General features: G+C 44.3%; 12 protein-coding genes, 1 long non-coding RNA gene and 2 pseudogenes across 19 annotated transcripts; 14 read left to right on the forward strand and 1 right to left on the reverse strand.

The window, feature by feature from the left end:
* The first annotated feature begins 41,054 nt into the window (after nucleotides 1-41,054).
* Nucleotides 41,055-343,138, forward strand: LOC115656387 (protocadherin alpha-C2-like). 7 transcript variants are annotated; one of them, XM_030573037.1, is made up of 5 exons: nucleotides 247,371-249,946; nucleotides 259,998-260,056; nucleotides 262,085-262,173; nucleotides 341,204-341,305; nucleotides 341,744-343,138. In XM_030573037.1, exons 1-5 carry the CDS (start codon nucleotides 247,433-247,435, stop codon nucleotides 341,812-341,814), a joined length of 2,835 nt encoding a protein of 944 aa, XP_030428897.1. In that variant the 5' UTR covers nucleotides 247,371-247,432; the 3' UTR covers nucleotides 341,815-343,138. The 7 variants fall into 7 exon arrangements, with proteins under 7 accessions (XP_030428900.1, XP_030428901.1, XP_030428898.1 ...); XM_030573040.1 differs by lacking the exon at nucleotides 247,371-249,946 and adding an exon at nucleotides 41,055-43,427 and having other exon boundaries at nucleotides 341,204-343,138; XM_030573041.1 differs by lacking the exon at nucleotides 247,371-249,946 and adding an exon at nucleotides 106,515-109,028 and having other exon boundaries at nucleotides 341,204-343,138.
* Nucleotides 51,227-53,691, forward strand: LOC115655726 (protocadherin alpha-6-like). The gene is given in 2 exon segments (XM_030571461.1): nucleotides 51,227-53,591; nucleotides 53,593-53,691. Coding segments are annotated over 2 exon segments (2,340 nt in total). The 5' UTR covers nucleotides 51,227-51,350.
* On the forward strand, nucleotides 64,092-66,503 carry LOC115656086 (protocadherin alpha-13-like). The gene is given in 2 exon segments (XM_030572381.1): nucleotides 64,092-66,388; nucleotides 66,390-66,503. Coding segments are annotated over 2 exon segments (2,352 nt in total). The 5' UTR covers nucleotides 64,092-64,150.
* On the forward strand, nucleotides 73,449-75,894 carry LOC115656087 (annotated as a pseudogene).
* Nucleotides 89,190-91,261, forward strand: LOC115656388 (protocadherin alpha-13-like). The gene is given in 4 exon segments (XM_030573043.1): nucleotides 89,190-89,415; nucleotides 89,418-89,682; nucleotides 89,684-89,931; nucleotides 89,934-91,261. Coding segments are annotated over 4 exon segments (2,067 nt in total).
* Nucleotides 98,644-101,132, forward strand: LOC115656088 (protocadherin alpha-8-like). Its single transcript, XM_030572382.1, is given in 2 exon segments — nucleotides 98,644-101,008; nucleotides 101,010-101,132. Coding segments are annotated over 2 exon segments (2,373 nt in total). The 5' UTR covers nucleotides 98,644-98,758.
* On the forward strand, nucleotides 114,363-119,541 carry LOC115656089 (protocadherin alpha-8-like). The gene is given in 3 exon segments (XM_030572383.1): nucleotides 114,363-116,693; nucleotides 116,695-116,810; nucleotides 119,307-119,541. Coding segments are annotated over 3 exon segments (2,589 nt in total). The 5' UTR covers nucleotides 114,363-114,455.
* Nucleotides 147,978-150,450, forward strand: LOC115656091 (protocadherin alpha-6-like). Its single transcript, XM_030572384.1, is given in 2 exon segments — nucleotides 147,978-150,317; nucleotides 150,319-150,450. Coding segments are annotated over 2 exon segments (2,370 nt in total). The 5' UTR covers nucleotides 147,978-148,079.
* Nucleotides 156,828-211,367, forward strand: LOC115656093 (protocadherin alpha-3-like). Its single transcript, XM_030572387.1, is given in 2 exon segments — nucleotides 156,828-159,284; nucleotides 211,272-211,367. Coding segments are annotated over 2 exon segments (2,472 nt in total). The 5' UTR covers nucleotides 156,828-156,908.
* Nucleotides 343,139-425,545: 82,407 nt separating the features above from the next.
* LOC115656164 lies at nucleotides 425,546-431,937 on the forward strand (annotated as a pseudogene).
* A 9,329-nt stretch (nucleotides 431,938-441,266) lies between these two features.
* Nucleotides 441,267-454,723, reverse strand: LOC115656703. Its single transcript, XR_004001739.1, has 3 exons — nucleotides 454,711-454,723; nucleotides 451,918-451,924; nucleotides 441,267-441,354 (listed from the first exon to the last, which is right to left on the reverse strand). It is a non-coding gene; the product is annotated as an uncharacterized LOC115656703 (long non-coding RNA).
* A 2,055-nt stretch (nucleotides 454,724-456,778) lies between these two features.
* On the forward strand, nucleotides 456,779-468,300 carry LOC115656165 (protocadherin beta-16-like). Its single transcript, XM_030572538.1, has 5 exons — nucleotides 456,779-457,048; nucleotides 462,164-462,451; nucleotides 462,605-464,503; nucleotides 464,637-464,688; nucleotides 467,996-468,300. The coding sequence occupies exons 1-5, from the start codon at nucleotides 456,779-456,781 to the stop codon at nucleotides 468,298-468,300; spliced, it is 2,814 nt and encodes a 937-aa protein (XP_030428398.1).
* Nucleotides 468,301-468,998: 698 nt separating this feature from the next.
* On the forward strand, nucleotides 468,999-532,563 carry LOC115655811 (protocadherin beta-16-like). Its single transcript, XM_030571693.1, is given in 4 exon segments — nucleotides 468,999-469,286; nucleotides 469,289-470,480; nucleotides 470,482-471,391; nucleotides 532,511-532,563. Coding segments are annotated over 3 exon segments (2,112 nt in total). The 5' UTR covers nucleotides 468,999-469,114; the 3' UTR covers nucleotides 471,230-471,391; nucleotides 532,511-532,563.
* On the forward strand, nucleotides 484,631-486,674 carry LOC115655812 (protocadherin beta-1-like). The gene is given in 2 exon segments (XM_030571694.1): nucleotides 484,631-486,483; nucleotides 486,485-486,674. Coding segments are annotated over 2 exon segments (1,761 nt in total). The 5' UTR covers nucleotides 484,631-484,825; the 3' UTR covers nucleotides 486,588-486,674.
* LOC115655810 (protocadherin beta-16-like) lies at nucleotides 497,187-533,553 on the forward strand. The gene is made up of 2 exons (XM_030571691.1): nucleotides 497,187-499,802; nucleotides 532,511-533,553. The coding sequence occupies exons 1-2, from the start codon at nucleotides 497,328-497,330 to the stop codon at nucleotides 532,628-532,630; spliced, it is 2,595 nt and encodes an 864-aa protein (XP_030427551.1). The 5' UTR covers nucleotides 497,187-497,327; the 3' UTR covers nucleotides 532,631-533,553.
* The last annotated feature ends 16,296 nt before the right edge of the window (nucleotides 533,554-549,849 follow it).

The raw sequence follows: 549,849 nt of genomic DNA on the forward strand, positions 1-549,849 counted from the left end.
TTCCCCACCTGTAAAATTAAGGTAATGCTCTTTGAGATTGCTGTGAAGGTTAATTAGTGTCAATATAAGGGCTAAGTAGTTATCTTATTATTTTCCACTGGAAAAAAATCCATCTTTTAGGCCACTGGTCTTGATTAAAGGTTAGATTTATTGAGAGGATCTTCATTTATAGCTAACTCACTAACTCTAACTTGCTTAACTCACAAGTGTCATATTTCCATGAAGCTGTAATTGGTGACTTTGACTGGATAGGAAACAAATCAAGAAACATTTTAAAGGGGCTTTGTCTCTTCAAAAAAAATGGGAGTTGATCTCTTTTAAAAAGTGGCAATTGTACAAACTGTCTTTCAGAAAAGAGTCTTTCATCTCACTAAATAATATCCTGGAACCTTTTGAAATCAGATGGGAGGTACTGGGAAAAAAGAAGAAGAAGAACCCACAGCAGCATCAAAGCCACAAACAGGAAGGAAGGAAATATATGCACGTTTCCTTCTCTTTAATACTTTTACAGGTATCTTCTGCGTCATTTGGAACTCTCTGATTTCCAGTCAGAATTACCCTAACTCCCTTACCCTTTCCTCATTAATTATATTCCTCAGATATTATAATGTAATTGTTTATATGGGCTGCACAAAATAATGCTAGACTTTAATTTAATACAGTGACCAATACTGAAGCACTCCAGATGGAGTTTAACAACTGCCACATAGATGTAATCGTTTTATTTTCTGCCTCTAATTAATATGTTATTTGCCTTTTACTGCAGCTGTGCACTGGCCAGTGATTTGTCTGCAATGATGCTTTTGTTGGTTACCAGATCAGTGTGATGCTGCATGATTGTTCTATTTAGTATAAAATCATTTGACTGATTCTTTGCTCATAGAGGGCCAGATTGCAGATCACTTACTTATCCAGGTGAGCAGTTACTTACACCACCAGTCTCATTGAGGCCTGTGAATCATCAAGGAAGTTTGTGAGTCTGACAAACTAATTATCAAGGAGTTCACAGTCTGGGAGCATATAGCTTACATTTTTTCAACACGGTTTTATTTGCCTTCTGTTGCCAAATCCTTTGAACAGAAACATCCTTTGTGATCATATCACAGCACTTTAAAATATGATGCTGGCTGAATTGAGGGGTTGTGCTCCTATAATCTCTGAACATAGCAAAAATACAACATATGTTTGTTTACATAAACATGATAAGAAGAAAAGAAAACAAAACAAAACATATCAAATACAAATTCAAAAGAAAAAAATACATTTAATGGGGTGTGTGATATCTCTATATGGCGTTATTTCTGATAATGACCACTTCATGACATCTGTGAATGTTCTAAAACCATTATTAGATATCGGATATTGATATTGTCTGTCTTTGGTCTGCAAGTATGCCGTCACTGATTAGTTTCTAAATGGATTGAAATAGCCTACACATTACATATCAGCATGGAATTATTGTTACATGTTTGGCTTAAATGCATAGTCATAAAGAAATCTGCATGGAATTTCATCTGGCTATAGATACAGATTTATTTGATGAGAATTTGGCACTTTCTTGAGAGCGTGACATTCAATGCATTTTTTTTTTCAGAACATAACCCTTATGACAATTGGGAAAATTAGAGAGATAATAATATCTTTGAAAATGTTCTCTAAAAACATCTGCTCAATGTGCAGTGACATTTTAAAAAAGCTAACAGAATGTTAGGAATGATTAGGCATGAGATAGATAATAAGACACAAAATACCTTAATGTCACTATATAAATCCATGATATGCCCACCCCATGAATACTGCATGATGTTCTGGTTGCCCCGTTTCAAAAAAGCTATATTAGAATTGGAAAAGGTATAGAAAATGATTAGGCATATGGAGCAGCTTCTGTATGAGGAGAGAGTAAAAAGACTGTGACTGTTCATCTTAGAAAAGAGACTACTAAGTGGGAATATGATGGACTATAAAATCATGAATGGTGTGGAGAAAGTGAATAAGGAAGTGTTATTTACCCCTTCACATAACACAAATGTGACATTGGCAGACCAGGTGTCAGCTCATGGCAAGGTGCCTCAACTGAATACTGACAAATGCATAGCTGGATTCAGTTTGGCTCACCTGTGTGTTATAGTGTGAAAACAGGTATTAGAATTATAATAATGTGTTTAGTGTTTAGACTTTATTGAATGCTTTTAATTTGCTGCATGCATTAATCTCACTTATAATATCTGTATCCCATATTATAAGATAGTATTTGAGTGTTTGCATTGTAAGCCTCCGTGTAAATTACCAGTCAGGAGAGAGACATTAACAAGTGTAAAGTGCTGACCTCCAACAGAAGGTGTTATGTCCTGACCCTCAAGGAAGGCCCAGTAACACCAGGTGGATTAGAAGGAACCTTAAAGAAGACAAAAGACTTCCTTGTTTACTTTTCCCCTCCTCCTCCGAACCCCCATGAAGATGAGTATTGCAAATGAATTCCCCCATCAGCTGAGTTTGCATCTTAAAGAGGGGGTGTAGGAGGGTGTGGGTAAGGGAATAAAAAGCCCTTGTAAATAACTCTAATTTCTGTTTCCAATATAATAATTCTTTAAATGGTTTATTAGAGGATTGGCTACATGTGTTGTCTTTGGTGTGAGATCTAAAAGTGCAGTTGACTTGGTGTAAGTGACTGGTCCTTTGGGACCAGGAGTAACTTGAATATTGCTCGTTTCAGAGTAACAGCCGTGTTAGTCTGTATCCGCAAAAAGAACAGGAGTACTTGTGACACCTTAGAGACTAACAAATTTATTTGAGCATAAGCGTTCGTGGGCTACAGCTCGCTTCATCAGATGCATAGAATAGAACATATAGTAAGACATATATATACATACAGAGAACATGAAAAGGTGGAAGTAGCCATACCAACTGTAAGAGACTAATTAATTAAAATGAGATATTATCAGCAGGAGAAAAAAAGTTTGTAGTGAAAATCAAGACGGCCCATTTTAGATAGTTGACAAGAAGGTGTGAGGATACTTAACATGGGGAAATAGATTGAATATGTGTAATGACCCAGTCACTCTCAGTCTCTATTCAAACCCAAGTTAATGGTATATAGTTGCTGTGATCTTTGGTGTAAGGGACCATCTATCACAAAGATAAGCTTACCTAGTTGGCAAGACAAATCTTAGCATACCTGGGTGGCGAGACGGATGGGGATTGTCTGTGACTCCATGTTAAGGCTGTTATAGTGCCTGAACATAAGAAAATCTTCACACAATTCACAGTCAACATGTGGAAAACATTTCCAGGAGATGTTGTGAAGGCCAAAAGTATAACTGGTTTCAAAAAAGAATTAGATAAGTTCACAGAGAATAGATCTGTCAATGGCTATGAGCCAAGATAGCCAGCAACGCAACCCCATGCTCCAGGTGTCCCTAAACATCTGACTGCCAGAAGCTGGGACTGGATGACAGGGGATGGCTCACCTGATAATTGCCCTGTTCTTTTCATTCCCTCTGAAGCATCTGGCCCTGACCACCGTCAGAAGACAGGATACTGGATGAAGTGGACCATAAATGTGACACAGCATGGCCATTCTTATGTTCTTGTCCTAAAGGAACATGTATTTTGCAGAAAAAGCCTTTAAAGTAGATTGCAAATTCTTAATTCTTTATTTTCTTTATTAACAAAAGTCTAAAGAACATGCACTTACAGCAACATCGCTTTTGAAATATTTACAGGGGCTAAAACTCAGGACCAAATTGCACATTGCTGGGAGGAGTTCCCAATATGATTCACCAATAAACAATGCCGATCAAAGAATTTTGAAATCCAATTTTTTTCAACAAAGGAGGGACAAATTGAAAACTTTGTCTCTTTGACCAGCTGCAAATGCAGGTGAGCTCCAGCAAGATTTCTCATTTGAAGGCAGGAAGAAATAAATGCAGCTTCTTCTTTAACTGTTACTCCCAGTGTCCCAACCAGTGAATCTAAATACACAGAAAAGAATCTGCTCAACCAACTGCTAACTAGGTCCAAGCCAGTGGTGAACGCTAGGGCGCTCTGTTGACATGGATCATTTTTAATTCATCACTAAAGGAGAGTCAACCAGCATCAATCCTCAAACATGTGGTGATCCCTCCAGCTCTTGCTCAAGAAACCATCTCTTAACATTCATGCTCTTGACAACTATTGCCATAACATTCTTTTCTGGGACTTACTATTGAGAAGGCGATGATGGGCCATGTCCAGTACCATAGAACATCCTCTAAATCTTCAGACACCAGAAAGTCAGATTTCAATCCTAAATGTGTGTGGAAATGTAATTATTTTCAGGTGTTCTTCTAACACTGATAGGCCCTTACACTGCTTTTTGTACTCTAGGGCATGAGGTACTCTTGACTGTGGAAACTGGCAGGGATGGAAGTAATCATTTTAAATTGGTTTCACATATTCCTTATGGAGAGAGACTGGAGGCTGATGGTGGGTGATTGCTCCTTAAATTCCAACAGAACCAAAGAAATAACACTTCGTGAAATAGAAGAGTCCAAGAGAGATCTAAGGAATAAATGACTGTGACATTCTGTATCTTCAGGGAACACCCAGCAACCCAATGTCTATCTTTATAATATGATTGTGCGGTATCTAATGCAAAGTCTGTCATGTCAGGTGTCTTCAGAAGGCTCATGATGTACTGAGCATTGTTGTAATGGTAATGTTATAATAATCATTGTTATAGTAATGTATAGTAATGTTATAGGTTGTAATATCATGTATATAGTTATGAGGCTGAACCCTAACCCTAACCCCTCCAACGCATCATCAGGGATCTACAACCGATCCTGGACAATGATCCCTCACTTTCACAGACCTTAGATGGCAGGCCAGTCGTTGCCCACAGACAACCCGCCAACCTGAAACATATTCTCACCAGTAACTACACACCGCACCACATTAACTCTAACTCAGGAACCAATCCATGCAACAAACCTCGATGCCAACTCTTCCCACATATCTACACCAGTGACACCATCACAGGACCTAACCAGATCAGCCACACCATCACAGGTTCATTCACCTGGACATCCACCAATGTAATATATGCCATCATATGCCAGCAATGCCTCTCTGCTATGTACATCAGCCAAACTGGACAGTCCCTATGTAAAAGGATAAAGGGACACAAATCAGATATTAGGTATGGCAATATACAAAAACCTGTAGGAGAACACTTCAATCTCCCTGGACACACAACAGCAGATTTAAAGGTAGCCATCCTGCAGCAAAAAAATTTCAGGACCAGACTTCAAAGAGAAACGGCTGAGCTTCAGTTCATCTGCAAATTTGACACCATCAGCTCAGGATTAAACAAAGACTGTGAATGGCTAGCCAACTACAAAAGCAGTTTCTCCTCCCTTGGTGTTCACACCTCAACTGCTAGAAGAGGGCCTCATCCTCCCTAATTGAACTAACCTCGTTATCTCCAGCCTGATTCTTGCTTGCATATATATACCTGCCTCTGGAAATTCCCACTACATGCATCCAACGAAGTGGGTATTCACCCATGAAAACTCATGCTCCAATACGTCTGTTAGTCTATAAGGTGACACAGGACTCTTTGCTGCTTTTACAGATCCAGACTAACACGGCTACCCCTCTGATATCTGAACAGAGGGAGTGGTATCATAAAGATACTTGTAAACACCCATCTGTGATAAAATTTTTTGGTATTAATGTTAAGTTTGGGGGATAAGATTTTTGACACGGATGTTAAACCTTACGATAATGCTACTTTTCAATTAATATCCATAAACAGGTTTAAAGCTTATCACAACCGAGAAACCATAAAAAATTGGTTTGCTGTGTGTGAATGGGCAAACTGAGGTACCCCACCTCATGGCCTTAATGGCTGGATGCCAAAAGAACTATAACACAAACTGCCTTTGTGATAGTCAGTGACTAACCCTCCTGCAGTAAACTAAGGGGGGAGGTATAACGTGCTCTCGGGGGAACATCCAGCACCCCCATGTTCATCCTTATAATATGATTGTGTTGCAAGGGGCAACAGTTGGGGTTCGTTTGCCCGGTGTGCATATCCCCAATGACCACACCAGAGTGGAGAAGCAAGTCTCTTTTATTTGAATTCAAATAAGGCACAGGGAGATATTAATCTCAAATCCTGCACACCCCATTATCTTTTGCCATGTCTTATATACCCTACTTGTTTACAAAGATGTTCACAGGTGCTACAATTGATCATTTACAATTCATTTACTACCGGATCCTTTAATTACCTACATCCTCTTCCCACAATACAGACCCCTTTAATTAATTACATATTATACCATAAACAAAAGAACAAAAGAAAATGATAAATGATTACATGTACTCATGCTAGCTTCAAAGGAACATATTGATTAATCTAAGGGGCAATTCAAAGGCGATAGCAGGCCTGAGAATGTAAACTTTTAACCCCACGCCATATTGCCAGTTACTTGGGGCCTGCCTCCCCCCCCCAACAATCCCTCCTTTGAGAATACTCAAAGGCCTTCCGTTGAGTTTTCTCATATTCATTACTTAGAACAAGGTTGAAAGGTAGGCCACCTGATGTTGGCAGCGAGACTGCCCTAAGGGGGTACATTTCTGTTGGCTGACGGAGGGCAGAAAGACAACTTTTATAGCAAGGCAATCCTATCTGAAGACCACAGCAAAAGAGCAAACCAATTGCTACCACCACTAGCAGGGTGGTAAAAATGCTTTTAAGCCACCCAAACCAATTAGCAAAACCCCAAGAACCCCACCAATCATTGTCACTATTTTGCATTATGTGAGTGACAATGTCACGCAACTTAGCCAGTCTATTCTCAATACTTTGGCTGTGATCAGAAAGGTTAAAGCAACAGAGACCCTTAATTTCCTCATAGCCATGATTATGTCTTAAGAGGAGGTAGTCTATTGCAGCATGATTTTGGAGCACCCCTTCTTGGACCCCTGTGAGTTCCGAGGCCAAGTCAGAGATTAAAATGGAAGTTAGGTTAATGGACTTGGCGAGGGCACAGGCTACTTTAGCAAGCTGGAGCTCTGCATCTAAGGCCAGGCCTGGGACTCCAACCAATGAAGTAGCAAGGGCTATGGCCTGAGATTTAGACACCAGAGTTACCTTAGAATCACATGTTTCGTCCAGAGGCAGGCCACGCCGAGCCCTCTGGGCTCGGGTAGGTCCAGGTGTTTCTAAAACTAGAGCATCATAGCCACCCCCACAAAACAAGTAGTAAATACAGATCCTAAAGTGTAACCACTCCCTACACAAAAGTGGGAAGAATTAGAGGCTGTGACAGCTAAAAGGGCCCACCAGTTATTTTCCAGGAAGCGGAAGGATAAAGAGGCCAGCTGTCCAGAAACAGTAAACACCCATACAAGTATTAAAACCATGGCCAAATTAGAGTTATTTGCATTTAAATAATAACTTGAATCCCAAATCTTCCGATGCTTTGGTTCCGGTAGGCTGAACCGTCCACTGCTCGGGGTCTGGATTCTGCGGTGGAGGTACAGCTTTTAGTCGGGAGTAGGGAATCCAGCTTTTGTGTCCCTCTACTTTAGCTGCCGTGTGGGACACCAGTAAGACGAGATAGGGTCCTTTCCACTTTTCCTGGAGGGGTTTGTCCTTCCAGGTACGGACGAGGACGAAGTCACCAGGCTGTAGGAAATGGACAGGTGCATCCAAAGGGAGTGGCTGAGAGTCCCTCACGTACCTGTGAAGGGAACATAAAACAGCAGACAGAGAACACATATACTGAGACAAATATCCACACCCAACCTCCCATTCCCCTAGCAGGATCGGGGTACCATTCATAGGCCATGCCCTTCCAAACATAATCTTGAAGGGGCTCAGACCAGTTCTACCCTTAGGAAGAGCCCGAATGCGGAGTAAAACCAAAGGTAGGGCATCAGGCCACTTTAAAGACGCTTCCTGACATATTTTGGCTAGGTGCCTTTTGAGAGTCTGATTAGTGTGTTCTACCACTCCACTGGCCTGTGGCCTCCAAGGGGTGTGAAGTTTCCAGTTGAGCTGGAGGATATTCGAGACATTCTGGACAATTTTTGAGGTGAAGTGTGTTCCCTGGTCAGAATCCATCCATCGAGGCAGGCCAAATCTAGGAAAAATTTCTTTAACAAGTTTACTGTGATCCTCCTTTTGATGAGCCTTGCAGTGCATTACTGCTACCTTTTAGGGGAGTTGTATGGCTTCCAAAAGCCGAAGAATCTGTAACCCGTGCGTGACCGGAGAGCCCTGAGCCGTCAGTAATCCCCTTTATTTCCACAGACCTGCGTGGGCATGCAGCACACCAAAAGCATATTTAGAGTCCGTAAAGATATTAACTCTTTTTCCTTTTGACAATTTAAGTGCACGAGTTAAAGCCACTATTTCAGCTAGCTGGGCTCAGGTCCCGGGGGGCAGGCTTTTTGCCTCCACAGTTTCATGGAGAGACACAACAGCATAGCCCACCCTTCTAAGTCCATTTACAACAGTGCTACTGCCATCCGTGTACCATTCATAGTCTGCGTTAGGGAGAGGTTGATCTTTTAAATCCTGACGGCTGGAATACTAGGCATCTATAACTTCCAAACAGTCATGTTCTTGGCCCTCTGTTTCTGGCAGCAGGGTGGCCGGGTTAAGGGAGGGGCAAGCCTGCAGGGTAACTTCGGGATTCTCTAAGAGCTTAGCCTGATACCGGGCTACCCGAGCTTGGGTGAGCCAGAGACCCCCCTTTGTGTCCAGTAAGGTTTGAACCATATGAGGAGTATAGACTTGCACAGCTCCCCCCAAAATCAGTTTTTCTGCTTCCTCTAACACCAGCTGTAGCTGCAACTGCCCGTAAGCATGCCGGCCACCCCTTAGCAACCTGATCCAATTGTTTGGAGAAATAAGCCACTGGACATTTCCAAGAGCCCAATAACTGTGTAAGGAGTCCCAGGGCCACCCCTTTTCTTTCATGTACATACAATTGAAAGGGCTTAGAAAGATGGGGCAGACCCATGGCTGGGGCTTCCATCAATTTTCTTTTTATTAAGGTAAAGGCATTATTTGCCTCTGTTGTCCAGTAAAATGGTTCCTGATCGGTCCCTTTAACACATTCATACAGTGGCTTAGCTAGTAGTCCAAAATCTGGAATCAATATGCGGTAAAATCCTGCCATTCCCAGGAATGCTCTAAGCTGCTTGCGATTCCGGGGAGTAGAGACTTGACAGATAGCCTCAAGCCTTTCCCTTGAGAGCTGGCGTTCCCCTTGTCTGATCTGGAAGCCTAAGTAACGTACTTCACGGAGGGCAATTTGGGCTTTATTTCTTGACACGCAATACCCCCGCAGCCCGAGAAAGTTTAAAAGACTTACGGTTGCCTGGAGACATACTTCTAGTCCCACTGCTGCTATTAATAAATCATCAACGTACTGCAGGAGAAGGACTTTGTTCTCATTTTCCCATTCTTCCAAGTCCCGAGATAAAGCTTGGCCGAAGAGAGTGGGGGAGTTCTTAAATCCTTGTGCCAGCACCGTCCAACACAGTTGCCTTTTATTCCTGTTTGCATCTTCCCATTCGAAGAAGAAAATTTCCTGGTACTGGGGGTCCACCGGAATCGTGAAGAAGGCATCCTTTAAATCAAGAACTGAGAAACATGAATACTGTCCCCCCACAGAGGCTAGCAGCAGGTGGGGAATGGACAGAGAAAAGCGATTGCAGCAGTAGTGAGGTCTCAGCCTGTGCTTTAGCTAAAACCTAGTCCCGCTCCACCTCAGAGAGGAGAGTTCATAAAAGTACCTGGCAGTCATCCCAGTCAGGTTTATGACTAACCAGACAGCCTTCAAATACTGAGATAAATTGGGAGGGGTTGGTTGAGAATTTCCCTGCCTGCGCTTTAAAAGCCGCTAGATCCACAGGATTAAAAGGAACATGGGAATACACCTGCATAGTGGTTGCCTCCTGCCATATGTCACGGAGTGTGGGGGAGTCCGGCCCTGCACCCCTCTTCCTGGGACCCACAGTGACTCTTAGCCAGCCAGTAAAACAGAAGGTTTATTGGACAACAGGAACACCGGTTACAGCAGAGCTTGCAGGCACAGTCAGGACCCCTCCCTCGAGTCCTTCTGGGCTTTCAGGGTGCTTGGATCCTAGCTAGGATACCCTGAATTCCACCCACACAGCCCCAACCCAAACTCAAACTGCTTCCCTCCTGCCACTCCCTTCCTTTGTTCCCCTTCCCGGGCAAAGGTGTTGACTTTTCCCCTCCCTTACCTAGCTCAGGTTACAGGCCCTGGCATCGTCCATCCCCTAAAGTCCTCCCCTGCTCTCCCACTCCCCACACAGACAGTCCCTACTGCATCACACCATACCCATAGCATTGCGAGTAATTCGGGTTTAAGTAATCAAAGGGTACAAACCTGTGGAGGGCTCAATTGGTGGGGCTGAGGGGACTTTGTCACCATACAGTGGGGGTGCTGTGGCCGAATGTGACCCCGCTCCTGCTATTACAGTGGATAATGAGTTTGGAACATTTTCACAACTCTTTCCTAAGCCTGCAGGAACCAAATTACACTGTTTCAAGATATCTGTTCTGTTCCATAACGACATAAATATCTGACCATACATATGCTCATTCCATTTACCAGTTCGCTGACAAAATAAAAGAAGTTGGAGGATCGTATTATAATTAATCAAACCCTCCGGTGCCCACCGTTCCTGGTCCTCCAGCTGGTACTGAGGCCAGTCTATAGTACAATATCTTTTTAGTTTACCTTTAGTTAGTGGATCCATTCCAAAGATTTTCCAGTTACCCAGAATGAAACCAGAATGCATTCTAAAGGCGTGCACGCTACCTTATCCTTTGACTGTCCCTGTCCCATTGCTTACGGGGAGACCCTGGGCATCCGCAGGTCCTAACAGGTGACAGATTAAACCCTTTAACTTATATCCTACCTTATCCCCGAGATCGGTTCCTCACCGTCGCTCGGGACCAAAGCTTCTCCACCTTTTGGGGCGTTGCACCATTGTGCCTCCTGGGGTCAACCATACCAGACTTCGCCGAGGCCCCCGGTGAAAGCACCGGTGTGCGCTGGGCATCAGCAACCGTCTCAATCCGTTGGCCACTGGAGAGGGTCAGGTCAAGGCTAATTTTCAGCCTCGGACCTCCTGGCTGGCTCGCCAAAGCTGTTGCAGGGGGCAACAGCTGGGGTTCGTTTGCCTGGTGTGCGTATCCCCAATGACCACACCAGAGTGGAGAAGCATGTCTCTTTTATTTGAATTCAAATAAGGCACAGGGAGATATTAATCTCAAATCCTGCACACCCCATTATCTTTTGCCATGTCTTATATACCCTACTTGTTTACAAAGATGTTCACAGGTGCTACAATCGATCATTCACAATTCATTTACTACCGGATCCTTTAATTACCTACATCCTCTTCCCACAATACAGACCCCTATAATTAATTACATCTTATACCATAAACAAAAGAAAATGATAAATGATTACATGTACTCATGCTAGCTTCAAAGGAACATATTGATTAATCTAAGGGGCAATTTGAAGGCGACAGCAGGCCTGAGAATGTAAACTTTTAACCCCACGCCATATTGCCAGTTACTTGGGGCCTGGCCCCCCCCCCACAATTGTGTGGTATCTAATACAAAGTTTGTCATGTCGGGTGTCTTCGGAAGGCTCATGATGTACTGAGCATTGTTGTTATAGTAATGTTATAGTAATCCTTGTTATAGTAATGTTATAGGTTGTAATTTCATGTATAAGTTATGAGGCTGAAAATGTGTCCCCATGGCTTAAAGCAGGCCTGCACAACATGCAGCCTGGGGGCTGCACCTGGCCTGCGTGGGCTCACTGTGTGGCCCGTGGGGGGTGAGTAGGCAAGCAGTGGGTGAGGGATGGGGGGCTGAGGAGGTGAGCAGATGGACAGTGTCAGAGGATGAATACGTGGGGAGGGAGCTGAGGAGGCAAGCAGGCGGGCAGTGATGGGGGGTGAGTAAGCTAGCTGGGGGACTGAGAAGGTGAACAGGTGGGCAGTGGGGGGGAGGTGATCCGGTTGCAGGGAAGGAGGTGGCTGAGGAGGCGAGCAGTGGCTGGGGGTGAGTAGGCGAGCAGGGGAAGGCGGGCTGAGGAGGCGAGCAGGTGGGCAGTAGGGGAGGGCAGGTGAACCGGCTGCTGAGGAGGCAGATGAGGAGGCGAGCAGGTGGGCAGTGGCTGAGGATGAGTAGGTGAGCGGGGAGCAGGCTGAGGAGGCGAGCGGACAGGCAGTGGCAGGGGGAAGGTGAGCAGGCAGGCAGTGGCGGGGGGGCAGGTGAGCCAGCGGCAGGGGAGGGGAGCTGAGGAGGCAAGTGGTGAGTCGGTGGCTGACCTGTTCTACTGATCTGGTCTGGCTCCCATCCCCTCTCCAAGGGTTGCAGCTGTCAGGAGGTGCTGCCTTCCATGTCTTCCTCATTCACACCTCATTCATTCAACAGGGCAATTGATTACAAAGTGGGGGGAAGATCTTATTCTACTTCTAGCAAAAAGATAGTTTGCTTTTACCTTAATTATACTACCTTAGGGTCCCGCTATAACATATTACCAAGGTTCAATACCGCTGTTTCAGTGGGGCAGCGCTAGAGAAGGTGCTGGAGGGGTGTTTTGGCAGAGCTGGGGGGGTTGTTTCCTCAGGCTGGGTGGTGCTGGGGGGAGGTTGTGTTTCAGGGGGGCTGGGTGGCGCTGGGGGGCAGGGTTTGGCGGCACTGGGGGTGGTGGTTCAGCAGGGCTGAGGGGGTTTTGGCCCTTGGCTGTTTTCTTTGAAGTAATATGGCCCTTGCTGCTTCATGAGTTGTGCAGGCCTGGTTTAAAGCAAGCCCAGGCAAAAACTCTCCAGAAGCAGGTCAGTTCACACCCCATCAGGGCATGTATGGAACAAAATCAGCCCAGCCTCACAGGAACAAAGGACACTGGCCTAAGCAACAACAAAGGATCTGTTGGACTCTTGAATGAGTCACACCCCTTCCTTTGATCAGTTTGGAACTGCGATGAGGTAATGCTCACCTGACTCTGAAGGGGGAGGGGCCAAAGCCAAGAGGGAAGACAGGACATGATAAAAGGGAGAGATGTTTGCCATGCTCTTCTGCTCTCTTCCGCCTCCATCTAGAGACATCACCACCAAGCAACTGAAGCGCTGATCAAAGAGGAGAGCCTGGCTGAAGGGCAACCAGCCAGCCTGTGGTAAAAAGCATTTATGTTTGTAAGGGCACTGAAAGTGTTAAGATCAGCTTAGAATGAGTTTTGCTTTTATTTCATTTGACCAAATCTGACTTTGTTATACTTTGACTTATAATCACTTAAAAATCTTTTTTTGTAGCTAATAAATTTGTTTGTTTATTCTATCTGAAGCAGTGCATTTGGTTTGAAGCATATCAGAGATTCTCCTGGGGATAACAAGCCTGATGCATATCAATTTCTTTGTTAAATTGATGAACTCATTTAAGCTTGCAGTGTTGAGCGGGCATAATTGGGCACTGCAAGGCGGAGGTTGTCTCTGGGACCGGAGATATTGGCTAGTGTCATTCGGTTACACAAGCCAAGAAGCAGCTTACATGCCAGAGGCTGTGCATGAACAGCCCAGAAGGGGGAGTTCTCACAGCAGAGCAGGGTAAGGCTGGCTCCCAGAGTCAAGGATTGGAGTGACCTAGCAGATCACACCAGGGGAACATCACAGTGGAAATGGCTAGTGTCATTTGGTTGCACAATCCAAGAAGCAGCTTACATGCTAGAGACTGTGCGTGAATAGCCCAGGACTAAGGGTAAGGCTGGCTCCCACAGTCAAGGATTGGAGTGACCTAGCAGATCACTGGTCCAGATAATACCAAGGGAACCTCACAATGATACAAACTAAAGGGTCCTAAATTCAGGACAAATTATTGTAATAGAAATTGACAGAGAAAAATAGGGATCTACAAGGTGTAGTAACCCAGTGGATAATCCACAGCAAGAAATATATACCCAGGGATTGCCACACCCTTGAGAGTGCATCATGAATTTACATTTAATACACAGGGAGGTGTTCCTGAGGAAATTTCACATACAAAAACCTGGCTTGTTGCAATCGGTCAGAATCAGTGAATGAGAGGCTATTCATTGTGGCAACTCGACAGTATAGTTATTTTTTTTGGTGTGTGCGATGCCTGGCACAATGGAGTCCTGTTCTCAGATGGCTTACGTGTAAATAAATAAATAAATACTGATGATAGGGTTAAGATATGGCACATGATATGGTTACTAAATCTGGACTCACAAAACCATTTTGATATGGGGAGAGATTTGCATTAAAACCCTTTTATTGTCCTTTTTATTATGCAAAAATACAATAACACAATATGATGTGTGTGATGGGGTGGACTGGGCCCAGAGGCCCTCTGTTGGAAGATTCAGGGTCCTGCCACGCTCTGTCCCAGAAAGGAGCAGAAGAGAAGTCCTCCAAGTGGCCTAGAGTGGTTGCAGGGAAGCAGCCAATGAGGGTGGCCATACGGAGTAGCCAATCAGGCCCCAGCAAACTCACATAAAAGCACCTTCAGGGCTAGAGTCAGTCAGTTGCTGCCTAGAGCTGGAGGAGTGAGAGCTGTGTTCTGGGCTGGTTGAAGGAGCAGCAAGACTAGAGGAGTAGGACTAGGGACAGAGCAGTTGCTGGTAGGGACTGGGGGAGCAAGGAAGGTGCTCCTGACTGGCTGCTGGGACTGAGTAAGGACTGAGCCCAGGGAAGGCTGCAGAACACAGTGTCTCCAAAGAGTAAACCCTTGAGGTATGGCCCCATACCAGGGCTAGGCCTAGTTAAAGGCTGAGCCCAGGGAGGGCTACAGAGATACCAACAGAAGGGTAGTGGGATAGGCACCTAGTGGACTGTATATCCTGGAAGGGGTCTGTTCTGTTTCAAATACAGATGGTGTGTGTGACTTGGCTGGAAGGCTGAGTATCTGAAAACCCACCTGAGAAACCACCAACAGGGGTCATCAGAAATTGAGAGAATTTAGGTACATGCATTTCATCAGGGGGCACTCACGAGAGGTTCCACCTCATTAATTTAATGTCACCCAATTTAATTGTGGCCAATTATATAAGCATTTTTATAGACAAATTTAATTTTTCTGCCCTTAGTTAGGTGAGGATAAAACCATTGGCCTAAAAGAAAGCTGTGTGCATGCATCTGAGTGCAGTATTTGGTCCACACAGTACGAATGTTTGTTACAATGTCCATTTCAAGTTATACTCATAAAATAGATAGAAGGAAAGACAATAGAATGGTTCACAGCACATCTGCCATTCTGGGGAGGAAGACTGACATGGTGAGATCAAATAAACATTATTTATAACAGATTCATAGAGTCTAAGGCAAGAAGGGGCCACAGTGATAATCTAGTCTGACTTCCTATGTAACACAGGCCAGAGAAATTCCCCAGATTATTTCCTAGAATAGATCTTTTAGAAAACATCTGATCTTGATTTAAAAAAGGTCAGTGATGGAGAATTCACCACAACCATTGGTAAATTATTCCAGTGAACAATTACTCTCACCATTAAAAAATTATTCCATGTTTAGTTTGAATTTGACTAGCTTAAACTTCAAGCCATTGGATCATGTTATACCTTTCTCTGCTATATTGAAGAGCCCATTATTAAATATTTATTTTCCATGTAGGTGCTTACAGATTGCAATCAATTCATCCCTTAACCTTCTCATTATTAAGCTAAATAGATTGAGCTCTTTGAGTCTATCATGATGAGGCATGTTTTCTAATTCTTTAATCATTCGTCTGGTACTTCTCTGAACCCTGTCCAATTTGTCAACATCCTTCTTGAGTTGCAGGCACCAGAACCAGACATGGTATTTCAGGAGCAGTCACACCAGTGCAAAATGCAAAAGTAAAATAACCACTCTATTCCTACTTGAAATTCTCGTGTTTATGCACCCAAAATCACATTAGCTTTATTGGCCACAATGTCACACTAAGAGATCATGTTTAGCTGATTATTCAGCACAACTCCAAAATCTTTTTGAAAGTCACTGAGTCCCATTATAGAGTCACTCATCCTGTAAAGTACATTCTTTGTTTCCAGGTCAGGTGCATATGTAAAGCTGCCTGTAGTGACTCAAGAGTGAGAGTATTTGGGACAGACTGTTAGGAGCAAGGGCATAAATGCCAAACTGGTTGTGAGTTCTAGACTTAGATTTCACCACCCAATTATCAAGTGTGGACTCCTCTGGCACTATGATACAGAGGATTTTCCAGCTGCTCTCTGTGCTGAAAACACTGTTCAGCATTAGGCGCTGTCCAGCATCAATATTGCTGATCTGTCACCCCTACCAGGTAGGGAGAGAGGAGATTTGGGTTTATGTAAGTTAAAGGAATTGGAGTGGTGACAGTGAAACATAATGTTAAGGTGCATAGAAGTATGTAATTTTTTGGTAATTATAAGGATTTTAATAGTTAATAAAGACAGTTTTAACTGGTCACGGCTAGGGAGAACAAAATGATGGTCACAGGAAGCCAAAGCTGTGAAAAACAAAATGGCAATTTAGCCAATCTCAAGCAGATGGAGTGGGGTGAAATAAAGATCATTCCAATATCTGAAGGGAGGGATCAGTTAGGTAGAACATAGGTCTTCAAATAGGTCATCTCTAAAGGTGCAGGTTTTCAATTAGGTCCACATTCCAAAGAGCTTGAAGCAGATTAGTGGGTTAGAATCATATGTGAAAGAACCAATTAGAATAGATCAAAATCAGTACATAAGGCAGAGCCCTGACAGGCTTTAGTCAGTGTGAGTGGAAGGTACAGTGTGGATAAGCGGCCAAGGACTCATCAGGAGAAGATCAGAATAAGAAGAAAGGCAGAAGCACAAGCAAAAGTCCAGGAGGTGAATGGAGTCTCAGAAGGCAGAAGCAAAAAGGCAAAGCAGTGGAGCATCAATTGACAAATAGGAGGACCAAACGAGAAGGGACAGAAAGAAGACAGCAGAGAAAGTAAGCATGATGATTTTAGTGGAAGAATCCAGTTGAAGTGTGTATGTGTATGCCTGAGTTAATAAAGCTGGATATCTGTGTGTGTATGTGTGTTCATTGTTTTCAATGCCTTGCTGTCAGCATTCTGCATGTGACTGGCCATTGAATGAAGAATATAACCACTTAAACTGTTTAATTGTATAATATCATACATAGTATTGGATACTCGAATATGCATATGTGTTACTAGAATTTATTTGTATTCTAATATATGCCTGTTATGCTAAAAAGTTTTACGGGTTTTTTTTTGGTACATGCATTAGACTTATTGTATTAGGGAATATTATGTGTTAAATAAAGTTAAACGAGAGTTAGTTACATGATTAAAGCTGGTAAACAAATACACAAATGAGTTACAATCTTAAGTTTCAAAAAGCAATAGAAGCTTCTATAATCAGCAAGCTCTCTATGTCCTTTAGGGCTATCGCAGGCTAAGCAGGTGCAGATTTCTTGCTTATGCCTAGATTCATAGATTCATAGACTCATGGCAGGACCAAATACTGTCTAGACCTCCCTGATAGACATTTATCTAAGACATTTACCTAAAAACACTGCTGTCAGATCACTAAAAAAGGTACAAGTACAATGCATTAAGAATGGCCTTTTTAAAACACAGGGTTAAAATATTCACATACAACATATATTTGGTGGTGGTGGCTACAGCCATGGGATAAATTGCAAAGCCACATGGTAAACAGCACAAGTGTAGTTCTGTGATTTATCATTTATCTTTGACTGCCTCACTTCACCTTGCCTAGTAATCCATCTTTCCCACAGGACCACTTCTAATATTCCAAATGTCTGAGCAGCTCTAAACAGATGCTTGAAAAAAAATCCAACTTCCATATAAATATATCCTTCTTTCCTCCCCAAACATAGAGCTTTTCATCCGAGCTCGCACTGAAGAAGACCAAGAGGGGCAATATTCAGTCACTGACCAGTGGCAGGTTTAAATGTTCCTATTTCCTAGCCCTGCAGGATAGAAATCAGAGCTTTATAACAGTGAAAGGGGTGACTCCCAGCTTTTGGTGAGACCCAACCCATTCTGATACTCCATTCACCTCCTGGACTTAGCCACAGAAGTTACTAACTTAGCTTTGCAGTCTGTGAGATTTAAAAAGAAAAGTCACCATATATTTAAAAAAAAACCTCAAAAACATTTCTAAAGTAGATTTTCTCTAAGTACATGTGGCATATACAGCATACATGATGTGCAGTGTGGAATCAAGGAATTATGGCTCTTGCTTGGGATGACCTATATAATTGATTGGTGACTTTTCTCTCTTGGATATTTTGGCCAATTAAAATTCATGAGATAAATCTTTTACACCACACCACACTATAATGTTGTAACAGTGCCTTAGGGGGTCACAACTGAAAATGCCAAACTTAGGACAAACTGCTGAGAAACAGGGCAAACACAACCTAAAACTGGTGATTAATCCCCCATAGGATATAGCAAACCAGTAACAAAAGTAAACTTCTGTTTCACCACAGTGGGTAACAAGAAGTCATAAAAGCAGTTTCCTTGGGCATCCCTTGTATTATGACCAAAACACTGGATTTAAAGGTGAGTGGTTCTTTACAATAACCAGTCTCATCAAATAAAAGATTCTTCTGATCCCAAAGGACCAGCCACACACTCGGTCAATATATAACCTAGATCTTACCCAAAACTCATGCTGATACCAATCCTTTAGTTTCTAAAATCTAAAGGTTTATTCATAAAAAGAAAGAAAGGTGAGAATTAAAATTGGTTAAAAGAATCAAATACTGTAGTGAGGTGGGGTGGCCTCCAAAGGACCTGGAGTGGGAGGGCTGCACTGAGCTGTGGTGGGTGGAACCAGGGGCTAATTGCCCCTCCCCCAGGAAGTGGGAGGGAGGGGCAGGAAGAATAAAAGGCAGCCCAGGAAGCTCAGGAAGGAGGCAACCACTGGAGAGACTCGACGCCTCCTGTGGCCTCCGAATCTGGGAAGCAGTGGAGAGTGCCGAGGGAGCAGAGGACTGGCCTGGGCCACCAGGGTCACTAGCTGATTCAGACCTGGAAGAAGCACACAACTGGCCCAGACTGCCCAGTCCGTTGTTGGACCTGACCCCAGAGAGAGAAGATAACTGGCCTGGACCATCAACAGACCACACCCCCAAAGACTTATTCGTGGTCCCAGAAGCTGCCGTCAACCTCAACCCCTCCTTATGGCAACAGGTACTCAAAGGAGGGGAGTGTGGAAGTGGCCCAGGGGTAGCAGACCCCTGTCTGGCCATAACGCTGACAGAGGGTGAGTCAGTGTGTTGCTGCGTGGATCCCCGCTGACCCAGTGACAAAGCACTTTGTCACTGCTAGGGCCCTGGGCCAGGATGGAGTGGAGTGGGTGGGCCTGCATCCCCCCTGCCATCCCAACATGGGTGTGGCAGTCTCCCCTTCCCCAGGCCAGACTCTTTGCTGCCCTGCCTTGATCCAGGGCCTGGGCTAATTGACTGTTCATTTGCCGCTCAGCCTGCACACAGGCCTGAGCCTCAGACTCTTTGCTACACCGCCTTGATCCAAGGCCTGGGCTAATTGACTGTTTCCCGCCCAGCCTGAGCACAGGCCTGGGCCCCAGCTGCCAGCAGAGACCGCTTCGTTCCCCACGGCAACTGACACATCCGACAAAGTGGGTATTCACCCATGAAAGCTCATGCTCCAATATGTCTGTTAGTCTAGAAGGTTCCACAGGACTCTTTGCTGCTTTTATAGATCCAGACTAACACGGCTACCCCTCTGGTACTTGACGTATCAGTGACATAGTGAGACGAGATGGTCTACTGAGGACCTGGAGTGGGAGGGACCCTGCAATGAGCCACTACAATACATATAGTAATTGTAAAGTTCTTGGTTCAGACTTGTAGCAGTGATAGAATAAACTGCTGGCTTAAGTCAAGTCTCTGGCTGCTTCCAAATCATTGGAAGGTCCTCAGTCCATTGATTTGAATGCTCCTATTAGTATAGTCCAGAGGCTTGGGCAGGAAAGAGGCTGGAGCAGGATAGAGGCACAATGGAGGGGTTTCCAGGGACATTTATATCCTCTCTGCCATGTGGAGGGAAACCCATTGTTTCAAACAAAAACCTCAGCCCAGCTAGTAGAGAATCACAGGTGACCAGATAGTGTTTGGAGTCACATGGGCAAGTCACACGTTCATGCCCAATTTCGCTCAGTCACTTCAGGAAGCAATTACCTATATTCGAGATAGCACATTTGCGGGAAAGCCCACTCAGTGTAGATGGGTGTATCCCATGGTCCATTGTGAGTTAAGTGTCCTTTTGATGGGCCACTCAATTTGAATAGTCCGTCCAAGATGTGCTGGCTAACTACTTCATGAGTGTTACTGCAGGAGCAAGCATTTGAAATCTAGGTATAGGCCCAATGTTCATAACTTCAAATACAAAAGTGATACATGCCTACAGATAGCATAATCACAATCAGTGAATCATAACCTTTTCATAGATGTCTTACATGCCACATTTTATACAAGATTTGTTGCAAATATATAACAGTGGTTGCAACAATGATCTACATGGTCATATTTTAATCAGACAATGCCACACGTGTTCTATATATACATCTACAGTATTTGCAGCTATATAATATCTCTGCATGTATCTCAGAGCTACCACTTTAGGTATCTATCATTGCAGTGTAGCCTTGAGCATCAGTGTCCCTCAGTCCCTCCTAGTCTCTTCCTGTAACAAATAATTGTTTAGTTTTCAGTGGGCTGAAATACTTTGGTTTAATTCTGGTGGTTGTGTTTAATGTGCGGGTGCTGGGTAGTGCTGATGGCCTGTGATACACAGGGCCACCCAGAAGATTCAGGGGGTCTGGGGCAAAGAAGGGGAGCTGCGGCGCTTGTACTCACCCAGTGGTGGTCTGGATCTTTGGTGGTATTTCGGCGCTGGGGGGCCCTTCAGTCATTCCACATCTTCAGCAGCAGTGAAGGTCCCCCCACCGCTGAAATGCCGCTGAAGACTCGGAGCTACTGAAGGGCCCCCCGCCACCGAAATGCCACTGAAGACACAGACTGCCGCTGGGCGAGGGCTTGCAGGGCATTTTGGCAGTGGGGGGGCCCTTCAGTTGCTCTGCATCTTCCGCAGCACTGAAGGGCCCCCCACCACCGAAGACCTGGGCTGCCGCCAGGCCAGGGCTTGCAGGGCCCTTGCGGGGCCCCAGGGCAAATTGCCCCACTTGCCCCCACCCCAGGGAGCCCTAGTGATACACAGGAGGTCACACTAGAAGATCTGGTTGCCCCTTCTGGCTTTTGACTCTCTGATTCTTTGCTTTTGTAATATTGCTAGTAGATGGATGAAATTAAAACAAAATGCTAACATTGTTAATTTAACAAAAGTATTGCCTTTTTTTAAAATAGAAACAACATATTCGCTGTAGTAATCCATTTAAACGCAAGATGTCGCTGCTGTCCATCACTACCATATTAGCTTTTTCTACGCAGCATACTCTTCTAGTAAAGGCAAACGTTGAAGGGATTTTTCCTATCCTATGGGAATGGATCACAAAGGGAAAAACAAGGAAAAGACTCGATTTTAGCTCTTCAGAATTGATTTATATAAAAACCATTCAATTGAAATCTGAAATATTCTTGTTCTTCGGCAGAATATACTGAACAAGACTTTATTTGTGGAGAGGCTGACACTATGAAAGGGATAAATGAAAGAAGATGTCGGGTTCAGAAATAGCCCTTCTTTATACCCTATTCTGCTTTTATTCTACAATCTCTGGATGGGATGCTATTCGGTACTGTAGATGCTATTCGGTTCCCGAAGAATCAGAGCCTGGTACCTTTATAGGGAATATTGCCGATGATCTGGAGCTGCGTATCAAATATGCCCCCTTGCTGATGCGGATTGTGCGGGGAACCGAACGAAAACTTGTAGAGGTGAATTTGCAGAATGGGGCCCTAATTGTCAATGAGACGATGGACAGCGGAGACCTGTGTGGGAGAACAGGAAGCTGTCAGATGAAATTAGAGTTTGTCATTGAAAATCCTCTCTCCTACACTATTTTCGGCTGGAATTCCTGGTTACAAATGACAGCTCATGCAGATTTCCCCAGAGTGAGGTATCGCTCCTAGTAGCTGAGTCAGCAATGGCTGGCACTGTGTTCCCACCAGTCGGCTCTCGAGATCCGGATGTTGGCAATAATTCTTTTGCCTCTTACAAACTTACTAGAAGTGAGCATTTGCTTTAAAAGTATATACACGTCGTGAGTGGAATAAAATGCGAATGTTAGTGTTACAGAAGTCATTGCAGGGAGATCAAGAGCCGATTCAAAATGTTATTGTAAAAGCTAAAGACAAGGGGTTTTCCCCAAAGCTATGCCTGCATCAGTGTGCTGGATTCGAACGGTAACGGTCCAGTGCTGGTTAAAACAGCTTCACTGGCAGACTAGCGGAGGATGTGGTCAAAGACGTATTTGAATGGAAGAAAAGAGCACGCTTTTGGCACTAACACTGCATCTGAAGTGCAGAGAATATTTTCTATTGGTCGTGATACCGGGCAGATACGGGGGTAAGGTGGATTTTGAGACAAGGTGCAGAGGATGATGTGGAAGTGCAGGCGCGGGAGGGAAGTTAGTTACCATTGGCATCCCATTGCAGTTCGTGTAAAGGTTGTGAATGGCGATGACGATGTCCCAGCAGTGATGGTAAATTCCCTTTCTAACCCTATCGGGAAGACACTGCAGCTGGGAGGATGGTCTGTCTGCTCAGTGTCCTAGACCAGCACTTTGGAGACAAGGGGAAGATCAGCTGCCACATTCCTCAGTCAGAACGTGCCGTTTCAGCTGACAGCCCTGCTGAAAAAAACATCCTTCTCCTTGGTGACCAGCGGAGCTTTGCACAGAGACATGGCCACCGCGTACAAAGTCATTATAGCTGCCCAGGATTGCGGCTCCCCTCCTCTGTCTAGCAGGGAAACCCTCCGAGTGGGAATTTCGATGTAAATGACAACGCCCCGTGCTTCGAATCGGCCTCTTATACTGTCTGTGTGCCAGAGAATAACTCTGAGTCCGGGGCCTTCCATTTTCTCGGTGGCCGGAGTGGACCCTGACGGCTGAAAATGGCCGATTGTCCTATGCCATCTTGAGCGGCGAGGCGCAGGGGGCTCCTCTGTGGGCGCTGTTCCCCTCAGATCCGGGAGCTGGGATATTTACGCTCTGGGCACCTTGGACTTGGGGGGAGGAGAAAGAACTTCAGTGTCCATATCCAGGCGCAGGAGGCCGGGGTCACCTCCCTGAGGAGCACCGACTCTGTGGACAATTTCATTCTCGACCAGAATAATAATGCTCCTCGCTTGTTGCCCGCAGGAGCCGCGGGTATTGCGGGAAAGTACCCAGAGCTGCAGCTCCCCTGGCAGTTGGCTCACAGCCCAGATCGCCGTCAGAAACCCTCAGCCTATCACACGTAGCTCCTTCCAGCTGCTGCAGGCCACTGACCGCAGCCTGTTCCGGGTGAGGCTGCACGGTGGCACACACAAGCCTGAAGCGAAACTGATGGAGCAGCTTCCCGAGGCCTTCTCCTACATGACCATATGTCTGATATCCACCCTGGGATGCATTTCCTTTATTTTCTTCTTCAGATGGATAGACTCGATTTCTAGCCACTGCCGGAGTGCAGGGGACATGCCCAAGATTCCTTTTCTCTTGCGAGGGCTCTGGGAAAAGGGATGAGAATAGCTCCTTCTGTGGCATTTCTAAGGGCGTGGCTACACTTGTGAGTTACAGTGCATTAAAGAAGCCCCAGTGCACTAGCTCAGTGCCTGTCCACACTGGCAAGGCACGTAGAGCATTCTGACTCCACGGCTAGAGGGCTCCTGGTACTCCACCTCACAAGCAGAATAACTTTTGATGGGCCCCTGCTGGAGCGCCCCAGCATCAGTGTGTATGAGGTGCTGCATTACTGTGCTCTGATCAGCCTCGGGAAATGTCCCATAATCCCATAAGTCAAGTGGTCGCTCTTGTCATTTTTTTGGATATGCCCTTTGAAAGCTTTGTTTGACAACCAGCATACTTATCTGCTCCCAGACAAAGCAACCATTACTGTGGAATGCTGTGTGTGTGTGTGAGAGAGAGGCAGGGGGAGGGGGAGGTCTGCTGCTGTCTGAACTTACAAGACAGCATTTTGACATGCTCTCAGCCCCCCAAAAACCCACTCTCTCTCCCCCCACATACACAGAACACACTCCCTGACACATTCCACCCGCCCCATCCCATTTGAAAATCACATTGCAGCCACTTGCATGCTGGGATAGCTACCACAATGCACTGCTCTTTGTGGCCATTGCAAGAGCTGCTAATGTGGCCACGCCAGTGCGTTGTCAGCCGTCAGTGTGGACAGACTGCAGCCCTTTCCCTGCTGCACTCTACAAAGGCTGGTTTAACTCAAAAGTGCTCTGCAGACATGGCTATGCTTGCAGATATAAAGCGCTGTGAGTTCAACCCGCCTTCAGAAAGCCACATTTGCGTTATCCCACAGAGCACCTCTTCCCATTCTGGTGCTGTGGCTTGTGGGAAGGGACGGGGCATGTGGGGCATTCTAGGTATTGTCCCAACTCCCTGTGATGCTTCGGTTCGCATCCCAGCATTCCCTGTGCTTCTATCCACATTTGGCGCCATCTTTCAATGTTTTTTGTACTGGATGCTCTCTGTCTTCCCTTTCGGCCTCTGGGAATGGAACCCAAACTGCTGAGGAGTATGCTGACGAGTCTTGCCATCACATCACCTTTGGCAGTCGAGTTATTCCTTAGGATTCAAAGTGACAGTGAGGGCTCCGACGATGATATCAGCTCGTAACTCATATGACGTGAGTTTGCTTATGGCATTCATGGACATGCTCACTACCATGGAATGCCGCTTTTGGGTTCAGGAAACAAGCACTGAGTGGTTGAATCACACCATCATGCAAGTCTGGGAGGACGAGCAGTGGCTGCAGAACTTTCGGATGAGAAAAGCCACTTTCATGGGATTGTGTGAGGAGCTTGCCCCAACCCTGCGGCCCAAGGACAAGAGATTGAGTGGTGCCCTGATGGTGGAGAAACAGGTGGCTATTGCAATTTGGAAGCTGTCAACTCCAGACAACTACCGATCGGTTGCTAAGCAGTTTGGAGTGGAAAAGTCCACTACTGGAATTGTGTTGATGCAAGTTTGCAGGGCCATCAATTGCTTCCTGCTCAGAAGAACCATGACTCTGGGTAACATGCAGGACATTGTGGATGTCTTTGCACAAATGGGTTTCTCTAACTGCAGAGGGGCGATAGATGGCACGCATATTCCAATTCTGGCATCAGCCCACTTAGCCTCCGAGTACGTTAATCAGAAGGGGTATTTCTCTATGGTTCTCCCAACACTTGTTGATCACCGTGGGTGTTTCATTGACATTAACACAGGCTGGCCCAAAAAGGTGCATGACGCACACATCTTTCAGAACACTGACCTATTCAGGAAGCTGCAAGCTGGGACGTTTTTCCCAGACCAGAAGATTGGCATAGGGGAAGTCGAAATGCCCATTGTGATCCTTGGAACCCCGCTTACCCTTTAATGCCATGGCTCATGAAACCCTACACAGGGAGCCTTGATAGCAGCAAGGAATGGTTCAACAACAAGCTGAGCCCATGCAGAATTACTGTGGGGTGTGTTTTTGGCCTTTTAAAGGGCTGCTGGTGCTCTCTTTATAGGAAGCTGGACCTGACTGATAACAGCATACCCGCAATTATATCCACATGCTGTACCCTCCATAACATTTATGAAGGGAAGGGTGAACAATTCACTCAGGCATGGAACTCGGAGGTTCAACACCTGGAGGCCGAATTTGAACAGCCAGAGAACAGGGCTATTAGAGGGGCCCAGAACAGGAATGCAAGGATTAGGAATGCCTTGAGGGAGCAATTTTAGACTGAAAGCCACTAGCAGTGTCTAGTGCCCTGCACGAGAGTGAAGTGAAGTGATTCCAATGTTAGTAGGAATCTGTGTTTGCTACATTGACTTGCAGTGCCTGTTTCTTTCCTGGGCTAAGGTATCTTTTACTTTATGCAATAATAAAGAATGTTTTCAAAGCAAAAAATCCATGTATTGAAAATAAAATTCATTTATTGAAAAGAAACACAACTGCTTGGGAAACAGAAAGGGCAAGGGTGGGGAATGGTACAATCACAGCTTTGCATATGTCCTGTCTGGAGTGCTGTGCAATGAGTGCTGCACTTCAGGATGGCTATACTGCATGGTGATGCAGGTTGAGTGCAGTGGGTAAGGGTCATATTTTTCAGGGTTGGGTGGTGAAGCTACAGTTGTTGGAGGCAGCTGGTGACGGTAAGAACCCGGATGTTGGGGAAAGTGGGTTGGAGATGAAATGGGGGCACAAGGGAAAGAGTTTTGGGACAACGGCTGCAGGGGGTGGGGTGGGTGTGGTAGTGCTCTGTCTGCATGGGTTCAAGCGCCTGGATAGAGTCTGTTTTGCGCTCCATTATGCTTATCAGCCAACCCGTGCTTTGCTGCTGGAGCACCACGCGTTTGTGCTGGTGCTCCTCGCTCTGCTGGCAGATCTTCCTTTCTCTCTCCCTCCACTCCTGCACTTTTTGATTTTCATTACTTGAATGCTGCATTATTTCATGCAATGTCTTCCTTTCTTCTACATGGCCTCTTTCTGATTCTTTGGAGTCTTTCAGCTGGTGATAACATGGACAGCTGAGATCTCAAGGTGGCATCTGTAAAGGCAAAATGCAACACTTAACAGAGGCAGCATTGTTCACACCAGACAGAGCAATGATTTCCCCCATACTTAAGGGCAAGCACAGTCTACACAATAGCATAATTTGTCCATCCCAAAGTGAGTGCACTTAACCCACAGGAGCCCCAAAATGGTGAGTAAGCACAGGGTCAAGCATGACTGACTGTTTCACAGCTGTACTGTCCTCTGGGTTTCTGTGCTATGGGGAGAGCAAACAGCAGCAGGGGGGCCTTATACTGAACACCGTCCCCACATTTTCCACAGGAGTTCATCCTGGAAGATATCTCACTGTTAAGGGTGACCTGGAAAGCAAGGGAGGGTCTTCTCTGCAATGTGGCTTCCACCCTGACCCATATGCAGCTTTCCTGTGTGCAGCAATGGTCCCCCTGCCCCTCATGGCACAGTGGCACAGACAAGTTAATCTTCCTGGGACAAGGGCTACAGTGGCTCTCCTGAGAAACCTGTGCAAGTGCATTGCCCAGTTTCTGGATGAGACTTTTGAAGAGATCACTGAGGCCAATTACTGCGATGTGAGAGAGCACGTCAATACCTTATTCCGCATTTAGGGATGCATTCAGCCCTAATCCTCCTTTCCCCAAGATTCCGCTCCGAATAACTTCCTTCCCAAAATAAAAACCACTTACTGGGAATCTCCTCTAGTGTTTGTCCTTCCCCAAGCACTGGCTGCCATGACTGGTTACCTTCCTCCTGGCTTGAGAACAGCTCCTGGCTGCATGCATCTAGGGATTCTGGGGTGCCTTTGTCCGACTCAACACACTTGCTCCAGCTTTGCTCCTCCTCCTGCCTTGTTGAACTGGGCTCTGAAGTGTCCATGGTGGTACTTGGAATGGAGGTGGGGTTGCCCCCCAGTGTTGCATCCAACTCTTTGTAGAAACAGCAGGTCATGGGGGCAGCATCAGAGCAGTTGTCTGCCTCGTGGGCTTTGTGGTAGGCGTTCCACAGCTCCTTCACTTTAACTCTGCACTGCAGTGTGTCCTGGTCATGACCTCTTTCCATCATGTCCCTTGATATCTGCCTGAAGGTATCATAATTCCTGTGGCTGGACAGCTTCGTCCCACCAAATACTGATGAGGTCCAGCACCTCGCCATTGCTCCATACTGGGGACTGCCTGGCACATGGAGGCATGGTCACCTGGAAACATTCGCTGAGAGCACTCTACACCTGGCTGAGCAAACAGGAAGGGGATTTTCAAAATTCCCAGAGAATTTAAAGGGCGGGTCTGACAGTTGGTCACCTGAGGGCAGGGCAGTAGAGTTCAAAGTGATGACCAGAGTGGCTAGAAAAGGCATTGTGGGACACATCTGGAGGCCAACCAGAGCGCATTAACAGGACAAGTCATCCAAACTGGGGTGGTAGCGCTCCAGCAGGGGGTGCAGCAAACATTATTCCACTCGCCAATGCGGAATACCAGCAGTGCTGACTGGTGCTTTTGTTAGTGCTATGCGGTATCTTTTCCTTCCCATTGGCTTTCAGTTGTGGCGAGCAGCATAGTTCCATGTTGGCACTCAGTGTTCACTAGGAATGTAAGGACACTGGGGGAGACTGTGACAAATCATTTGGTGCATAGCCATCAGCTATGGCTCTGCCTCATCTGCTTTACCCTATCTTCTCATTGAAGCAGGATAATGCTGTTTCCATGTTGTGTTAACTAAGGCTTGAATCTGCATGAGAGTGAAGAATTGACATTTCCAAGATGAAAATGATAGTGGTGGGTTAATGGAATCATGTAAGGAAACTGAAGGGATTTTGCATGCATCTGCAATCGAAGGCAGCAGTGCCTCCCTTCTCTTATACGGTTCCAGGTATGACAAAACCTGAGGAGTCTGGTGGACCGCAGCGCCTTTCTCTCATGTCCAGTTGACCAAAAGATGGTGATTTTTCTCTCTCAGATATGAACCTCACCCCATTTACCCATGGGTTTATTATCGGGATTATGAGGCTCTGGATTTTTTTTTTCTGCAGAGTTGAACTGCTCATCTTCTGAGCGAGATGGGATGGTATTTGCACATGAACTCCATTCTTTCCACTGGCGACCACTTCTGGGTTCAATTCAAAATACATTTTAATGCCAGCCATAACCTGGAAGGAAGCCCAGTTATTTAAGAGCGGCGCCTTTCTTCAGCTCTGTAAGGGTAGCTGAGATGTGCTGTGGCTTCCACTGTCAGAGGCTGGAACTCTGCTTCCCAAAGACAGCAAGGTTATCCATGTCTCAGGTTTTTTAACTTTCTCTCCTTGACTGTGTTCTGTGCATGACAGCCCGAATTCAGGAAGCTTCCAATTACGAATGAGACGTTTTGTTCAGTCAGGTGTTTTGAGTAAAAAACTTTGCTTTCTCCTTTTGGTTTGTAGTTTCTTAACACAGATGGAATGAAGTTTAACCTTTTGTAGATAACTAGGCACTTTCAGTGTAGGCAAACATTTAATAAACATATAATAATGGTTTTATGCCATTTTTCTAATTTCTTTGTATACGATGACTAATGCGTAAGGAGACAAACTCCCAAATGTCGACGACTAACAATTAAATCCTAATGATTGATATCTAACTTTAAATATTTTATTTATCAGCCCATTTGCCAAAGTATATAAGATGTGTCATTAGCAATAGATTTGGAGACTAAGGTATTTACTAAAAGAAATTGGACTCTGTCGTAAGAGGACATATTATAACTGTGTCAAGAGCTAAATTTTTCCTTGTTTTTTATTACAGAACCTGATCCTATAACCACATCCTACAAGTGCAAAAGAATCTGTAGAAAATATGGGTTTGTGGCTTTTATGACATTCCCACATTTATCTCTCCACTTCAAATTTTGGAGCGTTTCCTATGGAAGGGATGTTTGATTTGATCTACACTTTCAATGCTTCTGTTCTGATAATTTGCATTTCTCTAATTACTAAAATTGTAATATCCAGTTTGTATCCAAATAATAATCAGAACAAGACTCTAATAAATCAGGTGTTTTCCAAATCAACTGTAAATGCACACAGGTTTCAGTGAAATTAATGTTAACCATTATTTTTATTCATGTTTTCCCCTTATCAGGTAGATCATATTTCTAGTTAAAGAGGATAACATTATACTAAGTGGGTTAGTTTAATTGTCTTTATATCCATGTATCAGAATGAATAAATAGCAACATACACGGATCATATACAATGTAAAATAACTTTTTAAGATGGGACTGGATGAACATATTTATGGATGTCTACCCAACTTCAGAACTGTGGATCTCCTTTCGAATCCCCCTTCTGCAGATGCTATCAGATGGTGCCTTTCATAAATAGTCAAAAGGAATTCATGAGATGTAGGGGCAGATCCCCAGGGAGGGTTCACTTGAGTGTAGGGTTGCTTGGTCCATTTTAACAGGAAACAAGATTGTGAGCACAGTTTCTTAAGCACAGTGGCTGCTATAAAATTCAGTTATCTGTTTTTGGGGTAAAGATGCAGCTCCCAAGACAGGAGCAAACATTCTGCTCAATGAAACCACAGGCCGGACTTTATTCTGGGCGTAATTACGTTTTCCATATTTACATATTACATAAAATTATATATTTTAGGATTTTATACAAACCTTCCGTATTATAGGCGTACATAAAAGCAGAAGTATTAAAGCTGTTGCACGTTTTATGAAGCATTTTCTTAATAGAGGGTTTGATGTTGCGATTCATTTAGAGCAATTTTTGGTTTAGACTCAAGATGTCGCTGTTGTCTACGGTTACGGACAAGGATAGCTGATGATTTTTCCCTTTCATAATGCAGTCAGCAAGGCAAATCACTAAAGACATCGCTCACCACACGAGTAAACAGACAAAGGTAAAACAAAGGTATTTTCAAAGGAATGTATTTATATATTTTAATTATTTCTTTATTTCATTGCACAACATAGTGAATCACGGAGAGGCAGGCAGAGACAAGAAATGATCTTACTGTCAAGCCTTTATGAAGCGGTTACTATGAAGAACAGAAGCACACTAAGATGTCGGACTCAAGGCTGGTATTTCAGAGCCCTATTTACTTCATTTTGGTTCTGTGTGTCTGTCGCTGGAGAAGGTCATTACTCAGGTTCTGAAGCTCTAGCCTGATGCCTTTTATAGAGAATATGGCAGAGGATCTGGAACTGGTTATCTGAAACCAGCCAGCTCTCAGGCTGCGGATTGCGTCAGAAAAAGAGAACATTTGTGGAGATGAAAATGCAGAATGGCAACCTGACCGTCATTGTGAAAATGGACAGAGCAGAGCTGCGTGGGCAGACAGTGAGTTGTGTGCTGAAATTTGAGATTATGGTTGAAAATTTTGCAGTGTAGTATGTGGAACTAGAAATCCTGGATGATTTCCCCACGTGGCTGAATCTGTTTTAGTGGGCAGTGTATTTCCTATAGTAGGATTCAAGATCCTGATATCAGTACTGATTCTTTGGCCACATATGAGATTAGAGCAAGTTCACACTTTGCTTTGAAAGTAGAGAATCGTGGAGAACGTAATAAAGTGCCAATTTTAATAATGGAAGAGCCATTGGACAGAGAAAAAGGATCGACTCAGAATCTAACAACAGCAGCTAAATACAACGGGGCTCCCCAGAGATCTGGCACCATCCATCGAATATCATTGTGCGGGATTCTAACAATAACGCCCCTGCATTTGATGAAATTATCTACACTGTCTGCCTAATGGAGAATGTGGACAAAGGCATCCTGGTTATTGACTGAATGTCACCGATTTAGAAGGAAATGGAAAGTTAGAGGACATTTTTGGCAGCAACACTCCAATCAACGTTCAGAAAATGTTTTCTGTCGATCCTGATAACGGGGAGTTAGGGGTGCAAGGTGAAGTGAATTGTGAACAATATAATGTGGGAGTGCAGGCGCGGGAGGGAAGTCAGTTAGCTTTGCACAGTTCTTGTAAAGGTTGTGAATGGCAATGACAATGTCCCAGCAGGGACGGTAAACTCCCTTTCTAATTCTATCGGGAAAGGCACTCCAGCTGGGATGGTCGCTCTGCTCAGTGTCATGGGCCAGGACTCCGGGGGCAATGGGAAGATCAGCTGCCACGTTCTTCAGAAAGTATCGTTTCATCTGATGGCCCTGCTGATAAAACATCCTTCTCCTTGGTGACAATGCGCTTTGGACAGAGAGGCAGCCGCCTACAACATCACTATAGTCACCTGTGATTGCAGCTCCCCTTCCCTATCTAGCAGGGGAACCCTTCGAGTGACAATTTCCTATGTAAGTTACAACGCCACCTGCTTCGAAGTAGCCTCTTACACCACTGGTTCTCAGCCTGGGGTACCTGTACCTCTGGGGATACACAGAGATCTTCTAGGGGGCACATCAACTCATCTAGATATTTGCCTAGTTTTACGACAGGTTACATAAAAAGCACTAGCAAAATCAGTACAAACTAAAATTTCATACAGACAAAATGAGGAAGTAAAGACTTTTTCAGTAAGAGTGTGCTGTGACCCTTTTGTATTTTTATATCTCTTTTCCTAAGCAAGTAATTTTTAAGTGAGATTAAACTTGGGGGTACACAAGACAAATCAGACTTCTGAAAGGGGTATAGTAGTCTGGAAAGGTTGAGAACCACTCTCTTACACTGTCTGTGTGTTGGAGAATAACTCTCTGGGCTTCTGGATTTTCTGGGTGGCCATTGTGGACCCAGAGATAAAGACACCAGTGAAAGTTGCTTTATATTATCAATGACTTTTTCTTGGAGCAGCTAATCCTGGAACCCACAAGGGGAGAGGTAGTTCTTGTTTAGTCCTAAATGGAGCTCTCTAAGACTTGAATATAGCTGAACTGCACGGTAACAGCGACCATAATATAATTAAATTTAACATCTTTGTGTGTGTGCTGGAAGGGGGAAGGCAGCAAAGATGCCCACCACAGAAGCCCATCACAGTAGCATTTAATTTCAGAAAGGGGAACTACACAAAAATGAGGAAGCTAGCTAAATGGAAATGAAAAGGAACAGTCATAAAAGTGAAATGCCTGCAAGCTGCATGGGAACTTATTAAATAAACCATAATATAGGATCATTAAATATAGACCCCAAATTAAAAACCGTAGTAAGAGGACCAAAAAAGCAGGGCCAATCAGAGGTGGGCCAGGAGGGCTATTTTCCCTGGTCCTCAAGCTCAAAGGGGGCCTCAAATTTAAACACTTGTTAATTTTTTTGGCATTTGATAAATTTTGCAACTTGGTTTTTTGTGCCTCCCTATTGGATCAAAATGTGACACACTCTCTCAGCTTGGAGCTGCAAATTTAAGCATATAAGAGATGTGATTCGGTAAAAGACTTTTTTTTGTTAACTGATATAGATTTTGTCATATTAAAGAGTTTAAAATGTTCATAAATATTAATTAAAATATATCGGTTCTGATGGCACAAGATTAGACCATGATGAATGTGTCCTCTCAGATCAGCTGATTATATAAACCAACCGCTACGTTGGATCAAGTGCATGTTGAAAGGTAGAGAATTGTTACATTTTAGTGTCTTTATAGTTTTACATCTAGTTGACTAAGGAATTATTTATGTGTGAGATTTCCTCATTATTATCTTCATAGGGTAGCTAAAAGAGGTGACTGGCTGGCTGGATGATCCATAGCTTGGTAGCTTGGCCATCATCATAGGCTTTTGTAGTCTATAGGCCCAGATTCAAGATGAAAATTTGTGAGGACAATCTTGTACAGAGAGTTTCATGAGAATACATGTTTGAAATTTTTGGCATTATCCCGCTGTCTGTATCTGTGTCTCTGTTCACTATATATATGTCATCTCTTTGTCTTCAGTTCAGCCTATTATAGTATATCTTACGTGCTTGAGTTTTGATTCACGTAAGGATGTCTGACTATTTCATTTTGTGTTCTTAATTAGTATTTCTTCATTTAAAGTCTTTTCAGCATCTGTGTACCATTCAGCATTTGTGTACATGTTTACAGCAGAATATTTCAAGTGTGGATAGGCTACATATTTACTTTGGAACATTTCAGGTGTAAATGAATTGAAGAAAGGTATATTTTGTTTGATAATTTCATGAGAAAAACAGGAAAAGAAATTGCTGATTGAGGTACTAGCAATTCTAGGAGGCTTTACATTAGATTTTCAAGTCTGCATTGGTCAAGCCTACGGCAATGGATCTCATATGGCTGGGAAGTACAAAGGTGTACAAGTAGTTCTGCTTGAGCATAATTCAGACTGTATTTTCTCCAGCTGTGGAAACCACACACTATATCTTGTAAGTGTTGACTGTGCTGAATCATGCAAGGAGGCAATTACTTACTTTGGAACTGTTCAGCAAATATACAAACTCTTCAGTAGCAGTCCGCAAATGTGGGAAATTCTGAAGAAATATCTTCTTGTTTCACTGCATGGGGTGTCCAAAACTAGATGGTCTGCATAGATTGATGGTGTTCAACCAATTGCACAGCATTTGAATTCAGTGAGAAACGCTTTACATGAGCTTGAATCTCTCAGTCTAACTGCACAGGCTCGTATGGAACTTCAGTCTATTCAGAAGCACATGTCCACATTTGAATGCATTCTGGTGTTATCTTTGTGGATGAAGCTACTTACAGTGATCCACCAAACTAATCTGGTAATTGAAGCATGCAGTGCTAGACTTGGTGTTGAGAGGGATAACACTGAAAGTCTTATCAATCACATTCAACAGATTTGTGAACAAAGGGATGCGATCCTGACTGAGTCCAAATTAGTAGCACAGAATATTGGCATTTTATCTGAGTTCTCCACCAATCGCACTTATCTACTGAATCTGATGCAGAGCAGCATTCTAGGGCCAATGTGTTCCTTGTCATCATTGACTCTATTCAATCAGGTCTTATACATTGATTTGAGTCACTACGACTAATTTGTACCCTTTTGGGGTTTCTTTGGCAGTTCAACAGACTGAGTAATGAAGATCTACTTTCTGCAGCTGAACAATTTCAGCAACAGTACAACAAAGAAATCTCAAAAGATATCAATCTCAAAAGATATCAGTGACAAGATCTTCTTCCTCAAATGAATATATTCCATGGACTTTAAATTGGATTGCAAGCCAAAGGAATTGCTTCAAGAAATACTCAAACTTGGACTCTCTGGGGTGTTTCCTAATATTGCAATTGCATTGTGTATTTTTGTCAATTTGCCTGCATTAGTGGCTTAAGGTGAATGCACCTTCAATGTGTTGAAGCAGGTAAAGAACTATCTCTGTTGAACTATGGAACAAGAGCATTTGCATGGGCTTAATATCAACTGTGACATTGCACAAAAGCTAGCTTTTTCCTCAATAAGTAATGCATTTGCACAGAAGAAGGCTAGAAAAAATTTGTTAAATAAAAAAATTCAAATTATGTCTCACTCTTTTTTTTGGTGCCTTATTTTGTTTTCATGTGTCGTCATTTTTTATTTTTATTCTGGCTATGGGCCTCAAAAGCTGGAAGTGGCCCCGGGCCTCTCTGGACCTCTGAGAGGGCCTACAAAAAAGTTCCCCCATGGATAAATACCAAAGTAAAAAGTGATTAGAGGCAAAAGACATCCTGCAAAATTGGAAGTTAAATCCTGCCAAGGAAATACAAAGGAGCGAAAACTCTGACAAGTGACAAGTATAATTAGGCAGGCCAAAAAAGAATTTGAAGAGTATTGAGCAAAACTAACAGAAAACTTAAAAAAAAGTAAACTAGAAGCAGGAAGTACATCAGTGGCGCCATTAGGCAATGGGATGCTAAAGGAGCACTCAAGGAAGACAAGGCAATTGTGGAGAAGCTAAATTAATTCCTTGACTCAGTCTTCACTGCAGCAGATGTGAGGGACATTCGCACACCAGAAACATTATTTTTACATGACAATCTGAGGAATGGTCCCAGACTGAGATGTCAGTAGAGGAGTTTTTGGAACAAATTGATAAATTAAACAATAATAAGTTACCAGAACCAGATGGTATTCACCCAAGAGTTCTGAGGGAACTCAGATATGAAATTGCATAACTATTAATTGTGGTATGTAACCTATCACTTAAATCAACATCTGTTCCAGATGACTGGAGGACACAAATTGTTAAAAAGGCTTCAGAGTTAATCCTGGCAATTATAGACTAACTTTAGTACCAGGAAAATTGATTGAAACTATAGTAAAGAACAGAATTATCAGGCACATAGATGAACCTGGAGACTCTCATTAATAACCAAACTTCCATACAAATGGACTTCACTAAAATAAGACAGGAGATCTACATTACTCACTTCACCTCTCTACAAAGGAAAAAAGGACTGCAAGCTGTCTAACTCCTACCTGCCTCATGGGGCCACAACCGTGGTACCCCCAACCCACCCAGCAATATCGTCAATCTATCCAACTATACACTCAGCCCAGAAGAAAAGTCTGTCCTATCTCGGGGACACTCTTTCTGCCCTGCCACCCCCACCAACATGATATAGTTCTGCAGCGATCTGGAAGCCTACTTTCGCCGTCTCAGACTCAAAGAATACTTTCAGGACAACACTGAACAGCATACTGATACACAGGTACCCTCCCACCAACAGCACAAGAAGAAGAACTCCACATAGACTCCTCCTGAGGGTCGAAATGACAGTCTGGACCTCTACACTGAATGCTTCCACCGACGTGCACAGGCAGAAATTGTGGAAAAACAACATCGCTTGCTTCATAACCTAAGTCGTGCAGAATGCAATGCCATCCACAGCCTCAGAAACCACCCAGGCATTATCATCAAAGAGACTGATAAAGGAGGTGCTGTTGTCATCATGAACAGATCTGACTACCAAAAGGAGGCCGCCAGACAACTCTCCAACACCAAATTCTACAGACCACTTCCCTCAGATCCCACTGAGGAATACACTAAGAAACTGCAACCTCTACTCAGGACACTCCCTACACTAACACCGGAACAAATCAACATACCCTTAGAGCCCCAACCAGGGTTATTCTATCTACTACCCAAGATCCACAAACCTGGAAATCCTGGACACCCCATCATCTTGGGCATTCACACTCTCACTGAAGGACTGTCTGGATATGTGGACTCCCTGCTCAGACCCTATGCCACCAGCACTCCCAGCTATCTCTGTGACACTACTGATTTCCTGTGGAAACTACAATGCATTGGTGACCTTCCAGAAAACACCATCCTAGCCACCATGGATGTAGAGGCTCTCTACACGAACATCCCACACACAGATGGAATACAAGCTGTCAGGAACAGTATCCCTGATGATGCCACAGCACAACTGGCTGCTGAGCTCTGTGCCTTTATCTTCACACACAACTATTTCAAATTTGATGACAATATATATCTCCAGATCAGTGGCACCGCTATGGGCACCCGCATGGCCCCACAATATGCCAATATTTTTATGGACGACCTGGAAGAACGCTTCCTCAGCTCTCGTCCACTCACACCCCTTCTCTACCTATGCTACATTGATGACATCTTCATCATCTGGACCCATGGGAAGGAGATTCTTGAAAAATTCCACCACGATTTCAACAGCTTCCAGCCCACCATCAACTTCAGCCTGGACCAATCTACACGGGAGGTCCACTTCCTAGACACCACGGTGCAAATAAGTGATGGTCACATTAACACCACCCTATACCGAAAACCTACCGACCGCTATGCCTACCTTCATGCCTCCAGCTTCCATCCTGAGCACATCACATGATCCATTGTCTACAGCCAGGCACTGAGGTACAACCGCATCTACTCTAACCCCTCAGATAGAGACCAACACCTACAAAATCTCCACCAAGCATTCTCAAAACTACAATACCCGCACGAGGAAATAAGGAAACAGATCAGCAGAGCCAGATGTGTACCCAGAAGCCTTCTACTGCAAGACAAACCCAAGAAAAAAACCAACAGGACTCCACTGGCCATCACATACAGTCCCCAGCTAAAACCTCTCCAACGCATCATCAGGGATCTACAACCCATGCTGGACAATGATCCCACACTTTCACAGGCCTTGGGTGGCAGGCCAGTCCTCGCCCACAGGCAACCTGCCAACCTGAAACATATTCTTACCAGTAACTGCACACTGCACCATAGTAACTCTAGCTCAGGAACCAATCCATGCAAGAAACCTCGATGCCAACTCTGCCCACATATCTACACCAGCGACACCATCACAGGACCTAACCAGATCAGCCACACCATCACTGGTTCATTCACCTGCATGTCCACCAATGTAATATACGCCATCATATGCCAGCAATGCCCCTCTGCTATGTACATTGGCCAAACTGGACAGTCGCTACGGAAAAGGATAAACGGTCACAAATCAGGTATTAGGAATGGAAATATACAAAAACCTGTAGGAGAACACTTCAACCTCCCTGGCCACACTATAGCAGACCTTAAGGTGGCCATCCTGCAGCAAAAAAACTTCAGGACCAGACTTCAAAGAGAAACTGCTGAGCTTCAGTTCATCTGCAAATTTGACACCATCAGCTCAGGATTAAACAAAGACTGTGAATGGCTTGCCAATTTCAAAACCAGGTTCTCCTCCCTTGGTTTTCACACCTCAACTGCTAGAACAGGGCCTCATCCTCCCTGATTGAACTACCTCATTATCTCTAGCTTGCCTGCATATATATACCTACTCCTGGAAATTTCCACTACATGCATCTGAAGAAGTGGGTATTCATCCACGAAAGCTCATGCTCCAAAACATCTGTTAGTCTATAAGGTGCCACAGGATTCTTTGCTGCTTTTACAGATCCAGACTAACACGGCTACCCCTCTGATAGATGAACCCGCTTTGTTGGGGGAAGAATCAACATGGCTCTAGTAAAAAGAAAATCATACCTCATCAATCTATTAGAATGCTTCTTTTGGTAGGGGGAGAAGTCAACAACCATGTGGGCAAGGGTGATCCAGTGGAAATAGTGTACTTGAACTGTCAGAAATCCTTTGACAAGATCCTTCCCCAAAGGTTCTTGAGCAAAGTAAGCAGTCTGTGGAATAAGAAGGAAGGATCTCTCATGGATCAATAACAGGTTAAAAGACAAGAAACAAGGGGTAGGAATAAATGGTCAGTTTTCAGAATGGAGAGAGGTAAATAGCGGTATCCCCCAGGGGTCTGCACTGGAATCTGGTGTTCAACTATTCATAAATGATCTGGAAAAGGAAGTGAGGTGGCAAAATTTGCAGATGATACACAATTACTCAAGATAGTTAATTGCAAAGTAAAATGCAAATAATTAGAAAGGGATCTCAGGAAACTGGATGACCAGGCAATAAAATGGCAGATGAAATTCAGTGTTGATAAGTGCAAGTAATGCATATTGGAAAACATAATTCCAACTATACATACAAAACAATGGGATCTAAAGTAGCTGTTACAACTCAAGAAAGAGATCTTGGAATCATTGTGGCTAGTTCTCTGAAAACCTCCACTCAATGTGCAGTGGCAGTCTAAAAAGCTAACAGAATGCTAGGAACCATTAGGGAAAGGATAGATAATAACACAGAAAATATCACAGTGGCACTATATACATCTATGGTACACCCAAACCTTGAATATTGCATGCAATTCTGGTCACCCCATCTCAAGAAAGATCTAGTCGAATTGGGGAAGATACAGCAAAGGGCAACAAAAATGATTAATGGTATGGAACATCTTCCATATGAGGAAAGATTAAAAAGACTGTGACTGGTCACCTTGGAAAAGAGAAGACTGAAGGGGAATATGATAGAGGTCTATAAAATTGAGGATGGCATGGAGAAAGTGAAAAAGGAAGTGTTATTTACTCCTTCACAACACACACAAAAAACCCAGGAGTCACCTAATTAAATTATTCTGCAGCAGATTTAAAACAAACAAAAGGAAGTCCTTCTAAATGCAAGGCACAGTGAACCTGTGGAATTCGTTTCCAGTGGATGTTGTGAAGGCCAAAATTATAATAAAGTTCCTAAATGAATTAGATAAGTTTATGGAGGATAAATCCACCAGTGACTATTAGCCAAGATGTTGTAAGGATGTAACCCCATGCTCTGAGTGTCCCAAGCTTCTGATTGCCAGAAGCTGGAAGTAGGTGGGTAAATAATACATCTTAAATTTATTATTTATCTTACCATAGCTTAATGTAGCATGATATGTCAGTGTGCAGAACGATGTGTGTGTATGTGCGTAAGTTTTTATGAATGTAGTATTACATGAATTTTACAGTAACTGGTTTTTATTGTATGTATACTATTACTTATAAGAAAAGGAGGCTAGCTGCAGTCAAGTTCTATGTACTGAATAGGCAGGACAACTTTCAGCGTTAGATACGTACTTGAATTAGTTACACTTCTCAGCTATCTCGTTCCGTGTGGGAACAGGAACAAGTCTGATATAATATATACAGTGAAACAGCCAAGATATTCTATCACAGATTGGACTCAGAGTCTAGGTATATGCAGTTGTTATAATTACGAGATGTTGGCAATAGAGTGGAGATGAAAGTATAAGTGAGCCTCAGACGCATGGCCTGATTGAAAGCAGCCAAAGGTGAACTTTAAATTAAAGAGTAAAATTTAGGTTAGGATTTTCATATGAGCGTTAGCTCCCTAAATCCCATTGCAAGACAATGAAAGTTAGGCACCAAACTCTCACCAAAATTCCAGCTTCCATCTTCAAAAGGCTCGTTTGTCACATCAGCTCTTGCTCTCCCTGCCCAGTGAAGTGGCAGGTGTTTTGGTTACAAACAACAGTTTAACGGTTTGATTAATGTTCAAAGGCTTACACTGATATTGTGTCAGGTCACTTCTATAACTAAATATAACCTGCCTTCCCCGTAGAACTTTTGTTGTCGTTAGTGATGAAGAAAATGCATTTCGCTTTAATTTTCAGAGCCCATGATGTATCTGTCAAGTTTTTACCTTTTAATTCCAACTCCCCCCCCCAAAGGCATAAAAAGAAATAAATGGAAGAACACAATTGTGAAGCAGAGAAGCTGTTTTCTGTATGAGGAAAAAATGTAATGCACACGATCAGCCACATTATGTCGCTGTCCACCTAAAAAGAAATTGTAAGGCAAAAAAATCAAAACCACTCCTCTTTTTACTGAATACGCAGTCAATCAGGGGTTCAAGAGGACCGCAAACATCGTGGCATTGGAATTAAAATACCAATTTCCAGAGGCTTTCACATTTTTGTATGAATTGGCTGTATATTCGAAGAAATCGGCGTCCGCGATGGCCCTTCTCTGCCGAGACTCCCTGGTAACCAGGCAGCTGCTGCGGCTGGTTCTGTTGCACGCGGCCTGGGAGGTGAGCAGCGGCCAGGTCCGTTATTCCGTGCCGGAGGAATCCAAACACGGCACCTTTGTGGGCCGCCTGGCCCAGGACCTGGGGCTGGAGGTGGTGGAGCTGGTGTCTCGGATGTTCCGGATGGTCTCCAGCGGCAGGAGAGACTATTTTGAGGTAAATTTGCAGAACGGCGTTTTGTTTGTGAATTCGCCACTAGACAGGGAAGAGCTGTGCGGCCAGAGCCCCCTGTGCGCCATTGACCTGGAGATGATAGTGGACAAACCCCTGAGGATATTTCACGTGGAAGTGGAGATACAGGATATAAATGACAATGCCCCTGTGTTCCCCGTAAATGAATTAAACTTGTTTATATCAGAATCAAGACTGCCGGGTTCGCGTTTCCCACTAGAAGGCGCTTCAGATGCAGATATTGGTACAAACTCTCTGCTAACCTATAAACTCAGCTCTAATGAATATTTTACTTTAGATGTACAAGTGAGAAATGACCATAATAAATTAGCAGAGCTTGGGTTAAAGACAGCTCTGGACAGAGAGGAAACCCCTGAGCATATTTTATTACTCACGGCCACTGATGGGGGCAAACCGCAGCTCACCGGCACAGTTCAGCTGGTGATCACGGTGCTGGATGCCAATGATAACGCGCCTGTATTTAATCAGTCAGTTTATGAGGTAACTGTGTTAGAAAATACAGCTAAGGGGACATTAGTCATCAAACTTAACGCCACCGATTTGGATGAAGGGACTAACAAGAACATTTCATATTCGTTTGGTAATTTTGTGCCTCCCATTGTAAGAGCGGCGTTTAACCTAAATTCACATACCGGTGAAATCAGGGTGAAAGGAGACCTAGATTACGAGCACGTTGAGTTATATGAAATTCGAATTGAAGCTCAAGATAAAGGTCACCAGCCAATGACGGGACAGTGCAGTGTTTTACTACATGTTTTAGACGTGAACGATAACGCCCCTGAGCTGGTCGTGACTTCCCTTTCCCTGCCGGTGCCGGAGGACGCTCCCCCGGGGACAGTGGTGGCTCTTATTAGCGTCTCTGACCGAGACTCGGGAGACAACGGCAAAGTCACCTGCTCCATCCCCCCGGACCTGCCCTTTCGGCTCGTCTCCACCTTTAAGAATTATCACTCGCTGGTGCTGGCGGAGGCCGTGGATCGGGAGCGAGTGTCTGAATATAAGATCGTGGTGACAGCCAGAGACGAGGGGGCCCCGTCTCTCTCGGCCAGCAGCAGCATTTTGGTGGCGATCTCGGATGTGAACGATAACGCCCCAGCTTTCCCTCAGGCCGTTTACACGGTGTTTGTGAGGGAAAACAACCCGCCCGGGGCCCATCTCTTGACCGTGTCGGCCTCGGACCCGGACCTGCGGGAAAACGCCTTTGTGAGCTACTCGGTGGTGGAGCGAAGTGTGGGAGAGCAGCCCCTGTCCAGCTACATCTCGGTGCACTCGGAGAGCGGGCACATCTATGCCCTGCAGCCCTTGGACTACGAGGAGCTGCAAGTGCTGCAGTTCCAGGTGAGCGCGAGGGACGCCGGGTTGCCGTCGCTGTGCGGGAACGTGACTGTGCAGCTCTTTGTCCTGGATGCAAATGACAACGCGCCCGCAGTGTCCCCGGCTGGCTCGGTCCGCGGCTCGCCAGGGCCCGAGCTGGTTCTGCTCTCGGCCGGCGCAGGGCACGTGGTGGGCAAGATCCGAGCGGTGGATGCGGATTCCGGCTACAACGCGTGGCTTCGCTACGAAGTGCAGGAGCCCGGGGCTGCGGGGCCTTTCCGGGTGGGTGTGTACAGCGGGGAGATCAGCACGACGCGGGCCTTGGAGGAGGCGGACGGGCCCAGCCAGAGACTCGTGATCCTGGTGAAGGACCATGGGGAGCCGGCACTGTCCGCCACAGCCACTGTCAGCCTGTCCCTGGTGGAGAGTCCCCAGGCTGTGAAATGGGACTCGAGGCCAAGGGGCGGGAGCGAAGTGCCCTTGGTTGACATGAACGTGTCTTTAATGATCGCCATTTGCTCGGTGTCCGGGCTGTTTGTGCTGGTGATTGTCGTGTACGTTGGCCTGAGATGTCACCCGGGCCCGGCAGTGATGTGCGAGCCTGGGAAAGCCACCGTGGTGTGCGCGAGTGAAGTGGGGAGTTGGGCCTATTCCCAACGCCAGAGCCGGAACTTGTGTGTAGGGGAAGGCACCGCCAAGAATGACCTCATGGTTTTCAGTCCCAACTTTCCGCACTCTTGGGAAAATGGAGAGGCAGGGAAGGGGCAGATTCTCACACCAAATGAGTCTGGTCAGGTGAGTTTCACGAATTTGTTCTATATTTTTCTGTGAATTAAAAAAAAGTTAATTCCTTAATGTATTGAAGAAATTAAACTAAGCTGTATTGCTTTATAAGCCATTTTTTCGCTCCACTAGATTTAGAAGGACAGTTTCAACATTATTGATGAGAATGATAATTTTTTCTGAGTATGAAATGATAGTAATAATATATATAGTGGACGAGAGTAGTTCTTCTTCTCTCTTCCGAAGGTGACCAGTTAGAAATACTTCTGAGGAAGGTTCAGGGATCTCCATAATGGGCAATTATGGGGAAACCTGGCCTATAAGTGAAGCTGGGCACATAGATGTTGGTTTATGTTATGAAACATTAGGTTTTTATAACGTTTAGTGGTATTTTATTCTTTCTAACTAATTGGAATTTAAATTATATAGAGACACCTTTCATCTTTGATTGTTTCTCAAGAAACTGTTGGTTTCTTCAGTGTCCAGAGGCAGTGAGTTCCACAAGTCGATAATGTATGGCATAAAATGTGCTTTATTTATCAATTTTAAACTGGTTCTCTCCTCAGTTTCATTGAATGTTCTCTTGTTCTTGTTTTATGATAAGTGGTAACCAGAATTTTTCACTGATATTTGTTTGCAATAATTCATTATATTGTATGGTTCTTTCATGTCCCCTGTCACTCATCTCCTCTCTCACAGTCCTAATTGTTTCAATATCACCTATTTTTGATTCCACCTCGCTCGATTAATTTATTTAATTGAATTGATTCAGTGAAATTTGAATGGAGAAAGGTAAATAGCTGAAATATTTTTGGTGAGAACAATGCCCTAAGTTGTTTTTCTGATGAATTATTATGTATATTTTAACTTTAAACGTGAGTAGATGTTGTATCAGTTACTGCTAGTCACAATTGATAGGAAATGTGAAATGTTGACACAGTTACTGAAAAATCATATCGAGCTGTAGAGATTCGTGGTTGACATTACATCTTCAAAGAAGCAGTAGTAATGATAAGATTATTGATCTGAAATTATCTTCCCATTGCATAATATAAGTAGCTCAATAATTTTCTACTTCTACATAAACTTCAAACTGTGCAAGATGTTTAGAGTGCTGGACAATTTCAGCACAGAAACGCCAAGGGAAGAAACAGCTTTAAATTACAGTTTCTTTTCTTGTTTGGAGCTGGTAATAGGAGATGCAAACAAAGCAAATGTGAGCCAAGCATTGGCTGACTTTCAAACAATATTGACTTTTAAAATATGTTGCTATAAAAATAAGTAATTATTTCTTGTGGTGTAATTTATTTCAGAAAGAAGATTAATATTGTGACATTATATTTGAAGGAATTCAAATGATTCAGAAATTAGGATTATGCTCCCAAAATTTCCACTTGTTTCCATTGGTAATCAGTATATACTGGTCATAATAATACTCCTGATCTTATTCTTATTTATTCCTGAGATCAATGGAGTGTTATGAAGTGAAAAAAACATGGAATGCGAGAGAAAAAATTGTCTGAATATTAATTTGCTGGAGAGGTGCAAGTGGCTGTAATATGAAGATCTGAAAATGTAATTATATTTATAAGTATAGAAAGTCATTTAAAAACTTTACGGGATTTTGGTGCTGAAAAGAGAGAATGGAAAGTTTTAGGAAAGAAAACTGTGATTTTATAAATTAAAGGGAAATTGTACTCTTATTCCTTCCATTCAGGGTAGGTACTAAAAACTGACCCTAGATGAGAGAACATTCATATTTAAGTTTATATAGATTGTGTCGAAGAATGTATTATATTAAAAAGTACAAACCTGAGGCGTTCAGGCCATGAGGCAACAGTACTAGATTTGGGTCAGGCATGCTTTTTAAAAAATGTTCCTAAATGAAAAGGGATTTTTTCTTTTAAATCAATAGAAAACAAACACTTTTGGAAGGGCTTTTCTACAGTCACTGACTATAACTCTGGTTTGAAGAATCTGCTAAATTAAAAAGTATCCCAAATCCTTCTTTTTTACTTCCAGACAGTGTCTGAATTGCTGAACTGATATACTTTTGTTAAGAAAACTCCTGTTTGTGAATAATTTCTGAAAATTATGTCGTGACAAATGGCATTTTTCTGGTAATATTTTAATGTGTTTCAGTTCCCTTCTGTAGTTAGCATTGTTACCCAGTGGATACAAAGGAACTTAGAACAGAGTAGGAGACATGAGATTGTGTGTCTCCTAGCTGTATGGGGTGGAATGAATGGTCATGAAAGAACTGGTTGAAACTGACCAAGATAAACAGAGGCTCCAGAAAGACCATGAGACCTCTTCCCCCACCCCCTGCGCAAGAACAGAAAAATTGACATCTAACAGCAGGAAACCTTGTTAGACAGAACATGTGAATTCAGCTGGAGAAGAAAGAAGAAAGGTATCAAGTGACTGGAATAAGGGCTGCCCTTTGGAGGGACACACAGCTCTTATCTGAGACTGAGGATCAGGGAGAGAGCAGGAGCCAGCTTGCACTGCTGGGCCAGGTTGGACTATGTCTTAATCTTTGCCGCTCTTTGCAACCCAAGGACTTCCATATGCTGTGTGCCAAGTGACTAATACATTATTACCTTGTTTTGAAATGTCTGCCTGCTGTTGCTGAAAATAGTCACTGAAAGCCTTTTGCCCTGAAGATGGACAGTGCAAGCCTTCCATCAGAGTCTGTCTTGCCTACAGAGAGGCACAGTGATCACTGGTGTGTGAAGGCTCAGTCTTGGAGTTTTGGAGGCCATGGGCCTGCTCCCGAGGAACTGTGTGAGCCCTTGGGGTTTGGCATATTAAAAGAGTCACTGTTGAGGGACTGGTTATTGCTGGGGCATAAACCAGACCCTGTGGATCCATGACAGATGTCACTGTCCTTTTAGGTGTCAATCTTCTCTTCAGCCTCCGGAATGACATTACATCCATTATTTAATATGGCTATCTAACAATATATTTTCAGATTGGATAATCTTGTTAACATTCTTCAGAATAAATTGAAATAGTTTAATAATTTATCTGGAGGTATTTAAAGGTTCACAAAAATAACTCTGATCAAAATTCAGAAAGAAGGTATTAGAGATTTTTACAGACAATAAGTATAATTTAAAAAATTGTTGGATAAATGATTCATGTGAACAGCAGTTCTCTACCCTAATCAAATGATATATAATTTATTCTAGATTATTGCTTCACTATGGAAGGAGTTAGTAATAGTTTTAAAATTAGTTTTACATAATGCTTCAATATTATCTGTAACTGGTGTTCCTGGGTATTTAATTTCCTCCCAAAGACCCAAAGATTTTAAATGCAGTATCCTCTTTTGGGAGAGTCCAATCAGCAGTATTTCTGTTTTATGTAGTTAATTTTGTTTCCTATAACATAGAAAATTAATCTAGAATGCAGACATCCTCAATGATAGATTATAGAGGCTGGAGTGTGAGTGTTCATGTCTAATGGTTAGAGTCAGTCACATGGAACCAGAACTGGGGTCAAAGTCAGATACCAAGCCAAAGGTCAGAGCTGGAGTCATGTGTAGAGCAGAGAAGCAGGGACCTGGAATGAGTCAGGAAAGGAGGAACAGAGAGGCGTCTTGGATAAAGATGACAGGAATCAGGAGCAGGCAGAAAGGCAGGGCTCAGGCAAGTAAGTAGGGTCCACAGTAGCAGCCTGCTAGGAATTAATCTAGTTCCTCAGACAACATCTGTGCCTCTTTCTGGTTTAGGTAGAGCATCCTAGACAATTGGTCAGCTGGATATCTCCCCCAGTAAGGAGTTTTGTGGATGGGGCCTTTGCAAGATAGAGCTTCACTGGCTCCCATCTCTACTGGGTCAGGTGAACTGCTGGGTGGTGGCCTTGGTGTGAGGACTGTGTAGGGACACCAGGGCCCAAGGACTGTGATGATCACATAGATTTACAAGACTGTGTTAAATAAAGCATAATGGCATCAGCTTAGAACAACACTTTCTGATGTATCCTGTTATAAAAGCAAATAATAGAGGAAACATTGGGTATGCCTGGGTACATTCTTCTTTCCAACTTTATAACATTAGTCACCGTAGATCAGAAATATACCACTGAAAATTAAGGGTGGATATAAATATTGTTATACATTGAACTAAGAAAAGCCACACAACCGGGCAAAAGCCTTTCTGAGCATTGCTTGACATTTTAAGGTCCAATGGTGACTTAGAAAGCTGCTCCAGTTACATGTACAAATTTATATGGATTGTACTTTATTTCATAATTATCTTTTCAATTCTAATAGCATATGTCAACTGTTCTACTATAGGCTCAAGAGAGTGGCTACTAACCTCAGTGCAGTGTTAGGAAATATGGCCACAAACCCCAAACTGGCTGTGAGTTCTATGCTCAGATTTAACCAACCAATTATCAAGTGTAAACTCCTCAGGCACTATAACAGCCTTAACATGGAGTCACAAACAGTCTGATCTGTTTTTCCACCCAGGGAAACATACCTATGGGATAGATGATTCTCAGGTTACTCCCAGTCCCAAAGGACCAGTCACTTACCTCAGGTCAATTGCATCTTAGATCACAAACCAAAGACAACACTTGTAGCCAATCATATAATAAACTATCGAAAGATTTATTATGTAGGAAAAGGAAACAAGAGAGTTGTTTACAAGATTAAAGCAGGTAAATATATATACACACAAATGAGTTCCAATCTTAAATTTCAAAAAAATAATAGAAGCTTTTATAATAAGCAAGCTCTGTATGTCCTGCAGGGCTAACCCGGGCTAAGCACTGGGGATCTTTTGCTCATCCTTTTCCCCTCAGAGTACAAGCAGCATAAAGATACAGTTCCTTCTTGTGAGGGTTTTTTATCCCTTCCCTCCTTCTGCTTCAAGTGCAAACTTGGCTGATTGGAATAATTCACTTGAACCTTTCCTCTTCATTGACAGGGAGGAGTAGGGAAAGAGAAGGGGGCATGGAAAGGCAGGATAGAGCAGAACAATCAAGAAAATGTTTTATTCTCGGATGTTCCATAAATAGTTGCATCTGGTGTCACATGGGCCTTTTGTCAGGTGGGACCCTTGCACACATTCTATTGGAGACTAGTACGTCATGCTCCTCTCCCTGTCTCCTGACATATACCAGTTTCGGAGGCTCACAGTATATAATGCTCAAATATTACCTTACAACATTGGATAGGACTGTTTAGTAAGATTAATTCCTGCAACAATTTACAAGCAGTCAATAAAGTCTAAACACTAAGCACATTATTATAATTATAATACCTATTTTAACAATACTAACACAAAGATGAACCAGACTGATTTCAGCTATGTTCTTGTCAGTATTCAAGTGAGGCATGGGGACCTTGGCATAAGCTGGCACCTCTGTTTGCCAGCATCATTGCATAGACAGAGCCATAATGTTAGTGACAATATTCATCAAAGAAGTGGGAGATAGATTATTAGATACAGATTCCTTTGCAGGCGGCAAGACACTGTAGCATTTATTGGTCTCTTTTTATTTTTGCAATTTTCAGTGGTAGGCAGGATCCAGTTAGCAGATTGGGGCTTCTGTTATCACCTGGCAACTTATTTTAATGTACATTTATATGACATTTTAAATCCCAGATGTCCCTCTTGGCTTATTCTTTCTTATCTTTCCTGTGAACATACTTGTGTGTTAAGTTTAATCAATGCTAATTCATTAATTGTTTATTTTTATTCTATTTAAACTCACTATTTTAGGATAACCGATTTTGGTAAAGGAATAAACTGCCTTTATTTCCAAGGTTTTAACATTCTTCTATATCTGACATGCTGACTTCTTGAGATCCTGGAGTTTTCTTCTGGTTGTGTCAGTAATTCCAGGAGGTGTGGCATCGTCTAATTTTTGAAATAAGGAAACATTGAAAAGTATCCAAAGCATTCAGAGTATAGAGAAAGCTTGTGTGCGATGCACTGTGCAAACAGTTCATTAATGATAGTTCTTGGCTCAGACAGCTTAAGCCATCTGAAAGACTTAGGCCTCTAAGAGTTAGAAATAATAATGTTTTTTCCCTTTGTGATTTTAAAAACAAGATCAAATGCTGTACTTTTACATTTGATGTGTGCACTGGTTTAGCGTGTATTTGGTAGACTCTGGCAAGATGAAGAACCTTTTCCCTATCCTGAAAATGTGAACAAGTTTCCTGTAATAGTTTTGGGCTGGTTGATTCTCTGGATCCTTTCAGATGAATGGCAGCTGAGGAGGTGACCTTAATAAAGATTTCATTGAAAAGGGAGCCCATAAACTGGAGCTTGTTATTGGCTCCTTCCATTTCTGGTAAACTAATTAAATGCCAAGTAGAGTTTCTAGCTCTGTTTTCTCTGAATCTTACTTGCTGATCTTTATTTTCACTCTGTGGCTTTGCTGTATTCAAGCTTTCCACCTCTTAATATGAAGTGAGCTCCCACTAGCCTTTCCTGAGAGGCCTTTCTGCCGTTTCATGTATTTCAGGATAGCTAGAAGTGCATCAACCTGTTCTGAAAGTTTCATGCTTCCATTGTGCAATGCATTAAGAATTTCCATTACTTTCTTAAACTAATTCGTGGCTGCTTGAGCTATTCGACTGCAATGTGTCTGTGTTGTGGAGAGCTCAGGTAGGGAGTGTGTGAGAGGATGCCCGCCATCAGGTGAATTCTGGTACTGGAGAAGATCCAATTTCAGGCCACTATGCTTTGTCGGCTGGTTTTAGTTTGGCATCTTCTAATCTAGAGGGAAAGTTCTGGAGGGCTTTTGAGTTGCTATTCTGGAGGCGTGGCATTGCTGGGGGAGCAGAGCTCTGGCTGTAGCAAGCTGTCACCATATAGAGTCACTTGATTTCTACCTAAAAATTTATATTTATAAACACAGCTAGAGATTTTGGCAAAATGTATATTATTTCCTTAATCTGCAAAATGAACAGCGGGCATGAAATAACGGATATTGGGATATTAATTCAGAATACAATCGTCTACAAAATAAAAACGACACCCATCTGGGCAAAAGGGAAAATTTCCCTTGTGTTTTCACATTCACTTCACTAACAATTACTGTCACAACACCTAACTTACATGTAGTTGTAGTTAGCAGGCCTATTATAGTTCATTGTGACTTGTTAGTTCCATTCTGTAGTCCAGTCATTGCCTGTAAAAGGGACTCACCAATGCATTTCGTAAAATAAGGTGGAAAGATTTCAAATGAAAGTATACTTTTTAAAAACACGAACAAGAATGATGAATTATTTTTCCTTGTATTGAGCACCTTAAAGGCTTTCCATCTTTCATTTTCTGCATTCAGATAGAGTATTAAAACCATATTATATATTGACAGCTGATACGGTGATTTCCTCTTTGCTAAAGAGAAAACAAGCATTAGCGATCATTAATTTAATTACTAACTTGGCTAACACTAATATTGGGGGCGGATACCAGACTACAAGAATTTCAACTCTGGGATGGCAAAGAAGTTAGACGTCTGTACTACAGCCCGCAGTATCGGCATTGCTCAGACTTTTAATGATTATTCCGTCGAGAATTAATTTCCGATGATAGAGCAACCCTAAAAAAAATAGACTAGAGCCAATAATGAAGTATAGTTGATCAAAAGTCCTTATACCATAATGAGGGGGCGGCGGAGGGAGGAACGATGATTAAATATAACGAAAAGAAATAGCTAGCAGCGGACTTCATATTTACATCACAAGATGTCGCTGTTGACTGAAAATGCGTTTTCATAGACAGGGGAAAATACAGCTCCTCCCACCGTACTCATAATAACATCCGCAGCAAGTCAGAGATTGGCCATCATTGCCTGATACGGCTCGAATTAAACCTTTGCAAAGACGTGGCAGGATATAGTAAATATTAATTTTCTGGCAAAAATTGGAATTTTATTTGTTAGCCTGCACTCTCCGCATTCGCAATGGCTCTTCTCCGGCGAGACTCCCTGGTAACCAGGCAGCTGCTGCGGCTGGTTCTGTTGCACACGGCCTGGGAGATGGGCAGCGGCCAGGTCCGTTATTCCGTGCCGGAGGAATCCAAACACGGCACCTTTGTGGGCCGCCTGGCCCAGGACCTGGGGCTGGAGGTGGCGGAGCTGATGTCTCGGATGTTCCGGATGGTCTCCAGCGGCAGGAGAGACTATTTTGAGGTAAATTTGCAGAGCGGCATTTTGTTTGTGAATTCGCGACTAGACAGGGAAGAGCTGTGCGGGCGGAACCCCCTGTGCGCCATTGACCTGGAGGTGATAGTGGACAAACCCCTGAAGATATTTCACGTGGAAGTGGAGATACAGGATATAAATGACAATGCTCCTGTGTTCCCTGTAAATGAGCAAAACCTGAGTATAGCAGAATCACTCACGCTTCCAGGTTCGCGTTTCCCGCTAGAGGGCGCGTCTGACGCAGATATTGGTACAAACTCGCGGCTAACCTATAAACTCAGCCCAAGTGAACATTTCACTATAAATGTGCAAACTAATGAAGAGCAAAGTAAATCTTTAGTCCTTGTTTTAAAGCAATCACTGGACAGAGAGGAAACCCCTGCGCATCATTTATTACTCACAGCCACTGACGGTGGCAAACCGGAGCTCGCTGGCACAGTTCAGCTGCTGATCACGGTACTGGATGTGAATGACAACGCGCCTTCTTTTAACCAGTCTAGTTATAAGGTTCGATTGTTAGAAAATGCAGCTAATGGAACAATGGTAATGAAAGTGAACGCAACCGACTTAGATGAGGGAATTAATAAGGATATTTTATATACACTTCGCGGTGTTACTCAACCCCATGTAAGTGCCACCTTTAGAATAGATTCAAATACTGGAGAGATCAGTGTAAATGGAGAACTGGATTTCGAAAACACTAAATTACACGAAGTTCGAGTAGAGGCCACTGACAAAGGTAATTTCCCATTATCCGGGCACTGCAATGTTTTCGTAGAAGTTTTAGACGTTAACGATAATGCCCCCGAGTTAATAATAACGTCTCACTCTCTGCCGGTGCCGGAGGACGCTCCCCCGGGGACAGTGGTGGCTCTTATTAGCGTCTCTGACAGAGACTCGGGAGACAACGGCAAAGTCACCTGCTCCATCCCACCGGACCTGCCCTTTCGGCTCGTCTCCACCTTTAAGAATTATCACTCGCTGGTGCTGGCGGAGGCCGTGGATCGGGAGCGAGTGTCTGAATATAAGATCGTGGTGACAGCCAGAGACGAAGGGGCCCCGTCTCTCTCGGCCAGCAGCAGCATTTTGGTGGCGATCTCGGATGTGAACGATAACGCCCCCGCTTTCCCTCAGCCAGTTTATACTGTGTTTGTGAAGGAAAACAACCCGCCCGGGGCCCATCTCTTGACCGTGTCTGCCTCGGACCCGGACCTGCGGGAAAACGCCTTTGTGAGCTACTCGGTGGTGGAGCGAAGTGTGGGAGAGCAGCCCCTGTCCAGCTACATCTCGGTGCACTCGGAGAGCGGGCACATCTATGCCCTGCAGCCCTTGGACTACGAGGAGCTGCAAGTGCTGCAGTTCCAGGTGAGCGCGAGGGACGCCGGGTTGCCGTCGCTGTGCGGGAACGTGACTGTGCAGCTCTTTGTCCTGGATTCAAATGACAACGCGCCCGCAGTGTCCCCGGCTGGCTCGGTCCGCGGCTCGCCAGGGCCCGAGCTGGTTCTGCTCTCGGCCGGCGCAGGGCACGTGGTGGGCAAGATCCAAGCGGTGGATGCAGATTCCGGCTACAACGCGTGGCTTCGCTACGAAGTGCAGGAGCCCGGGGCTGCGGGGCCTTTCCGGGTGGGTGTGTACAGCGGGGAGATCAGCACGACACGGGCCTTGGAGGAGGCGGACGGCCCCAGCCAGAGACTCGTGATCCTGGTGAAGGACCATGGGGAGCCGGCACTGTCCGCGACAGCCACTGTCAGCCTGTCCCTGGTGGAGAGTGCCCAGGCTGTGAAATGGGACTTGAGGCCAAGGGGCGGGAGCGAAGGGCCCTTGGTTGACATGAACGTGTCTTTAATGATCACCATTTGCTCGGTGTCCGGGCTGTTTGTGCTGGTGATTGTCGTGTACGTTGGCCTGAGATGCCACCCGGGTCCGGAAGTGATGTGCGGGGCTGGGAAAGCCACCGTGGTGTGCGCGAGCGAGGTGGGGAGTTGGTCCTATTCCCAGCGCCAGAGCCGGAACTTGTGTGTAGGGGAAGGCACCGCCAAGAATGATCTCATGGTTTTCAGCCCCAACTTCCCTAACTGTGCAGAGAAAAGTGGGACCGTGAAGGAACAGGAGCTAGCACCAAATTCATCTGGCCAGGTGAGTTTCATGAATCTGTTCTATTCTTATTACGTATTCAAATATTTTGAGATGTTAATGTGGGTTGACATGATTGTTTTCCATGAAAATATAATAGAAATTAATTAAACCTGATTGTATTGCTTTAGAAGAGATGTTTATGATGTTTATGAGGACAGTTTCTATATTTTAATTGCAGTGGTAGTTTATTTTTGGGAATAAAATGGTAGTGATATTTATGCTGTATCAGAACAATTGCCTTCTGTTTGGTATCTTGTTTCTGACGGTTACCAGTTAGGGATGCTTCTAAGGAGGGTTCAGGGATGTCCAAAATGGAGAATTATGGGATAACCTGACTACACTTGAAACTCAGTGTAGCTCCTGGCATTTAGCTGTTGGCTTATGTCCAGAAACATTAGGTTTGATGTCCCTTTTGTTGAATTTTATTATATCTAAAGTAACTGGCTTTAAATTATCTAGATGACATCTAATCCTTTTCTGTGTCCCAGTGAACTCCAGCTCTTGTAATGTGTCCTGGTAGAGAGTTCCATAGGTGGATAGATCATGGTGCAAAAATATGCTTCTTTTTTTAGTTTACAATTAGTTCCTCCTCAGCTTTATTGAATGCCCCCCTAATTCTTATATGAGAAGTGGGAAATGAGAGTATTTCACTGACCTTCCTCTGTATCATTCATTATGTTATGTGCTTTCATCATGTCCTTTCTCACTCATCTCCTCTCTAAACAGCTCGATCATATAAAACTGAATTGCCTGAGGCTTAAAGTAACACCATGATCTACTCCCCCACATGCTCCAGTGAGTGCCACTAACATTGCTCCGGGGCAGGACTGGAGCAGGAGGAAATCCTAGCAAACTATATTAGGATTAACAACGAGGAGTCCTTGTGGCACCTCAGAGACTAACAAATGTATGTGGACATAAGCTTTTGTGGGCCATAACCCACTTCATCAGGTGCATGAAGTGAAAAATACGGTAGGCAGCTATAAGTATACAGCACAAAAAGATGGGAGTTGCCTTACCAAGTGTGTGTGTGTGTGGGGGGGGGTCACTGCTAACGAGGCCAGTTCAATCAGGGTGGATGTGGACCATTTCCAATAGTTGACCAGAAGGTGTGAGTATCAACAGAGGGAAAATTACCATCCCAGCCACTATGGATGGAGAACAGACGTGGGCAAACTATGGCCCATGGGCCACACCCAGCCCACGGGACCATCCTTCCTGGCCACATAGCTCTCGGCTGGGGATCCTATCCCCCAGCCCCTCCCGCACTGTCCCCCCTCTCCCACAGCCACACCGCCATGCAGGCTGCGCTCTGGCCTGCCTCTCCCACTGGGCACTGTTGTGAGCGCAGCTGGCTCTGGCTGGGTGTCGTGGCTGAGAGCTCCTGCTGCTAGTAAGGGGGCGGGGATTGGGAGGGTTGGTTAAGGGAGTGGGAGGTCAGGGGGGGAAGTCAGGGAGGAGGGGGTGGTTGGATGGGACAGAGGTTTGGGGGGGTCAGTCAGGGGATGGGGAACAGGGAGAGTTGGGAGTCCCGGGGGGCCTGTCTGAGAGTGGGGATTTGGATAGGGATTGGGAGGGCAGTCAGGGGACAGGGAACAGGGGGGTTGGATAGGGGCAGAGGTCCCAGGAGGGGGTGGTCAGGGGACAAGGAGCAGGGGGGGTTGAATGGATTGGAGGGTTCTGAGGGGGGCAGTCAGGAGGCGGGAAGTGGGAGGGGGTGGATAATGGGCAGTCTTCCCTACCCCTTCATAGAGTTGTGCAACCCCGATGTGGCCCTCGGGCCAAAAATTTGTCCACCCTGATGTAGAATCTCTCTACACCAACATTCTGTTGTGTGGTGTGTAGTTGCTGGGTGAGTATTTGTTTCAGGTTGGGGGGTCATCTGTAAGTGAGGACTGGCCTGTATCCCAGCTAATGGGGTGAGGAACAGTATCCCAGCTAATGTCATGGCAGACATGGTGGCTGATCTTTGTGACTTTGTCCTCACCCACAACTATTTCAGATTTGGGGACAATTTATACCTTCAAGTCAGTGGCACTGCTATAGGTAACCACATGGCTCCACAGCATGCCAACATTTTTATGGTTGACTTAGAACAACGCTTCCTCAGCTCTCGTCCCCTAGTGCCCCTACTCTACTTGTGCTACATTGATGACATCTTCATCATCTGGACCCATGGGAAAGAGGCCCTTGAGGAATTCCACCAGGATTTCAACAATTTCTACCCCACCATCAACCTGAGCCTGGACCAGTCCACACAAGAGATCCACTTCTTAGACACTACAGTGCAAATAAGCAATGGTCACATAAACACCACGCTATATCAGAAACCTAATGACTGCTATACTTACTACATGCCTCCAGCTTTCATCCAGATTACATCACACAATCCATTGTTTACAGCCGGGCCCTAAGATACAACCACATTTGCTCCAATCCCTCAGACAGAGACAAACACCTACAGGATCTTCATCAAGCATTCTTAAAACTACAATACCCACCTGGGGAAGTGAAGAAACAGATTGACAGAGCCAGAATCGTACCCAGAAGTCACCTACTACAGGACAGGCCTAACAAAGAAGGTAAGAGAATGCCACTAGCCATGACCTACAGCCCCCAACTAAAACATCTCCAGCGCATCATCAAGGATCTACAACCTGTCCTGAAGGATGATCCCTCACTCTCACAGACCTTGGGATGCAGGCCAGTCCTCACTTACAGATGACCCCCCAACCTGAAACAAATACTCACCCAGCAACTACACACCACACAACAGAAGCATTAACTCAGGAACCAATTCCTGCAACAAACCCCGTTGCCAACTCCGTTCACCTATCTATTCAAGGGACACTGTCATAGGAACTAACCACATCAGTCACACCATCAGGGGCTCATTCACCTGCACTTCTACCAATGTGATATATGCCATCATGTGCCAGCAATGTCCCTCTGCCATGTACATTGGCCAAACTGGACAGTCTCTATGCAAAAGAATAAATGGACACAAATCAGATATCAAGAACTGTAACATTCAAAAACCAGTAGGAGAGCACTTCAATCTCCTTGGACACTCAATAACAGACTTAAAAGTGGCCATTCTTCAACAACAAACTTCAAAAACAGACTTAAACGAGAAACTGCAGAGCTGGAATTAATTTGAAAACTTGACACCATCAAATTAGGCCTGAATAAAGACTGGGAGCGGCTGGGTCACTACAAAAAGTAATTTTTCTTCTGTTGATCCTCACACCTTCTTGTCAACTGTTGGAAATGGGCCACATGCACCCTGATTGAATTGGCCTCTTTAGCACTACAAAAATTATTTTTTCCCTCTGTTGATATTCACCCCTTTTTGTCAACTGCTTGGAATGGGCTATATCCACCGTGATTGAATGGACCTCATTAGCACTGATACCCCCACTTTGTAAGGCAACTCCCATCTTTTCATGTGCTGTAGATTTATATCTGCCTACTGCATTTTTCATTCCATGCATCTGATGAAGTGGGTTATAGCCCACACAGGCTTATGCCCAAATGAATTTGTTAGTCTCTAAGGTGCCATAAGAACCCCTCATTGTTTTTGCTGATAGAGACTAACGTGGCTACCCTTCTGAAACCTATATTAGGATTGAGTCTTGAGAGGTAGTGACACATTTATCAAAAACACTCAGGTAAATGGCATAGATTGTAAGGGCTGGACTCTGGAGGGACCTAGCATCCCAATTCATTTTGGTCAAGGAAAGTTTGATAAGGGAGGATGACAGACTTCTGGTAAAAGTTTAATTGGCTCTGGCTGAATTCCCTATAACTGTACCATTGGCCAAGGTCTACCTTGAGTGCAAGAATTTTAAAGGAGATGTTGTTAATTTTGGAGATCTACTTCCCACTGACATTTTAATTTGTAATGATATTTTAGTCATGTCTGAGCAGATTAATATCATAATTGCAGTCAGAAGGAGTATGGCTTTGCCTTGCCTGGCTTGTCTTGGACAACAGGGAGGGCTTTGAGGGGCATGAAAATGCACTTTGTCAGCTGAAAGTAACAGATCGTCCCTGGAGGAGGGGTTTGGAGTCCCATAGTTTTGCCAGAGTCTGCTCTTAACATAAATGAGACTCACAAGGAATTTTTTGTGATCCTTCCCTGGACAAGGAGAGAGATAAGGCTCAGAATAATACCCCATCTCTGGAAGAAAAGGGCAGATTTTAACATAGTTGGTTTTCTCAGAAAAAAATTGTCAGGCAAAGGTCCAAATGTCATGTCTGTAGTTTTCAAACAGCTATGGGAGTTGTGTGGAGTGAGCCTTATAGAAGCCTTCCCATGTTATCTAGAAACCCATGGTCTGGTAGAAAGATTCAATGGAAAATTAAAATCTATCCTGATTAATGCCATCATCTAACTTGATCTATACTCGATACTCCATACTCCACAGCCCAGACAGAGAACCTACTTGATCTGTTGTGTGGGGGAGGATGCAAAGTTAATAAATACTTTGGATTTGACTCGAGGGCATAGGCAAATTCTCTTAGATGCTGGTGTTCCAGAAAAGTCAGCTTTCATAGTGGAATCTGGCCTGTGTGAGTTTAAAGTTATGGCTCTTTCATATTTGGATTGTTAAGGAGAGGGCTGAGAAGTACGAAACATACATTTCTGGGGGAAAGCCCAGGACCTGAAGTGTATTGGGATAACCCTGCTGTATAACCAAGACTGGTGAGAGCAAGGGTGTGACTGGCAGGCTGCAATTACACAAACACATCTAAGAGTGATCTGAATGCTGGTGGCTGGTTGTGAGGTGTCCAGGTGAAGGCTACAACAGCAAGACATCGCAAAGCAGCCCAGGTTACAGGGCAGGGGTGACACACGATATGACACACTTACTACTTCATTGTTAAACTCTGATTTAAGATTCTTTTTTTTAAAGAAAAATGCTGTATCTATGACATGCTGGCTTCTTGGGTTCCTGGACACTTTACCTCTAGTTGCAACAATTATGTGGGGAAATATGTGGCATCTTCTTGTGTTTAAAAGGAAGGAAATATTATCACTGTAAAGTACCCACAGCAATTCATGTTAGTAGAAAGCAAATCCATGTTGTGCACCGTGTAAGCATTTAATCAGTGATAGTCCCTGTGCCGAAGAGCATACTATCTGCAATACAGCATAGAGCGCAAAAGGCTTAAAGCCTCTAAAAGCTCAGAATCTGAAAGCTCTTTCTATTCATATTTTTGAAACAGAAATACATAACATTCTTTTAGATAGGGTTTCTGCACTGACATGCGAAATACCCGAGTTACTTACAGAGTGTGATAGACAACATTCCTTTCTTCAGATGAAGAATCTTTTCCCGATCCTGGAATTTTAAACATTTCATGATCACCGTGTTAGGCCTTTTTCCTGGAGTAATTTTAGTCTCCTGGCCTTTGGAGGGCCTTTAAGATCAATAACAGGTGGGAAGCCCTTAACAGAAAATAAATCTTAAACAGGGGAGCCCATAAGCTGCAGAGCATGTTACTGCTTCCCTTTTCTTCTGATAAACCCGTTAAATGCAGATTTGAAGTCCAGACTCTGTCTTCCACTCCACATCATCCACTTTGGTAAATACTTTTAATTAGTCATTCTGAATCTTGCCGATCTTTATGCCTCCTGCCAGTTTTCTATCCTCAAGTTCCTCTCCCCTTTAATTGAGCTTCAGCTTCCACCAGCCTTTCCTGTAAGACCTTGATATCGTTTAATGTCTTTAAGGGAAGCTGAAACAGCACCAACCTATTTTGAATGATTCAGGTGTTCCATTCGAATTACATTTTGGGTATTCTTTCATTCAGTTAATACGCCAGCCTGGATATCTCCTCCACGGAGCTCTGTGGGTGTGGCTATGGGAAGCCCACTGTGAAATAGATTCTGATTAGGAGCGAATAGCAATTGGAATCGATTCCATGGTTTCGTCGCCTGTGTTGACGAGACAGTGCTCTGGAGGGATGTGAGGGCATTTAGGTTTCTTTCTGGGAGGACGACGAGTGCTCAGGAGCAGAATTGTGGCTATACAGAGCTGTCAGAACCTGGGGTCACGTGACCACCACTTGGTTATTTGCATAGAAAAATAGAGAATTTATAAAATGTCGTATTGTATCAAGAAGCCTGTAAAAAGAACGCAGAGAATGAACTGACGCCAAGGGGAAATTTTATTCTGAAATATATCATCTTGCAAAATAAAATGAGCCCCAGAGATGCAAAGGGGAACTATTTCAATGTGTTTTCACATTCACTTCACAACAACTAACTTATATGTATTGAAATATAATGAGACAAGACTGGAATTAGCTCATCTATGGCCAGTGTAAAAGAAGCAGTGAGAGATAAAAGGCATCTTTTAAAATGTGGAAGTCAAATCCTAGTGAGGTAAATAGAAAGGAGAGTAAACACTGCCAAATTAAGTGTAAAAATGTAATAAATAATAAATAGGAGTTTGAAGAACAGCTAGCCAAAAACTCAAAAGGTAATAACAAAATGTTTTTAAGTGCAACAGAAGCAGAAAACCTGCTAAACAACCAGTGGGGTCCCTGGACGATCCAGATACAAAAGGAGCACTTAAAGATGATAAAGTCATTGCGGAGAAACTAAATGAATTCTTTGCTTCAGTCTTCACCACTGAGGAGGTTAGGGAGATTCCCAAACCTGAGCTGTCCTTTGTAGGTGACAAATCTGAGGAATTGTCACAGATTGAAATGTCATTAGAGGAGGTTTTGGAATTAATTGATAAGCTTAACACAACAGTAACAAGTCACTGGGACCAGATGGCATTCACCCAAGAGTTCTGAAAAAACTCAGATGTGAAATTGCAGAACTATTAACTAGGGTTTGTAACCCGTCCTTTAAATCAGCTTCTGTAACCAATGACTGGAAGATAGCTAATGTAATGCCAATATTTAAAAAGGGCTCTTGAGGTGATCCCGTCAATTACAGACCAGTAAGTCTAATGTCTGTACTGGGCAAATTAGTTGAAACAATAGTAAAGAACAAAATTCAGACACATAGAAGAACATAACTTGTTGGGCAAAAGTCAATATGGTTTATGTAAAGGGAAATCATGTCTTACTAATCTATTAGAGTTCTTTGAAGGGGTCAACAAACATATGGACAAGGGGGATTCAGTGGATATAGTGTACTTAGATTTCCAGACAGCTTTTGACAATGTCCCTCACCAAAGGCTCTTACATAAATTAAGTTGTCATAGAATAAGAGGGAAGATCCTTTCAGTGAATGAGAACTGGTTAAAAGACAGGGAACAAAGAGTAGGAGTAAATGGTAAATTTTCAAAATGGAGAGGGGTAACCAGTGGTGTTCCCCAAGGGTCAGTCCTAGGACCAATCCTAGTCAACTCATTCATAAATGATCTGGAGAAAGGGGTAAACAAAGTTTGCAGATGATACTAAAATGCTCAAGATAGTTAAGACCAAAGCAGACTGTGAAGAACTTCAAAAAGATCTCACAAAACTAAGTGATTGGGCAACAAAATGATAAATGAAATTTAATGTGGCTAAATGTAAAATAATGCACACTGGAAAAAATAACCCCAATTATACATATAATATGATGGAGGCTAATTTAGCTACAACTAATCAGGAAAGAGATCTTGGAGTCATCATCGATAGTTCTCTGAAGACAGTCCATGCAGTGTGCAATGTCAGTCAAAAAAGCAAACAGGATGATAGGAATAATTAAAAAAGGGATAGAGAATAAGATGGAGAATATCTTATTGCACTTACATAAATCCATGGTATGTCCACATCTTGAATATTGCATACAGATGTGGTCTCCTCATCTCAAAAAAGATATACAGGCATTAGAAAAGGTTCAGAGAAGGGCAACTAAAATGATTAGGGGGTTGGAGAGGGTCCCATATAAGGAGAGTTTAAAGAGGGTAGGATTTTTCAACTTGGAAGAGAGGAGACTAAGGGAGGATATGATAGAGGTATATAAAATCATGAGTGGTGTGGAGAAAGTGAAAAAGGAAAAGTTATTTACTTGTTCCCATAATATAAGAACTAGGGGCCACCAAATGAACTTAATGGGCAGCAGCATATATATTCATGTAACCCTTCTGCCCCTCTGAGTTGGCAGCAACAAGGGCCAGGTTCAGTATCCAGGGGTTCCATTTCAATAACCCAATGCCAAACCAGCTCGAGCCCCCACCCAGTGACCTGGGAAAATCTTACACACACCCCTAGGCACCTCAAAGAGGCAATGTTTCCCCTTTCGCAAGCATAGAGTCTCGGTGTAGCAGAAAAGGTTTAATTACACGAGATAAACAACAAACACTAAATTGGGAAAACACCTCAACTAGAGTTCATAGACCAAACCGTGAGCAAAGACCCACCCCAGGAAATTGGGCTGTGTCCTCTTTCCTGGGCTCTTGAGTCCAGCAACCCCCAAATCACCCACAGTCCCAAAAGTCCCACAGTCCAAAAGTCTCTGTCCTGGGTCAGTGCAGCCCCAAAGTTCAAGAGTCTATCTGCAGAGGTCCCTCCCCCCAGCCTGGGTAGAAAGGGGCACCTTACGTGGTCCGGGGCCAACTGCCCTGCCTCTCCGTGGGTTCTGCTCCCGCCTTCTCCACGAACTGCTCCACTTTACCAGCCGCTCCACTCTGCTCCTCCAGCCGTCCTCACAAACTGCTCCGCTCCACCAGCTGTTCTGCTCCACCAGCTGTCCTGTGAGCTGCTCCAGTTGTCCCTGCAAACTGCTCGGCTCCGCTCGCTCTGTGGGCCACTCCACTCGTCCCACAGCTACTCCACTCTGCCAGCCGCTCTGCTCCACCAGCTGTCCCGTGATCCGCTCCAGCCGTCCCCACAAACTGCTCCACTTCGCCAGCTGCTCTGTTCCACAGTATAGCTTCAGGCTCCCCCACTAGTTAGCACAGTACTCAGTGCTCTCAGCTCAGTAATTTCAGCTCTTTAGTGATTTCAGCTCATAGTAGGGGAGCCCCAGTGCTAGTGCACCATTAGCCCAAAGTGAGTTCCACTCAGTAACCTGTATCTAGATTCTTATGGGAATAAAAAATAAACTCTGACATTCCACAGTGGAGAGAGGAAGGGGTAGAACTGGTGCTTCTGGCTCCACAAGGAGACTGCACCACCGGGCACAAATACCTGTCCCCAGCCTCTCTCAATTCACTGGGTTTTGGAACCCATGTCCCTTGTCTAGCAAGTACCACCCAACTGAGGTTGAGTCATTTGTCACAAAGCAGTCCCACAGCTCGGCAGCCTGGGATGGGGTAGGCGTGCCTATGCAAATACACTTTCTGAAATTCTTTCCACCAGATGTCAGGGTAGAGCTTATCCTGACTCTGCTTACATCCATAATTGTTTGCATTGTTGCTGGAGCCGAGTTTGTCCTAGGATATGATAGAGAAAAGGTAGATGAGGTAATTAAATGTATTTTATTGGACCAACTTATGTTGGTGGAAAGGACACACTTTTAAGTTTCACAGAGCTCTTCTTTCTCCTGAAACCTGTGTGAACCCCTTATGCATAAGGATAAGTTCCACCGGGTATTTAGCTTGGGCAATCTGCTTATCTTCTCCAGATCTTAGGAAAAGCTCTGTGAATCCCGAAATCTTGACCTTTCCACCAACATAAGTTGATCCAATAAAAGATACTACCTCACCTATCTTGTCTCTGTTATATATTCATCACTACTTTATTCCAGTCTGCATTCCAATATATGTAAGATCCATATGCACCTGTTATAGAGACTCTCTGTTTGCCAAAGTGAAAACAAGTATGATATACAATTAAGTTAGACATTAAACTAAATATCACGAATATAATATTGTTTGCAGCGATCTTAACCACAGCAGTTTCAACAGTCACACCTCAACAAAACAGAATTTATGAAAGAAACTTCCAAGTATTAGACTTGTTCCAGATCTTTGACGATTGTCTGCTCTGAAGTTAAGGTCAGATGTCAAGAAAATCTTCAAAAACTTGTTCAAAATAGTTGATATTTACCAATAAAATCATAAACATAATTTAAGCGATTTCTTTCCTTCAGAAAAGTAAAGGGGGAACTATTTGGAAGATCAGTATATGAGGCCTCGGACAAATGATTAAACAGTGCCCATGAAAAGAGGAAAGTTAAGTTAAGAGTAATTAAATATAAGGAAAAAGAATAGCTAGTACCGGACTTTATATATTTATGTCACAAGGTGCCGCTGTTGACTAAAAATACGTTTTCATAAAAAGGGAAAAATACAGCTCCTCCCCCCCATCCCCATACTAAAAACTGCAGCAAATCAGATATTCACCAAGATTGCCTGACATTGTACTTGAATTAAACCTCTACATAGACGTGGCCGGATATATTAAAGCATACTTATTATCTGGCGTAACCTGGGATTTTATTGGATAAGCGACACCGCCCTGTGTCCGCGATGGCTTTTCTCCGGCGAGACTCCCTGGTAACCAGGCAGCTGCTGCGGCTGGTTCTGTTGCACACGGCCTGGGAGGTGGGCAGCGCCCAGGTCCGTTATTCCGTGCCGGAGGAATCCAAACACGGCACCTTTGTGGGCCGCCTGGCCCAGGACCTGGGGCTGGAGGCGGCGGAGCTGGTGTCTCGGATGTTCCGGATGGTCTCCAGCGGCAGGAGAGACTATTTTGAGGTAAATTTGCAGAACGGCGTTTTGTTTGTGAATTCGCGACTAGACAGGGAAGAGCTGTGCGGCCAGAGCCCCCTGTGCACCATTGACCTGGAGGTGATAGTGGACAAACCCCTGAGGATATTTCACGTGGAAGTGGAGATACAGGATATAAATGACAATGCTCCTGTGTTCCCTGAAAATAAAGAAAATCTGTTTATTTTAGAATCGAGATTACCCGACTCACGTTTCCCACTAGAGGGCGCTTCAGATGCAGATATTGGTACAAACTCTGTGCTAATTTATAAACTCAGCCCAAGTAAACATTTTACTGTAGACATGCGAACGAACGATGAAAAAAGTAAATCGTTAGTCCTTGTATTAAGGAAACCATTGGACAGAGAGGAAACCCCTGAGCACAGTTTATTACTCACTGCCACAGACGGGGGCAAACCAGAGCTCACCGGCACAGTTCAGCTGGTGGTCACGGTGCTAGATGTGAATGATAACGCGCCTGTATTTAATCAGTCACTTTATAAAGTCCAGTTACTAGAAAATGCTCCAAACGGATCACTAGTAATTAAACTCAACGCTACAGATTCGGATGAGGGAATAAATAATGATATTATATATTCAGTTCGCAGTGTCACTCCGATCACTGAAAGCTCCATGTTTAGCATAGATTCAAAGAGTGGTGAACTGAGAGTGAATGGAAAACTGGACTTCGAAGACGCTAGTTTACACGAGATTCAAATCGAGGCTACAGATAAAAATCCGCATCCCTTGGCTGGGCACTGCAATATTTTGGTGGAAGTGTTAGACGTGAACGATAACGCCCCTGAGCTGGCCGTGACTTCCCTTTCCCTGCCGGTTCCGGAGGACGCTCCCCCGGGGACAGTGGTGGCTCTCATTAGCGTCTCTGACCGGGACTCGGGAGACAACGGCAAAGTCACCTGCTCCATCCCCCCGAACCTGCCCTTTCGGCTCGTCTCCACCTTTAAGAATTATCACTCGCTGGTGCTGGCGGAGGCCGTGGATCGGGAGCGAGTGTCTGAATATAAGATCGTGGTGACAGCCAGAGACGAAGGGGCCCCGTCTCTCTCGGCCAGCAGCAGCATTTTGGTGGCGATCTCGGATGTGAACGATAACGCCCCCGCTTTCCCTCAGCCCGTTTACACGGTATTTGTGAAGGAAAACAACCCGCCCGGGGCCCATCTCTTGACCGTGTCTGCCTGGGACCCGGACCTGAGGGAAAACGCCTTTGTGAGCTACTCGGTGGTAGAGCGAAGTGTGGGAGAGCAGCCCCTGTCCAGCTACATCTCGGTGCACTCGGAGAGCGGGCACATCTATGCCCTGCAGCCCTTGGACTACGAGGAGCTGCAAGTGCTGCAGTTCCAGGTGAGCGCGAGGGACGCCGGGTTGCCGTCGCTGTGCGGGAACGGGACTGTGCAGCTCTTTGTCCTGGATGCAAATGACAACGCGCCCGCAGTGTCCCCGGCTGGCTCGGTCCGCGGCTCGCCAGGGCCCGAGCTAGTTCCGCTGTCGGCCGGCGCTGGGCACGTGGTGGGCAAGATCCGAGCGGTGGATGCGGATTCCGGCTACAACGCGTGGCTTCGCTACGAAGTGCAGGAGCCCAGGGCTGCGGGGCCTTTCCGGGTGGGTGTGTACAGCGGGGAGATCAGCACGACACGGGCCTTGGAGGAGGCGGACGGCCCCAGCCAGAGACTCGTGATCCTGGTGAAGGACCATGGGGAGCCGTCGCTGTCCGTGACAGCCACTGTCAGCCTGTCCCTGGTGGAGAGTCCCCAGGCTGTGAAATGGGACTCGAGGCCAAGGGGCGGGAGCGAAGGGCCCTTGGTTGACATGAACATGTCTTTAATAATCGCCATTTGCTCGGTGTCCGGGCTGTTTGTGCTGGTAATTGTCGTGTACGTTGGCCTGAGATGCCACCCGAGTCCGGAAGTGATGTGCGGGCCTGGGAAAGCCACTGTGGTGTGCGCGAGCGAAGTGGGGAGTTGGTCCTATTCCCAGCGCCAGAGCCGGAACTTGTGTGTAGGGGAAGGCACCGCCAAGAATGATCTCATGGTTTTCAGCCCCAACTTCCCTCCCTCTTCGAAGATTGAGGGGAACTGGACACGGGAGCAGTTAATCTGTGATGGACAGGTTAGTCTTGTAGTTCATTCACAAAAATATATGAGATATAAACGTTTTTACAGGATTTTTATATTAGCTACAGTTTTAGGATTTCATAATGGGGTCTAGGTGAAAATCATGATTTACGTAGAAATCGCGTTTAAGAAAATTTCCCAGACGGGCTATTGGAAAGCAGGTGAGCGGTAATTTGTTATGGGAACAGCTTTTTTATTAATAGTATGAATCGACGTAAACTCCTTAGCGGTTGCAAATTTAAGGATAAAGTTGTTCATTTAAAAAAATCATACTAGTATTTTAAAATAAATGGTGAACATCTTTTCCATTGGTGGAAATAGATATGATCATACTAGCACATGTTAGGCGACACGTATTTATGTTAGAGTCCAATTCCCTTTCACTAATTTCAATTTCTTCAGACCTATATATTTTAAAGAAATCTACCCTGGATTTTCTCTATGTATATTATGACTTTCAGCATTTGTGTGGTTGATAAGAAAGTCTGGTTGTTCCAGTGTGTTTCTTTTCTCAGTGATCCTATACTTCGCAGTAACCTATTTTGCAAATTTAGGTTTGCATGGTGTTCGTGAAAACATCCTCATATGTCCTTCGTGTGAATTTGTTTTTTTCTTAAAAAACTCTAAAAAACATTTGCATTTGAGCAAAATCTCACCCAGAAATGTTTTCATTGTTGATAATCCCAATGTCCCTCAAGCCACAGAAAAGAAGCATTAGTTTACACAAAATTACGTTGGAAAGGTGAGTCCGTACTTGCAGGGCCGGCTTTAGCAGGTGCAGGGCCCGATTCCGGGGGGGGGGCGAGGCTTGTGCTCGCCGGGCAGCGCTCCCAGTCTTCGCCAGCACTTCAGATTACCCGCCGGGAGAGGTGGGCAGCTGAGCTTGCTGCGCTCTGACCTGAGCTCCGGCCGGGGTTGCGGGGCCGCTGGGCTTGCTGCGCTCCGGCCTGGAGAGCGGGGCCGCGGGGCTTGCGGCGCTCCTGTCAGCGCTCTGGCCAGGGGCGCGGGAGTGAATTAAAAAAATTCAAAAGGGCCTAAGGCGGAGCCCCGATTCTAGGGAATCGGTCGAATGGGCCTAAAGCGGGCCCTGCTTACTTGGTATTTTTTAAAATCTGAAATTGAGACATTGTCTGTAACATGTCCTCATCTGTTGGGCATTTTAAGTGTCGCTTTTTCAGTAAGAAAAAATTAAGATGAGATTTTTAAAGTTCTTGTTTATTTCATGTAGTACTGATAGAAAGTGAAGAGACACAGTCAAATGAAAAAAAGTCCCATTCAGTTACATCACATGAAGGCAGATAACTAAAAAGTGACAAATTTTATAGGTGCTCATATGAAAATGCTAAAAGTCTAAATACTAATGTCATAAACAGATAGTTAGGGGTTAATGCCTCTTTTACCTGTAAAGGATTAAGAAGTTGCCTAGCCTAGCTGACACCTGACCAGAGGAACCAATGGGGGAACAAGATGTTTCCAAAGGAAGGAGGGAAGTTTTTCTTTAGAGTTTCAGTTTCAGCCCCAGTGAAAAAGATCAAGGAACCAGCCTCTTATCAGAGTAGAAAGTTTTAGAAAGGGATAAATAGTTTTATGTTTATTTTCTTTGTAACTTGTCTTGGTACCATTAGGGAATGATCAAAATTGGGTATTTGGGTAATTTTTTTGTGTAACTAAGTTTTGCCCAGGGGAACATCCTCTGTGTTTGGAATCTGTTGTCTGTGAGAGTAGCTGGTATGCTAATCTCTCCCAGAGGGTTTTCTTTTACCTTTCTTTTCTTTAATTAAAAGCCTTTTTCTTAATACCTGATTGATTTTTCCTTGTTTTTTAGATCCAAGGGAATTGGATCTGGATCCACCAGGAGTTGGTGGGAGAAAGGGAGGGGGATGGTTAATTTCTCCTTGTTTTAAGATCCAAGGGGTTTGGATCTGTGTTCACCAGGAAATTGGTGAAGTCCCTCAAGACTACCCAGGGAAAAAGGTAGTACTTGGGGGTGGTGGCAGCGATACCAGATCTAAGCTAGTAATTAAGCTTAGAAGTGTCCATGCAGGTCCCCACATCTGTACCCTAAAGTTCAGAGTGGGGAAGGAACCTTGACAATTAATATGGTGAATTTGATATCTTGAATTGGTATTAGATGAGGATACTTGGTGGAATGATGACAATCTCTGGAAACAGTAGTACTTGGATACAAATATATAGTAATGACAGAGTAGGTTGTGGCTCCTGTGGGAGTGGCACTGTATGTGAGAAAAGCACAGAGTCAAACAGAGTAAATATCTTAAACAATTCAACTGTGCAATAGAATCTCTATGGTTAGAAATCCCATGCTTAAATAAGATAATATAGTAGTAGGAATATACTACCAACCACTTGACAAGGATGGTGACAATGATTGTGAAATGCTTAAGGAGATTAGAGAGGCTATAAAAATAGAAAACTCAATAATAAGGGGGGATTTCAACTATCCTCATGTTGACTGGATATATATCACCTCAAGCCAGGCTGCAGAGATTAAGTTTCTAGATACCATTATAAGTGCTTCTTTAAGATGCTAGTCCTGGAACCCACAAGAGGAGAAAGAATTCTTGACAGTTCTAAGTGAAGCACAGGAGATGGTCCCACAGGTCATGTAGCTGAACCACTGGGTAATAGCTATCATAATAAAATTAAATTTAACATCCTTGTGTAAGGGGGAAAATACCAAAGAAACCCACCACATTAGCATTTAACTTCCAAAACGGGAACTAAACAAAAATAAGGAAGCCAGTTAAACAGAAATTAAAAGGAACAGCCAAAAGAGTGAAATGCCTGCAAACTGCATGAAAACATTGAAAAAATACCATAGTAGATGCTCAGACTAAATGAATACCCAAATTAAAAAACAAAGCAGGAGGAGCAAAAAATGCCAATATGACTAAACAACAGAGTAAAAAAGTCCATTTAGAGGCAAAAAGCTATCCTGTAAAAATTGGAAGTTAAATCCTACTACAGAAAATGGAAAAGAGCATACATTCTGCAAGTCAAGTGTTAAAGTATAATCAGGCAGGCCAAAAAAAGAATTTGAAAAGCAACTAGGAAAAGACATAAAAACCAAAAGCCAAAATTATTTTAAAATACACCAGAAGCAGGAAGCTGCCAAACAACCAGTGTGGCCACTGGGCAATTGAGGTGCTAAAGGAGCACTCAACTAAGAGGAGGCCCTTTAAGAGAAGCTAAATGAATTCTTTGCATTGGTCTTCATTGCAGAGACTGTGAGGGAGATTTTCACACTGAGCAACTCTCTTTATGTGACAAATCTGAGGAACTGTCCCAGATTGAGGTGTCTATAGAGGAGGTTTTGGAACAAATTGATACTTTAAACAGTAATAAGTCACCAGGGCTAGAGGATAGACTATTCACCCAAGAGGCCTGAAGAAACTCAGATATGAAATTGCAGAACTCCTAATATGGTATGTAACCTATCACGGAAATGAGCTTCTGTGCTAGATGATGAGGATAGCTAAGGTGACACCAATTATTTAGAAAGATTGCAGAGGTGACCATGGAAATTACAGGCTGGCAACCCTGGCTTCTGTACCAGGAAAATTGGTTGAAACTGTAATAAAGATCAATATTATCAGGTAGATTAACATTATATTTTGGGGAAGAGTCAATATGGAATTTGTAAAGGGAAATCATGCCTCACCAATCTACTAAAATTCTTTTAGATGATCAGTAGATAACAGTGTACTTGGACTTTCAGAAAGCCTTTGACAAGGTCCCTCACCAAAGGCTCTTAAGCAAAGTAAACTGTCATGGAATAAGAGGGAAGGTCCTCTCATGGTTCAGTTGCTGGTTAAAAGACAGGAAACAAGAGGCAGGAATGAATGGTCAGTTTCCAGAATGGAGAGAGGTAAATAGTGTTTTCCAGGGATCTGTACTGGGACCAGTTATTTTCAACATATTCATAAATGATCTGGAAAAAGGGGTAAACAGTGAGGTGGCAAAGTTTGCAGATAATACAAAATTACTCAAGATTGTGAAGTCAGAGCAGATTGTGAAGAGTTAAAAGGGATCTCCTAAAACTAGGTGACTGGGCAAAAAAACAGCAGATGAAATTCAATGCTGATAAATGCAAAGTAAATGATCATAAATTGTTTTGTAGGGATTAGGCATTAAACAATCTCATACTTTCTAAATAATCCTATATTCTTCCCTTTTACTGACTGATTTCACATTTTGCTTAACTATTCCAAATTATTAATCTTTCAAAATATTTTAAGAGAGGTAATAACCTTATGAGGGAGCAGAGCACATACAAGCACCACTAATCTTCATTTTCAGTATTTGATTTTGGTTTTGAGCATTTCTTTTGTCCTTCTCTCTGGAATTGCTTTGCACGTGTCTGAGATGTGTCTTGCCTAGAAAAACAAGAACCCCTGTCCAGGCAGAAGTTTTTTTTCTGTCGTAGAACATAGACAGGAAGATGATGGCCTCTCTCCCTCCATGTGCGTGTGAGCAGCCCAGCAATAGAGTATGGGCTTTGGATGAAGAGCTCTGCTCTGCTTCTAAATTTGTCTGTCATTCAGTTAGCTAATTTGCAGACCTTTAGTTAAATAAAGGGCAAAGTCGAATCTACAGATGAGAGATTTGTGGAGTGATTTCGAAGCACTGAGAAGAAGAAAGCTACTCTTCCAGAATCTACAGCCTCATTCCGTGCTTATACTGTTTTCGGCCTGGCAAGGGACAATATGTCGCTTTCCAAAATGAATGACATGAAGAAGACCCTTTGGAGACATCTGAGACTTACTGATGTTCTTGGTGGGTTAGAGTCTACTAATCTTTGTTCACTTTTTAGAAAATTAAACTGGATGATTACAGTTGTCTGATACTAGAGACTCCCATCCAGTGCTCGTGACTAAAAGACTTTCTAAAGGTGGGGAAGAGACCCTCATCTAAATCTGTGCATGTGCCGTACTAATAACTTGAATCTTGGTGTCATTTCATATCGTAGTTATTGCAGACGCTAGCGCACCTGTTGCTTTTCAAGATAACTAAAGTAGCTGTTTACCTACTTTACATGACAATTTTAGGTAAAATATGCAAAGACATTATTTAATCGAATGATTTGGGGAAAGCAGACAGAAAGGTGTTGTTTATTCCCCGATCAGCACTGAAGTTGAAGACAATTTCTAAACGTTCAAGTCTGTGGAAGAGACAGAAGATATTGCCGCAGCTGAAGAAGTGGAGAAGGGCCTTGACGCCGATTAATTTGCCCCTGCAGAGTCAGATATGAAATCGGAGTTTATGCAAATTAATATTTTAAATACAATATGTAAAAAGAATTGATTGTATACGAGAACCTATAATGTGTTTTGCATTATTGTGCTCTGTTTGTATGAATGCATCTACATCGAATGTTCTCAGAGGGGAGATCGTTATCTGCCAGGGATTTCTCCACAGCATTTATAATTAGATATAGTGCTGTGCACTTGCTCTTCTAAAAGCGGTTGTATATTGATAATACAAACTGACTGACGTGATTAATTTACATATTGCTACATCCCAGTCCAGCAGGTGAGTGATCCTTATGTAGAATCTGAAAGACAGTTTGGATCCCAGAGAATGAGTGTTGCTAAAAGAATGTAAATTCTTCTTCTTCTTCTTCTTCTTCTTCTTCTTCTTCTTCTTCTCTTCTTCTTCTTTCTTCTTCTTCTTCTTCTTCTTTCTTCTTCTTCTTCTTCTTCTTCGTAGCAGCAGCAAGAACAACAATAATAATAAATAGACTATTTAGATGGGGGAAAATTTTTAAAATATCAAGCATGTATTGGAAAAACCCAATAAGTTCTGAAAAATGAATTTCCTCACAGCGGGTGTTGATGCCAGTCAGAAATAAGAATTGTCATGATTCCCCCATGTATTTAAATAATAAAAATACAGAATAAATGGTGACTACTGAAGGATAATTAAGAGATACTAATTCAATTACAACCCATTATTTTTTGCCTCTTCTGCTTACTCTCAAACGCTGCACTTCGAATTATTATTCTTTATAGATGAGAAATTAGGGGGGCATTTTCCTGTGTGGAGACAAGCGGCAAGAAAATAGATTACAGCTCTGTGTGATCATAGAGATCGATGGATACTAAGAAATTGCACAGCGTTCAATAGTTAAATAGCTAAGTGTACTTCATCATATCAGCTTCTAAACCCGTCCCTGCAATCTCTTACTCACGTTACTTACTGATCCCAGTAACGCCACTGAGGTTTAGTAGGTACGAATCAGCTCCTAAGAATTAAAGATACAGGACTAAGTACTTAGAGTGTAGGCAGGGAATCGATGCTCGGTATCTGTATAGTAGAATGTAAATGTGCCGCGTACATACATGATAACGAAGATAAAATAACAGAAAAACAGACAGGTTATAAGATGATAAACCAAATTATGTATTTCATAAACCCTCCAGTTGTTTTGAAGGTCGCAGTTTTTTAAGGGGCTCATATTCTGAAGTCATCACAACAGAAAATAAACACTGAACATGATAAAGTCTCATACAATGAAAAGAAGCGTTATCGGCACACAGGGGCTACTAATGTTACCACTGAATATATAATAAAAACAATGTATTTCAATATACCCTAAGTTATCACAAATTAAAATACGCGTATTTCTATACAATTTAAAAACGTATTGTAAACATATTCTGGAAAAGGGACAAGAATAAGAACAATAAGAAAAATACAAGCATATGAAATAAAAATAATCATAACAATTATGTTGCATTTCTACATTTAATCACATCGGTGTTCGCTACAGACCCAAAAGGTCGTCAGTGAGAAAGAAATAGAAAGCCCCTCCGTGGTTTGTACTGCGAACCACATCAATATCAAAGGGCGGATCAAACCGGAAGCAGAGGGATTAGACGGAGCAGTTTGCAAAAACAAGGCTTAAAATATATTTTAAAATTATTTGCATTCGCCACGTCTTAGCCAGAGCATTTTGAAAGGAGTGTTTCTGCGATGGCTGTTTTCCGGCGAGACTCCCTGGTAACCAGGCAGCTGCTGCGGCTGGTTCTGTTGCACACGGCCTGGGAGGTGGGCAGCGCCCAGGTCCGTTATTCCGTGCCGGAGGAATCCAAACACGGCACTTTTGTGGGCCGCCTGGCCCAGGACCTGGGGCTGGAGGTGGCAGAGCTGGTGTCTCGGATGTTCCGGATGGTCTCCAGCGGCAGGAGAGACTATTTTGAGGTAAATTTGCGGAACGGTGTTTTGTTTGTGAATTCGCAACTAGACAGGGAAGAGCTGTGCGGCCAGAGCCCCCTGTGCGCCATTGACCTGGAGGTGATAGTGGACAAACCCCTGAGGATATTTCACGTGGATGTGGAGATACAGGATATAAATGACAATGCTCCTGTGTTCCCCGTAAATGAATTAAATCTGTTTATATCAGAATCAAGACTGCCGGGTTCATGTTTCCCACTAGACGGCGCTTCAGACGCAGATATTGGTAGAAGCTCTCAGCTAACCTATAAACTGAGCTCTAATGAATTTTTCACTCTAGATGTACAAAAGAAAAACGACAAAAGCAAATCTCCTGAGCTAGTGTTAAGGAAGTCACTTGACAGAGAGGAAATCCCTCTTCATAATTTATTACTCACGGCCACAGATTGGGGCAAACCGGAGCTCACCGGCACAGTTCAGCTGGTGATCACGGTACTGGATGTGAATGATAACGTGCCTGTCTTTAGTCAATCCGTGTATGAGGTCAGTTTAACGGAAAACACAACGGTTGGGGAGTTAGTCATCAAACTCAATGCCACCGATTTGGATGAGGGGATTAATAAGGATATTGCATATTCCTTTAATACTCTTATTGTTCCCGAAGTAAAAGACACGTTCAGAATAGATTCTCATACTGGAGAAATTAGAATCAAAGGAGAATTGGATTTTGAAGGTACTAAATTGTATGAAATTCAAGTCCGAGCTACAGATGAAGGTCACGCTCCAATGGTCGGACATTGCAAAATTTTGATAGAAGTTTTAGACGTGAACGATAACGCCCCTGAGCTGTCCGTGACTTCTCTTTCCCTGCCGGTGCCGGAGGACGCTCCCCCGGGGACAGTGGTGGCTCTTATTGGCGTCTCTGACCGGGACTCGGGAGACAACGGCAGAGTCACCTGCTCCATCCCCCCGGACCTGCCCTTTCGGCTCGTCTCCACCTTTAAGAATTATCACTCGCTGGTGCTGGCGGAGGCCGTGGATCGGGAGCGAGTGTCTGAATATAAGATCGTGGTGACAGCTAGAGACGAGGGGGCCCCGTCTCTCTCGGCCAGCAGCAGCATTTTGGTGGCTATCTCGGATGTGAACGATAACGCCCCCGCTTTCCCTCAGCCAGTTTACACGGTATTTGTGAAGGAAAACAACCCGCCCGGGGCCCATCTCTTGACCGTGTCGGCCTCGGACCCGGACCTGCGGGAAAACGCCTTTGTGAGCTACTCGGTGGTGGAGCGAAGTGTGGGAGAGCAGCCCCTGTCCAGCTACATCTCGGTGCACTCGGAGAGCGGGCACATCTATGCCCTGCAGCCCTTGGACTACGAGGAGCTGCAAGTGCTGCAGTTCCAGGTGAGCGCGAGGGACGCCGGGTTGCCGTCGCTGTGCGGGAACGTGACTGTGCAGCTCTTTGTCCTGGATGCAAATGACAACGCGCCCGCAGTGTCCCCGGCTGGCTCGGTCCGCGGCTCGCCAGGGCCCGAGCTGGTTCCGCTGTCGGCCGGGCAGGGCACGTGGTGGGCAAGATCCGAGCGATGGATGCGGATTCCGGCTACAACGCGTGGCTTCGCTACGAAGTGCAGGAGCCCGGGGCTGCGGGGCCTTTCCAGGTGGGTGTGTACAGCGGGGAGATCAGCACGACACGGGCCTTGGAGGAGGCGGACGGCCCCAGCCAGAGACTCGTGATCCTGGTGAAGGACCATGGGGAGCCGTCGCTGTCCGCAACAGCCACTGTCGGCCTGTCCCTGGTGGAGAGTCCCCAGGCTGTGAAATGGGACTCGAGGCCAAGGGGCGGGAGCGAAGGGCCCTTGGTTGACATGAACGTGTCTTTAATGATCGCCATTTGCTCGGTGTCCGGGCTGTTTGTGCTGGTGATTGTCGTGTACGTTGGCCTGAGATGCCGCCCGGGTCCGGAAGTGATGTGCGGGCCTGGGAAAGCCACTGTGGTGTGCGCGAGCGAAGTGGGGAGTTGGTCCTATTCCCAACGCCAGAGCCGGAACTTGTGTGTAGGGGAAGGCACCGCCAAGAATGATCTCATGGTTTTCAGCCCCAACTTCCCTAACTCCACGGCGAACGGGAAGAAAGAGATACAGCAGACACTTACACCGAATTCAAGTGGACAGGTGAGTTCCAGTAGGGGTTTATAGGGCTCTTAGTGTTATTTCTGGTATTTAAGAAATGCTAAAATAATGTATAATTGTTGACAAGAACAAATGATATTCTTGATTCATATATGGTTAATGGGTATATTTTATTGATGCCTAATCTAAAACTATATTCATCTTTTGGTAGAAGTTGTTGAGCTATTAGGAGTGGAGAGGTTTTTGATCATTATGAAAGTGACCTTTCTTTCTTTCTTTCTTTTCTTTCTTTCTTTCTTTTTCTTTCTTTCTTTCTTTCTTTCTTTCTTTTTTCTTCTTTCTTTCTTTCTTTCTTCTCAGTTCAGACCAGTAAGGCTGTGAGTTTCACCAGAGTGCAAGCTGAACTGCTGTGTCCCCTTAGCTCTCCAGATTGGGATGCCTTTTACACTACTTTATTGACAGAACAGCAACCCCTCTAGACCAGGGGTCCGCAACCTTTTGGAAGTGGTGTGTCGAATCGTCGTTTATTCACTCTAATTTAAGGTTTTGCGTGCCAGTAATACATTTTAACATTTTTGAAGATCTCTTTCTATAAGTATATAATATATAACTAAACTACTGTTGTAGGTAAAGTAAATAAGGTCTTAAATATTTTTAAGAAGCTTCATTTAAAATTAATTTAAAATGCAGAGCCCCCCGGACTGGTGGCCAGGACCTGGGCAGTGTGAGTGCCACTGAAAATCAGCTCATGTGCCGCCTTCGGCACGCATGCCATAGGTTGCCTACCCCTGCTCTAGACTGTGCTCTCTCACAGCCACTAGCATGTAAAGTCACTGAGAGCTGAATACATGAATGCTCTCCAACCATCTATGAGTCTATACAGGGTGACACCCGGAGATCCCTCAGTCCCAGCCTTATCCCTCAGAAATGTGTGTCTTGTACTGTTAAGTAGCCCACTGGACCATACCAGCTCATAATTAGTCCATCATTGTGACAATGGGTTATGAATATGCACCAATCCTGTTGACCCTTGTAAAGATTCCTCCAACAGTGGTTTAGATAAAACAGTAAAACAAGTTATTAACTAGAGAAATATAGATTTTAAGTGATTTACAAGTGAAAGGCATAGAAGTCAGAGTTGGTTACAAAAGAAATAAAAAAAAAATGGAAGCTAATTCCTAAATTTACCAAACCCTATGTTTAAAAACAAACAGGTTTCTCTCATCTCAGCTTTCAGCAGTCTATACTGGCTGGAAAACCTCCAGGTCAGGACCACTCCCCCAGTTCAATGATACACCATTGTCTTTCAAGCTATTTTTCTGCTCTGAATAGTGATGGGGGAGAGAAGAGATGAGGAAGTCACTGTCTCTTATTTTGTATCACCCTCCTCTTTTTGAGGACTACCCCTTGCTGGGATGTAGACAAAACAGTCCCTGTGTACCTGAAATTCGAAAAGTCTTTCAAATGAATTGTAAACTTCTTTGTTTAGGGTCTCCCCTGCTGGTGAATGGTTGCTTCAGCAGTTAATAGTTTTCTGTCACTTGTGATCAGAACTTGTTGTCTCTGAGGAGCTAGTCTGTGGGTGTTCCCCAGAATTAAAACATGTTTCAGTAACAAACATATGGCAAAATCTCCTAGCTCCATATACTATGTTGATAGACACATTTTAATATGACAATGATGTTCAGTAGATTATGAGTTTTCAAATGATGATACCTCACAAGGCATATTTATACAGAATATATCACAAACATATAAAATTGTGAATATGTGTTACAGCATATCACATGGGGTACAAGATGTCACACAGATATGTTAGTTTTAAAACACTTATTGTGATTTCAGTTATATAATTTGAATTAAAAGTTACAGATTTGTTGTGGTGCATTTTGTTTCCTAAATAAATCCATTAAATAAATAAATCCCTGAGATGTATTTAAAATATATTTATGTATATTTGTTCTATTGCAATTGCAAAAGTGTATTAGCTAAGTGGTTGTTTTCTGTAAGTAATCTTATCACTCTGGAACATGTAGGTTTTGATTTATATAGCATGTGGTGTAAGTTTTCTGCTCTGAAAGTCAATTTGTGTTGTTACTCAAGTCATTTATTACTGCTTCCTAATTTTCATAAAGCAAATTAAACTCAAAATCAAGAAACCACATTTTAAGCATTTTCTCTATAGATATTGTATTACATTGTATTTCATTGCTAATTTGTCAAGTCTAAAGTATTACAGCAAATTTTGCGCAATGAAAGAGTAATTTGTTTACTTCACTGAAAATGTGTGCAATATGTTTTTAGTAAGGTTTAAATTGGCAGAAGTCCTGGTGGCACTCTTTTAAGCTCTGCCCACAAAATGTGCTCCCCCAAGTGGGTCACCAAAATGAGATATTGATTGCTCACAGCAGATCTTGAAGAAAGTTTTAAAAGTTCTAGCCCTCCCATTGGCTCTTTTGGTCAGGTGCCACACTCCCTTCTCTTTACCTATGGGCTTTTTTTAACCCTTTACAGGTAAAGCAAGTAGAGAACAGCTGCTAACAGGGATTTCATAGCTAACTGGCTGGCTGGGTGTCCATAATGGGAGTAATTCCCCCTCTTTAAGGAAGAAGCACTGTATTTCAGTATTCTACAGTCAGTCATGTGGAAAATAATATATTCTTATATCCTATCTTGACATCTGTAGAGCTAAATTCTGAGGGTTACTAAAATGTCAATGTCAAAATTTGCAATCAGTTTGGAGGGTGTTTTCTGGTTTCCATTGAGGTACTGGTGACATGTTCATACTTACAATATGTCACCGTGAAAGATCAAGTGCCAGATTGTAACACTGACTTTTCGCTAGATAAGGAAAAGATGTATGTTGTTGCTGATGGGAGAACATGATGCACATACATTACATTTTTTGTAATTCAATGTAATTTAGCTTCCAAAGTTTTGTACTAATATTTCAGTTATTGGGGCAACATGGGAGTTTGGCAGAGAGAGAGATTTTTGAAGCACATTTTTAATGTCATAAAAATTTCACAGAATATTTACAATTGTTAAAGTTTGGAGTTTTGAGAAACTCTAATTGTCACTATGTTCTTTATCACCAGTTTTTCTCCATAAAGGTCACATTCTCATGAGGTTTTACTCTATTACTGTAGTGTCCTGGAGACAGTGCATACAGCATCGACATAAAGAGCAGTAATTGATAATTTTAGCCCAAGATATTCTTGACTAAAACTCTTCACTCTATGGACTTTATGCATGAGAAAGTGGCTACGACCTTACAATTAGAGAAATGAAAAGAAAGAGAACATTGAGGTGATGATCATGGAGAGTTTAGTTACTTTGTCCATTATCTTTTAGAAAGGTAAACAAAAGGTAAAACTGAATGACAGGCTAAACTGAGGATGGCTTTACTAAGTAGAGTATTTTAAATTAAATTAAATTGATTCAGGATATTTAATTTTGTTTATTTTCACTATAGTATTTAGGAAAGCTAGGAGATAAACAAGCTCTTGCTGCAAAAGAAATAAATGTTACACTATATGAACAAGGCTGTCATACAGAAAAAACCCTTCACTACAGATTCTTAAATTAAAATTCCACTATTTTCCCCTCAAAAACCTTGGACTAATAATGAAACCACCAATAACAATGCTCAATGGTTTGGGGAAGTTTATTTAACACATTCTGTAGTGCAGGAAATAACATGAAGGCTGGTAGAAAAAAACTCTGCTTTACACAATTTGTGTATATATTAATTGAACTGTAATAATTCCAGTTTCTAAACTTATGGCAAGGACAATGGGCATGGTTCAGCACAAAGCCAGTGAATGGATGGCTCTGTCTTCACTGCACTCAGTTTCTGGGGCTATCAACACTGTGAGAGCAAATAGTAGCTATGCCTAAAAATTGTTAGGGGAGAGAAATGTACAAAGCCGAAGCAGAGAGAGAATCAAGGCCTTTTGCACATGGGAATTCCATCCAAATCCATCTTCAAATTCTTCACCTTCACTTACATCTGACATACATGAGGATATATCAGTCAAAGAAGAGTCATTGGGAGAACCTCAGTTCATTGGTTAGAATGCTCACATAAGTATAGTCCATAGTCCAGAGGTTTGGGCAGGAAAGAGGAAAAATGGAGTAGTTTCCAGGGCCTTTTATAGCTTCTGCCATGTGGGGGGGATCCCGTTGTTCTCACTATGGGAAAGTACAGTAACAAGATGGTGATTGGAGTCACATGGACAAGTCACATGTCCATGCATTTTGCCTAATCATTGCAGGAAGCCATTACCTATATTTCAGACAGCACTGTTTGCAGGACAGTCCTTTCAGTGTAGATAGGCATCTCCCATGGTCCATTGTCAGTTAAGTGTTTCTTGATGAGCCATTTAATTTGAATAGTCTCTCCAAGATGTGCAGGCTAACCACTTTGTGAGCATTACCAAGGAGCAAACATTTTGAAATCCAATCCAGAGCCAATATTCATAACTTCAAATACAAAAATCATATATAGATACAGAAAGCGTAATCATAACCAGCAAATCATAACATTTCATAGACATCTTACATGCCACATTTGTACAGGATATGTTGCAAATATATATCAGTGTTTGCAACAATTATATAGTCATATTTAATCAGATAACATCACAATTATATTCTGAAAGTTTCAGTGATACTTTAACTAGGAGCTGGAAGGCAAGGATGATGAGAACAGATAATTTGAATGGAAGAGGAGAGGAGATTGAATATCTGGTGAATCTCTGACGAAAACTACAAGATTTCTCACTCACTTCCTTAGATGCTATCTCCAGTATCAGGACTCAGAGAGAGAATATTTATTAAAGCTAATGTTAAAAAAATTATATAATATAGGTTGGGAAAAGAGTGTCGTACATCTGGGTATAGTGTTTACAATTATCTACAAATGCAAAATTTTTTTTTAAGTCATATATATCGAGTACATAATCAGCAATAACCCAAATTTAGGTGAATAGACACATACACATAGACACATAGACTCTAGGACTGGAAGGGACCTTGAGAGGTCATCGAGTCCAGTCCCCTGCCCTCATGGCAGGACCAAATACTGTCTAGACCATCCCTAACAGACATTTATCTAACCGACTCTTAAATATCTCCAGAGAGGGAGATTCCACAACCTCCCTAGGCAATTTATTCCAGTGTTTAACTACCCTGACAGTTAGGAACTTTTTCCTAATGTCCAACCTAAATCTCCCTTGCTGCAGTTTAAGCCCATTGCTTCTTGTTCTATCATTGGAGGCTAAGGTGAACAAGTTTTCTCCCTCCTCCTGATGACACCCTTTTAGATACCTGAAAACTGCTATCAGGTCCCCTCTCAGTTTTCTCTTTTCCAAACTAAACAAACCCAGTTCCTTCAGCCTTCCTTCATAGGTCATGTTCTCAAGACCTTTAATCATTCTTGTTGCTCTTCTCTGGACCCTCTCCAATTTCTCCACATCTTTCTTGAAATGCGGTGCCCAGAACTGGACACAATACTCCAGTTGAGGCCTAACCAGCGCAGAGTAAAGCGGAGGAATGACTTCTCGTGTCTTGTTTACAACACACCTGTTAATGCATCCCAGAATCATGTTGCTTTTTTGCAACAGTATCACACTGTTGACTCATATTAAGCTTGTGGTCTACTATGACCCCTAGATCTCTTTCTGCCATACTCCTTCCTAGACAGTCTTTTCCCATTCTGTATGTGTGAAACTGATTGTTCCTTCCTAGGTGGAGCACTTTGCATTTATCTTTATTGAACTTCATCCTGTTACCTCAGACCATTTCTCCAATTTGTCCAGATCGTTTTGAATTTTGACCTGTCCTCCAAAGCAGTTGCAATCCCTCCCAGTTTGGTATCATCCGCAAACTTAATAAGCGCACTTCCTATGCCAACATCTAAATCGTTGATGAAGATATTGAACAGAACCAGTCCCAAAACAGACCCCTGCGGAACCCACTTGTTATACCTTTCCAGCAGGATTGGGAGCCATTAACAACTACTCTCTGAGTACGGTTATCCAGCCAGTTATGCACCCACCTTATAGTAGCCCCATCTAAATTGTACTTTCCTAGTTTATCTATAAGAATATCATGCAAGACCGTATCAAATGCCTTACTAAAGTCTAGGTATCACATCCACCGCTTCTCCTTATCCACAAGGCTCGTTATCCTATCAAAGAACGCTATCAGATTAGTTTGACACGATTTGTTCTTTACAAATCCATGCTGGCTATTCCCTATCACCTTACCACCTTCCAAGTATTTGCAGATGATTTCTTTGATTACCTGCTCCATTATCTTCCTGGCACAGAAGTTAAACTAACTGGTCTGTAGTTTCCTGGGTTGTTTTATTTCCCTTTTTATAGATGGGCACTATATTTGCCCCCTTCCAGTCATCTGGAATCTCCCCCGTCTCCATGATTTCCCAAAGATAATAGCTAGAGGCTCAGATACCTCTTCTATTAACTCTTGAGTATTCTAGGATGCATTTCATCAGGCCCTGGAGACTTGCAGGCATCTAACTTTTCTAAGTGATTTTTACTTGCTCTTTTTTATTTTCTCTTCTAAACCTACCCTCTTTCCGTAAGCATTCACTATACTAGACATTCCTTCAGACTTCTCAGTGAAGACTGAAACAAAGAAGACATTAAGCATCTCTGCCATTTCCAAGTCTCCCGTCACTGTTTCCCCCTCCTCATTGAGCAGTGGGCCTACCCTGTCCTTAGTCTTCCTCTTGCTTCTAATGTATTGATAAAAAGTCTTCTTGTTTCCCTTTATTCCCATAGCTAGTTTGAGTTCATTTTGTGCCTTTGCTTTTCTAATCTTGCCTCTGCATTCCTGTGTTATTTGCCTATATTCATCCTTCATGATCTGACCTAGTTTCCATTTTTTATATGACGCCTTTTTATTTTGTAGGTCACGCAAGATCTCGTGGTTAAGCCAAGGTGGTCTTTTGCCACATTTCCTATCTTTCCTAACCATTGGAATAACTTGCTTTTGGGCCCTTAATAGCGTCCCTTTGAAAAACTGCCAACTTTCCTCAGTTGTTTTTCCCCTCAGTCTTAATTCCCATGGGACCTTACCTATCAGCTCTCTGAGCTTACCAAAATCCACCTTCCTGAAATCCATTGTCTCTATTTTGCTGTACTCCCTTCTACCCTTCCTTAGAATTGCAAATTCTATGATTTCATGATAACTTTCACCCAAGCTTCCTTCTACTTTCAAATTCTCAACAAGTTCCTCCCTATTTGTTAAAATCAAGTCTAGAACAGCTTCCCCCCTAGTAGCTTTTTCAACTTTCTGAAATAAAAAGTTGTCTGCAATGCAGTCCAGGAACTTATTGGATAGTCTGTGCCCCGCAGTGTTATTTTCCCAACATATATCTGGATAGTTGAAGTCCCCCATCACCACCAAATCTTGGGCTTTGGATGATTTTGTTAGTTGTTTGAAAAAAGCCTCATCCACCTCTTCCACCTGATTAGGTGGCCTGTAGTAGACTCCCAGCACGACATCACCTGTGTTTTTACCCCTTTTAGCCTAACCCAGAGACTCTCCACACTTCCGTCTCCTATGTCCATCTCCACCTCAGTCCAAGTGTGTACATTTTAATATATAAGGCAACACCTCCTCCCTTTTTCCCCGTCTATCCTTCCTGAGCAAACTATACCCATCCACACCAACATTCCAGTCGTGTGTATTATCCCACCAAGTTTCAGTAATGCCAATAATGTCATAGTTGTATTTATTATTAGCACTTCCAGTTCTTCCTGCTTATTACCCATACTTCTTGCATTTGTATATAGGCATCTAAGATACTGGTTTGATCTTGCCTCCCAGCTTCGCCCTGACCCTCCTTCCTCTCTGCCATTATAGCCCGTGCTCCCTCCTGTTTCCAACCCATCTCCCAGGTCTTGTTCCCCACTTACCTGTGGGCTTTGCTCACCTGTCCCGTCGAACCTAGTTTAAAGCCCTCCTTACTAGATTAGCCAGTCTGTGCGCAAATAGGCCTTTCCCTCTTTGAAAGGTGAACGCCATCTGTTCCTAGGAGTCCTTCCTTGAATAGCATCCCGTGATCGAGGAAGCCAAAGCCCTCCTGGCGACACCATCTTCGCAGCCAGGCATTCACCTCCACGATGCATCTGTCTCTGCCCGGACCCCTACCTTCAACAGGAAGAATCGAAGAGAATACCACCTGCGCTCCAAACTCCTTAACCCGTACTCCAGAGCCCTGTAGTCACTCTTGATCTGCTCAGTGTCACACCTTGCAGTATCATTTGTGCCCATGGATAGCATAGGGTAGTAGTCAGAAGGCCGGATAATCCTCGACAATGCCTCTGTAACATCTCGGATACGGGCCCCTGGCAGGCAGCATACCTCCCATGAACGGTCAGGGCGACAGATGGGTGTCTCCGTCCCCCTCAGCAGAGAGTCTCCAACCACCACTACCCTACGTTTCTTATCAGTGGTGGCAGCAGACCTCCCAGCCTTAGGGGTACGAGGCTTCACCTCCTTAACTGTTGGGGATGATGCCTTCTCTCCTGTATCAAGAAGAGCAAAACGGTTATCTTTTACCACAACAGGAGGGTTTGCAGCAGCGGTGGAGCACTGCCTGCTGCTAGAAGTAACCAGCTGACTGTGTCCACCCTGAGCCTCCTCCTCCACTGGTGTGTCAGATACACCCTGAGGCATCTCCTCCTCCTCTGGTGTGTTGGTAGTCCTGTCAACTGGGACAGCGATGTCAGCTGTCTCCACATGGATACTGTCCAGGAATTGCTCATGGATATGGATATTCCTCAACCTAGCCACCTCCTCCTGTAGCTCTCCCACCTGCTGCCTGAGAGATTCCACCAGTAGGCACCTTTCACATTGGATGCCACCCCCAGCCTGGATATCAGTAAGTGGAAATTGCAAATTACAGTCTTTGCAAGCCCACACCAGAATCTGGGTAAAAACATCCATGCTTTGGTGCTCTGTCTGGCTACAGGCGCAGGTGGAGGAGACAGAAGCAGTGCTGGCACAGGTGTTGCGGGTCCTCCTCACCATTGTAAGCCTCCCTCTGTTAAACTCTCTCAAATTCCTGTCTACAGCTCCCTGTCCGCTCTGCTCTGCTGTAAACAGAATAGATTTAACAATACAGCTTAGATATTAGAATCCGAATATTTGGGTACATCATTTATGAAAAGCTGTACAGAAATTTTTGTGGAAAGCAAAATATCAATAAATGGAGACTGTCCCTCAGTAATTGAGAATTAGGATAGGTTGTCCATTTAGAGAAGAAAAAAAAAACAAAAAACAGTCCATCAGGAAAGTATTTGAGTTACTTTCAGGAATGCTCTTCTCATCGGCACTCCAGCTCATCCCTCCTGGTTTTAGGGTGACCAGATGAGAATTCCAAAATATCGGGACCCCGGAAAGGGAGCAACTTTTCAATTGTTACATTCACCCATCCGAGTCTTCAGCTGCACTTTGGAGGAGGATTCTTCAGTCCTGGACGGTCTTCGATGGCATTTCAGCGGAGGGTAATAAACCTTGCCACCAAAGAAGGAAGTTCCTACCGCCAAAATGCCACTGAAGACCATCAGTGACTGAAGGACCCTCCACCGAAGTGCCATCGAAGACTCAGATGGGTAAGTTTAACAATTGAAAAGGCGCTTCCCCTGCGGTGGTCCTTATATTTTGAAATATCACACAGACACATACAAATGAGAAAGACACAGGGTAAGTGTAACAATTGAAAAGGCACTCCCCCTGCCAGTCACTGCTGCCTAAGCAACAAAGGGAAAAAAATGCCTGAAACAAAATATTGGGACAAATGGCATCCCAGCCATACTTCGGCTGGGACGTGAAACAAATGGCTCGATATTGGGACAGTCCTGATTTTATCGGGACATCTGGTCACCCTACTTGGTTTTGCTGATATGTTCTATGTAGATGTCTCTTGATCACCTGATGGTGTCTGACACCATGAGTTGCCACATCAGCTGAGCGTAGCATTCATCGACACTACATTCTTTCAGCACTCGCTCATTACCAGGGTCCCATGCACCCAGGACTCCAATGATCAGTATGTGAGTTTGGACCTCATAGCCCCTAGCTCTCAGGGTGTTGACCAGAGAGGTATATTTCTCCAGCTTTTGAGCTTGGGCATCATGGAAAGCTGGGGTTCTGTCTTCAAAGGGCACTGTGATGTCCACCATGATGATCTTCTGCTGGTCTTCATTGGTGATGATGATGTCTGGTCACAGTTGGCTGTCAGTTCTGGGGATGCCGGAGGTTACGGCAACCTTCCCCACAGGTGGCAGGATGGCTCTGGCCAGGTGATCTTGGACGGCATTGTGTTGCAGCTGGCAAGCTCTCGAATGGGGCTTGCAGTTACACAGGATGTGGGATAGCATCTGGTTGGCATAGCCACACTTCTTGCATCGCTTGTCCCAATTCCCATGGCGGACAGCTCCATTCAATGGGACGCAGTTGAGTCGAGCCTGGTAGATGAATCTCCAGTTGGCAAATTAGGTGAAGCCGCCTCCAGGGAGGAAGTGGTTGCTGGCTTGCCACTTGCATTTCACTTCAAAGGCCTTGCCCTAGTCTGGCTTCCATTTCAGGTTTTCCAACATATTGGCAGTGAATGGCATCCTTCAGGGTCCTCTCAGCATGGCCCTTGGAGTGATGATGTGCACTCCATATTCTTCACCCGTGGCACCAGGACTCCCAGCTTCTAGCGTTCTCACAACATATCCAGTGGCAGCCAATATGCTGCTCCAGTTATTGCATAGCATTGCAGCATGAGTCCAGAGCAAAGCAAAGTCCCCCAAATCTGCCTTCCAGTGAGTTGCTTAGGTAAGTGGCTACATCTTGGTTGGAGGGGGGTCCAGGCAATTTGCTTCTTGATGGCATCCTGCTGAGCACTCTCCCGATGTTCCTCACCATGCCCTCTGGGCATGTCAGAAGGTGGAAGGTATTATCTTGGCAAGAAGTACCAAGCAAGTTGAAAAATGAATAAGACCACAAATCTCAGAAGAATCAGGATTCAGAGAGATAGGAAATCCCAGAGCCACCAATAATTAATGTAAGAATCCTTATGGGAGAATAAATATTAAAGGGATACTTGCTTGGCGATTCTGTGCTGGAAAGAACTATCCATCTCATATACCTAGAAATGTTAAGCCCTTCTGAGAAACACTTGCGATTGTCAATGGTTCCAAAAATTGCAAAGAGCCATTGCAGGCCATAGCCAGGAGGAGTACAAGTCACTCGAAGTATGATGTGAAAGATGACTTTAATCTTCCCAGGACGTAGGTCTGCAGCACAAACAGAATGAGACTTGTTGGGAAGCGTCTTGGAAAAGGAGGAAAAAGCAGCTACTATTTCAGGAAACCAGAGTCGTGCAGGGAGAAGAAAAACACTGTATGGGATTAAATATTGGTAACACTCACTAGGAGGAGGTGGGAGGATTTGGCGACACTGGAACTGTATATATTGAATCTATATATTGTATCAGGCTGGTAAACTATTCCTGGCTGATTCAGACTATGCTGCCAAACTCGCAATTAGGGACAGGATGACATTCAACAGCGATGTACATTGCCCATGCTACCTGGGCTGGAGCTTGACTGGAGGGGTGCACTCTGTTCACACTCTCCAAACAGTCCCAGAGTAGTTGGGCGTTTTGGTAACCAAATAAACAGTGAACAGTTAACAAGGTTTACATTTGAATCAGCATAATCTGACATCTATCTGTGCATTTACTCGGCTCTAAGCATCTGAATAACATTACATGAGACGAATGGAGGGTAGTTCGTACATATCTTAAGATCAAGTGCTGAAACACTATGCACAAACCCCAAGTAATAAGTTGACTTATGCAAAAGATTTAATATTGTTTTTTTTTGGGGGAATTATAATAGTCCCCCAACCCAGTAGCTTTGTAGGAGTATCTGTATAGCTACTCCACTGCCATGGCTACAGCCCGTGGACTTTGTTAGCTAGTGGAACCCCTGTGTGCCTCCGACATGTGGGTTTAGATGTGTGATTCTAAGCAGATGCTCTGGTCACAATAATAATAGTAATAGTAATAATAATAGAAAGAAGAAGGAAAGGTGGAGCCTAGGAGTTCCAGATGAGTTGGGGCTCCATTGAGCTGGCCCATTGTGCAAACACATAAAGACAATTCCAGCTTCCAAGAGTTTATAATTCAAATAGACAAGACAGTTAGTGCGTGGGAAGGGAAACTGGTACGGAAAGGCGAACGGATTTTCTCAAATCACATAGCAAGTCAGAGATAGATCCATGAAATAATCCAGGTCCCTAACTCCCAATCCAGTGCTCTGTCCGTTTGATTCCTCTACAGGACCCAGTATGACACCAAATTATTTCTTTCGAATCCAGCTGTGTGGCTGCTTCACACCCCTATGTAAGGGAACTAGAGAGGACAATTATTCTCCCATTTCTATGGATTGTGGATTGAAATTATGAGCTGCTTTTTGTAGATTTCTAACATTTAATTAGCCTTTGTAATTTTGCACTCTTAGTATGGCCATAAGGTGAACACTGCAGTCCCATTCCTCTGTGTTACAAAAGACAATACATTGAGGAAGACAGGAAAATGTGATCATAAACACTCTGCACTACGTAATAAATTACAACGTTGTAATTAACCTAAAGTAAATAAAAGTCGTATCCTACTTCCTTAAATTTAAATCGAAAAGAAAAGCATAAACCCAATTAGTATCTACAATTGAAAAAAGGAAGGAAGGAAGGAAATTTAATGAATGTTCAGATGTCGCTCATTTAACTGTGGATATTTTAAAATTTTTGCCATCTTCAAAGAAAATACTTTTTTGGAAGAAATTTGATGAGGGTCTCCGCAGGAGTACTGCAGTAGGACAATATTTCTCTCTCTCTGTCCCTCTCTCTCACACCTATTTAGTGTTTACATGTTTTAGTCACAGTATGTCGCTGTTGACTTCATAAAAAAAAGGAAAAACAAAGCTCCACCTTGCTTTGTATCCAGTCTCTCACAGCCTGAGATCTGGTGAATGATGCCGGAATCAAATGGAAGAACATACGTGTGAGAGTTTTCAAGAGATTTTCTTAATTTATGAACAAGAGAAGGAAGATATATTTTAAAAAACGGAAAATTTCCGTATGCCTCTTCTGACTGTGCTGTATTTTGCAGCAAACAACAGATTCAGCAGGCTTGCCTGACACCAGATTAAATCTGCACAAAGACGCTGCAGGATATTTAAGAATATTTATTTTCTGTTAAAGACGTAGGAATTTTATCTTTCAAACCGTCACCTACACCGCCCCGCGTCCGCGATGGCCCTTCTCCGGAGAGACTCCCTGGTAACCAGGCAGCTGCTGCGGCTGGTTCTGTTGCACACGGCCTGGGAGATGGACAGCGGCCAGGTCCGTTATTCCGTGCCGGAGGAATCCAAACACGGCACCTTTGTGGGCCGCCTGGCCCAGGACCTGCGGCTGGAGGTGGCGGAGCTGGTGTCTCGGATGTTCCGGATGGTCTCTAGCGGCAGGAGAGACTATTTTGAGGTAATTTGCAGAGCGGCGTTTTGTTTGTGAATTCGCGACTAGACAGGGAAGAGCTGTGCGGCCAGAGCCCCCTGTGCACCATTGACCTGGAGGTGATAGTGGACAAACCCCTGAGGATATTTCACGTGGAAGTGGAGATACAGGATATAAATGACAATGCTCCTGTGTTCCCTGAAAGTAAAGAAAATCTGTTTATTTTAGAATCGAGATTACCCGACTCACGTTTCCCACTAGAGGGCGCTTCAGACGCAGATATTGGTACAAACTGTGCTAATTTATAAACTCAGCCCAAGTAAACATTTTACTGTAGACATGCGAACGAACGATGAAAAAAGTAAATCGTTAGTCCTTGTATTAAGGAAACCACTGGACAGAGAGGAAACCCCTGAGCACAGTTTATTACTCACTGCCACAGACGGGGGCAAACCAGAGCTCACCGGCACAGTTCAGCTGGTGATCACGGTGCTAGATGTGAATGATAACGCGCCTGTATTTAATCAGTCACTTTATAAAGTCAGTTACTAGAAAATGCTTCAAACGGATCACTAGTAATTAAACTCAACGCTACAGATTCGGATGAGGGAATAAATAATGATATTATATATTCAGTTCGCAGTGTTACTCCGATCACTGAAAGCTCCATGTTTAGCATAGATTCAAAGAGTGGTGAACTGAGAGTGAATGGAAAACTGGACTTCGAAGACGCTAGTTTACACGAGATTCAAATCGAGGCTACAGATAAAAATCCATATCCCTTGGCTGGGCACTGCAATGTTTTGGTGGAAGTGTTAGACGTGAACGATAACGCTCCTGAGCTGGCCGTGACTTCCCTTTCCCTGCCGGTGCCGGAGGACGCTCCCCCGGGGACAGTGGTGGCTCTTAGCGTCTCTGACCGGGACTCGGGAGACAACGGCAAAGTCACCTGCTCCATCCCCCCGGACCTGCCCTTTCGGCTCGTCTCCACCTTTAAGAATTATCACTCGCTGGCGCTGGCGGAGGCCGTGGATCGGGAGCGAGTGTCTGAATATAAGATCGTGGTGACAGCTAGAGACGAGGGGGCCCCGTCTCTCTCGGCCAGTAGCAGCATTTTGGTGGCGATCTCGGATGTGAACGATAACGCACCCGCTTTCCCTCAGCCTGTTTACACGGTGTTTGTGAAGGAAAACAACCCGCCCGGGGCCCATCTCTTGACCGTGTCGGCCTCGGACCCGGACCTGAGGGAAAACGCCTTTGTGAGCTACTCGGTGGTGGAGCGAAGTGTGGGAGAGCAGCCCCTGTCCAGCTACATCTCGGTGCACTCGGAGAGCGGGCACATCTATGCCCTGCAGCCCTTGGACTACGAGGAGCTGCAAGTGCTGCAGTTCCAGGTGAGCGCGAGGGACGCCGGGTTGCCGTCGCTGTGCGGGAACGTGACTGTGCAGCTCTTTGTCCTGGATGCAAATGACAACGCGCCCGCAGTGTCCCCGGCTGGCTCCGTCCGCAGCTCGCCAGGGTCCTTGCTGGTTCCGCTGTCGGCCGGCGCAGGGCACGTGGTGGGCAAGATCCGAGCGGTGGATGCGGATTCCGGCTACAAGGCGTGGCTTCGCTACAAAGTGCAGGAGCCCAGGGCTGCGGGGCCTTTCCGCGTGGGTGTGTACAGCGGGGAGATCAGCACGACATGGGCCTTGGAGGAGGCGGACGGCCCCAGTCAGAGACTCGTGATCCTGGTGAAGGACCATGGGGAGCCGTCGCTGTCTGCGACAGCCACTGTCAGCCTGTCCCTGGTGGAGAGTCCCCAGGCTGTGAAATGGGACTCGAGGCCAAGGGGCGGGAGCGAAGGGCCCCTGGTTGACATGAACCTGTAAGGCTGCCATGAAAAAAGATGGAGAAAAGTTGTTCCCTTTTGGCACACAGGGCAAGATAAGAGGTAATATTTGAGTGGTTATATTGTGAGCTTCTGTGACTATGTAAATCACCAGACAGAAGAGAGACATTAATTGGTGTGATCTGCAACAGAAAGAGTTACTTTTTTCCCTACAGGAAAGGACCATTAACACTAGACAATCTATTGTGGGATGTTAAAGAGGACAAAAGACTTTGTTGTTCTGGGTCCCCCTCCCACCATGAAGCTGAATCATGCAAGTGGAATCCTCCCATCAGCTGAGTTTACAGCTCAGAATGCATGACAGGAGTGGGTAAAACCCCAAACAAAAGGAACTAGGTATCTCTATTCTGCTTGGACTCTGGGAAGCAAGTTTTCTAGGTATAAGCAATAGATCTCCAGCTGCTTAGCCTGGGTTAGCCATGAAGGACATAAAGATCTTGCTTATTGTAGACACTTCTATTAGCTTTTGAAATTTAAGATTGTAACCCATTTGTGTAATTATGTTTTTCTGCTTTAATCTGGTAAGTAACTCTCTAGTTTCCCTTTCCTATTTAATAAATCTTTATATAGTTTATTATAGGATTGGCTACAAGTGTTGTCTTTAGTGTGAGATCTGAGGTGCAATTGACTTGGTGTTTGATTGGTCCTTTAGGACTGGGAGTAACTTGAATATTTTTGTGATTGTTGGTGTAAGGGACGGTCTATTAAAAATGTGTGCCCACCATGGTGGTGAGATAGAGTGGAGTACCCAAAGGACTATCTGTGATTCCATGTTAAGACTGTTGTGGTGCCTGAGAAGTTCATATTGAATAATTGGTTGGTGAAATCGAAATATAGAATTCACAACCAATTTGGGGTTTGCACCCTGCTTCCTAACAGTCCGCCCAGAGGTTGGTACTCACACTCCTGAGTCAGTGCAGAAAGCATTATAATAACATCCTATGGAAATGAGTTCCACAGATTTATTATGCATTGTGCGAAGTATTTCCTTTTGTTTGTTTCAAATTCGCTGCCTATTAATTTCATTGGGTGAACCCTACTTCTTGTTTTATGTGAAGAGGTAAGTAACACTTCCCTATTCACTTTTTCCACACCATTCATGATGTTATAAACCTCTGTCATATCCCCCCTTAGTCATCTCTTTTCCAAACTGAACAGTCCCAGTCTTAATCTCTCCACCTATGGAAACTGTTTTATACCCCTTATCCTTTTTATTGCCCTTCTCTGCAACTTTTCCAAATATAATATATCTTTTTTTGAGATGTGGTGACCAGAACTTCACACAGTATTCAAACAGTGGGCATACCATGGATTTATAAAGTGGCATTATGCTATTTACTGTCTTATTATCGATCCCTTTCCTATTGGTTCCTAACATTGTGTTAGATTTTTTTGACTGCTGCTGCATGTTAAGTGGATGTTTTCAGAGAGCTATCCTCAATAACTGCAAGATCTCTTTCTTGAGTGGTAACAGCTAATTTAATGTATTTATAGTTGGGACTATTCTTCCCAATGTGCATTACTTTGCATTTATCAACACTGAATTTCATCTGCCATTTTGCTACCCAGTCACCCAGTTTGATGAGAACCCTTTCTAACTCTTCGCAGTCAACTTTGGGCTTACCTATCTTGAGTAATTTTAAATCATGCCAATTTTGCCCTCTCAGTGTTCACCTCCTTTTAAAAACCATTTATGAATATATTGAACATCAGAAGTCCCAGTAAAGATCGTCTCCCTGCCCCCACTATTTATTTGTGAAAACTGACCATTTATTCCTATCCTTTGTTTCCTATCTTTTAACCAGCTACTGATCCATGAGAGTGCCTTCCCTCTTATCCGATGTCTGCTTAGTTTGCTTAAGAGCCTTTGGTGAGGCAGCTTGTCAAAGACTTTCTGAAAATCCAAGTACACGATATCTACTGAGTCACTCTTGTCCTCTTGCTTCTTGACAGCATCAGATAATTCTAATAGCTTGGTGAACCATGGTTTCCCTTTACAAAAGCCATATTGACTCTTCCTCAACGTATCATGTCTACAGTGCTTAAGAAATAATGGGCTCAAGCAATTAGGTGCTGCTGGGGCTCAAGCAATTTTTTTACTTTCATAACAGATAAGGCAAGCCCAGAAGTGACTGGGCTATGAACTGCCAACCTTAGTGGTGCTGGGGCTCAGCCCTGGCAAACCCTAGCACAAATCAAGCACTGCATGTTCTGCTACGTGCATGATAACTTCGTTTTTTACTATACTTTCAGCCAATTTGCCTGGTAAAGATGGTATTTCAGCAGAACTGTACAAAGTACTATAGAGGTGTTTCACAACATCTTGAGCAGCATTTGGAAAGAAGACATACCACAAGACTTCAAAGATGCTATTATCATAGGCACTGACTCGGTGGGTGCTCCGAGCCTGGAGCACCTATGGAAAAAAATTGTAGGTGCTCATCACCCATTGGCAGCCCCACAGATCAGCATCCCCTCTTCCCCCGAGTGCCTCCCACCCGCTGGCTGCCCTGCCTATCAGCTCCTCCCTCTCCTTCCCAGCACCTCCCACCTGCCAGCGATCAGCTGCTCAGTGGAAGTTCAGGAGGCCTGGGGGCAGGGTGGGGACAGAAAGAGGTGGGGCAGGGGTAGATCCTGGGGGGCAGAGGTGGAGTGGGGGTGGGAAGAGGTGGGGCGGAGGTTTGGGGGGAAAGGGTGGAGTGGGGGCAGGGTCTGTGGCAGAGTGGGGGTTGAGCATCCCCCCCCCGAACTGAGGAAGTCAGAGCGTATGGCTATTATTGTATCACAGTTTAAAAACAAAGGCAGCAAAGCTGACTGCAGAAAATACAGAGGCATTTCTCTCCTCTGTACAGCAGGGAAAATACTAGCTTGTATTCTACTGCACAGACCCATTGCTAGTATATCTGAGAAGAATTTTCCAGAAGTGCAGTGTGGTTTCAGACCAAGTCCTAGTACCACAGACATAATTTTTGTCATAAGGCAGATCTAGGAAAATTTTTTAGAGCAGAACATGGACCTGTATGCAGTTTTCATCAACTTGACCAAAGCTTTTGATATGGTAAACAGAGAGGGTCTATGGGTTATTTTACCTGAACTGGATTGCCCAAGAAGGTTCATACAAATCATCCAGCTGTTCCATGACCACACCACAGTGCAAGTGCCCTCCATTTGTGATTCTTCTAATGCATTTGAAATCTTGAATGGAGTGAAGCAAGGCTGTGTACTTGCTCCAGTGCTGTTCTATTTGTTCTTTGCCTGTCTCCTCAGCCATGCCACAAGGAACTTGGATCAGGGAATATACATCCACCACGGACTCAGTGGCTCCCTCTTTGATCTTCAAAGACTCAGTACCAAGATCAAGATGCTGGGGAGACTTCTTGTTGAGGCACATTTTGCAGATAACTGTGCCTTGATGGCTCATAGACACAATGACCTTCATGTCATCAATAGGTTTTCTGAAGCATCCCAGCTATTTGGCCTCACCATCAGTCTCAGTAAGACAGAGGTATTGTTCCAACCAGAACCTCATTCCAGTGCCTCAGTGCCAGCCATCTTCATCCAAGGCATGCAGTTGAAAAATGAGGATCAGTAAAAGTATTTAGGCAACATTATCTCAAGTGATAGTTCCCTTGATAAAGAAATTGCTTCCAGCATCAGTAAAACCACCCAGGCCCTTTGCCAACTCCAAACAAAAGTCCTTCACCAACACAACATTCCTCTCTCCACCAAATTGAAAATCTACAGTGCAGTGGTTCTAATGTATCTCCTGTATGGATATGAGACATGTACTCTTTATAGATGGCACAGTAAACAGCTTGAGCAATTTCACATGAGCTCCCTCCACTCAAAAATGAGCATTCGCTGGCAGGACAGAGTGACCAATATTAAGGTCCTTGAGAGAGCAAACACAACCAACGTTCAGGAAATATTCAGAGCAGAACTTAGATGGACTGGAAATGTCATCAGAATGGAAGCCCACTGTCTCTGAAACAGATCTTGTGTGGGGAGCTGAGTCAGGGCAAAAGAAAGAAGGTTTTCCATATAAGTGCTTCAAAGATAACCTGAGGAGGAATCTCCAGTGGGCTGGCATCAGTTTCAAAGAACTCAAGCAAATGGCTCAGAACAGGACTCGCTGGCAATCTCTGACAAAATCAGCATGTAACAGGTTCAAGTGGGATTGACAAAATCATCTCCAAGCTGCACGTGAAAAGTGCCACAAAACTGCATCATCAAACCTCAGAGATTTGACTTCCCATGCCCTCAGTGTGGCTGACTCTGTGCATCATGGTAGGACTTCAGAGAAAATTGTGACAATATCATCATATTATTGTCAGTGATGGACTACCAACAATTTCGTTGAGCATTTCACAGTCACTGTCACCATTTTGATCACGTGGTTAGCAGTGTAGTCCTCCTGATATTCTTATTGTTCAAGTATGGAATTTCTATCAATAGAGATTCTATGGTATAGTTTGATTCATTTAAGATTTTTATTTTATTTGACTTTGCTTTTTTCACATATAGTGCCACTCCCCGACGCGTGTAACCTACTCTGCAATTCCTATGTATTTGGAATCTGGTGTTACCATGTCCCATTGATTATCCTCAGTCCACCAAGTTTCCCCAATGCCTATTATATCAATATCCTCATTTAATGTCAGGCACTCTAGTTCACCCATCTTAGTATTTATACTTCGGTCATTTGTATATAAAGCACTTGCACATTTTGTCAATATTCAGTTGCTTGCCTTCATGTGTTATATTTAAATAAGGGGGTCTTACATTTAACTGTTCCTCATTAACTCCTACCTTCCCTTTACCAACTTCTTTCCTATCCTCTTTTCTAGGATGTAGAGTTCCCCCTTTAATAAATTTATCCCCAAAGGATATTGCCACATGTGCTCCTCTGCACCTGTTGTTCCCCCCCCCCCCAGGCCTTAGGTTTAAAAAATCCTCTGCAACTTTTTTTTTTATACGCTAGCAATCTAGTTCAGTTTTGGTTTAGGTGGGGCCTATCCTTCGTGTACAGGCTCCTCTGTTCCCAAATGCTTTCCCGGTTCCCAATAAACCTAAAACACTCCTCCCTACACCATCCTCTCATCCAGGCATCGAGACTCTCATCCAGAAATTCTGCCTAATTCACCCTGCAAATGCTACATGAATTCCTACTTGAATTCTTTCAGTTGATAAAACCTCCTATTATTCATCTCCACCATGATATTGTACCCGCTAAAACTGATGTTATAACTATTTCCTGTGTTTCATATTTACTTTCTGAAATAGACTGTAAACTCTTTGGCACATCGCCAGTGCATTGAAATTGCCTGCAAGGCGCTATGTGCATGTATTGCACTCCACCACTACCACCAGTGCCATCCTCTTTCTAATCATTGCTACTAGTGCAACTGCTACTCCTCATTTTCATTATGAGGCAAAATATATCAGCCTGACTGATGACAAACAACTGCCAGTTGGATCGTAGCTCTGCATTGGCAGAGCACTGGACATTATTAGATAAAGTTTTAAGCCCCTTCACTGCACTTCCATAGGCGATACGTTTGGGCAACTGACAGAATAACTAGGCCCCTGATTTTGTTCTTCAAAGCTCTCAGTGAACTGGAATCAGAAAGGCCGCTTCTCCCTCTGTGACCATAACCTCCCGAGATGGCTGAGATCCTCTAGGACGATGAAATGCCTGATGTAAAGAGTAAGAATAGTGACAATGGGAAACAGAACCTTTGCTGGTTCATGAGCAGGGAACTCCCTTCCTGAAGAGCTGAGGATTGCAAGGGTCCTGGTCATATTCAGGACAAAATACAAGACCCAACTCTTTGACATAACCTTCCCATAACATACTCGCTGGCTCATACCAACGCACACACTTCCACTTGCAAGTGCTTACACAAACACAAAAGCGAAGCAATTCAAAGCTACTATTCTGCTTTCTCGTAGAAAGAGGAATAGAAATACGAGGAACGACAAGAATACAAAGAAAAGAGAAAAGTGAATTTGATCCTAGATATCCCTGGACAAGGAAGAGAAACAAAATATGAGCGCTGCCTGGGCTGTAATCCAATCACACATATCAGTTTTGTAAGGTGCTTAGATACCATGGCATTGAGTGTAGTATAAAATATAGATAAATATATTTCATCTACTTTTATTAAAATGATCTGTAGTTGGTACCAGCTGAACTTCTATTTAAAAGTGACTTCTTATTAGTAGGAAATACAAATTGATCTTTTCAAAAGGGAAATCTTAGTTGTTTCACAGTTCAGCTGTTCGTAACAAATTTTATTCTCCATTATAATTCTTGTTCCTTCTACTAAATGACAAATGCTGGACACTTGCTCAATAAATGATAAACAGTAACCCAGGAAACAATCGAAGAACATTTTATTTTCCATGGCATTTATCTTCGTGTGCCCCAAAGCATTTTACAGGGTTACCGTAAATTATACAACTACGGAGTTAAATAATAAATAATAGAAAAAAGAAAGACAAATTAAAAAGTAAAGAGAAAAATGTCATAGAGGAGATTTTAGAGCTGGAGAGTCATTGGGCAGACATCTATAAAAGACTTCCAAAACGATAGAGCTGGGGAGGTCAGACTGTGGACGGAATGCGAGGAAATAGAGCCTGAACCAAAGCTCATTAAAATTAGTGAAAGATGACCATTCATGTCAATGGTGTGTCACTGAGGTTTGAATCAGGCCCTAAAGGGGCAGGAGTGGGGAGGAGAGAAGGCAAGAGTTTCAGAGGACCCATGAGGTAGGATAGAGCAAGTCAGGGAGGGTTTCAAAAACGAAACAAAGTGTAGGGAACTCCTGTTTTCAAACGTCAGAACTCAAATCTCTTTGTGAAAAAAAGGCCAGAATCATTAGCAAAGTAATTTTTTCAAATGTTAACTGAGATGCTTGTGGCATTTTCCGTTTCTATCAATAAAAAGTGGACACTCTGAGTATTAGAGACGGAGGAAAAATATAAAATAGATATTATCATTTTACATTTATATCTGCTTTACAGATAAATATTTCAATATTTGTTTTATTTGGGGAAAGAAATTTCCTTCAGTCTATCACCGGTTATTACAGCATCATTCACTCAGATTTTCCTATGCACAGATGTAATAGGAGAATGATCAGAAATAAGATTATGTTAGATATAAGTAACATGAAAATATTTATTCTCGATGGATTAAATATAAATACGAAAAAATAATTTGTTGCTGTGACTCACGTGTACCACACTGTGGCGCTGTCTACTAAAAAACGCGTTATCCCAGAAAATGAAAACAGCTCCGCCCTGGGAGGAAGAAAACGCTGGCTGCCCCAGCCTCAGAATAACAAGATCATACCGGATGCGACAAGAGCGCATGGAATTCATACTGACAGTACTGCAGGGCAGCTCAAAATATTATATAGAACGGCTGGTAATTAGTTAATCAGATTTGAATCTGAAACATTCCGCTTCCGCGATGGCTCTTCTCGGGCGAGACTCCCTGGTGATCAGACAGCTGCTGCGGCTGGTTCTGTTGCACACGGCCTGGGAGGTGGGCAGCGCCCAAGTCCGTTATTCCGTGCCGGAGGAATCCAAACACGGCACCTTTGTGGGCCGCCTGGCCCAGGACCTGGGGCTGGAGGTGGCGGAGCTGGTGTCTCGGATGTTCCGGATGGTCTCCAGCGTCAGGAGAGACTATTTTGAGGTAAATTTGCAGAACGGCGTTTTGTTTGTGAATTCGCGACTAGACAGGGAAGAGCTGTGCGGCCAGAGCCCCCTGTGCGCCATTGACCTGGAGGTGATAGTGGACAAACCCCTGAGGATATTTCACGTGGAAGTGGAGATACGGGATGTAAACGACAATGCTCCTGTTTTTTCGGTAAATGACTTAAATATATTTATTGCAGAATCTAGATTACCGGGCTCTCGATTCCCGCTAGAGGGCGCATTTGACGCAGATATTGGTACAAACTCTCTGCTAACCTATAAACTCAGCCCAAATGAACATTACACTCTAGACTTGCAAACGAAAAATAATCAAATCACATCTGCCGATATAGTTTTAAAGAAAGCACTGGATAGAGAAGAAGCCTCTGTGCATCATATATTACTCACTGCCACTGATGGGGGTAAACCGGAGCTCACCGGCACAGTTCAGCTGATGATCACTGTCCTGGATGCCAATGATAATGCGCCTGTATTTAATAAGTCAGTCTACGAAATAAAATTATTGGAAAATACAGCTAATGGTGTATTAGTAATGACCCTCAACGCCACAGATTTGGATGAGGGAACTAATAAGGATATTTCCTATTCTTTCATTAGTCATCTTCCCCCTAATGGAAGAGACTTGTTCAGTATAAATTCAGATACTGGTGAGATCAGAGTTAAAGGAAAAATTGATTTTGAAGCACACAATATATATGAAATTCGAGTTGAGGCGAAGGATAAGGGGAATCCCCCACTGGCTGGACACTGCAAAATTGTGGTGGAAGTTTTAGACATGAACGACAACGCTCCAGAAATAACACTCTCTTCTCAATCTCTGCCGGTGCCGGAGGACGCTCCCCCGGGGACAGTGGTGGCGCTTATTAGCGTCTCTGACCGAGACTCGGGAGACAACGGCAAAGTCACCTGCTCCATCCCCCCGGACCTGCCCTTTCGGCTCGTCTCCACCTTTAAGAATTATCACTCGCTGGTGCTGGCGGAGGCCGTGGATCGGGAGCGAGTGTCTGAATATAAGATCGTGGTGACAGTCAGAGACGAAGGGGCCCCGTCTCGCTCGGCCAGCAGCAGCATTTTGGTGCCAATCTCGGATATGAACGATAACGCCCCCGCTTTCCCTCAGCCTGTTTACACGGTGTTTGTGAGGGAAAACAACCCGTCCGGGGCCCATCTCTTGACCGTGTCGGCCTCGGACCCGGACCTGAGGGAAAACGCCTTTGTGAGCTACTCGGTGGTGGAGCGAAGTGTGGGAGAGCAGCCCCTGTCCAGCTACATCTCGGTGCACTCGGAGAGCGGGCACATCTATGCCCTGCAGCCCTTGGACTACGAGGAGCTGCAAGTGCTGCAGTTCCAGGTGAGCGCGAGGGACGCCGGGTTGCCGTCGCTGTGCGGGAACGTGACTGTGCAGCTCTTTGTCCTGGATGCAAATGACAACGCGCCCGCAGTGTCCCCGGCTGGCTCGGTCCGCGGCTCGCCAGGGCCCTTGCTGGTTCCGCTGTCGGCCGGCGCAGGGCACGTGGTGGGCAAGATCCGAGCGGTGGATGCGGATTCCGGCTACAACGCGTGGCTTGGCTACGAATTGCAGGAGCCCGGGGCTGCGGGGCCTTTCCGGGTGGGTGTGTACAGCGGGGAGATCAGCACGACACGGGCCTTGGAGGAGGCGGACGGCCCCAGCCAGAGACTCGTGATCCTGGTGAAGGACCATGGGGAGCCGTCGCTGTCCGCGACAGCCACTGTCAGCCTGTCCCTGGTGGAGAGTCCCCAGGCTGTGAAATGGGACTCGAGGCCAAGGGGCGGGAGCGAAGGGCCCTTGGTTGACATGAACGTGTCTTTAATGATCGCCATTTGCTCGGTGTCCGGGCTGTTTGTGCTGGTGATTGTCGTGTACGTTGGCCTGAGATGCCACCCGCGTCCGGAAGTGGTGTGCGGGCCTGGGAAAGGCACCGTGGTGTGCGCGAGCGAAGTGGGGAGTTGGTCCTATTCCCAGCGCCAGAGTCGGAACTTGTGTATAGGGGAAGGCACCGCCAAGAATGATCTCATGGTTTTCAGCCCCAACTTCCCTCACTCTTTGGAAAATGGGGAGGAGAAACGGCAGGAGGTCAACCCAAATGATGCAGGACAGGTAAGTCTCTGGATGGAATTTTATGAGTAGTCTCAGAGAGAACTGTGATAGTATCTCTTCTGCTTTTTGTATAAATGATTATTTGAGATGGCTTTTAAAATAAAGATATTTGAAAGTAATCACTGATTTTTTAAGGACATATCTAACGGTTTCACAAGGAATGAATGATGCTCAGTAGTGATTTCTGTATTTTTGATGAGTGATTTGAAGCTTTGGTGAAATTTAAGGAGAGGGTTCAGTCCTGGATAGATTGTTTTTCGTAATGAAATTTAATATTTGAAAGATATTTTCTTTTTTAATGATACCCTTTAATTTTAATCAGTAAGTAAACCGGAGGTGGTTTTAGTTAAAGTCTGCAGAAAAATCACACTTTTTATTTCGCACTGATTTCGAGCTGACATAGATTTCAGCCTCTGTGTGGTTTGATTTTTAGGAACTGAAACCGTGCAACAGCAGCATATATTTAAATTTCTGAAAAATTAGCTCTGATTGTGAGTTGTTAGATCTGCTAGATTTTATTTATTTATTGTTTTTAACAGACTGTCACTTTCAAGGAGTGTTCCAGTTCGATTTTATTAATCTGAAAATAGATGCTTGATTTCCTTCTCCATCCCTTAATGAAAACATTGTTATTTTTACTTCAGTCCCTGACTTAATTTTAGTCTTAGTTAAAACGAAGAAATGGAGACACTGTAGCTCAGAAGGAAGATGAAAGCTCCTGTTAGGAATACAAACATTCACATTTTTTCTGTGTCCTACAGTCAATTGGAGGAAAACTAACATGTTCGCCATCTTCTATTTTCCCAATTTTGTAGCAAAATTCTCACAACGGGACAAGTATTCCTGTCAGTAATGAGAGTTTGGAATCAATGGTGGACGGTGTTTCTTTTTCTCAACACTGAGGCACTAGTGGTAAATGCAATCGTATAATATTGTATGGTGAAAAGTAGTTGTAAGAGTTAGGCCAAAGCATTGAATTTCAACTGTCCTCCTGAATACAATTGCTAAATATATATTCAGTGGAGTCTGGAGATGGTAGGATCTACCAAATGGACATTAGAACTTCTAAAGGTTTATGGGTTTAGATTTCAGAAATTTCAGCTACTGATGTAGTGGGAAGAAGTAGCTGTGAAGAGAAAGAGAGGACCTTATCTTGATTACACTAGTATAAATCCAATGTAATTAGGCATTCCAATGGCCCCATCCTTTACCTATAAGAAACAACGAGTTCCTATTGGCTTTATAAGGAATAACTCATATTCTGGGAAGCACAGTTGTATGAATCTAAGTATTGATTCATAAATATAACATTATGATGATTTTTCACCTTATTCTTTTGAAGCATAGGAACTGCCTTACTGGATCACACCAATGATTGTCACTGTAGCATACTAGTAGATGTCTTGAAGAAGATATAAAATTCCAGTGACAAACACTAGCATGCCTGCTGGAAGTTTCTTCTTAATCCAAGACAGTTGTTGGTTGCTTAGGTCTTGAAGGAGGAGGGTTATATACTTAATGCCGTTTTGTTATGTATAGTGCAAGAGAAGATATTTCAAAAATACTGAGTCCTGGTGATGAAGATAACAATAATGATTATTTGTAGCATAATCATATAAATGTAGGGCTGGAACTGGAAGGACCTCCAGAAGTCATCAAGTCCAGCCCCCTTTGCTGTGGTGAGCCAAGTGAACACATCCCTAACAGTTGTTTGTCCAACTTGTTTTTTAAAACTTCCAATTATGGGGATTTCACAACCTCCCTTTGAAGCCTGTTCCAGAGCTTAACTACTCTTATAGTTAGAAAGTTTTTCCTAATATGTAACCTGCTTCTTCCTCCCTTTGCATTAGGCCAGTAAACCCTCAAAGAAGGCAATTAGATTGGTTTGGCATGATTTGTTCTTTAAAAATCCATGCAGGCCATTCCTTAGAACCCTATTATCCTCCTGGTGCTTACAAATTCATTGTTTAATCATTTGCTCCAGTATCTTTCCAGGTATTGAAGTTAGGCTGACTCTTCTAAAATTTGCTCCTCTTCTTTGTTCCCCCTTTTAAAGATAGGTACTATGTTTGCCCTCCTTCAATCTTCTGGGAACTCACCTGTCCTCTACTTCTCAAAGATGATTGCTAATGGTTCCAAGATTGATTCAGCTAGTTCCTTAAGTACCCTAAGATGAATTTTATCAGGCCCTGCCCACTTGAATTATCTAAGGTATCTAAATATTCTTTAACCTGTTCTTTCCCCTACTTTGGCTTTCATTTCTCAAATTATTTTTTTGCGGTCAGTCTAATTTTAAACACTGACTTTTAGGGATTGATCTTTGAACTTGAGTCACTGATATCATGCTTGCCACCCAAGAAGGAGATTGCAAGTAAGCGGAGGTTTCATTTTAACTATAGAGTCCATGTATTACAGGAATGATCACCTTTTTTCTATTTGATAGTAAACAAGAAGTAAAATCGGATTATAGGAATGGATAGATATTAATCTGAATGTTCTCTTTCCCTTTTATTTTATCTTAGGTTATTCAACCGGTTTTCCCATCACTATAACATTTAGGTTATTTACAAAATACACAGTAATTACTGAAAACCAGAATAATGTTTCAGTGTAAGCAGAACAATCTAATATCGAAGGAAACAAAATAAATGTCGTCAGTGCAGATGCATCTACCAGAGAATCTATGTCATCTAAATTGCATTGTTTATTTCGCTGCAATGGTCTAGGAAAGCTCCATATAGAAAATTCTGTTTTACAGAAATAAATAAAGGCTAATAGAAATTAGCTCTAAATTAAATGATGGGGTTGTAAATGCATTGCAACAGAGCAGGCACAACTTCAAAGAGGAATTTGACTGAGAGCACCCAAGTTACTAGTGGAAGGAACACGCTTAGTTCTAGACTAATGCTCGTTTCTGGGTTTTTTCCACAACAGAAAATAGTAGCTGGGTTAAGCAGTGATTTACTTTTAGAATATGTACTAACTCAAAGCTAAACCAGAGAATAATGACTTTCTACCCCTGCCCCTCAGAATGGAGTCTTCTATACATGACAGCTTCTTCGACTTCGTAGAATTCCTTGCATACTATGGAAGATACTTTCCCTCTCATCTTGACACTCACAATCAGCTGTCAGTTAAACAACAGTTTGTGCAAACCCTTACCAAAGCCTAACGTATTCATGATATCCCCACACCAGCAATATTTGAGAGAAAATATCATTTTTAATGGTCGTGGGAATAGAAAAATAACCAAAACATGAGACTGAATGAGGATTTTCTCAAGGGTACCTCCTCAGAAGCTGTGTGCTGCACAGGGGGCGCTGATACAGAAGTAGTACTGAGGAAGTGGAAATCAGATCAGATCTCCAGCTGTTAGAGAAACTGGGATTCCCACAGCTAAGGACTCCTCTGGTCCTTTGAACGGAGGGGGCAATTCCCAAAGAAGAAAAGAGATGAGGGAAAGCGGTTCTTGTGAAGAAAAAAGTTGTGTGTGTGTCAGAAAATGGCCAGAGGGACTTGGAAGGGATTCTCATTGGAGCCTCTGCTGCTTTTAAGAACCACAAAGAAGCATTGCAGGAAGTAGTTAACTGTAAAAGTAACCACTGGTACTTTCTGATTTGGGGACGTGGGCAGAAGGAGATTCCAATCTTTCCATACTCTAGGACTAGGACACAAACAGGAAGGAATTAAGACATATTTAAAAAACAAACAAACAAAAAGCCGGTTTCCATACTACAAGTCATTCAGAGAGAGAGAGAAAAAACAAATTAAACAATTTTTAGACATCATTTTATTAACATATGTTTGGAAATGGTAAAAAAAAAGTTAATTAAGTTAATGGCCGCAGAACTTTGGAGGCTGAATTCAGGTAATATATTTACATAGGAACACACAAGCCACGGATATTATGGTGATATATATGCGATAAAATGCAGAACTATGTGATAAATAAATTTCTCTGTGACCACTTCAAATGTTTTCTGCGGACTCAGTCACGGCTGATGAAATTATTTTGTAAATTGTTGATGATAAAAATCCCTATACTACATCACACCATCACATACACATATGTCATTTGTTGAGAGAGATGACTGACTCAATAGAGATTCAGAATCTAGGTATCCGAATGTGAAAATAACCTTCTTTAATTGCACTATGTGTGGGATGAATGTGTATATTTTTTCTGTATAACTAATTTCCAGTTTGCATGCACTTCAGTATCTCTTGACGCGGTCACTAACAGAAAGTTAGAAATGGGAATGTTGCCTAAACATTTTGCAGAGCAACTTTTAAAAGCACAGAGTAAGAGAAAATAGATAAACCATCCAGAGGAGAAAACAGAAGAAAAGCAATATATGAGATATTAAAGCAGGTGACTACAGTTCAAACTACTTCTCCCTCCTCTCCTAGGGCCTCCTGCTGTTCATCTCACATGATTTATGTTGTGACTTTTGTTCTTTGCACAACAAAACTAGTAAGAACAAACCACAATGGCATAGTTAAAGCCCAAATAAAAGTGTGTACTAAATACATAAACATGCAACTCCTAACTACATACCATCTCTGACTGGTTTTTAGCAGTTTCTCAAAATATAGAACAAAATAAGCACCCCTACAGGGATCACAAACTATTTAAAGGGATAGCACCCTATTCATATCGATTATGACTTGTAACTGAAGAGATATTATATCATTCAGAGCCACAGTGAAACACTTGACCTGCCTACGGAGCTCCATAGTATTGCCTTCCTTAGAGAAACTCTGAGGCCATTTTTCCTGTCCCTTTCGTTGACCTCATTACTAAAGAAACCCTCTCTTCTACCTTTACATAAGTTGGATGGTTACACAAAGTTATGTATTATCTTTACATATATCTAGTGAGCTCACTGCAACTTGATAACGACAAGATTGTATTTTCTATGTTTTCTGAAAGTTAGTTTTACAAGATAGAAAACATATTCCAATGAAAATTGATTCCTTTCCTAGATGCATTTATTAAGAAATGGAAACTTCTTAATGGCATGTCACGTCCTCACATTATCACCTAAAATATCAAGTCAGTCAAGCAATCAATCACTCAACAAATCCCAGCTGTTTCTAGACACCCTTATTTTAAATAGCTATTTAAGATGTCTTCAGATATAAATATTTTACTTGAATATAATTTTCCATAATATCAGAAAAGATCAGCTTATGCAAGAACAGCATTTGAAGTAACCAGTGCCCATGGACAGAAAATAGAAATATTAACGAACTATGAAAATAGTATGATATTGCATGTATTACTTCAGTCACAAGGTGTCGCCGTCTACTTAAAAAGGTATTTCCTTAAACAGGGAAAAACACAGCGCCAGCCTGATTTAGAGCAGTCTGAATAAAGCTCAAGAAGATGGCGGAATAATACTGGAGGAAAACCGACTGGATTTAAAGTGTTAAACGATAATATTTGGCACACATTTAAAATATTTTTCTACGTTTGCGAGATATAAAGCAGTAACATTTTACAAAGAAGAAGCATCCTACGTCCGCGATGGCTGTTTTCCTGCGAGACTCCCTGGTAACCAGGCAGCTGCTGCGGCTGGTTCTGTTGCACACGGCCTGGGAGGTGGGCAGCGCCCAGGTCCGTTATTCCGTGCCGGAGGAATCCAAACACGGCACCTTTGTCGGCCGCCTGGCCCAGGACCTGGGGCTGGAGGTGGTGGAGCTGGTGTCTCGGATGTTCCGGATGGTCTCCAGCGGCAGGAGAGACTATTTTGAGGTAAATTTGCAGAGCGGCGTTTTGTTTGTGAATTCGCGACTAGACAGGGAAGAGCTGTGCGGCCAGAGCCCCCTGTGCGCCATTGACCTGGAGGTGATAGTGGACAAACCCCTGAGGATATTTCACGTGGAAGTGGAGATACAGGATATAAATGACAATGCTCCTGCTTTTTCCGTAAATGAAGATAATTTCATTATTGCAGAATCGAGACCGCCGGACTCACGTTTCCCACTAGAGGGCGCGTATGACGCAGATATTGGTACAAACTCTCTGCTAACCTATAAACTCAGCCCAAGTGAACATTTCACTCTAGATGTGCAAAGAAAAAATGATCAAAGTCAATCTTTAGTGCTTGTTTTAAAGAAAGCTCTGGATAGAGAGGAAATCCCTGAGCATCGTTTATTACTCACCGCCAGCGATGGGGGCAAACCGGAGTTGACGGGTTCAGTTCAGCTCGTGATCACCGTCATGGATGCCAATGATAACGCCCCTGTATTTGATAAGTCAGTTTATGAGGTGAGTTTATATGAAAATGCTCCGAATGGTACATTAGTTATGAAACTCAACGCCACAGATTTAGATGAGGGAATCAATAAAGACGTTTTTTATTCATTTAATAACCGGATGTCTACCAAAATAAAAGACATTTTTAGCCTAGATATTAACACTGGCGAAATAAGAGTGAAAGGAAATATGGATTTTGAATCTCAGAACACATATGAAATTCAAGTAGAAGCTGTTGACAAAGGACACTCACCGTTGGTGGGGCACAGCAAAGTTTTAGTGGAAGTGTTAGACGTGAACGATAACATCCCTGAGCTGGCCGTGACTTTCCTTTCCCTGCAGGTGCCGGAGGATGCTCCCCCGGGGACAGTGGTGGCGCTTATTAGCGTCTCTGACCGGGACTCGGGACGCAACGGCAAAGTCACCTGCTCCATCCCCCCGGACCTGCCCTTTCGGCTCGTCTCCACCTTTAAGAATTATCACTCGCTGGTGCTGGCGGAGGCCGTGGATCGGGAGCGAGTGTCTGAATATAAGATCGTGGTGACAGCTAGAGACGAAGGGGCCCCGTCTCTCTCGGCCAGCAGCAGCATTTTGGTGGCGATCTCGGATGTGAACGATAACGCCCCCGCTTTCCCTCAGCCCGTTTACACGGTATTTGTGAAGGAAAACAACCCACCCGGGGCCCATGTCTTGACCGTGTCGGCCTCGGACCCGGACCTGCGGGAAAACGCCTTTGTGAGCTACTCGGTGGTGGAACGAAGTGTGGGAGAGCAGCCCCTGTCCAGCTACATCTCGGTGCACTCAGAGAGCGGGCACATCTATGCCCTGCAGCCCTTGGACTACGAGGAGCTGCAAGTGCTGCAGTTCCAGGTGAGCGCGAGGGACGCCGGGTTGCCGTCGCTGTGCGGGAACGTGACTGTGCAGCTCTTTGTCCTGGATGCAAATGACAACGCGCCCGCAGTGTCCCCGGCTGGCTCGGTTCGCGGCTCGCCAGGGCCCGAGCTGGTTCCGCTGTCGGCCGGCGCAGGGCACGTGGTGGGCAAGATCCGAGCGGTGGATGCGGATTCCGGCTACAACGCGTGGCTTCGCTACGAAGTGCAGGAGCCCGGGGCTGCGGGGCCTTTCCGGGTGGGTGTGTACAGCGGGGAGATCAGCACTAGGCGGGCCTTGGAGGAGGCGGACGGCCCCAGCCTGAGACTCGTGATCCTGGTGAAGGACCATGGGGAGCCGTCGCTGTCCGCGACAGCCACTGTCATCCTGTCCCTGGTGGAGAGTCCCCAGGCTGTGAAATGGGACTCGAGGCCAAGGGGCGGGAGCGAAGGGCCCTTGGTTGACATGAACGTGTCTTTAATGATCGCCATTTGCTCGGTGTCCGGGGTGTTTGTGCTGGTGATTTTCGTGTACGTTGGCCTGAGATGGCACCAGGGTCCGGAAGTGATGTGCGGGCCTGGGAAAGCCACCGTGGTGTGCGCGAGCGAGGTGGGGAGTTGGTCCTATTCCCAGCGCCAGAGCCGGAGCTTGTGTGCAGGGGAAGGCACCGCCAAGAATGACCTTATGGTTTTCAACCCCAACTTCCCTCACTCTGCAGAGAACGGGAAGAAGATGGAATCCGAGTTCACACCAAATGAGAATGGAATGGTGAGTTTCTATTGTGGGATATGTATGCCTTGTTTATATTTTTCTATAATTATGTCTTATTATTTGGTGACATTTTCCCTTGGTATAGTTCTCTGAAGAGTGGATAGTTCTCTGAAGATGTCCACGCAGTGTGCAACGACAGTCAAAAAAGCAAACAGGATGTTAGGAATAATTAAAAAAGGGATAGAGAATAAGACGGAGAGTATCATATTGCCGGTATATAAATCCATGGTACACCCACATCTTGAATACTGCTTACAGATGTGGTTCCTCATCTCTAAAAAGATACACTGACATTAGAAAAGGTTCAGAGAAGGGCAACTAAAATGATTAGGGGTTTCCAACGGGTCCCATATGAGGAGAGATTAAAGAGGATAGGACTTCTCAACTTGGAAAAGAGGAGACTAAGGGAGGATATGATAGAGCTATATAAAATCATCAGTGGTGTAGAGAAAGTGAGTAAGGAAAAGTTATTTACTTTTCCCCATAATATGAGAACTAGGGGCCACCAAATGAATGTAATGGGCAGCAGGTTTAAAACAAATAAAAGGAAGTTCTTCACACAGCGCACAGTCAACCTGTGGAACTCCTTGCCTGAGGAGGTTGTGAGGGCTAGGACTGTAACAGGGTTTAAAAGAGAACTAGATAAATTCATGGTGGTTAAGCCCATTAATGGCTATTAGCCAGGATGGGTAAGGAATGACATCCCTAGCCTCTGTCAGAGGGTGGAGATGTTGGCAGAAGAGAGATCACTTGATCATTACCTGTTAGGTCCACTCCCTCTGGAACACCTGGCATTGGTCACAGTCAGCAGACAGGATACTGTGCTGGGTGGACCTTTGGTCTGACCCAGTATGGCCATTCTTATGTTCTTATGTAAAAAAGAACTAGATAAGTTCATGGAGCGTAGGTCCTTCAATGGCCATTAACCAGGGTTAGTGGGCAGGGATGCAAAAACATGCTCTGAAGTGTCCCTAGCCTCTGGTGCCAGAAGCTGGGAATGGGTGACAGGATGGATCACTTGATGATACCTGTTCTGTTCATTCCCTTTGAAGCACCTGACATTGGTCACTGTCGGAAGACAGGCTACTGGGCTGGATAGACCATTGGTCTGATCCATTATGCTATTCTTATACTCTTACGATATATGCTTGCATCTTTTTTGTTGAAATGAAAGGATGTCAAGTACTATTGAAATAGTAAATCTTAAAATGACTTTCTTTTACTGTTGTATACATGAAGGAGGAAATTGACTTGTGAAAATAATGGACCAAAGCACCAGGAGAAATTCTTTATCTAAGCCTTTTTCTGTAATTCCATACTTTTATATTTGTTTTCTTCATCAAGTTCAAGAAGTTCGTTATATAATTTTGAAATTGCATAATTGAAGACTAATGATCACTATCAACTTTTCAGTCTGTGGATGTCCTCTGTCTCCTGGAGTTTGAGATACAATAATTTAAGTATGCTCTGGTACCTCTTCCATACAGATAGTAATATGTCCAGGTCATATTTTTTCCTTTTAAGTGTCTCCCCTACTCATTGCAGGCTCACAACTGTATTGCCCTAAAAGGAGAAGTTTAGGATTGGCTCTCACTCTTGCTTATTCCAGTTTTTGGACATAAGGGAAGTTGCTGAATAGGAACTCATTTGAATATGTATTATCTGGTTTGGTAAGAAGAATATATTGTTCCATAGAGGTTAGTGAAAGTTTCCTGCAGGCAATCGTTATCCACTAGCTATTATTATCCCAATTGTTCTATGCTACAAGCTCTGTAGTTGTGCTCCTCAGTTCCACAAGATAAGGGGCTGCTACCATCTTTCTTGCATAATAATTTATATGATGGACCACTGCCCAAATAAAATGCAACATGGAGGACCGTGATTCTTCTAATACCTCGACAGGGATTTTTGTTCACAATTTTACCATAATGGCTGTACTAAACCACATTATTGTTAGCTTATTTTATTTGATTAAATTTTTCAACAGAAATATAATGTACGTTGTATAATGTTCCCAAATGGGGGATAGTAAGTATCCTAAGTAAAATACTTTATCAAGATTTTTTCACAGTGGAAGCTGATTTTTTCTTATATTTTTTATATAATTGATTCTAAAGCCCAACGCTTCTCTGAATTGGATGATTTTATTCATAACATGAAGCAGTGGGGTAAGGAGATCTAAAATCCTCATTAAAACGTCATCAGTCTGTAGTACAACTTTATTATTTAGGCCTCCTGTATTTATTCCAGCATTACAGTACATTTTATTACTTTGTTTTTGTTTGGAAACGGTTTCAAGACAGTTAAAAATAAGAGTGCTGGTAGGGACAGCCCTTTCTGGGTGAATCTTTGAAGGCCAATAAGTTCAGAGCAGCTATGACTAATTTGGAATCTGACGATTAGAGTTTTATAAAGGGATTCCATCTACCTCATAAGTTTTTCTCACATCAACCAGTATTCTTCTGAAGTAAATTCCATTCTACCTGATCAAAGGCTTCTCTGGATCAAAAGACAGCCATATGCCAAGTGCACTATTTGACTGACCCAAATGGATTACACCTGGAACTCTCCATAGGTTACCCACTACTTGGAAACATCTAATAAATGGTCTCTGGTTTCTATTAATTACTTATGCCACCAGAAGGTCTACTCTAGTGGCAAACACCTTGCCAAATTCCTTCATATCAGTATTTAGTAGGGAAATATGTCTATATGAGGCACAATCAATTTCATCTTTATCAGACTTCACAATCAATGAAGTATGGGCTTCTAACATACATTTTGGAATTTGCAAAGATTTGAAGAGTCTATTAAATAAAATGCTAAATCTGCTGCTGAATCTTTATGATATTGACTAGAGACCCCAGCAGGGCCTGGTTACATTATAAATGTCTTCTGCACTGACAGGTCTAGTTTAGCTTCTCAGTTGGTTCTTAGTCAAAGAAAGTAAATTAACAGTTGCAATATATTTTTAGCGGATTTTTATTTATCTAGATTTCACTTGTATAGAATAAGTGTGAAAATGCTCAAACATTTGGTATATTTCATTGTTTTATTGTTCAGACTTTACCACCTTCTATTTCAATAAAGTTTATCTTTCCTCTCACTTGCCTCAGTCTATAAGCTATAAGCTCACAGATGACTCTTTCCATTTAATACGTAAGAAAAGCTTTAAGTTGCCCTGTCTGTGTTGTCAAGGTTTTAGAAAACGTTTTGCCTCTGTTTATATATGTAATATATATATTACAATATTTTAATTCCTGGTAATAAGCAGTTTCTTTTAGGTTCCCCTTCTCTCGCTATTACAGTCAGTGTACCGCAACATACCGTTTTATATGTTTCTCATATGGTATTAAGACTTTCCTTTGTTCAATGGTACTGAGTCCCTCTGAAGGGAGATATGCATGCCTTGATATAGCAAAACATGTCAGCTCTTGTTTAACTTTAGACATAATATTTGTCCCATTGACTTCAATGAAACTACTCGGGTTTAAAGTTAAACAGGTGTTTAAGTGCATTGTTGGATGGGACTGTGTCCATGCTTTTGGCCTTCATTGCTATTGTGCTCAAGGAAGATGCCATCACTGGAGGTTGGCCTTGCCCTATAGTGGCCTAATTGAAAAAGGGGCATAAAGAAGACCTGATCAGTATGTGGCTAATACTGGTATGTGCTTTAGGGGGATAGAAAACAGGGAGTAATTTCTTACATATGGATTAATTTCTCTTCCTGAATCAATAATTCACATTTCCAAAGGTACTTCACATATTTGTAGGCCAGTCAAACTCATCTTCCCTTTAAATTATCTGATCTATTTATTTGTGGGTTAAATGTTAAATTCAGGTATCTAATATTTACCTTTTTAAAAACAAAGCTAAGCAGAGTGGGGAAGAACTTGTCAAAGAAAGATTTTTATCTTCTTCTGCTAGAATATACATTGAACATATGATAATCTCTTTGCCCACAAGGTCATACCTTATTGTTATGAATTGACAAAATTTGTCTTTTTTGACATATTTGGCCTCCCAGTGTAATGGTTTAGAAATCAGTCTAGCCACTCCCTCCATCCCTTTTGACAATACTGTAGACACACAATTCCTGCCTGAACCAAGAATAGTCTATTTCTTCTTTCACATTTCTAATGAGGTTATTGTAAAGACTCGTGAATGCATAGGTAGTCTTTATTTTTTGTAAGTATTCAAACCACAAAAATTTTAATTAAGGTGCTGAGATATTGGGAATCCTGTTAATATAAATCATGCTTTTTTCATATAACATTACCGCTTCTTGTCAAATGTAATATTATTGTCATTGCTACATTTTCGCGTTTCCTGCTAAATCACTTGTAAATTTACCATATTTATACCAAACACGTTTTAGTATTTTTGACTTCTTGATCTGTGAAGGCTGAAAGACTTTTTCTCTCTCCCTTTCCCCGCTTTGTTTCCTTCTTAGAGGATACATCTTTATGGTGGGAAGCGTCCTACTCATCCACATCAGCCACAGTCTACCAGTATCTTAGGGCAGATAGGTAGTGTCTTCTCTTTATGGCTTATCCTCCTGTATCATCTACATTCTCTTCATCACAGTATGTTCTATTTGGAAATTACCTGTTCTGGTTACAGGTCTCTGGGGTTAACACTGATTCCTTCACCATAGAAGAGTCATAGAGATGTGACCACTCAACATTTCACACATTTTAAAGACGTGGGAAATTTTTGTCTGATTTATTTACTGAGAGAAGATCACTACACTTCAATGTTTGCGAATGAATTTTTCCTGCTATTCGTAACAGAACACATATATCATAATAGAGTATCTTTTGCGGCAAATCATTTTGTAAAATAACAGTACATAAAATACAAAAATATTTTTCACACACTTGTCTTGCTAATAAATAACTGAATTTTAAAGAAAAAGACACAGACATTGAGGAAAATTATCAGAAATGAAAAATAATACATCGTAAGGGCCAGTAACTAGCAAAACTTCCACTGCTATCTAAGGGCGTAGATTCATACCATCGAATTACAGATCTATAATTTCCGATAATAATATAAGCTGTTTTAAATTTTAAATTAAAAAAACCACAATACTAAAAACCAATGGCGTCATCAGAATATTAAACCACCACGAAAAAAGTATATACATTACAAGGAAAATAGTGTTACAGCTATTTTAAAATAAACCTGTCATTGTTTACTTACACATTCACAGACACATGGTGTCGCTGTCCCCTAAAAATCCGTTTCAATAAGAAAAGAAACACATAGCTCCACCTTCAAGAAACGTCAGAAGGGCTCCCGGATGCGAGAGAAACTGATTAAATTAAACTGCTTTCAGAGGTACCGCATCCCCCTCGTTCACTGGACTCTGCTGTTCGCTCAGTTAAAAACTGATTTATAAATCCGCACCTCGTGTCTGCGATGGCTGTTTTCCGGCGAGACTCCCTGGTAACCAGGCAGCTGCTGCGGCTGGTTCTGTTGCACACGGCCTGGGAGGTGGGCAGCGGCCAGGTCCGTTATTCCGTGCCGGAGGAATCCAAACACGGCACCTTTGTGGGCCGCCTGGCCCAGGACCTGGGGCTGGAGGTGGCGGAGCTGGTGTCTCGGATGTTCCGGATGGTCTCCAGCGGCAGGAGAGACTATTTTGAGGTAAATTTGCAGAGCGGCGTTTTGTTTGTGAATTCGCGACTAGACAGGGAAGAGCTGTGCGGCCAGAGCCCGGTGTGCGCCATTGACCTGGAGATGATAGTGGACAAACCCCTGAGGATATTTCACGTGGAAGTGGAGATACAGGATATAAATGACAATGCTCCTGTTTTTTCGGTAAATGACTTTAATATATTTATTGCAGAATCTAGATTACCGGGCTCTCGATTCCCGCTAGAGGGCGCATTTGACGCAGATATTGGTACAAACTCTCTGCTAACCTATAAACTCAGCGCAAGCGAACATTTCACTCTAGATGTCACAACTAACGACGACCAAATTAAATCTGCAGAACTTGAGTTAAAGAAATCTCTGGACAGAGAGGAAACCCCTATATATCGTTTATTACTCACCGCCACTGATGGGGGCAAACCGGAGCTCAGCGGCACAGTTCAGCTCGTGATCACGGTGCTGGATGTGAATGATAACGCGCCTGTATTTAATCAGTCAGTTTATAAGGTCCAAATGCTAGAAGGTTCAGCTAATGGGACATTAGTCATCAAAGTTAACGCCAGAGACTTGGATGAAGGTATTTATAAGGATATTACATATTCCTTTAGCAGTCTTGTTCCTCCATATGTTAAGGACATGTTTAAAATACATGGAAATTCTGGTGAAATCAGGGTTAAAGGGAAAATGGATTTCGAATACATTAACTTGTACGAAATTCAAGTTTCGGCCAAGGATAAGGGGAATCCCCCACTGGCTGGACACTGCAAAGTCGTGGTGGAAGTTTTAGACATGAACGACAACGCTCCAGAAATAACAGTCTCTTCTCAATCTCTGCCGGTTCCGGAGGACGCTCCCCCAGGGACAGTGGTGGCGCTTATTAGCGTCTCTGACCGGGACTCGGGAGACAACGGCAAAGTCACCTGCTCCATCCCCCCGAACCTGCCCTTTCGGCTCGTCTCCACCTTTAAGAATTATCACTCGCTGGTGCTGGCGGAGGCCGTGGATCGGGAGCGAGTGTCTGAATATAAGATCGTGGTGACAGCTAGAGACGAGGGGGCCCCGTCTCTCTCGGCCAGCAGCAGCATTTTGGTGGCGATCTCGGATGTGAACGATAACACCCCCGCTTTCCCTCGGCCGGTTTACACGGTGTTTGTGAGGGAAAACAACGCGCCCGGGGCCCATCTCTTGACCGTGTCTGCCTGGGACCCGGACCTGAGGGAAAACGCCTTTGTGAGCTACTCGGTGGTGGAGCGAAGTGTGGGAGAGCAGCCCCTGTCCAGCTACATCTCGGTGCACTCGGAGAGCGGGCACATCTATGCCCTGCAGCCCTTGGACTACGAGGAGCTGCAAGTGCTGCAGTTCCAGGTGAGCGCGAGGGACGCCGGGTTGCCGTCGCTGTGCGGGAACGTGACTGTGCAGCTCTTTGTCCTGGATGCAAATGACAACGCGCCCGCAGTGTCCCCGGCTGGCTCGGTCCGCGGCTCGCCAGGGCCCGAGCTGGTTCCGCTGTCGGCCGGCGCAGGGCACGTGGTGGGCAAGATCCGAGCGGTGGATGCGGATTCCGGCTACAACGCGTGGCTTCGCTACGAAGTGCAGGAGCCCGGGGCTGCGGGGCCTTTCCAGGTGGGTGTGTACAGCGGGGAGATCAGCACTAGGCGGGCCTTGGAGGAGGCGGACGGCCCCAGCCAGAGACTCGTGATCCTGGTGAAGGACCATGGGGAGCCGTCGCTGTCCGCGACAGCCACTGTCAGCCTGTCCCTGGTGGAGAGTCCCCAGGCTGTGAAATGGGACTCAAGGCCAAGGGGCGGGAGCGAAGGGCCCTTGGTTGACATGAACGTGTCTTTAATGATCGCCATTTGCTCGGTATCCGGGGTGTTTGTGCTGGTGATTGTCGTATATGTTGGCCTGAGATGCCACCCGGGTCCGGAAGTGATGTGCGAGCCTGGGAAAGCCACCGTGGTGTGCGCGAGCGAAGTGGGGAGTTGGTCCTATTCCCAGCGCCAGAGCGGAAACTTGTGTGTAGGGGAAGGCACCGCCAAGAATGACCTTATGGTTTTCAGCCCCAACTTTCCTAACTCTGCAGAGAATGGTGAGCATGAGAAACTACAGGAAGCACAGGTGAGTCTGATGTAACTGTATGTGGAATGTTTCTTACGATATATCTAAAGAATTGTGGCTAGATTTCCATATGAAATTTGTTTGGTCTGTAGAATAACATGTCATTTACCATCTAATGAACAATTTCTTCATATAGTGGTTCTTCCTTTAGGGTATACTCTGGACAGCTGTATGCGTGAAAAACGCCTGCGACTGTTTTTCTTCGATATAGTCTGGCATCCATTTGCTGTGTTTCCGATTATTTGGTTACCAAGTGTAAAGGGCCTGTAGTTTTCGAGATACTGTTTGAATGCACATAGTCTACGTGTTTGTAAAATTCAAATCATGAGGCTTTAAATATTAGTTGAAAGAAATACTAAGCATGGAGATCATTTCTCTGCATACGTTTTTTAAGAGAAAGATATCCACTTTTTCTCATTGTACTCCAGTCTTCAAGAACATGGAGGCGCCCTAATATTTCCTGTGCTATGAAATAATGGGAGTGAGTAAATAAATGCTTTGTTTCTGTCAAGCTGTGTCTGCTTGGAAAGATGTAATTTAGTGCGGCAGGGTTAGCATCAAGGCATGAAGTTCCCTACCATGGAACCAGTTCAACATTGAAAAAATGGATACAAAGGGAGATACATTTAGTGTTGAAGTGTGCGGCAGACATTACTACAGGGTTATTGTAATGTGGAGTTATTTATGTGTATACTTTCAAGATTGTAGACAACATTTTATAACTAAACAATATTTTGTAATCAGAAGGATAAATCACATGCAGTATTTGGTCAAGTTTGATGCCCATCTGTTCCTTGGCCAATTAATATTTTAATAATTATTTGGTGGACCCCTCTTCTCTTAATAAAATGTTCCATCAAGATCAATATAGTCTCAGAGTATCCATTAGCAGAAATACGATGTCACTCTTTATCTGTGTCTTTAGCTAACGGTCTATCTCAGCCTTGAAAAAGCATTCCTTTTTCTTCTCACTGAGTCACTGGTGGCCCTTGCTACACCTGTTATTCACTGTTTTCCATTCTATCAGTCTTCCTTGTTATGTTTGCAGTAGGTGCATTTTTACATTTCCATATTACAATTCTACCACATTATCCGCATGTATTTATCAGCATTATCAGCATCTTTTCTTTTAGGGCTAGATTGTGACACTTTGAGACCTATCTTTCCCCGCAAGTAGTTCCATTTAGTTTAATGAGACTTGGCACCAAGGGCTAGTCAAAGTTTGTAAAGTTACCACAATCTAGCCCGTGTCAATGTAGCTGATATTGGCAATATAAATAACTGTTGTGAACGAAGAGCAACTGAAAACATTTTAATGGAAAATGTTATGGTGCTAATAAACTATCTGGGAGTTGGAAGCCAGTTTTAAATCTCTGGTTTTGCCATCATGAATTTAGAACTTGCCCATGATATCTCCAAATGTGGAGTGGAGCCCGCTTGCTTTACTCCGACTAGCATTTTCTTTGACTTCACTGAAAATAGGAATTGCTGCTAGACAAAAATGCCTGGAATTGTTGGAAAAGGGTCATTATAAGTAATATGACCCAGCAATTCAGATGAAAGTGCAAATGGAGAGGTGTATTACTAATCATGTTCCATTTTATCCGAACCGGCTTTTACTTTCTAACCCCAAACAATTAGAATTTCTTGTTCCAGGTTTTCTCTGTCAATGTCTTACAGACTGGCAGTGTGAAAAGAGAAACCTTTCACCATAGCCAATAAAGGAGAGATTTTACTAGGATCTAGTAGTACTGTCTTTTCCTCCAAAGTCGGAAAAATACTGATCGATTTAGTGCAATGTTTTAAAGATGTGGAGGGGAATGTAAATGTAATAAAATGCTGGGCTTCTCAGCTGTAGGGACATGCAAGGGAAAACACACTGTAGTATGTGTGTCCAGTGATATGGAAAATGGAAACACTGAAATGGAAGAGGGTTTCTGACTGAGTTTGTTTCCCTAGAGAATACATTGTGGGGAGAAGTGTAAGGGGTGCTGGTAGTACTGTTACAAGCTCCTTCCAGAAAATAAACTCTGTCCTTGTGAGTAGCCAGAATGAGGCGCCTCATAGGATATTTGTGGTCCTTGGTGATCCTTTGAGGTTGAGGATGATCTCTTTCACAGGCTTTATTCATTATGGGTCCTTTGCTGACTGAGAGTCTGATCCTTGAGCCGCATGTTCCTTGGCAGATGTTGAAGATGGTGTTGGAAGTCAAAGTTGGGACACAATTGCTGCATGACAGTTGTCTTTCCTTTCTTCTCTGGCATTTTTCTGTGATCAGGGCAAGGTGATTTTCCTCAAAAGTGGACATTCCTTCTCTGACAAGTCTTTGCCAGTTATTCCTATTCTGGGCTACTGTCTCCTAGTGTGTGGTGGCAATGCCACATCTCTCGATGTTTATCCTGAGAGTGTCTTTAAAGCATTTCTTTTGACCTCTCCATTTCCTTTCTTCTTTGGTGAGTTAGGTGTACCACAACTGATTTGGTAAGCGTACATCAGGCATGCACACACAGTGCCCGCTCCATCTCAGCTGGTGCTGGATGATCAGGGCCTCAACACTGAAGATGTTGTCCTCTGTGAGGATACTGACATTAGTGCAGTGATCCTCCCACTTTATGTTGAGGATCTTCCAAAGAAAGCGCTGGTACTGGTGTTCCAGGTTTTTCAGGTGTTTTCGGAAGGTGACCCAACTCTCACAGCCACAGAGAGAGTTGGGATTACCACTGCTCCATAAACTAAAAGTCAAGTACCTGTTCTGATGTCATGATTGTTAAACACCCAGCGAGACAGTCTGCCAAAGGCAAGGCTGGCACAGTGGATTCTGTGCTGAATATCAATGTCCATGTCTGCCATCTGTGAGAGATGGCTGCAAAGATAGGCAAAGTATTCTACATTTTCCAGTTCTTCTCTGTCAGCGTAGATCTTCCTTGCTGGGTCTTATGATTCACTGGGAGCTGGCTGGTGGAGAACTTTTGTTTTGCCAATGTTGACAGTTAGCCCTAGGCTTTTGTAAGCTTTAGAGAAGCAATTAAGGGATGTTTTTAGATCCTCTTTTGGGTGTGCAACTACAGCACAATCATCTGTGTACTGGAGTTCAGTTATTGTTGCCGATATTGCTTTAGTTCTGGTACAGAGACGAGAAAGGTTGAAGAGGTTGCTGTCAGTCTGATATTGGATGCCAATGCCCTGAGGTAGGTGGTCTTGGGTTAACATCTCTATAGAGGCTAAGAAAATAGAGAAAAGGATGGGTGTTTTATGCCAATTCAGATGACAAAGGGCTTAGAGGTAGAGCCACTGCACAGGATGGAGGCAGTTGTGGAGGAGTCTTACAATGATGATAAATTTGCTTGGGCAGACAAACGTTGACATGATTTTCCACAGAGCCTCATGGTTGACAGAGTCAAAGGCTTTGGTCAGATTGATAAAGGCCATGTACAGCTCCCGATGTTGTTCTTGACATTTTTCCTGGATCTGCCTGGCTGTGAAAATCATTTCACTGATGCTTTGTGATGGTTTTAAGCCAAATTGGGACTCTGGAAGTACTTCCTCTGCAAGAGGGAGCAAGATAGAGCAGACAATTCAATAAAAGTCTAGCAAGAACCTTCCCAGCAGTGGAGAGGAGGGCAATGCCTTGATAGTTGCCACAGTTGGCTCTGTCTCTCTTTTTGAAAATGGTGATGATGTTAGCATTACATAAGTCATCAGGGATTTCTTCTGTGTGCTATATTTTGAGGAGCAGCAAATGAAGTTCGTTAGTCAGTGTTTTTCCTGCCACTTTCAGTACTTCAACCTGGTATGCCGTCAGGACCTGGTGTTTTATTGTTCTTTATTTGCTTAATTGCTTTGCTGACCTCTTTAGGTGTTGGTGGGTTGTCATGAGTTTCCCAGATTGGGTGCTGAGGGATGGAGTCGATGGTGTCACCAGTCACACTTGATTTTAGATTTAGAATCTTTTGGTATTGTTTCTTCCAGCGCTCTTTGATGGATTCATTATCTTTAAGAATGGTACTACCATCTCAGGATCTCAGTGGTGTGAGGCCACATGAGCTTGGTCCGTACAGAGGCTTTGTCTCACAGAAAACCTTCTGCGTATCATGTATGTCAATGAATGCTTGGATTTATTTTGCTTTGTCCTTCCACCATTTGTATTTGGTTTCTCAGATCCTTCTTTGAACTTCAGCTTTGAGCTGATGGAGAGAGCTACGATTCTGGATTTTCTCGTCTGGTCCAAAAGGGCAGTTATCTCAATATTGTTGTCGTCAAACCAGTTCTGATGGCAGCAGGTAGCAAGGCCAATGGATTCCTCGCAAATCTCATGGATGGTCTGTTTTATGGCTTCCCAGGCTTCTGTGACATGTGTGTTGTCATTTCCAGGTGTGTATATGGTCAGTTTTTCACTGAGGAGTGCTTGGTGCACTGAGGATTGAAGTCTTTGGATGTTATATTGCCCTCTGTGTGATTTGTATTGCTTTCTATGTATTGGTGCAATCCTGATGGACACAACTGACTTCACCAGGTGGTGGTCAGTCCAGCAATCATTGGGTCCTCCACTGACATGGGTGATTTGAACAAATTATGCAGGTATTCAAAATAGGGATGTAAATATCATGTAAAAATTAACCATTTAAATTGTTAAAATCATATCATTTAAATGGTTAACTGATGTTGCTCCTACCAGCATGACACAGCCAGGATTGGGGCTGAGGTCAGCCGGCCAGCTGGTGCAGGACTGCTAGGGCTGGGGTTGGCTGGCCGGCTGGCACAGGGCAGCCAGGGCTGGGGTCACGCCAATGGGCTGGCATGGCCCAAGCTGGGGTCTCTCCAGCCGGGGCCAACTCCAGGCACCAGTGCAGGAAATGCTGGCTGGCCAATGGAAAGGGACAGCATGTCCGGGTGGCAGGTCCCTCAGTCCCTCTCGTAGGAAAGGACCGGCCACCGAATTGCTGCCGAAGAATCAAGTGGTGCAGTAAAGCAGCTACTGAAGTGCTTCCGATTGTGGCTTTTTTTTTTCTCTTTGCTGCTTGAGGTGGCAAAAAAGCTGGAGCCAGCCTTGCTTCCAGCTGAGGCTGAAGTCACTCTGGCTGGCATGGGGTGGCCAGGGTTGGGGCTGCTCCAGATGGTATGCAGGGGGTTAACGGTTAAGGTCAGTTAATGATAAGACTAACACTTACTGGTTAATCAGTTAACCATTTAACATTTTACATCTCTAATTCAAAACATGATTTCTGTGTTGCTTGGCTGCTCCATTAGGTTTCTCAAACTTTGTTCAACTTTCCTGAGTGGAGAAAAATAAATGATGGCATCTTCGAAAGGACAGCTACTTTGACATCAGAATGTAGGGTCTCACAGTGAATTGTGTAGATCTGTGATCCTCCTTCTCCTTTGTTTATGAAGAAGGAAACAATTATCAGTGTTGACATTTAAAGTATCGCCACTGGCCATCTGAGTTAACTCCCTCTGAGATTCCAGAGGCAGGTCACATCTCTTAGAGCTTTTTTTCCAAGTTCTTTGCAGACTCACCTCTGCATGAGTTACATTTGGTTCACATTAGTTCATGGTTGAGATTTGCTCCTCAGCCATAACAGTGGGTTTTTTATGATGATGATCAAATAAGAAAAAGATAGTAGACTGATATGGTACATGGGATAATACCGGTGTTAGTCCTAGTTTGACAGTTTTCTGTTACTCTCTGTGAGGCCTTGTCTACACTGGTGGTGGGGGGGGGATCGATCTAAGATACGCCACTTCAGCTATGAGAATAGCGTAGTTGAAGTCGACGTATCTTAGATCGACTTAGAATCACTTACTTCATGTCCTTACAGCACGGGATTGATGGCTGCTGCTCCCCCGTTGACTTTGTTTCTGCCTCCCACTGAGCTGGAGTTCAGCAGTTGATGGAAGAACGATCGGGGATTGATTTATCACGTCTACACTACATGTGATAAATCAATCCCGGATTGCTTCATCGCTACCCACCGATCCAGCTGGTAGTGTAGATGTACCCTTAGAGGAGACTGATGACAAAAGCTGCTGCACTAATGTGGGATTGGAATAATGAAAACATGAATGGGGAACTTTCCCAAAAGCATTTCTTTTCCCTAATGTTTAAGAAACTTGAATTTATACAATTACAGACATTCAGGATATACAAATTCTCACTAATATTAAATAAAGAGAATAACTGTATGTATAAAAATTGAGAATACTTTGATTATTACATTTAAATTTTAAATGATAAAGACAATGAGAGAGAAAATAAATTTATTGCAGCCATTTGGTAAAGACCAATGATGCCTATGATGGGAGAAAAAATAACAGTGGAAGCTCCTTTTGCAAAATAACCAAGAGATGAAAATAGACTCTAAGCAGGATAGAATTTATTTTTTTCCCCAAATTTTCTGAATGATCAAGGTGTATTAGACAACTAAAATGATAACTAGCTTGCTTTGACAGGTGTTTACAGGTTGTATTTTGGCTTATTTTTCTCACTTATGTAAAAATGTAACTACTAGTTCCAATAAGGAGAATTATAATTAAGTTCCACTATAAAACCCCAGCCATATCAACTGATCATTGACGTAAAAGTAAATTGGTGATATTGTTCCATTGAATTAATATAATTTATATTAACTTTTAACATCCTAGTTTAGTGTAACTGATTTGTTTTCTGTGACTGATTTGTGATCTCATTGTAGCATATAATACCGGGTATGTAGTGCACACTGTAATGTACTTTGTACATATATAACATCAGACATGAAGATTATGTCCTCATACAGTTTTTCCTCCAGTCATTTGGTCTTCTACCTCCCTTTAGTACTAAACCTCATGGTCCTGGCATAGGATGTGATATTTAACAGACTAAAGCTGGTGACAGTGTTATCAGCAAAAGTTACCTCAAATTAGAATACAATAAAGCAAGCCTCTTGTTCTGTTTTTAAATTTTGATCTGTGATCATATGAATTTAAGAGTTTCTTTCATGCAACCACTTGAATAATTTTATAATGAATCATAGACTATCAGGATTGGAAGGGACCTCAGGAGGTCATCTAGTCCAACTACTTGATCAAACCAGGGCTAATCCCCAGACAGATTTTTGCTCCCGCTCTCTAAGTGGCCCCCTCAAGGATTGAACTCATAACCCTTGGTATAGTAGACTAATGCTCAAACCATCACCCCTGTTGAGATTTCAGCCAGCAGTCTTATAATTGTTACTTTAGAGTAGAAGGAATCCAAGATTACTATTGACTGTTATAAACTACGGCTGTCGATTCATCACAGTTAACTCACATGATAAACTCAGAAAAATTAATCGTGATTTAAAAAATCACAATTAACTGCACTGTTAAACAATATAATATCAATTGAAATTTATTACATATTTTGGATGTTTTTCTACATTTTCAAATATATTGATTTAAATTACAACACAGAATACAAAGTAGAATGTGCTCACTTTGTATTATTATTTTTATTACAAATATTTGCACTGTAAAATGATAAACAAAAGAAAGAATATTTTTCAATTCACCTCATACAAGTACTGTAGTGCAATCTCTTTATTGTGAAAAATGTAACTTACAAATGTAGATTTTTTTGTTACATAACTGCACTCAAGACAAAACAATGTAAAGCTTTACAGCCTATAAGTCCACTCAGTCCTACTTCATGTTCAGCCAATCGCTAAGACAAACAAGTTTGTTTACTGCTGCCTGCTTCTTATTTACAATGTCACCTGAAAGTGAGAACAGGTGTTTGCATGGCACTTTTGTAGCCAGCATTGCAAGGTATTTATGTGCCAGATATGCTAAACATTTGTATGACCCTTCATGCTTTGGCCACCATTCCAGAGGACATGCTTCCATGCTGATGATGCTCATTTAAAAATAGTGCATTAATTAAATTTGTGACTGAACTCCTTGGAGGAAAATTGTATGTCTGCTATTCTGTTTTACCCGCATTCTGCCATATAGTTCATGTTATAGCAGTCTTGGATGATGACTCATCAGGTTTGTTTTAAGAACATTTTAACAGCAGATTTAACAAAATACAAAGAAGGTACCAATGTGAAATTTCTAAAAATAGCTACAGCACTCAACCTAAACTTTCAGAATATGAAATGCCTTCCAAAATCTGAGAGGGACAAGGTGTGGAACATGATTTCAGAAGTCTTAAAAGAGCAACACTTAGATGCAGAAACTACAGAACCAGAGCCAGCGTGCAGATGTTAATTTTACTCACACAGTGCAGAGCTAACTTCTATAGCATAACCTCCATTCAGCAAGGTACTTAAGCACATGCGTAATTTTACACAAATGAATACATTCATTAAGGTCAACATCAACTGGACATCTCACTTGGTGCACACGTGCCTTGCTGAGCATACGATAAACCCTGCTGTTCACCCGTCTTCCTAACAGAGGCAAACACTAATTTATTTCATCGCGGGCAAAACCAAAAACCAACGAACAAATCAGCCCCAAAAGAGAGCGACAGAGAGAAGACCAATACATGCAAATATCTACAATTGTGCAGTTTGCACTCCACACAAATTCAAATAATTAAAAAAATCTTATTGGTAACAGGAAAATTTCTCAGGCGTGAAAAAATGGTAAGTAAAACAGAAAAGTTCTGGGAGCGCAGTGAAAGTTTTGCACATATCGAATGACATACCACAAAAATATATCAACAACATATATCCACGCTGTAGGATAGTATATTTAATTTTACACTAAGATTTCTAACGTTAATTAAAAAGATGGAGGCTAGTATACCTGGGCCAGAAACGTACCTTAGTTAATCATGAAGATAACTATTCCCACACAATAAAACAATCCCCATTTTCACGAGGGAGTTGTTCAATTTTTAAATGAGAACAGCAGCATTTGGAAATACTAGAAATTTCAGATTAATTTTGAAATAAATAAAAAAAATTCCTGACTGTTAGAAAGGTACAACCACATTCAGACACATGGTGTCGCTGTGCACTAAAGAAACGATGTAACAGTAATTAAAATTGAACTCCTCCCTCCAGCGACGGAAAATTACGGTCATTCAGAGCCTGGTGTCTAGATTGAAACCTGTACGCGGATATTACAGTTTTTCCCCTCATCTACTTTAATATCTACGAAAGAAGAGAACTTAAAAGAAGGCAAACCGCGTCAGCTATGGCTGTTTTCCGGCGAGACTCCCTGGTAACCAGGCAGCTGCTGCGGCTGGTTCTGTTGCACACGGCCTGGGAGGTGGGCAGCGGCCAGGTCCGTTATTCCGTGCCGGAGGAATCCAAACACGGCACCTTTGTGGGCCGCCTGGCCCAGGACCTGGGGCTGGAGGTGGCGGAGCTGGTGTCTCGGATGTTCCGGATGGTCTCCAGCGGCAGGAGAGACTATTTTGAGGTAAATTTGCAGAGCGGCGTTTTGTTTGTTAATTCGCGACTAGACAGGGAAGAGCTGTGCGGGCGGAACCCCCTGTGCGCCATTGACCTGGAGGTGATAGTGGACAAACCCCTGAGGATATTTCACGTGGAAGTGGAGATACGGGATATAAATGACAATGCTCCTGTGTTCCCCGTAAATGAAAAAAATCTCTTTATTTTAGAATCCAGACGCCCAGGCTCGCGATTTCCACTAGAGGGCGCGTCTGACGCAGATATTGGTACAAACTCTCTGCTAACCTATAAACTCAGCCTAAATGACTATTTTGGTGTAGATTTGCAGAAAAATAACGAGCAAAGAAAATCGTTAGTCCTTCTGTTAAAGGAACCTCTGGATAGAGAGGAAACCTCTGAGCACAGTTTATTACTCACTGCTACTGATGGGGGCAAACCGGAGCTCACCGGCACAGTTCAGCTGGTGATCACGGTGCTGGATGCGAATGATAACGCGCCTGTATTTAATCAATCCGTCTATGAAGTGCGTTTGTTAGAAAATGCAGCTAATGGGACATTAATCATTAAACTCAGTGCAACCGATTTAGATGAGGGAATTAATAAAGACATTTCATATTCATTTAGCAATTCTGTTAATCGTAATTTAAGAAACATGTTTAGTCTAGATCCAAACACTGGTGAAGTAAGATTTAAAGGAGAATTAGACTTCGAAAATATCAGTTTATATGAACTACAAATCGAAGCAACTGATAAAAGTGCTTTCCCCTTGACTGGACATTGCACGCTGGTGGTGGAAGTTTTAGACGTGAACGATAACGCCCCTGAGCTGGCCGTGACTTCCCTTTCCCTGCCGGTGCCGGAGGACGCTCCCCCGGGGACAGTGGTGGCTCTTATTAGCGTCTCTGACCGAGACTCGGGAGACAACGGCAAAGTCACCTGCTCCATCCCCCCGAACCTGCCCTTTCGGCTCGTCTCCACCTTTAAGAATTATCACTCGCTTGTGCTGGCGGAGGCCGTGGATCGGGAGCGAGTGTCTGAATATAAGATCGTGGTGACAGCCAGAGACGAAGGGGCCCCGTCTCTCTCGGCCAGCAGCAGCATTTTGGTGGCGATCTCGGATGTGAACGATAACGCCCCCGCTTTCCCTCAGCCCGTTTACACGGTGTTTGTGAGGGAAAACAACGCGCCCGGGGCCCATCTCCTGACCGTGTCTGCCTGGGACCCGGACCTGAGGGAAAACGCCTTTGTGAGCTACTCGGTGGTGGAGCGAAGTGTGGGAGAGCAGCCCCTGTCCAGCTACATCTCGGTGCACTCGGAGAGCGGGCACATCTATGCCCTGCAGCCCTTGGACTACGAGGAGCTGCAAGTGCTGCAGTTCCAGGTGAGCGCGAGGGACGCCGGGTTGCCGTCGCTGTGCGGGAACGTGACTGTGCAGCTCTTTGTCCTGGATGCAAATGACAACGCGCCCGCAGTGTCCCCGGCTGGCTCGGTTCGCGGCTCGCCAGGGCCCGAGCTGGTTCCGCTGTCGGCCGGCGCAGGGCACGTGGTGGGCAAGATCCGAGCGGTGGATGCGGATTCCGGCTACAACGCGTGGCTTCGCTACGAAGTGCAGGAGCCCGGGGCTGCGGGGCCTTTCCGGGTGGGTGTGTACAGCGGGGAGATCAGCACGACGCGGGCCTTGGAGGAGGCGGACGGCCCTAGCCTGAGACTCGTGATCCTGGTGAAGGACCATGGGGAGCCGTCGCTGTCTGCGACAGCCACTGTCATCCTGTCCCTGGTGGAGAGTCCCCAGGCTGTGAAATGGGACTCGAGGCCAAGGGGCGGGAGCGAAGGGCCCTTGGTTGACATGAACGTGTCTTTAATGATCGCCATTTGCTCGGTGTCCGGGCTGTTTGTGCTGGTGATTGTCGTGTACGTTGGCCTGAGATGCCACCCGGGTCCGGAAGTGATGTGCGGGCCTGGGAAAGCCACCGTGGTGTGCGCGAGCGAAGTGGGGAGTTGGCCCTGTTCCCAGCGCCAGAGCCGGGACTTGTGTGTAGGAGAAGTCTCCGCGAAGAATGATCTCATGGTTTTCAACGCCAACTTCCCTCACTCTGCAGAGAACAAGGACAAAGAGAAACATCAGGCGATGAAGCCGAATCTCTGTGGAACGGTTAGTGAGGATATTCTGTTTTTTATGTCTGAAATTATCTAATCGTTTTCTAATTTAGGAGAGAATTTAAGGCTGTTTGAAAGTTTCTAAATATTTTACAAAAGGTCTATTAAAATTAAGACGTATTCGTGGCCAAATATTCCAAACGTTGCTGATTCCGGCAGGAGCAATGGCTCAGGGGAGTGTTATTCTGTGTGAATAGTGACTCTCTCCCCCTCACCCTCCATTTAATTTGAATTAATGTAAGAACCTGGAATGGCGATGAAAATGGTCCTGTTTATATTTTATATGGAGACCGCAGACGCATCCTGGACTCGGCGCTCCGCTCTTTCAAATGCAATTTCCAAACTGCAAGGCAGAAAATACTACATCACGATTGTTCATCTTCTGTAAACTCCCATTGATTTATATGGAACCAATTTCCCACAATTTTCACCAGCTTCACTCTCCTTTTATTTTGACCTTCTCAGTGATCAAACATTGAGTCGGTGTCAGCAATTTTCAGTGCTTAGTCAATACATTCTGTACGGCAATGATGACTATTTTGTAACGTATTCTTTTTCAGTGGTGACACAGAAAGAAAAATCAGATTACTTAGCATGTGTCTTTAACCTCAAGGGCACCTTTCTTCTCTTTGATTCCCTTATAGTAGCTATGCTGTCCTACTCGAGTTTTATCACTTTTCTCTTTTACCTATTGGATAGTATATTTTCCTTACAATGAAGTACAGGGATACCATCCGGGAAACGTTTTTTTAAATTATATTTGTTTCTTAATTATAGTTCCAGAGTCCTTTATTACACTGAATCACTTGAGGTTTCAGTGGAGCATGGTGAACAAAATCATTGAGTAATATTACCCTATATTCAAGGTGAAATAACTCGTCTTGTTCACAGGAAAAAAAGTACTAAAATAGATTAGTATTATCTGTTGGCACTACAAGCGGGTCACTAGAATCATAGGGCCTCTACTTATAGGTCCTAGATGTTTGATTAATAACAGCTAATGCCCCTCCTCCAGGTATCTCCCAACGATATTGTTCTATCAAGTGTGATATAGATTATCATTCCCTATAATATCCAGCTATTATCCCATGATAATGAACACTAACTAATCTTATGAAGAGAAGCATGTACTTTTTGAAGAAAGGTATCACCATTATTTACTCCAATGGAATGCTTTTTTGACATTTATTTCAGAGTGATTGAAGGGAGCCGATTGTTTTTATTATCTATTTCCCGCTGATTGTACATCCATATATCTGAGTCATTTCAGTTGTTGTTTTCCAGATTTTACTTCTTGTCTGATATTGGGTCAGGAAAAATTATCTGTCTTTGGTCATAGTTCTTTATAAATTTTATGGGTATATGCTGGTAAGAATAATTGTTGGCTTAACCCCCGTCCCCAGCAAAATATGGGACCATTTTTCTAACAAATTTTACAGAATTGAAAGTTGGATAAAATATAAATTAAAGTAATATAGAGTAAGATCACAGGAACATTGGGATTGCCAGACTGGATCAGACCAAAGGGATATTTAGTCCAGTATCCTGTCTCTGACAGTAGCGAGTAGTAGATGCTTCGGAGGAAGGTATGAGAACCCCACAACAGGCATATGTGGGATATTCTACCCCACTTTTAGGTATCATTCCGATCTCTAATAATTAGAGATTATCTTAAACCCTGAAGCAAATGGTTTAATAGCTCTCCCAGAAATGTTGTGGCATTATGATAATTGGCCATTCTTGATATCCATATAAATATTCAACCTCATTATGAATCTTGTTAAATTCTTGTCTCAAGGACTTTCTGTGGCGACAGGTTCCCCAGTTTAATTACATTTTGTGTGAAAAGGTATTTATTTGTATTGGTTTTGAATGTCCTACCTCTTAATTTAATTTAATATCCCCTTTTTCTTGTGTTATGAGACAGGGAGAACAGAGGTTCCTTTTCTAGACTATTTCTTATTTTATATCATCTCCTTTATAAGGTAAACAATCCCAATCTTTTCAATCTCTTTTAACATAAGACCTTGTCCAGGCCTTAACCATTCTCTTCACCCTTCTCTGAACGTCTTTCAGTTGTGCAATATATTTTTTTGAGATTAGGTGGCTAGTGCTACACACAGTATCCAAATGAGGCCACGCTATTGATTTATGTAAGGGCTTATAATATTTTCCATATTATTCTCTCTCCCATTCTTGGTGCATCCTAACATCTTGTTGACTTTTTGACGGCAGCTGATATTGAGCACAGGTTTTTATTAAGCTGTCTACAGTACCGCCCAAGTCCCTGTCTTGGGTTGATACAGTTCATTTAGAACTTTATAAGGTGTCGATGTAGTTTATTTCCCCCCCTCCAATATGCTTTCCTTTGCATTTGTTGACATTACATTTCATTTGCCATCTTATTGTCTATTCATCTAGCTTGTTGGGGTCTCTCTGAAGTTCCTGACCGTCTGCTTTGCTTCCGACTAACCTAAATAAGTTTGTGTCATCTACAGATTTTGATACCTGAATTTATTTCATTTCCTTCCAGGTAATTAAATATTAAACAACACAAAACCTACTTCAAAACCTTTAGGAACCCCTGTTAACTTTTGCCATGATGCAACTTGACCACCAACCTTTGGTTTCTGTCTCGTTGACAGTTTTTAAGCCAAGACAATACTTTGCCTGTCACCTCAACACTACTTAGCTTCCTGAGTTGCCTGCTTTGTCAAATGTCTTTTGTAAGTCTAAATAAATTGTGTCAGCTGGTTATTACTATTTTATTGACATATTCAAAGAATTCTAAAAGATTAGCCCGATTCGATATTCCACTGCAGACTCCATGCTGTTTAGACCCTGACATGATTATATCTGTGTTGTTGCCTGCCCTTTCAGGCAAGCAGATATGGGAAGCCAATAGCTTGCACGTGACACTATCAAGATGATGAAATATGCATATATAAAATAGTCTTCAAATGCAGGCTTCTTCACATAAGAGGAAACATATGGCTTTCTGGTCTTTTTCCACAGTGGAAAGAAATTATCAGGGGCCAGCAGCCCAAACTTAATTGCCTACAAGAGATGGTAGATGACTCAAGATTTTTCCAGTTGTGGAAAACCGTGTTGTTGTTCTTTAGTGTTTATGTAGGTAGTGGACATGTTCCTGCCTTCTGGCTATGGCATGGTGGAGCCTTCTTTTTTTTTCTGTTGGTCAATAATCTCCCTCTGGCAATGGATGAAGAGCGCGCGTCCATATGGATTATTTTAGCTGAGTATATAAACTGCGTTTGATATCGTTGAGAGTGAGGTTTTGTGGACCCTGGCAGGGTTGGATGGATTTGCTCTTGATTATTTACCTTTCTCTGTGAGATGGGCCAGAAGGTATATATTTTCTCATTTCTCATCTGACTAAGGGGTAGCTCATGTGGGGTTATTGCAGCGTTCTAATCTTTCCTCCCACCTGTTTAACTTTTAGGTGAAGGCGTTACAGGAAATAACGGAACATCTTGAGCTTTGATTACTTGGGAAAATCAGGAAACTTCAACTAATGCAAAATATGTTTCACCCAATTGTTAAGAGACGGTCCTGGCAGAGAGCCTACTACACTCCCTGCACCGTTGACTGTAGTAGTGTTCAGCTCCTGAATACAATTGAAGATATTCGTTCTAACCTTCAAATGCCAAATGGCCCGTGATTACCTCAGATATTGTCTGTCCCCTTCTCCTGATATGATGCCACATCAATTGAGATCAGCCTAGGATCTTGAACCAACAATATCCTGGTTTCAGTAGGAGACCTAGCAGGTCATTCATATATACATTTCACATATTAAGACATGTGGTCATAGCTGAGATATCTCAGAATTATTTTCCACTTCCAGCGAAGTTTATTATATCTTATGTTTCAAGCTACTAACATTTTGCCGTTATAAAAAAAAGGGGACATGGTTGTTAAATAGCAAGCGTTATCGGGTAATTATGAGTATGTGTCTTTGCGAATATGCGCGGGGTAAGCGTCATATATTTATGGTGCAATGGTTATTTAAAAAGCAATTAATCCGTTTCAGATTTGAATATAGAGACAATATATACCAAATTTACAAAATATTCGATGTATATAAAAATAGGACAAAATAGAAAGCGTTTATTTCAATAGCAGGCTAATGATAAAAGGAACTAATGGAAAATAGCCAGCGGTATAGTTAATGGGTTAGTAAAATCTAAGAAACATTTCTGAATCAAGAAAAATAGTTACTGAGATTTAGAAAAATTGAAAGGCATGATTTGCAATTGTACTTACACATTTAGTCACAAGGTGCCGCTGTCTCCTAAAGAGACATTCCAGAAAGAAAGAAAGACACAGCTCCTCCCCCAGAAGCCCTGAAAATCCTCCCTCTCAGCGCGTCAGGCGGGCTCCCGGACGTGTCAGGCTTGGATTAAATTAAACTGCTTTCAAAGCGCATCTTCCTCATTCACTGGAGTCTGCTGGTCCTTCGGTTAAATCGCTGATTCATAAACCGGCACCGCCCTGTGTCCGCGATGGCTTTTCTCCGGCGAGACTCCCTGGTAACCAGGCAGCTGCTGCGGCTGGTTCTGTTGCACACGGCCTGGGAGGTGGGCAGCGCCCAGGTCCGTTATTCCGTGCCGGAGGAATCCAAACACGGCACCTTTGTGGGCCGCCTGGCCCAGGACCTGGGGCTAGAGATGGCGGAGCTGGTGTCTCGGATGTTCCGGATGGTCTCCAGCGGCAGGAGAGACTATTTTGAGGTAAATTTGCAGAGCGGCGTTTTGTTTGTGAATTCGCGACTAGACAGGGAAGAGCTGTGCGGCCAGAGCCCCCTGTGCGCCATTGACCTGGAGGTGATAGTGGACAAACCCCTGAGGATATTTCACGTGGAAGTGGAGATACAGGATATAAATGACAATGCTCCTGTGTTCCCCGTAAATGAAAAATATCTCAGTATTGCTGAATCGAGACTGCCCGACTCGCGCTTCCCACTAGAGGGCGCGTCAGACGCAGATATTGGCACAAGCTCTCTGTTAACCTATAAACTCAGCCCAAGTGAACATTTCACACTCAATGTTAAATCAAATGATGCCAACAAGAAATCCTTATTGCTGGTGCTAAAGAAACCTCTGGATAGAGAGGAAACCCCTGTATATCGTTTATTACTCACGGCCACTGATGGGGGCAAACCGGAGCTCACCGGCACAGTTCAGCTGGTGATCACGGTGCTGGATGTGAATGATAACGCGCCTGTATTTAATCAGTCCGTTTATAAGACCCGATTGTTCGAAAATGCAGCTAACGGGACATTAGTCATTAAACTCAACGCCACAGATTTGGATGAAGGAAGTAATAAGGATGTTTCATATATTTGTAGCAGTTTCGTTCCTCCCACTGGAGGAGATATGTTTAGTGTAGATCCAAACACAGGAGAGGTCAGAGTCAAAAACCGTTTGGATTTCGAAGAAATTAATGTATATGACATTCAAGTTGAGGCAAAAGATAAAGGTAATCCACCATTGTCAGGACACTGCAACATTGAGTTAGAGGTTTTAGACGTGAACGATAACGCCCCTGAGCTGGCCGTGACTTCCCTTTCCCTGCCGGTGCCGGAGGACGCTCCCCCGGGGACAGTGGTGGCTCTTATTAGCGTCTCTGACCGAGACTCGGGAGACAACGGCAAAGTCACCTGCTCCATCCCCCCGAACCTGCCCTTTCGGCTCGTCTCCACCTTTAAGAATTATCACTCGCTGGTGCTGGCGGAGGCCGTGGATCGGGAGCGAGTGTCTGAATATAAGATCGTGGTGACAGCCAGAGACGAGGGGGCCCCGTCTCTCTCGGCCAGCAGCAGCATTTTGGTGGCGATCTCGGATGTGAACGATAACGCCCCTGCTTTCCCTCGGCCGGTTTACACGGTGTTTGTGAGGGAAAACAACCCGCCCGGGGCCCATCTCTTGACCGTGTCGGCCTCGGACCCGGACCTGCGGGAAAACGCCTTTGTGAGCTACTCGGTGGTGGAGCGAAGTGTGGGAGAGCAGCCCCTGTCCAGCTACATCTCGGTGCACTCGGAGAGCGGGCACATCTATGCCCTGCAGCCCTTGGACTACGAGGAGCTGCAAGTGCTGCAGTTCCAGGTGAGCGCGAGGGACGCCGGGTTGCCGTCGCTGTGCGGGAACGTGACTGTGCAGCTCTTTGTCCTGGATGCAAATGACAACGCTCCCGCAGTGTCCCCGGCTGGCTCGGTCCGCGGCTCGCCAGGGCCCGAGCTGGTTCCGCTGTCGGCCGGGGCAGGGCACGTGGTGGGCAAGATCCGAGCGGTGGATGCGGATTCCGGCTACAACGCGTGGCTTCGCTACGAAGTGCAGGAGCCCGGGGCTGCGGGGCCTTTCCGGGTGGGTGTGTACAGCGGGGAGATCAGCACGACGCGGGCCTTGGAGGAGGCGGACGGCCCCAGCCAGAGACTCGTGATCCTGGTGAAGGACCATGGGGAGCCGTCGCTGTCCGCGACAGCCACTGTCATCCTGTCCCTGGTGGAGAGTCCCCAGGCTGTGAAATGGGACTCGAGGCCAAGGGGCGGGAGCGAAGGGCCCTTGGTTGACATGAACGTGTCTTTAATGATCGCCATTTGCTCTGTGTCCGGGCTGTTTGTGCTGGTGATTGTCGTGTACGTTGGGCTGAGATGCCACCCGGGTCCGGAAGTGATGTGCGGGCCTGGGAAAGCCACCGTGGTGTGCGCGAGCGAAGTGGGGAGTTGGTCCTATTCCCAGCACCAGAGCCGGAACTTGTGTGTAGGGGAAGGCACCGCCAAGAATGATCTCATGATTTTCAGCCCCAACTTTCCTAACTCTACAGAGAATGAGGACAAAGAGAAACATCAGGAGATGACGCCGAATCTCCGTGCAACGGTTAGTGATGTCCTATTTTTTTTAGATCGATTACAACATCCTTTTATTATAGCAGATCTTTAAAGGCATTTTATTGATCAATCATCTCATTTTCATTTTGTGAAATAGGAACAATAGTAATAATTTCATACGAATCATCTTTTTATCGGTTTCTTCACATACTTTTAAATGGGTTTGTGTGTGTAATCCTTCTGCGAGGTGGAGCCAGCAGCAAGGAGGGCTGGGTTTAGTGTCTAGGGGTTCCTTTTCAACAATACAACACAGAACCAGCTGGAGCCCCTACCCAGTGACCTGGAACAATTACACACCACCCCCTGGCAGCCTGTAAGAGCCAATAGCTCCCTTCTCACAAGCACAGATTCTGAGTTTAGCAAAAACTTTTAATGATAGGAAGGAATTAACTCAGCATTAATTTGGGAAAACACCACAGCTAGGGTTCATAAACACAAACCATGAGGAAAAGACTCACCCCCAAGTAAGCTGGGCAGTGTCCTTTCCCCCTCAGGTTCTTAAGTCCAGAAGCCCCTCTAACATGCCTGTCCCTTCTCTGTACACCACTCATGCTGTCCTGGGCCACTGCAGCCCCAGAGTTCAGAGGTTCATCCACAGAGTTCACCTCCCACACTGTGTGGAAGTCAGGGCAGGGTAAGGAGGCACCCTACATGCTGCACTGCTCAGGCTCTTGCTCATCACCCCAATGGCTGATTGCCATGCCTTTGCAGGGCTCTGCCCTAGCCCTCTCCAGCAGCTTCTCTGCTGGCCGCTTGCCACACCTCTCTACCAGCCTCCCTGCTGGCTGCTTGCCACACCTCTCCACCAGCCACCCTGCTTGTCATGCCTCTCTGAGCCAGTTGCCCACTCATCAAGATGTTTTCAGGGCTGTCCCCCACTTAACACAGCTCTCAGTTATTGCAGCTTTTAGTGGGAGAGCCTCACTCCTGGTGCATACTGGGCAGTCTTTTGCAATAGAGACACTGTCCCAAAGTAGGTCTAATACTTAGACCTAGGTATCAGTGATTTCAGCTCTGTAGCCTGTAAGAAGAGTCCCAGTTGAGTCTAAAGTAGCTCTTTTGTTATATTATGGAGAAAGAAAGGATGAAATGGTATCTAGGATCCTGAAACAGGACTCGCACCCCCATCTACAAATACTTGTTCTCTCCTCACCTCTCCTCCCATTGGGCTTTAGAACCCATGTCCCCTGCCTTGCGAGTGCTGTCCAGTTGAGGGTGAGTCCCTCCATTGGGGTATGCCAGGTTCAGTTCTGCTGCCCTTTGTTCACACAACAAGGATAACAACCCTTTATTACTCCTGCCCTAATAACAAGGAGACTGGGGATCCAGCACCAGCCACAAGTGATCATTTGGGCAAACAGTCTCATCATGCTGAGCACCTAGGCAGGGTGGGTGTGTCCATGCAAATGAGATCAGCTTCTGAAGTCTTTTTCCGCAGCTCACTACTAGATGTCAGGGGGGAGCTCATCCAGACTCTGCTTACAGTTGCATACCCAGAAGGAAAATAATTGGGATAGAATTATTTTCTATGCATTAAAATCTTATGTTAAATAATATTGTTCTTGATGTACTTTGAGTTGTGCAGTTTTAGGGTTGTCCAAAAGAATTTTATCTAGAGATTTGCTTCTAATTGGTCGTTATCCTTATCGTTTATATTTCCTAATGGAAGGCTTGATTTCTACATATGAATTTTTATACTTCTTTGTTTGTAGAATGAAAACTGCAGAATTTATGTCCCCATTTGCGCTCTGCATTATTATAAAACCTTCTCTTGGAGTAAAACACTTTTATTTGCTTGGGGAATTATAATAACAATTGCTAGTTTATCTTTTGATTCTCATTAGTTATGACCATCGATAGCCCTACGCTTTACTTAAATAAATAACATTTTTAACTTAGATAACAAAATCTATCTGAAGATGCCGAACTACTTTAGAAAAATGTTAATTAAGATTCTGATTCCACTCCCGGAAATCAAGGGCTAACCTCTCATTGACTTCAGTGATGAAGCCTACCAAAAGCCCTGTGGGTTAGATAGGACTGTCCCCATTTGTAGGTGAGATATTCATATAGGGAAGTGAAATAAATTGCCCGTGGTCATACCAGAAGTGTGTGACTAAGGAGGGGATAGAAACCTGACCTCCTGCCTCCCACCCTTCCTCCTTAATCACAAAGGTGCCTATCCTACTCCCTTTAAAATCAGAGAAAAAACTTAACTTGTTTCCCCTGTGAACAGAATGGGCAAAAGACCATTGTGTCTTTGGGTCTCTTCTTGAAACTGGATTATTTTATTGGTCCGTTAATTTAATCTTTGTATGGGCATATAATACATTTTTTTCCTCAAAATGCAGCATGGAAATGGGTTTACAAGATGTGGAAATAATAATTATGTTCTTTTCTGAGCCCTAAAGTGTTCTGTTATATATTGTAACTAAAATAGTAGTTCACTGAAGCTCTGCCAGCCACAGAAATATCTAACTAAACACTCCTTTTAAAACTTAATTTAAAAATTACTAGTCTTTGCTGAGAAGAAATATCAATAGCATTTTTGTATTAAGAATGAAGTGTTATTCATACAAAATACTGGTTTGTAATAACTACTCTTCACTCAAGAAAGCCTCAAGAACTGTTGTTCACTCAAGGCACTCTCCTTCACATACGATGGATGCTTTTATCTTATTTTAAATATATTGTGCTATTAATAGTTGTAAAACAGACTGCCATCCCCTTGGAAGCAAAAATGTTAATCTACCCCGTCCTAGTAACAGAAACTAGTTAACTTAATGGAGAGGAGGAAGCATCTTGTCAAAAGTAGGTGTAAACATTGTGTACTGCCGTGGAATTTTTTTCTTGGATTTTGTTTCACTCTTGAACATCGATTTATATGAGAATTGTTATTAATCATAACTTTATGTAGGAAAGTATATTGTTACTTTTACCTTATTTTCTCTGATACTGCAAAAGTTGCTTGCAGATTCTAGTTTCCAAGTTTTAACTTTGTTTTCCAATATTGGATTATAGAATATAAGATAATTTAAAACTGTATTATTTCTCAGAAAATTACCTTACATTATAATTTTCCCGGTTCCCTTTTCTAACAAAAGACTGTGGACAATAAAAAATTGATTTAAAACAGTTGCAAAATTTAATAATTTTTATATTCAAGTTTAGAGAATTGCAAATTGGAAAAGAAAGAAAATAAATATTAAATAATAAGGAAGATTAAAGAAAATGTGTTTAGACATTGGTCACATGATAAAATAGGTCCCATTCCCCCCTTAAACAGTAAGGATGCCGGACAGGATGAGACTTGTCTCCATCTGACAACAACATGAACATGGAATGTGGGCATGCTGAAGAGGACACAGATAGAACTTTCCACTTTCCACACTAAAGAGGGGAGTTATTAGTTTCTCTAGGTGTTTCCTGCTTGAGATAGGAACTGTCAGCTGTGCATACTTTCCTCTCAATAGGAGGAGATAGGAGTTGGCCCTGGCATTTTCCGCTTTATGGAGCCATTTTGTTGTGATGTAGTCCTTAGGCATACAGAGGACATATCCCTGTATTTCTTGTGTGTCCAAAACTTCCAGTGATTTTAGCTGAGAGAGACAAGGGGGTGAGGTAGTATCTTCTATTGGACCAACTTCTGTTGGTGAAAGGGTAAGCTCTTGAGCTTCACAGAGCTCTTGTTCAGGTTTATGGAGCTCAGTCCAACAAAAGATTACCTCACCTACCTTGTCTTCTTCATATCCTGGGACCAGCACCACTACAACAACACTGCAGACAATGATTTCAATGGGAGTTGTAGGCATACCAGGACTGAAGTTCAATGCACTAAAATTTCACAACAGAACCCTCTGCCCCACATCAGCATGATAATAAAAGAGTTCTCTAGTGACATTATCAATGAAAACAGTGCCCTCAGGTGAAAATAGTTTCTTCAGTTGTGCAGCATGTGCCAGCGGTCTACTAGGTGATCTAATAACTTGTCTGGGGCTATGATTAATTGCTCTCATATCACTTGATTCCTCTCTTATCTTGATTGTTCAGCACAGGTCACCTTGGTATGACTCGTGGGACTTAGATACCATGATGATAGCTCTTTTAGAAACAGTACTATAGACAGATAGACAAAGAGATAGATTAAGAAAGTAAATGGCTAGAGTGAAGGCAGCAGAAATGGCAATCTCAGGTGGACAAACTATGATAAACAGTTTAAATTTTAGTCAGTGGCTGTTTCTGAAATAAGACAAGGCTTCTTCACTTGTATCAGAGCATCCTCAGTGTTCTGATCAGTGGAAGTGCTCGGGGAGGAGAACAGCCTGGTAAGTTCAGGCTAGCTTCATAGATATTATCAAGTGCTTTCAGACTAAGCTTGGCTTTTTAAGAGCAGAACCATTGCTGTAGAAAAGGTTGAGGGTGCAGCAATGGGTGGTTTCTTTCTTTCTTTCTTTCTTTCTTTCTTTCTTTCTTTCTTTCTTTCTTTCTTTCTTTCTTTCTTTCTTTCTTTCTTTCTCATTCAGAGTCACTTATTCAGGTTCTAGATATACTCAGAGAGCATTGGGTTACTCCTCTATGAACAGGGTCCTTGTTACTCTTAGTTGTTGGGGGATGAGTTCCATTATTGGTGGGTATTAAAATGTCTCCCTTAGGTAAGGTAGGATGCTAGCACCTTCTAGAAAGCAGTTGTTAGGCTTCTGGTCAGGATGCCATTGCTTGATGATGATAATCACATTTATTATTTGCATCTGCTAATTGCCCTTTTACTAATACATGGTATCATGACCATGGAGTGGTTCATGATCATAAATGCCAGCCTCAGGGGAGACTTTAAAAAACAGGGCAGACACCCCAAACTGGTTGTGTGTTCTATCACTATATTTCAGCAGTCCAGTAACATTCATTTTCACTTGAGGTGCATTATTAATATTTTATACTAAATGTAATGCTTAACTGCTAAAATAGATGCTTACAATTTTTTTATGAGAGGGTGTATCACCTCATGACATGGCTAGATATTTCCCATCACCTTGTACATGTTGGTTTAATTAGAACATCTTTATTACATATTGTCATTCTGACCTTATCTTTTAGAAGGATGTAACCGTGTCTTAGTGGGTCACAACTGAGAATGCGACATTCAGGACTATCAAGACTAATTCCCCACTCTGGCACTTTGAGTGCAGAAGGCCTGCAAGGACTCTAAAAATTAATACTGGCCACTCCAGGCTTGTATTAAACTCCCAAGGTTACAGCTTTTCTCTGATCTTGGATGGGTAGATGCTGCCACCACCCAAGTGCAAAACCCCTTTGATCACCCAGGAAGGCACACTTGGGAATTTCTTCCCGTGGGGTACCCTCAAGCCCTTTCACCCCCCCACCCCGGGGAAGAGCCGAGAAAGAAAAAAAATCAGCTGTTGCCACCATCTAATTAAACAACATGTACACCAACCTCTTAAGACACAAAAATCCGATTCTGTTCTCAAAAGGTAAATTATATTAATTAAAAAAGAGAAGAAAATACATCTGGGAACTTATGCTTTTTCAAGATGAAAAAAAAACCAACTGCAAGGATTAAGTATCAAAGATAGCTTTCCTGAGGTCCAGTTTAAAGGTTACAAGCAAAACAAAAGCACCTGGGGTTAGCACAGAGAAGTCCACAAGCCATAAAGAAATAAAACTAAATAAACCTAATTGCATCTTCCTAGACATTTCCAGACCTACTTACATACCTGGGGTTTCAAATGAGTAGTTTCTAGGTATGATACTGAGGATTTTTCATACCTGGCCCCAAGCTTCTTACAGCTTAACTGCTGTCCTGTCTGCCTCTCCCCGAGAGAATAATAATAGAGAGACAAAAGGGAGTCTTTGTTCAAATTTTAAAAAGTTCTAGCCTTCCCATTGGCTCTTTCGGCCAGGGGCCCACTCACTTCCTTTTACCAATGCATAGCAGAGAGACTTTTTAACCCTTTACAGGTAGAGCAATTAGAGAACAGCTACTAAGAGGTATTTCATAACTACTGACTTTCTGGGAGCTACCCCCTTCCCTTAATTTATCACAAGGACAAACTGCTGAAAAATAGGGCAGATACAGCCCAAGACTGATGGCTAATCTCCCATAGGATATATCAAACCAGCAACAAAAGTAAACTTCTGTTTCACCACACTGGCTAACAAGAAGTCAGAAAAGCAGTTTGCTTAAGCATTCCGGTCCTTGTATTACCACTGAAAACACTAAACTTATAGAGATGAGAGGCTCTTTAAAACCAATCTCTTCAAATAGAAAGTTCTTCTGATCCCAAAGGACCAGTCACACACCGAGGTCAATATATAACTTACATCTTACCCAAAAATCATGCTGATACCAATCCTTTAGTATCTAAAAGCTAAAGATTTATTCAAAAGAAAGAAAGAAAGAAAGGTGAGAGTTAAAATTGGGTAAAGGAATCAAATACATACAGTAATTGCAAAGTCCAGGCTTGTAGCAGTGATTGAATAAACTGCTGGATTAAATCAAGTCTCTGGTTGCTTCCAAATCATTGGAAGGTGCTCAGTCCATTGGTTAGAATGCTCCCATTAGTGTAGTCCAGAGGCTGAAGGAGGATAGAGGCTGGAGCAGGATAGAGGCAAAATGGAGGGGTTTCCAGAGCCATTTATATCCTCTGCCATGTGGCGGGAACCCTGTTGATTTGAACAAAAACCTCAGCACAGGTAGTGGAGAATCACGGGTGACCAGAGAGTGTTTGGAGTCACATGGGCAAGTCACATGTTCATGCCCAATTTTTCTCAGTCATTGCAGGAAGCCATTATCTATATTCTAGACAGCACGTTTACAGGACAATCCACTCAGTATAGATGGGCATCTCCCATGGTCCATTGTGAATTTAGTGTCCCTTTGATGGGCTGCTCATTTTGAATAGCCCCTCCAAGATGTGCTGGCTAGCTACTTCATGGATGTTACCCAGGAGCAAACATTTGAAATCCAGGTATACAGCCAATATTTATAACTTCAAATACAAAAATGACACATGCCTACAAATAGCATAATCAGAACCAGAAAATCATAACTTTTTAATAGACACCTCACTTGACAACCTTTGTACAAGATTTGTTGCAAATATATAACAGTGGTTGTAACAATGATCTATATGGTCCTATTTTAACCAGAGAATGTCACAAGGAGTCAGTGTGTTCCTGTTACTCATAGGGAATGTTTTTGTACCATTCTTGATATCAGGATGTTCTGGTACCACTTGATATGGGGATGTGTTTGCGTGAGTACTCTGTACCTAGCACTTCTTAGGAATGTATATTTCTGAAGTATAAGCCCTTTTCTTTCCTGACTCTGTGAGCAGGTCCTGCTTCTTGCTCACAGCTTGTCTTTGCTTTATATCAGTAAAGCTTCGATTACTATTTTAGCCTAGGACTCAGGAGTCATACCAGTCCTTTGATAGAAGATCTTATGTCTCAGGCTCTCTTTATACTACATAGTCTAAACACTAACACATCCTTACAAGTCTAACATCTATCTTGAAGAGTACTCACGTACAGGAGAACTGGTCTGGTTTCCAGCCATGAATTTGTCAGTGCTCAGTTGATGCCTACAGCCTTAGCAAGAGACAGCACCTGGTCTATCATTGTCAAACATGGAATACTCCTGGGGGAATTTTGTGCCACTGTGAATGTGCAGAATTCATATGTCCTGCAGAATTTTTTTCTCTGCAGAAAATACTCTTCTGCCCAAGAAGTGCTGCCATTCCACCTTTTACCCATCAGAGGCGGCTGTGGTGCAAAAACAGCATGAATGGTACCACAACGGCCTTTGGTGGACAAAAGCAGAACTGCAGTTCTTTTGGGGCAGAATGTATTTTCTGTGGGGAAAAAAAATTCTATCCCTGCATAGTGGCACAGAATTTCGCCAGGAGTAGAAGTTCATCACAGCACCCTGCCCGTGGAGCCAGGTTAGGACAGATAGAGGGGGCACATGGGGTTGCTGGGGTGTGAATGTCACACACTAGGATTCAGAATAGCTAGTGAGGGGACAGAGTGGGGTGCAGACTCAGGAGCTAGTGGTGTGACAGCATTGATCCAGCGGTTGAATGGGAGTGGGGGTGCAAGGCTACATGGGAACAGGGATGGGGAGCTTCAGGGACACATGGGGATGGGGGAGGAGGCTGCAGATACCCATGGGGGTGTGGGGACAGGGACAAATGTGCCTGGCTGTATGGGAGAGGCTTAGTGTCAGCCAGCATCTTCATGGGGGAGGCTCCCAAACGCCCTAAAAATCCTGCCCCCCCCAATATTCCATATTTCTCCCAGCTGCACGCAACAACCCTCCAGGTTCACTCCAGGCTCCTTTCCTTTCCCTCAGCTTCTCTGTTATCTCTGACTCCCCTAAGCCTTTGCACTGCTTCTGACAGGTCCAGGAGATACAGTTCTATATTGTAATTTAAATGGAATATGCATAGTAAGGAATCTATTTGTAAAAAAGAAATTATTAGAATCTTTTTTGTCTGTATTGTTACAGATATACTTGCTGACAGAAATTTTGAAATAAATTACCAAAATAGTTGAAATTGGCATGATTATATTGTGTTATTTTGATAAATAAAATATGCAGAATTTTAAAGTATTGTGCACAGAATTTTTAATGTTTTGGCACAGAATGTTTAATTTTTTGGCACAGAAATCCCCCAGGAGTAATGGAACTAGTTTTTCACTCAGAGTGTTATTCGACTGTGGAACTTGTTGCTACAGGATGTTGTTAAGGCCAAGAATTTAGCAAGACACAAAGACGGACTGGACTTCTAGTCAGCTAACAAAAATAATCAGAATAATAATAGTTAATGTTAAAAAGTTTTTGAAGGCATATAAAACCTCCAGCTTCAGGGTTTAAGACAATTTCTAAGGTTAGGGATTAAGATGAGAAATTTATGGAGGACAAAGCAACAAAGAGTCCTGGGGCACCTTATAGACTAACAGATGTATTGGAGCATAAGCTTTCGTGGGTGAATATCCACTTTGTCAGACGCAGTAACCCACGAAAGCTTATGCTCCAATACATCTGTTAGTCTATAAGGTGCCACAGGACTCTTTGTTGCTTTTTACAGATCCAGACTGCCCCTCTGATACATGGAGGACAAATTATCCCATCTTTTCCTATTGTCTGGTTTCTTTCACTTTTCTCTGAAGCATTTGTTATTGGCCCTGTTGGAGACAGGATGCTAGACAGGTCTGATCCAGAATTATATTTTTTGTGTTCCTGTGATCCAGCTCTTCTTGACCCCAATCAATATAGCTTTAGACTTGGATATGCTGAGGATACTGTACTTACCTTGTATATCAGTCCTCTCCTGCAATGGATGAAGATCAAGTGTCCATATTGATTATTTTTAGACAATTCTATCAGCTGCCTTTGAAAGTCTTTACAATAAGATTATTGACATGGCTGTTAACACTGGCCAGGTTGGAGAGAGAGTAGGATTTGATTGACTTAATTCCTTTTTCTGTGAAAGGATTTAGCGCTGGATGGTTTCTTATCAGCCCAAGAGGACTCGTGGATTACTATTCTTATCCCTCCTTTTCAATGTGTACATGAAGCTTTTAGGGAACATAGTGAGGCAGTTTCACCTGTGAAGGTCTTCAGATGGTTCAGTTGCTAGGAGTTATGATGCTTGGGTAACATACAGATTATTCTGGTTGGATTGGCAAAAATAATGGGAAGAAATGGCAGAAGTAGTGTCCTTTTTCTAAGACTAGAGTGTTGGATCATTTTTTGTTTCTGTGATTCATAGATCGTAGTTTCTATAGAATAGTTTAGTCCACAGTTTCTGTGGAATCTTCAGATGCTCCTAGAAATCTAGTTAGCAATGACTCAGAGTGGCTTTTGCCATTTATCCTTGGCCAGGAATTTGCATCCTTTTATTTTGGATGTGGTCTGTACCACAGTAATCCATGCTTTTATCATTTCCATATTGGATTCCTGCAATTCTTTCTACATTGGGTAACCTGCAAGACACCCAGAAACATCAGCTATTGCAGAACATAGTTGCCTGCTTGATGGTGCTTCTCACAGAGTGTGTATTATCCTCATTCTGCATTAATTGTATTAGTTTGCACTTTGCAGCTTAATTCTATGTGCAATTTAGGTTGTTGAATTTAGCCTAATAAGGTCTAAATATTTTATTTCTTAGGTATCTCAGGGACTGCCTCTTTCCTCGTACAATCAGAAGTGAAATCAGATTACCTGTCTGCTCCACTGAGATCAGTTGAGGCACCTGAACCCATAGGATCCTATTTAAAATTGGGAGGGGACTGGAAGCCAGATATTTTTAACCATGGGCCCCCTGAATCAGGTTGTGGTTGGCATTCGTGGAGCAGCTGCATATGGAATGCCACTTCTGGGCCCAAGAAACAAGCTCTGACTGGTGGGATTGCATCATAATGCAAATTTGGGACATTGAGCAGTGGCAGAACTTTTAGATGCACAAGGCCACATTCCTGGATCTGTGCACGGAGCTCACCCCAGCCCTCCAGCACATACACACCAAAGATGCCAGTGTCCGTATGCTGCTAGTCTGTGTACTGCAAAGGTGCCTGCTGAAGTTCTCACTGAGTGGCATGGGAAAGTGTCCTACCACAGAAGAAATAAGGCAGCCCTCCCTAGAAACTTTGGGCAGAGGATTGCAGAGCACCTCCATGAAAGTTTCATCAAGTTCTCTCAGGAGAGAGAGAGGGACATACCTGTGAACATAAACTAACTGCTCGATAGGTCCCCCCAGTCTTGCCTAACTTTGGATGGAAAAGCAGATAGCAGCCTTACTTCTTTTGGTTGTACCACTACCCCTTCTAGCAGAAGTATATTAATGAAAAGCCAAATGTTGTGTCCTGCTTCTTTGGGGGCGCCATCCATGTAATTGAAAATTCATCTACATACTTACCCAAGTTTCCTTCCCCTGCATCAAGTTAATCTGTGCTCAAATGGCTGAAATGGCTGTACTATGGTAGTGTCAAAAACAGGTCCTGGCATGCTGTGTAGCTGGATCCCCATGTTGCCTGTCCCTCATGCCCCTCCTCCTTTTACTTTTCCACCACCTTTTTCTCCTCACTGTACATGAGAGGCCTGTGACTCAGGCTTCTTGGAGGTATCCACGGTGCTGTGGTGTTGTCTCTGCTGAGTCTGGCATGCAGCTCTTTGTAAAAACAGCAGGTCTGCAACTTGGCATGAGATCAATTGTTGGCCTCCCCAACCTTCTGGTATGCCTGCCACAGCTCCTTGGCTTTCATGTGGCACCGCTGCTGAGCCCTGTCATAGACTTTTTCCTGCATCCCCTGATCAAGCTGCTCATAGATGTTAATGTTTCTATGGCTGGTTCAGAGTGTGACTGCACAGCCTTTTCTCCCCATTTTCCAGGTGATCCAATATCTCCTGTCTACTCCAGGCAGGAGTGCATCTGGTGCATGTTGCCGGTATGGTCAGCTGGGCAGTTGCACTCAGCAGTAGAGAGCTTGTAGGTGTGCTCACCAAGCTGGACAGTCAGGAAACAGAATTTCAAAAAATTTTCAGGGCTTTAAAGGGCAGGGGAGAGATTTCGGTCTCCATGACCACAGGCAGTGAAGTTCACAATGGTGATCAAAGCGTTCAGTGTCTGGAATTGTGGGACAGCTGCTGGAGGACTGTTAGGATCAACATAAGTAACATAGTGTCTACACATGCACTGCATTGACTTAAGTACATCATTCATGGCTCTGTGCTACAAGGGAGGTGGTGTTACTATGTCAGTGTAACAAGGTGTTTACAGTGGTGGGAGACCAACTTATGTGTAGTTGCATGCACAAATAGATAGATGTAAGCTGCCTTGCATTGACCTAACTTTGTAGTGCGGACCATGTCTTAGATTGGGAGTAGTGAATTTTGATTTGGACATTAGTTTCAGTTTGTGCAGATTTTATTCATTAATTTTGTTGAAATTAGAAAGCAAGCAAGCAAGTCCAAAACACACATATAAATTCTCACAGGTTTCACAAAACTATTGAAAAAGGTGGGAAAACTTAACCTTTTTATAGTTTTAATCAGTGAGGAATGGACAGTGTTGTCCTGGTATCTATCTTGTAAATATTAAGTCAAATTTCATAGTTAATATCTCACAGAACTATGATGCTGGTTAAAGATGGAGTGAATTTCTGACATCACCATTTACTAATAAATATTTTCCCCATGATAAATATGTGAGATTATGGAACTAGTAGAGGAGCTGTTGGAGTGAAATTGGGAGAAAAAATATTTATTTTAAATTGTGGCTTCAAAATTAAGTTTAACAGTTGATTTACTTATATGTCTGACTGGGAGGTAAGAAAATGTAAATATGATTATATGAATATTATAAAAAATTACACATTATACAATCAGTTGTCAGTCGTTCCCAAAACGATGAAAATATATTTTACTGCCTAATGCACTGATGTAAAATAAGTAAAAATTCCGTAAAGAAATTTTGTTAGCAGAGTAGTGAAAGATGAAAGTCCTGATTAAGTAGAAAGGACAATATATGGGGAAAAATCTTCGCTGTTGTATTTACACATTCTGTCACAAGGTGTCGCTGATGTCTAAAGAGACTTTTCAACAGGAAAGAAATATACAGCTCCTCCCTCAGAAGACTTGAAAACCCTGCCTGTCAACGTGTCAGGAGGGCTCTCCCGGATGTGAGAGGATTGGATTAAATAACCTGTTTTCAAAGGTACGTCATCCTCCTCATTAAGTGGACTCTGCAGTTCGCTCAGTTAAAAAACTGGTTTATAAACCCGCACCCCGTGTCCGCGATGGCTGTTTTCCGGCGAGACTCCCTGGTAACCAGGCAGCTGCTGCGGCTGGTTCTGTTGCACACGGCCTGGGAGGTGGGCAGCGGCCAGGTCCGTTATTCCGTGCCGGAGGAATCCAAACACGGCACCTTTGTGGGCCGCCTGGCCCAGGACCTGGGGCTGGAGGTGGTGGAGCTGGTGTCTCGGATGTTCCGGATGGTCTCCAGCGGCAGGAGAGACTATTTTGAGGTAAATTTGCAGAACGGCGTTTTGTTTGTGAATTCGCGACTAGACAGGGAAGAGCTGTGCGGCCAGAGCCCCCTGTGCGCCATTGACCTGGAGGTGATAGTGGACAAACCCCTGAGGATATTTCACGTGGAAGTGGAGATACAGGATATAAACGACAATGCTCCTGTTTTTTCGGTAAACGAACAAAACCTGAGTATAGCAGAATCGCTAACGCTTCCAGGTTCGCATTTCCCGCTAGAGGGCGCGTCTGACGCAGATATTGGTACAAACTCGCTGCTGACCTACAAGATCAGCTCAAGCGAACATTTCATTGTAGAAGAGAAAACGAAGGAGAAAAGCAAATCTTTAATGCTTGTGTTAAAGAAGCCTCTTGATAGGGAGAAAATCCCTGCGCATCATTTATTACTCACCGCTATTGATGGGGGCAAACCGGAGCTCACCGGCACAGTTCATCTGGTGATCACTGTGCTGGATGCCAATGACAATGCCCCTGTATTTAATCAATCTGTTTATCAAATCAGATTATTGGAAAATGCAGCTAATGGGACTTTAGTCATAAAACTCAACGCCACTGACATGGATGAAGGAATTAATAAGAATATTTCCTATTCGTTTACCAACCATGTTCCTCCAAAAATAAGAAAAGTTTTCAGCATAGAACAAAATAGTGGAGAAATCAGCGTTAAAGGAAATATAGATTTTGAAGATATTAATCTGTTTGAAATTCAAGTTGAGGCAAAGGATAAGGGGAATCCACCGTTAGTGGGACACTGCAAAGTTTTGATAGACGTTTTGGACGTGAATGATAACGCCCCGGAGCTGGCTGTGACTTCCCTTTCCCTGCCGGTGCCGGAGGATGCTCCTCCGGGGACAGTGGTGGCTCTTATTAGCGTCTCTGACCGGGACTCGGGAGACAACGGCAAAGTCACCTGCTCCATCCCCCCGAACCTGCCCTTTGGGCTTGTCTCCACCTTTAAGAATTATCACTCGCTGGTGCTGGCGGAGGCCGTGGATCGGGAGCGAGTGTCTGAATATAAGATCGTGGTGACAGCCAGAGACGAAGGGGCCCCGTCTCTCTTGGCCAGCAGCAGCATTTTGGTGGCGATCTCGGATGTGAACGATAACGCTCCCGCTTTCCCTCAGCCCGTTTACACGGTGTTTGTGAAGGAAAACAACCCGCCCGGGGCCCATCTCTTGACCGTGTCGGCCTCGGACCCGGACCTGCGGGAAAACGCCTTTGTGAGCTACTCGGTGGTGGAGCGAAGTGTGGGAGAGCAGCCCCTGTCCAGCTACATCTCGGTGCACTCGGAGAGCGGGCACATCTATGCCCTGCAGCCCTTGGACTACGAAGAGCTGCAAGTGCTGCAGTTCCAGGTGAGCGCGAGGGACGCCGGGTTGCCGTCGCTGTGCGGGAACGTGACTGTGCAGCTGTTTGTCCTGGATGCAAATGACAACGCGCCTGCAGTGTCCCTGGCTGGCTCGGTCCGCGGCTCGCCAGGGCCCGAGCTGGTTCCGCTGTCGGCCGGCGCAGGGCACGTGGTGGGCAAGATCCGAGCGGTGGATGCGGATTCCGGCTACAACGCGTGGCTCCGCTACGAAGTGCAGGAGCCCGGGGCTGCGGGGCCTTTCCGGGTGGGTGTGTACAGCGGGGAGATCAGCACGACACGGGCCTTGGAAGAGACGGACGGGCCCAGCCAGAGACTCGTGATCCTGGTGAAGGACCATGGGGAGCCGTCGCTGTCCGCGACAGCCACTGTCATCCTGTCCCTGGTGGAGAGTCCCCAGGCTGTGAAATGGGACTCGAGGCCAAGGGGCGGGAGCGAAGGGCCCTTGGTTGACATGAACGTGTCTTTAATGATCGCCATTTGCTCTGTGTCCGGGCTGTTTGTGCTGGTGATTGTCGTGTACGTTGGCCTGAGATGCCACCCGGGTCCGGAAGTGATGTGCGAGCCTGGGAAAGCCACGGTGGTGTCCTCGAGCGAGTTGGGGAGTTGGTCCTATTCCCAGCGCGAGAGCCGGAACTTGTGTGTAGGGGAAGGCACCGCCAAGAATGATCTCATGGTTTTCAGCCCCAACTTCCGTTACTGTACAGAGAACGGGGCAAAGGAGACACCCAATCTGTGCGGCACGGTTGGTTAAATAATATTTCTCGCCACAATACATTGTTTCCAGTGTCTCACTGAGGATTATTTTAAAGTAGTTAGTAGTGATTCTCCAATGAATTTATATTTTTGTAAAATGTGTGTTTGAATGACGAATTATGAATCTTTTTAGCGATCCAACTTTCCGTGTGTTGCTTTTGGGTGTGTACTTCGGATACTGTTTTTTAAACATAAGTGGCTTTTTTAGTAGCATTCGAATGAAATTCGAAACATGTCAGTTAGAATGGATTAAAGCCAAAGGATATAATATTATGCATGTAAATTTGCAATTGTATTGGCTATCGTTTGCCCTTTTTTTAGTAGCACCATCTGCGCTGTTAATTCCATGAGAAACACTATTTTTTTTATGAAGAAGAAATAAATAGCCATGATCTGGTGGTAGCATCCGTTTTCTTTGCCTGGAGAGTATTCCTCCAAGAATTACTTCCTTATAATTTTTGTTATTAGACATGGCTCTTTATATACTTCTTGACTGATAGTTTCCATTGATGATGAGGACACCGTGAAGAACAATACTTTGGAATGGTTTAATACGTTCCATCTGAAGAAGCCAAAACATCTTAAAGCATTAGGATGAGTTAAAATGTAACGCTTTATTCCGGCTTTATTCCCGCTTTATTCCCACTGAAAACCTATTATAATTGAATCTTAAAGCTTCAAAATTGGGTTGAAGTGGGAGATGACTGGTGAACAGTCTGGGTGCTGGCTCTGAATTACTCCTAACCATGCCACCACAACTTATATGCAATTATCCCCTTACTTCTGTGGGAAAACTGAGACCCAGAGCAGTGAAGTGAGGTGTCCAAGGATACAGAAACACAGTGTAGAATTCATGGCTGCCAGTCTTGCTTCTTGCCTAGAAAATCATTTTTCCTTTCCTTGGATCTCCTCTGAAATTTGGTGATTCCAATTTTCCTTTATCATTTTCTCTCCCGCTTATTACATGTTATTTGTTCTCTTTTAAATGCAGTTCAGAAGTGTTTACCAATTTTTTTTGACTTTTTATGCTGGTCTTTTTTAGATCATCAACCTAAAGCACTCTAGTATGAAATCTCTTTCAAGATTCCAGAGAATCTAGGGAAGCATCCAAATGAATGTAATGATATACCCATATTTTAAAATTTTCTGTTTCTAAAGTATTCTTTATGGCTTTCAGGATAAACCAGTAGATACATCTTAGTGAGAAATACCTGGGTGTACCTCTTATCAAAAAGGTATAGGATTTTATTTTAGGGCTATTGATTAATTGCAGTTAACTCATGCGATTAACTCAAAAAAATTAATCACACTGTTAAACAACAGAATACCAATTGAAATTTATTAAATATTTTGGATGTTTTTCTACATTTTCATATATATTATATTCTGTGTTGTAATTTAAATCAAAGTGTATATTATTTTTATTACAAATGTTTGCACTGTAAAAATGATAACCAAAACAAATAGTATTTTTCAATTCACCTCATACAAGTACTGAAGTGCAATCTTTGTTGTGAAAGTGCAACTTACAAATGTCGATTTTTTTGTTTCATAACTGCACTGAAAAACAAAACAATGTAAAACTTCAGAGCCTACAAGTCCACACAGTCCTACTTCTTGTTCAGCCAATTGTTAAGACAAAACGGGGTTGTTTACATTTACAGGAAACAATGCTTCCCTCTTCTTATTTATAATGTCACCCGAAAGTGAGAACAGGCATTTGCATGGCAGGTTTGTAGCTGGCATTGCAAGATATTTACATGCCAGATGTGCTAAACATTTGTATGCCCCTTTATGCTTCAGCCACCATTCCAGAGGACATGCTTTCATGCTGATGACGCCCATTAAAAATAATGCATTAATTAAATTTGTGACTGAACTCCTTGGGAGAGAATTGTATGTCCCCTCTTCTGATTTGCCTGCATTCTGCCATATATTTAATGGTATAGCAATCTTGGATGATGACCCAGCACATATAGTTCATTTTAAGAACACTTTCACTGCAGATTTGACAAAACTCAAAAAACATACCAATGTGAGATTTCTCAAGATAGTCACAGCACTCGACCCAAGATTTAAGAATCTGAAGTGCCTTCCAAAATCTGAGAGGGATGAGGTGTGGATCATGCTTTCAAAAGTCTTAAAAAAGCAACACTCTGATGTGGAAACTACAGAGTCTGCACCACCATAAAAGAAAATCTACCTTCTGCTGGTGGCATGTGACTCAGATGATGAAAATTAACATGCGTTGGTCTGCACTGCTTTGGGTTGTTATCAAGCAGAACCCATTATCAGCATGGACACATGTCTTCTGAAATGGTAGTTGAAGGCTGAGACATATGAATCTTTAGTGCATCTGGCATGTAAATATCTTGCGATTCTGGCTATAACAGTGCCATGTGAATGACTGTTCTCACTTTCAGGTGACATTGTAAAAAAGAAGAGAGTAGCATTAGTTCCTGAAAATGTAAACAAACCTGTTTGTCTGAGTGACTGGCTGAACAAGAAGTAGGACTGAGTGAACTAGCAGGCTCTAAAATTTTACATTGTTTTATTTTTGAATGCAGTTTTTTTGTATATAATTCTAAATCTATAAATTTAACTTTCACCATAAAGAGATTACACTACAGTACTTGTATTAGATTAATTGAAAAATACTATTTAAAATATTTCTTTTGGTTTTTTTTTACAGTGCAAGTACTTGTAATAAAAAAAATAAAGTGAGCCCTGTACACTTTGTAATCTGTGTTTTAATTGAAATCAATATATTTGAAAATGTAGAAAATACTCAAAAATATTTAAATAAATGGTATTCTATTATTGTTTAACAGTGCAATTAATCGCAATTAATTTTTAAAATCTCTTGACAGCCCTATTTTATGTTATTTATTATTTTATAATAGATCAATTTAGATTTTATAATAGATCAATTTTTGTTTACCAGTGTGTTTTTAGCTTTTACATTGATTTTATTACTTGGAAATTCTCCATTTCCTAATAATACACAAGTAAATAACTGAATGAGTGTGTGTCTTCGAGAATCTTACAAAATACCATTCATTATGATGAACTGCTTCTTTTGGATTTTATTTAAAAATGAACAATGGTTATTTAACTTCCTTTCTATGAGTCATTTCCAGCTTTTGGTTTTCAGATTCCATTTCGGTTTCTTTTTCAATAGCAATGGATTCTGGAACATGGAAAATAATGCAGTTTTACAACCTTTAAAAAAGAATTACAGTAACTTATTTTTATACCTTCATTTCTACAGAAAGTCAACAAGTAACTACTAAGAGTGAGAGATCCTGTGCTTAGAGAACTAAGAGTTGTTTTAGGAGGAAATAGTTACAGAATGCATCTCGTTTTGCCTAGTAAATTTAACAGAATTACAAAGTGGAAAAGATACTACATTAGAAAATAAATAAAAATAGTGAAGAGAACATCTTAATATATTTATCCTGTTATTTTTTCCCTTTGTATGCAGGGAACATTTTTTGGGTGGTGTGTAGCTAGCTAGCTGTGACTTCGAACAGTTTTTCGATACACAATATGACTGATTTAATTTGTGCCGTTAGTAAGCATGATATACATTGGAAGATAATCCTGTATTTCTGATAACTTTATTGGCATGTGACTGAAATAACAAAAAAAAAAAATGTACTGACATAGTGACTATATATACCCTAACTATCCGCCAGGAGGAGACAGACAGCTGTACAAACGTCTTCCATTTTCAAATATATTGATTTCAATTAAAACACAGAATACAAAGTGTACAGGGCTCACTTTATTTTTTTTATTACAAGTACTTGCACTGTAAAAAAAATCAAAATAAATATTTTAAATAGTATTTTTCAACTCATCTAATACAAGTACTGTAGTGTAATCTATCGTGGAAGTTAAATTTACAGATTTAGAATTATGTACAAAAAAACTGCATTCAAAAATAAAACAATGTAAAAGGAGGAGTTATCAATCTCCTCGGGTGTCTCCTGCTAGGAAGAGGAGTTGACCAGCTGACCTGTCTTTCCTGTCACCAAGAGTGGATGAAAGTTGGTGCCAATACCTTCAACATGGGAGAAGCCATTCTAATGTGCTGACTTATTTGAGCATTAAATAGGTCTGTTCCCGCCTTCTTTGTACATCCCAAGCTTCTAATAGACAAATGTAAAGCAAAACAAATCGCACATGGGTGCAGTAGATTATAGTGCATACAAAAATGCAAAAGGGAAAGAAATAGTCACTGTCTCAAATAATATCAATTTTAAAAAATGCTGTCATATAAAATAAGTTTATAGTATCGCCTTAGCCTTTGGTTCTAGTAACATAGCCCAAGACCAAAACTAGTCTTCTACTATTTTACTGATATTGCCTATAATTATTATTATATATATATACAGCAAAGTATTTACAAACACTGTAGTTAAGTTGCCTAAACATTTGCGTTCTCAATGGCCTTTTCCAGTTGCTTATAACCTGCTCTAACTTTTACCTTTTTAGTTTAAATTGCAGGTTTAGTCAAAGTAGAGAGCAAAAGATAGTTACAACGGATTGTTTTTACATAAAAACAGAGTAAAATCTGTTATTTTCCTTAAATATGTAACATTTCTGAAAACAGCTCTAGTGCCTAAATAAGTGGTTTGTAAAAACTTTAAAGTAGGGGGGCATATGTGGTTTTCAGTGATCTGTTGAAGTGGGTTTGAGATTTGCTGACTTTAAAAAGGATTGGGAAACATACTTTGACCGTATGCACTGGTTGCTGTTTTCTTTCTAATGATCTCCTGATGTTCCGTTCGCATTGTGTAAATGTGTGCATGTAACTGATACTTTCTGTTTTAGTATCCGGTATCACTTATGTTCTACTGGCTCCCGACGTGCATGTGTAAGAAAGTTAAGAAGAATTTAACATTTAATATTAAGTGTCTATGTAATGTGGTCTGCGAAAGTGTGGCCGATAAAGATAGGGCTGTAAAGGAGCCCTGCATAGTCCCACGTGAAATCTGAAGCTATGTAGTAATGAGGCTATAGCCATACCTCATTATGTACGTTCTAATCTATGTATTGTGTGATACAGGACTCCAGATAAGCCCTAGTTTTAGAGAGTGCACATATTGTACAGGCCAAGGCATTTCATTTCTGCCTAAAAACAGAATGGAAGTTATTTGTTTTTGTCAATTTTATTTTTGAAAAATGTAGGAAATTCCATTAAAACAATGTTGAAGAACACTAAGATTGCAAAAGAAAGCACTCAGAAATCGGGAAATGCCAACATTCAGGTTTCTAACACATCGATAACTGTGCTCATCTATGCATATGCATTAAAATGCGGTCTTTAATTAAATACTTCGATTGGTTTCTTCTGCAGTTTAAAAAGGTTGTAAAGTGAATGAGGAAGAAGTCCAGAAAAAAATCGCCTTCACTTTGTGTAGAATAATAATCTGCAGGTAAGGCAGAGAGTAACTGGCAAAACAATAAGAATAAAAATAAATATTAAACAGCTCCCATATTTACTGAGTGCCACGTTTCCTCTGCACTGATGTAAATAAACATTTAGGCACTTGTGGAAAACCAGCTCAAGGGCAATGCACAATTTAAGTAATTTAAGCCTTCAAAATAAAACTATGCTTCTATACACAGAATTTCACCTTGAATGACGTAATTAAAGAAGCCAGCCCAACCAACCAATCAACTAACGTTGTAATAAAATAATAATGGCAGAATCTACGTGAATATTCACAAGGGAGAAGAATTTGGTGTTTCCTGAGATTTGAACGCTTTCCTTTCAAACCTCCATGTTCTTTCAATATTTTGTGGTCTGTCCGAGTCGGAGATAACGGTAGCTACGTATCTCTTATAAGATAAATATAAGATATAGATATATTAAGATGTAGATGCGTGTGTGTCAGTGGAAGTGCATTAGAAGGTAGTGCAAGATCAAATGATGAAATCTTTAAAGATCTGAAAGGGAAACGATTAAAACACCTTTCTAAATGTAAGGAACCCCAGACTTCTTTTGGTGGTTCAGCTATAGAGGCAAGATTATAATATTTCTGTCTGTTGCCAAATATTATTTCCTATCATGAGCACGGAACAAAATAAAGTTCGAAGGGATCTCTTCCGTGATAACTTGGCGGGCGGAGGGAATGGGGGAGGAAGAGAAGATGAGAAAACCGTATGCTTGAACTCTCTGGATTAAAGAAGACTTACTTGGAAGTTATAAACTACGGAAAGGTCTGAAACACAAGGTGTCGCTGTCGGCTAAAAAGACACTTAAACAGGAGAAAACACACAACTCCTCCTTCAGAAGCTCTGAAAATCCAGCCTTTCAGCGCATCAGGCAGACTCCCGGATGTAACAACTGAATTTAATTAAACTGTTTTCAAACCTGCAACGCATCCTCCTCATTGCCTGGATTCTGCGCGTTCGCTCAGTGAAAACGCTGATTTCTAAGTAGTCCGCGATGGCTGTTTTCCGGCGAGACTCCCTGGTAACCAGGCAGCTGCTGCGGCTGGTTCTGTTGCACACGGCCTGGGAGGTGGGCAGCGGCCAGGTCCGTTATTCCGTGCCGGAGGAATCCAAACACGGCACCTTTGTCGGCCGCCTGGCCCAGGACCTGGGGCTGGAGGTGGTGGAGCTGGTGTCTCGGATGTTCCGGATGGTCTCCAGCGGCAGGAGAGACTATTTTGAGGTAAATTTGCAGAGCGGCGTTTTGTTTGTGAATTCGCGACTAGACAGGGAAGAGCTGTGCGGCCAGAGCCCCCTGTGCGCCATTGACCTGGAGGTGATAGTGGACAAACCCCTGAGGATATTTCACGTGGAAGTGGAGATACAGGATATAAACGACAATGCTCCTGTTTTTTCGGTAAACGAACAAAACCTGAGTATAGCAGAATCACTAACGCTTCCAGGTTCGCATTTCCCTCTAGAGGGCGCGTCTGACGCAGATGTTGGCACAAACTCTCTGCTAACCTATAAACTGAGTCCAAATGAATATTTCACTTTAGATTTGCAAAAGAACGACGAACACAGTGATGGTTTAGTCCTTGTATTAAAGAAATCCCTCGACAGAGAGGATACGCCTGTTCATTATTTCTTACTTACTGCTACCGATGGGGGCAAACCGGAGCTCACCGGCACAGTTCAGCTAGTGATCACGGTGCTGGATGTGAATGATAACGCGCCTGTATTTAATCAGTCCGTTTATAAGACCCGATTGTTCGAAAATGCAGCTGATGGGACATTAGTCACTAAACTCGACGCCACAGATTTGGATGACGGAATTAATAAGGATATTTCATACTCCTTCAGTAGTTTTGTTCCTCTAAGTGGAAGAGATGTCTTCACAATAGAATCGAATACGGGTGAGATCCGAATTAAAGGACAATTAGATTTCGAAAAAAATAAAGTATATGATCTCCAAATTCAGGCTGACGATAAAGGTAACCTTCCTTTGTCAGGACACTGCAAAGTTTTGATAGACATTTTGGACGTTAACGATAACGCCCCGGAGCTGGCTGTGACTTCCCTTTCCCTGCCGGTGCCGGAGCACGCTTCCCCGGGGACAGTGGTAGCTCTTATTAGCGTCTCTGATCGGGACTCGGGAGACAACGGGAAAGTCACCTGCTCCATCCCCCCGAACCTGCCCTTTCGGCTCGTCTCCACCTTTAAAAATTATCACTCGCTGGTGCTGGCGGAGGCCGTGGATCGGGAGCGAGTGTCTGAATATAAGATCGTGGTGACAGCTAGAGACGAAGGGGCCCCGTCTCTCTCGGCCAGCAGCAGCATTTTGGTGGCGATCTCGGATGTGAACGATAACGCTCCCGCTTTCCCTCAGCCCGTTTACACGGTATTTGTGAAGGAAAACAACCCACCCGGGGCCCATCTCTTGACCGTGTCGGCCTCGGACCCGGACCTGCGGGAAAACGCCTTTGTGAGCTACTCGGTGGTGGAGCGAAGTGTGGGAGAGCAGCCCCTGTCCAGCTACATCTCGGTGCACTCGGAGAGCGGGCACATCTATGCCCTGCAGCCCTTGGACTACGAGGAGCTGCAAGTGCTGCAGTTCCAGGTGAGCGCGAGGGACGCCAGGTTGCCGTCGCTGTGCGGGAACGTGACTGTGCAGCTCTTTGTCCTGGATGGAAATGACAACGCGCCCGCAGTGTCCCCGGCTGGCTCGGTCCGCGGCTCGCCAGGGCCCGAGCTGGTTCCGCTGTCGGCCAGCGCAGGGCACGTGGTGGGCAAGATCCGAGCGGTGGATGCGGATTCCGGCTACAACGCGTGGCTTCGCTACGAAGTGCAGGAGCCCGGGGCTGCGGGGCCTTTCCGGGTGGGTGTGTACAGCGGGGAGATCAGCACGACGCGGGCCTTGGAGGAGGCGGACGGGCCCAGCCAGAGACTCGTGATCCTGGTGAAGGACCATGGGGAGCCGGCACTGTCCGCCACAGCCACTGTCATCCTGTCCCTGGTGGAGAGTCCCCAGGCTGTGAAATGGGACTCGAGGCCAAGGGGCGGGAGCGAAGGGCCCTTGGTTGACATGAACGTGTCTTTAATGATCGCCATTTGCTCGATGTCCGGGGTGTTTGTGCTGGTGATTGTCGTGTAGGTTGGGCTGAGATGCCACCCGGGTCCGGAAGTGATGTGCGGGCCTGGGAAAGCCACCGTGGTGTGCGCGAGCGAGGTGGGGAGTTGGTCCTATTCCCAGCGCCAGAGCCGGAACTTGTGTGTAGGGCAAGGCACCGCCAAGAATGACCTCATGGTTTTCAGCCCTAACTTTCCTAACTCTGCAGAGAACGGGGAGAAGGAGAAACAGCAAGTGATGGCGTCCAATGTCTATGGAACGGTTAGTGAAATGTTGTTGCACCTCCAGAACACTTGTAACTTCTGTGTAACTGAACACAATTTTTCTAAATATGCTAGTCGTGTCTGGATGTGGATTTTGAAGTTCTGTATGGTATTTTTAATACTAAACTACTTGTATTTTCCCCATAAATATGGTGTGTATGTAGCGAAAGTCCTGGGTATGGAATTATTCCTTCTTGCTGAGTGGCTTTGAATAGGTAATGTTTGTAGTGATTTCAGTTTGTATTAACAGAGAATATAGCAATGCATTTTTAAACTTTATTTTATCTGGGAATTCTCTTTATATTTTTCAACTCCTTAACAGTGTTCCACTAGCTTATAGATGTTTCCCAGTAATATTTTAAGGGCACTTAGAACATGTGCCTTTGAAATAACAATATTCAGACTTCATCCACAGGTGTTAATAATGTTCACATTTCTGGAAACCCATGTTCGTGTTGGATATTTAATATGAATGTTTTGACCTTTCAATACAATATAAAAAGTTGCTTTTCTCATAAGATTCACAGTTGAGATAATGAAAAATATTGGTAGTGCAGCGGCTGTGATTTAGAATAATCTTTTCATATTTTTTGTTGGCGGGTGATATCAGTGCTTTAAACTTTGCCAGAAGCTGGGAATGGACAACAGGGATCACTTGATAATTTCCTGTTCTATTCATTTCCTCTGAAGCACCTGGCATTGGCCACTGTCGGAAGACAGGATGCTGGGCTACATGGACCTTTTGTCTTAATGAATGTGTCCGTTCTTATGTTCTTATTGCGGTATGATTAAATTCCTCTTTATGAAATATACAAATGTACAAGGGGTACAAAGAGAAGACTAGAATAGTATAGCTATTTTTATACAGTGTTATAAGCAATTTATATTTAAAATGTAGAATGAGCTCCACGGTTTACCCTGCTATCAGCAACGTCTCATTTTAATATTTGGGTCAAAATATCCTTACAATGGGGTCATACATTTTCTTTGCGTGGGAATAAATTCCTTCAAAAATTTATCAGGGAACGTCCGTCACTGATTGCTCTTGATATATCGATTGTGAGGCACTCTCAGTTCCATCCCTCATAACACTGATTGCTGATTATAATGATTGCAGTTATTATAGCAATTTCTGTAATAATACAACTATTAACTTCCCTAGTACCTTCCATCAAAGGATGTCAATGCATTTTAGAGAATTAGGGTGAATTTCATTCCAGTGCAAAGAGCCTTGACACTTAAATCCTGCTTTAAAGGTGAAACTCACGTCATGTGCAGAGGGCAAGCACAAAACCGATGTACCCTTAATTCCACTTAAGCACACAATATGTTTAAAAGATGCATGTGAGCTTGTGCTGGCCTTCTGCACTAAGATGAATTTCACTAGTTAATTAATTTAGCCTCTTAATACTCCTGTGAAGTATATGTAACTAACCCCGTTTATTGATGTGGCAAACGGGAACTCGAGCAGTGAAGTTACTTGTCCAAGACTGTGGAAAATCTGTGGTAGATCTAGGAAATATGAGTGCACACATGTCTGCATATCCAGTCTTGCTTTATCCATAAATTCATCCTTCATCTCCTTGGATTTCCTCCCAAACATGGGTGGTGTCAGTGGCCCTTTCTCATTTTCTCTCTCTCATTACATGGTATATGTTTCTTCGTTTTATAGTGCAGCACAGAAGTATTTTAAAGATAATGAGAATTTCTAATGTTTTTCTTTTTGAGCTACCATTTTATTATAGGGTAGTTCACACAATGTTCCAGTGAATTAATGTAAGTATCAGAATCCTGTAATTATAGTATTATATTCATCAACATTTTATTCCTAAAGTCATAATCCTTGGTGACAGGATACACTAACAGAAACATACTGGTTGTGCCAGTTACCTATATATTAGACATGTATAGGCCTTGCTTTTACTTCTTATGGATGATCTTAAACTGGATATATTTTTTCTTTTACTTTTGTATTATTACAATTGTAATTAATACAGCTGTAAAATTATTATAACTGTATTAGTACAGCTGTAAAACAGGTTTCCATCACCTGGAAGGTCTTTCCTTCCTGATAAGGGACAGCTAAGGTAACAAATATATGTGTCATTTGTCAAGAATAAGACTAAACACCATGGATGAAATCCTAGCTCCATTGAAGTCAATTGCTTTGACTTAAATGGAGCTGGGATTTCACACCATATATTATAAATTATTTCCTTTCTCCCACTTTGAACTGATTTGTTTAAGAATTGGAATTAATGTGATTAACACCATGGCTGGATTCTACTGCCTTTAATTTCTTTTCCTTTCCTTGAGTCACTTTCAGTTGTTTCTAGATTTCACATCTGCTTTCTTTTCCATAGAAATGGATGCTGGAATACTGAAAATAACCCAACTTTAAAAGAAAATTGCCTTACCTTATTTGTTTCCAGCCCCATTTCTGTGCAAATCAGCAAATAACCTCTAAGAGTGAGGTATCTTCTGCTTAAAACAATGAAAATTGTGGTTTAAAAATAACACAACAGAGTACTTTATCCTAGAATATTTAAAAGAATTGCAATGTGGATTTAAAAATTAAAATAAAAATAATTAAGTAAACATAGTAAAGAGAACATTTTGGCATGTTTGTTTGTTTATTTATTTATTTGTTGTTGGATGGAGGCAATAACTTTTTGATGGTTAAGAATGTGTGATTTCCGCTGTTCCATAGATGTTTTTGATTGGTGGTGTTCTACATTGGAGGGTTATAATCACAAGTGACAATGTTATTGAAATGCAGTATGGAAATGCAGAGAAATTGCCTCAAGTGGTGGCTAGATACCATCATTATCCCACTAGAAGAGGCAGACAGTTATCCATATTTCTTGAGAGAACTTATTAAGCTACACAGATACCTCCTTTTGGACCTGACCAGATGTACATGTGCTTTTCTGGCACCAAAAAGGGATAGAAATTGGCTCAAATACCTTTTGGTTGGAGAGTCATTTTAATGTGCTGAATTCCTTATGTACATAGGCCCCAACCAGCAAAACACTGAACTCTTGAGTAGATTCACTGACATGCATAAAGCTAACTGGGTTTTTAAGTGATTTGCTGGAGCAAAGCCTTAATGGGGTCTGCTCTTGCAGTCCTTCCATAATCCAAAAGTCTAATGATTTCATTTTTAGCAAAAGAGGACAAAGGAACCTAATACTTTTAGAATTAAGTGCAAACATTTCAATGCATTTTTAAAAAGAATAGTGGTGCTTTTTAAAAAAAAACAACCTATCAGTTAAAATGCCCTCAGAATGCCTTCGCCATACACCTTCTTCACCTGTTTTATACATATATCAATTATGGAGCTATGTTTACGTATAATAGATGGAATATGTAGCAACATCTATATATAAATTAACCTAAAATATTTGTTTCCATTCTCGAAGGCCTTTTCTGACTGCTTAGGTTTTCCCCAAACTTTCCTTCAGGGACTGAAATTCTGTAAGTTTGGTTTCAGCACATTTTCTTTTTTGAAAGATCAAAAATGGTTTAGCTATTTTTAAATAAAAAGAGAATGGAAAATATATTTTTCCATAATTCAGAAAACTTGTGACATTTTTTGAACAGCTGTAGTGTCTAAGCAGGAGGTGGTAGAAACTTAAATCTGACTAAGAGGTAAGCTTCAAGTATCAAGTATTTCTTTCAGTGGTCTGGCAAAAGTCTTCTTAGCTTTGATCAGTTAAAATCAGTTTAAAGTACACTGTGCACATGTGCAGTGTTTTAATGTGTTTTGTTTTGTTATATATAATTCTTTTAATGGTCTGTATTGGCACTGTGTATGTGGTCATGTATAGCTGAGTGGAAGTTCACTTTAATATAAAGATTCATTATGTTCCACTCGCTCTATGCATGCATATGTAAGAAAGTAGAGAGGAATTTCACATTTTACCTGTGGATGGTATGTGGAGTATGATCTGTGAAGTTGAACACTGAAGGAAACAAAGCTCTAAAGGAGCCTGTCTCATTCCATATGTCGTATGAAAGGTTTCAGCCATGTTTTATTATATCTATCTATTAATAGGATCTATTTATCTCCATCGAATGAGCCAGGGTTCCTTAGGAAACTTTGCGCTCATGGAGGCTGGGTTTCAGAGGAGCCCTTCCCTTATTGAGCTCAGGTATTTTGAAAGACACACCATTCTACTCCTGTCCAACAAATAGTTCCATATGATTGCATTTCTTTACTATATTATTTGTCTTTTAGAAACCTAAGGAATTCCACAGGAATTATAAGGTTGCCAAAGAATCCCTGAAAAGTCAGGAAATGTGGAAGTTAAGGGGTCCCACACATCTTTAGCTCTGAGCCATGTATGTAACCATTATAATATAAATTCTAGTTACATTATAACATAAAGTTTTTCTTCAGGCCATTGTCTCCTTCTTTGTGCAAGTTGGATGGAGAAAGAGGTAGGGTTGTGAAATGTATGAGGCAGAGGTTCAAAAAGTATCTGTCTTCCTCCTTGCACAGGATAGTCAATGAACTCTGAGGATATAAATAAATATTGAACAATTTGCTTCATTCACAACACATCAAATAACCAAAAACCAAATCCAGGTTGCTTGCATTATGAATGTTTCACTGCCCTTAAACGTTTTCCCTCATGTTTTTATTGATTGATAGATTGTGTGTGTGTGTGTGTGTGTGTGTGTGTGTGTGTGTGTGTGTGTGTGTGTGTGTGTGTGTGTGTGTGTGTGTGTGTGTGTGTGTGTGTGTGTGTGTGTGGTTCTAGCCCATGGACGCTTATGTCCAAATAAATGTGTTAGTCCCTCAAAGATGCCACAAGGACTTCACATTGTTTCTTATGGGTACACAGTGTCTCTGTAGACATGTAGAGATATAAAGTATATGAGCTTATTAAGTCACTAGAAAGAAATTTTATGACAGCATTTTAAAAGTAAAGAGTCAGGTTCTGAAATGCTATTCAAAGATTTAAAGGCAACAGTAGCTTACCACAGATACCTATTTTGGCCTAAAACCTTTACTGTGTTTCATAATATTATTTGGCTATAGGAACATATTATATCATATGCTAACCAGTCAATGCTTGACTCTCCCCTATAGCACGCTAATAAAAACGTGCAATGTTAGACCACAGGTCTGTGTTTTAAACATCACGACTATTTCCCAAGGTTAAGGTATCCCATATTTATTTTGCTCCTTCGGCTATATAGAGAAGATCAGGATATCTCCATATTCTACCAATTATTTCCAAACAAAGTACGTTAAGACTAGGGCTAATAGTATCTTTCAGATAGGTTGTAAAGAAAAAGAACTTCAGAAAACTGTAATGTTCTGTATATTTAAAGCTGGAAAGGTCTTAGACACAAGGTGCCGCTGTCGCCTAAAAAGGCTTTTTAACAGGAAAGAAACACACAGCTCCTCCCTCGTACTGAAAATCCCGCCTGTTACCGCGTCAAGCGGGCTCCCAGATGTGACAGGACTGGATTTAGGTGAAATTCCTTTGAGATCCCTCAGCAGGATATTTATACGGAATTAGGCGTTTCAAGTCACTGATTTATAAACTAGAACCGCCCCGCGATGGCTCTTCTCCGGCGAGACTCCCTGGTAACCAGGCAGCTGCTGCGGCTGGTTCTGTTGCACACGGCCTGGGAGGTGGGCAGCGGCCAGGTCCGTTATTCCGTGCCGGAGGAATCCAAACACGGCACCTTTGTGGGCCGCCTGGCCCAGGACCTGGGGCTGGAGGTGGCGGAGCTGGTGTCTCGGATGTTCCGGATGGTCTCCAGCGGCAGGAGAGACTATTTTGAGGTAAATTTGCGGAGCGGCGTTTTGTTTGTGAATTCGCGACTAGACAGGGAAGAGCTGTGCGGCCAGAGCCCGGTGTGCGCCATTGACCTGGAGGTGATAGTGGACAAACCCCTGAGGATATTTCACGTGGAAGTGGAGATACAGGATATAAATGACAATGCTCCTGTGTTTCCCGTAAATGAAGAACTGCGCATCTCAGAATCGAGACCGCCGGACTCACGTTTCCCGCTAGAGGGCGCTTCTGACGCAGATATTGGTACAAACTCTCTGCTAATCTATAAACTCAGCGCAAGTGAACATTTCACTCTAGATGTACAAAAGAACGACGAAGACACTGAGTTTTTAGTCCTTGTATTAAAAAAAACACTGGATAGAGAGGAAACCCCTGAGCATCGTTTATTACTCACTGCTACAGATGGGGGCAAACCGGAGCTCACCGGCACAGTTCAGCTGGTGATCACGGTGCTAGATGTGAATGATAACGCGCCTCTTTTTAATCAGTCCGTTTATAAGATCCGATTGTTCGAAAATGCAGCTAATGGGTCTTTAGTCATCAAACTCAACGCCACAGATTCGGATGATGGAATTAATAAAGATATTATATATTCGCTACGCGGCAGCGCGGCACACAGCGCAAGTGTGGTGTTTAGCCTACTTCCAGACACAGGAGAGATCAGAGTCAACGGAGAATTGGACTTCGAAGACACTAATTTATATGAAGTTCGAGTTCAGGCTTCGGATAGAGGTAATCCTCCAATGGTCGGACAATGCACTATTTTGGTGGAAATTTTAGACGTGAACGATAACGCCCCTGAGCTGGCCGTGACTTCCCTGTCCCTGCCGGTGCCGGAGGACGCTCCCCCGGGGACAGTGGTGGCTCTTATTAGTGTCTCTGACCGGGACTCAGGAGACAACGGGAAAGTCACCTGCTCCATCCCCCCGGACCTGCCCTTTCGGCTCGTCTCCACCTTTAAGAATTATCACTCGCTGGTGCTGGCGCAGGCAGTGGATCGGGAGCGAGTGTCTGAATATAAGATCGTGGTGACAGCCAGAGACGAGGGGGCCCCGTCTCTCTCGGCCAGCAGCAGCATTTTGGTGGCGATCTCGGATATGAACGATAACGCCCCTGCTTTCCCTCAGCCCGTTTACACGGTGTTTGTGAAGGAAAACAACCCACCCGGGGCCCATCTCTTGACCGTGTCGGCCTCGGACCCGGACCTGCGGGAAAACGCCTTTGTGAGCTACTCGGTGGTGGAGCGAAGTGTGGGAGAGCAGCCCCTGTCCAGCTACATCTCGGTGCACTCGGAGAGCGGGCACATCTATGCCCTGCAGCCCTTGGACTACGAGGAGCTGCAAGTGCTGCAGTTCCAGGTGAGCGCGAGGGACGCCGGGTTGCCGTCGCTGTGCGGGAACGTGACTGTGCAGCTCTTTGTCCTGGATGCAAATGACAACGCTCCCGCAGTGTCCCCGGCTGGCTCGGTCCGCGGCTCGTCAGGGCCCGAGCTAGTTCCGCTGTCGGCCGGCGCAGGGCACGTGGTGGGCAAGATCCGAGCGGTGGATGCGGATTCCGGCTACAACGCGTGGCTTCGCTACGAAGTGCAGGAGCCCGGGGCTGCGGGGCCTTTCCGGGTGGGTGTGTACAACGGGGAGATCAGCACGACGCGGGCCTTGGAGGAGGAGGACGGGCCCAGCCAGAGACTCGTGATCCTGGTGAAGGACCATGGGGAGCCGGCGCTGTCCGGGACAGCCACTGTCATCCTGTCCCTGGTGGAGAGTCCCCAGGCTGTGAAATGGGACTTGAGGCCAAGAGGAGGGAGCGAAGGGCCCTTGGTTGACACGAACGTGTCTTTAATGATCGCCATTTGCTCTGTGTCCGGACTGTTTGTGCTGGTGATTGTCGTGTACGTTGGCCTGAGATGCCACCCGGGTCCGGAAGTGATGTGCGGGCCTGGGAAAGCCACCATGGTGTGCGCAAGCGAAGTGGGGAGTTGGTCCTATTCCCAGCGCCAGAGCCGGAACTTGTGTGTAGGGAAAGGCACCGCCAAGGATGATCTCATGGTTTTCAGCCCCAATTTTCCTAACTCCTGGGAGAATGGAGAGGCAGGGAAGGGGCAAGTGCTTACACCAAATCCATCAGGAATGGTGAGTCATTGAAGTCAGTCCTGATCTATAAGGAAGGCTAATTCATTTATTTCCCAGTTGAATATGTTCTTATGCATTTCTTTAATTCTTTATACTAGGGAAAATACTAGAAAGTCAATGGCTACATTTATTCCTGGTATAAGATAAAGGGAATTACACCAAGCATGACTCACCCAATGAATTTTGCTACAGTTGGATATTATCCTTCATTTCAGCTGTTTATTATGTAATAGTCAAATCCATTATTTTTTTCTTTGTCAGGAGTTGGATACATATTTTGTGATGGAAAATGAGGATACCTATATGCTATTTGTGATTCCATGATTTAACAAATGTGACTAACTCAAGCTCTGCATGTTTCATTGGTAGAATGTAAATGCTCTTTTGGGGGTGGTTAAAATGCTGAAATTTGTGAATACAGTTGGAAGTATCAATACTTGACCAATGGGTTATCATTTGAACTGAGAGTAGTTTAAGCCCAGTGTCAAGGCTGATTCCCCACTCTGGCACTTTGAGTGCAGAAGGTGGGGACCCGCAAGGATTCTAAAAATTAATACTGGCCATTCCAGGTTAGTATTAAACTCTAAGGTTACAGCTTTTCTCTGACTGTGGAAGGGTAGCTGCTGCCACCACCCAAGTGCAAAAACCCTGTTGAGAACCCAGGAAAGAGCACTTGGGAATTTCTTCCTGTTGGGTACCTTTAAGCTCCCCGCCCACTCCAGGGAAGAGCTGGGAAAGAAAACAAAGGAAATCAGCTGTTGCCACCATCTAATTAAACAACATGTGCACAAACTCTTAGGACACAAAATCCAATCCTGGTCTTACAAAAGGTAAATTTGATTAAAAACAGAAAGAAAGAGAAATACTTTTGAAACTCAGGCTATTGCTAGATTAAAAAAAACACTTACAATAATTAAGCATAAAGAATAACCTTCCTGAGGTTCAATTTAAAGGTTACAAGCAAAACAAAAGCATTTGGGGTTAGCACAGAGGAGTCCACAAGCCTTAAAGAAATAAAAGGGATAAACCTAACTGCATCTTGCTAGACATTTCCTGATCTACTTACATATATGAGGTTGTAAACAAGTAGTTTCTAGGTATAATTCTGATGATTTTCTCATACCCATCCCCAAGCTTTTTACAGCATAGTCTGTGTCCCTTCCAGGCGCAACTGTAGGTATTTTGTGGCCCCAAGCACGGTAGGCAGGCTGCCTTCGGCGACTTGCCTGTGGGAGGTCCCTGGTCCCACGGATTCAGCGGCACACCTGCAGGAGGTCCGCCGAAGCCGCAGGACCAGTGGACCCTCCGCAAACATGCTGCTGAAGGCAACCTGCCTGCCACCTTTGCAGCGACTGGCAGAGCACCCCCCATGGCTTGCTGCCCCAGGCATGCGCTTGGCGTGCTGGTGCCTGGAGCCGCCCCTGGTCCCTTCTCTCTGGGAGAACAATATAGACAGACAAAAGGGGAGTCTTGTTTCAATTTTAAAAAGTTCTAGCCTTCCCATTGGCTCGTTTCACCAGATGTCCAGTCATTTCCTTTTACCTATGCAAGCAGTGACTTTTAACCCTTTACAAGTAAAGCAAGTAGAGAACAGCTACTAAGAAGGATTTAATCGCTGGCTGGGTTCATAAAAGGGAGGTATCCCATCCCCTTCATTTATCACACCCAGACTTAACTGTTGTCCTTCACAAAATGACTATGTTGACTTAAGGTTATTCAAGTATAGTTGCTATCAAACCGTTAACTGCAAAAAATCAGGGGAATCACCAGTTTAGACTATGGATACATCCACAGCAACAGCACAGTCACAAGTGTCTTCATTCCCAAACATAGTCATAACCCCGCAGCTCTACTACAAACTCACTTTCAGTTGTAGCATAGAACCACTCATAACACACACATCCGATTTCTCAGTCACACTTACACACAAAACCTTAGCTCTGATCTCAGGAAAATTAAAATCTCTTACTAATGGGAATTCCTGTAATGTGAACGTTTGTAATGTGTTATTTGTATATGAGATCAGCTCTAAATCAATGAGAGATTTTGGATGAAGAGTCTTTTATTATGTTTTAAATATTAAACATGTGTTGGCCAGGAGAGGTCAGAGACTATGCAGGGTTTGCGGAGGGAGACTTGGAATAGGGGAGGAATACAGCAGGGATTGGTTAGTGGGGAAGGAGTTGTTGGTCAGCGGAATATGGAGATACAGAACAGTGAGTTGCCAGTAGGGGAGGACAGTGAGTTGGTAGAAGGCATGGGGAGAACATGCCTTTTTGTGACATGGTGGGCAGAGGGCTTGGTTGTAGGGATCCTCTGAGCACTCCTCCCTATGTCACTAGCCCAGTTGGCTACCCCCATACCCCACTCAATCTCTCCGAGTTCCCTGTCCCATTCTACAGTTCAATATTTTTGTTATTTGTTTTTTAATGTTAAAAAAACTAAATGAACAAAATATTACAATTCAGAATGGGTAAGACTGGAGAAATGGAGCAGAGGGCTTAGAACTGGGGTCTGTGCTCGGCATTGAAATTAGGGAATTGGGCGAGGAACCTGTGGAGTGCCAGAGAGAGCCTTCTCTGGAGAACCACAGGTGGTTTGTCAGCAGCAGCACCTGCCTCTAGGCCAGGAGTTCTCAGATATCATTGCATCAACCCCCTCTGACAATAAAAATGACTACATGACCCAGGAGGGGGGAACGAAGCCTGAGCCCAACTGAGCCCCTCTGCCCCAGGTGGGGAAATGAAGGGGAGGGAGGGGAAGGCACTGATCCACAGGGCCTGCTGGCAGAAGGAGGGCGCTTTGGGAGGGGGAAGCTGATAGGGGGGCTGCCAGTTTGCACCCACTATTTTTTTCCCATGGGTGCTCCAGCCCCAGAGCACCCATGGAGTCAGAGCCTATGACTCCAGGTCAATTGCACTTTAGGTCTCATACCAAAGAGTACATTTGTAGCCAATCTTATAATACATCATCTAAACATTTATTATACAGGACAAGGACACGAGAGTTATTTAAAAGGTTACAGCAGGTAAACATACATACACACAGATGAGTTTTAAGCATAAGTTAAAAGTAGTGGAAGCTTCTAGAATAAGCAAGCTGTATACATTAGAATCTCAGTGTTACGGACACCTCGGGAATGGAGGTTGTCCATAACTCTGATCTGTTCATAACTCTGAACAAACCACAGTTCAGGCTCCAGATCTAGCAGCTGACACTCCAGGCCAGACTTCAACAGCAGCTGAGCTACCTACTCAGCACTGGCATGAGTTTGCAAGCGTGGCCCAGTTATACAATAGGGGATACAGATATTACAAGCGAGATTAATGCATGCAGCAATGTGTAAGCATTCAATAAAGTCTAAACACTAAGCACATTTTTATAATTTTAATACCTTTTTTTACAATACTAACAAATGGGTGGGCCAGACTGGTTCCAGCTCGGTAATTACTAGTGTTCCACTGAGGCCTGGGTCCTTGGCGTGAGTTGGCACCTGATCTGCCAGCATCACAGGGGCCATGGAGGAGAGAGGGGCCAAAAAGTAGGAGATAGTTGCAACCAAATTGTCAGAGAAGGGGAGCTTGCAGTTCTGCTCCAAAGACAGCTGCTGCCTCTAACCTGTGGTTGGTCAATGGGGGGCCCTGGTCTCAAAGCTGTGGGGAAGTCAGCCAGACTGGGACTCAGCTACTGAAGGTCAACAAGTGGCCTAGAGGCTGCATTATTGATGGGGAAGGGGAGGCAGGAATATAATGGCAGATAGGGTGAGTTGTTAGTAAGGGCTGTGCTTCAGGGTTTAAACCAATCTCTAACTATTGGAGACCAAGAGAAGAGCTATCTCACATCTGCCTATTCTTGAGTTTTTACACCTTATTTGAAAACATCTGGTACTCACCATTGTCAGAGAGAGGATACTGGTCTAGATGGACTTTGGATCTAATGAAATGTGGCAACACGTATGTTCTGAAATGTGTTCTAGTTGTGAAATACTTTTGAGTAATGTTTGGTGTGTATGAAGGGGGCTGTAATTGTTTAGTTAGAGAGAGACAAAAAGATGAGGTGATTTTACTGTTTCCATAGAAGAAACACTAAGTATCTGTAGCAAAAATATGATAGAAACTTCTGTTGTCCTCTGAGATTTAGTGGATTCAATTTGTATACTAAATTAAATTCTTAAAGTGAAAAACTGAGGAATTTAATTCTTGTCTTAACTGAAAATTTCAATACAACTAGAAATATGAGATCACAGTGAAGGTGGAACATGTAATTCAGAACATGAATGATTGGTCCAAAATGTGAAGTATTAACACAGGAGGGAAATGAGAAAGTGTCCCAGAGAGGAATCATTGAAAAATACTGAAGTGGAGTAATAAGTATCCATGCCCAAGAGATAAATTTTATAGGAGAAGGAGGAATGAGATCAAAACAAAAGAAAAAGCAATTAAATCAGAGTTAATGATAAGGGACAGGATAATAGACAGAAACCAAGACTAGCTGTCCAACCATGCTATTCAAAGACGCTATTAACAAAGATATCACCAGTTTTTTAATCACAGTTTTGAAAGAAACCGTGAAGTAAAGCAACTCAGGGTATTTAACAGCAGAAACCAGAGTGTACCTAGAAATGGTAATTTAACAGAAGCATCCAGAATACCGAGCACCCAGAAACATAATTATCAAGGAAGAACTGTTTCCTTGCACTTAACTTGCACTATCTAGTATAAGGTGACCAGATAGCAAGGGTGAAAAGTCAGGACAGGGAGTGGGGGGTAATAGGCACCCATATAAAAAAAAGCCCCAAATATCGGGACTGTCCCTATAAAATCGTGACATCTGGTCACCCTAGTCTAGTATCTGGCTGGCTGGCTGATTCATTGCTGTCATTCTTGATGTCTGAGGGCCTGATCCAAAGTCCTTTGAAATAAGTGGAAAGGTTAGACTATGGGCATGTCTACACTATGAAATTAGGTCAATTTTATAGTTGATCTTTAGTAACTGATTTTATACAGTCAATCGTGCATGTCCCCATTAAGCGCATTAGGTAGGTGGAGTGCGTCAATATTGTGACTAGCATCAACTCACAGAGTGGTGCACTGTGGGTAGCTGTCCCACAGTCCCCACTGCCCATTGGAATTCTGGATTAAGCCCCCAATGCCTGATGGGGCAAAAACATTGTTGCAAGTGATTTTGGGTATATGTCATCAGTCTCCCTTTCCTCCCTCCCTCCCTCCCTCTTAAAAGCAATGGCAAACAATCATTTCGTGCCTTTTTTCCTGGGTTATCCATGCAGATGCCATGCCATAGCAAGGGAAGCATGGAGCCTGCTCAGCTGCACACTGCTTTTGTGAGTGTTGCAAACACCTCGTGCCTTATCCTGCAGTATGTGCAGAGCCTAGCTAGGAACCGATAGCATGAGGAAGATTGTGGGGAAGACATGGACACAGATGTTTCTGAAAGCATGGGATGTGGCAATTGGGATATCATGGCGGCACTGGAGCATGTTGATACAGTGGAACACCGATTCTGGGCCTGGCAAATAAGCACAGGCTGGTGGGACTGCATAGTGTTGCAGGTATGGGATGATTCCCAGTGGCTGTGAAACTTTTGCATGCATAAGGCCACTTTCATGGAACTTTGTGAGTTGCTTTCCCCAACCCTGAAGTTCAGGAATACCAAGATAAGATCTGCCCTGACAATTGAGAAGTGAGTGGTGATAGCCCTGTGGAAGCTTGCAACTCCTGACTGCTACTGGTCAGTCGGGAATCAATTTGGAGTGGCCAAATCTACCATGGGGGCTGCTGTGATCCAAGTAGCCAAGGCAATCAATAACATTTTGCTAATAATGGTAGTGGGGGACGGATAGCTCAGTGGTTTGAGCAGTGGCCTGCTAAACCCAGGATTGTGAGTTCAATCCATGCAGGGGCCATTTAGGGAACTGGGGTAAAAATCTGTCTGGGGGTTAGTCCTGCTTTGAGCAGGGGATTGGACTAGATGACCTCCTGAGGTCCCTTCCAACCCTAATATTCTATGACTCTGGGAAATGTGCAGGTCATAGTAGATGGCTTTGCTGCAGTGAAGTTCCCTAACTGTGATGGGGCGATAGATGGAACACATATCCCTATCTTGGCACTGGACCACCTTGCCAAAGAGTACATAAGCCACAAAGAGTACTTCTCAATGGTGTTGCAAGCACTGGAGGATCATAAGGACTGTTTCACCAACATCAACGTGGGATGGTTGGGAAAGGTGCATGGTGCTCCTATCTTTCAGAATTCTGGGCTGTTCGGAAAGCTAGAAGAAGCAACTTTCTTCCCAGATCAGAAAATTACCCTTGGGGATGCTGAAATGCCAATAGTTATCCTTGGGGACCCAGCCTACCCCTTGCTTCTATGGCTCATGAAGCTGTACACAGGCGTCCTGGACAGCAATAAGGAGCAGTTCAACTATAGGCTGAGCAAATGCAGAATGGTGGTAGAATGTGCCTTTGGACGTTTAAAAGGGCACTGGTGCTGTTTGCTGAGTAGGTAAAACTGCAACGAAAGCAATATTCCCGTTGTTATTGCTGCTTGCTGTGCGCTCCATAATATCTGTTAGAGTAAGAGGGAGACATTTATGGCAGGGTGGGAGGTTGAGGCAGATCTCCTGGTGGCCAATTTTGAACAGCCAGACACCAAGGCAATTAGAAGAGCACACCGAGGCACGCTACGCATCAGAGAGGCTTTGAAAAACAGTTTCATGACTGACCAGGCTACGGTATGACAGTTGTGTGTGTTGTCCTTGATGGAAAGCTGCCCCCTTTGGTGAATGTATTTCCCTGTAAGCCAGTCCCCCTTCCCCATTTGACCACAGCTGGCACAGGAAATAAAGTTCCAATTGTTCTGAATCCATTCATTCTTTATTAAAAACAAACCTTGAGATCACTGACAACGCTTATTAGTAAAAGGAAGTGCTGGTTTACAAAGGGTTTGATAGTGGGGTGGGGTGGAGGAGGAGAGAAGGACAAGGCCACATTGCTTATTGTAGCCACACTACAAGTCAAAGCTGTTTGAATAACAGCCTTCTGTTGCTTGGGCAATCCCCTGGAATTGAGTGGCAGGGTGCACTGTATGCTTTCCTGGCCTCTGCCACCAAATACCTCCATGCATTCAGCTGTGCCCTATCAGTGTGGAAGGATGCATGAGTTCTGAAAACATGTCATTGGAAGTGCGTTTTTTTGCCTTCTAATCTGTGATAACCTCAGGGATGGAGTTGATGTGGAGCGCATAGAAGCATTTGCAACTGCAGTGGGGGAAAAGAGAGAGTAGACTTTTAAGAAAATACATTTTTGAGAACAAAAGGGAGATTCTTTGACAGTGAATCAAGCAATTCACAGCAGGCAGCACATGTGTTTTAGGTATAAGGTTGCATTTTACCTTTTATATTGAGCACTTGCCGGTATGGTGACACATCACACAGAATTTGGTTTGCAGGCATCCATGGTAAGTCAAAGGGTATGCGGGATTGTTGTCTTTCACATTCATACCATGTGGGAATGGTTTCCAACTGAAGCACCCTCCTTTCCTATAGCAACCAATGCTGGTTGTGTTTGCCATTTAAAAGGAGGGGCTGCAGTTTTGGAGTGGATGTGCAGGATACCCCACTCCCCATGCGGCTATTCTCCAGGATGATCCTGTTTAGCCAAGTGCAAACAGTCCAGCATGCCCGGGGTCTAATGTGTCAGGGATCACCAAACAGAGAGGTTTAATATTTCCTTACAAAACTTCCCCTGTTTCAACCAGGTGACCAAAATGCCACTGAAAGACAGAGTGGCACATGTGCAAGGCCACTGAAAGATGGAGCGGCGCACCGCTGAAATCATAGACGAGTGGAAAAGGTGCCACTTGGGGAATTCTGGTCTCAGGGGAGCAAGCGCTCCCCCTGCTCCTCCCCCAACTACGCTACTGATGGTCATCTGTTCTGTTGAGCTTGCCACGCTGACCAAACAGGAAATGAAATTCAAAAGTTCCTAGTGCTTTTCCTGTGTACCTGGCTAGTGCATCGGAGTTGAAAGTGCTGTCCAGAGTGGTCATGTTGGAGCACTCCGGGATAGCTCCTGGAGGCCAATACCGTCGAATTGCGTCTACACTACCTGAAATTTGACCCAGGAAGGTTGATTTTAGCACTGTTCCTCCTTGTCAGGGAGGAGTACAGCAGTCGATTTTAAGAGCCCTTTAGGTTGGCGGAACAGAGTTGGTTGTTAGGGGTCAGAATAGAGGGAGGAAAGACTTATGGAACTATGCAAACTCCTCCCCAAATCCAGACCCAAATTATTGCCCCACTCTGAGATATTCTAAGTCACATGTTTGATCTATTTAAATTTGTAATAATGTGAGGTATATAGTACACATTTTGAATAGGTTTTGCATTCATTTTTCTGACAACAAGCAACATCATCTGCTTTTTAAAAAGTAATAGTGTTGTAAAAATTTTTAAAATTGTGAGTCACATTCATGTATTCATCATAAGAAATTAAATAAGACAGCAGGTCTTATATGGTGATGCCAATACACAGGAAGGCAATGAACAAAGGGGGGCCATATTTAGTTCCATTTCATTAGAAACGTAGGAGAAAAAGCTTTTTCCTAATAGTGACTGCCATGTTTTGTAGGAAAAGAAAGTATATTTTAAAGCTTCTAAGAGGGAGTTACAAACTCTATAGAACTTCTTAAAGCAAGACAGTAGTCAACAATGAGTATCTAACTGGCACTGAAAGGCAGAGGAGTCAGATTCAGATGGTGTTTAGTGACACACTCTACCAGCGTTTCTTTGGGGACTCAGGTTGTGCAGAATTTAAGGTTTTGTTTTTAAAAAATGGTCTTGTCCTTAAGAATGTGAAGCACACCTTCCCAGTGTGAACCAGTGCAATTACTACATTTGTACAAGCACACAGAAACAATGCGAGTAAATTTATTGCTAGTTTCATTCCTCCGATGTCAAGCTGTATCATGGTTGAATAAAGTCAGTGGAGTTATTACATTGATGAATTTGGGCCAATATTAAAAAGATGGCATATTAGTCATTCATTTAAAGGGGTTGTTGAGTCTGAATCCTTGTTGATGATAATGAAAATGTGAACATAGATTACTACGTTGCTGGCAATAATTTGTCGGGATTTGGGGAGGAGTTTGCATAGTTCCATAAGTTTCTCCTCCCTCTACTCTGACCCCTAAAATGAACTGAGCAATGTAGAGAATATTTATTTCAGATATACAGTTTTAGAAAATATTTGTATGTATCTTTAAGAATTGACTAGCCTGTTTTCTGTTCTGAATTAACTGAGATCTTTTATTATTGACCTACTTTAATAGAATATGTTGAAAATACCCATACCTGTTTACTTAAAATGCTAACGTAACCTCCTTTGACAATGGAAAAAATTTTGTATACATCCATCCAAAGAAACAGTGATTAGATCATCAATCTATTACCACCTCCAGTTATTCTTTGTCCTTTGAGTGTTTAATTGTGCCAGTTGTTTTGTTAGGAAGGAATGACCCAAAGCTTGCTACTCAGAAATTAACATGTTATACACAGAATGCTGTACTTCCGGTTTTGGCAGGCAGGTACATATTTAATATAAAAGGCAATAGTGATGTTTAAATTTACTTCATGTGTTAGCATTTCTCTACAGGGCCGCCCAGAGGAGGAGGGGGGCAAGTGGGGCAATTTGTCCTAGCCCCGGGCCCTGCAGGGGCCCAGCGAGCCCTGGCTCGGCGGCGGTCCAGGTCTTCGGCAGCATTTTGGTGGCAGGGCCCTTCAGTGCTGCTGAAGACGTGGAGTGCCTGAAGGGCCCTCCACTGCCAAAATGCAGCTGAAGACCCGGACCGCCACCAGGTGAGTACAAGCACTGCAGCTCCCCCGCTTTGCCCCGGGTCCGTGCGGCTCTGTTTCTCTAGCTATTGTGTTTGAAAAATAGCACAAGATGAATAATCATTGTAGTTCAGGACCCAGGAACAGTAGTCACTGTACGACCAAAAATCAAACATTTTTGCAGCTGTAGTTGTATGTTGACTGAAAACAGTTGGTGCAGTCTTTCATCTGTGCAGTTATGGCTTTAGACAGTAGGTGGCGCTGTTAACCGGAAGATGTAAACAGGGAGGAAGACTATAATTTTTGAAGGTAGAACGGCGTTCAGAGCTTACTGCAGTGCTCTGTTGCAGTGACTCTGGCTCGGAGGGTATTTCCCAACCTCTGTACTGAAGTTGAGTGCTTCAGACACTAGGGATCGTGGAGCTGTCTGTTAGACTTGTGTTATGAAACTACAAAGGAGATGGGGCTTTGGCATTAAGTTCAGAAGAGACTTAGCTCCAAAGGGGAAATACACAGCTCCAGTAGGAAACCATTGAGTCTATTAATTATTTCACTTCTTAGCTGCCTCAGTCTGGGAGATGCTTGCATATAGGTTGCATACGGTGTGCCAGAAGACTCAGAAGCTGGATTCAATATAGTAGGCATCGCCAGAGATCTGGAACTGAATATTCCGCAAGTGGTATCCCACAGAGCACGGCTGGTGTCTGACTCACATAAGCATTTTTGTTCTCAATGTAAGCAATGGGCGTTTGCTGGTGAGTGACCGCTGGGATCGAGAGCAACTCTGTGAGTTGGAGAGCAGGGGTTATATTAACCTAAAGCTGGTGATAGAGACTCCCTTGGAACTGTATGGGGTAGACATAGAAATACTGGATAGAAATGTTCCTCTTAAATAATTAGTTTACACACCCTGAAGTTAGTGGCTGCGAGCTCTCTCGCTTCTTGCTAGGCAGGAGCCCTCGATCCTGATGTTGGTACCAATTCTATCAGCAGTTACAAGTTCAGCCTCAAAAGCATTTTGGGGTAGACATGCAGAGCTCCAGCCAGGGCCGGCGCCAAGCACCAGCTTAGCAAGCAGGTGCTTGGGGTGGCCACTCCGGAGTGGGGCGGCAGCATGGCTGGTGCAACCATTTAGGCAAACTAGGAGGCCGCCTAGGGTGCCTAGTGGTTGGGGGGCGCCTAAAAGTCCCCTCAGGCGAGGAGGTGGAGTGGAGGTGAGCTGGGTGGCGGTGTGTGCGGGGGGGGGGGCGCCTGGGGAGGGCTGCCCACAGTAATGGGGGGGTGCACAGGGGAACAGCTCCCCTCCCCAGCTTACCTCCACTCTGCCTCCTCCGCTGAGCACACAGCCCAGCTCTAAGTCTCCTCCAATCAGTGCCGCAAGCCTGGGTGAGGAGGAGAATTAGAGCAGCGCTGATGTGCTCAGTGGAGGAGGTGGAGCCGAGGTGAGCTGGGGTGGGCTACCCAGGTAGGGTTAGCTTCCGTGAGGGGAGGTCTCCCCAGGCAGGGTTAGCTGCTGTGGCGGGAGGGGAGAGAGGGGGAAGTCTCCCCAGGCAGGGTTAGCTGCCATGGTGGGAGGCGGGGAAGTCTCCCCAGGCGGGATTAGCTGCTGTGGAGGGACAGGGGGAGTCTCCCTGGGCGATGTTAGTTGCCGTGGGGAGATGAGGGGGTTAGCTGCTGCGGAGGGCTCCCCGGGTGGGGGGCTGAGTTAGCTGCCATGGGGGGGGTTAGCTGGGTGGGGGGGTGCAAGGTGGAAGTTTCGCCTAGGGCGCGAAACTTCCTTGCACCGGCCCTGGGTGGCAGGTTCAGGTATTCGGCAGCAATTTGGTGAAGGGTCCCTCACTCCCAGTCAGAGCAAAGGACCTCCCACTGAATTGCTGCAGATCGCATTTGCAATCATGGCTTTTGTATTTTTGGCTGCTTGGGGCAGCAAAACCCCTGGAACCGGCCCTGGCTGGGGTTAGAGCAGCCCCTTGATCGCGAGCAGCAGCCAGTGCACCCACAGGTTCTGACAGCTCTGGATGGTGGGAATCCCCCTCGTTCTGGGGACACCCACATCCAAGTTCATGTGATAGAGGCAATGATAAGGCACCTCAGTTTGAAGAGTCAGTGTACATGGAGCCCCAGGAGTCACAGGTGCTGCAATGTCACGACACTGATTTAGACAAAGGCACAAACAGGGACGTGACCTATTCCTCCTCCTGCAAAAGCTCCAGCAAAGCCAGATGGGTCTTCTCCTTGGATGCTCAGAGTGGCGAGATCACACTGAAGGCAGCAGCACATGAACTGTTTATGAACTGTACCAACAGGCCACAGGCAGCGGAACCTACGCGCTTTCCCATCCCGGACAAAGTCTGGAGGAGATCATTGTTGTCAGTAATAACGTGCGACAAGTGAAGGTGGTCACTATCACCGTCTTAGTCAGGTGGTCGGAAGTATATCCATACTGTTATATTCTTATTATTCAAGCATGGAATTACTATCCATAGAGATTCTATGGTATGGTTTGGTTAATTTAAGATTTTTATTTCATTTGACTTTATGCTTTCTTTCACATATAGTGCCACTCTCCCACCAGCATGATCTATTCTGTTCTTCTGATATATTTTGTACCCTGATATTACTATGTCCTATTGATTATCATCATTTACTTCTGAGGACATTCTGCACCAAAAAATTAAAAATTATGCATACAGTATTTTAAAATTCTGCAAAATTCTGCAAGTTTTATTTGTCAGTAAATAAAAGTAGAGGCTCCAGCATGGCAGTGGGGAGCACAAGCCACTGGCGGCATGAGGGTGGATGATCACCCTGCAGCCCCCCCACCCTCCACCCTGGAGACATGGACTTGGTGATGAGGCTGCACCTGACCCTGACACAGCACAAGGCCTAGGCCTGCCCCAGAAACACCCTCAGGCTCTGCCTCTCTGCACCAAGCACACCAGGTATGGGGCATGAGGCTTAACCAGGCAGGATCCAAGTGTGTGTGTGTTGGGGGGAGGGTTCAGTGTGGGGGGATCCAGGTGTGGTATGAGAGGATTCTGTGTGGGACAATCTGGGTGCAGGCAGCTCAGTGTGGGGTCTAGGTGTGGGTGGATCTGTATGCACAGAGGCTTGTTGGATGGGTTCCAGGTGCAGGGGCAATGGGACACTGCAGGGGCTTCCAGATGAAAGTGGTTGGGGCACAGCAGAGGGGTTTGGGTGTGGACATCTTAGTAGCAGGGGGATCTGGGTACTGTGGGAGTGGGGCTTGGTGGGGTGGGGGTCTGGGTGCAGCTAATTGGGAGTCAGTGGTGTGGGGGTCTGGATGTGGGGGCTCAGGATGGTGCAGGGGGTGGGGCTTGTCAGGATGGGAGTTTGAGTGCAAGGAGATCAATGGGGGTTCTGGGTGTACAGGATGAGACTTGGTGGGGGTGTCTGGGCATGGGAGGTCCAGATGCACAGGGGTTGGGTAGATGAGGGAGCAGCTTCCTGTACAGTTACTCCTCCCCCAGCAGCTGAGGAGCGATGCGGGCAGGAAGCAGGGGAGGATTCTGAGCTTCCTGAAGCTGGGGGCAGTTTCTGGGGGTGGGTCTGACAGAGCCCCAGCCACTCCTTTCAGGAAGTCCCATCCTTTCCTGTCTCCAGGACTAGCAGCTGACCCCAATTCAGGGTAAGAGCCACTGGCTGGGGTGCCTGAAACAATGTACCTGCACAGCTAGGGAGTGGTACATGACTGCTCTTGAAGTTTCCCTTTGTTTCGTTGTCAAAAAGTAATTTTTCTGTGGGGAAGCAAAGAAATCTGAGGAGGACGTTAATTCTGCGCATGCACAGTGATGCAGAATTCCCCCAGCAGTAATCATTCCACCAGGTTTCTGTGATGCCTATTATATCAATTCCTCATTTAATACGAGGAACTCAAATTCACCCATCTTATTATTCAGAGAATGAGTTGTTTGTTTTCCGGTGGGACAGCTGGTGCTAGCAGCCCTGGAAGTGCCCAAGGTATCAGTCTTTCAAATGGTAACATGTTATATCTAGAAAAATCTATTTTAAGTGTTTTTAGTTATATTTTAAATTTATCACTTGTATTTTTCCTTTCACACTGAGCCCCATAAAGTTGAAATCCTGGTACTAGGCCACATCATATATATGAAACTTGTATATAACTTTTTACATCTCAGCCTGAAGATATGTCTTTTTTAGGGCAAATGAGTTTAATGTTGGAGTGAGCCTGCCCTTGTCTAAACATAGAGTTAGATATGTTTCTTGTCTTAGAGTATGTCTACACTACGGGATTATTCCGATTTTACATAAACCGGTTTTGTAAAACAGATTGTATAAAGTCGAGTGCACGCGGCCACACTAAGCACATTAATTCGGCGGTGTGCGTCCATGTACCGAGGCTAGTGTCGATTTCCGGAGCATTGCACTGTGGGTAGCTATCCCATAGTTCCCGCAGTCTCCCCCGCCCATTGGAATTCTGGGTTGAGATCCCAATGCATGATGTTGCAAAAACAGTGTCTCAGGTGATTCTGGGTAAATGTCATCACTCATTCCTTCCTCCATGAAAGTAATGACAGACAATCATTTCGCGCCCTTTTTCCCTGGATTGCCCTGGCAGACGCCATAGCATGGCAACCATGGAGCCCGTTTTGCCTTTTGTCACTGTCACCGTATGTGTACTGGATGACGCTGACATAGGCAGTACTGCAGTGCTACTCAGCAGCATTCATTTGCCATTGCAAAGTAGCAGAGATGGTTACCAGCTGTTCTGTTGTGATGCAGTAGGTACTGTCTGTGTGGGGAGTGGGAGAGCAGGGGAGGACTTTAGGGGATGGACGATGCCAGAGCCTGTAACCTGAGCTAGGTAAGGGAGGGGAAAGGTCAACACCTTTGCCCGGGAAGGGGACAAAGGAAGGGAGTGGCAGGAGGGAAGCAGTTTGAGTTTGGGCTTGGGGCTGTGTGGGTGGAATTCAGGGTATCCTAACTAGGATCCAAGCACCCTGAAAGCCCAGAAGGTCTCGATGGAGGGGTCCTGACTGTGCCTGCAAGCTCTGCTGTAACCTGTGTTCCTGTTGTCCAATAAACCTTCTGTTTTACTGGCTGGCTGAGAGTCACTGTGGGTCCCAGGAAGAGGGGTGCAGGGCCGGACTCCCCCACACTCCGTGACAACTGGTGGCAGCGGCGGGAGATACTGCACCCCGTGGACGGCGCTTCCTGCAGTAAGTGACTGGGGAGCAGTAAAATGAAGGGGTGATCTGGGAGTGTGTGCCCAGTGAGAAGGACTTTGCAGTAACAGGGTCCCCCAGGGGATTGCAGCGAGTGGTCCCAGGGGCGGAGGAGTCTGCAGCTTGACCCTGGCAGAGAGGTGGTGACCTCAAGAAGGGCTGGTGCACTAGGGGTCCCCCTGGAAACCGTGGGGAGCGGGGAGCACCCCGGCCTGTGAGTGGCCAGCAGGAAGATGTATGCCAAGCGGCGCAAGTGTGACCTGCTGGAGCTGTGCAAGCAGAGGGGCTGCACCCAGGGAGGCTCAGGAAGGACCAGCTGATTGCCCAGCTGGAGCAGGGAGACCGCATGAATGAACGGAGCCCTGTCTCTGAGGGAAGCAGCCGGGCAGATGCAGCGCAGGCGCCAGTGTCTGTCCCCGCTGGGAGTGGTCAGCCGGCGGACGAGGGCTTCCCAAGACCCCCCCTTCCTAGGCCTGGGGGAAGGGCGAGGAGGAGCCCAGCGTATACCGAGGGCACCGTGACACCCCCGGCCAGCAGGGGATCTGCCCAGCGAAGCTCACTCCCCAGCAGGGGATCCTCCCGGCAACGCTCGGCATCCGTGGAGCGGACGCGGCTGGAATATGAAAGGGAGCTGAAACGGGAGGAATTCGAGTTAAAGAGGAAAGAGCTGGAGGAGAAGGCGAAACAGCGTGAACATATGCGGGAGGAGAAGGAGAAACAGCGTAAACATGAGGAGAACCAGCGTAAACATGAGGAGAACCAGCGCCAGCGTGAGTGGGAGGAGAAGGAGAACCAGCGTAAACATGAGCTGGAGCTGGCCCGGCTGGCGAGCAGTGGGGCCCTGGCTGCGGTGAGTGAGGGGGGACCCAAGCCTACAAAGAGCTTTGATAAGCACTTGCTGCCCCGGCGTAAGGAGGGGGAGGACATAGATACCTTCCTGACGGCCTTTGAGAATGCCTGCGAGCTGTACCGGGTTGACCCTGCAGACAGGATTGCAGTTCTCACCCCCTTACTGGACTCCACAGCCGTAGAGGTGTACAGCCGACTGAAAGGGGCGGAGGCAGGGGACTATGAACTGTTCAAACAGGCCCTGCTCCGCGAGTTTGGGCTGACTCCTGAGATGTACCGGAAAAAGTTCCGGAGCCAGCGTAAAACCCGTGAGGTCACATACCTACAACTGGTCAACCGGGCGCAGGGGTATGCCCGCAAGTGGACAGCTGGGGCCCAAACTAAAGAGGACCTGCTTGACCTATTCATACTGGAGCACCTGTACGAGCAGTGCCCGTCCGACTTGAGGCTGTGGTTGATGGACCAGAAGCCGGAGAACCCACAGCACGCAGGCCAGCTGGCCGACCAATTTGTGGACAGTCGGGCAGGAGATGGCAGGGAGGAGTCTCGAAGGAGCAAGCCTGCCTCAACGCAGAGAGAGAGTAATCATGGGACCTCCCAGCGGGGTCCTATGGAGAACCCCCCCAAAAGGGGAACATCCAGCAGCAGGTCCCTCCGACCCACTCAAGGGGACCCACGAGACATGGGCTGCTATCGCTGTGGCCAACGAGGTCACATACGGGCCCAGTGCCCCAAGCTCAGGGACAGACCAAGCAGACCCAACCCGCAGAGGGTGGACTGGGTAAAAACCCAATCGGAGGAGGAGCTACATTCCCAGGAAAGGGGGGCTGGCAACGTACCACCTGTGGATGCTCCAGGCTCCGGGTTTTTGGTTTACCGGGTGGGCGCGGGGCTGCCCCTCCGGAAGGAGTGCATTGTTTCCCTGGAGGTAGATGGGAGGAAGGTCACTGGGTACTGGGACACGGGCGCAGAAGTGACGCTGGCCCGACCCGAGGTAGTGGCCTCAGATCGGATGGTGCCTGACACCTACCTGACCCTGATGGGCGTGGGCGGGACCCCATTCAAGGTGCCCGTGGCAAGGGTACACCTGAAATGGGGGGCCAAGGAGGGCCCCAAGGATGTGGGGGTACACCGATATTTGCCCACTGACGTGTTAATGGGAGGGGACCTCGAGGACTGGCCTAGTAACACCCAGAGTGCCCTGGTCGTGACTCGTAGTCAGAGTCGGCAAAGGGCACTGCACCCCGACAACGGGGAAGATACTCGACCCGAGGTGCAGGACCCTAACCCAGGGAGCGGGGAATGCCCAGGGGCACAGTGCAGAGAGGCTGCGGCCTCAGACCCAGCCAGCAAGAAAGAGCCGGTCCCCATCCCTGTCCCAGCTGCTGAGTTCCAGGCCGAGTTGCAGAAAGATCCCTCCCTGCGGAAGCACCGGGACCGGGCTGACCTTAGTGCGGTACAGACCATGAGGAGAGGTTGCAAGGAGAGGTTCCTGTGGGAGAAAGGGTTCCTGTACCGAGAATGGGCTCCCCAAGGGGAAGTAGAGTCATGGGGGATCAGGAGGCAGCTGGTGGTTCCCCAGAAGTTTCATCACAAGCTGCTGTACCTGGCCCATGACATCCCTCTCGCAGGGCACCAGGGAATCCGACGCACCAGGCAGAGGCTGCTACAGAACTTTTACTGGCCGGGGGTCTTTACCCATGTCCGACAGTACTGTCTATCCTGTGACCCCTGCCAGAGGGTGGGGAAGGCCCGGGACAAGGGGAAAGCGGCTTTGAGGCCTTTACCCATCATAGAAGAACCTTTCCAGAAGGTGGCCATGGACATAGTGGGACCCCTCAGCAAGACGACCCGGTCAGGGAAGAAATACATCCTGGTGGTGGTGGATTTTGCCACTCGCTACCCCGAGGCGGTGGCCTTGTCCTCTATCGAAGCAGACACAGTGGCAGATGCGCTGCTGACAATTTTCAGCCGGGTGGGGTTCCCCAAGGAGGTCTTAACGGACCAGGGGTCCAACTTCATGTCGGCCCTGCTCCGGTCCTTATGGCAGAAATGTGGGGTCCATCACAACTGGGCCTCAGCGTATCACCCCCAGTCCCACGGGCTGGTAGAAAGGTTCAACGGGACGCTGAAGATGATGCTAAAAACATTTATGAACCAGCACCCGCAGGATTGGGACAAGTACTTACCTCACCTGCTGTTCGCGTACAGGGAGGTGCCCCAGGAATCCACCGGGTTTTCACCTTTCGAACTGTTGTATGGAAGGCGGGTAAGGGGGCCCCTAGACCTGATGAGGGACGAATGGGAGGGGAAGGCCTCTCCCGAGGGAGAGTCAGTGGTGGAGTATGTTCTGACCTTCCGGGAAAGACTGGCCGAGCTCATGGGCCTGGCCAGGGAGAATCTGGCCCGAGCCCAGAGGAGGCAGAAGGTCTGGTATGACCGCACGGCACGGGCCCGTGCCTTCGCCACCGGAGATCAGGTGATGGTTCTCATCCCCGTGAGGAGAAACAAACTCCAGGCCGCCTGCGAAGGGCCCTTCAAGGTTATCAAGCAACTGAATGAGGTAAACTATGTGGTGGAGCTGTCAAACCGGGCACATCACCGTCGGGTGTACCATGTGAACATGATGAAACCATACTATGACAGGGGGAATGTGGTGTTGGCCGTGTGTGGACATTGGGAGGGGCAGGGAGATGACCCCTTAGTAGATCTATTCCCTGGGACCAAAGCGGGTTCCCCCCTGGAGGCGATTCCCCTCTCTGATCAGCTGACCCCGGGCCAGCACGCTGAGATCAGGGGGGTGCTGCATCTATACCGACAGCTGTTTTCCAACCAGCCTGGATGCACTAATTTGATTGTCCACCGGGTGGAGACTGGGTCACATCCCCCTATAAGATGCCCCCCTTTTCGGGTCACTGGTAAAACTGCCCAGGATCTTGAAAGAGAGGTCAGGGACATGCTGGCTTTGGGGGTGATCCAGCCGTCTTCCAGCCCTTGGGCCTCGCCAGTGGTGCTGGTTCCCAAGAAGGATGGGTCAATCCGGTTCTGTGTGGACTATCGAAAGCTCAATGCCATCACCGTATCTGATGCCTACCCTATGCCCAGGCCTGACGAGCTCCTAGACAAACTGGGAGGTGCTCGGTACCTCACCACCATGGATCTTACCAAAGGCTACTGGCAAGTGCCGCTGGACACAGATGCCAGGCTGAAATCGGCCTTTATCACCCCTCTGGGGCTCTATGAGTTTCTGACCCTGCCCTTCGGCCTCAAGGGAGCACCGGCCACCTTCCAGTGCCTGGTGGATCAGCTACTGAGGGGGATGGAGAGTTTCGCCATGGCGTATATTGACGACATCTGCGTCTTCAGCCAGACCTGGGAGGACCACATGTCCCAGGTTAAACAAGTCCTGGACCGACTCCGAAAGGCTGGGTTAACAGTAAAGGCTGAGAAGTGCAAGGTGGGGATGGCTGAAGTATCTTACCTGGGCCATCGGGTGGGGAGCGGCTGCCTGAAGCCGGAACCAGCCAAGGTGGAGGTAATCAGAGACTGGCCTGCCCCCCAAACCAAAAAGCAGGTCCAGGCCTTTATTGGGATGGCGGAGTACTATCGAAGGTTAGTGCCCCAGTTTAGTGCCATAGCCGGCCCCATCACTGAACTGTGCAAAAAGGGGAAGCCAGACAAGGTGATCTGGACTGAGCAGTGCCAGGAGGCTTTCCGGGCGCTGAAGGAGGCTCTAGTTAGTGGCCCAGTTCTGGCAAACCCAGATTTTGACAAACCCTTTATGGTGTTCACCGATGCCTCAGACACGGGACTGGGGGCGGTGTTAATGCAAGAGGATGAAAAGGGGGAGAGACACCCCATCGTGTACTTGAGTAAGAAGCTGCTACCCCGGGAACAAAGCTACGCGGCCATTGAGAAGGAATGCCTGGCCATGGTATGGGCCCTTAAGAAGCTAGAGCCATATCTCTTTGGGCGACACTTCACCATGTACACTGACCACTCTCCCCTGACCTGGCTGCACCAGATGAAAGGAGCCAACGCCAAGCTCCTGAGGTGGAGCCTGCTCCTGCAGGACTATGACATGGACGTGGTCCATGTGAAGGGAAGTGCCAACCTGACAGCGGATGCGTTGTCCCGGAGAGGGGACCCTGAACTTCCCCAGGTCACTGGGCAGAGTGACCCCGCTCAGTTCAGTCTCGAAGGGGGGAGAGATGTGATGCAGTAGGTACTGTCTGTGTGGGGAGTGGGAGAGCAGGGGAGGACTTTAGGGGATGGACGATGCCAGAGCCTGTAACCTGAGCTAGGTAAGGGAGGGGAAAGGTCAACACCTTTGCCCGGGAAGGGGACAAAGGAAGGGAGTGGCAGGAGGGAAGCAGTTTGAGTTTGGGCTTGGGGCTGTGTGGGTGGAATTCAGGGTATCCTAGCTAGGATCCAAGCACCCTGAAAGCCCAGAAGGACTCAATGGAGGGGTCCTGACTGTGCCTGCAAGCTCTGCTGTAACCTGTGTTCCTGTTGTCCAATAAACCTTCTGTTTTACTGGCTGGCTGAGAGTCACTGTGGGTCCCAGGAAGAGGGGTGCAGGGCCGGACTCCCCCACACTCCGTGACATCTGTACCGTCTGCTGTCCCATTGTAAATTGGCGATGAGATGACGGTTATCAGTCATTCTGTACCATCTGCTGCTGTCATGGGTGCTCCTGGCTGGCCTTAGCTGAGGTTGGCCAGGGGCGCAAAGACAAAAATGGGAATGACTCCCCAAGTCAATCCCTCCTTTATGGTTTATCTAAAAATAGAGTCAGTCCTGCCTAGAATATGGGGCAAGTGTACTAGAGAACCAGTTTATCAGAGAACCAGAGAGCACAGCCGCTTCGTGTCAGATCCCGCAGAAATGATGAGCTGCATGTCATTCACCGGGGGTGCCCCTGCAACAACCCCACCCGTTGATTCCCTTCTCCCCCAACCTTTCTGGGCTACCGTGGCAGTGTCCCCCATTTGTGTGATGAACTAATAAAGAATGCAGGAATAAGAAACACTGACTTTTTAGTGAGATAAAATGAGGGGGAGGCAGCCTCCAGCTGCTATGATAGTCCACGCAGGACATTAAACGGTTGGGGGGGAGAGGAGCCCAGCATCCCGCTGCTATGATAGTCCAGGCAGTACAGAATCTTTTCTTTAGACATGAAAGGGGCGGGGGGGCTGATGGAACTCAGCCCCCAGTTGCTATGATGAGGACGGTTACCAGCCATTCTGTACCATCTACCGGGAATGACCGAGAGTCATTCCTATTTTTACCCAGGCGCCCCCGGCCGACCTCACCTGAGGCCAGCCAGGAGCACTCACGGGCTGATGATGACGATGGTTAGCAGTCATATTGTACCATCTACCACCAGGGAGGGGAGGGGAGAGGGTGCTGCTATTCGTTGCCGCAGCACCGCGTATACCAGCAGCATGCAGTAGACAGGGTGACATATAAAAAAGTCAAGAAACGATTTTTTTCCCATTTCTTTCATGGGGGGAGGGGGGTAAATTGACGACATATACCCTGAAACACCATGGACAATGTGTTTGACCCTATAGGCATTGGGAGTTCAGCCAAGAATGCAAATGCTTTTTGGAGACTGCGGGGACTGTGGGATAGCTGGAGTCCTCAGTACCCCCTTCCACCCTCCATGAGCATCCATTTGATTCTTTGGCTTTCCATTACGCTTGTCACACAGCACTGTGCTGTGGCCTCTGTCTATCATAGCCTGGAGATTTTTTCAAATGTTTTCTCATTTCGTGTTCTGTAACGAAGCTGTGATAGAACAGATTTGTCTCCCCATACAGCGATCAGATCCAGTATCTCCCATACGGCCCATGCTGGAGTTCTTTTTGGATTTGGGACTTCATCGCCACCCATGCTGATCAGAGCTCCACGCTGGGCAAACAGGAAATGAAATTCAAACGTTCGCGGGGCTTTTCCTGTTTACCTGGCCAGTGCATCTGAGTTCAGATTGCTGTCCAGAGCAATCACAATGGTGCACTGTGGGATACCATCTGGAGGCCAATACCGTCGATTTGCAGCCACACTAACCCTAATCCGATATGGTAATACTGATTTCAGCGCTACTGCTCTCGTCAGGGAGGAGTACAGAAACCGGTTTAAAGAGCCCTTTATATCGATATAAAGGGCCTCGTTGTGTGGACGGGTGCAGCGTTAAATCTGTTTAAAGCTGCTAAAATCAGTTTAAACACGTAGTGTAGACCAGGCCTTAGATAGCTATAGGCTGTCCATCTGTCTGACTGGCTATGCATTTTAGTGAACTGCTTCAAAATAGTATGTAGATGTTACAAACCCAGATTAAGAATAGCATAGAAAAGACAAATGAGGTCAAGACAAAACACAGCACAACAACTGGAGAGATGGAGGATTGTGGAGTTTTGTTAACTAAACAATGAAAGATTTATTGAAGAAATGGAGAGGAAGAGAGGGAAAAGAAGGTCTTTGGTGCACAAGTAATAGGAGACTGTTAAAAGCCTAATGGCAGCATGAATAGTGGTGCAAAGAGTGTGAGAGAGATCAGTAGGAAAGGCAATTTGTGAACTGTGCAGTGGAAAAATTGGGGATAAGGAAACAACATGGGGGAGATTATGTAGGGCTGGAAATAGGGATTAGGATCTTGAATTTTATTTACTATGAGGTAGGAAGATAATGAAGAGATGCAAGGACTGACATAGATGGAGAGCAGAAGATAATGTAAGCAGTAGCATTTTGAAGCAGAAATGCAAAGTCAGAGGTCCTCATGTTGAAGAGGAAAATGTTACATAAATCAAGGTGAAAAAATGCTAAGGCCTGAACAAGTGCTTTGCAAGTGGGAAGAGTGAGGGAAGGGAAGATATTGATGATATTAAATGGAAAGAAATTACAAGAATTAGCGAGGGGCTGGAAAGGGGAGGAGAAGAGGCGGAGACTAAAAAATTGCCTTGAAGTTCTGAGTCTGAACTGGTGGTTATTCTTTTATAAGATAAACCAAACCAGCCACAAAAGGAAACTCCTGTTTCACCACACTAGCTAACAAGAAAACATAAAGGCAGTTTCCTCAGGCATTCCAGTTCTTATATGACCACCAAAAACACTGGACTCAGAGATGGGTGGTTCTTTACAATCAGTCTCATCAAATAATAAGTTCTTCGAATCCCAAAGGACAAGCTACACACCCAGGTCAGTATACAACTTAGATCTTACCCAAAGATCATGCTGATCCCAATCCCTTAGTATATAAAATCTAAAGGATTGTTTATAAGAAAGAAAGAAAGAAAGAAAGAAAGAAAGAAAGAAAGGCAAGAGTTAAAATTAGTTACAGGAATCAATTTCATACAGCAATGGAAAACGTCTTGGTTCAGGCTTGTAGCAGTGACAGAATAAACTGCCAACTTAAGTCAAATTTATGGAGTACATCCACAGCTCGGATGGATCATTCAGTCCATTGTTCAGAGCTTCAGTTTAGAGCAAGGTTCCTCCAGAGATAAGAAGCAGGATTAAATACAAAATGAAGGTGTTTCCAGCAGGGCCGCCCAGAGGGGGGAGGGCAAGTGGGGCAATTTGCCCCAGGACCTGGGCCCCGCAGAGGCCCCCACGAGAGTTTTTCAGGGCACTGGAGCAGGGTCCTTCACTCACTCTGGGGGCCCCAGAAAACTGTCGTGGGGCCCAGGCCCCTGGAGCTTCTTCCGCTCCAGGTCTTTGGCGGTTATTCGGCAGTGGGGGGGTCCTTCTGCACTGGGACCCAGGACCAGTGCAACCATTTAGGCAACCTAGCTGGTCATCTAGGGTGCTAGGATTTGGGGGGCAGCATTTTCTTTCGCAGCGACTGCAGCGGCCGGATCTTCGGCTGCCCCGGTTGCTGCCAGCACTTAGGCGGAGGGAGATGGGGCAGGGGAGCGCAGGGAGGGCCGCCTGCAGCAAGTAAGGGGGGAGGAGGATGGCATGCAGGGGAATTCCCCGCCCCAGCTCACCCATGCCCCACCTCCTCCCCGAGCACGCTGTGGCTGCTTCACTTCTCCTGCCTCCCAGGCTTGCGGCGCCTAAGCTGATTGGCACCGCAAGCCTGAGAGGCGGGAGAAATGAAGCAGCGATGGTGTTCTTGGGGTGGAGACGGAGCAGGGGTGAGCTGGGGTGGGAGGGGTGCCTCAGGGCAGAGGGTGGGGGTGTGGAGCTGCCACAGGGGGGGCCTCAGGGCAGGGGCTCGGTGACAGGGGAGGGCGCAAGGTGGAAGTTTCACCTAGGACCCGAAACATCCTTGCACCAAGCCTGCCAGGACCTGCCGCCAAAGTGCCCCGAAGACTCATGGCAGGGGGTCCTTCCATCCCAGGACCCGCCGCCAAAGTTCCAAGTCTTCGGTGGTAATTCGGCAGCAGGGACCCCTGCCACAGGTCTTTGGGGCACTTTGGCGGCGGGTCCCAGAGTGGAAGGACCCTCCCACTGCCGAATTACCGCCGAAGCGGGGGCCCCTCACCGCTGAGGACCCCAGGCCCCCTGAATCCTCTGGGCGGCCCTGGTTTCCAGGGACTTTTATATCCTCTGCCATGCGGAGGGAAACCCATTGTTCTTACTATGGAAAATTACAGCAACAAGAAGCACTTTGGAGTCACATGGTCAAGTCACATGTCCATTCATTTCGCTTAGTCACATCAGGAAATTTCATTAAGTGTAGATAGGCATGTCCCATGGTCCATTGTCAGTTAAATGTTCTTTTGATGGGATACTCAATTTGAATAGTCCCTCCATGATGTGCTGGCTAATTTGAACTTCAGATATAGAGCCAATATTTATAACTTCAAATACAAAAATGATACATGGTTACAGAAAGTATAATCATAACCAGAAAACCATAACCTTTTCATACACATCTTACTCAACAAACTTTGTATAATATTTGCTGCAAATATGTAATGGTGGTTGCAACAATGATCTATATGGTCATATTTCGTTTAGATAACATCAGAGAAGGATAATGGGTTTGTCAGTTTTGTAGTTTGAGACAGTGACATGAAATCCAAGAAAATATATTTGACTGACTGCTGGATATGGAAAAAAACTGAATATGGAGAAGAGTTTGGTGTTAGAGGAGTAGTTCTCTGAATCATCCAGGGAATGCAATCACTTCACAGGGAAGATTTAGGGAATGATTCACCATTATTTTACTTCTATTTCATACTAAAGTAATTAATTTACTTCAATGTTGGAGTAACACAGCCCTTAATATTTTAAAAGTTGTTAAACACTTACAGTACTTCTGATTGTAATTTGAGGAAGATAAAGGAGAACAGGCCCTCCTCCCTAAAGTTGCCACCTTCTTGCCTCTTAAAAATAAAGAACCAGTTCGTTTTGAAGCATGAAAAGTTTTAGAATGAATTGCTCTTCTTCCAGAAATAGTTTAATTCACTTACTTCCTCATAGCTATAAATAAAGTATTTGTGAAGACACTCTGCATGTCTCTCTACAATATTAGAGAGACAAGGTGGGTGAGGTAATATCTTTTATTGGACCAACTTCTGTTGGTGAAAGAGACAAGCTTTCTGTCTTACACAGAGCTCTTCTTCAGGTCCTGAAAGCTGGAAAGCTTGTCTCTCTCTCCAAGAGTGTTGTACCAATTATATTAGGCTAGTAAAAACGAGCAGGATCTTATTAAAGGGGACAAGGCAAAGATGCCACATTTATTGTCAATACCATAATAAAATAAAAGATAACAGCAAACAATGTTGTTTGGCTACTTATTCCTATGATTACTTATATATATATATATATCCATTCACACAATCATTCATACAGGTTCTATATAGATATTATAGTTACCAGCCTAAAGTTGCTTGTGACAGAATACTGGCCAGGTATCCTGTACACAAGAGTGGAGCCGAGTCCGGATCAGGTGCACCTGATGCTCCTGGAGGCTGGCAGCAGAACCATAGACTCAAAGTCCTCAGTCTTTAGAGTCCAGTTTTATAGGGATTTTTCCCTATGTTAGTTTATGGGAGTTGCTTCATTCTGCTGTTGCTTGATCAATCAGCAGGTGGCTGGCTCCATTCTGTAGGTGCTTGGGGTGGATTCCAGTTCGCCCTCCGGGGGTCATCTGGTTGATCCCACTTGACACCTTCTTCGGCCCACACTGAATTTTTCAGGCTGGTAACTCCCTAACCATTCATTCATCATTTAAACTAGGCACTCATTCACATACACTCTTTATCTTTTGGGGTGTTAAACTAGGCACTCATTCAAATACACTTTTTAGCTTTAGATAAAAATGAATTTACAGAGGTGGGGGTCTCTATTTGTAGTAATTATACAGTTTTGCCTGAGGCATAGGGTCAATTGACGGCTTGTGCGCTGAGTCAATTACCCAATCTAGCAGTTTACAGAGTCAATTGACGGCTTGCGCTCTGAGTCAATTGACCAATCTAGCAGTTTACAGAGTCAATTGACGGCTTGCGCGCTGAGTCAATTGACCAATTTAGCTAAAAAGTTTCACTTAGGGAACAGGCACTTAGAGTCTATTGACATTTAACAAGTTTTATACAAAGTATCTCTTTGGCTTCACACAGACACAGCTATTCCTAACAATAAATCATTACAAATTTACTTCTAACATAAACCTTAAGTTATAAAGCATCACTTAACAATAAATCAATATATCGTTCCAATTTTACTTCTAACATAAACCTTAAGTTCTAAAGTATTAATTAACAATAAATCAATAAATCATTTCTCACATAAACCATGTTTAATATAAACCTTTAAATATCCCTACAAGAGAAGTTGGTCCTTGTCTCTCTAGTATCCTGGGACCAAAGTGGCTACAACAACCTCTGTAGAATATAGTAATTAGATGACTCCATTCTTGTTGGCGTCAGTGTTCAACTTCATGATTAGCAGTGCAGCCTGGAATATACACATTTGCATAACTCCATAAGATATTTTTATTTTCCTGAGGTACATTCTCTTTCAGAAAGTTACTAGCAATTTTTATATTAGTAAATTCAAAATAGCTAAAAGGGCAACAGAAACCAAAGTGATAAAATAGGGTGGCAGGGAGGTGTGCAAATGAAGACATTTAAAAATATAAAGAGAATGGGATGGAGGATTATCAGTAGAGTTAGACAGAGAAATAATAAAAATGAAGAACAAAACTTACTAATAAGTGGCAATATACAGAAACCACCTAAAGTAATATCAGGGGATTTTTCAAGCACAGTAAATGCAAGTAGAAGAATGATTTCAAATCAATTTTGGCCACTTTAAATTGGAAACAGAGAACTTAGGGAAGTGGTGCCTGAACTGTGGGGTGCACCCCCCAGGGTAGTGTGGAAGAACATTGAGTGGAGGGTGGGCAGGGCCTGAGGCAGCCCCAACAGGAGGTGGGGAGGGAGCACTATCCAGCCCCACTTTGCCCTCTGTTCTGCTCTGGCCTCACCCACTTCTGTGGCCCAGCCTCAGCCCTGGGCTCCTGGCCAAGCAGCAGCTCCAATCCTCTCCTGGCCCTGGCTGCGGCTGAAGCCCAGCCTTGGCCCATGGCCCCAACCATGGTTCCACCTCCTGCCCTGGTTCTGGCCCCAGATCTGCCCCTAGCCATGGCCCTGGCCTCAGCCCCTGGCTCCCAACCTGGCTGTGGCTCCAGTCTGAGCTCGATCCCTGGGCCCTACCATGGTCCCACTCTTAGCTGCAGTGGCCCCAGCCCTGACCATGGCCCTGTTCCCATCCCAGCTCCCGACCACAGCTGAGGGTTGGGAGTCTGGACAGGCAAGTGGGGGCATGCTGTCAAAAGTTTGGGGACCACTGACTTTGAGAAAGGAAAAAAGAAACAGAAGGGTTGTTAAACATTGCCATATGTAGGGCTGGAAGGAATTTGCCCCCAAATCTCATTGGCAGTGCCCTTGATTTTTTTTCATTTTGCTCTACAGTGTGTGGTTGTGGGTCACTTGCCAGGATTATCTGGGTATATCTCATTTAATTATTTCCCTAGTGTTGCAGGAGCCTTCAGCACTGGTGCACCTTAGTCCATTCTGTGCTTTGTCTGTTGCTCATAGTAGTCTAGTCTCCTGTGGGTCTCATTTACTTTGGTCTTATTTCCTTTGTTGGGTTTAGTGCGTCAGAAGTGATGGTGGCCTGTGACATACAGGAGGTCAGACTAGATGAACTTCTAGTGGTATTCTATATCTCTAAGTAAGCATTTCATGTCCATCTTTAGATCAGTGAGAAAGCAGGGATAATTTTTTGAAAAGGGAGATAGCACATCTGATATAAACAGCTATTAAAAGGTTGCTAAACTAAGGGCAGGGCTACACTACAGAATTACTGTTGTATAACTGCATGGCTCAGAGGTGTGAAAAATCCACACCCCTGTGCCTCCTAGTTATACCAACATAAGCGCAACTGTAAACAGTGCTATGTGGGCAGAGAGCTTCTCCCATCCACATAGCTACTGACTCTGATGGAGGTGGATTAACCCTCTGCTGGAGAGCTCTCTCCCCTCTCCTAGACTAGAGCATCTTAATTAAAACAGTACAGCACTGCAGCTACAGCAGCGTAGCTACATTGGTGCAGCTGTACTGGATGCAGAATTTTAAGTGTAAACCTGTTTTGGGTCAAAGTTGCACATATCCCTTAACGTTGAGGAAAGCCAGCAAGTAAATTAGTGATTTTTTTCAAAATCTAATGTACTTTCAATAATGTATTTAAGATAAGCAACCATAGCTCTTTACAGTATTTTATTAAATGCTTAGGACATTTGGTCAGGGCTGGGGACCCAACTCCTAAGTTCCCTTTTGATTCATTACAAGTGATTACCCCCCTCTCCATCTCAGCTATAGGTATGTTTAGGTTACTAATACACATCTTCACAAGGATCTTCTGAGGATTAATTATTTTATCTTTGCACATCATTTTGGGCTTATTGTAAGCCAAGTGAAATCAGTGAGAGTCTTTCCATTTACTTCAATGGGCTTTGAGTCAGGCCTTTTGAAATTATTGGGTGAAAGATCTTATAAGAAGTGCAAAGTATTAGTAAGAGGAAAGACAAACCAGGAACTGATTGAACAGTATTTTTTTTTCAGACATTGTTGGGAAATTCTTCAACACTTGGAAGTAGGCAAGTTTGGATACTGACTCAGGGTCGTGTGTTCTGGTGAGGATTAGATAGGAACACATCCCATTTACAGGAAACAAGCAATCAAGTTAAGTAGTGTGATCTGAATAAGTAAGTAATATATAAATTAAATTAAATAAAAAAATACAGCATACTGATCAGGAAACTGATTTGTGGATTCTTCTGGAAAAAGGTAAAAAATAAAATCTCTTATTCCCAGGTACAGAGGCATTGAAAAGGCTAACTATATATATATAGTAATACCAGTGCAACATATTGAAGAAAATATACAAGATATACAGTTTTACACCCAAACTCACTTAGTGTTTGTGTGTGAAATTAAAATATTTGTTACAGTTATTTTGTATGAAACATTTGTGATACATTGGTCATTATTGGATAAAAAAGAATATCATTGCCCTGGAGATGGTGTGGAAGAGAGTGAGGAAGCTGATATCAAATCTGAGATTGTTTATAACTTATAAGGCAGTATTAAGGATATATTCTAATTACAAAAGTACAGATATTAACATTGCAAATCAGATTTTCAAATGTATTAAAGGGATGGATAAAATCAAGAAAAGGTATTATTTTACACAGGTGACAGCAAGAGACAGATATATTTATTTTTTATATTGTACATAGGGAATTTTAGTGTAAATTAAGTGTCATATTGACAGCTCAGAGGACTTAAGTCTTCTTACCACAGATCAAGTAGACTATGGGAGCAATACATTAAGCCTCTGCACACTATCCAGCTGTGTTCTTTAACTGTGAAAGTGGAGAAAATTACCCTCGTAGAGGGGAGATCGGTCCCTCTCCTTTCAGACCTTGGCTTTTCTGCTGATACTGACAAATCGTGCTAGTGATGGGGAATTTATTTGTTTGTTTGAACACCTGTCAACTGCGAACTGGATTGGGAAGAGGAATGATTTCACACAAGCCTCTGAATAATCATCAGATGATACCAACTTTTTTTTTTTGGTTAGGTAATGAAAGGCGCATCGTCTTCAGAAACGTAGGGGTAGGAAATCAGAAAGTGGGGGAGGATTAAAATACAGTTTCAACAGGAAGGTATTTTAGGTTAGGCAAACTTTACTAGTTGCCAGAGATTTTTTTACTTTCTTCTTTGTTGACAGCGCTTCATTGCATTCCAGTAAATGTAGATTTATTGCGACACGTGGGCTCACGTTGAAAGCCGTCTCTGACTGTGGCACTGTTTATTTAATTTTTGTAAAGGCTGCTCTGTTTGGTTGGAATATTTTTTCTACTGTGCTGTGGAATTAGCTGCTATGTGTCTCGAAAGGGCATAGGTAAGAGTGCATCGAAAGAGTTAAAATTTGACTTTACAGCATATTTATCAACTCTTGCTTTTGATTGATTATTGTAATTAAAATCCTTGTGTGAAGGCAGCTAGAAATGCAAGAGAGAGTTAGATTGCCAGCCACTAAAGTTAGACGGTATAAATAGCTGTGAAAAGTGGATGTCCTCTGTACTGTTTAATAAATATCACTGGATGAAGGTCTTCTGAAATGAATATGCTATAAATTATGTTCCACCATCTTGCAAAGTAACACGAATAACGTAATATTCATTGTTTATTATAAGACAAATATTTAAAATGAAAATTGAACCTTGATTATATTTTTCCATTTGACAGTTCTGCATAACTATCTCATTATGTCTTATTCTAATCATATTCCTTTTATCTGATCAAGCAAAAAGGGTGATAAAAGCTAATCGTATTGCTGCAGTTTCCTTCATTTAGCTTTTATTCAGGAAATCTCAGGCCCACGTCTTTTTCTTTTAATGTGATTTTAGCCTGACTGGGTACCTGAGAAAGTGCCGCTACTAAATTATAGGATGCATTTCCCTCTTTAGAAGAAACATCAAAGAATGTAAGTTGTCTTTTGCATTTTTAAAGGCTGTGAGGTTTCACGGATGCAAACGGCTGAATCGATCGCTTCGATTAAATAAATGCTACACCAATATGTTCCAATAGGAGGCGCCTCTTCGACCCCTCTGTATCCGAGGGGAAGTTTCTCCTTCTACTGGCAGAGTTTGTGTGTGTCGCTGTCCGCTAATATGATGCAATAGTTCTCAGGGATCTGGCAGGCTGCTCTGCAGCTGCCACGCTCAGGGACATTCACACAAGAGTGTTGTCTCGTCCTGGGCTGTCTTTCACACTATAACCTATCTTTAATTTAATGGCCTTTTCAACGAGCCATTTACCCACCCAAATGCGGCAGTTCTGCCTGATTTCCCCTTGTTGCAGGTTTGCTGAGATATTGAGGGGCTGGCTTTCATGTGTTCCTGAAGCATTCGAGCTGCGATCCTTTTCAGGCAACTTTTCTAAGGATTTAGGGATTGCAGATTCTGGGACCCCCACGTCTCCAGCATGAGCCGGGGTGGTCACATCTGATTTCAGACACGGGGCATTATTTGTACCATAGACCAAGAAGCCGCGTGTGGCTCCAAACTAATCTGCTTTTTGCACCCGAAAGCGGTGATGGAAAATTCCCTAATGTGTCCATTCAAATCGAAGTGACCCAGATAAACAAGTCCCGATTTCCCACGCAGACAATTCAAGTCTATTACCGAGGTTGGTTGTGATTCCAGAGCTGCGTGTCCCTCTAGAGAGAACAGAGGACCCAACTGTTGGCAGCAATTCTCTGACAATCTAACGGACGTCCCCATTAAAACGAGTTCTGAATCTGAAGCCCCGAAGCGATGTCAAGTGCTTTCTCGTTTTAGGATTGGTAAAGCCTCGTAAAAGCAGCTAATATACCAGCTAAGCACCTTTGCAAAAGACAGAGGCTCTCTGATAACCTGGACTGTTACTGTCCTGGGTGCTGGTGACAACGCCTCGGTGTTCAGCTAGTGTGTGGATCGAGTTACTGTCGGGGCAGCGTTCCTGAAGGCATTTCACTAACATCGGCCACAGCAGTTGCCTTATGCCGGATCCCTTGGGGGAATGGCGTATTGCCGTTGCAGGAGCACGGGATTCAGCCACCCAGGTCTGAATCCGGCCAGTGCGCAGGTTAGGCTGAAATGCGCAAAAGTTTCTGACCGCCTGCAGCTTTATACAGTTTTCACATCCACTCTAACGGGACGGGTGTCAGCGAGGTCCGGGCATTGCAGTGTCCGTAAAGATAACTGAGGGAACTGACTCTCCCCAAATTGTCCTGGCCTATCTTTTCAGCCCAATGCCTACAAAGGAGCGCTCGGGAGAAGGGTGTATTTAATTGCTGTGTTGGACAAAGATTCAGGAATCAAGGAGAGAGTTTGCTGGCGGATTCCAGATGTCTTTGGGAGCAGAACGGTCGGCGAAGAACTGTCACTCTGTAGGTACAGATCTGGTTCTGGACCGTGAGACAATGTCCGAGTATTAGCATCACTGTTCAGGGACTGGCTGGGCGTCCCGCCAGTGCTAACAAAATCCTCCTTGGGAGTCTCTGTCTCTCTTGGACAATAGAGGCTCGGCTCTTTGCCTCGTCTGAAGTGTCCATTCGCTCCCAGAGTCGCCATTCTATGCTGAGCATCTTCAGGTTTCCCAAGTCCAAGTTAAAGCCCACAGCCACGGCCTGACCCTGCTCCGAAGCTCCATACATTTGGTCATTATTTGGTAGATCCGAATTACAACGCAGCAGTGATACTCCCTTCCTGGGAACGGGACACCTGGTAGCTCTGGACACGATGCTCACAGGAAGGTTACCTGCTGATTCGAACTGTGGCACTGAATGGACACTCAGCCATGTTTGAGACAGTTGTGATTTGTTACAGTCAACGGAGCCCAGTTCTGCGGCTCTTTCCTCTGACTCCAGAGCACCCAGGACGGCCAATGGCAATGGAGAACCAGCTCTCTCAGTCACGGTCACTATTGGCTTGTTCTTCCCTGACTCACGCCCTTCTGGATTTTAGTGAGGTGGCAAAAATTTAAGTAGGTGCCGCAGTCAGTCTCTGTTTATTCAGCAACATGGTTTCCATTCCCGAACTGGTTTTGTGTTTTTCAGTCCTACCTGCACCAAAGCGCCGCTCCCAGAAGAAAAATCTTGTACAGAAGAAGTGTCTTACTTAGGACTCCGGTGTCTGTAAAGACTTCGTTGGTTACCTTTCAACATATTATTTACCACCCGAATTCACGGTGGGAAGAAGAAGAGAAGTTTTCTTGGATGTCGGTGGCTTTATGACCTGTTTGGAATCCATTCTTCATAAATTGTATTTCTAACCTGGCAGAACTATAATGCAACGTTAACAGTAAATAGCACTTTCAATCCATTTTATGTTCCGGTTTATATCTAGAAAGGAAAAGAACTCAGTGAATGAAACTGAGGCAAGAGACTACATTAAATAGTGAACATCAGAGTTACAGTTAGGCTGAAATATTATTTTATCGTTAGCTTTTCTGTTGTGAAGACAGTTTAACTCTTAAGGAAGATAAATATTTTTGCTGAGGATCAGTTGAACATTTAATAGTGCTCTTTATTTGGACCAGTTCGATTACATTGCTGCTGTTTTCAATTAAAAGAGAGGATTGGTTTTAGGTTTCCAGCTTTAAGCAGCAGATTGTGACACCGTTCGTTACTCATGCTGGTGAGGCGTTACTCACTCGAGTAGTCCCATTAACTTTAGCAGAGCTACTGGTATGAGGAAGAGTTCACCAATGTGAGCAAGGAGTTCATAAGCTGAGTCCAATGGACTGATGTCAAAGTAGTCATAACCATGGGAGCTCTTCAAATCGTCCCTGCTAAACACCTGAAGACCGAGTCATTGGATCCAAAAGCCGCAGGTTTTCCATAACGTCAACTCTCAAAACAAAAACAAAATGTAAAAATATCACTGATGACATAATTAATGTCAGAAGTCCCGAGGAGCGAGGGTTTTTCCTTTAGCCTGGTGAGTTAAACTCACCAGCCCAATCGCATAAAGTATCGCAGAATTTCAGCTGTCCCCTTGCAGGAAAATAGTCTGCGAAAGCGATCCTAGTCTTGCTAAGGGTGATCTCCCTCATGCCCCACCTTGTATCCAGACCCTACTCTGTGTTCTTGCAACCCAATGTCTTTCTGGCTTTCCCACTGGACTAACAGACCAAGGAAAGCACGTGGGTGGTTAACTTCTTTATATGCTTTCCGAGTAATAAATAGTTTTTGTGCCACCCGCGAATCGGTTTTAATCACTCTCTCCCTTTATTTACAGAGTAAAATGCAAGGTCACTGAAATCTATAACACTTTTAATAAACATACAAGTTACTATGGGGGGATGGGATAGCTCGGTGGTTTGAGCATTGGCCTGTTAAACCCAGGGTTGTGAGGTCAATCCTTGAGGGGGGCCATTTAAGGATCTGGAGCAAAAATCTGTCAGGGATGGCGCTTGGTTCTGATGCAAGGGCAGGGGAATTCTTAATTTAATTTGGGGGAGAGGATAGTTCAGTGATTTGAACATTAGCCTGCTAAACCCAGAGTTGTGAATTCAATCCTTGAGGGGGGCAATTTAGGGATCTGGGGCAAAAATCTGTCTAGGGATTGGTCCTGCTTGAGCAGGGGGTGGACTAGATGACTTCTTAAGGTCCCTTCCAACCCTGATATTCTGATTCCATGGGGGCACCTACTCTCCTGCACATAACTCAGTTAAGTGAAGCAGATCTCAGTGAAAACAGCAGGAGTTGTGCAGCTAGAAATTCAGGGCCTGATCCTGTATCTGTTGAAGTCAATAGGAGCTTTGCCATTGATTTCGGTGGTCATAGGATCAGAATCTTAGTGCCATGATCATTCTTCTTTCTCCCGAATAATCCAAGTTGATTTCTATTAGTAAGTGAGCTCAGAAGCAAGCAAAAAGAGGGCGGGAAGGGATCATAATAAAACACTCCACTGAACTTAGTTGGGGACAAATATGACTTTTAAATTTTTCAAATGGCATTTTAAGAAGCGGAAGAATTTTGTGCTAAGCCAGGAGCTTGCTAGGGCAGTGATGAGCTCTGTTAAATGAGAGCTCTTACTTCCCTTTCACACGTCACTTCTACGCCCAGATTTACTAATAGCATGGCTTGGGCGTTTTCTCTTGCTAATGCTGGCTGTTATGTTGCAGATGTGTACGGAATCGGCAGGATCTCCGGCAGGGAGAATTTTCCGCGTCTTTTCTGTTTGTCATTCAAATATATCCCGCTTTCAAAAATAGTTCCAAAATGTTCTCTGAGGCCATTTAGAAGGATGCCATCTATTTATTCTGTAACATTTTAACACTTTTTCTTTAATCCAGTGATGTGGCGGAGACTGTTCTTTTACTAGCTGTCATGATAGCTGTTAGACCTCTAGGTGGCGCTGTCCACCAGTAAGGTACCCAAGTGTAATAGAAGATCTTTTCCATCCACAAAACCTGCTGCAATATAAAAGAGCTGGCAGTAGCTGGCTCAGCAGCAGATAACCTGGTGATGATTTCAGGGAGCATAAGGAAGAGCATATGCTCTTTTCCTACATTTTAGAAAACTGTTTTGTGGGGTGGATTTATTTGTTTGTTTTTTGGGTTTTTATTTTATTTTATTTTTTGCTATTTTACCACTTTGCTTTGGCGTGGTAACTTGAGCTCTTTGCTGAGATATTGGATTATGTTACTGTTGAAACGGTCTGCAGGGAGCTGAGCCAGGGAAAGAAGAATGCGGGTCCATTTAATGGTGTTCTGCCTTATTTCCTACACCGTGAATGGGCAAATAGAGTATTCCATCTCCGAAGAAACTGAACGTGGTGTGTTTGTTGGGAATATAGCAAAGGATTTAGGAATAGATGCAACTACACTTTCACTCCGGAAATTTCGCATGATCACCAGTTCAAGTAAGCAATATTTTAATTTGGATGTAAGCACGGGGACTTTGTCAGTTAATGAACCCATAGACAGAGAGCAGGTTTGTGAATTAAAAACTACCTGTTTTCTGAATTACGAACTTGTGCTAGAAAACCCTCTAGAGCTTTATAAAATGGAATTTAAAATACAGGACATAAATGACAACTCCCCCAGGTTCCCTTTGAATGAATATCACTTAAATGTAGCCGAGTTTTTATCTCCTGGGGCTCGGTTTACACTCCCCAATGCCCAAGACTTTGATGAAGGCGCCAACAGTGTCCAGACCTATTCTCTGAGCCCTAACGAACATTTCCGACTGGAAATGCAAACACGCGGGGATGGGAGTAAGTACCCCGAACTGGTGCTGGAGAAGCCCTTAGACAGGGAGCAGCAGTCCACCCACAGACTTGTAATTACAGCCAAAGATGGTGGGAATCCCGAGAGGTCCGGTGACGCCCAAGTCATTGTGACTGTTCTTGATACCAATGATAACGCTCCAGCGTTTGAACATTCGCTCTACAGGGCAAGTATCTTGGAAAACTCCCCCAACGGCACGTTGGTAACCAAAGTACATGCCACTGACTTAGACGAAGGTCAAAATGGAGAGATCAGATACTCCTTTAGCAATAGCACTTCTGCTGATGTACAGAGACTATTCCTAATCCACCCCCAGACCGGGGAGGTAAAAGTGAATGGCATTCTAGATGGCCAGAGACCTGTTCTAGAGATGTTCATTGAGGCAAGGGATAAAGGTGCGTTTGGAATGTCCAGTACAGCTAAATTGCTGGTGGAGGTCACTGATGTAAATAATAATGCCCCAGAGGTTACAATCATGTCTCTTTCCAGTCCCATCCCCGAAGACGCTGTGCCCGGCACCGTGATAGCTCTTTTGAGTGTTCTGGATAAAGACCCTGGAGAGAACGGGCAGGTGACTTGCCAGATCTCCGCTGACATTCCCTTCCAACTAAAACCCTCTTTCGACAGTTACTATAGTTTGGTCACTGACGGACTTCTGGACCGAGAATTGGTCAGTGAATATAACATCACCATCACCGCCAGAGACCTTGGTTCCCCGCCAATCGTTACCCAAACGACAGTATTGGTGCAAATCGCCGACGTGAACGATAACCCTCCCAACTTCGCCAGACAATCCTGTGACATCTCTGTGGCGGAGAACAATCTTCCTGGAGCATCTTTGTTCCAGGTGTCAGCATCTGACCCCGACATTAGCGGGAATGGCCAGGTCTCTTATGCGCTCAGGGACATTGACATTGCAGATAGTTCCTTGTCCAGTTTTTTATCCGTTAACTCAGAGAATGGAAACATCTATGCAAAAAGCACTTTTGACTATGAACAACTCAGGAGTTTTCATTTTCAAGTGATAGCCAAGGACAACGGATCTCCGGCCCTGAGTGCGGCCTTAAATGTGAATATGTTCATCACGGATCAGAACGACAACGCCCCGGTCATCCTATACCCTGGGGCCAGGAACGGCTCGGTCGCGGTGGAAATAGTCCCTAGGTTAGCCGATGCCGGTTACCTCGTGACTAAAGTGGTGGCGGATGATGCGGACAGCGGGCAGAACGCGTGGCTTTCCTACCATCTGCAGCATTCTTCCGACTCCAGCCTATTCAAGGTTTTGCCCAATACAGGAGAACTCAGGACTACTCGCTCCATGAGGTCCACGGATTCCATCAAACACAAAGTGGTCATTCTAGTGAAGGACAATGGGGAGCCGTCCCTCTCCTCCACGGTAGCCTTGGGCATCCTGCTGGCTGACTCCCTTCCCCAGGCCCTCCCGGACTTCGGTGACGGGATGGAGGGACAAGAGCAGCTCACTAGCCAGAACCTTTACTTGATCATCTCGCTCGCTTCCATTTCCTTTGTGTTCCTTGGCTTTCTACTCTTTCTTCTTCTCACAAGGTTTTTCCATTGCAGAACGAACTCCTCCCGCAGCGGCTGCTGTTCAGGGTGCTGCTCAGTGGATGGGCATGATAAGTATCGCTTCAACGTGCGCAGGCTCCCAAGATCTCATTTAACACCTGACATGGTGGAAGTCTCAGGAGTGGGCAAACTGACCCAGACCTATTTGTACAGAGCTTCTTTGGGTGTTGGTCCTAGCAATAACAATTTACTGCTGAACGGAGACGCTGGAAATCTTTTCAATGGCGCAGGATTACAAGGGCCCACGGCATGTGTTCAAGTCCGGAAGGTGAAGAGCGATCACTTTAATGCTGTTCTAGTGGTAAGTTGTTTTTGTTTAAATTATCCCCATTTAACCTAAAGGTACGTGGACTGTTTGGTTTTAAATTTACTTACCCAGCGGCTCCAGCGCTAATCTTGTACAAAAGCGAAATGGTTTAATCACAGGATAGCGGATGCCATTATGTTAACACAAGCAAAATGAAATATCCTAAGATAATTCTATTCAGGATCTCCTAATTCTGTTTTAAAGCAAAGAACTATGCGAGAAAAAAACAATACCTTCGATTGTAGCATGGACACAGTATGCCATATAAAGTCAGATGGTGCCCAGGCTGAGGGAACTATATACTCTTATATACTAGTTCACCAAACAACAATTAGAGGGAAAGAGGGTGTGAAATAAGTGAAAACTAAATTGATTTATGAGTTCAACTAGAGCATGAGAAGAAAAAAATCCAAAAAAGAGAGATGCCACCTGAACTTTCGAGATTCTGAAATTTTCCACTTATTGAGATTTCCCTTTAGGGAGGGAAATGGTGAGAGAGAAAATAATGTCATATGAAAAGGTGATATTTTAAAGTACTAATATGTCTTTTCCAAGGTACCTAAAGGAATTAGTTGCCCAGCTTCTTCAGGGGCCTTTGAAAATCCCACCCTCAAAGCTTTAGATTTGCAATTCATTTATATCTTCTAAAAATAATATGAGGATTTTGTGAGACTCAAAATAATTTCTGGTCCTCTCACAATATAAGTGATCTCCTTCTGAGGAGGAATCATTTTGTTAGATTGCAGCACAGGACTGTGAGTCAAGAAAGCTGAATGGTGTCACTAGGATGGCACTGACTTGCTCAGTGACCTTTGGCCAGATTCTTCAGTTTCCCAATCAGCAAAATAATGATGATACCTTTTTACGAGATGTCTTATGAGTTTTAATTAATGCTCCTGCATAACTTTGAAGTGCCAAGCAGTCTGTAGTCTGGAGCCCTGGTCCCGGACAGAGCAAGACTCAAACAGTTTAGCACTCAGGCCCCTAGATAGGCTGGAGCACCAAATGGTCTATGGGTTCATGCTCTTGGGCAGGGTGAAGCACCAACTCAGTCTAGGGGCTCAGGTCCTCGGGCAAGGTGGCTTGCCAACACAGTCTAGGGGCTTCTGACCCTCAGTCAGGGCAGAGCAACAAAGCAGTCTAGGAGCCTGTCATCCTCCAGCAGGGTACAGCACCTAAACAGGCTATTGCCTGATGTCATAAGTCAAACAGACAGCAGACACAGGCTTTTTGGCCTAATGTTAGGAGGCTGCCACCTCATGGGTGGGGTTGGCAACATAGGGTAGGGAGAGCTGGGCCCACCCTCCTCCACCAGGTTCCAGCCCAGCACCCTAGCAGTGGCAGAGGGTTCTCCCACTGGGTCAGTGGTGATCTGGCTGAAACATGTTGATCTGAATTCTCGTAACATCACAACCAGACTAAAGTCTGGTGTCCCTAGGCTACATCCTATGACCCTGTTGCGGTGTACCTCTAGTCTGTGGGCATCTGCTGTCTCCTCGGCATATACACAGGTGGCAGTCCCAGCAGCAATTCAGTGTTCTGGTCAGCTGGCAGCTCCAGTGAGTCCTTAGCATGGCAGATGTTCTCTTCAGGTTCCCACTGTGGCAGTAAGTGAGAGGCATCTGTCTCGTTTGCTGGCTCCAGCCCAACTGAGCAGCAGGGCTTGCCTTTAATACTTCTTGTTCCCCCCTCTGCTTCTGCATGGTGCATGTGGCTGTCATGGCTCTGCCTACCAGGTGGATCCTTTCCTGCAGTCTCAGAAGGAGGCAACGCCCCTTCACTACACAAAGATGTTACAAATGCTGTGCCAGGACTTCTTCCCAGTTTATATGGTAAGTTCCACAGACTCCTTTAAAAATGTAGACTGGGGTTTTCAGATGAGCCTATGGGATTTAGGATCCCATATCCCGGATGGAAAATGAGCAAATTCATAGCTAAGGTTCTGAAAACAGTCTTCATTCTGCCCCATATGCCTGCATATTTTTCACTTAATGAGAGTATGCTTATATCATACGGTAACTATTACAATGTTAGAAATCATTAGCTATAAATTAAAATATAATGCTTTATGCAGACCTGCTGATTGCCTTTTGTTGACTATTTATTCTTCTTTATTGTAAATAAGTAATATTCTAGCCTCATGTGGTGTATGTTGTGCTTTGAGGTCTGTGGTCTATATGTGGATGAAGAGATAATTTAATTTGTAGAGGGCTCCTGTATGTATTAATGATGATCAAACTCCTAAGGTCTTTAAGGTCTCTAAGGGAAGGATGATGGGAAGGAAGTTGATTATAAAAAGTATAGTGGTTTCTTTCCTAAAGTCAGTCAGAAAGTTGTCTGAGAACATATAACTAGAACTGAGCTAATAAATGATTGTTCAGTTTGGTGGCCAGACGAAAAAATCTGGAAAAAAAATGGTTCTTTCTGAACTGTAACTGAATATTTTTTGTTTTGCAACTGCAATAAAACAAGGCAAGAATAATATTATTGTTTGGTCAATTCAGACACTTTGAAATGAAATATTTAAAAAATGTCAAAATGAAATACTTTGATGTTTCTGAATTTTTATCAAAGTTTCTTTTTCAGCCAAAACTATTTGCTGAATTTGATCCAAATTCACGAATAGCTTTGGTGCCCTAATAAATGCATTTTCAGTGAATTTACAATTTGTTGAAAAAAAAATTGCCCAGCTCTACATATCTCTTAATTTCTGTCTCACATTCTTGGGCTACCTAGATCAAAGGACTCCTCAGTGTAGAAACTGTCTAATCTGAGTGGAACTCCTACAAAAAAATCTAGATTATTGGTTTGAACCTATTTACTCTTTTGTATATTTGTTTTTAATTTTATTTATATTTTTGCCTACAGACTAGAATTAGTGAATTCTTGCTTTGTTAACAACTTCGCATATCTCTATAGGGCATGTGGTCTGTATAATGTATCTCACCTTATCTGAAAAACTAGAAGACTAATTCACTTAAGGTAATGCAAATATGGGAGAACTTCTCTACTAATGGAACAATACAAACAAATTCAATTCTTTTTCTCACTTGAGCTGTTCATAAAGAAAGCAGACTGTTTTGGGTAATACCTCTTTAACAGGAGAAGTATGGAACATTGAACTAGAAGGTTCCATTGCACAAAAGTATGATTCACCATGATATTGTTTCTGTTGTGTTCATTACATATAAATATATAGCAGATGAGGCCATCAGTTTTTCTCTTGCTATTCTAAAACCTCAGAGAATGCATTTAATAATGGAGTTAAGCTTAATAACTTGAAACAGAAAATGTAAAGTGCAACCAAGTATTAATTTATAATGTTGCTCAAGTTGTATTGAAAGAGGTGATTTGTTCTGTTCTTCAAAATTCTATTGAAATTTTTGTAACAAGAATATATAATTCAACTTCTAAAATTCCCTAGTTTTATATGAAAAGTGAACTTCTTGGTATCTGAGGTGAGTCTATACTATTTGTTTGTACACTTCAATTTAGATATTTTCAAAAGTAATAGTCAAATAATAGAACATATAAACCTCCTCTTTAAAGGTTTCCTCCCATTTCTAGTTTTCTGACCCCTAATATTTTTCCTTTGTCTTCAATCAGTGTATAAATAGATATATAGACAAAATTTGAAATTCCCTTCATCCCTTCTAGTAGGGTGGAGTGATCCTTAGATCATCCGCATATAGTCTTTGACATTGATCATAGTTATTTTCATTCAAGTTGGAGCTGTCCCTCCCTGATTGTTTTCATTATGGGTTCCAGAATTTTTTGAAATGTGAAAAGGGAGCAGGGGACCAGGGTCTAGTTTCTCTGCTCAATGGGAACTTGTAGGGAGTAGTATTATTCATATGCATTCTAGCTACTGGTTTATGATGCATCATGTATGCCTGTTTAAGAAACTGTGGTATTTCCACACTTTTAAGAATAGGATGTCAGTAAGCCCTACTCCACCCTTTCAAGTGCTTTCTCTGCATCTATACTCACAGGACCTGATTCTTTATTGTCCTGCACCAGTTGTAGTCATTTACACCTGTGAAAAGTGAATGTACTGTGGGAGTAAAACATAACTATTCTGATTTTACAACATCCTACACTCACTAATCTGGCCAGAAAATATGTCATTGATTAAAATAAATTAGTAAATGGATTATTCAGTGTACATTATTTTCCTCTTATGAATCTAGCCTGATTTGCATGCCTACATTTGTTAATACGTTTTCTCTTCTACTGGGTAATTAAAAAAAATGTTATAGGCATTACCAAGAGGAAGATTGGTTGTTGTGATATTAGATTCTTCCCTGATTAGAAGTACTGAGAGTCTAGTTAGATTGAAGGACTGAGAGGAGCTTTTTTTTTAGATTAAAAATTAATTTCATTTTAATATAAAGGACCACAGTTGTTTGTAAAGCACTGATAACATTCCAGAGTCAACCTCTCTGTGCCAGTGTATGACAGATATGGCAATTTCCTATAATATAATTGAAAAACCTTGTTGAATTAAGTTTAAGTATCTTGGAACATCATTGTAATGTTTGTATATTTTTATGTGATAGTATGTAATTTCTCCAAGGGCGAGATGATATGGCTAACATGAACCTAGGGAAGTGTTATGAACGTCAAAGGACTGAACTTTTGGGACAAACAGAGTTAAGTGGGAATCTCTAGGGGAAGATGAAAGCAAATTTACCCTTCTTTAATTATGCAAAAACTGAGTTGTTTGAAGCTGTGCCCTGAGGAGGGGACCTTGATCAGTTATCACCTGTTAATGAGGACAAGAGCAAAAACCCCAGCTGTATATAGGAAATAATGAACTATTCATGGTTATTTTTGTTCTGAATCAAAGCAGTTATGAACTTGTAACCACAGAAATACCCCTATGTTGGGTGTGAAGGACTGATCACCTACCACAGCCATAGCTGGAGAGTGGGTTGATCTCTGGTAAGCTTATTAGCATGCACACTGGTTCTTTTATTGTTTTAAATATGATTTCTCTGTAATACTTAAGAATAAATGTGATTGCTTAGAAAGGGCTATGTGATAACTTATAATTGTGGGCAATTACACTGTTTATATCTCTGGCCTGTTTAAACAGCCTGGCTTGTTGGGGAACTCACAGTGTAGGCAGGTGTCAAAGTTCCTTCCCCACTCTGAACTTTAGGGTACAGATGTGGTGACCTGCATGGACACTTCTAAGTTTAATTACTAGCTTAGATCTGGTATCGCCACCACCATCCAGAATTTCAGTGTCTGGATCACTCCCTGTCCCCCCAAAACTTTCCCCTCCCTGGGTAGCCTTAAGGGACTTCACCAATTCCTGGTGAACACAGATCCAAACCCCTTGGATCTTAAAACAAGGAGAAATTAACCATCCCTCCTCCTTTCCCCCCACCAATCCCTGGTGAGTCCAGATCCAATCCCTTTGGATCTAAAAACAAGGAAAAATCAATCAGGTAATAAGAAAAAAAAAGGCTTTTAATTAAAGAAAGAAAGGTAAAAATCATCTCTGTAAAATCAGGATAAAAAATACTTTACATGGTAATCAGATTCATATAGCCCAGAGGAACCCCCTCTAGCCTTAGGTTCAAAGTTACAGCAAACAGAGGTAAAATCCTCTCAGCAAAAAGGAACATTTACAAGTTGAGAAAAAAAATAAGACTAATACACCTTGCCTGGCTGTTACTTACAAGTCTGAAACATGAGAGACTGGTTCAGAAAGATTTCGAGAGCCTGGATTGATGTCTGGTCCCTCTTAGTCCCAAGAGCGAACAACCCCCAAAACAAAGAGCACAAACAAAAGACTTCCCCCCATCAAGATTTGAAAGTGTCTTGTCCCCTTATTGGTCCTCTGGTCAGATGTCAGCCAGGTTTACTGAGCTTCTTAACCCTTTACAGGCAAAAGAGGCATTAACCCTTAATTATCTGTTTATGACAGCAGGGAACAATGGAGCCTGGAAAAACACTGATCAGGAGGGAGAAGGGCATGGATCTCCACCCAAGAGAGGTGATGGCTAAGGAACCAGGAGCCTAGAGTGGGTACCCTTGCTGAACTGCTGAGGGAAAATACAGGTGCAGTTGCCCTGAGCTGTGACACAGGGTCACACCTACATTTAAGTGTGTTACTGACATGAGAGAACTTTATCTGATTGTGTCATTTTGGGTAATGCTTAAAAGTTTTTAAAATATATTAGTTATAATGTTCCTGTCCCAACGTAGCTGATCCCATAGTATTAAAGTGAGACATAATCCGCAGAAGAATATGAACAATATCATCTATGCATTTGTGAGCAACTCTAAAATGGTATTTATTATTATTATTATTATTATTATTATTATTATTATTATTATTATTATTATTTATTTTATTATTAAAAGACATAGGATATTATATATGATGGTTTAATATGAAGGTATTTTTGGCACATTTTGGAAGACCTCAGTAACTCACCTTGAGTAAGATGGCCATCCTAAATATATGTCCAAAATTTTATATCACACCATACCACACCATTCATTATCTATCTATCTATCTATCTATCTATCTATCTATCTATCTATCTATCTATCTATCTATCTATCTATCTATCTATCTATTCTCACAGAACTGTCTGAACTATCCTTTTAATCAGCTATGGTGCTTTACCAGTAGACCCTTCCAGGTAGACATTTGGCTGCTACTAAATCATGCAGTTTGGCTTGCTTCCCATATAGCTGGGAGAATTTCATACATTAATAAAACATCCTCCCCAAAGGCCTGCTACTTATAAACTTGCATAAATATTGACCAATCACTTCGGAGAGCACAATATTTGATATATTTTAAGATTCTTTAGGAGGGATCATCTTTCAAAACTCTTTCACACAGAGAAGCTGGACAGTAGTCATCATTGTCGATGATAGTACCTTGTTTTCCCCATGAGTTTGCTACCAGTAGTATACCAATCTTGTGTATGTGGTGGACACTTTTCTTGGAGCAGAGGGTAGAGTTCTCCTGGGACACCACTTAAATCTAGAAAGATTCTCTGGTAGAAGTCTTGCAGTAACAGATGGGAGGAAGTGCAGAAATGTGAACAGCTTTCCAATTGCTGTTGTTGTTAAAATAAAATAATTATGCGTGGTTAACTGAAATACATGAACCTTTTTTAAGTTGCCAGCTTCATCTGTTATTGTTTTAGTCTGCAACATATATGTGCTTTGCATCTGTGTTTCTCCTACCCTTAACTGAAAGATGGTGATGTGGTTATAGTACACTACTGGGAATCAAGAAATCTGAATTCTATTACTAGTTATAATGCAGAATTTCTTTATGACTTCAGGTAATTCACATAACTGTGTCTCTGTTTCCCTATATATAAGTGTTATTACATTTAAATAACTAGCATTCTAGAAATTCTTTTTCTTCTTACTGAATGGGAACTTCCATTTTCTTCTCAGAGATGTTGGTGAAAATGTACTTTTTTTCTTTCTGTTCACGTATTTAACTGACAATCTTGCTCTCCTTAGGCCTCCATGACTTTTTTTCCCCACCCATTCATTTGGAGTATAGGCTTTTTCTATCTCAGTACTTACATGGCTCCACTTACCATTTCTTCTATAATATAGAACTAATTTGTTATCACCAAGTTTTGAATTTTCACCCTGCAATGCTCAGTTTCTCATCTCCTGAATTTTATAGCCACAAAGACACAGGGATGGCCCTGTCTATTTATATTTTGGTTGATCTCTCCTAGATCTTGTAAAATTTTATCTCACACTGAACATGATTCATCTGAATACATTATGTAAATTTTATTTTCTTAACAGGAGTATTGATTTGTGGAAACTGTATTTGTTAAGTTTGATAGAATAGATAAGAAGAGTATAAGGGAAGGAAAAGGTTAAAACTTCAACATGAACAGTTTCCTCCACTGTGTCTTTGTGGCTGTAAAATTCAGGAGATGAGAAACTGAGCATTGCAGGGTGAAAATTCAAACTTGGTGATAACAAAGTAGTTTGCTCCATAGGAATGAATGAGGTGGTTATAAGAATGCTTAGTACTAAAATAAAAGAATGCATAAGGGACATTCCAACAAGAGTCCTGGAAAAAAGAAAATTTCCTCCTGTATTGTACCTCCACCAAGGTGTGCCCAATAGAAGCCAGACATAGCTGTGAATTTGTGGTAAGAAGTTTAGCAAAGAAATGAAAGCTTGTATAGACAAAGTATCATAGTATAGATGGAATGAAAGCCTGGATGGAAGATGATACTGAGGTTATTGAGAAGGAGTGGTGGACACAGGTGCTGACTTTTTTTTCCAGGTTGGTGCTGCACCCTTGCTCTGTCCTGAGGCCCTGCCCCCACCCAGCCTCTTCTCGCCCCTCCTGTCCCCTGAGAACCCCCCTCCACACCTGCCACTCACTCCTCTCTGCCTCCCCTGAGTGCCTCCCTCCAGCTGCTGGCTGCTCTGCTGGCTGCCCTGGGGCCCGCTGAACAGCTGATCAGCAGCGAGCCTGAGGGCCCCAGAACCACTGTGGCTGGTGGGTGCTGAGCACCCCCTATTATTTTCCATGGGTGCTAGAGCCCTGGAGCATCCAGGGAGTTGGCAACTATGGTGGTGGAGTTCTCAGCTTTTCTGGACCCCCTCAGTCAATTTTCATCCTGGGTATGGCAAGGATGCTGCTCTGCTTCTGCTGAGGGGATGAAGGCAGGCTGTTTTCATTTATAGCTGAGCTGAGCTTCTAGATTTTAGCTGATACATGTCAACTGGACCTAGTATTTTGAAAATAAATGTACAGTACATGTAATTATTTTTATTAGCTTACTGCAAAGGAGAACAGTAATAATCAATGACATTTTTAAAACTAAAACTAAATAAAATAAAAGTATGGTGTGAAGATGGAAAGATGTAGAACAAAGTCAGGCTGTTTGGAGAGATCCAAGCTGTTATTGCCTAGATCAGGTAGTAAACTCAGTAGAACACTGGTGTTACATATCCCAGGTTTGATTCTCAATTAGTGTAAATCAGTGTTGTTCCAATGAAGTCAACAGAGCTATGTTGATTGAAACCTACTAGGATCTCGCCCCTCATGTGGGATGCCACCGTTTTCAGAGCTGATTTCTGCATTAAGAGATCTGGCTGTAAAAGATGTTGAACAGCTTAACAGAATTTGCACTGTCTCTACCTATTATAGTCAGAAGCATGTAGACATGAAGTAAGGATGTATTTGTATTTATAGGGTTTTTAAATGTTTCCTGTTTAGGGTTACTGCAATTTTAGATTGTTAATTTGGTAGGTTTAATATCTAGAAATTAGAAAAGGATTTTTCTTCACCATTTCCCTTTACCCCCATACATATGCCCCCTTCTGGTGTGCTCAGGATACTACCAGTCTGAGGGGAGGGATAGCTCAGTGGGTTGAGTATTAGCCTGCTAAACCCAGGGTTGTGAGCTCCATCCTTGAGGGGGACACTTAGGGATTTGGGGCAAAATCAGTACTTGGTCCTGCTAGTGGAGGCAGGGGGATGGATTCAATGACCTTTCAGAGTCCCTTCCAGCCCTGTGAGATAGGGGTGGGTGTGTATATATATATATAGTTGGGCTATAGGACAGGGGAAAAAAATACTAATTTCTGAAGAGTAGAATGTGACTGAACCATAAAGGTGGGGAATTTAGGGAATGTTCTCCTTTTTCTGGAACACTTTGCTGGGATCATCTGTTAGAATTAGGTAGGTGAGTGGAGATTGCTGGAACTCATTACTTTCAATCTTTTATGTTGCTGGTTAAAAGATCTGTGTTCTTACATAAAATAATAATATTTTTTAATAATTCTAATGAAATGAATGAGAAGGTTGTCAGTGTCACAGCTGGGGCTCATAACACAGCCTACTATTAAGGTTGCCCAGTATGTCCCATTATAAGGCCCTGTTTTTAGTTACTTTTGACTTTACTGAACTTCAACCATTTGGGATGAAATTTTCCATGCTGGATGTCTGTTTCAGGCTCAAAGCTTTTTAAAATTTCAGCCATATATATAATTAGATGAGAGTGGTGAATATGGGGGTGCCAGGGTGTTGCTTTGAGGGTACAGAGTGTTATACCATGCTACAGCCAAGGGCTGAACAGGACTTTCCCTGCAATTGCAGCTCTGGGCTGTAGTGGGCCAGGCCATAGCTGGGACCTGGAATGGGCACCGAAACTGAGAGCAGGGAAACCGTTTCTTCTGTGCTCTGAGTGTCCCTGCCCACTGTGAACAGCATGGAGGACATATATCCCTGATACTAATGCAGAAGGGACAAACAATGGACCTGGGGATGAGCAAAGTAGGTGGAGAGTATGTCCTATTAGACAGGGAACTGGACTAGGACTAAGGAAACTTGGGTTTTATTCTCTGCTGTCACTGGTCTGCAGGGTGACCATGGGCAAGTCACTCTCTGTGCCTCAATTTTCCTATCTGTTAAATGGCAACAATGATATTGACCTTTTTAAAGCACTTTGGAATCTACTATGTAAGACCTAGGTATTATTATAGATTGGGAAAAGGAGCCTGTGGGGGGGAGAGAGATTGGGAGTAGAGGTTGAAGTTGTGGTGGGAGGAGAGGGAAACTGGAACTGTGTGGAGACTGGAACTGGCTGAGCAAGAAGACAAAGACTGGGACTGGAAACTAATAGGGTGGGGGACGTTACCTGTGCATATATTTTTATATAAAATTAGGTTTCCATTGTGTATATATATTATGATACAATCTTTGATTATATGATCATATACTATTTTTTTCACAGGACTGCTCTGAATGTGTCAGGATTGTTTGGTAAGGAGACTGTTGCTGTAGGATTCTTTCATTTGTTGCAGAAGTTGGAAGGTGTGTAGTGAGTAAGGCCAGGCATTGCAGGAAGAGAAAAGATGGTCTTGTGATTAAGGTAGTTGAATGAAGCTCTGGATTCTATCCATACTTATCTGCCAGAAAGCGTCTGTGTGGTGGCAGGCAAGTCACTTTTGGCCATGTCTACATTACACAATTAATTTGACCAAATTTACATTGGCATACAGTTGCTTCAGTAATTATTTCTCTTGTGTATGTCTACACTTTGCTCCTTGTGTTGGTGGTGTACATCCTCATCAGGAGTGCTTGTATCAATTGTACTGTCAGTCTGGGGCATTGTGGGAAGGCTTCTGAAAGCCAGTAACAGTTGAGTCAAGCAATGCAATATCTACACTGACACTGTGTCAACCAAACTATCTCGATCTTGGGTGTATAACATTCATGAAGTGGAGTTATTAAGATGGTGGAGCAGGGCAGTGTTCCCTGGGTTTTTTCAAAAGCTCTTGGTAACTTTTACTCTGTGCAAGGTGATGTCAGGAAATAAATCGGGGAGACACGGCCGTCCAACCGATCGATGGCTGGCACAAACAGGACAACACAAGAGTGCTTTAACTTAAAGCTAAACTTAGTCTCAAGCATTTACACACGTCCGCAACAGGTTAGTAAAACACCCCCAACCCTTGATAATTACCGAATCTGAGTGTGGCTCTCAAGTGGCACAGCGGCAGCCCGTCTGCCAGTGGAGAACACAAGATGCATCCGGAGGGAGAATCCCTGAAAAGCCCCTTCTGAGAAATCCCGCTACCTCAAACTTTACCCCCTTTTTTATACATTAGTAATACAATGACATATACCTTAAAGAAAACTTGCTAAGCAGGCAGTTTTTAAAGGTCAAGCAAGAGGTTTCCTTATGATTGTCAATTAACTGGATATGATTTTTTTTCAGTGTCCATGCCTTGGGACCCTGACAGACACATTCCTCGGGGTACATTATAGACAAGCTTCCTGTTTTTCTAAAATACATATATCAGCAATTTTAACATTCTTAGTAGGAAGCTGTCCTGTCTGTGGCACCCAAAACCCCCTCCCTCCTGCCTCAGTTATGCTAAGGCCGCTGCATGACCAATTTATAGCCAGCTGAATTGGCTTCTTTTAGCAACAAGCAATAGTGGTTCAGTACGGCCTGCTAACTTGACTACTGTTAGTAATAAACAATAGTGGTTTCAGGCACTTTACTTGTTTGCCAAAATCTCCCCGCACAGGTACATCTGTGAAATTTAAGTGTAGACACTTCCATAGTTAGGTTGATGTAAGTGCCTTGCATCAACCTAACTCTGTAGTGTAGACCAGGCCTTACACCAAATTTTCGACAGGTGGTCAATCATTGTGTGTTCCTCATTTCATGGTGCCTGATTTGTGACCCTGGTTCTGATTTCCAGAAGTGCTGAACATTCTCAGCTGCAGCTGAAGTCAATGGGAACTGTGCTTTGAACATAAAAATTGCTATGTAATGTTATGTACTTTGAAAAATTAGGCCATAAGCAGTCTCAGGTTGGGGGGAGAGATAGCTCAGTGGCTTAAGCATTGGTCTGCTAAACCCAGGGTTGTGAGTTTAATCCTTGAGGGGGCCATTTAGGGAGCTGGGGCAAAAATCTGTCCAGGGATTGGTCCTGCTTTGAGCAAGGGGTTGGACTAGGTTACCTCCTGAGGTCCCTTCCAACTCTGATATTCTGTGACTCAAAATTGGTGGATACTTTTTATTCTAATCTGTGTGCATCATCTTCCCATCTGTAAAATGGGGATAAAAATGTCTCCTCATTTCAAACGGGTATAATAAAAATATATAAATTAATGTTTGTGAAGCACTCAGCTTCTATAGTGATGAGCACCATAGAAAAGCCAATGAGGAAATTAATCATTCTTTCTTCAGGTTTAAACAGGGTGCAGTAAATTAACCATGGACCATGAGGAGAAAAAAAATATTGAATAGTTGTTCATTCAGTGACCACTGTCCATCCTGTGCACTGTATGAGGCAGGGGTCCCATGGAAAACATTGTATGCGATCATATAGTTAAGACTGTATCATATGCCAGAGAGAGTCTCTGATGGGGTGTATCAGGCCCTTTGAGACCCCTTCCTGGAGGCCTTGTGGTCCTATTACTCCCCACTTCAGAGAGGAGCAGTGGAAGTAGGTCCTCCAGGCCTGCCTAGAGAGGCCTTGTGGAAGCAGCCAATCAGAGCCCAGCAGGCTCATATAAAAGGAGCTGCAGGCCCTCCAAAGCTCATCAGTTCCTGGATGGGGCTAGAGGGATAAGGAAGGTTGGTCTGATCTGGCCAAATGAGCTTAATGGGTTGCATTTTTAAAACCTTGAAGCCAGAGGACCCAAGAGCTATAGCTTTAAAGTAATGGACAGAGGTGAAGAGACCAGGTGAGAAGAGGCCCAGAGAATGTAGCAGCAACCAATGAAAGGAAGCAGTATGTGGCTGCTGCTTATAAGGTCCCTTGGTTGGGACCTGGAGTAATGGGTGGGCCTGGGTTCCCCACTGGCTAAGTGGCCTAAGTCCTGTGGAGGGGACAAAGTTCCTTTAGAAGCCTGAGCAAAGGGCTGGATTTAAAGGGCCCAGAGATGGATCTGAAGACCCTGGTGAGGGTGAGCAATTGGTGAACTCTTTGCTACCCTGGAAGGTGGGGGTTCATTTGTGATTGTGTGACTTGGTTGGAGGGCTGAGCCAGTGAAGACCCATCAGGTGAGGAGGACAACCTGCAGTGGGTGCCAGGAGCAGGAAAAGGCCTGCATTACCACATGCAGCAGCAGGAGGTACTCAAGAGGTGAGTGTTGGCTGTCACAGAGGCAAATTAAGGTTGCATAGGCAGGCTTAATTCTGGCATTTCCTAACTTTTGAGTGCTTGACTTTTTTTGCAACCTTAATGATCTTTCAATGCATGTTTTTGTCTATAGAAGATACACAAGTATATTAAGTATACATGGTCAGGTCAACACTTCAGATAGTCTCTACTCAGATTTTCGTCTCAATTTTATGCAGGCAGTTAAATATGTGATTGACCCTCTCCATTTGTGTGCATCCACAAATTAAATATGTTGTATTTGGTTGCACAAATACAGAGTTTTTACCAGCAGTTTATTGCATGAGTAAAATTTCAGTCACAATTCTAGAGGCCCATAAATATTTTGGGCTAACTACAACTCAGTGGAGTTTGGCCAAGTGCTCTGTTGGCATTGTTTTTGAAAACTGGGCCTAGAAAACTTCAAGAAGGAAGATGATGCAAAAATGTCACTAATGATATGTTAAAGGAATATAACAAATTAGGAAAAAAGAGAAAGTAAGGAAACTACATATATCAGAAACTATGCGTTTCTTAGCAACAGGATGGCTCAGTTAGGGTGCAGAAAACAGAAGGCAGGGTGGAAACTTACAGACAAAAGCTTTGATAGTTCTAAAACCTAATAATTTATTTCCTTCTATATTTATGCAGAAGTAGAGAATAACTTCTGAAAGTCTGAGACATTTTGTTTGGGAGTGATCAGAGAAAGGTAGAAATGCTTAAAAGCTTTAACATTTCACCAGTGCTAGGGGATGGGGGAAATCAGAAGTATGTCACTTGGTGGAGAACCAAACACAGATGGCTTACATGCCAGAACTCTTGAATGGAGCACTAAAATGAACTAAAAACCCTTTGTCATGTATTGTGACCAATGTGCAAATGATGTTTACAAAACTGTTAGACTGTTAAGGTTGGAAAATCAAGAACTGAAAAGTTAGGGAATGCCAGAATTAGGGTTGCCTGCCTGTGCTCTTCTGCCTCTATCCTCACCACCAGCTGTTTCTGTCCCCTTCTGCTGCTGTCTACCTCACCCAACTCCTGCTATTGTCCTCCTAGCTCCCTGACTCCTGCCCCGTCTCTCTTTGTGTCCCCTGCTCCTGCTTATTCCCCCATCCCCCCAGGACCTATCCTTTCCCCTTCATGGCTACTGCCCTTTTCCCCCATTCCTATCCTCCCCCATCCATGGCTCCTTCTCATTCCCCTTCCCCTCTACTCCTTTTTATTACTGTCATCCTCTATCCCCATCATCTTCCCCTCTCTGTTCCATTCCCTCCTGCTGGCTTCTGCTCCCAACCATGCTCCAAGGCTCCTATTATTCCTTGTGCATCCCACACTGCCCTTCCCCCTCCCCGGCATTCAAATCAGGGTGCTTCTACTTCCTCCACACTTTGACCATCAGCAAGAGGAAGCACAGGAGACAGTCTCTCTCTGCTCTCAGTTCCAGTACCACAGTGGCCCCCAACTGTTAGGAGAATTGCAGGGAAAGTCCTGTGATGGAGCTTACACAACTGCTCTGTGGGGAAGGTGCATGTGGTCTGCCAGGCATGTAGGAGCTGTGAAGTGATGCAGAATGCTCAATGCAGACAGACTCTTCAGAGTATTTAGCTGCAAAATTCTTACCAAGATTCTACTGAAGATGTATGAACTGGGACTTTTTTAGAGGCTTATAAATTGGCCAGATTTGAACATATTTTCATAGACAGCAAAAGGCACATCCCTGAAATCAGGGTGGCTCCCCTGCCAAATTTTAAGTACCTGTTCCAGAGCATGGATTGGCAGCTTCTTGATAAAAAAAAAATTATACAAGTGTTTTTTTAACATGAGCAAAACAACATATCTTCCCTAACATCGTTCTCAGAAATGGCTGTGCCATTTTAGCTGAAAGTTTAAAAAAATTGAGTCTGAGTCAGACATCTGGCATGGAAATAGCCAAACAACTGTTCTTTCAGACAAAGTTATGACAATTGAAACAGTGTCTTGTCCTAGAAATCATTGGGCAACCTTAACTATAAGCATTACTACTGCTGTGTCTAGAATAAACACTCCACAGCCCAAAGAATATAGAAAACTATATATGATTCTCTCCTTAAGTATATATGTGAATTTCCACAGTACTCTCCAAAATTATCCCCAAGATATTACAGACTTGATCACAAATATTAGCAAATACAAAGCCCTCTCCCAAGTATACACAAAACAACCAAAATTCCCCAAGTCTCTGGGCCAGATTCTAAAAGTGTCCTCATTTCATCTAAAGGCAACTTTGCTGGTGCAAACACCAACACCCGTGATTGATTCTGTCACCTGCATGTCCAGATGTTAAACTTATATCAACTCCATGCAGGGGTATTGCATCTTAAAAAGTGCATGCACAAGTATTTGTGTCTATATAAAAAGAAGTCAGATTGAAATCTCTTTGAAAATCACACCTTATGTGTTCCAGTTAAGAAGCTATATATTTTTTTATCACTGATACGGATTGCTTCATGAGTTAATGTAAATTTACATACTCTATGGAGGTTGTAAAATACCACTTATTCTTAAAATGTTTATGAAATGTAGTTCCTTCTAGAAAGCATATCTGCCTTATAGAAGTCTGTGGACAGGTCAAGCATGACTAGGCTTTCTGTAATTCCAAGCAAGAGTTTATAGATTTCTCATGAAAAAGGTACTAACGCTGAGGGCTCTCTATCTAAGGTATTTATATAATGCCAGTTACTATCGAATATAAGCAGTACAGCAGAACCGAATACTATGACTCCTCTTACTTCTCTCCATACCCTGAAATTTCTGCCTTTCACCACCCTTCTATGGATTATGAGGGCCCAGGCAGAGAGCTGCTGATCCTAAGGGTCCTCTTGAACTGCATCTTCCCAGGCATTTCAGGCTTTGGTGGTTAGCATGGGGAGAGGCTGAATCTACAGTTTGTAAACAGGTTTTTGTAACTAATGGACCACTCAGCCAACTTTTACTCTATTCCCTTCACTCACCCCTAAATTTTTTGCTAATCAGTAAAGCACAGTAAAAAATCAAATTAAAAAAGGAAAATATAATCATGGAGCCACTGATAAAATCACTGACACGCTGCAAGTCTGTAGGAATGATGAGTACAAAATTGTAATGAAATACAAGTTTTCTGGTTTCATCAAGTGAAGGGGTTATCAATATCTCTGTGGAGCTCTCTGAAGCTAGCATGCCCTGCTCTGGTATGTCTTTTTATTGATGGAAGAAAAATCATATGTAATTGCAAAATCTTTGTTTGTGGTTATAATCAATATGTGTCGTATGGAGTTTGCCTGGGTACTAAAAAATTTGGTTCATCACTTACCCAATCAATATGGATTCATAGTATAGCTGGCAAATGTGCCTGAATTCTTTGACCACGTTACTGTTAGGTAAAATACTGGAATAGTCTAGGTTAATGGAATGTTTTATTATGATGTCAATTACTTTGACTTATGAAATCAGAAGACACAGGTAGGGAAAGAAATACTGACTATTCTGTTCGAGTCTGATTTGTATACAAATCCAACACTTAAGCGATTCACGTGAATAGAAGCTAGTAAAATATCACATTCAATATTGACAATATTTCTTGGGTTCAAATACCAAAGAGATTAAGAACATTCAGAAGTATTTTAATAGATTGTGTATTAATTTGCCAATGAAATTCGTTGTATAGAAGTTAGGCTAATGTATAGAATTAAAAATAGGTGGTAATAGTGGCCAAAGCCTATTAGTAAACAACAAACTGTTAAATGCATACAGATAAAATGACAAATTGTAGATAGAAAAGACTTGGGGTGGTTAAGGACAATGCACTTAAACCGCTTGTACAATATTTGTAAGTAATGAGAGAGCACAACTGCTCATGGGGTTAAGTAGATAAAGTAAGAAGTACTAACTGACAGAAGTTTCTTTGGCATCAGGTATTACTTCAAAGTGCATACTGTGTTTAGAATACAATTATTTGCAGTTCTGGTAACCTTATTTGAGGAAAAGCATTGCTGAGATTGTAAAGATGTAGTGAAAGGTACAAAATGGTTTAGGAACATAAATTATGAAGGAGGGATAAACAACAAATGAACAAGACCTGGCATGTGTATTTTAAAAAAGGAAACTAGGGATGTCATAAAGGTACAGGACCCTTAGAATAAATGTTAATGTACAACAGACTAATTGAAAGTGTCTGTTAGATTCTGCTACCTTTCTTCCTGAGTAATGAAATCAACAGGACTACTCACGAAGTAAGATACTCCTTAACAGGAGCAAGATGGCAGATTTTGGCCCACACTGTTTAATGTGCTTAAAATATCAGTTCCTGACAGAACATATTCAGTTTTAGCAAATGGATTTTTTTATTAGGATTTTAAGTGGAATCTTCTAAGCTCAGAAATGCCTGCTGAGAATTAGCAAACAAAATATTTTCTGCCCTAGTTTCTCTGCTCAGCCTTTCCTATACAACCACATGACCTAAAGAAAGCTGTGAAGCAGCAACCATTACATTGTGGTCACATAAAAATTCTCTCAGGATTTGTGTTTTATGGTGCCTGCACTTTCATCTAGATCAGCCTGTTTTATTACCTTGAAGTATTTGATAGCTTTCTTCAGTTACTGTTCATTTTCTACCCAAGTATTTGAGTCTGTGGTATGTGTTAGAATTGTACACAAAGATATAAATTTCTGAATGTGCAATCAGAGGGGTTACAAGAAACTGAAAGCTTATTAATTATTTTGGAGTATTGAGGGCCAAATCCACCCTTCCATGTTAAAAACTGTAATAGTTCCCTTGTGGAGATTTCTCCAGATCGTTTGTTTGTGGGGTTAGGTTACTCTCACTCCATTCATGAAAGGAGCTATAAGGGCTGACTCTTGAACCTGGGGGCTCTGCAGGAGACCAGAGCCATGTGTGGAGATTCCCTGTGGCTCTACATGAACTCCTGTCCCTGGGGTCCCCCTGGCTGCACAGGTATGCTGGAGGGACTCTTCTTCCTCCCAGCTGCAGTGGGGCCAGGCACTCCAGTTTGGCTACATAGCCTGTATGACTGTTTCCATGTCCTAGGTAAATTTTGCAGATGCAGAGAGGAGACAGTTTTTTAATTATCTTGGCCCACCCAATCTCTGATCCCTCCCCCAGTGAAAAACCTGCATCCTGTGGTGAGAGTTCTACCAGGTTGGGAGTGGGGGCACAGAAGGAAACTCTCTTACAGGGGTGGCTGAGCCGCCTTTCCACAAGGGAGTGTGAGACTCCCAGGCATGAAGGCATCCTACGCTTCTAGAGGAGATGATGTAGCTCAGATTTATGATACCTTTGATCTTAACAAACATGGGATTGAATTTCCCCCACACCAAGTAAACAACAATAAAATAATCAATCATAAAATGCCATCCTGAAAAGGAAAATTATTACTCCAGTCCTAAACTCTGCCCCACTCATAATCTTTTAAAACAGTTTGGGAGATTGCTCGGGGGGACTCTTTGTAAAACCTGGCACCAGAGCCTTTGGGGCCGGATCCTGGCCAACATTAAATCTGCTTTTCACCACTCCAGTCAGAGCCATCCCTTGGGTAGGGTGAATCAGGGTGACAGCTCTGAGCCCTATGCCTTGGAGGGCCCCGCACTTCTATAAAATTGGGACTGTCCTGATATTAGCCCTTTGTCCCACATCTCAATCGATGTATGATCAGGATGCCATTTGTCCTGATATTCAGGTGAGGAGGAGGGCAGTGATGTGAGGCAGAAGGCGGATGGGCGAGCAGGGTGAGGTGAGCGGCAGGCAGGCAGGCGGCAGACAGTGAGGAGGAGAGCAGCAGTCAGGCGGATGGGGGTGGTGGTGCACCAGACAGACAGTGAAGAGGCTAGTGGCGAGGAGGGCAGGCGGGTGAGGAGGCAAGCGACAAGTGGGCAGAAGGGGGCGAGGAGGTGAGCACTGGGTGGGTGCACCGGGCGGACAGAGAGGAGACTAGCTGATTTGTCCCAGGCTCCGCATCCCCCTAGGGATGGCCCCGACTCTAGCACAGCTTAGCATGCTTAACCTGTCCTAAGGGGCCAGCTGAAAGTTCCCTATGAATAAGAGAATCTTCTGGTGGTGCCAACCTGGAACAGCCAGCCCTGTTACCCTCCATAATAACTTCTGTTGCAGGAGACTTGCCTGAGAGGAAGAGGGGGCATAGCTGGAATGCTGCTGGGCTCTAGTGATCCTTGCTAGTGATTTAGAGCTCCCCTAAGTCTGCCTTGAGTTACAGCATGGGTTGACTTGGCCGTGTGTGTGTGAGGGAGAGAGAGTAAAAGTGGTGTACAGCTCCTTTGCCCTTCCCTTAGGTTGTGCACTTGAGACTCTATTTTTTATCCTAAGATGATCTTTTGATGGCTGTGGGACGTATGCTGTGGTAGGTGAAATTCACTCTTGCAGACCAACACAAGACTTGTGCTTCTCTTAAATCCCATTTAAACCATAAAAATGGGATTGAAGTTACATGTAGGCTTTGTGCTGGTCTTCGGGGCGGGGGTGGAGAAATAGACTGGATGTTACTAACGTGGTTGAATGGTTTAATGTGGTGCCATAGATGCACTTGAAATAAGTTTTAAAAAAATCAGTCATGAAATGGACTGACAGCCAAAGTGAGAAATCTGAGATGACTATGCTCATTTTTTTGGGTTTAGTCAGCAGAGAGACTGCTGCATTTTGGGTAGAGTGAAGATGCATTAAATGTTTAGGCAGCCCAATGAACAATTCTCAAGTAATAAAAGCATGAATTAAACATTCTGTGTAAGTTGCATTGTCCCATAATTCAAAAACTTAGCCTGGCTGTATAGATGAAGAAAAGGGGCCTTTCTAACATACTTTTATGCAGTTTCATGGGCAGCTCTGAATCAAATATGATTGCCTAGATATGGGGCTTACTAAATTAAGTGCTCAAGTATCAGAGGGTAGCCGTGTTAGTCTGGATCTGTAAAAGCAGCAAAGAATCCTGTGGCACCTTATAGACTAACAGACGTTTTGGAGCATGAGCTTTCGTGGGTGAATACCCACTTCCTCAGATGCATGTAATGGAAATATCCAGGGGCAGGTATATATATGTGTGCTAGCAAGCAAGCTAGAGATAACGAGGTCAGTTCAATCAGGGGGGATGAGGCCCTGTTCTAGCAGTTGAGGTGTGAAAACCAAGAGAGGAGAAACTGGTTCTGTAATTGGCAAGCCATTCACAGTCTTTGTTCAATCCTGAGCTGATGGTGTCAAATTTGCAGATGAACTGAAGCTCAGCAGTTTCTCTTTGAAGTCTGGTCCTGAAGTTTTTTTGCTGCAGGATGGCCACCTTAAGGTCTGCTATAGTGTGGCCAGGGAGGTTGAAGTGCTCTCCTACAGGTTTTTGTATATTGCCATTCCTAATATCTGATTTGTGTCCATTTATCCTTTTCCGTAGAGACTGTCCAGTTTGGCCGATGTACATAGCAGAGGGGCATTGCTGGCATATGATGGCGTATATTACATTGGTGGATGTGCAGGTGAATGAACCAGTGATGGTGTGGCTGATCTGGTTAGGTCCTGTGATGGTGTCGCTGGTGTAGATATGTGGGCAGAGTTGGCATCGAGGTTTGTTGCATGGATTGGTTCCTGAGCTAGAGTTATTATGGTGTGGTGTGCAGTTACTGGTGAGAATATGTTTCAGGTTGGCAGGTTGTCTGTGGGCAAGGATTGGCCTGCCACCCAAGGCCTGTGAAAGTGTGGGATCATTGTCCAGGATGGGTTGTAGATCCTTGATGATGCGTTGGAGGGGTTTTAGCTGGGGGCTGTATGTGATGGCCAGTGGAGTCCTGTTGGTTTCTCTCTTGGGTTTGTCTTGCAGTAGGAGGCTTCTGGGTACACGTCTGGCTCTGTTGATCTGTTTCCTTATTTCCTCGTGCGGGTATTGTAGTTTTGAGAATGCTTGGTGGAGATTTTGTAGGTGTTGGTCTCTGTCTGAGGGGTCAGAGCAGATGCGGTTGTACCTCAGTGCTTGGCTGTAGACAATGGATCGTGTGATGTGCCCGGGATGGAAGCTGGAGGCATGAAGGTAGGCATAGCGGTCGGTGGGTTTTCGATATAGGGTGGTGTTAATGTGACCATCACTTATTTGCACCGTGGTGTCAAGAAAGTGGACCTCCCGTGTAGATTGGTCCAGGCTGAGGTTGATGGTGGGGTGGAAGCTGTTGAAATCATGGTGGAATTTTTCCAGAGTCTCCTTCCCATGGGTCCAGATGACGAAGATGTCATCAATGTAGCGTAGGTAGAGAAGAGGTGTGAGTGGACGAGAGCTGAGGAAGCGTTGTTCCAGGTCGGCCATGAAGATATTGGCATATTGTGGGGCCATGCGGGTGCCCATAGCAGTGCCACTGATCTGGAGATATATATTGTCATCAAATTTGAAATAGTTGTGTGTAAGTATAAAGGCACAGAGCTCAGCAGCCAGTTGTGCTGTGGCATCATCGGGGATAGTGTTCCTGACAGCTTGTATTCCATCTGTGTGTGGGATGTTTGTGTAGAGAGCCTCTACATCCATGGTGGCTAGGATGGTGTTTTCTGGGAGGTCACCAATGCATTGTAGTTTCCTCAGGAAATCAGTGGTGTCACGGAGATAGCTGGGAGTGCTGGTGGCATAGGGTCTGAGTAGAGAGTCCATATATCCAGACAGTCCTTCAGTGAGAGTGCCAATGCCCGAGATGATGGGGCGTCCAGGATTGCCGGGTTTGTGGATCTTGGGTAGTAGATAGAATAACCCTGGTCGGGGCTCTAGGGGTATGTTGATTTCTTCTGGTGTTAGTGTAGGGAGTGTCCTGAGTAGATGCTGTAGTTTCTTAGTGTATTCCTCAGTGGGATCTGAGGGAAGTGGCCTGTAGAATTTGGTATTGGAGAGTTGTCTGGCTGCCTCCTTTTGATAGTCAGACCTGTTCATGATGACAACGGCACCTCCTTTATCAGCCTCTTTGATGATAATGTCAGGGTGGTTTCTGAGGCTGTGGATGGCATTGCGTTCTGCACGACTTAGGTTGTGAGGCAAGCGATGTTGTTGTTCCACGATTTCTGCCTGTGCACGCCGGCGGAAGCATTCAATGTATAGGTCCAGGCTGTCATTTCGACCCTCAGGAGGAGTCCATGTGGAGTTCTTTTTCTTGTGCTGTTGGTGGGAGGGTACCTGTGTATCAGTGCACTGTTCAGTGTTGTCCTGGAAGTATTCTTTGAGTCGGAGACGGCGAAAGTAGGCTTCCAGATCGCCACAGAACTGTATCATGTTGGTGGGGGTGGCAGGGCAGAAAGAGAGTCCCCGAGATAGGACAGACTTTTCTTCTGGGCTGAGTGTGTAGTTGGATAGATTGACGATATTGCTGGGTGGGTTAGGGGTACCACTGTTGTGGCCCCATGTGGCAGGTAGGAGTTTAGACAGCTTACAGTCCTTTTTCCTTTGAAGAGAGGTGAAGTGAGTAATGTAGATCTCCTGTCTTATTCTAGTGAAGTCCGTTTGTATAGAAGTTTGGTTATTAATGAGAGTCTCCAGGTTGGAGAGCTCTTTTTTGATGTTTTCCTGTTTGCTGTATAGGATGCTGATCAGGTGGTTCCTCAGTTTTTTTGATAGAGTATGACATAATCTCTCACTGTGGTCTGTGTAGTATGTAGACAGCAGTGGATTTTTTACCTTTAGTCCATTTGGTATGATGTCCATCCGTTTGCATTTGGAAAGGAAGATGATATCTGTCTGTATTTGTGCAAGTTTCTTCATGAGGTTGATGGATTTCCATTCCATACGGCTAAATGCAGTGCCTTGCATGGTGTCAAGTATCAGAGGGTAGCCGTGTTAGTCTGGATCTGTAAAAGCAGCAAAGAATCCTGTGGCACCTTATAGACTAACAGACGTTTTGGAGCATGAGCTTTCGCGGGTGAATACCCACTTCCTCAGATGCATGTAATGGAAATATCCAGGGGCAGGTATATATATGTGTGCTAGCAAGCAAGCTAGAGATAACGAGGTCAGTTCAATCAGGGGGGATGAGGCCACCATCCTAGCCACCATGGATGTAGAGGCTCTCTACACAAACATCCCACACACAGATGGAATACAAGCTGTCAGGAACACTATCCCCGATGATGCCACCGCACAACTGGCTGCTGAGCTCTGTGCCTTTATACTTACACACAACTATTTCAAATTTGATGACAATATATATCTCCGGATCAGTGGCACTGCTATGGGCACCCGCATGGCCCCACAATATGCCAATATCTTCATGGCCGACCTGGAACAACGCTTCCTCAGCTCTCGTCCACTCACACCTCTTCTCTACCTACGCTACATTGATGACATCTTCGTCATCTGGACCCATGGGAAGGAGACTCTGGAAAAATTCCACCATGATTTCAACAGCTTCCACCCCACCATCAACCTCAGCCTGGACCAATCTACACGGGAGGTCCACTTTCTTGACACCACGGTGCAAATAAGTGATGGTCACATTAACACCACCCTATATCGAAAACCCACCGACCGCTATGCCTACCTTCATGCCTCCAGCTTCCATCCCGGGCACATCACACGATCCATTGTCTACAGCCAAGCACTGAGGTACAACCGCATCTGCTCTGACCCCTCAGACAGAGACCAACACCTACAAAATCTCCACCAAGCATTCTCAAAACTACAATACCCGCACGAGGAAATAAGGAAACAGATCAACAGAGCCAGACGTGTACCCAGAAGCCTCCTACTGCAAGACAAACCCAAGAGAGAAACCAACAGGACTCCACTGGCCATCACATACAGCCCCCAGCTAAAACCCCTCCAACGCATCATCAAGGATCTACAACCCATCCTGGACAATGATCCCACACTTTCACAGGCCTTGGGTGGCAGGCCAATCCTTGCCCACAGACAACCTGCCAACCTGAAACATATTCTCACCAGTAACTGCACACCACACCATAATAACTCTAGCTCAGGAACCAATCCATGCAACAAACCTCGATGCCAACTCTGCCCACATATCTACACCAGCGACACCATCACAGGACCTAACCAGATCAGCCACACCATCACTGGTTCATTCACGTGCACATCCACCAATGTAATATACGCCATCATATGCCAGCAATGCCCCTCTGCTATGTACATCGGCCAAACTGGACAGTCTCTATGGAAAAGGATAAATGGACACAAATCAGACATTAGGAATGGCAATATACAAAAACCTGTAGGAGAGCACTTCAACCTCCCTGGCCACACTATAGCAGACCTTAAGGTGGCCATCCTGCAGCAAAAAAACTTCAGGACCAGACTTCAAAGAGAAACTGCTGAGCTTCAGTTCATCTGCAAATTTGACACCATCAGCTCAGGATTGAACAAAGACTGTGAATGGCTTGCCAATTACAGAACCAGTTTCTCCTCTCTTGGTTTTCACACCTCAACTGCTAGAACAGGGCCTCATCCCCCCTGATTGAACTGACCTCGTTATCTCTAGCTTGCTTGCTAGCACACATATATATACCTGCCCCTGGATATTTCCATTACATGCATCTGAGGAAGTGGGTATTCACCCACGAAAGCTCATGCTCCAAAACGTCTGTTAGTCTATAAGGTGCCACAGGATTCTTTGCTAAATTAAGTGCTGTGACTATGGCCTGGCATGTGATCATTTGCTAATTCAGTATAACTATCACTAATAAAGATGAACCATTGAGCTGGTATTGGGGAAATACAGAGAGCCTGGGAAAGTTGTAGGATCTGCAATAGATTGAAGACGAAAAATACAAAAGATGAAGGAGAAAGCACTGAAATTCTAGAAAGCAATATTGATCAAATACAGGACATCCTGTACATTTAGATGAGTTAACTAGTTAGTGTTACAGTGGAGAATGGGGCATGGGCAGTGAGGAGGCTGTTAAATAACTCCATAGGTTTAAGAATACCATGATATGAATATACACAGACATTGGGAAGGATGGGGAGCCTTACAGTGCAGCTTTAAGCCCTTTGGTTGATTGATGAGAGGTTCTCACGGGTTTGAAGAAAATCCTATCTAGTTCTCGGCTGGAAGGAATATGACTTCTCCTGATATCACTACTGGCCTGTATTTTTGATGGAGTGATGTATTTTTATACTCTGGTTTCCAGGATGTGTCTGTTTTTTGTGGGAGTGGAATGTTGGGTATGCACCCATGGTGGGGAAGCACTGTTCATAGTACTCCCAAAACACAGTTTCAGTTGGTTCAGTGCCTGTGCTTAGTGCTCAGCTTCCTACTTTGCCTGAGATACCTGGATCAAATGAAGAGCAAAGCACAGATCAGATGCACTTAACCCCAGCATCTCCCTGGGACAGAATAAACATCGCTTTCATACAGGGGAATACTGGTAGAAATCCTAAGATTATAAGAAGACATATGATGAGAAGAAAGAGAAATACAGGAAACAAAGAGAAGAAAGAAGTCACCAGGGATTAATCAAAGAGGAAGAAATCTTCTTTGAGGACCAAGGGAAGAAGAAAGGCAGTAGAAGGATAGCTGGATGGATTAGAGCTAGTAGATGGAAGGATAAAGATGGGAGAATGGTGGAGGGGAAGGAAGGGTGGAGAAAGTTAAGCAAGGAAAAAGGGGCAGAGAAACAGTGATAAAAGGGGAGAAGAGAAGGAGGAAGTCAGAGCAAGGGGAAAAAGAATAGGCAATGGGAGGAAACTTGATGGAGAAAAGGAGAGAGACTAGATTAAAATGAAAGGGACAAATCAAGTAAAATACGGAAAGCAGGGGTGGAGCTGTGAGTGCTGATGGAGGGAAGAGATATGGGGCATGAGAAAACAGACAGATATGCAGAGGGAGAGGAAAGGGGGGGAAGATAGACTTAGACAGAAGTGTATCTAGGAGTGATGCTCAGTGAGCAGGCTCACAAGGAGATACTATTAAGTATTTGAGAAGCCAGCTGTCGAGAAGCCATCCAATCAGAAAATCCAATAGTCATCAATAAAGGCCCACTGTCTCATAGGACAGGCCAGTGACTACTCAAGGCCAGCAGAAGAACCAGGTTAATTGGCTAAATAAAACAAACCTGGACTCTACCTGATGTCAAAATGTGTTTTATCTTCAGGAATAGGGTTAGGTCAGGGAGACAAGGGTGCGGTTTGAGCCAGATCTTGACCACTGATAGGGTAGTAAATTTACAGTAAAACTGGACTTTAAAGGAAATAAATGAAAAATGGAGAAATTCAGGAGCCCTCAGATGCTAAGGCCCTCCCAACAAAGATAGAAATACAGACAATGTAAAGTATCAGATGGGTAGCCATGTTAGTCTGGATCTTTAAAAAGCAACAGAGAGTCCTGTGGCACCTTATAGACTGACAGACACATTGGAGCATGAGCTTTCATGGGTGAATACTCACTTCGTCAGATGCATGTAGTGGAAATTTCCAGGGGCAGGTGTATATATATGCAAGCAAGCTAGAGATAATGAGGTTAGCTCAATCAGGGAGGATGAGGCCCTGTTCGAGCAGTGAGGTGTGAAAACCAAGAGAGGAGAAACTGGTTTTGTAGTTGGCAAGCCATTCACAGTCTGTTTCATCCTGAGCTGATGGTGTCAAGTTTGCAGATGAACTGAAACTCAGCAGTTTCTCTTTGAAGTCTGGTCCTGAAGATTTTTTGCTGCAGGATGGCCACCTTAAGGTCTGCTATAGCGTGGCCAGGGAGGTTGAAGTGTTCTCCTATAGGTTTTTGTATATTGCCATTCCTAATATCTGATTTGTGTCCATTTATCCTTTTCCATAGAGACTGTCCAGTTTGGCCGATGTAGATAGCAGAGGGGCATTGCTGGCATATGATGGCGTATATTACATTGGTGGACGTGCAGGTGAATGAACCTGTGATGGTGTGGCTGATCGGGTTAGGTCCTGTGATTGGTGTCGCTGGTGTAGATGTGGGCAGAGTGGGCATCGAGGTTTGTTGCATGGATTGGTTCTTGAGCTAGAGTTACTATGGTTTGGTGTGCAGTTACTGGTGATAATATGTTTCAGGCTGGCAGGTTCTTTGTGGGCGAGGACTGGCCTGCCACCCAAGGCCTGTGAGAGTGTGGGATCATTGTCCAGGATGGGTTGTAGATCCCTGATGATGCGTTGCAGGGGTTTTAGCTGGGGACTGTACGTGATGGCCAGTGCTTTCTTTCTTGGGGTTGTCTTGCAGTAGGAGGTTTCTGGGTACACGTCTGGCTCTGTTGATCTGTTTCCTTATTTCCTCGTGCGGGTACTGTAGTTTTGAGAATGCTTGGTGGAGATTTTGTAGGTGTTGGTCTCTAACCCCTCAGACAGAGACCTCTGAAGTTTCTACAAAATCTCCACCAAGCATTCTCAAAACTACAGTACCCGCACGAGGAAATAAGGAAACAGAGCCAGACGTGTACCCAGAAACCTCCTACTGCAAGACAAACACAAATCAGATATTAGGAATGGCAATATACAAAAACCTATAGGAGAACACTTCAACCTCCCTGGCCACGCTATAGCAGACCTTAAGGTGGCCATCCTGCAGCAAAAAAACTTCAGGACCAGACTTCAAAGAGAAACTGCTGAGTTTCAGTTCATCTGCAAATTTGACACCATCAGCTCAGGATGAAACAGACTGTGAATGGCTTGCCAACTACAAAACCAGTTTCTCCTCTCTTGGTTTTCACACCTCACTGCTTGAACAGGGCCTCATCCTCCCTGATTGAGCTAACCTCATTATCTCTAGCTTGCTTGCATATATATACACCTGCCCCTGGAAACTTCCACTACATGCATCTGACAAAGTGAGTATTCACCCATGAAAGCTCATGCTCCAATGTGTCTGTTAGTCTATAACGTGTCTCAGGAGTCTTTGTTGCTTTAGCCAATATAAAGTTTATGTATAAAATACCTCATTTATATAAATGAATGAGATCCTGGAAGGGTATGGGGGGGGGGAAAAGCAGCTGATTATAATTACAGAATTTTAAAGAAGAAAAGTCAAATAATAAATTAAATAAAAACAATAAAACAAATATTTAATTCTATTTAAATATATGAAAAATTAACAACCTGGCTAAGAATAAAAGGCATTAATAGAAGGGTAGGGAAACTAGCTAGGTATTTTCTGTGACATGGGGTCATCAGGATCACAGTGCTCTGAGCATGAAATGTCTGGCATCACTCTGGAAATAAACAATCCCAGTTATTAATGCTAACAAACAAATACTTCAGACAGACAAAGAAAAAAACATGCACAAAGCATATATCCTCAGAGCTTGGTTCCCCTAACTAAAGATTAGGACACTTCATTTACAGATCTCATCAGTATCTTTATTGGAGTAGGTGCCTTCTGGTAACCCTCTGTTTTATACCCTGGAGAGTGTTGTTATCATGCTCTGCTCTTACAGAGGTATTCTTTCCCATGTAGAATACATTCAGTTTTTCTCTCTGCCATATCACTTATAAAAGGAGGAAGCGAGAAGAGAGCTCTGTGGTCCTGAGGGTGGTATAAAAACCTGAACAGAATAGTAGACTAAATTAAAAATACACTGGCCAATTCTCTGATAAAGGGGTTGGGGGAGGAAAGAAATAGAGGTTTCTGCAACCTGGTCACAAAAATACCTTATAGGAGGATAGCCTGTCACATAGTTTAGCTTCTGAATTTATTCTTTTTCTCAATATTCATTTAAGAAGTTGAAGATCACATCCCAAAGAGTAGCATAACTGCAGGAGTGATGAACACTGGGGTGAGGAAATATTAAGTTATCTGAAATGAATCTGTTTATGAACCAGTATGTCTCACATTCAGTTCACTGCATTGAAATTCACTGAGGATAGTTTGGACTAAGGAATTACAGTCCGCATAAGAGCATGACAAAGATCAGAGCCCCATAGAGAGACATAATGGTGGCTAGGGAGAATACACTAACTAAATCCATCAGCAAAACATCTGGCAGTAACATAGGCACTGAAAGGCTTTGTAGTGAATTTACAAAGGTGAAAGTTATTTTGGCAATCTACGGCTTTAATGTCCTCTCATTTACAATGTTGCAGCATGTGAAATTACAGTCACAAAATTTATGATGACTGCAAAGTCTTTCCAGTAAAGTAAAACAGAACACAACCTTGTCTACACTTACCAGAGGATCGAGGCTGCAGCGATTGATGCATTGGTGGTCGACTTAGGGGGTCTAGTGAAGACCTGCTAAATTGACTGCCGATTGCTTTCCCATCTACTCCTAGTCGCCACCTGATTGAGAAGAGTAAGGAGAGTCACTGGGAGAGCATCTCCCATCGAAGTCGCGTAGTGTGACCCTGTTGTAAGTAGATCTAAGCTATGTCGATTTGAGTTATGCTATTCACATAACTCAAATTGCATAGCTTAGATCTACTTTTCCTTTTGTGTAAATGAGATTTCTATAGTCAGAGATTTTTAGTGCTAAATTGGTCTAGATATTACTTGGTTCTGCCATAAGTGCAGGGGACCGAACTATATATGACCTCTCGAGGTCCCTTCCAGTCCTATGACTTTGATTCTAAATATTGAGGAAAAAGTGAGAAATATTTGAGTGTGCCCCAGAGACAGAGAAATACAAAAATATTTTTCCTATGTACCTGTATTATACATATTATGTCTGTCTGAATCCACCTTTACAATACATCTCTCTCTCTCTTGCTGTCTCTCTTTGCATACCATTTTCTAAAACAACAGCAAATGCACTACTGGGCAAAAAGAAATAGTTTGCGACCTAAATACAGGCAATATTTAGGCTACATTTTGTCTGATTGGCTAAAAGCCCCACATCCAGTAACATCAGTGTTTAAAATAGTCTGGTTTGAGCTGTCTCAGAGATACAAAAGGAAATTCTGAACCATTTAGATTCAGACCAAAGAGAAGAACAGATACACTGATATATATGAAAGAACAGATTCATACCAATGTGCAATTTGGCACAATATTTCAAAGAAAGAAGAGATGAGTTACAGATGAGAAGACTTGTCCACAAGCAAGTCAGGCACAAAAGATTATTGAAACATGGAAATAAATGTCTAAGGCAGAACCAGAAACAAGAAATTCACACCAGCTCAGGAGGGATCTAAGAATATATTTAGGGAAAGGGAACATCACAGCTGCAAGAGCAGATCATGCTCTCAGGAAAATCCCATGGAGTGTGAGGAAAATGCAGAATATGCACTGGAAAAATACAAGTTCTTTTATTTTCAGAACCACTCTGTCCTCATTCTGACTCCAGTAAATATTTTGGGCTCAGCAGAGGGGACCGTGAGCGGGCAGAGAGGATGGAGGCTTATCAGCAAGAGGGTCACAATCTATGATGTTATTATTCCCCTTCAAATGTCCCCCCTTAAATAGCCATACAATCCACAAGAGATATTTCCCTCTGTAAGATAATACTGATTTCTGAGAGTTTCTTCTCTACACTATAACACCACTCCCCTTCACAAACATATTCCCTAAGGGAGAGAGGGAAGTGGGCAGGCAGGAAACAAGTGGATACAGGGATCCTTAGGGAGCCTGCTGCATGTAAGAAGGGGATTAGGGAAGTAGTGTGGGCCTCTGTCCTAAAGCATTGACCCTCTGGTGGTTTTCCCATGGATCTCAGAACATCTGTGGGGTTAGAGGATCGTGGTCCAACCCACTTTACTGTAGGACAAACTATCTGTAGGCAACTCTGCAGGTTCAAACTCAGGAAGTTTCGTAGCCCCTATAAAGGTTTTTCCTGCATAAGGCATAATTTTGCCCGTGGTTGATGGCTACCCTTTCCATGTTCTAATCCAGTGTGTGAATTGACTTGATTTAATTCTCAATAAGGCAAATCAAGTTGTAGACAACAAAATACAAGATATATAGTAGCACCCACCAGCAGCCAGCACCTCCCCTTCCCTCTCAGCACCTCCTGCCCACTGGTGGCCCTGCTGGTCAACTCTTCTCCCTCCCTTCCAGCACCTCCTGCCCGCCATGGATCAGCTGTTCTGCAGCATGCAGGAGATGCTGGGGGGGAGGGTGAGGAGCAGGAATGGGGAATGCTTGGGGGAAGGGATGGAACATAGCGGGAAGAGGCAGGGTGGGAATAGGAAGGGCAAGGGTGGGGGTTTGGGGGAAGGGGTAGAGTGGAGGTGGGGCCTGGTGTGGAGCAAGGGCAAGTAGAGGCAGGGCAGGGATGGGGTCTTGGGGGAAGAGATTGGATGGGGATGGGGCCTGAAATGGAGCCGGGGTTGAGCACTCCCTCGGCAAGGAGGAAGCCAGCACTTGTTCCTCAGATCACTGGCTCAACCCTTCCAAAATTCCATCTCTAGCCATGGATATCTCTGATGCTTCAAAGGAAGGAGAGATCAAAACTACAGCCCAACATTCATTAAGAGGTCTTACCAGTGCCTTGTACAATGGCATTAATACTTCTCTATCTCTACTGGAAATGCCTCACTTAAAATATCCTAGGATTGCATTGGCCTTTTTTGCAGCCACATGACATTGGTGGCTCATAGATAAAGCTAAGATTTTGTCACAGGTATTTTTAGTAAAAGTCACAGACAGGATGTGGGCAATAAACAATAAATCTGGGAAGCCCAAGCCCCAGAGTGTGGGGCTGACAGCATGAGCCCCACCATCCGGGGCTGACAGCCAAAGACCAGCACCTGGGGCTGACAGCCAGAGCCCCGACACCCAGGGCTGAAGTCATGGAGGTCATGTAAAATCACAGGATCCTTGATGTTCATGACCAACCCATAGCCTTACTCATAGTCATCCTGTGGTCAACCAACACATCCACGTCTCTCTTCTACTCTATTGTTTTGAGCTGATAAGCCCCCAGCTTGTATCAGAAATTATTTTTATTAGATCCTAAGTGCATATCCTTACATTTTGCACTATTGAATTTCATCCCATTTCTGTTATTCCACTTTTCAAGGTCATCCAGATATTTCTTTACAACATTCCAATCCTCCTCTGTGTTAGCAATGCCTCCCAACTTTGTATCCTTAGCACATTTCATTAAGATCAGGAGTTGGCAGCCTACCAGCCTGCCGCACTCTGGGGTTCCCGCTCTGGCCCCTTGCCAGCCGGGGTCCCTCCCGCCGCAGCCGCACTCACCTTGCTTCCAGTTGGAGTTCCAGTGCAGATCCCCTGCCAGACAGGGTCCAGGCTTCGGGCCCTGCTCAGCCCTACCAGCCGCCATCTCCACTCACCTCAGCTCCCGATCTGGGGTTCTGGCCGCTGACCTCCTGCCAGCCAGTTATCAACTCATAACTCAGAAGCCTTTGTGCAGCTTAAAGTATCTAAATAGGTGCCACCAGACTTTATAAAACTCAGCAAGGAAAAGCAAGGGCAAGGATCACACTAAACTAATAAGATCTGCATTTTAATTTAATTTTAAATAAAGTTTCTGAAACATTTTGAAAACCTTGTTTACTTTACATATAACAGTAGTTTGGTTATATATTGTAGACTTATAGAGAGACTTTCTAAAAAATGTTCAAATGTATTACCGGCACGCGAAGCCTTAAATTAGAGTGTATACATGAAGACTCGGCACACCACTGCTGAAAGATTGCTGACCCCTGATTAAGATACTCCTTCTTTTTGTGCCAAAGTCATTAATAAAAATATTGTATAAGATTGAGTCAGATATATAAAGTTATATCCCTCTCTTGGGTAAAAAATTACAGAGGAATATTATTTAGGCTCATGACATATTCTCCTGACACCAAGGCCTGGTCTATACACAGATTTTATAGTGGTATAATTATTTCAGTTAGGAGTGTCTTTTTTTTTTTTTTTTTTTACCAAAATTGTTTCACCAGTGAATCTCCTAGTGTGGGTGCCATTATATCCACATACTGGTCTCATACTGGTTTAGCTTCTTCCCTTCCTGTACAGGAATATGCTATACCTATATAAGCACTTTTATACTGTTATAATTATATCCATTTTAGAGAAGTTGCACTGTTTTAACAATGCCTGTATCATTTAAAGGAATACTACATACTGTGTGTGTAGACAAGGCCTAAATGGGCCTGTGTCTGTAGGTGGTGCAAGCATGTAATATCCATTAACTTCAATAAGAGTTGGGCATATACAGCAGCTGAAGATTTGGGACCAATATGTTATCATTGGATGGTTTTGCCTTAGGGTCAGATTCTGATATTCTGCTCATGTTGAATAATGCATTGAGTTGAAGTCAGTGGAAACTCTGATAGTATAAGATGATGTTCATTGTCAGTAAGGGTATTAGAATCTGGTTCTTAATGGGGTCTACTTTTAAAAATTGCAAAATGTTAACCAATTGATGCTGAAGTGCTGCTTCTCAACCTCTGCCTTTTACTGGAAAAATCAATGTTACTAGAGATCCAGTCCAGAAGTCCTTTGTCAGTGGGAGTTTCTCCTGAATAAGGACTGCAGGCCTGGCTCTGCATTACTAAGTATATCATCTCAAAGAGATAACTAAAGTTATCATGACCGTCACAAAATTTTATTTTGATTTAAATCTACCCAGGAGACATTTAATCAGAACATACTCAGTTTCACTATCTCAGTTAAAAGCAGAAGTGTAGTCAGTACACAATTGTGTTAATCTAATATTTTAAGAAAGGATGCTATATTTATGTACACATTACTGTAGACAATGCTGCAGTGTGGGATTATGGGAATAACAATATTTATGTGTATTGTGAGTCTTAAATCTAATGGTCAGAATTTGGGTGTCATTGGGAATTAAAGGTAATCAGAATTTTTGAAAATTAGGGGACAGATTTTCAGACGAGCTTAGCACCCAAACTTGCATTGATCAATAGGAAGGGGAAATTATTAAATGCATGCAAAAATGGCACATAGTATTTTATGTATGTGTCACTCATAGACTCACATTTTATTTCAAAATCTGTCATATCCTGCCAAACTTTTGGTATCTTTGGTCCTAAATCCATTGAATAACATCATGATCACAGTAACTCATCTAGTAATGTTCTATATGTGATCTTGTTAATGCCTCATATGTTATTGACAAAATAACTTCAAATTTCAAAAATTAAAAATGGTTAATATTAATTTTCACTTCTAACATGCCTTTTATTGGAGGAGCTCAAAATACTGTTGTCAAGGTTTTTTTCCCCACTTTGAACTTTAGTGTCCAAAAAGTGGGGACCTGCATGATCACTTTTAAGCTTAATTACCAGCTTAAATTTGGTACGCTGTCACCAGCCAGAAGTCTGTCTGGCACACTTCTGTTCCCCCAAAACCTTCCTTGGGGAACCCAAGACCCAAACCCCTTGGGTCTTAAAACAAGGAGAAATAAACCATCCCCCCTACTTTTCCCCCCTGGCTTTCCCTTCCCTGGGTTGCCTTGGGAAGCTTCACACCGATCCAAACTCCTTGGATCTTAAAACAAAGAGGAATTAAACATCCCCTCTCCTTTCCCCCCCCACGAATCCCTGGTGAGTTTAGACTCAATCCCTTGGATTCTAAAACAAGGAAAAATTGATCAGGTTCTTAAAAAGAAAGCTTTTAATTAAAGAAAGAAAAGGTAAAATTTCTCTCTGTAAAATCAGGATGGAAAATGCTTTACAGGGTACTCAGATTCATATAGACTAGAGGGACTCCCCACCCCCTAGCCTGAGATTCAAAGTTACAGCAAACAGAGGTAAAAATCCTTCCAGCAAAAAGACACATTTACAAGTTAAGAAAACAAACATAAGACTAATCCGCTTTCCTGGCTATTACTTACTATTTTGAAACATGAGAGACTGTTTCAGAAAGATTGGAGAAAACCTGGGTGTACGTCTGGTCCCTCTTAGCCCCAAAAGTGAACAACAAACCAAACAAAAAGGCACAAACAAAGACTTCCCTCCACCAAGATTTGAAAGTATCTTGTCCCCCTATTGGTCCTCTGGTCAGGTGTCAGCCAGGTTCACTGAACTTCTTAACCCTTTACAGGTAAGAGAGACATTAACCCTTAACCATCTGTTTATGACAACTGTGATAACATTTTTCAAATGGAATCATAGAAATGTAGGACTGGAAGATACCTTGTTAAGTCATTTTGTCAAGTTGCCTGCACAGAGTCAAGATTAAGTATTATCTAGACCATCCCTAACAGGTGTTTTTCTAACCTGTTCTTAAAAACCTCCAGTGACAGAGATTCCACAACCCACCTAGTTAATTTGTTCCAGTACTTAAGTATCCTTACAGTTAGGAAGTTTTTTCTAATATCCAACCTAAATCTCCCTGACAGCAAGGATGCTGGAACAATTTGTATAGTGGAGGTGCTGAGAGCTGTTGAGCTAAATTGTAACCCCTATATATGATGGAAACTGCCTCAAGCTAGCACCCCTAGTTCCAGCACCTATGCCTGACAGTAATTTAAGCCCATTACTTCTTGTCCTGTCCTCAGTGGCTAAAGAGAACAATTTGTCATCCTTCTCTTTATAACAACTTTTTCTGCTTGAAAACTGTTATCGTGTCCCCCCTCAGTCTTTTCTTCTCCAGTTTTTTCCATCTTTTCTTGTAGGTCATGTTTTCTAGATCTTTTGTCATTTTTGTTGCTCTCCTCTGGACTGACTTTAATTTGTCCACATCTTTCCTGAAGTGTGCTGCTCAAAACTGGACACAATACTCCAGAATACTCCTTATCAGTGCTGAGTAAAATGGAATAATTTGGAATAATTACTTCTTGTGTCCTGCTTACAACATGTCTGCTCATACGTCCTACAGTGATGTTCACTTTTTTTTACAACAGGATTACATTGTTGACCCATATTTAGTTTGTGATCTACTATAGCCCCCTCTTTTTCTGCAGTACTGCTTCCAAGGCAGTCATTTCCCATTTTGCATATGTGCAGTTGATTTTTCCTTTTTAAGTGCAGTACACTGCATTTGTCCGTATTGAATTTACTCTTGTTTAATTCAGACCATTTCTCCAGTTTGTCAAAATAATTTTGAATTCTAATCCTGTCCTCCAAAGCACTTGCAACCCCTCCTAGCTTGGTATCATCTGAAAACTTTATAAGTGTACTGTCTATGCCATTATTCAAATCATTTTTGAAGATATTCAGTAGAACCAGGCCCAGGACAGATCCCTGCAGGACCCCACTCAATATGCCCGTCCAGCTCGATTGTGAACCATTGATAACTACTTTCTGAGAATGGTTTTCCAGACAGTTGTGCATCCACTTTCTAGTAAATTCATCTAGGCTTTATTTCTCTGGTTTGTTTATGAGAACATTTTAGACTATCAAAAGCATTAATAAAGTTGAGATATATGACACCTTCTGCTTCTTCCCATCCAGAAGGCTTGTTACTCTGTCAAAGAAGCATATTAGCTTGGTTTGACTTGACGTGTTCTTGACAAATCCACATTGACTGTTGTTTATTACCTTATTATCTTCTAGCTGGTTACAAATTGATCATTTGATTATTTGCTCCATTATCTTTCCAGGTATCAAAGTTAAGATGACTGGTCTATAATTCCCTGGCTTGTCTCTATTCTCCTTTTTAAAGATAGGTACTATATTTGCCCTTTTCTAGTCCTCGGGTATCTCTCCAGTCCTCTAATGAGTTCTTAAAGATAATTGCTAATGACTCAGAGATCTCTTCAGTCGGTTCCTTAAGCATTCTTGAATGTGTTTCATCAGGCTCTGCCAATCTGAAGACATGTAACTTGTCTAGGTAATTCTTAACTTGTTCTTTTTCTATTTTACCCTCAGATCCTGCCCCATTTATACTTTTGTTCTCTATGTTAGTTGTCTGATCCTTGCTAACTTTTGTGATGAAAACTGAAACAAAAAAGAAAAGAACATAAGAATGGCCAGAGTTGGTCAGACTAACGATCCATTTAGCTCAGTATCCTGTCTTGTGACAGTGGCCAATCCCAAGTGCTTCAAAGGGAATGATCAGAACAGGTATCAACAAATGATCCATCCCCTGTCACCCATTCCCAGCTTCTGGCATACAGAGGCTAGGGATGTTTAACTTCAGCTTTTGCTCCATTTTCTGTTATTGTCTTTCCCTCCTCATTTAGTAATGGGCCTGTCTTGTCCCTGGTCTTCCTCTAGCTTCCCATATATTTGTAAAATGCTTTCTTGTTACCATTTATATTGCTAGCTGATTTAATCTTGCTTTGTGCCTTGGCCTTTCTAATTTTGTCCCTACATGCTTGTGTTTTTTATACATATATTCATCCTTTGTAATTTGACCTACTTTCCACTTCTTGTATGACTCTTTTTGAGTTTCAGGTCACTGAAGATCTGGTTAAGCCAAGGTGGCCTCTTACCATACCTTCTATCTTTCCAATGCATTGGTTTAGTTTGCTCTTGTACCCTTAATAATATCTCATTAAAAAATGCCAACTCTTTGGAACTCGTTTTTCCCTTAGACTTGCTTCCCATGGGATCTTACCTACCAATTCTCTGAGTTTGCTAAAGTCTACCTTCTTGAAATCCATTGTCTTTGTTCTGTTGTTTTCCCTCTTACTATTCCTTAGAATCGTGAACTCTGTCATTTCATGGTCACTTTCACCCAAGCTGTCTTCCACCTTCAAATTCTCAACTAGTTCCTCCCTGTTTGTCAGAATCAAATCCAGAATAGCCTCTCCCCTAGTTACTTTCTCCACCTTCTGTCTCCAATGCATTTCAATAACTTGTTGGATAATCTGTATCCTGCTGAATTATTTTCCCAACAAATGTCTGGGTATTTGAAGTCCCCCATCACCATCAAGTCCTGTATTTTAGTTTTTGTTAGTTGTTTAAAAAAGTCTTATCCACCTCTTCTTCCTGTTTAGGTGGTCTTTAGTAGACTCTGCCATGACATGACCGTTGTATTTTACTTTTATCTTTACCCAGAGACTTTCAACAGGTCTGCTTCCCACTAGTCTCAAACTCAGTGCAAGTATATACATCTTTGATATATAAGGCAACAACACTCCCTTTTCCCCCTGCCTGTACTTCCTGAACAAGCTGTACCCTTCTATATCAATGTTCCAATCATATGAATTATTTCAACAAGTTTCTAGAATGCCAGTTATGTAATATTTGTGATTATTCACTTGTATTTCTAGTTCTTCCTGTTTATTCCACATACTTCTTGCATTAATATACAGACATCTAAGATGTTTATTAGATTCCCCCTAATATATTCCCTCTTGTCTCTCTTTTGTCCATCCTGCAATTTCCCATGTTCCCCCCAGATTCTGACCCTTTGCCCAGGTATCCATTTTTTGGACTTACTTGTGGGTTTTTTCTCCTGCCCCCATCAAATCTAGTTTAAAGCCTGCCTCACTAGGTTAGCCAGTCTGTATCCAAAGATATTCTTCCCCTTACTTGACAGGTGGACCCCATCTTTGCTCAACAGTCCTTCTTAGAACAAGATTTGATAGTCAAGAAAACTGAAGCCCTCCTGGTGACACTATCCATGCAGTCATGTATTTACTTTCAGGATGTCTGTCTCTACCTGGATCCCTACCCTCGACCAGAAGGATCCTTCACCTTCACCCCCAGAGTCCTGTAGTCACTTCTGATATGCTCAGGTCATACCTCACAGTATCATTAGTGCCCACCTAGATGAGCAGCATGGTGTAGCAGTCAGAGGGCTGGATGATCCTCGGCAATGTTTCTGTAGTGTCTTGGCTATGGGCCCCTGACAGGCAGCACACCCACCCCAGGATGCAAGGTCAGGCCTGCAGATGGATGCCTCTGTCCTCCTTGGAAGGGAATCACCAACCACCACCTCCCTTCATTTCCTCTTGGCCACAATCCTCCCAACCTTGGCTATGGCTTCTTCTCCTCCACCCTTGCAGGAGATTCCTCGTCCCTTTTTTCCAGAGTAGCATGTTGTCTTTTTTTAATCTCTGTGGATGGGTAGGTTGCAAAATCCATACTTAGGTAACCCCCCACACACCAAAAAAAAAAAAAAAAATCTGGAGCGAGATTTTCAAAGGAGCTTTTCTCCCATTTGGGCACATATCTCAAGGGGACAGATTTTCAAACATGCTGACCACACAGAAGCACCCACTGACCTTCCTGGTGTGAATAGGCCTACATTTGTTTAATTTTCAAAAATAAGCATGTTTGGGTGCCTCCCAGCAGTAACTACTGAAGTCAATGGAATCTGTTGGTTGCTCATCATGTTTGAAAATTAGGCCACTTTTTTAAGTCCCTATATTTGGATGTAGGAACCTAACTTAGATGCCCATTTTTTTTAAAAAAAACCTCTTGACCCTAATGATCCCGACGAAATGGGTATTCACCCAAGAAAGCTCATGCTCCAATACGTCTGTTAGTCCATAAGGTGCCACAGGACTCTTTGCTCCTTTGTGTGTCCTGTACACATTGACCAAAATATTACCATTGCACCATCGGCTGTGATTTTGTCAGTTCTGATAAACTATGTGAACTTGGGTCTTGCTGGTACTTGAATATGAGTCTAAAAGGAGTAGTGGAAAACAAATGCAACTTTTTTCTTCTCCTGAACCTCTCCTTACAGTTCTAGTTTCACTCACCTCACTGTTTTCCTGTATATTATTATGTAAAATAAACTGAAGCCCATGTTAAATAATCTCATAATTCATGGGTGTAATTTGCAAAATTCAACCAGTGGAGCTAGTGGCAGGATAGGGCTGTTATAGCGGTGGTTGAGGGGATCAAGGAAGGAAAGATATCAGTGAGAGGAAATAATCCCTAGAAGAGTGGGGAGGGTAATGCAGCAAGAATGAATTAAAGTGGGGCAGAGAAGATGGTCTTCAAGAAGGAAGGCAATGTAACTGTAGAAGTACACTGATAGAACCAGCTGTAAGCAAAAAAACACTGGGGGAGGGAAGCGCCTGCTTTTCAGTGTGTGCTGATTTAACACTCCTGAGCTGATGCATTCTAGTGCTGCAGCAGCAGCAGTAGGACTAGAAGTCTAGGCAACTCAGCAGTGAGACTGGCTAGGAAGGCAGTTCATTCTCTGTTTTCCCCTCTCGCACCTAGAACGAGGAGAGGGAAAGAGACTAACGAACCATTCTGTATCCCTTTCCTATGACAAGCTGCTGCCTTGCCTTTGTTTGGGGCCCCACAGCTTGCCCTGGTGGTGGCCTTGTGGGTAGAAAGACAGGCAGGAATTCATGTTGGTAAATATGGGAAGGCTTCTTCCCCATCCCTTATATCCAGGGCCAATCAGGGAGGGGGCAGGAGGGCCATTTCACCTGGGCCTCAAGCTCAAAGGGTGCCTCAGATTTAGACATTTGTTAATTTTGTGGCATTTGAGAAGTTTTGCAAGTTGTTTTTATGTGTATCCCTATAGAATCAAAATGTGACACACTCTCTCAGCTTAGAGTTGCAAATTGAAGCAAACAGGAGATGTGATTTGGTAAAAGACTTATTTTTTTGTTAATGATTATCAATTTTGTCAAATTAAAGAGTTTAAAATGTTCATAAATATTAATAAAAATATATCAGTTCTGATGGCACAAGATTAGACCATGATGAATGTGTCCCTCAGATCAGCTGATTATATAAACAAACCACCACTAGTGGCTGGTGGTGGAGCAAGGCCCCCCAAACTGGAATTGGACCTCTGAGAGGGCCTACCTGTATCATAGGAAAGAGGCGTCAGAGATTAGACCAAAGAGCCTCTGCAGTGGCAGGAGACAAATACAGGTAGAAGAGCTATCTTTCCCTTTGTCTTGACATAAAACATATGTAAACACACACACAGACTTCACACTCACTCTTTCTCCTAATTTGAGTGTGGGCGGAAAGGCAGGGCTGCTAGGAAGTGAAGGGGTCCCTAACTGTCTCCCTGGAGGGGCGGGGCGGGGACGTATCTCTGTGCAGGGGGGTGGCTATGGGGGTAGTTGGCTCTGAACTCCCAGGGGCTGAGGAGTGGCTGGGGCGGTCCCAGCGTGTGTTGGGGGATTGGCGCTGCGGTTGGCTCCGGTGAAGAGGTCCCTGGGGACTGGGCTCTCCCCCGTGTGGGATATGCGCTGTGGCTGGCGGGGCGCTCTTGCCCTCCACGGGGTGGCCGGCCGGCCGCGCAGCCCCCTCCCGCGCCGTCTGGCCGCCGCTCTTGGCTGCCTGCCTCGGTGTCGCTGTTCCCTGCCCAAGTGCTGAATTGGAGCCAGCCGGAGCTCAGCGCCCCTCCCCCGCACACTCCCCGCAGCAGCCAGAGCAGGAGCTGCGAGTCCCCCGAGCTGCTGGAGGAGGAGAGGCCGGATCCGCTGCCGCAGGGCCGGGTAGCAGCAGAGCCGGGAGCATGGCTTTTCTGTGGAAGCCGCTGGCTCCGGAGCCGGCAGCGGTGGCGGCTGCAGGGGCGGCGGCAGCGCTGGGCGCAGCTGGCGGCGCCTGCTAGCCGGGTGCATGAACCCGCTGCTGGATGTGGGAGGCGGCGGCGGCTGAGAGATGTGAGGCCCGGCAGGGCTGCGAGCGAGTCGGGTGAAAGCTGCGCTCGGCTCCCCCACTCCTCCCTCCGCCCTCGGCCATGGCGCCGTCTTCTCCCCGCAGCTGCTGCGGGGCAGCGGCGCTCCGGATCCCAGCTCTCCTGTTCCTGCTGTGCCTGGGCCCGGCGGGCGGGCAGCTCCGCTACTCGGTGCAAGAGGAGCTGGAGCGCGGCGCCTTCGTGGGGAACGTGGCGAGCGACCTGGGCGTGGATCCGCAGCGGCTGTCGGCCCGCGGAGCACGGCTGACCTCGGGCAGCGGGCGGCAGTACCTGGAGCTGGACCTGGGCCGCGGGGCGCTGCTGGTGAAGGAGCGCATGGACCGGGAGGCGCTGTGCGAGCTTAGCCCCTCCTGCTTCCTCAGCCTGGAGCTGGTGATCGAGCAGCCCATCGAGGTGCACAACGTGGAAGTGGAGGTGCTGGACATTAACGACAACGCGCCCCGCTTCCCGCGGCAGGACTACCGGCTGGAGGTCAGTGAGTCCGCTGTGCCCGGTGCCCGCTTCCACATCGAGAGCGCGCAGGACCCCGACGTGGGCACCAACTCAGTGCAGAGCTACCGGCTCAGCCCCAACCAGCACTTTGCCCTGGACCTCAAAGGCTTCCAGCGCGGCAGCAAACTCCTGGAGCTGGTGCTGCAGCAGCCCCTGGACCGGGAGCAAAGCGCCCTGCAGCAGCTGGTGCTCACCGCTGTGGATGGGGGCAGCCCCGCCAGGTCTGGCACGGCGCAGATCTCCATACGGGTCCTGGACACAAACGACAACTCGCCAGTCTTCGACCGATCCACCTACACTGTGAACCTGCTGGAGAACGCTGCCCCAGGCACGCTGGTGGTGAAGCTGAACGCCTCGGACCCAGACGAGGGCTCCAACGGGGAGGTGCTGTACGCCTTCAGCGGCTACACCCCCCAGAAGGTGCGGCAGCTTTTCAGCATCGACCCCGTCTCTGGTGAAGTGAGGGTCAATGGCACGCTGGACTACGAGGAGGCCTCCTCCTATGAGGTTTATGTGCAGGCCACCGACCGGGGCCCTGTGTCCATGGCCGGACACTGCAAAGTGCTGGTCAACATCGTGGACGCCAACGATAATGCCCCTGAAGTGGTGCTGACCTCCCTGTACAGCCCAGTGCCTGAGAACGCCAGGCCCGAGACCGTGGTGGCATTAATGAGTGTAACCGACCAGGACTCTGGGCCGAACAAGCAGGTCAGTCTGAGCATCCCTCCCAACTTTCCCTTCAGACTCAACTCCTTCAAAAACTCCTACACGCTGGTCACACAGGGCAACCTGGACCGCGAAAGGGCTTCCTCCTATAACATCACAGTCACGGCTACGGACGCTGGGACCCCTCCCCTCTCTTCCCACAAAGTGATACAAGTGGACATCTCTGATGTCAACGACAACCCTCCGCGGTTCGAAGAGCCCATGTATTCCGTTTACATTCCCGAAAACAATGCGCTCGGGGTTTTGCTGTGCACTGTCAAAGCCATCGATCCTGATGACAACGAAAATGCCTATGTGTCCTATTCTCTCCTGAAAGGGGAAATTCAAGGGCTACCTGTCACATCCTATGTCTCTATTAAATCCGACAATGGTAACATATATGCAGTCAACTCTTTTGACTACGAGAAGTTAAGGGAGTTTCAGGTTGTTGTTCAGGCCCAGGATGCTGGGACTCCAGCACTTAGCAGCACTGTCACTGTCCATGTGTATGTGGTGGATCAGAATGACCATGCCCCTCAGATTCTGTACCCTACCTCAACCAACGCCTCGGCAGCCTTGGAGATGATCCCTCGCTCGGCACGCGCAGGTTATTTGGTTACCAAAGTAATAGCCATTGATGCAGACTCTGGACAAAACGCATGGTTGTTCTACCATCTGGCTCAAGCCTCAGACCCAGATCTCTTCAGAGTGGAGCTACACAGCGGGGAGATTCGGACTACCCGCAAACTGGGGGATGACAGTGTTACTACTTTCAACCTGTCAGTTGTTGTGAGAGACAATGGAGAGCCATCTCTGTCCTCAGCAGTAGCCATAACGATCGCTGTTGTGGATAGAGTTTCCAAAATCATCCCTGACACAAGGAGGCATATCAAAAGTACTAGAAACTACTCAGAGATAACACTGTATCTCATTATTGCACTGAGCTCAGTTTCATTCATATTTCTTTTGACAATCATTGTCCTAACGGTTATCAAGTGCTACAGATACAGTGTGTATGGTGACTCCTGTTGTGGAGGTTTTTGTGGGGTCAGAGAACGGTATCCTGCTGAAATGTACAAGCAGGCTAACAACAACATTGACGCTAGGATACCACATGGTTTAAAAGTACAACCACATTTTATTGAAGTGCGGGGGAATGGGTCTCTCACTAAGACCTACTGCTATAAGGCATGTCTGACTGCAGGCTCAGGAAGTGACACTTTCATGTTTTACAATACTGGTGGCCCAACAGGAACTGGTCCTCATGCAGTGATGGCTGAGAGACATCTGACAGGGCAGAGTGGGCAGAGTGCACAAAACCTGATCATACTTAAAAATGACTCCATTACGCCTAATGAGGTGAGAATGAATAGATACATGACCAGAACCATGTTGTGAACCTCACAATGTGTCCTTATCTGAAGGTTAAAAGTGAAATGTCTAGATTCAGTTTATTCCCTATTGTGGTTGCTGAATTCTAATCTGTGAAACACATTTGGTTTCTAGGTCAATACGGGGGCTTTCTGGGTTCATTTGGTAAGTTAGTGGCTCAGTGTGTGAGCACGTTGTTTGAGACTCACTTCATTTCTGTTGTAGATGGTATAGAAAAGGTTTCCTCCTCCCCTTTTCTTTACAGATATACCCACTCCAACAAACTACTGAGGAATGACACATGTAATCTTAAAATGTTAATGTTAGAATGCTGCAGAAGAAAGGAGATGATACTGAGAATCAATATGACACTTTACAGTGATTAAAATATTTGACAATTTATTGCTTCTGTGCCCAGACAAAATTACCATGGCCAGGTCACTAATAAGATAGATTTTGCTTAGTATATGTGCTTTAGTTGTCATGTTATCTGTACTTTGATGTTTGCACTGCATGGAGCTGCCTTTTCTCTTCTCCTGTCTAGCAATACAGTGACACATTTCTAGGCTGTTGACCCAGTTTACCAGTGGTGATGTTGCAGTGCAACAACCTGTAACCTGCTGGTTTGCTATTGAAAACTGTTTAATACCTATGGTTTGACCAGCAGTATATTAACCTCTGCAATATTTTCCCACAGTGATGAATTAGTGACTGCTTTCTATTAGCACATAGCCAGCACAGACCTAGTGTACAGTTTGTAGTGTTTTATACCGTTCCCATGTTATGGATTATGGAAATGAACAGAGAAACACTCTACTATGAGTGAAAAGATAGTGATTTCACTGCTGGACAGATTGTGTTTTAATTCTGATGTATAAGGAAAATATTGCATTTACTGTATATTACTTGTGCAGTGTTAATATGGCAGGCACGTGTCTTGTACATTAATGTGAAGAATGTATGCAAGCATAGGGAAAGATTGTATCCTTGTGCTTGAATGGAACGTTGCTTTGCTTTTCTGTATCTACACAGAAAGATTAATCAAATCTTTACGCTTATTTGCCCCTCTCAAATCAGCCAGAATGTTTTTCTTTTGAAAACAAGAACATGTCTTATCAAAACATGTTTTCTTGTTCTTCTTATTAAGAAATGAGCATCTTGTCTCTCTGATTTTAAAAGATATAAAGTGCAGGATTTAATAACAAGTTTTCTCTTAAAATAATGCTGATACCAAATAATGTTCCTCCATTTACAATTGGTGTAGCTATTTTACTCTTTCCCAGTCATTCAATAGTATGATTTTGATGACTATGTGATTTTCACAATCTAAGGTCATAATAGCTGTCAAATATATAGTGCAGTGGGGCAAATGAACCATTAGTTATCTGATTTTTAATATGTATTATAAATATTTTTATTAGAAATATCTAGAATCTGTTGATCATAACGTGACATGCTAGACACGGTGCAGAAAAGGGAAGAATCAAAGGATTCCAAATATTCCTTAGATCAGAGCTTCTGTGCAAACAGATGGATGATAATTGAAAATGACTTCAGTTTAGATGTAGAAAGAGCGGAAATTTGTTTAATAGATTCCCATGATGTCTTTAGGGGATATGTCCTATTGCATGTAGTGAATTAGCAATTTCTGAGGAACTGTGCAGGTCAAGCAAAGACATCTTACTAATCCCAGTGTTGGTGTACAATAGCAGAGAGACACAATACAAATTTATTAACTCTTGTTTTTAATGTTGGAATGAAACAATATCTACCACATATTTTCAGTTGTGTGAAGAACCAGAATCCAGATATGCAAGCAATTACTTACTAGTTTTGCAAGACTTAAATAGAGAAGAAATTCTGTTAGATACTATTTGCCACAAGTTAAGTGAAACTTCCTAAGGCCTTGCATTACAAAAATTGCCTATAGTGCTGTAATGCAGTGAACCTGTGTCATTGTCACGTGCACATGAGACAATGGAGCTATATAACTGAATTCAAAGGGTAATAATTCTTAGCAGATTATCTCTTTCAAATTCATATATTTTGCCCCATTACTCAGTCTCCATATACACATGTTAAAAGCAATCCACTGATTAACAGTTTCAAAATATGCTGGTTTTAATGGACATTGTTAGTCTTATTAGACCTGCCAGATACCATATTTTGCTTCTTTTTATAGAATTAGTGAATTTGTATAATTCTTGAAAGGCCCATCCCATCATCTGTAAAGCGTACTAGCAGGGATCACTGCATTTTGTAACATCTTACAATGCTGATATATAAGTAACTGTTACCACTGGACAATCTATAAAGAAATATTTTTTTCTAATAAGACTTGGGGACAGATGTTACCATCAATTAACTATAATATGATAAGAAGCTGCACCAGTTACTCAGGCTTTCTGTGGAATTTACCACAAGTGACAATATTTCTTGGGTTTCACATGTATTAAAATGTTGTATACATTAATTCTGCAATAGGATAAAAAAATTCTGTCCCCAGGATATATGCGTGTGGGGGTGTCACAGGTTCTTTTTATATTTAGCATTAGAGACAGATTCTTCTTTCACTTACTCTGAGGCAAATCAGGAGTAACTTCATTGCCATCAGTGGACTTATATTGATGTAACTGGCCTATTAAGTTTAGAGATTTCTTTGCATCAGCTGAAACTCTGTGGCTTTCTACATGTTTTTTCTGTACTGTTCTACTAATGTGTTAGTTGTGGTTTGGTAAATGATAATGTCTCTCTTCTTCAAGACAGCTCATGCTTCTGCTAATGTTCAGCTCACTGTCTCCTAGGCCCTTTTGCAGGCCTATATGATTATCTCAAATGGAATCTCAATCTCAGACAATTTTGTTTTGTAAAAATCAAACATATTAGCACTTGCATGAGTAGTCTTTAAACTGGCAGGCAGTGGAGTGATTGATGGCAGCACTGGAGACAAGGATCAAGATGCTTGGTTGAATGAATGTATGGTGCTATATCATCACTACTGGATAACCAGGATAATTACATATGGACAAAATTAGTTTGTGCAAAATATTTTGGTTTCATTGTTGGAACTCTGTGAAGTTACAGCCAGCATGTATGGCTGTCTACCAGGATGGACTGTGAGTGTGTGGAGGGAAGTGATCCTATACTACCATTGGGCCCCTAGTATTGCTGCCTGTCTGTCATTTTCAGAAGTGACTTATCCTCACCATTCTGAAACTTTAATAATGTATGCTAGTGTCCATTTCTCTCACACATCCATTGAATTGCTGAGTGACACTTGGTAATATCTGTTCCCTGCTCTCTTTTTATCTTTGCCATCTTGTTCATGCCCTCTGTGTAGCTAAACCTGTTTGTTATATCTTGGATACCATGGCAGCCTTTTCACTTCAATGCAGGGATGAACAATCAGACTGGCATCTGGTCTAACTCAATATTCTTAGCAAAAATGCACTGTGGCACATTATTAATTATCAGCTGGCATACTGAATCCTTGATGGAAAAATATACACTCAGTTCTGGGCACTGGCCTCCCTCTGATGCCATTTTGTGCACTCATAGGATGATCAATAAATTGTAAGATCCTTTGATGTTAATAAATAAAGAATTGTGTACCTTTTGAAGGAAAAATTGAAGCTGCACATTAGTAATGATAAACCTCAGTGGTTCATTCATTTTGTGGTTGTTTGTACACACTGAAGTTCTACTCCCCGTCCCCCACCACCCCAGCTGGCTGCTTCAAAGACAGAGTGCTATTCATTTGAAGTAAATTAAACAAAAATGTGCTACACACATCTTGGTATTTCTTTAGATTCAAGTGTGCTTTGAAGTGTCTACGTCTAGCAAACACACACCATTGTCCAAAGCAATCTTCCCAAGAGATTTCTCACAAGGGCTTTAAAGGTATTAATGTTGGAATACCTTACAATCTCAGTTCAAGGACTTAAGCCTTTAAGAAATTCTCTGGGCTCACTGACATTGGAAAGGTTAAATAGAAATGTTTGTTCTTTTGGTTAGAAGCAGCATGAGTTCCTTTTCTGCTATATAGGGTCAGTGCTCTGTGCTCCAGGGAAGTCAAACTGTTAGGCTGAGGGTAACTGCTGTGCTGGCAGAAACTTGCATCTAGCATTAAGCAGACAAAGCAGTTTTTCACTGTACTATAACTCATTAAATATATTTTAAAGAAGCATTGACCTGTTAATTTAATTTTCATTTCTTTAGGGTTAGGAATGTAAATGCTCATTGTTAGGGTGAAATTTTCTATACTAAATTTTGTTTTGTTAGCTTTTCATTATAGTTTTCTGAATGATAAACAAATGCTAGACTATAAATAGTTTATTCTCTATGTTGAATTTAGTGTGAGCATTTTTATATAATCAGTCTCAGATTTTACAGTAGGAAATCTGAAATAGCGCCATGAATCCCACAACTGTCAACATATTCTCAGTAGAAAGGAAACTGAGCTGTAAGTGGTCTAGGATTTTAAAAGTCCTTTTATTTATTGCTTCAAAGTGGATATATTTGATAAGACGGTGGTATGTTATTCTACTGAGTATTTGTGTGGATATAGGAGTAAAGTGGAATGTGTTTAGTGCTCATCATTTCCTGTTTGTAAATGTTTGAGCCACACAAAGAGGGCTTGAGCCAACACTTATTGTAGTTAATGGAGGGGGGCTTTTATTGATTTCAGTGAACACTGAATCAGACACAGATACATATGTATCTGATAATTCAAGCAACAGATACTTGAGATGACAACATATCAGAACTAAGCAAAATGAATTTTAATTAAAATTTGTTTGTAATTCAGCTAAAATGTTTGTGAAATTGGATCCACATTATGCTATTTGAAAACATTGTCATTAAATTTTGCATAAACATGTTTTGTTTTTAGGCTGACTGCAAACATTTGGTAGCATGTATTCACATTCATTATCTGAATTTCAACTTGGGTTGGTTGGTTATACGTGGACACATTATTCCCTTTGTATAGCTTCTGGTTCCCTGAATGGCTGGACATACCCCATGTGCTCAGTAGGGTTAGGAGTCATACGATACTTTGGTGAGACACTCAGATACTGTGGTGACGTCCACCATTAAAAACACCTGGATAGATTTTGTTTCAGTTTTTCAGAAGGAGTCATTGCATTTTATCTGCTTTCCCTGAGCCAAACAGGAAAAGTTGATGATGGCAGAAACAGGGAGTGGCCTTGGGCTGCTTCCTACTACTGCATATATGATGAAAGCTTCCCATCACACCCTTCATTTTGAAGACCACTGAGCAGTAGAAAGGATTGTTGCCAGTGGCACTGCCTTGTGGCCTCACAAAGACACTGGATAGGAGTACAGTCTAAGCTCATATCTAAGATGGCAGAATGGGGTCATGGGCCACAAATCATTCCTTGTTTAATGAGACAATATCAAGTAGGGTGACTGTCACCACATAGTCTCCCTCCACTCAACAGGGCCTGTGACAAGCCCTGCAAAAGATACCAGTTGTCAATTGCCAATAATTTTTTGTGAACCGTCCACTGGGGAATGCACTAAGACCACCAAACTAATTTCACGTTGGCCATGAAGCAACACTGAGATGTCCACAACTGTCACTATCTATACACCAGGGGCAGATTTGAATTTGTGATCTATACATGAAAAGATCCATATCACATTACCAAACTCTGATCCATTTGACCTTGCAGGGCTTGAGAGTGATACTAGTCTCTCAAAGGGCCTGTTTGTGGAAGGGGATTGTGTTTGGGACAGTCCTCCAAACATCCAAACTTTGAAGCATCTGATTTTACCCATCACTATATTTATATTTAGCTTTGTTACCATGATGCTGGTTTTCCGTCTGTTTGTACATATAGTTTGGCTGTGTTAATGCTGGATTTGATTTGTTTTTAACATTCAATTCCTCTTGTAGTGATATACAGAACATAAGAATTCATAAAGCTGTAGGTACATTGTGGAATGCAGATAGGAAATAGGCTGGCTTATGTGTTTCCACACTTGAACAACTAACATTAATTGTTTTGACATATGCCTCAAACTCACTTCCCATGCCCTTGCTGCCCAGAATTCTGCTTTGAAGTCATATGCCTCCTCAAGTGGCTTCTCTGTTGGGACCAAAGACAAAGAGTACTTATGGAGGCAGGACCGATAGTAGGACCAGAGGAGAAGCCTATTACTACTAATGCCACAAAGAAGGTGTTGACATTGATTTCTTTTGCTCCCACTAGCATTGCCAGTTACAGGATATTGGCTTATGATGGTATAAAAGCAGGATGAACCTATGTCTCCTGCAGATCCCTGACAGCTCCAAGTCATCCAGTGTTCAAACCTAGTCCTTCAGGGTCCAGAAAATCAAGCGAGAGCAGCCCCAAAGAAATAGAAGACTGTTCGTTCTCATGTGAGTCACTGCTTGCTCCCATGCGGTAGCAAAAAGGTTATAAAAACTAAGGGCTAGATTCTGCTACCCATACCCATGCTGAGTCAGACCTGTGAAGGTTCTTAAAAAAGTAAGGAAATTCCCAGACAAATAAATGAATAGTTAAAAACAAATTTATAGTTAAACAAAAAATTCAACAACTCATATATATTTGACAGTCAGAACATTTGCATTTAAGGTTCCAGTACCAGTTTAACATGTGCCCCCATATCCATCCTCACTCTCCTATGTAGGTCGAAGACAATTCCCCCTTCTGCCTTTTAAATGCAGGGGTAGAGCCCTACTTTTCCCTATGCTGATATGTTACTGAACCCTGTGAAATGCCAAACTACCGCATCTGACCTGGCCCTTCACCATTACTTCTCACTAAAGACAGAGATTATATTTTGCATTTTAATATCCATACAAAGGCTAAATACAACATCTTCTCCATTCCACTGTAGGTTGGAGACCTTATGATACACACCAGATTATCTATGTGGATGTGTATACTATATATATCTACAGTGTCCCAATACACTCTGGCAGTTTGGGTCATTTACCATGCACCCCAAATATATGGCAGATCAATCTTTAGTCTGTTCAACCTACACAGTGAAAAAATAGAGGTTTTATGGCAGTTGCAAACTCTTCCAGCAAGAATATCTGGTGGAACAAGAACCATTTTGAATGCCTGACCTCATGGTTGTAATTATAAATCAAAGGTGTCAAACACCTGGCTTGTGGCTCAGATGCAGCCTACTTGATGAATTTATCCTGCCTCCATGACAGATTCATAATCTGCAGAATGAAAGCTTTAATGTAAATAAAGTAAGTTTCTAGCCCTTATTGTTGAGAAGGAAACCATCCAAGTGTTGTTAACCAATGTAGCAGGATGATAGACAGTCTCTCCTTCTTTGCCTTTATTTTCTTCTCTGCTTCTTTGAGAATTCTCCAGTTTTCAGCCATGACTATAACTTAATATGTTTTTTGGCCAGGACTATAGGAGGAATTCTATTCCTCATGCTGCTTCTCTCTCTTTTTGATCAGAGACTCCAAGGACCAGAGATTCTGGGGGCAAAAGACATCTGGCTTCAAGACTAAGCTTGATAAGTTTATGGAGAGGATAGTATGATGGGATAGCCTAATTTTGGCAATTAATTGGTCTTTTATATTAGCGGTAAATATGCTCAGTGGCTTGCAATGGGGTGGGATCTGAGTTACTACAGAGAATTCTTCTTTGGGTGTCTGGCTGATGAGTCTTGCCCACGTGCTCAGGGTTTAGCTGATCACCATATTTGGGGTCGGGAAGGCATTTTCCTCCAGGGCAGATTGGCAGAGGCCCTGGAGGTTTTTCACCTTCCTGTGCAGCGTAGGGCACGGGTCACTGGCTGGAGGATTCTCTGCACCTTGAAGTCTTTAAACCATGATTTGAGGACTTCAATGGCTAAGACATAGGTTTGATACAGGAGTGGGTGGGTGAGATTCTGTGGCCTGCATTGTGCAGGAGGTCAGACTAGATGATCATAATGGTCCCTTCTGACCTTAAAGTCTATGATTCTTTAACTCACTCCATTCCTGGTGCAGAAAGAGTAGAAGTTGACTCTGTCTTCTGAGCTGAGAATTTCCTTGGTGTATGGAAGTCCACAACATAAGAAAAGTCAGGATAGCCAGCTCCTGTATCTGCCCACCTGCCGTCTTGATGTAGGTGGCATGTCAGGATGGGGGGAAAGGTGTGATAAGAGTGTGTTGTTTTCTGATAGTCCTTAGTAGTTGGACGGTTCCTTGAGGACCACTACCAGCTGGCCAAGTTTAGAACAGTCTTAATTTTTTTTCTTTAAAGTCAGTGGGGCTAGGGTCAGGGCCAGATCAGAAACAGTTAGAGAATCTTGGAGCCATAATTGTCTTTTTCACAACTAAGCCCAGCAGAAACTGGGAACAGAGAATCTGGGTTTAAATGTGAAGGTAGTTGCTAGCAAAGATGTTTAATATTTTGTTGCAATGGGTGGAATTTCTCTTTTGTGTATATCAGGATGTGAAGAATGCTACAATGCACAGTACCAAATAGCTCCTCAAACTCTGATAGTGATGGGGGCCTTATAAATATTAAGATAGCCAGATAGAAAGATGGCACATATCGTTATTGCTATATCTTTATTTGTATAAAACTTATTGATCTAGAGAAGAGCATACTGTGAATCTTAAGGGCAAAGACAAAGCTGGCTTTAAATAATTTAGGGTATTCAACACATTTTTAAAAGTAATGGGGCCAAATTCACTTCTGGTCTACCTCCAATGACTTCAGTAGACTTATATAATTACTATCACATATTATTTGTGTATTTGCCAATGTACAAGCAGAGCCGGTTCCAGGCACCAGCGGAGGAAGCACATACCTGAGGCAGCACCTGCTTAAGGGGCGGCATTCTGTCCATTCTTGGGGCGGCACAGTCCGGGCGCCTTTTCTTTTTTTTGCTTTGGAAGTCCGAGCATCTTTTTTTTTTTTTGCTTCGGCAGTTCAGGTGGCTCTTTATTTGCTTGGGGCGGCCCTGTGTACAAGAGGTATCGAGTGTGCATGTAATCCATTATGTCTATTACATTTTCAAACTTAGATGCCTAAAATTAGACACCTACATGCACAATTAGCCACCTAAAAAGTGTCACAATATTTAGATGCGCTAAGCACCTACAGCTACAATTGAAATCAATGCTCAGCACCTCTGAAAATTAAGTCGCTTAGCTGCTTAAATATTTAGGTGCCTAATTTAGGCACCCTCATTTGAAAATGTTGCCTATAATTTTAAATTATTATGAATGTTGTTATTGTATGCAGTGCACAGCAAGAAAAACAGTGTTAACATTTTCTGGAGCAACCTGTAATCAATCAGGAATTTCTCAGGAAACCCTTACATAGCAAGTCATGCTGTAGCAGGTCAGCATGTGCTGAGACATACTGGTTGAAGGATATGGCTCTCCTTCCTGTTTTTATGCCTTTTTATCAGTGTGGAAAATGTAGCAGCTCTTGGTCTTGTGAAAGAACATGTCTGCCTTCAGTAAAAACCTGCTGCAGTCTGCGAGTCTGATACAGTCTAGTGCAGTCCTCTGCAGTCCACTATCCTCAGCAGAAAACTCACAGCAAGCAAACTGGGCCCAATGTATTCTTCACAGTGGTGCTGCATTTTGTATGTGTACAGGTGGAAGAGCATAAGCGGCCTAGTTTTATCAGGAAAACCAGCAAAGTATTTCTTTTCTTTTCCAGCAATAATCATCTTCTCCTATTGCCAGGATATTTCTGAACACGGGCAAAATAGCAGCCCCTCAATTTACAAAAATAACCTCCTTCCCCACTTTAACCCTCACAATCCAAAGTCTTGGTATATAAACATTTAACTCCATATTCAGTGACCTAAGTGCACTCATACAAAAGTGTCTTTGATTTCCTGGGAGATTTGGCAGCTCTGAATGCATAAAAAATGTAAATAGCTCTATGGAGGCATTTGACAATAGATGTGAAAATGTGTAGAAACTCTGGAGAAGAGCCTGTACTTAGCTGCATAGATTTTTAAATGTTTTAATACAAATTAATACAGATTTTGTTCTCTTTTGTTTCTGCAGCCAAAACAACCCAATCCTGATTGGCGTTATTCTGCATCCCTAAGAGCAGGAATACAAAGGTATGTACTGTACTTCCCCTTCTTAAGGGTTTATATCTTTCTCACTTTGTGGCAGAGACTGTCTTTCAATCTTGTATAGCTGCTGACATACACTGGTGAGATCTGTATGCTGTGACGGAAGCACCCAAGTTTTGCTTCTGAGGCATTATATCTACCAGTCCTACCGATTCACTGTAATTGTTGCCTTTTATGCTGGTCATTACTATATTAGTGTTTGGTCTATGCATTCATGTTGTTTACCTTATGCTTCTTTATACATTTACTATCAGTGCCTGATTGCTACAATTAATGAATTATTTAATTGATTATACACTCTTCATTCACATTAAAACTTCCTGTTATCATCCACTCTGGTGAATTTCAGTAGATTGTATGCAACATCAATAGTTTTCCATCCCACTGCCTCTCATTACCATAAAAGTGTACCACTGCTGCAGGCAGTTTATTAACCACATGGTATATTCAAGGTATTTAAAAAAGTTAAAAGGGCATTGACAAGCATATCAGGCCGAGATTTCCAAGGAAACCTTCATGAGTTAGGTACCCATCTTAGAGTCCTTTAGAAATCTCAGCCTTAGATCCCAAATTTGCCTTACTTTAATTTGCTCCTCAATAAATTTAATAGGAGTAAAATAATGCTGTTTGTGTAGGACCTAGATAAAATAATATCTTTGCTCTCTGTGCTTTAGCAAATTAACTAACCAGTCTTATTCTCAGATCTACTTTGATCTTATCAATAAGACTGGATAACAAATTTAGAAAGAAGTAAAAAGGTCATGGTAATTTCAAGTGGCATTACAAACTCAAGAGGGAAAAATCGTTTGCTGAATACAAAAAGACATAGATTTGAGTGAATTAAAATGTACTTTCATGTTTCTCTGGTGACTATTACAGCAAATACAGAGTAAAATAATTACATACAATATTTGAAATGCCCTTTTAACTAAAAAAATACCTTTTTTAATCAATATCAATGTTGATTTTCCTTAGTTAAATCAAGTTTAAATAGCATATCATTTAGAAAGTAACAAGACGAATTACAATCTTGCAGTATTGAGTTCCCAGTTTTAAAAATCTTGCCCATTAACCCTGAGAAATGAATTGACCACGTTTTAGAAACTTCTCTCGGTCCAAACTGAAATAGAACACCGCTTGAAATCAGTAGGAGCCTTGCCTGAATACAGGTGGAACAGGAGATACTTCAGGATTTTGCCTGAAGTAACTTGCATGATAAGTGAAGAGGGTGAGCTCATTTTAAAAATTACTATTACTTTTTTGCATTTTAAGATATCAGGCATCTATTTTCTCTCTTCCCCTCCCCCCATCATCTCCTTATGAGTTCAGGGCTAGACAATGTGCAACAATTAAATGTGCTGGTCTCATGGCAGACTGCTCATCATTTGACACTGTATAAAACTTGATATTACATGGTTACTGTAGTTTGTGACACCTAATTTCTCCCTTCAAAAGTGTTTGCCAAAAGCATAAGCTAATCAGCATTGGGTACTATAAATTGCATTGGGATATTTGCTGTAGAAGAGTGGCTGATAATAGCATGCTGAAAGAAGCCCAGAACTGACTTTCATTATTTACTTCACTGCTAAGACATCACAAACATGATATGGATTCGAGCTCAGGTCCTCAGAGGTATTTAGGCACCTAACTTCTATTTCAGTGGAAGTTAGGCACCAAAATGCCTTTGAGAATCTGGGGCTAGGTGACTTCCCTGCAGTCTTAGTGATTTCACATCCTCTAGAGATAATATCTGTGTCTAATATGAACTGCATGGAATTATATTGCAGCATTCAAATAATAACCAAAGACAATTTTTGCAGTTCTTGCAGGATTGACATGATAGATGCTTTAATAATGCATTAGCAGAATCTGCTAGCATGATGCAATGTTGCATTAGCCCTGGTGCAACAAAGAACAACTGTGACTTTGGAGAAATAGCCAGAAAATGGAATGTTGAACAAAAACAGGTCAGATAGGAACTATGTAATTTAATCAGTATGCTTGTTTATTCAGTGCTGTGCACATGGAGGATGCAGGAGTCTTACGAGGAGGGCCGGGAGGACCTGAACAGCTGTGGCCAACAGTATCCAGTGCAACACCAGGTTAGGATCAGAGTACTGACATCTATTAATGGGATATTGGGAGATGTGATGGCTCCATTCCCTTAAAGAGAGGAATTATTGTTATTTGAAACACACTTCCCATTGGATCATTCTTCACTTTCTTTCTACTTTGTGTCTCTGAATTATGTCCCTATGAAACACTCTTGAATAGAAATAAGATAGACAGTAATAAATAAAGCAAAGAAACCTTTTTCCTTTATTCCCTAGCAGGTGCATACTAGAGATGGAATCAAGCCTCAAAATTTGGATCCACACCTGAACTTATCCAGTGTTTTGGGGAGGTCAGATCCAGGAATTTGGTATGGTTCACTAGAGAAGAAGGCCCAGTTGTGAGGTGTGGATCCAGATCCACATTTCCCCAAAGTTTGGGAGTATTTGGGTTTAGGGTTTTAATTTATCCTCCTTTTCTCATGGTCATCAAAACTACCAACTTTGCAAAAATTGCTGCTCAATTGGGGATGGAATAATTAATACAGAACCTCACCAATTCTGTATTGCAAAATAGTGAAACACTATTTTGCAAACTCAGTAATTGTTTTTAAATACCGACAGGTCTCATCCTGCTGTCAGGTAGTCAGATTTCTTATTACTAAGTGTTCATTCCTTTAATAAATTAAACTGCAGTACATTTACTAGTATGCTATGAAGGGTTATCATAAAACATTTAACTAAACTGCTATTCACTTGTGAAAATAAATGACCAAAATATCTTTTATGATGACGTATTCTTGATTTTTTTCATTATTTACTTGCTGACTCACTAAATCAAAATACAGTAAGGCTCAGCAAAGGGTCTCATTGATTACTGGAGATAAGCAAATTCACTCAGTTCTTTTGCAGTGAAATGTATTCTCACATTACATTTTGGGATATAAAGAATTTCATCATTTAAAATGCCTACAAAGTATTAGGAAATGGTATTTGGTGCTGCTCAGAAGTTCAGACACCAAACTCTGTATTAAGGAAAAATGTGATAACATGTGGTGTGGAAGCTAAAGCTCTTTAAAAAATAATTGGATAGCTTTCATATTTCTTTGTGAAGAGAGAAGCAGAGAGAGAGAGAAATAGAAATATTATGTGTACATTAAACATTGTTATGATTTCTTTTTATGGGTTAGCTGATTAAATATGCACAAGATTGCATTGCTATGTTACAAATATGTTACTGAACAGTTAAGCTAAAAGTTGTGTTTGAGAATAAAAATACACATGGTTCATCCAGATGGCAAACAATGAAACTGGAAATAATTCGCAGAACAACCTTTTAACCTGCTGACTGATTAAATATGAGAGGATCCTTAAGGCTCCAGCAGGGGCAGGAGGAACTTTCAGGGAAAAAATTAATTAATTCCTATGAACTAGATTATCATTTTATGATCTGCCCTGGATAAGGGGCATACCATAGCTGCGCCACCCAGGAGTAGACCATGCTTCAAAGATGGAGTAAGTAACTTCACTCCATTTTGCGAGGAAATACCCTGTGTGCCTGGGTAGCTACTTGGATTTAGGAATAAGCTGGGGAGAGGAGGTAAAACCAGGACACTTATTACTCCCCATTCCCTCTCTCTGCTCCCTCCCTACCCATCTATGTGTTATGGGGCATATTGGGCAAGTAGCCCCTGCTCTTTCTACCACAGCCGGAGTCACAGTTTGGGAAGGATCAGGCAAATGAGTAAAGAGGTAGTAAGAACTTGTACTCCGGCCCCACGAAGTCTTTCTGCTCTTTGAGAAAACCAGCCTCTTTAAAAGTCCAGGGTAGTTCAAACTGTTTTGAAATCCAGTTTTTGTAGATCAAGTTTCTTGATCCTTCCAAATTACTATTCTTCCTGTGCAAGAAAGGATCTTTTGTTTCCTTTCTCTCTGGCCTTAAGAGTTTAATGACTGCTAAAATAACATAAATGAGACCTTCCTGCTATTTGTAAACAGAAGATGTGGATTTCATTAGCCTTCAGTAACAAATAGTTTATGCATATAGAAGTGTCATTTAGCAGAAAAGGTAAAATTAACACATAACTTTAATACATTACACTTTCAAATATACAGTAGTTGTTTATCACAATGGTTTATAATTACAGCTTTGGGTTCCCACACACATTTCCTCTTTCAGTTGTTCTACCTCCTTTCCACTGCTCATGTTCATGACTTGTGCCATTTTTCATCAGGTTAAGACACAAAATTATGCTTTTCATTAGACATTTGACCCATTTCAGCCAATTACCCAGGATAGAGATAACATATTCAGCTGCTCTTGACATGCTATTTACATCTGAACAGTGCTACACCTATGTCCAGATAAACTCACAAATTAGCTGCTCATTATCTCTATTTCCATCAACATATGCAGCAGCTGCAGCTCTCCCTTCTAATTAGTATAAAACTGCCTGAAATCCTGCCCGATATACACATGCTTAATGCAGTTGTTTTACTCAATTGATTAATTCCAATTCGTTTGTCACTAAACCATTCATTTAATTTAGCACTCCACAAAAGCCTTGGATAAAATGCTTCAGACTGAAAGAATCAGAAAGTTAATCAATGAGAGCATCAAAAGATGATGTCATAGGAATGTTCTAAGAAGGATGAACAAGTCAAATGTTAAATCAATAAATCCTTAATTTCTAGTGCCTAGCTATACTCAGACACTACATGGTATATCACCAGTTCTATACCTTTCAGGGTAAATCCTGCTGTCACTTACATGGCTAAAGCTTCCACTGACTTCAGTAGGAGTTTCACCTATGCAGCTGAGAGCAAAATTTGGCCCACTGTATTTTGTTCCTTTCACATGTTCTTACGCGAAAAAGTGATGAAATCCAGATTTAAGGCTTATGCTCTGTCTTAAACTCACTCTGAGGTGAACAAAAGGCCCACTGGTCTAAGTTAAGGATACACAATCAGATTCACTTTGGAATTCCTGCCACCTGTGTCATAGTTTAATGCCATTTAAAGAGAGGTTGTTTTAAAAATTGGTTTCCTTGTTTGAAAAATAAGTTCTGAAACATATTATATTCCTGACAAAGAGCTCTTCCAGCCTCTCAGGTAAGGAACTACTCTGTGTATTTGGTAAATATTTTATCTCAGTGGTTTTTCTATGCATTATGACTGAGATTTTCAGAGAAGACATCCAACTCCCATTTCATTAGGCATCCAACTCCCATTTCAATAAGTCTACATTTAGACTTATAATTATTAGACAGTCTGTAGGTAGACTTGTTATTTCCATGAATGTTGCAGATCACTTGCTTTAATCATTGCTTCTGGATATTTGAAATTGCATAATGGAGATCCATTTACATCCCAAAATTTGTTACTTAAAAGAAAGTTAAGGTTGCCAAGTCAAGCACTCAAAGCTAGGAAATGCCAGAATTAAATTTGCATGGGCAACCTTAGTTCAGCCTCTTTGTGCATAAGCATTATGATACAGAGTGAAATCCTGGCTCCACTGAAGTCAATGGGAAATATGCCATTGGCTTCAGTGGGGCTAGTATTTTCACCTACCATCGTAGCACTATTTCTCCGAAGGAATTCCACCTCATTCACAGCACAGGATGGACCTTGCCCAGGGAATGAATCAGAGCCATGTAGTCAATGAGGCTGTTGTCTGTAGGATGGTTGCTTCATTTGCTACAGATGTTGGAAGATGTTTAGTGCATGAGGCGGGAAAGGATGGTTATGTGATTAAAGCAACTGAATGCCATGCTGAAGAACTGCATTCTATCTCTGCCGCTGCCACCGTGTTCCTATGTGCTGCTGGGCAAGTGGCTTAAACCAGAATTTTCAGAGGTGGCTACTAATGGTGTACTGTTCATTTCCGAGTGCCCACCTTAAAACACCTGGGGGCTGATTTGCAGGAGTGCTGAATGCTCACAGCTGGAACTAAAGTTGACTGGAGTTCTGTTTTGAACATATATAGTGATATAAAAATGCTAGGAACTTTGAAAAATTAGGCCTTAGGGGCTAAATTCACCAAAGGACTTATGTGTCTAAATCCCAGAATCTCACCCCTCCAGGATTCACAAATCCCCGATTCAGCTGCCCCCGAGCGCTGTCGATGCCTAAACTCACTTGGTGCCTATATTTTTGCAGTGAAAGTTCCTAAATGCCTATATTTTGGCCTCTGAGCATGCACACTGCAGACCCATACCAGGCATATGGATGCTTAAACCCCAGAACGAGTCATGAACTGGGGAAAGATAGGCATTTCTCTGCCTTAGTCACCTGTGTGGCTCAATGAGGTAGGTGAATTTTGAGCTCGCCTGCTGGATCAGATCCCTATAGATGAACTTACACAAATTGGCCAGGAGGAGGAGGACCTCCCTCATAACTTTTATCCTAGTGTTTAGAATACTCACCTGGGATGTGGGAGACGCTTGGTTCAAGTCCCCACCTAAGGGAGGGAAGAAATTTGAATAGGGATTTGCCACATCTCTGGTGAATGCTCCAGCTACCAGGGTTACAGAGTCATTCTCATGCTCATTTTCTCTCTGTGGTCTAAGGATTTTTTCCTTATTTATCCAGTGGAACAGCTACAATAAGATGAGTGAGGGAGCTATGCATCACAATATCCTGAGCTCCATGGTTAGGGCACTCACCTGGGAGGTAGCAGAGTCTTGTTCAGCTCCCTTCTCACCTCAGCTACAGGTGAGGACTTGAACCAGTGGTCTTCAACATCCCAAGTGAGTACTCTAACCACTGGGCTGAGAGTGTGCTGTGTGCAGCCACTTCTTGCTAACATGGAGTATCGCCCAATGCTAAGAGAGGCTTTTGTAGTTGAAAATCCAAAGCAGGGGAAGGTGCCTCCCTGCAGTCTGGATGTAGGTGCCTATCTTCAAGACGGGCTTGCCACACACTTTTCATCTTGGCATCTCCCATTGGCTGTCTTAAGTGAGGAGCCAGTTAGCATGCTGACTTTTGTGAATCCTATTCTAAGGCCCTTGTGCCTAGGCACCAAACCGAGGCTTTATGAATACCAGCGTTTTTTTAGGAGCCTAAAATTTAGGGGTGACTACACTCAGTTTCTTTGTTAATCTAGCCATGGCTGTCTTAAATTGGATGCCCAAAATTGGTGGATATTAAACAAATATGTCCTTAATTGCTCCTTGCCTCAGTTTCCATCTGTAAAATGTGGGATGATAATACCAATGTATCTCATAGGGGTGCTATAAAGATAAATTTGTCAGTGTTTGTAAAGCACTCAGATGCTATACTGAAGAATGTCCATGATGAGAAAACCTATGTGGATGTTAATTCTGTATTCAATGTAGGATTTAAATGGAGTAGAATAAATAAAGCCTGGGTCCATATACTGAATGATAACTGTGAACAGAAATATTGAATGGCTTCCCATTTAGTGAGCACTACTCATTCTGTGCCCTGAATGAGGCAAAGAACCTATGGAAAAAATAACATATGATCATGTAATTAAGAACTGTGGGTGAAATACTGGCCCCATTGAAGTCAATTGCAAAGCTCCCATTGACTTCAGTGAAGCCAGGATTTCACTCTGTACCATAGTGGATATGCACAGAATGGCTGAATTAAGGTGGCATGTGAGATGAATCCTGAGATTTCCTAACTTTTGAGTGTTTGACTTTGGAACTTTAATATTCTTTTAACATTGGTTTCTTGATGTAATTTCTCACATTTTTTAAAGAAAGCAAATTGAAAAAAAAATAGAAATTCTGTAGTGTGGAACCATATTGACCCCAACATGCGTAATCAGCAGGACTGGGACCTTTAGATCCACAGCACAGACCCTGGCTACCATTTGAGCTAGCGGAGTAACTAGTAGCAGTAATACATTGTTATCCCCTAAGTGGATTAACCAGTAGAGGGGGAAGAGAGAGACAATTTACCAGTGAGTTTAAGAGCTATTTATTGACAGCAGATGAATGTTGAGACTTGGGAATCTGGGTTCAGTGCTAGATTCTGGAGGGGAGTGTAACCTAGTGATTATAAACCCTTCTGCTTCTGTCCCTGCAATCCAGACCCCTTCTACTCTTGTTCTCTCCAATCTGTCCCTGTTTCAGTCTTCTCCAATTTAGGTCCTGTCCCAGTCTCCCTTACTCTCACTGGCTTCTATCTCAGTCTCTTTCCCTCTGTTTTTCTGTTCTTCCCACTGGTTCCTGTTTTAGTCCTCTCCCTCCTCCCTGCATTTCTGGCAGGCAACTTCCTTCTCCGCGTTGTCTGGGCACCAGCAGGAGGAATTTGGGAGCATAGGAGAGACAGTCTCTTTATTCTTAGTTCCGGTGCATGGTATCACAGCAGCTCCCATTTGCAACAAGGATCAATTGCAGGGAACGTTCTGCTCAGCCCCAGCAGCAGCGGGATGGAATTTATTCCATCACCCTGTGGGGATGATGTATGCACAGTCCAGCTGGAACACAAGCGTTATGAGGGGCTAGAACATGCTCAATGCAGATACAATCCTCAGAGAATTTAGCTGCCAGCCGCTAACAACCCTCCGTACTGAGCATGTGCAAACTGCAATTTTCAGAGGCTCATAGCTCAGCCAAATTTGGGTAGATCTTCACAAGGATAGCAAAGGACACATCCCTGAGACCCGCGCAGTTCTCCTGCCAAATTTCAAATCCCTGCTCAAAGCAGGGAGACACTGGAGCTTCATAATGGAACAACTGTAAAAAAAAATTAATATGGGCAAAAATGTATTTTTAACAAATTTTATTCTCAGAAATGTCTGGATCAGTTTTGCTGAAACGTCCCAAAACATGTGTCCAGCATGGGAAATTTCAGCCAAAATAGTAAAAGTTTGGCAGAGTTATAACCAACTGAAAATAGGATCTTATGGTGGAAACTATTGTGCACCTTAAATATTAATGTCAATACCAACTGTGCTTGTAATAGACCATGCTGGTTTTGAAGAATTAAGTTCAATACAGTATATTATGCACATACACAGTAATGCTGTTCTATGACTAAAGAGAAAAGAAGTTCTAAGACACTATGAAATATATAAACAGCAGCTGGAACAGAGAAGGAGAGCTCTGAAAATGGTAATCAGAAAACCTAGGAGAGGATATATACTCTATTAATCTATTTCTGCATAAAATCTTTATGCTGAGTAGATCAGTTTAGGTGATGTTGACTAGTTTATGAGAAAGTCTTGCATGCTAAATACAGCTGATAGAGATCTTAATCCTACTGATAAAAGTTGCAGAAATAGAATGAGTTATAAATATTGGAACAAAAATAAACAATTAAAAACATCTGCAAACATGACAAATAAGCATTAAAATGGTCTAATCTGAAAAGCAATGGAAGCCTTTATATCATATTTGTAATGGTGGTACTGGATGGGAGACAGAGTACTGCGAATGAGATGATTGCCCGGGAAATTGTGAAAAGAGAAATGAAGACGGGATGATGATAAGGGGTCTGGGAAAGGTGACAGAGAGCAGGGAGGTAGCACTGAGCGCTTAATAGATTTTAAGGCCAGAAGGAACCAATACGAGGCCATGAGATTTCACCCAGTGGTTCTTACATCCAGCTCATAATTTCTGGTTGAACAATAGCAATCTTTCAGAAAAACATCCAGGCTTGATTTAAAGACTTCAAGTGATGGAATGAGATGAAAGGGGCCAAGTCAAAGGGGCATGGGGTAATGAGGCAGGGTTGGTAGAGGATGTAAAAAGGGTTGAGAGCCCTGAGAATGGGATTATAGAAACTCTGGGAAAAGAGAACAGAAACCTCTGAGAATGGGATGAGTGAATGTCTTAAAAAAGGGGCATTGAGCACCCAGAATGGGATCAGGAGGGCCCTCTATTGGAGTGGGATATTAGAAGCCTTAGGATAGGGGACAGAGAACACTGAAAATGGGATTATAGAGACTCTGGAGAGAGCATGGAGAATAAGTTATTAGAGATCCTGGGAAAGGGAGGCTGAACGCCATGGTAATAGTTAATGGGCTTCTGGAAAAGAGGACACAGAGCCCTGCTGTGGCTGTCTCCAGGTAATATAATTTCCATTTGAAAAATATGTTTTGATCTGTCCAAATGTTTGAATCCATTTAGCATCTCTAGAGAAGGGAATGAATGATTTTTTCCAGTTTGACCCTTGTACTCTTACATCAGACACAGCCCTTGAAATTCATACGCCATAATGCTCCAATAGCTGCTCACTGGGATGCCGTGATATTGTCATGGGGATCTTAGTTAATGAGATTTTTTTTAAATTTAATTTTAAAGAGCAAGAGTCAAAGCAGATTGTTTGTATGACTGGGAGAGGCCCTTGCCTTTCACATATGTTGTTCCCATGGATATGTATGGTGATCCTAAATGGGGGATGTTTTCTTCCCAGCTGCAGTAGTTGGCTTTCCCTCTCCTCCCTCAAGTGATCTTCCTTAGCTAAGGAAGGAAGGCTGGATACTACTCTCTTTGGACTCCATTGGTGTCATGTCTAGGTCAGCCACAGATGTCACTCTAGCTGTGCCCCCCATGGGTCACAACTGAGAATACCAAATTCAGGACAAACTGCTGAGCAATAGAACAGATACATCCCAAAACTGGATGTTATTCTCCCATGAGATATACCAAATCAGCAACAAAAGTAAACTTCTGTTTCACCACACTGGCCAACAAGAAGTCATGAAAGCAGTTTCCTTAGGCATTCCAGTCCTTGTATAACCTCCAGAAACATTAGACTTTGAGGTGAGTGGTTCTTTAAACCCAGTTTAATCAAATGAAAGGTTCTTCTGATCCCAAAGGACCAGCCACACACCCAGGTCAATATACAACTCAGATCTTACCCCAAAATCACGCTGTTGCCAATCCTTTAGTATCTAAAATCTAAAGGTTTATTTATAAAAAGAAAGACAGGTGAGAGTTAAAATTGGTTAAAGGAATCAAATACATACAGTCATTGCAAAATTCTTGGTTCAGACTTGTAGCAGTGATGGCTTAAGTCAAGTCTCTGCTTGCTTCCAAATCATTGGAAGGACCTCAGTTCCTTGGTTATAATGCCCCCATTAGTATAAGTTCATAGTCCAGAGGTTTGAGGAGGAAAGAGGAAAAAAGGAGATATTTCCAGGGCCTTTTATAGCTTCTGCCATGTGGAGGGAAACCCATTGTTCTCACTATGGAAAATTGCAGTAGCAAGATAATTTGAAGTCACATCGGCAAGTCACATGTCCATGCATGATTTTGCCTAGTCATAGTAGAAGTCAAGACTTATACCTCAGAAAGCATGTTCACAGGAAAGTCCATTCAGGGCAGGTGGGCATCTTCCATTGTGAATTAAATGTTCTTTTGATGGGGCACTCAGTTTGAATAGTCCCTCCAAGATGTGCTGGCTAACTACCTTATGGGCACTACCCAGGAGCAAACATTTTGAAATCCAGGTATAAAGCCAACAGTCATAACTTCAAATACAAAAATGATACATGCATACAAATAGCATAATCATATTCAGCAAATCATAATCTTTCCATAGACACCTTACTTGACAACCTTTTTACAATTGTCACAGATATATAACAGTGGTTTCAACAATGATCTATATGGTCATATTTTAATCAGATAACAGCACAGTCACTTAAGAGAGAGACAGGAGCTGAGGATGCTGCCTCTGCAATGCTCCTGCTGACCCACAAAAGACTAGAAATGGAAATCAAATAGAGGTCTCATGTGGTGGTGCAGTGCATTACATCTCTATTTTAATATAAATAAACTACTGTGACCATCTCACCTGTGAATCCCGTCCTCAGATCCCATTTCTGAGTCTCGTCACTGGCTCCTTGAATTAAATTCAAGTTTGTTGCTCTCACCTTCAAAAGATCATGTGGTCTTACCTATGCCTTCATGTCTGCCCTCATTACTGTGTACACTTCCTCACTCCTGGTGCATCTCCCAGTTTTCTCTGCATACTTCTTCCTTTGTTTGCATTTTTTGCCTTCTTTCATGCTACCCAATACATTTTGAACAGCCTCCTGCCTCTGTGTTTATCTTTCTTCTCTTTCTGTTCGTCCTTAAAACCCATTTCTCTCATGAACCCTCCCTACTCTGATCTCCTCTCTGTAGGACTCTCCATTATCTCCTCTGTCTGAATTGTTGTCCCAGAAGTGTTGGAAATGAGGTCACCAGCATGGCCACACATGACCTTTGCAATATTTCACATTGAGCTAAGAGTCTGCTGTGAAAAGTGCTTCCCATTTCTAACAGCCATAGGGAAGGTGGAGAAGACTAAGAATTTCAGGGGCAACATGACAGCTCAGCTATTATTTTTAAAAAAATGCCAGTGATCTTTCTGACTGGAAGCACATATCTAGTTTACAAGATGCAAATTGCTGCTGAACCTTTTGGTGCAGCTCTCAGTATTTGCAGACTATTAGACTCAATAATTGATTGCAATAATTTATGCTTTCTTCAGCAGAATGGTGATCCTGTGCCTCCAGCACATTCAGTGAAGTGGGGAAAAATACACTATATTATGCAGAGATTGTAGTCACCACATATTTAATACTGAAGGCTAGTATACATTTGATTTTGGACCCACCCTCAACTTCAGCAAAACTAACCAATCTACCCAAAATTACGTGTGATTTTAGGGTTTTTTTTTCTTCTGAAAAGTACAAGATAAATCAGACAATATATTTGGGAGCTGTTGTGGTTCAGAAATGAGATGGTCATACTTCTTGAACATTTACAAGGATCCTGGGACGGGGGATAGGAGGGGTTGGGTCTCATGACTCAGATTTGTTTTAATCTGTCTGGCTGAGGGCTGGTGGGATTGAGTAGGTTTTTTATTTTGTTTTTGAGGGGGAGGATGTTCTTAGAAAAGTTATGCTGTTATTCATAGCAATGTTTTGCATACCTAGTCTATAGGAAATTTTTAATTCCATCTGCTAGAAGTTCTGGCATCCATTTGTGAGCTTCCCGAAGTGTGCAAAAGGCTCATGTGCACTTCATGACCTCCACATAAGGCATCTCTTCTGATGCAAGCGTCCCTAAGGCCCACATCCGAGCAATTGCTCTATGCTGAGATGCTAAATGCACATAACGCTGGAGGCATGTAAACTTAAATCCCATGAAAGCCTAGAGGAGGAGGAGATGGTGGCTTTTTTGAGGCTATTGAAGAACAAGCAAAGGCTCTGAGCTTATCTCGTTCTAGACCCATCTTTGCTACTGAATGGACAGAACAGTATATGGCATTTTACAACCATTAGTGAGATCTCACTGCACCTCTGTCAGTCAGGCAGACATAGTCTGTTTCTGAAAGAGAAACAGACTCAGGAAAGTTTAAGTGACTTGCTCATGGTCATATGAAATTAGAGCCCAGATCTCCTTATTACCAGTCCTGTGCTTAATTCACTAGACCATAGAACGTGACCTCTCTCCCTATCAAGTCCTTCCGATCTATTTAACCTCTCTATCGTTATTATTTAATGTATGGGGAGCACTGTGGTGATAACACTTACTTACCTATCTCACAGGGATACCTACATTATGACCCTCTTGGTTAAGGCACAGCCAACACTCTTCACAGATACTTACTGTCTCAAGGAAGTGGAGGGGAATGATTGACTTCATACAGACATGTGGATCACCTGTCAGACAACTGCCACAATTTGTGACAGTAAATCCACTTGGTCACTTTTAGGGGAGGAAAGTTGGTCAGGGGCAGAGGGTTGGTAGTGCAGCAAGTTCCAGCCAGATGTCACACTGGGTCTGTGCAGTTTCCAGAAATTACATACTGTGTTTATGTGACCCTGCTTTGAAAAGGGAGTAAATCAAAGCACACTAAGAAACTGTTAGTGTGAAGCAGCAGGTTCCACAGAGACACTGTGCGGCAGGCTAGCACGGGATAGTATTGCACCCCAGCTTCCCATGAACTAATGGTTCGTCTCAACAAGCCCTAAGTGTGCCACAAATGAAGGCAGATAATAAAGGAGTGGCTGACAATATGTCCCTGGAGCTCATGGCCTCAGAAAATGAGCCCAGTGAGGTGTGTGCAGTCCAGGGTTGCCTTACAAAAATTGAGAGTGTATCTACACTGTAATCATGAGTGTGATTGCAATTGGTGTAGACATACCTGAGCAAGTAGCTCAGGTACCAGAGCAATGAATCTCTGTCAGTGCACGTTTCAGCATGGCCTAACCATGCATGGAATTACCCAGTGTTCCTTACTCAGTGCCCAAGCTCACTAGATTGAAGCTTCATGATTGCGGTGTAGACATACCGTAAAATCCAAAAGGCCAAATTCAGAATGGAGACTAAGTGAGACTAGGAAAGATTAAGGAAGTTTAGAGGGTGTCCAAATCAGTGTAACCTACACTTTCTTCCGGCCCCTCAGCATGTATGTTTCACCAGCTTATCCTTCTCCTAGACTTACTGAGACTCCCTTGGATCTAATTACTTATTCAGAACCCCTTACATTCAAAGAACCAATTTCAGAGGTGATGTGCAATTCAGATCCCTTACATTAAACACCCGTCATGTCAATGTCTAAGGGAGCCTAATTTACACACTAAGGGGCTAGGAGAAGGTATAAGCTAATGTAACTCCCCACCCTCCTTTAACTTACACTTTCTTATATCTTCTCCTGGCATTGCCAACTCTATTATTCGTTGTATGTATAAGGAGTCTCTCTCAAACTGGTGGAATAACAGCCTTATTTATCTGAAAGTGCTTGACTTTAATATTTGTTATTATTATTATTAATTTATTATATACATTACACCCAAACATTTGCAAGGCATCTCAAAAAGCAAATAGTCAAGCAAGGTCCTCATGCTGAGGAATTTGAAATCAGGATTTTAGATCTGACACAAGTGAGGAAGAGAACAAACAGGAAGAGGGCAGAGTAGGGGAGGACAGTTCTTACAAAAAGATCACCCAGTGACTCAGTTGTTTCACTTACATTTCTCAGTGGGTAATTTCGTTACAAATCTGTTCTAATTTTCAAAGTTAAGCAGGTTTGTACTTGGCTGGGAGACCTCTGCTTAGTAGAGGGGTGGGCAAACTTTTGAGCACGAGGGCCACATCAGGGTTGTGCAACTGTATGAAGGGCTGGGTACGGAAGGCTGTGCCTCCCCAAACAGCCTGGCTCCTGCCCCCTATCCACCCCTCCCACTTCCTGCCCCCTGACTGCCCCCCTCAGAATCCCCAACCCATCCAACCCCCCCACTCCTTGTCCCCTGAAGCCCCCTCCTGGGACCCCCACTCCCTAGCCAAACTCCCTGCTCCCTGTCCCCTGACTGTCCTGACCCCTATCCTCACCCCTGCCCCCTGACAGCCCCCCTCACCAGACTCCCACTCCCTATCCAACTGCCCTGTGCTCCTTGTCCCCTGACCACCCCCTCCCGGGACCCCACATTCCTAACTGTCCCCCGGGATCCCACCCCCTTATCCAACCCCCATGCTCCCTGTCCCCTGACTGCCCTCCCAACCCCTATCCACATCCCTGCCCCCTGACAAGCCCCCTGGAACTCCCACTCCCGACCCTCCCTGTTCCCCATCCCTTGACCGCCCCCCCCAGAACCTACACCCCATCCAACTGCCCCCTCCTCCCTGACTGCCCCCCAGGATGCCCCACTCCCTTACCCAACCCTCCCGCCCCCTTACCAGCAGCAGGAGCTCGCAGCCGCAACACCCGGCCAGAGCCAGCTGCGCTCCCCACGCTGCCCAGCACGAGCGGTGTGCTAGAGTGCAGCCCGCGCAGCTGCGTGGCTGTGGGGGAGCGGACAGGGACTAGGCTTCCCGGCCGGGAGCTCAGAGGCTGGGCAGGATGTCTGCCCACGTTTGCCCATGTCTGGCTTAGTATCTAGGTTTGCCGCTTTTCTGTGATAATAATGGCAGCACCTAATGATTTATGTATTTAATGCATGCCTAATGCATGCCATGCAGAAGACAAGAATTTGATTCCCCCGCCTATTATTTCCCTAAGACTTCAGTAAGTAAAAGAAACAATCCCTATCCTGCAACTTTACTCCCTTGGATTGTGATCATGTCAGATTTTATAAACTGAGCAAGGATTTACCTGGCCAGTACTTGGATGGAGTGTGTGGAATTTACATCTTTTTTGCATGAGACAGCAGCTGCTATTTTGTCTCTGACTGTGCTCCTTCTTTCTTCCTAGTTGTTTCTGCTTTCACCGACTTACGTATTTACGCCTTAATAGTCTTCAGAAATTGTTTTTTGAAAAGGAAATTATATTAAAATATATGTTAATTCAACATTTTGGTGTTCAGAGTCCCAGAGGAATCTCAACTCTGTATGTACATAAATGTGATTCATTACCAGTGTGACATGTCTTTCAGCAAATCAAACACTATAATGGAAAAGTATTGTGACATTTTCAATAACTGTATATGTATGTACATATGTAGCCTTATGCATTACTGCATATACATGTGTGATCAGTCATGAAAAACTGTGCAGTAATAGACTCATGTGAGGGGACAGAACTAAGGTATTATTTTGGTGGTGGTGGTGGTGGTTATTATTGTAGTATAGTAGTGCCTAGCAGCTCTGACTAAAAGGTTGGGGATTCATTGTACGCGGCAGTACAAGTAGATTCTGTGGTGGAGCTGGGAATTGAATCCAGCTCAGTGCTTTTAAACACTAGACCAAACTTCCTTTGGTATCTTCTAAGAGATACCAAGTACCCCTTGGATGGTACCGAAGCCCTAACTCTCGTTGAATTGCATGAGAGATACAAAGGGTGCTCAGCACCTCCCAGGATTGAGCACTAAATTTATTCTGGGAACTTTGTGGCAGATCGTCTGCCCTGTTCCACCCCTTCTGTGCCCAGTGTGGCCCCATCACTTTGCTAAGGAGTAACCTAGCAGGATTAGACCCAATGTAGATGGCTCCTATGTCACTTACCCCAGAGACCCTAGAGCCAAGACATGTGACAAGCAGCAAGGAGACATGGCTGGAGCCACAGGCAAATGGCCGTTTGGGGATTGTTTCCAGATAGCACATGTTAAGCAGCTATGAGGATGCTCTAGCTTGCACCAGGGTCAGGGATGGACAGAGAATCAGAGATCTGAAACCATCTCCTTGATGTCCTCCCTTCCCATCATCCCACTGTGGCCAACAGAAACTTGGTGCAGTAGAGAACCTGGCCCTTTAACTCAAAATTTCCTGAGCATTGTGTGATTAAAATCTCAGCATCTATGTTTCACTGTGCTGCTTTGCAGACACTACATAAACATTGTCAGGCCTTCAGCAGTACAGAAGCTCTTGTTTAAAGAGAAGGGCAAAGGCTCCTTCACACTCCTGTTGTCCTTTATGTTTCCCTGTTTAACAAGCTTGCTAAGCTTCTTAATATCCTTCCATTCAAGCAGGATAGGGCAGGGTAGAGCAGAACAAGGAGTGCTGCTGCAGTGCTCTTTCTGTTTATCTAGCACGTAACCTGATTATTTACATAACACTGACCTAGCAATGCTGCATTGACTGTGAGGTCTTTAAACTCCCAGCCGTTCAGTCATTACTTGTGCGCACTCAGAGGGTGGAATGAGGGATGTAGAACAGTAATAATAGCACTCGAAGGCATAGCCTTCGTTATGGGGATTCAGTTCTCAGAAAATTGAGGGTCTGGCTGTGGAGGGAATAAGAGTATGAGTGCAGCTTCTATGTTGTTGTCTTATGTAATTATATTCACCCATCCCTAAAAGCCTTCCCTTATAGTACACACACACAGCCAAGAAGGGAAATGGGTTGAGTAGAGGGAAAAAGACCTCATGGCTGTTGTAGAGATTGTCTCTCTATGTTTATAGTGAAAAAAATTGTGAGCTATTTCTACAAGTGCAGGTAAGTTAGAATAATCCTTAAAGAGGCAGGGGAGAGTCGGAATGACCTCTGGTAGTTATTGCTCAGCCTCTTTTCCCCATCTCAGTGTGCAAAGCTTACCAGATTGAGAACCTGATAACAGACTCAAAACAAAACTGTGAACAACTTCTTCTTATCCCACACCTGACACTGCCAGGGAGGCTGTAGCTAAAGTGAATTCATTGGCTAAGCTTTGAACAATATAAAATTTCATAGCTTGTATTTTGATCCAGTTTGTTGCTAAGGAAAGATGAAGCATTTCATTAATTATCACTGGCAGCCTAGTTCTATCTTGTGACTGCTTTGCATGGTTTGTTTTTCATCTCTGAGAAAGGAGCAGGTTTGATTTTCACAAGGAAAAACCAAACTATATTCCCTAAGGGGAAAACCCTGCATCTCTGACTGCACAGGCTTCCCTGGCAGCAGAAACAATTGCTATTCTGTTGCAAAAACAGAAGCAGGATCTGAGGGGGCTGTGAAGGGGTTCAAATCCCATGTCCTTAGCACCATGGGGGAGCCCTATGCTAAAGCATAAAGAGCTTGGTTGCATGAAAGTCTGGGAGTGGGGATAGATGATTCATTGCTATGTGGATGTTCCATCCTCCTCCCATGGGAGCAGTGTTTTTCCCTCTGTGCATCTCCCCAGTTCAGCCACTAGAGCTGGATGCTGGGCCAGCGCTTTGTTCATTAGTTACACCTCCTTGGCCCATAATTGCACCCTGAGTGCACAGATCAGATATATAAAAACTAGCTTGCTTTTAAGCTTTGAAAAAGAAATACTCAATTAGTTCCTTATATTTTATTCACAAGTGGTGGACTAGGGTCTCTAAACAAGCTCAGCAAATTTCTGAGCTCCAGACTTTCACACATGATAATCTACTGAAGCTGTCTCCCATTCTCCCATTCAGGCAGGCACCCTGCCTGCCCAGCTATCAGTGTTATATTTAAAACTTGGTTCCTTTTTAAGTATCCCAAAATTAACCAGTTCTTTTTTTCAAAGATGAAAAAGAAACCAACTGCTGCCACATCATTCAATAATCTTCAAGTGATGAAGAGCAAAACATTTCAACTTGTCTTATGACAGTAGTGCCAACACCAAACATTCAGAAACCATGTCAGGCCCCCAAAGTCATGAGATTGGCTTAAAAATCAAGAGATTTTTAAAAAAATGATAATTTCTTGATTCTTTTAGTTTATCTTCTGGTATGGTGGTCTTTGAGTTCATGTTTTCAAGATTTTCTCTGCAACCACAAGAGTTAGAAATGTACTTTTTAAAAAAATGAAAGCTGAGATTCTCACATACCATATATACTCAATCATAATCTGGTTCATTTATAAGCCAACCCCGCAAGATGGATACGTAAAAATGGAAATTATTTATGACTCATTCATAAACCGACCCTATAATTCAGGGGTCGACAAACTTTGGCTTCTGGGCCATCAGGATAAGCTGCTGGTGGACTGAGATGGTTTGTTTACCTCAAGGTCTGCAGGCACGGAGTAAGTAAACAAAGTGTCCTGGCCTGCCAGAGGCTTACCCTGATGGGCCGGGACAGCAACTGGTGGGGAAATTTTTTGGGGGGAGAAGCTGGGGGTCAGGGGAGTAACCCCTGTGACAACCCCTCAGATGACCCCATCCCTAGCCTGGGGCCCCCACACTCTCCACATCCCATCCCTTCCCACCTTAGCTGGGGCGGGCCAGGGGAGAATGTCTCTGGCCTGGCCAGAGTTGCTCCAGCAGGCTGGGCAGTGCGGCTGCAGCCTGCTCCGGTGGGCCAGACCAGGCGGCATAGCCACAGCCTGCCAGCCCCGGAGCTGCAGCTGCTTTGGAGGCTGGGGGGAGAGCAGTGTGGCCAGAAGTGAAGAGACTCTGGCCCTGCCTCTTCCCTTGTGGCCCTGCAGGCTGTGCTGCCTCTCCTTGCCCCCACTCTTTGGGGGGAGGGGCTGTGTCCCACCTCTCCCTCTCTCTATACCCGTTCATAAGCCAACCCCCCTTCTCTGATGCTTCCCTTTGAAACTAGGATCTGGGCTTTAAGGTAAGCACCAAATATCACAAGATTCTCAGTAAAATCACAAAAGTTAGTAACAGTGTTATTGAGTAAAAAATAACAGATGATACACTTTAAAAATTCACATTATATTATTTGAAAAATGAGTAATGAAGTGACCCATCTGAAGCCTTTATTTGAGACACTGCCTGCAAACTCTAATATAATACATTTATTTACAAAATATCCAAACTGGAACTAACAAGAAATATGCATTATAAGGACAGATCATGATTTTTCATTGTTGTAACTCATCTTCCTTTGTCTCCTGCCCCCTTTGTTTGTAAGTATCTCTTTCTGTATTACTTTTAACTTATACTGTAAGCTCCTTGGGGCTTGGACCTGTCGGTTTATTTGTAAATCAATATGCACACCTATGGTTCTATATGAATATTAGCAATTAATAAAATAGTAATGTAATAACTTCTATCTTCAGCCTCCCACAGTACCGATCCTAAACACCGTGTCCATAGACTTTAAGGCCAAAAGGGATCATCATGATCATTTAGTCTGACCTCCTGCACATTGCAGGCTACAGAACCTCATCTATGCCCTCTTGTAATAAACCCCTAACCTCTGGATGAGTTACTGAAGTCCTCAGTTCATGATTTGAAGACTGCACGAAACTGAGAATCCACCATTTACACTAGTTTAAAGCTGCAGTGACCTGTGCCCCCATGCTGCTGAGGAAGGTGGAAAAATCCCAGGCTGTCTACCAATATGACCTGGGGAAAATTCCTTCTGGATCCCAAATATCTCAGTCAGTTAGACTTTAAACATGTGGGCAAGACCCGCCAGCCAGACACCCAGGAAAGAATTCTCCATAGTAACTTACAGCCTTCCCCATCTAGTGTCCCATCACTGGCTGTTGGAGATATTTGCTGCTAGCACTTGCAGATCGGGCGTGCTGTTATAGGTAGTCTCATCATACCTTCCCCTCCATAAATTTATTAAGCTCAATCTTGAAGTCAGTTAAGTTTTTTTGCCCTCACTGCCCCCCTTGGAAAGCTGTTCTAGAACTTTACTTCTCTGATGGTTAGCAACCTTCATCTAATTTCAAGTCTAAACATGTTGATATCCACTTTGTATCCATCTCAGATAAAGTGAGCAGAGATTCACTACCAGAGCCTATCTTCCAGTCACATTACATGAGTAACAGAGACATGAATGACAGAAACCAGAAATGTATTTTAAATATGGTGTTTTTATATCCCAAGCTCCAGATGCACAGTCTAAGTTCTGTGTCTTTACCTGTTTGAAGGATAAAAGTTAGCAGCACTGTGACTGTTTAGTAAAAGTGGCAGCAATTATGTTCCGAAACAGAACTGCACTCCTACTGTTACAATTTGTAAATCTCAACATCTTTCTTCATGCACAAACTTTCAAGTTACATCTAAACATTTCAGAGATACTGGATGCCCAAGGGGACTAGTAATGGGAAAGGGAACTTCTGGGTCTGCACACAAAATGATTTGGTGATCGCAGTTCATTTCCCAGTAGACGTGCATCACAGAAAACACCATGAAGATTGATACTAATTGGCAACCTCAGCAGGGAGGCCAATAGGTCATAGAGCTGGAATCCCCAGAGGTCAATTTCAGGTCATGTTTGTGGCATATTGGCTAGGCAGTGTAATGGGAAGACTTTCACTACCTCTGCCTGCGTTGTACATGTTATGTGGGTAAATTGCACTAACTTCAATTTAATTAATTTCTGTTTATTTTTTGAAGTTTTCTTTGAGGATTTTCAAAATGTACCAGCTACAGAATTAAAATGAAGCAAATTTATGAAGGGTTACAATTAACATCAGAATTCCTGTCTGTCTTGTTTCTTCTCATGCAGTTCCAAGATGACAAGCAGTTGTAACACACATTATGGAAGCTGTATCTGGGGCCTTTGTTGATAAAGAGTGGGGTCAATCTTGACTGGAGGTCTCCTTTGATGATAACCTCAGTTTGAATCTGGGAATTCTTCTCATTCTGCCCATTTCCCCAGATTCATTTGAATTACATCTGATTCTGAGAGCTCTGCACAGATGCTTGCTTTAGGGTAAAATCATCACAGACTGGGCTACAAGTGGAAGTGAGGTGTTTCTGCCCAGAGCAGTGTTTGTTTGATACATAGCCTGTAGGCAGGTTTTGAAACATCATGATATGGTGGTGTGCATCCTCCTCGTGTAATAAAGAAGAGGTGAAAACAGGCAGTTAAAGATTAGATACGTCTACACAGAAGCTGGGAGGTGTGATTCCCAGCTTGGGTAGACCGACATGCCAGCTCTGCTTGGGCTAGCATGCCAACAATAGCAGTGTGATTGTAGCATCTTGTACCTAGGGGGTTGGGCAGCACTGCATTTGGGTGGCTAGCCTGTGCTGCCACAGCCACACTGCTATTTTTATCATGCTAGCTCAAGCACAGCTAACATGTGTATGTCTGCCCAAGTTGGGAATTTCACTTCCCAATCCTGTGTAGGTATACCTCACGTATCTCACTGAAAAGAGCTGTGATAACCCTGTGTTAGGCAATCATTCTGAAGAAAATAGCTTCCATGTTTGCCTGCAGAGACACTGAGTTATCAGAATCTAAATGCGTGCTTTATAAAGCATGTCGGGATATCTTGAGCATCAAGGATGCTCAGAATTGCTCCTACCCATTTTTGTATGGAAATTTTGTAGCAATCTGTATGGAACTTGGACGGAGGAGCACAGGGTGCCGGAAGGAAGAATTTGGAAAGGCACCAGAAAGCCAGTCTGTGTTCACATGGCTAGAAAGTTAGCTGCACTTATAGCATTTTTGTGCATAATAGAGCAGAGCAGGAAACAGTTTTCCTATCCTGTGAAAACTTTTGAGATTTTTAAAATCTTTTCCATATGGAATTGGGACAAAAAGTGAAGATCTCTAAAATTTTCATGAACCAAATATCAGGGGGAGGAACACAGTTCAGGTGAATCAAAAAGTTCTATTTTAATAATTTTGAAACATTTTGTTTTTATGTAGACCATTTTTTGTTTTTACTCTAATTAGCTTAAATGTAAACATAAAAAGTTGTTTTGAAACAGAAAATCAGATTTTCTCATTTAGAAAATGTCAAAGCAGGACATCTCAACAATCAAAAAGTTTTTTTTCAAATTTGTGTTAGTTGAGAAAATTTTTGAAACTGACCCTTTCCCACAAACAAGTTTTGATTTTGACATATTAGCATTTTTTGTAAAAAAAATGTTTTATCTAAAAATTCACTACCAGCTTTAGTAAATAGCTCTCTTAATAAAGACCCAGTTTAGTTTTAGAAACATGGAGTCCTCTTAAGCTATTACCTAGCACATGGCACATGAAAAACAGCTGTCAGTCTAGTGTAGCATTTCTCAGATGTGGCAACCGTGGCCACATGCAGCCACCAGTGGCTTTTCTTGTGGCCACAGCCCTCTGGGGCAAAGCAGTGGCCTCTCCCCCTCCCTGATGCTCCTGGATGCACCATCCTGGTGTTGTCTGCTGGGGCTGCAAGCAGGAGTTGGGCCCTGGCCACCTCTGGACACAGCTGGGGCACAACACTGGAGTAGCAGGCAGCTGGTGAGTTCCCCTCCTTCCCAGGGATGGTGGGGCTCAGACTTTGGGCTTCACCCCTGGGGTGGAGGGGCAGCAGACTCCAGCCACAGGGCTTTGGGCTCCAGCCCCCATAGGGTTGCACAAACCCAAACACCCTTGCCCTGCTCCTTCTCCAAGGCCGTGCACCTGCTTGTACCCTTCTCCTAGACCCCACCCTCTCGCTCACTCCATCGCCCCCTCCCTCCATCGCTCGAGGTCCCTCACCCTCACTCACTTTCACTGGGCCGGGGCAGGAGTTTGGGGTTCAGGAGGGGTTTGGGTGCAGGCTCTGGGAGGGAATTTAGGTGCTGGAGGGGGCTCAGGTCTTGGGTAGGGGCATGGGGTTGGGGTGCAGGATGGGCTGCGGGCTCTGGGAGGGTGTTTCTGTGTGGGAGGGAGCTTAGGGCTAGGGCGGGGTGTTGGGGTGTAGGAGGGATTTGGGTTGGGCTCTGGGAGGGAGTTTGGGTGCAGTAGGGGGTGCAGGGTGCAGGCTCCAGCAGGACTGTGCTTACCTCAGGCGGCTCCCAGAAGTGACCAGCGTGTCCCTCCAGCTCCTACGCTCAGGCACGGCCAGACAGTTCCGTGCACTTCCCCTGCCTGCAGACACTGTTGCCGCAGCTCCCATTGGCTGCAGTTCCTGGCCAGTGGGAGCTGCGGAGTCAGAATTCAGGGCAGGGGCAGCACGCAGAGACCCCCACCTCTGACTGTCCCTATGCCTAGGAGCCAGCCATGCCAGCCACTTCCAGGAGCCGCATGGAGCCTGGGTAGGTAGGGAGCCTACCTTAGCCCCATTGCGCTGCTGACTGGACCTTTGGCCTATTAAAATCTCCTTGATTGCTTTCAATAGCAGCTGGGAGATTGAAGCTGATCCCAGGAGACTCCTGGCCAGCCCAAGAGGATTGGCAACCCTAAGCCTTGGGCTCCGTCCGCATGGCTTTAGATTCCTTCCCCATCCCCCAGCCACAAGGCTTTGGGCTCTGGCTATGGGGATTCAGGCTCTGGTCTCCCCAGGCCCCCCAATTCCATCACCCCTGGCACCTACTGCCTACCCCAGTCCCGCCTCCAGCTCTTAATTTGTCCCCAGGCTTACCAGGGCTGAGTAAGTCTTCTGTGAAAAGTGATACTTTTATCTTTATTAATATCACTTTTTACAACAGACTTACTAGCTAACAATAAATAAATTACAATAATTTGGGTGTGTATATGTGCATATTTATTTGGTTTCCCCAAAGCTAATTAAGTATTTTTGGAAAAAGTGTGAGAGTGGCCAATAGCAAGAGTTAGTGGCCGCACTCTGAGGCCACCAAAAAATTTGTACTGAGAACTGCTGGTCTAGTGAGACCCACAGCATGGAAAAGAGTGATTAACAGGAAAACAAGGCAGCACCCAGAAACAGAGAAAACAGGCAGCATGGAGAGGACTCAGAATACCGGGAGTGCTAGATTTCCAGACAAAGAACTTTGCACAAGCTTGGAAGCAAGAATTGAGGCCATATGCTGAGCTGACCGTGGGGGATAATGATGAGAAAATGATGGTAAAATTTGTTATTATCTCAACGGGAAGAAAAAAAAGACAAGCAGTGAGTCAGACAGTGTTGCCAGGAATAATACCCAAAACATTGTAACAGCTGATAAAGATATTCGATGAGTACAATGACTGCAGACAGAAAGAGACTGCATAGAGTTAACTGGGTAATTTTTACCCGAAACCGAGAAGCAGAAGAGGGAATAGATAATCTCATTGCAGAGATGAGAACTTGGGAATTCATGTATAACTTTGGAGACGTCAAAAATTCTCTAATTAGAAACAGGGACAGGATTGTTTGTCGGACACATGATTCCAATTTACAGGAGAGATTGCTGAGAGAAGCAGTCTAACTTCGGGGATGACAGCATGCTGAGACAAGCTAGGGAATGTATCTACTGGCTGGACATGAATGCCCAATTGAGAATATACAAACCCTGATATTCTATGATTTTATGGTACAGTGCGAGGTCTGCAAACAGTATATTGGTCAATAATAGAAGGAGACTCTACAGCCTCATGAAATCCTAACTTGACCCTGGGAAGAGGTCAGAACAGACCCGTACACTTTCAGTGAAGGGACTACATGGTCACAGTAGGTTACTGCTACAATTTCTGGAAGTTGGACTCTGGAAGTTACTCAGGCAAGAACTGTGATTAGGAAACTGAAGGTGCATTTTGCAAGGTATGGCATGCCTGACACACTGTGCACAGACAATGGGCCACAGCACAGTGCAGCAGAATTCAAATGATTCAATTGCCAGATGGGAATTTGAACAGAAGATATCTTGCCCTGGATACCTGTAAAGCAACAGGAAGGCAGAGTCGGCAGTAAAGAGACCCAAGAGACTGATGGCAAAGGCAAAACAGGCAAGATGGGATCCCTACATATCAATGTTGTACCATCACAATACATCTTCCTATGGACTAGATAATAACCTAGCAAAGGGACTGATGAGCTAGAGAACCAAGACTCTGCTTCCAGTGAGGAGTAGCCTGCTACAGCTCAGCAGAGGAATGACAGACAGAACACAGAAGCAGTTAAGAGAACATCAAGTCAGGCAAACGGTCCTCTACAACAAAAGAGCCAAAGATCTGAGGCCACTATGCACAGGTAAGTGGTCTAACTGTCGAATAGCCACACAAGCAATGGCAAAAAAACAGCAGTCCAACCTGTAGTGGGACACAGGTCACATGAGATAGCTGTGTACTCAGGACAGTGATGGAAAAGAAACTGAAGATAACTTCAGAGTAATGGCAGACAGACAGCATACCCAGACAGATGGGGCCAAGTCCAGGATCAGGAGGACTTAGAGCCTCAGCCATAAGCAGGCCTAATGTAGGAGTGTCAGAAGAAACAAGGTACATGAGTGACACAAAGGGCCAACAGGACACCACCCAGAAGAATGAAGGCAGCAGCAGGATGGAAGCAAGTCTCTCCCACTAATAAAGTTAGCACAAACAAGGAATGGGAGACTGGTTCAAAGACCAGCATTCTTGAAGGAAGATGAGCCCTAAAGGCCACAGTGGGCTGGTAGTAAAGGCCATGTCCATAGGATGGGATATGTACTAGTAACCTCTGGCCACGGAAAGTCAGGAAAAGCTTGCACAAAAGACAAAATAACAATAATAAATGTTAAAAGGAAAGATGTAGTAATCTGCATGGAACTTGGAGGGAGGAGCATGGGTTGCAGGAAGGAAGAGTTTGGAGGAGTCTTCCAGGAAGCCAATCTGTGTACTTATGGCTAGAATGCTAGCTGGAGTTACAGTGCCTCTGTAAATTGTTCTCTTAATAAACAGACAGTTTAGTTTTAGAAACATGGAGTTCTCTCATGCTATTATCCAGCATGCAGTACATGAAACAATGAGCAAGAATTGGTTGGTGTTTTTTTTTTTTTTTTTTTTGAGGGGAGGGGTGGCACCAGTTTCCCAGAATGCCTGATTCCTGCTTCCAATCCACCTGACCCACACCATTAACCCTTGCTGGTCCAATCTTGCTCATCACTCATCCCTGATCTCCCAGCTAGTCATTCCTGACCCCTCACATATAGATCCCTCACATCGGGTGAGCCATTCAGTATATGTCCCCCAATTTCTGCTGTCCCTTTATACACACATTTCTCCCTCCTTTTTATTACACTCGTGTCCATATATACACTGTCCCACTCATACAGTCCTCCCATTCCAGGGGATTTACACACACACACACACACACACACACACACACACACACACACACACACACACACACACACACACACATATATTTCATTTCCAATTGGTGAACCCTACTTTCACACACCTCTCCTGACCTGCTGTTTCTGGCTACCCTTCCCTACACTGAAGGGGGGTGGGAGTAGAGACTTAGCAGAAGGAAGTGGGGGGAAGTTAGTGCAATCTTCACTCTTCATCCTCTGAGAGGTTCAGGGAAGAGACACTGGCACAGCCTGCTGCCGACAGGACAATCTTTACATCTTGTCCTCCTCGATACACAGGATATGGGGAGCTGCCTGGGGGATTTTCATTCCCTATCTTCTCCTAGGTCCAATGGAAGGGGGCTTGTGGAAGCTGTTGCTGGTTGACTTCATCTCTCCTCCTCCTACCCAAGGACCAAGATTTTAACTCCCTCTAGGAGAAATAAGAATATCGTAGAGGTGCAGGAGGACTGGTTAGGCCTCTGGTGTTGCAGGCACTGACAGCCTCTGTCTGGCAGTCACTCCCTCCCTTATTGCCTCCTTGAAGCACTGTGCTCATGTGACTAGTCCCATGGGCACCACATGTAACTGCATGTGTCATGCCCCAGTACCAGCCCAGCAACTCATTGTATAAAATCACATTATTTTCTGTATCTATTGAAACACAGATTATTCAGTCATTACTGTAATAGGTTGTGGGGGTTCCTTCTTTACCGAACATTTGAGATGGATGAGGGTCTGACTATGCCTTCCTAAGGAAGGGTAGGATGCCAGCTTCACTCAAGTGAGTGGTGGCTCTGTCCTTACTCAGGAAACCATTGGCAACTCAGGACATTGACAATCTTGCCAATCATATTCAACTTTCCTCTTTATGACAAAGTTTATTAAGAAGATTGTGATGAAGCAACTTTGATTTCATTGAGAGGCCCTAGATTTCCTGGATCCCTTTCAGCTGTATTTTTGATTTGGGTATGGTATGGAGACTACATTGGACTTGCTGGTTTTCTCCTTCTAATGATGGACAATGATTATGTTCAAGCTAATTCCGTTAGATCTATCAGTAGCCTATTGTCTGAGATTTTGGTAACTTGCTGGCAGCCTCTGGCTGAGGTAGATGGAATTTCATTGGAGTGGTTCTGTTTTTACCTCTCTGAGAGAACCCAGAGGTTAGTTTTGGAGAAATAAAATAATAATTTGTTTGGAAATGTGGGCCTTGGAAGAGTGATCTATTCTTTGTGGCGTCCAGACTGGTTACTGCAACATACTCTGTTTGAGGCAACACACGAAGACCTCTTAAGTATCACCAATTCCAAGTGTTCCAAAATCATGAGTCAAGCCCTCAAAAATAATGAGATTTTAAAAATAATAAACATGGGTTCTTTTTATTTGCCTTCTGGTATTTGAATGGTTAAGTTCATGTTTTCAAGCTCTTCTCTGCAGCCATGAGGACTAGAAACTTACTTTTTGAAACAAAGGCTGAGATTCTCAGTTAATAACCTGATTCCACTAGCTGGGGCTCTAACAAAGCCACCAAATACCTTGAGACTCACTAAACATGCAAGACTTGACAATAGCACACTTGGAAGTCACAGGTGGTGGAGAATGGGCCTGTCTGTTAAGTGGTGTTAATCACTGGGAGCATATAAAAACTTCTTCCACAACTGTATTGGCTTTCCATTGAAATCAGAATGGAATTCAAGGTGTAAATGTTGAACTATGAAGACCTAGATCGCTTGGATCTTGGCTATGAGAAGGACCACCTTCTTATGTACATGGTAGTAGTGGAGGTCAGGCCAGGTAATCAAATTAATAGTTTTTAGCTGATGATGAGGCAGTCATAATGGAGAGCCTTCAATTCTGAAGTTTGCATCCTGCTCTGGTCTGACAGTGGATGAGTTTGTTGACCTGAAAGGCACAGTATAAGGCTAATCTCTTTTCATGGGGGAGTTGAGGAGGTGAGTGGGGTTGGTTTTGTTTTGTTTTAGGAAATGCCCTTTGTTTGCTCTGAAAAAGAGCGAACGTGTATTTCCTTAGGTGTTGTACATGTGCCCTGAGACAAGATAATTGGGTGCGTTTTTATAAATCTAAAAATAAAATGTACATATGGTGAAATGAACATGAGGTTATTGAAATGAATGTAGTGCTAGTGAAAGGTGGCAGATTGATAAACCTGTGAATTAGGTCTCCTGTTTACCAACAGAACAGGCATAGCACAGTGTAAGTTTCTGCTTCCACCTAGTGCCATTATGCCTCATCTTTGACCTGGAGGAACCACATCTAGGGGCCAATGAGCAGACTGCTTTTCATTGGCTAGCAAGTCTTTGGTTTCTGTGCTGCGGCTGGCAATAAGGGGACAAATTGGTGTTATTTTTTGTGGTGGTCTTTGTGATGTGGAGATTTGTCCCACCAGGAACTGGACAGAGAGCCATCAACTCATTTCACATAGGCCACCAAATTAGCATGAGATGGTAAAATCTTTAAGCTGTGTTCAAACCAGTTATCTTGAAGTGAATGTCTCCATATCACATTAGTCATATAAGTCTTAAGAAGTATAAGATATTTGAAGTAAACCCTAGAAGAGGTTCAGTCAGTATTTCAAAATAACTGGAGTGTGCCCTCTATGCAGAGTAACAGTTTGCACTGTACAAACTGAGCTTCCAGATGAGAATGTTACTGCCTAATCAGTAGAAACATATTCAGGTCAAGTGCCAGATGCAGTTATGCTGGAGAACAGTGTAGGTCCATGCAGCCTTTAGGGAAGGGGCATAATAATGGAATACTGAACAAGAATCCAGAGACCAGTGCACAGATCTGAGGGAAACCATCAGAAGACATTTTTCTATCTTACAGACTATGATTATTGATTACTAAGTCCTGTGATTCTGAGATGTGAGTTGTTCATACACTGAGATTACATTCAGCAAGGCTTCTGCTCTACAGCAGTAGCACATGGCATGTTCTGTTTATCACAGAAGCCTGTGTAAAGAAGAGCATCCTTATTAATGCATGCTTGTGTAGGGAGGAGAGTACATAATAGTCCATGAATAGTCTCCTATTTACCTGTGCAGTATTGCCCACTGTGAGCATTCAAAAATCATAACGTAGGCCCCCAAAATATTGAGACTGGCTTAAAAATCATGAGACTTGTAAAATAAATAAATGTAAATGTATTTTTATTTACTTTCTGGTGCATGAGTCTTTTGGGGTCAAAATTTTAGGCTTTCCCCTGCATCCATGAGGACTAGAAACTTTTTTTTTAAATAAGAGCCAAGAGTCTCACATAATCACATAACTCCAGGATTTGGGTCTTTAAGACAAGCAACAAATATTGTGACAGTTGGCAATACAGCCTCTGAGTAAAAGGTAGAGGATGGGTGGGCATGAGCTTCTGGTCAGAAGAAACTAGGAAGAAAGAAAGGGAGACTTACAGGTAAGTCCAGCAGCAGAAAGAGCAGGCGAGAAAGATTAGGCTGAAGTTTATCTTGTGTTTAGGGCTGACAATTAATCGCAGTTATCTCACGCAATTAACTCAAAAAAGGTAATTGCTATTTAAAAAAATAATCACAATTAATCGCAGTTTTAATCACACTGTTAAACAGTAGAATACCAATTGAAATTTATTAAATATTTTTGGATGTTTTTCTACTTTTCAAATATATATATTTAAATTACAGCACAGAATACAAAGTGTACTGTGCTCACTTTATATACTTTTTATTACAAATATTTGCACTGTAAAAATGATAAACAAAATAAATAGTATTTTTCAATTCACCTCATACAAGTACTATAGTGCAAGCTCTTTATTGGGAAAGTGCACTTTTAAAACGTATATTTTTTTTGTTACGTAACTGCAGTCAAAACCAAAACAATGTAAAACTTCAGAGCCTACAAATACACTCAGTCCTACTTCTTGTTCAGCCAGTCGCTAAGACAAACAAGTTTGTTTACATTTATGGGAGATAATGCTATCGGCCTCTTATTTACAATGTCACCTGAAAGTGAGAATAGTGAGAATGGCACTTTTGTAACTGGCACTGCAAGATATTTATGTGCCAGAAATGTAAACATTCATATGCCCCTTCATGCTTTGGCCACTGTTCCAGAGGACATGCTTCCATGCCAATGACACTTGTTAAAAAAAAAATGCTTGAATTAAATTTTGACTGAACTCCTTGGGGGAGAATAGTATGTCTCCTGCTCTGTTTTACACACATTCTGCCATGTATTTCATATTATAGCAGTCTTGGATGATGACCCAGCACATGTTCATTTTAAGAACATTTTCACTGCAGATTTGACAAAACTCAAAGAAGGTACCAATGTGAGATTTCTAAAGATAGCTACAACATTCAACCCAAGCTTTAAGAATCTGAAGTGCCTTCCAAAATCTGAGAGGGACGAGGTATGGAGCATGCTTTCAGAACTCTTAAAAGAGCAACACTCTGATGCGGAAACTACAGAACCTGAACCACCAAAAAAGAAAACCAACCTTCTGCTGGTGTCATCTGACTCAGATAATTAAAATGAACATGCGTTGGTCTGCACTGCTTTGGATCGTTATCGAGCACAACCCGTCATCAGCATAGAAGCATGTCCTCTGGAATGGTGGTTGAAGGTGAAGGAACATATGAATCTTTAGTGCATTTGGCATGTAAATATCTTGTGACGCTGGCTACAACAGTGCCATGGAAACACCTGTTCTCACTTTCAGATGACATTGTAAACAAGAAGCAGGCAGCATTATCTCCTGCAAATTGTGACCAAACTTGTTTGTCTGAGTGACTGGCTGAACAGGAAGTAGGAATAAGTGGAGTTGTAGGCTCTAAAGTTTTACATTGTTTTATTTTTGAATGCAGTTATTTTTTGTACATAATTCTACATTTGTAAGTTCAACTTTCATGATAGATTGCATTACAGTACTTGTATTAGGTGAATTGAAAAATACTATTTTGTTTTTTACAGCACAAATATTTGTAATAAAAATAAATATAAAGAGAGCACTATACACTTTGTATTCTGTTTTAATTGAAATCAATATATTTGAAAATGTAGAAAACATCCAATAACATTTAAATAAATGGTATTCTATTATTGTTTAACAGTGCGATTAATCTCAATTAATTTTTAATTGTGTTTTTAATCACAGTTAATTTTTTTAATCACTTGACAGCCCTCGTTGTGTTATTATTATTTGAATTGCCATTAAATCAAAACAGCAGGAAGGGGTAAGTCTGAGCTCATGAAGTGTGGGTAGACTTTATTGGAATAGAGTAGGAATGCTACCTGCTCATAGATCATCTTTATCAACACTGGGAGGAGTGGTAGATACGCTGGAGGGTAGGGATAGGATATAGAGGGACCTAGATAAATTAGAGGATTGGGTCAAAAGAAACCTGATGAGGTTCAACAAGGACAAGTGCAGAGTCCTGCACTTAGGTTGGAAGAATCGCATTCACTCTTACAGACTAGGGACCGAATGGCTAGGAAGCAGTTCTGCAGAAAAGGACCTAGGGATTACAGTGGATGAGAAACTGGATATGAGTCAACAGTGTGCCTTTGTTGCCAAGAAGGCTAACGGCATTTTGGGTTGTATAAGTAGGAGCATTGCCAGCAGATCAAGGAACGTGATCATTCCCCTCTATTCGACATTGGTGAGGCCTCATCTGGAGTACTGTGTCCAGTTTTGGGCCCCACACTACAAGAAGGATGTGGAAAAATTGGAAAGATTCCACCAGAGGGCAACAAAAATGATTAGGGGGCTGGAGCACATGACTTATGAGGAGAGGCTGAGGGAACTGGGATTGTTTAGTCTGCAGAAGAGAAGAATAAGGAGGGATTTGATAGCTGCTTTCAACTACCTGAAAGGGGGTTCCAAAGAAGATGGATCCAGACCAGGGGTAGGCAACCTATGGCACACTTGCCAAAGGTGGCACACGAGCTGATTTTCAGTGGCATTCACACTGCCTGGGTCCTGGCCACTGGTCCAGGGGCCTCTGCATTTTAATTTCATTTTAAATTAAGCTTCTTAAACATTTTAAAAACCTTATTTAGTTTACATACAACAATAGTTTAGTTATATATTATAGACTTATAGAAAGAGACCTAAAAACATTAAAATGTATTACTGGCACGTGGAACCTTAAATTAGAGTGAATAAATGAAGACTCTGCACACCACTTCTGAAAGGTTGCCGACCCCTGATCTAGACTGTTCTCAGCTGTACCTGATGACTCAAGTTGCAGTGCGGGCGGTTTAGGCTGGATATTAGGAAAAAAATTTTCACTGGGAGGGTGGTGAAGCACTGGAATGGGTTACCTAGGGAGGTGGTGGAATGTCCTTCCTTAGAGGTTTTTAAGGTCAGGCTTGACAAAGCCCTGAATGGGATGATATAGTTGGGGATTGGTCCTGCTTTGAGCAGGGGGTTAAACTAGATGACCTCTTGAGGTCCCTTCCATCCCTGATATTCTATGATTCTATGAATTGATTTTGTACTAAGCACGGAGCAGAATTACCTGGGCAAACAGATGGAGGGTTACAGATACACTTGTTACACTCACCGCTGGAGCAGGGCCGCCCGGGGGAGGGCAAGTGGGGCTCCCATGAGAGTTTTTCGGGGCCCCTGGAGCGGGGTCCTTCACTTGCTCTGGGGGCCCTGGAAAACTCTCGTGGGTTCTTCCGCTCCGGGTCGTCTTCAGCAATTTGACAGCGGGGGGGGGGGTACTTCCACAGAGCAGAAGGACCCCTCACCACCGAATTACCACTGAAGACCTGGCACTTTGGCAGCGGGTCCTGCTTCGGCGGTAATTCGGTGGTGGGGAGCCCCCGCTGTGGGTCTTCGGGGCACTTCGGCAGTGGCTCCTGGAGCAGAAGGACCCCCCACCGCCAAATTACCACCGAAGCGGGGGCCTCCCACCGCCAAAGACCCCAGGCCCTCTGAATCCTCTGGGCAGCCCTGAGCTGAAGAGTAAGAGAGAGAAAACTGACAGTTCAGTCTGACTTCCAATGACAAGCAATAAGATGTCACAATTTTTCAGGTTAGGTATGCTGGTGAAGTTCATAAGACAGTCTCATGTTATTGACACTAGGAAAAAATAACCTTTATTTCTGAAGAAAACCAAGTGAGTTACACTTCAAGTTTAGGTATAAATCCGAGAACCAGTTGCTTCTGGTGCTTCACCCTTTCTTCTACATGAGAAGGGAGGTGAACGGCTGTTCTCTAGGTGCCTACCCCATTTTCCTGACTGAGAGGATAAAATGTTCTGTTGCACATCACTGATACTTTCAGATGAGTGAGTTGGGCTCTGGAGCAGAGGGGGGCTGATTCCATTTTCAGTATTCATAAACTAATTTTAGTTTTTCCTTTCCTCCTTCCTCTCTCTCGTCTTCTCTTCTCTTAATTCTGTTTGTAACCCTGAGAAATGTTGCTTCTGCCACCCTTGTTTTTGAGGCCCAGTTTCTCTATACATACGAGTCTTGCATAAAACCTTGAGGACAGCCTGGTTTAAGCTCAGCCTGAGCTCCAGTGGCTAGGAGTTCTCTAGTTGAGGGTTCTCCAACGAGAACACCCTAACTCCCAAGAGTTTGGCACTGGTCTTTGTTAGCCAAAATGTCTCAGATAACTTCTGGTGAAATGGTGGGCCTTGGCGAAAGAGGCAGTCTCTAAAAAAACCAGGCTCTGTCTAGCTTTAAGGGCCTTAAATATTAAGACCAGGATCTAAAATGAGATCCTATATTGAAGGCTGCTGCCTTTTCCACATGGCTTTCAATATCAGCTCCAGATATAGTGCTTTGCAGTAGCAAAACCTGGAGGTGACAAAAGCATAAAACACCATGGCTATCGCCTCTTCTGAGAGAAACAGATGCAATCTCCTGGCTAGCTGAAAGTGGAAGAAGAGGAATTTCTTATCACTGTTTACCTAAGAGCAGCAATGAAACCCAAGACCTCAGACCATCTTGGCTACTAGAAGGCAGATGTCCTCAACATATGGTGAAGTCTGATTTCCACTTAGGGATATTCCTTCTTTATCAATGTTATGTCTGTCTTACATGAATGTGAGATTGCTGCTTTATATCTATGCATCAGAGGGGTAGCCCTGTTAGTCTGGATCTGTAAAAGCAGCAAAGAGTCCTGTGGCACCTTATAGACTAACAGAAGTATTGGAGCATGAGCTTTCGTGGGTGAATACCCACTTCATCGGATGCATGACCTGAAAGCTCATGCTCCAATACTTCTGTTAGTCTATAAGGTTCCACAGGACTCTTTGCTGCTTTTATATATCTATGCAGTAATTTCTCTCAGTTATTGAGATGTCTTGTTGGCAGCACAGGCTGTGGCTTCTGAGAAAATTATATCTAATTAAATGTGATCAGCAGAATGGTGTCAGTGGAACCAGTAATATCTTACTATATCTTCTTGGCCAAAATAGCAGAGGAGAAAGGATTGAGAATTGAGTTGCGGGTTTCAGACCCCATGAGAAAGGACTTTAGGGAAAGGGAGAATTTGCCCATCATGACTCATTAGAACCTGTTCAAAAATATTGAGTGAAGCCATCTTTAAGCTGTTCCACCTAGGCAATGTCTTGATCTGAAGGCTGATTGGGAGGGGTTCAATTTATGGGGAGAGTTAATATATTTGATGCATATAGAAATATGATCCTCCTTGCACTGTCATTGAATTGTGTCACTGGAGGTGCAAACTGAGGAATCACAGATGCAAAAAGATACAGGGGTGCAAAGTACACATTTGGATGCACAATTACAGTTTGCACATGCAGTGGTAGTAAATGCTAATGTAATTTTAGGTACACATGTGTACATGCATTTTTTTGCACACACATCTTCACCTTCAAGTTTTGAGAGTATAACCCTGAATGTATATCTGCCTGACTAGTACAATGAAATAACGATACATGCAGCATACTTAAACATCCTTTAGCTGCATCTTTTCTCTGTATTAAATGTGTATTCTTTGACTGCACTTCCTAAGCCCTCGACGAAATCTCAGCTGCTGAGCAGCTGTTTATGTGCTTCACTTTGGCTGAAGTGTTCATTATTCCATGTGTCAGCAGGAAGAACTATAAATAGAGTTTTCATCCCCCTGTTGTGGTGGTGCTATGTATTATTCTGCTGGTTACCTGAAGCTGCAGATTTACATTACTTCTTCAAGTCTGCTGTAAAGTGATCACATTTAACCCTTGCTAAGTGTCACCACTGTGAGTCAAAAGAAAAATGTGAAGAAATATATTGATTGTGGCTTCTTGCTCCGGGTGCTTATTAGGAGAAGAAGCATTACAAGATGAATGAACAGCCAGTCCTGCTGCTGTCCAAGCTGTCATTCTTTTTCTCTGGTAACTGGTCTTTTGCTGCAGAAGTCACCATGTTGAAAAATATTTTGTAAATATCTCCAAAGAGCTGTTGCAATCCCCCTTTTATTCAAGTGGGTTTACTCATGATACTCATCAATCTAATACTCTACATGCAGAGTTCATATTTTAGTGGGCTTCCCCTCCACTGGTGTCTGGGTTGCAGATGGGTATGATTTAAGAGAGGTGCTGGGAGAAGAGAATTGAAACAAGTATTCTTTTGTGGTGAGTGATGCCTCCTGTTACCAGCTCTAAGGGAGTCAGGCACTGCCATGTAAGGGCTCCGGCTGCATAAAAGTTTGTTGGATTTTTAGATGATATAGTCTCACCTCATTCCTTCTGATACTCCATGTACTGCAATATTTTTATGGCGAAACTCACTACATGGTGCTATTACTCATGGTTTTTCCGTTTTATTTTGGGTTTTTGCTTGTTTTGTTTTTTTCATGTGAGCAATGTTCAGTTGTACCCGTGCCTCAGTGGACCTCAACTGAGAATGCCAAATTCAGGACAAACTGCTGAGAAATAAGGCAGATACACCTCAAGACACGTGGCTAATCCCCCATAGGATATACCAAAGCTGCAACAAAAGTAAACTTCTGCTTCACCATACTGGCTAACAAGAAATCATAAAAGCAGTTTAATTAAGCATTCCAGTCCTTGTATTACCACCGAAAACATTAGACTTAGAGATGTGTGGTTCTTTTAAAAACATTCTCTTCAAATAAAAGGTTTTTCTGATCCCAAAGGACCAGCCACACACCCAGGTCAATATATAACTTAGATCTTACCCCAAAACCACGCTGATGCCAATCCTTTAGTATCTAAAATCTAAAAGTTTATTTATAGAAGAAAGAAAGAAAGTTAAAATTGGTTAAAGGAATCAAATACATACAGTCATTGCAAAGTTCTTGGTTCAGACTTGTAGCAGTGATGGAATAAACTACTGCCTTAAGTCAAGTCTCTGGCTGCTTCCAAATCATTGGAAGATCCTCAATTCCTTGGTTAGAATGCTTCCATTAATATAAGTTCATAGTCCAGGGCTGGAGCAGAAAAGAGGCTAAATGGAGGTGTTTCCAGGGCCTTTTATAGCTTCTGCCATGTGGAGGAAAAGCCATTGTTTCAGACAAAGCTCTCAGCACAGCTAGTGGAAAATTAAGGGTGACAAGATGGAGTTTGGAATCATATGGGCAAGTCACATGTCCATGCATATTTTTTCTTAGTCACAACTGGAAAGTCCATTATCTGTAGATATGCATCTCCCATGGTTCATTGTGAGTTAAGTGTCCTTTTGATGGGCCACTCAATTTGACTAGTCCTTCCAAGATGTGCTGGCTAGCTCCACTGTGGTGTCATAGGCACCGACTTCTACAGGCGCTGGTGGGTGCTTGACCCCCCTATGCCCTGGCCCTGCCCCAACTCCACCCCTGCCCCACCCCCTCCTGCCCCCATTCCAACCCCTTCCCAGCCACCTCCCACCCCCATTCCAACCGGGGAGGGCAAGAGGGGCAATTTGTCCCAGGCCCCAGGTCCTGCAGGGGCCCCCACAAGAGTTTTTCAGGGCCCCTGGGGTGGAGTCCTTCACTCGCTCCGGGGGGGGGGTGGAAAACTCTTGTGAGGCCCGGGCCCCTGGAGCTTCTTCCGCTCTCGGTCTTCGCTGGCGGGGAGTTCTTCTGCTCCGGGGCGGAAGGACCCCCCGCCGGCAAATTACCACCGAAGCGGGACCCGCCACTGAAGTGCAGCCAGGTCTTTGGCAGCAATTCGGCAGCGGGGGGCCCTTCCGTTCCGGGACCCACCGCCGAGGTGCCCTGAAGACCCACAGCGGGGGCCCCCTGCCACCGAATTACCACCAAAGACCCAGCTGCACTTCGGTGGCGGGTCCCCCTTCGGCGGCAATTCGGCAGCGGGGGGTCCCCACCGCGGGTCTTCGGGGCACTTCGGCGGCGGGTCCCAGAACAGAAGGGTCCCCCGCCACCAAATTACCGCCGTAGCGGGGGCCCCCCGTTGCTGAAGACCCCAGGCCCCCGGAATCCTCTGGGCAGCCCTGATTCCAACCCCTTCCCCAAAGTCCCCACCCCAATTCTGCCCCCATTCCAACCCCTTCCCGAAATCCCTGCCGCGGCCCTGCCTCTTCCCCGCCTCCTCCTCTGAGTGTGCCATGTTCCCAATCCTCCCACCTTCCTCCTAGCTGTTTGGCGGTGGCAAGCGCTGGAAGGTAGGCAGAGAAGCGGGGATGCGGCATGCTCAGGAGAGGAGGCAGAAGCAGAGGAGGAGGTGAGGTGGGGTGGAGGGTGAGGGGAGCTTGGCTGCCGGTGGGTGCAGAGCACCCACTAATTTTTTCCTGTGGGTGCTCCAGCCCCAGAGCACCCACGGAGTTGGTGCCTATGGTGGGTGTTTACCCCAGGAGCAAACATTTGAAATCATAGAATCATAGAAGATTAGGGTTGGAAGAGACCTCAGGAGGTCATCTAGTCCAACCCCTGCTGAAAGCAGGACCAACCCCAACTAAATCATCCCAGCCAGGGTTTTGTCAAGCCAGGCCTTAAAAACCTCTAAGGATGGAGATACCACCACCTCCCTAGGTAACCCATTCCAGTGCTTCACCAACCTCCTAGTGAAATAGTTTTTCCTAATATCCAACCTAAGCCTCCCTCACTGCAACTTGAGACCATTACTCCTTGTTCTGTCATCTGCCACCACTGAAAACAGCTGAGCTCCATCCTCTTTAGAACCCCCCTTTAGGTAGTTGAAGGCTGCTATCAAATCCCTCCTCACTCTTCTCTTCTCCAGACTAAACAAGTCCAGTTCCCTCAGCCTCTCCTCATAAGTCATGTGTCCCAGCCTCCTAATCATTTTCATTGCCCTCTACTAGATTCTCTCCAATTTGTCCACATCCTTTCTGTAGTAGGGAGCCCAAAACTGGACACAGCACTCCAGATGTGGCCTCACCAGTGCCGAATAGAGTGGAATAATCAATTCCCTCGATCTGTTGGCAATGCTCCTACTAATGCAGCCCAATATGCTGTTAGCCTTCTTGGCAACAAGGGCACACTGCTGAATCATATCCAGCTTCTCATCCACAGTAATCCCCAGGTCCTTTTCTGCAGAACTGCCACTTAGCCAGTTGGTTCCCAGCCTGTAGCTGTGCATGGGATTCTTCCGTCCTAAGTGCAGGACTCTGCACTTGTCCTTGTTGAACCTTATCAGATTTATTTTGTCTAGGTCACACCTCTCCCTACACTCCAGCTTATTTACCTCGCCCTGCAGCTTAGTGTTATCCGCAAACTTGCTCAGGCTGCAATCCATCCCATCATCCAGGTCATTAATGAAGATGTTGAACAAAACTGGCCCCAGGACTGACTCTGGAGCACTCCACTTGATACTGGCTGCCAACTAGACATCGAGCCGTTTATCACTATCTGTTGATCCCAACAATCTAGCCAGCTTTCTATCTATCGTATAATCCATTCATCCAATCCATACTTTTTTAACTTGCTGGCAAGAATATAGTGGGAGACCATATCAAAATCTTTGCTAAAGTCAAGATATATCATGTCCACCACTTTCCCCATATCCAAAGAGCCAGTTATCTCATCATAGAAGGCAATCAGGTTGGTCAGGCATTACTTGCCCTTGGTGAATCCAAGTATAGAGCCAATATTCATAACTTCAAATACAAAAATGATACATGCCTACAGATAGCATAATCATAACCAGCAAATCATAACCTTTTCATAGACACTTACATGCCACATTTTATACAAGATTTCTTGCAAATATATAACAGTGGTTGCAACAATGATCTATATAGTCATATTTTAATCAGATAACATCACATCAATCTTTGAAGAAATGTTGTTGTAGGTTAGTTTGGTAATACAGATCTTCTGGGGAAAGCTGTGGCCAATAGCAAGATTGTTTGCTCTCTGCCTTAATTTTTGTAACTGCAGGAAATTATTGGGGCAGTGTTGCTCCCTGAGCATATTTGGGCATTTGGGCTGAGATTCCTAAAAGAGGGGTTTGTCTGCATGCCGTTTGTATCCACCTCCATGCAAAACGATTTATTCTAAGAATATATCTAGACTCACCATCACTAATTTATTTTCCAATAGAATGCTAATATGCAAAGCCCTGACATCTGCTATCACTCAGCAGAGGAGTGAAAATAGCACAGCCTTGTCTGCATCAATCTGCCAGGACATGATGGTGCCTTGTTGTTGTCAGGATCTTCACCCAATTTGTGTCTGCACTGTTCCTGTAGGACTCTCTGTGGCCATACTTACATGCAGAAATTATAGTCTCTCTCTTCTGTGCAGCTATTAACTAGCTAGTCAGTTACCTGTTTAACAGTCAACCCAATTCATAGAAGATAAATGAAATATATATTTATTTTAAGACTACAATAAGAAAACAGAAATTAAAGGGATAGTTAAAACCATAATAATTTAATATGGATTCCACATACACATCCTACCAGCTACTACAATAAACTTCAATTACATAGGAAAGAGTAGAAACAATATCACTTCCCCCCAACCCCCCTAACTGTTAAGCTCTTTGAAGCTTAACTGTTATCTATCAACCTGTCCAAGCTACCTTGGCACATGACAAATCAAGAAGACAAGTAACTATAAAGTTCAGTTCTGATATAGTCTCCCCCAGTTCTCCCCCTGCTTTTAATGCAAAGGTTGTATGCAGTGTTGTTGTAGCTGTGTTGGTCCCAGGATATTAGAGAGACAAGGTGGGTGAGGTAATATCTTTCATTGGACCAACTTCAGTTGGTCAGAGAGACAAGCTTTCAAGCTTTGTGTAAGCTCGAAAATTTGTCTCTCTCAGCAACAGAAGTTGGTCCAATAAAAGATATTACCTTGCCCTCCTTGTATAATGCAAAGGTGTGACAATTGCAAAATATGTGAATTTCTTAAAGTTGGGTCAGTATAAGATATTCATTTTGACTAAGCCATCCTCCTATTTGAAATTAGTAATATACACACAAAATATATTTTCCTTCTTCTTCTGACATCAGACATATGTTGTTGTATGATTATTATACATTCTGTTTAATAATTCACCTCCTAAGTTTGATTCCTATCCTTGTCCATTTCATATGAGTTCTTCCACTCTTGTTGTTCACTAGGGACAAAATGTCATGTATATTCTTCAGTTAGCTTTTTGATGTGTTGCTAAAGTGTGTTTGGGTAACACCTTTCTTGAAGCTGACTTTATTAACATGCAAATGAGCAATTCATTTGTACAATGCACAGCATAATTCTCTGCAAGGCAAGGCCAGGTCCATTTCTGTAATGAAGATTTTACAATTAAAATCTAAACAAAACACAAAAAAGGTTGCTTCTTAATTGTTACACATGGATTATGGGGAGATGGCTAATCAGTTGCATTATAGGTACTATTCCAGGAAATTCAGTTGAATCAGTAAACAATAGGGATGGCTCTAGCAACATTTGTTGAATTTGCTAAATATTGAATAGTCTGTGTTTGGTATTTGGTAAATACTGAAATCTGAATACGAGGGGGGAAGGGTGAGGCTGTGGGTGGAGAGTTCTGGGCTGGAAGCAGGGTGGCAGAAAGGAGCTGCAGCATACTTAAAATATCTGATGCCATATGATACCAGCCATTTTAAGCATCTACTTATTGTAGATTTGGCTTCCTAGAATAATAATACCTTGAAAAGTGTTGGATTGCTGTGTTTTTCCCCTTCAGGTGTTCTTGTTTAATTTATTTTACTTTGCTGCAGTACTGGTATTTGTATGGTCCCCACTGTGGGTAAAATTGCATAATTTATGTGTTATTAATTTTAATTTGTGTTAGAGTTTATGTGTTGTGGGAATAAGCACTTAACAAATAAATAAGTAAATGTAAACTATCTCTCAGTAGAGGGCCAGATCCTGAGGTGGTGTAAGTCAGCATAGCTCGATTGAAGTCAATGGAGCTGTACACATTTACACAACCTGAGGATACAGCCCAGAAAAAAATGTATATAGTATAGTATTATGTAGGTACTATCCCATTACTCAGGAGTTGGACTCTCCAGTTCAAGGGTAGAGGGCTACATTAGTGCAGTGCTGCTCAGCCTTATTATACAGGAGGGCCATATAAACCTAAGCACAACCTTGTGTGGGCCAAACAGATTCTACATATTTTGATAAGATTTAAAGTCCCCTGTATTGATTTATATTTTAAGTTCAGCTTGTTTTGTATGTATTTAGAAAGGTTGTTTCTGTTTACACCACTGTCTGTTTACACACTTGGGTAAACTAAAATGATGTAAACATGACAAAACGCTAACAAATCGGCCATTAGTATATTGTGTTGAAGCAGCTGCAAGCCTTATTGTCATGGAGTGCATTAGCTACTTTGTTAGAAGCTTTTGAAATGTGTTGAATTTTAAAATTAAAATTGTGGAGAGCTAAACTCCATCGAAGCAGTTTTTTATTGTTTCCCTTGGCAGTATGAAGCCACTTTAGCGCAGCATGGTCAGTTTGTAGCTGGAACCACTGTCCCCAAACGTATGGGCGTAGCTTTTCCAGGGCGTACACAATGGCGTAACATTTCTCTTCACTGATGGACCAGTGGCTTTCCCTCTCAGACAGTTTCTTGCTGAGAAACACGACAGGATGGAAGTTGTGATCCGGTCCTTCCTGCGTGAGAACTGCTCCTACACCACGCTCAGATGCATCTGTGGTTACTAGGAATGGCTTGTCAAAGTCTGGGACCCTTAGCACAGGGTCAGACATGAGCGTCGCCTTAAGCTGGGTAAAGGCCTTTTGACACTCATCAGTCCACTTAACTGCATTCGGCTGGGTCTTTTTGGTCAGGTCGGTCAGTGGGGCAGTGATTTGGCTGTAGTGTAGTACAAATCGTCTGTAATACCCAGCCAAGCCTAAGAAGGATTGGACCTGTTTCTTTGACTTTGGGATCGGCCACTTTCGGATAGCATCCACCTTGGCCTGTAGGGGGTTTATGGTTCCTCGACCCACCTGGTGTCCCAGGTAAGTCACTCTATTTTGGCCTATTTGACACTTTTTGGACAGTTAATCCTGCCTGCCTGATGCATTTGAAGATTTTTTCCAGGTGTTCTAGGTGTTCGGGCCATGAATCTGAAAAAATGGCCACATCATCGAGGTAGGCAACTGCATATTCTCCCAATCCTGCTAGTAGACCATCTACCAGCCTTTGGAAGGTGGCAGGTGCATTTCACAGCCCGAAAGGAAGCACATTAAATTCATACACCCCTGCATGGGTGATGAATGCTGACCTCTCTTTGGCAGGTTCATTTAGCGGTACTTGCCGGTACCCCTTGGTTAAGTCTATTGTAGAGATGAATTGGGCACGGCCCAACTTCTCCAATAGCTCATCGGTGCGTGGCATTGGATAGTTGTCTGGATGAGTTACTGCATTTAGCTTATGGTAGTCCACGCAAAAGCGTATTTCCACATCTGGTTTGGGTACCAGAACCACTGGAGATGCCCATGCACTGGTAGATGAGCGGATTATGCCCATCTGTAGCATGTTCTGGATCTCCCGTTCTATAGCAGCTTGGGCATGAGGAGACACCCGGTAGGGTGGGGTTCTAATTGGGTGAGCATTACCTGTGTCAATGGAGTGGTATGCCTGTTCAGTCCATCCTGGGGTGGGTGAGAACAGTGGGGTGAAGCTAGTGCACAGCTCCTTGATCTGTTGTCGCTGCAGATGTTCCAGGGCTGTGGACAGGTTCACCTCTTCCATGCTCCCATCACTTTTTCCTCGTAGTAGACACCTTCAGACCACTCAGCGTCATCTCCTCCCTGGGCTGTAAACTGACAAACCTGTAAGTCTCTGGAATAAAAGGGCTTGAGATAATTAACATGGTACACTCTGGGCTTTATGGAGGAATTGGGAAATGCTATGAGGTAGTTAACAGCTCCCAGGCGCTCCTGGACCGTGAATGGCCCTTCCCATGATGCTTCCATCTTATGGGCCCGATGCGCCTTCAAGACCATAACCTGGTCTCCTACCTTGAAGGAACGCTGCCTGGTATGTCTATCATACCAGGCCTTTTGCTCTTCCTGAGCATCCTTTAGGTTTTCTTTAGCAAGGGCTAAAGAGAGGATGCTTTGTAGGTTGCTTACAAAGTCTAGAATGTTAGTTCCTGGAAAAGGCGTAAACCCCTCCCATTGCTGCTTTACCAACTGTAATGGCCCCTTAACCTTGTGGCCATACACAAGTTCAAACGGTGAAAACCCTAAACTGGGATGTGGTACAGCCCTGTAGGCAAAAAGCAACTGCTGCAACACTAGGTCCCAGTCATTGGAGTGTTCATTCATGAATTTATGTATCATGGCCCCCAAAGTTCCATTAAACCTCTCCACCAGGCCATTGGTTTGATGGTGGTAAGGGATGGCAACCAAGTGATTCACCCCATGAGTTTTCCACAGTTCTTTCATGGTCCTGCCAGGAAATTAGATCCTGAATCTGTAAGGATGTCGGATGTCCAACCTGCCCTTGCAAAAATGTCTGTTAGGGCCTGGCACACAGCTTTAGCCCTGGTGTTGCCTAGAGCTCCTGCTTCCAGCCATCAGGTAGCAAAGTCCACGAAAGTCAGTATGTACTGCTTTCCTCTGGGTGTCTTTGTTGGGAAAGGACCCAGAATATTCACAGCTACTCGCTGAAATGGGACCTCAATTATGGGGAGTGGCTGGAGAGGGGCCTAGACCTGGTCTTGGGGCTTTCCCACTCTTTGGAACACCTCACAAGACTGGAAATACTTGGCAACGTCCTTGCCCATCCCCTCCCAGTGGAAGGACTTCCCCAACCTGTCTTCGGTTCTGTTCACCCCAGCATGGCCACTGGGATGATCATGGGCTAAGCTTAAGAGCTTCCACTGGTACTTAGTTGGAACCACCAGCTGTTTTTGCAGATGCCAGTCTTCCTGGTGTCCACCAGAAAGAGTCTCCTCGTATAAAAGTCCTTGTTCTACAACAAACCGTGATCGGTTAGAAGAGCTGAGAGGCGGTGAGGTGTTCCGTGCTGCCACCCAAGCTTTCTGAAGGCTGTCATCTGCTTCCTGCTCAGTCTGGAACTGTTCCCTTGAGGCTGGAGACACCAGTTCTTCCTTAGACTGTGGACTTGGACTTGGTCCCTCGGGAAGCGATGCAGGTGATAGGGTTGTTTTCGCTGCTGGTGAACCGCTCTCCACTGGTGCACCTGAGGGTATTTCAGGCTCTGGCTGAGCCTCTTGGGGGTGGTTGTCTGCTGCTTCTGCCAGTTCAGGCTCACTGGCGCCCTCTGGCGTTGGAGTTGAAGATGGGTTTGCAAGCGCTGGCGTCAGTGCTGGTCCCGGTTCTGGTGCTGGTTGCTTTTTCAGTTCCGGGTCTGGGACTGGAGGCACTGTGGCTGTTGCAGTCGTTGGCAGGGTATCCGGGTCCACTACCTCTGTCTGGGTCTCTGGTAACACAGACGGGGCCCCTGTGGACGGCTCAGGAACAGGGATGGGTCTGGAAGCTTGCCTGGTTTGGCTACGTGTAACCATTCCCACCCTCTTGGCCCGCTTTACCTGATTGGCCAAATCTTCCCCCAGTAGCATGGGGATGGAATAATTGTCATAGACTGCAAAAGTCCACATTCCTGACCGGCCTTTGTATTGGACAGGCAGTTCAGCTGTAGGCAAGTCTACAGCTTGTGACATGAAGAGGTAAATTGTCACTTGGGCCTTTGGGTTGATGAATTTGGGGTCCACCAAGGACTGGTGGATAGCTGACACTTGTGCCCCTGTGTCTCTCCACCCGATAACCTTCTTTCCGCCCACTCTCAAAATTTCCCTTCGCTCCAAGGGTATTTGAGAGGCATCTGGGCCTGGGGATCTTTGGTGTGATGCTAGTGTAATGAACTGCGCTCGGTTGGGGTTCTTGGGGCAGTTGGCCTTGATATGTCCCAGTTCATTACACTTAAAGCATTTTCCATCTGATGGGTCACTGGGCCGAGGTGGGTTACTGGAGACTGGTGAGGTGGGAGAATAGGGAGCCTGCGGCTTTCCTTGGGTTGTAGGTGGGGTCTTGGGTTGCCCTCGGTGATAGAGTTTATTGTCGGTGTGCCCCCTGTGGTATTCGCTCCCCTTGACAGTAGCTTTTTTCTTTTCTGTCACTTCCACCCATTTGGCTCCAATCTCCCCCTCCTCGGTTACAGTTTTGGGTTTCCCATCTAGGATGTACCTTTCTATTTCCTCAGGAACACCCTCTAAGAACTGCTCCATTTGTATTAGGAGGTGTAGCTCGTCCATAGTGTTAACCTTTGTTCCTGATATCCAGGCCTCATAATTCTTTCCAATGTGGTAGGCATGTTGGGGAAATGACACATCTGGTTTCCATCTTAGGGCTCTGAACCGCCGACGGGCATGCTCAGGTGTTATCCCCATTCTGAGTCTGGCCTTGGTTTGAAAAAGTTTATAATCGTTTATATTTTCCTTAGGCATTTCAGCCGCCACCTCTGCTAAGGGTCCACTGAGCTGTGGCCTCAGTTCTATCATGTACTGGTCTTCAGAGATGCTGTACCCAAGGCAGGCCCTTTCAAAATTTTCTAAGAAGGCCTCAGTGTCATCACCTGCCTTGTAGGTGGGAAATTTCTTGGGTTGGGGAACAATAACTGGCGGAGGGTTGTTAGGATCGGCTGTGTTCTTCTGCTTAGCCTGTTCTAATTCCAGGGCCTGCTGGTGAGCCTCCCTCTGGAGTTCTATCTGTCTTCTGTGGGCTGCCTCTTTGTCTTCTTGTTCTCTTTTGTGGGCTGCCTCTTTGGCTGCTTGTTCTCTTTTGTGGGCTGCCTCTTCCCTGGCTATTTCTGCATTTATTAGTTCCATCTTCCTTTTATGTTCGTTGTCTCTTTCTATGGCTTCTAGCTTTGCTTGTTCCTGCTTCAGGGTTTCTTTGGAACTCATGGTTCCTGTTTTCTTGTGCTGGTTGCCCCCTGCTGCTCAGTACCTGAAATGCTGCAGCTCAGGGTTGCTTGGCAACAGACTTTTTAACACTTCCTAACTAGTTTTGCCAGACGAGTTAGAAAAAAAAGAAAAAACACTTTCATTTGCAAATGTGTTTTGCTGGTTGTCTGCTGTTCACAGCTTAAGCCTGCTTTGTTTAACAAAAGACCCTCGTTAAACTTAATGTCTGTCTTCAGAGTACTCAGAAGGAAGAGAAAAAAAAACCAAAAAATCTGCAGACTTGCTTTTAAAACCCCCCTCCTCTCTGCTTATAAGCAGCTAGCAGAGAAAAAAGAAAAATAATAATCTTACTGGCTTTTGGATTCCATTTTTTCCCACACTCTGCCACCATGTCATGGTATAACCCCAACTCTGAACCTTAGTGTCCAAAAGATGGGGTACCAGCATGAATCCCCTAAGCTTAATTACCAGCTTAGATCTTGTAGTGCTGCCACCAACCAGGACTTGCCGCACCTGGTACACCCTGGTCCCCCCAAAACCTTCCTAGAGGACCCCAAGACCCAGACCCCCTGGATCTTACACAAGGAAAGTAAACTCTTTCCCCCACTGTTGCCTCTCCCAGGCTTTCCCTCCCTGGGTTACCCTGAAAGATCACTTTGATTCAAACTCCTTGAATCTTAAAACAGAGAGGAATGCACCTTCCCCCCTCCTCTCTTCCCCCCCCCAAGAGGTAATACAGATTCAAGCTCCATGAATCTAAAACCAGAGGAATTCCACCTTCCCCCCTCCCTTCTCTCTCCCTTTCTCCCACCAGTTCCCTGGTGAGTACAGACTCAATTCCCTTGAACCTCAACAAGGGGAAAAAAATCAATCAGGTCTTAAGAAAAGCTTTTAATAAAATAAAGAAAAAAGTAAAAGGTGTCTCTGTAATTAAGATGGTAAATGTTACAGGGTCTTTCAGCATATAGACACTAAAGAGAAGCCTTCCCCCCAGCACAAATACAAATTAAAATCCTTCCAGCAAAATACACATTTGCAAATAAAGAAAACAATCAAAAAGACTAAACCGCCTTTCTGCTTGTACTTACTACTTGAACAGAAAATTAGAGAGCCTGTAGGTATGTCTGGTCACTCTCAGAACCCAGAGAGAACAACAGACAAACAAACAACACAAAACAAAGACTTCCCTCCACCGAGATTTGAAAATATTTTGTCTTCTGATTGGTCCTCTGGTCAGGTGGTCTAGGTTCACTGCTTGTAATCCTTTACAGGTAAAAGAGACATTAACCCTTAACTATCTGTTTATGACACTTATGAAATGCGCTAGTGGGCTGAGTTTGATCATAAGTTGGGCACCCTGGCATTAGTGCAGTTGGGGAAAATTTGAAGCGATGCTGCCCATGCAATATTTCTCTGTGAATTCTAGACTGCAGGCTCCAAGGCTGTCAATCTGGCTCTTCTCCCAAGCACAAAAGTCTTATTTTAAAAAAGACTGGACAACACAATGTAGTGTAAATTAATACAATACATGCTTTTATATAATGTTACAAGACAGAGCAAGAGGAAGTGTTTATAGAGGGTGTGCCCTGAGATCATTCAGAACAGCAGAAACTTTTGGTAGTGGTAGGAGGAAGTCTAGATTTCTTTTCAAGGTCACTTTCCTTATTCTTTGAATAGGTTTAAAGGAGTCTGGAAAAATGGGGAAAACATATAGCGTGCTTATCCAGGGGGCTTATCATGTTATATTAGCAGTTACCCATCAGAGTTAATTAGGATTCCTTTTTAGCTAATGTGAAATGTTACAATATTAGCCCCATTCATAGTGTATTAGTAAAAAGGAATAATAGTGGGAGGTGATGCTAACAGGAGATGACAGAAAGCTGTTAATGTGAGATGACTTGCATTCTGTGAAGGGATAGGAATGCTTTTGCTCAGGGCCGGTGCAAGGAAGTTTCGCGCCCTAGGCGAAACTTCCACCTTGCACCCCCCCCAGCTAACCCTACCCCACGGAAGCTAACTCAGCCTCCCACCCGGGGAGCCCCCCCCGCAGCAGCTACCCCCCCACCGCAACAGCTAACCCCTCTCCCCCTCATCTCCCCAGGGCAACTAACCCTGCCTGGGGAGACTTCCCCTCTTCCCCCCACCTCCCCCGGCAGCTAACCCTGCCTGGGGAGACTTCCCCTCTTCCCCCCCGCCAGCAGCTAACCCTGCCTAGGGAGACTTCCCCCTTCCCCGGCAGCTAACCCTGCCTGGGGAGACTTCCCCGCTTCCCCGGCAGCTAACCCTGCCTGAGGAGACTTCCCCCTGCCCCCCCCCAGCAGCTAACCCTGCCTGGGGAGACTTCCCCCCTTCTCCCGGCAGCTAACCCTGCCTGGGGAGACCTCCTGCGGAAACTAAGCCTGCCTGAGTAGCCCACCCCAGCTCACCTTGGCTCCACCTCCTCCACTGAGCACGTCGGCATTGCCCTAATTCTCCTCCCCGCCCTGGCTTGCGATGCTGATTGGAGGAGACTTAGAGCGGGGCTGTGTGCTCAGCGGAGGAGGCAGAGCGGAGGTGAGCTGGGGCAGGGAGCGGTTCCCCTGTGCGCCCTCCCCTCATTATTGCGGGCAACCCTCTCTGCGTGCCATCCCACCCAGCTCACCTCCACCTCCTTGCCTGAGGGGGCTTTTAGGCGCCCCCAACCACTAGGCACCCTAGGCGGCCACCTAGTTTGCCTAAATGGTTGCACTGGCCCTGCTTTTGCTGCTAGTTTGTGCTTTGTAAACACTGTCTCTGATTTCACAGGGAAGGTGCAACTTTCAGTGGTGTGAATTAAAACAATGCACCTGTTTTAGACCAGCCCTCATGCAACAGAGGTATCTGTGAGCATCAAAATACACATTTTAGTTAATATTTAGTTAATTTGTACAGTATTGATTAATTAATTGGTTTTCAGAGGAAGATCTCATTTATGGTGATACTGCAAGGGGGCTGTCAGAATGACAGTAGGTCAAGTAACAGATTTTGCATGCCTGTGTTGAATTCAAACATCTGTATGGTGCAGTTCATTTTAAAACAGAAAAAAATACTGAAAAAAACCACACACAAAAAGCTTCCTGCCCCACTGTTCCCAAACACAAAGAGCAAAGGGTGTCTTCAGCTCTACTCCCCAAAGTGCTAGTAAAATTAAACCTTTACCTGCGCCTAGAAGCAAGCAGGTAACCAGTGCACAGCATAGAACTTTGATGTAATATTCTCTCAGCAGTTCACATCATTGCATTCTCCATTAGGTGAAACTCTGTTTACTCAAGAGTATGCAGATTTTCCTTTTTGGTCCGTCAGACTGCAGGGACTGCAGTCCTCTTTTTCTTTTGTTTACAGGCACACTCAATGTGTCCTTTTTTTGCCCCAGTGTCAACACACCAGGTCCTTAGATCAGCATTCTGATGCGTGGTGATCCGGCTTACCACAGTGATAACATTCCTGACTCCCCACAGTTCTGTGGGTAGGTTCTTGTGACACCTTATGCACCCTAGGGGATGCATCAATGTATTGCACCTCCTTTGTAGCCAGTTCCATGGAGACAGCAATATCAACAACCTTCTGTAAGGTAAGCTGAGCCTCTGTCAATAGGTGCTTCCATATAGCTTCACTGTGAAGGCCACACACTAACCTGTCATATAGGGCGTCATTTAACATCTCCTGAAATTCACAGTGTTCCGTAAGCTTTTTCAAAGTTGCTAAAAATTGTACAACTGTTTTGTCTTCTTTTTGGTCTCTTTTGTGGAACCTATATCTTTCATCATTTACCAGTGGTTTTGGAGAAAAATTGGACCCCAGGATTTCCACAATATCACTGCAGGATTTGGTCTCTGGCTTAAGAGGGTATAGTAAGCTGCATAGAGAGAGTAGGTCTTAGCCCTTACAACACTTAAGAATATTGGCACCTTCTTTTCTTCTGTAATGTCATTTTCAATAACAAAAAGCTCAAAACACTCAGTATATATGGGTCATTGCACTATTGTTTCCTCAAAAGGTTCCAGCGGCCCCATAGGTGTAGCCATGGTTTTAGTTTCAGTTTGCGCCATCAGTGCAGACAAGCCAGTTCGCACCCTCTTCCAACAGCAAAAAGTTTTATTTATTTATTTATTTATTTTAAACCTTGACTTCTACCTTCTCCTGTTGCTGGGGCAGCACAGAGATCCCACTCTCGTCGCCACATTGTTGTATCCCTGGGGGCAGCAGTTTTAGGAAGAAATCACTTGAGATGGAGAGAGTTGTAGACCTTGAAAGGCAGCCGTTTATTGCCACACACTGAACTAACTAGCAACCAGCCAAAACTGGCTGGGCTATTCCCTAATAATCTAACTCAGTTGCCATAGCAACAACAAGATTCTATTGCTACAACAACCAAATACACAACAGCTATCTTCTCCTTTTTAACTTTTGCTTCTTCAGGGACCTGTGTTTCTACACCCACAGCAGGGCCACTATTGTCTTCAAGCAGCTGGCGTATCTTGTTGCACAGCTAATCTTTCTTTTGAAGTAGTTTCAATTTCTCATCCCTGCATATTTCCAGCTCTTTTTGCAAGGCAGCCACTTCTGCCTCTAGGCTCTCCAGCTTTTTATCCTTTTCCGTGTTAACCTTTAATCCATGCTTGGTCTGAAGTTGGTTCTGAACTTTAGTCAGCTACTTCTGCAGCAACAAACATTGCTGTTCTCTGGTATCCTTCTGAACTCTGAGGGAGGTCAGCGCCTGCTCCTGCTTTATGGCTTTTGTTAAAACCCTTTCTTGTGAAGAGTTTATCTCTTCCAACTTCCATAGGTACTCAGCCATCTGTGTCTGTAGGATGAGGACTTCAGCCTGGTTCCTATGAGAAGTAGTAGTCTTCTTCTCCAGCTCTCTCCAGTCCATTATTGGATGGATCTATTGTAATTGTAGGGGATACTGCCATTATTGCTTCTTCTATCTTGCACACAACCCAGGGTTTGTGCCACAGGACATGAGTCCCTTGATGGGCAACCAACTACCCTTCTCAAAAAGTCTTCTTGGAGACCCAATCTTTCAATTAACTCTGTATTGACACAAGCCTCCTGATAATTTATTTCCATGCTCACCATTTTATCATACCTCTCCACAAATGCTCCTGTGCCTGAGTCAGGAACTTCTGCTGTCGTGGATCAGCTTTCCCTGAAACCCAGTTTCTTCCCGAGGTGTGCAGTGTTACTGCCTTGTTGGCCAGTTCTCAAAACTCATTGGCCTTAGCCTCTGGCTCCTTTTCCATCTTGGTAACCTGCTGCTCCAGGATATCGTTTACATTCTGTAGCTTGAGCTTCTGCTTCACAGCTTCCTCCATTGCTCTGCTCAAGGAGAGGATCTCTGGCTCTGGCTCCCATACATATATTTTTGTATGTTCCCACTTGTCTCTATAGTCCATGAATAGTTCTTCTCCAGAACACTGGGTCTTCTGACTCTACCCGTCTGTCTTTATCAAGGTTCCTGTTTACCTTTGTTTGTTCACACAACTGCTCTTTTAACATCATGCATTTGTTCCACCTTGGTCCTCAGACTCAGTTTCTGGTGTGTTTCTTTCTGCAGGAACTAGGGTGACCAGACAGCAAGTGTGAAAAATTGGGATGGGGGTGGGGGGTAATAGGAGCCTATATAAGAAAAAGACCCAAAAATCGGGACTGTCCCTATAAAATGCGGACATCTGGTCACCCTAGCAGGAACTCCTGCATTCTCTGCAGTCATGAACCCAGTTCTGCCAGGTTGTCCACTGACTTAGATGACTTGGTCTCAATTGGTTCACCTGCCCTGAGCTTCTATCCGAGCTGACTTCCCATTCTGTCATTTCCTTCCACTCATGCCAAGTGTTTCCTTTGCCATGCAGAAACAACTTAACCTCATTTGCCATCATAGCACATTCGCTCTTCCATGCCTGCTTTGCCATTTTGGGGTCTGCTTTTGTTCTCTTGGGGCTGAATGCACAAAAGAAATTAGGGGCCTAAGTCCCAGTTTTGGCTTTACTGCGATGCACAAAACTCCTGCCTAATCCCTGTCGGCGCCTAAATTTACTCAGCATCTATATTTTCAGGGTAAAATTCCCTACACACCTATGTTTCTGCCTCTGGGCATGGGCACTGCTGCCTCCTTGGGGCATCTGGATGCCTGTCTCCCACCTAAGCCCCAGAGTGATTCAGGGGAAGACAGAATTCAGACAGATAAGTCACATGTGGGCATGATCTGGTAGGCTTACTCAGAGACCACCTACCTGAAAGAGTGATTGGAGCAGGGAGATTGGGCCCAGGGTCTCCCACCTCCCAAGTGGGTGCCCTAATCACTGGACTATGGCATCTCTTGTGTTCTGTGACCTAATGACTGTTAAGTATTTATCCATAGTGGAACAGTCACTGGGCCAGAGAGACAGAGCGTGAGAATGACTCTGTAGTCCAGTGGTAAAGGCACCCACTTAGGAGGTGGGAGACCCTGTGTCCAAGCCCCCTGCTCCAGTGACATTTTCATTATCCACAGTGGAATAGCTTCAACAAAAGAGACTGAGGGACTCCCACATCAGAATATCTCACAGCTCAGTGGTTAGAGGTCTGGCTCCTGAGAGGTGCGGGAGACACCTTTTCAGATCCTTTCTCCCTCTCTGCGTGAGGGAGGAATTGAACCTAGGTCTCATACATCCTTGCTGAGTGCTCTAACCACGGGGCTAGAATAAGGTTGCCACCACTGTCACCACCTCCTTCTCTGGCCAGCTTCTCACAAAACAGTGTAGGCGCCTAACTGGCTGTGAATCACTACTCAAGGATAGATGCCTCCCTGCAGTCTGAACTTAAGTGCCTATCTCTGAGAGAGGGGTGGGGCTTAGCACTGCATGCTTGTTGGCATCTCCCATTGGCTAGCTTAGTTAGGGAGCCTCAAAGTATTCTGGCTTTTGTGAATCACAGGCCACGTCTACACTTATATGAATCACAGGCTGCTGCGATCAATGCAGCAGAGGTCGATTTAGCAGGTCTACTTGCTAAATCAACCTCTGAGGGCTCTGGTCGACTCTGGTACTCCACTGGAATTAGCGGAGTAAGGTAAGTCCAGGAGAGCATATCCCGTCGACTCAGTGCGTATAGACACTGCAGTAAGTCGACCTACACTACGTTGACTCCAGCTACGTTATTCACGTAGCTGGAGTAACATAACTTAGGTCAACTGACCCCATTAGTGTAGACAAGGTGCCTATCTCTCTCCATTCATTTTATATGGAGCCTAAGTGCTTAACTTGGGTTTTTGGAATGCAATGTTGTTCCTGTGATTTTCTAGGCACCTAAAAGTTAGGTACTGTTTCACAATGTGTAACTCCTTTTGTGCATTCAGTCGTTGGTTAATTTCTGCTGAGTGGTCAGCTCCTCACCCCCACCCCAGCCTGGGAATGTTCCCCCCTTGTTCCTTGGATCTGTGCCTTAAGAACCTTTGTGTGGTCATCCAATTCCTGACAGAAAGTCTTAGTCTGGGCCTGCTATTTGTTGAACTGTTTGACAGCAACATCAGGGTTCTCGTTGCCATCGTATTCCTGTCCCCTCTAGAGCCTTTGAGCATCCCTAGCCCAGGAGTCCTACTGCCCTTCTGAGCAGCTGGTTGGACCCTACTTATATAGAGGTCCCTCTGGCTTCTAAGTGTGATGGGAGTTCCTGAAAAAGGTATCCAAATTCCCTTCAATTCTCTCCCTATGGGGCTGAGAATAGAGTCAGGGTATCTCCCCTAACCAATGGGAGTTTAAAACTCTTGGCCATCCTGCCACCTTTAAGCTTACATCCCGGGGCCTGTTTCCTTGACTATACTCAATTCACCTATTCCTGTAGATTCTAGCTTCCCCATATCTACAGTCCAACAACTCAAAGTCCAGATTCTTAGCAGGGCAACACCTTCTTATGTATCCCATTTTCCCACAACCAAAACAGATAGCCCTGACAGCCTCATACTACCTTGCCCCTAAATGGCTTCCCACAGGCCTTTGTTTAGATTCCACGGTAGTTTTGGCCCCCCCCCCCACCCCATGATAAAATATCTTTAATAGCCTGGACCCTCCCGAGTTTTCTCGGTGCTTTGTGCAACCAAGCAGGCCTTACAGCCATTATTCATATAGGAGCAAACCCATCTTACATGCTTCACTTGCCTGCAGTCAGTGCACACAATTGACAGGATCCTGCACCAGGACCCTTTTTGTATCTACTGCAGCCAATCTTTCCAGTTGCTGGATCTCCTTGACATGTTGTTGCTGCTGCTGGGGCATTTCCAAAATCTGGATCTGGAACTCTAGTTGTTCCTGCCCTTCCATATGCCAGCTCGGCAGGGTGAACATCTAATGGCCAAGGGAAATGTCTGTGCCTTCCTGCCTCTCCACGAAGTGAGGGGTTCTTATGGCAGGGTCCCATCCCAGAGCACACCCCTTTATGGCATGGCCTTGCAGGCACCCTGCCCTCATTTCCCTCCTAGTTTTTTCAATAATATATTCATAGCCCCACATACTTAAAGTAAAGTTCCCCTTCCTGGGGTTCAGATTCGTAAGTCTTTAGGAAATAAAATCTACTTTGGTCCTTTAAGGCCCAAACCCTTCCCTCTTAGGGTTTCCAATTTCAGCCTCAATCCAGGGATTCAGGTTCCAGTTCTTTCTCCAGTTACTGCTGAGCCAGGGAGATCTCTCAGTCCCACTTCAGCCCCTGGAGAGTCTTTTCCCCCAAGTCTCCTGCACTCCAGGTCCCTGGACTCACAACTACAGCTTCCCCTAGTTAAGGCATTCCACTTCCCTCCTTCCAGGGCTATGTTGGTTAGCAGACAGGCTCCTCTCCAAGCTGTCTGTCCTCTTTTCCCCTGGTTCGTTAACAGCTGAGGTTTTTATCCTGTTCAGGAGGTAGCTCCTTTATTACCACCTGGTTCCCATTTTAAGGATTGTCTGCTGCTCCCCTAAACACCTGCTCCTTAAAGGGGTGATCTCATGGAACAGGGGTGGCTGGCCCCAAGCCCCAATACTCCTTAAAGGAGCCAGACCATCCTGTTGAAGTGAGATTTTGCTCTGAAAAGCAAAAAGATGTAAATATGTCACCTGTCAGGAATGGTCTAGATAATACTTAGTCCTGCCATGAGTGCAGGGGACTGGACTAGATGACCTCTCGAGGTCTCTTCCAGTCCTATGATTCTATGATGTTGTGAAGTTCCATATCTGTTTTCTCTCTGATTCCATATCATATATGCTCTATTTGACCAAGCTGAAAAAAATTATGAGCCACATAAATTGGGAGGAAGAATTTAATCAGGAAAATGTGAATGATAATTGAGAATCATTTAAGAATACCCTACTGGATGCCCAAAAAGTCAAAATCAAGGAGCAAGGCTCTACTGGCTGAAAATATGATTGGTTTAGAGGGAAGGTGAAGGCAGGTATAGAAATGTTCTATATAACAAGTGGAAGAAAGGGAAAGTTGATAGTAATGAATGTAAACCAGAAGTTAGAAACTGTAGAAAATTGATAAAGGAAGCAAAGAGACACAAGGAGAATCTTGACAATGATACTGGTCAGTTACTAGATGGAAGTGGGAAAATTATCAATAATAATACAGAACAGTGTTCAGTAAAATATTTCTGATCAGTGCTCGGGAAAAACAGATGGTATAGTCTCATTATATGGTAATGATAGCACTCTTCCCATTCCACTAGTATCTCTGAAGGATGTTAAACAGAAGCTACTGAAGTTAGGCTTTTTAAAATCAGCTGGGCCAAATAACTTGCATACAGTTTTAAAAGAGCTGACTGAGGTGCTTGCTGGACCATTAATGTTGATTTTCAATAAGTCTTGGAGCCTGGGGATGTTCCAGAAGACTGGAAGAAAGCTAATGTGCCATTTTTAAAAAAGGATAAATGAGATTACCCTGGTAATTATAGGCCTGTCAGCCTGATAATGGAGTGGCAAGATAATGGAGTGGCTGATATGGGACTTGACTAATATAGAATTAAAGGAGGGTAGTGTAATTAATGGAAATCTGCATGCATTTATGGAAAATAAATCCTGTCAAACTAACTTGATATTTTTTTATGATGAGATAACAAGTTTGTTTGATAAACTTATGGTGTTGTTATAATATACTTAGATTTCTGTAAGGTTTTTGACTTGGTACTGCATAATATTTTGATTAAAAAACTAGAAACATATAAAATTAACATGGCACATATTAAATGGATTAAAAACTGGCTAAGTGATACATCCAAAATGGGGAATCATCATTTAATGGGAGTGTTTCCAGTGATGTCCCTCAGGGATTGGTTGTTGGTCCTACAGTATTTAACATTTTTATCAGTTACCTGGAAGAAAACATAAAATCACCACTGATAAAGTTTGCAGATGACAGAAATATTAGGGGAATGGTAAAGAATGAGGAGCAGGGCTGGCTCCAGGTCCCAGCACTCCAAGCGCGTGTTTGGGGCGGCATGCCATGGGGGGTGCTCTGCCAGTCGCCGGGAGGGCGGCAGGCAGCTCCGGTGGACCTCCCGCAGAGGTGGCTGCGGAGGGTCCGCTGGTCCCGCGGCTCCGGTGGAGCATCCGCAGGCTCGCCTGCGGCAGGTCCACCGGAGCCGCAGGACCAGCGGACCCTCCACAGCCACATCTGCGGGTGATCCACTGGAGCCGTGGGATCGGCGAGCGGCAGAGCGCCCCCCGCGGCGTGCCGCTGTGCTTGGGGCAGCGAAATGGCTAGAGCCGGCCCTGGTGAGGAGAACAGGTCACTGATTCAGCGTGATCTGGATCACTTGGTAAACTGGGTGCAAGCAAACAATATTCTTTTTGATATGCTAAATGTAAATGTATACAACTAGGAACAAAGAATGTAAGCTAATCTTACAAAATGGGGAGCTCTATCCTGGGAAGCAGTGACTTTGAAAAAAAGATTTGGGGGTCATGGTGGATAATCAGCAGAACATGAGCTCCCAGTGTGATGCTGTGGCCAAAAGAGCTCATGTGATTCTGGGATACATTAACAGAGAAATCTTGAGTAGGCATAAAGAGGTTATTTTATCCCTGTATTTGGCACTGCTACAACTGCTGCTGGAATACTGTGTCCAATTCTGGTGCCCGCAATTCAAGAAGGATGTTGATAAATTGTAGAGGGTTCAGAGGAGAGCCACACGAATAATTTAAGGATTAGAAAACCTGTCTTATAGTGACAGACTACTTAAAAATCTAAATCTATCTTAAAAAAGAGAAGATTAAGGGGTGACTTGGTTACAGTCTGCAAGTACTTACATGGGGAACAAATATTTAATAATGGCCTCTTCAATCTATCAGGGAAGGGTACACATGATCTAATAGAAGTTGCTAGATAAATTCAGACTGGAAATGAGGCGTAAATTTTTAACAGTGAAAGTAATTAGCCATTGGAACAATTTACCAAGTGTTATGGTGGATTCTTCATCACTGACAATTTTTAAATCAAGATTGGATGATTTTCTAAAAGATCTGCTCTAGGAATTATTTTGGGGAAATCTTATGGTCCATGTTGTACAGGAGGTCAGACTAGTAGATGATCACAAGGGTCCATTCTGGCCTTGGAATCTATAATCTATTAAAAGACAAACAAATATTTTTTTTAACTGTCACCTCTGCAAACTCAATGGGGACTTTGTCAGTCGAACTGGGCAGTTTTCTTCTTGTACATCATCACCAGTGATAAAGACTCTGCAAACTAAATGAGTCTTTCATTGTCTGTGGTGGGTTTGCAGTTATAAATGGCTGGAACTTAGTAACCAATTTTGTTGATGGTGACCACGAAGGAATAAAATCCAGTTCACTCCCTTTTAACTCTGTTGGTTCTGCAGGGCTAACAGAAGTAAAAAGCAGTGAAAACTAATGCTAGTCACTAAATCAGTAGACATGATTCTGAATTGACACAAGGAGCAGGTCTGTGGAGTTAGATGGGCTTTTTACAGCTCTTAATCTTGTCTCTGCCTTCACTGCAGCACTTTTATCTCCTCCCTAAGATTCCGCTAAACCTGAACCCTTCTTTCTCTTGAAGTGGAGGAGGACATAGGCTTCTGCTACTGTAGTAGGCAGCTGAGTGATTCCTGTCCCTGGTGGCTTGACTCACCTGATAAGATACACTGTTTTCTCTGGTACTACTGTGCAGTGAGTCACTCGGAGCCAGCTGTGGGGATAGGGGCCCAGAGGGACTGGACTGCACTAGCTGCAGACAGGATTCTCATTTGCTGGTCCTCTGACCATACAGTAGAACAGAGGTGGGGAAAAAAGTTTGCCCATCTCTGCAGTAAAAGGACAGAGCAGCCCCCAGTGGCAGAAGGAAACTGACATTTAGAAATCTATGTTGCTGGACTCAGCTCAACAGCTAATCAACGGATGTGGGAAGGGAGAAGAGATCTGTACAAAGCATCAGCAGACATTGATCTCAGCTCTTCTTTGTGCTGCCTCCCCTTCTGCTCCGCCCTTCATAAAAGAACTAGTGGAGTGTGAGCCTGTTGGCCCAGTGTCACTCTGGCAGAAAGGAGAGCTTGTATTTATTTATATGAAAAAATAAGAGTCCTAAAATTAGCCTACTAGAAGCAGCATTTGTAGTAGAGAGAAAGAGCCTAGGCCTGGTGCAAAACTGTGAACCAAAATCGGGCCATGTATTCAAGTAAATGTTTACAAGTTCACTGTCTAGTACATGAACTTGGCAGAGTTTACTAGGCACTAGATATTTACGTATATATATTTTAGCTAGTCCCACAGGCGCTGACTTTTCAAACTGCTAACCCTCGCCTCTTCCTGTCCCCGCTCCACCCCCACCTGCCTCTTTCCATCTCTGCTGTGCCTCTTCCTGCCTACTCTTTCCCCGGAGTGTGCAGCGTCCTTGCTCCTCCTCCCTCCATATCAGCCGAGGGCCGCTCGGGGGGGGGGCAAGAGGGGCAATTTGCCCCAGGCCCAGGGCTCCGCAGGGGCCCCCAGGAGAGTTTTTCGGGGCCCCTGGAGCGGGGTCCTTCACTTGCTCGGGGGCCCAATCAGCCTCCCTGCACTCCGTGAAAGAGCTGATTATGGTGGACAAGAGGTGCAGGGAGGGAGGAGGAGGCGCGGATCCACGGAGCCCACTGGCGCCCAGAAGGCACTGGAGGGGGTTGGGGGGAGCTTATAAGGGAGCTGCCAATGGATGCTTAACACACACCATTTTTTCCCCATGGGTGCTCCAGCCCCATAGTCGTTTGTTTTAGCCTGTTAATGTTAGGGCACTTCACCTCAATTCTTTTTGTGGCCTGTGGGACAGCAGGAACTCCCAGTGCCAACTGAGCCATTCCTTACTACTAGGCACTCCTATGTTAGTGTACCTGTAACCACAGAGCCAGGGCAAACCTGGCCACATACCTTTGTCTCTGAACCGTGCCTGTGGTCTTTCTTTATGAGTAACACTGCAATCTGTTGAATGAGCAGGCTGCCTTGTCTACTGCTAATAAAAACTATGGACAGAAGCACCGGGCAGCCTGAAAACGGCTACTAAGGCAAAGACATTCCAGCCTTCACCAACTAACACCACTGGGTAGCATTATCTGCTGAACCAGCTATCTGCGTATGGCTGGAAAGCACACTGAAATAACACACACTTACACACAAGCCAATTGGCAACAGCATTAAACATATCTCAGGCACTGTCACTGTTAAATTTGTCCTCCCATATCTTTTGTTTATTATCAACCATTGATGTGTTGAATTTAATATAGATTGTAACCCCCTTAGAACAGAGAAAGACCTGTTATTTTGCTTTTCTTTAATGCACCATGCACATATATCACACACATGGTAATAGTAACAGACACCAAAAATAATACATAAAAAAGAGAGTAGAAAATAGGAAGTGGCAGAGATTATGATCCCAATGGGGCTGCATTAGTGCTTCTAATGATTCTTTTACTTAGTGCCTACATAAGTGTTATCAACTCTTAGGGTATTTAGTGTTTTTCTTAAAGTCCAGCTGTTGGATTAAGCTGAATATGTAAGAATCTTAGCTTTAAAAAACAAATATTTCTAGCCCCTTGTGAAGGCAGAGAAAAGTTTGAAAAAGGGATCCAAGTGCACCCTAAATGTTCAGAAGCCAGAGGTGAAAGTAAGCCGGTACGGGCGGGTATGGAGGACCGATAAGAAAAGGAGACTGTCTGAGGGAGGGAGAAGCCTGCCTCCTGTATAAGCATAGTTTAAACTCAGCTGTTACCTGAGTGGTTCAGCCCCCGGAGGTTAGGAGTGGTTTCTGGCATCCTTGTTAATTTCACTCACAGTATCTGGGGGGAGGGTGTGTTTGACCATGGCAGGGGCAGTCCTTTTCTGCTCCCGGGGTTGAGGGGATCTCTCCAATACACAACATATACAAGCATTTGGCTCCACAGCTTAAATCCAGAGCTAATAAAAGCAGGTGGAAGGGAAAAACTCACTGTCACATTGGTTTCTCGTCTCCTCCCTCCCCCTCCTCCAGCCAGGCTGCAGAAAAGGCTCTGCATTCCTCCCCCCCACAAGCAGGGGTTCTCCTCTAGGCTCTAGCTTGCGGTAGGGAGACTGGCTGAAATGCTTGCTACTGCTGCTGCCTGCATAAGAACAGTTTAAACTCAGCTGTTCCCTGTTCAGTTCAATCCCCAGAGTTAGGAGCCATTTCTGACATCCTTGTTAATTACATTTCCAGTTGTTGTTGGGGGGGAGGGGAGGGGTGACATAGCAGGGGCAGTTCTTTTCTGCCACTGGGATGAGGGGAATCTCCTATATACAAAAAACACAATCAAAATCAGGAACCATTTCCAAGTTCAAATCTATCTCATTCCCTCCCCAGCAGAGGATCATGGTTGTGATGTCCAAACTGCTTGCAGATCCTCTTTGAAATGTTACTGAGCCACACAGGGAACAGCTGAGTTTAAACTGTTCTTATGCAGGAGGCAGGCTTCTCCCTCCCTTAGCCAGTCTCCCTGCTGCAAGCTAGAGGGAAGCCCCTGCAGCTGCTGAGTGCCAGGGAGAAAGCACAGAGCCTAGTGTGGGCAGCCTGGCTGGAGGAGGAGGGAAGACACGGAGAAAAATGTGACAGTGAGTTTTCACTTTTTCAGGCTTATTCCAATAGTAAAGTTTTATTACAGACAGTTCTGGTAGTAGTAATAGTAGCTTTATTTCTCTATCTATGTCATGCAATGGGAAGGATCCAAGAAGTACGTAGGAGAGGTGGGTTGCTTGCAATTGGACCATATGGATAAGAAATGTAAATTACTTTCACCCCTGCCCAAACCCCAAGGCTCCCAGCCGCCTCTGCAGCTGGTAGCTCTGGGGGTGATTTAAAGAGCCCGGCTCCTAGCTTCAGCTGAATCCCTGAGCCCTTTAAATCCTGATTTAAAAGCGCTGGGATTTAAAGGCCCCACCTCTTCTGATAGAGGCCATGCCTCTTCCGGTTGAGGCCCCTCCCCTCCGCAGGACTCTGGAGCACCGGTAAGTCCTTTAAGTTACTTTCACCCCTGCAGAAGGCAAATATAAAATAACCCCAAATGAAATATTTTTAATCCAATCTCATGATTTGGGGATGCCTAACTCATAATTTTTGGATTTATACTGATGATGTGTGCAACAGAAATACATAGATAGATTAGGTAGAATAGGAAAAGAAGTTATTCAAAACTAGGCAGCAACTTGTACATTTAAAGATTTTGGGCTTGATTCTCCATTCTCATGTAGTCATTTTTCACCAGTGTAAAGTGAGTTTAAAACACTAACAGACAGGACCGACGCTAGGGGTTTGAGCGCCCTAGGCGCACAGCCATTTCGCCGCCCCGCGCGCTGGTCCCCTGGCTCTGCAGTCCTGCCTGCGGACGGTCGGCTGCTCCTGCGGCTGGGTGGAGCTGCCGCAGTCATGCCTGCGGGAGGTCCACCGCAACCGCGTGAGCAGCCGACCCTCCGCAGGCACCACTGCGGCAGCTCCACCGGAGCCGCCTGCCGCCCTCTCTGGCAAAATGCCGCCCCCTAATAATGCTGGCGCCCTAGGCGATTGCCTAAGCCACCTAAATGCAAGTGCCGGCCCTGCTAACAGATCAGGATGATAGCATTTTACACCATTTTCTACTGGTATAAATGACAACACAAGGTCCAGAGCAATGGGGGACCAGGCCCTGTGTAAGCTAGTTGTACAGGTCAATTCAAGGCTGAAAAGGGATCTGAGATTGGGAAGCCATTTTGCTTCCAATTGAAAGAAAAACTGTCTGTCTCTTTAAAATGTGAAAGAGAGCACAGGAAACAGAAATAAGTTAGGTGATTGTTTTTGACACATGCAACTCAGAAAACATACATGTTTTGAAATTCATTTGTGTAATCATAGCAAGTATGCAAAATACTTGACAAAATAATTTTGATAAAAAAGATACACTACTCTGGATTAAAACCTAGCTGCTTTTCATGTGCATTACATTTTTTTTCCTCACAAATTCTGTGAAAGCATTTTAATGTATGGCAGGGGTAGGCAACCTATAGCACGTGTGCCGAAGGTGGCGCATGAGCTAATTTTCAGTGGCAGTCACACTGCGCGGGTCCTGGCCACCGGTCTGGGGGCTCTGCATTTTAATTTAATTTTTAAATGAAGCTTCTTAAATATTTTAAAAACCTTATTTACTTTATATACAACAATAGTTTAGTTATATATTATAGACTTATAGAAAGAGACCTTCTAAAAATGTTTAAATGTGTTACCGGCACACAAAACCTTAAATTAGAGTGAATAAATGAAGACCCGGCACGCCACTTCTGAAGGTTGCCAACCCCTGATGTATGGATTTGGTTCATATTCTTATTTAGGCACCTAAACAGAATTGCTTCATATTTGGTTCATATTTGTAAGTAATAGAATAAGGCATTTGCGACAATGACTGTGAAGAAGCCATTTTGATGTATAGTGCTAATAATCTGTAAACTATGAAGGATTTAAAAGGTGAATTGTAATGGCTCTGAAGAATGATTGTAATCATTTCAAAGGGCTATTGTTTTGTAACTGGTAAAGAAAATGCTGATCAAAACACACACACACACATATATAGTAGTGTGTGTGTGTGTGTGTGTATATATATATATATACAAAATACATTTGATTAGCTAAATATGGAAACTGAAATACATAAAATTAAGACTGGATTTTTATCATAAGGAATATCATGAAATCACTGATTAGCTTTAAAAAAATCAATCAATCAACCTTTGACAGTTTGAAATGTTTGTATGAGTGAGCGGATGTGATGATCAGGAACAGCAGAGCAAATGTCACTGAGAGCTGCACAGTGAAACCTTGGGCTGCATGAGGGATTATTAATGCCAGCATTTTCAAACCTGGATGTTTAAAGTTAGGCTCTAAATCCACATTTGGCTCCTAAACAGAACCAGCCTGATTTTCAGAGGCTCAAAGGAACGCCAACTGCCATTGAAATCAGTGAGGGTTGTGGGTATTCAGTGCCTTTAAAATCAGAACATTCTGTTTAGGTGCCTAAATAAGAATATAAGGGGGATGGGAGAAAGATACCAGTTAGGCACCTAACTCCTATTCAAAGTCAATGAGAGTTAGGTGCCTAATGCTATTTGAGCTTTTGAAAATCTCCCCCTTACAGCCTAATTTTAGGCACCAGGTTTGAAAATGCTGGCCATTTTGTCAACATTAGATTTTTTAGCCATTTTGGACAACGGGTGTCAAATATTCTCACACCCCCATTAGCCAGTGTTGAATTTGGTTGACCCACTGAGTTTGGACAAGGTTTGGACAGAGTTCAGTGTCCATTTTAAAGTAGCGATGGCCCTTCATTGTATTAGGGGTTGAACATGCTTTGTTCAAATAAGTGCTAAACTCAGTTGACGCTGTCCTCACCCATGTGAGAGCCAAGTTCAGCACTGTTTGAGGAAGGGGCAGGAAGGACTGGGATTGACAACCATTGTCAAACTCAGCTGGAAAGCAGGACGTCAGCAACAACAATGTGGTCCCACAATGGATCAGAGCAGTGGGCTCTCAAAGAGTGCTTAATTGACCCCTTTGCAGTGCAGCTGGAAGCCATCATTTTCTTTAGCAAGCATCATTAATCAGGACAAGCTTTCACGGCCCCGTTGGAGGAGAAAACCACAAGGGCTTCAGGGAGTCTGCAGACCCGCTGGGGAAAGATCTGGATGAGCGCTGGGTAATGTGGGAAGTAGTGGAAGAGAAAAGAGTAGGAAAAAGAAGAGGAAAGAGTCGTGAGACAAGGAGAGGAGGAGGGAGAATTGGAAATGGGGTAAAAGAGGAAAGAAGGAGGAAGAGGTTGAGCCCAGCAGAACATGAGGAAGAGGTGAGGAAATAGAGAAAGAAGTGTTGGGAAGGAGGGTTGTTTTGGGTTTGTTTTTTTTTAAGGAGAACAGTTTAACTAAGCTACATGTCTACATTTGCAGATATAGAGCGCTTTGAGTTAAACCAGCCTTCGGAGAGGACAGTAGGGAAAGTGCTGCAGTCTGTCCACACTCAGAGCTTCCAGCGCACTGGCATAGGCACGTTTGCTGCACTGCAGCGGCACTGGGAGCGGTGCATTACGGGCAGCTATCCCAGCATGCAAGTGACTGCAACGTGCTTTTCAAATGGGGATGAGGTGGGGTGGAGTGGAGTGTGATAGGGAGTGTGTTGTGTGTATGTGAGGCAAGAGAGAGCGGGTTTTGGGGGGGCTGAGAGCATGTCAGCATGCTGTCTTGTAAGTTCAGACAGCAGCAGACCTCCTTTGTCCCCCCACCTCACTCTCTCACACACAGCATTCCACAGTAATGGTTGCTTTGTCTCAGAGCAGATAAGCATGCCGGATGTCAGAAACGGAGCTTCGAAAGGGCATATCTGCATTCCTGCAGTGATTCAAAAACAATGACAAGAGTGGCCACTTGACTTAAGGGGATTATGGAATGTTTCCAGAGGCCGGTGCAACACCTCGTTCACACTGACACCCGGGCGTTGTAGCCAAGGTGCAGCAAACGTTATTCCACTCACCGAGGTGGAGTACCCGGAGCGCTCTAGCTGAGGAGTCACAGCGCTCTATGTGCCTTGCCAGTGTGGATAGGTTGGGAATTAGGGTCCCCAGGGCTGCTTTAATGTGCTCTAATTCGCAGGTGTAGCCAAGCCCTAAATAAGAAAGAGAGGGAGGAATAATAGGTGAAATAAAAGGGAAAAAGCATGAATGGGAAGTAGATTTAGAGAGGAAAAAAGCTTCTCAAACAGAAAGGTGTGATGAGAAAGAGGAGTGAGATGAAAGCATAACTGTTTTAGATAAATATACTTTAATGTTAAAAGTGTTAAACACTAGTAAAGTTAGGGAAAACTGGTGCTGAATTTTCCTGAGGAAAGGATACGTCAGGGTATATGGTGTAAGGAAAGAGACAGAGTGAAGAGAGAACAAAGGAAAGGAGGAAGAAAAAAAGCAAGGGACATGGTGTAGTAATTTATTTTTAAAATTGTATATAACAGTTTGATGCTGAAATGTTGCAGTATACTAACAGAATGCACCCCACCCATTCCCCCATCCCCAGAGGAAGTATACACAATTGTATTTTATTGCAAATTTCAGTTTGTTGTCCTGACTGGACACTACATTCAGTCAGGGCCACCCAGAGGATTCAGGGAGCCTGGGGTGCCGCCGAATTGCCGCTGAAGACCCAGGACTTCGGTGGCAGGTCCCGGGGTGGAAGGACCCCCTGCTGGGGGTCTTCAGGGCACTTCGGCGGCGAGTCCCAGAGTGGAAGAACCCCCCGCCTCCGAATTGCCGCCGAAGACCCGGAGTGGAAGAAGCTCCGGGGACCCAGGCCCTGCAAGAGTTTTCTGGGGCCCCTGGAGTGAGTGAAGGACCCTGCTCCAGGGCCCCCCAAAAGCTCTTGTGGGGGCCCCTGCGGGGCCCAGGGTCTGGGGAAAATTGCCCCACTTGCCCCCCCCTCTGGGCGGCCCTGCATTCAGTGATTTATTTGAGTCTTCAAAAGCTTTAGGGGGATACGCTGCTAGCAGTTCCAGTAACAGAAGAATTAACTCTCTGAGTCCTGAGGAAGAAAAGATAAGATAAGGGGTAAGAAGAAAAGATTTCTGTGTAATGCTGAGCTGGGTGGGTTCTGGCATAAGTGCAACCACTGGGAGTGTGGGGAGGACATGTCGTCCCTTCAACCTTCACATTCCCTGCTGAATTTCCACCCAACTTTGCTTCTGCTTTAGCTAGGGAGGAAAGAATTAAAAGGCTTCTCTTCCTCTCCCTAGACATGGCCACATCCTACTGCTAATCTCTGTTTAATGCCCCTTGGATCAAAATATTCTCTGACTACCCCGCACTCCCTACCGCAGCTCCTGTTCGTGCTGGGTGATCCCTGGATGGCTGCATTTGAAGACCCAGCAGAGGGAGGAGGTTGATCAGAGGTTATTTCCCTCCTTCCTGCCCTGAAAGAAACATGGTCTCCCAGTCTGACCACTCTGGTGAAGGGGCAGCTTTGAGAGGAATGTTGTGGGGCACACTAGTCCCACAGAGCATGAGGAGGATGTAGAGCAGCTGCATAGGGGACACACAGAAACCAGGAGAGGAAACATAGTTGGGGATGTAGCCCTATCTATAGATTGTGTATTAATTATATTGATTATTTAAGAATTCCCAGTTATCATTCTGAGGGTTGACAGGTTCTTGACCCAAGATCAGGTCCAGGATTATTAAAATTACTGTTCAGATGGTAAATCCGCTGTGCACAATTGCAACACTCACACATCAGGAACCCTTCTGTATTTATAATGGTTTATTAACTAATTAGCAAAGTCACAAACACTCTAACCCATCAAGGTGGATACAGATAATGTAGTATGTGTATCAGAACACTCATTTATTCACACCATCCCTTGCAGAACAACCTGAAATGTTAGCCATTATCTTCCTCCTCACCATCACTTTCCTCATCATCACCAGTGGCCATCATCCTGGCACCTCCCAAGGGCTACATCTCTCTTTCCTCCTGCCCACAGGCTGGGATACACCCAGGGGTGAGCTGGAGCCGGTTCGCAGGAACCAGTTGTTAAATTTAGAAGCGATTTGAACCGTTTGTTAACTGGCTTCCCTGGGAGGGAAGCTTTGATAGGCTCCCTCTGGGAAGCATGTACGTCCTCCTCCTAGCCGCCAGGGGGCGCTGCGGGAGCCATGTGGGCTGCCTCTTGGCCCTGTTGGTGCTGCTGCTCCTTGGACCTCTGGCCATGGGGCTCCTGCTGCTGCCTGATGGGTCCCTGGCTGGGTACTGCTGCTCGGGCTGCTTCCAGCCACTCTGGTGTGAGTACCTGCCCCTGCCCACAGCCAGCCGCCACCCCCTGCCTGCAGCCACCCACAGCCACCCCCTGCCTGCAGCCACCCCCTGCCACAGCCACCCCCTGCCTGCACCTACCCCCTGCCACAGCCAGTCGCAGCCACCCCCTGCCCGCACCTACCCCCTGCCCGCAGCCCCTGCCTGCAGCCACTCCCTGACATAGTCACCCGCAGCCACCCCCTGCCTGCACTTACCTCCTGCCACAGCCACCCGCAGCCACCCCCTGCCTGCACCTACCCCCTGCCTGCAGCCACCCCATGCCAGCAGCCCCTGCCTGCAGCCAGCCCCTCCATAGTCACCCGCAGCCCCCCTGCCCGCAGCCCCTGCCTGCAGCCACCCCGTGCCCGCAGCCTCTGCCTGCAGTCACCCCCTGCCGCAGCAACCCGCAGCCGCCCTCTGCCCACAGCCACCCCCTGCTGCAGCCACCCCTGCCTGCAGCCACCCCTGCCCGCAGCCACCCGCAGTCAGCCCCTGCTTGCATCCCCTGCCCACAGCCACCCGCAGCCACCCCCTGCCCGCAGCCACCCCCTGCCAGCAGCCCCTGCCCACAGCCACCCCCTGCCAGCAGCCCCTGCCCACAGCCACCCCCTGCCCACAGCCCCTGCCTGCAGGCACCCCCTGCCGCAGCCACCCACAGCCAGCCCCTGCCCGCACCCTCTGCCCGCAGCCACTCCGTGCTGCAGCCACCTGCGGCCAGCCCCTGTCTGTACCCCCTGCCCACAGCCACTCCCTGCTGCAGCCACCCACAGCCAGCCCCAGCCTGCACCCCCTGCCCGCAGCCAGCCCCAGCCTGCAACCACTGCCTGCAGCCACTCGCAGCCAGCCCCTGCCCGCAGCCAGCCCCTGCCACAGCCAGCCCCTGCCCGCAGCCGCCCGCAACAGGGCATTTGTCCCATTTGCTCTTGCCCTAGATGGGCATGAAGGAACATTCAGGAAAGAGCAAACAAGACAAATGCCCAGTTTTGCCAAAAAAGTCAAGAGGTCGGATCAGATGAGCGGCAACGGCAGGCGGGCTGGGCTGTCAGCCCTGCTGTGAGCCCCATGTGGTGGGACTCAGGCTGACAGCCCTGTACCCCACCATGGAGCTTGGGTGAGCAGTGACACCAGGTGGCTCAGGCAAGCGGAAATGCCAGGTGGTTTGGGCTGTCGGCCCTCTGCGGCAGGCCTCGGGTGAGTGGCAACACCAGGCAGCTTACATGGTTTCCTGTTTTCAGTTTAGGGGAATATGGTCACCCTATACATTATGCAAATAAAGAAATCCATATAATGCAAGCCCAGAGTCTGGAGCAGTCAGTAGCAAAATCTGTAGACTAAGCAAGCTAGGATATGTATTCTGCATTCATACCAAACTGCAATATATATCCACTTGTATCAAGAATATAGCGGGCAGCCACATATATGTATCTATAAGGGCTTATCCCTGTGTTCTCCTGGGCAGGCTCAAAGGACCCAAAATGTAATGCCAGTGCCACTGTTCTGCTGCATAGGGGAAGGATCAGATGAGAAGAGGCCACACGGGCATTGTCTGGCACAATGTACACCTATGTTTGTGGTATTGGGTAGGATAGTGTGGACATTGCCAGTGTGTGAGAAGAAGACCCCCCAAATCAGGACTGTCCCTGTGGAATCAGGACACCTGGTCACCCTAGAGACACTAGAAGATTTGGGACCCCACAGCCTGTCTTTGGAACCTGTGTCCTACCTGGCTGGGAAGGCTAAGAGAGAAAACTAGATTCATTGCTGGTGGATATTGTCAAATGAGAGAGTGTAGAATGCCAGCGTCTCTTAAGAAAGCTGTTGCTTGGCTTTTTCTCAAGAAACCAGCATTTGATGCAACAATCTGGCTCCTGTTTAGTATCTAATCTTCTGTCTTTGGTTAAAATTAGATAAGGGGTTTGTTATTGAAGTGAATGGGTGAGATTCTGTGGCCTGCATTGTGCAGGAGGTCAGACTAGATGATCATAATGGTCCCTTCTGACCTTAAAGTCTATGACTCTATGAGTCTATATGCATTATAACTAAGGCATGTCATATATAGTCCCTGATCTAAATTGGGTGAGGAAAGGGTTAAAACTGTTGCTGAGTAAGGGGAGTGACAGGTATCTTCCTGCATTGCATGATCCAAGAGACATTCAGCCATGGGGGAATGAAGCTGGGCTAGGGTGTCCAGATGTCCCAGTATTTTTGGGGCTGTTTCGATATATAGGGCTTTGTCTTACATATGCAACTGTACCCCCTTCTCCCTCCAAAAGAGGAGCGTCCTGATTTTTCACACTTGCGATTTGGTCATCCTAAACTGGGCATAGGTAATACTGAGTCCCCAATTCAAAAAGGAGGGAGCTGTATAAGAAGCTGAACTGAACTGAAGAGCAGGCTCTTCCTCTAATAAGGGAGCAATGGGGTTGTAGACGACTTATTCTGTTTGCTTGTTTGATCAGTGTCTGTGAGAAGCCATTTATCCAGTGTTACGCTTTGGCTACAGAGGCCTGATTTTTAGCCTATGGTAGCTGGCAAATCAGTTCCTGCTGTAATAACAGCCCAGAACACAGTGACAGAGCTACTCCAGTACCTGAGATAAATATTTTTTTAAACTTTTTCCCTGTAAGAATTTTGCTTTAAATAAAATTGTTGTATCTAATTTAAAATCCAGTTGTGCCACAACACTAATAACCACCACAAATCAAACTGGAAAATACAGCAAGTGCTTGTTGCTTATCTCCTGTATTGTGCCTGGGTGTTAGAGCAGTTGGGGGTTGAGGATCTCACACACCATATGTGCTATAATTACCTAGTTTAATGTTACTGTATTTAAACACAGGCAGGGATTAAGGCAGCAGACTCCCTGGTGGGGAAGAGCTTTTATTTTGCCCATTCCACTTTTAAATCAGTAGGGCAGGACAGGTCAAACAGATGGAATTGCAAAGAGCAAGAGTTATTTATTTGCTTGCTTTTTTAAAATTCCAAATTGATGTCATCGTTTGAAAAGACTATGATCATTTGCAGACACTGGGGTTAGGCTATTTGAGGTTTAACTTTTTTTCTGTCTGCATCACTTCCCTATCTCGAAATTCAATATCTACCACTTTTCATGATTAAAAAAAAAAGATTAAATGGGCATTTTAATCCAGAAAAGGCTTAGGGAAGATCAGTGCAGCTAGAATGTCTGCAGAGATCCCCCGAATGACACAGAGAGGTCTTTTTTTCCAGTGCACATAATGCTTGCACTTGGCATGCTGTTTCAGAATAAGTGTACAGAATGTCAGACTCTTTATAGCAGTGAATATTCATCATGCCAGCCAGAGGCCGAAACTGCAGTCAGTGCAGCATCAGCAAAGGAGGCAGGGAGGAAAAAATCAGGTTAATGACTGGCTTTCCCTGCAATTTACTTCCTGCTTGTTGCCTGATCTCCATTTTAAATAAATGCATTTAATTGATAACAATATGGTTGCACTGACATGAAGGTGGAGGGGTCTGTCAGTAAGGACTGGGTTAGTCCTTGAGTCACAATGTCTATAGCGTGTGTGTTCTGTTGGCTAGAAAAATCAGACAATTCAAAAAGATTTCCTTTGAAACTACTAAGAATAGATGGTTTGGGTGAAAGCTTTTATCTGAATGACCTCTTGGATCCACGAGCCACTGAAATCCTTCCAGACAGGGACAAAATGATGAATGGGAAGGGGAGGGACAGAATGGAAGCAAGCTACTGTCTCAGCTGAGCATGTCACATAGTCACAAATGTCTCTGCATGGAGATAGAACTGCACAGAAATGCTTCTACCTCCCTTTAGCAGGGGCACATCTGCTCTCACACTAAACTCAGCCTTCTTCTGACAAACGTTCTTTAAGAAAGCTTTAGAGATATGGGAGGCAAAGACAAAACACTACACTCATAATATATGGACAGTTCTCATTATGTAAAGTGAGCACCACCTGTTCCTGGCAAATACCAGATTTTAGCTTTGGGGTTATGCAGAGACTGCAAGTATGCACAGTCCTTAAAAAAGAGAAAATAAAATGTCATTGAGAAAAAAACCTGCATCCCTGGCCCAGTGTTGATGGGAGTATTGATTTGCCGACTGAGTGACATGATGTTTTGTGCTCTGTGAAGCAGGCATCATGCTCTGCACTTAGAAGTTATCTCAATTCCAGACTATTTTAACCCGTTATTCTGTGTATCAGCTCTGTTCTGCTTACACATCATTTGGAATAGAGTACAAGCCAGTAAAAAACAATTCTCAATTTAGTGAATGCACAAATCTAGTCTTCCAAAAGATAGCTATGTAAAGTCTGGGTGACAGACATTTATTTTAGAGTCTTTCATCAAAAAAAATTACCAAACCCACAAACTACACAGGGGTCACTTCGCTCATATTTGAAATGCAGCCTCTCTCGGGTGGAATTAAACTGCTTTCTAAACAATACAACCCTGACCACAGTCTTATTGAATTGAAACTAAAGGAGGACTCTAGAGCTGCAGAAAATTATCCATGCTGTAATTTCGAACACACACTTCTTGCAAATAGTAGGCTAGGATTTTTCATGACTACTGCTGTTCCTGATTTTAGTTTTATATTTCATCTTTTTTAAAAAATCTGGCATATTCAGTTGTGCAGTGTCTCTGAAAGCCATGGTGGGGTGTGGTTCAGCACTATGTTAAAGGTCTGCTGAGATGCTTGCATTTGTCTTTGAGCCTGTGGGTGGTGGCTGATGAGGTCAAAAGGCATCTTCCATTTTAGAGCGCAGACATGCACACATATCTGTAGTGTCAGGGAGCTGCAGCTGCAGCCTGGGTTTAGTTTCTGTTGTGTGCCTGTGTTTTAGAAATAAATCATTTGGTCATTGAACATAAGGACTCCTGAATTCACTGAGAACAAGACAAAGGAGAGAGCGCTACCTACCTAGTCAGCTCCAGTTCAGGGAATGCCTGGGTACTGGCAAGAAGGGGCCAGTCCTGTTTTTCTTTGTGATGACCTCTGACAAGATCATATATAGCTGTAGGGTGCAGAGAAAAGGAGTGTAACACTTTAAATGAAGTGTGATAAATATAGTTGGGGAAGGTAGCTTTATTTAGACGGTTTTTATAAATTCAATAAACATCTTAAAAGCATTTATTAAACTCCAGAAAATATGCAAGAGAAGCACAACTAATCCTGTTAAGTGTAAAGTTACATCTAAATTGGGAGTTTTTGTGTGTTAAATGCTTGTTGATCAGACAATAAGTAACTCATTATAGAGGCTTTAGAAACTGAGGGGTAGGTGACATTTATCCCTGATCTGAAATGCTAAACATGTAGTGATAGTACAACTGAACTGTGACCTTCCTGCCTGACACTCCAGATATAAACACTGTTGTCAGGTAAATCAAGCAGAAGTGAAATTTCTTGAAAAGGCCGCTGAAGCCCTGCTACTAGGAAATGATGGTCATTAACCTATTACATTCTGGCTGTAGCCGTCTCCCTGCTTTTGAATTCCTCAGTCCACTGTAAGGATAATTAGTTTCCTTTGGCTTAGTGAGTATTAAGGAGTATTAATATGCTTAATTTATAAGGGCAACAAATGTATTCAAGGGCTGCGATAAAGACAGACAAGCGGAGGCAAACCCCTTAGTCTTGGTGCTCACAGAATCCTGATTCCAGGGTTATGGGTTATGGGTTTGCTAAGTTTGGTTCCACTATAGCAGAATGATTTGTGATGTATATTGCTCACTTAATCTGATGAGTAAATTTGTGTAAACAGAACCAGATTAAAGAGACAGTATCCTGTTTTGCATTAGATTTCAGTGGTACAGACAGACACGTGCACTTTGTAGTGTTGTTTAACATTTTTAGGCAATCCAGGATCCCTCACATTGTGCCATAGGCTATACCCCTTTACACTGCAGAAAGGGATCTTAAATAACCCTTGCAGGATACCCTAATCATAAGATCAACATAAAGCCTCTCTCCCTGGTATAAGGGACATGCTGAGGACAGGAGGAGCATGGCCAGAGTACACTGCGCTCCAGTTGTTTTGCTGATATAGTGGTCTATAGAGAGGCATAATAAGCCAACACACTATAAAGAAACCTTGGGGCTATACCTTATTGCACTGTGCAGGCCTTTGACACAGTCCAGAATTAGGGAGGTCCAAAAGTGGCTTAAGGTCACTTCTGTCTCTCCCGTTCATGTGCCCAATGCAGGAATAGAAGAAAAGAGAATCTGTGCCAGGATTATTTGGAAGGAGTGGTGGATGAGGGTTGTTGGGAAGGAGAAAATATTTATTTGTCAAGTAAAGCTTGATTCAAAGTGTGAAATATAAGAGGTCACATTTTATGTGTACAAGAAGAGAGAGGATCAATTCCTAATTTGGAACTAGGCCAAGACACACACTGTTCAGTTCCATAAATTATTATTTCAAGGAAATGAGGGGGATAGCAAACAATTTAATTAAGCTGGAGTGAAGGCTGAAAGTACATATTAGTGTCTTGGGTGTTAAGCGACTTGCCAAAACACTGGTATTATCAAAAACAAACATGAAAAAAGTCAGCCGTTCAAAATTAATGTTACAAGAAACTTACAGGAATGTTGTAATTTTGTAAAAAGAAAGGACACAGAGTTCTGTTAACATTCTAAAAAAGCGAAGATATTTGAAAACAGGGAAATTCAGTTAAGCTCACCAAAACAACCGTCCCAAAACAAGCAAAAAAGCTGAGCCAGTTTTATCTAGTCATATTAATAAATGTATGTATTCATTGTAAGTTAAGTTCCCATACATAACACAGGTTTATCTAATAATTGACCACAGAGCTAATGTCTCTTAATCATGTAGGAGACAACAACCTTTCTTTATGATCACACCATTCCCAGGAGAAGACATGCTTTACTATTTCCTGTTTATATGTCCCATACTGAAAACAATCATCTTACCTTATTCACAAAGATTCCATGGGCCACGTATTACATAAATGTCCTCAAATACATGCTAATATAGCATGTAAACTGCCCTGGTAGGGCCTAGAATGTGAAAGTACAACTAGAGTTGTCAACTTTCTAATTGCACAAAACCAAACACCATAGCCCCGTACCTTCCCTGAGGCCCCGCCCCATCTCCCCCCTTCCCCGAGGCCCCACTCCCACTTACTACATTCCCCCTCCCTCAGTGACTCACTCTCTCCCACCCTCACTCACTTTCATTGGGCTGGGGCAGGGGGTTGGGGTGCTGGAGGGTGTGAGGGCTCCGACTGGGGACGCAGGCTCTGGGGTGAGTCTGGAGATGAGGGATTTGGGGTATAGGAAGGGGCTGCTGGCTGCTTCTGGGGTGCACCATGGTGCCAGAACAAGTAGGTACTAGCCTGCCTTAGCCCTACAGCACCACCGATGGGACTTTTAACGGCCCGATCGGCAGTGCTGACCAGAGCTGCTGGGGTCCCTTTTCAACCGGATGTTCTGGTTGAAAACCAGACACCTGGTCACCCTAAGTACAACCTCTGCATGAAAAGCAAATATCAAGAAGCATCACGCATATCAGAAATGTGTATGTATGCAACCAGTTTTAAGGAGAGACTGTAAACTTAAAAATGTGTTTTTTATTTCTGAGACAAGAAAACCCTTTGGTTTGCATACATAATACCTTTTAAAACTTAAAACATCTATGCCTAAAATTGCTGAAGTTGCAGAACCGCATAGTGAGATTCAGAAGTACAAGAGATATTACATGTTTCACACAGATCACAGAAGAGAATGTGAAAGCATTGTGGGACTGCTGAGAGGACCAGTTGCAATGGTACAGCCGAAATGCTGGTGCTTTTGGTCTATTCTACCACTGCAACAGTGCATGCAGAGTGGCTCAATGCAGAATGTGGTGGTGAGATTTGTTCAGAGCAAATGTAATTACAGTGGTGCTGACAGTGTTTATGCACTATTGCACCCACGTGTTTGTGGACAGGAGGTGTGTTATAACCATGACAGGTGCTTGCAATTGTATTTGCAACACTACATTTCTCTAGGGTACACAAGAAAAAGATTTTGGTCAGAGTTCAAAGGTTTAGACTCAGACTCATAGACTCTAGGACTGGAAGGGACCTCGAGAGGTCATCGAGTCCAGTCCCCTGCCTTCATGGCAGGACCAAATACTGTCTAGACCATCCCTAATAGACATTTATCTAACCTACTCTTAAATATCTCCAGAGATGGAGATTCCACAACTTCCCTAGGCAATCTATTCCAGTGTTTAACTACCCTGACAGTTAGGAACTTTTTCCTAATGTCCAACCTAACTCTCCCTTGCTGCAGTTTAAGCCCATTGCTTCTTGTTCTATCATTGGAGGCTAAAGTGAATAAGTTTTCTCCCTCCTCCTGATGACACCCTTTTAGATACCTGAAAACTGCTATCATGTCCCCTCTCAGTCTTCTCTTTTCCAAACTAAACAAACCCAATTCCTTCAGCCTTCCTTCATAGGTCATGTTCTCAAGACCTTTAATCATTCTTGTTGCTCTTCTCTGGACCCTTTCCAATTTCTCCACATCTTTCTTGAAATGCGGTGCCCAGAACTGGACGCAATACTCCAGTTGAGGCCTAACCAGCGCAGAGTAAAGCGGAAGAATGACTTCTCGTGTCTTGTTTACAACACACCTGTTAATGCATCCCAGAATCATGTTTGCTTTTTTTGCAACAGTATCACACTGTTGACTCATATTAAGCTTGTGGTCTACTATGACCCCTAGATCTCTTTCTGCCATACTCCTTCCTAGACAGTCTCTTCCCATTCTGTATGTGTGAAACTGATTGTTCCTTCCTAAGTGGAGCACTTTGCATTTATCTTTATTGAACTTCATCCTGTTTACCTCAGACCATTTCTCCAACTTGTCCAGATCATTTTGAATTTTGACCCTGTCCTCCAAAGCAGTTGCAATCCCTCCCAGTTTGGTATCGTCCGCAAACTTAATAAGCGTACTTTCTATGCCAACATCTAAATCGTTGATGAAGATATTGAACAGAACCGGTCCCAAAACAGACCCCTGCGGAACCCCACTTGTTATACCTTTCCTGCAGGATTGGGAGCCATTAACAACTACTCTCTGAGTACGGTTATCCAGCCAGTTATGCACCCACCTTATAGTAGCCCCATCTAAATTGTACTTTCCTAGTTTATCTATAAGAATATCACGCGAGACCGTATCAAATGCCTTACTAAAGTCTAGGTATATCACATCCACCGCTTCTCCCTTATCCACAAGGCTCGTTATCCTATCAAAGAACGCTATCAGATTAGTTTGACACGATTTGTTCTTTACAAATCCATGCTGGCTATTCCCTATCACCTTACCACCTTCCAAGTGTTTGCAGATGATTTATTTGATTACCTGCTCCATTATCTTCCCTGGCACAGAAGTTAAACTAACTGGTCTGTAGTTTCCTGGGTTGTTTTTATTTCCCTTTTTATAGATGGGCACTATATTTGCCCCCTTCCAGTCTTCTGGAATCTCCCCTGTCTCCCATGATTTCCCAAAGATAATAGCTAGAGGCTCAGATACCTCTTCTATTAACTCCTTGAGTATTCTAGGATGCATTTCATCAGGCCCTGGTGACTTGCAGGCATCTAACTTTTCTAAGTGATTTTTTACTTGCTCTTTTTTTATTTTATCTTCTAAACCTACCCTCTTCCCGTAAGCATTCACTATACTAGACATTCCTTCAGACTTCTCAGTGAAGACCGAAACAAAGAAGTCATTAAGCATCTCTGCCATTTCCAAGTCTCCCATTACTGTTTCCCCCTCCTCATTGAGCAGTGGGCCTACCCTGTCCTTAGTCTTCCTCTTGCTTCTAATGTATTGATAAAAAGTCTTCTTGTTTCCCTTTATTCCCATAGCTAGTTTGAGTTCATTCTGTGCCTTTGCTTTTCTAATCTTGCCTCTGCATTCCTGTGTTATTTGCCTATATTCATCCTTCGTGATCTGACCTAGTTTCCATTTTTTATATGACGCCTTTTTATTTTGTAGGTCACGCAAGATCTCGTGGTTAAGCCAAGGTGGTCTTTTGCCACATTTTCTATCTTTCCTAACCATCGGAATAACTTGCTTTTGGGCCCTTAATAGCGTCCCTTTGAAAAACTGCCAACTTTCCTCAGTTGTTTTTCCCCTCAGTCTTAATTCCCATGGGACCTTACCTATCAGCTCTCTGAGCTTACCAAAATCCGCCTTCCTGAAATCCATTGTCTCTATTCTGCTGTACTCCCTTCTACCCTTCCTTAGAATTGCAAATTCTATGATTTCATGATCACTTTCACCCAAGCTTCCTTCTACTTTTAAATTCTCAACAAGTTCCTCCCTATTTGTTAAAATCAAGTCTAGAACAGCTTCCCCCCTAGTAGCTTTTTCAGCTTTCTGAAATAAAAAGTTGTCTGCTATGCAGTCCAGGAACTTATTGGATAGTCTGTGCCCCGTGGGTTATTTTCCCAACATATATCTGGATAGTTGAAGTCCCCCATCACCACCAAATCTTGGGCTTTGGATGATTCTGTTAGTTGTTTGAAAAAAGCCTCCTCCACCTCTTCCACCTGATTAGGTGGCCTGTAGTAGACTCCCAGCACGACATCACCTGTATTTTTTCCCCCTTTTAGCCTAACCCAGAGACTCTCCACACTTCCGTCTCCTATGTCCATCTCCACCTCAGTCCAAGTGTGTACATTTTAATATATAAGGCAACACCTCCTCCCTTTTTCCCCTGTCTATCCTTCCTGAGCAAACTATACCCATCCACACCAGCATTCCAGTCGTGTGTATTATCCCACCAAGTTTCAGTAATGCCAACAATGTCATAGTTGTATTTATTTATTAGCACTTCCAGTTCCTCCTGCTTATTACCCATACTTCTTGCATTTGTATATAGGCATCTAAGATAATGGTTTGATCTTGCCTCCCAGCTTTGCCCTGACCCTCCTTCCTCTCTGCCATTATAGCCCGTGCTCCCTCCTGTTTCCAACCCATCTCCCAGGTCTTGTTCCCCACTTACCTGTGGGCTTTGCTCACCTGTCCCTGTCGAACCTAGTTTAAGAGGTCATAACAAATAACTCCAAACATAGGCATCAAATCTTCCCCAAAATACTCAGTCTCCAGCAAATACTCAGGACAGATAAATTAAAATCAATTTGAAGTTTCTGTCCAAAATTGGGAATTTGTAAAAGTACATAAGAACGGCCATAGTGGGTCAGACCAAAGATCCATCTAGCCCAGTATCCTGTCTTCCCACAGTGGCCAATGTCAGGTGACCCAGAGGGAGTGAACAAAACAGGTAATGATCAACTGATCCATCCCGTCAGCCATTCTCAGCTTCAGGCAAATAGAGGCTAGGGACACCATCTCTGCCCATCCTGGCTAATAGCCACTGAAAGTGTTGAAGACTCTTCAGATAGTAAAAGAACAAAACAAACAAAAAATAGCTTATTTTTCAAGCTCCCTACAAATGTGTTCCACATCACATTTGGTCAGCATATTGTTAGTGGCAGAAGACCACACATGAGAAATTTCAAGTAAGCTGGTTAGTTTTGGCAAAGTTGTGGCAGTGTGATTCAAAATTGGGTTTAAACTGGAAAGCTAGTTACAGGCTGCCTAGCTTAAAGCATTCCTGCTTTGCTTGGTATGTTAGAAACCATGGCAGAGTTCTAAAACCAAGCAGGGGCTGTATAGACCTGTGGGTCTAGCACACCAATGAAGAACTTCTCTAGTTATGTCCAAAGTACTAGAAGGCCTGAAATGTCTACAAAATGCTGATGACAAAGCTTTCTTATATTTTTATTTGACAATGAGTAGCTTCCAGAATAAAATGATCTACCATATCTCATCAGAATGCCAAGTGTGGGGATCACCAACATCTGAAGTTTTAGGCCTTGCTGTTAGGGAGTTACAACATGACAAGAAAATTCACAAAGAATTTTCCAATCTAGGAAATCATTGAAATATTTACTCTCCTCTCCAAACATCTTTGCCAATTCACTCCCAATTTGACACCCATCATCCCTCTAATTTCTGACTTTGCATTCCAGTTCATAGTCTGTCAATACTTTCACTTTTCCTGAGCATTTTAGAGGAGTAGTCATAGTTGCCTTTAAAAGAGGGAAAGACTATGGAGAAGATCGTCCACATTTATGAGGCCTGATTCAGAACCTTGTTTGAAGGAGTCCCTTAGGTGTGACAGTTTGCCCTGTGTATGCTATATTAGCTGATTAATTGTATTTGATGCTGCTGTAAGATTTTAATGTTGTTTTGACTTTTTCAGAACCTGAGGCGGGAGAGGTGTCCCCCCCAGTGGGAGCTGGTGTGAACAGCAACAGCTGGACCTTTAAATATGGACCTGGCAATCCCAAACAAGCTGGTCCCGGTGAGTTGCCAGACAAATTCATTATCCCGGGATCTCCTGCAATCATCTCCATCCGGCAGGAACCACCAAACAGCCAAACTGACAAAAGTGACTTCATAACCTTTGGCAAGAAGGAGGAGACCAAGAAAAAGAAGAAAAAGAAGAAGGGAAACAAGACTCAGGAGAAAAAAGAAAAGGGGAACAGCACCACTGACAACAGTGACCAGTGAGGGGTTTATACTGTCAGAACCCACTTAGCCATTTTTTTTAATATTGGCAGATCTCTCCTATGTAGCAACTCCCAACTTCTTCCTACTGTTAACAAATTTCCTGTATATATAGACTTCAGAAATCAGCAGGAAGTTCACAGTGTCTATCTAGATTGCTTAACAGGTTTTGTCTTGAAAGCTTTATTAAGTCTGGTGTTAACTTTTTTTCTCCACTCTGGCTTGTTTTCAGACTCTAAAAAGCAGACACAAGTTTCCTTTCTCCTACGCCGAAAAGGAGAATCTTCACAGTACTGCCAGTGAGAGGTTGGACTCTCTGCATTGTGATTCCTGTGATCCTGTCTTGATGACACTTACAGGACAAGTTTAAAAGTTTTAATATTGTGCACCCTGTGTCTGATTGGAAACATTTGTGTGCAGATGTGAGCTAGGTGATACAAGATCAGATTATAATTGCAAGAAAAGCTGGTAAAATATGAACAACAAAGGATACACCTAATGAATGTAGTGGTCAGAGATGTTCAGGCTGGGGAGGAAATGTCTCAAAGGAGATGACCAGATTTTTTGAATATAGATACTAGGTGTGTGGAATACTGAGTCTTTTGCATGACGTATTGTACACACTCCAGCAAAGAAAAGCTCACATTTACAGCTCTTTAAGATACCATAAAGTATAACTCTCACCAAACTATTGGCTATATTGTCATTATAAGTCCTGAGTATCCTAGCAAGGATGTCCCTCAAAGTGGGACAACAAGGGATGGGCTGACATCTAGGGAACGTAACTGACTGATGTTTCCTGTGCATCCCTGTTTCTAGTCTATTTAACATTATTTTGCACTTAATGTCTCTGAAAAGGTCAGAGTATTTTCCACAACAGATATGCAAAAGTGAGAAAAAAGAAACACATTATCTATGCTTTTTGTTATTTGATATATTTATTTATAAAGAAAATATAGCTGTAAATGTTAAAGAAATATGATGCCCTTTAACCCAAACAGAAGTCAATCTACAGCTACTAGAAATTATAATTGCTGCTATAAAAGTGCTTTAGAGAAAATGCCTGAAACACCTGTATTATATTGGCCACTTGCCAATCACAGCTTTATTCTGTTGGGTCACTCGGGCGCTGCCTCTTGCATGTATTAATAAATACAAGAATATAATTTTTTGCATTAATCTGCACTTTGAATACACAACATTTGCAAACAAACTGTCCTAATATAAAGAAGCAGAAGCAAACTATTTCTCACACAAGATCTACTAACCTGCTAGCTCTGTGCAGTGTCTTGGTGTTATCTCCCACACAACCTTTTTTGGTTTTAGTTTTACTTTTCAATGAGGTTATGAATTGCTGACCCTATTAACACTCATTATGTAAAATTAAAGTACTATATGTACGCTGTATGCTCTTATAAGAATCCTAAAATATTTATTCTGTGCTTGTGTATGTGAATGTCAATGGAACTATTACCTAGAGTGGACTTTAAGCTTTATTGTTGAATGTAAATCCATTCTTTCTTTTTTGTACACTTGTGGAAAAGTGGAGTAGTGTTAATTTTTTAAGCTACTGTTGGTTATCGGTTTTTGTGTATGAAACACAAGTAAAATATCTTTCTTAAATCAAGCAATCAGTGACTCAAGGGCTTTTATTTGTGGATGATTATAAAGCAACAGCTCTGGTAACTGTGAAAAGCAAGACTACAACTGGTGTATTGATTGTATCATTTGGTATCAGTGTTTGGGCATAGACCAATATATGTATTTTTAAACAGAATGTAGCGCTACAAGGAATTCTAAAGAGATGCCTAGAGTATTTTACATTCACAAAGTAAAGCTCAAGGTGTCCTATGAACCTGAGCTCTATGAGATACCACACTGTTCTTAAAATTTCTAATGCTCACTGTAGTCTAGGATCAAAGAGAACATCTTTGTTCCTTGTGACATGTCTGATAAGTTTTAAATTTCCAAACTGTAGAGAGTTCAGAGCTGGTCAATTACTACAGAGTTCAAAAACCTGCCAGTCTTTGAAAGCCACAGAAGGTAAAAAATCTGATTCAAAGGATTTCATAGCTCAAAGAATGAATTTTATGAAGCACCAGAGGTACCCTGTAGTCCAAGAAATAGGGGTCTGTTTAGATTCATTTTTATTTGTGGCTATCAGTCTTGTGCCATTGGCAAAGAAGAAATACTACTCATGAAAGAAATTCATCCTTGACTCCAAGCTGCATACACAGAGGCGGCTCTAGGGATTTTGCCGCCCCAAGCACGCCAGGCAGGCTGCCTCCGGCGGTTTGCCTGCGGAGGGTCCACCGAAGCCATGGGACCAGCGGACCCTCTGCAGGCAAACCGCTGGAGGCAGCCTGCCTGCCGCCCTTGCAGCGCCAGCAGAGCGCCCCCGCGGCTTGCCGCCCCAAGCATGCGCTTGGCGTGCTGGGGCCTGGAACCGCCCCTGTGCATGCAACAATCTTCAGAAGTTCAAGAGCCAAGGTGCACGTGCCAAGGCTTGGGGCTTCAGCACTCAGGGAAGGGAGATCTTGGGGCTTCAGCCCTGGGGGAAGGCGCCTGCCAGGCCTTGGGGTTTCAGCCCTGGTGGGGGGGGGGTCTCAGGACTTCTGCCTCACATGAGGCACCTGCTGGTGCCCAGAGCTTCAGCCGTGCTGTGGGGGGAGGATCTCAGGGTTTTTGCCCCACAGGAGGTGCCTGTCTGGGCTCAGGGCTTCAGTCCCGCTCCTGCAGAAGCCCTGAGCCCTGATAGGCATGGCCTCTGGGGTTGAAGCCCCACCCCACCCTCTGCTGGGCAGAAGCCAGAAGTGAGGTTGGGCTGGGGCACATGGGATCACATGCCCCTCCCCAGATTTTTGCGAGGATTTGCTGGCCCTTCTCAGTGACATGGTGCTCCTGGGTTCCCTCTATGCATGGCAGCTGCTGGAGCTGACAAGCTGGGAGCTGCAGCCGTGGGGAGAGGCAAACAGCTGGGAGCTGCAGGGAGAGAGAGAGAGTGTGCGTGTGTGTGTGTGTGAAGCTTTTTTGGGGGGCATGAGACTTTAAATTGTGCCCCTCTACTTTCAGCAGACACCAGTCATCTCTGGCAGAATCCCCAGCCCCACCCCAGTGCAGAAGCCCCAAGCTCCTCCCCCCACAGTCTTGTCGGTGGAGAATTGGGGTGGTGGTGGGGCTCCATAAGCTACATTTTAACTGTAAAATAGCTGCATACAGCTCAGGAGCCACGGTTTGACCACCCATGATGTAGAACACTCTCTCGAGGAAGACATAGAGGGCCTGAAAAAAAGCCCAGGAGAGTATACTTAATTAGTTTTGCATTGGCAGAAGAATGAATAAAATATTCTTCCAGATAATTGCTTTAACATTTGACAATACACTTAATTTTTCAACTCTGAACTCTTAGTTTCAGTTTATAATACTGACATATCAAAGGGGAAATGTGATAACTTGGCACAACTGGCATTCTTGGTCCAAGGAAACGTCCAGGACTGCGGTAGCAGTGGGATTCTACAGCACAGAACTGGGATGATTTTGCAGAGCTGTGGGTTTGAGTCTAGTACTTGGATAACACACAGATTATGCAGAGCAGGGTTGAGGACTTTTATTTAAACACTATATAACCACTATTTAAACACTATAGAACAAACAAACCAATGGATAAGAGAAGAAGAAGACCCATAGCAATCAAAGAACAAGCAAATGTCTTTCTTTTCCCTCCCATTAACATATTAACAATTTCTCAGACAAAACACAGCTGAACTTTCTGATTCCATGTTACAATGCCATATTTTTTAAGACAAATAGGCTTGAAAAAAATCTCACAACTGAAGTAGTTCATTTTTCTCTGCCCCACTGCTCTAAACAGCAACCATTGTCTCTGTGGACGTTGCTTTTCATGCTGCCTGTAGGGTTTTATGGGACCAGTGATCGAAGGTGAAACATGTCTTCATTAAGCTGTTTTATATTTACATCACAACTTTATAAAAAGCTATCTCTAGTACAGCATTTTAGATTAGATTTCTAAAACAGCCTGTTGTAATTTCTTCCTGATTTGCATTTGGTCCATGTCAAATAAGAGTGGACAATTTCAAAGAATTCTATGCATCATGTGCAAGAGAAAGACCTGAAACTCAGTTTCCCAAATCTATTTGACATTCCATTACTGAATTAATTGTAGTTAGATTTGACACATTGGTATCTCTCTAAAGCTTCTTCTCCCCCCACCCCTCTCCGTCCTTGGTGTATCTGAAAAAATATCTCCATTTTTGAACATTTAAAGAATGCTAATAGACTCCTTCCCCCTGGAGATAAAGTACCTTCTTAGAACAATGCCTAATAGTGCATGACAAACTGAGTACAATTCATGTAGGATATCTGCATTTCCTCCCACCTCCCAAAATCCAACTACCATCTTTCCCTTACATAAATAGAACTTCCCATCATCAACTTGGGTCATGGCCATCACAGTGTTGCCATCTGTGTAGGTCAAGACCTTAGGGATAGTGATTTCCGCCCTCTCATGTCTGCGATAAGATCTGAACAACATTTCTTCCTTATCCCATTCCCTCTTACCAACAGTTTTCTGAGTGTACTGCAAAGACATATAGGAGAGGCTTCAATGGCCTGATCCCTAATAAGTTAATAGATTTCTTGTTTCTGCTGCCATTCACTCATTAAAGAAATAGTGGCTACTCCTAGACTCATAACCCTTAACCATTTTAAGAAAGTTACAAGAATCCCATATTTCTGTAAACCTCCCATAAATAATGTGCAGTTTGGTCAGAAGTATTACGTTGATCGAATGCTTTGCTTTGACCAAGAAGACTATCTGAACATTCCGTTAGTCTCCTTCATAAATTCTCTGAATAAAAAACTGAAAAAGAATAAACAGACGATTGATTGGTATTGTGGTTTCATCAGCTGGAATGCAATCACCTACAGAAGCATAGTTACCAATACTATTGGGCACAGTATGCTTCAGCAGCCACAGTATGAGGGACCATAAATATGGAGCCATTGATGCTATCAGCCATGCAGTAAATACATCATGTCTATGGCATAGCTATAAAATGTCTGGTAATGGTGGCTGGTAAACATAAGATCCAAAAATATGAGGCAAGACAGCGTCCATCTTTCTCTGCAGGGAAAAGTGCACAGCTGTTACAATGGACTACCGCTGCCCCTTCACATTCCTTGGCTATGCCTGTATGCTCTCATGTACATCACTATGGTACTGTGATGTTGCACTCCATATGTTCTATGGAAATATGCTTATGAGTGTGAATATGATGTAACTGGAATATGCTTTATGCAAAAGGTCTCGTAATGTATCATTATAAAGGTTATACTCTACTGAATATATTCCTTCTATTTGTATGCATGTATCATTCTTGTATATGAAGCTAGAAATATGAAGTATAACTCTGAGGTCCTATTGTAATTAGGCAAAGTGTGGGCCATTAATGATGGTTTAGAATCTTGATGGTTCCCATTGATTAGGACAATTGGCTGAAGATGGTTTATTTACCTGCAAGCCTTCCTGTGTATGTGTGGGCCAGCCCCTGGGTAATGAAGAATGAGGTCTCACAGGACATGTCACATGATACTGGACTCCATATTAAATCTGGTACTTTTCCATTTGGAAGGAGGGGTGGGGACCCAGAGACACAAAAGATTCCCACTTTGTGCCAAAACTATAAAAGGGGGTGGAACAGAACAAAGGGGGCAGTCAAGAACAGGGGTGGCTCCAGGCATCAGCATGCCAAGCACGTACCTGGGGGGCAAGCCACTCGGGGGCACTCTGCCGGTCCCCGGGAGGGCAGGGACCTCCCGCAGGCATGAGGCCAAATCCGCAGGATGGGGGACTCCCGCAGGCAAGCGGCAGAAGGCAGCCTGACTGACGTGCTTGGGGCGACAAAATACCTAGAGCTGCCCCTACTGCCTATGCTATCTACTCACTGGGAGTTTTGTCATTGACTTCAGAGGAAGCAGAGATGCAACATTACTGAGTCCAAGAATTCTGGACAGGGAGGTGAAGGGCCAAACTGAGATGCCTAAACTTAGGTGCCTAAATCCATATGTGGCAGTAGGACAGGATAGATAGATAAGGTGTCTATTGGCATGGATAACGTAAGGTTTAATAAAAAGATTTGCTCAAGACACTACTTCCAGACTCAGTAAATGAAGGCTGCAAGTCCCACGGCCCCGCTACCCCATCCAGAGTGTGGCAAGTCCGTGGCTCCGCTCCTCCGGCCGGAGCGCTGCAAAACCCGCAGCCTCGCTCCCCCAGCCGGAGCCCCACGCAACCCCACTCCCCCGGCCGGAGCACGGCAAGTCCCTTGGCCTTGCTCTACCGTCTGGAGCCCTGCAACCCCGCGGCCCCACTCCCCCGCCCAAGCTCGGCAAGTTCCGCAGCCCCCCGCCTCCCAGCCGGAGCCCCGCGGCCCCGCTCCTCTGGCCAGAGCGCGGCAAATCCCGCGGCCCCGCTCTCCCAGCCGGAGCATGGCAAGTCCCATGGCCCCGCTACCCTGGCAGGAGCGCGGCAATTCGAAGTGCCGGCGAAGACTCGGAGCGCCGCCCATCAAATGTCTCCCACTGCACTTGGCACTCGGTTCATTGTGATGTGGGGATCAGTTGAATCAGACCATTCAAACCTCGTTACCACCTGGGAATACTAGTTCTTTGCTACGTTCAACCTCCTCTGTCTGCTGCTTGTAGGCACACCACAGTGCCCCATCCCAAGAGCCAAGGTACCTCTCCAGAGACACCCCAAATCCCCCCAGTTAGCTAGGCGGGATCTCCGCGGGGATACACTCATACTCCCATTCGAACAGACTGGATTAGGTGTGTCTGAACCAGTGCAAATAAAATAAGACCCAAGCACACCACTATGCATCCCAATTTGGGATAGGGAATTGTTTGATGTCTTGAAAGTTTGTGCAAAATGGGACAACTGGTCCCCGTGCGGCTGAATGCTGGTGGTAATTCTGGAGCAGGTGTATAACAGTTAGGGAGTGTATTGGGAATCAGAGCAGAGTCTCATGGGATTGCTGCAGGGTGGCTGGCAGGATGAAGCAGAGGCTTAGGCTGTGTTTTGGCAGATGCTGGAGATCAGGAAGGGACCGATGTGAGGGCAAATTGCCCCACCTACACCAGCTGCAGCTACCCCTGCCTCTGAAACAACTGGTGCTGGCCACTGATGGACCTTGATCCAGGCCTGGCAATGCCTATGTTTCCTCGCCTGCTCTGGACACTTATATAGAGCCGCTCCTGGTCAACAACACACCTGCTTTTCACCTAAGATGTCTGCTGGAACCAGGGCTGGCTCCAGGCCCCAGCGCGCCAAGCGCGTGCTTGGGGCGGCATGCCGCGGGGGGTGCTCTGCCGGTTGCCAGGAGGGCGGCAGGCTGCTCCGGTGGATCTCCCGCAGAAGTCCCTGCAGAGGGTCCCTTGGTCCCGCAGCTCCGGTGGAGCATCCACAGGCATGCCTGCGGGAGGTCCACTGGAGCCGAGGGACCAGCGGACCCTTTGCAGGGACACCTGCGGGAGGTCTATTGGAGCTGCGGGACCGACGAGCGGCAGAGCACCCCCCGCGGCATGCCGCCGTGCTTAGGGCAGTGAAATGGCTAGAGCCGGCCCTGGCTGGAACTAACAAGGACTGTACCAGGGGAAAGGATTGAGCTCAGACTAGGAAGGAGTCTAGTCTGTGAAAGAAGCTTATTTGAACATCTCTGAGGGTGAGATTTTTACCTGTAATCAGTTTCTTAATGTATTAGGCTTAGACTTGTGTGGTTTTGCTTTATTTTGCTTGGTGACTTACTTTGTTATGTCTGTTATTACTGGAAACCATTTAAATCCTACTTTTTATATTTAATAAAATTACTTTTGTCTATTAATGAACGCAGAGTAAGTGATTAATACCTGGGGGAGCAAACTGCTGTGCATCTCTCTCTATTGGTGTTATAGAGGGTTGACAATTTATGAGTTTACCCTGTATAAGCTTTATACAGAGTAAAACAGATTTATTTTGGATTTGGATCCCATTGGGAACTGGTGTCTGGGTGCTGGAGATATGTGACCTGCTAAGCAGTTTTTGGTTAAAGTCTGCAGCTTTGGGGGGGCGTGGACCAGACCTGGGTCTGTGCTGAAGCAGGCTAGCATGTCTGGATCAACAAGGCAGGGTTCTGGAGTCCCAAACTTGACCAGGAAAAATGGTCTTAGAGGTAATCTCAGCACATTGGGTGATAGTCCCAAGGGCATCTCTGTGACTGAACCCCTCACAAGTACATTGAGGGCACTTGACATCAAATGACTACAGAGATATGGTAAATTAAAAAGCAATCACATTGTCCATTCAGTGAGCAATTTTGCTGCTGTTAGAAATGAACCCAAAATTACAAAAATAGCTTCCCTGCATGTACAAGTGTCTATTGAATAAAGATACCACATAACCAAGCAAGGTCTGACCTCTAGAATGGGCTTCATCATGGACATATTGGGCTATAAACCAGACCAGGGAATGGTGCTGTGACATTACCTGATTAAAATATGACCATATAGATCAGTGGTCCTCAACCTTTTTCATCTGACAAGCCACCGTGGACCGTGGCCGGTGGACGAGCATCCACCAAAATGCTGCTGAGAAGCAGCAATGTCAATAGGCGTCGCCGCCAAAATGCTGCTGACAAGCATCATCGTCCAGAGGCATTTTGGCAGCGACACCTCTGCATGATGCTGCTTGTCAGCAGCATTTGGCAAATGCTCGTCCGCTGGCCTGTATGCGGGCACACACAGAGGCGCCGGTCGGCGTCATGGCACCCGTGGGCACCGCGTTGGGGACTACTGATATAGATCATTGTTGCAAACAGTGTTTCATATTTGCAGAAAATATTGTACAAAGATTGTCAAGTGAGATGTCTATGAAAAGGCCATGATTTGCTGGTTATAATTATACTATCTGTATGCATGTATCATTTTTGTATTTGAAGTTATAAGTATTGGCTCTATACCTGGATTTCAAATGTGTGCTCCTGGGATAATGCCCACAAGGTAATTAGCCAGCACATCTTGAAGGGATTGCTCAAATTGAGTAGCCCATCAAAAGAATATTTAACTGACAATGGACCATGGGAGACGCCCATCTACACTTGATGGAATTTCCTGCTGTGACTAGGCGAAATGCATGGACATGGGACTTACTCATGTGACTCCAAACTCCATCCTGTTGCTGTAATTTTCCACAGTAAGAACAATGGGATGCCCTCCACATGGCAAAAGCTATAAAAGGCCCTGGAAACACCTCCATTTTGGTCTTCAATCCTGCTTCTTACCTTCAGTTTGCTAGAAACTGAAGCTCTGAACAAAGGACTGACCCATCCAAGCTGTGGATGTATTCCAGAGACTTGACTTAAGCCAGCAGTTTATTCTATCACTGCTACAAACCTGAACCAAGAACTTTGCAATTACTGTATGTATTTGATTCCTTTAACCAATTTTACCTCTCACCTTTCTTTCTTCCTTTTTATGAATAAACCTTTAGATTTTAGATACTAAAGGATTGGCACTTGCATGATTTTTGGGTAAGATTTGTTATATATTGACCTGAGTGTGTGGCTGGTACTTTGGGATCAGAAGAACCTATTATTTGATGAGACTGTTTGTAAAGAACCACTCATCTCTGAATCCATTGTTTTTGGTGGTGATATAAGAACTGGAATGCCTGAGGAAATTCCCTTATGCCTTGTTAGCCAGTGTGGTGAAACAGAAGTTTATTTTTGTTGCTGGTTTGGTATATCCTCTGGGATATTAGCCACCGGTCTTGGGGTGTATCTGCCCTATTTCTCAGCAAGTTGTCCTGAATTTGGCATCCTCAGTTGTGGTCCACTAAGATACGGTTACAGCTGCACTGGAAGAGGGGGTGCAGGGCAGAAACATCAGGTGGCTTAATGCCATTTCCCCCACACACACACTCCGGCACCCTCCCCGCACCCAATGCTGGGGTTTGCTAGAAGCTGAACTGGCATAAGTTAGAGCAGCCTAAAGGAAACTTGAAAAAGTTGCTCCACTGGCTAGAATCACAAATGTGCATCATGTTCAATTACCTCCCTGATATGATGCCACTACTCATCTTGTAATGTTCCCTAAACTGGGGGTAGTGGGGAGCAGGAGGGACTGGTTTATAGATGGATATGGCAGCCCCAATCCAGTTGAGGAGTTCCCTTTGCTAAAAGAATCCTTAGCCAATATCTTAAGGTAGCTTCAGGTTCCCTTTGCACTGCTGAAATGACAGAAAGAATTAACAGCTATTAGAATCTGCCTCATTAATTATGCATGTTGTGCCACCCAATGGAAACTGGACAAGCTATTACAGTTATTACAGTACATTAACCACAAATACCCTGTATTTTAATATTGTATTAGGTCTTCCTATAATGACACAAATTCTCCTAATTTTTTTGGGACTCTGACTTCCAAAAGTGGTTAGTCTATGGTCCCACTGTCGGAGAAACCAATTACATTAAAAAAAACAAATCAAAACAAACAAACAAACAAACCCACCAACAATACTTTCAAACACCTGCTGCCTGTGAAGGTCTGTATCAGAAAATGGAATGTAGCCATCCATATGTGTGATGAGAGCAGCTGTGAATTGGATAAAACTCCTAGACTGAGAACAGTCACAGACATTACCTGCCACTCTTTGAAACTGGCAGGGCACAGCAGAGCCCTGAAATGCTCCCATGCCAGGATTGGGGGGGCAGTTGGCATAGGAGCTGGCTACTCCAAATGTACGTCATCTGAGAGTTCCCACACACTAGGGGAATTCTCAGCTGGCCAGTTAGGGCCACATTCTGGCCACATTTGTGCCATCTGAATAGTGGGAAGGGCAGGGGACAGGGGAACAGAGGGATCAAAGCTGGTCTTATGATCTTTTATTAGCAAGGAGGAGCATGCAGGTGTTGTGTGGACAGGTCCAGCTGTAGTGTTAGAAAATCATATAGTTTTAAAAAGCTTTCACAGATCAGTCTGAAAGCACAGAATGCACTCATTTTTCAAACAGAGGGCTGAACTGCTCTGCCTATAGATCCTCTGCCTATGGACCCTGGTTTGGACAAGCTCTAATAAATAGACAGCCTGTATTTTCTGCGAACTTGTCGGCTATATTGTTACCCAGAGCTGAGGAAGACCTCTGCCTAAGTTCGAAACCTTGCCACTTTCATCAACAGAAGTTGATGCAATAAAAGAGATTTCCTCACCCACCTTGTCTAGCAGACAGGTCCGGCTCTAGGCACCAGCTTAGCAAGCAGGTGCTTGGGGTGGCCACTCTGGAGAGGGGCGGCACGTTCAGGTATTCCGCGGCAATTCGGTGGAGGGTCCCTCACTCCCGCTTGGAGTGAAGGACCTCCGGCTGAATTGCCGGCGGTCGTGATCGCGTCTTTTTTTTTTTTTGGCTGCTTGGGGCGGCAAAACCCCTGAAGCCGGCCCTTCTCTCAGATACACAGTTAGGCTGATTGTAGCTGTTGCTGACCTTTGAATTATATTGCTCCCACTGTTTATACCCAAACAAAGCTACAGCATGATCAGGTGTCTCTACTTAATCCCATATTGTGAACTGTGCAGGACTCCCACAGTGAACATGCCACACAAAATTACATAGACCACTGTGTTCATTAGCGTTTTACTGCACATAGGCTGACATAAATCATATTCTGAATAAATCAACATATAAGTAACTGAACACTGCAATTATCAATTCATCAGCTCATTCTACTAAAGCATGTGGCTTTACAATCTGAGCAGGGTTGATGCTGCAGTTAGCGATGCTCTGGATGCTTTGCAAAGTAAAAGCCCTATAGCAAGCAAGTTCACTTTAAAGCGCTTGGTGCCACAAGGTCTATGTGAACCACAGTTTGTATAAAATAATAAAGAGCACACAAGGTCAAAGTAACTACCTGAAGCCTATGAACTATACTCTAATACAGCCACCCTACACAAGCCATGTAGAAACGATTCTGATCTCAGTGCTGTATTTAAAGCTTTATTGACACTAAACTATAGAGATTAGACCTGGAGGAATCACAGTAAAATCACTAAAATCCAACCACTCTTAAGTCTATACGGGAATGAGCAGTGGGTACAGAAGGAGAAACTCTGTTCACTTTTCTTCTTGCCCTGCCCTGAAGTATCTGACTCCTCTCCTTCCTCACTCCCCACCCACCCATCCCCTCATTGCAGATTCTGTTTCAGGGATGCATCATTTAAAGTGGTGAATGAACAGCCAGTTGTTTTAATCCCATGGCCTGTGTTTCCAATTCAGATATTTGGGGGCAGCGGGGGTGGAGGGGTGTCATAAACAGATAGTTAAGGGTTAATGTCTCTTTTACCTGTAAAGGGTTAACAAGCTCAGTGAACCTGGCTGACACCTGACCAGAGGACCAATTGGGGGACAAGATACTTTCAAATCTTGGTGGAGGGAAGTCTTTTTTGGGCTTTTTGGGTTGTTCTTTGTTCTCTCTTGGGATTAAGAGGAACCAGACATGCAACAAGGTTTCTCCAATCTTTCTGAAACAGTCTCTCATGTTCTAACTAGTAAGTACTAGATAGAAGGCGAATTAGTCTTTATAGTTGTTTTCTTGATTTGCAAATGTGTATTTTGCTGGAAGGATAATTTACCTCTGTTTGCTGTAACTTATACTTAGGCTAGGGGGGAGGGAGTCTCTCTGAGCTATGTAAAGCTGATACCCTGTAAACATTTCCCATCTTGATTTTACAGAGATAATTTTTACTTTTTCTTTCTTTAATTAAAGCTTTTCTTTTTAAGAACCTGATTGATTTTTTTATTCTTATGTCAGACCCAAGGGGAGTGGGTCTGAACTCACCAGGGAGTGGTGGGGGGAGAGAAGGGGGAGGAAGAGGTTAATTCCTCTCTGTTTTAGGATCCAAGGAGTTTGGATCAGTGTACCTCTCAGGGAAAGTCTGGGAGGGGGAAGGGAGAGGGAAAGGTTAATTCCTCCCTGTTTTAGGATCCACGGAGTCTGGATCAGTGTCTCTCTCAGATAGAGTCTGGGAGGGGGAGAGAAGGAGGGGAAAGGTTAGTTCCTGTCTGTTTTAGGATCCAAGGAGTTTGGATCAGTGTATACCTCAGGGTTGCCCAGGGAAGGTTTCTGGGGAACAGAAAGTGTACCAAACACTATATTTTGGTTGGTGGCAGCGTTATCAGATCTAAGCTAGGAATTAAGTTTAGAGGGATACATGCAGGTCCCCACTTTCTGGATGCTAAAGTTAAAAGTAGGAATCAGCCCTTGACGGGGGAATTCCAGTGTTCTCTCCTCTGGGCACCCTGTTCTGAGCCCCACTCATCCTCCTGCAGGGACCCCATGTATGCCTCAGCTAGGATGTCTCCCCGCTCTCTTACCCACAGAGTGCATGGGCGGTGCCACCAGAAGGGGAGTTCTTGACAGAATTCCCTGCACTTTGCTGTACAGGAACAGACTCCCCATGTGCCTAGTTGTAACCCCATTTATGGAGGCGTGGCTGCACCAAATTTCAGTGGTGATGCAACTTTGTGTGCCTGATCATAATGCCATGAATTAAGATTTGACCCAGCTGCTCCTCTGTTTGTATGGAGGTGTGACCAGGTCGAATTTAAGTGGTACCATGACCATGGAGCTGGAACAATTCTCTGGACTGATTTGGCAGTAGCTGTGCTTATTAAATACGGGATCACTGCTTCTAAATGTCCAGGCCATAACTACCCAGGCTCAGTGATCTATGCAAATGTAAGGAAGTACAGAAACATTGGGGAGGGATGTTCACCTCTTGCCAGACTCTCATTATTGGCACCTATCATGGTTCTCACCATTTAAAAAAGTAGAATGCATAAGGGCATGGTGTGGGCAGAGGAAGGGGAAGAAGAGCCCCATAACTTCCCTCCAGCAGTATCCTCAACTCCCTTCCACACCCATTCCCAACAGGGGTTCATAAACTTTAAGGCCAGAATGGACTTTTGTGATCATCTAGTCTGACCTCTCGTATAACACAGGCCAGAGACCCTCACCCAGTAATAGCTGCATCAAACCTATAACCTCTGATTGACTGAAAGGGCTAGCAGGCCAGCTCTTAAGAAAGCAGCAGCTCACTGGTAGCTCAGTGCTCATGCCACCATTGTGACTGCCCCTGTGTTACCTTGCTCTTGCAGCTTCTGCTTTGCACCCAGCCTTGCATCAGTCCTGCCTCTGCCTTGAACCCTTGCTTACCTGTTACCCCTGCTTGCTTCAGTTCCTGATCTCCAGCTTGGCCTATGGCTCTGGCTTCTGACTACAGACTCTGGTATCCAGTTCCTGCCTTCCAGTTTGACCCTGGGCACCTTCAACTCTGCTCACTTCAGAGTCGAAGATTCAGCTGTCTGACAAATTTGATAGACATTAAGACAAATTTCAGGGATTCCAGAAGCAATGTCAGCTTCTGTTCTTACTAGGCTCTCCATTATTCCCCATGGACCAGGCCTGTGTGGGGCTCATCTGGAGAGTCCTTGGCCTCGGCTTCTCCTCTCCTGGAACAGTCCAGTGCCCTCTTGCGACACTTAGAATAATTGATTCAAGCCATGTCAATTATCTTTGACAACCTCAACTGCACGCAGACTACTGAGACAACTCTTCAGGCCTTATGGCTGGGATCATGACACATTGCCAAGTATGTCACCAAATTTTACTGTTTGGCTTCTGATGCCAGATAGAATGAGTGGCACAGTACCACCATTTCTGCCTGGGGTTAAAGGAGAATGTGACACTGGCAGGCCAGATGCCAGCTCTTGCCCCGGCTGCAGGCTTTAGCTAAGAACTGAGAACCTCGTAGATGGAGACCAGACTGGGTCATGTTAGTTTTACTCAAAATAGGTATTAGGGTTATAAGAATGTATTTAGACTCTATGAAATGCTTGTATGTTGCTGCATGCATTAATAGTAGCTATATCTCATGTTATAAGGTAATATTTAAGTGTTTGCTATGTAACTGTAAAAGTGTGTTGCTCTGAAACTGTAAACCCCCACAGTCAGGAAAGAAATGTTACCAACTGTGAAATACTAGTTTGCCACAAGTGGTGTCATCTCCTGCCCAACAAAAGAATAATAGACACCAGACAAACCATTCTGGAACGTCAGAGGACAAAAGACTTTCTTGATTACTCCCCTCTATACCCATGAAGAGGAGACATACACGTGAACTTGTCCCATCAGTCTGGAACTCTGGAGGAAGGGAATAAAAATCCCAGACAAGAGGAAACTGCATATTTTGGGCTATTTGAATTCTGAAAGGCCAGAGACTCTAAATAGAAGCCAGAGATCCCCAGGGGCTGCCTCCTAGGTCTGCTCTGAAAGACATTTTGAATTGACAGATCACTGCAACTTTGTCACTCTTAGCTTTAGATGGTAACTCATTAGTGTGTCTATGTTTGCTTGCTTTAACCTGTAAATAACTCTTATTCCTTTTTCCTACTTAATAACCATTTAGATAGTTTCAAGTATCAGGGGACAGCCATGTTAGTCTGTATTCACAGAAACAACAAGGAGTCCAGTGGCACCTTAACGACTAACAGGTTTATTTGGGCATAAACTTTTGTGGGTAAAAAAATCTATGCCTTCTTCAGATGAATGGGTTTTTTACCCATGAAAGCTTATGCCCAAATAAATCTGTTAGTCTTTAAGGTGCCAAAGGACTCCTTGTTGTTTTTATTTAGATAGTTTGTTACAGGATTGGCTACAGGTGTTGTCTTTGGTGTAAGATCTACAGTACCAGTTGATCTGGAGGTAAGCGATGGTTTGTTGGGACTGGAAGCAACCTGAATGTGATGGATTTTTGGTGTACGTGACCAGTTATCCATAAATCCAGTTTGTTTGGGTGACAAGATAGACTGGAGAGCCTAAAGGGACTGTCTATGACTCCATGTGAGAATGTTATAGTGATCCATAACTTCACATTTGTTACTGACTTGGTAAAATCTAATTATAGAACACACCACCACTTTGGGTTGTCTGTTTTTGACAGTCTGCCCTGAGGTAGGCACTCAGGTTATGATCCACTCTAAATAGTGTGACAGAGGATATAAAAGATGCCCGTGCGCTAGTGGAGCCTCTGTCCAGTTTCAATGATCTGATTGACTTGTGCATCCGAATTGATGATGGCCTCACAGATTGGCGCTGACAAGTCTCCAGAGGTCATCAGTCACCCTGCCCACAACACCCCATTTCTGTGGGTGTTGGTTGGCTCAGAGTCCTTGCAAAGCAGCCAGGTATGCCTGAATCTCTCCACTTTTCGCCATGGGCCTGGTACCCTGCTACTCCTCTTCTCCCCGAGGCCCCTCCCCATGGCCAGAAGTTGGAGCCCGGCCCAGGTAAGAGTGGCCTGGAGAGACCAGTCAGCTATGGGGAGCCGCAGGACCTTACCTGCCCAGGGGAGCTGATGGCAGCCCTCAGCCTGTGTCCCTGCCCTCTGTGTCCCCTACCCAGGGCAGAAGGTGAGGCTGTGATTCCCCACAGCTGCCCAGCTGCGACTCTTCGGCCCCTAAGGTCCCACCCCCAGGCCAGGCTGGAAGCCAGAGACGGATCAGGGTAAGCTCTGAGCAGACAGTTGTGTGGAGCAATGGACCATCCACCTGCCCTGGGTAAAGGACCAAGGGAGCAGGGACATAGGCCAGGGACTGCTTTTGGCCCACCCTCCCCCACCAGGCAGGTTGAGGGGCCTAGATTCCCCAGCCCAGCTCTGGCTTCCAGCTTGGCTGGGGGGCAGGACCTCAAGGGGAGACAGCGTGCAGGGGCATGGCCACGGAGGGGATGGGGCCTCATGGCCGCCCCACTTTTAGGAAGAGTTGTTTGTCCCTGCCTCTCTCAGCTCTGTTGTGGAATAGAGTTCGGTTTATATGGTCCCCAGAATTTGAAACAGAGATTTCTCACAGCACCCGTCTTGACCCACCCAGACCGTGCTAAACCATTTATGGTGGAGGCAATCATGTTAATCTATGTGTTTGAGAATTCTTTAGCTCTTCAATCGTCAAGTTGCACCACTGATTGTTTGACAGACTTCCTGTTTTGGATGTATTTAAAAAGGTTTATGCTGTTAGTTTTTGAGTCTTTGGCTAGTTGCTCTTCAAATTCTTTTTTGACCTGCCTAATTATACTTATATATATGAGTTGCCAGATTTTATGTGCCTTTTTATTTTCCTCACTAGGATTTAACTTCCAATTTTTAAAGGATGCCTTTTTGCCTCTAACTACTTCTTTTACTTTGTTTTTTAGCCAAGGTAGTACTATTTTGGTCCTCTTACGATGTTTTTTTAATTTGGGGGTTATACATTTAATTTGAGCCGCTATTAAGGTGTTTTTAAAAAGTTTCCATGCAGCTCGCAGGGATTTTACATTTGGGACTGTACCTTTTAATTTCTGTTTAATTAACTTCCTCATTTTTGTGTAGTTTTCCTTTCTGAAGTTAAGTGCTATGGAAGTAGACTTCTTTGGTGTTTTCCTTCCCACAAGGATGTTAAATTTAATTATAATAAGGTAGCTATTACCAAGCAGTTCAGCTATATTAATCTCTTAGTCCAGAACCTGTGCTCCACTTAAGACTCTCCTCTTGTGGCTTCCAGGACTTGCTGCTCCAAGAAGCAGTCATTTAAGATGTCAAGAAACTTTATCGCTGCATCTTGTTCTGAGGTGACATGCATCCACTCAATATCGGGATAGTTAAAATTCCTTTTAATACTGTGTTTTCTATTTTTGTAGCCTCTCTAATCTCCCTGAGCATTTCACATTCACCATCACCATGCTGGGCACGCGGTCAGTAGTATATCCCTACTGCTATAGCCTTATTATTCAAGCACTGAATTTCCATCCATCAAGATTCTATGATACGGTTTGATTCATTTAAGATTTTTACTGTATTTGACGCTTGGCTTTCTTTCACATATAGTGCCACTCCCCCACCAGCATGAACTACTCTGTCATTTCTATATATTTTGTACTCTGGTATTACTGTGTGATTATCATTGTTTCACCAAGTTTCTGTGGTGCCTTTTATATCAATTTGCTCACTTAATATCAGGCACTCTAGTTCACTCATCTTAGTATTTAGACTTCTGGCATTTGTATACAAGCACTTATGAAATTTGTCATTTGTGTATGTGATGTAATGTCTGACCCCAAGTCAAGCCAGGACCCAGGTTTGAAGCCCTATTGCTTTGCAGTGTAGATGTAGCCCTGCCTGAGTCAGGTCCTGGCAGATCACCAAAAGTATCCCACAAGCCCATGGTCCTATTTCCTTTGTCCTCTCTATCCCAAGAATGTTCAATCAATGCCAGTGAAAGGAAGCAACCCCCATTGGTGCACTGCAGCAGCTCAGTGAGTCAGCATTAACCCTTCCAGTCTCTTTTAACCATCAAGCTAAACACATCATCAAGGAGCCTTTTGTGTTTGCAGTGGAGACTGAATAGAAGAAGCCTTTTGCAAAGCATGCTGCTTCATGGTCATGGGAGCACAAGCAGATTTTGGTAAATCGCGGCTGTGAGGCCAGCAACACAGTATACTTCAGTGAAAGTAGGAGGATTGGCATGCATATCAGCAAATAGTGCAGAAGCTTGCAGAATTCCAAATTTACCAGACCAGTGACCAGTGCAGAGAGCAGATTAAGTAGCTCAAGACTGAGTACAGCAAAACCAGGGATCAGAACCATACCTCGGGCAACTTGTCAACATCATGCCAATTTTATGAGGAAGTTGACCAGGTGCTAGGCATTGCACTGAGCAGGGGCAGATCCAGGACACAGCATGCCAAGCATGTGCTTTGGGCGGCAAGCCGTGTGAGGGCGCTCTGCTGGTCACCACGAGGGCGGCAGGCAGGCTGCCTTCGGCAGCTTGCTTGCTGGAGGTCCCCATCCCGCGGATTCAGAGGCACGTCTGCGGGAGGTCTGCCAAAGCTGCAGGACAAGCGGACCCTCTGCAGGCAAGCCACCAAAGGCAGCCTGCCTGCCGTGCTTGGGGCGGCAAAATGCCTAGAGCCACCCCGTCGCTGAGCATGGTGCAACAGCCAACAGTGGTGCATGATGACCTTGTCTGCCCAGACGGCACCCTCCTGGACCCAGAATATAGCATGGGTACTTATGGTAGCCAGCAGCAGGTGTCAAGTGAGGGCAATGAAGTCACTGTTGCTGGAACTGGTCCCAGAGAAGGCTTTGGAGCAGGAGCGGCACATCCTGGGGCCATTCTTGGAAGAGCCATTTGATGACCCTCTGACTAGTAGCCCACTGAAAAGCTTGTAGCAAATATAGAAGGGACAAAAGCTGCCCCTGAGCCCAGACAGTTTCTGACTCCATTTCAATATTTACTAATACAGAAATGGGAGAGAGTTCTGCTCTATGAACAAATGTAAAAGTTATTAGAAGATGCAGGTAGTGGCATGTATCCACTAATGGCCGGTTGTATGCCTGTGCCTTGGTGTTCCCTCTGCCCCTCCCCCCACACCATGTGGCATTCAGAATGATGAGTGGGAATTGCAAACTGTAAAAAATGGCTTGAAAGTGACTGTTTACTGGAAAGGCACAAATTTTTGCTAGGGCCATTCCTGTTTCTTAAAAATAACCACCGTACACTGCCAGACCTGTAAGTATGCCACACTGTAACCACTCACCAGTCTATTGAGCCACCTGGAAACAGGAATTGGAGGTGGGGGGAGGTGGAAATGTGTTTCATTTACAAATCTAGTCCATTTCAGTCAAAGGTAGTCCATGCAGTCCATAGGTACAAAATCATTTGTCCCAAATACAACTGGGATTTGAAATGTCCCAGAATGTGCTGGGAAGTATAAGGATGATGGCTGTGGAGTTGTGTCTGTTTGCAAGCAGCTAAACAGGCTAAGCCTTGTGGAAGCTAACACAGCATTCTGCTGATTCCTACGTGAGTTCTGATCTAATCCCAGGTGCTGGTAGCTGCAGACTTTATCTGAAGCAGGAACTCCAGATAGGTAGCCATATTTCAGGGACGGGCATATTTTCCAGGGCCACTTCAGTAGCTGACCAGCCCCCTCCACTCATAGATATGCTGTTCAGTCACTATGCATCTGAATATTTTGGCTGCATACACTGCAGGTGTAACCCTTCTACCAGGTTTAGCTGGCAGCAACAACGGCTGGGTTCAATATCTAACGAGTCCTCTTAATAATACAAAACAGAACCATCTCAAGCCTCCACCCAGGAATCTGGGAAAATTTAACGCCACTTCTGGGCACCTCTACGTCCCCTCTCACAAGCACTGAGTTTCTATCTAACAAAGACCTTTCAATAAAGGGGAAAGGGAACCAAGCATTAGGTTGGGAAAACATCACAACCACATTCAAAAGGATGCAACTGTAAGCAAAACCAGTGCATTGGGCGGTGTCCTTTGCCTCAGTTTCCTACTTTGTGGTGGGAAAGGCCGACGAACAAATGCCTCTTTAATACATCACTGCCCTCTCCCTCAGCTGCATCCCACTTGCAGTTGGCTGTCCATGGTCAGCAAAGACCCAGAGTTCAGAGGTGTGTCTACAGAGGTTCACCTCTCAACCCAGAAAGGGGGAGGGAGAATGTCAAGCAATGTATCTGTGATCACTGTGCACCTCTGCAACTGTCTGTTTGCCAGGGCTGCCCAGAGGATTCAGGGGGCCTGGGGTCTTTGGTGGCGGGGGGCCCCCCACTGCCAAATTGCCGTCAAAGACCTGGCACTTTGGCAGTGGGTCCCGGGGTGGAAGGACCCCCCGCCGTGGGTCTTCAGGGCACTTCGGCGGCAGGTCCCAGAGCAGAAGGACCCCCCACCGCTGAACTGCCACCAAAGACCTGGAGCGGAAGAAGGCCCCCATGAGAGTTTTCCGGGGTCCTGGAATGAGTGAAGGACCCCATTCCAGGGGCCTCAAAAACTCTCATGGAGGTCTGGGACAAATTGCCCCACTTGCCCCCCGCCGGTGGCTCTTCTGTTTGCTACTGCTGCTTTTCTCTGCTGCCACTGGTCGCTTGCTGACGCTGCATTTCTTCATCATATGCTTCCATTTGCTGCCACTGCTTGTCTCTGCTGCTGTTGAACACTCACTGCTGCTTCTGCAATGCTGTGTTCTGAGGTTCCACTGCTTAACCAAGGTCTTTAGTGATTGCAGATCATAGTGATTTTACTAGATAGCAGGGAACCTCATGGCTAGTACAGCCTCTACAGTGCCTTTTCTTTTACCAGTGTTTCAGCACCAGGTCTAAAACCTACCCTTATCAGTAATTCAATAACCACTGAAAAGAAACAGTGGTTTTCAATTGAGTCTAATTAGCTGTCTTTAAATATTGAAGAGGAAGATGTCAAATGGTGTCTAGGACTTACTAGAGTCCCCACCCCCTCTTCTGTTCATTGGGATTTGGCATCCCTACTCCCTGCTCAGTGAATAAAGTTCAGTTTAGGGTGACCCCTCAAACAGGGCAGGCTACATACAGTTCTTCTGCCCTTTGATCATTAAATAAGGATGGAAACATTTCATTACCCCTGCACTCAATACTAGAGTGATTTGTAACCTAACACCAGCCACAAGTGATCATTTTGGCCAAGCAGCTCCATCATGCTGCAGGCATGTCTATGTAAACATGGTCTGTTCCTAAAGTCTTCTCCAGATGTCAGTGGAGAGCTCATTCAGCTCTTGCTTACACAGGTTGCCCACCAGCAGTTTTGGAATAACATCTCCCTTTGCCAATTGGGCACCACAAGAACCATTATGTCCTCCAAAACGTGGAAGGCCTGAAATGATAGAAAAAGCCTTTGTATCATCCCCCTACAACCCAAGTAATTCTGCAATTTTTAGAAATAAAAAAACAGCTTTGAATGTTTATCTTACCATTGGCTCTGCACTTCTTTTGCTGCAATTAACCTATCTGTGTCCAGGGAGCTTCTGTGGTCTGAAGCATCCCTCCCTGAATATATGGAAGTTCAGTCTGGAAAAGTATCATTTTATGTCCTTGAAATGCCACAAGGATTTTTTTCTGTGCTTTTGCACTCATAGACACTGACTTCTACTTATGCCAGTGAGTGCTTGACCCTGCTCTGCCCTCGCCACAGCCCCATTCCAACTCCTTCCCCAAATCCCCGCCCCAGCCCCAGCTTTTCCCAGTCTCCTCCCCTGAGTGTGCCACGTTCCCACTCCTCCCACCTCCCTTCTAGTGCTTGCTATGCTGCCTAACAGCTGTTTGGTGGCAGCAAGCACTGGGAACTAGGCAGAGGATTGGGGATGCGGCGTGCTCAGGGGAGGAGGCAGAGGAGGAGGTGAGGTGGGGTGGGGAGGGGAGCTTGGCTGCCAGTGTGGTGCAGAGCACCCACTAATTTTTCACCAAGGAACAGGATGACCCATCCCAATGGCAGGGCCAAAAGGGTAATATGATGGATAGAGTTGTTTTGCATGAACCAATATGTACAAGGTGAGGGGCAGCACCTTACTACGTAGTGGGGTTGTACCTTGCTACGCAGAGGGGTTGCACCTCAATACATCAGGAGGGATGCGTAACTTGTTTGTACCTGTGTATAAGAATGCATCCCTGGGGCAGTGTCCTTGTCTGGCCTAGGAGGCAGTGGAAAGTCCTTCCACTGACTGAGCTGGTCCATTGTCAGGGAGCATATAAGTACTAGCTAGCAGCACCTTAGCAGCACCTTGGATCTCTGATTCAGGGAGCTGGAGACTGTGTTTCTCTTTGACAATAAACCTGGCCCGGGTGCCTTCATACTTTACTAGAGACTGTGATCATTGAGGGTTTTCTTGGGGTCTGCTGTCTCAGCTATCTGCGCAGAGCTGGGGCAGCACACAGGGGGAACACACGCAGGCAGCCGATTGATATCAACATTGACTAGAACAGAGCACCACACCGGGAGCATCTGACAACATTTGGGACCCCCCTTTCAGGTAGTTGAAAGCTGCTATCAAATCCCCTCTCATTCTTCTCTTCTGCAGACGAAACAATCCCAGTTCCCTCAGCCTCTCCTCATAAGTCATGCACCAGACCCCTAATCATTTTTGTTGCCCTCCACTGGACTCTTTCCAATTTTTCCACATCCTTCTTGTAGTGTGGGGCCCAACACTGGACGCAGTACTCCAGATGAGGCCTCACCAATGCCGAATAGAGGGGAATGATCACATCCCTCAATCTGCTGGCAATGCCCCTACTTATACAGCCCAAAATGCTGTTAGCCTTCCTGGTAACAAGGGCACACTGATGACTCATATCCAGCTTCTCATCCACTGTAATCCCTAGGTCCTTTTCTGCAGAACTGCTGCCTACCCATTTGGTCCCTAGTCTGTAGCAGTGCATGGGATTCTTCTGTCCTAAGTGCAGGACTTTGCACTTGTCCTTGGTGAACCTCATCAGATTTCTTTTGGTGCAATCCTCTAATTTGTCTAGGTCCCTCTGTATCCTATCCCTACCCTCCAGTGTATCTACCATTCCTCCCAGTTTAGTGTAATCTGCAAACTTACTGAGGGTGCAATTCATGCCATCCTCCATATTATTAATGAAGATATTGAACAAAACCGGCCCCAGGACCGACCCTTGGAGCACTCCACTTGATCCTGGCTGCCAACTAGACATGGAGCCATTGATCACTACCCATTGAGCCCGACGATCTAGCCAGCTGTCTATCCACCTTATAGTCCATTCATTCACCCCATACTTCTTTAACTTGAGGGAAACAATACTGTTGGAGACAGTATCAAAAGCTTTGCTAAAGTCAAGGAATAACATATCCACTGCTTTCCCCTCATCCACAGAGCCAGTTATCTCATCATAAAAGGCAATTAGGTTAGTCAGGCATGACTTACCCTTGGTGAATCCATGCTGACTGTTCCTGATCACTTTCCTCTCCTCTAAGTGCTTCAGAATTGATTCCTTGAGGACCTGCTCCATGATTTTTCCAGGGAATGAGGTGAGGCTAACTGGCCTGTAGTTCCCCAGATCCTCCTTCTTCCCTTTTTTAAAAGCTGGGAACTACATTATAGATATATTCTAAGTCTATCCACTTCCCCTTTTAATTCTAAAAGAAAGCCCACTTGTTTTTATTTATAAAGTATTTTTAACTTAGTCCCTGATGCCACAAAGCATTATACATGGAGTAACTTTATCAACATGAGCTGTTCCATTGAAATGTACAGGACTACTCACATACATAAAGTTACTCACAGTCATATATGTCGATCAGCACCTTGTCCCTCAACCTGAATTAACATAGCACATAAGGGAAAGAAAATTAGTTTGCCACTGGTTTCGTGCCTGTTTAAAGAAGGTAATAAAAAATGGGTAAATTTGTACTTGCCACAAACTCTTGCAAAAGAACTGCATGTCTTTGTCTTGCTTCGAGCATGTACACTTGGATTTGCAATAAAATAGCTGCCAGACAAGGGGAGAAACAAATTTAACTTAAAGTGACAGGTATTAGGATACAAAGGCCAGGAAGGGCACTGGGGATCTACTCTTCTAGAGAGCACATACAGGTTAAAAACATCCTTGTGACAAAAAGCAGTTTACACTGACTGCATATTGCAGTCACTGTGCCCCCAATCTCAGTTACATCCACCTTCACACAGCATCTGGAGTTAATAATTCAGAGGAAAGGTAGAAGCATCTCAGGAAGAGCAGTGGGACTGACCTGGTCTCTTATCTCAACAGGCAACTCCTTGTTGTTGCCAGCCCATGCTGGTTTCCACTGTGAACAGAGTGAGAGGAACAGAGAAGTCCTGCTTTTCTGCTGAGGAACCTAAGGAAAAAAACATCCTCTTCCCTCTCAAGATGACTTCAACAAGGGTACTGAGCTGACTATGGGCATGCCACCTAACTTGCAAAAATACCCCCATGGCAGCAAGTCTCAGAGCGAGGGTCAACTGACTGGTGCTTGCAGGGCTTGTGCTATGAGAACACAAGTGACGCAAGCAGTACATTGATAGAATCACAGATACCCTGCCTGCCCAGAAGAGTAACCCTAATAAATGAGTGTACCCCAAAGTAATGGGCAAAACTGGTAACAGTTCCGCTGTGAGATAAAAAAGTATTATCCAATAGGTGGAAAACTGAATCACATAGAAATAAATAAAGCAAGGCTGTTATATGCCTCTCTGCTTGAATTAAAAATGATTACTTACCTATACAGTGTCAGCTCTTTGTTCTTGGGGAACCAGGGTGCAGTGTCCAGCTTGTCTGACTCAGAAAGGATACCCCCCGCCCCAGCCTCTGCTTGAACCAAAGCCAATCAGAAGAAAGACTTACAAAAAGCAATGAAAAGGCAGTGGGATGCACACCTACACCCTTCTGGACAAGGGTCACAGGATTAAGGAAACTTCCTTAGCCTCATTTACATCGAAGATGGGACAGGGAGGCATCTCTATTAGCATACAGAATGGAGAACCGCATGGAACTCTGGGACCAGAAAAGCAGGGAAGCACTGCATCATGGGGGATCTCTGCTCCAGAGGTTAATGAACCCATGAATGCACACACCCAGCTCAGTAGTTATCAGACCAATTCTAGTAATAAATCCTTTATTGGTATCCAAAATACTGAAGCTACCTAATTGCATTTTGAGCTCCCTCAAAGGAACACCACTCACAGCCAGGAATGATCAGCTTCCATTATCTAGCCTGAACGAATCAACTTTGGTATTCTCCCTTGAGCCATCAGTTTACCTATAAACAAATCTAGTGTTCTCCATTGAACCATTGTTCTTTCTCTACAAACCCCCCTACCCATGCTTAAGTAAGTGTTCTGATGCCTTGAGCCAAAATCTGCATCAGTTCCATTGGACCTTCATCTTCTCCTGACTGATTGTGCTGGGGGCTCTGCCTGTCTCCAGCACTCTGGACCCTCAGCTACCACCACCACCTGGGACCCCTGATCAATTCAAGCTTCACAGAATGGTGAGAACCCAGCTCTCTCTCTCTCTGTACAGCCTTCTGACCCTGACTTGTGTGACCAGTTATAGTTTTCTAAAGCTGATTTTTATAATCAAGTTTAGGTTAGATTTAATATTATAACTGTTTTGTTTGATTGGCTCCCCTATGGTTATTACCCGGCAATAAATAACTGTCATGGTTAAGCTGGTTGCTTCTCTCTCTCCGCCTCCCCGCTCCTGGGGGTATATTTTGGCTTCCTCATTTGCTCTGCAGTATCACTCCTCGTACCTAAGGTAAAGATCCCTGCAGTGCCCAAAAATCCTGTGGGGTGGTTACTACCAGAACAATTGTAACATGAAAGTGGGGACAGAGACGTGCTGAACCTGGGGCATATGAGGGTGGCAGCTTGGAAGTGCTGCTAGACCCAGCTTGCTGAGTCCAGGGGCATATAAGGGTGGCAGATTAAAAGTGCTGCTCGACCCAGCCTGCTCAGGCATATTCTATTCTGGTGTGGTGCCCATGGAATATGAGGGTGTCACAGACTCACCGGTTGTGCCCACTCTTTGTCCCGTGAGGTCCCTGGGGGGAGCCCCCTTCAGTGTGACAGCCCTTCTCAGAGGTCCACTCTCTCTCTCAGGGTTAAGTCCCTCCACCTCCTGGAACAGCACCTCTCTGAGCCTTAGCACACCTGTCTTTTGCTGTGGGCCTCCTCAGGGAGTCCACTCGCTCTGGACCCCCGAGGCCTCCACTCCCAGAGGGAATGATGCAACCCTGTTCTCTAGACTGGAGTGACTCTCAGTCAGGAGAGTTTACTGAGCATCTGAACACAGCATAGGAAACTCCCAGGGCCCTCAGGCCTGGCCTCCCTCAGCACAGCACAGCCAAGTCTCCCCTGCATGCAGGTGGGCTCTACCTGCTCTTTCTCTCCAGTCCTGAGCCCCCGTGCTTTCCAGTTGAGTATCTGATATTACCTCCCCCAAGTCCCGCCTCTGTCCATTGTCTTCTATCCAGGTAACAGGGTTGCCTGGGCCTCCTCTCCTCTCTTCTGTCCTCTGTCCCCTTCTGGCTGGAACCAGCTAATCAGGTCACCGGGGTCCTCTCTTCACAGACCATTGTCCTCCCATTGGCCAAAACTGGCTGTGACACCTGAGTTTGGCCTCCCAATTACCAGGTCACCAGTAGCTGGGGTATCCATTCTCCAGGCCTTAGGCTGGGGTCCCAAGTTCCATCACCGGTCCTCTGTAACAATAAACTCCCTCTCCCATCACCTTGTTAAACCAGTAACACCCAGGGAAACTGAGTCTCGCCTCCTCTGCATACAAACCATTGAAAAAAACAAAGAAAAAACCAAGAAAACTCCCCACTTCGTCACAGAGGGTGACAGTTTGGAAGTGCTGCTTGACCCAGCCTACTGAGTCCAGGGACATATAAGGGGTGAGCGTGGGAGTTCTAATTAACCCGGTCCTCTCAGATGTGCTTTGTTAATGTGTGTTTGTCTGATTCTGGGGCTGGAAGAACCCAGCCCTGTGGAACCTAGGTCCTGCAGGATAACTCCATTGGGAGGGAGCTTGCAGAAGTAGAGCTCCATATGAGAACACAAGTAACACAAGCAATACATTGATAGAATCACAGAAACACCTCTCCCCCTAGAAGAGTAACCCTCATAAATGACCATACCCCAAAGTAATGGGCAAATCTGGTAACAGTTTAAAAAACTGATAACAGATAACAGATAAAAAAGTATTATCCTCATAGATGGAAAATAGAGTCACACAGAAGTAAATGAAGCAAGGCTGTCATATGCCTCTTTGTATGAATTAAAAATGGTTACTTATCTATACAGTAACTGTTATTCTTCAAGATGTGTTATGCACATATACATTCCACTGTATGTGTATTTGTGCCCAATGCGCTCAAGTTGGTAGACTCAAGTGCACTGGGCACATGTACACCTGCAGTAGAATGTACATGTGCACAACGACTTTAAGGAGAATAATAATGTCAGATCTTTTTACAATGTTCTCCAACACAGAGGTTTGGCATCTTGCCACTCAAGTATGATCTATTATTGCATTTTGACCAGAGCATGTCCTGTTGGTAATACTTGCCTCTACTCACACACATATGAACAACCTGGGGTTTGAGAGTGGCACAAAGGTGGGTTTCAGTGTGTTTTTTGTGAAAACACATCTGCTCAGATGAAATGCTCCATATATATCACACAGCAGACAGTTGGGAATGTGCCTGGTAGGAGGAAAGGGCTAGGGGTTGAGAGTGCATGGCCTTGGAAACCATAAATGGGAGGAATTATATTTTCAGTTTCTTCAGACATGGTGTTTGTGGGACTTGTGATTTTTAGACAATATCCTCTCTAGAAATACTCCCTGGTGAGGTTGGGAGAGAGAATAATTTGCCTGAAGGAAGGATTTCTGATAAGTGGGCAGCTGACATATAACTTGAGAGATTGAAAGGACTTGTCCCATTGTAGAGATATAACTTATTCCAAATGTGAGGGACTTGTCTGATTAGTGATAGGAGGGTTTTGACCATGTGGTTTCCACGAACAGTTCCTGGAACTCTTCAGAAGTATCTTCAGATACATCCTCAAAACATATTTTTTGTGAAGCTCACCAGCTCTAACCCAGATCAGTAAAAAGGCTATCAATCATCCATTACATTAAAATAAAATACTATAAATCTATTGGATCACTCAATGCATTTTTATATGTTCTGTTTCATTTCTCTATTTTGGGTTGTGAGCCCTGTGGGGCAAGGACCATCTATTTGTGTTCAGCAGGAGCCTGAGTACAATATTGTTACTTAACAAGAAATAAATAATATTTAGCCCTATTTTCCTGTCCATCTCCTGCCTCTAGATCATTGATATTCACAGCTCACTTTATGTCTTACTTTACCAGTCTCCCATATTTGTGTATCATTTTCAGACACAGGGCTGGTGCTTCCATTAGGCAACCCTAGGCGGTCGCCTAGGGAACCAGGATTCGTGGGGTGGCATTTTGTGCACTCCCCAGGGGGCACACGGGAGCTTCCAGTTCCGCTCCCGTCACGCCGCCGAAGAAGGACCTTCTGCCAACGTGCTCAATGACTGTCACTGTCGCCTGTGGCATTTCGGCGGAGGGTCCTTCTTCGGCGGCGCGATGGGAGTGGAACCGGAAGCTCCTGTGCGCTCTGTGGGGAGCACACAAAATGCCGCCCCCCAAATTCTGCCTATGGCGCCAGAAACCCTGGTACCGCTCCTGTTCAGACACTTCCTTTTTTCACTGTGTGGCTAGTATCCATGATTGCCTTTTGTTGTCCAAGAATTGTGAGTACTAAAAGGGTTCCATGGATTTGTGACTTACTCCCTTTCACGACCACCCAACTGCATCCATAATAATGACATGCATCCGACGAAGTGGGTATTCACCCATGAAAGCTCATGCTCCAATACATCTGTTAGTCTATAAGGTGCCAAAGGACTCTGTGCTGCGTTTACAGATCCAGACTAACACGGCTATCCCTCTGATACATAATAATGGTGTGATGTGACCAGAGCTTTCTATGTCTCAAGCAGAAGGTCATGAGGAATCTGGAATAGCAGTGTAGGGGTGGGGGGATAAGGTAATAGACTGATGGGGACAGGATTACTCAGAAGGTCTAGTGACAATGTAGTAGTGGGCAAACCAGGAAGCACAATTGCGTGGAGTGGGGCAGACCAGTCTCTGGTTCTGTGGTGATGAAAGTACAATCATGTTTTATATTGCAGTGATGGGAGATCAGCACTTCACTGCTTATCTTGCTCCATCCAGGTATTTGTGAGCACCCTACTGGGATGGTTTGTTTTCTTCGTAGTTTGTAAGCTCACTGAGCTTATGAATAAATAAGGTCCTTAGTCCTGAATTCCTGAATCCATAGAACTGGTATGTGTTTGAACCTGCTTCTCTTTCTTCAGATGCATTACTGCACAACACCATTCTGACTTGCTTAGAGGACAGGATGGCTATTTCTCTTGTAATTTCTATATATTATTTTTCATGCCCCCCCCCTTTTTTCATCTGGGAGAAGCTGCGTGGCTTAAACAATCAGGTTTTGTTGCAGGTATGCATATGGTGGTAATGTCTGAGGTGCATGATATCATGCTTACTATTATTTACCCTTCATGTTTTTGTGGGTGCATGTAGGCCTGGCACTCTCCTCTTCCTGGGTGCTCATCCTGCTGCCAGTTTGACTGATGCTCCTCTGATATAAAAAGAATGAGAGAGTATCTGGTGTTTTTTTAAATAAAATGGTCAAAACCATTATAAATCCCAGAACAAACATGCATGCATAGATTTCAAAACCCCACTCTTATGCTGATTGATATAATAAAAGTTCTCTACATGGTTAAGTTAAAAGAGATCGTGAATATTAAAAAACATGTAGACATAATTATCACAATTGAATATAAGCAGATTATTTATCAGTCCATTTTAATTTAATTTATCAAAAGTATTTGTCTGGAACTTAAGGTGCATTTATGATCTCTGTAAAACACAAACATTCAACTGGATCAGTATAAAAAAAAATCAGAATTCCTCATTCCACTGCAAAATAAAATACTCTATGCTCTCAGCCTAAGGAAAAAACAGGCTGTGTTATGTGCTTTGAAGAACAAATCTGCTCTCTGTCAGACTAAGAGAAGAAGTGAGTTAAAGTCAGGGCCATTCACTGAAAATGTCCTGCCTCCTTCCCATATGAATCAGATGTTATGCACCTAAGCAAGCAGCTCATTAGATCAGAACTGCCATGGTATCACATGGGAAGATCGACACAAGTATTATATGCTCACTGTGAGAAGTATTGCTTAACATATAACATGCATGTACCTTCTGACATTTTTAAATGGCCTTCACTTACAGCCCCATGACAAAAAGACTGTAGTAATCTAATGACAAAGGCATAGGTTGTTACAGCAAGATCTGCATCAGAAAGAATAAGTCTCGGTTTTCTTTCCCAGTGCAAATTACAAAAAGAAAGAAAAAACTCCATGGTCAATCATTGCTATTACCTGGCCTGCTATAGTCTGCATATGTGTTAGAATGCTATGGTAAGTTGTATCAAAGGTGACTGATAGATCAGCAGAATGAGATAATTTGCCAATACAACCATTATACGTTAACATTACTGTGACGCTGCACTCTATATGATTTTATGAAAGTATGCTGATGAGTGAATATAATGTAACTAAAATATGCTTCATGCAAAAGGTCTCTTGTAAGGTATCATTACAAATCTACTGAGTGTGGTCATCCTATTTGTATAAATGTATCACTCTTTTATCTGACACTAGAAATATGAAATATAACTCTGAGAGCCTATTGTAATTATGCAAAGTGTGGGCCATTAATGATGGTTTGGAATCTTGATGGCTCCCATTAACCAGGACAATTAACTGTAGATGGCTCTGTTTTACTTGTAAGTCTTCCTGTATACATGTGTGTTGGCAAGTGGGTAATGAAGTCTTACAGTGACATGTGATCATGTCAGCTGAACTGGAATCCATCTTTAACCTGGTACTTTTCCATTGAGAAGTCGGGGTGGGACCCAGAGTGGGAAAAAGGACTCCTGCCTTATGCAAAAGATATATAAGTGGGTGGAACAGAACAAAGGGGGTGGCCATCATTAGAAATCCCCTAGCTACCACCTGAGCTGGAACAAGGGCTGTACCGAGGAAAGAATTGTGCCCAGACAAGGCAGGCATCCAGTCTGTTAAAGAAACTTATTGAAACATCTCTGAGGGTGAGATTTTATCTGTACTCAGTTTTATTACTGTACTAGGCTTAGACTTGTGTGTTTTGCTTGGTAATTCACTTTGTTCTGTCTGTCACTACCTGGAACCACTTAAATCCTACTTTCTGTATTTAATAAAATCTTTTTTTACTTATTAATTAACCCAGAGTATGTATTAATACCTGGGGTGGCAAATAGCTGTACATATCTCTCAATCAGTGTTATAGAGGGCGAATACTTTAGCATTTTAACCTTTATAAGCTTTATACAGGGTAAAATGGATTTATTTGTGGTTTGGGCCCCATTGGGAGTCGAGCATCTGAGTGTTAAAGACAGGAACATTTCTTAAGTTGCTTTCAGTTAAGTCTGCAGCTTTGGGGCACGTGGTTCAGACCTGGGTCTGGGTCTGCAGCAGGCTAGTGGGTCTGGCTCAAACCAGGCAGGGCACTGAAATCCCAAGCTGGGAGGGCAGGGAAAGTAGAGGCAGATGTAGTCTTGGCACATCAGCTGGCAGCTCCAAGGGGGTTTCTGTGATCCAACCCATCACAGTACTCACACAAGTAGTTCCATTGACTTCTGTGGGACAATTCATGATTAAGAGCTCATCATTGTGAGGCAGGAATGCACAGACTAGACTAATATAATGTTACTTTTATGTATATTTAAATATTATAATACTAAAAACTACAGTAAAAAAGTTATGTTATTTTGGGGAAAAGTCAAGCACTTGAAAGTTATTAAAAGCCAGATTGAAGGCTGACCCTTTATGGGAAACAAGGTGGGAGTGGAAAGGTAGATTTAACATTAAGGTGATTGTTGAAGTCATGTAAACCAATAAAGGAAAATGTGTAGATTCATAAATTCCAAATCCAAAAGGGACCATTCTGATCATCTAGTCCAAGGGTTCCCAAACTTGTTTCATGGCTTGTTCAAAGTAAGCTCCTGGTGGGCCGCGAGATGCTTTATTTACCTGACGGTCCACAGGTACGGTCGCTTGCAGCTCTCAGTGGCTGTGGTTTGCTGTTCACAGCCAATGGGAGCTGTGGGAAGCGGTGCGGGCCAGGACACCAATTCCCGGTGGCCACTGGGAACTGCAAGTGGCTGCACCTGTGGACGCTCAGGTAAATAAAGCATCTCACGGTCAACCAGGGGCTTACCCTGAAGAAGCCACTAAACCAAGTTTGGGAACCCCTGATCTAGTCTGACCTCTTGTATAACAGAGGTCATATAAATTCCCCCAAATAATTCCTAGAGCCGATCTTTTAGAAAAGCATCCAATCTTTTTTAAAAATTGTCAGTGATGGAGAATCCACCCCACCCCCTTGGGAAATTGCTGCAATGGTTAATTACTCTCACTGTTAAAAATGTACACCTTGTTTCCAGTCTGAATTTGTCTAGCTTCAACTTACAGCCATTGGATTGTGTTATAACTTTCACTGCTATATTGAAGAGTCCATTATTAAACAGGTGTTCCCTAGGTAGGTATTTATAGACTGTAATCAAGTCACCCTTTAACCTCTTTGTTAAGATAAACATATTGAGCTACTTGAGTCTATCACTATCAGACATGTTTTCTAATTATTTGATCATTCTTCTAGTTCTTCTCTGAACCCTTTCAAATTTATCAACATCCTTCCTGAACTGTGGACAGCAGAGCTGGACACAGTATCCCAGCAGTAGTTGCACCAGTGCCAAATACAGATATAAAATAACCTCTCAATGCCAACTCAAGATTCCCCTGTTTATGCACCCAAAGACTGCATTAGCCCTTTTGGACATAGTTTCACTCTGGGAGCTAATGTTCATCTGATTATTCACCATAGTCCTCCAAATCCTTTTCAGAGTAACTGCTTCCCAGGATAGAGCCCTCCATTGTGTAAGTATGGTCTACATTCTTTGTTCCTAGATGTATACATTTACATTTAGCTGTCTTAAAACATGTATTTGCTTGTGAAAGAATCCAGATCTCTCTGTATCAGTGACCTGGCCTCATCCTTATTTACCACTACCCTGATTTTTGTGTCAGCTGCAAATTTTATCAGTGATGATTTAATGTTTTCTTCCAGGTCTTTAATACAAACTTTAAATAGTGCAGGGCCAAGAACTGAACTTTGAAGGACCCTATAGAAACACACCTATTCAATTATGATTCCGTATTTACAATTTTATACTGAGACCTCCTGAGATACTAGTGGAATGGAAATAGTAGTCATATCATATGATAACGTCATCTGAGGGTTTTTCCCAAATATAGAACAAATATTTATTGAACACTTCTGCCTTTTCTGCATTATTATTGATAATTCTACTATTTCCATCTAGTAATGGACCAATACCATTGTCAGGATTCTTTTTGTTCCTAATATATTTTTAAAACTCCTTATTGTCCTTAACTGTGCAGTTCATAGATTTCTCCTTGTGTTCCTTTGCTTCCCTTATCAATTTTCTACAATTTCTAGCTTCTGATTTATATTCATTAGTATGAATTTCTCCTTTCTTTCCTTTGTTATATAATATTTTTATAAACTGCCCTCTCTTCACCTCTAAACCACCATGATTTTTAAAGCAATACTGTGGGATTATGGCTAGTAAAGTGTTCTTAAATTATTCCCAATTATTCACATTTTTCTGATTAAATTCTGTCTCTCAGCTGATTTGGATCAATTGTTTTTGGCTTTGTGAAATTCGCCCTTTTAAACCAGCAAGTATGTATATCATTTATCTGGACTGTATTCTGTTTACACATGATAAATGTGATCTAGTCATGATCACTTGTACTTAAGTTACCATTAAGTTTTAGTTCTTTAAACAGTTCCTCTTTATCTTGTCAAGACGAGGTCTAATATAGAATTCCCCCATGTTGGATGCAACACTTTTTTAGTTAGGAAATGTTATCTATAATATTTTAAAATTCCAATGATGTTTTAGTATTGGCAGCACCTCCAGCACATGTCACAGATTGGAGTCTCCCACAAGGACTCAGCTTTTTTTCCCTACACATTTATACACTGGTGCATAATGAACCAGTTTTCCTGTTCCTTAATGTGATTTGGTGGTTTGTAGCAGGCACCAGTTAATACCTCATCTTGTGCTTTATCTGTTAGGATATTCATCCATAAGCATTCATGGTCATTTTCTTCTGAGTTATCAGTGGCTCAGAAACAGGTAACTTAATAACCATTAATTTTAGCATTCCAGTCATGGGAATCATCCCATAAGGTTTCAGTAATACCAACTTGATCATATTTATGCTAATAAATAGGCAATTCCAAATCCTCTTGTTTGTTACCCAGGCTTCTAGCACTGGTGCATAGGCACTTAAAGAATTTCTTCTCTTCATGGCCTTTCATTCCTTGATTAAATTTGTTCTCAACGTCCCAACTTTATAAAGAGTGAAGACAAGGAGGCAAATAACATAACCCTGTAGGACCCTTCTGGAGATCTGAAGAGAGGAGATGAGAAAAATAGATAGTTTTAGGTGAGAGTCTGGTGTCATATAATGGGCTTGGACTGGATCATGGGAGAGGGGTCAATAAAAGAAAGGAAAAGTGGTGCTGTTTGGTGAGGAATGGAGGAGAACTGAAGGGAAAATGAACTTGTTGTGGAAAAAGTCTGTAGGGCATGGAACTTTCTCCAGAGATGCTCATCAGTACAGAAACAGAAGCAAAAGAAGTGGGTCTTGGGGCAAAGCCAGAGTTAGAAGTTGAAGCCATGGATTTTGTCAAGGGTGGCAGAGAAAATGGAGTGCGAGATTCAACACCAGAATCAGTGGAGGAGGGAGCAGGGAAGAGGAGGCTGAGAATATGGATGGTTTGAAGGTGTCAGAGATAGGATGCCTGATGGCAACTGCCCTGATCTAGGTGAAGTGAGAGGGAATTGTAAGAGCTAATGAAGACCTCCTCCCTGTTCCACTCCAAGAGCCTGGGCATTTTAGTAACCATCTGGGAGTTGTGATGGACCAGCCACCATGCAAGTTTAAAACCACATGGCCATTTCCAAACTTGGTTCACAATCAAAGGGGATTTCAAGAGGTTTAACCCACCTGCCAAGAAACTGCATCAGACTTTCACTTTTCCTCTGGCTCATGGGCAGTTGAGTCTCTTGAGATTTAATTCAGGGTCTCTACCAACATCTGATGGCCCTCAGTGATACATAGTCTCCTCTTCACTTTTGCTGAGTAATAGCCACACTCCTACATACACAATAAAGTCAGAATATGTTTTATCCATGGGTTCTATGTGGCAGGATGTATTTGTGGATCTTAACATACAAAACACTCCAGTTTGGATAAGCTGTACTTCTTTTCTGTGGTCATCCCTTTATTCACACTAGGCCAGAATACTGATACAATGATTGTGTGATGTAAAGCAATGTATTAAGATCTTACATATATAATATATCATTTGATGCATAAATCTTTGTGCACCCCATGCCAGAATTTAACACTTGAAATTTGTAATGATACATGAGACAGAAGAGATCAGACTTTTTAAGGCATTCTTCAAAATAATACGTAAATTGATTATTACATTTTCTTTGTATTTCACATATTATCTGCTTCTCTGTCAACATGAAATGACCACAATATCAGCATGACAGAGATGAATGCGCTGATGTCTTGTTGCCAAATTGAAAGCCCAGAGATTCTGTGAGCTAAAGAGAGAGTTTTATTACAGTGAATCAATGTGAGTCCCTAAGTGTGATCTTTAGCACTGATAACTGTCAAAGCTTACTTTTAATTTCCTCCAAAATATTAGGCTGTTTTAAAGTGACCATTGTAACTGATTATATTGTTGTGAACATGTTTTTTGGTAAAATAAAATGACTAACTTTTTGACTTTATTCTCCTTCATTTATTTGCTTGGTGTTTTCTGGAGTCACTCCTTCATAATATTTCAACCTTAGCTGTTCTTTAACAAAGTTTTTGTTTGGAAATGCATTTTGGAACTATACAAGTCCAACTATAAAGTGTTGATTACTGTATACATTCGAGGTGAGAATTCCATGGGAAGAAGTAATTAAAGGAAAAATTCTTGGTTCCCAGAAGCAGGGAGATGGTTCGAAGCACAGGAAGAGGCTGAAAGAAGATGCAAAGATTAAAATGGGAGGATACAAAAGAGGCTGTGAGAAAGAGGTTCCTTACAATGGTGCTACTGAATGTGCAGACCCCATTGGCCTGGAGCGGAGAACCATGCCTAGTGGGAGCCGCGGTCGGCTGAATCTGTGGATGCGGCCATTAAACAGTCCCGGCCTGCCAGGGTACTTAACCTGGCTGGCTATATGCCAAAGGTTGTCGATCCCTGGTCTATTCTATGTGCTGTCTGTTGGCGAAACTAAAACTTGGTATAAGTGGCTGCACTAAATTCAGTGGAGTTGAACCCAACCTTTGGTCTGAACTTGGTCTTCTGATTCTACGTATTTCATTTTGAAGCTAGTTCTTTCCTTTTGCAAGTATTTTGCACTGTACACCATAATTATTAACTTTCAAAATAAACAATATGTTGTACTGTGTCAAATCAGTCTGAAATTCTGGGTAATTATATCCACAATTTCCCCCTCAAATATTTATTACTTTTAAATATGCTGGCAGATTTGTTAAGAATAATCTTGCATCTGTGCATCCTGCTTAGCCTAACTATTCTTAATTAAATCAGAACACTCCAGCTGGTCCTTTTTCCATTTCTGTTTAACATTTTTAGTCCATTTCTCAGGGCTAGCTTCAGACTTCTGACTTTCGATTTCCTATATTTTCCTTAATATAAAATATAGGTGCTACACTCAGCTCTCTTTAAGTATTTCTCCTGTTTCCAAAGACGTTTTGAATACCTGTGCTAATATTGCCCCATTTCTCCTGGCATTTGCTTCAGAATTCTGGGTTGGATGCTTTCTAATTTTGTACAGTTGCTTAATCTTCAACTGCTCTAATTTTTTAAGTACCTATTCTGGCAAGAGTCAGGTCTCCTTCAGCAGATTTTCCTTCTCCAACATATTCATGTCTGTTTCTGGAGTAAGTGACTCATTTTTACTGATTATACTTTTATAGGTACTTTCCCCTTGCCCTCTCTTGTTCCCCTCTCTTGTTCCTTATGTAATTAAATGAAAGGTTATCCTTCTTTTTTGAATGCTAACCCTGCTGTTCAGCTGTTAGGCATAGACCCTAGCCAGAAGAGCATGCTGTGTAGTTCAGGCACAAACAAGTTAGTTTGGAAATGTAATATATCTGTTGACACTGGTGGTCCAGCCCAGAAAGGCTTCATGGAGGAAATGTATTTGAAGGAGAGGTTATTTGATTCACAGGAGGAGGGAAGTGATTTCAACCATAAATACTTGAAAGAAGATACAAAAGTTAAAGAGGGAGGATAATACAAAGGAGGCAGTTCCCTTCACTCTTCTGCCTGCTCTGTCAAGATTTTTCACGCAGTTGCCTCATTCATTTTATGGGATTTTCCAGTTTTCCAGGCAGGGATAGATGGGGCATGCTTCAATGGTTTTGCACTTTCCTTTCTTGAGAAAATGCAGAGGGCAGTATTGGACAAAGGACTCTCCCATGTTGGGCACATGAGGTTTCCAGTCTGTCACAGTTTGATCATTGGGCACATTAGGCTGTTTCAGAGGCAGAGCGCCATTGTGACCTGCGGGACAGTCAGCATGGAGATGGCACCCAGCCCTGCATCTCCTTTTCATTGGGTCTAAAAGATCCAGTTGATCAACTACTATTGTCTCCAAAAACCAGGTGGTTAGATGAGAGCCATTTGCCTTTGATGCAATTGAGACAGAACTGATATAATGTTGGTAGCACAGCATAGGAGAATTGACCAGAGGAAATGGCAGAAATTATGAGTTTCCTTGACTGAAGAGGCTTGCTTACATTTAATTACTCAGGTTTGAAGTCAATGGAACTACTCACATGATTAAAGTAAAGCACATGCTTAAATGCTTTGTTGGATCAAAGCCAAGTGCTCAGCATCTTCTGTAACCGACCCCATAGTCTGCACTGATTTACAGTTCGTTTTTGGGTGCAATTTCTTTAATTCATAGATAGTGTTACATTTAAGATATTCATATTATTATGATCATGTTCCCCTGAGTGTTCACTGACAGAGACAAAACATGCTGTATACATTTTTTATAATTTTAGCTCCCTCCATTCTTCTTATCTTGCAAGCCTTACATGTTTTTCTGTTGTACTATAGTGCATTAAAATGATCAAGTTTACAACATATCATCAAGAGCCAAATTCCATGATGTCACAAGGGGAAATATGAAAAAAAGTGTCTTTAAAAATCAGCTTAATTGGGAACCACAAACACTAAAATTCATTAATAATAGTTGTATGTTTTTGCATGGTGTTTGCCTGGTGACTTGCACAGAACCTGAAAGAAGGAGAATGGGTTGCAGAAAGGAAGTTTTTGGAGAAGGCACGAAGAAGGCAGTCTGTAAGCAGATCGCCAGGAATATTAAGGTGCAGTTAGAGCTGCTGCTTAAATGAAAAATAATGTTTAGTTTACCAAAAATGAAGTCATCTCACATTGTTATTAACCAGCACATGGTACATAAGAGACATAGTGTCACTTTAGGGCAGAGTTAATGCTGTTTGGATGTTCTAACTATGCCTTTCCAGTCTCAACCAGTTGATTTCTTTTTATTTAAGTTCAGCTCTGAATTTCCTGGGTTTGTAATTCTTGTTCTTAGAATAATGCCTGTAATCTATTTACCCTTAAGTTATGGATATGTACCCTTAATCTTTAAGCTTTCTTACTGTAAAATTCTACTTATTAATAGATATTACAGGTCAAAATAGCAAGTTAGTTGTCTACTATAGTCTACTTCTTCACAATACAAACTGAATTCTCCTACTAAACATTTGCAAGCATCTATTATAGCCAACTTCAGAATATTTCCCTACACAGGGATTATACAACTCGACTTGCAAAAATCCAGATGTAAACAAACCACAACCTTATCCTGGTGCAGAGTTTGCGTTTTCCCCAAGCCATTTCGGGTAGTAGATGCTCCTAGTTCCTCATCCCTGAACCTCTCTTGAGAGTTCTTTCTCACTTCACTATTGACAAACTTTGCATATTTGTAGTCTCCTATCTCATCTCTTCATCTCCTTTCCCCCAAGCCATACATATTTAACTCTCTTCCCTCACATTTCATTTCCTTCAAGCCTTTATCTCCTGGTAATATTTCTCAGTTTATCAATATGCTGCATTTGAGCACTGTGGCCATCTTATTATAAAACGGATATTATAGAAATGGAGGAAATATAAGTCAGACAGAATTATACATGGATCTAGGAACTGTAGTTAATTAAAAATATCACAGACGATACATCTCAGCAGTTTAGAAAATAGGAATCTTATTGATGGCTCATTGTACAATACACAATACAGACAGATGCTACAGGTGTAACTGAATTGGTGCCTAGTGAAAATTATAGGGGAAATATATAAAGAAACATATAAACAAAGTGCCCTGATGTAGACTGGGAAATTGGGGGATTGAAAAGGTGATTTGTATCCTTTACTGTCCCTCAATTTATGTCCTGCTCCAAGTTCAGCTCAGCTAAACTAGAGGTAAGGAGCCAGAGCATCTGGTATTATTTAGTGTTTCAGTGGCTTCTAGTCAAATAGTTTCTGAAGATAAAAATGTATCCAGTTAGAAGGATAAATATGAATGTTATTTAAATCGGAATAACACTCGTGGATTTTAAATTGCAGGATGAGAAAAAAATTCTGTGAATGTGAAATATTTTTAGGATCCTGCAAACTGCACTGTTGTTATTATTATTATATAATACTATTATATTATTATTATGGTAATAGTAGCAGTAGTGTTTGTATTATGACAGTGCCTACAAGCCCCAGACAGGAACCCAGATCCCACTGTGAACAGCACTCAGCAAACAAAACAAAAAAAATGGTCCCTGGCCAAAGAGTTTTTAATCTAGATTCTAAATAATAACTAATTAGATCCGGAAACCCTGGGACTTCCTGAGGATCATCTTCCCTGTGATCACAAGCCTCTTTCTGGTCTCTTCCTGTCAGATCTCACTGCAGATTTTAATATCACTGTGACCTTAAAAAGTTTTGGGGAGAATCCCCTGCAGTAGTCTCCTCTTTCCATTCAAATCTTACCTGTGGGCCCTGCTTTGCATATCTGGAAAAGAGTTTCCATCCTTGACTCATTCCTTTGTGGTCTGGGAGTACCCAAGAATCTGCTGCCTTTATCCTTTTCTCCTATGTCTGCTCTGCCAGGGCCTCTCTGCCTTTAGAACACAAAGATCCATTTTTTCAGGTTAATTGGGTCTGGGAAGCCATACTGGAATAAAGCAGAGCCACCAGGCCCCACAGTGGCCCCCATGAGAATATAGTATTCTATAGTATTGCAACTTTTTTTAATGGAAGAGGCCTCTGAAATTACTTTGCCCCGGGCCCTCTGAATCCTCTGAGTGGCCCTGGAATAAAGCCTTGCCACTGTTCCAGAAAAAGCCAAATGTTTGACACAGCAGCCATAAAACTGTACAGGCTGGGGCTTGCATGAAGACAGAGGCATGATATTGTGGGACTTTTGTTACATGTTCAGTGGGCAGGTAGGTGAATATGAGGAAGCCAGCGGGTGGCAGGTGCAGTGTGATGTATATTAAAATACCTACCCAATATTAAACTATATTTTGCTGCCTACAAAGTCTGTCTGGCCCTTTCCATCAATATTCTGTGATTTCCATGAACTGGCCACCAAGCTCTCATTGTTGACCAGCTTTCTGCTCCGTATATCATTGCTGGCACAACAGTGAATCTAAACAGTTCTTTCCTTTTCTTCATGGGCAGTTCATCATCTGTTAGAGATGTCTTTATTTTATTGAAACTTGCCTACCCCGGCTTTCTCCTACTGCATTCCCCTTCGAATGAGTTGTCTCTGTTAAGCTGCTGGCCCAGGTGAATATATTTGTTGACTTCCTAGATTGCTTTCTCGTTTGCAGTGATTCCTGCTACACAATGATCATTCCCCTTCATCCACTTCATCTTCGGCATGTTCACTTCCAACCCAATATTATGAGAAAGTGTTCGCAGTTGCTGTAACTTGTTCTCCAGTTCTGCTGTGTCTTTTGCCCATATTTCACAGTCATCAGCAAAGAGAAGATGTGTTAACTATTCTGTCAATTCTGATTCCTTCTTCCCAGTTCTATTTCTTGAACAGCGACTCCAGTACTGCTGCAAACAGCTTCAGTGAGATTGTGTTGCTTTTTTTTACTTCTCTGCATATAATAATAATGCACAGCACATTGAATAATGTTATCTCTGTCGAACAATTGCAGTTGATTTCTTTCAGCAGGTCAATGTACCGCAAGTCAATTTTGATTTCATTGAGCGCAGCTTTAATCAATCATCCTAACTGTCCTCCAGCAACAATTAGATAATGCCTCACACTGACCACTTTGGTCACTATTGTGAACTTCACAATCCAGGGGTCATGGAGACCAGAAGCCCCCACTTTCCTTTAAAGGCCTGAGACTTTTTAAAATTCCTTTTCCTGACTGCCCGGCTTGGGGAGCACACCTAGCAGCTCTTCACCTGTTGTATGCAACTGCACACCTGACCATGCTAGCTACAAGCTCCAGATGTGCAGCTGCCTGGAGTAGACAAGAGATATAAGCTCTCCTGGGCTTGTGAGGAGAAGAGGCTGTGCAGACATGTCACCAAAGCAGCCATTACAACCAGATTGCTCAGGGGATACAGGAGAAGGGCTATGACAGGGACCAGCAGCAATGCCATGTGAAAGGCAAGGGGCTCCAACAGGCATACCAGAAGGCCAGGAAAGCCAACAATTGATCCAGAGCTGAGCCACAGACCAACTGCTTTTACAAAGAGCCGCATGCTTTACTTAATGGAGACCCCCACTCCTCCGCAAATACTGTGGCTACCTCTTAGGAATCCAAGTCACAGGCTCCTGCCATGAACAACAAGGAATATGAGGAGGAGGTGGTATATGGGGGACAGGTAACAGGGGGATCCAGCTGCGCAGCAAGCCAGGACCTGTTTTTGACTCCACCACAGTCCAGGTAGCCCCACCAGTTGAGCATGGGCAAGTCCAAGGCAGACGAAGGAACCTTGGGTAAGCGTGTAGATCAATTTTCACTTATAGGCAGTGCCGGGTCCAGGCACCAGTGCTCCAAGTGCGTGCCTGTGGCGGCAAGCTGCGGGGGGGCACCCTGCCGGTCCCTGCAAGGGCAGCAGTCAGGCAGCCTTCGGCAGCTTGCCTGCGGGCGATCTGCCGGTCCTGCGGATTCAGTGGCAATTCAGCGATGGGTACGCCAAAGCCGCAGGACCGGCAGACCCTCTTCAGGCAAGCTGCCGAAGGCAGCCTGCCTGCCGTGTTTGGGGTGGCAAAAAAGCTAGATCCGCCCCTGCTTATAGGGATGGCAATGCAAAATAGAAGGACAGATCTTTTGACTTTTCATTAATTTACTCATGATAGAAGTACAAAAAAAGAGGTAGAGTTGCTATCTGTTCGTGGGGGAGGGTTAGTGAGAATGTCACCAATCTCTCACCTGGTATTGCTATTGAGAAGATAGGTGATTTAATTGGTCCAAAGTGCCTTGATTGTCTGTGCTTACTGTGAAGGCAGGTGCCATTTCTTTCCCATAAGCAACCTCACTACACTATAGGTTCTCATTTCCAGGCTTTTGTCACCTCCAGACTGGATCCTGCTGTGAGAAACCCATAGGTCAATAGCAAGCTGTAGCGGGGAGAGCACTCGCTCCAGCCCTGAAGGGGTTGGAAAAGCTCTACAGAGGGCTGGGGAAGGGATCAAAAGCCCGGCTGATTGGGGGAAGTGGCTGCAGCTGGAGCCATGCCCCAACCAGACCGCTGAGACTTATAAGAAGGCCAGGGTAACCAAAAGCTTAGGAGTCTCTCTCTGCTTATAGAGAAAGAAGGGCCTGGCTGCTAGGGAGCTGAGCAGGGCACTGGGAGTGGAGCAGGGCTGGGGGAAGGCTAGAGGAGCTCAGGAGCTCCAACCTGGAAAGCCCCCAGGCAGTGGGCCTAAGACGAGTACTGGGGCTGCAGAGGGGCAGCCCAGCTGTAGAGAGAGGCAGCAGGTCCAACTCAACCTTGCCTGTGATGAGTGGCATATACTGCAGTCTGCCCCAGGGATTGGGGCTAGATGGTGACTGGCAGTAGCCTTATACTGAGGTGAAGTGGGGATAGTGGGTGGGGGTTCCCCTGGGAGGGAGAGACCCAGAACTGTGGGGGTACTGCCAGGGGGCAGCGCCCCATACAACAGGGCACTGGGTCTGGGAGAGATATGGGAGGCCAAGCGGTAGTGGGACACTGGCCTGCAAAGAATGTGCTGCTGTCTGGAGAGCTAATTCCTGGAGATGACCTGCAGGAGGTGCCGCAGGGCTGAGTCCTGTACCTTTACACAAGCATACACCCCAGAGCTGCAGCACCAAGAACAGAAGCTACTACCTCTTGAGCTAAAAAAGGAATGTGCTTAATGATAAGGAACTTATTTAGAGCAGGTCACCGTAGTGAATATCAGACACAGGGTCTGATTTTTCAGAGATGCTGAACACCTGCAGCTCCCATTAACTTCAACTGAACTTTTGGGTCCTCATCACTTCTGCAAATTACCTAGTGAGTTAACCTGCCATGTGCGCTATAAAAACTGCCTTTAAAGATTATTCTGAGGCTTCAGCCAGTCTAGATACAGTGATTGTTTGCTAAGCAGACTAGTCCCACAGACAGCCCATTTTCCACAGACTGCACTGGCTTTGGGTGCAATTCAAGGTTAACACTGATCTTTAAATCCCTGTGTGGTCAGGATCCCAGCCACCTGAGAAATCACCTCTGTCTTCATGTACCACTATTGCAGCTGATAACTACTGAGGGGCCTTTGCTAACCCTCTGTGGATTCCAGAGCATGATCCCTCAGCTCTGGAACATGCCTCCACCTCTTAATTGAAAAAACTATGTCTATTGAAGTTCAGGGCTCATTGCAACCCCACTTTGGTTACACTGCAATTTGACGCATGCAAACACATTTCTGTCCACAGCTGAGGGTGGCATTGAGGAGAAAAGCTTTACTTAACAATGCTCAGCTGGTTGTGTTTAATATTAATTAATAGTTATATACCTGCCTCTCAATGCTCCTGCTGCTGAATTCAGTGGCACTTCAACTGTCATTGAAGTATTTGCTCTGTGTCTGTGGCAGCCCATACAATGAAATCTGCTTATCTAACTCCTGATAGTTGTGGCTCACAATCTTATATTGTTGCTTCAAACCCCTTTCTACAGATTAACTCTCCATTCTAATTTTCTCAATATATTTACCCCCTTTCTTCATAATAGCTCTTTGAAGCCTCTGCCAGTTGATTTTTTTCTAAGAAGGAAAATAAACACTATATACAAATCACGGTGAGAGATTCTGAAGGGGAAAGCAAGTATTCAGGGATACACTTCCCAAGAGCCTGCTGCAAAATCCTTCTCTCCACCCCCTCCATCTATTTTGTGCACAGTGATAGCATTTCCTTCATGCCAAACAGCAAATTGGGCTGGAAATTCAGGCCTTGAGAGCCAAATATTTCCTGAAATCCCCAGGGATTTACCTTCATCTGATCCAGTGCTACCTGAAGCATAGATCCTTAGCAGCTGGCAGATACCAGGTTAGGTCAGGCAGCCATCCTCAATAAAGCAGCACTCAGGGCTCCTAGTATTCCGCGTCTTATGAGATCCAAATTCAGTGGTGAGATCTGCAACCAGTCTACCCGAAAGTTGGAAATCACAATGCAGTGTGTGACACTGGGGGAAACCTTCCCATGTAGAGAATCTGATTGAATTGAGCTAAATGGACTCTCTCACTGTCAGTATTGAACTTAGCACAAGGACGAGAGAACAAACATATGACTGATGTTAGTCACATTGCTTCATGCACTACTGGAAGGCACTTGGATATCCTGGTGAAAAGTGCAACCTAAGAATCTATAAAGAACAGAAGAATTGAACTCTGGACTCCACTACCAGAACACCTTGGTTCCCTGTTCTGTGTGGTACAGGGGCTCCCAGGCTCAGTGAAAGTATTTCCTGCAGCCTCCTCTGTTACCATTGTGGGAGTCACATTCTACAGCTGAGATCCAGTTCTGCCACTGTCCCTACGCTGCAGAAGGGGAGAGAGGGTTGGGAAACATAGGGCACATTGAAAACAGGTTACTGTCCCTGCCAACTCCACTTCCTTTGCCAGTGGGAACAGGAACAGCAGCTACAGCTGAGGGGCTCCAGTACTGGTTCATTTCAGCTGAAGACGTATTTTCCTCTCTGGTCTCCTTCACTTTCTATCTAGTACACTAATGAGGTTAGTGCATGGCTACTTTGAGCTTTGCGTCTCATTCTTCTGCTCACCCTGGCAATAAATTTCCTTCCTAGCCCACAAGCCAAAAATTGAGAGATCAGAATTTAAATGCTCCAGAGGAGAAACAAAACTGTACCTGAAGCTTCACCTTTGTCTCCTTCTTCCTCCTTCTGCAAAACAAGTCCCTTGCCAGCAACACCTTCTCTCTTGTAAGGGTTGTGTGCCTCCCTCTTTCCCTGGCTTAAGAGAAAAATCAAGGGAGACCTTGGGCTTGATCCTGTCTCCAGTGAACACTTCATGGGGAGCTTTGTCATTGACTACAATGAGATTTGGATTAGGCTGATCATACAGAATAATTTATAATTGTAAAGGGCTCTATTAACATTTACTAATGAATCCTTATGACTCCCTTGTGGCTGCAGATCAGATGACAAGAGATATTAGAAATGGGGGGGAAAAAATTCCAACCTGGTCCATCGTCACCTGGACAGCTCCCTGTAGTGTGTTTTCTAATGCATTGTCCAAATCTACTTTGTAGTGTTCCACTGCTGTCCTTGGGAGATGGTTCCACAGTCTTGTAGATCTCACTGATATCACTGCTCTACAGCCAAAATGCTTCTGAAATAAATGTAGTCCAACTTTTCTAATTCTGGGTCACTGAGAACGAAAATGATGCTTAAAATTGTTGATTGGCTCTAGTTTTCAAGATATGCTATTGGGTCAGTATATATGACCCTTGACTTGGGAATGGCGGAGGATAAGTGAGTTATAAATGGAAGGGATCTCAATTTAAACCAGAAATTACTAAAATACATCTTTGACTGGTTCTATGAATAAATCTATGATTGGGTTTGGACAGTACTTGCTTTTAAGGCAAAACAATGAATGATGCAATCTGAAGCTGGTATTGCATCATACATGATATGAATTGCATTCTGTTATTCCTAGAAGCCATGGATGATGCAATCATAACAAAGCTTACATCACTCTGGTGAACAAATTGCCCTATATCAGCTCTAGAAATCATACAGTGTCGTGCTCTCTTATTTTTCAGTGTTTGATTTTGCAAAGGGACACATTTCTGTTTAGCCAAAGTGAGCAGAGATGCCTCGTACTTGTGTGAACAGTGCAGATAACTTCTGCTATGTTTGTGGTGAAGTGACTTTTGCATCACAAAAGCGCAGTATAACCACTATGGTTAAGAAAGCCTATCACCTTTCTTTTGGCTGCAAAATTGGAGATCAGGACAAGAGGTGGGCCCCACACATATGCTGCAACACTTGTGCAACAAATCTTCACCAGTGGTTGAACAGGAAAAGGAAATCTATGCCTTTTGCAGTGCCAATGATTTGGAGAGAGCCAACAGATCATACCAGCAATTGTTACTTCTGCATGGTGCCTCCAGTTGGGAAAGGTGTGTCAAAGAAGAAAAAGTGGACTGTGCATTATCCAAACATTCCATCAGCTATACGCCCAGTACCCCATGGAGAAGGACTGCCGGTTCCTGATGCACCAGAATCATTCTCACTTGAGTCAGACGAGAAAGAGGAAGAGGATGAAACTTCTGGTCCTGAACCATCAATGTCACAGGACCCACATTTTCTCCCATCCTCCTCCTCTGAACCACACCTCATAACACAAGGTAAACTGAATGACCTTGTCATGGATTTGGAACTACCCAAGAGTAAGGGAGAGCTGTTGGGCTCCAGACTACAGCAGTGGAATCTCCTGGCAGGCTATGAGGGCAAATGGAGGCCATCAATGCTTGCAGACTATTGCTGGACAGTGACAAGAGATGCTCCATTTAATGAATACAAGAGACAAGCCAAGAAGCGCCAAGTAGACACTGAATAGGACTAAACTATGTACATAATAGTTTTTTGCCTTTTGTTTCATAATAAATTTTATTTATATAACCCTTTTGCTGATTTTTAATGTGTTACATAAACAGGACAGATGAAATATTATCATGTAAAGCAACCATTAACACATGAAAAGGCCTAGGTTTACAATTTATGATTAAAACTCTACTAGCTACACAATATACATAGATATAAAATGTAAAAACTTAAATATCTTAGAAACAGTAGCCAATCAGTTGTTTTAATTGTCATATCTGAATTCAGCACATCAAAATACATAATAAATATTACATTTTATCTCTGAAGCAGACGACTTCTCAAAAATTGTAGACCAGTGTATTCAGCTTAAATATCTCCCTTCTTAGGTCCAGATTCTGCCACCCTTACTCACGTTAGGTAGTGAATTATTCCATGAGTAGCCCTGCTGAAATGAATGCAACTATTCAAGTGCTCCACTGCTTAAGCAAGGCTGTCAGAATCTGTCCCCTTAACTTGTCCCATTTCTCCAAGTTCTGTTCCTGTGTATGACATTAAATACAGAGGTTGATACTTACAACTTTCAAATCACTTTAGAGGTTCTCAGGTCCCTCTCCATTCATTGCTTAACCAGCAGATTTAGCTCTTTAAAATATGTCCCTATAACTTGATCTCTCCCTCCCCTTGATACTTTTGTTGCTCTTTCATTACTGAGTGCAGTATCCCAGGTGGAGTCTCCTGGGAACTGCTTGGAGAAAGACTATCCCCTTCTTGCGCCAGGATGTGATGCTGTCATAAACAGATAAGTAAGAGTTAATAGAACAGAAGTACTTCATATCTCTTTTGCCTGTAAAGGGTTAACAAGATCAGTGAGCCAGGCTGTCACCTGACCAGAGGACCAACCAGGGGACAGGATACTTTCAAATCTTGAGGGAGGGAAGTTTTTGTGTGTCCTGTTAGATTTTGGTTGTTGTTCACTCTGGGGGCTCAGAGGGACCAGACGTGCAACCAGGTTTCTCTCCAATCTCTCCGATACAGGCTCTTATAAGTTCAGAATAGTGAGTATTAGGTAGATAAAGCTGACAAGTATAATTCCCAAATCTGGACCTTAGCGTCCAGGATATGGGTACTAGCATAAAGTCCTCTAAGCTTAATTACCAGCTTAGATTCTGTAGCACTGCCACCAATCAGAAATTTTTAGGGCCTGATACCCTCTGGTCCCCCCAAAACCTTCCCAGGGGACCCCAAGACCCAGATTCCTTGAGTCTCACAACAAAGGGAAATAAACCATTCCCTTCCCCCTCCCTTCTTCCTCCCAGCACCTTCCCACCCTGGGAACACTAGGAGATCGCCTGATTCAACTTCTTGAATCACCACACCAAGAGGAGTGTTACCTTCCCCCTCACCAAGAGGCAATACAAGCTGCGTGAATCTAACACAAAGAGAAAATTTATCCTTCCCTTCTCCCCACCAATTCCCTTGAACCTTAACTAGGAGAAAAAAATCAAACAGGTCTTAAAAGCAAAACTTTTAATAAAAAAGAAAGAAAAAAGTAAAAGGTTTATCTCTGCACTTTAGATGGTAAACAGTTACAGGGTCTTTCAACTTATAAACAATAGAAACTTTCTCCAGCAGAAACATAATTTAAGCTACTTCCAGCAAGTACACATATGCAAATAAGAAAACAAATTAAAAGACTATAACCGCCTTTTTTCTTACTCACAATTCTGAATAGATAAGAGATTGTAGCAGGGAGATTGGCAGAAACCTGATTGCACCTCTAGTCCCGTCCAGGACCCAGAGAGAACAAAGCCAAACCCAAAACCCACAAACAAAGGCTTCCCTCCACGAGATTTGAAAGTATCTTGTCTCCTGATTGGTCCTCTGGTCAGGTGTTTGCAGGTCACTGTTTGTTAATCCTTTATAGGTGAAAGAGACATTAACCCTTAGCTATCTGTTTATGACATGAGTACTAGGTAGATAAAGCGAATTAGGCTTATGTTTGTTTTTTTTATTTGCAAATGTGTATTTGGCTGGAAGGAGTTCAAATTTATATTTTGCTGAAAGGATTTTAATTTGTACTTGTATACTTAGGCTGGGAGGGTATTCCCAGTGTCTATAGCTGAAAGACCCTGCACCTATTCCGTTTTAAATTTACAGAGATAATTTTTACTGTTTTTTCTTTCTTTAATTAAAAGCTTTTCTTGTTTAAGAACCTGATTGTTTTTTTATTCTGGTGAGACCCAGGGGACTGGGTCTGGATTCACCAGGGAATTGGTGGGGGGAAGGGAGGGAAGGGGGAGAGAAAGGTTAATTTTCTCTCTGTGTTAAGATTACTTTCTCTCTCAGGGAGAGTCTGGGAGGGGAGAGAGAAGGAGAGGGGAAGGTGGATTTTCCTCTCTGTTTTAAGATTCAAGGAGTTTGAATCACAGTGATCTTCCAGGGTAACCCAGGAACGGGGGAAGCCTGGGAGAGGCAACAGTGAGGGAAAGGGTTTACTTTCCTTGTGTTAAGATCCAGAGGGTCTGGGTCTTGGGGGTCCCCGGGCAAGGTTTTGGGGGGACCGGAGTGTACCAGGCACTGGAATTCCTGGTTGGTGGCAGCACTACAAGTACTAAGCTGGTAATTGAGCTTAGAGGAATTCATGCTGGTACCCCATCTTCTGGACGCTAAGGTTCAGAGTGGGGATTTATACCATGACAGATGTATCCTCCACAAGTGCCTGGCCATTTCCCATTGAAAATTCATGTCTAATCTACTGACCCCCTCTTGCTTTCAGTCTCTTTTGGAAATTCCTGAGCCCCCAGTTTCTCCCTCCCATTGAGTTTCTCTGTTCTGAGTTATTTGCTTGGTCTGTTAAAAGAGCCTTGTAAAACTCATGAAAACGTCCTAATCCAGATCCACTTATATGCCCTTCACCCAGATAATGAGAGGGAGAAATGGATTTGATTTACTCACTCATCAGAAAATAGTGACTCAAACTGGGCAAATGGGGGAGCAAAATTGTGCCTAGCTGGGTTACATGTGAATAATGTTTATTTCCCTACACTGGAGGTCCCTCTACGCCTTCCTCATTATCTTAAATTATCTTGATTGTTGCCTCCCAACGTACGATATATACATGGTATGAGATGGTCATGGAGTGGGCAGCCCTCCGTTTTTCATGCTCACGGCATAACAGGGCTGAATCACAGTTGATGCTGGTAGAAAAGTAACCTGCTGCTCTGAAACCCTAACCACAGAATGCAGGCCCCAGGTATGGGTCTCATTCTATATATGGAGGGTGAAGTGAGGGGACTGATCCCAACAAGCCCTCAACCACTCTCTCATATGTCTTAAATCCTTATACCACTTTCATCCTTGCCATACCCCTCTTCCTATTGACTTAAATGGGAGCAATATTGGGCCCACAGATGGCACGTGGCCTAAGGAGAGGTGAGGGCAAGGGATCTGGGTCCCAGACCTGTCACTAGAGCAAGTCCATTCATTGGAGACTGCATCGTCATCTCCTCCTCAGCTATCTTTATCTGAGGCACCCTAGGAAAGGGGGTGAAGTTTAGTCCACTGAAATTTTAGCTAAACCAATCTAAATGAGATTTAAGGAGCAAAAGCGGCTCCCAAGTTTGCTCGAACTTTAACAAGTTTAAAGTGAGGCCCTGGGTGTGAAAGGCTTGTCTCTAGCTATTGTTTGCCTGACTTCTTTTAAGGGTTAATATTGTGATGCCCACCTCTCTGCTCAAGGAAATGGGTTCAGGTTGCCCTATATGGTAGGGGAAGGTTGCCTGCGGAAGTCCCAGATATGCTGTTTCTGACATTATAGAGTCATTAGTGGCGTGATGATGGCTGATATGGTGCTGTCTATTACCCCACTCACAAAGCAGTGGGGGAGATGATGGGGTGAGTCTATGAAGGATCTTTTTGTGAATGTGTGAGAGGGCAGATGACCATGTGAGTCTAATATTCAGAGGTCTAACCCTAGGGCCTGACTTCTAGGGAGAAAGGAGCTGTGACATATAATTTGGCATCTATAAAGCCTCAATGAGAGACCCTTGTATAGAGATTAAACAGCAGCTTTCCTGCTCAGAGATACCAAGAGGAGAGGGGGATTTGATGGTAGCCTTCCTCCTCAGGCCTCTCTGGCTCAGCCACAGTAGGCAGATCGTCTTCAGGCATCAGCTCCCCCAGAGAGGTGAGTGAGCCTTCCTGGAGAAGCAGCTTCCCTGCTGTAGCAGGTGGGGATCCTTGGGGAATCAGCTTTTCCTCTGGGGAGGCCCCTCCTCCAGCATAGTGGTTGGGGCCTTCCGGCCTGGCAGCTCCACAAGTGCATCAAGGGAGGCCTCTGAGCATTGAAGCTCCTTGAGCATAGTGAGTGAGGCTTCCTGGAGCAGCAGGTCCCTGGCTGTGGTGGGGAAAGCCTCCTGAGTGGCAGGTCTGCTAGTGTGGAGGATTTCATGCCCTCTGGACCTGATTTCTCAGCAGTCCCCTGTTCTTTTCCTTTTCAGACCTCCAAATAGCTCTGGCCTCTTTATTTTTTAACTCCTTTGGCCTGCACCTACCTTGCTCCCTCTGCCTTCTTTCTCTCCTCTTTTACCAGTTTGTCCTCTTCCCTGGGCTTCTCTCTTTCTGCTTTTTGCATCCCTTCTAGCTTCCTGGCTTCTTCAGCCCACTCTCCATCAGGAAACATTTCTGCTGGGGCTCATTGGCTACCTTCATCCACCCCTTAGAAGCCTGCTAAGAAACAAATTCAACTGTATAGGAAAAACTGAAAAAGAGGATTAGAGACCCCTAAACCTAGCAAACCACCTAAACTGTTCAGGAAGGACAGGTATGGGATGAAAGGTGGAGGAGTTGCATTGTATGTAAGAGAGTGGTATGATTGCTCAGAGCTCCAGTTTGAAACTGGAGAAAAGCCTGTTGAGAGTCTTTGGGTTAAGTTTAGAGGCGAGACCTACAAGAGCGATGTTGTGATGGGCTTGTGCTATAGACCGCCAGATCAGAAGGATGAGGTAGACGAGGTTTTCTTCAGACAACCAACTGAAGTTTCCAGATCACAGGCCCTAGTACTAATAGCGGACTTCAATCACCCTGACTTCTGCTGGGAAAGAAATACAGCAATGCACAGAAAATCCAGGAAGTTTTTGGAGAGTGGGGACAACTTCCTGGTACAAGTGCTGGAGGAACCAACTAGGGGGCCTGCTCTTCACCTGCTGCTTACAAACAAGGAAGAATTGGTAGGGGAAGTACAAGTGGGTGGCAAAGTAGGCAGCAGTGACCATGAGATGGTTGAGGTCAGGATCCTCACAAAAGGAAGAAAGGAGAGTAGCAAAATATGGACCCTGGACTTCAGAAAAGCAGACTTTGACTCCCTTAGGGAATTGATGAGCAGGATCCCATCGGAAGCTAATATGAGGGGAAAAGGAGCCCAGAAGATCAGGCTGTATTTTAAAGAAGCCGTATTGTGGGCTCAGGAACAAAGCATCCTGAAGTGAAGAAAGAATAGTAAATATGGCAGGCAGTCAATGTGGCTTAACAGGGAAATCTTTGAGCTTAAACTCAAAAAGGAAGTTTTACAAGAAGTGGAAATTTGGAGAGATGACTAGAGAGGACTATAAAAATATTGCTAGAGCATGCAGGGGTGTAATCAGGAAGGCCAAGGCACAATTGGAGTTGCAGCTAGCAGGGATGTGAAGGGTAACAAGAAGGGTTTCTACAGGTATGTTAGCAACAAGAAGGTAGTCAGGGAAAGTGTGAGACCCTTAATGAACGGGGGAGGCAACATAGTGACAGATGATGTGGAAAAAGCTGAAGTACTCAATGCTTTTTTTGCCTCAGTTTTCACAGACAAGGTCAGCTCCCAAATTGCTGCACTGGGCAACACAGTATGGGGAGCAGATGAGCAGCCTCAGTGGTGAAAGAACAGGTTAAGGACTATTTAGAAAAGCTGGATGTGCACAAGTCCATGGGTCCAGATCTAATGCATTCAAGGGTGCTGAGGGAGTTGGCTGATGTGATTGCAGAGTCATTGGCCATTATCTTTGAAAATTCGTGGTGATCAAGGGAGGTCCTGGATGATTGGAAAAAGGCAAATATAGTGCCCATATTTAAAAAAAGGGAAGAAAGAGAACCTCAGAACTACAGACCGGTCAGCCTCATTTCAGTCCCCAGCAAAATCATGGAGCAGGTCCTCAGGGAATCCATTCTGAAGCACTTGGAGAAGAGGAAGGTGATCAAGAACAGTCAACATGGATTCACCAAGTCATGTCTGACCAACCTAATGTCCTTCTATGATGAGCTAACCGGCCCTATGAATATGGGGAAAGTGGTGGATGTGATATATCTTGACTTTAGCAAAGCTTTTGATACAGTTTCCCACAATATTCTTGCCAGAAAGTTAAAAAAGTGTGGATTGGATAAATGGACTATAAGGTGAATAGAAAGCTGGCTAGATTGTCAGGCTCAATGGGTAGTGATCAATGGCACGATGTCTAGTTGGCAGCAGTATCAAGCGGGGTGCCCCAAGGGTGAGTCCTAGGGCCAGTTTTGTTCAACATCTTTATTAATGATCTGGATGATGGGATGAATTGCACCCTCAGCAAGTTCGCAGATGACGCTAAGCTGGGGGAAGAGGTAGATATGCTGGAGGGTAGGGATAGGGTCCAGAGTGACCTATACAAATTGGAGGATTGGGCCAAATGAAATCTGATAAGGTTCAACAAGGACAAGTGCAGAGTCCTGCACTTAGGAAGGAAGAATCCCATGCACGGCTAGTGGCTGGGGACTGACTGGCTAAGTAGCAGTTCTGCAGAAAAGGACCTTGGTATTACAGTGGATGAGAAGCTGGATATAAGTCAGCAGTGTCCCTTGTTGCCAAGAAGGCTAACGGCATATTGGGCTGCATTAGTAGAAGCATTGCCAGCAGATTGAGGGAAGTGATTATTCCCCTCTATTAGGCACTGGTGAGGCCACATCTGCAGTATTGTCCAGTTTTTGTCTCCCCACTACAGAAGGGATGTGTACAAATTGGAGAGCGTCCAGCAGAGGGCAACAAAAATTATTAGGGGCTGGGGCACATGATTTACGAGGAGAGGCTGAGGGAACTGGGGTTATTTAGTCTAGAGAAGAGTGAGAGGGGATTTGATAGCAGCCTTCAGCTACCTGAAGGGGGGTTCCAAAGAGATGGAGCTTGGCTATTCTCAGTGGTGGCAGATGACAGACAAGAAGCAGTGGTCTCAAGTTGCAGTGGGGGAGGTCTAGGTTAGATATTGGGAAACACTGTTTCAGTAGGAGGGTGGTGAAGCACTGAACTGGGTTACCTAGGGAGGTGGTGTAATCTCCATCCTTAGAGATTTTTAAGGCCCATCTAGACAAAGTCTTGGATGGGATGATTTAGTTGGTGTTGGTCCTACTTTGAGCAGGGGATTGGACTAGATGGCCTCCTGAGGTCTCTTCCAACCCTAATATTCCATTATTCTAAGAGCTTGCAGGTGACATCCAATTCTCATTTATACTGTGCTAAATCTGGAGTAACTACATTGATTTCAAAACACTCTAGATTTATACTGATGTAAATGACAGTGGAAGCTGGTCCACACTTTATTCCCAATCTCTTTTCCCTAGATAATTTGGTCCTGTTGGGGCAGGGCAGGCAGCAGAGAGGGACAGCCCAATTCAAGGGTTAATCAGCACCTGCTTATTTAAAGCAGACTAAAGTTCTGTTCTGAAAAGTGAGTGTGTAAATACATTATTGTGGACTCTCATTGTCACAGCTCTGGTGCTATGGCCCCAGCTTTGGAACAGTCTCTAGGAGGAACGCCTTCAGTGTGCCAGACCTAGGTGTCTTGCTCTTCCTCCAGGGCAAGCCATACAGCTTCACCACCTCCTTAAACTAGACCTGTTGGCCTGCAGCACCCCTGCTGCACACCACAAGCTCTGTTCAGTGAGTCCAACTGAAACAGACCCCTAATGGAGACTTGTAGACTCTGCGGAGATTAATGCACCTCACCCAGCATTTGCAGTGATCCTCACACAGCATTGCCAAAACAGTAGAGTTTGTATGTTAACTGGAACAAAGCATAGGAAGTCCTTAGTGTAGTCTGGAGAAATGAAAGTTAAAGCATCATCCATTCTGGTTAGCCCTGAGTTCAACCAAGCTGTAGTGAGTCCCTTGGTTCAAGATGTCTATCTCCCTTTGTCTGACTTCCTTAGCCAAACTTCAGGTGAGAGAGCCTCAATTCCTTCCAGCAACCAACTTTTATCCTCCTCTTCATTCTCTCCAGACCTTTGTTCTCGAGCTGGGGGATTGTTGTTCAGCTTTCCTAAGGAAAGGCAGGGAAGGTTATTGGTTGCTAGGTGTCAATTTCCTGGCAATTCGATTTGCCACTGTCTTCTCAGATACGGCATTGACATGGGGACTAAGGCCCAGACAGCCAGGCAACACCCATATCTATGTGTCTCAGCCTGCCTAGAGAGCAAACAGTCCTTTCCTTCCCCTCACTGGGTAACAATGCAGCATGTGGGGGAAACTGAAGCACAAACGGTCTTCATAAAAATATTACAAAAAATTCTCACTCCGTCACATCCAAGTCTCACATTTTAGAGTGTCTGCACTTGTATTTTCCCTTAGTGGTTTAGCAAGGGCCCCCACTCTCAGGCTTCCTTCCAGCTCCCTACCTTTGCATTTCTTGGATGGAAACTTGCATTGTTCCCTTCCTGACCAGTTCCCTGCCTTCAGTGTGTTATTTCCAGCAAAAGACAATCTGCCTAACCAGGCCTGCCTGCTTTCTCTTCTGAGACTGATAACACTGACTGCCTATCGTTAACCAACAGCACTTGCTGTACAAGCCTATTTTATTCTTAAGGTAAAAGTACTACCGAGAACATTAAAATGATATAAGAGCATACACACATGCTAATAAACTTACCATAGATCACCCAGCTTTTACATGGGCTCTAGCAGCAGCAGTCTTTCAAAACCCCACAAAGGGGTCTCTCTGGTCACAAGTTCATAGCAGCCTCAGCTCAGAATCACCACCCTCATGAAAAGTTTAGTCCATCCTTTGTACAGTTTGGGGGCCTTTGAACTGGAGTTTCAGGAGCGGGTGAGTAGTAGACGATAGGTCTCTTTCCCCAGTGCATAGCTTCAAAAGGCTGGCTTTGGAGGGGAGAACTTTTATTTCCTTCACCAAGGAAGCCCACATCACACACACTATCCCAAAAAAAGCAGTTTAAAGTTCCCAGTATTTTCCAGAGATTGCATCAGTTGGTCTCAGAGAAATAACATACACCCCAATACATAATTGCATTTAATACTATGGACCACAAAGATATTTAACTTAATTCAATAATTAATATCTTAATTCCATAAGATTTGTCAGTCTGTCACACCAAGTGTCACAGTTCCAGGGTTAACTGAACTTTTGCCCCCTCCTCAAGGGTGCCCCTTTACTTCTCAGGCCTCCAGCCATCACCTTTCCATAGGCAGGGATCTCTGTTCAAACCAGGGATTTTGGCTTGCAGTCCCCTGCAATTCACTGTACTTATCCCAGCAGATCTGACATTAGTCCAACACCTGCAGTTCGCTGTCTCTCAGGGATAATGACAGAGTGACCAACCAGCTTCTCCAAAGCACAATACATTTATTTTAGAACAAAAGCATTACGGAGAAAATATAGAACAATAAAAATTTACTAGCTTACAAGGTGTAAGTCATCTTCCACATGGACATCCTAGCAGGTTCTGGTCCTTCCAACTCTTTTAGCAGGATTTTGCCCTCTTACTTACAATATCATGTCAGTTTTGGGATCAAAATGAGGGTCACTCAGCAATTTTTTTGCTGACACTTTATCCCATAAGCGCTTTCTTTGGGTGACAGGATGCTGTTAGCTATAAATTGAGCTCTTTGGAAGCCAGCACTCTGGTCACTTAGAACACCCAAGACACTGGGTGTAGCTAGAGTGGAAAAGACTTAGCTAGTTTGGGTTTGGAAGAATACAAGGGATCACTTTCACCTTTGGGGAACCTGATGAGCTAAGGTGGTAATTAGCTCACCAGCTGGGTAGCTGGGAGAGGAAAGCAAGCAATATAAAAGGCTGAGTCAGGGAACAGGAAGGGGGCTTTACATAGCAACAGCTGTGATGTAGGTGGCACATAAACAACAATAAAGACACTTGGTGAAGGTACCCTGGTGGACTGTGTATGCTGCTTAATTTACAAAGGAGATTACTAGCCAGAGTTTCCAGAAGCTGAAAGGCGAACCCATTCACACTTTGCCTCCTGTGCCTCTGGAAACCAATTATGCAAATTCCTCAGGGGAAGGCACTTCTCTGGAGTTGTTTACCTGTCCCAGATCTGCAGTAATTACCCCTACTATTACTAAGGTTAGTTCTTGAGGGGAAGCTCAGTAACTGTCCCCCATAGTATTAAAATACAATCCCTGGTTTACACAGATACAAAAGTTTATGACTAATCCCTGGGCTCATTGTCTGGCATATCTCAATATAATATAGTCTTTTGAAGTTCCCGTGCTTCCAAGGTCCTGCATCTGTCACACCATGTTTATTATGTTTGAAAAAATCCAGACCAAATCTGTTCCTTGTACAAGCAAATAGATATATTTTCTACTGCTTCCTAGCTAACACATCCTAGTATCAGAGTCATGCTGAGTTCTTACTGGCTTTGTGCATCTCCAGTAATAAAGATTCTGTAAATCAAATTCCTCCTTCAGTTACCCTTCTGCAACCCCATTTTCACCAGGATCTACCCTGTAGATGGCACAGTTTTGTTGCCAAGGTCAAAATCTGGCCCTGCAAATGGAATTTAGTTAGCAGTTCTGTTAAAAATGTATGAGTCATCATAGACTCCAGCTTCCTCTTCCAGAGCTATGTTGGGTTTGCATACCTCATCGGAGAATAGATAGTAAAAACAAGTGGTAGTGTTTATGGAGTCAAAAGATGACATTTTTATGTACTCATTCTTCAGAGCAGAATTACAATTAAAAGCAATTATTTTAAAATAACTAAATCAAATAAGAGGCCTACTAGCATACGTGCAAGTCCATGAGAGATAACACAGCAGCAGCTCTCATTTGGAGCAGATCTATCATTTGGAAGGAACCTGTGGGAATTAGACTTGCAGAAAGCAACATTTGATGCCCACGTATGTCTCAACCAGGGGAAAGGAATCTTGTGTTTGTTTCTAGAAAAGCCACTAAATATTAATGTTAAATCTATGCAGTCTCATTGGCTTCAGTGGAAAATCTGGTAGCTCTGTTATAGCAGGATGATCAGGTTTCTGATTGCCTTGGAATGTGGTGTGATCCATGGGGGTAGGGGGTGGGGGAGACCTCTAATGCTGCCCTACAGACACTCAAGAGCATGAGTACCAACTTCAGGGCAGACTATTAAGAATCAGGGCACAAAACTCAAATTGATTGTGAGCTCTGTACTTAGATTTCACCAAACAGTTATCAAGTGTAAACTTCTCCTGTGCTATAACAGTCTAATACAGAGTCACAGACAGTCCCCTTTGTATTCTAATCCAGTGGTTTTCAAACTTTTTTTCAGTTGAAGAAAATTGTTGATGCCAACAAAACAACAAAGCTGGGGATGAGGGGTTTGCAGTGTGGGATGGGCTCAGGGCTGGGGCAGGGAATTGGGGTGCATGAGAGGTTCAGGACTCTGGGCTGGGGCTGCAGGCTCTGGGGTGGGACCTGGGATGAGGGGTTTGGGGTGCAGGAGAGAGCTCAAGTTTGAGGGGGGGCTCAAGGCTGGGGCAGGGGATTGGGGCATGGGCTGGAGAAGCGGGTTTATCTCCAGTGGCTCCCAGTCAGCGGCACTGCCGGGTGCAAAGGCAGGCTTCCTGCCTGTCCTGGGAGCGTGGACTGCGCTGCACCCCAGAAGCAGCCAGCAGCAGGTCCGGCTCCTAGGCTGAGGTGAGCAAGTGGCTCTGCACGACTCTTGCCAGCAAGCTTCACTCCCTCCACCAGCTCCCATTGGCCGGGAACTGAGCCACTGTGGGCAACAGTGGGGCCCGGATCACCGAGACACTGGCCCAGAGCTCTCAACCACTGCAGGCAGTGGGTGCACCAGGAGCTCAGACACCACAAGTGGTGGGAGACCCCAGAGCTCCAAGCCACTGTGGGAAGCAGGACATGGATGGAGCTCTCACCACTGCAGGCAGTGAGGGGGCCTTGGAGCTCTCAGCTGCTGGAGGTGGCAGGGGTGCATTGGAGGAGCTCTCAGCTGCCACTGGTGGCAGGGGACCCTAGAACCATCCACTGCAGCAGCAGCGGGAACCCCAGAGTTCAAAACTGCTGAAGTCAGTGAGGACCCCAGAGCTCTGAGCCACTGGGGCTGCAACGGGGGCCCGGAGCTATCTGCGACCAATAGCCATTGATGGACCCATCCTCCATGAACTTATCCAGTTCTTTTTTTAATCCTCTTGTAGTTTTGGCCTTTACAACATCCCCTGACAACGAGTTTGACAGCTTGACAGTGCATTGTGTGAAGAAGTACTTCCTTTTGTGTTGTTAAAACCTACTGCCTATTAATTTCATGGGTGATCCCTGGCTCTTGTGCTATGGAAAGGAGTAAATAACACTTCCCTATTCACTTTCTGCACACCAGTCACGATTTTATTGACCTTTGTCATATCCCTGCCTTAGACGTCTCTTTTCCAAGCTGAAGAATCCCAGTCTCTGTAATATGTCCCCTTATGGAAGCTGTTCCATACCCCTAATCATTTTTGTTGCCTTTCTTTGCATCTTTTCCAATTCCAAGATCTGTTTTTTTTGAGAAGGGGCAACCACATCTGCACACAGTATTCAAGATATGGGCATACCATGGATTTATATAGAGGCATTATGATATTTTCTCTTATTACTATCCCTTCCCTAACAGTTCCTAACATTCTGTTAGCTTTTTTGACTGCTGCTGCACACTGAGTGGATTGTTTTCTGACAACTATATACAATGACTCAAAGATCTCTTTCTTGAGTAGCAACAGCTAATTTAAATCCTGTCATTGTGCATGTATAGTTAGGATTATGTTTTCCAATGTGCATTATTTTGCCTTTATCAACATTGAATTTCATCTGCCATTTCATTGCCCAGTTACTCAGTTTTGTGAGATCCCTTTGTAACTCTTCAGTTTGCTTTGGACTTAACTATCATGTGTAATTTTTTTATTGTCTGTAAATGTTGCCACCTCACTGCTTACCCTCACTTCTTGATCATTTATGAATATGTTGAACTGCACTGGTTCCACTACAGACCCCTGAAGAACACCACTATTTACCTCTCTCCATTCTGAAAACTGACAATTTATTCCTACCTTTTGTTTTCTATCTTTTAACCAGCTACTTATCCATGACAGGACCTTCCCTCTTATCCCATTACTGCTTATTTTGCATAAGAGCCAGGGCCGGCTCCACTTTTTCACCGCCCCAAGCGGCAAAGCGGGAAAAAAAAGGATAAAGCCTCGATTGGCGGCACTTCAGTGGTAGCTCCACCGCACCGCTTCATTCTTTGGCTGCAATTCAACGGTGATTCTTTTGCTCCGAGATACGAGAGGGACTGAGGGACCCATCATCAAATTGCTGCCGAAGACCCAGATGTGCCGCCCCTTTCCATTGGCTTCCCCAAGCACCTGCTTCCTTAGCAGGTGCCTGGAGCCAGCCCTGGTAAGAGCCTTTGGTGAGAGATCTTGTCAAAGGCTTTCTGAAAGTCCAAATACACTATATCCATTGAATCGCCCTTGTTCACATGTTTATTGACCCCCACAAAGAATTCTAATAGATTGGTGAAACATGATTTCTCTTTACAAAGAGACTCTTTCCCAACAAATCATGTTCGTTTATGTGTCTGGTAATTTGTGACATTACTTGATTAAAATATTATCATGTAGATCATTGTTGCTACCCCTGTTATATAATTGCAACAAACCTTATACAAAGTGTGTCAAGTAGGGTGTCAATGAAAGAGTTATGATTTGCTGAATATGATTATGCTATTTGTATGCATGTATTAATTTTATATTTGAAGTTATGAGCATTGGCTCCATACCTGTATTTCAAATATGTTTGCTCCTGTGGTAATGCCCACAAGATATTTAGCCTGCACATCTTGAAGGGACTATTCAAGTTAAGTGGCCCATTAAAGAACATTTAACTCACAATGGAAGATGCCTATCGACACTTAATGGACTTTCCTGCTGTGACCAAGCAAAATCATGCATGGACATGTGACTCCAAACACCATCTTGCTACCTGTAATTTTCCATTAGCTGTGCTTTGTTTGAACCAATGGCTTTCCCTCCACGTGGCAGAAGCTATAAAAGGCCCTGGAAATATCTCCATTTTGCCTCCTTCCTGCTCAAACCTCTGGACTATGAACTTATACTAATGGGAGCATTCTAACCAAAGGACTGAGGACCATAGGCGCTGAATTTCTAATATGCAGGGGGGTGCTCCTTCCAGCTCCACCCCCACTCCACCCCTTCCCCCAAGTTCCCACCCCCACCCTGCTTCTTCCCACACCATCTCTGTCCCCCCGTTTCCTGCCTCATCCTGCCCCTACCCCACCTCTTCCCCCCCGTCCCACTCCTTCCCCCAAACACACTGTGCACTCACTTCCTCCACTCCCCCCAGCACCTCCAGATATCCACAAAACAGCTGATCCACAGCAGGTGGTAGGTGCTGGGACGGAGGGTGGGGGCTCTGATTGGCAAGGCCTGCCAGAAGGCGGGAGTTGCTGGGGGAAGGGGGAGGTTCTTGTAGGGGGGCTGCCAGTGGGTGCTCAGCACCCACCATATTTTCCCATGGATGCTTCAGCCCCGGAGCATCGTGCTTATGCTAAGGACCTTCCAATGATTTGGAAGCAACCAGAAACTTAACAAGCTAGCAGTTTATTTCATCACTGCTACAAACCTGATCCAAGAACTTTGCATTTTTGTATGTATTTGATTCCTTTAATCAATTTTAACTCTCACCTTTCTTTCTTTCTTATAAATAAACCTTTAGATTTTAGATACTAAAGGATTGGCAACAGCATGATTATCGGGTAAGATCTGAGTTGTATATTGTCCTAGGTGTGTGTCTGGTCCGTTGGGATCAGAAGAACCTTTTATTTGATAAAACTGGTTTTAAAGAACCCCTCATCTCTAAGTCTAGTATTTTTGATGGTGATACAAGGACTGGAGTACCTGAGAAAACTGCTTTTCTGACTTCTAGTTAGCTAGTGTGGTGAAACAGAAGTTTACTTTTGTTTCTGGTTTGATATATCTTATGGGAGAATAACCACCAATTTTGGGGTGTATCTGTCCTATTTCTCAGCAGTTTGTCCTGAATTTGGTATTCTCAGTTGTGACCCACAAAGGCATAGTTACACCACATGTTTATTGACCCCTTCAAAGAATTCTAATAGATAGGTGAAGCATGATTTCTCTTTACAAAAGCCATACTGAGTCATTCCAAACAAATCATGTTAATCTATGTGTCTAATAGTTCTGTTCTTTACTGTAGTTTCAATCAATTTCCCTAGTAATGAAGTTAGGCTTACTGGCCTGTAATTGCCAGGATCACCTCTGCAGCCTTTCTAAAAATGTGTCAAGTATCAGAGGGGTAGCTGTGTTAGTCTGGATCTGTAAAAGCAGCAAAGAGTCCTGTGGCACTTCATAGACTAACAGACGTATTGGAGCATGAGCTTTCGTTAGTCTATGCGGTGCCACAGGATTCTTTGCTGCTTCTAAAAATGTGGTGTCACATTAGCTATCCTCTAGTCATCTGGTATAGAAGCTGATTGAAATGATAGGCTACATACCACACTTAGCAGTTCTGCAGTTTTATAACTGAGTTCCTTCAGAACTCTTGGGTGAATACCATCTGGTCCAGCTGACTTATTACTGTTTAATTTATCAATTTGTTCCAAAACCTCCTCTACTGGCATGTCAATCCTGGACAGTTCCTCAGATTTGTCTGAATGGCTCATTTGTGGAAACCTCCCTCATATTCTCTGCAGTCTTTGGCTAGTTGTTCTTCAAATTCTTTTTTGTACAGCCTAATTATACGTTTACGCTAGACTCGCCAGTGTTATTGCTCCTTTCTATTTTCCTCGGTAATATTTAACTTCCAATTTTTAAGTTATGCCATTTTGCCTCTAACCGCTTCTTCTACTTTGGCACTTTTTTGTCCTCTATTATGTCCACCTGTGATGGAGTGGACTGGGCCCAAAGGCCCCCTGCTGGAACCCTCAGGATTCTGCCACACCCATCCCAGGAAAGGAACAATAGAAAGGTCCTCCAAGCAAGCTAGAGTGGCTGCAGGGGAAGCAGCCAATCAGGGCCCAGGAGGGTCATATAACAGGAGCTGCAGACCAGAGCAGTAGTTAGTTGTTGCATGGAAGAGTGGATTGCAGGCCTGGCTATGTAGCAGGACTATAGACAGCTAAGTCTGCTGGCAGGGACCCGGGAAGTGAGAGGCTTCTGGGGACTGCGTAGGGACTGAGCCTGGGGAGGGCAACAGAAAGAAGGGAGGAAGCCCTGGGGATACAGCCTCATATCAGGGCTAGACTACTTAAAGTTTAAAGCCCAAGGAGGGCTAGAGAGAGACACCACCAGGGGGGTGCTGAGATAGGCCCTGTGGACTGTATACCCCAGAAGGGGTTTATGTTGGCTAATGTGCAGACAGTGTGACTTGGCTGAAGGGCTGAGTCACTGAAAAATCTGCCTGAGAACCACCGAAAGGGGTCTCCAGACCTAAAGTATGCAGACATGCCCAGTCAGAAGGGGGTACTTGTAACAGGGTTGGAACCCACCTCTTACACTGCTATTTTGAGCCTCTATTATGGTGGTTTTAAAAAGTTTCCATGCGGCTTGCAGGCATTTCACTTTTGAGACTATACCTTTTAATTTCTGTTTAATTAGCTTCCTTATTTTTGTGTGTTTCCCCTTTCTGAAGTTAAATACTACTGTGCTTGGCTTCTTTGGTTCCCTCCCACCCCCAGAGGGATGTTAAATTTAATTATAACATGATTGCTATTACTGAGTGGTTCAATTATATTCACATCTATTAGACCAGATCCTGTGCTCCACTTAGGACTAAAGCAAAAATTGACTTTCCTCTTGTGGGTTCCAGGACAAGCTGCTTCCAAGAAGCAGTCATTTATGGTGTCAAGAAACTTTATCTCTGCATCCTGTCCTGAAATGACGTGTACCCAGTCAATATGGGGTTAGCTGACCCCCCCATTATTATTGTGTTTTCTGTTTTTACAGCCTCTCTAATCTCCCAGTGCATTTCACAGTCACCATCACCATCCCAATCAAGTGGTCGTTAGTATATCCTTACTGCTGTATTATTATTATTATTCAAGCACGGAATTTCTATCCATAGAGATTCTATAATACAGTCTGGTTCATTTAAGACTTACTATATTTTACTCTATGCTTTCTTTCACATAGTGCCACTCTCCCACCAATATGAACTACTGCCATTTCTATATTTTGTACTCTGTGTCCCACAGATTATCATCATTCCACCAAGTTTCTGTGATGACCTCATTTTTTGCTGGTGACATTATATTGAACTGAACAGGATATTTATTCCTTTAAACAAAGACCCACCTTTTGGCAGACACAGCAAAACAAGTTAGTTTGCTTATCAACAAGGGGAAAACAAAATATATGGCTATCCATATCATTAGAGTATTTGAAGAAATCCTGGAAGAACTAAGTATTTTTATATATTTAGGGAGTGAGAGTTGACATCATGCTAAATGTCAACCTATGAATATCAAAAGCAGCAAATAACTTGCATAAACTTGAAAAGATTTGGAAAGGTAGTATGACAACTGACAAAATATGAATTTTTAGCACTGGCATCATATCTGTCCTTCTTTATGGAGGTCTACAACATACATTGATTAGAAAATCAATTCATTCCAAAGTAAATGCCTGCAGAAGATCTTCAGCATCCATTGGAAAGAGCTTTGTGCAACAAAAGAAATTCTATGTTGAGCACACCAACCTAACTCATCAAATATTGTAAGACAACAAGTGACATATCTGTGACATGCTTTGGGTGTCACCAACATGACTTCCATGTCAAGTGATAATATGGACACCACCTGGAAAAGGAAAAAGAAGGTGACCTTAAGAATACTGCACAGAACAACAGAGAAAGAAGACAAATCCATCAACATGACACCAGGGCCGGTGCAAGGATGTTTTGCGCCCTAGGCAAAACTTCCACCTTGTGCCCCTCCCGTGCTCCCGCCCTGAGACGCCTCCCCCACGGCAGCTCCCCCCCTCTGCCCTGAGGCGCCCCCCCACGGCACCTCCCCACTCCCCATCCTCCGCCCTGAGGACCCCCCTGCCCCAGCTCACCCCTGCTCCGCACACGAGCATCCCGAGCATGCCGTGGATGCTTCAGTTCTCCCACCTCCCAGGCTTGCGGCACCAATCAGCTTAGGCGCCACAAGCCTGGGAGGTGGGAGAAGTGAAGCAGCCACAGCGTGCTCGGGGAGGAGGCGGGACAGGGGAGAGCTGGGGTGGGAAGTTCCCCTGCGTGCTGCCCCCCCTTACTTGCTGCAGGCGGCCCTCCCTGCGCTCCCCTGCCCCAGCTCCCTCTACTTCAATGCCGGCAGCAACCGGGGTGGCCGAAGATCTGGCCGCCATGGTCGCTGCCAAAGAATATGGCGCCCTCCAAATCCCAGCGCCCTAGGTGACCGCCTAGGTCACTTAAATAGTTGCACCAGCCCTGCATGACACTCAGAAGCCAAAACAGACCAACAAATGACTGAAATAAATGGTGGATGCCCTAGGCACCTGAAGGTGTGGGAGGATAAATAAAGAAGAAATGCCTGTGAGGAGGACTAAATCAGTGCAGCCACAGCTTCATATACTGCAAATGCACAATGCACAGTCAACGTGTGGAACTTTTTGCAAGAGGATGTTCTGAAGGTCAAGACTATAACGGTTCAAAAAAACTAGATAAGTTCATGGATGATAGGTCCATCAATGGCTATTAGCCAAGATGGACAGGAATAGTGTCCCTAGCCTCTGTTTGCCAGAAGCTCTGTGAGGCAGATGAAATTCAATGTTCATAAATGCAGAGTAATGCAAGTGGCAAAGTAATATCTCAACTATACATACAAAATGTTGGGGTCTAAATTAGCTGTTACCTGTCAAAAAACTGATCTTGTAGTCATTGTGGATAGTTCTCTGAAAATATCCATTCAGTATTCAGCAGCAGTCAAAAAAGTATACAGAATGTTGGGAATCATTAAGAAAGGGATAGATAAGACAGAAAATATATTATTGCCTCTATATAAATCCATGGTACTCCCACACCTTGAATACTGCATGCAGATATGGTCGCTCATCTCAAAAAAATATATTGGAAAAGGTACAGAGAAGGACAACAAAAACAATTAGGGGTATGGAGCAGCTTCCATATGAGGAAATATTAATAAGAATGGGCCTTTGTAGCTTGGAAAAGAGACGACTAAGGGGGATATGATTGAGGTCTATAAAATCATGACTGGTGTGGAGAAAGTAAATAAGGATGTGTTATTTACTTCTTCTCATAACACAAGAACTAGGAGTCACCAAATGCAATTAATAGACAGCAGGTTTAAAACAAACAAAAGGAAGTCTTTATTCACACAACACACAGTCAACCTGTGGAACTCCTTGCCAGATGATGTTGTGAAGGCTAATACTATAACAGGGTTAAAAAAACTAGAGAAGCTCATGGAGGATAAGTCCATCAATGGTTATTACCTAGGATGGGCAGGGATGGTGTCCCTAGCCTCTGCTTGCCAGAAACTGGGAATGGGTGACAGGGGATGGATCACTTGATGATTACCTATTCTGTTCATTCCCCCTGGGGCATCTGGCATTGGCCATTCATGGGAGACAGGATACAGGGCTAGATAGACCTTTCGTCTGACCCAGTATGGCTGTTCTTATGTACTGGTGTATGATGGCTTCAGGGCTGAGTCCATACTTTTGTGAGGTCAGAGAATGTCCTGCAGGATGCAAGTACACTGTTAGCAATGTAGTATCATTTTCTCTTCTAGTCTAATGCCAGCCTGGTCCTCTGCCTTGTCTACCTCACTTGTTTCAGCATATAGAGGAATCATGGCTGGCGGCAGTGCAACAGGTATCTTTTTCTTCAATCTACACTGTATGCATGTGGTGGTATCTTAATTGGTGTTGATAAGGATGGGATCTGGGGATGTAATTCATCTATATGAGATACTAGGTGCATGTGTGCTATAAGTTCCTTAAATGGTGCCTGCTGAGTTAATCACAGTTCATTAACTGAAGCATCAGCATCTGTTTGGGTGTGTGACGGGCCTCAGGGTGCTTCTGAAAATGTGAATGGCCATGATCTCAACCACACCCAGTTCTCTTCCCTTTGTTTCTGCTCCCACCTGGGCACTCAGGGCTGTTGTGGCCACCGGCCCCCCCTGCTTTTAGAAAATGCCTTAGGTGGCCTGAGGAGTGAAAATCCTTTCTAGGTGCTGCCAATTTTTCTTATCCAACCTTCTGAAAATTCTAGACAAGGTGTATAATGGAGAATTGGGTACTGTTGCCCCAGGCATACATTTACTTATGATGTTCTGGTGATACTCTTCACTGGCAGAAATATTGTATATCTGCATAAGAACACAAATCCTGTTTTCTCTCCTTATAGCATGCCACAGAATGCTGCACAATTTAGCTTTTAATACTCCTGCTTAAAAGTTGTGATAATTATTTAAATTGGAGAACTGAAATTATATATTCTTTAAAAATTGAGAAGGCATTATTGTGCCTGCTCTTGTGTAGAAACATAATTGTACAATTTGTTGCATGTATTTTTGCACAAAATAACAGTTTAATAGAACAAGAAAAGGGAATGAATTTAAATTTTAAAAGGCCTAGGAATTAAGGTCTAAAAGCAACTAGTGATTTTGGCATGCCTCAATTTTTGACTGTCTATCTTGAGACATTGACAAGGGAAATAATTTACAAGGGTGTTAGCACTCACCTTCTGAAAATCAGCCCCCTTTAAATTGGGCACCCTAATACTGCAGCACCCAAAACCACTAGTCCTCTTCAAAATCTTGGCCTAAAATATGTTTAGGAATGTTTTCTTTGAAAAGGATATAAATAGGTAGAGAGGCAGAAGTAGGATATAATCAATCTTTAAATTAGGTATGGTAGGTATTTAGGAAGAGTGCATATTTCAAACTCAGAAAAGTAGCCATATCTTGAATGAATGGGTGTCTGTATCCTTAACATTTCCTACAGATCTAAAATATGTTAAAATATAAGACAAAATTATGTGCCATTGATTGTGGTGGCCAAGCCCTTGGGATCAGCATAACCTATATAAGATTAGATTAAAATATGGTATTTCCTGTGTTAGACAAACTCCCTCTTCAGGATCCCAACTCTGACTCAACTAAAGGTGATAGTCTCTCTATCACCCTCTGAGAGTCAGGGGCAGCTCCAGGCACCAGCACACCAAGCGTGTGCCTGGGGCAACAAGCCGGGGGGGGGGCGCTCTGTCAGTCACAGCAAGGGCGGCAGGCAAGTTGCCTTCAGCGGCATGCCTGCGGAGGGTCCGCTATCCGCGCTTCGACGGACCTCCCGCAGGCGTGCCTCGGAAGGCAGCCTGCCTGCCGTGCTTGGGGCGGCAAAATACCTAGAGCCGCCCCTGCTGAGAGTGAGACCTGATTCATATCTCTTCTAGTCCTAGGGTACCCTTTGATTCCCAGGTGTTAAGCTAATTGGTTGGAAACTGTCTCTTTTTGCATTGCCTTCCAAATGTAGGAGAGGGAGGGCACAAATTGCAAAACACTACTGGCTTTAAACCTGTGGGTTACGGTTTCAGTGAAAGAGACCGAAGCCAGTGCTAAACGCACTGCAGCGCTCCAATCCCCTCCCCACTGGCCTCCAGAGATATAATGATGAATATGCATGAGCCGCGTGGCCCGCTTTTCCTCCTAAATCCAGCTCAGTTTGGAGCTCTCTGCTCATATTTCGTCTCCACCCACAATCTAAGTGCCTCAGGTTGATGACGCCTTAGCCACCATTTATCCACGGTCTCCAGACTTTAAGTCCTTGCGTAAAACTCGGTCGCATGAGCATCTAGCCTGATTTAGAAACCTCAGAGATTTCGTAGTGTTGTGATTTAAGACAAAACAGTTTAGGACTGTGAGTCGGCTCCTGTTGCCGCTCAAGGCAATGGCAAAGTTGCTTTTAGTGGATGCTAGACAGAACCATCTGCCTGGGTCCAGTACAAACAGTCTTCGGTTCTGGGTATGTTCAGCACTCTGCGAGATTCTGGCCTTTTTACATGTGCAGAACTCCGGCTGAAATCACACAAGGCCGTTCGTATTTTTTAAACGGGTTTCTTGTTCTTGTTGTGTGACTTGCAGAACATAAAGTCAGATTCTGTCTTCTGACAGCGCCAGGCTTCAGATGCCCAGCTGCATCCGCCCTCTGCTGGTTCTCAGCAGGATTTGGAATATGTCCTATGCAACAACAGGAGAAAGCATTTTCCTCCGAAATAGAATAACTCTGTGAATAAATATGAAGTATAGATGCATAATCCAGCAATTTCTCATTCACCTCCCACCCCCTTTCTTCCCAGATCCAGGTAAACACGTTTTGGGCTTTGAGACTCTGCATGCGATTTACAGTATGTTTCAGTCTCTTAACCCTTTTAAATCCAAGACATCCTCCCTGGTAATTGAAAAGATTAGGAAGAGCTTCTGCCTTCTAGTTAAGCAGTAAGGCAGCTTTACGTCTCAAACCCGACCGTGAACCCTGAAACGGGTTCTTAAACTGGGTATCGGGAGGTTATTACATGGGGGATCATGAGCTGTCAGCCTCCACCCCAAATCCCCCCTTTGCCTCTAGCATTTATAATGGCGTTAAATATGATTAAAAGTGTTTTTAATTTGGCGGGGGGGCGTACTTAGGGGCTTGCTATGTGAAAGCGGTTACCAGTACAAAAGTTTTGAGAACCACTGCCCTAAAAGGAAAATGTATTTAACTGTCCTGTTACTTCATGTGTTAATTGTATAGACTTGTTTTGTTTTGTTTTGTTTTGTTCTGTTCTCAGGGGGATTAAACAGGAAAAAAATGCTGTAATTTCAATGGAATGTGTTATGTCATTCATTTTAAAGCAGAATTTCCCATTCATATGGCCCAGTAGCTTTAACCTTACAAGATAGAACTTCCCAACCTGATAGTAGAGGAATTCTGAAATAAGAGGCAATCACCATCCACAGTGTGCAGACTCTTTGGGAACTGAATTCTCCTCTACAAAACTTCAAAACTGGTTATGTATCAGAGGGTAGCCGTGTTAGTCTGGATCTGTAAAAGCAGCAAAGAATCCTGTGGCACCTTATAGACTAACAGACGTTTTAGAGCATGAGCTTTCGTGGGTGAATACCCACTTCCTCAGATGCATGTGAGGAAGTGGGTATTCACCCACAAAAGCTCATGCTCTAAAACGTCTGTTAGTCTATAAGGTGCCACAGGATTCTTTGCTGCTTTTACAAAACTGGTTATGTTACTCCTGAGGTCATTCTGCACCAATAATAATAATAATAATAATAATAATAATAATAATAATAATAATAATAATAATAATAATAATAATAATAATAATAATAATAATAAATAAAATTCTGCAAAGAGCTGCAAATTTTATTTGTCAAATAAATGTGAAGGTTCCAGCATGGCATTGGGGAGCACAGGCCACTGGCTGCACAGAGGTGGGAGATCACGGTGCAGCTCCCCACCACCACCACCTGACACAGACTGAGCGGTGAGGCTGTACCAGGGCCAATCGGAAAAAGGGGCAGGAGGGCCATTTGGTCTGGGCCTCAAGCTCAAAGGGGGGGCCTACATTTAGACACTTGTTAATTTTTTGGCATTTGATAAGTTTCATAACTTGTTTTCATGCACATCCCTATCAGACCAAAATGTAACACACTCTCTCAGCTTAAAGCTGCAAATTTAAGCAAATAAGAGATGTGATTTGGTAAGAGACATAATGTTCTTAACTGATATAGATTTTTGTCATATTAAAGAATTTTAAATGTTCATAAATATTAATAAAATATATTGGCTCTGATGGCACAAGATTAGACCATGTGTCATCATTTTTTTTATTATTATGGCTAGGGACCTCAAAAGCTGGAAGTGGTCTGGATCTCTCTGGATCTCTAAGAGGGCCTGGTTGCATCCAACTGTGACACAGCACAAGGACCCAGCCTGCCCCAGAAACACCCCAGGTCCTTGCCCCTCTGTGTGGGCAGCCAGGCCCAGCAATGCAGGATCCAAGTGTGGAGGGGCTTAATATGGGGGAGGGGGAATCTAGGTGTGGGTTGTGAGGATTATGTGTGGGGCAATCTGTGTGTGGGCAGCTCAGTGGGGGATTTGGGTGCTGGGGGGGGTCTGGATGTACAGGGGATTGTTTTGGGGGGAGGGATTCTGAGTGCAATGGTAATGGAACGCTTTGGGGGGGTCTAGGTGAAGATGGTTGGGGCTCAGTTGTGGGGGTCTGAGTGTGGGGCGGATAAAGCTCAGCAGGGGTGTCTGGGGCTCTGTGGTGGGTCCAGATGCTGGGTAAGTTGGGCTCATGGGGGTGGGGATCCAGGTGCAGTTGGTTGGGGTTCAGTGGGGTGGGGAGAGTTCATTGGAGCAGTCCAGGTGCAAGGGGAGTGAAGCTCATTGGGGGGTGTTGAGTACAGGGGGTGAGGCTTGGCAGGAGGGTCTGAGTATGAGGGGGTCTGGATGCACAGGGGTTGGGCAGATGGGGGAGCACTCTCTGTACAAGGATCCCTCCCCCTGCAGCTGAGGAATGATAGGTGCAAGAAGCATGTATGGGGGGAGGCGGAGTTTACAGAGGTTCCTGCAGCTGGGGGAGAAATCTGGGGGTGGGTCTGACCTGGTCCCAGATACCATGCAAGGGAAGAGGAAGTCCTGTCTTCTCCAGCCCAGACAAGCCAGGCCAGGACTAGCAGCTGAGCCTGGCTCAGGGTAGAAGCCACCAGCTGGGTCTTCCCCAGTCCTGCCTCCTGCCCCACAGTGATTTACCTCTCTGATGGCTGCCCTGGGCACTCAAAATATACTGCTGGGAAGGGTCACATGACCGCTCTTGTGGCTTCCCTTTGCTTCTTTGTCAGAAAGTTATTTTACTGGAGGGAAACAAAGAAATCTGCAGGGCACATAAATTCTGTGCATGCACAGTGGCACAGAATTCCCCCAGGAGTATTATGTGTAATATGCACTAATAGAAGGGCATATTCTATATGCCCCCATATATGTATGTGTGTATTATGAAACACATTGGCCAAAACTTGAGGTCCTTATTCAGTTTTCAGTCAGTCATTGTTTGTGTGAACTCCAATGGGAGTGAAGTTGGTGCTGAAGGCAATGAGAGTTTGCTCGGGTAAGGAATGATTAAAAGGTGAATAAATATTTGTGTTTTAGGCCCAATAGGGTTAGCTTTTACTATTGTGGTGATCCTCCAACTTTCTCAAAATGGAAATTTCCTACTTCCCCTGAGCATCTGTGTGTACATTAGAGAGATCACAAATGTAGATCATTTTTTCGGAAGTTTTTTAAACAGAATTCTTAATATAACGTAGTTTTCTTGGTACATCAGGGATACAAACAAAACAAGAAGCAACAAACCAGTGTATCTGAGAACTTGTTGCTTTGTAGTAAATATAAATATGTTAAAGTAATACAAGAGCCCCAGATCGACGAAAACATTTAACCGCTTGGTCTTGCCTTTGCCTTGTCAGCAATAGAAGTGTGAGCTAGGAAGGATTTAACAGGGTGGGACAGTGTCTCGCTTCCTGTCCTTGGTGCTGAAGTGTAACGCGAGATTTCTCTAGTCTGCCTCGATTTGGCTCGCTGCTTGCGGCTGTGGCTGGGTTTGCGTCTTCCCTTGGAAGAGAGCGAGCATTTTCGCCAAGACGAGGGATGAAAACGAGTTCCCTTTTTAAAATAATGCACATGAAAAATAGCCTTTCAGTTCGAGGTCAGGATTCAGATTCACCAACGGCACCCCCCATCTTCCTTTTCCCGTTTGTCTCCATAATAGTGTTGCTGTTGCTCTGACTGCCTTCCCTTCCTCTCCTCCTTTGGTCACAGCAGGTCTGTTCTACATCCTACCATCACAAACCTCTCCAATGGCATTACTGACCTCTATCTAGCTAAACGCAAGGTGTACTTCTCTGTCCTCATCCTTCTTGATTAGTGGTGTCAAAAACAGTAAGCAGCTCTCGCTTTCCTAATTTCTCTCTTTTTTGCTTCCCTGGTTTTATAATTTCATGGTTCTCCTCCGACGTCACTGACTGCCCCTTTGGCATCTCCTTTAATAGCTCATCTCTTATTTAGTTACACAGGTTTCTGGTCGTGATCCCCTCATATTCGCACTCTCAAATACTTTATCTCCTTTCATGTCTTCAACTCAGATTCCGAAGCCTACCTATCAACCTAGACTTCTCCCCTTCCTCCAGTCTCTCGTCTGTAACTGGCAGTCTGACATTTCAAAGTCTTTCCCAAGAGAAACATCGTATTATTCCTCCTAATTCCTTCCTTGTGTTACTTCTCCCTTAATTGAAAACTCAATTTTCCTTCCTAACTCCCCGGAATCTCACTGTAATCTCTGAGTCCTTCTACAGTTTCTCACAAAATCCTGCTGCTTTCTTTTGAATAACTCCGAACCCATCCTTTCCACCTTTATCCCACTGTTGATACTTTTGTTCCTAAGTTGGTGATCTCCTGCACTGATCACTGTAATATTCTGTGTGCTCTCACCATCTCTCAACTCTCACCACTCAAGTCTGTCAAAAATGTCTATGCTAAAATCAAGTATCAGAGGGTAGCAGTGTTAGTCTGGATCTGTAAAAGCAGCAAAGAATCCTGTGGCACCTTATAGACTAACAGACGTTTTGGAGCATGAGCTTTCGTGGGTGAATACCCACTTCCTCAGATGCATGACCCACTTCCTCACATGCATCTGAGGAAGTGGGTATTCACCCACGAAAGCTCATGCTCCAAAACGTCTGTTAGTCTATAAGGTGCCACAGGATTCTTTGCTGCTTATGCTAAAATCGTAAAAGGTAATTACTGCTTTACACCGGCCATCCAGGTGACACTTATTGCACCACCAAATAAATTCTTTGAGGACAGTAATTTCTCCTGTGAGTCATATGCTATTGCTGAGCACCCATTAATAGGTGAAAAATAAGATGTCAACTAAATAATATCAGGCTAATTACGATACTCATGGGACTCAAGAACAAGGATACAGACCTGTATCATAAGAAAGCAGGGACAGAAAGACATCTCTATGCATTATAGTTTCTAAGACTGGAAGGGACCTCGAGAGGTCATTGAGTTCAGTCCGCCGCCCTCATGGCAGGATCAAATACTGTCTAGACCATCCCTGATAGACATTTATCTAACCTACTCTTAAATATCTCCAGAGATGGAGATTCCACAACCTCCCTAGGCAATTTATTCCAGTGTTTAACCACCCTGACAGTTAGGAACTTTTTCCTAGTGTCCAACCTAAACCTCTCTTGCTTCTTGTTCTATCCTTAGAGGCTACGGTGAACAATTTTTCTCCCTCCTCCTGATGACACCCTTTTAGATACCTAAAAACTGCTATCATGTCCCTTCTCAGTCTTCTCTTTTCCAAACTAAATAAACCAATTCTTTCAGCCTTCCTTCATAGGTCATGTTCTTAAGACCTTTAATCATTCTTGTTGTTCTTCTTTGGACCCTCTCCAATTTCTCCACATCTTTCTTGAAATGTGGTGCCCAGAACTGGTCACAATACTCCAGTTGAGGCCTAACCAGTGCAGAGTAGAGCGGAAGAATGACTTCTTGTGTCTTGCTCACAACACACTTGTTAATGCAACCCAGAATCATGTTTGCTTTTTTTGTGACAGCATCACACTGACTCATATTAAAGGTTTGGCTACACTTAAAGCTGTACAGCACTGGGAGTTACAGCTGTCTTCATACAGCTGTGTAGGGAAAGCGCTGCAGTGTGGCCACACTGACAGCTACCAGCGCTGCAGTGTGGCCACATTTGCAGCACTTGTGGCAGTGTTGGGAGTGGTGCATTATGGGCAGCTATCCAGGGCCGGTGCAATGATGTTTCATGCCCTAGGCAAAACTTCCACCTTGCACCCTCCCTCCCCCCTCACTTCCGCCCTGAGGCACCCCCCTGCAGCAGCTCCCCCCCTCTGCCCTGAGGTGCCCCTGCTGCGGCAGCTCCCCCCCTCAGCCCTGAGGCCCCCCCACGGCAGCTCCCTACCCCCAAGCCTCTGCCCTGAGGCAATCCCCCGCCCCAGCTCACCCCTGCTCTGTGCATGAGCACCCCGAGCATGCATGGCTGCTTCACTTCTCCCGCCTCCCAGGCTTGCGGCGCCAATCAGCTTAGGCACTGCAAGCTTGGGAGGTGGGCGAAGTGACGCAGCGACGGCGTGCTCGGAGAGGAGGCTGGGCAGAGGTGAGCTGGGGTGGGGAGCTCCCCTGAGTGCCGTGCTCCCCTTGCTTGCTGCAGGCGGCCCTCCCCGCACGTCCCTGCCCCAGCTCCCTCTGCCTAAATGCCGGCGGTGACCAGGGCTGCCGAAGATCTGGCTGCCGCGGTCACAGCTGAAGAAAATGGCGCCCCCCTGATGCCAGTGTCCTAGGCGACCACCTAGGTCACCTAAATGGTTGCACCGGCCCTGCAGCTATCCCAAAGAGCACCTCTTCCCATTATGGTGCCGTGGGTTGTGGGAAGAGGGTGGAGGGTGCGGATCATTCTGGTTCCTGTCCCAACGCCCCGTGATGCATCGCTTCACATCCCAGCAATCCCTGTGTTTCAGTCCACACTTGGCGCCATCTTTGCACGGTTTCAGTGCAGCGCGATTCTGTGTTCCGTTTTGGTCTGCAGGAAATGGAGCCTGAACTGCTGAGGAGTATGCTGACGAATCTCGCCAGCATATCACGCTTGGCAGTTGAGCTATTCCTTAAGATCCAAAGTGACAGTGAGGAGTCCAACGATAGCAAGTCGCGTAATGCGTACGACACGAAATTGCTTGTGGCATTCACAGACATGCTCAGCACCATGGAATGCCACTTTTGTGCTAGGGAAACAACACTGACTGGTGGGATCACATCGTCATGCAAGTCTGGGATGATGAGCAGTGGCTGCAGAACTTTCGGATGAGAAAAGTCATTCTCATGGGACTGTGTGAGGAGCTCACCCCCACCCTGCAGTGCAAGGACAAGAGATTGAGAGTTGCCCTGCCGGTAAAGTGGGTGGCTATTGCAATCTGGAAGCTGGCAATTCCAGACAGCTACCAATCGGTTGCGAACTAGTTTGGAGTGGGAAAGTTGACCGTTGGAATTGTGTTGATGCAAGTTTGCAGGGCCATTAATCGCATTCTGCTAAGAAGAACCGTGACTCTGGGGAATGTGCAGGACATTGTGGATGGCTTTGCACAAATGGGTTTCCCTAACTGTGGAGGGGTGATAGATGGGACACATATTCCTATTCTGGCACCACCCCACCTAGCATCCAAGTACGTTAATCGGAAGGGGTATTACTCTATGGTTTTCCAGGCACTTGTGGATCACAGTGGTCATTTCATTGACATTAACGCAGGCTGGCCCGGAAAGGTGCATGACGCATGCCTCTTTCGGAACACTGACCTCTTCAGGAAGCTGCAGGCAGGGACTTTTTTCCCAGACCGGAAGATCACAGTAGGGGATGTCGAAATGCCCATTGTGATTCTTGGAGACCCTGCTTACCCGTTAATGCTGTGGCTCATGAAACCGTATACAGGGAGCCTTGACAGCAGGAAGGAATGGTTCAACTACAGGCTGAGCCAGTGCCGAATGACTGTGGAGTATGCTTTTGGCCGTTTAAAGGGGCGCTGGAAATCTCTGTATGGGAAGCTGGACTTGGGGGAAAGCAGTATCCCCACAGTTATATCCACGTGCTGTACCCTCCATAATATTTGTGAAGGGAAGGGTGAAAGATTCAGTCAGGCATGGACCTCCAAAGTTCAATACCTGGAGGCTGAATTTGCACAGTCAGAGAGCAGGGCTACTAGAGAGGCCCAGCACAGGGCTGCAAGGATTAGGGATGCCTTGAGGGAGGAATCTGAGGCTGAAAACCAACAGTAATGTTTGCTGCCTTGCAAGGGAGTGAAATGCAGTGGTTACAATGTTAGTAGGAATCTTTGTTTCCTAAGCTGATTTGCAGTGCCTGTATCTTTCCTGGGCTAAGGTATCTTTAACTTTCTGCTATAATAAAGACTGTTTTCAAAGCCAAAAATTCATTTATTGAAGACACACAACTTTTTTGGAATCTGAAAGGGCAAGGGGGTAAGGTGGGGAACTCTACAATCATAGGTTTGCATATGTCCTGTCTGGAGTGCTGTGCAATGACTGCTGCACTTCAGAATGGCTATACTGCATGGTGATGGGGGCTGAGTGCATAGGGTAACGGTCAAGTTCTCAGGGCTGGTTGGTGAACGTACAGGTGTTGGAGGCAGCTGGTGGTGGTAAGAACTCGGATGCTGGGGAAGGGGGGTGTGGAGCTAACATGAGGGCACATAGGAAAGAGCTTTGGGACAAGGGCAGCGGGGGGAGAGATGGTGGTAGTGCTCCGCCTGCATGGCTATGAGCACCTGGAAAGAGTCCGCTTGGCGCTCCAGGATGCTTATCAGCCACTCCGCGCATTGCTTCCTTTGTGCTGCATTTTCCTTGCAGATCCTGCTTTCCCTCTCCCTCTACTCCTGCGCTTTTTGATTCTCTGTGAGAGATTGGTGCATCACTTCTTGCAGCATGTCCTCTTTGCTTTTTCACGGCCTCTTCCGGAGGTTTTGTAGTCTCTCAGCCGGTGATAACATGAACAGCCAAGATCTCAAGGTTGCATCTGTAAAGGCAAAATGCAACACTTAACAGAGGCAGCATTGTTTATACCAGTCAGAGTAATTCCTCTGCATTGAAGCAGGGCACATTAACAGTCTTCACAATAGCATAATTTTCCCATCCCAAAGAGAGCGCACATAACCCATGGGAGCCCCAAATGGTGAGTAAGGGTGACTGATTGTTTCAGGGCTGTACTGGGGCTTCTGTGCATTGGGGAAAGCAAACAGCTGCAGGGGGCACCTACACTGAACACTATCCCAACAGTTTCCACAGGAGTTTATCCTGGAAGATATCTTGCTGCTGCGGGTCACCTGGGAAGCATGGGAGGGTCTTCTACTGCAATGCAGATTCTGCCCTGGCCCCTATGCAGCTTGCCTGTGTGCAGCAATGGTCCCCCTACCCCTCGTGGCACAGTGGCACGGACACGTTAGCCTGACTGGGACAAGGACCACAGTGGCTTTCCCAATTAGCCTGCGCAAGCGCATTGCCCATGCTCTGGCTGAGACTTTTGAAGAGATTACCGAGGCCGATTACCGTGACGTGATAGACCACATCAATGCACTATTCTGCATCTAGGCATGCATGCATGCAGCCCTAACCCTCCCTCCTCTCCCAAAAAATTTCCATCCTGAAAATAAAAGCCGCTTACGTGGAACCCGCTCCTCTGTTTGTCTTCCACCAAGTAGCAGCTGCTGTGACTGGCTACCTTCCTCCTGGCTTGAGAAGAGCTCCTGGCTGCATGCCTCCAGGGACTCTGGGATGTCTCCCTCCACCCCAGTACCCTCACTCTCGCTTTTGTCCTCCTCCTCCTCCCTCTGCTATGAAGTGTCCATGGTGGTCCTCAGAGTGGAGGTGGGGTCACCCCCAAGTATCGTGTACAGCTCTTTGTAGAAATAGCAGGTCATGGGGGCAGCACCAGAGTGGTGATTTCCCTTGCGGGCTTTGCAGTCGGCACTCTGCAGCTCCTTCACTTTAACCTTGCACTGCACCGCGTCCTGGTCATGGCCCCTTTCCATCATGGCCTGTGATATCTGCCCATAGATATCATAATTCCTACGGCTGGAGTGCAGCTGGGACTGCATAGCTTCCTCCCCTGAAACACTGATGAGGTCCAGCAACTCGCCATTGCTCCATGCTGGGGGTCATTTGCCGCATGGAGGCATGGTCACCTGGAAAGATTCACTGATTGCACTCCACACCTGGCTGAGCAAACAGAAAGGGTATTTTTCAAATTTCCGTGGAATTTAAAGGGCGGATCTGACGGTTGGTCACTGAGGCCAGGGCAGTAGAGGTCGAAATGATGAGCAGAGTGGCTAGAACAGGCATTCTGGAATACCTCCGAATACTTCTGGAGGCCAATAACAGTGCTTTTGGTGGCCACACTGGCCGGGCAGTGCTGCATGAGCAGCACTATAGTCTTTATTCCTCTTGTCGAGGTGGAGTACAACCAGCACTGTAGCCAGGGAGATGCAGCACTGTATATGCCTTGCAAGTGTGGACGGTGATTCAGTTGCAGCACTGTAAAACCACCACCAGCGCTGCAACTCTCCAGTGTAGCCAACCCCTAGCTTGTGGTCCACTATAACCCCTAGATCCCTTTCTGCCATACTCCTTCCTAGACAGTCTCTTCCCATTTTGCATGTGTGAAACTGATTTTTCCTTCCTAAGGAACAACAACATGAAATATCTTGACTTTTTGCGAGAACTTAAAACTTGGATAAAAGTACTAGGCCCTTGGTAACAATATTATTTGATCAATCTACTCGATATCATCCATGAAAAAACAGAGAAATTAAAAGCCAAAAAGGTGGTGATACAAAAACAGAGTAGAATTGTTTCTCTATCCCAATTATATAACTCATGCATATTGGTTCCGAGGGTCATGCTGATGGCATTCCCATCTGTAGTTTGTGTTATGCCATTGAGGTCAATCACAGCAACGACTTGGATTAATTGCGTGAAAAGTGCTAATAAATGTAATGAATTCAAAGAATAAAATTCGGATTCTACCTCAACATAAAACAGATATTGGGTAGATGGAGTTTTTGATGCAGATGTCGATGAATTGTTGGAAAAACAAATGTTCTTTTATAGTCTCTCTGCATTCTTTAATACCTCAGGATATTGTAGAGTTGTAGCTGTTCCAGACGCCTGTGACATGTTTGGCATGTTGATTAAACTGAAATACCTTAAAATGAATTTATGTCCAACTGAACACAAAGATTAGCAGGGTTTTGGACTAGATGACCTCCTGAGGTCCCTTCCAACCCTGATATTCTATGATTAGGAAAATCAGAACATTTATTTGGCTGATTCATATTAATGATTTTGAAAAATAGACCCTAAAGGCTGAAACTAAGACGTGAATATTTCTCTGGAGGTATGGAGCATGTCTTGGATACAAAAATGAATTAGTGTTGTTTCCTTGAAAACGTGGAGACAGGAAAGGTTAGAGATCTCATGGAAGGTCAAATCATCCAGCCATTCACAAACTGTCAACAGAATGTCACAAACAAGGTAAAGTGGAAATGCCGCGAGTAAAAAAATAGAGGTAATAATTATCTCACTGGAGGGTAACCTTTGATATGATGTAAAGCATAGAGATTTCCTTTTTTTCTCCAAACACTGAGATGCTGCTTGGAGGTTTTTGGGATATGGATTGCCCATAAATTGTGTGATGGCTTTAGTAGCAACAGAAGATACCTGGTTTACATTATGAAATTGGCTCTTAGACTGGGATTATTTAAGCAAACACAAGATATGAAAATATGGTGGGAGTGCCTCCTTGGAAAAGCAACAAATAACCACGTTTTCAGCCTGCTATGATCAACCTGTCAGCCGACACGACTGATTTCTTGACTTATGTTCTACATCCAGTGTCGTAGCGATGTCTAGTATACTTACATTTACTATATGACATTTATTAGCCATATGTGGAAAAATGTTAGTATAACATGTCTTAAGCTATAATGAAACAGCTAGATTCTTTGTGAAGTTTTAAGTGTGCTGGACATAATTGAATCTATGTATGCTTGCAAATTATTGAAAATGAGTAACGTATTCAATATCTTAATTTGAAAAGGGCCAAAACATAGTATAGACATTTTGTCTGAGCTATTTAAACGCATATTTGCAGTTCTTGATTTGAACACTCCGTGTCGCTCTTGCTGTATTTTATTGCTGCTGAGGCTCAAGGAATTTTCAGGCAGGAAGCAGCAGGCTGAGAAGCAGCTACCCTGACGTTATCTGGCTTTTGAATTCCCGGATGCAATATTGTGTTTCTATTTGAATATTACCCTCGCTCAAAACCGTTCAAAGGGATTTAAAAGCGTAGCCGCGTCAAGAAATGAAATGAAACCTCTCTCTTCCGTGGAAACAGATTATAAATGTGATCACAGAGAGTGGTTTTCTTTCTCTTCCTTTTTCTGTATGATGTCGCTTATTCGCTGATTCCTGTAGAATGAGGGGCCGGGATTTCCGCCAAAAATCTGGAACGATTCATACACAGACGGTTGGATGGTAAGATGCGAGTTAATTCCGGGAGAAATAAATTGTTACACTTTCCCCCTTTTCACATTGGAAAATATAAGGGAAGATCGAATAGATTAAACATAGGTACTCAACATCTTTTTCGTCTGTTGAGTATGGAGGTAGAAACGGAAAATCCACTTTGTGTATTTACAATGAAGATGGAGATTCTGGAGATAAGGAACAATGATCCACATTTTCCTGACAGTCATATAATTACCGCTGTAGACAGGCAAGGATGAGAGCCCATTCCAGGAACTGATGATAAAAAGGAAATCAACACAATTACACAGACTTCCTGCATTTGATGATGGAAATCCACGAAGACCTGGAGATGGCAGGCAGACAGACGTTTCTAGTTTTGCTCTATATGTAAAGGCAAAAACACGAACCACGAATCAAGCTGCCTGCAGAGTACGGCTGGAGAAGAATGTATCAGAAGTGTTGTTTTCATAGTAAATACGACTGATATGAACAAGTGAGATGGGAAAGGAATAGGTGGCGAAGGGGAGGTACAGGAAGAGAACACATGCTTTCAGCCCTAAGAGTTTACCCAAGTAAAATAAGCTTCTTATCTAAATTCCTGAACAAGAGACACCTACATGAAAGAAGTAGATTTTAGAAAGCTGGAAACAATTAACTACTTTTATGATGCAAAAATTATGCCGAATCATTGCATTTTACAAAGTTCTCACTGAGGTTCTGGAATTAAAGGATATGGAGTGATAAAAGAAAACTGAAGACGAGGTACGGTGTAGGTCTTTTTAGTGTCTAAGGACTTAGATTTAGGGAAAACAGGAGTTTTTTTGTGGAATAATTGAAGACTACCACTCTGGGATAAAATTCATAACAAAATAAAAAATACCCTGATAATCGAAAAGGCCGTCGACTCTGAGAAGCTTGAGTACATCATCTACACTGAAAATATGGCAAGGCGTTCGCCCTAATTGACTTCTCTGGAAACATTAAAATAGAAAATTACCCTTTTTAATCCCAATTCTTGTATATTTTCTCAAATCTCATGCACCTTGCACTGGAAAAAACAACTCCAGCTGTACTGATAATGTAAATTCTACTGCTTTAGATTCGGATCAGAATGCCAATGTGAGATGTTCACTAGTAGGGTAAGTGAAACATTTTATATTTATATAAACTCTGAAAATGGTGACAACTGTGTTCTAAGAACAATGGATTATAATTATATCTATGTATATCATCCTATATCAATAAAACAGTGTTGTCCCGTTTTACATAAAATAGATATTAAATTATTGAACTAGGGCAGTTAAGATCGTTTTTTAGTTTCGTTTCCTCTCTATATTCATTTCATATTACCGTCTATTAACATATAACAAACAGCCTTCAGAGCAAATGTATGCATAGCTTATGTGTATATTTGCCCTGGGGATAACTTATGGCATTTGATCTTAACTGTACCTAGATTCTGTAATTGTCGGTTGAGCACTTGGTGGCGCTGTTGGGCAAGGTGCTGCAGCAATGGCGTAGAAAATCCTGTCCGCTCCATTGTTATAAAGACGTCATTCTGTGAAGAGGAAAAGGGATAAATGCTTGGGAAGACATTCAAGGACTAATAAGTAGCCAGGTCTCAATGCACCGGTTAAGACCGCCTCTAGCAATGGGAACCACTCCGGGTCCCTGAGATCAGCTGTGTTTTGGAATGGCTAGCAGAGAAGGGAAGCTCGGCTGGAGAAGGCAAGTCCTGACTGTCTTTCTGCTTGTTTCTGTCTGCGGGGCGGCATCGGACACCTTGCGATACTCGATCCTAGAGGAGAGGGAAAGCGGATCTTTTGTAGGCATTAGGCAATATCGCAAAGGATCTGGGGCTGGATGTAAGGCCAAGTCCAGACTAGAGCTTTAAATCGATTTTAAGAGCTTTAAATCGATTTTAAGCTGTAACCGTCCACACTACAGAGTGCATAAAATCGATTTTAAGGGTCCCTAAAATCGATTTTGGAACTCCATCAAAACGAGAGGAGTAACCCCAAAATCGATTTTTTAAAATCGATTTTATGATAGTGTGGACGGCCATCGAAGTTAATGGCCTCCGGGACGTATCCCACAGTGCTCTAGTGGCCCCTCTACACAGGTAAAGGTACTCTTCTGCTGGCCAGGTAAACAGGAAAAGCCCCGGGAACTTTGAAATTCCATTTCCTGCTTGCACAGCGTGGAGCTCTCAGCAGCAGAGAGAACAATGCAGTCTCCTGAAAATAGGAAAAGAGCTCCAGCATGGAGCACACAGGAGTTACAGGATCTGATAGCTGTATGGGGAGAAGAGTCGGTGCTTTCAGAACTGTGCTCGAGCAGAAGAAATGAGAAAACCTTTGAAAAAATTTCTAATGCCATGCGGGAGAGGGGACATACCAGGGACTCGTTACAGTGCCGAGTGAAAGTGAAAGAGCTCAGACAGGCGTATCAGAAGACCAAAGCAGCAAAGGGCAGGTCAGGCTCTGCCCCCAAAACATGCCGGTTCTACGACGAGCTTAACGCAATATTGGGGAACAGCGCAACGACGAACCCCCCCTTGTCTGTTGATTCAGAGGTGGGCGTCGTGATTCCTGCAACTACGGAAGATTTATTTGATGGCGATGATCAGGATGATGAGGACCAAGAGGAGGAGGCTCCAGCAGAGAGCACAGAGCATTTTATCCCCCCAAACAGCCAGAATCTTTTCCTCACCCTTACTGAGGTTCCCTGCCAGCCATCTCAAGGCAGTACTCCAGAAAATGAAGCTGAGGGACCGTCCTCTGGTGAGTGTACTTTTTTTTACCTTTCCTAAAACACTGACCCATGAGGTGGTTTTTAGAAAAGTCTCCATCCTGCTTGTTGGGGGAACGCGAGAGCAAAGCAGGGAAGGAGAGCAGCCTCGCCGCGGTTTGCTCTCCCGTTCCCCGAAGCACCCAGCAAACCGCAGGCAAGGAGACCTGCTTGTTCGGGGAACGCGAGAGCAAAGCAGGGAAGGACAGTAGCTTGATTACCAGTACAATCTACTACAGGGATTACTAGCCATTATTAACTTCCCATTTTCTCCGGACAAGGTCTGTGTGCTTCCCTGACCTGCGTCTGAGCAGAACTCTCTGTCCTCAGCCACAAGCAATAAGTATTAAAGGAATCCTAAGGTGACCTTGTGGTAAAGTAAAATGTTCAAGGTTCGGTAACAGGCACAGGTCAGTGAGGAGAAAGACTGTATGAATGGTTGTGTGAAATGTGTCTCATGATTCTTTTATCACTCTTTCCAAACCCCACCCGCCCCCCACAGCTGCACATTTCTCCAGCCTCCCTCTCGCTTCTCATCCACGTGGGGGGGGGGGTATCATAAGAAGACTGAGGAAAAGGAGGACGCGTGAGGACATGTTCACCGAAATTATGGCAGTGACCCATACAGAGAGAGCTCAGCAGGGAGACTGGAAGCAATTGGTCGCAAAGTACAGGGAGGCTGCCAGTCAACGCGAAGACAGGAGGGACGCCAAAAATGATGTCAGGTGGCAGGAAGATCAGCGCTGGCGAGCAGCAACTCTGGATCTTCTTCGTGATCAGACTGACATCCTCCGTGATATGCTGCAAGAGCTCCGTGGTTTCAGAATGCCCCTACAGCCCGTGTATAACCTCCCTCAGTACTCACCCTGTCCCACACCTTCCAGAACCAGGCGTGTAAGAACGCGTGGGGGAAGGCTCTCTACACCAGCCCCCTCCACTGCTGCGGACACTCCAACCAGAAGGCTTTCATTAGATTGAAAAGCCCTTTGTGTCCTGTTTTTTCCCTCCTCTAATGATCCAAACTTCTCCCATGGCACCTTTGCCTATTTTTACTCTCAGGTCATGCTATTAAGGAAGTGTGACTGTAGTTTGGTAATGAACTGAAGCAAGCAGCTTTGGAAAGCTGCACGGAAGCTAGTTATCAGCATCAGGATTTGACAATTGGGGATATGGGTAATAAAGGGAAAACAAAGAAAGCAGCCATACCGTACCCTGGTCCATGAGAATTCTTGTTCTGTCTACTCTGATGCACTTTCTTCTTTCAAACCTCCCTCCCCCTTCCTCCAAACCTCCCTCGCTCCGTCCCCCATAGAACGCTGAGTTATGAAATTTCAAGCACAGTATTGTAACAACAAGCATGATGCTTGATTGATGAAAGGATCTGATTTTAAATAAAGAACACAATTCTTGTAACACATAGTAGTAACTTTATTTTCAATAAAAAAGCAGTTAAGGAAGGTTGCAGGTCCTGTGCCTAGCAGCAGACGGAAGCAGCTAATGGTGGAGGTAGGTAATAATTGGGAAATACAGAATTATATGTTTTCCAATGGACAGCTCTCGCAAGTAACCTAAGCAAGCAATTGAGGAATGCTGCAGGCAAAGTATCTTGCAGCAGCAACACCGCATAGACGGGGAGGGCAGCAATCAATTGAAAGGAAAATCAGCAGTCAAACTGTACCCTGGCCCATGAGGAAGCTACTTTTCAGTGCTTCTCTGATGCGCACAGCATCCTGGTGAGATCTTCTAATTGCCCTGGTGTCCGGCTGCGCATAATCAGCGGCCAGGTGGTTTACCTCAGTCTCCCACCCCGCTATAAAGGCCTCCCCCTTGCTCTCACAGAGATTGTGGAGCACACAGCAAGCAGCAATGACAAAGGGGATATTGGTTTGGCTAAGATCTGAGCGAGTGAGAAGCGTTCGCCATCTCGCCTTAAGCCTGCCAAATGCACATTCTACCACCATTCTGCACTTGCTCAGCCTGTAATTAAACAACTCCTGAGCACTGTCAAGGCTGCCTGTGTATGGCTTCATTAGCCAGGGCATCAAGGGGTAGGCTGGGTCCCCAAGGATAACTATAGGCATTTGGACATCTCCAACTGTTATTCTCTGATCAGGGAAGTAGGTCCCTTGCTGCGGCCGTTTAAACAGTGTAGTGCTCCTGAAGACACGTGCGTCGTGAACCCTTCCTGGCCATCCCACGTGGATGTTGGTGAAACGTCCCTTGTGATCCACCAGGGCTTGCAGAACCATTGAAAAGTACCCCTTGCGGTTAATGTACTGGGAACCCTGGTGTTCCGGTGCCAAAATAGGGATGTGGGTTCCATCTATGGCCCCCCCCACAGTTAGGGAATCCCATTGCAGCAAAGCCATCCACAATGGCCTGCACGTTTCCCAGAGTCACAACCTTTCGAAGCAGCAGCTTAATGATTGCTTTGGATACTTCCAGCACAGCAGCCCCCACAGTAGATTTGCCCACTCCAAATTGATTCCCGACTGACCGGTAGCTGTCTGGCGTTGCAAGCTTCCATATGGCTATTGCCACTCGCTTTTCCACTGTGAGGGCTGGTCTCATCCTGGTATTATGCCGCTTCAGGACAGGAGAAAGCGAGTCACAAAGTTCAAAGAAAGTGCTCTTACGCATGCGAAAGTTCCGCAGCCACTGCGAATCGTCCCACACCTGCAGGACTATGCGGTCCCACCAGTCAGTGCTTGTTTCCCGTGCCCAAAAGTGGCGCGGAACGGGTAGAACCTCACCCATAACCGTCAGGAGCTCCAACGTGCAGGGGCCCGGGGTGTCAGAAAACTCGTTCTCCAGTTCGTCATCGCTGTCGTCCCCGCATTCAAGCATTCTCTCTTGCATTTCTGCATCATGGGTCAGCAGTGATAGAATGAGAATGCGTGAATTATTTACAGCATTCGCGATCAAGGACAAGAGCAGACCTGGATCCATGCTTGCTGCAAAATGGCGTTTCCCTCACTGCAGCCAGTAAAAACAGCGCGAACTGACTGTGTGCCGTTTACAGGAAGGGGGGGGGCTGTACCCAGAACCACCCAGGACGGGGACTTTGAGCCCATCATGCACTGGGCTAGTAACCCATAATTCCAAAGGGCAGGGACCCGTGCAGGAACTGTGGGATAGGTACCCAGAGTGCAACGCTCAGGGAAAACATGGACGCCAGGGAACATGGACGCTCAACATCGATGTAAGTAGCCCTAGTGTGGACGCGCAAAATCGATTTTATAAAGCCTGCTTTATAAAATCGATTTTAATAACATCGATTTTACCCTGTAGTGTGGACGTGGGCTAAGAAAGCTCTCTGTTCGTAAGGCCAGGGTCGTTTTCTCTCAGGGCAGCAAGAGCAGCTAACAGCTCAATCTAAACAGCGGGGATTTATTAACAGAAGAGCAAATAGACCGAGAGTGGCTGTGCGGACCCCTCGACCCTTTCACTTTATATTTCGAATTAGTGCTGGAAAATCCATTGCAGTTATATCGGGGCGAGTTGCAGATAGAGGCTATCAATGACAATTCAACTACATTCCCCACGAAGAGCTGAACATTGAACATTAATGGAAGTGTCTCAAACCCACACTCGCTTCCTCCTGGGAAGAGCCCAAGATTCAGAAGTGGGAACAAACGGTATCCAAAGCTAACGATCCGTTCTCATGAACACTTCCGTCTGGATGTGCAAACCCACCGGAACAGCAGCTGGTGCTAGAGAAACTGCTAGATCTGAGGAGAAGACAGAATTTAATTTGATCCTCACAGCTGCCGATGGGAGCACTCCGCAGAGGACTGGCACAGCTCAGCTAGGCGTCGTTGTTCTAGGTGTAAATGACAATTCTCCTCAGTTCAGTCAGTCAGTGTATATGATGCAGTTGGTGGAAAACAGCCTTCGGGGTACTCTGGTCTCCAAGGTTGAAGCCAGTGATTTGGATCATGGTTCAAATGCAGAAATCACCTATTCATTCAAGCAGATACCTAACAAAATCCTCCGGTTATTCAAGTTAAACCAATCAACAGGCGAAATCACCATTTGGAGATTGATTGATTTTGAAGAAGCAGCGATGTCAGAACTGAACACTGAGGCCAACGATTCTGGGGGCCTCTCTGCACACTCTGAGGTCCTTGTGCAGGTTGTCGATGTAAATGACAATCCTCCAGAGGTGACAATCACCTCTGTAACCATCCCAGTGTCTGAGGACTCCCCCAACGAGACTGTGGTGGCCCTGTTCAGTGTCAGAGACCTGGACTCCGGGGACAAAGGGAAAAGAATTTGCTCCATTCAGGATAATCTTCCGTTTGTTCTAAAACCAACTTTCCAGAATTATTATGATTTAGTGACACAAAGTCCCCTGGACAGGGAGGAAGTGCCAGAATATAACATAACCACCACAGCCACAGACGTAGGGTACGCCAGGCTAACAGCTGAGCAGGTCATCAGTGTGCAAATATGGGACATTAATGATAACCTGCCGGTGTTTAATCAGTCATCATACCTCATGTACCTGAAGAAAAACAACAATCCCAACCATCTGGTTGAAGCCCTGCGCACTGATGACATGGATACGGAGCAGAATGCCGGAGTGTAGTACTTGATATTGCCTGGGAAGGTCGGTGACTTCCAGTTGTCTTCTTACATCTACACAAACTCCGTGGATGAGAACGTGTACGTTCTGCGGTCTCTGGATCATAAGCAAACGAGGGATTTCCAGGTTACAGTGAGAGCCGCAGATGGCGGGTCCCCGCCACTGAGCTCTGAAGTCATTGTCCGAGTTGTGATAATTGATGAAAATGACAATACCCTCTTCGTTTTATACCCTTTGCAGAACAGCAGCTCCCCCGCTAATGACCTGGTTCCCAGATCAGCGGAGGCGGGTTACCTGGTGACAAAGGTGGTGGCTGTGGATGCCAATGTGAAGATTCCGATCAGAATTCTTGGCTTTCCTACCAGCTGCTCAAGGCCACAGACCCAAGTCTCTTCGCTGTGGGGCTCCAAACCAGGGAAGTAAAAATCAGGAGGCCAGTGAGGGAATGAGACAACTTTGAACAAAAGCTTGTCATCCTGATTAGGGATAATGGAAAGTCACCTCGCTCCACTACAACGATGGTACATGTGCTCTTGGTAGACGGGTTCTCAGAAGCCTACATGCAGATAGAGGATACTTCAAAGGAAGCATAAGATGGAACGTTGCTTTTGTATTTAGTAATTTCTTTGGCTTTAATTTCCTTTATTTTTCTTGTCTCTTGTGATTATAATTGTCGCCATGAGGAGAAATACAGCAGGAATTGTTGATTACTGATTACTCTCGCCGCTTGCTCCACCGATATGGTCACAAGGTGCCCGTTATCTACCGGGTAATGAGCGTTGGGATAGGGCAGAGGTTCGATCACTGGATGCCCTCGGGAGGGGTGACAAGTGCCCCAAAGGTAGCAATGGGGATAACGCAAACAATGAGTCGTGGGGTTAAAATTGAGGGTTTATTGAATGGGTCACAAGTGAGGATGAGGAACAACTTAATACTAGTTACAACTTGGGCTTACAATATACCAGAACAAATAATAAAAATACTGCAATTACAAACAGAAGCTGACCCTGGTACCGCTCTAGATCCCAGTAGTTATTCAAGTCCTTCCAAGGGTTAGTAAGGGTGCTATTGGTGCTATTATTAAGCATAAATGCAATTACTCGTCTAAATAAAAACAAAATGCAATAAGACAACTAAAGCTTGCTGTGAGACTCCGGCTTACAACACGATTAGAGGCTCAGTTAGCTAGCAAAAATAGCAGAAGTAACAAAATCAGCAGTTAAGCATACTCACACACACAAACCACAAAAGTTTCATCATCACCAGCAGACGGGTAGGCTTCTTCGAACACGCAGCCGAGGGAATCCTCGAGTTGATCAGGCTCGGTTTCGGGTACATCTTTCTGCGTCTCTCCCTGCCCACCCTTGCACGGTGGGCAATTTATAAGGGTAATGACGTGTCCAATTTTTTGGCCAGGTTTCTCCTAATTAGGAGATTTACAGGTGCCTCGTTACCACCCTCAGGGAGGGGGGGGTTTCTTGGAAATGGCTGACCACAAAATTTGCCTAGCCCCAACGGTAACTTTCGGAAATGTTTCTCGCTTGAGAGTACGTGCAGGCTCGTTTCCTGAACATGGAGGCCAGGGCAAAAGCTGCTTAGGTCTGTGACACTAACAGGAATGTGTAGGGAATTTTTTACAGCAATTCCAACTTTCCCAACAGTTTGGTAGACATGGCACTGGGACTCTCTCTCAATCCTATCGTTATGAGGTCTGTCAGACAAATGGGCCAGGCAATAGTGACTTTAAGTTCTTTCAACCGCTGGGATCGTCTTTGCCTGTGGAAAATGACAACGTGGAAGTGAATCCTGGGACCAGTTTGGAGACTCGGAGTAATTCCAACCTGCTGGATGGAAAGGATCCAATGAGAGAGGTGAGTGAGCCCTTCCACTTAGCGCTTGCACTGTGGAGACAGGAATATTATATTTGGATAATTTTATTTATCTTATGCCTCTACTAAAAGTTCAGTGTTAATAATAAAGGGAGGAAACCCCTATATACATCCTTTCTCCTTCATTTTCCATAATCTATATTTATTTACCTGTGATTGAAACACATTGTGGACTATATACACATATGCTTTTGTATGAATCACTGGTGTTTCTCCCTTGAAATAATATAGGCTGCTATTTTCAAAGGATCCTAAAAGATAAAGCACCCAGCACTGCATTGATATGGGTGCACAACTCCGGCTTTTGAAAATCCCAGCCTTGGGTTTAGACTCATAGACTCTAGGACTGGAAGGGACCTCGAGAGGTCATCGAGTCCAGTCCCCTGCCCTCATGGCAGGACCAAATACTGCCTAGACCATCCCTGATAGACATTTATCTAACCTACTCTTAAATATCTCCAGCGATGGAGATTCCACAACTTCCCTAGGCAATCTATTCCAGTGTTTAACTACCCTGACAGTTAGGAACTTTTTCCTAATGTCCAACCTAAATCTCCCTTGCTGCAGTTTAAGCCCATTGCTTCTTGTTCTATCATTGGAGGCTAAGGTGAACAAGTTTTCTCCCTCCTCCTGATGACACCCTTTTAGATACCTGAAAACTGCTATCATGTCCCCTCTCAGTCTTCTCTTTTCCAAACTAAACAAACCCAATTCCTTCAGCCTTCCTTCATAGGTCATGTTCTCAAGACCTTTAATCATTCTTGTTGCTCTTCTCTGGACCCTCTCCAATTTCTCCACATCTTTCTTGAAATGCGGTGCCCAGAACTGGACACAATACTCCAGTTGAGGCCTAACCAGCGCAGAGTAAAGCGGAAGAATGACTTCTCGTGTCTTGTTTACAACACACCTGTTAATGCATCCCAGAATCATGTTTGCTTTTTTTGCAACAGTATCACACTGTTGACTCATATTAAGCTTGTGGTCCACTATGACCCCTAGATCTCTTTCTGCCATACTCCTTCCTAGACAGTCTCTTCCCATTCTGTATGTGTGAAACTGATTGTTCCTTCCTAAGTGGAGCACTTTGCATTTATCTTTATTGAACTTCATCCTGTTTACCTCAGACCATTTCTCCAACTTGTCCAGATCATTTTGAATTTTGACCCTGTCCTCCAAAGCAGTTGCAATCCCTCCCAGTTTGGTATCGTCCGCAAACTTAATAAGCGTACTTTCTATGCCAACATCTAAATCGTTGATGAAGATATTGAACAGAACCGGTCCCAAAACAGACCCCTGCGGAACCCCACTTGTTATACCTTTCCAGCAGGATTGGGAGCCATTAACAACTGCTCTCTGAGTACGGTTATCCAGCCAGTTATGCACCCACCTTATAGTAGCCCCATCTAAATTGTACTTTCCTAGCTTATCTATAAGAATATCATGCGAGACTGTATCAAATGCCTTACTAAAGTCTAGGTATATCACATCCACCGCTTCTCCCTTATCCACAAGGCTCGTTATCCTATCAAAGAACGCTATCAGATTAGTTTGACATGATTTGTTCTTTACAAATCCATGCTGGCTATTCCCTATCAACTTACCACCTTCCAAGTGTTTGCAGATGATTTCTTTGATTACCTGCTCCATTATCTTCCCTTGCACAGAAGTTAAACTAACTGGTCTGTAGTTTCCTGGGTTGTTTTTATTTCCCTTTTTATAGATGGGCACTATATTTGCCCCCTTCCAGTCTTCTGGAATCTCCCCCGTCTCCCATGATTTCCCAAAGATAATAGCTAGAGGCTCAGATACCTCTTCCATTAACTCCTTGAGTATTCTAGGATGCATTTCATCAGGCCCTGGTGACTTGCAGGCATCTAACTTTTCTAAGTGATTTTTTACTTGCTCTTTCCTTATTTTCTCTTCTAAACCTACCCTCTTCCCGTAAGCATTCACTATACTAGACATTCCTTCAGACTTCTCAGTGAAGACCGAAACAAATAAGTCATTAAGCATCTCTGCCATTTCCAAGTCTCCCGTTACTGTTACCCCCTCCTCATTGAGCAGTGGGCCTACCCTGTCCTTAGTCTTCCTCTTGCTTCTAATGTATTGATAAAAAGTCTTCTTGTTTCCCTTTATTCCCATAGCTAGTTTGAGTTCATTTTGTGCCTTTGCTTTTCTAATCTTGCCTCTGCATTCCTGTGTTATTTTCCTATATTCATCCTTTGTGATCTGACCTAGTTTCCATTTTTTATATGATGCCTTTTTATTTTGTCGGTCACGCAAGATCTCAAGGGTAAGCCAAGGTGGTCTTTTGCCACATTTTCTATCTTTCCTAACCATCGGAATAACTTGCTTTTGGGCCCTTAATAGCGTCCCTTTGAAAAACTGTCAACTTTCCTCAGTTGTTTTTCCCCTCAGTCTTAATTCCCATGGGACCTTGCCTATCAGCTCTCTGAGCTTACCAAAATCCGCCTTCCTGAAATCCATTGTCTCTATTCTGCTGTACTCCCTTCTACCTTTCCTTAGAATTGCAAATTCTATGATTTCATGATCACTTTCACCCAAGCTTCCTTCTACTTTCAAATTCTCAACAAGTTCCTCCCTATTGGTTAAAATCAAGTCTAGAACAGCTTATCCCCTAGTAGCTTTTTCAACTTTCTGAAATAAAAAGTTGTCTGCAATGCAGTCCAGGAACTTATTGGATAGTCTGTGCCCCGCGGTGTTATTTTCCCAACATATATCTGGATAGTTGAAGTCCCCCATCACCACCAAATCTTGGGCTTTGGATGATTTTGTTAGATGTTTGAAAAAAGCCTCATCCACCTCTTCCGCCTGATTAGGTGGCCTGTAGTAGACTCCCAGCACGACATCGCCTGTGTTTTTTACCCCTTTTAGCCTAACCCAGAGACTCTCCACCCTTCCGTCTCCTATGTCCATCTCCACCTCAGTCCAAGTGTGTACATTTTTAATATATAAGGCAACACCTCCTCCCTTTTTCCCCTGTCTATCCTTCCGGAGCAAACTATACCCATCCACACCAACATTCCAGTCGTGTGTATTATCCCACCAAGTTTCAGTAATGCCAACAATGTCATAGTTGTATTTATTTATTAGCACTTCCAGTTCTTCCTGCTTATTACCCATACTTCTTGCATTTGTATAAAGGCATCTAAGATACGGGTTTGATCTTGCCTCCCAGCTTTGCCCTGACCCTCCTTCCTCTCTGCCATTATAGCCCGTGCTCCCTCCTGTTTCCAACCCATCTCCCAGGTCTTGTTCCCCACTTACCTGTGGGCTTTGCTCACCTGTCCCCGTCGAACCTAGTTTAAAGCCCTCCTTACTAGGTTAGCCAGTCTGTGCGCAAATAAGGTCTTTCCCCGCTTCGAAAGATGAACGCCATCTGTTCCTAGCAGTCCTTCCTCAAATAGCATCCCGTGGTCGAGGAAGCCAAAGCCCTCCTGGCGACACCATCTTCGCAGCCAGGCATTCATCTCCACGATGCATCTGTTTCTGCCCGGACCCCTACCTTCAACAGGAAGAATCGAAGAGAATACCACCTGCGCTCCAAACTCCTTAACCCGTACTCCCAGAGCCCTGTAGTCACTCTTGATCTGCTCAGCGTCACACCTCGCAGTATCATTTGTGCCCACATGGATGAGTAGCATGGGATAGTAGTCAGAAGGCCGGATAATCCTCGACAAAGCCTCTGTAACATCTCGGATACAGGCCCCTGGCAGGCAGCATACCTCCCGGGATGAACGGTCAGTCACTCTTGATCTGCTCAGCGTCACACCTCGCAGTATCATTTGTGCCCACATGGATGAGTAGCATGGGATAGTAGTCAGAAGGCCGGATAATCCTCGACAAAGCCTCTGTAACATCTCGGATACAGGCCCCTGGCAGGCAGCATACCTCCCGGGATGAACGGTCAGGGTGACATATGGGTGTCTCCGTCCCCCTCAGCAGAAAGTCTCCAACCACCACTACCCTACATTTCTTATCAGTGGTGATTTAACTGTTGGGGGTGATTTCTTCTCTCCTGTATCAAGAAGAGCATAATGGTTATCTTTTACCACAACAGGAGGGTTCGCAGCAGCGGTGGAGCACTGCCTGCTGCTAGAAGTAACCAGCTGGCTGTGTCCACCCTGAGCCTCCTCCTCCACTGGTGTGTCAGATACACCCTGAGGCATCTCCTCCTCCACTGGAGTGTCAGTAGTCCTGTCAACTGGGACAGCACCATCAGCTGTCTCCACATGGATACTGTCCAGGAATTGCTCATGGACATGGATGTTCCTCAGCCTGGCCACCTCCTCCTGTAGCTCTCCCACCTGCTGCCTGAGAGATTCCACCAGTAGGCACCTTTCACATTGGATGCCACCCCCAGCCTGGATATCAGTAAGTGGAAATTGCAAATTACAGTCTTTGCAAGCCCACACCAGAATCTGGGTAAAAGCATCCATGCTTTGGTGCTCTGTCTGGCTACAGGTGCAGGTGGAGGAGACAGAAGCAGTGCTGGCACAGGTGTTGCGGGTCCTCCTCACCATTGTAAGCCTCCCTCTGTTTATTCTTCTTAACAGTCACCTCCTTGATTTCCAAACTCCAAGGCTGTGATATGAGAGTACTGAATACCCTAAAGGCCATAACCAAGTGAGAAAGTTACATCCTGTTTAGGGTCTGTTAACTGTCCATCAATTATAAGATATAAGTCGCATATATCAGACAAGGGGTCACTACTTGTGTTGCTATAACTGTTAAATGTAACAAATTTGGAAATCTATAGGCTTTGTATTGCTGAGATAATGATTGCATTTTTATTTATTTGTTTGTATAGAGTCAGTTGTTTTTGTTTATTAAAGAATTTTTAACAAATTAACCTAGTAATTTAAAAAAGGATTGGAAACTAGGCAACGAAGAGGAGAAGGCTGTTGTACCAATAATCTAGAGACTCTTTGTACTGGCAGAGAAAACTAGTTCTGGAGTACCAGAAGATGAAGGAATGGGGGAAAAGAGAATCATAGAATATTAGGGTTGGAAGAGACCTCAGGAGGCCCTGATCAAAGCGGGACCAACACCAACTAAATCATCCCAGCCAGGGCTTTATCAAGCCGGGCCTTAAAAACTTCTAAGGATGAAGATTCCAGTACCTCCCTAGGTAACCCATTCCAGTGCTTCACCACCCTTCTAGTGAAATAGTGTTTCCTAATATCCAACCTAGACTTCCCCCACTGCAACTTGAGACCATTGCTCCTTGTTCTGTCATCTGCCACCACTGAGAACAGCCGAGCTCCATCCTCTTTGGAATCCCCCCTGAAGGTTGCTATCAAATCTCCCCTCACTCTTCTCTTCTCCATATTAAATAACCCCAGTTCCTTCAGCTTCTCCTCATAAATTATGTGCCCCAGCCCCCTAATAATTTTTGGTGCCCTCTGCTGGACTCTCTCCAATTTGTCCACATGCTTTCTGTAGTGGGGGGATCAAAACTGGACACAATACACCAGGTGTGGCCTCACTAGTGCTGAATAGAGGGGAATAATCATTTCCTCAATCTGCTGGCAATGTTCCTACTAATACACCCAAATATGCCTTTGGCCTTCTTGGCAACAAGGGCACACTGCTGACTCATATCCATCTTCTCATCCATTGTAATCCCCAGGTCCTTTTCTGCAGAACTGCTGCTTAGCCAGTTGGTCCCCAGCCTGTAGCAGTGCATGGGATTCTTCCTTCCTAAGTGCAGGACTCTGCACTTGTCCTTGTTGAACCTCATCAGACTTCTTTTGGCCCAATCCTCCAATTTATATAGTCACTCTGGACCCTATTCCTACCCTCCAGCATATCTACCTCTATAGGCTGCGAGTTCCATACCCACGTGGTGCTTGGGCACCAGCAATATTCAGAGCCAGGGCCCAGCTCCATCAAAATTTAGGGCCAGGGCGCCCCCCCTAGCCCCACCTGTGTCGTCCCCCCCAGAGTGTCCTGTGGCCCCGACTTGCTGCCCCTTCCCCCTCCTCACCTTTCCCTGGCCCCAGAGCGGAGCATCTCTTGTCTTTGTCTCCTCCATGCTGCTTCCCTTCAGCAACTGTTGCTGCAGGGTCCTAGTGCCTGCCCTTCCACTGCCAGGGCAGACTGACTCTGAGACTGCCCTTCCCCCTCAAAGCCTTCCCTTTTCCAGAAGGACCCTCCAGCAGCACAGCCCCCCCCTCACCCACAGTCACTGCTCCTGCCCCACGCTGGCCAAGGAGGCAGTTCCATCCTTCACCCCCCAGTGAGGCTACAGTCAGGGACAACAGCAGGGGAGGAGGTGCACACAGCACCCCCCGGCACCCACCACGGGGGAGGCGAGGGAGATTCCTGGACCTAAGAGGAGCCCTAGGAGCACATGCAGTGACTGTGGTGCGGGTGAGTGTGCTGCTGGGGGAGGAGCAGAAAAGGAGGGTTCCTCCCCCAGAGCTTGCTGCTGCAGGCAGGGAAAGAACTGGGGGAGTCCTCTCTGTCCCATGTCCTGGAGCAGCCTGCCTGCACCCCAGACTCATCCCCAGCCCTGCCCCACCCCATATCCCACACTCCCAGCCAGAGCTTTCACCCCCCCACTGCACCCTCAACTCTCTACCTGGGGCCCTGAGCCCCTCCAGCACTCCAAATACCTTATTCCCAGTCCCAGCCAGAGCCCTCATCCCCCCACACCCTGACCCTCTGCCCGAGCCCTGAGCCCTTCTAGCACTCCAAACACCTCATCCCCAGTCCCAGACAGAGCCCTCACCCCCCCATACTCTTACTCTCACCCTGAGCCCCTCCCACACTCCAAACCTCCCGTTCCCAGCCCCAGACAGAACCCTCACCTCTACTCTCGCCCTGAGCCCTTCCCACACCCCAACTCCTGCATTGCCAGCCCCAGACATAGCCCTCACCCCTACACCCCTACTCTCCCCTGAGCCTCTCCCACACTGCAGATCCCTCCTCTTCAGTCACACCCCACTGTTGTCAGATGCTACCGGTGTGGTGCTCTGCTCTGTGCAATGTTGATATCAATCAGCTGTGTGCGTGTGTTCCCTCTGTGTGCTGCCCCAGCTCTGCAGATAGCTGACACAGCAGACCCCGAGAGAACCCCCAATGACCACAGATTCTAGTAAGGTACGAAGGCACATCAGCCAGGTTTATTGTCAAAGAGAAACACAGTCTCCAGCTCCCTGGCAAATGAAGTCCAAGGTGCTGCTAAGGTGCGCCCTGGCAGTGGACTCAGCTCAGTCAGTGGCGGGACTTTCCACTGCCCCCTAGGCTGGACAAAGACACCACCCCCAGGATGCATTCTTATACACAGGTACAAACAAGTTACACATCACTCCTGACGTATGAGGTGCAACCCCTCTACGTAGCAAGGTACAACCCCTCTACATAGTAAGGTGCCACCTCTCACCTTGTCCGTGTTGGTTCGAACAAAACAATTCTATCCATCATATTACCCTTTTGCCCCTGTCATTGGGATGGGTTAGCCTATTCCTTGTTATCTGTGGAATGTTCCAGTATTAGAGTGTCCTGGTACTGTGTTTATACTTCAATACACTATATGGATATACCTTTATGCAACATCAGCCCTTTTCTTGCCAGCTTCTGTGAGCAGGGCCTGCCTCTAGCTCACAGCTTAACTTTGCTTTATGTTAGCAAAGTCTTGACCATTACTTTAGCTCAGGCTTCAGGCCTCATACCAGGCCTTTGATACCAAGGTTTATATCTCAGGGACTCTTCTTACTACACCCACAGCCCTCACCCCACAGACCTCAATCCTGCACCCCATCCCTTAGCACCCCTCCTATCCCCAAATTCCCTCCCAGAGCCTGCACCCCAATCCCCTGCCCCAGCCTAGGACCTGCACCCCAGACCTCCTCCCTCATCCAAACTCCCTCCCAGAGCCTTGGGCATGGTGGGGGGCGGGTGGAGTTTGGAATTTGGGCAAGGGCAGGTTCTGGGCACCACTAAAATTTCTACAAACATGCCATACCTGCCTACCTCTCCCCCAGCTTAATGTCATCTGTGAGCTTGCTGAGGGTGCAATTTATCCCATCATAGAAGATTAGGGTTGGAAGGGACCTCAGAAGGTCATCTAGTCCAACACCCTGCTTAAAGAGGGACTAATCCCCAGACAGATTTTTACTCCAGTTCTCTAAACAGAGCCCTCAAGGACTGAACGCACTACCCTGGGTTTAGCAGGCCAATGCTCAAACCACTGAGCTATGCCTCCCCCTGTCGTCCAGATCATTAATAAAGATGTTGAACAAAACCAGCCCCAGGACCTTCCCCTGGGGTACTCCACTTGATACTGGCTGCCAGCTAGACATCGAGCCATTGATCACTATCCTTTGAGCCAGAGAATATAGCCAGCTTTCCATCCACCTTATAATCCATTCATCCAATCCATATTTCTTTAACTTACTGGCAAGAATACTGTGGGAGACTATATCAAAAACTTTGCTAAAGTCAAGACATCCACCACTTTCCCCATATCCACAGAGCCAGTTATCTCATCATAGAAGGCAATTAGGTTGGTCAGGCATGACTTGCCCTTGGTGAATCCTTGTTGACTGTTGCTGATCACCTTCCTCTCCTCCAAGTGCTTCAAAAAGGATTCCTTGAGTACCTGCTACATGATTTTGTTAGGGACTTTTGAAGTGAGGCTGACAGATCTGTAGTTCCCCAGGTTCTCTTTCTTCCCTTCTTTAAATATGGGCACTATATTTGCCTCTTTCCAATCATCCAGGACCTCACCTGATTGCCACGAATTTTCAAAGATAATGGCCAATGGCTCTACAATCACATCAGCCAACTCCCTCAGCACCCTTGGATGCATTAGATCTGGACCTATGGACTTGTCTGCATCCAGCTTTTCTAAATAGTTCTTAACCTGTTCTTTCATTACTATGGGCTGCTCACCTCCTCCCCATACTGTGTTGCCCAGTGCAGCAGTCTGGGAGCGGACCTTGCCTGTGAAGACCGAGGCAAAAAAAAAATATTGAGTACTTCAGCTTTTTCCACATCATCTGTCACTATGTTGCCTCCCCCGTTCAGTAAGGGTCCCACACTTTCCCTGACCTTCTTGTTGCTAACATACCTGTAGAAACCCTTCGTGTTATCCTTCACATCCTTTGCTAGCTACAACTCTAATCATGCCTTTGCCTTCCTGATTACACCCCTGCATGCTCTAGCAATATTTTTATATGCCTCCCTAGTCATATATGAGCTAGACAGTGTTAGCCCATAAAGAAAGGGTTTGTTGTTGCTGTTATTTAAAAAAAGGTATTTTATTAAAAACTGAGTCCTGAAATGAACGTGGGTCCAGTGGAGTCCTCTAAGGATTGAAATGTCATCATCATGCTTCTTTCTGTATTTCAGAAAGTGGGCATTAAAATTCTGTGCATCGCATAGTTCAGAAAGTTGAGTCTTGGAAAGGCTCTAGAGAAGAGTTGTAGTAGTCAGGGTAAGAGAGATGAAGGCATTAATAGAGATTTTTCAAGAAAATTGAATGAAGCAGAGTGATGTTTGAGGAGGATGGGTGAGGGGAGAATGATGATAGTAAGTTGCCAGTGCCCAGCTCTGAGATGAATAAGGAGAAAGAAAACTCTAAGGTTACATCTAGACTACCCGCCGTATTGGCGGGTTAAAATCGATTGCTCGGGGATCAATATATCGCGTCTCATCTAGACACGATATATCGATCCCTGAGCGCACTTATATCGATTCCGGAACTCCACCAACCCCAACGGAGTTGCGGAATCGACATGCGGAGCCGCGGACATCGATCCCGCGCTGTGAGGACGGGTGAGTAATCCGATCTTAGATATTCACGTAGCTGAAGTTGCGTATCTAAGATCGATTCCCCCCGTAATGTAGACCAGCCCTTAGTCATGGATGGTACCAAAATTTAGGACAGTAAAGGCAAATAATTCTCAGAAGATTGAAGCTGACTGGAGGTTGCTCCTGTGGCCCAGAAAATTGAAAGGAATTCACTCCTCTGAATTTGTATCTGTATCTATAAAGTATTTTTTTTTAATATTTGTAAATTACTATAGAGATCCATTCTTACCATTAATGATTAAATAAAAGGTGAGCCATCTTTCTGCTTTAGAGTGATCTCTGCTGATCTTCTTTGTGCATCCTAGATTAGTGTAAGAAATTAGGTTTATTTTGAGTTCTATGAGATAATTTTTTTTTCCTTATCCTTCTGTGCTCCGAATAGAGATCTGATCTTTCTACACACCTCACTAACAATGACCCAATAGCTTTTAAAAAAGGGGAATGATCTGGCCAAAAAGGGATGCGCTTACCTCAAAAGTTCTTTAGTTGGAGCTGTTAAAATTCAAACTTGATATTAGGAGTTTTTAAAGGCTAAAGAATAGACATAGTGAGTGAAACACAATGGTCTTGTAAGAAAATAGCTTGAAAATGTGTGTATGCAGAAGAGAATATATTTTCAAAGGAAAACCCCAGCTCAGGAGCTGAGAGCTAGGTTCACAAGGTTTGATCGGGTGCAAAGGGAAGAAAATGCGATGGAGTATGACAGAGAGTGAGAATCTTCCTGTCCCACACTACACAGAGATGACCATGGCAGTGGAACTGGTCTGATTGCAGCCCCTGAGAGTCAAGGAAGAACGTGATCACCAGAGATGGATGGCAGAATTAGGGATCAGGGAGACTCAAGGAGCCCAGGATGCTGAGGAGAAAGCCCACTAGAGGCACATAGAATGAATAGCAGCAGTCAAGGCCAAAGAAGAAGCCAAGGAAAAAAAACACCAAAGATGAAAGGCCAAGAAGATGAGGAAAGGGCACACAGGAGGCTGATGGAAGCTCAAGCAATGCAGCTCAGAATACTGAAGCAGCAAAAGGGGCTTTCCCATCCTTTGAGTATGCCCCCTTCCTCCCCACCACCCAACACAAGGGAATGGGAGAAAGTCTGCATAATTTGTAAAGAGGGTGACTCTTTATCAGAAAATACCTGTCTGCTTTGGAAAGACTATATGAGATGAACAGTATTTCAGAGAATAAACCAATTTCTATTATCTTTACCAGAATACCTGAGAAGGTGAGCCAAGACTTTAATGATATAGAGGAGAGTGATGCTAAGGTGTACAAGAAATTTAAGGAAAATTACCCCTGACACCTATCGATTGAAGAAACTTCAGAATGACTAAATATCTCACATGTTTTTGCAAGAACAGGGGCCGCTAACAGGAAGTTTTGAGAGTGAGTTCTCCAAGTGAAGGAGGAGCAAATATGGGACCCTTATGATAAGTGAGTGTCTGTAGTGTGTGTTTGGGGGTTACTTGCTGTGTACCGAGCTTGTGTTTATCTGTCTGTCTGTTCATTTGTTTTGTTTTGTTTTGTTTTGTTTGAAGGACCCTGTGCTGTGGCTGGCAGTTGGAAGCTGTGAGCTTCTAAACAGGGTTTGAAATCTAGACACCTCTGTTCATGGGCTAAGCCTTAGTCAGCGGGCGGGGCTATCAGGAAGGCCAGGGCTTTATAAAGCAGGGAGCAAGTGATCAGGGAGCTTTGCAATCAGGGGCTGCTAACAGGGAGTTTCAAGAGGGAGTTTGGAAGAGGAGTGGGAAGGGGCAAAGTACACTTGCCATTCTTTAAAACCTTTAAACTAAACTATAATCAAAATTTCTTGATTTAAACAAAAACCCTATCATTAATCTAGGTAGCTATAGGAGAGAATGCAGGCAAAAGCCCAACAGCAGAGTGAGGGCTATCCTGTTTATTTCACTCAGTGTAGCCTGTCCTGTGGGAAAGTGTTGTATGTGTGCATTTGGTGCAAGGAGCTCCTGGCCCTCAGAGACCGTGTACAGGCTTTGGAGGCCAGGATGGCAGAACTGAAGGAGCTAAGGGAGGCAGAGAGGTATGTTGATGAGGCTTTCCGGGACACTCTAGATTTGTCCCACCTCCAGTCAGACAGCCCCTGTGTTGTTGAGGAGGATGAAAGGCACAGGGAACTAGAGAGGTCAATGGGAGCAGAGGGAAACCTTCCCATAGTTGGGACCCTCCTTCCAGATGATGTTGGGGTATCTTATCACACTGAGGTTACCTCTCCAGGGGAGGGAACTCCAGTCATTAGGAAAAGGCAGGTGTTAGTAATGGGAGATTTTGATCATTAGAAACATAGATGGCCGGGTTTGTGATGACTGGGAGAACCGTATGTTGACTTCCCTGCCTAGTGCGAAGGTTGAGGATCTCTCGAGGCATGTAGATAGACTTATGTGTAGTGCTGGGGAGGAGCCAGTGCCTGAGGTACATGTAGGTACCAATGACATAGAGAAGGGTAGGAGAGAGGTCCTGGAGGCCAAATTTAGGCTGCTAGGAAAGAGACTGAAAGCCAGGACCTCTATGGTGGCATTCTCAGAAATGCTTCCAGTTCTGCGCACAGGTCCAGGTAAGCAGGCAGAGCTTCAGAGTCTCAATGTGTGGATGAGACAATGGTGTAGAGAGGAAGGGTTTAGATTTATTAGGAACTGGGGAAACTTTTGAGATGGGGGAGCCTGTACAGGAAAGATAGGCTCCACTTAGACCAAAGTGGATCCAGACTGCTGGCACTTAACATTAAAAACATTGCAGAGCAGTTTTTAAACTAAGAGATGGAGAAAAGCCAATTGCTGCAGAGGAGCACGTGGATCGGACAGAAACTTCTCTTAGTGGAGAGTCTATTGATCGAGATTCTCCAGGAGAGGGTGGAAGGAGGAGATGATGGAAGAGGATAAAGTATGGGCCAGAGCAGATGAGAAACAGTAACATAAAAAAGAATGTGACACATCAGAAAAGGGCAGATAAATAAACAGTGACAAGTTATTAAAGTGCTTGTACACAAATGCTAGGAGTTTAAATAATAAGATGGGTGAACTAGAGTGCCTCATGTTAAAGGAGGATATTGATATAATAGGCATCACAGAAACCTGGTGGAGTGAGGACAATCAATGGGACACAATCATTCCAGGGTACAAAATATATCGGAAGGACAGAACAGGTCATGCGGGAGTGGGGAGTGGCACTAAATGTGAAAGAAAATGTAGAATCAAATGAAGTAAAAATCTAAAATGAATACACATGGTCCATAGAATCTCTATGGATAGTAATTCCATGCTCTTATAAGAATATAACAGTAGGGAATCTATTATCGACCACCTGACCAGGACAGGGATAGTGATGATGAAATGTTAAGGGAGATTAGAGAGGCTATCAAAATAAAGAACTCAATAATAGTGGGGAATTTCAGTTATTCCCATATTGACTGGGTACATGTCACCTCAGGACAAAATGCAGAGACAAAATTTCTCGAATACTTTAAATGACTGCTTCGTGGAGCAGCTGGTACAGGAACCCACAAGGGGAGAGACAATTCCCGATTTACTCCTGAGTGGAGTGCAGGATCTGGTCCAAGAGGTAACTATAACAGGACCTCTTGGAAATAGTGATCATAATATAACATTTAATATTCCTGTGGTGGGAAGAACACCTCAACAGCCCAACACTGAGATATTTAATTTCAGAAAGGGGAACTATGCAAAAATGAGAAGGTTAGTTAAACAGAAATTAAAAGGCACAGTGACTAGAGTGAAATCCCTGCAAGCTGCATGGACACTTTTCAAAGACACCAAATAGAGGCCCAACTTAAATGTATACCCCCAAATTAAAAAAAAAGTAAAAGAACTAAAGAAGAGCCACCGTACCTTAACAACCATGTAAAGGAGGCAGTAAGAGATAAAAAGGCATCTTTTGAAAAGTGGAAGTCAAATCCTAGTGAGGTAAATGGAAAGGAGCACAAACACTGCCAAATTAAGTGTAAAAATGTAATAAGAAAAGCCAAAAAGGAGTTTGAAGAACACCTTGCTAAAAACTCAGAAGGTAATAACAAAATGTTTTTTAAGTACATCAGAAGCAGGAAGCCTGCTAAACAAACAGTGGGGCTCCTAGACGATCGAGATACAAAATGAGCACTTAAAGATGATAAAGTCATTACAGAGAAACTGAGGATACTTCTATACTACTCGCCAGATTGGCGGGTAGTGTTCAATGTATCAGGGATCGATTTATCGCATCTCTTCTGGACGCGATAAATCAATCCGCTAATCGACGCCCGTAATCCACCTCAGCAGGAGAAGTAAGCAGAGTTGACGGGGGAGCCGCAACAGTTGACTCACCGCCATGAGGACGGCCAGGTAAGTCGAACTAAGATACTTGCATATCTTAGTTCGAACCCCCCATTAGTGTAGCCCAAGCCTAAATGAATTCTTTCCGTCAGTCTTCACAGCTGAGGATTTTAGTGAGATTCCCAAACCTGAACCATCCTTTGTAGGTGACAAATGTGAGGAATTGTCACAGATTGAAGTGTCACTAGAGGAGGTTCTGAAATTAATTGATAAACTTAACAGTAACAAGTCACCAGGACCAGATGGCATTCACCCAAGAGTTCTGAAAGAACTCAAATGTGAAATTGTGGAACTATTAACTATGGTTTGTAATCTGTCCTTTAAATCAGCTTCTGTACCCAATGACTGGATTATAGCTAATGTAATGCATTATTTAAAGAGGGCTCTAGAGGTGATCCTGGAAATTACAGACTGGTAAGTCTAACGTCCATACCAGGCAAATTAGTTGAAACAACAGTAAAGAATAAAATTGTCAGACACATAGAAGAATATAACTTGTTGGGCAAAAGTCAACATGGTTTCTGTAAAGGAAAATCATGTCTTACTAATCTATTAGAGTTCTTTGAAGGGGTCAAAGAACGTGTGTACATGGAGATTCCAGTGGACATAGCATACTTAGATTTCCAGAAAGCCTTTGACAAGGTCCCTCACCAAAGGCTCCTACGTAAACTGTCATGGATAAGAGGGAAGATCCTTTCATGAACTGAGAACTGGTTAAAAGACAGGGAACAAAGGGTAGGAATAAACGGTAAATTTTCAGAATGGAGAGGGGTAACTAGTGGTGTTCCCCAAGGGTCAGTCTTAGGACCAATCCTATTCAATTTATTCATAAATGATCTGGAGAAAGAGGAGGTAAACAGCGAGGTGGCAAAGTCTGCAGATGATACTAAACTGCTCAAGATAGTTAAGACCAAAGCAGACTGTGAAGAACTTCAAAAAGATCTCACAAAACTAAGTGATTAGGCAACAAAATGGCAAATGAAATTTAATGTGTATAAATGTAAAGTAATGCACACTGGAAAAAATAACCCCAACTATACATACAATATGATGGGGGCTTATTTAGCAGCAACGAATCAGGAAAGAGATCTTGGAGACATCATGGATAGTTCTCTGAACACATCCATGCAGTGTGCAGCAGCAGTCAAAAAAGCAAACAGGATGTTAGGAATCATTCAAAAAGGGATAGAGAATAAGATGGAGAATATCTTATTGCCTTTATATAAATCCATGGTACACTCATATCTTGAATACTGCATGCAGATATGGTCTGAAAGATATACTGGCATTAGAAGAGGTTCAGAGAAGTACAGTTAAAATAATTAGGGGATGGAATGGGTCCCATATGAGGAGAGATTAAAGAAGCTAGGACTTTTCATTTTGGAAAAGAGGAGACTAAGGGGGATATGATAGAGGTATATAAAGACATGAGTGGTGTGGAGAAAGTGAATAAGGAAAAGTTATTTACTTGTTCCCATAATATAAGAACTAGGGGGCACCAAATGAAATTAATGGGCAGCAGGTTTAAAACCAATAAAAGGAAGTTCTTCTTACCGTGCACAGTCAACTTGTGGAACTCCTTGCCTGAGGAAGTTGTGAAGGCTAGGACTATAACAGGTTTTAAAAGAGAACTAGATAAATTCATGGAGGTTAAGTCCAATAATGCCTATTAGCCAGGATAGGTAAGAAATGGTGTTCCTAGCCTCTGTTTGTCAGAAGGTGGAGATGGACGGCAGGAGAGAGATCACTTGATCATTACCTGTTAGATTCACTCCCTCTGGGGCACCTGGCATTGGTCACTGTCGGTAGACAGGATTTTAGTCTGAATGGACCTTTGGTCTGATCCAGTATGGCGTTTCTTATGTTCTTATGTTGAATATGTACCTAAAAGATGTAATTTTATGAGAAAATGGAGAATGGAAGTGCGGGCTGACAGAAAACAAAACCCTCCACCATTTTTGAGACTGCAGAAATTGCTGAAGAATATGTTGAATTGAGGGCCCATCAGAGGCACAAATCCCAGGGGAATTAAAATCCCCATGACATCCTGGTGAAGACCCCCAACTTTGATTAAAAAAAAACCTCGAGAGTCAAGGGTTTAAAATCTCCTACCAAAAGAGAAGACAAGTATTCTGTCATCACTATGGGGCTCCAGCCAGATAAAACCAAAATGCCTGAGGCTTAAGGGGACCCCATGATCTGTGCCCAGCACCCCGGTGAATACTATCACCGTTGCTTCAGAGGTAGTTGTGGAGCAAGAGGAAATCCTAGTGAACTATATTAGGACTGGATCTTGGGAGGGTAGTGAAGAATTTATTAAAAATGCAAAGGTAAATGGCATGGATTGTTAGGGCTGGAGGGACACAGCAGCCCAAGTCACTTTGATCAGGGAAAGTTTGGTGAGGTGAGGGAGACAGAATTCCTGGTAAACACTTAAATGTATTAGCTTTGGCCAAATTCCCCTAGTTTTGCAGCACTTTGTTGATTTTAGAAGGGTAAATGCCATCACCTAACCTTGCTTCTTACCCCACACCCAGGACAGAAGACCAACTGGATCTATTGGGGAGTAAAAAGTACATCAGTAATCTGAATTTAATTTAAGGATATAGGCCAGAGGTGGGCAAACTACAGCCCGGGGGTCTCATCCAGCCCTACAGACATTTTAATGCAGTCCTTGAGGTCCCAATGGGGAGCAGGGTCCTGGGCTTGCCCCACTCTGCTCAGCTTCCAGAAGCAGCAGCATGCCCCCCTCCAGCTCCTACGCATAGGGGCAGCTAGGGGGCTCTGCACACTGCCCCTAGTGCTGCCCCCACAGCCTCATTGGCCAGGAACGCACCCAATGGAATGGTGCCTGTAGACAGGGCAGTGCACATAGCTGCCTGGCCACATCGGAGCCGGAGGAGGGACATGCCACTGCTTCTGGGAGCTGCTTGAGGTAAGCACCACCCGGAGCCTGCACACCCCTGACCTGGTCCTGTGCTCCAACCCCTTGCCCCAGCCCTGATCCCCCTCGCACCAGTCAAACCCCTCAGTCCCTGCCTGGAGCACCCTCCTGCACTCCCAAACCCTCATTCCCAGCCCCACCCCCTAGCCCACACGCCCACTGCATCCCAATTCCCTGTCTCAGTCCAGAGCCCCCTACTGCACCCTGAACTCTTCATTTCTGGCCCCACCCCAGAGCCTGCACTCCAAGCCGCAGCCCTCACCCCATCCCACACCTCAACCACCAATTTTGTGAGCATTCATGGCCCACCATACAATTTCCATACTCAAATATGGCCCTCGGGCCAAAAGGTTTGTGCACCCCTGGTATAGGCAAATTCCCTTTTAGATGCTGATGTCCAGGAAAAGTCAGCTTTCATAGTGGAATCTGGTCTGTATGGATGTGGGGGCTACCTTTCAAAGGCTAATCAAAGAATTGCTGCAAAACTAGGGGACTATTGCTCCCTCCTTTCCCCTGACACCATTCCACCATATTCAGTACCGAAGCTGACACTTCATGCTCATAATTGAGAAAGTTACTAGAAGCTGTATCTAAGAGTAGAATCATATTTTCAAGTATCTGTGCCACATACTCAGAAAGGAAGATATTTTCATAGCATCTCTGTGGCTCCCTCAATCATATTATTGCAAGAAGAACTGAAATAAATGCAGATATAGTTAAGTGGAAAAATCAAAGTAATAACATTATCCAATGAAAACAATTTAATAGAATCAATTATTTTAGTGGGAAAGCTGTTGACCATAGACCAGCACATCCTTTAGCCATATGAATTAGGAAGCAATACTCCTGCTAAGCCGAAGGAAAAACCATTTTAGCTATTCTGGAGGAATAGCTGAATATGGTGTAAGGATATTTTAAATGCATTCAGGAGAGCAATTAATAGACGAATTACTCGCAATTAAGGTACAATATTGGACGCCAAGAAAATGGCCGGAAAGCACCGTGGTTGCTTTAAAAAGACTCTTGTGTTTTGTTGGAGTAAAATGGCGTGTTAGGTATCAAGCGTGTTACCGAAATATTGGGTCTGCCTAGCTGAGAGCCAATAACAGCCTGACGGGGTAAGGAAAAATGCTTTATTCTGCAGAAGAAAGGAGAGCCCTGTACTTTGGTACAAAAGACTCTGTCTTACACAAATTTCACAAACCTTTTATACACATTCAGACAAAGACCCTTGCATGTTAACACTTGATTGGTAGTTGTCAAATCTCACACTCTGTTATCTGTTCAGTAAAAACTGATTTGAAGCAAGATTTCTCTGCTTTGAGGCAGAAGAAAAGAGATAGTTCTAAAGTTCAGGCTACTGTGTCCGTGAGGCTTCTGCCCCCCCGCCCCCACTGGCTGCTTGTAAGCTATTAAGGGGGACCAGCCATAGCTTTCACAGTCCCCCCTTCGGGCCTGACAATCTGGCCCAGATTGTCAGGCCTGTTACGTAATTTATGATCAAGCTGAAGAGACAGGGACTGGGTTTTTTTACGAACAGCAGAGCCTTCGGTCACAGCATTATACACACATTTTGCACATTGCATTAGTACCCAAACAACATATAGGAAGAAAAGGAGGAAAATAATCCACTTAACAATTGTCCGGAAAAGGCCAGTAAACCATGACCCAAGGTCTGGCAGGAGGTCCTCAAAATTAAAGGTCTGATCAAGAGATACAGCTCGGAAAACAACAGCAGCATTCTTAATAGCCTATAAATTCTGTTCAATTAAGCCAGAGTGATTAACATAAAAGCAACTTTTTTTCCTCATGCAAGCACAAGCCTCCCCTAATTCAGCATTCATGGCATCTAGTACACGTCTATTTTGCAAAGTCACTTCTGCTACTTCATCAATCTCTAGTTGCAACTTTTGGAAAGCGTCTATTGATGCATTGGCTGTTTTTTCAAGCTCTGCAGAAATATTTACAACTGCTTTCTTGAGCTTAGCCACCCCCAACCCAGGAATGAGTGCATGGACAAAAGAGTGGAATCCTGTTTGTCTGACAACTAAGGGATTGGGGCACTGACTGTAAATCAGTTAGGTATACCAGGTGGTCTAATTTCCCAGATGTCTCGGTGAATAATCGAGTCCCACATGCATCCTCCCCATGGACCCATCAGGATTCGGTATGTGGGAGCCCACACCCCCCTAACCGGTCCAAATGCTTGGAAGGAGCACTGTGAATGTCCACACTTCCACCCAGAAAGTGTCCAAGTATGTCTCCATGACCACAGATCAGATGGTATTCCTGATGTGTCTGTAAGGGCAGTGGGCCAAGTCTGGTGCTCAAGATCACTCCGAATGGCCATCAGCTGGTCATTCAGGAAATTCTGAATTTCCAAACCTACAAGATCCCACTGCAATGCCTTCCCAGCCTCAGTGATATTCAATACCATCTTTCCTTGGTGTAGTACTATATTACATCTGTTATTTAACTAGCCTCAACATTTTCAAAAGACATTAACATTAATAACCTAGGAGGGGGTGTATTACAGGGTAATGGGGGAGATGGCAGGGGCAACAAGGTGCCTTTGGTACCTGTCATTTAAAATCCAATTAGGGAGAGCAATACATGCTGAAGGATTTATCCAGAACACAGGGCGCAGCCTGTAGAACAAACCCCAAAATCCAATCAATACCACATTCCCAAACATGGGTCCCACAAATTTCTTCCTGCCAGTGTATAATTCTTTGTTTCTTCACCAGGATCAGTTCTTAATATCCTTTCTAGTCAGAAATTCATGGACTTTGGCAATTTCAGTGGAGTGAGTATTCCTTCTTCTTCCCCGAAACAGTCGTGGTTCAGCATCCTACAGGGGAGATGTTACCAGCACATCACCCTGTAATGGTTTTGATTCTTCTAGAAAAATTCAAAGGCACAGTAGGTTTGTCAGTGGACAAGGGAGAGATTACGAGCACTTCACCTTGTCCTTTTTCCCTGCTGCCCAGAAGGTACAGCGGAGCTAGAAGGAGAAATAGGCTAATCATCAGTAGGAGAATCCTCCCGAGGTGGAGGGGTCTTTTTGCAGTGAGAATAATGGGTCCAAGCAGTCCAGTCTTTGGCACTTCACAGCGGTGTTGGTAGTCAGCAGGACTTAATAAGGATCTCTCCAGCGTGGAGCCAAAGCAGCCTTTCATTGGTGGACCTTTACATAGATCCAGTCTCCTGATTCCAAGGAGTGGCAGGACTGCTAGGGTCTTTGGGTAGCGCTTCTTTACCTGTGAGAAAGGAAACCTAACACATTTCATTAGTGCCTGGCAGTGTTTTGCAGATCTCATAGCTGTTTGGGCACATTCAAGCCCCCCCCCCCTTTCTTGGTTGTCAGCCAAGTCTTAGCTGTGAGGAGTGTCCTTGAATGGGGCCAGTCTTATCTTTAGCCTAAGCACACTAGCTATTTTTTCCAGTTAATTCATTCTGTTCTTTTTTCTTCTTCCCTTCTTGGCTTCTTTTAACCTACAAAGGAAACTTTCACTCTTCACTCATACACCTTTTCCCAACAATGAACACATAAAACATTGCCATTATACAGCATATTAGTCTTATTATTTAATATATGCCACATATACCCTTCCACTAAAATAACTTTTTACAGAGCTTTGGAGCAACAAGCCAGGACAAGCACACCCACTTTGAGGAGTTCATTCAATACAACCTTTAGTCCAATAGCTTCCCACCATCCCTAGCCCTCTGGCTAGAAATCTGAGGTAGCCAGAAGGATCCCATGTACAGTATGGGGAGTGGGTTAACTTTTCATGTCCTTGCTTCCAAAGACTGTTGGTATGCAAATTTTAATAACAATTTTTTAAATTAACAATCTGGCCAATGACGTTTCTTTTTCTTACTTAAGCAAATGTGTTAGACTTTAGTATATCACATTGTCCTGATTTATCCAAACACTTTGTATTCCAAGTTGAATAAAACAAGTATCTGCATTTAACCCTTCTGTTTTATTTTAAATTAGACTATCCTATGAAAATATTAAACACAACAATTTTGGCCACGAGACAAACGCCACAAAACAGAACGTAGAACACAAAACATAATTCCTATTGTGCCAGTAAATGCATGGTACGTTAAATGCTGTTCAGCTGGCATCAGTTTTCTCTGATTATCTGAAAGACAAAAAAACAGAGGTCTACCCTCCTGGGCAGTCAATCATCGCTTAAAATATACAAATACCCTTGTTGATTTCAGGCAAAACAGAGGAATTACCCCATATTTTCTTGTATTTGTTTCATAGGCAGCCCAGGTTTCAGTGGCTTCTACCTTATCAGTTAGATAATTTGCATTATTACAGATGCTGTCTGGCTTGCTTTTGGATCCAAAGCTATCCACAGCTTAAAGATTTTTACCTTAAAAGGCACATAATTAACTTTACCAGAATTTTGTTTGCTTTTTACTTTTAACTCCTGCTTTCACACACTGAAAGAAAACATCACTACTTATAGTGCCCCTTAGAGCCTAATAAAATTTCAATTACATAGCACTGTATACATTCTTTAGCTAATTTAACTAAATTGTTCATAGCCAAATGATTGCAATCTAATAATTTCTTTGCCTGAATTTATTTACAAACATTTCAAAGACACTAAGAACTTTCCTTTTTGGCATTTTTACAAAGTTCAACTGCTGTTCCCTCCAGCAACTTCAGAGTTAACTTCTCACTCTTCCTTAAATCACTTGCTTGTCTCCCAACAGCCACTTTTATCAACTCAAATCACCATTTCAAGAATTGTCCTGGGTATTTGAAATCCCCATGGTTACACTTACTTACTCCTTCCTTCCACTATACCCTCAGAATTTTCCAACCTGTTTTCCAATCTCTCTGACTGTTGCCTGCCTGCCTGGCCCCGATCCTGCTTTTCTCGCTGAACCGTCCCTTCTATGAGCACCAACTTGTTCCACTACCAGTTTAGCTAGGAGGGTGGGCTTCTCAACTAGCCCCCACCCTTCCTGGTTTCTTCCCTTAAACATTCTTACTCACAAGACTATCCGAGTCCTCCCTCGTGAGGCTTGCCACCTTGGCAAAAACACATGGCCCATTGGCATTTAACTATTCAATTTCCTCTTGACATTCCTTTCTGAACACCGGGTAAAGACCATTTACTTAACATATAATCCAAAGGACTATCCTTAGAGGGTTTATCCAGAGACCTACCCATCTGTCTGCTGACACTCAAACAGAAAAGAGAATTACACAGAGAACAGAGAGAATTACTGTCTAATCCAGGTTTTTCTGCTTCTATACACTGAGAGCTACAGGGGATGAGACAGAAGGATCTCAATTCGACCTCAGAGCTTCATCTCACGCAATGGCTTCCACCCTGAGGAATTACAAATGAGAGGCTCAGTTCCACCCACACACCTAACTCCCAAATGTATACAGAGCAGAAAAACAACAGTAACCAGTTAAACAGAACAGAACCAGAACCAGATAACAAACCAGAACCAGATAGTGTTTCCTTATCCTATTAGGGCTCACCTTATCGGAGCACGAACCCCAGGGGCCGTGGTGAAGTGAGGAAGAGGGGTTAAGCACCCCAATGGCACTGCTCCTAGTTCACTGCAGCCACCCAGAATCCGATGTCCGAGCTAGGAGAGTCCCATCTGGGTCGCCAGAAACTGTTACCGAAATATCAGGTCTGCCTAGCTGAGAGCCAATAACAGCCTGACAAGGATAAGGAAAAATGCTTTATTCTGCAGAAGAAAGGAGAGCCCTGTACTTTGGTACAAAAGACTCTGTCTTACACAAATTTTACAAATCTTTTATACACATTCAGACAAAGGCCCTTGTGTATTAACTCTTGATTGGTAGTTGTCAAATCTCACACTCTGTTATCTGTTCAGTAAAAACTGATTTGAAGCAAGTTTTCTCTGCTTTGAGGCAGAAGAAAAGAGATAGTTCAAAAGTTCAGGCTACTGTGTCCATGAGGCTTCTGCCCCCCGCCCCCACTGGCCGCTTGTAAGCTATTAAGGGGGGCTAGCCATAGTTTTCACAAGTGGATCCATGAAAAAGCAGGTACCTAGTTTATTCTCTAGCTGTGTGTGTGCCGGGCCTGATCTGAAACAATTCAGTGTTCTTTTAGCTGTGGACATAGAAAGTGACTCCTTTGTCACCAATATTGAGAAGGAATTAGGGGCTGCTGTTAGCCAGTTGTCCACTCCTAAGGCCCGCATTGTTTCTGAAGCAGCAGCAAAGAATCCTGTGGCACCTTATAGACTAACAGACGTTCTGTAGCATGAGCTTTCCTGGGTGAATACCCACTTCATCGGATGCATGTAGTGGAGTTTCTGAAGGAATCATTCAGCTGAATCTAAACACCCGGGATATGCCAATAAAAGAGAAACTGGACCGAGAGAAAACCTGCCCGGAAAGTGAGATCTGTAAAATATTCTTGGAAACCCCATTGTCTCCAGTCCAAGCATACGCGATGGAAGTTTCTTACATAAACGATCATTCCCCTCTGTTCCATTTCCCGCAAATGCAATGCTTGTACAGATGCCAGAAACCGCATCCGTTGGGTCTGACTTTCCTGTGGACAGTGCCCAGAATTTAGCTGTGGACAGTGCCCAGAATAGCCTCCAGATCTACACGCTGAGCTCCGGTGAGCTTTTCTCCGTAGCTTTCAGGGTTAACAAAGGTGGCTGTACATGCTCAGAGCTGGTACTAAAGAAGCAGTTAGACCGGGACAAGAAGCAGGAGATTAGATTAACTGCAACCAATGGGGATTCTCCACCCAGATCTGGCAGAGGCCAGGTTTGCGTTATAGTCCGGGATAGCAATGATAACATTCTTGTCTTTACTCGCGCGATTTACTAAACCTGTATTCCAGAAAACAGCTCTATTGACCAGTAAATCAAAAAAGATGTCGTCGGGTATTTCAGCTACACTCTGCCACCGGAGCAAGACGAATCTGCGGAAGGGTGGATTCTGAGAAAGCTAAAAGTTACCAGATGGAGCGTAGCACCACAGACCAGGGGGTCTGTTTCCTTACAGCAAAGTCCTCGTGGAGGTTCTGACAGGGCTCACTCTAGCTATTTCGCTGCCCCAAGCAGGGTGGCATGCTGCGGGGGGCGCTCTGCAGCTCGCCTGTCCCACGGCTCCGGTGGACCTCCCTCAGGCGTCTGCGGGAGGTCCACCGGAGCTGCCTGCTGCCCTCCCGGCAACCAGCAGAGCGCCCCCCGTGGCATGCCACCCCAAGCACGCGCTTGGTGCGCTAGGGCCTGGAGCTGGCCTTGGGTTCTGAATGTGAATGACAACCCGCCAGAGATAGCATTCACATCCTTTACCAGCCCTATCCTCGAGGAGTCCCCCCAAGCAGGGCCGGCTTTAGGCCGATTTGCCCGATTCCCCGAATCAGGCCTCGCCCCTGAAGGGGGCCCCGCGCAGGCCGGCTGTCTCCAGGAAGCAAAGTTCTGCATCTCCTGGAAGCAGCAGCTGTTGCTGCTAGGTAACAAGAGACTCTGGCTGGCAGAAGGCTGAGGCAGAGACAGCCGCTAGGTGTTGCAGGTCAGGAGGGAGGCGGGGGGAGAAGGCACACATGCTTGCAGCCTTCTTTCCATCCCCTCCCCTCTCCCCAGCAGTCACCTGGAGCCTGGAGGAGACGCGGAGGGAGCTTCTGGCCCGGTGGGAGACACAGGAATCTCTGCAGTAGACCTCACTCACCTGAACAGCTGCTGGGGCTTCCAACCGTGAGTGTCTGACCCTGTCATTCCCCGTAGGTTTGTAATATTGGGTTGGTTTTGTGGTTTTCGGGTGTTGTTGTTTGAGGGTGTGTTTGTGCCTGCCTGTGTCTGTTTCAGAACTAAAGTTGGGATCAAGTCATGTAACCCAGGAAAAAAGCCCCCAGCCAGTACTTAGTGCTGTGAACTCCAGGTGAGAGAGAGAGGGATGTTTGGAAGAGGAAATCAAATACATCAAGAGGGGAGAATGCGAAAGGTCTGCAACATGGCACGGCAGGCTGAGACTTTTATCTCCCCACCATCTCCCTGCAGAAGGGGAAACTGAGGCACAGCTTGATCTGATTCCCTTTCCAAATTATTTTGCAAAGGAAGGGGACTGGGGCTCCTATCCAAACCAGTTCCCTTCCCATCAACTCTGTTTTTCCTGCTGCAAGACCACTGTAGGGGCTGAATATTTCTATTAAACTATGGCTCCTTCATTTGCCCTGCAACAATAAAATAGACTGGCTGGGGGGGGGGCGAATAGCCCCCCCAGAGCTGTGTGGATATTAAGTTTTTTGGGGGGGCATGATAATATTCTAGATCAAACAAATGCCCAGCTCAGCTTTCTAGCCATCCAGCAGTTCTAGGGCAGGGAAGGAAGGTGCTCTTGGTGCAGAGTGGTCGCAAAACAGGGGTGAATTTAGCAGGGGGTTGAGGGGTCTGCTTGAAATCCCACCTGATGCAGCCACACAGAATCACTGGGAGAGGCTGGGAGAGGCCAGGAGCGGAAACAGGTGGCCTGGGGGTGGGGGGACATTGCCCTCAGTCCTGGGCTCTGGGATGGACTAGGCTGAGTGGTGGGTTCAGTCTAGTCTTCCAGCCTGCTGTTCTCACTGGGGTTTGTGGTTTTCATCTGGCTCCACCGAAAAGATCAAACAAGCCCAGTAGAAAAGGGGAGTGAAAGAGGTGGGAAGGAGTTTGTAAGGGGTTTAAGTGGCCCATCAGTGACAGAGTAAAACCAGAGTTTGACTGGGTTTCCCCCCAGCCACCACTCCTGCAAACACTGGGGAAGGGGCAGCTCCATCCCCCACTGAGGCTATGGTAAGGGGCATCAGGGGAGGAAGGAAACCACATGGCAGTTCCTTCCCCCCCCAGCACCCCCCTCCAGCCCCCAAACTCTGTCCCAAAGCCTGCAAGGCACCCATCCCTCCACACTCCCTCCCAGAGCCTGCACCCCTCCACCCTTCCTGCACCCCACCCCATGCCCCAGCCCAGAGACTGCACCCATCACCCAAACTCTGTCCCACTCAGCCCTGGGCAAAGCCCCTTGGTCTGGCTCCCAGCCCCGCTCCAAGGGTTGCAGCTGTCTGGAGGTGCCTGCCTTCCACACCTTCCTCATTCACACCTCATTCATTCAATAGGGCAATTGATTACAAAGTGGAGGAAAGATCTCATTCTACTTCTAGCAAAAAGACATTTTTCTTTTACCTTAATTATACTACCTTGGGGCCCGCTATAACATATTACCAAGGTTCAATACAAAGTCATGTAAAAGTTATACAAAAATGCATAATGCAGAGATTTATCTACAACTGCATTGACTGATTGCTGTGTGCAGTAATATAATGACCCCTGGGTCTTTGAATGAGGCTATATACTCGGGGGAGGGTGCAGCGGCAAGTTGGGGGCAAGCGAGTGGGCAAGCGGCAGTTGGACAAAGAGGCGAGCAGGCATAGGGGTTTCTGGCAGGGGAGGGAGAAAGTGAAAGGAAGCGAGTGGTAGGTCGGGGACTGACTAGGAGGGACGCAGCAAGTCAGTGGGGGACTAGGGGGTGAAGAGGGTGTGATGTGGGGGCCGAGCGGGGAGGGGGTGAGTCCTATTTTACTGCTGTGATCTGGTCACCCTATTTGTGCCAGGTTTCAGAGTAGCAGCCATGTTAGTCTGTATCTGCAAAAAGAACAGGAGTACTTGTGGCACCTTAGAGACTAACAAATTTATTTCAACATAAGCTTTCATGGGCTACAGCCCACTTCTTCGGATGCATAGAATGGAATATTTCTTTTGCCTATGTGTGCCGTTTCTCCCCCCACCCAACCTTCCTCTTTGGCCCACAGCTGGAATGCAGGAAGACCAATTAAACAATTTGGCAATCATGTCAATTGAATGTGAAGTAATGAAGAGCTTAGAGTTAGGCAATATACTGAAAGATTTTGTCAAACAAAAAGCAAGGAAGATAAAGTTTTAAAAACATATAGGTGAGGTGTACAATAAAGTTCCTCTTAATGAACTTGATATTTATAATATATGATGTAATGTATGTAATATATAATTTTGTTATGTGTATATAGTCATGGAAAGTAAATAAAACATGGAAGAAATGAAAGGTGGGTTTTTTTAAGTGCTTTTTTTTTTTTTGGTCATCCCTGCTGGGGTCCCATTGAAACTATTCGAATTGGGCCCCGCACTTCCTAAAGCTGGCCCTGCCCCCAAGGACAATGGTGGCCCTGTCAGTGTCAGAGACGCTGATTCCATGGACAAGGGGAATTTTGCTCTAGGTCCTGTTTTCAATAATTACGATGAGCTGCTGACCGCAACGGCTTTGGATCGGGAGAGAACATCGGACTATAAATACAACCATGTCTGTTATGGACTCAGGGACGCCCAGCCTAACCACTCACGTATCGGAGCACATCGTCTCCGTGCAGATATCGGGCATTTAATGACAATTCTCTAGAATTTAACCACACATCCTACACTATATACTTGAAGGAAAACGTAGTCCCAGCTGTACTGATTGGCAATGTAAATGCTGTTGATTTAGATTCAAAGCGGAAGACCAAAATGAAATATTCCTTAGTGCAGAGTCTGCCTTATATCTCCATAAATTTTGAAAACAGTAATATGTATGTTCTCAGAACCCTGGAGAAGAGGTAAAAAGGTAAGAGATTGCCAGGTTGCAGGGAGAGTGGCGGGTGACAGCTCTGAAGTCCATGAGGAGCTGGAGTCGTCATCTGAGTTGTTACAATTGATAAAAATGACAAAGCCCTGTGCATTTTATACCGTCTGCAGAACAGCACCTCCACTCTGGTTCTGAGAGCAACGGAGGCGAGTTACGTTGTGGCTAAGGTGGCGAAATTGATTCTGGTCAGAATTTTTGGCTTTCCTATGGCCTGATGAAGGTCACAGACCCGGATCACTGTCGGAGAAGTAAAGACCGACAGACCAATTATGGACAGAGATCACGTTAAACCAAAATTATTTGTTGTCTAAACAATGGACACCTGTCCTAATCCAGTGCTGCTACACTAAATATACTGCTAGTGGATGGGTTTTCAGATGCGCATATACATGTGTAGGTACGTAAGAGGAGCCGCTTGGCATATTAAATATAAATATATACTTAGATTGAAATTGGCTTCGCCAGAACTACCTATCTGATGGTTGATCAACAGTGAGTTCAGGTTTATCAGGCCTCAGTTTCCTAGTTTTCCTGTTAAGGACCCAAATAAAGAAGGGACTTCGGTGGGTACCCAAGAAATCGCTAACTTCGCGGAAGAAACAGAAGCAACGGGACACATAAGATAATTGCATCGAGGTGTTTTATGGTATTTACCTGTGGAGAATAAACGTTCTGGGAAGTTAGAGAAGAAAGGATGTGGAAGTATCAGAATCAATTTTATTTCTCTATTAATTTATAATTCTCTCTCGTATAATGGGAAATAACATGGGTTAAGATTTTTCTAACTGTGAAATATTATAATCACAAATTGTACTTAAAAGAGAAATCTCTGGCATGCAGAGAGTAACTACACGCAATAAATTTACACTGCAAAACGATGGATGTCTTATTTTAGTTGAGCGACGAAGTGGCGATATTACCAAAGACGGTGCTGAAAATGTAGCTTTTCAGATCCAGCAGCCCTCGGTGGAAGCTGCATCTGAATCCAGACAACAACGGCTCTACGCCGGGAACGAGTGACAAAGGATTACAGGGAAAGGGCGGCTGGAACAATTACAAATCTAGTCAACATTGAAGAACAAATCATTTTCCAACTAGCACAACATATGAATGGCTGCAGCAGCTTTGCAGAGAGGCCTGTGTTTCAGATCTGACCCAGGAATGGCTGGCGGAATGGAGAATCGCTCCAGGAAAAGGCAAGTTCTGTCTTTCTTTCTGTGTCTGTGTGTGTCCCTGGGCGCGTGTGAGACAATACGTTATTCTGTACCCGAAGAGAAGAAAAGCGGGTCCCCAGCTGCTAATATTGCAAAGGATTTGAAACTGGATGTAGGGAAATTGTCTGGTCGCAGTGCCCAACTGGTTTCTAAAAGCAGCAAGCAATATTGTGAGCTGAACACAAGCTCCGGGGATGTGATAATAAAGAAGAACATACACCGCGAGGATCTGTGCGGACAGAGAGATCCCTGTGTGCTTCAATTCGAAATTGTGTTGGAAAATCCACTGCAGCTGTACCGAAAAGAGGTACAGATCGAAGACGTAAATGACAATTCCCCTAATTTCTCTAAAAATGAATTCGTTTTTAAAATGCCTGAGCAGATCCCCATAAACACCCGTTTCCCTTTGGAAGGAGCCCAAGATTCAGACATAGGAACAAATGGCATCCAGAGCTACGTAATAAACCCCAATGAGCATTTCCGTCTGGATGTACAAACCCTGGACACTGACGGCAGTAAATACGCGGAGCTGGTATTAGAGAAACAATTAGATCGGGAGGAGCAGGCGCAGTTGATGCTGATTCTCACAGCTGCCGATGGGGGCCTGCCACAGAGAACAGGCACAGCCCGAATACGCGTTAATGTGTTGGACAGCAACGATAACTTCCCGCAGTTTAGTCAGTCGGTGTACAAGGTGCAGTTAATGGAAAATAGTCCTAAAGGTACTTTGGTCACTAAAGTTGAAGCCAGTGATTTGGATCAAGGTTCAAATGCAGAAATCACCTATTCATTCGGGCAAGTGCCTGACAAAGTGCTCAAGCTATTCAAATTAAATCAGTTATCTGGAGAAATCACTGTTTTGGGTATAATTGACTATGAAGAAAGAAGCAATTATGAGATGAACATCCAAGCCACAGATGGCGGGGGTTTATCTGCGCACTGCAAAGTCCTGATGCAAATCAAGGACATGAATGACAACGCCCCAGACGTGACGCTGACATCCCTCACCAGCACCATACCCGAGGACTCGTCCCCTGAGACAGTGGTGGCCCTGTTCAGTGTGAGCGACCGAGACTCCGGGAACAATGGCAGAACGTTCTGCTCCATGCAGGACAATGTCCCATTTGCTTTAAAATCGACTCTGAAGGATTATTACGAGCTTGTTACACAAAAGCTCCTGGACCGAGAGAAAGTGCCTGAGTATAACATAACCATCACAGCCACAGACCGGTGCACTCCGAGGCTCACCTCCGTGAGGGTCATCCGAGTTCAGCTATCAGATATTAATGACAACCCCCCTGTATTTAATGAAAGTTCATACGTCATGTACCTGAAGGAGAACAACCCCCCGGGCCTGTTGATTGGAACTGTCCGTGCTGCAGACCTAGACACAGAGCAGAATGCCAAAGTGACGTATTCGGCATTGCCTGGCAACATCGGTGACCTCCTCTTGTCCTCCTCCATCTCCATAAACTCCGAAAACGGGAAAGTGTACTCGCTGCAGTCTCTGGATTATGAGCAAAGGAGGGATTTCCAGGTTACAGTGAGAGCTGCAGATGGTGGGTTCCCGCCACTGAGCTCTGAAGTCATTGTCCGAGTTGTGATAATTGACGAAAATGACAACGCCCCCTTCATTTTATACCCTCTGCAGAACAGCAGTTCCCCCGCTAATGACCTGGTTCCCAGATCGGCGGAGGCGGGTTACCTGGTGACGAAGGTGGTGGCTGTGGATGGAGATTCCGGTCAGAATTCTTGGCTTTCCTACCAGCTGCTCAAGGCCACAGACCCAAGTCTCTTCGCTGTGGGGCTCCAAACCGGGGAAGTAAAAACCAGCAGGCCTATAACGAGCCCGGACTTTGTGAAACAGAAACTTGTCGTTGTGGTTAATGACAATGGAGAGCCGGCCAGATCCACCACCTCGACGCTTAATGTGCTTCTGGTGGATGGGTTTTCAGACGCCTACTTGCAGTTACTGGATGTACCAGAAGAGGAGGAGCAGCAGGACACATTAACTCTGTATCTAGTCATTTCTTTGTCTTTCATTTCATTCCTTTTTCTAATTTCTGTGGTAACAGTTATCGCCATCCGGCTGTACAAGACAAGGCAGTGCCGAGATCAGTATGTTCCATCGTCCAGGAACTTTTATAGTGACCGCAACTTCCCCACAAATCCTGCGGAGACGAGCGGCACTGGGACTCTGCCTCAATCTTATTGTTATGAGGTTTGCTTGACAACTGGGTCTGATACCAGCGAATTTAAATTTCTCAGGCCGCTGGTACCATCTCTACCCGCTAACCCCAGCGTTGCATTAGGGTCCATTTTTGACTCTCAGATTAACTCTCAGCTAAAGAAGGAGAAAGAATCGGTGAGAGAGGTGAGTGCTTATTTCACTCTATTTGCATCAATACCTTGCTTAAATATATTTGTTGCTACTGCTCTGAAAATTACCTGCATTACTTCCATAAATGTCTAGAGAATATTTTTTTCGTATGGAGATTTTTCTGTAGTTTATTGTTCATCTTCTACACTTGCATCATGTTCAAGTTAATGTAATTCCACGTAAGTAGATGTTTTATGCTGTCCCCCCCAAAAAATAGATCATTTATCAAAGTCTTATATTGGTCTCTGTGCAGAGTCTCTTATCTCTGCAAAGGAAGATTGAAGCTTGTCTGAGGGAATTTTTTAAAGTGATTGTTTATGGTAGCACCGGAATTATGTGATCTAGATAATGTTCTGCATGGGGCTCTCCTTTATCTGAAATGTTACAAAGAATCTGAGTTTGCCCTTTCTTCTTCACTTGTGTTTTCAGACAGTGAATCTATGAATATGTCTGCACTACGGGATTATTCCGATTTTATATAAACCAGTTTTGTAAAACAGATTGTATAAAGTTGAGTGCACAGGGCCACACTAAGCACATTAATTCAGTGGTGTGAGTCCATGTACAGAGGTTAGTGTCGATTTCCAGAGCATTGCATTGTGGGTAGCTATCCTGTAGCTATCCCATAGTTCCTGCAGTCTCCCCCGCCCGTTGGAATTCTAGGTTGAGATCCCAATGCAAAAACAGTGTCGCAGGTGATTCTGGGTAAATGTCATCACTCAATCCTTCCTCCGTGAAAGCAACAGCAGACAATCATTTCGCACTCTTTTCCCCTGGATTGCCCTGGCAGATGCCATAGCATGGCAAGCATAGAGCCCATTTTGCCCTTTGTCACTGTCACCGTATGTGTACTGGATGCTGCTGACAGACACGGTACTGCAGTGCTACACAGCAGCATTCATTTGCCTTTGCAAGGTAACAGAGATGGTTACTATCCCTATTGCACTATCTGCCATGCTATTGTAAATTGGCGATAAGATGACAGTTATCAGTTGTTCTGTACTGTCTACTGCTGTTGGTGCTCTTGGCTGGCCTCGCTGAGGTTGGCCAAGGGTGCATTTACAAAAATGGGAATGACTCCCCTGGTCATTTCCTTCTTTATGTTTTGTCTAAAAATAGAGTTAGTCCTGCCTAGAATATGGGGCAAGTGTACTAGAGAACCAGAGAGCACAGCTGCTCTGTGTCGGAGCCCCAGAGATCCTGCAGAAATGATGAACTGCATGCCATTCTAGGGGGTGCCCCTGCAACAACCTCACCGGTTGCTTCCCTCCTCCCCCAACCCTCCTGGGCTACCGTGGCGGTGTCCCCCCATTTGTGTGATGAAGTAATAAAGAATGCAGGAATAAGAAACACTGACTTTTTGGTGAGATAAAATGAGGGGGAGGAAGTCTCCAGCTGCTATGATAGTCCAGGAAGTACAGAATCTTTTCTTTAGACATGAAAGGGGAGGTGCTGATCAGAGCTCCATGCTGGGCAAACAGGAAATGAAATTCAAAAGTTCGCAGGGCTTTTCCTGTCTACCTGGCCAGTGCATCCAAGTTCAGATTGCTTTCCAGAGTGGTCACAATGGTGCACTGTGGGATACCGCCCGGAGGCCAATACCGTCAATTTGCGGCCACACTAACCCTAATCCGACATGGCAATACCGATTTCAGCATAACTCCTCTCATCAGGGAGCCCTCGTCCAGACTAACCCGCGGCATCGGCGGGTTAAAATCGATTGCTCGGGGATCGATATATCGCGTCTAGTCTGGACGCGGTGTATCGATCCCCGAGCGCGCTTACATCGATTCCGGAACTCCATCAATCCGAACGGAGTTCCGGAATCGACACGGAGAGCCGCGGACATCGATGCAGCGCCGTCCAGACTGGTGAGTACCTCGATTTTAGAAATTCGACTTCAGCTACGTTATTCTCGTAGCTGAAGTTGCGTATCTAAAATCGATTTTAATTCCTAGTCTGGACGTGGCCGGAGAGTACAGAAATCGGTTTAAAGAGCCCTTTATATCGATATAAAGGGCCTCGTTTTATGGACGGGTGCAGGGTTAAATCAGTTTAACACTGCTAAATTTGGTTTAAATGCGTAGTGTAGACCAGACCCAAATGAGGTGCCAGTTGCTGAGCTACTGTGTGAATGTGAAATGACAGAGATGAGGGAAACAAAGTAAAATAGCTCTCTCTAAAGAAATGTAAATTGTGCTTTATTTGTCCATCAAACTCATTGCAATGGGAGTAGCCAGCAGTGGCTGCTGTTTCACGGTGGGAGGAAGAGGCAATGTTTACTAAAATCCTGTGAAATCACCATCATTTACAGCTTCTGGAGTTTATGAACCCATAGCAATCAACACTGATATGAAAGACCCCTATTACATGCATACCAGTGATGGCAGCTGATGGCATCAATATATTTGCAGACAGCAAGTCATTGTCCAAGTTATTATTTGTTTAGAATGACGACGGCCCCTTCATTTTACACCGTCTTTAGAACAGCCGCCCCCTTAAAGACCTAGTTCACACAGCAACGGGAGCAACTTACTTTGTCACTACATGGAGATTCTGGTCAGAATTCTTGGCTTTCCTAGGAACTGCTTAAAGTTACATACCCAGGTCTCTTGACTGTCGGACTCCAAAATGGAGAAGGAAAGACCGAGCGATCAATTACCGAGCGAGACCACATTAAACCAAAATTAGTTTACCATTGTTAAAGAAAAGGGACACATACCTTGCTCCGCTGCTGTGACGCCAAATTTACTGCTAGTGGATGTGTTTTCATATGTGCCTATGAGAGTTAGTTACTCAGTGACGTAATACGGAAGAGGAGCAGGATGGCATGTTAAATATATAGTTAGTGATGCGTTTCGCTTCAACTTCATTTCCTTTTCTTGTTTCTGCTGTGGTCTGTATTGCCATAAAATACATAAGACAAGAAAATCAGTAGAAAGATACGTCTGCTTCTTCCAGTTGCCACGGGAGACCCATTTTGTTGTATAATTGTGTAGAAGCCAGAATTGGATCCCTTCCCCAGAGCTACATATATGATATTTGCTTAACCACCGGGTCGATCACCCATTAGATCGTTTCTTAAGCCGCTGGTTCCTTGTTTGCCTGATTAGCACCATACTAGGCGAGAGAATCATGAGACTTCAGTGGATTTTCAGGTAACCTCGTGGACATGAGAAGTGATGACACAGGTGAGCGAATTGCATTGACTTGTTTTACATATTTAGCTATGGAAAATAAAAGTGCTGGGATATGAGAGAGGGAAACAGATTGTGGAAGTATCACAAATCGGATTATTTTTCTAATACTTTATAACTATTTCTCGTTGAATGGGAAATAACCTCGGTTAACTACGTCCTTACTTTGAAATATTTGAAACACAATCTGTACATAAGAAAGAAAAATCTTTACTGTGCAGATAATAGTTGGGCACAGTAAATTAACAATTTGAGATGTATTGTTCTAATCTCTCCCATTTAATGACAGGTTCCCAGATCGGCAATGGCAGGCTACCTTGTGACAAGGTGGTGGCTGTAGATGAAGATTCTGGTCAGAATTCTTGTCGTTCCCACCAGCTGCTGAAGGCCACGGACCCAGGTCTCTTCACTGTCGAACTCCAAAATGGAGAAGGAAAAACCACGATGCCAATTACGGAGCGAGACTCCTTTAAGCAAAAACTAGATATCATGGTTAAAGACAATATACACTTGCTGCCCCAATTTGCCACTGCAACGCTAAATATAACTGCTAGTGGATGGTTTTCAGATGTGTATCTGCATTCAGCAACATAACTGCGAAAGAGAAACATGATGAGATATTAATATATACTCAATAATTTCTTAATAATGGCGTCAGTTTCATTTTTCTCTTCTTCCTGCTGTGGCCTGTATTGCCATAAAAATACATAAGACTGGAAAGGAGAAAGATACGTCTGTTTGGTAGATGACAAGACCCATTGCTTCCCCAGGAATTATATATATCATGCTTGCTTCACTACTAGGGTCGATCACTAGTTATCTGTAGTTTATTAGGCCTCAGTTTCATAGATTTCCTTTTGAGCGCCATAGTAGGCACGGGCATCATAGGATTTAGGGAGTCCTAAAATTATCGCTAGCTAGTGGACCGAAAGAGAAGCGATGGCACAGGTGAGCGAATTGTAGTAACTTATTTACCTAGATAGCTGTGAAGAATAAAAGTATTGGGTTGTGAGAAGAAAATGTATTGTGGAAAGATAATTCAATGACTATTATATAATTTTGCAACTCTCCACCTCCTCTAATCGGTAATAATCTCCCTTAACATCTCACAGTTGTTACAGTGAGATGTTATAAACACAATGTGTACATAATAGAGAAATCTTTGCTATGCAGATAGTAACTGCGCATAAAATTACAATCTAATATCAAGAATGTCTTATTTAGTTGAGCCACCAGGTGGCGATATTGGCAAAGATGGTGTTGAAAACCAGTGAAAGCTGCTCTCCAAACGCCAATGGGTCTGCGCCAGGAACGGGTGACAAAGGATTACAGGGAAAGGGCGGCTGAATAATTACAGTTAAAGTCAACATTGAAGGACAAATCGTTTTCCATCTAGCACAACATATGAATGGCTGCAGCAGCTTTGCAGAGAGGCCTGTGTTTCAAATCTGACCCGGGAATGGCTGGCGGAATGGAGAATCGCTCCAGAAAAAGGCAAGTTCTGTCTTTCTTTCTGTGTCTCTGTGTGTCCCTGGGGGCGTGTGAGACGATCCGCTATTCTATGCCCGAAGAGAAGAAAAGCTAGTTGCTACTATTGCAAAGGATTTGAAACTGGATGTAGGGAAATTGTCTGGTCGCAGTGCTCGGCTAGTTTCTAAAAGCAGCAAGCAATATTTTGAGCTGAACACAAGCTCCGGGGATGTGATAATAAAGGAGAAAATAGACCGTGAGGATTTGTGCGGACAGAGCGACCCGTGTTTGCTGCAATTCGAATTTTTGTTGGAAAATCCACTGCAGCTGTACAGAATAGAGGTGCAGATAGATGATGTGAATGACAATACCCCTACATTCTCTAAAAATGAATTCCCTTTGGAGCTACCTGAACTGCTCCCCGTAAATAGCCGCTTCTCCTTGGAAAGGGCCCAAGATTCAGATATAAGAACAAACGGTATCCAGAGTTACGCAATCAGCTCTAATGAGCACTTCAGCCTAGATGTGCATTCTCAGGGGGACGGCAGTAAACACGCGGAGCTGGTATTAGAGAAACAATTAGATCGGGAGGAGCAGGCGCAGTTGATGCTGATTCTCACAGCCGCCGATGGGGGCCTGCCACACAGAACAGGCACAGCCCGAATACGCGTTAATGTGTTGGACAGCAACGATAACTTCCCGCAGTTTAGTCAGTCGGTGTACAAGGTGCAGTTAATGGAAAATAGTCCGAGGGACACTTTGGTCACTAAGGTTGAAGCCAGTGATTTGGATCAAGGTTTAAATGCAGAAATCACCCACTCATTCGGGCAGGTCCCTGACAGAGTCCTCAAGTTATTCAAATTAAATCAATTATCCGGAGAAATCACTGTTTTGGGAATAATTGACTATGAAGAGAGAAGCAGTTATGAGATGAACATCCAGGCCACAGATGGCGGGGGTCTATATGCGCACTGCAAAGTCCTGGTACAGATCAAGGGCATGAATGACAACGCTTCGGAAGTAACGCTGACATCCCTCACCAGCACCATACCCGAGGACTCGTCCCCTGAGACAGTGGTGGCCCTGTTCAGTGTGAGCGACCGAGACTCCGGGGACAATGGCAGAACGCTCTGCTCCATTCAGGAAAATGTCCCATTTGCTTTAAAATCGACTCTGAAAGATTATTACGAGCTTGTTACACAAAAGCTCCTGGACCGAGAGAAAGTGCCTGAGTATAACATAACCATCACAGCCACAGACCGGGGCACTCCGAGGCTCACCTCCGTGAGGATCATCCGAGTTCAGCTCCATAAACTCCGAGAACGGGGAGGTGTACGCGCTGCAGTCTCTGGATTATGAGCAAAGGAGGGATTTCCAGGTTACAGTGAGAGCTGCAGATGGCGGGTCCCCGCCACTGAGCTCTGAAGTCATTGTCCGAGTTGTGATAATTGACCAAAATGACAACGCCCCCTTCATTTTATACCCTCTGCAGAACAGCAGCTCCCCCGCTAATGACCTGGTTCCCAGATCGGCGGAGGCGGGTTACGTGGTGACGAAGGTGGTGGCTGTGGATGGAGATTTCGGTCAGAATTCTTGGTTTTCCTACCAGCTGCTCAAGGCCACAGACCCAAGTCTCTTCGCTGTGGGGCTCCAAACCGGGGAATTAAAAACCAGCAGGCCTATAACGAGCCCGGACTCCGTGAAACAGAAACTTGTCGTCCTAGTTAGAGACAACGGAGAGCCGGCCAGATCCACCACCTCGACGCTTAATGTGCTTCTGGTGGATGGGTTTTCAGACGCCTACATGCAGTTACTGGATGTACCACAAGAGGAGGAGCAGCAGGACACGTTAATCCTGTATCTAGTCATTTCTTTGTCTTTCATTTCATTCCTTTTTCTGGTTTCTGTGGTAACGATTATCTCGGTCCGGCTGTACAGAACGAAGCAGTGCCGAGATCAGTATTTTTCATCGTCCAGGAACTTTTATAGTGACCGCCACTTCCCCACAAATCCTGTGGAGACGAGCGGCAATGGGACTCTGCCTCAATCTTAGTGTTATGAGGTTTGCTTGACAACTGGGTCTGGTACCAGCGAATTTAAATTTCTCAGGCCGCTGGTACCATCTCTACCCGTTGACCCCAGCGTTGCAGGAGGGTCCATTTTTGACTCTCAGATTAACTCTCAGCTAAAGGAGGAGAAAGAATCGATGAGGGAGGTGAGTGCTTATTTCACTCCTTTTGCTTCAATACCTTGCGTGAGTATATTTGTTTCTACTGCTCTGAAAATTACTTTTATTATTTCCATAAATGTCTAGAGATGTTTTTTCTTAGGGAGCCTTTTCTATAGTTGATTCATTTTTTTCCACTTGTATGATGTTCAGGCTAAGATATTTGTACTTAATTCCTTTTTATATGTTATGTTCTTTTTGTCGCTAAAAGGCTAATCATCAAAATGTGCTATTGGTCTCTGTGCAGACTCTCTGAGCTCTGCAAAGAAATATTGAAGGTTGACAAAGGAAAATTTAAAAAGTAATTGTTTATGTATTTATCAAGAACTCAATAGTAGCAGAATTATGTGACCTAGGTAGTGTGTTCTGCAGGGGGCTGTATGGAATCTGAAATTTTACAGAGAATCTGAACTTGCCCTTCCTTCTTCAGTAGTATTTTCGGAGGTAATCTATATAAGGTGCGAGTTGTAGGGTTACTGTATGAAGGTGAAATGACAGAGATCAGGGAAATTTTAAAGTTAAACAGAAGTATCTAAGGGAGGGATTTCCCAACTCCTCCCCCGAATTTACCCATCATCCCCCTCCGCAGTGGTCATTATTTACATGTGGTGTTGCCAATGTAGTCCTTGGTTGGAAATTTGAATAGAACCAATACACACTTTAAAAGCAGATAAAGCAGATGCTAAAATACTTGTACATGAAAAAGCATAAAAGGTTTGAAAAGTGTGAAGAAAGACCAACTTCCTCATACAGCTATTGTTTTTTTATGACAGATTTTGTACCTTTGTTTCAGTGATGTTGACAAACCTAATAATTTGAAATTATAATTTGTAAGTAAGGTCTGAATGAGTTCTCTGACAGCTAGTGATGAGCCGGGCTGTGGAGAGGGGAAGACATCAGGGCCATACTGTATTTATATGAACACACCTCTTCTGCCTCAGTATCCTGCAGACAAGCTGTGTTGCCAAAGTGAACAGATTTGGCTGGTGTTGGGTTAGAAATCACTTTTAATGAATGTGGGGCTAATGAAATGTTATCTTTATTGTATGAGTAAAGGCCAGCACAAGTCTACTTGACCTGTCCTGAGGAGGGTGAACTAAGTGCTTAATTTGTGCCAGGGCTGAGCCCCAGCACATGTAGTCTTGGCAGTTCATAGCTCTGGGACCTATGCACTTGCCACATCAGTTATGAAAGTAGAAAACTTGCTTGAGCCCTGATGCATCTTTCATTACAAATTAAGCACTGGTCACACGCTCAACTGAACTGCATTCGCTAAGCAGAGAGTGTTGATGCCAGATCTCAGTGGAGAGAGAGAGGGAGGGGACAGGTGTTTTGTTTGATGGGGTGTGGGCTGTGCCTAAGAGTCACAGCATTATTTGACCTGCCCCTTCCCCTGTTTAAAGATAAAGGTTTTTAGGCTACATGGAGAGTCTTGTGTGTGTGTGTGTGTGTATGTTTTTAAGTGACCACTAGAGCTGAAATCACTGATAATCAGGTCTAAGTGCTCAAACCTGCTGTGGGAGAGTGTTTCCCTGGAAGAGATATCTCAGCCTGTACTAGCAGTGAGGTTCCCTTACTGAGAGATGAAATCACTGAGAGCTGAGTGGAATCTCAGGAGACCGATTTGCAGAGGTCACAGTGCCAGGTGGCAGCAGAAGGTGACAGCACAGGGCCATCAGCGACAGATCAGTGAACTGAATGGTGGCACAATGCACAACAGTTGCCATAGTGAGTGACCTGAGTGAGTGGTGAGTGGCTGAAGGAATGAGTAGAGTGAACAGATGTCCTGATTTTATAGGGTCAGTCCTGATATTTTGGGCTTTGTCTTATATAGGTGTCTATTACTCCCCACCCCCGTCCCAGTTTTTCACACTTACTATCTGGCAACCCTAGGAATGAGCAAGGTGCCTTCTCTCCCCTACCACCCAGAGTGGGAGGTGAACTCATGCAAAAGCACCTCTGAATTCTGGGTCTCCAATGACCAAGGACAGCAACTATGAGTGGGGTTCAGTGGAGGGAGAAAGGAGGTGCACCTTAAAAGAACATTTGTTTGTTTTAGTAACTTTGCTCCAGAATGCTAGGTTTCTGACTGGGAAAGTTACACATTTCATACTAGGCCAAGATTTTTAAAATGTATTATTTTACAATGTTGTTATCTCACATTGTTTCTATCTTGAGAGATCCTTATCTTGGGGAGTTTCTGTACTAAACATTTTTATTATTATACATTATTTTTTTACATAAGAACATAAAAACAGTCATACTGTGTTGGACCAATACTCCATCTAGCCCAGTATCCTGTCTTCCAACTGTGGTCAATGCCAGGGGCTTCAGAGCAAATGAACAGAACTGGAAATCATTGAGTGATTCATCTCCTGTCGCCCACTCCCAGCTTCTGGCAAACAGAGGGTAGGGGCACGCAGAACATGGTATTGCATCCCTGCCCATCCTGGCTAATAGCTTTTGGTGGACCTAGCCTCCATGAACTTATCTAGGTTTTTTTTTCTTTTGTTTTTTAACCCTGTTCTAATTTTGGCCTTCACAACATCCCCTGGCAAAAAGTTCCACAGGTTGACATTGTGTTGTGGAAAGTACTTCCTTGTGTTTTAAACCTGCTGCCTATTAATTTCATTGCATGACCCCTCATACTTGTATTATGTGAAAGACTAAATAACATTTCCTTATTCACTTTCTTCACACCAGTCATGATTTTATAGACCTCTATCATAGCCCCTCTTAGGCATCTCTTCTCCAACCTTAAATATCCCAATCTTTTAAATCTCTCCTCATATAGAATCTGTTCCTTACCCCTAGTCATTTTGGTTGCCCTTCTTTGTACCTTTTCCAATTCCAATATATCTTTTTTGAGATGGGGGCAGCCAGAGCTGCATCCACTATTCAAGATGTGGATGTACCATGAATTTATGTAGTGAAAGTGTAGCAGCTTGGTGTGTGAGACCAGTCAGCAAAGCCAATGCTCACCAAACTCTGTGAAAATGCTGCAAAACACCAAGCCTCTGGACTGCATGGACATGCAGAAAGTCTTATAAGGCAGTCACTGTCAAAACCAATTTTAGAAGTACTTAATGAGGCTGTTAAGTATGCTGGAGAGTACAACACAGTTTATATGAACAAACAGAGCTGTCGCATCATGCTTTCTATTTAAGCAAGAGATACCACATGCTACAAAGTGGAGGCCAATGTTAAGTGCATTGTCACTTGTTAATCCTGAAGTGGACACTGGATCCAAACAAGACCGGCAGATGCTGACTATCTTTCACAAGGAACTCAACTGACTGACTAGAAGCATGTGGTGCAACAGTGAAAGACTCAGTCATTGAAAAAGTGAAGAACTCTCACCACATTCAGAAACAGAAAATTAGCAGAGCTGTGCAAAATTACAAGAAACCAGGAAGGATGTAGATATGTAAGGCTTCACAGTAAGCTTGAGGAGCCAACTTTAATTTGTATGATTTTAAACCATGAGTAAAATCTAATAAAATGGTTGTGAAACATTTTCCAGTTTTTACTGTGAGTCTATACAGCATACCTTTGCCCTCCTGGAAGGCCTTATTCCCCCTGTAAATGTGATTTCCCTCTCCTGCCCTTCAGTTCCTGGGGTAAACACTGATCTAAGGAAATTGTAAACTTCACCTTATTTGTCCATCAAACCCTTTGCAATATGAGTAGGCATCAGTGGCCACAGTTTTGATGAGGGGGGTACTTATAGAAGGAAGAGGCAATGTTTACTGCTATTCTATAAAATGAACATCATTTACAGCTTCTGGAGTCTATGAATCCATAGCAGTCAATACAGATATGAAATACCCCTATTGTATGCATACATAAGAAAGGCCATACTGCATCAGACCAAAGGTCCATCAAGCTCAGTATCCTGTCTTCCATCAGTGCCAGTGCTCCAGAGGGAATGAACAGAACAGGTAATCATTCAATGATCCGTCCCCCTCACTCATTCCCAGCTTCTGGCAAACAGAGGTTGGGGACACCATCCATGCTCATCCTAGCTAATAGCCATTGGTGGACCTGTCCTCCATGAATTTATTTAGTTTTTTTTTTACGGTGTTCTCGTCTTGGCCTCACAACATCCTCTGGCAAAGAGTTCCACCAGTTGACTATGTGTTGTGTGAAGAATTTGAAGAAATACTTCCTTTTGCTTGTTTTAAACCTGCTGCCTAATAATTTCATTTGGTGCCTGCATTTCTTGTAGTATGAGAAGTACTAAATAACACCTCCTTATTCGGTTTCTCCACACCTGTCATCATATTATAGACCTCAGTCATATCCCCCCCCTTATTAGTCTCTTTTCCAAGCTGAAAAGTCCCAGTCTTACTATCTCCCCTCTGATCTAGTGATGTAGTGGCAGCTGATGGCATCAATAGGAATTTTACAGGCAGCAAATAATTGTTCAAGTAATTTTATGCCTTCTTCAGAACAGCACCTCCCCCATTTAATGACGTGGTTCACAGAGCGAGGAAGGTAAATTGGTGGCTCTAGATTGAGATTCTGGTCAGAATTCTTGGCTTTCCTACCAACTGCTGAAGGCCCCTGGTGCAGATTTATTCACTGTTGGACTCAAAAATGCAGAAGAGAAACCACGATCCCATTTATAGAGAGTGAGTCCTTTACGCAAAACCTAAATATTATTAAAGACAATGGGCACCTCCCCAGTCCGCTACTGCAATGCTAATTATACTGCTAGTGGAGGATGCCATATGCAATCCCAGTGACCATATACGGAAGAGGAATGTGATGGGATATTAAATATATACGTTACTTCTCTATGGCTTCAATTTAATTTTTCTTGTTTCTGTTATGGCCTGTATTGCCATAAAATATATAAGACACAAAAATCAGGAGAAAGATACGTTTGCTTCTCCAATTGCTAATGAAAACCCATTTTGTCGAATAATTGTGTAGCTGCCAGGAGGAGATCCTTTCTCCACAATTACCTATATGAAGCATGCTTAATCACTGGGTTAATCCTAGATTTACTCTAGGACACTGTAATGATAGATTTAGGGATTCCCAAAATATTGTACCTTTGTAGACGAAAGAGAAGCGATGGGATATGTGACAGACTTGTAGTAACTTGTTTACTTATTTAACTGTGAAGAATAAAAGTATTGGCATGTGAGAAAAGAAACTGTGGTTTGATAGGATCACAATTCAGTTAGCTATTATATTATATTGCAACTCTCTATCTCCTCTAATCGGTAACAATCTGCTTTAACATTTCATAGAATCATAGAATATCAGGGTTGGATAGGACCTCAGGGACCAGCGCTGCAGTATGGCCACATTTGCAGCATTTGCAGTGCTGTTGGGAGTGGTGCATTGTGGGCAGCTATCCCAGCATTCAAGTGGCTGCAACGTGCTTTTCAAAAGAGGAGGGTGGGGTGGAATGTGACAGGGAGCATGGGGGAGACAGAGAGAGTGGATTTTTGGAGCTGACACTGTTCTCAGCTCCCTGCCTTGCAAGTTCTAAGGACTGGAAGACACACAGTGCCTACCTTCAATCATTTTATAAGTTCTGACCCCTTCCCCCACCCCTCTCTTATTCACTAAATGCAAATTATGCACTCCTAAATAGCCGTCAGACCAGATAAGCATCTGCTCAACACGGACTTCCCCCTCCCCCTCTGCCGTGTGAGTGTGCGGTTTCTCTCTTCAAGCAAACAGCTGTGAACATTCCAAAGTAATTCCCCTGCCTGCCTCCGCTCGCTCAGCAAACAGGAGCTGTGTTTGTTTTTTAAATAAGCAGTTTGGCTGAACTCTGAGCTCCCCCTTTCTTCCGGTTTGTTGTGGACAGGAATTCTGGGATACCTCCTTATACCCCGGAGGCCAATAAAAGTGCTCGTGGTGTCCACACTTCCTGACCAGCACTGCATCACCAGCCCTGGAATCGCAACACCCAAGGCACGAACGTGTGTACAGCCAGCGCTGCAACCAGGGAGTTGCAGCGCTGGCTGTGCTTTGCAAGTGTGGCCACATCCTGAGTTACAGCGCTGTAACCCCCTCACCAGCGCTGCAACTCTCCAGTGTAGCCAGCCTTCAGATTAACTCTCAGCTAAAAGGGGAGAGAATCGGGGAGAGAGGTGAGTGCTTATTTCACTCCATTTCCAGTGATACGTTTTTTGAATATATGTGTTTCTACATCTCTGAAAATTACTTAGAAGGGAATCACAGAACCATGAATGTGGAATCCTGCTGTCTCTAGTAGTAGGAATAGAGCGGCACTCGGGAGAGAGCCGGCTGTTGCTGCGGGGGTAAGAGGGTGAGACACTGCTGTGCTGTGCAGAGCGGGTGGATGATGTGGAGTTTATGGACCCATAGCAATCAACACTGATGTGGAAGACCCCTATTACATGCATACCGGTGACATAGTGGCAGCTGATGGCATCAACAGGATTTTTGCTGGCAGCAAGTCATTGTCCAGGTTGTTAGTATTTGATGAAAATGTAAGCGGTCCCTTTATTTTATACCATCTTCATAACAGCACTTTTTCATTTAATCACCTGGTTCGCAGTGCAAAGAAAGCTGGCTACCTTGTCACCAAGGCGGTGACTGTAAATGAAGACTGGTCAGAATTCTTGTATTTCCTACCAGTTGCGAAAGGCCACTGATATAGGTCTCTTCACTGGCGGACTGAAAATGGTGTAGAGAAATCACAGTACCAATTATGGAGCGGGACTCATTTTAAGCAAAACCTAGATGTCATTCTAAAAGACAATAGATACTTGCCCCAATCCATTTCTGTGATGCAAAATGTACTGCTGTTGGATGGGTTTTCAGATGCATATATGCAATTTAGTGAGATAACTACAGAAGAGGAATGTGATGGGATCTTGAGTACATACACCTCTACCTCGATATAATGGAGCCAAATATCTTACTGCGTTATAGACCTGGTCTACACTACGTGTTTAAACCGATTTTAGTAGCGTTAAACTGATTTAACCTTGCACCCGTCCACACAGCGAGGCCCTTTATATGATATAAAGGGGTCTTAAAACCGGTTTCTGTACTCCTCCCCAATGAGAGTAGTAGTGCTGAAATCAGTATTACCATATCAGATTAGGGTTAGTGTGGCCGCAAATCGACGGTATTGGCCTCCGGGCGGTATCCCACAGTGGACCACTGTGACCGCTCTGGAAAGCAATCTGAACTCGGATGCAGTGGCCAGGTAGACAGGAAAAGCCCTGCATACTTTTAAATTTCATTTCCTGTTTGCCCAGCATGGAGCTCTGATCAGCATGGGTGGTGATGCAGTCCCAAATCCAAAAAGAGCTCCAGCATGGACCGTATGGGAGATACTGGATCTGATCGCTGTATGGGGAGACAAATCTGTTCTATCAGAGCAGCAAAGAGTCCTGTGGCACCTTATAGACTAACAGACGTTTTGGAGCATGAGCTTTCGTGGGTGAATACCCACTTTGTCAGATGCATGTAGTGGAAATTTCAACTGCTAGAAGAGGGCCTCATCCTCCCTGATTGAACTACCTCATTATCTCTAGCTTGCCTGCATATATATACCTGCCCCTGGAAATTTCCACTACATGCATCTAACGAAGTGGGTATTCACCCACAAAAGCTCATGCTCCAAAACATTTGTTAGTCTATAAGGTGCCACAGGACTCTTTGCTGCTTTTACAGATCCAGACTAACACGGCTACCCCTCTGATACTTGACACCATGCAAGGCACTGCATTTAGCCGTATGGAGTGGAAATCCATCAACCTCATGAAGAAACTTGCACAAATACAGACTGATATCATCTTCCTTTCCAAATACAAACGGATGGACATCATACCAAATGGACTAAAGGTAAAAAATCCACTGCTATCTACATACTACACAGACCACAGTGAGAGATTTTGCCATACTCTATCAAAGAAACTGAGGAACCACCTGATCAGCATCCTATACAGCAAACAGGAAAACATCAAAAAAGAGATCTCCAACCTGGAGACTCTCATTAATGACCAAACTTCCATACAAACGGACTTCACTAAAATAAGACAGGAGATCTACATTACTCACTTCACCTCTCTACAAAGGAAAAATGACTGTAAGCTGTCTAAATTCCTACCTGCCTCATGGGGCCACAACCATGGTACCCCCAACCCACCCAGCAATATCGTCAATCTATCCAACTACACACTCAGCCCAGAAGAAAAGTCAGTCCTATCTCGAGGACTCTCTTTCTGCCCTGTCACTCCCACCAACATGATACAGTTCTGCGGCGATCTGGAAGCCTACTTCCTCCGTCTCCAACTCGAAGAATACTTTCAGGACAACACTGAACAGCGCACTGATACACAAGTACCCTCCCACCAACAGCACAAGAAGAAGAACTCCACATGGACTTCTTCTGAGGGTCGAAATGACAGTCTGGACCTCTACATTGAATGCTTCCGCCGACGTGCACAGGCAGAAATTGTGGAAAAACAACATCGATTGCCTCATAACCTAAGTCATGCAGAATGCAATGCCATCCACAGCCTCAGAAACCACCCAGACATTATCATCAAAGAGGCTGATAAAGGAGGTGCTGTTGTCATCATGAACAGGTCTGACTACCAAAAGGATCCTGCCAGACAACTCTTCAACACCAAATTCTACAGGCCACTTCCCTCAGATCCCACTGAGGAATACACTAAGAAACTGCAACATCTACTCAGGACACTCCCTACACTAACACCGGAACAAATCAACATACCCTTAGAGCCCCGACCAGGGTTATTCTATCTACTACCCAAGATCCACAAACCCAGAAGTCCTGAACGCCCCATCATCTCGGGCATTGGCACTCTCACTGAAGGACTGTCTGGATATGTGGACTCTCTACTCAGACCCTATGCCACCAGCACTCCCAGCTATCTCCGTGTCACCACTGATTTCCTGAGGAAACTACAATGCATTGGTGACCGTCCAGAAAACACCATCCTAGCCACCATGGATGTAGAGGCTCTCTACACGAACCTCCCATACACAGATGGAATACAAGCTGTCAGGAACAGTATCCCGGATGATGCTACAGCACAACTGGCTGCTGAGCTCTGTGCCTTTATCCTCACACACAACTATTTCAAATTTAATGACAATATATATCTCCAGATCAGTGGCACAGCTATGGGCACCCGTATGGCCCCACAATATGCCAATATTTTTATGGACGACCTGGAACAACGCTTCCTCAGCTCTCGTCCACTCACGCCCCTTCTCTACCTACGCTACATTGATGACATCTTCATCATCTGGACCCATGGGAAGGAGTCTCTGGAAAAATTCCACCATGATTTCAACAGCTTCCACCCCACCATCAACCTCAGCCTGGACCAATCTACATGGGAGGTCCACTTCCTAGACACCACGGTGCAAATAAGTGATGGTCAAATTACCACCACCCTATACCGAAAACCTACTGACCACTATGCCTACCTTCATGCCTCCAGCTTCCATCCCAGGCACATCACACGATCCATTGTCTACAGCCAAGCACTGAGGTACAACTGCGTCTGCTCTAACCCCTCAGACAGAGACCAACACCTACAAAATCTCCACCAAGCATTCTCAAAACTACAATACCCGCATGAGGAAATAAGGAAACAGATCAACAGAGCCAGACGTGTACCCAGAAGCCTCCTACTGCAAGACAAACCCAAGAAAGAAACCAACAGGACTCCACTGGCCATCACATACAGTCCCCAGCTAAAACCTCTCCAACGCATCATCAGGGACCTACAACCCATCCTGGACAACGATCCCACACTTTCACAGGCCTTGGGTGGCAGGCCAGTCCTCGCCCACAGGCAACCTGCCAACCTGAAACATATTCTCACCAGTAACTGCACACCGCACCATAGTAACTCTAGCTCAGGAACCAATCCATGCAACAAACCTTGATGCCAACTCTGCCCACATATCTATACCAGCGACACCATCACAGGACCTAACCAGATCAGCCACACCATCACCGGTTCATTCACCTGCACGTCCACCAATGTAATATATGCCAGCAATGCCCCTCTGCTATGTACATCGGCCAAACTGGACAGTCGCTATGGAAAAGGATAAATGGACACAAATCAGATATTAGGAATGGCAATATACAAAAACCTGTAGGAGAACACTTCAACCTCCCTGGCCACACTATAGCAGACCTTAAGGTGGCCATCCTGCAGCAAAAAAACTTCAGGACCAGACTTCAAAGAGAAACTGCTGAGCTTCAGTTCATCTGCAAATTTGACACCATCAGCTCAGGATTAAACAAAGACTGTGTATGGCTTGCCAATTACAGAACCAGTTTCTCCTCCCTTGGTTTTCACACCTCAACTGGTAGAACAGGGCCTCATCCTCCCTGATTGAACTACCTCATTATCTCTAGTTTGCCTGCATATATATACCTGCCCCTGGAAATTTCCACTACATGCATCTGACGAAGTGGGTATTCACCCAGGAAAGCTCATGCTCCAAAATGTCTGTTAGTCTATAAGGTGCCACAGGACTCTTTGCTGCTTTTACAGATCCAGACTAACATGGCTACTCCTCTGATACTTGCTCTATCAGAGTTACAGAAGATGAAATGCCAAAGCATTTGAAAAAAATCTCCAGGCTATGATACAGAGTCCACAGCACAGTGCTGTGTGACAAGCGTAACGGAAAGCCAAAGAATCAAATGGACGCTCATGGAGAAAGGAAGGGGGGACTGAGGACTCCAGCTATCCCACAGTCCCCGCAGTCTCCGAAAAGTATTTGCATTCTTGGCTGAGCTCCCAATGCCTGTAGGGTCAAACACGTTGTCCGGGGTGGTTCAGAGTATATCATGTCAATTTCCCCCCGCCCCATGAAAGAAAAGGGGAAAAAAATCATTTCTTGACTTTTTCCAATGTCACCCTATGTCTACTGCATGCTGCTGGTAGATGCGGTGCCGCGGCACTAAACAGCAGCATCCTTTTCTCTCCCTTCCCTGGTGGCAGATGGTACAGTGCAGAAGGACTGGTAGCTGTCCTTGTCATTATCCTGTGAGTACTCCAGGTTGGCCGGGGGTGCCTGGGTAAAAATAGGAATGACTCCTGGTTATTCTCGGCAGATGGTACAGAAGGGTTGGTAACCATCCTCATCATAGCAACTGGGGGCTGAGCTCCATCAGACCCCCCCCTTTTCATGTCTAAAGAAAAGATTCTGTACTGCCTGGACTATCATAGCAGCGGGATGCTGGGCTCCTTTCCCCCACACTGTTTAATGTCCTGCCTCAACTATCATAGCAGCTGGAGGCTGCCTCCCCCTCATTTTATCTCACCAAAAAGTCAGTGTTTCTTATTCCTGCATTTCTTATTACTTCATCACACAAATGGGGGGACCCTGCAATGGTAGGCCAGGAGGGTTGGGGGAGGAGGGAAGCAATGGGTGGGGTTGTTGCAGGGGCACCACCTAGAATAGCATACAGCTCATCATTTCTGTGGGATCTGACACGGAGCAGCTGTGCTCTCTGGTACAGTGGTTCTCTAGTACACTTGCCCCATATTATAGGCAGGACTGACTCTATTTTTCAATACAACATAAAGGACAAAATGACCCAGGGAGTCATTCCCATTTTTGTCAAGTATCAGAGAGGTAGCCGTGTTAGTCTGGATCTGTAAAAGCAGCAAAGAATCCTGTGGCACCTTATAGACTAACAGACGTTTTGGAGCATGAGCTTTCGTGGGTGAATACATGCATCTGACGAAGTGGGTATTCACCCACAAAAGCTCATGCTCCAAAACATCTGTTAGTCTATAAGGTGCCATAGGATTCTTTGCTGCATTCCCATTTTTGTCTTTGTGCCCCCAGCTGACCTGGGGTACAGCAGCAGCAGACGATACAGAACAACTAATAACTGTCATCTCATTGCCAATTTACAATAGCACAGTAGACGGTACATAACAACTGGTAATCATCTCTGCTACCTTGCAAAGGCAAATGAATGCTGCTGTATAGCGCTGCAGTACCGCCTCTGTCAGCGGCATCCAGAACACATACAGTGACAAAAGGCAAAATGGGCTCCATGCTTGCCATGCTATGGCATCTGCCAGGGCAATCCAGGGAAAAAGGGAGTGAAATGATCATCTGCCGTTGCTTTCATGGAGGAAAGAATGAGTGATGACATTTACCCAGAATCACCCGCGACACTATTTTTGCACCATCATGCATTGGGATCTCAACCCAGAATTCCAATGGGTGGGGGAGACTGTGGGAACTATGGGATAGTTACGGGATAGCTACCCACAGTGCAATGCTCCAGAAATCGACTCTAGCCTCGGTACATGGACGCACACCACCGAATTATTGTACACTCGACTTTATATAATCTGTTTTACAAAACTGGTTTATGTAAAATCGGAATAATCCTGTAGTGCAGACATACCCATAGGTGAAACTGCATTATATCAAACATGCTTTGATCCATGGGAGTGCACAGCCATGCCCCCCCCCCCAGCACCGCTTTACTGCATTATATACAAATTTGTGTTATAGCTGGTCCCATTATATCGAAGTAGAGGTGCACTTAGTTATCTCTTTGGCTTCAATTCTGTTGTTTTACTTGTTTCTTTTGTGGCCTGTACTGCCATAAAATATATGACAAGAGAATCAAAAGAAATACACTGACCTGCTTCTTCCAATTGCCACGGGAGATATTTTTTTCGAATGGTTGTTTAGAAGCCAGGACTGGATCCCTTCCTCGCACTTACCTATATGATGTTTGCTTAACAGGTAGGTCCATCACTAGCAAGGGAACCATAGGATTTAGAGATTTCCAGGATTTTGCTAATCTCGTGGACGAAGGAGATGCGATAGGATAGGGGATCGACTTGTAATAACTTCTTTACTGAGTTAGTTGTGAACAATAAAAGTATTGGAGTGTGAGAGAAGAAACTGTGGTGAGGAAGGATCACAATTCAATTGACTATTATATAATTTTGCAACTCTCTATCTTCTCCAATCGGTAATAATCTACTTTAATATTCCACAGTGTTTACTGTGAAATGTTATAACCACAATTTGTACTTAACAGAGAAAACTTTGTTGTGCTGTTAATAACTGCACATAGTAAATTTAAAATGTAAACATATGACATCTTATTTAGCTGAACACAAGGTGGCGATATTAGCAAAGACGGTACTGAAAATGTAGTTTATTCGACTCCATCGGCACACAGTGGAAGCTGCACTCAGACGTCGGAATCCAGACGGCAACGGGTCTGCGCCGGGAACGGGTGACAAAGGATTACAGGAAAAGGGCGGCTGGAATAATTACAAATAAAGTCAATATTGGCGGACAAATCGTTTTTCCTCTAGCACAACATATGAATGGCTGCAGCAGCTTTGCAGAGAGGCCTGTGTTTTCAGATCTGACCCTGGAATGGCTGTCGGAATGGAGAATCACTCCAGGAAAAGGCAAGTTCTGTCTTTCTTTCTGTGTCTGTGTGTGTCCCTGGGGGCGTGTGAGACGATCCGCTATTCTGTGCCTGAAGAGAAGAAAAGCGGGTCCCTAGTTGCTAATATTGCAAAGGATTTGAAACTGGATGCAGGGAAATTGTCTGGTCGCAGTGCCCGGCTGATTTCTAAAAGCAGCAAGCAATATTTAGAGCTGAACACAAGCTCCGGGGATATGATAATAAAGGAGAAAATAGATCGTGAGGATCTGTGCGGACAGAGGGACCCGTGTTTTCTGCAATTCGAAATTGTGTTGGAAAATCCATTGCAGCTGTACAGAATGGAGGTGCAGATAGATGATGTGAATGACAATTCCCCTAAATTCTCTAAAAATGAATTCGTTTTAAAAATACCTGAACAGCTCCCCGTAAATAGCCGCTTCCCCTTGGAAAGGGCCCAAGATCCAGATATAGGAACAAACGGTATCCAGAGTTACGCAATCAGCTCCAATGAGTACTTTAGTCTTGATGTGCATTCCCGGGGCGACGGCAGTAAATACGCGGAGCTGCTATTAGAGAAACAATTAGATCGGGAGGAGCACGCACAGTTGATACTGGTTCTCACAGCCGCCGATGGGGGCCTCCCACAGAGAACCGGCACAGCCCGAATACGCGTTAATGTGCTGGACAGCAACGATAACTTCCCACAGTTTAGTCAGTCGGTGTACAAGGTGCAGTTAATGGAAAATAGTCCGAGGGACACTTTGGTCACTAAGGTTGAAGCCAGTGATTTGGATCAAGGTTTAAATGCAGAAATCACCTATTCATTCGGGCAGGTGCCCGACAGAGTCCTCAAGTTATTTCAGTTAAAACCGTTCACTGGCGAAATCACTGTTTTGGGGATAATTGATTATGAAGACGCAGCAATGCATGAAATAGAAATTCACGCCACAGATGGCGGGGGTTTATATGCGCACTGCAAAGTCATGGTGGAAATCAAGGACATGAATGACAATGCCCCGGAAGTGACGCTGACATCCCTCACCAGCACTATATCCGAGGGCTCGTCCCCTGAGACAGTGGTGGCCCTGTTCAGTGTGAGCGACCGAGACTCCAGAGACAATGGCAGAACACTCTGCTCCATTCAGGACAATGTCCCATTTGCTTTAAAATCGACACTGAAGAATTTTTACGAGCTTGTTACACAAAAGCCCCTGGACCGAGAGAAAGTGCCTGAGTATAACATAACCATCACAGCCACAGACCGGGGCACTCCGAGGCTCACCTCCGTGAGGGTCATCCGAGTTCAGCTATCGGATATTAATGACAACCCCCCTGTATTTAATGAAAGCTCGTACGTCATGTACCTGAAGGAGAACAACCCCCCGGGCCTGTTGATTGGAACTGTCCATGCTGCTGACCTAGACACAGAGCAGAATGCCAAAGTGACGTATTCGGCATTGCCTGGCAACATCAGTGACTTCCCCTTCCCCTCCTCCATCTCCATAAACTCCGAGAACGGGCAGGTGTACGCGCTGCAGTCTCTGGATTATGAGCAAAGGAGGGATTTCCAGGTTACAGTGAGAGCTGCAGATGGCGGGTCCCCGCCACTGAGCTCTGAAGTCATTGTCCGAGTTGTGATAATTGACCAAAATGACAACGCCCCCTTCATTTTATACCCTCTGCAGAACAGCAGCTCCCCCGCTAATGACCTGGTTCCCAGATCGGCGGAGGCGGGTTACCTGGTGACGAAGGTGGTGGCTGTGGATGGAGATTCCGGTCAGAATTCTTGGCTTTCCTACCAGCTGCTCAAGGCCACAGACCCAAGTCTCTTCGCTGTGGGGCTCCAAACCGGGGAAGTAAAAACCAGCAGGCCTATAACGAGCCCGGACTCTGTGAAACAGAAACTTGTCGTCGTGGTTAGAGATAACGGAGAGCCGGCCAGATCCACCACCTCGACGCTTAATGTGCTTCTGGTGGATGGGTTTTCAGACGCCTACATGCAGTTACTGGATGTACCACAAGAGGAGGAGCAGCAAGGCACGTTAACCCTGTATCTAGTCATTTCTTTGTCTTTCGTTTCATTCCTTTTTCTGGTGTCTGTGGTAACAATTGTCGCCATCCGGCTGTGCAAGACAAGGCAGTGCCGAGATCAGTATGTTTCATCGTCCAGGAACTTTTACAGTGACCACAACTTCCCCACAAATCCTGCGGAGACGAGCGGCACTGGGACTCTGCCTCAATCTTATTGTTATGAGGTTTGCTTGACAACTGGGTCTGGTACCAGCGAATTTAAATTTCTCAGGCCGCTGGTACCATCTCTACCAGTTGATCCCATCGCTGCAGGACAGTCCATACTTGACTGTCAGATTAACTCTCAACTAAAAGGGGAGAAAGAATCGGTGGGAGAGGTGAGTGCTTATTTTACTCCATTTGCAATGATACCTTTTTTGAATATGTGTGTTTCTACATTTCTGAAAATTTCTCTGAACGGAATCACAGAACCATGAATGTGGAATCCTGCTCTCTCTGGTAGTAGGAATAGAGCGGCACTCGGGAGAGAGACGGCTGTTGCTGCGGGGGTAAGAGAGTAAGAGACTGCTATATTGTGCAGAGCAGGTGGATGATGCGGGTGGGGGTTTTTCGCTCTCTCCTCCTTCGTCAGGGGGTTTGCTCAGGCTGCTGCCTGAACTTAAAGAGACAGTATGCCAACATATTCTTGCCCAGCGCACATGCTTTATCTCTCCCCACACACACTCCCTGTCACACACTCTTCTCCTCCCCCCCTCCGCATGCACACTTCCGTTGAAAAGCAGCTGATAATCTAGTAAAGGGTGCCCATGGAAGGCTGGGGTTAAAACCTGCATGCTGTCACACTGTATGTGCTCCATTGGGCAATGCAAACCCTTCCCAAAGCACCCTGAGGCCAGTTGCACAGTGGGATAGTTGCTACCCACAGTGCACTGCTCCCTGTGTCCATGCAAGAGCTGCTACTGTGGATGTGCTCTGCTGACACAAGGATCATAGTGTGGACATGCAACAATCGTTTAATTAAAGTGGCATAACTTTTTGCACAAAACTCTGTCCTGTAGACAAGGCCTAAGATTACTTGTACTAGATAAATGTCTAGTTTTGTAGGGATCTTTTTTCTGTAGTTTATTCATCTTTTCCACTTGTATGATGTTCAAGCCAGTATATCTATACTTAAGTACTTTTCTTTATGTACTCCTATGCTATTTTCCTCTCTAAAATCATTTATCAAACTGTGATACTGGTCTCTGTGCAGCGTCTGTGATCTCTGCAAAGCAAGGCTGGAGCTTCTCAATAGAAATTTAAAAAGTAATTGTTTATGTATTTGTCAAGAACTCAGTAGCAGCGGAACTATTTGACCTAGATAGAGCCCCCTGTAGAACACTCTGTGGAATCTGAAATGTTACAAAGGATGTGCGTGTGCCCTTGCTTCTTCAGTAGTGTTTTCAGACAGTGAATCTCTGACGTGCGAGTTGCCAGGTTCCTGCACGAATGTGAAATGACAGAGATCAGGGAAATATTAAAGTAAAATAGACCTACTTAAGGAAATGTAAACTATGCTTTTATTTTTCCATCAAACCCTTTGCAATGAGAGTAGCCATCAGTGGCTGCAGTTTCACAGTAGGAGGTACTTGTAGAAGGATGAAGCAATGTTTACTTAAATCCTATGAAATCACCATCATTTACAGCTTCTGGAGTTTATGAACCCATAGCAATCAACACTGATGTGAAAAACCCCTATTACATGCTGTGACACAGTAGGGAGCGGGGTGGATTGACCTGGGAATGTTCTGTAGTTTTGCTGGGAGTGTCTGCGTAGGGGATGGGAGAGCAGGGGATGACTTTATTTGAGGAAGGATACCTGAGCCTGTATCCTGAGCCAGGAGGGGGGTTGGGCCAGGTGACACCTTTGCCCAGGAAACGGACAAAGGCTGGAGGAGGAGCCGGGAGGTGGGGGCTGGGTAAGACTTTCAGTTTGGAGTGGGCTGGGGGAGGGAGCCCCCAAGTTTGGAGCCCACAGAAGGACCTGGCTGTGGGGTCCTGTTTATGCCTACAAGCTCTGGTTTGGACTGTGTTCCTGTCATCTCTAATAAACCTTCTGGTCTACTGGCTGGCTGAGAGTCACAGTGAATCACAGGAAGTTGGGGGGCAGGGCCCTGACTCCCCCACACTCCACGACAGATGCATACCAGTGATATAGGGGCAGCTGATGGCATCAACAGGATTTTTGCTGGCAGCAAGTCATTGTCCAGGTTGTTAGTATTTGATGAAAATGTAAGCGGTCTCTTTATTCTATACCATCTTCAGAACAGCAATTTTTCATTTAATCACCTGGTTCGCAGTGCAAGGTGGTGACTGTAAATGGAGACTGGTCAGAATTCTTGTCTTTCCTACCAATTGCAAAAGGCCACTGATATAGGTCTCTTCATTGTCAGACTGAAAATGGTGAAGAAAAATCACAATACCAATTATGGAGCAAGAGTCTTTTAAAGCAAAAACTAGATGTCATTCTTAAAGACAATGGACACTTGCCCCAATCCACTTCTGTGATGCTAAATTGACTGCTGTTGGATGAGTTTTCAGATGCGCATATGTAGTTTAGTGAGATAACTACAGAAGAGGAATGTGATGGAATATTGTGTATATACGCCTCTACCTCGATATAATGCTGTCCTCAGGAACCAAAAAATCTTACTGCGTTTTAGGTGAAACCCCATTATATCGAACTTGCTTTGATCCACTGAAGTGCACAGCCCCGTCGCTCCCGGAGCACGGCTTTTCCGCTTTATATCCGAATTCGTGTTATATCGGGTTGATTTATTTTGAGGTAGAGGTGTATTTAGTTATCTCTTTGGCTTAAATTTTGTTGTTCTGCTTGTTTCTGTTGTGGCCTGTAATGCCATAAAATATGTAAGATAAGAGAATGAGGAGAAATACACTGACCTGCTTCTTCCAATTGTCACAGGAGACACATTTTTTTCGAATGATTGTGTAGAAGCCAGTACTGGATCCCTTCCCCACACATACCTATATGGGGGAGGGATAGCTCAGTGGTTTGAGCACTGGTTTGCTAAACCCAAGGTTGTGAGTTCATTCCTGAAGGGGGCCATTTAGGGATCTGTGGCAAAGATCTGCCTGGGGATTGGTCCTGCTTTGAGCAGCAGGTTGAACAAGATGACCTCTTGAGGTCCCTTCCAACCCAGATATTCTATTATGTTTGTTTAACAAGTAGGTCCATCACTAGTTATTTCTAGTTTATTAGGCCACAGTTTCCTAGTGTTCCTCTTGGTCACCCTAATAAGGAAGGAAGTCATAGGACTTAGAGATTTCCAGGATATCGCTAACTTCGTGGACGAAAGAGAAGCGATGGGACAGGAGATTGACTTGTAGTAACTTCTTTACTTAGGCCCGGTCTACGCTACGCATTTATACCGAATTTGGCAGTGTTAAACTGAATTAATCCTGCACCCATCCACACAACGAAGCCCTTTATATTGATATAAAGGGCTCTGAATACCGGTATTTGTGACCTGGTCTACACTATGCATTTAAACCGATTTTAGCAGCGTTAAACCAATTTAATGCTGCACCCGTCCACACAACGAGGCCCTTTATATCGATATAAAGGGCTCTTTAAACCAATTTCTATACTCCTCCCCGACAAGAGGAGTAGTGCTGAAATCGGTATTACCATATCGGATTAGGGATAGTGTGGCTGCAAATCGGCGGTATTGGCCTCCAGGTGGTATCCCACAGTGCACCATTGTGACTGCTCTGGACAGCAATCTGAACTCGGATGCAGTGGCCAGGTAGACAGGAAAAGCCCCGTGAACTTTTGAATTTAATTTCCTGTTTGCCCAGCGTGGAGCTCTGTTCAGCACTGGTGGCGATGCAGTCCCAAATCCAAAAAGAGCTCCAGCATGGACTGTATGGGAGATACTGGATCTGATCGCTGTACGGGGAGACAAATCTGTTCTATCAGAGCTCTGTTACAGAAGACAAAATGCCAAAGTATTTGAAAAAAATCTCCAGGCTATGATCCAGAGTCCACAGCACAGTTCTGTGTGACAAGCGTAACGAAAAGCCAAAGAATCAGATGGACGGCTCAAGGAGGGAGGGAGGTGGTACCAAGGTCTTCAGCTATCCCACAGTCCCTGCAGTCTCTGAAAATCATTTGCATTCTTGGCTGAGCTCTCAATGCCTGTAGGGTCAAACACATTGTCCGGGGTGGTTCTGGGTATATCTCATCAATTTACCCCCCTCCCCCCTGAAAGAAAAGGGAAAAAATCGTTTCTTGACTTTTTTATATGTCACCCTATGTCTACTGCATGCTGCTGGTAGACACGGTGCAGTGGCAGTGAACAGCACCATCCTCTCCCCTCCCCTCCCCTCCCCGGTGGCAGATGGTACTGTACAAAAGGACTGATAGCCGTCCTTGTCATCATCCCATGAATGCTCCTGGCTGGCCTCAGCTGAGGTTGGCCGGGGCACCTGGGTAAAAATAGGAATGACTCTCAGTTATTCCCAGTAGATAGTACAGAATGGCTGGTAACTGTCTTCATCATAGCAACTGGGGGCTGAGTTCCATCAGCCCCCCCCCCCTTTTCATGTCTAAAAAAAAGATTATGTACTGCCTGGACTATCATAGCAGTGGGATGCTGGGCTCCTCTCCCCTGCACCGTTTAATGTCCTGCCTCGACTATCATAGCAGCTGGAGGCTGCCTCCCCCTCATTTTATCTCACTAAAAACTCAAGTGTTTCTAATTCCTGCATTCTTTATTACTTCATCACACAAATGGGGGGGGACACTGCAATGGTAGCCCAGGAGGGTTGGGGGAGGAGGGAAGCAATGGGTGGGGTTGTTGCAGGGGCACCTCATAGAATGGCATGTAGCTCATCATTTCTGCGGGATCTGACACGGAACAGCTGTGCTCTCTGGTACACTGCTTCTCTAGCACACTTCCCCATATTCTAGACAGGACTGACTCTATTTTTAGATAAAACATAAAGGAGGAAATGACCCCAGGGGGTTATTCCCATTTTTGTTTATGTGCCCCCAGGTGACCTCAGCCAGGGGTACCCATAGCAGCAGCAGACAGTACAGAGCGACTGATAACCATCATCTCATCGGCAATTTACAATAGCACAGCAGATGGTACAGAATGACTGGTAACCATCTCTGCTATCTTGCGAAGACAAATGAATGCTGCTGTGTAGCGCTGCAGTACCACCTCTGTCAGCGGCATCCAGTACACATACGGTGACAGTGAGAAAAGGCAAAACGGTCTCCATTGTTGCCATGCTATGGCGTCTGCCAGGGCAATCCAGGGAAAAAGGGCGCAAAATGATTGTCTGCCATTGCTTTCACGGAGGAAGGAATGAGTGATGACATTTACCCAGAATCATCCACGACACTTTTTTTGCACCATCATGCATTGGGATCTCAGCCCAGAATTCCAATGGGCGCGGAGACTGTAGGAACTAGGGGATAGCTACGGGATAACTACCCACAGTGCAACACTCCAGAAATCGACGCAAGCCTTGGACCATGGACGCACACCACTGAATTAATGTGTTTAGTGTGGCCGCGTGCACTCGACTTTATACAATCTGTTTTACAAAACTGGTTTATGTAAAATCAGAATAATCCCGTAGTGTAGACATACCCTGTAATCCTTCCCAACGAGGGGAGTAGCGCTGAAATCAGTATTGCCATGTCGGATTAGGGTTAGTGTGGCCGCAAATCGACAGTATTGGCCTCTGGGCGCTATCCCACAGTGCACCATTGTGACCACTCTGGAGAACAATCTGAACTCTGATGCACTGGCCAGGTAGAAAAGAATAGCCCCGCAAACTTTTGAATTTCATTTCCTCTTTGCCCAGCGTGGAGAGCTGATCAGCACAGGTGACCACACAGTGCTCATCAGCACAGGTAAACATGCAGTCTGAGAATCAAAAAAAGAGCTCCTGCATGGACCGTAAGGGAGATACTGGACCTGATCGCTATATGGGGAGATGATTGCGTGCTAACAGAACTCCGTTCCAAAAGATGAAATGAAAAAAAATTTGAAAAAATCTCCAAGGCCATGATGGAGAGAGGCCATACCACGGACTAGGGGCGGCTCTAGGTATTTTGCTGCCCCAAGCACGCCAGGCAGGCTGCCTTCAGCAGCTTGCCTGCGGGAGGTCCCTGGTCCCACGAATTCGGCAGCTCGCCTGCGGGAGGTCCACGAAAGCCAGGTCACCAGCGAACCCTCTGCAGGCATGTCGCCGAAGGCAACCAGTCTGACGCCCTCGCGGCGACTGGCAGAGTGCCCCCCATGGCTTTCCGCCCTAGGCACGCGCTTGGCATGCTGGTGCCTGGAGCCGTCCCTGCCAGGGACTCAGTACAGTGCCGTGTGAAAGTTAAGAAGCTCAGACAAGCCTACCGGAAAACCAAAGAAGCAAACGGAAGGTCCAGGGCAGGGCCGCAGACATGCTGCTTCTACGCTGAGCTGCATGCAATTCTAGAGGGGTCTGCCACCACTACCCAACCCCTGACTGTGGATTCTGAGGTGGGGATAATCTTAGCCATGCCTGAGGATTCTGCGGACAGGGAAGATGAGGAGGAGGAGGAAGAGGAGGATGAGCTTGCAGAGAGCACACAGCAGTCTGTACTCTTCCACAGCCAGGACCTTTTTCTGAGCCTAACGGAATTACCCTCCCAGCCTTCCCAAGGCAGTATCCCAGACAATGAAGCCATGGAAGGGACCTCTGGTGAGTGTACCTTTGTAAATATAAAACATGGTTTAAAAGCAAGCTTTTTTTAATGATTAATTTGCCCTGAGGACTTGGGATGCATTCGCAGCCTGTACAGCTATTGGAAAAGTTTGTTAACGTGTCTGGGGATGGAACAGAAATCCTCCAGGGACACCTCCATGAAGCTCTCCTGGAGGTACTCCAAAAGCCTTTGCAGAAGGTTTCTGGGCAGCGCAGCCTTATTCCGTTCTCCATGGTAGGACACTTGACCACGCCATGCATGTAGCAAGTAATCTGGTATCATTGCATGACAAAGCCTGGCAGCGTATGGTCCTGGTGTTTGCTGGCATTCAAGCAACATTTGTTCTTTATCTCGCTGTGTTATCCTCAGGAGAGTGATATCGTTCATGGTAACCTGGCTGAAATACGGGAATTTAATTAAGGGGACAGAGGTGGCCATTCCTACTGGATTGTTTGTCTGTGGCAAAAAAAAAAAATCCTTCCCTTAGCCAAGTGGTGGGGGGGAGGGGGCGATTGACTCTGAGCTTTTTCGTGTTTGGCTAGCAGGGATCTTCCCTGATACCAGCCACGTGGTGGGGGGATGGGTAATGCGATCATCTCAGAGAATTGGATGGGGGGAGTGGGTTGGTTTCTGCTGCTGCACGTTAACAGGAAAAACGCAGCACTCAACGGACTGCTTGGTATTTGGGAAAGGAGGGCACTGAGTATATGAAGGCTGCAGAAGCCAAAAGACAGTGGCTTACCATGGCTGCATGCAAGCCGAATTCTGTTGCCCGGACCTGCGTCTGTGATCTCTAACACCAAAGCCACAGTTACTCAATATTAAGATGCAAGATGCGACCTTGTACTGAAATCACATGTGCTATGTAAGAGGAATAGTGTTGTTCACCGTGAAAGAGTATAACTATTGTTCTGTAAAATGTATCTTTTAAAATACTTCTCTCCCTTTTTTCCCTCCCTCCCTGCAGCTGCAAATTTTTCAAGCCTCCCTCCTCCGTCTCGAAGGGTATCTCAGATAAGGCGGCAGAAAAAAAGGACACGAGACGAAATGTTCTCGGAAATCATGGAAGTGACCCGCATGAAAGAGCTCATCTGAATGAGTGGAAGAACATAGTATCAAATTACAAGAAAGATGCCAGTGAACGTGAGGATAGGAGGGACGCTCGAGATGAGAGGTGGTGGCAGGAAGATCAGAGGTGTCGGCAGGAAGATGAGTGGTGGCAGGATGCCACTCTGGGGCTGCTGCGTGATCATACTGACATGCTCCAGCATCTGGTGGAGCTTCAAGAACAGCAGCAGGATCACAGAGTGCCGCTGCAGCCCCTGTATAACCACCCTCCCCCCTCACCATGTTCCATAGCCTCCTCACCCAGACATGTAAGAACGCGTGCGGGTAGTCTCCGTGCACTCGCCCACTCCACCCCAGTGGACAGCCCAACCAAAAAGTTGTCATTATTTTGAAAAAATGTTAGTGGCCTTTTCCTTCCCTCCTATCCCCCTCCCAAACCCCACCAGTGCTAACTTGTCAGTTCTCTCCCTCTTTTTATAATGAATTAATAAAGAATACATGATTTGTAAACGATAGTGACTTTATTACCTTAAAAAGCAAGCTGTAATTGAAAGGGGAGGGTGGGTTGCTTACAGAGAATGAGTCAATCAAGGGGGCAGGTTTTCATCAAGGAGAAACAAACACAACAGTCACACCGTACCCCGGCCCATGATGAAACTGGTTTTCAAAGCATCTCTGATGCGTACCACTTCCTGGTGTGCTCTTCTAATCGTCCTGGTGTCTGGCTGCACGTAATCAGTGGCCAGGTGATTTGCCTCAGCCTCCCACCCACCATAAAGGTCTCCCCCTTACTCTCACAGAGATTGTGGAGCACACAGCAAGCAACAATAATAATTGGGATATTGGTTTGGCTGAGGTCTGAGGAGTCAGTAATATGCGCCAGCGTCCCTTTAAACATCCAAATGCGCATTCTGCCACCATTCTGCACTTGCTCAGCATGTAGTTGAACAGCTCCTGACTACTGTCCAGGCTGCCTGTGTATGGCTTCATGAGCCATGGCATCAAGGGGTAGGCTGGGTCACCCAGGGTAACTACAGGCATTTCAACATCCCCAACTGTTATTTTCTGGTCTGGAAAGTAATTCCCTTGCTGCAGACGTTTAAACAGAGTAGTGTTCCTGAAGATGCGAGCGTCATGAACCCTTCCCAGCCATCCCACGTTGATGTTGGTGAAATGTCCCTTGTGATCCACCAGTGCTTGCAGCACCATGAAAAAGTACCCCTTTTGGTTTATGTACTGGGTGCCCTGGTGCTCCAGTGCCAAGATAGGGATATAGGTTCCCTCTATTGCCCCATCACAGTTAGGGAATCCCATTGCAGGAAAGCCATCCACTATGACCTGCACATTTCCCAGAGTCACTACCTTCTGTAGCAGCAGCTTAGTGATTGCTTTGGCTACTTGCATCACAGCAGCCCCCAAAGTAGATTTGCCCACTCCAAATTGATTCCTGACTGACTGGTAGCTGTCTGGCATTGCAAGCTTCCAGAGGGTTATCACCACTCGCTTCTTAACTGTGAGGGCTGCTCTCATCTTGGTATTCTGGCATTTCAGGGCAGGGGAAAGCAAGTCACAAAGTTCCATGAACCTGCCCCATTACCAGCATGATCTCCAAAGCGCACGGGCCCGTGGTTTTAGAGAATTCTGTGTCTATGTCCTTATCACTCTGGTCACTGTGCTGCCATAGCCGCTGCCTCCTCACCTGGTTTTACAGGTCCTGGTTCAGCATAGACTGCACGAGAATGCATGAGGTGTTTACAACGTCCATGACTGCTGTCGTGAGCTAAGCAGGCTCCATGCTTGCTGTGGTATGGCGTCTGCACAATTCACCCAGGAAAAAAGGTGCAAACCTGTTGTCTGCCTTTGCTTTCATGGAGGGAGGAGTGAGGCTGTACCCAGAACCATCCGCGACAATGTTTTTTACCCCATCATGCACTGGGATCTCAACCCAGAATTCCAATGGGCGAGATAGACTGTGGGAACTATGGTATAGCAACCCACAGTGCAATGCTCCGGAAATTGACGCTAGCCTCACTACATGGACGCACACTGCCGAATTAATGTGCTTAGTGTGGACGCGTGCACCCGACGTTATACAATCTGTCTCCAGATTCCGGTTTCTGTGAAATCAGAATAATCTTGTGGTGTAGACATACCGTTTGTTAGGTGTGAAAAATAAAAGTATTGGAGTGTGAGAGAAGAAACTGTAGTGTGGAAGGATCACAATTCAATTGACTATTATATAATTTTCCAACTCTCTATCTCCTCCAATCAGTAATAATCTACCTTAATATACCACAGTGTGAAATTTTATAACCACAATTTGTACTTAATAGAGAAAACTTTGTTGTGCTGTTAATAACTGCACATAGTAAGTTTAAAATGTAACGTTGGGATGTCTTATTTTAGCTGAACCACAAGGTGGCGATATTAGCAAAGAAGGTGCTGAAAATGCATCTTTTTGGACTCCGTCGGCACTCACTGGAAACTGCACTCAGACGTTTGGATCCAGACGGCAACGGGTCTGCGCCGGGAACAGGTGACAAAGGATTACAGGGAAAGGGCGGCTGGAATAATTACAAATAAAGTCAATATTGGCGGACAAATCGTTTTCCCTCTAGCACAACATATGAATGGCTGCAGCATCTTTGCGGGGAGGCCTGTGTTTCAGATCTGACCCGGGAATGGCCGGCAGAATAGAGAATCGCTCCAGGAAAAGGCAAGTTCTGTCTTTCTTTCTGTGTCTGTGTGTGTCCCTGGGGTCGTGTGAGGCGATCCGCTATTCTGTGCCTGAAGAGAAGAAAAGCGGGTCCCTAGTTGCTAATATTGCAAAGGATTTGAAACTGGATGCAGGAAAATTTTCTAGTCGCAGTGCCCGGCTGATTTCTAAAAGCAGCAAGCAATATTTTGAGCTGAACACACGCTCCGGCGATGTGATAATAAAGGAGAAAATAGACCGTGAGGATCTGTGCGGACAGAGAGATCCGTGTTTTCTGCAATTCGAAATTGTGTTGGAAAATCCATTGCAGCTGTATAAAACGGAGGTGCAGATAGATGATGTGAATGACAATTCCCCTAAATTCTCTACAAATGAATTTATTTTAAGAATGCCTGAACAGATCCCCATAAACACCCGCTTCCCCTTGGAAAGGGCCCAAGATTCAGACGTAGGAACAAACGGCATCCAGAGTTACGCAATCAGCTCCAATGAGCACTTCAGCCTGGATGTGCTTTCCCGGGGGGACGGCAGTAAATACGCGGAGCTGGTATTAGAGAAACAGTTAGATCGGGAGGAGCAGGCGCAGTTGATGCTGATTCTCACAGCTGCCGATGGGGGCCTGCCACAGAGAACCGGCACAGCCCGAATAGGTGTTATTGTGCTGGACAACAACGATAACTTCCCACAGTTTAGTCAGTCGGTGTACAAGGTGCAGTTAATGGAAAATAGTCCTAAAGGTACTTTGGTCACGAAGGTTGAAGCCAGTGATTTGGATCAAGGTTCAAATGCAGAAATCACCTATTCATTCAGGCAGGTGCCTGACAAAGTCCTCAAGTTATTTCAGCTAAATCCGATCACTGGCGAAATCACTGTTTTGGAGATAATTGATTTTGAAGACGCAGCAATGTATGAAATAGAAATTCAGGCCACGGATGGCGGCGGTTTATCTGCGCATTGCAAAGTCATGGTGAAAATCGAGGATATGAATGACAACGCCCCGGAAGTGACGCTGACATCCCTCACCAGCACCATACCCGAGGACTCGTCCCCTGAGACAGTGGTGGCCCTGTTCAGTGTGAGCGACCGAGACTCCGGGGACAATGGCAGAACACTCTGCTCCATTCAGGACAATGTCCCATTTGCTTTAAAATCGACTCTGAAGGATTATTACGAGCTTGTTACACAAAAGCCCCTGGACCGAGAGAAAGTGCCTGAGTATAACATAACCATCACAGCCACAGACCGGGGCACTCCCAGGCTCACCTCCGTGAGGGTCATCCGAGTTCAGCTATCGGATATTAATGACAACCCCCCTGTATTTAATGAAAGTTCATACGTCATGTACCTGAAGGAGAACAACCCCCCGGGCCTGTTGATTGGAACTGTCAGTGCTGCTGACCTAGACATAGAGCAGAATGCCAAAGTGACGTATTCGGCATTGCCTGTCAACATCAGTGACCTCCCCTTCTCCTCCTCCATCTCCATAAACTCCGAGAACGGGAAGGTGTACGCGCTGCAGTCTCTGGATTATGAGCAAAGGAGGGATTTCCAGGTTACAGTGAGAGCTGCAGATGGCGGGTCCCCGCCACTGAGCTCTGAAGTCATTGTCCGAGTTGTGATAATTGACCAAAATGACAACGCCCCCTTCATTTTATACCCTCTGCAGAACAACAGCGCCCCAGCTAATGACCTGGTTCCCAGATCGGCGGAGGCGGGTTACGTGGTGACGAAGGTGGTGGCTGTGGATGGAGATTCGGGTCAGAATTCTTGGCTTTCCTACCAGCTGCTCAAGGCCACAGACCCAAGTCTCTTCGCTGTGGGGCTCCAAACCGGGGAAGTAAAAACCAGCAGGCCTATAACGAGCCCGGACTCTGTTAAACAGAAACTTATCGTCCTGGTTAAAGACAACGGAGAGCCGGCCAGATCCACCACCTCGACGCTTAATGTGCTTCTGGTGGATGGGTTTTCAGACACCTACATGCAGTTACTGGATGTACCACAAGAGGAGGAGCAGCAGGACACATTAACCCTGTATCTAGTCATTTCTTTGTCTTTCATTTCATTCCTTTTTCTGTTTTTTGTGGTAACAATTGTCGCCATCCGGCTGTGCAAGACAAGGCAGTGCCGAGATCAGTATGTCCCATCGTCCAGGAACTTTTACAGTGACCACAACTTCCCCACAAATCCTGCGGAGACGAGCGGCACTGGGACTCTGCCTCAATCTTATTGTTATGAGGTTTGCTTGACAACTGGGTCTGGTACCAGCGAATTTAAATTTCTCAGGCCGCTGGTACCATCTCTACCAGTTGATCCCATCGCTGCAGGACAGTCCATACTTGACTGTCAGATTAACTCTCAACTAAAAGGGGAGAAAGGATCGGTGAGAGAGGTGAGTGCTTATTTCACTCCATTTCCAGTGATACATTTTTTGAATATATCTGTTTCTACATCTCTGAAAATTACTTAGAAGGGAATCACAGAACCATGAATGTGAAATCCTGCTCTCTCTAGTAGTAGGAAGAGAGTGGCACTCGGGGGAGAGCCAGCTCTTGCTGCAGGGGTAAGAGGGTGAGAGACTGCTATGCTGTGCAGAGCAGGTGGATGATGTGGGTGGGGGGTTCATTCTCTCTTCTCCTTCCTCAAGGGGTTTGCTCAGGCTCCTGCCTGAACTTTAAGAGACAGTATGCCAACATATTCTTTCCCAACACACACACACTTGCTGTCACACACTCTCCTCCTGCTTCCTCCCCTCCTCCACACTTCAGTTGAAAAGTGGTTGATAATCTAGTAAAGGGTGCCCATGGAACAATGAGGTTAAAACATGCATCATGTAAATTGTATGTACTCCATGGGGCAATGCAAACTCTTCACAAAGCACTCTGAGGCCAGTTGCAGGGTGGGATAGCTTGCTACCCAAGTGCACTGCTCCCTGTGTCCATGCGAGAGCTGCTACTGTGGATGTGCTCTGCTGACACAAGAAGCATAGGGTGGACATGCAACAACTGTTTAATTAAAGTGGCATAACTTTTTGCACAAAACTGTCTTGTAGACAAGGCCTAAGAGTTCCTTCATAAATGTCTAGTTTTGAAGGGATCTTTTTTCAGTAGTTTATTCATCTTTTCCACTTGTATGATGTTCAAGCCAATATATCTGTATTTAAGTACTTTTCTTTATGTACTCCTATGCTATTTTCCTCTCTAAAATCATTTATCAAACTGTAATACTGGTCTCTGTGCAGCATCTGTGATCTCTGCCAAGCAAGGCTGAAGCGTCTCAAGGGAAATTTAAAAAGTAATTGTTTATGTATTTGTCAAGAACTCAATAGCAGCGGAACTATGTGACCTGGATAGAGCTCTCTGCAGAACACTCTGTGGAATCTGAAATGTTACAAGTAATGTATGTCTGCCCTTGCTTCTTCAGTAGTGTTTTCAGACGGTGAGACTCTGAGGTGCGAGTTGCCGGGCTTCTGCGCGAATGTGACATGACAGAGATCAGGGAAACGTTAAAGTAAAATAGACCTACTTAAGGAAATGTAAACTTTGCTTTATTTTCCCATCAACCCCTTTGCAATTAGAGTAGCCAGCAGTGGCTGCGGTTTCACAGTAGGAGGTACTTGTAGAAAGAGGAAGCAATATTTACTTAAATGCTATGAAATCACCATCATTTACAGCTTCTGGAGTTTATGAACACATAGCAATCAACACTGATGTGAAAGACCCCTATTACATGCATACCGGTGACATAGTGACAGCTGATGGCATCAACAGGATTTTTGCTGGCAGGAAATCATTGTCCAGGTTGTTAGTATTTGATTAAACGGCCCCTTTATTTTATACCGTCTTCAGAACAGCACTTCTCCATTTAATTACCTGGTTCGCATTGCAACGAAAGCTGGCTACCTTGTGACCAAGGTGGTGACTGTAAATGAAGACTGCTCAGAATTCTTGTCTTTCCTACCAATTGCGAAAGGCCACTGATATAGGTCTCTTCACTGTCGGACTGAAAATGGTGAAGAGAAATCACAATACCAGTTATGGAGCGAGACTCAGTTTAAGCAAAACCTAGATGTCATTCTTAAATAGATACTTGCCCCAGTCCACTTCTGTGATGCAAAATGTACTGCTGTTGGATGGGTTTTCAGATGCATATATGCAATTTAGTGAGATAACTACGGAAGAAAAATGTGATGGGATCTTGAGTATATACACCTTTACCTCGTTATAACAGGAGCCAAAAATCGTACTGCGTTATAGGTGAAACCGCATTATATCGAACTTGCTTTGATTCACAGGAGTGCACAGTCCTGCCCCCCGCCAGCACCGCTTTACTGCGTAATATACAAATTTGTGTTATACCTGGTCCCGTTATATCAAGGTACAGGTGTGTTATCCGTCCAGACTAACCCGCGGCATCGGCGGGCTAAAATCGATTGCTCGGGGATCAATATATTGCGTCTAATCTGGACGCAATGTATCGATCCCCGAGCGCGCTTACATCGATTCCAGAACTCCATCAACCCGAACGGAGTTCCGGAATCGACATGGAGAGCCGCGGACATCGATGCCGCGCCGTCTGGATGGGTGAGTACCTCGATTTTAGAAATTCGACTTCATCTACATTATTCACGTAGCTGAAGTTGCGTATCTAAAATCGATTTTAATACCCTAGTCTGGACGTGGCCTTTGGCTTCAATTCCGTTGTTTTACTTGTTTCTGCTGTGGCCTGTAATGCCATAAAATATGTAAGATAAGAGAATGAGGAGAAATACACTGACCTGCTTCTTCCAATTGCCACAGGAGACACATTTTTTTCGAATGATTGTGTAGAAGCCAGGACTGGATCCCTTCCCCGCAGTTACCTATATGATGTTTGCTTAACAAGTAGGTCCATCGGCAGCAAGGGAACCATAGGATTTAGAGATTTCCAGGATATCGCTAATCTCGTGGATGAAAGAGAAGCGATAGGACAGGGGATCGACTTGTAGTAACTTCTTTTCTGAGTTAGCTGTGAACAATAAAAGTATTGGGGTGTGAGAGAAGAAACTGTGGTGTGGATGCATCACAATTCAATTGACTATTATATAATTTTGCATCTCTCACTCTCCTCCAATCGGTAATAATCTACCTTAATATTCCACAGTGTTTACTGTGAAATTTTGTAACCACAATTTGTATTTAATAGAGAAATCTTTGCTATGCAGTTAGTAACTGCACGTAGGGCAAGTTTAAAATGTAAACATGGGATGTCTTATTTTCGCTGAACCACAAGGTGGCAATATTAGCAAAGACGGTGCTGAAAATGTAGTTTATTGGACTCCATCGGCACACAGTGGAAGCTGCACTCGGACATCGGAATCCAGACGGCAACGGGTCTGCGCCGAGAACGAGTGACAAAGGATTGCAGGGAAAGGGCGGCTGGAATAATTACAAATAAAGTCAATATTGGCGGACAAATCGTTTTTCCTCTAGCACAACATATGAATGGCTGCAGCAGCTTTGCAGAGAGGCCTGTGTTTCAGATCTGACCCGGGAATGGCTGGCGGAATGGAGAATCGCTCCAGGAAAAGGCAAGTTCTGTCTTTCTTTCTATGTCTGTCTGTGTCCCTGGGCGCGTGTGAGACGATCCGCTATTCTGTGCCCGAAGAAAAAAAAAGCGGGTCCCTAGTTGCTAATATTGCAAAGGATTTGAAACTGGATGTAGGGAAATTGTCTGGTCGCAATGCCCGGCTGATTTCTAAAAGCAGCAAGCAATATTTTGAGCTGAACAGAAGCTCCGGGGATGTGATAATAAAGGAGAAAATAGACCGTGAGGATCTGTGCGGACAGAGGGACCCGTGTTTTCTGCAATTCGAAATTGTGCTGGAAAATCCACTGCAGCTGTACCGAATAGAGGTGCAAATAGATGATGTGAATGACAATTCCCCTAAATTCTCTAAAAATGAATTCGTTTTAAAAATACCTGAACCGTTCCCCGTAAATAGCCGCTTCCCCTTGGAAAGGGCCCAAGATTCAGACATAGGAACAAACGGTATCCAGAGTTATGCAATCAGCTCCAATGAGCACTTCAGCCTGGATGTGCTTTCCCGGGGGGACGGCAGTAAATACGCGGAGCTGGTATTAGAGAAACAATTAGATCGAGAGAAGCAGGCGCAGTTGATGCTGATTCTCGCAGCCGCCGATGGGGGCCTGCCACAGAGAACAGGCACAGCCCGAGTACGCGTTAATGTGCTGGATAGCAACGATAACTTCCCGCAGTTTAGTCAGTCGGTATACAAGGTGCAGTTAATGGAAAATAGTCCGAGGGACACTTTGGTCACTAAGGTTGAAGCCAGTGATTTGGATCAAGGTTTAAATGCAGAAATCACCTATTCATTCGGGCAGGTGCCTGACAGAGTCCTCAAGTTATTTCAGCTAAATCCGTTCACTGGCGAAATCACTGTTTTGGGGATAATTGATTTTGAGGACGCAGCAATGTATGAAATAGAAATTCAGGCAATAGATGGCGGGGGTTTATATGCGCACTGCAAAGTCATGGTGGAAATCGAGGACATGAATGACAACGCCCCGGAAGTGACGCTGACATCCCTCACCAGCACCATACCCGAGGACTCGTCCCCTGAGACAGTGGTGGCCCTGTTCAGTGTGAGCGACCGAGACTCCGGGGACAATGGCAGAACGCTCTGCTCCATTCAGGACAATGTCCCATTTGCTTTAAAATCGACTCTGAAGAATTATTACGAGCTTGTTACACAAAAGCCCCTGGACCGAGAGAAAGTGCCTGAGTATAACATGACCATCACAGCCACAGACCGGGGCACTCCGAGGCTCACCTCCGTGAGGATCATCCGAGTTCAGCTATCGGATATTAATGACAACCCCCCTGTATTTAATGAAAGCTCGTACGTCATGTACCTGAAGGAGAACAACCCCCCGGGCCTGTTGATTGGAACTGTCCATGCTGCTGACCTAGACACAGAGCAGAATGCCAAAGTGACGTATTCGGCATTGCCTGGCAACATCAGTGACTTCCCCTTCCCCTCCTCCATCTCCATAAACTCCGAGAACGGGCAGGTGTACGCGCTGCAGTCTCTGGATTATGAGCAAAGGAGGGATTTCCAGGTTACAGTGAGAGCTGCAGATGGCGGGTCTCCGCCACTGAGCTCTGAAGTCATTTTCCGAGTTGTGATAATTGACGAAAATGACAACGCCCCTTTCATTTTATACCCTCTGCAGAACAGCAGCTCCCCCGCTAATGACCTGGTTCCCAGATCGGCGGAGGCGGGTTACCTGGTGACGAAGGTGGTGGCTGTGGATGGAGATTCCGGTCAGAATTCTTGGCTTTCCTACCAGCTGCTCAAGGCCACAGACCCAAGTCTCTTCGCTGTGGGGCTCCAAACCGGAGAAGTAAAAACCAGCCGGCCTATAGCGAGCCCGGACTCTGTGAAACAGAAACTTGTCGTTCTGGTTAGAGATAACGGAGAGCCGGCCAGATCCACCACCTCGACGCTTAATGTGCTTCTGGTGGATGGGTTTTCAGACGCCTACATGCAGTTACTGGATGTACCACAAGAGGAGGAGCAGCAGGACACGTTAACCCTGTATCTAGTCATTTCCTTGTCTTTCATTTCATTCCTTTTTCTGGTTTCTGTGGTAACTATTATCTCGATCCGGCTGTACAAAACGAGGCAGTGCCGAAATCCGTATATTCCATCGTCTAGGAACTTTTATAGTGACCGCAACTTCCCCACAAATCCTGCGGAGAGGAGCGGCACTGGGACTCTGCCTCAATCTTATTGTTATGAGGTTTGCTTGACAACTGCGTCTGGTACCAGCGAATTTAAATTTCTCAGGCCTCTGGTACCTTGTCTACCCGTTGACCCCAGCGTTGCAGAAGGGTCCATTCTTGATTCTCAGATTAACTCTCAGCTAAAGGAGGAGAAAGAATCGGTGAGCGAAATGAGTGCTTATTTCATTCCATTTCCATCAATACCTTACTTGAATATTTTTGTTTCTACTGTTATGAAAATTACTTATATTATTTCCAGAAATGTCTAGAGATGTTTTTCTTAGGGAGCCTTTTCTGTAGTTGATTCATGTTTTTTCCACTTGTATGATGTTCAGGCTAAGATATTTGTACTTAATTCCTTTTTATAGACTCATGGACTCATAGACTGGAAGGGACCTCGAGAGGTCATCGAGTCCAGTCCCCTACCCTCATGGCAGGACCAAATACTGTCTAGACCATCCCTAATAGATATTTATCTAACCTACTCTTAAATATCTCCAGAGATGGAGATTCCACAACTTCCCTAGGCAATCTATTCCAGTGTTTAACTACCCTGACAGTTAGGAACTTTTTCCTAATGTCCAACCTAAATCTCCCTTGCTGCAGTTTAAGTCCATTGCTTCTTCTATCATTGGAGGCTAAGGTGAACAAGTTTTCTCCCTCCTCCTGATGACACCCTTTTAGATACCTGTTATGTTCTTTTCCTCTCTAAAAGTCTATTCATCAAAATGTGATATTGGTCTCTGTGCAGACTCTCTGAGCTCTGCAAAGAAAGATTGAAGGTTGACAAAGGAAAATTTAAAAAGTAGTTGTTTATGTATTTATCAAGAACTCAATAATAGCAGAACTATGTAACGTAGAATTATTTTCTGTATGAGGCTCTATGGAATTTGAAATTTTACAGAGAATCTGAGCTTGACCTTGCTTTTTCAGTAGTATTTTCCAAGGTAATCTATATGACGTGCGAGTTGTAGGGTTACTGCATGAAGGTGAAATGACAGAGATCAGGGAAATGTTAAAGTAAAACAGAAGTATCTAAGGGAGGAATTTCCCAACCCCTCCCCTGAATTTCCCCATCATCCCCCTCCACAGTGGTCATTATTTACATGTGGTGTTGCCAATTTAGTCCTTGGTTGGAAATTTGAATTTAAACATTAATACACACTTTAAAAGTATATAAAATATATGATAAAGTACTTGTACCTGAAAAAGCATAAAAGGTTTGAAAAGTATGAAGAAGGACCAGCTTCCTCACACAGCTATTGTTTTTTATGACAGTTTTGGTGCCTTTGTTTCAGTGATGTTGACAAACCTAAGGATTTGAAATTATAATTTGTAAGTAAGGTATGAATGAGTTCTCTTCTGACAGCTAGTGATGAGCCGGTAGGGTGACCAGGGAACCCAATAAAATCCTGGGTGGTTGTCCCGCGTCCTGACTGATCTTTGGTCGGGACACAATTTGTCCCGATATTTCACTTCGCCGGCACACCGGCAGCACAGTTTTGCTCCTCCACCAACAGCGCTTGGCTTTTTTCTCTTTTCCGCCGGCGGATCCTCCCCGGTTCATCCATGTGTCCCAATATTTTCTTCATCTCATCTGGTCACCCTGTTAGCCAGGCTGTGGAGGGTGGAAGGCATCAAGGCAAGACTGTATTTATATGAACACACCTCTTCTGCCTCGGTATCCACCAGACAAGCTGTGTTGCCAAAGTGATCAGATTTGGCTGGTGTTGGGTTATCAATCACTTTTAATGAATGTGGGGCTAATGAAATGTTATCTTTATTGTATGAGTAAAAGGCAGTACAAGTGTTCTTGACCTGTCCTGAGGAGGGTGACCTAAGTGCTTAATTTGTGCCAGGGCTGAGTCCCAGCACATGTAGTCTTGGCAGTCTATAGCTCTGGGACCTATGGACTTGCCTCATCAGTTATGAAAGTAAAAAACTTGCTTGAACCCTGATGCATCTTTCATTACAAATTAAGCACTGGTCACACCCTCAACTGAACTGCATTCGCTGAGCAGAGAGTGTGGATGCCAGATGGGTACGTCTACACTACGGGATTATTCCGATTTTACATAAACCGGTTTTATAAAACAGATTGTATAAAGTCGAGTGCACGCGGCCACACTAAGCACATTAATTCGACGGTGTGCATCCATGGTCCGAGGCTAGCATCGATTTCTGGAGTGTTGCACTGTGGGTAGCTATCCCGTAGCTATCCCATAGTTCCCACAGTCTCCCCCGCCCCTTGGAATTCTGGGTTGAGAGCCCAGTGCCTGATGGGGCAAAAATCACTGTCGCAGGTGGTTCTGGGTATAGCCTCACCCCGCCCTTCGTGAAAGCGGCAGACAACCATTTTGTGCCTTTTTTCCTGGGTGAACTGTGCAAACGCCATAACACAGCAAGCATGGACCCCGCTCAGATCAATACCGCAATAGTGGACATTGTAAACACCTCGTGCATTCTCGTGCAGTCTATGCTGAACCAGGACCTGCAAAGCCAGGCGAGGAGGAGGCGGCGGCTACAGCAGCACGGCGATGAGAGTGATGAGGACATGGACGCAGAATTATCTCAAACCACGGGCCCCTGCACTTTGGAGATCCTGCTGGTAATGAGGCAGGTTCTAGCCATTGAACGCCGATTTTGGGCCCGGGAAACAAGCACAGACTGGTGGGACCGCATAGCTTTGCAGGTGTGGGACGATTCCCAGTGGCTGTGAAACTTCTGCATGTGTAAGGGCACTTTCATGGAACTTTGTGACTGCTTTCCCCTGCCCTGAAACGCCATAATACCAAGATGAGAGCAGCCCTCACAGTGGAGAAGCAAGTGGCAGTAGCCCTCTGGAAGCTTGCAATGCCAGACAGCTACCGGTCAGTCGGGAATCAATTTGGAGTGGGAAAATCTACTGTGGGAGCTGCTGTGATGCAAGTAGCCAAAGCAATCATTAAGCTGCTACTACGAAAGGTTGTGACTCTGGGAAACATGTGGGGGGACAATAGATGGAACCCATATCCCTATCTTGGCACCGGAGCCCCAGGGCACCCAGTACATAAACCAAAAGGGGTACTTTTCCATGGTGCTGCAAGCACTGGTGGATCACAAGGAACGTTTCACCAGCATCCACGCAGGATGGCCAGGAAGGGTTCATGACGCTTGCGTCTTCAGAAGCACTGCTCTGTTTAAACTGCTGCAGCAAGGGAATTACTTCCGAGACCAGAAAATAACAGTTGGGGATGTTGAAATGCCTGTAGTTATCCTGGGGGACCCAGCCTACCCCTTGATGCCGTGGCTCATGAAGCCATACACAGGCAGCCTGGACAAGTGCAGGATGATGGTAGAATGTGCATTTGTCCATTTAAAGGCACGCTGGCGCACATTACTGACTCACTCAGACCTCAGCCAAACCAATGTCCCCTTTGTTATTGCTGCTTGCTGTGTGCTCCACAATCTCTGTGAGAGTAAGGGGGAGACCTTCATGGCAGGGTGGGAGGCTGAGGCAAATCACCTGGCCGCTGATTACGCGCAGCCAGACACAAGGACGATTAGAAGAGCACACCAGGAAGCAGTGCGCATCAGAGAAGCTTTGAAAACGAGTTTCATCACGGGCCAGGGTACGGTGTGACTGCTGTGTTTGTTTCCCCTTCATGAACGCCCCCCCTTTCTTGACTTCTTCCCTGAAAGCAACCCACCCTCCCCCTTTGATTACAGCTTGCTTAATTAAATAAAGTCACTATCATTTAAAAATCATGTATTCTTTATTAAAAGTCATTCCCTGTAAGCAACCCACCCTCCCCCTTCGATTACAGCTTGCTTAAGGAAATAAAGTCTCTATCGTTTAAAAATCATGTATTCATTATTAAAAAGTAATTGTAAAAAGAGGCAGAGAACTGACAAGGTATCCCGGGTGTGGTTTGGGAGGAGCATAGGAGGGAAGGAAAAGACCATTAAATACATTTCAGTGTAATGACAGCCTTTTGGTTGGACTATCCACTGGGGTGGAGTGGGTGGGTGCACGAAGCCTTCCCCCACGTGTTCTTACACATCTGGGTGAGGAAGATATGGAACATGGTGAGTGGTGAGGGTGGTTACACAGGGGCTGCAGCGGCAGTCTGTGACCCCACTGCTCTTCCTGAAGATCCACCAGACATTGGAGGATATCAGTTTGATCACGCAGCCGCTCCAGCATTGCATCCCGCCACCGCTGGTCTTCCTGCCTACACCTCTGATCTTCCTGCTGCCACCTCTCATCTTGAGCGTCTCTCCTATCCTCACGTTCATCCCTCCTATCCTCACGTTGGTCCCTCCTGTCCTCATATTCACTGGCATCTTTCCTGTACTTTGCTACCACGTCCTTCCAGTCATTCAGATAAACTCTTTCATTGTGGGTTACTTCCATGATTTCCAAGAACATTTCGTCTCGCATCTTCTTTTTTCTCCACCTTATCTGAGAGAGCCTTCGGGATGCAGTAGGGAGGCTTGAAAAATGTGCAGCTGCATGAGGGAGGGAAAAAAGGGAGAGAAGTATTTTAAAAGATACATTTTACAGAACAATGGTTAAACTCTTTCACAGTGAACAACACTATTCACCTTACATAGCACATGTGATTTCACTACAAAGTCGCATTTTGCATCTTAATATTGAGTGCCTGCAGCTCTGGTGTTACAGATCTCACAGATGCAGGTCCGGGCATCAGAATTCAGCTTGCATGCGGCCATAGTAAGCCATTGTCTTTTGACTTCTCCAGCCTTCATATACACAGTGCCCCCTGATGCTTCTTCCTGTTAACATGCAGCAGCAGAAGCCAACCCCCCCATCCAGATCTCTAGGATGATTGCTTTACCCCTCCTCCCACCACTTGGCTGGTATCATGGAAGATCACTGCTAATCACCCCACTTTCCACCTCCCACTGCGTGGCTGGTAGCTGGGACGATTCCTGGTAGCCAAACGCAAAAAAGCTTAGCGCTATCCTTCCTCCCCTCCCCCTGCTTGGCTACGTGCAAGGAAGGATTTATTTTAAGCAACAGCCCAGTAGGAAAATGGCCATCTCTGTCCTCTTAATTAAATTCCTGAATTTCAACCAGGTTACCATGAACTATATCACTCTGCTGAGGATAACAGAGCGAGATAAAGAACGGATGTTTCTTGAATGCCAGCAATCACCGGGACCATACGCAGCTATGCTTTGTCATTCAGTGATACCCGATTACTTGCTACATGCATGGCGTGGTAAAGTGTCCTATCATGGTGGAAGGAACAAGGCTGCCTTGCCCAGAAACCTTCTGCAAAGGCTTTTGGAGTACCTCCAGGAGCACTTCATGGAGATGTCCCTGGAGGATTTCCGCTCCATCCCCAGACATGTTAACAAACTTTTCCAGTAACTTTACTGACCGCGAATGCATCCCAAGCCCTCATGGCAAATCAATCATTAAAAAACGCTTGCTTCTAAACCATGTTTTATATTTACAAAGGTACACTCACCAGAGGTCGCTTCCATGGCTTCACTGTCTGGGCTAGTGGCTTGGGAGGGCTGGGAGGGTAATTCTGTCTGAGTCACAAAAAGCTCCCGGCTTTTGGGGCTAACGGAGTGCTGTGTGCTCGCTGCAAGGTCGTCCTCCTCTTCCTCCTCCTCCTCCTCATCTTCCCCCTCTGCAGAATCCTCAGCCATGGTTAAGATTACAACTCCCACCTCAGAGTCCATGGACAGGGGTGGGGTAGTGGTGGCGCAGCCCCCTAAAATTGCATGCAGCTCAGCGTAGAAGCGGCATGTTTTCGGCCCTGACCCGGACCTTCCGTTTGCTGCTTTGGTTTTCTGGTAGGCTTGTCTGAGCTCCTTAACTTTCACTCTGCACTGCACTGAGTCCCTGGTGTGGCCTTTGGCCATCATAGCCTTGGAAATTTTTTCAAATATTTTTTCATTTTGTCTTTTGGAACGGAGTTCTGTTAGCACTGAATCCTCTCCCCATATAGCGATCAGATCCAGTACCTCCCGTGCGGTCCATGCTGGAGCTCTTTTTCGATTCTCAGGAGACTGCATTGCTACCTGTGCTGATGAGCTCTGCGTGGTCACCTGTGCTGATCACAGCTCCATGCTGGCCAAACAGGAAATGAAATTCAAAAGTTTGCGGGGCTTTTCCTGTATACCTGGCCAGTGCATCCGAGTTCAGACTGCTGTCCAGAGTGGTCACAGTGGTGCATAGTGGGATACCGCCCGGAGGCCAATACCATTGATTTGCAGCCACACTAACCCTAATCCGATATGGTAATACTGATTTTAGCGCTACTCCTCTCGTCAGGGAGGAGTACAGAAACCGATTTAAAGAGCCCTTTATATCGATATGAAGGGCCTCGTAGTGTGGACGGGTACAGCGTTAAATTGGTTTAACGCTGCTAAAATCGGTTTAAACGCATAGTGTAGACCAGGCCTCCGTGGAGAAAGGGAGGGGACAGGAGTTTTACTTGGTTGTGTGGGCTGTGCCTAAGCCCTCGTCCAGACTAACCCGTGGCATCGGCGGGTTAAAATCGATTGCTCGGGGATCGATATATCGCGTCTAGTCTGCACGCGGTGTATTGATCCCCGAGCGCGCTTACATCGATTCCGGAACTCCATCAATCCGAACGGAGTTCCGGAATCGACACGGAGAGCCGCGGACATCGGTGCGGCGCCGTCCAGACTGGTGAGTACCTCGATTTTAGAAATTCGACTTCAGCTACGTTATTCTCGTAGCTGAAGCTGCGTATCTAAAATCGATTTTAATTCCTAGTCTGGACGTGGCCTAAGAGTCACAGCATTATTTGACCTGCCCCTTCCCCTGTTTAAAGATAGAGATTTTTAGGCTACATGGAGAGTCTTTTGTGTGTGTGTGTGTTTTTAAGTGACCACTAGAGCTGAAATCACTGATAATCAGGTGTAAGTGCTCAAACCTGCTGTGGGAGAGTGTTTCCCTCGAAGAGACATCTCAGCCTGTACTAGCAGTGAGGTTCCCTTACTGAGAGATGAAATCACTGAGAGCTGAGTGGAATCTCAGGAGACCGATTTGCAGAGGTCACTGTGCCAGGTGGCAGCAGAAGGTGACAGCACAGGGCCATCAGCGACAGATCAGTGAACTCAATGGTGGCACGATGCACAACAGTTGCCATAGTGAGTGACCTGAGTGGTGAGTGGCTGAAGGAAGGACTAGGGTGACAAGATGTCTCGATTTTATAGGGTCAGTCCTGATATTTGGGGCTTTGTCTTATATAGGTGCCTATTACCCCCCACCCCCGTCCCAATTTTTCACACCTGCTTTCTGGTAGCCCTAGGAATGAGCAAGGTGCCTTCTCTCCCCTACCACCCAGAGTGGAGGTGAACTCATGCAAAAGCACCTCTGAACTCTGGGTCTTCTATGACCAAGTACAACTATGAGTGGGGTCAATGGAGGGAGAAAGGAGGAGTACTGTTAAAAGAACATTTGTTTGTTTTAAGCAACAAAGAGTCCTGTGGCACCTTATAGACTAGCAGACGTATAGGAGCATAAGCTTTACTGGGTAAATACCCACTTCGGCCTTGGCTGTACTGGCACTTTACAGTGCTGTAAGTTTCTCGCTCAGGGGTGTGAAAAAAACACACCCCTGAGCTCAGCAATTTACAGCGCTGCAAAGCGCCAGTGTAAACAGTGCCCCAGCGCTGGGAGCGTGGCTCCCAGTGCTGCAAGCTAATCCCCACAGGGAGGTGGAGTACGTGCAGAGCTGGAAGAGCTCTCTCCCAGTGCTGACTCTGCGACCACACTCGCACCTCAAAGTGCTGCCGTGGGAGCGCTCCCGTGGCAGCGCTTTGGAGTTTTGAGTGTAGCCAAGTCAGTCAGACACACGGGTATTCACTCACGAAAGCTTATCCTCCTATATGTTAGTCTATAAGGTGCCACAGGACTCTTTGTTGCTTTTTACAGATCCAGACTAACACGGATACCCCTGTGATCCTTGTTTGTTTTAGTAACTTTGCGCCACAATGCTAGGTTTGTGACTGGGAAACGTACACATTTCATACTAGGCCAAGGTTTTTAAAATGTATTATTTTCCAATGTTGTTATCTCACATCGTTGCTATCTCGAGAGGTCCTTATCTTGGGGAGTTTCTGTACTAAACATTTTTATTATTATACATTATTTTTTTACATAAGAACATAAAAACAGTCATACTGTGTTGGACCAATACTCCATCTAGCCCAGTATCCTGTCTTCCAACTGTGGTCAATGCCAGGTGCTTCAGAGGGAATGAACAGAACAGGAAATAATTGAGTGATTCATCTCCTGTCTCCCACTCCCAGCTTCTGGCAAACAGAGGGTAGGGACATGCACAACATAGTATTGCATCCCTTCCCATCCTGGCTAATAGCTATTGGTGGACCTATCCTCTATAAAGTTATCTAGGTTTTTTTTTTCAACCCTGTTCTAATTTTGGCCTTCACAGCATCACCTGGCAAAATGTTTTACAGGTTGACACTGCTTTGTGTGAAGTACTTCCTTGTGTTTTAAACCTGCTGCCTCTTCATTTCATTGCATGACCCCTAGTTCTTGTATTATGTGAAAGACAAAATAACATTTCCTTATTTGCTTTTTCTAAACCAGTCAAGAATGTATAGACCTCTATTATATGCCCTCTTAGGCATCTCTTTCCAACCTTAAAAATCCCAGTCTGTTCAATGTTTCTTCATATAGAATCTGTTCCTTACCCCTAATTATTTTCGTTACCCTTCTCTGTACCTTTTCCCATTCCAATATATCTTTTTTGAGATGTGGGCAGTATTCAAGATGTGGATGTACCACGAATTTATGTAGTGAAAATGTAGCAGCTTGGTTTGCGAGACCAATCAGCAAAGCCAGTGCTGACAAAACTACGTGAAAAGGCTGCAAAACACCAAGCCTGTGGACTGCATCAACGTGCAGAAAGTCTTATAAGCCAGTCAGCGTCAAAGCCAATTTTATGAATAGCCAGCAGTGGCTGCGGTTTTGATGGGGGGGTACTTATAGAAGGAAGAGGCAATGTTTACTGCTATTCTATAAAATAAACATCATTTATAGGTTCTGGAGTCTATGAATCCGTAGCAATCAATACAGATATGAAAGACCTCTATTATATGCATATATAAGAGCGGCCATACTGTGTCAGAGCAAAGATCCATCGAGCTTAGTATCCTGTCTTCCATCAGTGGTCAATGCCGGTACTCCAGACGGAATGAACAGAACAGGTAATCATCCAGTGATCCGTCCCCGTCACTCATTCACAGCTTCTGGCAAACAGAGGTTGAGGACAACATCCATGCTCATCCTAGCTAATAGCCATGAACCTATCCTCCAGGAACTTATCTAGTTCTTTTTTTTTATGCTGTTCTGCTATTGGCCTTCGCAACATCCTCTAACAAAGAGTTCCACAGGTTGACTGTGTGTTGTGTGAAGAATTTCAAGTAATTCTTCCTTTTGCTTGTTTAAACCCGCTGCCTATTAATTTCATTTGGTGCCTGCATTTCTTGTGTTATGAGAAGTACTAAATAACACCTCCTTACTTGTTTTTTTCACACCATTCATGATATTATAGACCTCAGTCATATCCCCTCCCCTTTATTAGTCTCTTTCCCAAGGTGAAAAGTCCCAGTCTTGCTATCTTCCCTCTGATCTAGTGATATAGCGGCAGCTGAGGGCATCAGTAGGATTTTTACTGCGCAGCAAGTAATTGTTCAAGTAATTTAATTAAAATGACAGTGCCCCTTCATTTTGTGCCTTCTTCAGAACAGCACCTCCCCCGTTTAATGACATGGCTCGCAGAGCGAGGAAGGTAAATTAGTGGCTCTAGACTGAGATTCTGGTCAGAATTCTTGTCTTTCCTACCCACTGCTGAAGGCCGCTGATGCAGATTTATTCACTGTCGATTCCAAAATGCGGAAGAGAAACCACATCCCATTTACAGAGCATGAGTCCTTTACACAAAAGCTAAATATTATTAAAGACAATGGACACCTCCCCAATCCGCTGCTGTGCTGCTAATTCTACTGGTAGTGGAGGATTTTGAGAGGCAGATATGCAATTCAGTGACATAACTACGGAAGAGGAATGTGATGGGATATTAAATATATAAGTTACTTCTCTATGACTTCAATTTAATTTTTTTCTTGTTTCTGTTATGGCCTGTATTGCCATAAAATATATATGATACAAAAATCAGGAGAAAGATACGTTTGCTTCTTCCAATTGCTATGGGAGACTCATTTTGTCGAATAATTGTGTAGCTGCAAGGAGGAGATCCCTTCCCCACAATTACCTAGATGATGTGTGTTTAACCACTGGGTCGATCCTAGATTTACTCTAGGATGCCGAAACAGAAAAGGGAATAATAGATTTAGGGACTGCCAAATTATTGTAACTTCGTAGACGAAAGAGAAGCGATGGGATGTTTGATAGACTTGCAGTAACTTGTTTACTTAGTTAGCTGTGAAGAATAAAAGTATTGATTGGCATGTGAGAAAAGAAACTGGTGAGGAAGGATCACAATTCAATTTACTATTATATTATTTTGCAATTCTCTATCTCCTCTAATCGGTAATAATCTGCCTTAATATTTCACAGTTTTCACTGTGAAATGTTATAACCACAATTTGTACTTAATAGAGAAATCTTTGCTATGCAGTTAGTAACTGCACGTAGGGTAAGAAATGTAAACATAGGATGTCTTATTTTCGCTGAACCACAAGGTGGCGATATTAGCAAAGACGGTGCTGAAAATGTAGCTTATTGGACTCCATAGGCACACAGTGGAAGCTGCACTCAAGACATCGGAATCCAGAGGGCAACGGGTCTGCGCCGGGAACGAGTGACAAAGGATTACAGGGAAAGGGCGGCTGGAATAATTACAAATAAAGTTAACATTGGCGGACAAATCGTTTTCCCTCTAGCACAACATATGAATGGCTGCAGCAGCTTTGCAGAGAGGCCTGTGTTTCAGATCTGACCCGGGAATGGCTGGCGGAATGGAGAATCGCTCTAGGAAAAGGCAAGTTCTGTCTTTCTTTCTGTGTCTGTGTGTGTCCCTGGGCGCGTGTGAGACGATCCGCTATTCTATGCCCGAGGAGAAGAAAAGCGGGTCCCTAGTTGCTAATATTGCAAAGGATTTGAAACTGGATGTAGGGAAATTGTCTGGTCGCAGTGCCCGACTGATTTCTGAAAGCAGCAAGCAGTATGTTGAGCTGAACGCACGCTCCGGGGGTGTGATAATAAAGGAGAAAATAGACCGTGAGGATCTGTGCGGACAGAGGGACCTGTGTTTTCTGCAATTCGAAATTGTGTTGGAAAATCCATTGCAGCTGTACAGAATGGAGGTGCAGATAGATGATGTGAATGACAATTCCCCTAAATTCTCTAAAAATGAATTCGTTTTTAAAATACCTGAACTGCTCCCCGTAAATAGCCGCTTCCCCTTGGAAAGGGCCCAAGATCCAGATATAAGTACAAACGGCATCCAGAGTTACGCAATCAGCTCCAATGAGCACTTCAGCCTGGACGTGCTTTCTCAGCAGGACGGCAGTAAATACGCGGAGCTGGTATTAGAGAAACAATTAGATCGAGAGGAACAGGCTCAGTTGATGCTGATTCTCACAGCTGCCGATGGGGGCCTGCCACAGAGAACTGGCACAGCCCGAATACGCGTTAATGTGCTGGACAACAACGATAACTTCCCACAGTTTAGTCAGTCGGTGTACAAGGTGCAGTTAATGGAAAATAGTCCGAGGGACACTTTGGTCACTAAGGTTGAAGCCAGTGATTTGGATCAAGGTTTAAATGCAGAAATCACCTATTCATTCGGGCAGGTGCCTGACAAAGTCCTCAAGTTATTTCAGCTAAATCCGTTCACTGGTGAAATCACTGTTTTGGGGATAATTGATTTTGAGGACGCAGCAATGTATGAAATAGAAATTCAGGTCATGGATGGCGGGGGATTTACTTCGCACTGCAAAGTGGTGGTGGAAATCGAGGACATGAATGACAACGCTCCGGAAGTGACACTAACATCCCTCACTAGCACCATACCCGAGGACTCGTCCCCGGAGACTGTGGTGGCCCTGTTCAGTGTGAGCGACCGAGACTCCGGGGACAATGGCAGAACGCTCTGCTCCATTCAGGACAATGTCCCATTTGCTTTAAAATCGACTCTGAAGAATTATTACGAGCTTGTTACACAAAAGCCCCTGGACCGAGAGAAAGTGCCTGAGTATAACATAACCATCATAGCCACAGATCGGGGCACTCCGAGGCTCACCTCTGTGAGGGTCATCCGAGTTCAGCTATCGGATATTAATGACAACCCCCCTGTATTTAATGAAAGTTCATACGTCATGTACCTGAAGGAGAACAACCCCCCGGGCCTGTTGATTGGAACTGTCCGTGCTGCAGACCTAGACACAGAGCAGAATGCCAAAGTGACGTATTCGGCATTGCCTGGCAACATCGGTGACCTCCCCTTCTCCTCCTCCATCTCCATAAACTCCGAGAACGGGCAGGTGTACGCGCTGCAGTCTCTGGATTATGAGCAAAGGAGGGATTTCCAGGTCACAGTGAGAGCTGCAGATGGCGGGTCCCCGCCACTGAGCTCTGAAGCCATTGTCCGAGTTGTGATAACTGACGAAAATGACAACGCCCCCTTCATTTTATACCCTCTGCAGAACAGCAGTTCCCCCGCTAATGACCTGGTTCCCAGATCGGCGGAGGCGGGTTACCTGGTGACGAAGGTGGTGGCTGTGGATGAGATTCCGGTCAGAATTCTTGGCTTTCCTACCAGCTGCTCAAGGCACAAACCCAAGTCTCTTCGCTGTGGGGCTCCAAACCGGGGAAGTAAAAACCAGCCGGCCTATAACGAGCCCGGACTCTGTTAAACAGAAACTTATCGTCCTGGTTAGAGATAACGGAGAGCCGGCCAGATCCACCACCTCGACGCTTAATGTGCTTCTGGTGGATGGGTTTTCAGACGCCTACATGCAGTTACTGGATGTACCACAAGAGGAGGAGCAGCAGGACACGTTAACCCTGTATCTAGTCATTTCTTTGACTTTCGTTTCATTCCTTTTTCTGGTGTCTGTGGTAACAATTGTCGCCATCCGGCTGTGCAAGACAAGGCAGTGCCGAGATCAGTATGTTCCATCGTCCAGGAACTTTTATAGTGACCGCAACTTCCCCACAAATCCTGCGGAGAGGAGCGGCACTGGGACTCTGCCTCAATCTTATTGTTATGAGGTTTGCTTGACAACTGCGTCTGGTACCAGCGAATTTAAATTTCTCAGGCCGCTGGTGCCATCTCTACCTGCTGACCCCATAGCTGCAGAAGGGTCCATTTTTGACTCTCAGATTAACTCTCAGCTAAAGGAGAAGAAAGAATCGGTGAGAGAGGTGAGTGCTTATTTCACTCTATTTGCATCAATACCTTGCTTGAATATGTTTGTTTCTACTCTTATGAAAATTACTTATATTATTTCCATAAATGTGTAGAGATGTTTCTTTCTAGGGAGCCTCTTCTGTAGTTGATTCATTTTGTACCCCTTGTATGATATTCAGGCTAAGATATTTGTTCTTAATTCCTTTTTATATGTTATGTTCTTTTCCTCTCTAAAAGTCCATTCATCAAAATGTGATATTGGTCTCTGTGCAGACTCTCTGAGCTCTGCAGAAAAAAGATTGAAAGTTGTCAAAGGAACATTAAAAATGTAATTGTTTATGTATTTATCAAGAACTCAAGAATAACAGAATTATGTAACCTAGAATTATTTTCTGCGTGGGGCTCTATGGAATTTGAAATTTTACAGAGAATCTGAGCTTGACCTTGCTTCTTCAGTAGTGTTTTCTGAGGTAATCTATATGAGTTGCGAGTTGTAGGGTTATTAAGTGAAGGTGAAATGACAGAGATTAGGGAAAAGTTAAAGCAAAATAGAAGTATCTAAGGGAAGGATTTCCCAACTCCTCCCCTGAATTTCCCCATCATCCCCCTCCACAGTGGTCTTTATTTACATGTGGTGTTGCCAATTTAGTCTTTGGTTGGAAATTTGAATAGAACCAATACACACTTTAAAAGCAGATAAAGCAGATGCTAAAATACTTGTACATGAAAAAGCATAAAAGGTTTGAAAAGTATGGAGAAAGACCAGTTTCCTCACACAGCTGTTGTTTTTTATGATAGATTTGGTACCTTTGTTTAAGTAATGTTGGCCAACCTAATAATTTGAAATTATAATTTGTAAGTAAGGTCTGAATGAGTTCTCCTCTGACAGCTAGTGATGAGCCAGGCTGTGGAGAGGGGAAGACATCAGGGCCAGACTGTATTTATATGAACACACCTCTTCTGCCTCGGTGTCCAGCAAACAAGCTGTGTTGCCAAAGTGGTTAGATTTGGCTGGGATTGGATTAGCAATCACTTTTAATTAATGTGGGGCTAATGAAATGTTATCTTTATTGTATGAGTAATGGGCAGCACAAGTGTATTTGACCTGTCCTGAGAAGGGTGATCTAAATGTTTAATTTGTGCCAGGGCTGTGCACATGTAGTCTTCGCAGTTCACAGCTCTGGGACCTATGGACTTGCCACATCAGTTATGAAAGTAAAAAACTTGCTTGAGCAAAATTAAGCACTGGTCACACCCTCAGTTGAACTGCACTCCCTAAGCAGAGCGTGTGGATGCAGTGGAGAGAGAAAGAGATAGGGACAGGTATTTTGCTTGTTGGTAGTGTGGGCTCTGCCTAAGAGTCACAGCACTATTTTACCTGCTCCTTCCCCTGTTTAGAGATAGAGCTTTTTAGGCTACATGGAGAGTTGTGTGTGTGTGTGTGTGTGTGTGTGTGTTGTATGTGTGTGTGTGTGTGTATGTGTGTGTGTGTGTGTGTGTGTGTGTGTGTGACCACTAGAGCTGAAATCACTGATAATCAGGTCTAAGTGCTCAAACCTGCTGTGGCAGAGTATTTCCATGGAAGAGATATCTCAGTCTGTACTAGCAGTGAGGTTCCCTTACTGAGAGATGAAATCACTGAGAGTTGGGTGGATCTCAAGAGACCAATTTGCAGAGGTCACAGTGCCAGGTGGCAGCAGAAGGTGACAGCACAGGGCCATCAGCAACAGAGCAGTGGATTGAATGGTGGCATGAAGCACAACAGTGGCCGTAGTGAGTGACCTGAATGAGTGATGGGTGGCTGAAGGAAGAATGAGCAAGGTGCCTTCTCTCCCCTACCACTCAGAGTGGGAGGTGAACTCATGCAAAAGACCTCTGAACTCTGGGTCTCCAATGACCAAGGACAAGAACTTTGAGTGGGGTTCAATAGATGGAGAAAGGAGGGGCACGGTAAAAGAACATTTGTTTGTTTTAGTAACTTTGCTCCAGTATTCTGACACCCACTCCCAGCTTCTGGCAAACAGAGTCTAGGAACACTAAGAACATGGTATTGCATCACTGCCCATCTGGCTAATGGCTAAAGTGGACCTATCCTCCATGAACCCTATCGAGTTTTGTTTAACCCTGTTCTATTTTGGCCTCACAACATCCCCTGGCAAAAGTTTCTACAGGTTGACACTGCATTGTGTGAAGTACTTTCTTTTTTTTTTAAAATCTGCTGCCTATTAATTTCATTGCATTACTCCTAGTTCTTGTATTATGTGAAACTGTAAATAACATTTCCTATTCACTTTCGCCACACCAGTCACGCTTTTATAGTCCTCTATCATCGCCCCTCTTAGGCATCTCTTCTCCAACCTTAAAAATCCCAGTCTTTTAAATCTATCCTCATATCGAATCCAGTTCCTTATCCCTAATCATTTTGATTGCCCCTTCCCTGTACCTTTCCAATCCAATATATCTTTTTTGAGATGGGGGCAGCCAGAACTGCATGCAGTATTCAAGATGTGGATGTACCATGGACTTATGTAGTGAAAGTGTAGCAGCTTGGTTTGCAAGACCACTCAGCAAAGCCAATGCTGACAAAACTTTGTGAAAAGGCTGCAAAACACCAAGCCTCTGGACTGTATCGATGTGCAGAAAGTCTTATAAGCCAGTCACTATGAAAGCCATTTAGAAAATGAGGCTGTTAAGTATGCTGGAGACACAACACAGTTTATATGAACAAACAGAGCTGTCGCATCTTGCTTTCTATTTAAGCAAGAGATACCACATGCTACAAAGTGGAGGCCAATGTTAAGTGCATTGTTACTTGTTAATCCTGAAGTGGACACTGGATCCAGACAAAACCAGCAAATGCTCATTATCTTTCACAAGGAACTCAACTGACTAACTAGAAGCATGTGGTGTAACAATGAAAGACTCAGTCATTGAAAAAGTGAAGAACTCTCACCACATTCATAAACAGAACATCAACAGAGCTGTGCAAAATTACGAGAAACCAGGAAGGATGTTGATATGTAAGGCTTCACAATAGGCTTGAGGAGCCAACTTTAATTTGTATGATTTTAAACCATGAGTAAAATCTAATAAAATGGTTGTGAAACATTTTCAGTTTTTATTGTGGGTCCATGCAGCTACCTTTGCCCTCCTTGTAGAACTTTACCTGTAAATTTGATTTTCCCCCTCGGACCTTTCAGTTCCTGGGGTAAACACTGATCTAAGGAAAATGTAACTTCACCTTATTTGTCCATCAAACCCTTTGCAATATGAGCAGGCAGCAGTGGCCGTGGTTTTGATGAGGGGGGTACTTATAGAAGGAAGAGGCAATGTTTACTGCTATTCTATAAAATAAACATCATTTACAGCTTCTGGAGTCTATGAATCCATAGCAATCAATACAGATATGAAAGATCCCTTTTATATGCATACATAAGAATGGCCATACTGCGTCAGACCAAAGGTCCATGTAGCCCAGTATCCTGTCTTCCGACAGTGGCCAATGCCGGTGTTCCAGAGGGAATGAACAGAATAGGTAATCATCCAGTGATCCGTCCCCCTCACTCATTCACAGCTTCTGGCAAACAGAGGTTGGGGACACCATCCGTACCATTGATGGATCTATCCTCCATGAACTTATCTTCTTCTTTTTTTTTATGCTGTTCTGGTATTAACCTTCACAACATCCTCTGGCAAAGAGTTGCACAGGTTGACTGTGCCTTGTGTGAAGAATTTGAAGAAATACTTCCTTTTGCTGGTTTTAAACCTGCTGCCTATTAATTTCATTTGATGCCTGCATTTCTTGTGATATGAGAAGTAGTAAATAACACCTCCTTATTTGTTTTTTTCACACCATTCATGATATTATAGACCTCAGTGATATCCGCCCCTTTATTAGTCTCTTTCCAAGCTGAAAAGTCTCAGTCTACTATCCGCTTCTCTGATCTAGTGATATAGTGGCAATTAATGGCATCAATAGTATTTTTACAGGCAGCAAGTAAATTTCCCAGTAATTTGATTAAAATGACAGTGCCCCTTTCATTTTATGCCTTCTTCAGAACAGCACCTCCAGAGCGAGGAAGGTAAATTGGTGGCTCTAGATTGAAATTCTGGTCAGAATTCTTGTCTTTCCTACCCACTGCTGAAGGCCGCTGATGCAGATTATTCACTGTCAGACTCCAAAATGCGGAAGAGAAACCACATCCCATTTACAGAGCGTGAGTCCTTTACGCAAAAGCTAAATATAAATAAAGACAAAGGACACCTCCCCAATCCGCTGCTGCAATGCTAATTATACTGGTAGTGGAGGATTTTAAGATGCAGATATGCAATCCAGTGACATAACTATGGAAGAGGAATGTGATGGGATATAAAATATATACGTTACTTCTCTATGACTTCAATTTATTTTTTCTTGTTTCTGTTATGGCCCGTATTGCCATAAAATATATATGATACAAAAATCAGGAGAAAGATACGTTTGCTTCTTCCAATTGCTATGGGAGACTCATTTTGTCGAATAATTGTGTAGTTGCCAAAACGAGATCCCTTCCCCACAATTACCTAGATGATGTGAGCTTAATCAATGGGTCGATCCTAGATTTACTCAAGAACACCGAAACAGAAAAGGGAATACTAGATTTAGGGATTGCAGAAATATTGTAACTTTGTAGACGAAGAGAAGCGATGGGGACGTGTGACAGACTTGCAGTAACTTGTTTTTTTAGTTAGCTGTGAAGAATAAAAGTATTGATTGGCATGTGAGAAAAGAAATGGTGGTGAGGAAGAATCACAATTCAATTATTTTGCAACTCTCTATCTCCTCTAATCAGTAATAATTTGCCTTAATATTTCACAGTTTTCACTGTGAAATGTTATAATCATAATTTGTATTTAACAGAGAAATCTTTGCTATGCAGTTAATAACTGCACAGAGTAAGTTTAAAATGTAAACATGGGATGTCTTATTTTAGCTGAACCACAAGGTGGCGATATTAGCAAAGACGGTGCTGAAAATGTAGCTTTTTGGACTCCGTAGACACACAGTGGAAGCTGCACTCAGACATCGGAATCCAGACGGCAACGGGTCTGCGCCGGGAACGGGTGACAAAGGATTGCAGGGAAAGGGCGGCTGGAATAATTACAAATAAAGTCAATATTGGCGGACAAATCGTTTTTCCTCTAGCACAACATATGAATGGCTGCAGCAGCTTTGCAGAGAGGCCTGTGTTTCAGATCTGACCCGGGAATGGCTGGCGGAATGGAGAAATCGCTCTAGGAAAAAGCAAGTTCTGTCTTTCTTTCTATGTTTGTGGTGTGTCTCGGGGGCGTGTGAGATGATCCGCTATCTATGCCCAAGGAGAAGAAAGCGGGTCCCTAGTTGCTAATATTGCAAAGGATTTGAAACTGGATGTAGGGAAATTGTCTGGTCGCAGTGCCCGGCTGATTTCTAAAAGCAGCAAGCAATATTTTGAGCTGAACAGAAGCTCCGGGATGTGATAATAAAGGAGAAAATAGACCGTGAGGATCTGTGCGGACAGAGAGATCCGTGTTTTCTGCAAGTCGAAATTGTGTTGGAAAATCCACTGCAGCTGTACAGAATGGAGGTGCAGATAGATGATGTGAATGACAATTCCCCTAAATTCTCTAAAAATGAATTCATTTTTAAAATACCTGAACAAATCCCCATAAACAGCCACTTCCCCTTAGAAAGGGCCCAAGATTCAGACATAGGAACAAACGGCATCCAGAGTTACGCAATCAGTTCTAATGAGCACTACAGTCTGGATGTGCATTCCCGGAGAGACGGCAGTAAATACGTGAAGCTGGTATTAGAGAAACAATTTGATCGGGAGGAGCAGGCGCTGATTCTCACAGCCGTCGATGGGGGCCTGCCACAGAGAACCAGCACAGCCCAAATACACGTTAATGTGCTGGACAACAACGATAACTTCCCGCAGTTTAGTCAGTCGGTGTACAAGGTGCAGTTAATGGAAAATAGTCCTAAGGACACTTTGGTCACTAAGGTTGAAGCCAGTGATTTGGATCAAGGTTTAAATGCAGAAATCACCTATTCATTCGGGCAGGTCCCTGACAGAGTCCTCATGTTATTTCAGCTAAATCCGTTCACTGGCAAAATCACTGTTTTGGAGAAAATTGATTTTGAAGACGCAGCAATGTATGAAATAGACATTCAGGCCATGGATGGCGGGGGATTTACTTCGCACTGCAAAGTCGTGGTGGAAATCGAGGACATGATGACAACGCCCCGGAAGTGATGCTGACATCCCTCACTAGCACCCATACCCGAGGACTCGTCCCTGAGACAGTGTGGCCCTGTTCAGTGTGAGTGACCGAGACTCTGGGGACAATGGCAGAACGCTCTGCTCCATTCAGGACAATGTCCCATTTGCTTTAAAATCGACTCTGAAGAATTATTACGAGCTTGTTACACAAAAGGCCCCTGGACCGAGAAGAAAGTGCCTGAGTATAACATAACCATCACAGCCACAGACCGGGGCACTCCAAGGCTCACCTCTGTGATGGTCATCCAAGTTCAGCTATCAGATATTAATGACAACCCCCCTGTATTTAATGAAAGTTCATACGTCATGTACCTGAAGGAGAACAACCCCCCGGGCCTGTTGATTGGAACTGTCCGTGTTGCTGACCTAGACACAGAGCAGAATGCCAAATCGACGTATTCAGCATTGCCTGGCAACATCGGTGACCTCCCCTTCTCCCTGAGGTGTAGCGAGTGCCCTCCGTACCCTCCAACCAGAGGGGGTCCCGCAAGGAAGGGGGCCCTAAAAGTGGCAAAAGAAATGTAAGGTATAACTAGGTAAGTGACATTATTGATGCTATTGCACAATCCATGTCGGTCTTTACTGACAAAACCGTGAAGTCATTATGATACATCATAATGCTATTGGCTATATCAGTTGTCTGTCGGTCAGTTTTGAATTTAGTTGGATCCATTCAAAGAATGTGTATTTGCGTTCATAATGGCGGTTCGGCGAATAAATCTTAAATTTTAGTTGTTTAGTTTTTTATAGTTCCAACGCAGGAGCATGCTTTGTGATGTTAAGGAGAATGTATAAGAGCGGAGCTAGTAAACGAAAGGCAGCCAAAGATGCCAAGAAGGATCTTGAGAAAATTCCAAGTTGTCAACGTATTTTGCGCTGCAATCCAACGTACAGGTACAGGCAATGAAACAAACAGCACTAGCAGCGACGAATCGTATCCAGAAGTATCCAGAAGTGCGGTCAGTGAGGTAGAAGGTGCAGCCAGTTGTTCTACCAAACAAACTGTGACAGATATTTCCAGCTGCTGCCGGGAAAGAAGTATCTGAATCTGAACCCAACTGACTGATGATCCAGGAGATTGGCCATCTATAATATCGGACAGGCAAGTGTGTGAACATGTTGCACGTGGCACCACCGCAGCAGAATGAAAGTTATTGAATTCCATTTAACGAGGAAGACGGAGGTTCACAAGTACTTATTTCTATCGAACCATGGCAAATGGTGAGAAATACGACGTTCTGGTTAATGTACTCAGTTCAGAAAGATGCCATTTTTTTTTTGGTTTTGTTGTAAATTATTTGGCACTGGGACATACCGCTACGTCGTGGAACATCTGCTTGGAAAGCACTGTCAGTAAGACTTCAGCAGCATGAAACAGGCAAAGGTCATCAAGACTGTATGGTGAATGGTTTGACCTTTCGGTCAGGCATAGTAAACCGTACATCTATTGACCAACTCCGAATTGCAGACTTTTCTGAAAGAAAGAGATTTCTGGAGAAATATTGTCAAACGCATGGTGATGTTGTTATTTTCTTGTCCGAAAGAAACTTGGCATTTTGAGGGAAGTAATGAAAAGCTCGGCGATCCGCGAATGGCAACTTTTTGGGACTGTTTGAATTGCTTTCAAAGTATGATACTGTCCTCACGCGAACTTTTACAGAGGATTAAGAAGGCAGAGACACATGTTCAGTACCTCAGTCCCACAGATCCAAACGAGCTGATTCAACTTGTTGCCAGTAACTTCAAGAGGCCAACATAGCGCAGCTTAAAAAAGCAAAATATTATTCAGATTATTTTGGACTGTACGCCCGATGGGTCACATGAAGAACAGAGTCTGTGGTGTTATGCTTTGTTGAAATGCACCAGTAAAGATGGTGTCAATATTCGTGAAGCGTTTGTTGGTTTTCTAATGTTCATGATACAACTGGCGAGGGCTTATTGGAAGCATTTCTTGAAAAGGCAAACATTTAGGAATAAGACATTGCTGACATGAGAGGCCAAGCTTATGATAACAGCGCAAATATGAGAGGAAAGAATAAAGGAGTTCAAGCCCGCATGCTAGAAATAAATGACCGTGCCTTGTATGTACCATGTGGAGCTCACACTTGGAATCTTGTGATCTCAGACGCGGCAAAGTCCATCGAAATATGCCATTGACTTTTTTCGGTCTGATTAACAGAATATACGTTATCTTTTCTTCTTCACCTTCATGTTGGGATATACTTCAAGAACATATGCCAATATCTGTTAAAGGGTATCGGACACTCGTTGGGAGTCGATGATTGATTCTGTGAAGCCATTGCGTATCACCTTGAAGAATTGTGCAATACTTTGTCGTCTTTGCGAGAATATGCACTCGAAAAGAAAGATGGCAATACAGCAACAGAAGCCGGTGCGCTTTTAGACCATGTTACTATGTGGCCTTTTGTTCTGACTGTGTACACGTGGTACGATATACTATTTCACGTCAATAAAACCAGCAAATTAATTCAGTCACCAGATGTGTCAATTGACGTACTGCAGGCAGAAGTCGGTGCTACAATGAAGTTTTTGGAAGACTATCGAAATACAGGATATAACTCTGTGGTCACAAATGCACGTGAAATAGCAGAGCATATGGGTATTGAGCAGGTGTTTCCAGAAACCAGGGTGCAACGTAAGAAGAGAATGTTTGATTACGAATGTGCTGATGATTCAAGTCGTCTTTCTGCCGAAGAAAAATTCAAATCGCAGTTCTTTCTTGTTCTCACTGATCAGGCCATATCTTCTGTTTCGTCGCGATTTGACCAACTCGTGGAGTGGTATAAGATGTTTGGATTTCTGTACAACGCTAACAGCCTGAAGCAGTGTCACAGAGAAAATGAACTGGAGAATCACAGCAAAAATTTTAAAAGAAAAATGGGAGACATTGATGCCAACGAACTCATAATGGAATCATTTTATTTATGTCATCGAGAAAGAGAGAGGCCTTGTCACGGCAAACAATTTTTTAACGTACATATACAAGAACAGCCTTCAGGAGATATATCCGAATCTTTGCATTTGCATCAGAATTCTTCTGACCACACCAGTTACTGTCGCTGGTGCTGAAAGGAGCTTCAGCAGAATGTAACTGATCAAGAATATCCTGCAGTCAACCATGACAGATGACAGGCTTTCTGTGCTTGCAGTTATCTCAGTCGAAAACAAGATTGCCAGATCTCTGGACTATGACGCATTGATTAACCAGTTTGCGGAGAACAAAGCTCGAAAGAAGCACTTTGCGTAAATACGGAATACATGTACACTGTAGGCCTATGTATACATAATATGAACCCTGTATATTGTATAAAATAAATACCGCGTTCCAGTTTCTGCATTGTAAGGGGCCCTGGACATATGTTTGGAGGGGGCCACGTTCTTTGTTGCTACGGCCCTGCCTTCTCCTCCTCCATCTCCATAAACTCCGAGACTGGGAACGTGTACGCGCTGCAGTCTCTGGATTATGAGCAAAGGAGGGATTTCCAGGTCACAGTGAGAGCTGCAGATGGCGGGTCTCCGCCACTGAGCTCTGAAGTCATTGTCCTAGTTGTGATAATTGACGAAAATGACAACGTCCCCTTCATTTTATACCCTCTGCAGAACAGCAGTTCCCCCGCTAATGACCTGGTTCCCAGATCGGCGGAGGCGGGTTACCTGGTGACGAAGGTGGTGGCTGTGGATGGAGATTCCGGTCAGAATTCTTGGCTTTCCTACCAGCTGCTCAAGGCCACAAACCCAAGTCTCTTCTCTGAGGGGCTCCAAACCAGGGAAGTAAAAACCAGCAGGCCTATAATGAGCCCGGACTCTGTTAAACAGAGACTTATCGTCCTGGTTAGAGACAACGGAGAGCCAGCCAGATCCTCCACCTCAACGCTTAATGTGCTTCTGGTGGATGGGTTTTCAGACGCCTACATGCAGTTACTGGATGTACCACAAGAGGAGGAGCAGCAGGACACGTTAACCCTGTATCTAGTCATTTCTTTGTCTTTCATTTCATTCCTTTTTCTGGTTTCTGTGGTAACGATTATCTCGGTCCGGCTGTACAAAACAAGGCAGTGCCGAGATCAGTATGTTTCATTGTCCAGGAACTTTTATTGTGACCGCAACTTCCCCACATATCTTGTGGAGACAAGCAGCACTGGGACTCTGCCTCAATCTTATTGTTGTGAGGTTTGCTTGACAACTGCGTCTGGTATCAGCAAATTTAAATTTCTCCGGCCGCTGGTACCATCTCTACCCACTCACCCCATCGCTGCAGGTGGGTCCATTTTTGACTCTCAGATTAACTCTCAGCTAAAGGAGGAGAAAGAATCGGTGAGCGAAGTGAGTGCTTATTTCACTCCATTTCCATCAATACCTTTCCTGAATATGTTTGTTTCTACTGCTATGAAAATTAGTTGGATGGAACATTTAGAAATGTTGAGAAATATTTCATGGTCTAGGGAGCTTTTCTATTTATTGTCCAACATATTGTTCAAATTTCACTATGTCCTGGCTAATATAATTGCACAGTAATGCTCTAAAAGAGAGTTTTCCAAACTGATTCTGATCATCTTGCATTGTTTGTATTCTCTACCAAGAAAGGTTGAAACTTGTCGGAATAAGTATCTGGATGTTATTTATCAAGGGCTTAGTAACATCAGAATTATCTGACCTTCGTACAACATTCCTAAGGAGTCTCGATGAAGTCTAAATTTTACAAGGAAATTGAGGCAGAACTTGCTTTTTCAGCAGTGTTTTTGCTGAGATGTGGATATTAGGACTAATGCTCAATATGTAATGCCGGAGATCAGGAAAACAAAGTAAAATAGAAGTATCTAAGGAAAATGTATCTCCCCCCCATATGTAAGCTACACCTTAGTTTCAGTGGCAGAGTTTTCAATGAGGGGGATATTTATTGAAAGAATGGGCAATGATTGCTTAAATCCTGTAAAATCACCATCAGTTCAAGCTTCATGAGCTTTTATACCCATGACAATCAATGTGGATATTATAGGCCAGTATTATATGATCACCACAGTGGCAGTTAGTGGTAGTAACAGGATTTTTATAGGCAACAAGTGTGAGAAATGGGTGAAGAACGGAATAGAGGCTAGAGTCCAAGGAGAGGCAATAATCTAGAGCAACTAAGAAAACTCACTGGGTACAAGTAATTTCCTATTGTTCTTGATATGTATGTGTAGAAATACCGGTGGCTAGTAACTTGTTCAACAATGCTGAAGATACAGGGTCAGGTCCTCAGCTGTGGAAAAACTCCGATAGGCACAACTGAGGATGGGAGGAGGTGTAATTCAATATAAAGCAGCTGGGTTTGGTACCACTTAGCTCTCTGTTTTTGTGTTGAATGGATGGAAGTTTATAGCCCGTGGGAAGTAATAATTATATCTGTTTTGCATTAGGAAATTGAATGTGTTTAATGATTGTAGGATAACACACAGGAGGCTGTATCCAAATGCATTCTCCTGACGTTACACTTATTGGTGGATAATATTTATGTCCTCTCTGTGGTGAACTATGGCATTGACTCATATTGTACTGTCCCGGAAGCAAATCCCTCAGGAAGAGAGGGCCCATGAGATTCCACTTCATGGAGTTTGCTACTGATCTTACCCTCAGATGGAGGGATGTATTAAGGGAGAAGAGGAAGGTGCACAAAGAATACAAGGAGTGTGGGTCGATGGGAGAAATAAATCTGACTCCTCAGAGGGGATGTTCCCCATCTTCTTCTCTGTAGCAGCCCCTTCCTCCCCTTTCTCTGTTTTCTCCATGGACAGAGGAAATCCAGAAGCCAAATCTGATGGAATTGTCACCTCCCGCTGGTCTTGCTTGAAGTATTTCTGCTGGTTTGGGAGGGGAGCAGGCATTAGAATTAACTGTAAAAATGGGGGAACGTGATGCAAAACTTAATACCCCCTATTCTATACACAGTGACCAAATTCCATCATTTTCTGCTTCCTTCCACCAGAACAAATGTGAAGGAGCATCTAGCCTTTAGAAAATACAGAGAAAGCAGCTCAAGAATAAGTGCTGCCTTAATTCAGGCTCTTCCTTTTCTAGATAATGGATACAACTAAAATGAGGTTTTATGGGCCCGGTGGTTGCAAATAGCTTACAGATTCCCCTGCCTCTCCCCAAAGAGAGAGAGAGAGAGATACAATAATCAAGCAGTGTTTCAGATAGAGTTTGTCATTCAAGAATAATTTTGTGACACCAGTCCTAACAAATACCTTTAATCTAGGAACTCGCGGTTGTTGTGACTATTAGTAATGGCTAATTGGTGAATTATTGTTACTATACATGAATATGTGTATAGCTTAAAAAAAACGCTATAGATTACAGAGTCTTTTTTCTCTGTAAAAATGAAATGAAGGTTTTAGGTAGCTTAATCTACTGCCAAGAATCCTGAATTAATTAAAACAGAGATCTCTATTTGTGAAAGAAATGTACTCCCAGAGACATTTTAGTAAACATGGTCATTTCTAATTATTACCTAAAAATAACCTGGAATTCAACATAATTAATGAATTATTTGATTATAGTAATTTATTTTGGGATAACAGTCTGGATTTGGATACCTAAGATAGAATGGCAAAATGCTCCAAAAGAAAACCCGCACTTCCCCTTCAGAAGATGTAAACAGCAAATACAAAACTGATATTAAAGACATCAATATGCCAGCTGGTGTAAATTGACATAGCACTGCTGTAGTAAATGGTGGCGAGGGAGAGAGCCAGTCTACAGCATAAGAACATCTGAGCATCTGGCACTTTGACAGCCTTGATCATGAAAAAAATCACAGTTTATGCTGGCACTTTATAGGGGCTATGCAGCAAACCTACAGAAAGTATTAACCAACAGTTGATTAGTTGTTATCAAAATAAGTTATTCTTAACTCTTACAGATCTATTTTAAAAAATTAAGACAGATCTAGTCGGTTATTGTTACTGCTAGTGATCTTGGCCACAAATTTACCCTGATTTTTCAGAGTCATTGAGTACCCATCACTCCCATTGAGTTCTGTGAGAGTTCTGGGTACTAAACAGTTCTGAAAACTAGGCCCAAGATGTCTGGAATTGGACACACACAACCAATGACCACATTTCAACATTTTGGCTTAAACAAACAGCAAGATAATGATCTTTTTGAATCAGCCACCTAAATTACAGTAAAGCTTTTCTGGATTTGTAATTGTAAACACCTCACAGGGGATGTAAGATGTTCCAGACAGTTTTTGAAAGACAAAAATACAAATAGAAATACAACAAAGTGGATATGGCTGTATTTGGATTATCAAGTTACATTTACTTCTGAATTTTCACATTGTAAATTTTCCCTCCAGATTATGTAGATACACAGTGCCATCTTTTAGGATTTCAGTAAACATGAGCATTTATATTTTATGATGTAGGTACAGGCCAGATCCTACTCCCATTGCAATCAATGACAAAACTTCTATTGACTTCAAATAGAACGGTATCCCAGCCACAATTCTGTAAGATGAAACGCTGATTGCATGTCCCCCAGTGCATACTAATGCCTGTGTTCTTCATAACAGCCGATAACGACACCACATCATTCTGTATTTTTTGCAGGGCAGAGCTTCTGTTTCTGAAGACTCCATACCCCGATCTTCAGGTGAAGGCTGTATTGTTAACAAGATGATAGAGATAAATGAGAACTGTGGTCAAAACGGTTGGCTTTCCTACCAATAGATGAGAACAACCAACTCTGTTCTGTTCAACTGTCAGACACCATAAAGGAGAAATGAGAATCAAGAGGCTTATCACCCTCCAAGAAACTTTCAAGAAGGTACAGGCCTTTTCTGTACAAGATCAAGGATATGTATTTCTACATTATATAATTCTTTATTCCTGGTTTTTCATTTAGACCTTTGTGTTTGTGATATGGCTATTGAAGAAGAGCAGGAGCTCCTATAGCATGCTTTCTTTGTAGATTCTACCTACCCCTTAGTGTATTATTATTAGAGCTTAACGACTTTATTTTATCTAGATATAAAGGAAACATAATAAGTCAAACCTAAGCTTTAACAGTAATTTATCATAAACCACCTTCCCTATGATTCTCCCTTGTGGAGATGATTATGTAATAGTGTGTTGATTTTCTGAAATCTCTTTTCAATGTACAAGTTTAATGGTCAATGAAAATTAAGACTAAATTTCACTTACAAGGTAATTATGTATTAACAAATAGAAGATGGTTAAATTAAAGCTGCTTGGCTGCAATGTACATTGCATATTTGGTCGAGAGGTTAAGCTTTGTGTATATTGTAAAATGTATTTTTTCAAAATGGTAGTCTTTTTTTTTAACCATATGAAACTAAAACTAATAGTTATAAAACATTTTGAGATCCTTGCTTAAAAGATACTGTAGAAGTGAAGAGTAAGATTGCATTAGTAGTATGTTAGTAAAATAGGTTCAAAGTGATACAATAAACTTTAAACACTTTGTAGTGTGTAATGAGTTAAGATAAATCCCTTTCCTTCTGTCTTCATTTAATTTCATTACCAAATATAATATTTAAGTTAAAAGGAACATGGTGTAATTTTCCACATTGTTTATGAGGTTTTAAAAATCAAGTTTCTGGTACCTATAACACTAATAAAAACAATTTTTAAAAGGGCTTTAGACTGACTTTTTTATCCGTTGATTCTGAGGATTGGTAGCTGTGCTGGCAGATCAGGTTCTGTGAAGCAAAGTCATCAGGGGACATGTTCTTAAAGCACTGATTTCTAATGACCTGTTCTGGGGTCTAGTGGAGGGACTGTCTCTCCAGAATGTGAGGGCTTGTGGCCCGTGTATGCAGGAAGGAAGGCTATGAAATTTAATTCCATTGCTGGCAGGTGGAGGGGAAGGGAGTGTGGGAAAGTACAGACCTGTAAACATGTCTTCTTTTACATTAATGAGTCACTCCCAGGCAGCAAAGGAAATGCAGCTCCCACTGAAGTCAGGCAAACATTGGTTCCGTCTACAAATGTTCATTAGATAGGAGAAGTCGGGGAAATTTCTTCTGACATTTAACTAAAACATAAAAAGAATGAAAAATATATCAGACAAATGAATACCTGGACCAATGTTTTTTAAAAACTAGAGTTAAAAGGTGGATTCTTAAATCCCCATACTGACACCGAAATAACGACCTAATTTTCCAAAGTGCTGAGCACCTTCCATCGAAGCCAATGTAATTGAGCCTGTTCAGGACTTTCAAACACTAGACCAATCCTTTGTAGGTGCCTAAATATGGTTTAAAAACCTAACTTTAGGCCATCATGTCTGAAAATCTTGAACCCCTGTACAAAACTGGACTGCAGGAGTCCCTCCCCTTTTCCCTTTTTGGTTTTTGCGTCTGCACTCAATAGATCTGTCATATTTTAGGGGGAATCCAGTACCTATAAACTGTTAGCTGGGTATTCCCAGCAGGGGCGGCTCTAGACATTTCGCTGCCCCAAGCAGGGTGGCATGCTTGCTGGAGGTCCATCATAGCCGCCTGCTGCCCTCCCAGTGACCGGCAGAGCGCACCCCGCGGCATGCCGCCCCAAGCACGCGCTTGGCATGCTGGGGTCTGCAGCCAGCCCTGATTCCCAAAGCCCAAGGACATTTAACCTATTTGGCACTATTTTTACTATTGTGGGTGGCCTCTGGCAGTGTTTTAGTGCAGAGTTCCTTTTTGGGCACATAGCAGAAGTTTGTTGTCTTAAATTTCCCAACCTTGTATCTTCGCTGAGCATAGGTTCTATCTGTTTCATTCAGGGATCTCACTTCTAGCTGACATTCTTCCATATTTTTCTGGATTCTTATTATACTTTCCTGTCCTTTATTCAGGAACGTTCAGTCTTTGGGAAATAGTCATAGCAATTTCCCCATACTTCCTGCTATGATTACAGAATTAGGGTCCGATGTTCCTCCATCGGAGTGAAAGGAATTTCTGACTTCAGTGGGAACAGGAATGTATTTATTCAGAACACTGGAAAATGCAGTCAGGTTAGGGTTTAACATGAGATACACACATGTAAGGAACCGTGTATTTTCAACATGCTATCACTGATTAAATAGAGCCTAGAAACACAGGAAATGATCCATCCGAAGATGGTGAAGTCATTGTTAGACTCTGTCATAACAGAAATATTCTGAAAAGCTGAGCAACTGCAATTGTGACTATCCCAGTATTGACTCATGCTCTGCCTGAGTTCATGGCTGCTTTTTCCCACCGTCAGACACCACATATTGGAAGATGAGAGAGAGGATTTTCTCCATTCATTAGCACTTTCCTTTTAAGACTGTTGTTAAATGATTGACAGCTGATGGAACAGAAAAAACGATCAAAATATTACGTTTCCAACATATTTCAAAATTCTGTTAATTTTCCTAATGGTAATGGAAGCTCCTTACTCAGGGGCGCCATTCAGATTTTGGGTGGGGTGAGGAGCGGACTTTAACCACGATTTTGGGAGATAGGAGCACTGTATCTAATTCCTATATAAAAGAAAGAAAATTAAAAAAATATTAAACCCACTCAGCACTAATACTAACATGTTCTTACATCTTGTGACAAGTCACTTAAGGGACATGGTTAGATTTAAAATGTTAATGTATATTTTTATTTTGATACTAACTTTGTGGAGAGAGAGAGAGTTCTGGTCTACATTACTGGGTTAGGTCGAATTTGGCCACGTTAGGTCAATTTGACAATAACTGCATCACACACAACCAACCCATTCTGTCAACCTAAAGGGCTCTTAAAATCGATTTCTGTACTCCTCCCTGATGAGGGGAGTAGTGCTAAAATTGACCTAGCCATGTACGCAGGAAAAGCCCCGGGAACTTTTGAATTTCATTTCCTGTTTGGTCAGCGTGGCAAACTCAGCAGCACTCAGCAGCACAGGTGACCGTGCAGTCCCACGAGAATCGTAGAGCGTAGAATGTTTCTATGCTCCCCCTATCATCTCTGTCCCTGAGGTTATCACAGATTAGAAGGCAAAAAAAACCCGCACTCGTAATGACATGTTTTCCAAGCTCATGCAGTCCTCCTGCACTGATAGGACACAACTTAATGGTGTGGAGGCAGTCAGGGCTGGCGCTTCCATTTAGGCGACCTAGGCGGTCACCTAGGGTGCCAGGATTTGGGAGGGTGGCATTTTGCCCCCCTCTGCTGCAGTTCGGCGGCGGGGGGGTCCTTCCGTGCTCTGGGTCAGCGGCGGCAATTTTGCAGTGGGTCCTTCACTCGCTCTGGGACCCACTGCCGAAGTGCCCCGAAGACTGGGAGCAGGGAAGGACCCTCCCACTGCAGAATTGCCACCAACGACCGGGAGTGCGGAAGGACCCCCGCCTAGGGCGCCAAAAACCCTGGCACCGCTCCTGGAGGCATTCAGTGGCAGAGGCCAAGAAAGAGTTAAGTGAGTGTGAAGAGCAGAGGCAGGACGCAATGCTGAGGCTAATCGGGGAGCAAATGGAGGTGATGAAGCATCTGTTGGAGCTGCAGGAAAGCCAACAAGAGCACAGACCCTCACTGCATCCACTATATAACTGCCTACCCTCTTCCCCATGTTCCATAGCCTCCTCACCCAAATGCCCAAGAACGCAGTTGGGGAGGTTCCAGGCACTCAGCCACTCCACTGCAGAGGATGGCCCAAGCAACAGAAGGCTGTCATTCAAACAGTTGATTTTTAGTGTGGCTACAGTAAGCAATGTGAGCTTGTCGTTCCCTCCTCCTCCATCCCACCTGGGCTACCTTGTCCATTATCTCATTTTTTTTCATTAAAAAAGAAAGAATAATAGTTTCAAAAATAATAGTTACTTTATTTCAAAGGGGAAGGGTGGTTGGCTTACAGGGAATTAAAATCAACAAAGGGGGCAGGTTTGCATCAAGGAGAAACACACACAACTGTCGTACCGAAGCCTGGCCAGTCATGAAACTGGTTTTCAAAGCCTCTCTGAAGTGCAGCACACCTTGCTGTGCTCTTCTAATTACCCTGGTATCTGGTTGCACAAAATCAGACATCAGACAATTTGCCTCAACCTCCCACCCAGCCTTAAACATCTCCCTCTTACTCTCACAGATATTATGGAGCACACAGCAAGCAGCAGTAACAGTGGGAATGTTGGTTGTGCTGAGGTCTGACCAACAGCACCAGCGAGCTTTTAAATGTCCAAAGGCACATTCTACCACCATTCTGCACTTGTTCAGCCTAGAGTTGAACTGCTCCTTACTACTATCCAGGCTTCATGAATGGATCCCCCTAGCAGGAGAACAGGAGAGCAGAGTTGCAGTGGAAGCAGTGGACGAGGACGGTTAGCAGTCCTACTTCACCGTCTGCTGCCAGTAGCACCCAGGAGGATCAGAGGGGGGGGATAGTGATAAATAACAGTCAGCGTGGATTTGTCAAGAACAGATCATATCAAACCAACCAATAGTTTTCTTTGATGGGATAACAAGCCTTGTAGATAGGGGCAGAACCAACTCTAGGCACCAGCAAAGCAAGCATGTCCTTGGGGCGGCACAATTCCAGGGGCAGCCATTCTTTTTTTTGCTTGGGCAGTTGTGCTCTCGGAGCGTGGGGTGGCAAATTTTTTGCTCGAGACAGTAAAAAAGTAGATCCAGCCCTGTATAGGGGGAAGCAGTAGACATGGTATATCTTGACTTTATTAAGGCTTTTGATACTGTCTTGCATGAGCTTTTCATAAATAAACTAGGGAAATACAGCCTGGATAGTAGGTGGGTGCATAACTGGTTGGAAAATCATTCCCAGAGAATAGTTATCAGTGGTTCACAGTCATGCTGGGAGGCGTAATGAGTGGGGTCCCTCAGGGATCAGTTCTGGGTCCAGTTCTGTTCAATATCTTCATCAATTATTTAGATAATGGCATAGAGAGTACACTTATAAAGTTTGCAGATGATACCAAGCTGGGAGGGGTTGCAAGTGCTTTGGAGGATAGGATTAAAATTCAAAATGATCTGGACAAACTGGAGAAATGATCTGGAGAAACCAGAGAAATGGTAAATATGATTAAATTCAATAAGGACAAATGCAAAGTACTTCACTTAGGAAGGAACAATCAGTTGCACACATATAATATCGGAAATGACTGCTTAGGAAGGAGTACTGCGGAAAGGGATCTGGGTGTCATAGTGGATCACAAGCTAAATATGAGTCAACAGTGTAACGCTGTTGCAAAAAAAGCAAACATCATTCTGAGATGTAAGCAAGACAGGAGAAGTAATTCTTCCACTCTGAGCTGATTAGGCCTCAACTGAAGTATTGTGTCCAGATCTGGGCACCACATTTCAGGAAAGATTTGGACAAATTGGAGAAAGTCCAGGGAAGAGCAAAAAAAATGAAAGGTGTAGAAAACATGACCAGTGAGGGGAGATTGAAAAGACTGGGTTTGTTTAATCTGGAGAAGAGAAGACTGAGAGGGGACATGATAACAGTTTTCAAGTACATAAAAGGTTGTTACAAGGAGGAGGGAGAAATATTGTTCTCTTTAACCACGAAGGATAGGACAAGAAGCAATGGGCTTAAATTGCAGCAAGTGTGGTTTAGATTGGATATTAGGAAAAACTTCCTAACTGAGCACTGGAATAAATTGCTTAGGGAGGTCGTGGAAGCTCCATCACTGAGGATTTTTAAGAGCAGGTTGGACAAACACAGGTCAGGGCTGATCTAGATAATACTTAGTCCTGCTTCAAATGCAGGGGACTGAACTAGATGACCTCTGGAGGTCCCTTCCAGTTCCTCGATTCTATGATGATAATCTTTAAAATTAGCTTGGATCTGAAAGCAAAGGTGTTGTTTGAGACGCTAGGTGGCGCTGTTACTAAAGGTGGGGCTGAAAGAAAGCTAAGGAATAATAGTATCAAGGCGGCGTTAGGAAGAATCTCCTGACAGGGAGCATCCCCGAGTTAAAAGAGGAACAGTCCCTCGCTGAAGAAAGATAATTAGGCATCTATCTAAAACCGAATTGTTTTACCCCGCACACACACTGTAAATCAAACTATTGCTCCGGTACCACAGGAACTATTTTTAGGCATCAGAACTGCTGTATGGAAAGGGTTGTATTTTAGATCAGACCCGGGAATGGCTGGCAGAATGGGGAACCACATCAGAAAAAGGAATGTACTGTCTTTCTTTCTGTATCTTTGCTTGTCCGGAGCGCTGCGTGGGGTGATCTGCTATTCCGTGCCTGAAGAACAGGACATCAGGTCCATAGCTGCCCGTAGGGAAACTGCTCGCAGGACCCAGCTGATTTCACAAAATAGCAAAAAGTATTTTCAGCTCATCACCGGCTCAGGGGATGTGATAATAAAGGAGAAAATAGACCATGAACATCTGTGCAGACAGACTTGTCATAACCTAGTCCCAGATTTGGACCTTAGCGTCCAAAATATGGGGGTTAGCATGAAAACCTCCAAGCTTAGTTACCAGCTTGGACCTGGTAAAGCTGCCACCACCCAAAAAATTAGAGTGTTTTGGGGCACTCTGGTCCCCTCAAAAACCTTCCCTGGGGACCCCAAGACCCAAATCCCTTGAGTCTCACAACAAAGGGAAATAAACCTTTTCCCTTCCCCCTCCAGGTGTTCCTGGAGAGATACACAGAAGCAAACTCCGTGAATCTAAACAGAGGGATTCCACCCTCTCTATTTCCAGTCCTGGAAACAGAAGTACTTCCCTCTTCACCCAGAGGGTATGCAAAGTCAGGCTAGTAACTCTAACACACACAGATTTCCCCCTGACTTCTTCCTCCCACCAATTCCCTGGTGAGCACAGACTCAATTCCCTGGAGTCCCCCACTAAAGAAAAACTCCAACAGGTCTTAAAAAGAAAGCTTTATATAAAAAGAAAGAAAAAGTACATAAAAAATGGTCTCTCTGTATTAAGGTGACAAATACAGGGTCAATTGCTTAAAAGAAATATGAATAAACAGCCTTATTCAAAAAGAATACAATTCAAAGCACTCCAGCAACTACACACATGTAACTACAAAAAAAACAAACCTATCTTTTTGTACTTACAACTGGGAAACAGAAGATTAGAAAGCAGGAAATAGAAAATCCTTCCCATAGCCGAGAGGGACAGATACAAGACAAAGGACTCCGACACAAACTTCCCTCCACCCAGATTTGAAAAAGTCTTGTTTCCTGATTGGTCCTCTGGTCAGGTGTTTCAGGTTACTTCTTTCCAGGTGAAAGAGACATTAACCCTTAGCTATCTGTTTATGACATGTCCCCCAAATTGCAGACAGTGGGGAGCTCACTGGTGGCGATTTCCTTCTAGAACTTTAAAATAAACAGATTAATACAACACATGCACTTTTACATATACCACTTATAACTAACAGACTTCTACATTTTAAGAACACTTTTTAACTACTGGGTTCTGGGAAACTCTCACGGGAGAGTGCATCCGCTACTTTGTTAGAAGCTCCTGAGATGTGCTGAATTTCAAAATCAAAAACTTGGAGAGCCAAACTCCAACGAAGAAGTTTCTTCTTGTTCCCCTTGGCAATATGAAGCCACTGTAGTGCAGCACGGTCAGTTTATAGCTGGAACCGCTGTCTCCAAACATATGGGTGTAGCTTTTCCAGGGCGTACACAATGGCATAGCATTCCTTTTCACTGACTGACCAGTGACTTTCCCTCTCAGACAGTTTCTTGCTGAGAAACACGACAGGATGGAAGTTGTGATCCATTGCTTCCTGCATGAGTACTGCTCCTATACCACCCTCAGATGCATCCGTGGTTACTAGGAATGGCTTGTCAAAGTCTGGGGCCCTGAGCACAGGGTCAGACATGAGCGTTGCCTTAAGTTGGGTAAAGGCCTTTTGACACTGATCAGTCCACTTAACTGCATTTGGCTGGGTCTTTTTGGTCAGGTCGATCAGTGGGGCAGCGATTTGGCTGTAGTGTGGTACAAATAGCCTGTAGTACCCGGCCAAGCCTAAGAAGGATTGGACCTGCTTCTTGGACCTTGGGACAGGCCACTTTTGGATAGCATCCACCTTGGCCTGTAGGGGGTTTATGGTTCCTCGACCCACCTTGTGCCCCAGGTAAGTCACTCTGTTTTGGCCTATTTGACACTTTTTGGCCTTAACAGTTAGTCCGGCCTGCCTGATGCGCTCAAAGACCTTTTCCAGGTGTAGTAGGTGTTCGGGCCAGGAGTCTGAAAAAATGGCCACATCATCGAGGTAGGCAACTGCATATTCTCCCAGTCCTGCTAGTAGACCATCTACCAGCCTCTGGAAGGTGGCGGGTGCATTTCGAAGCCCGAAAGGAAGGACATTGAATTCATACACCCCCGCATGGGTGATGAATGCTGACCTTTCCTTGGCAGGTTCATCTAGCGGTACTTGCCAGTACCCCTTGGTTAAGTCTATTGTAGAGATGAACTGGGCACGTCCCAACTTCTCCAATAGCTCATCGGTGCGTGGCATTGGATAGTTGTCCGGACGAGTTACCGCATTTAGCTTACGGTAGTCCACACAAAAGCGTATTTCCCCATCTGGTTTGGGTACCAGAACCACTGGAGATGCCCATGCACTGGTAGATGAGCGGATTATACCCATCTGTAGCATGTTCTGGATCTCCCGTTCTATAGCAGCTTGGGCATGAGGAGACACCCGGTAGGGTGGGGTTCTGATTGGGTGAGCATTACCTATGTCAATGGAGTGCTATGCCCGTTCAGTCCATCCTGGGGTGGCTGAGAACAATGGGGCGAAGCTAGTGCACAGCTCCTTGATTTGTCGCCACTGCAGACGTTCCAGGGTGGTTGAGAGGTTCACCTCTTCCATGCCACCGTCTTTTTTCCCGTCGTAGTAGACACCGTCAGGCCACTCAGCATCATCTCCCTGGACTGTAAACTGACAAACCTGTAAGTCTCTGGAATAGAAAGGCTTGAGAGAATTAACATGGTACACTCTAGGCTTTAGTGAGGAATTGGGAAATGCTATGAGGTAGTTCACAGTTCCCAGGCACTCTTGGACCGTGAATAGCCCTTCCCATGATGCTTCCATCTTATGGGCCTGTTGCGCCTTCAAGACCATTACCTGGTCTCCTACCTTGAAGGAACATTCTCTGGTATGTTTGTCATACCAGGCCTTTTGCTCTTCCTGAGCATCCTTTAGGTTTTCTTTAGCAAGGGCTAAAGAGTGTTGGAGGGTACTTTGTAGGTTGCTTACAAAGTCCAGAATGTTAGTTCCTGGAGAAGGCGTAAACCCTTCCCATTGCTGCTTCACCAACTGTAATGGCCACTTAACCTCGTGGCCATACACAAGCTCAAATGGTGAAAACCCTAAACTGGGATGTGGCACAGCCCTGTAAGCAAACAGCAACTGCTGCAACACTAGGTCCCAATTATTGGAGTGTTCGTTGATGAATTTACGTATCATGGCCCCCAAAGTTCCATTAAACCTTTCCACCAGGCCATTGGTTTGATGATGGTACGGGGTGGCAACCAAGTGGTTCACCCCATGAGTTTCCCACAGTTTTTGCATGGTCCCTGCTAGGAAATTAGATCCTGAATCTGTAAGGATGTTGGAGGGACAACCTACCCTGGCAAAAATGTCTGTTAGGGCCAGGCACACAGTGTTAGCCCTGATGTTGCCTAGAGCAGTAGCTCTAGGCAACATCAGGGCTAACACTGTGTGCCTGGCCCTAACACATTTTTGCCAGGGTAGGTTGATGGGCAACAGAATATCCACAGCTACTCGCTGAAATGGGACCTCAATTATGGGGAGTGGCTGGAGAGGGGCCTTGACCTGGTCTTGGGGTTTTCCCACTCTTTGGCATACCTCACAAGACCGGACATACTTGGCAACATCCTTGCCCATCAACCTACCCATACTTGGCAACATCCTTGCCCATCCCCTCCCAGTGGAAGGACTTCCCCAACTGGTCCTTGTTTCTGTTCACCCGAGCATGGCCACTGGGATGATCATGGGCTAAGCTTAAGAGCTTCCCCCAGTACTTAGTTGGAACCACCAACTGTTTTTGCGGCTGCCATTCTTCCCGGTGTCCACCAGAAAGAATTTCCATGTATAAAAGTCCTTGGTCTATAACAAACCGGGATCGATTAGAAGAGCTGAGAGGCGGTGGGGTGCTCCGTGCCACCGCCCAAGCTTTCTGAAGGCTGTCATCTGCTTCCTGCCAAGTCTGGAACTGTTCCCTTGAGGCTGGGGTCACCAGTTCTTCCTCAGACTATGGACTTGGGCTTGGTCCCTCTGGAAGCGATGTAGGTGATGGGGTTGTTTCCGTTGCTGGTGAACCGCTCTCCGCTGGTGCACCTGAGGGTATTTCAGGCTCTGGCTGAGCCTTTTGGGTATGGCTGTCCGTTGCTTCTGCCAGTTCTGGCTCGCTGGCGCCCTCTGGTGTTGAGTTTGAAGACGTGGTTGCACTTGCTGGTTGCTGTTCCAGTTCCGGGCCTGGGACTGGAGGCGCTGTGGCTGTTTCAGTGGTTGGCATGGAATCCAGGTCCACTACCTCTGTCTGGGTCTCTGGTAACACAGACGGGGCGTCTGTGGATGGCGCAGGAACAGGAATGGGTCTGGAAGCTTGCCTGGTTTGGCTACGTGTAACCATTCCCACTCTCTTGGCCCGCTTCACTTGGTTGGCCAAGTCTTCCCCCAGTAGCATGGGGATGGGATAATTGTCATAGACTGCAAAAGTCCACATTCCTGACCAGCCTTTGTACTGGACAGGCAGCTCAGCTGTAGGCAAGTCTACAGCTTGTGACATGAAGGGGTAAATTGTCACTTTGGCCTTTGGTTGATGAATTTGGGGTCTACGAAGGATTGGTGGATAGCTGACACTTGTGCCCCCGTGTCTCTCCATGCAGTAACCTTCTTTCCGCCCACTCTCAAATTTTCCCTTCGCTCCAAGGGTATTTGAGAGGCATCTGGGCCTGGGGAACTTTTGGGTGATGGTGGTGTAATGAACTGCATTCAGATGGCGTTCTTTGGACAGTTGGCCTTGATATGTCCCAGTTCATTACACTTAAAGCATCTTCCATCTGATGGGTCACTGGGTCGAGGTGAGTTACTGGAGACTGGTGAGGTGGAAGAATAGTGTGTCTGTGGCTTTACTTGGGTTGTAGGTGGGGTTTTTGGCTGCCCTCGGTTGTGGGGTTTATGGTCGGTGTGCCCTCTTGGGTATTCGTTCCCCTTGACAGTAGCTTTCTTGATTTCTGCCACTTCCATCCATCTGGCTCCAATCTCCCCCGACTCGGTGAGATTTTGGGGTTTTCCATCTTGTATGTACCGTGTTATGTCCTCAGGAACACCATCCAAGAACTGCTCCATTTGTATGAGGAGGTGCAGTACTTCCAAGGATTTAACATTGTGTCCTGATATCCAGGCCTCATAATTTTTCCCAACGTAGTAGGCGTGTTTGGGAAATGACACATCTGGTTTCCACTTTTGGGTTCTGAAACGCCGACGGGCATGATCCGGGGTTATCCCCATTCTGTATCTGGCCTTGGTTTGAAAAAGTTTATAGTCGTTCATGTTCTCCTTAGGCATTTCAGCTGCCACCTCTGCTAAAGGTCCACTGAGCTGTGGCCTGAATTCTACCATGTACTGGTCTTCAGAGATGCGGTACCCAAGACAGGCTCTTTCAAAATTTTCTAAGAAGGCCTCGGTGTCATCACCTGCCTTTTAGGTGGGAAATTTCCTGTGCTGTGGAACCATAATTGGCGAAGGGTTGTTAGGATTGGCTGGCACATGCAGCCCAGCTTGCCCTAAGTCCAGTTCATGTTTTCTCTGTTTTTCCTTCTCTTCACTTTCTTTTTGTTGTTTTTCCATTTCTCGGCGGTGAGCCATGTCTTCTTCTTCTTGTTTCCTTCTGTGGGCCACCTCTTCTTCTTCTAGTTTTCTTTTGTGGGCTGCCTCTTTGGCTGCTTGTTCTCTTTTGTAGGCTGCCAGTTTGATGCTTTCTTCCTTTTCTTTCAGCTCCACCTCTTTTTGTCTTTTTTCCAGTTGTCGCCTGTGTTCAGCTTCTTTGATTTGTTCTTCTGCCTCCCTTTTTTCCTTGGAAGTCATGGTTCCTGTTTTCTTGTGTTGGGGTGCCCTCTGGTGTTTATTGTCGGAACTGCAGGCTCTGTTGCCTCCTGGGGTCGGCCTAGCAGCAGTCTTTTTCCCTGTCTTCCTCTAGCTAATCTTTTCAATGTAAAGTAAACCAGAAAAACCACTTTATTTGCATGTGTATTGTGCTGGTAATTGCCCCCTAATGGGAGTGCTATTGTCTGACAAAAGATCCGTAATAGCTCCTTAATGGTTCCTTGCTTAATATGCAAGCCACAACTGCCAGAGAGAGCAGAAAAAAAAATTCTCTCTGGTTCCCTTTAAAACGAAACTGTTTCTCTCTGCTTAAAAGCCCCTAGCAGAGAAAAGAAAAATATAATATTCCTACTCGCTTCTGGATTCTATCTTTCCCATAAACGCTGCCACCATATCATAACCTAGTCCCAGATTTGGACCTTAGCGTCCAAAATATGGGGGTTAGCATGAAAACCTCCAAGCTTAGTTACCAGCTTGGACCTGGTAAAGCTGCCACCGCCCAAAAAATTAGAGTGTTTTGGGGCACTCTGGTCCCCCAAAAAACCTTCCTTGGGGACCCCAAGACCCAAATCCCTTGAGTCTCACAACAAAGGGAAATAAACCTTTTCCCTTCCCCCCTCCATGTGTTCCTGGAGAGATACACAGAAGCAAACTCCGTGAATCTAAACAGAGGGATTCCACCCTCTCTATTTCCAGTCCTGGAAACAGAAGTACTTCCCTCTTCACCCAGAGGGTATGCAAAGTCAGGCTAGTAACTCTAACACACACAGATTTCCCCCTGACTTCTTCCTCCCACCAATTCCCTGGTGAGCACAGACTCAATTCCCTGGAGTCCTCCACTAAAGAAAAACTCCAACAGGTCTTAAAAAGAAAGCTTTATATAAAAAGAAAGAAAAAGTACATAAAAATGGTCTCTCTGTATTAAGGTGACAAATACAGGGTCAATTGCTTAAAAGAAATATGAATAAACAGCCTTATTCAAAAAGAATACAATTCAAAGCACTCCAGCAACTACACACATGTAACTACAAAAAAAAACAAACCTATCTTTTTGTACTTACAACTGGGAAACAGAAGATTAGAAAGCAGGAAATAGAAAAATCCTTCCCATAGCCGAGAGGGACAGATACAAGACAAAGGACTCCGACACAAACTTCCCTCCACCCAGATTTGAAAAAGTCTTGTTTCCTGATTGGTCCTCTGGTCAGGTGTTTCAGGTTACTTCTTTCCAGGTGAAAGAGACACTAACCCTTAGCTATCTGTTTATGACAAGACTGACCTGTGTTTGTATAGTATTGGAAAATCCATTGCAGCTCTATCGCTTTGAGATGAAGATAGAGGATGTGAATGACAATTCCCCTAGTTTCTGAAAGAAAGAATTTATGTTCGAAATCTCAGAACTGAGCCAGAAGAATACCCGCTTTCCCCTGGAAAACAAATGCCATTCAGAACTACACAATTAGCGCCACTGAACATTTCCGGCTGTATGCGCAAGCTAGGGGAGACAGTAGTAAATATGCTGAACTGGTATTAGAAAAAAACATTAGATCGGGAGGAGCAGCCAGAATGTAATTTGATTCTCACAGCTTCTGAGGGGAGGGGGCTGGGGAAACAGGGGCGGCTTTAGACATTTCGCCGATGCAAGCACAGCGGTATGCCGCGGGGGGAGCTCTGCCGATCACCAGGAGGGCAGCAGGCGGCTCCGGTGGAGCTCCCGCAGGCGACCAGCAAAGCGCCCCGGGCGGCATGCCGCCCCAAGCACGCGCTTGGTGTGCTGGGGCCTGGAGCCGCCCGTGCAGCAAAGGGAGCAGAAGATGAGCAGGAAAACACGTTGACTATGCATTTAGTAATGTCATTGTCTTTAGTTTCATTTCTTTTTCTAATATCAGTAATCATTTTTATAATTAAGATATACAAGAGAAGAAACTGTAGAGACAAATATTTCTCTGCTTCTGGTCATTTTTATGGAGATGGAAATTTCCAGAATAATTTGGTAGATGTAACAGGTAACAGAACTTTGTCCCGAGGTTATGGCTATGAAGTTTGTTTAGGATCTGGATCAGGAACCAGTGATTTAAAAATCCTCAGATCCATTATCCCCACCCAGTCTTCCAGAACAACAATTTAATGGAAAAACGAATTTGGATTTTCCTATGAATTCTACCAAGAGAAAGGAAATGAAGTCATCTAGTCAGGTAAGAATATTATAATCATTTTAAAAGCAAAAATATTGATTTTTCCATCACTTACTTGCCTCTTTAATGTACAGGAATTATAAAGGAAATTTGAAAATGCTTAAACCTTTTACATAAATATTCTTAATTTTCTATAGCTATGTTATTTATTGATCATTTACAATAAAAATTTCTTCTTTTCCCTGTGTTAATTAACATAGGTGCCTATAAAGAAAATTCCTTCATGGTTTAGTTTTTGTAATTTTGAAGAATATTGGTAAATGATAATGTCTGTATGTGATTGTCTTAGAATTTATAAACTTTTATATTTTAATATGTTAATAGTGTTAATTATGTACTGTTTGTGTCATCAGCCAGTAAAGCACAAAGCAGGATCTCTAAAAAGGGAGAAGGGACTAGAACATATGTAATGTATGGACAGTTTGCGAAAAATTGAAATAGTTTAATCTGTAAATATGAGTACAGCAAAATGTGTGGAGACAAATTCATTCCGACCTGATGTCCATGCAGTCACAGCAGGTATGACCTTGATATGTAAGTGATCATCCGGTTATATAATGACTGTCCAGACATTGGTACAGGTTCTATATCTACTTTATGAATAATAGAATTGTATTCAGAAGGAGAAAAGTTTCGGAAGCCAAGTAGATAGAAATAAAAATTAAAATGCATGTTAGCACATGAAACTGCTAGTACAGGTTTGATTCATAGCCAACAGGGGTCCAGTTGGCAGAAAAGGTGATGGTATTCTTCTGAACTTCATCTCTAAAATAAACTGCAATCATTGTGGGTCACCAAAATGTGACAGGTAGATTGTGCAGTTGTTCAAAATATGGTCGTGCTGTGCGTGGCCTCTCACCTCCACTTGGCCTCTGGAATTTGGATCCTCCTCAGTGGACATCAGTGTGCCCATGGACTGCCACTATGCTATGGTTCTTGCACCAAACTGAGATGCCACTCACAGTAGATTGTGTAGATCTATGATCTTCTCCTTTATTCTCCAACGAAGGAAATATTTTAAAAGGCCGACATTTGAGTTGTCATTGGGTATCTGTTCGCTAACTCTTCACTGAGATGAATGGGACAGTTCACAACGCTCTCAGATCTATTATTTCAGCTTCTCTGCAGACTCGCATAGACATCTCTGTATCGGTTACGCTGAGTTAATATATTTTTGGTTTTCTTTGAAACTGTAACTGCTGGAGATTTGCTTATTCCTAAAGGAAATCTGAGATTCTGAAGAAGATAGTAGCCTGAGAAAAATATCGCTATGCTTTGAAGCTGCCTATGAGTCCCATCTCAACTTTGCAATGAATCCGGAAGTGATTATTTGTTCTAGATCCATTTTAAGGGATCTCCCTGGTGCATAAGCTGCTTGTGCCATATCAGTCGAGGTATTACAAAGCAGACACAAATTCTAACCCCAGCAAGTGCAGAGCTATGGGCCTGGTATAAGAAGTGTATAACCATCTACCCCGAACTAAATATAGATTCTGGGAAAATATAGAAAATATTTAGATAAAGGAAGACTGTCCAGAGGATGAAGTAGTGATATCAGATAAAATCCCTAACTAATATTAGGAGTTTAGATCTAAGAATGTTTTGTTTGTTTGTTTGTTTTGAATGAGTCGTTCAAATATATTATGAAACGCATTTGGCATCGTACAGGTCAATATCTGGGAATGGGTAAGGGAAGTTTCTTAGGCGTATTGGACCAAATTTATTCCGGTTGTAATCTCATTGAGGTCAATGGAGTTACAAGGGATAAATTATTAACGAAAACAAAAAGTGTATATTTTATTTCCTTCATTACCCCTCCCACGTGAAATCAGTGGTGGAAAAAGTACTTCAAAGAGAAACGTTAAAATTAATCGTTTTACAATAAATCATGCTGATATCAAGCATCTATTTAATCTTTTTAATATAATAAGGCTACTGTATTTATTTGCTTTTCGAATTGTACATATTCTATTTCAGATTTTATTAAATATCTTTTTGCGGTGTTATGTTTGACGATATGAAATGTATAAAACCATTTTTACATTGAAAATATCTCCGTAATTTTTTAATACAGACCCTGGTGGCGCTGCTCATCACAAAGGCGAAGAAAGAGAACTGCAGCTTCGGGTGACTCCATTGGTCAGAGACAGCATCTCTCAGCCTGGCAGGGAAGCAGTCTATAATAAGTGCGTTGTCCAGAATGTGAACTGCACTGTTCCTGACAGAGCTTCAGATGGAGATGGCAAAGATTCTTGTCTGTAACCACGACTAAAGGGACGCTGAAATATAAGTTAAAGAGAGAGCGGGTCTCTGCAGAAGAAGTTCGGTTACAAGGAAACATGGGATGAGAAGTAGTGAGAAAGGCCTGACAAGGCAGGTTCTGTCTCTGATCCTTTTTCTGTGTGCGCCGGAGGTGAGAACTGAAACGCTTCGGTATGCTGTGACTGAAGAAACAGGAAGATGGTCTTTCGGACGAATATTGCAAGGGATTTGGGGCTGAAAGCCGAGAAACTTTCGCTCGGCTCTGAACGGGAAAAAACAGTGTTTTCAGCTCGACCGCAGCACTGGAGATTTGTTTATACAAGAAAAAATAGACCGAGAGGAGCTCTGCGGGCAGATCCACCCCTGCCTGGTGCATTTTGAGATATTGCTGCGGAGTCCTCTACAGTCCT

This window comes from Gopherus evgoodei, chromosome 8, assembly GCF_007399415.2.
Source record: "Gopherus evgoodei ecotype Sinaloan lineage chromosome 8, rGopEvg1_v1.p, whole genome shotgun sequence".
Taxonomy (NCBI): Eukaryota; Metazoa; Chordata; order Testudines; family Testudinidae; genus Gopherus; species Gopherus evgoodei.

Excerpts from the sequence above, each read along its gene's own strand:
- LOC115656387 (XM_030573036.1), top strand. The coding sequence starts at position 247,433 with ATGGCGCCGTCTTCTCCCCGCAGCTGCTGCGGGGCAGCGGCGCTCCGG. Across the intron at positions 249,947-259,997 it reads ACTCCATTACGCCTAATGAG|CCAAAACAACCCAATCCTGA; the intron begins GTGAGAATGAAT and ends TTGTTTCTGCAG. Across the intron at positions 262,174-341,203 it reads AGTATCCAGTGCAACACCAG|AACCTGAGGCGGGAGAGGTG; the intron begins GTTAGGATCAGA and ends TGACTTTTTCAG.
- LOC115656165 (XM_030572538.1), top strand. The coding sequence starts at position 456,779 with ATGCTTGTACAGATGCCAGAAACCGCATCCGTTGGGTCTGACTTTCCT. Across the intron at positions 464,504-464,636 it reads AGAAAGAATCGGTGAGAGAG|TTTATTGTTCATCTTCTACA; the intron begins GTGAGTGCTTAT and ends ATTTTTCTGTAG. Across the intron at positions 464,689-467,995 it reads TCAAGTTAATGTAATTCCAC|GTTCCCAGATCGGCAATGGC; the intron begins GTAAGTAGATGT and ends ATTTAATGACAG.
- LOC115655810 (XM_030571691.1), top strand. The coding sequence starts at position 497,328 with ATGGCTGCAGCATCTTTGCGGGGAGGCCTGTGTTTCAGATCTGACCCG. Across the intron at positions 499,803-532,510 it reads AGAAAGGATCGGTGAGAGAG|GGCAGAGCTTCTGTTTCTGA; the intron begins GTGAGTGCTTAT and ends TATTTTTTGCAG.